Source organism: Macaca mulatta, chromosome 19 (assembly GCF_049350105.2).
Source record: "Macaca mulatta isolate MMU2019108-1 chromosome 19, T2T-MMU8v2.0, whole genome shotgun sequence".
Lineage (NCBI taxonomy): Eukaryota > Metazoa > Chordata > Mammalia > Primates > Cercopithecidae > Macaca > Macaca mulatta.
Window position 1 is genome coordinate 13,733,799 of NC_133424.1, and position 441,202 is coordinate 14,175,000.

General features: G+C 48.1%; 1 protein-coding gene and 16 long non-coding RNA genes across 21 annotated transcripts; 10 read left to right on the forward strand and 7 right to left on the reverse strand.

The window, feature by feature from the left end:
* The first annotated feature begins 6,552 nt into the window (after positions 1 to 6,552).
* On the forward strand, positions 6,553 to 60,519 carry LOC144336689 (uncharacterized). 3 transcript variants are annotated; one of them, XR_013409008.1, is made up of 6 exons: positions 6,688 to 6,822; positions 27,734 to 27,800; positions 33,242 to 33,291; positions 36,539 to 36,755; positions 41,769 to 42,318; positions 42,386 to 42,895. It is a non-coding gene; the product is annotated as an uncharacterized LOC144336689 (long non-coding RNA). The 3 variants fall into 3 exon arrangements; XR_013409009.1 differs by lacking the exons at positions 6,688 to 6,822; positions 27,734 to 27,800 and adding an exon at positions 29,139 to 29,262; XR_013409010.1 differs by lacking the exons at positions 27,734 to 27,800; positions 33,242 to 33,291; positions 42,386 to 42,895 and adding an exon at positions 60,238 to 60,519 and having other exon boundaries at positions 6,553 to 6,822; positions 41,769 to 41,985.
* LOC144336739 (uncharacterized) lies at positions 29,283 to 30,771 on the forward strand. The gene is made up of 3 exons (XR_013409063.1): positions 29,283 to 29,494; positions 29,628 to 30,055; positions 30,483 to 30,771. It is a non-coding gene; the product is annotated as an uncharacterized LOC144336739 (long non-coding RNA).
* Positions 43,220 to 47,807, forward strand: LOC144336752 (uncharacterized). The gene is made up of 2 exons (XR_013409076.1): positions 43,220 to 45,302; positions 47,587 to 47,807. It is a non-coding gene; the product is annotated as an uncharacterized LOC144336752 (long non-coding RNA).
* CACNA1A (calcium voltage-gated channel subunit alpha1 A) lies at positions 43,972 to 351,909 on the reverse strand. 3 transcript variants are annotated; one of them, XM_077977501.1, is made up of 49 exons: positions 351,355 to 351,889; positions 300,526 to 300,631; positions 298,306 to 298,445; positions 218,463 to 218,554; positions 211,862 to 212,014; positions 206,217 to 206,410; positions 182,691 to 182,794; positions 181,286 to 181,401; positions 179,780 to 179,836; positions 179,673 to 179,675; positions 177,172 to 177,261; positions 162,954 to 163,163; positions 158,225 to 158,337; positions 154,005 to 154,117; positions 153,709 to 153,840; positions 153,363 to 153,435; positions 149,293 to 149,410; positions 149,063 to 149,139; positions 146,060 to 146,166; positions 143,737 to 144,546; positions 130,794 to 131,257; positions 129,361 to 129,499; positions 127,632 to 127,761; positions 121,174 to 121,233; positions 119,649 to 119,755; positions 106,344 to 106,443; positions 104,776 to 104,936; positions 102,852 to 102,989; positions 100,486 to 100,687; positions 97,979 to 98,143; positions 95,555 to 95,665; positions 85,920 to 86,003; positions 83,372 to 83,377; positions 75,592 to 75,708; positions 75,193 to 75,258; positions 74,898 to 75,013; positions 72,139 to 72,289; positions 70,555 to 70,682; positions 67,907 to 68,003; positions 65,113 to 65,218; positions 51,847 to 51,954; positions 51,579 to 51,679; positions 49,656 to 49,765; positions 49,409 to 49,547; positions 49,125 to 49,238; positions 47,636 to 47,671; positions 46,333 to 46,519; positions 45,768 to 46,018; positions 43,972 to 45,067 (listed from the first exon to the last, which is right to left on the reverse strand). In XM_077977501.1, exons 1-49 carry the CDS (start codon positions 351,645 to 351,647, stop codon positions 44,351 to 44,353), a joined length of 7,512 nt encoding a protein of 2,503 aa, XP_077833627.1. In that variant the 5' UTR covers positions 351,648 to 351,889; the 3' UTR covers positions 43,972 to 44,350. The 3 variants fall into 3 exon arrangements, with proteins under 3 accessions (XP_077833627.1, XP_077833626.1, XP_028695146.2); XM_077977500.1 differs by lacking the exons at positions 67,907 to 68,003; positions 83,372 to 83,377 and adding an exon at positions 69,171 to 69,267 and having other exon boundaries at positions 149,072 to 149,139; XM_028839313.2 differs by lacking the exons at positions 83,372 to 83,377; positions 179,673 to 179,675 and having other exon boundaries at positions 149,072 to 149,139; positions 351,355 to 351,909.
* LOC144336704 (uncharacterized) lies at positions 78,609 to 83,065 on the forward strand. The gene is made up of 3 exons (XR_013409026.1): positions 78,609 to 80,728; positions 81,543 to 81,726; positions 81,828 to 83,065. It is a non-coding gene; the product is annotated as an uncharacterized LOC144336704 (long non-coding RNA).
* LOC144336742 (uncharacterized) lies at positions 99,126 to 271,084 on the forward strand. The gene is made up of 3 exons (XR_013409066.1): positions 99,126 to 99,658; positions 268,701 to 269,065; positions 270,250 to 271,084. It is a non-coding gene; the product is annotated as an uncharacterized LOC144336742 (long non-coding RNA).
* On the reverse strand, positions 112,657 to 116,591 carry LOC144336748 (uncharacterized). Its single transcript, XR_013409072.1, has 2 exons — positions 115,786 to 116,591; positions 112,657 to 115,620 (listed from the first exon to the last, which is right to left on the reverse strand). It is a non-coding gene; the product is annotated as an uncharacterized LOC144336748 (long non-coding RNA).
* On the forward strand, positions 146,467 to 155,152 carry LOC144336743 (uncharacterized). Its single transcript, XR_013409067.1, has 3 exons — positions 146,467 to 149,922; positions 150,056 to 151,400; positions 155,094 to 155,152. It is a non-coding gene; the product is annotated as an uncharacterized LOC144336743 (long non-coding RNA).
* LOC144336714 (uncharacterized) lies at positions 164,704 to 173,717 on the reverse strand. Its single transcript, XR_013409037.1, has 3 exons — positions 173,489 to 173,717; positions 170,518 to 171,371; positions 164,704 to 164,907 (listed from the first exon to the last, which is right to left on the reverse strand). It is a non-coding gene; the product is annotated as an uncharacterized LOC144336714 (long non-coding RNA).
* Positions 191,318 to 201,079, forward strand: LOC144336736 (uncharacterized). Its single transcript, XR_013409060.1, has 4 exons — positions 191,318 to 192,502; positions 193,129 to 193,274; positions 195,674 to 196,554; positions 200,983 to 201,079. It is a non-coding gene; the product is annotated as an uncharacterized LOC144336736 (long non-coding RNA).
* On the reverse strand, positions 193,562 to 195,727 carry LOC144336740 (uncharacterized). The gene is made up of 3 exons (XR_013409064.1): positions 195,485 to 195,727; positions 194,898 to 194,995; positions 193,562 to 194,839 (listed from the first exon to the last, which is right to left on the reverse strand). It is a non-coding gene; the product is annotated as an uncharacterized LOC144336740 (long non-coding RNA).
* Positions 201,560 to 260,399, forward strand: LOC144336757 (uncharacterized). The gene is made up of 3 exons (XR_013409081.1): positions 201,560 to 204,929; positions 206,827 to 206,994; positions 260,122 to 260,399. It is a non-coding gene; the product is annotated as an uncharacterized LOC144336757 (long non-coding RNA).
* Positions 241,466 to 278,331, reverse strand: LOC144336747 (uncharacterized). The gene is made up of 2 exons (XR_013409071.1): positions 278,264 to 278,331; positions 241,466 to 244,208 (listed from the first exon to the last, which is right to left on the reverse strand). It is a non-coding gene; the product is annotated as an uncharacterized LOC144336747 (long non-coding RNA).
* Positions 284,667 to 286,137, forward strand: LOC144336746 (uncharacterized). Its single transcript, XR_013409070.1, has 2 exons — positions 284,667 to 284,967; positions 285,520 to 286,137. It is a non-coding gene; the product is annotated as an uncharacterized LOC144336746 (long non-coding RNA).
* LOC144336715 (uncharacterized) lies at positions 284,668 to 296,405 on the reverse strand. Its single transcript, XR_013409038.1, has 3 exons — positions 295,543 to 296,405; positions 291,394 to 291,673; positions 284,668 to 285,310 (listed from the first exon to the last, which is right to left on the reverse strand). It is a non-coding gene; the product is annotated as an uncharacterized LOC144336715 (long non-coding RNA).
* LOC144336721 (uncharacterized) lies at positions 303,237 to 321,687 on the reverse strand. The gene is made up of 3 exons (XR_013409045.1): positions 321,614 to 321,687; positions 319,483 to 321,249; positions 303,237 to 303,361 (listed from the first exon to the last, which is right to left on the reverse strand). It is a non-coding gene; the product is annotated as an uncharacterized LOC144336721 (long non-coding RNA).
* LOC144336722 (uncharacterized) lies at positions 314,307 to 342,746 on the forward strand. Its single transcript, XR_013409046.1, has 2 exons — positions 314,307 to 317,005; positions 342,207 to 342,746. It is a non-coding gene; the product is annotated as an uncharacterized LOC144336722 (long non-coding RNA).
* Positions 351,910 to 441,202: the final 89,293 nt, after the last annotated feature.

The following is a 441,202-nucleotide window of genomic DNA, read 5'->3' on the forward strand; positions in this document are numbered from 1 at the left end:
GGAGAAATTTGGAGAGATTCAGTTTATCTTATTCAAATAATATTGAATTGGGCTGGGTGAAGTGGCTCATGCCTGTAATCCCAGCACTTTGGGAGGCCGAGGTGGGCGGATCACCTGAGGTCAGGAGTTTGAGATCAGCCTGGTCAACATGGTGAAACACCATCTCTGTTCAAAATACAAAAATTAGCCAGGCATGGTGGTGAGTGCCTGTGGTCCCAGTGACTTAGGAGGCTGAGGCAGGAGAATCGCTTGAGCCTGGGAGGCAGAGGATGCAGTGAGTCAAGATCGCACCACAGCACTCCAGCCTGGGCAACAGAGTGAGACCGTCTCAAAAAATAATAATAGGCCGGGCGCGGTGGCTCAAGCCTGTAATCCTAGCACTTTGGGAGGCCGAGATGGGCAGATCACGAGGTCAGGAGATTGAGATCATCCTGGCTAACACGGTGAAACCCCGTCTCTACTAAATACAAAAAAACTAGCCGGGTGTGGTGGCGGGCGCCTGTAGTCCCAGCTACTCGGGAGGCTGAGGCAGGAGAATGGCATAAACCTGGGAGGCGGAGCTTGCAGTGAGCTGAGATCCGGCCACTGCACTCCAGCCTGGGCGACAGAGCGAGACTCTGTCGCAAAAAAAAAAAAAAAAAAAAAAAAAAAAATAATAATAATAATAATAAATAAATAACCTTGAATTATTTTGCCACACTCTCCCGGAATTTAGAAAATTCTGCTTCTGGAAGAGGGACAAACTCCTATGGTGATCCGCAAGGCCCTGCTTGATCTGGGGCCATCGCATCTCTGGCTGAATCGTGCATCACCACGATGCGCCACGCCACATGGACCTGCTTTTTGTCCCTCAGACTTCCACAGTCTTCTCAGCCACATGGCCTTTGGCTGTGCCGTGACCTCCTGGAGATCCTTCAGCTTCCTTGCTCACCTAGTGAAGCCAGTTCAACTCAAAGGGGAAATCCTTAGGGAAACGTTCCCTGTCTAACCCTCTTTCGGCCTAAGGATCCCTTTATTTTATTTTTATTTTTTGAGATGGAGTATTTCTCTGTCACCCAGGCTGGAGTGCAGTGGCACGATCTCGTCTCACTGCAAGTTCCGCCTCCCAGGTTCAAGCGATTCTCCTGCCTCAGCCTCCCGAGTAGCTGGGATTACAGGCACCCACCACTACACCTAGCTGATTTTTGTATTTTTAGTAGAAACGGGGTTTCATCATATTGGCCAGGATGATCTCGATCTCCTGATCTCGTGATCCACCCACCTTGGCCTCCCAAAGTAGTTTAATTAATTAATTATTTTATTTTTATTCAGGGTCTTGCTTTGTCACCCAGGCTGGAGTGTAGTGGCGTGATCCAAGGCTCACTGCAGCCTCAAAGTCGAGTGCTCAAGGGATCCTCCCATCTCAGCTTCCAGCATAGCTGAGACCCCAGGCACATGCCACAATGCCTGGCTAATTTTTTATTTTTATTTTTGTAGAGATGGACTTCCTATGTTGCCCAGACTGGTATTATTTTATTTATTTATTCAACCAGTCTCTGATGGGAGGCAAGACCCCTATATTTGACACTCGGATCAAGAGCTACTTTATTTAAAACATTTGGCCAGGCATGGTGGCTCATGCGTGTTATGCCAACACTTTGGGAGACAGAGGCAGGAGAATCACGAGGTCAGGAGTTCAAGACCAACTTGACCAACATGGTGAAACCCCGTCTCTACTAAAAATACAAAAATTAGCTAGGCATGGTAACGCACGCCTGTAGTCCCAGGTACTCCAGAGGCTGAGGCAGGAGAATCGCTGGAACCCTGGAAGTGAAGGTTTCAGTGAGCCGAGATTGCGCCACTGCACTCCAGTTGGGCGACAGAGCTTTGTCTCAAAAAAAATGAGGCCAGGCACGGTGGCTCACACCTGTAATCCCAGCACTTTGGGAGGCCAAGGTGGGCAGATCACGAGTTCAGGAGTTCGAGACCAGCCTGGCCAATTTGGTGAAACCTCGTCTCTACTAAAAATACAAAAATTACCCAGGCGTGGTGGCAGAAGCCTTTTTCCCACCTACTTGGGAGGCTGAGGCAAGAGAATCGCTTGAACCCGGGAGGTGGAGGTTTCAGTGAGCCGAGGTCACACCACTTCACTTTAGCCTGGGCAACAGAGCAAGACTTCGTCTCAAAAGATAATAATAATAAAATAAATTTTTGCAGGGCTGGGAGCGGTGGTTCATGCCTGTAATCCCAGCATTTTTGGAGGCTGAAGCAGGCGGATCTCTTGAGGTCAGGAGTTTGAGACCAGCCTGGCCAACATGGTGAAAGCCCATCTCTACTAAAAATACAAAAATTAGCGAGGCGTGATGGTGCGCACCCGTAGTTCCAGCTACTCCGGAGGCCGAGATGGGAGAACCGTTTGAACCCGGGGCTGGGGGACTGAGGTTGCAGTGAGCTGAGATTGCACCAATGCACACCAGCCTGGGCAACAGAGCGAGACAGTCTCCAAAAATAAATAAATTAAATAAATATTTTTTTTCTTAATGCTTATCACAAGTGCAATTTTACCTTTGTAGAATTAAACCGTTGTTTCTGAGTTAGTCTCCTCTTGTAGCCTATGGCCTCCATGATAGCAGGGACCAAGTCTAGCAGATGGTTAACTAAGTGGTTTTTGTGAATGAATGATGCCTTTGCAACCTTCGTTTGAGATCTGTCCTCTTAACGTCCACTGAGTACAGATGAGGAAACAGGCCCAGAGTTTTGCTCTGCAAGACAGCAAATAAAGGACACTCTAGTCAGGTCCTCCCTCCCGAAGCCTTCTCCCCACTCTGCCCTGCCCTGCTGTGCCGTGCAGGACTTATGGGAAGGGCGCTCCAGTTCAGCCGCTATAGATCTGGGCAAGGGCCGGGCCACAGGTCGGGACCAACCCAGAAGCAGCACCTAGACCGGTTTACCCGGTTTCAGGACCTTGGGCGAAGTCCACCCGCCCGGGGGCAGGGACGACGCAGGCCACGCCGCGGCCCAGTTGCTAGCCAGGCAGGGCAGGGACTTAATCTTACCAAGGAAATGTGAGCGGGAGGCTTAGCGTTGGAGGTGGGTAGGGCGTCACTATGCGGGGCCGAGCCATCCTGCGTCTATCACGCCCAAGGGCGGGGCATGCAAATTGACTCCCGCCTTTGGCTTTTCCCTGGGCTCCGCCCCCGCGCGGTGCAACCCGCGACTTCCAAGAACTCCCCGCGTGGTCAGTTGCTCGGGCCACGCCCCCTTCCCGTACCCGCCCTGCCTGTCCCAGGGAGGCGGGGGCAGAGCTTGCGGCGCAGCGGGAAGGCGGAGGCGGAGGCCGCGCCCAGGGCCTGGGGGCGTCAGAGGCGTGGGGAAGTCGCGGCTTCTGCACCGCCCTCGGGGGTTCGGCTCCCAATCAGGGAAAAAGGGCCGAGAGAATGAAAGAGTAATGGGACTTGCCAGAGTTTGAGGCTCACACTACTCTGTTTGGCTTGGGGGTTGCTGAAACCTCCACGTGTACTTAGGGAGCCCAGAGGAGCTCAGAACCCGCCGTGCTCAGGAAAACCTACACCTTCCCCGGTTGTTTAGCGTTTAGGGGAGGCCACGACCCTCAGAGCCGTGTCTAGTGGAGCTCAGATCCACACACCTGTGTTTGGGGGAGACCGGATCTTCTCCACCTGTGTCCAGATGAGTTCAGACCCCCACGTTTGTCCAGGGAAGCCCAGACCTCCTCCACCTGTGTCCAGAAGCGCTCTAGGACCTTTCCTGTTTCCTGAGGCTCAGCCTAGGGGGTCATCCCACCTATGTCTGTGTTAAGGGGCGCTTGTGTCTCCCGAAACTTATGTCCAAGATAGCTGAGGCCTCCCCCCATCGTGCTCCCCGCCTGGCCCTTTGGTGAATCCCTTTCTCAGAAGAAACCCTCAGGGGCCCCAGCCCTGCTGCCCTTCCCTGCCCTGTCTTCGAGCCTCCTGGTCCAATTGGCCCCTCCCCCAGTACATTGTTGAGTCCTAGTTAAGACATAATCCCAGCATTCACTGTCCGCCCATCCCCCAGCTCTCCCGCACCTCAGTGTCTGGCCGGGCCCCCTGCGGTGCCGTCCTCCCAGTCGGCTGGCCACCTGACTGGCACCAATTAATTTCCTCCTCGGCCTGTCCACCCAGGGCCTCGGCCTGTCTGGTTGCCAGCTGCTCACCCTCAGCCAGCCCGCCCCCACGGGCTCCCAGGGAATTGCCAACAGTTCTTCCTGCAACCACCCCAACCCCATCCAGGCCACCCCACCCAGCACAGTTAATCAGAAAAAGCTGACAGTTAGGACCTGGAGGAGTGATCTGAAATCAGATGGAGGAGGGGTGGGTGTTAAACTTTCGGACCCAGGGATGCTTGGGGTGGGGTGGGGTGGGGTGGGGTGGGGTGGGGTGGGGTGGGGTGGGGGCATGGCTGGAGGGAGGCAGGGGATCCAGTTTTACCTAAGAACCCCAAATAAAAGGCTTTTGGCTTCCAGATGGGGACTGTAGGGAGGGCTGACCCCCTCCCACACACACCAGGCGGGCAAGGTGGAGCGCCCCTCCTCGGAAACTGCCCCCGGCCTGAGATGCGTCAGTGACAGCTGTGCCTCCCCAGCCCGCACCCAGCCGGTTTCCTTTTCCTGTGCACACTCTCCCGATGGGCTGGCCTTCAGCCTAGAGAGACTCCAGGGCACTTGGAAGGGGCTCCCCGGAGGGTCTTCCTGGACGAGGGGGAGGGGACGGGCTGGAAAACAATGGGGCTTCTGTGGCTGTAGGACGCCAGGCACTTCCTGTTAACCCTTTCCTGGGGTGCAGCTGCAGGGAGCACCTCCCAGGTCCTGCCTTATGGGGAGGGGGAGAGGCAGCCCGAGGTGAAATCTTGTTGCGGGGATTAACTGTTGTGTTAATTGAGGCTTTTGTGAGTGTGATTAGCAGGGGTGAGGTGAATCACACCTTTTCTCACTTAATGGAGTTACAGGGCTTTCTCTTCTATTGCTGAGGGCTGTGCAGTCAGGGACAGGGCAGGGCTAGCCTGGGAGAAGCCTGTGCACTGAGCTCTGAGATGTTCCAGGCTTTTCCCCAGATAGGTTACACCAGGATCTCCAGGGCATGGACAGGGATGGGGTCGGGGAACCCAGGCATCCTAGGTAAATCCAAGGAACAGCCATGTGTGCAAATCACTGTTCTAGCTGCCTTGCTAGGCTTATTTAGGGGCCACGATCCCTGAACCAGTTCCCTTGGCATCCTGGGTCTCAGTTTCCCTTGGCTTGAGAATTACTCCCAGGGGCCTACCAGGAGGACACAGGCAGTCTAGGAGCTCCCTAAGGGGCAGGAGTGAGCTGGGAGCCTTGGAAACAGTTTTTTCCTCCTGGGAGCCCTGGGAAGTTATGTTGGGGGAATTAGCTGCTGTGTTAATTGAGGCTTCAAGCCAAGTCCCCTCTGTTTACACAGAGAGTCTGAGAAATGCCCTCGGAAGATTCCGAGAGCCTCCAAAGGCCCCAGAGACTTTGCTTCTGCCCGGAAGGCTTCCGGTTTTTTACAGCTAAGATAACCTCCCCCATAGTCATGAGACTTAGTGATGCTTATGGCAGCTGCAGGCCCCGAAGCTATGCTGTACTTGGTCACTTCCATGCATTCACTTAACCCTCCCCATAAGCCTGGGTCAGGATACAAAGTAGGCACTTCACTCGTTTTTTTAGGGGTCTTGCTATGTTGCCCAGGATGGTCTTTAACTCCTGAGCTCAAGTGATCCTCCCGCCTGGGCCTGCCAAAGTGCTGAGGTTCTCAGATAAGGAACCAGCTTCTTCTGGGAGCTGAGAGCCGCACCCCAGGTCTCCTTGCCACTCCTGGGCTACCTGTTTTCTCTTTCCTCACATCCAGGGTTGATCACTCACCAGGTTCCCTCTTAGAATCATTTGCCAAGTTATCTCTTCTCCCCTTTCTGCAGGATGAAAACTTCCCCAGAGGTCAATCTGTGTACCCTCAGTCCAGGGGCTGGATAAAGACAAAGTTGTTTGTTGTTGTTCATTTGTTTATTTAAATTTATTTATTTATTTATTTTTAGAGACGAAGTCTCGCTGTCACCCAGACTAGGCGCGATCTCGGTTCACTGCAACCTCCGCCTCCCGGGTTCAAGCAATTCTCTGCCTCAGCCTCCTGAGGAGTGGGATTACAAGCGCCTACCACCATGCCCGGCTAATTTGTGTATTTTTAGTAGAGATGGGGTTTCACCATCTTGGCCAGGCCGATCTTGAACTTCTGACCTCATGATCCACCCGCCTCAGCCTCCCAAAATGCTGGGATTACAGGCGTGAGCCACCGTGCCCCACCCTGACTTGTTTATTTACTTATTTTGTAAACATTATTTACTGAGCATGATCCAACAGCTAGACTGGAGAGAGGCTGCTGCAAGTCTCCTCCCTCTGCCTCCAGCCACTCGGCACTACCCGTCCTAGCTGGTGTCTGGAATCAGCGGGGCCCTGGCAGAGGGCACAGGAAAGGAAATGGCTCATTGCTTCAGCCTTTAGACCCGAGGGCAGGGAGGGCCTGCCGGGCGGCCGCCTAGTCAGGGGTGTGTCAGAGGCCAGAGGGGCCGGGGCCCAGCAGCTGGGGCTTGGTAAGCTCTGGAGCCTGGGCTCCAGGCCAGCTTGCTGCTAACCTCCACCTGAGACCACCCCACCCCCAACCCCCTTCCTTCTCTCCCCTGCTGCGGAGGCGCGCCCTTCCGGAGTGAAACTTGGTTTGGTTTCTCACGACCCAGAAGGCTTGAAGCAAACCTGCAATGACTCACCGCCTGGTCTGTGCCGGCTGCAGCTCTCAGACTCAGGATGAGGTGGCGGTAGGTGGGGTGGGGCTCCTGGGACCCTTTCACCCCTTCGTGCTGCTGGCTGGGGGAGGCCACTGAAGTTAGCGCGCTGCCTTCCAGGCATTCTCCAGACACCTTCCAAATCCCTGCGGACACTACCTTATAAACAGATACTGGAATGTTCAAAGTGCTGTCATGCTGTTTGGGACCAGAAATTCCCCCCCATGAGGGTTAGATATGAAGCCAGTTTGGAGGGGGAAGCTGAGGGTGCATGCCCCTGGGGCTGCTTCTCTTCAGTCTGGGAGGTTTTTTTTCTTTTTCTAAGACAGAGTCTCACTCTGTCGCCCAGGCTGGAGTGCAGTGGCACAGTCTCAGCTCACTACAACCTCCGCCTCCCAGGTTTGAATGATTCTCCTTCCTCAACCTCACGAGTAGCTGGGACTACAGGCGTGCGCCACCACACCTGGCTAATTTTTGTATTTTTGGTAGAGACAGGGTTTCACCACGGGTTTCACAAAGTGCAGTGGCTCACGCCTGTAATCTCAACACTTTGGAAGGTTGAAGCAGGCGGATCACTTGAGGTCAGGAGTTCGAGACCAGCCTGGCCAACATGGTGAAATCCTGTCTCTACTAGAAATACAAAAATTAGGCCGGGCGCAGTGGCTCACGCCTGTAATCCCAGCACTTTGGGAGGCCGAGGCGGGCGGATCACTAGGTCAGGAGATCGAGACCATCCTGGCAAACACGGTGAAACCCTGTCTCTACTAAAAATACAAAAAAAAAATTAGCCGGGTGTGGTGGCAGGCGCACAAGGGCATGAACCCCGGAGGCAGCGGAGCTTGCAGTGAGTGGAGATCGCGCCACTGCACTCCAGCCTGGGCAACAGAGTGAGACTCCGTCTCAAAAAAAAAAAAAAAAATTAGCTGGTGGTGGTGGTGTGCACCTGTAGTCCCAGCTACTCAAGAGGCTGAGTCAGGAGAATCACTAGAACCTGGGAGGATGAGGTTTCAGTGAGCCCGAGGTTGCTCCAGACTTTGAGACTCCATCTCAAAAAAAAAAAAAAAAAAGGTCGGGTGCCGTGGCTCACACCTGTAATCCCAGCATTTTGGGAGGCCGAGGCGGGCAGATCATGAGGGCAGGAGATCAAGACCATCCTGGCTAACACAGTGAACCCCTGTCTCTACTAAAAATACAAAAAATGAACCAGGCTTGGTGGCGGGTGCCTGTAGTCCCAGCTAGTCGGGAGGCTGAGGCAGGAGAAAGGCGTGAACCCGGGAGGTGGAGCTTGCAGTGAGAAAAGATCACACCACTGCACTCCAGGCTGGGCGACAGTGCGAGACTCCGTCTCAAAAAAAAAAAAAAAAAAATTGAGCCAGGCAAAGTGGCTGATGCCTGTAATTCCAAAGCTTTGAGTGGCTGAGGTGGGAGGATCACTTGAGGCTAGGAGTTCGAGACCAACCTATGCAACATGGTGAGACCACCCCCCTCCCCTATCTCTGCAAAAAATTAGCCAGGCATGGGGGCGCACACATGTAGTCCCAGCTACTCTAGAGACCGAGGCGGGAGGGTGGCTTGAGCCCAGGAGTTTGAGGCTGCAGTGAGCTATGATCATGCTACTGCACTCCAGCCTGGGCAACAGAGCAAGGCCCTGTCTCAAGAAAATCACTTATTTGTGCATGTACATGGTGTATATGAGAACACTTGTTACATGTATATAATGTAACCTCTCTGCTTTGCTTTGCAGCTCTGGCAGGGGCAGGGCGGCAGGTGCTGTGATGAGGCCACTTGTATTGGGGGTGTTCATGGGAGGGTCTTTGTTCTCTGAGCACTAAGTGGGCACTGCTGTATCTTTGCACGCGGCCTGGGATCCTCATTGGTTCCCTTCCTTTCTGCCAGGCTTGTGCCTCTTTTTCTTGACTTTTTTTTTTTTTTTTCCACCCAGGCTGCCGAGCAGTGGTGCCATCTCAGCTCACTGCAACCTTCACCTCCCGGGTTCAAGCAATTCTCCTGCCTCAGCCTCCCCAGTACCTGGGCCTACAGGCGTGTGTCACCACGCCTGGCTAATTTTTGTATTTTTTGTGGAGACAGGGTTTTACCATGTCGGCCAGGCTGATCTCAAACTCCTGGCCTCAAATGATCCATTACCCTAAGCCTCTCAAAATGCTGAGATTACAGGTGTGAGCCACTGTGCCCGGCCTTTCTTATTTTTCTTTTTTCTTTTGTTTGATTTTTTTATGTGGGGAAAAGAAAGAGATCAGCCTGTTACTGTGTCTATATAGAAAGAAGTAGACATAAGAGACTCCATTTTGTTCTGTATTTGAGATGCTGTTAATCTGTGACCCTACCCCCAACCTTGTCCTTGCAAGAGACATGTGCTGTGGTAACTCAAGGTTTAATGGATTTTGGGTGTGCAGGGTGCGTCTTTGTTCCTAGAAAAGCTAGGTATTGTCCAAGGTTTATCCCCATGTGATAGGATGAAACAACGTTGCTAAAAGGTTTATCTCAAGGCATGGGATTTTCCTTTAAACTTATTCATGTCACAGAGATCCTTGTTCTTATGTCTTACTGCTAATTTCCTCCCTAAAAATGATCCTATTGTCCTGCCACTCCCTTATCTTTAAGATGGTAAAGATAATTATCTATAAATACTAAGGGAACTCAGAGGCCGGTGCCGGCGTGGGTCCTCTGTAAGCTGAGCGCCGGTCCCCTGGGCCCCCGCTTTTCTTTCTCTATACTTTGTCTCTGTGTCTTATTTCTTGTCTCTCGTTCCACCTTGCGAGAAACACCCACAGGTGTGGAGGGGCAGGCCACCCCTTCATTTTAGAGACAGGGTCTCACTCTGTCGCCCAGGCTGCTGTGCAGTGGCGTGATCATAGCTCACTGAAGCCCTGAACTCCTGTGTTCAAGTGATCCTCCCACCTCAGCCTCCCAAGTAGCTGCGCACTATAGGTGCACATCACCATGCCTGGCTAATTTTTAAATTTTTTTGCAGATACAGAGTCTTGCTATGTTGCTGAGGCTGGTCTCCAATTCCTGGCTTCAAGTGAGCCTCCTGCCTCTGCCTCCCAAAGTGCTGTGATGAGCTACTATGCCTGGTCATTGTCCCTCTTTCTCATGACTCTCTGGACATCCCTGGGGTAGAGGGTGGGGCAGGCACACACATCCCTCAACCTCCCAGTGGTTCCACGATGACTAAGCCAGCCCCGTCCCTGAGACTGGGCGGCTGGAGCTAGGATCCTCCCCCATGGCCTCATATCCCAAGCTTGAGCCTGGGTTTCTGGTCAGACTGGATGGGCTAGCTCGGTCTCCTTAACGCTCAGAGCTGCCTTGTCCAGGCTCAGCAGATCCCACACAGCCAGGCACACCCCATCCCACAGGGCTCCTGGGAAATTCTCTGCCCCACCCTCAGGCTGCCTCAGACAGACTGAGGTTACCTGTGATTGTCCCAGATAACCCGAGTGATCGCATCCCCTGCTCCAGGTGACTCCCTCCCTGGCAGCTGACCTGTACATTTTGAAAAGCTGGGGACATATCTCAGCTAGGAGGGATATTCCTACTGTCTTCCCTGCTATATATATATATATATATATATATATATATATATATATATATACATACACACACACACATAAATTAGCCAGACATGATGGTGAGTATCTGTAATTCCAGCTCCTTGGGGGGCTGAGGCGGGAGAATTGCTTGAACCTGGGAGGCAGAGATTGCAGTGAGCCAAGATCGCTCCACTGCACTCCAGCCTGGGTGACAGAGTGAAACTCTGTCTCAAACAAAAACAAACAAAAAATTTTTTTTTCAGAGATGGGGATCTCTCTTGTGTTGCCCAGGATGGCCTCAAGCAATCCTCCTGCCTCAGCCTCCCAAAGTGTTGGGATGACAGGCATGAGCCATTGCGTCCAGTCTGTGGTTTCTCCATGTGGGGCCAGATCATTCTTTGTGCAGGGAGTTACCCATGCATCTTAGATGTTGACTAGTAGCCCTGGCCTTAACCCTGTGCCAATGAAAGATGTCTCCAGATGTTGCCAAATGTTGGGGCGGGGTGGGGCACAGCCTTGCCGCCTGCTTCAACTGTTCTACCTGTCCACACTCACACCAACCTGCAAAGTAACTTGGAGCGTGTGTTTTCTTTTTTTTTTCTTTTTTTTTTTTTTTTTTTCTGAGACAAGGTCTTGCTTTCTCCCAGGCTAAAGTGCAGTGGCGTGATCTCAGCTCACTGCAAGCTCCGCCTCCCAGGTTCACGCCATTCTCCTACCTCAGCCTCCCAAGTAGCTGGTACTACAGGCACCTGCCACCAGCCCCGGCTAATTTTTTGTATTTTTAGTAGAGACAGGGTTTCACCATTAGCCAGGATGGTCTCAATCTCCTGACCTCTAGATCTGCCCGCCTCGGCCTCCCAAAGTGCTGGGATTACAGGCACGAGCCATCGCACTGGGCCAGGAACATGTGATTTCTCGTCTTGGGCCTGGATCGAGTCCTTGTGGTGGAGGTGATCTGTGGGTTCCAGAATCTTAGGAAGGGATTAGTGAGACCATAGCATGGCCCATTGCACTGTCCCTCTACCTGGAGCGAGGGGTGCCAGCCGCCCATTTCCTGGTGGGTGGGCTTGCTGGACAGCAGCCTGAGGTGGGTGGAGTCAGGCTGCCTTGTTCTATTTCCTGGTTCCCAGGGGTGGGTGGTGGCAGTGGTGCCCTGGAGCCAGAGGGCGTGGAGTGCCCTGACCCTGCCTCCAAATTTACTAGGTGGGTGCTAAGGTGTGTGCTCCAAGACCGATGGCCCCTATGGGCGTGGAGGAGAAACCAGGGACTCAAGCTCATCTCCCTGCCTGGCTTCTGCCCTCATGTCCCACTCCGCCTTGGCTCCAGGCCAGGGGCTGCTGGAATGGTGACTCAGAGCGACTGAGAAGAGGAGAGAAACAGAATGGAGGTCCTCTTCATCCTACAATCTCTACCATCCCAGCATCCCCATAAAGGCCAGGACCCTTCAGGTCACATCTCAAGACCGGCCACACTGCCCTCTCCTGCTTCCTCCTCCTCTACCCGCCCTCTTTCGGTGGGATTTTTTTTTTCTGGTACCACGCTAGGGCAGGAAGGCGGAAGTGAGCGTGGGGCGTGGAATGTCTCTGAGGTTGGAATATATTTAGGCCAGGAGGAGAGTGTGTGTGTGGTGCTGGCCAGGCCCTGGCGCCAGCCCGGCGGGCTTGAGGGGTGATGCTGGGGGGCCCTGAGCTAGTGTGGGGAGGCTCCTGACTTCTGCCTTCTCCCTTTTGTTTTTTGGAGACGGAGTCTCGCTCTGTTGCCCAGGCTGGAGTGCAGTGGCGCGGTCTCGGCTCACTGCAACCTCTGCCTCCTGGGTTCAAGCGATTCTCCTGCCTCAGCCTCTCGAGTAGCTGGGATTACAGGCATCTGCCACCAGGCCCAGCTAATATTTTTGTATTTTTAGTAGAGACAGGGTTTCACCATATTGGCCAAACTGGTCTCGAACTCCTGACCTCATGATCCGCCTGCCTCGGCCTCCCAAAGCGCTGGGATTACAGGTGTGAGCCAGTGTGCCCAGCTACCTTTTCCCTTTTAAGGACAGCCTCTCAGCTTTGGGGAGGAGGAGTGGGAATCCCTAGGCCCCCACCAAGGCTGACACAGGCCCTGTGCAGGCCAGATACATTTAACATCTTCAAAACAAACCAGCAAGACTAACATTGGGATCACCTACAGCTGTAAACACAAGGCCCAGAGAGGTTAAGCGGCTTTCCCAAGGCTGCTCAGGAAAGAGGTGATGACGAAAGGGTTCTCTTGCTGGCCCGGCTGGCTGCCACCATTCACGCACGCAGTGTTCATTCACGCAACACCTTTGTGGGCAAAGCCTAGCCTGTGCCAGCCCCCAACAATGTGTGGGAGAACAAGCAGCCAACTGGACCCAGGTCTGCAAACCGCAGCCCATAGGCGGCATTCGTCCGTTGTTTCTGCACAGCCCTTGGGCTAAGAATAGTTTTTACATTTTTAAGCGGTTGAAAACAAAAGAAGAGTATTCCATGATACATAACAATTATAAGAAATTGCAATTTCAGCCTTCATGAATTCAGGGTACACAGGTTACACCCATTTGAGTCCATATTATCTGTGGTTGCCTTTTTGCTACTATGGCAGATTGCAGCTGTTTTGACAGAGACCCTGCAAAGCTGAACAACTTTCCTATTTGTCCACTCCTCCCCCTCACACTTTTTTTTTTTTTTTTTTTGAGATAACAGAGTTCTGCTCTTGTTGCCCAGGCTGGAGTACAATAGCGCAATCTCGGGTCACTGCAACCTCTGCCTCCTTGGTTCAAGCGATTCTCCTGCCTCAGCCTCCTGAGTAGCTGGGATTACAGGCACCTGCAACTACGCCCGGCTAATTTTTATATTTTAAGTAGAGATAGGATTTCACCATGTTGGCCAAGCTAGACTGGAACTCCCGACCTGAGGTAATTCAGCCGCCTCGGCCTCCCAAAGTGCTAGGATTACAGGTGTCAGCCACCACCACACCCAGCTTTTTTTTTTTTTTTTTTTTTTTTTTAAGATGGTGTCTCACTCTGTCGCCCAGGCTGGAGTGCAGTGGCACGATCTCGGCTCACTGCACCCTCTGCCTCCCAGGTTCAAGTGATTCTCCTGCCTCAGCCTCCTGAGTAGCTGGGATTACAGGCGCGTGCCACCACATCCGGCTAATTTTTTGTATTTTTAGTAGAGACAAGGTTTCGCCTTGTTGGTCATGCTGCTCTGGAACTCCCGACCTTAAGTGATCCACCCATCTCAGCCTCCCAAAGTGCTGGAATTACAGGTGTGAGCCACCACTCTGGGCCACATCTGGCTAATTTTTTTGTTTGTTTGAGACAGAGTTTCGCTCTTGTTGCCCAGGCTGGAGTACAGTGGCATGACCTCAGCTCACTGCAACCTCCACCTCCTAAATGTTGACAACATTTGTCCCAAATGTTGACAAAGACTCTTTGTCGACATTTTTTTTTTTAAGGCCATGTGCAGTAGCTATTTCCAGCACTTTGGGAGCCCCAGGCATGAAGATTGCTTGAGCCCAGGAGTCTGAGACCAGCCTGGGCAACATGGAGAAACCCTGTCTCTAGAAAATATACAAAAAATTATCTGGGTGTGGTGGCAGGTGCCTGTGGTCCCAGCTACTTGGGAGGCTGAGGTGGGAGGATCTGCTGAGTCCAGGAGGTCAAGGCTGCAGTGAGCTGTGATCACACCACTGCACTCCAGCTTGGGTGACAGAAGAAGACTTTGCCTCAAAAAAAAAAAAAAGTTTATTTTTATTTATTTATTTATTTTTTTTTTAATTTTTTTTTGAGACGGAGTCTCGCTCTGTCGCCCAGGCTAGAGTGCAGTGGCGCGATCTCGGCTCACTGCAAGCTCCACCTCCCGGGTTCACGCCATTCTCCCGCCTCAGCCTCCGAGTAGCTGGGACTACAGGCGCCTGCCACCACGCCCGGCTAGTTTTTTTTTTTTTTGTGTATTTTTAGTAGAGACGGGGTTTCACCATGTTAGCCAGGATGGTCTCGATCTCCTGACCTCGTGATCCACCCGCCTCGGCCTCCCAAAGTGCTGGGATTACAGGCTTGAGCCACCGCGCCCGGCCTATTTTTATTTATTTATTTATTTTTGAGATGGAGTCTCTGTCACGCAGGCTGGAGTGCAGTGGCACAGTCTCGGCTCACAGCAAGCTCCGCCTCCTGGGTTCACGTCACTCTTCTGCCTCAGCCTCCTGAGTAACTGGGACTACAGGCGCCCACCACCACGTCGGCTAATTTTTTGTGTTTTTAGTAGAGATGGGGTTTCACCATGTTAGCCAGAATGATCTCAATCTCTTGACCTTGTGATCTGCCCGCCTCGGCCTCCCAAAGTGCTGGGATTACAGGTGTGAGCCACTGCACCCGGCCTTAATTTTTAAAGATAGGGGTCTCACTATGTTGCCCAGACTGGACTCAAACTTCTGAGCTCAAGCAGTCCTCTAGTGTCAGCCTCCCAAGTAGCTGGACTCAGGTTTTTATTTTCACAATGCAAGACTCTATTATCCTTATAAGAATACTTCTTAAAAAATGGATAATCCTTCCAGACTCCCTGATATGGGAGTTGAAGGGGCAGATGTGGGGCGGAGGGAGAGAGGAGCTGGTGTTGGAACCATCTAAACCGGGGCTTGCTAAATCCAGCCTGCCACCTGTTTCTGCACAGCCTGTGAGTTAAGAATGGCTTTTTCACTTTTAAATGGTTGGGGGAAAAAAAATCAAAAGGGAAATTTCACGACATGGGGAAAAGTATATGCAATTCAAATTTTAGTGTCCATAAATAAAGTTTTATTGGCACGGAGCTGTGCTCATTCATTTACCCTGTATCCGTGGCTGCTTTTACGCTCCACCGCGGAATTGAGTCATTGAACAGACTGTCTGGCCCTTGAAGCTGAAAATATTTACTGTCTGGCTCATTGGAGAAGCAGCTTGTGGACCCCTCTTCTAAGGGGCCTGAGACCCTCACGTCAATCTGACCCTGATTCAGGCTGTCCCAGGATTATTCATTGGCATGGCAAAGAGGTTGGTGTGATTTGGAGGCAGGACTCGCTAAGGACTGATCCTTAACACTGGCTGCCCCCTGGGGAGGAGGGGCATTGGGCTCTTCAAGATGAAACAGGATTGAGGACTGAGGTGGGCAGGCTGACTATGGGCACGGCAGGAGCAAAGACCAGGAGGCCAGACCTCTGCCTCAACTCAAGCTCCCCCTCTCAGTTTGAGTTCAACTTTGGCAACATAGCAAAATCCCGTCTGTACAAAAAAAATTAGCCGTGCATGGTGGCACACGCCTGTAGTCCCAGCTACTCGGGAAGCCGAGGTGGGAGGAATTGTTTGAGACCAGGAGTTCCAGGCTGCAGTGAGCCATGATTGCACCACCGCCCTCCAGACTGGGCAATAGAGTGAGACCTTGTCTCTCAAAACAAAAAACAAAAAAACAAAAAAAACCCAAAGAGACTGGGCATGGTGGCCCACGCCTGTAATCGCAGCACTTTGGGAGGCTGAGGGGAGCGGATCACAAGGTCAGGAGATGGAGACCATCCTGGCTAACACGGTGAAACCCTGTCTCTACTAAAAATACAAAAAAATTAGCCGGGCGTGGTGGCGGGTGCCTGCAGTCCCAGCTACTCAGGAGGCTGAGGCAGGAGAATGGCATGAACCTGGGAGGCGGAGCTTGCAGTGAGCCAAGATTGTGCCACTGCACTCTAGCCTGGGCGACAGAGCGAGACTCTGTCTCAAAAAAAAAAAAAAAAAAAAAAAAAAAAAAGGCCAGGCGCAGTGGCTCACACCTGTAATCCCAGTATTTTGGGAGGCTGGGGCAGGCAGATCACCTGAGGTCAGGAGTTCAAGACCAGACTGGCTAACTTGGCAAAACTCTGTCTCTACTAAAAATAAAAAAATTTGCCGGGCATGGTGGCGCATGTCTGTAATCCTAGCTACTCGGGAGGCTGAGGCACGAGAATCACTTGAACTCAGGAGGAGGAGGTTGCAGTGAGTCAAGATCATGCCATTGCACTCCAGCCTGGGCGACACAGGGAGACTCTGTCTCACAAAATAATTAATTAATTAATTAAAAATACATAAATAAATGGAAAGAAAGAGAGACAGAGAGAGAGAGAGAGAAAATAAAAAAGAAGGAGGCGGGGCACGGTGACTCACGCCTGTGATCCTAGCACTTTGGGAGATCAAGGCGGGTGGATCACTTGAGGCCAGGAGTTCGAGACCAGTCTGGCCAACATGGTGAAACCGCATCTTTACTAAAAATACCAAAAAAATTAGCCGGGTGTGGTGGCGCTTGCCTGTAGTCTCAGCTACTTGGGAGACTAAGGCAGGAGAATCACTTGAACCCGAGAGGCGGAGGTTGCAGTGGGCCGAGATCATGCCACTGCATTCCAGCCTGGGCGATAGAGCGGGACTGTCTCAAAAAAAAAAAAAAAAAAAAAAAAGAGAGAGAAAAATCAGCAAGCAAGCTCCCCTGTCGCATCTCCTGGCGGATGGGTCAGATCTATTCCATGGGTCACCTCCCCTAACCAGTCCCCCAGGCCCATCTGCTGTCTCTGTGTTTCTCTACCCCCGTCTACTGTCAGTGTCTACACCAGGCTCCATCTCTTTCATTGTCTTGGATCTGGAGATGTGCCCTGAGCTCCCTTAGTTGGTCCCCAGCCTCTCTTATCTCCTCTTCTCAGCGCAACTAGTGCACTTTTCTTTCTTTTCCTTTTGTTTTTATTCTTTATTTTTTGAGATGGAGTCTTGCTCTGTTGCCCAAGCTGGAGGGCAGTGGCACAATCTCCACTCACTGCAAGCTCCACCTCCTGGGTTCAAGTGATTCTCCTGCCTCAGTCTCCCAAGTAGCTGAGACTACAGGCGCACGCTACCATGCGCGGCTAATTTTTGTAGTTTTAGTAGAGACAAGGTTTCACTGTATTGACCAGAATGGTCTCGAACTCCTGACCTTGTGATCTATCCACCTCAGCCTCCCAAAGTGCTGGGATTACAGGCGCGAGCCACCGTGCCCGGCCGTTTTTTCTTTTTTTTTCTTTTTTGAGACGGAGTCTCACTCTGTCGCCAGGCTGGAGTGCAGTGGCACAATCTTGGCTCACTGCAAACTCTGACTCCCAGGTTCAAGCCATTCTCCTGCCTCAGCCTCCCGGGTATCTGGGACTACACGCGCCCACCACCACGCCCGGCTAATTTTTGTATGTTTAGTAGAGATGGGTTTCGCCATGTTGGCCAGGCTGGTCTCAAACTCCTGACTGCAGGTGATCCATCTACCTCGACCTACCAAAGTGCTGGGATTACAGGCGTGAGCCACTGTGTTCGGCCTTTTTTTTTTTTTTTTTTTTTTAACTTTTTTAGAAAAACTTTTTTCCTCATTCCATACTTCATTTCAAAATTAACCATTTTAAAGAGAACATTTCAGTGACATTTAGAACATTCACATTGTTGTGCAGCCGTCACCACCATCCATCTCCAGAACTCTTTTCATCTTGGAAAACTGAAACACTGTCCTCATTAAATACTCCCCATTCCCCCTCCCAGCAGCCCCTGGCACCCACCAATCTGCTTCCTGTCTCTGTGGATTTGACTATTGTGAACATTTCATATCGATGGAATCATCTACTGTGTGGCCTTTTGTGTCTGGCTTCTTTCACTCAGCATGATTTTTAAAAATTTTTATAAATTTTTTTTTTTTTTTTTTTTTGAGACGGAGTCTCGCTCTGTCGCCCAGGCTGGAGTGCAGTGGCGCAATCTCGGCTCACTGTAAGCTCCACCTCCCGGGTTCAGGCCTTTCTCCTGCCTCAGCCTCCCGAGCAGCTGGGACTATAGGTGCCCGCCACCACGCCCAGCTAATTTTTTGTATTTTTAGTAGAGATGGAGTTTCACTGTGTTAGCCAGGATGGTCTCGATCTCCTGACCTTGTGATCCGCCCGCCTCAGCCTCCCAAAGTGCTAGGATTACAGACATGAGCCGCCAAGCCCGGCCTAAAAAATTTAGTTTTAGAAACAGTCTCACTCTGTTGCCTGGGCTGGGGTGCAGTCGTGTGAAAATAGCTCAGTGCAGCCTCAACCTCCTGGGCTCAAGCAATCCTCCAGCCTCAGCCTCCTGAGTAGCTGGGACTATGGGTGTGTACCACAATGCTTGACTAATAAAACTTTTTATTTTTTGTGGCTGGGCACGGTGGCTCATGCCTGTAATCCCAGCACTTTGGGAGGCCGAGGCAGGTGGATCACAAGGTCAGGAGTTCGAGACCAGCCTGACCAACCTGGTGAAACCCCGTCTGTACTAAAAATATGAAAATTAGCTGGGCGTGGTGGCGTGCGCCTGTAATCTCAGCTCCTCAGGAGGCTGGGGAGACTCCTTCTGAAAAAAAAAAAAAAAAAAATGCCGGGCACGGTGGGTCATGCCTGTAATCCCAGCACTTTGGGAGGCTGAAGCGGGGGAATCACAAGTTCAGGAGATCGAGACCATCCTAGCTAACACAGTGAAACCCTGTCTCTACTAAAAATACAAAACATTAGCTGGGTGTGGTGGTGGGTGCCTGCAGTCCCAGGTACTCGCGAGGCTGAGGCAAGAGAACAGTGTGAACCTGGGAGGCGGAGCTTGCAGTGAGCCGAGATCAATCCACTGCACTCCAGCCTGGGCCACAGAGCGAGACTCCTTCTCAAAAAAAAAAAAAAAAAAGACAGGGTCTTGCTTTGTTGCCCAGGCTGGTGTCCAACTGGCTTCAAGTCATGCTCCTACCTTGATTTCTCAAAGTGCTGTGATCACAGGCATGAGCCACTGCGCCCAGCCTAGCATCATGGTTTTTTTTTTTTTTTTTTTTTTGAGGTTCATGCATGTTGCAACATGGATCAGTGCTTTATTATTATTATTACATATTTTTATGAGGCAGAGTTTCGTTCTATCTCCTGGGCCGGAGTGCCGTGATGCTCTCTCGGCTCACTGCAGCCTCTGCCTCCCAGGTTCAAGCAATGTTCGAGCCTCAGCCTCCCGAGTAGCTGGGATTACAGACACCTACCACCATGCCTGGCTAATTTTTCTATTTTTAGTAGAGACGAGGTTTCACCATGTTGGCCAGGATGGTCTCGAACTCCCAACCTCAGGTGATCTACCCGCCTCGGCCTCCCAAAGTGCTGGGATTACAGGTGTGAGCCACTGCATCTGGCCCAGAATACTTTCATCATCCCAAACTGAATACTCTGTCTCTGTTAAACATCAAATCAATATTCTCTGCACCACCACCCCCAGTCCTTTCTACCATTCTACTTCCTGTCTCTAAGCCAGTAAGCTTTCCTTTTTTTGTTTTGGGGACAGTCTTTCTCTGTTGTCCAGGCTGGAGTGCAGTGGTGTGATCTTGGCTCACTCCAGCCTCTGCTTCTTGGGTTCAAGTGATTCTCCTGCCTCAGCCTCCCGAGCAGCTGGTATTACAGGCCCCTACCACCATGCCCGGTTCATTTTTGTATTTTTAGTAGAGACAGGGTTTCACCATGTTGGTCAGGCTGGTCTTGAACTCCTGACCTCAGGTGATCCGCCCGCCTCGGCCTCCCAAAGTGCTGGGATTACAGATGTGAGCCACTGCGCCTGGCCTCCTTTTGGTTTGTTGATGTAGGCTGGGCTGATGGATCCTCCCCCATCTGATAGTGAGCCCTTGAGGGCTGGAACAGGATCTCTCTTCCTCAGCACTGTGCACTCCCGGCTCCCAGGCCTGTGCTTGATCCTCAGCTGATGCTCAAAATATAGTTGAAGGAATGACAGAAAATTCCAGATGGGTGGGCAAAGGATGCAGTCCGCTGCTGGGGAGGATAGATGGGCTGAGGCAGGAGATGAATGCCTTGTGGCACTGGGTGGGCTTAGGGAGCTCTCAGGCTGTAGGTGGGGTTGGGTGCATGAGCAGAGATCTCAGGGGGCTGGCTGGGTAGAGGCTGTAGATGCCTGGAGAGAGGAAAAAGGGTCTTTGGAAGCAGAGAAGTGGGCACAGAGAGATGGGCTCCCCAGGCAGAAGTGCAGCCATGTGGCCAGGTGAAGGTGGGACCGAGGGACGGGAGGTGCGGAGGCTCCATGGTCACATTCTTAGGTCGTCCTCCATGTGCGTTCAAAGCCAGGGAAGGGCCCGATGTGGTGGCTCATGCACTTTCGGAGGCTGAGGCAGGCGGATCACCTGAGGTCAGGGGTTCAAGACCAGCCTGGCCAACATGGTGAAACCCTGTCTCTACTAAAAATACAAAAATTAGCTGGGTATGGCAGGTGCCTGTAATCCCAGCTACTTGGGAGGCTGAGGCAGGAGAATCGCTTGAACCCAGAAGGCGGAGGTTGCAGTGAGCTGAGATGGTGCCACTGTCTGTTTGGGAGACAGAAAGAGACTTAAAATAATAATAGGCCAGGCGCGGTGGCTCATGCCTGTAATCCCAGCATTTTGGGAGGCCGCCGAGGCGGGCAGATCACGAGGTCAGGAGATTGAGACCATCCTGGCTAACACGGTGAGACCCTGTCTCTACTAAAAAAAAAAAAAAAAAAATCAGCCGGTCGTGGTGGCAGGCACCTGTAGTCTCAGCCACTTGAGAGGCTGAGGCAGGAGAATGGCGTGAACCTGGGAGGTGGAGCTTGCAGTGAGCCGAGATCACGCCACTGCACTCCAGCCTGGGTCACAGAGCGAGACTCTGTCTCAAAAAAAAAAAAAAAAAAAAAGATAATGATAACAATAGGCCGGGCGCGGTGGCTCACGCCTGTAATCCCAGCACTTTGGGAGGCCGAGGCGGGCGGATCACAAGGTCAGGAGATGGAGACCACGGTGAAACCCCGTCTCCACTAAAAATACAAAAAATTAGCCGGGCGCGGTTGTGGGCGCCTGTAGTCCCAGCTACTCGGGAGGCTGAGGCAGGAGAATGGCGTGAACCCGGGAGGCGGAGCTTGCAGTGAGCCGAGATCGCGCCACTGCACTCCAGCCTGGGCTGGGCGACAGAGCGAGACTCCGTCTCAAAAAAAAAACAAAAACAAAAACAAAAAACAAAAAAAACCCAATAATACAAATAAAAAGTAACAAAACCTGGGAAGGCCTGGGGGAGAGGACTCTAGCCCGTAATCCTAGCACTTTGGGAGGCCAAGACAAGAGGATCGCTTGATCCCAGGAGGTCGAGGCTGCAGTAAGCTATGATCGTGCCACTGCTCTCCAGCCTGGGTGACAGAGCAAGACCCTGTCTGTAAAAAAAAAAAAAAAAAGCCCTGAAAGGCCAGTCTTGGGCTGAGTCCTGTCAAGGCCTGGCAGCCAGGGCCTGACAGTGTCCTAGTGTCCTTGTGTCCTTGCTGAGAGGTGAATTCCTAGTGCAGGCTTGACCCACTTTAGCTGAGGAAGCCACAGGATTTGCCATTTCCAGGGGCCAGCTCTGCCCGAGGAGAGAGGCCTTCCTCATAAAGTCAGGCTTGGCTTTCTCCCAGCTGGCTGGCCTCCTTCTCCCTGATTCTAAATGCGGGCTCGTCACCGTGTGTCTGCATGTAGGCGCACGAGCGCACATCTGTGTGTGGGGGGGTGTTTGCGGTGCTGTGGGCAGCGTGGGGGTGGCATCTGTTAGCAAGCTGGGGGCCATTTCTACCCCACGGTTCTTTTTATATCTCACATTTACAGAAAGCCTGGACTTCTGAGCCTGGGCCTGTCAGTGGGCTGTCTGAGGCTTTGAGGGAAGAGACCGAGAGGCGGAGGCGTCTGAAACCCTGACATGGAAGGAGGATAGTTGGGTCAGGGGCGGCTGTTAGCTTCCTTCCACTGGCACTGATGGCACGCAGCCCGGGGCCACAGCCCTCCAGTGTCAGATGGTGCACAGTTATATTTTAAGACACTGGCACCATGGTTCACGCCTCTAATCTCAGCACTGAGGTTGGAGGAGGCTGAGGTTGGGAGGCTGAGGTGGGAGGGTCACTGGAGCTCAGGGATTTAAGACCAGCCTAGGCAACATAGTGAGACCCCATCTTTTAATATATATATAGCGATTATATATATATATATATATATAAAATCTCCTGCTTCAGCCTCCTGAGGAGCTGGGATTACAGGCTTGTGCCACCACACCCAGCTAATTTTGTATTTTTAGTAGAGATGGGGTTTCACCATGTTGGTCAGGCTAGTCTTGAACTCCTGACCTCAGGTGATCTGTCTGCCTTGGTCTCCCAAGGTGCTGGGATTACAGGTGGGAGCCACTGCTCCCGGCCCTACAAATATATATATATATATATATATATTTTTTTTTTTACTTAGCTAAGTGCAGTGGCTGATACCTGTAGTCCCAGCTACTTGGGAGGCTGAGGCGGGAGAATCGCTTGAGCCCAGGAGATTGAAGCTGCAGTGAGCTATGATCGTGCCACTGCACTCCAGCCTGGGTAACAGAGATCCTGACTCAATAAATAAATAACACTGGGCATGGTGGCTCATGCTTGTAATCCCAGTACTTTGGGAGGCTGAGGAGGGCAGATCACTTGAGGTCAGGAGTTCAATATCAACCTGGCCAACATAGTGAAACCCCGTCTCTACTAAAAATACAAAAATTAGCCAGGCATGGTAGTGGGGGATCCCTGTAGTCCCAGCTACTTGGGAGGCTGAGGCAGGAGAATCACTGGAACTCGGGAGGCGGAGGTTGCAGTGAGCCAAGATCGCACCACTGCACTCCAGCCTGGGTGACAGAGTGAGACTCCACCTCCAAAAAAAAAAAAAGTAAATATAATAAATAAAGGACACTCTCTCCGCCTCCACTGCTGGGTCCTCACCAGGATGAATGGTTCAGAGCAAGCCCTGAAGGGGTCCTCCCTGAGATGCTGGGAGTGTCTCCCTGAGAAGCCATGTTGGGCTGGTCCCTGTGGTCCCTGGGTGTCTCGTGGCCTAGGCTGCCCTCAGCGATCCCTGCCCAGCTCTGCACACCATGAGAAGCACTGCGGGTGGCCCCTGACTCAGGAGTTCCCATAGGGAGCTGAGGCCCCCTGGGCTTATGCAGTGACCTCTGTAACAGCTGGTAACTCCTGCAGGATTCCAAGGCATCCACCTCCTCCCACAGGAGCATATTCATGGCCTTTTCCTATTTATTTATTAGAGATGGGGTCTTGCTCTGTCTCCCAGGCTGGAGTCCAGTGGCATGACTATCACTCAATACAGCCTCAAACTTCTGGGCTCAAGCAATCCTCCCACTTCAGCCTCCTGAGCAGCTAGGACTACGGGTATGCACCATGCTGGGCTAATTTATTTTTATGTGTATTATTGTATTATTATTACTATTATTTTTAAGACAGAGTTTTGCTCTTCTTGCCCAGGCTGGAGTACAATGGCACAATCTTGGCTCACCGCAACCTCTCCTGTGTTCAAGCGATTCTCTTGCCTCAGCCTCCGGAGTAGCTGGGATTACAGGCACCTGCCACCATGACCAGCTAATTTTTTTGTATTTTTCTAGAGATGGGGTTTCACCATGTTGTTGGCCAGACTGGTCTGGAACTCCCGACCTCAGATGATCGGCCCGCCTCGGCCTCCCAAAGTGCTGGGATTACAGGCGTGAGCCACTGCGCCCAGCCTCGTATTAATTTTATTTTTAAAAATAAACACACTGCAGCCCTAAAATCCTGGGCTCAAGCAATTCTGACTCCGCCTCCCAAAGCACTGGGACTGCAGAGGTGAGCCACTGTGTCCAGTTAATTAAAGTATATATATATATATATTTATATATATATTTATATATATATATTTAAATATATATTTATATATATATATATAAATATATATTTATATATATATATATTTATATGCCAAGTACGGTGGCTCACGCCTGTAATCCCAGCACTTTGGGAGGCTGAGGTGGCTGGATCACCTGAGGTCCGGAGTTTGAGACCAGCCTGGCCAAAATGGCAAAACCCTGTCTCTACTAAAAATAAAAAAAAAAAAATTAGCTGGGCGTGGTGGCGGATGCCTGTAATCTCAGCTATTCGGGAGGCTAAGGCAGGAGAATTGCTTGAACCCGGGAGGCGGAGGTTGCAGTGAGCCGAGATTGCGCCATTGCACTCCAGCCTGGGCAACAAGAGTGAAACTCCACCTCAGAAAAAAATATATATATTTTTCTTTGAGACAGAGTCTTGCTCTGTTGCCCAGGCTGGAGTGCAGTGACACAATCTCGGCTCTCTGCAACTTTCACTTCCTGGGTTCAAGCGATTCTTGTGCCTCAGCCTCCAGAGTAGCTGGGATTACAGGCATGTGCCACCATGCTCAGCTAATTTTTGTATTTTTAGTAGAGATGGGGTTTTGCCATATTTGCCAGGCTGGTCTCGAACTCCTGACCTCAAATGATTCACCTGCTTTGTCCTCCCAAAGTGCTGGGATTACAGGTGTGAGCTACCATGCCCAACCAAAAAAAATTTTTTTTTTTGAGACGGAGTCTCGCTGTGTCGCCCAGGCTGGAGTGCAGTGGCCGGATCTCAGCTCACTGCAAGCTCTGCCTCCCGGGTTTTTACGCCATTCTCCTGCCTCAGCCTCCCGAGTAGCCGGGACTACAGGCGCCCGCCACCTCGCCCGGCTAGTTTTTTGTATTTTTTAGTAGAGACGGGGTTTCACCGTGTTAGCCAGGATGGTCTCGAACTCCTGACCTCGTGATCCGCCCGTCTCGGCCTCCCAAAGTGCTGGGATTACAGGCTTGAGCCACCGCGCCCGGCCAAAAATTTTTTTTATAGATGGGGTTTCTCTATGTTGCCGAGGCTGGTCTCTAACTTCTGAGGGAAAGCAATTCTTTCACTTCAGCCTTCTGAGTACTTGTGATTACAGGTGGAGTCATGAAAATATTTTGAAACTAGATGGAGATGGTGGTTGTATTACACTGTGAATGTACTAAATGCCTCAGAATTGTACATTTTAAACAATTAATTTTATGCTATGTGAATTTCACCTCAACTAAAAAAACTTAGTTTCACCTCTCTTTCTTTTCTTTCTTTCCCTTTCTTTCTTTTTTTCTTTCTCTTTCTCTCTCTCTCTTCTTTCTTTCTTTTCCCTCCCTCCCTCCCTCCCTTCCTTCTTCCCTTCCTCCCTTCCTCCCTTCCTCCCTTCCTCCCTTCCTCCCTTTCTCCCTTTCTCCCTTTCTCCCTTTCTCTCTTTCTCTCTTTCTTTTTTGAGACACAGTCTTGCTCTGTCGCCCGGGCTGGAGTGCAATGGCATGATCTTGGCTCACTGCAACCTCTGCCTCCTGGGTTCAAGCAATTCTCTGCCTCAGCCTCCCAAGTAGCTGGGATTACAGGGGCCTGCCACCACACCTGGCTAATTTTTTGTATTTGTATTTGTATGTGCATTTATTTATTTATTTTTGAGATAGAGTCTTGCTCTGTCACCTAGGCTGGAGTGCAGTGGCACAATCTCGGCTCACTGCAACCTCCGCCTCCCAGATTCAAGCAATTCTCCCGTCTCAGCCTCCTGAGTAGCTGGGACTACAGGTGCCTGCCACCACGCCTGGCTAATTTTTGTATTTTTAGTAGAGACGGGCTTTGTGCAGACTTTGTGGGAGCCGGCTCCGTTGTCCACAGCAAGTGAGGTACTTTTCTTTAGTAAAGAAACCCTTTAGTGGAGGGTTTCACCTTGTTGGTCAGGCTGGTCTTGAGCTCCTGACCTCTGGTGATCCACCCGCCTCCGCCTCCCAAAGTGCTGGGATTACAGGCATGAACCACCACACACGGCCAGGCTTTTTTTTTTTTTTTTTTTTTTTTTGAGACGGAGTCCCTCTCTGTCGCCCAGGCTGGAGTGCAGTGGTGCGATCTCGGCTCACTGCAAGCTCCGCCTCCCGGGTTCACGCCATTCTCCTGCCTCAGCCTCCGGAGTAGCTGGGGCTACAGGCGCCCGCCACCTCGCCCGGCTGGTTTTTGTACTTCTTTAGTAGAGACGGAGTTTCACCTGTTAGCCAGGATGGTCTCAATCTCCTGACCTCGTGATCCACCCGCCTCTGCCTCCCAAAGTGCTGGGATTACAGGCGTGAGCCACCGCGCCCAGCCGCTTTTAAAATTTTTTTTTGAGAGGGAGTCTTGCTCTTCTCCCTCAGGCTGGAGTGCAATGGCATGATCTTCGCCCACTGCAGCCTCCGCCTCTCGGGTTTAAGCGACTCTCCTGCCTCAACCTCCAGAGTAGCTGGGATTACAGGCACCTGCCACCAAGCCTGGCTAATTTTGTATTTTTTTTTTTTTTTGAGACGGAGTCTCCCTCTGTCGCCCAGGCTGGAGTGCAGTAGCGTGATCTCTGCTCACTGCAAGCTCCGCCCTCAGGGTTCACGCCATTCTCCTGCCTCAGCCTCCTGAGTAGCTGGGACTACAGGCGGCCGCCAGCACGCCCAGCTAATTTCTTTTTGTATTTTTAGTAGAGACGGGATTTCACCATGTTCTCCAGGATGGTCTCGATCTCCTGACCTTGTGATCCGCCCGCCTTGGCCTCCCAAAGTGCTGGGATTGCAGGCGTGAGCCACCATGCCCCGCCAATTTTGAATTTTTACTAGAGGCGGGGATTCACCGTGTTGGCCAGGCTGGTCTCGAACTCCTGACCTCAGGTGATCTGCCTGCCTCAGCTTCCCAAAGTGCCTGGATTATAGGTGTGAGCCACTGGGCCCAGCCTCTTTTTACTTTCTTTAACATGGCTACCAGAACATTTTTGTTTGTTTCTTTATTTATTTATTTAGACAGTGTGTGGCTCTGTTGCCCAGGCTAGAGTGCAGTGATGCCATCTCAGCTCACTGCAATCTCTTCCTCCCACACTCAAGCGATCCACCTATCTCAGCCTTCTGAGAAGCTGGAACTAAAAGCACACACCACCACACCTGGCTAAATTTTGTATTTTTTGTAGAGATGAGGTTTCTTTTCTTTCTTTCTTTCCTTTTTTTTTTTTTTTTTTTTTTTCCTGAGATGGAGTTTTGCTCTTGTTGCCCAGGCTGGAGTGCAATGGCGCAATCTCGGCTCACTGCAACCTCCACCTGCCGGGTTCAAACGATTCTCTTGCCTCAGCCTCCCAAATAGCTGGGATTACAGGCATGCGCCACCATGCCTGGCTAATTTTGTATTTTTAGTAGAGATGGAATTTCTCCATGGTGGTCAGGCTGGTCTCGAACTCCTGACCTCAGGTGATCTGCCCACCTCGGTATCCCAAAGTGCTGGGATTATAGGCTTAAGCCACTGCGCCCGGCGGATATGGGGGTTTCACTTTGTTGTCCAGGCTGGTCTCGAACTCCTGAGCTCAAGCAGTCTGCTCACCTTGGCCTCTCAAAATACTGGGATTACAGTTGTGACCCACCGCAACAGGCTAGAAATTTTAAATGTGACGTACGTTGGATTTCTGTTGGAAGGTTCTGGTTTAACACCGCTGTATCTCCAGAGACAACACATCACACCTATTTCCTTTGCCCAGAAGGTGGAAACCCCCAGGGCCACTGTGGACCCACAGCAAGGCAGAGAGTCGTCTTAGAGGAGCCGAGGTGGGTAGGAGAGCTGTAGCTGTACACCCACTAACTGGAATTTTCTTTTCTTTTTCTTTTTTTTGAGACAAGGTCTGGCTTTGTGGGCCAGCTGGAGTGCAGTGGCGCAATCTCGGCTCATTGCAACCTCTGCCTCCTGGGTTCAAAGAATTCTCCTACCTCAGCCTCCCTAGTAGCTGGGATTACAGGCATGTGCCACCACGTGCCTGTAATTTTTGTAATTTTTACTAGAGACAGGATTTCACCATGTTGGCCAGGCTGGTCGTGAACTCCTGTCCTCAAGTGATCTGCCCGCCTCGGCCTCTCAAAATACTGAGATTGCAGGTGTGAGCCACCATGCCTGGCCTGGACTTTTCTTTTTAATTAATTAGTTAATTATTTTTCTTTTAAATTAAATTAATTATTATTACTATTTTATTTTATTTTTTTAAGATGGAGTTTCACTTTTGTTGTGCAGGCTAAAGTGCAGTGGTATGATCTTGGCTCACTGCAACCGCCACCTCCTGGTTTCAAGATATTCTCCTGCCTCAGCCTCCTGAGTAGCTGGGACTACAGGCGCCTGCCACCACACTCAGCTAATTTTTGTGTATTTACTAGAGGCGGGGTTTCACCATGTTGGCCAGGCTGGTCTTGAACTCCCAACCTCAAGTTATCCACCCACCTCGGCCTCCCAAAGTGTTGGGATTACAGGTGTGAGCCACTGTGCCTGGCCTTTATTTATTTATTTATTTATTTATTTATTTATTTATTTTAAGCCAGTCTTACTCTGTCACACAGGCTGGAATGCAGTGGTGTGGTCATAGCTCACTGCAGCCTCCACCTCCTGGGCTCAAGTGATCCTCCTGCCTCAGCCTCCCAAGTAGCTGGGACTACAGGCATGCGGCACCATGCCTAGCTAATTTTGTAAAGATGGGGTCTTGCAGTGTTGCCCAGGGTGGTCTTGAACTTCTGGCCTCAAGCGATCTGCCTCCCTCAGCCTCCCAAAGTGCTGGGATTACAAGCATGGCCCACTGACTGGACTTTGGATTCATGGTTTGGTTCCAGAGGTAGCAGAACCTAACTCTCCCTGGCTGGCTGGGAGGGGAAGGGGAAGGAGATGGTTTCAATATCTTGAACCACCCTGAACTTTGGACCATCTGAAGTTCAAGGACCTGGAGATTGTTGTTCTGGATCACGAGGCGGAGGCGAGGGTGGGGTGGACGTGGCAGAAGTTAACTAGGTCTCAACCAGCAGGGGCGTGTCCTCACCTCAGGGAAATGGCAAGTGTGACTGGACGGAAAGCAGAAACCAACCGGTTACAGATTCAAGTCTCATCCTTTTTTTTTTTTTTTTTTTTTTGAGACGGAGTCTCGCCCTGTCGCTAGGCTGGAGTGCAATGGCGCGATCTCGGCTCACTGCAACCTCCATCTCCCGGGTTCAAGCAATTCTCCTGCCTCAGCCTCCCGAGGAGCTGGGACTACAGGCAAGTGCCACCACACCCAGCTAAATTTTGTACTTTTTTTTTTTTTTTTTTTTTTTTTTTTTTTTTTTTTTGAGACGGAGTCTCGCTCTGTCGCCCAGGCTGGAGTGCAGTGGCGCGATCTCGGCTCATTGCAAGCTCCGCCTCCCGGGTTCACGCCATTCTCCTGCCTCAGCCTCCCGAGTAGCTGGGACTACAGGCGCCCACAACCGCGCCCGGCTAATTTTTTTTTTTTGTATTTTTAGTAGAGACGGGGTTTCACCGTGGTCTCGATCTCCTGACCTTGTGATCCGCCCGCCTCGGCCTCCCAAAGTGCTGGGATTACAGGCGTGAGCCACCGCGCCCGGCCAATTTTGTACTTTTTTTAGTAGAGATAGGGTTTCACCATGTTGGCCAGAATGGTCTCGACCTCTTGACCTCGTGATCTACCCGCCTCAGCCTCCCAAAGTGCTGGGATTACAGGCATGAGCCACTGCGCCCGGCAAGTCTCACCCTTTTTATAATTGTGTGACACTGGACAAGTCATTGAGCCTTTTTGAGCCTTTCTGACTCTTTTCTTTTGAGACGGAGTCTTGCTCTGTCGCCCAAATTGGAGTGCCAGGGTGAGATCTCGGCTCGCTGCAACCTTCATCTCCTGAGTTCAACAATTCTCCTGTCTCAGCCTCCTAAGTAAGCTGGGATTACAGGTGCCCAGAACCATGTCCAGCCAATTTTTGTATTTTTAGTAGAGATGGGGTTTCACCATGTTGACCAGGCTGATCTTGAACCCATGACCTCAAGTGACCCACCTGCCTCGGCCTCCCAAAGTGCTGGGATTACAGGCATGAGCCACTGAGCCCAGCCTGACTCTTATTTTTCTGATCAGAAACTTTCTCCCTTGGGTCCTTTGAGGCCATGAGTTGAGACAAGGTTGGGCAACGTAGCAAAACTCTGTCTCTTTCTTTTTTTTTTTTGAGACGGAGTTTCACTCTTGTTGCCTAGGCTGGAGTGCAATGGCGTGATCTCGGCTCACCACAACCTCCGCCTCCTGGGTTCGAGCGATTCTCCTGCCTCAGCCTCCCGAGTAGCTGGGATTACAGGCATGCACCACCACGCCCGGCTAATTATTTATTTATTTATTTATTTATTTATTTTTTGAGACAGTCTGGCTCTGGCCAAAACCCTGTCTCTTAAACAAGCAAACAAAAAAGGTTAGGTGCAGTGGCTCACACCTGTAATCCCAGCACTTTTGGAGGCCAAGGTGGGCGAGGTCAGGAGTTCGAGACCAGCCTGGCCAACGTGGTGAAACCCCCTCTCTAGTAAAACACCAAAATTAGTGAGGCATGGTGGCAGGCGACTGTAGTCCCAGCTCCTCGGGAGGCTGACACAAGAGAATTGCTTCAACTCGGGAGGTGGAGGTTGCAGTGAGGTGAGATCATGCCACTGTACTCCCGCCTGGGCAACAGAGCAAGACTGTATCTCAAAACAAAACAAAACAAAAAAACTAAATAAATAAAAAATAAAAATTAGCTGGGCGTGGCATCCACCTGTAGTCCTAGCTACTGAGTAGGCCCAGGTGGGAGATTTGCTTAGAGTCAGGACTTTAAGGCCAGCCTGGGCAACATAGTGAGATCCGTCTCTATTTGATTTATCTATTTATTTGAGAGAGGGTCTGGCTCTGTTGCCCAGGCTGGAGTGCAGTAGTGTGTTCATAGCTCACTGCAGCCTCGACCTCCTGGGCTCAAGTGATCCTCCCATCCCAACGTCCCAAGTAGCTGAGACCACAGGAGTGGGGCAGGCCAGGCACGGTGGCTCACGTCTGTTATCCCAGCACTTTGGGAGGCCAAGGCAGTGGATTGTTGGAGGTCAGGAGTTTGAGACCAGCCTGACCAACATGGAGAAAGCCCATCTCTACCTAAAATATAAAATTAGCCAGGCGTGGTGGTGTATGCCTGTAATCCCAGCTACCCAGGAGGCTGAGGCAGGAGAATCGCTTGAACCCAGGAGGCAGAGGTTGCAGTGAGCAATCATACCATTGCACAGAGCGAAACACCGTCTCAAAAAAAAAAAAAAAGAAATGAGGTCTCACTGTGTTGCCCAGCCTCATCTCAAACTCCTGGACTCAGGTGATCCTCCCGTCTTCGCCTCCCAAAGTGCTGGGATTAAAAACAAAGTAGCCAGGTGTGGTGGCACTCACCTGTGGTCCCAGCTACTTGGGAGGCTCAGGTGGGAGGATCAATGGAGCCTAGGAGGTCGAGGGTGCAGTGAGCTATAATGGGACCACTGCACTCCAGCCTGGGAAACAGAGTGAGACACTGTCTCAACAACAACAACAGAAAAACAAAACAAAACAAGAAGAAGAAAAAGAAAAAAAGAGACTGCCTCTGTCTTTCCAGTTTCGGTTTTCTTTCTTTTCTTTCTTTCCTTTCTTTCTTTTTTTTTTTTTGGAGACGGAGTTTCACTCTTGTTGCCCAGGCTGGAGTGCAATGGCACGATCTCAGCTCACTGCAACCTCCACCTCCTGGGTTCAAACGATTCTCCTGCCTCAGCCTCCCGAGTAGCTGGGATTACAGGCATGCGCCACCACACCTGGCTAATTTTGTATTTTTAGTAGAGACGGAGTTTTTCTATGTTGGTCAGGCTGGTCTCGAACTCCCGACCTCAGGTGATCCACCCGCCTCGGCCTCCCAAAATGTTGGGATTACAGACGTGAGCCACCGTGCCCGGCCTTTCTTTCTTTCTTTCTTTTCTTTCTTTCTTTCTTTCTTTTCTTTCTTTTCTTTCTTTCTTTCTTTCCTTTCTTTTCTTTCTTTCTTTTTTTTTTTTTTTTTTTTTTTTTGAGACGGAGTCTCGCTGTGTCTCCCAGGCTGGAGTGCAGTGGCGTGATCTCGGCTCACTGCAAGCTCCGCCTCCCGGGTTCACGCCATTCTCCCGCCTCAGCCTCCCAAGTAGCTGAGACTACAGGCGCCCGCCACCACGCCCGGCTAGTTTTTTGTATTTTTAGTAGAGACGGGGTTTCACCATGTTAGCCAGGATAGTCTCGATCTCCTGACCTCGTGATCCACCCGCCTCGGCCTCCCAAAGTGCTGGGATTACAGGCTTGAGCCACCGCGCCCGGCCTTTTTTTTTTTTTTAAGACAATGTCTTCTTGCTGTGTTGCTCAGGCTGGAGTGCAGTGGTGCGATCTTGACTCACTGCAATCCCTGCTTCCTGGGTTCAAGCAATTCTCCTGCCTCAGCCTTCCGAGTAGCTGGGACTATAGGCATGCCCCGCCACGCCCGGCTAATTTTTGTATTTTTAGTAGAGATGCAGTTTCACCATGTTGGCCAGCGTGGTCTCAAACTCCTGACCTCAAATGATCCACCTGCCTTGGCCTCCCAAAATGCTGGGATTACAGGCGTGTGCCCAGCCTGCCACTTTCTGTACCTCTCCTAAGCAGCCACTCCTCTCACTGACACAAGAAAATTGCCTCAACCCGGGAGGCAGAGGTTGCAGTGAGGTGAGATCGTGTCGCTGTACTCCAGCCTGGCTGACAGAGCAAGACTGTATCTCAAAAAACAAGCAAACAAACAAACAAATAAGTAAATAAATGCATTAGTTGGGCGCTGTGGCACCCACCTGTAGTGGCCCACAGCGCCCGTTCATCCAGTTAGAATTAAGAGTGGTTTCTCTGGGCATGGTGGCTGACGCCTGTAATCTCAGCACTTTGGGAGGCCGAGGCGGGTGGATCACCTGAGGCCGGGAGTTCGAGACCAGCCTGACAAACTTGGTGAAACCCCGTCTCGACAAAATATACAAAATTAGGCAGGCATGGTGGCGCATGTCTGTAATCCCAGCTACTCAGGAGGCTGAGGCAGGAGAATCGCTTGAATCTGGGAGGCAGAGGTTGCAGTGAGCCAAGTTCGCGCCACTGCCCTCCTGCCTGGGCAACAAGAGCAAAACTGTCTCAAAAAAAAAAAAAAAGGGTGGTCTCATGTTTGGCTGTTTGCCATCTGGCCTCTAGGTGGCGCTGTCGACCTGACTCCTTGGCTTGTTCCGGCTGTGCAACCTCAGGTAAAATAAGGCCCCCTGGAGCCTGGAGCTTGGGACACTACCTTGAGCAAGGCCCTGGACCTAACTTTGTGGAGTTCCGAATCTAATTTGATTGTCCAATTGATTTACTTTTTGTTTTCTTTTTTTTTGAGACAGGGTCTCATTCTGTCACACAGGCTGTAGTGCAGTGGTGGTGCGATCTCGGCTCACTGCAATCTCCGCTTTCCCAGTTCAAGGAATTCTTACGTCTCAGTGTCCCGAGTAGCTGGGATTACAGGCATGCACCACCACATCTGGCTAACTTTTGTATTTTTCCTACAGACAGGGTTTCACCATGTTGGCCAGGTTGGTCCTGAACTCCTGACCTCAAGTGATCCACCTGCCTCGAGCTCCCAAAGTGCTGGGATTACAGGTGTGAATCATGGCTCCTGGCCCTTTTTCAAAAATTTCAAAAATTATTATTTTTTTGAGACACAGTTTCATTCTGTTGCCCAGGGTGGAGTGCAGTGGGGGTGATCTCAGCTCACTGCAACCTCTGACCTGAGGGTTGAAGGGGTTCTCTAGCCTCTCAGGCTCCTAAGTAGCTGGCATTACAGGCGTGAGCCACCGCACCTGGCCCAAGTTCTAGATTCTTTTTGTTTGTTTGTTTGTTTTGAGATGGAGTCTTGCTCTGTTGGGATCTTGGCTCACTGCAACCTCTGCCTCCCAGGTTCAAGCCATCCTGCTGCCTCAGCCTCCCGAGTGGCTGGGACTACAGGCACGTGCCACCACACCCAGTTAGTAGAGACAGGGCTTCACCATGTTGGCCAGGATGGTCTCGATCTCTTTTTTTTTTTTTTTTTGAGACAGAGTCTCGCTCTGTCGCCGGGCTGGAGTGCAGTGGCCGGACCTCAGCTCACTGCAAGCTCCGCCTCCCGGGTTCCCGCCATTCTCCTGCCTCAGCCTCCCGAGTAGCTGGGACTACAGGCGCCCGCCACCTCGCCCGGCTAGTTTTTTTGTATTTTTTAGTAGAGACGGGGTTTCACCGTATTAGCCAGGATGGTCTCGATCTCCTGACCTCGTGATCCGCCCGTCTCGGCCTCCCAAAGTGCTGGGATTACAGGCTTGAGCCACCGCGCCCGGCCCTCGATCTCTTTTTTTTTTTTTGTCGTTTTTTGGGACAGTGTCTCGCTCTGTGGCTCACTGCAAGCTCCGCCCAGGTTGAAGTAATTCTCCCAGTAGCTCAATTACTACAATGGTGGGGTTACTACAATGGTGGGGATTACAGGAACTCACCATTCTGCCTGGCTAATTTTTGTATTTTTGTAGAGACTGGGTTTCACCATTTTGGCCAGGCTGGTCGTGAACTCCTGACACCTCAAATGATTCGCCCTCCTCGGTCTCCCAAAGCGGTGGGATTACAGGCATGAGCCACCACACCCAGCCTCAAGTTTAAAACATTTTTCCAAGCTGGGCATGGTGGCATGTGCCTGTAGTCCCAGCTACTTGGGAGTCTGAGGCAGGAGGATCCCTTGAGTCTACAAGTTTCAGGCCAGCCTGGGTAATATAGCAATACCCTGACTTAAAAAAAAAAAAAAAGTGCTTGATATAATCCCGTTTGTTGATTTTTCCTTTTGTTGCCTGTGCTTTTGGGACCTCGCACAAAAAATCTTTGCCCAGACCAACATCTGAGCATTTTCCCAATGTTTTCTTATTTTCTTTGTTTTTTTTTGAAACGGAGTCTTGCTTTGTCGCCAGGCTGGAGTGCAGTGGCGTGATCTCGGCTCACTGCAGCCTCTGCCTCCCGGGTTCAAGCATTTCCCCTGTCTCAGCCTCTGGAGTAGCTGGGACTACAGGTGTGTGCCACCACACCTGGCCAATTTTTTTGTATTTTAATAGAGATGGGGTGTCACCATGTTGGCCAGGATGGTCTTGAACTCCTGACCTCGTGATCTGCTCGCCTTGGCCTCCCAAAGTGTTGGGATTACAGGCATGAGACACCTCACCTGGCCTTCTTTGTTTTTTTTTTTTTTTTTTTTTTTTTTGAGGCAGAGTCTCACTCTGTCACCCAGGCTGGAGTGCAATGGCGCAATCTCGGCTCACTGCAGCCTCTGCCTCCCCGGCCCAAGCGATTCTCCTGCCTCAGCCTCCTCAGTAGCTGGAATTACAGGCACCCACCACTGTGCCTGGCTAATTTTTGTATTCTTTTTTTTTTTTTTTTGAGACGTAGTTTCGCTCTTGTTGCCCAGGCTGGAGTGCAGTGGTGTGATATTGGCTCACCGCAACCTCTGCCTCCCAGGTTCAAGTACTTCTCCTGCCTCAGCCTCTCTAGTACCTGGGATTACAGGCATGTGCCACCATGCCCGGCTAATTTTGTATTTTTAGTAGAGAAGAGGTTTCTCCATGTTTGTCAGGCTGTTCTCGAACTCCTGACCTCAGGTGATCCACCCACCTCGGCCTCCCAAAGTGCTGGGATTACTGACGTAAGCTACCGCACCCAGCCTAAATATTTATATTTAAGATGACGCATATCTCAAGTACACTTGATTTGATCTTTACAAATTATATGAATGTATTAAATCATCACATGTACCCCCAAAACTATGTACATCTGTGATGCATCAATTAAAACAGCTATCGAGTGTGGTGGCTCATGCTTGTAATTCCAACTACTCAGGAGGCTGAGGCAGAGGATCGTTTGAGGCCAGGAGTTGGAGACCAGCCTGGGCAACATAGTAACAGATGCAATCTGCACACAAAATTGCTCGGTGTGGTCGTGTGCACCTGTAGTCCCAGCTACTTGGGAGACTGAGGAGGGAGGATTGGTTGAGCCCAGGAGCTCCAGACTGTAGTGAGCTGTGATCACGCCACTGCACTGCAGCTTTGGTGACAGAGCAAGACCCTGTTCATATGTCCAAAAAAAAAAAAAAAAAATATATATATATATATATATATCAGAGTGGGCAGGAGGGAGGTCCCCTTTTGCAGGACTGCAGGGGCAGGTATGAGAGAACCAAGGGTGGGTGAGAGGGGCTGGGCCTGATGTAGAAGTGTGCAGGGCTGGTAGGGGCCTGGGGCTGGGGGAAACTCACAGGGGGAAAGGTGGTAGGCGTGACGGGTGTGACAGGAGACCGCAGCGTGGGACCGGCCATCATTCCAGGCAGGGCAGAGGCGGCAGACACAGGAGTCCAGATGGGACGTAGGCACCCTGTATAGCAGACGCGGCTGTCATCGCCGATTCAGGATGTGGGTAGGATGACATTGGTTTCTGTGTCTGTCCCCTCTGCAGTCTCTCCTCCACGATGGCTGCCCTCATCTGCTCATCCTCACTTGGCCTTCAGCGGTGCTCAGCTGACATAGATGAGGGAATAGGAGTGACTTGTCATCACAGTCGCCGTGTACTTGAGACAAACGCTCAGGGGGAAGCCAGTTCCCATAGGACTCACAGCGGGAGACACAGCGGAGCGTCCAGTGCTTCCTCGGCTAGCCGTGTCCCATGATGGCAGGTCATTTGCGGACACCGTCTGCACCTCCTTTATCGGTTGTGTTACTGCTCTGGGTTGAATAGCATCTGCCTTAATCCGTTTGGACTGCTATAACAAAATATCGTAGACTGGGGGATTCATAAACGACAGAAACGTGTAGCTCACGTTTCTGTAGGCAGGGAAGTCCAAGAATAGGACTTTTTTTTTTGAACGGAGGTTCACTCTTGGTGCCCAGGCTGGAGGGCAATGGTGCGATCTCGGCTCACTGCAGCCTCCGTCTCCCAGGTGCAAGCGTTTCTCCTGTCTCAGTCTCCTGTGTAGCTGGGACTACAGATGTCTGCCACCATGCCTGGTTATTTATTAATTTTTTTTGTATTTTTAGTGGAGAAGGGGTTTCACCATGTTGGCCAGGTTGGTCTTGAACTCCTGACCTCAGGTGATCTGTCTGCCTCGGCCTCCCAGCATGCTGGGATAACATGCGTAAGCCACTGGGCACAGCCAAATGTCTGCTATTGTAAGGCACACAGCCTGTGATAATTTATTTTTTTATTTTATTTTATCTTTTTTTTGAGACGGAGTCTCGCTGTCGCACAGACTAGAGTGCAGTGGCTGAATCTCAGCTCACTGCAAGATCCGCCTCCCGGGTTCATGCCATTCTCCTGCCTCAGCCTCCCGAGTAGCTGGGACTACAGGTGCCCGCCACCACGCCCAGCTAGTTTTTTGTATTTTTTAGTAGAAACGGGGTTTCACCGTGTTAGCCAGGATGGTCTCGATCTCCTGACCTCGTGATCCTCCCATCTTGGCCTCCCAAAGTGCTGGGATTACAGGCGTGAGCCACCACGCCCGGCGGATAATTTATTACAGCAGCCACAGGAAGAGACTAATACAACTCCTATTTCTTTTTTTTTTTTTTAAGACAGAGTCTTGCTCTGTCACCCAGGCTGGAGTGCAGTGGCCGGATCTCAGGTCACTGCAAGCTCCGCCTCCCGGGTTTGCACCATTCTCCTGCCTCAGCCTCCTGAGTAGCTGGGACTACAGGCGCCCGCCACCTCGCCCGGCTAGTTTTTTGTATTTTTTTTTAGTACAGACGGGGTTTCACTGTGTTAGCCAGGATGGTCTCGATCTCCTGACCTCGTGATCCACCCGTCTCGGCCTCCCAAAGTGCTGGGATTACAGGCTTGAGCCACCGCGCCCGGCCACAACTCCTATTTCTTTAATTTTTTATTTTATTTTATTTTTTTGAGACGGAGTTTCCCTCTGTCTCCCAGGTTGGAGTGCGGTGGCACGATCTTGGTTCACTACAACCTCTGCTTCCCAGGTTCAAGCCAATTCTCCTGCCTCAGCCTCCTGAATAGCTGGGATTACAGGTGCCCACCACCACACCCGGCTGATTTTTGTATTATTAGTAGAGACGGGGTTTCATCATGTTGTCCAGGCTGGTCTTGAACTCCTGACTTCAGGTGATCCACCCACCTCGGCCTCCCAAAGTGCTGGGATTACAGGCATGAGCCACTGTGCCTGGCCCAACTCCTATTTCTTTAATTTTCTTTTTTGAGATGGGGTCTTGCTAGGTTGCCCAGTCTGCTCTCAAACTCCTGGGCTCAAGTGATCCTCTCGCCTTAGCCTTAGCTGGGACTTCAGGTACATGCTACCACATCTGACTTCTTTAATTTTGTTTTTTTTTCTTTTTTTAAGATGGTGTCTCCCTCTCTCACCCAGGCTGGAATGCAGTGGTACGATCTCGGCTCACTGCAACCTCCGCCTTGCGGGTTCAAGCAATTCTCTGCCACAGCCTCCCGAATACCTGGGATTACAAGCACCCAACACCACACCCAGCTAATTTTTGTGTTTTTAGTAGAGACGGGGGTTTCACCACCTCGGCCGGGCTGGTCTTGAACTCCTGACGTCGTGATCCACCCGCCTCGGCCTCCCAAAGTGCTGGGATTACAGGCATGAGCCACCATGCCCGGCAACTTCTTTAATTTTTTAAAAAGCCATCCATTTTCTTCCCCTCTGCAGTTTTTTTTTTTTTTTGAGACGGAGTCTTGCCGTGTCACCCAGGCTGGAGTGCAGTGGCATGATCTTGGCTCACTGCAACAACCTCTACCTCCCAGGTTCAAGCGATTCTCCTGCCTCAGCCTCCTGAGGTGCTCTGGCTGGGGCCCCCGCACAGTCATGGCTGTCTCACAAGTCCTCCAGCCGGGTGATGTGACCGTTCCATGTCCCCACCCCAGTTCTCTGATGGCAGCTGAAGGGGATCAGGATACGTTACCCTTAAAAATATATCACTTAGAGACTGGGCACAGTGCCTCACGCTTGTAATCCAGCACTCTGGGAGGCCGAGGTGAGTGGATCATTTGAGCTCAGGAGTTTGAGACTAGCCTGGGCAATGTGGCAAAACCCCATCTCTACCAAAAATACAAAAAATTCACCAGGCATGTGGTGGCATCCACCTGTGGTCCCAGCTACTTGGGAGGCTGAGGTAGGAGGATGGCTTGAGGCTGCGAGGCTGAGGTTGCAGAGAGCTGAGATTGCACCACTGCACTCCAGCCTGGGAACAGACCAAGACCCTGTCTCAAAAAAAAAAAAAAAAAAAAATCAATCTATCTATCTATCTATCTATCTATCTATCTATCTATCTATCTATCATCTAGCTAGCTAGCTATCAACTGTAGCATAATAATTATTCTGAGCTGAATGCAATAGAAAATCAGTAGATGGCCAGGCACAGTAGCTCACGCCTATAATCCAGCATTTTGGGAGGCCAAGGTGGATGGATCACCTGAGATCAGGAGTTTGAGACCAGCCTGGCCAACATGGTGAAACCTTGTCTCTACTAAAAATACAAAAAATTGTCTGGGCGTGGTGGCTTAAACCTGTAATCCCAGCACTTTGGGAGGCCGAGGTGGGCGGATCATGAGGTCAGGAGATCGAGACCATCCTGGCTAACATGGTGAAACCCCGTCTCTACTAAAAAATACAAAAAACTAGCCGGGCGAGGTGGCGGCGCCTGTAGTCCCAGCTACTTGGGAGGCTGAGGCAGGAAAATGGCGTGAACCCGGGAGGCGGAGCTTGCAGTGAGCTGAGATCCGGCCACTGCACTCCAGCCTGGGCGACAGAGCGAGACTCCGTCTCAAAAAAAAAAAAAAGAAGGTGACATAAATTTCCCTCTGTGGAGGTGTCCCCCCATCTCCTTACCAGGGAGAGCAGAGCGACTCCTCTCACTACAGATAGTCCCAAGATAAGTCTACATAAACAACCTTTCTAAAATAACTCTCTGTCTCCCTCTCTCTCTCTGTTTTTTTCTTTTTGAAACAGGATTTTTCTCTGTCACCTAGGCTGGAGTGCAGTGGCGTGATCATAGGTCACTGCTGCCTTGATCTCCTGGGTTCCTTTGATTCTCCCACCTCAGCCTCCCAAGTAGCTGAGACCACAGGCATGCACCGCAATGCCAGGCTAATTTTTATATTATGTATTTATTTATTGTTTGAGACAGAGTTTCGCTTTTGTTGCCCAGGCTGGAGTGCAATGGCATGATCTTGGCTCACTGCAACCTCCACCTCCTGGATTCAAGTGATTCTCCTGCCTCAGCCTCCCAAGTAGCTGGGATTATAGGCATGCGCCACTACGCCTGGCTAATTTTGTATTTTTAGTAGAGACGGGGTTTCTCCATGTTGGTCAGGCTGGTCTCGAACTCCCGACCTCAGGTGATCTGCCCGCCTCAGCCTCCTGAAGTGCTGGGATTACAGGCTTGAGCCACCACTCCCAGCCAATTTTTGTATTTTTTGTAGAGATGGGGTTTCACCATGTCACCCAGGCTGGTCTCGAACTCCTGGGCTCAAGTGATCCTCCAGCCTCAGCCTCTCCAGTAGCTGGGACCACAGGCATGTACCACCACACTCTGCTATTTTTCATTTTTAGTAGAGACAGGGTCTCGCCATGTTGCCCAGGCTGGTCTCGAACTCCTGAGCTCAAGCAATCCACCCACCTTGACCTCCCAAAGTGCTGGGGTTACAGGCATGAGCCACCCAGCCCAGCCGATGCTTGGGCTTTTGAACCTCAGGGCATTTCTATGACAATCATGCCCTTTCAGCCTTCCAGGTGATGAGGCTCAAACAATGGCCTGAGGGGATGTGAGACCTGGGACTAAGCCAAGCTCCCCTCCTCTTCCTCATCCCCTGTGTCTCCTGGGCAACTAACACTCCAGCCTGATGATGTGGACTGTGGAGGCCTCGGACCACCTCTTAGCACTTGGGCATAGACTTGGCCTTTGAGTTCAGGGCTTATGGCGGGCTTCGGTGGTGAACTTCATTCCTGCGGGGACAGATGACTGCAGCCTCATTGGCAGCAGAAGGAATTGCACGAACCCTGGCTTTCTCCAGTGGCTCCTGGACACACTCAACCCCAACACCATGGGAGGGGGACCAGAGGCCAACTCTGCTTTGGACGGGCAGCTTGTTTAGAAGCCTGTGTTGGTTGCAGGTTGCCAGGCTCCCTCCCTTCCATTAAAAAAAATTATTATTTTTTTTTTTGAGACGGAGTCTCACTCTGTCGCCCAGGATGGAGTGCAGTGATGTAATCTCAGCTCACTACAACCTCTGCCTCCCAGGTTCAAGCGATTCTCCTGCCTCAGCCTCCCGAGTAGCTGGGAATATAGGCATGCACCACCACACCCAGCTAATTTTTGTATTTTTAGTAGAGATGGGGTTTCACTATGTTGGCCAGGCTGGTCTCAAACTCCTGACTTGGTGATTTTACTGCCTTGGCCTGCCAAAGTGCTGGGATTACAGGTGTGAGCCATTGTGCCCAGCCTTAAAAAAAAAAACAAAACACCTTTTTTTTTTTTTAGTGACAGGGTCTTGCTATGTTGCCCAGCTGGTCTTGAACTACCAGCCTCAAGCGATCCTCCCAAAGTGTTGAGATTACAAGAGTCAGCCACCGCACTCAGCCTCAAAACTTTGACTTCTTGTTGGACTGATCTTTTCCTAGATGTCATTATTTTATTTATTTATTTTTACTTTTAATTTTTTTTAGAGATGAGATCTTTCTACATCACCCAGGCTGGAGTGCAATGGTTATTCACAGGTGTGATCATAGCTGGTCTTGACCTCCGTGGGCTCAAGTGATCCTCCTGCCTCAGCCTCCTGAATAGCTGGAACTACAGGTGCGTGCCACCACACTTGGCTTACCATTATTTTAGAAGGACTTATACCTGTCTTGCCATCTGGAGTCTGCAGATTTCTTGCCTGAGGTAAGCTCACGCAGGGCCTGTTGTCTGGAACAAGACCTGTTCAAAATGTTTGCCTTAATGCTACAGTAGTAATGGTGATAGTCAATAATAGCTTGCTATGGGTCAGGTACTGTTCTGAGAACAGAAGTTCTCAAAGGAGTCTTGGACTCTGAGGATGGCTGAAACACTTTGGGGTGGGGGTGTCCACAAGACCAAACTATTATTATCTGAGACAGAGTCTTGCTCTGTTGCCCAGGCTGGAGTGCAATGGCATGATCTTGGCTCACTGCAACCTCTGCCTCCTGGGTTCAAGTGATTCTCCTGCCTCAGCCTCTCGAGTAGCTGGGATTACAGGCGCCCGCCACCATGCCTGGCTAATTTTTGTATTTTTAGTAGAGACGGGGTTTCACATGTTAGCCAGGCTGGTCTCTAACTTCTGGCTTCAAGCAATCTGCCCGCCTTGGACTCCCCAAGTGCTGCATTACAGGCTTGAGCCACCTCGCCTGGCCCAGGATGGCTGCTCTCAGTTGAGACCTAAGCTTTGGGAGAACTGGGAACCTGTGCATGGAGGGCGGGGTGCACTGCCCTGCACCCCAGCAAGGACAGCTGCCAAGGACCTGGATAGGATCTTCGGTTTTTTGCTTTCCTGAGCTCCCAACTCAGCCAGCTCATTCCACTGGGGCCCGTGACAGGAGAAGCTTGCATTGCTCTCTGTGTCACTGGGACAATTACCCAGACATTGCAAATAGCCAGGGACCGGAGAGCTGCAGTTTCCTCCGTCTTCGCCACTTTCTTTTTTTTCTGAAACGGAATTTAGCTCTTGTTGCCCAGGCTGGAGTGCAATGGCGCGGTCTGGGCTCGCTGAAACCTCTGCCTCCCAGGTTCAAATTATTCTCCTGCTTCAGCCTCCCAAGTAGTTGGGATTACAGGCGCCCACCACCATGCCTGGCTAATTTTTGTGTTTTTAGTAAAGACGGGGTTTCACTATGTTGACCAGGCTGGTTGTGAACTCCTGACTTCATGTGATCCACCCACCTCGGCCTCCCAAAGTGCTGGGATTATAGGCGTGAGCCACCGCGCCCGGCCTTTTTTTTTTTTTTTTTTAAAGACAGAGTCTCACTCTGTCACTCAGGCTGGAGTGCAGTGGTGGGATCTTGGCTCACTGTTAACCTCCGCCTCTCAGGCTCAGGTGATTCTCGTGCCTCAGCCTCTGGAGTAGCTGGGATTACAGGTGTGTGCAACCACGCGTGGCTAATTTTTTTTTTTTTTTTTTTTAGTAGAGATGGGGTTTTGCCATGTTGGCCGGGTTGGTCTCGAACTCTTGACTTCAAGTGATCCATTTGCCTCGGCCTCCCAAAGTGCTGGGATTACAGGCGTGCACAACAATGCCTGGCCTCTTTGTCGCTTTCAAACACTGCTTCTAGGAGCTAACAAAGTGCCTCTTTGTATGATTCCCCAAGAGAGACCCACCCAGGCAGCACCTAGCTAAGGGATAAAGACCACTCCCATCCAAAAACCCTTTGATTCAACTTTTTTTATTTTTTTTTTTCTTTTTGAATGTCATGCAATAATTCACAGTCCCAAGCCCACGGTTTTCAAACAAGGTAGGAAAAAAGGAAAAAAGAAGCAAAGGAATCGGTGGTCATGGTGGGTTTTTTTTTTTCTTCTTTTGTTATTTCAAGCAGGACCAAATGTCAGAAAAAAATGCCTCTTTTCTCAATCATTAATTTTTTTGTCCTTTTTAAAATTGTTTATTGTTATTATTTTTTTTTAATTGATTTCTGCAGGCAGTAATAGTAGGGTTTGGTATAACCGGCAAGCACTCCTGTGTGTGTCTGAGAACGTGTGTGGATATGAGTGTGTCTGGTGATGGGTGCTGGGCGCTGGGGTTCCGGTTCCTTCCGGCTTCTTTGCCGCACTCGGCCACCAGCTCTCGTTCATCAGGGAAAGGAAAGATTCAATTGAGATGATAAAACTCATCAATAGAAGCTATTTTTTTTCTCCCCGTTTTTCTTTTAAAAATGTTTTTTTGTTTTTTTGTTTTTTTCCATGTTCCCCAAAGTTCTCCAAAAATGGCTGAGTTAATTCAAATCCCTTGGCGGTGTGGTTTGTCTGCCCCCTGCCTCCCACCCGAGAGCCCGTCGTAGGTGGGGGGGATCGGGGCTGGGTGGGGGGCGCCGTGGCTGCCCAGGAGGGTCTCTTCTGGCCGAGGGTCTCTGCGGGACACCCTTGTGGCCCAGCCCTGGCCTCTCCAGAGTCTGGGGTCTCCCGGCTGGCCCTCTCCCGGGCCCTCTATGCTGGGCCCCCGCGGCCTCTGCGCGGCTCCTCGGGTGGGGGGTGTGCGTGGGGTGCGTGGGGGGCCGGGCGGGCGCCACCTCGCCCGGGCTTAGCACCAATCGTCGTCGCTCTCGCTGTAGGGTTCGTGCAGGCCCTTCCTGGAGCCCGGCCCGCGGGGCCTGGCCAGTCCGTGCGCCGGGTAGTAGCCGTTGGGGAGTCGCCGGCCGTGCCGGGAAGGCGAGGCGCAGGCCGGGCCCGAGGCCCGGGGAGTCCTGGGCGAGCGCCCGGTGGCGCCCGAGGACGCGTGTCGTGCTGGGGGTGGCGCGTCGTAGGCCCCGGCCATGGCCTCCCCGCCGCCCCCGCTGCCCGGGCCGTCGGCCTCGTCGTAGTCGGAGCCCCGATAGTAGCCGTGGTGCCGGGGACCCGGGGGCCCTTCGGACACGTGCGGGCCGGATGCCGGCCACCGGGCCCCACCGTGGCGACAGGCCCTTGGGGACTCGCTCCGGGCCGGGCCTGGGACCCGCCGCTCCATCCTGGGCGAGCGGCCGCTGCTGTGGCCCCCCGTGGGCGGCCGATCTCCCGCCAGAGGCTCGGCCGTGGGGCCTGGGTACCTCCGAGGGCCGCTGGTGGCCGCCCGGCCCGGCCTGGCCACCGCCTGCTGCTGCTGCTGCGGGGGACCCGAGCCGCCGGCCTTACGGATCACAGGGGAATAGGACACGTGTGGCCGGGGGGTGGAGGGGGTCTGGGGGAGCTGGCGGCGGCCCCGCCGCGGAGTGCTGGTACCAGATGTTGAGGGGGCTGGGCTTCCACTTACGGAACTACTGCCCTACACGAAAATTGAAACAAAGGAAATCAAAAAAAAAGATACAACAAAATCAAAGGAGACACAGGATTGGGAGGAAGAGAGGGGAGCCAAGGGAGAAGGGCCGGGAGGGGAGGGAGGAGGAGGGGGGGGAGGAGGAGGAGGGGGGGGACACACAGGACATTTGAATGGAAAAAAGCAACAGCCACAGGGAGGAGGGAGGGGAGGAGGGGGAGTGAGACAAGGAGGGAGGGGAGGAGTCGAAAACCAACACAACAAAGTGAAAAGAGAAATGAGAAATGGAGTTTTGTAAGTTTCGGGGTTAAAAATAGCAGAAGTTTCAAAAATTACTCACAGGCGTCCAGAAGACAAATTATAATCGAAACAAAAACGGAAGCCGGGTTAAAGGAAAGCGAAAGGTCGGGCTGCGGGCCCAGAACTCAAATGTGATCCACAACCGAGGAGGAAGCAGCTGCGGGCGGCGGGGAGGGGGCGGCGGGTGGGCGGGGGTGTTGGGGGGACAGCATGGGCAGCTGATGTGGCCGGGAGCCGTGTCTGCTCCGGCCGCCGGGCACCCCTGTGGCTTGGGGGCAGGATGGGAGGTGGTCACAGCCGGGATCGGGGGACCTTTGCCCAGAGTGGCTGTAGGGTAGGGGGTCCCCTTCTCTCCTCCCCGCCTCCCCACCCGTGAGCCCAGCCTGGGGTCACTTGCAGCCGCACCCACCTGCCGGTGCACCATGTGCTCTCGGCCCTCGCTGGGCGAGCGGGACCAGCGCTGGTCCCGGGCCCGCGCCCGGCCGTGGTCTGGCCGTTCCTGGGCATAGCGGTCCTTGTCAGGGGGCGGGGGGTGGTGGTGGTGGTGGTGGTGGTGGTGCTGTCTATGCTTCCGATCCTTGGGCCGGCCCCGCTCCTGGTCCCGCTCCTTCGACGGCAGGTCCCCGGATTGAGTGGTCATGCTCAGGTCTGTCCCCAAGCCTGGGCCGGGCGAGGGTGGGACAGACAGGTGGTCGTGAGGGACAAGTGGTGCAGATGCACACACAGGAGGCCACCCGGAGGGTGTAGGGCCCTAGAGATCCCCTAGACCAAGGCAGGTCAGTGGGTCGGGGGGACGGGGCCGTACCCAGGTTCCTGCAGCCGCTGCCTGGCCCCCTCTGTCCCCTCTCCAAGGAGGCCTTTCCCTTTCTCCTTCCTCAGTGTCTCCCCCGCCCTGCCTTCTCCTCCCCTCTCCTCTGTTCCGCTTGTCCCTGAGCCCCACGGGGCTGCCCATCTGTGTCCATGTCGGTGCCCACCTGTGTCCACGTCGGTGTAGCGGCCCAGGGAGCGCTCAGAGGTGCGGTGGCTGCGGTCGCGGCGCCGCTGGTGGTGCCGCTGGTTCTCCTCGGGTGGGACCCGCTCCAGTGAGTAGTCATCCAGGCGTCGGGCCTTGGGGCCCAGCACGGAGGCTGAACGCTTCATGGGGCTGGTGTCTGAGATGGTCTGGGAGGGGGACAGGCCAGTGGGCTGGGGTCAGCAGCTAGCACCAAGTGGTCCCGGTCCTTCCTGCCCCATCGCAACAGCCTGGCGGCGGCCTCTGATGACTGGAGTGTGACCATCCTGGGGCAGGGGCCAGGGGGTGCCGTGGGGCCTTGGCTCCCCCTGATCATTCAGGGCTCTGAGTGTGGCCAGGCCTCTGAGGGTGGAACGTGAGGACTCCTCTGTCCCTCAGAGACAAGACTGCTCCTTTTGAGCCCATCCTGGGTTCTGACCAGAAAGATCTGACCCTCATCCTCCAGCCCCTGGGGCCCAGCCAGGGTTGGGCAGGCTCAGGCTGGCCAGAGGGAAGCCCTGCCCTCATACATCCAGGGTGCAAACCTGGGAGCCCTGACTGCTGCCCTCATCCCTGCCCCAGCTTGCTCTCCTGGGAAGGTGAGAAGCCTCCGACTCTGTGGCTGGCTGACCTATGGGCTCAGGACCAGGTGCCCGGCAGGGCAGCTCCAGGTCCTCCCGGCTAACGGGGCTGTGCTCGCTGCCCCCGCAAGTCTGAGTCCTTCTGGTGAGGCCCACGCTAGGGAGCTCTGGGTGGGGGTGGGGGATACCCAGGCACCTGAGGCTCTGGGGGCCCACTCTTTTCCCGGGTGCTGCACCCCTGGGTCAAGCCCTGACACAGGTTTCTCTGCAGCAGGCAGAGGAGGGAAGGAGGGAGATGGGGCAGATGTCCACCTCCCAAGGTCCAGCCCAGCTGAGCACTGGTGGCTCCAGGTAGGAGCTGCAGGACCACGGGTTGGTGGTGGTGTTAGGGGAAGAAGCCCCCCAGAAAGAGGTGCAGGGTGGGCCAGGCTCTTGGAGAGCCCGCGTCCTCTGGCGTAGGGGGCCCTGAAGAAAAGGTGGGAGGAGTGAGGATGGGGATGGCCCCGCCCACCGGGGCGTATGGGTGGGGGGCACACACAGGACACCACACACAAGGATTGGGCTCCATGGGGGAGAGGGTGAGATTGGCAAAGAAAGGGTGGGGTCTGAGGGTGAGGGTGAGAGATGACGGGACTCCCTGGAGGGGGGGTGGGGAGGAAGAGGGGGCCGGAGCCCTGCTGGGCGCTGGGCAGGCGCGGTACATACACTGAGGTTATTCCCACGTGGCCGGCCCCTTCTCCTCTGTCACAGCCCCATGGGATGGTGCACACAGAAAAAACAGAAAGAAGAAAATAAATATAAAAGGCAAGAGGGAGAGTGAGGAGGCGGTACATGGAGAAGAAGCCAGGGAGGGGGGTGGCACTGGCATCAAGAGAAATCGGAGGGAGAAGGCAGGAAGGAAAAGAAAAGTTAAAGTCCTGGCGGGTGGGTGTCCTGGGCCCCCAGGGCTGGATGTCCTCCATTCCCATGGGTACAGAGGAGACAGACAGGAGACACAGACAGACAGATGGCAGAGGCATGGGACCGAAAGACGGGATGGCGCAGCCTCGAGCCCCTGGCCCTGGGCTCTGCCTCATGCGATGCATACCCCAACCCCTGGCTCCAGCTGATGCTCAAAGCTTCCACGTGGTGGCCGTCAGCTGGGCTTGTCCCAACCCCCTCCTGGGGCCCAGCAGCTCGGTCCTGAGGGGGCAGCAGCATGCACACTGGGTGCTCTCCAACCCATGTTCCCAGCAGCCAGAGGCCAGGCCCTCAGGTGACCCTGGTCCAGCCAGGCACAGCACAGCCTCCTGCCCCGTGCAGACGCCACACACAGCACACAGAAAGCTCGCCACAGCCACACATGCCACGCGCCCGGGCCAGGCTCTTGAAGCCACGCCCTGTTCTCCTCCAGAGGCCGGCTGTGTGCATGGGCCGCCGCTGCTCAGGCCGGGGGGGCAGCCAGCTATGCCTCTGGGCCCTCTGTCCCACGAGTCCAGGGCAACTAGATCATCTGCAGGTGGGCCTGGCAGCTGGGTGAAGCGGCCACACACAGACACACATCAAGCACACACCCCTGTCTCCCCCAGTGACCCCCACAGAGACCAGACAGAAAATAGGAACCCAGCTGCCCCCAGACCCACCCCAGACTCTGCTACTTCATCCTAGGACCTGTCAAGTTCCCATATACAGACACGTGTGCTCGTACATGTGTGCATGTGTGAGGACATGTGCAGTGTGTATATGCCCACGTGCACACGCATGTGTGTGTGTATGCAAGCATCTGAGTAGGTGCACAGCTGCACGTGTGTGTGCATGCATGCTGAGCACGTGTGTGTGTTTGTGTAGGGGTGATCTTCGCGGCAGGTGTCACCTGGCCCTGTTGAACCCTGCTGCACCCACTAATCTTCCACAACCTCCCCTGTCTGCAACCTCCAACCAGGGCAGCCAGAGACCATTTTGCAGTGGCCACTGCCCTCTGCCCCAGGGGAGCACTTTCCTCTCCATCCTCTGTGAGGGAGGAGGGTCTGCAGGTGCTCCAGGTGTGGCCAGGTGGTGGGTGGGGCCTGCAGACTGCTTCAGAGGCCCAAGGAGTCTCTACCCAGGCCTGAGTCCGCCAGGGATGGGATGCACTGGGCTGCTTGTTGCGGGGGGCCCGGCCCCACCTGGTGCAGAGTTAGGGGTCCAGCCCCAGGGCAGTGGTGATAGCCCTCACCTGGTTCTCTGCAGGGAGGCGGGGCATGGAGGCGGCCCGGCCCTGGCCTTCCATGGGGAGGTAGTGCTCGCTGTCGGAGTAGCCATCTCTGCCCATCTCTCGCATCTCCACGGACTGCGGAGCAGATGGCGAAGCTGGATGAGCCCTGGGGCCTGACCTCCAGATCCCTGGTGTCTGCAGATGGAGGGAGCTGCAGGTGTGTGTGTGGGGGGGGGGGCCCAGATCCCTTCCTCCTGAACCACCCGGGCCCTGGGAGCCGTTGGGGAGTTGGGGGACAGAGGCACCTGAGAGTTAGGCTGGCTGTTGGGCATGTCGGTGGGGGGACCTCGTTCCGGGCTCCACGTGCCCGTCTTCTGGAACATCTCCTGGGCACGCTGGGTCACCCAGGACGGGCTCTCCTTGAGGCCGCTTTCGTGAGCCATCCTGCATGGGGGACAGAGGCCGGGGTAGCAGTGGGTGCTTAGGCGGCTTCCAGAACGTGGAGACCGTGACACCCCTGCACTCCACCTCCCTAGTAGGGGCGACACTCACAGGGCTCCTCCTGGGTCCAGTTGGGCGGAGGGGAGGGCGTTCTGGCCAGGTCCCCCTTCCTGCGTTGGGGACGGGGGCTCCATGCGCTGGAACATGAGGGGTGTCCGGTCCTGGGGAAGGGAGCAGAGAGTAGTGTGTGGACAAGGGCAGGGTGGTGGGATGGTGGTACCCAGAAGGCATTGCGACATCCCCAGTATACACACACAAGATACACACACACACACACACACACAAGACACACACACACACACACACTCAGATCTCGTCCATCTAGACCCTTCCTTCCAATTCCACACAGAACTGGACCACTTCTCACTCCTCCACCCAAGTCACAGCCCCAGCCTGGTCCCGCCTCCTCATCTCCCACTGCAGGCACCTTCTCCGAGGTCTCCCGCTCCTACCTTCAACCCCACTGTTCCACAAGAGCCACCAGAGGGTGCCCATGAGCACCTGAGTCGGGTCTGATCTCTCCTTTGCTTAGAACCCTCCATGGCTCCCACTTCACTTGGGGTAAAAGCCAGGGTCCTTCCTGCAGCTCCCATGACCCTGAAGGATCTGCCCTACCACCTCCTTGCCCTTGTCTCCTCCCTGCTCTTTTCCGTCACACTGGCCTCTTTGCTGTTCCCCAAACAACCTAGGCACAGTCCAGCCTTAGAGCCTTTGCACTGGCTGTTCCCTCTGCCTTGAACACCCTTCCAGGTATTGCTTAGCTCCCTCTCTCTCCCCTTTTCCTTCAAGCCTTTGCTTACATTTCACCGTCTCAGGGAGGTTCCCCAACTACCCATTTCCCATTGCATCCCCTCCTCCCCTGGGTACTCCTATCTTCTGGATTCTTCTCCACCTTCCCCCATGACACTTCCTTCTCTTTGCTGGATGCCGCACGATTCAGTCATTTGCTACCATTGGCATTTCCCCCCTTGGAATATCTGCTCCCTGAGGGCAGGGACTCTGGCCTGTTTTGTCCATGGGTGAGCCCCTGAGGACTGAGAACAGCACCCTGCACACAGTAGGTACTCAGTAAGTGTTGGTGGAGCAGCTGAATGAATCTACATTATGTGTCTTTGGCAAGAACTTTTTTTTTTTTTTTTGAGATAGAGTCTTGCTCTATCACCTAGGCTGGAGTGCAGTGGTGTGATCTTGGCTCGCTGCAACCTCCACCTCCCAGGTTCAAGTGATTCTCCTGCCTCAGCCTCCCAAGTAGCTGGGACCACAGGTGCATGCCGCCACATGCAGCTAATTTTGTTTTTTGTAGAGATATGGGTCTTTCTATGTTGCCCAGGCTGGTCTCCCACTCCTGGCCTCAAGTGATCCTCCCATCTTGGCCTCCTAAATAGCTGGGACTACAGGTGTGCACCACCATGCCTTGCTAATGTTTTATTTTGTAGAGATGGAGTCTCACTGTGTTGCCCAGAGTGGTCTCAAACTACTGGCCTCAAACGATCCCTCTGCCCTGGCCTCTTAAAGCACTGAGATTACAGGTGTGAGCTGCCGTGCCCAGCCCCTACTTTTTTTCTTTTTTTTGAGACAGAGTTTCGCTCTTGTTGCCCAGACTGGAGTGCAATGGCACGATCTCGGCTCACCGCAACCTCTGCCTCCCAGGTTCAAGCAATTCTCCTGCCTCAGCCTCCCGAGTACCTGGGATTACAGGCATGCACCACCATGCCCGGCTAGTTTTGTATTTTTAGTAGAGACGGGCTTTCTCCATGTTGAGGCTGATCTCGAATTCCTGACCTCAGGTGATCTGCCCGCCTCGGCCTCCCAAAATGCTGGGATTACAGGCCTGAGTCACCGGGCCCGGCCTAGTCCCTACTTTTCAGGGACCTGCCCTGGGGCTTTGCCACCCTCATATTCCAGTTGGTTCCCATGGTGACATGCAAGCCACTGTCCCTAGCCCATATGTCCCCAGAGCGGCGAACAGCGCACCTGCTCCTCGCGCATGGCCTGTAGCTTCTTGGCCTTGCTCTGCCGGTAGTACTCCATGATCATCATGGCCGCGTAGATCTTCCCCACGGTGAGGTCCGTGGCTGGGGGCACACACAGGGCGAGCTCACCATGGGCAGGCCTCCTTAGGGCCCTTGTCCTGGGTCCCTGTGTATACCAGCCGGGGCCGACACTCTCCCCAGGCCTCCTCTTTCCCTCCCCCTCCATCTGTCCTGATGGATCGGATCCCAGGGCTGGGCTTGGCTCTTACACTTGTGAGGTGTGACCAGCAGGTCTAGCGTCTTCTGGGACAGGTTGGGCCAAATCGCCATCATCTCCTTCCGCAGCTCAGCGTCCATTTGCTGTTTGTCCGCTCCTCCTGCAATGGGGGTGCAGACAGACCCTGACTGTCTGCCTGGGTGTCAGCTGGACTCTGGGTCAGCTGCAAAGCCAGAGGCTCCCGAGAACGAGACCCCAATCTTTCTGGTCTCTGTGGGGTCTCCAGTTCCCTGAGGGCCTGGCCCAGAGGAGGCCCTGGCCAGTGCTGCTGCAATGTGGGCTCTGGTTCTCGATGGGGCCAGGACCGTGAAGCAGCTGTGCAGGAGACAGCCCAACATGGAGAACAGCTGGGCAACTTGGGTCCCAATCTTGTCTCCCAGTTATCAGCTGCGTGACTTAGGTTACTCTACCACTTAGTGCTTCAGTTTCTCCATCTGTGAAATGGAGACAATAGCAAGAGTACTTGCCTCACCTGGTTTTTTTTTTTTTGAGATGGAGTTTCACTCTTGTTGCCCAGGCTGGAGTGCAATGGCACAATCTCAGTTCACTGCAACCTCTGCCTCCTGGGTTCAAGCGATTCTCCTGCCTCAGCCTCCCGAGTAGCTGGGATTACAGGTGTGCGCCACCATGCCTGACTAATTTTGTATTTTTACTAGAGACGGGGTTTCACCATGTTGGCCAGGCTCATCTCAAACTCCTGACCTCAGATGATCCACCCTCCTCAGCCTCCCAAAGTGCTGGGATTACAGGCATGAGCTACTGCGCCTGGTCTGTTTTTTCTTTTCTCTTTTTTTTTTTTTTTTTTTTAACAGTGTCTCTCTGTTAAAAAGATCACAGTGACGTGATCTTGGCTCACTGCACCCTCCACCTCCCAGGTTCAAGAGATTATCCTGCTTCAGCCTCCTGAGTAGGTGGGACTACAGGCGCGCACCAACCATGCCCGGCTGTTACCTGGTTGTTTGATGATCAAAGTAATGTGCGTGCAGCCTTGGGACACTGTCTGCTGTAGGATTATTGTTGCAGTGACCCATCTGTCCAAGGCTGGGACGGACGCCCTGGAGCATCCCCAACAGAGGAGGTTTTGGTTTTGGTTTTATTTTGATTTTTGAGACAGGGTTTTGTTCTGTCGCCCAGGCTGGAGTGCCATGGCGCAATCATTGCTCACTGCAGTCTCGACCTCATGGGCTCAAGCGATCCTCCCACCTCAGCCTCCCAAAGTGCTGGAATTACAGATGAGAGCCACCGTGCGTGGCCCAGAGGAGATCTTTTCCCAAGTCTCCAATGCCATGGACGTGCCCTTGGCCTACAGCCAATCCCTGGTCCCTCACCCCAGTCATGGTGGTCACTAAAGCTCTCTGCCGGTGTTTCCTGGCCCTCCTGAGTACAGGAGAGGGTTCCTCCTGTGGTTGGTAGGGCCATGTGATGAGTTCTTGCTAATAGAGTGTGCACCATGTAATGTGCCACTTTGGGGCCAGAGCATTTATTATTATTTTTGAGATGGAGTCTCGCTCTCACTCAGGCTGGAGTGCAATGGCACGATCTCGGCTCACTGCAACCTCCACCTCCCAGGTTCAAGAGATTCTCCCACCTCAGCCTCCCGAGTAGCTGGGATTACAGGCATCTGCCATCATGCCTGGCTATTTTTATATTTTTGTAGAGACAGGGTTTCACCATGTTGGCCAGGCTGGTCTCGAACTCCTGACCTCAGGTGATCTGCCTGCCTCAGCCTCCCAAAGTGCTGTGATTACAGGCATGAGCCACTGCACCCAGCTTATTAAAAAAAAAATTTTTTTTTATCTATCATCGATCGATCGATTGATCGATCGATTGACAGGGTCTTGCTCTGTTGCCCAGCCTGTGGCACTATCCTTGTTCACCGAAGCCTCGAGCTCCTGGGTTCAGGCAATCCACCCACGTCAGCCTCTTGAGTAGCTGGTTCTATGGGTGCGCTCTTTTTTTCTTTTTTTTTTTTCTGAGACAGAGTCTTGCTCTGTCTTTCTCAGGCTGGAGTGCAGTGGCATGATCTTGGCTCACTGCAGCCTCTACCTCCCGGGTTCGAGCGATTCTCCTGTGTCAGCCTCCCGAGTAGCTGGGATTACAGGCATGTGCCACCACACCCAGCTAATTTTGTATTTTTAATAGAGATGGGATTTCACCATGTTGGCCAGGCTGGTTTCCAACTCCTGACCTCAGGTGATCCACCTGCCTCAGCCTTCCAAAGTGCTGGGATTACAGGAGTGATATACCACGCCTGGCCTCCTCAGCCTCTTGCATAGCTGAGACTACAAGAGTGAGCCACCACATTTGGCTAATCTTAATTTTTTTTTTTTTGTCTTGCTATGTTGCCCAGGCTGGTCTTAAATTCCTGACTTCAAATGATCCTCGTGCCTCAGCCTCCTGAAGTTCTGGGATTCCAGGCATGAGCCACTGAATCTCTGTACCTGGCTCTTGACATCAACCTATAACAGTTTTTCTTCCCTCATGGGGAGCAGCTGGAATTCGTGGCTATGTTTACTGTCTACTATAGCCAAGTGAGGTGCCCTCGGTCTCTGTGGCCCCTTCTCAGAGACAGAGAAAGAAGAAAACATGACATTTCCTATTAAAAGTTACTTTATCAGCCTGAGCAACATAGGGAGACCCTGTCTTTTAAAAAAAAAAAAAATTAGCTGGGTGTGATGGTGTGCACCTGTAGTCCCAGCTGCCTGGGAGGCTGAGGTGGGAGGATCACTTAGCCTGGGAGGTGCAGGCTGTAGTGAGCTGTGATTGTGCCACTGCACTCCAGCCTGCGAGACAGAGTGAGACCCTGTCTCAAAAAAAAAAAAAAAAAGTTTCTCATGGAGAAAAAGAAAATGCCTGCTGTGGTAACTGAACTGAGTCCCACCCCAAATTCACATATTGAAGCTTTAACCTACAGTGTGACTATATTTGGAGATAGAGCCTTGAAGGACATAATGAAGGTTAAATGAGGTCCCTAGGACCCTAATCCAATATGGCTGGTGTCTCCCCATTTTTGAGAGACAGGGTTTGCTCTGTTGTCCAGGCTGGAGTGTGGTATGATCATAGCTCGCTGCAGCCTCCAACTCCTGGGCTCAAGTGATCCTCCTGCCTCAGTCTCCTGAGTAGCTGGGACTACAGGCACATACCATCATGCCTGGATAATGAAAATTAATTAATTAATTAATTATTTTTGGGACAGAATCTCACTCTATCGCCCAGGCTGGAGTGCAATGGCACGATCTTGGCTCACGGCAACCTCCGCCTCCCAGGTTCAAGTGATTCTCTTGCCTCGGCCTCCCAAGTAGCTGGGATTACAGGCACATGCCACTGTGCCTGGCTAATTTTTTGCATTTTTAGTAGAGATGGGGTTTCACCATGTTGGCCAGGCTAGTCTTCAACTCCTGACCTCAAGTGATCCGCCCCCCTCGGCCTCCCAAAATGCTGGGATTACAGGCGTGAGCCATCCCGCCTGGCTGAAAATGTTTCTTTTTTTGTAGTCCTGGGGTCTCATTATGTTGCCCAGGCTGATCTCAAACTTGTGGCCTCAAGCAGTCCTCCTGCCTTGGCCTCCCAAAGCACTGGGATTACAGGTGTGAGCCACTGCACCCAGCCTCAAGTACAGAATAATTATATTAACACTGGGACTGTCAGGAATAGGAGGTGTCTCTGCAAGTGGGCAAGAGTCACCCACGAATGGTTCATGTTCCCAGGTGGGGCTGCCCAAGGCTGTCTCCCTCCCCGCTCTCATCCTCATGCCTTTGGTAAACATTCTCTGTGGCGGGGTCTGTCCTGTGCACTGTAGAGCATTCAGCACCATTCCCGACCTCCACACATAGTCTCTCTTCACCTTGCAATCCTAGAGTACTGTCCACGGATTCGTATGTGGGCAGCCCAGTGTAGAACGCCCTTGCTGTGAGCTCTCCGCAGAAGTTAGAATGTCACTGCGGGCTGCTATTTGGATATGCTAACTGGGCTTACGTTTAATATGCTAATTGATTCAGGCAGGTGGTTGGCTCTGCCCTCAATGCCTGGGGTCGGGGGCTTGCAAGAGGATAGGGACCAGCCTGGCCAACATGGTGAAACCCTGTCTCTAGTAAAAACACAAAAATTAGCTGGGCGTGGTGGCGCATACCTGTAATCCCAACTACTCGGGAGGCTGAGGCAGGAGAATTGCTTGAACCCGGGAGGCGGAGGCTGCAGTGGTGAGCTGAGATTGAGCCACTGCACTCCAGCCTGGGAAACAGAAAGAGACTCCATCTCAAAAACAAAAACAAAACAAAACAAAAACAAAACCAGATTCTTCTGGGCAGAGAGAACAGGGGGGTGGGTGGGAGAAACAGATGGACAGGGAAGAGAGAGAGAGACAGAGACAGAGAGAACGAGATGGACCTGCCCACTTTCTCCCAATCTCCAGCAATGAATGGTGGCACCACTTTCGAGAATCTGAAGAATGATTGAGGTTAATCTGTCCCCCCTTGCGGCCCCTTACCCTGCTGGAAAGGAAGCTCAGTGTGCTTAGAAAGTGAACTGAACTGTGAAAACAAAGTGTGTCATGCTCTCCTGAGACTCGCATCTGCTCAAAGGGCTGCCATTAGTACCACTCTTCCATTGCTGTCCCCACACCCTCCTGACCTTCTTTAACCCCGAGAGCCTGGCTCAGCTGTGGAACGCCAGAATGAGGCCTGGCACTCACTGAGGATAAGAGGTGGAGGGGCCCCTGGCTCAGAAATCTGGGGAATCGGCCGGGTGTGGTGACTCATGCCTGTAATCCCAGCACTTTGGGAGGCCAAGGCGGGAGGATCACGAGGTCAGGAGACTGAGACCATCCTGGCTAACACGGTGAAACCCCGTCTCTACTAAAAATACAAAAAATTAGCCGGGTGTGGTGGCGGGCGCCTGTAGTCCCAGCTACTCGGGAGGGTGAGGCAGGAGAAGGGCGTAAACCCGGGAGGCGGAGGTGAGATCAGGCCACTGCACTCCAGCCTGGGTGACAGAGCGAGACTCCGTCTCAAAAAAACAAAACAAAACACACACACACACAAAAGAAATCTGGGAAATCATTGTCTTCAGGGAACTCAGTGGCATCTGGGGTATAAGTAACAACTGCGACAGCCAAACGCAGGGACATCTCCGGGACTCTTTGAAACCCTCAGGAAGGGAATCCAGTAGGTGTCACACAGGCTGGACTTTCTGGGGTTCTGAGCAGTAAGGACTAGCTCAGCAGGCTGGTGTTGTCCAAACCCTGCACATTCCAGTGGAAGGACTGGTCCTTGACTTGCTCCTAGGAGGTGATCTGTAAGCCTTTGAAATGTCCTGCCTGAAAATAGTGTCTGTATTTAGCAAGGAGCCTTGGGCCACACTGTATAGTTCATTATTATTTTTTTTTTTTTGAGTCTCGCTGTGTCTCCCAGGCTGGAGTGCAGTGGCGCGATCTCGGCTCACTGCAAGCTCCGCCTCCCGGGTTCACGCCATATTCCTGCCTCAGCCTCCCGAGTAGCTGGGACTACAGGCGCCCGCCACCATGCCCAGCTAATTTTTTGTATTTTTAGTAGAGACGGGGTTTCACCGTGTTAGCCAGGATGGTCTCGATCTGCTGACCTTGTGATCCACCCGTCTTGGCCTCCCAAAGTGCTGGGATTACAAGCATGAGCCACCATGCCCGGCCTTTTTTTTTTTTTTTTTTAATGGAGTCTCGCTCTGTTGCTTAGGCTGGAGTGCTGTGGCGTGATCTCAGCTTACTGCAAACTGCAAACTCTGCCTCCCGGGTTCACACCATTCTCCTGCCTCAGCCTCCCAAGTAGCTAGGACTACAGGCTCCCACCACCACACCCAGCTAATTATTTTTGGATTTTTTAGTAGAGATGGGGTTTCACCATGTTAGCCACGATGGTCTCAATCTCCTGACCTTGTGATCCGCCCGCCTTGGCCTCCCAAAGTGCTGGAGTAACAGGCGTGAGCCACCCCGTGCCTGGCCTTTTTTTTTAAAAAAAAAAAAAAAAAAAAGAGAGATAGGGTCTCACTATGTTGCCCAGGCTGTTCTCAAACCCCTGGCCTCATACGATTATAGGTGTGAGTCACTGTACCTGGCCCATAGAGTTCATTCTATTTATTTATTTTGAGATGGAGTTTTTGCTCTGTTGCCCAGGCTGGAGTGCAATAGTGCGATCTCGGCTCACTGCAACCTCTGCCTCCTGGGTTCAAGTGATTTTCCTGCCTCAGCTTTCCGAGTAGCTGGGATTACAGGCGCCCACCACCACGCCCGGCTAATTTTCCATACAGTTAATTCTAACAATGTGATTTATAGTTGGGGTCTTGAGCCACGTGGTATCAGTTTGACCTTTTGAGGGACTGGAGACTGAGTAACTATGGTCAGCCCTGCCTGCATGACAAACCCTCAATAAAATCCCTGCGGCACCAAGGCTCAGGTGAGCTTCCCTGGTTGGCAGTACAGTGACAACAGTGCGTGTTGTCACACATTGCAAGGAGAATTAAGTGTTATCTGCACAACTCCACTGGAGCAGACAACTGGAAGCTCATGCCTGGTGTCTCCTGGACCCTTCCCCAGATCCCCTTCCTTTGCACATTTTATGTTTTGGGATTTTGTTTGAGACAGAGTCTTGCTCTGTCACCCAGACTGGAGTGCAGTGGCACGATCTCGGCTTAATGTAGCTCTGTCTCCTGGGTTCAAGGGATGCTCGTGCCTCACACTCTGGAGTAGCTGGGACTACAGGCATGAGCCACCGCACACGACTAATTTTTTTTTTTTTTTGATACAGAGTTTTGCTCTTGTCGCCCAGGCTGGGGTGCAATGGTGCAGTCTCAGCTCATTGCAACCTCCACCTCCCAGGTTAATGTGATTCTCCTGCCTCAGCCTCCTGAGTAGCTGGGATTACAGGGGTCTGGCACCATGCCTAATTTTTGTATTTTTGGTAGAGATGGGGTTTTGCCATGTTGGCCAGGGTGGTCTCAAACTTGTGACCTCAAGTGATCTGCCCAACTTGCCCTCCCAAAGTGCCGGGATTACAGGTGTGAACCACCACGCCTGGCCCTTTGCAGATTTTTTTTTTTTTTCTAATAGAGTCTCACTCTATCCAGCCTGGAGTGCAGTGGCAGGATCTCGGCCCATTACAACCTCTGCCTCCCGGGTTCAAGTGATTCCCCTACCTTAGCCTTCCAAGTAGCTGGGATTACTGGCGCCAGCCACCATGCCTGGCTAATTTTTGTATTTTTAATAGAGACAGGGTTTCACCATGTTGGTCAGGCTGGTCTCGAACTGTGTGACATCAAGCAATCTGCCCATTTCACCCTCCCAAAGTGCTGGGATTACAGGCGTGAGCCACCGTGCCCGGCCCTTTGCAGATTTTAATCTGTATTCTTTCACTGCAATAAACTGTGAGTATAAAAACTTTTCTCAGTTCTGAGTTCTCCCAGGATATCACTGAACCTGTGGGTGGTTTTGGGACCCCTGAACACAGATCCTCAGAGTGCCACAGCAGCTGAGTTACGATGGCATTACATGCGAAGAGTGGGGGTGTTGTTAGACCCGTTGTACAGATGAAGGAACTGTGGTAGGCAGACTTCAAACCTGCCCTTCCGCCAAGATTCTGTTTATTCAAACACTAATCTAGGGATCACTGCCCAGGCTATGAAGGGACTTTGCAGATATAATTAAAATACCAGAGGCCCAGTGAGGTGGCTCATGCCTGTAATCCCAGCACTTTGGGAGGCTGAGGCGGGCAGATCACGAGGTCGGGAGATCGAGACCATCCTGCTAAAATGGTGAAACCCCGTCTCTACTAAAAATACAAAAAATTAGCCGGGCGTGGTGGCGCATGCCTGTAATACCAGCTACTCGGGAGGCTGAGGCAGAAGAATCGCTTGAACCTGGGAGGTGGAGGTTGCAGGGAGCCGAGATTGCACCACTACACTCTAGCCTGGGTGACAGTATGAGACTCCGTTTCAAAAAAAAAAAAAATGCTGGGCACGGTGGCTCACGCCTGTAATCCCAGCACTTTGGGAGGCTGAGGTGGGTGGATCACCTGAGGTCAGGAATTCAAAACCAGCCTGGCCAACCTTGGGAAACCCTGTCTCTACTACAAATACAAAATACAAAAAGAATTAGCTGGGCGTGGTGGCAGGCACTTGTAATCTCAGCTACTCGGGAGGCTGAGGCAGGAGAATTGCTTGAACCTGGGAGGCAGAGGTTGCAGTGAACTGAGATTGCACCACTACACTCCAGCCTTGGCAACAAGAGCAAAACTCTGTCTCAAGAAAAAAAGTTAAAATATCAAGTCAGCTGACCTCAAAATACAGAGATGATCAGGGTAGGCCTGCCCCAATCAGGTGAGCCCTTGAAAAGCACAATATTCTCTCTGCTTGGTGGCAGATGGGGAAGTCGAAGAGAATGGGAGCACATGGACGATACATACACTTCCAGGAGCAAAAAGCTAAAAAGCCAGTGATAAAACAAGACCTCAGTCCTACAACCACAAGGACTTGAATTCTGCCAACACCTGAATGAACCTGGAAGTATATTCTCCCCCAGATCCTCCAGATAGGAGCCCAGCTTGGCTGACACCTTGATTTCAGCCTCGTGAGACCCTCAGCAGACAGCCCAGTACAGCTTCTTGGACTTTTGACCTACGGGACTGTGAACTGACAAATGGGTGTGTCTTAAGCTGCTATATCTGTGGTCATCACATAGCTCATTGCAGTCTTGACCTCCTGGTCCCCAGTGATCCTCCCACTCCAGCCTCCCAAGTAGCTGGGACTACAGGTGCCCATCACCACATCTGGCTAATTTAAACAGTTTCTATAGAGATGGGGTCTCTCTGTGTTGGCCAGGCTGGTCTTGAATCCTGGCCTCAAGTGATCCTCCTGCCTCGGCCTCCCAAAGTGCTGGGATTACAGGTGTGAGCCACTGCGCCCAACCTCCTTGTGCTCTCTTTACCTTCACTTTGTTCCTGGCACTAACAATATTCGTCCTCCACCCCTCCAGTCCCCCACCTTCCCTGCCACTTCCTCCTTGAGTCTTGCCATGTGGCCTTGGCTCTTCCTCCCTTCTTCCTCTCAAGACCGTGGAAGGAAAATGTGTCCCAAGGCTCAGTCTTTCTTCCTCCTGACTTCCCAGTGGTTTCAGCTGGGCTCAGCCCCTTCCTACCTGTTGGACTCTCCACCCGCTCTTCTCCCACCCGCTCCTTCTCTCTGGTCCCGTTTGTTTTTCTTTTCCTTCTTTCTTTCTTTTTTTTTTTTTGAGACAGAGTCTTGCTCTGTCCCCTAGGCTGGAGTGCAATGGTTTGATCTCAGCTCACCACAACCTCTGCCTCCTGGGTTCAAGCCATTCTTGTCCTCAGCTTCCCAAGTTGCTGGGATTATAGGTGTGCACCACCACGCCCGGCTAATTTTTGTACTTTTAGTGGAGATGGAGTCTTGCCATGTTGGCCAGGCTGGTCTCGAACTCCTGACCTCAAGTGATCCACCTTCCTCGGCCTCCCAAAGTGCTGGGATTACAGGTGTGAGCCTCAGGTCCCCATTTCTTCTGGTGATTGTGCGCCTCTCTCTCTGCCCTGCTGTCCTTAATCAGCTGCCACGTCACATCACATCCCCTTTCAGGCCTCTGAAATGCACTCCAGACAGGGGACCCCTGACCCCTCCGCCAAAGCTGCCCTGGTCAAAGTGACCATAATGACCAGTCACTTGCGATCTTCATTATGCTTGGCCTCTGGGCAGTGTCTGACGTGGCTGGTCCCCTTCCTCCTGAAGCCGCCCTTCTAAGCATAGAAACTGCCTCCAGGAGCTCACACTGCCCTGGTCTCTGCCTGCCTCCCTGGCCTCCCCTTCTTCTTTCCCCCTAATGATGGAGAGTGAGCCCTGAGCTAGGTCTTTGGGGGAATCTCTCAGTTTTATTTATTTATTTATTTGAGACAGAGTCTTGCTCTGTCACCCAGGCTAAAGTGCAATGATGTGATCTCGGCTTACTGCAACCTCTGCCTCCCAGGTTCAAGTGATTCTCCTGCCTCAGCCTCCTGAGTAAGTGGGATTACATATGCCTGCCACCACACCTGGCTAATTTTTGTATTTTTAGTAGAGACGGGGTTTTACCATGTTGGCCAGGCTGGTCTTGAACTCCTGACCTCAAGTGATCCACCCACTTCAGCCTCCCAAAGTGCTGGGATTACAGGCACACGCCACCACACCCGGCTAATTTTTGTATTTTTAGTAGAGACGGGGTTTTACCATGTTGGCCAGGCTGATCTTGAACTCCCGACCTCAAATGATCCACCCACCTCGGCCTCCCAAAGTGCTCAGATTACAGGCATGAACCACTGTCCCTGGCCTCAACAAAATCCTGAGATTACAGGTGTGAGCCACCATGTCCAGCCTTCTCAGCACTTTTTTTGGTTTTTTTTTGAGATGGAGTCTCACTCTGTCACCCAGACTGGAGTGCAGTGGCGTGATCTCGACTCACTGCAAGCTCCGCCTCCCGGGTTCACACCATTCTCCTGCCTCAGCCTCCCGAGTAGCTGAGACTACAGGCGCCTGCTACCACGCCCAGCTAATTTTTTTGTATTTTTAGTAGAGACGGGGTTTCACCGTGTTAGCCAGGATAGTCTCGATCTGCTGACCTTGTGATCTGCCCGTCTTGGCCTCCCAAAGTGCTGGGATTACAGGTGTGAGTCACCATGCCCGGCCTTTTTTTTTTTTTGAGACAGAGTCTTGCTCTCTCACTCAGGCTGAAGTGCAGTGGCGTAATCTCGGCTCACTGCAACCTCCACCTCTCAGATTCAAGCAATTTCTCCTGCCTCGGCCTCCTGAGTAGTTAGGACTACCGGCGTGTGCCACTATACCTGGCTAATTTTTTGTATTTTTAGTAGATACGGGGTTTCACCATGTTAGCCAGGATGGTCTCCATCTCTTGACCTTGTGATCCGCCTGCCTTGGCCTCCCAAGGTGCTGGGATTACAGGCGTGAGCCACCGTGCCTGGCCTCAGCGTTTTTTTTTTTTTTTGAGACAGAGTCTTGCTCTGTCACCCAGCCTGGAGTTCAGTGGTGCGATCTTGGCTCACTGCAACCTCTGTCTCCCGGGTTCAAGTGATTCTCCTGCCTCAGCCTTCAGAGTAGCTGGGGTTACAGGTGCCCACCATGACACCCAGAATTTTTATATTTTTGGTAGAGATGTGGTTTCACCATGTTGGCTAGGCTGGTCTTGAACTCCTGACCTCGTGATCCACCCACCTTGGCCTCCCAAAGTCCTGGGATTACAGGTGTGAGTCACCGCGCCCAGCCCCTTCTCAGCTTAAAAATTTTTTTTTTCTTTTTCTTTTTGTTGTTTTGAGCCAGGATCTCGCTCTGTTGCCCAGGCTGGAGGGCAGTGGTGCAATCATGACTCACTGCAGCCTCAAACTCCTGGCTTCAAGCAATCCTCTCACCTCTGTCTCCTGAGTAGCTGGGACCACAGGCATATGCCACCATGTCCAGTTAATTAATTTAATTTAATTTTTGAGACAGAGTCTTGCTCTGTCTCCCAGGCTGTAGTGCAGTGGGGTGATCTCGGCTCACTGCAACCTCCGCCTCCCAGGTTCAATCGATTCTTCTGTCTCAGCCTCCCGAGTAGCTGGGACTGCAGTACCCACCACCAGATCTGGCTAAATTTTGTATTTTTAGTAGAGACGGGGGTTTCACCATATTGGCCAGGCTGGTGATCCCGACCTCAACTGATCCACCCACCTTGGCCTCCCAAAGTGCTGAGATTACAGGCGTGAACCACCATGCCCGGCCTACCCCTAGTTCTAAGCTACTGTCCTGTCTCCACTCGGATGATATCAGCAGCCCTGCCCCTGGCCTCCTTCCACTCTCTCATCCCCTCAGTGGCCGGAGGGAACCTGTTCAAATGTGAGTTGGGTCAGGCTCCTCCTCTGTTCTGAACCTGTGTGGCACGCCCTCACTCAGAAGGTGAGTCAGTTCAATACCCCTGGTGTCCCCTGTTCACCCCCGTCAGGGCCTTTGCCAGTCCTTCTGCCTGGAGCACCTTCCCCCCAGGGATCCACGAGACACTGCCCCACCTCCTCAGTGGCGGCCTCCCCGTCCACCTAAAATGTAAGCTGCTGGGTTCCCCATGCTTGGACGGGTCTCTGGCACATTGAAGGGGTGCACTAAATATCTGCAAATGGGCCAGGTGTCATGACTCATGCCTGTAATACCAACATTTTGGGAGACCGAGGTGGGAGGACTGCTTGAGCCCAGGAGTTTGAGACCAGCCTGGGCAACCTGATGAAACCTCATCTCTATAAAAAATATAAAAGATTAGGTTGGGCACAGTGGCTCATGCCTGTCATCCAGCACTTTGCGAGGTCGAGACGGGCGGATCACGGGGTCAGAAAATCGAGACCATCCTGGCTAACACGGTGAAACCCTGTCTCTACTAAAAATACAAAAAATTAGCCGGGCATGGTGGCAGGCGCCTGTAGTCCCAGCTACTTGGGAGGCTGAGGTAGGAGAATGGCGTGAACCTGGGAGGCGGAGTTTGCAGTGAGCCGAGATAGCACCACTGCACTCCAGCCTGGGCAACAGAGCGAAACTCCGTCTCAAAAAAAAAAAAAAAAAAAAAAAAAAAAAATCAGGCTGGGCACAGTGGCTTACGCCTGTCATCCAGCACTTTGGGAGGTCGAGGCAGGTGGATCACTTGAGGTCAGGAGTTCGAGACCAGCCTGGCTAACATGGTGAAACCGTCTCTACCCAAAATATAAAAAATTAGCTGGGTGTGGCGGTATGTACCTATAATCCCAGCTACTTGGGAGGCTGAGGCAGGAGAATCACTTGAACCCAGGAGGTGGAGGTAGCAACGAGCCAAGATGGCACCATCACACTTCAGCCTGGGTGACAGAGGGAAACCGTCACCAAAAAAAAAAAAAAAAAAATTAGCTGAGTGTGGTGGTGTGTGCCTGTAGCCCCAGCTACTGGGGAGGCTGAGGTGGAAGGATCACTTGAGCCTGGGAGGTCAAGGTTGCAGTGACTTGCAATCATGTCACTGCATTGTAGCCTGGGCAACAGAGCAAGACTCTGTCTCAAAAAAAAAAAAAACAAAAAAAAAAACAAAAAAAAAACCAAACCAAAAACCCCAAAAAACGCTGTGGAACGACTGAATGGAAGAGTGAATGAAAATCCGGGCGGTGACAGCAGCTCCTCTAGTTTGGGGCAGGGAGGGAGATCCCCAGTTCCACCCTGTCCCGCCTGTCTGCACCCGCCCCTGTCCCTTCCTTACCCTTGGCAATCTTGATGTCCAGGGCTGTGCGGATCAGAGCCATGAGGGTGGAATTGAAGTGGACGGTGTTGTCATCTGCGACGGGCAGGTCCATCCGCAGAAGCCGCTACAGAAAACCCAAGGCAATCACAGTCATTCCCAGGCATCTCTCCTGGGTCTCCCGTGAGCCACGCCCACCCCCACCCAGGGAGTCTCAGGAAGAACTCTGAAGGCTGCAGTGGCTGAGGTGACCCTTACTCAGGTTACCTGTCCCAGTACTCTGTTTCTCTTGGTGGCCCGTGGGGAGGGCACAAAAGGCTCTCCTGTATTTCTGGTCCCCTGCCCTCTCCTTTTTCCCCCCACCTGCTTGACCTGACAGCTGGCATTTCCAGGGTTAGCCTCAATCCTTGCCCCACCCCCGCCCCGCCCCAGAGTTCTTCTGGACGGCCCTGTTTCGGTCTGACCCCAAAGAAAAAGAGCACAAGCTGGATTTGAGCAGCGCGTGCAACAGCCAAGGCTGAGGGAGCCAGAACCACAGCCGCTGGTGGGGGGCGCCGCCGGCTCCCCACCCCCAACCCCTGGCTTGGCCCAGACCAGGACAGACCAGATGGGCACAGACCACATCATTCCTCTGAGAAGCAGCAGGCAGGCAGCCCCCCACCGACGGGGCAGGCCCCTCGCAGGCATGCAGCAAGGCTGTGACACAGAACAGCACAGACAGGGGTGCATGCAGACGGAATCTCGAGACTCATTCATAGCTCCGTGGGAAGTGTATCTCAGGGACATGTCCGGATCTTGGCTCTCTGTGCAGTGGCAGGGGGAAGGGGTGAGGGGCATTCCCTTCCAGCCCAGGGAAGAAGATTCCCCATGTCCCAGGCAGGGGCTCTGTCCACCATGCTTGGTGGCATGGGAGGGGATGCTGGGCTGGTGCGCACCAGCCCAGGCTGAGGTGGCACAGAGAAGGGGGGTGAGGGTGACTTGGGTGGTGATTCAGACACATGTGGGCCGGAAACACAGGGCTGAAGATGAGGAGGGGAATGGTAAATCCAGAGCAGGACAGTAGAGGGGACACTGGGGGCAGGGTGGGGAAGGAGGTGGGAAATAGAGAAACACACACAGACTGGGTCACTGTGCACAGTTGTGCAGGTTGTACACTGCACAAAGGGCTCCCGTCTTGGAAATGATAGATGTATGTACTTATTTATTTATTAAAATATTTTTTCTTTTTGTAGAGATGGGGTCTTGCTATGTTGCCCAGGCTAATCGTGAACTGGGCTCAAGTGACCCTCCCATTTCAGCCTCCCAAAGCACTAGGATTACAGGCATGAGCCACCACACCCGGCCCCTGATTTGTGTATTAAATGTAACAGCTTCTCAGCTGATAGAAAAGAAGTGTCTTGTTCTCACCACATTGGTGAATTGCAACAATTTTCCAACAGACACGTTCTGTGGAAAGGGTGCCTTTTTCAAATTTGCACAAAGTTGTCTTATGGACCCATGGTGGCCTGCACAAAGACCGGGACAGGAAGGGCTTTCTGTCCCTCTCTTGCACATGTGCACACATTCATCTAAGCAGAGACTGAGAGAAGCGACTTGAGGAAAACTGTGTGTATGGGGGGGGGGGGTGGGGGCGGAGCGACAGGTGCCAGGACAGGCTCATTGTCTGAGATGCTGGTGGGACAACCGTGTCCCCGGCTTTGATTGAGAAGTGAGGGGAGACATATAGGTTCGGTGAGGAGGGGTACACAGAGGAAGGAAAGGAATGAGGTGGGGAGGTGGCAACATGGGGCGGGTACAAATAGCATTGATGGATGGGGACACAGGGAAGATCAAGGTGGATGGGAGAATAGGATGATGGGGTAATATTTTTTGGGCGGGGAGAATCTTTAGGGGTCATCCCTGAACTTCTTGTGGATAAGTGGAGGGAACAGAGCATCTGTCCTTGGGCGCCAAGGGAGATTCCAGGACAGGGATCTGGAGGGGTGGCCCGGCCCAGCCGCTTGGCGGCAGGACGCTTGCTCTCTCAGCCAGCATGCACCACCCCCCGTCGGCCATGGTGCCTGCCCGCCCCAGGCCCCGCCAAGGCAGCGTGCATGGCCTGCATCAGTGTGCCACCGTCCAGGGGTCCAGCTGCGGCCGCCTGCCCACTCTGGAACAATGGAGAGGCATGTTGGGGTGTCTTGGGGGGGGATTAGGGACGGGGGCTGGGGACAAAACTCCAGGGGAGGGTAGGGAGGGGAAGAGAGGTTCTTGGTGCTTCTTGGAAGGTCTCGAATCCCCCAAGGCCCTAGGTCAGAGATCAGCTTCAGGTATGCGTGGCAGGGGTGGGGACCTGGGGGCCAGAGGCACAAAAGATGGGACCAGGACTTCCCCTGCTTTTGGGGGCTAAAGCCCCTTTCTGCAAGGCGCCTGCCCCAGCCTGGGCATGGGGGCCGCTCTGGGTGGGCAAAAGTGGGAGGCGTGGGTTTTGACTTCCCGAAGAAGCGTGTTTGTTTCCAATTTGGTACCTGGGAGACCAGGTGCAAGGGGACCTGGGCGCTCCCCTCCCCCTCCCCCCAGCGTGTCGGCCATAATGGAGTCTCAAAACACGAAGACACTCATCAGAAAGGACGGACACAGTGTGCTGCTTAGAATCAAGGGATGATCATGATCAGTTTACTCGAGAAAAGAAAAAAAAGAATCAAAAACAAAAAAGAAGAGAAACGTTGGAAAAAGAGAGTCGGCCGGGTGTTTCTGGTCAGCACTAAAAAAAAGAAGAAGAAGAAGAAAAAAAAACCCAGTGCCCGGACATTGGTGGTCGGCAAGGGTAGTCTACCTTGTAAGCCACTCTGGCCGGACACTTCTTCCCCAGACCCAGGGGCGGAGACATGTGTCTCAGCATCTGATACATGTCCAGGTAAGGCATGCGGCCCCTGGCAGCACCGAAAACGGAAAAAAAAAAAAAAAAAAAAAAAAAAAAGGTGGGGGGAATGGGAACAGAGAACCAAAGGAAGAGGGGTGGGGAGGAACAGAAGAAAACAGAAATCCACACGAGCCGAAAAAATAGAGAGAGAAAGATGCAGAGAATGATAAAATAGGTATTTCAAATCAATGGAAAAGAGGAGGAAAAAAAATGGAAGAAAAGGTCATTAAAAAAAGATTACTTCACTGCTCGGGAGCAGGGAGAGAGAGAGAAAAGAGAAAAGTCAGATTCGGCTTGGGCTCTGAGCTACAGTTCTGGAGGGATGCAGAGGGGAGTGGGGGACTCTCACTTTGGAAGACTTAGAGCCATGCTTTTGTTCACTGCCTTTTTTTTTTTTTTTTTTTTTTTTTTTTAAAAGAGACAGGGTCTCTCTCTGTCGCCTGGGTTGGAGTGCAGTGATGTGATCATAGTTCACTGCAGCCTCCACCTCCTGGGCTCAAGCAATCCTTCTGCCTCAGCCTCCCAAGTAGCTGGGACTACAGGCATGTGCCACAGTGCCCGGCTAATTTTTTATAGAGAAGGGGGTTCTTGCTATGTTGCCCAGGCTGGTCTCAAACTCCTGGGCTCAAGCGATCCTCCAGCTTTGGCCTCCCAAAGTGCTGAGATTACAGGCATGAGCCACCGCGCCCGGCCGTCACTGTCATTTCTAAAGTTGGGTCACATTCTCTGGTTTGGCTGAGGCTGGTCTCTGAGGGGGCCTAGGTGGGGAGGAGGGGCCGGTGCCAGGGAGGGGAGGAGGGCTAGGGGCTTTGAGAGGTGAGGGGTGGAGGGGGAGAGAGTGGAGGTGATGGTTGGGGGAGAAATGCAAAGTTACAATCCCCCAGGGGATGTGTCTGATTCGGGGTGCCGTGGAGACCCCAGGATGGGCAGCTTCAGCTAAGAGCAAGCAAAGATGGCTGAAGGCTGAAGGGAAGGAGGAAATATGTTCCATGCTTTATCGAGTCTACATGACTGCATTCTGTTGGCTAAGAGAGTTTTCTAGTTTAATGCAAGAGAGAGATGGCTCTGTTTTTTAGAGAGAGAGATATATATATATATATATATGAAATATATATATTGAAGAACCCCAAGCCACACTCATTCCATGGATGCTAGCAGGTTTTAGTGGAAGTCAAACCTTGCAAGCAACCCTATGAGGACATTTCTTGCCTAAGCCGAGAGGGGGAGATATTACTCGCAATAAACTGTACATATCCTTATAATGAATCCGACCGCTGAAAGGAGAAGAAAGGGGGTTAGTGCAGGCAGTGGGTTCACACGGGCTCCCTGGGCACACGGCGAGGTCACGATGCCTGAGGCTGGGGTCTCCCTGGCTTGAAGGAGTGGGAGAGACTTGGGACACGTGAAGGTCCCCAGTACATTCCCAGACACTGGGGAGACCCAGGGGTGGAGGATTTCAGTCGGGGTGTGCCAGGAGCTCTGGACTGCAGGGCACCTCCCCCGGGGTTCTCTCTGCATCTGCCTCCTCCACAATCTACATGGGCTACAGGGGTGGGGGGGCTTGTGGAATAGAGGACTTGGGGACAGCATCCAACTGCTGTGACCTAAAATCAAAAGAAGAAGAGTTAGGAACCAGCCAAAGCCCAGCCCCAGACCCATGGCTCTCCACAGCCTCTTGGTCTCGTGGAAGACTTGTTTGAGGCTATGGGAACAGCCAAGACCACCTCCTGCCCAGCTTTCTCGTGGGGGCCTCCTCTCTGGTGCCAAAGCCACAGGAAGACGGGGCTTAGGCTGCTGAGGGCCCCCCAGTAATGCTTCTTCAGGCCCCAAGCCCAGGCTGAACTAAATCCTCAGTGGCTGGTGGGCTCCAGGTATTCGGATAAAGCCTGAGTGAGCTTCCAGGCTTGCTGTTGGGTGAGCGCTCAAAACACGCGCACAAGGTGGCACCTACCCCCTGAAACCATTGCCCGTCAGTGGAGAGGGACCCCTCTGGTGTCTACCCAGCTGGGAGCACCCGCTCCCTCTGTGGCCACAAAGATTCAAGGGCCCCTGAGGCTCTGTGTCCTCCCCTGGCCTGTATGTCCTCTCACTCCAAGGTTCACAGGTCCCAGTGGGAGCTGAGTTCTGCCACTCTGATGTTGCTGCTAATCCTGTCTGCCAAGGGCAAGCCAGCCCTCCTCCCCACACTCTCAAGAGAACTGAGGCTGGGACGCTGTTGGTTTTCTCCCCGGAGCCTGGCTAATGCGTCCTCACCATCTGGAGACTTCGCAGCGAGACGGGAGAGACTCGTAGGAGGAGAGGGCTCTTCAGGACACCTCATGGTTGACGTCCTCCCTCATTTCCCAGAAAGCCCAGGGTCTGGGCAGGGTCGGCACCCTACACGTTTAACGCGGGGTATGCAAGGGCGATGATTCCTATATCTTCTCTCCTGACGGAACCTGTGAGATCCTGCTAGGACCCCAGGAGCTCAGTGCTCCAGGGTCTAGGGCCTGACCTAACCTGCGTTCCCGTTCCAGGGAGAGGCGAGTATTGTGGCTGGAGGATTCGGGCTGAATTCTTACCAAGCTGCGGGGTCATACTCGGCCCAGACACGCACGTACTCATCCAGGTGGTGGGGACCCAGGATGGAGGAGTCTCGGGTGAGGTACTCGAAGTTGTCCATGATGACGGCGACAAAGAGATTCAGCATCTGTGGGGATCCCGGGGACCAAGAGAGAGTGGAGGCAGAGACCGAGGGAATGAAGGGGTGAGTGAGAAGGATACGGACAGACAGACAGACCCAAAGACATGTACACAGAGACCCAGATGGAGAGAGGGATAGAGAGAAGATGGGGAAAAGAAATGAGACAGACAGAGATCGGGGGACAGAGAGGCGATGCTCACTCACACAAGGAGGCCCAGTGAAAGGGAGATCAAGTGGAGAGATGGGGGAGAGGAAGAGAGAGACACAGAGAGATGGAGAGAGAGAGATACAAACAGACAAAGACTGGCCGGGCGCAGTGGCTCACGCCTATAATCCCAGCAGTTTGGGAGGCCGAGGTGGGCGGATCACTTAAGGTCAGGAGTTCGAGACCAGCCTGGCCAACATGGTGAAACCCTGTCTCTACTAAAAACACAAAAATTAGCTGGGTATGGTGGCATGTGCACCTGTAATCTCAACTACTCGGGAGGTTGAAACTGAAGAATCGCTTGAACCTGGGAGGTGGAGGCTGCAGTGAGCTGAGATCTCGCCGCTACACTTCAGCCTGGGCAACAGAGCGAGACTCCATTTCAAAGAAAAAGAAAAAAAAAACAGAGACAAAGACCAAGAATGATGGAAAGAGACAGAGTCAGTGAGAAGGAGGGGAAGCTTCTGAAATGGGGACTAACACCAAGAGAACTACCCTGACCCCAACTCCTCCCACATCTGCCCCCAACAAGGCCAAAGTGAGATATTTCTTTCCCACCAATCTTTTTTTTTTGAGACAGGATCTCATTCTGTCGCCCCGGCTGGAATGCAGTGGTATGATCATGGCTCACTGCAGCCTCAACCTCCAGAGCTCAAGTGATCCTCCCACCTCAGCCTCCTGAGTAGCTGGGATTGCAGGTGTGCAGCACCACATGTGCAGCTAATTCAATTTTTTTTTTTTTTTTTTTTTAAGAGATGGGTTTTACACCACGCTGCCCAGGCTGGTCTTGTACTCCTGGGCTCAAGTGACCCTCCCACCTCGGCCTCCCAAAGTGTTGGGATTACAGGCGTCAGCCACTACGCCCAGCTGAAATGTTTCAGTGGGTCTCAGATGGGGGAATTCTGTCCCCCACTCCCACTCCCAACCCCTGGGGCATTTGGCAATGTCCGGAGACATTTTTGGTTGTCCCAGCAGGAGGAAGGGGTGGCGTGTGTTGCTAGCATCTGGTCGGGAGAGGACAGGTATGCTGCTATACACTACAGTGCACGGCATGGCCTCACCCCAAAGAATCAGCTACCCCCAAATGTCGACAGTGTTGAGTGTGAGATGCTCAGGGTCACCTGATCCCAGGCTGGTTCAGAGAAGCCTTGGAGTGAACTAGCCTTCTACACAGCCACATTCTAGAGAAAGCCACTCCCCTGAAAGGAAGCCAGGCTTAGGGAGTCCAGCCGGCCCTCACAGGGTCCACAGACTCACCAGAAATGAGCAGAGGAAGATGAAGGAAACGAAGTAAAAATAAGCGAACTCGTTGCCACACTCTCGAGTCAGGATGCCAGAGTTCTTATCACACGGCTTCCCACTGAGGCAGGAAAGCATGATGTTGTGCCAAGCTTCCCCGGTGGCACTCCTGAGGACAGGGAGAAATCAGAGACTCGGGCACCCAGCCCTGACTGGGCACCAGCGCCTCCCCGGGAGGTGGCGCACACACGTCAAGCACTTGGGCTCTGGAGCTGGCCAGGCAAGCCCCAGGTGGACCATCTCCTTTTACTGGGAGCTGAGGGAAGGGAATTCACATTCTTGACTGTGCATTGAAGTCCACAGAGAGCTTTGAAAAAATACCAATGCCCGTGCCCCTTTCCAGCAGACTTGGATTCAATTGGTCTACGGTGGGATTTGAGGACACTGGTATGCTTTTTTATTTTCTTTTCCTTCTCTCTCCCTCTCCCCCTCTCCTGCCATCCCCTGCCCCCCCATCCCCTTTTTGATAGGGTCTTGCTCTGTTACCCAGGCTGGAGTACAGCGGCACAATCATTGCTCACTGCAACCTCAACTTCCCAGGCTCAGGCGATCCTCCACCTCGGCCTCTTGAGTAGCTGGGACTACAGACACATGCCACCACTCCTGGCTAATTTTTAAACTTTTGTTTTGTAGAGATAGGGTCTCACTGCATTGCTCAGGCTGGTCACTGGTATGTTTTAAAAGCTCCCCTCTTGGCTGGGCGCGGTGGCTCAAGCCTGTAATCCCAGCACTTTGGGAGGCTGAGGTGGGCGGATCACGAGGTCAGGAGATCGAGACCATCCTGGCTAACATGGTGAAACCCCGTCTCTATTAAAAATACAAAAAATTTGCTGGGCGTGGTGGCACTCGCCTGTAGTCTCAGCTACTTGGGAGGCTGAGGCAGGAGAATCGCTTGAACCCAGGAGGCGGAGGTTACAGTGAGCTGAGATCGCGCCACTGTGCTCCAGTCTGGGTGACAAAGAAGGAGGGTCCATCTCAAAAAAAAAAAAAAAAAAGCTCCCCTCAGGCTGGGCGCAGTGGCTCATGCCTGTAATCCCAGCACTTTGGGAGGCTGGGGTGCGCGGATCACCTGAGGTCAGGAATTCAAGAACGGCCTGGCCAACATGGTGAAACCTCGTCTCTACTGAAAATACAAAAATTAGCCAGGTGTGGTGACGGGAACCTATAATCTCAGCTACTCAGAAGGCTGAGGCAGGAGAATCGCTTGAACCCGGGAGGCACAGGTTGCGTTGAGCTGAGATCACACCACTGCACTCCAGCCTGGGCAACGAGAGCGAAACTCTGTCTCAGAGAAAAACGAAAACAAAAAAAGCTCCTCTCCATCCAGGTGACAGTCATCTCATACTATATTCTCCCTGGATCACTCTGTTCTAGGTATGCTGGGCTCCTCACAGTCCTCAAACATGCCAGCCACACTCCTGCCTCAGGGCCTTTACACAAGCAGTCCCCTGGGCTTGGACTGCCCTTCCCCATATACCCACTGGCTCCCTCCCTTGCCAATTTCTCTCAAATGTCACACTTTCAGAGAGGCATAACCTGCCGGCCCTCTATTCTTTCTCTGTTGTTAGATTAAAAACATTATTATTATTTATTATTAATATTTTTTACTGTGGCAAAATACACACAGCATGAAGTTTATCAACTTAACCATTTTGAAGTGTACAATTCAGTGGCATTAAGTAAACTCACGTTATCATGCAACTATCACCACTATAACTTTTTTAAAAATTAAAAATATATATTTTTGTTTTTAGAGACAGAGTCTCGCTCTGTTGCCCAGGCTGGAGTGCAGTGGAACAATCATAGCTTACTGTAGCCTGGAACTCCTGGGTTCGAGCAATCCTCCCGCCTCAGACCCCCCAGTAGCTGGGACTACAGGTGTGTGCCACTATGCCCAGTTAATTAAAAAAAATTTTTTTTGTAGATACGAGGTCTCACTATGTTGCTCAGGCTGGTCTCAAACTCCTGGGCTAAAGTGATCCTCCCACCTTGGCCTCTCAAAATGCTAAGATTGCAGGCATGAGTCACTGCACCCGGCCCTATTCCCCTTTATTCTTGAAATTTGTCTTTTTCCAGCATTCTCTATAATTTGTTTCCTGATTATTCGTCTTCCCCATGGGGATGTTAGCTCCCAAAGTGCTTAAAATGTCTCTTTTCTCTATTTCCTGGTGCATTCTCGTTTTTCAGCAGTGCCTGGCATGCTGTAGGTGCTCAATAAACCTCCGCTGAACAAATGAAGGAACTTTGTGTGTAGCCAAGATGACGAACCAAATAATCAAGCCTCATGGTCTGTAAGCCTATTTTCTCATCGTCAGATAGGGGTGCCAAGAATCCCTTCCTCACAAGGTAATCAGGAAGATTCAGAGATAATGCCTGGAAAATGACCTTCATGATTATGTCCCAGGGCCCTCCGCTTCTGCCCTGCTAGGATTCCTGGGCCCCCAAACGCCCATTTCCAGCCTCACGGGAAAAGAAGGATAAGAGCACATCCGGCCACCCCTACACCAGAAAAGGAGGGCACGCCCCCTACCGGAAGAGAAGGAGGAGGGCACGCCCCCTACCGGAAAAGAAGGGTGAGGGCACGCCTCTGCCAGAAGAGAAGGAGGAGGGCACGTCTTCCATTGGAAGAGGAGGGCACATCCCCTATGGGAACAGAAGGATGAAGGACGCACCCCACCCCACGGGAACATAATTATCAGAGCAGGCCCCCTTCTCACCGGAAGAGAAGCATGAGGGCCTGGAAGAAGGTCCGGAAGTTATTGTGCTCAGTGATTTGGAACTCATCTTCATCACTGTCCTCGTCCTCCACGTCGATGCCGATGTTACCAAACACCTGCGAAATTGGAGGGTGACGACCAGGGGCTGCCATTCCTCCAGTGGCTTCTGGGATACCCAGCTCAACCTCCATGGCTGCTTCTGTGGACCAGGCTCCTCTGACCCACCCCTTTCTAAGGATGGCTGCCCTCCTTGGGCCTTGGGAGGCTCTGGGAACTTTAGGGGTGTGGCACTCACCTGCATCCCGATGATGGCATAGATGAAGAAGAGCATGGCGATCAGCAGACAGACATAAGGCAGGGCCTGGTGGGAAAAAAGGCAATGAAGAAGAGTGCTGAGAGTCCCTCAGCCACACTGTCTTCCTCCCTTGTCCCAGTGCTCTGCCCCACTGGGTTGGGTGGCCACATGCTGTGCCAGAGTCCTGCCAGGGCAGGTGGGCATCTCTGGAGGCTCTAGGATGAGGCCCTTACAGCTCTGAAGACACACCAGGGGCAGGAAGTTCGACAAGAGCCCTGGAGATAACAGATTCTCTGCATGACTACATCACAGAGGCACTTCCAATCTGACTTCTACATTCAGCCAGAGCAAGGGGGTCACCCCCGCAGCCCTGGGCCAGCAGTGGGGACGAGGACTCACCTTGAAGGACTGCACAAAGGTCCAGAGAAGAATGCGGATGGTGTAACCCTGACGGAGAAGTTTGATGAGCCGGGCAGCTCGGAAGAGGCGGAGAAAGCTCAGGTTGATGAAGTTATTCTGGGGAGATGGAGGAAAAGGGGTGACCATCCACCCACCCCAAAGGGCTCAGAGCTGTCACCACTCACAGAGGCCCCTACATGAAGCCAACCAACAGGAAAAAAGCAAGCCAGACCCCAAATAAGGAGGGAGAGAGAAAGCACTATTAATGCAATGATGCGGAGGAAAAACTCGAAAAAGGAATAATGTTGGGAGAGAGAGGGTGGGAGGGAGGAAAAGGCATCAACTCAAAAGCATAAGCCCTCCCTGCCAGCCCCACCCGCAACAGGGAAAATGAAAGAAAAAGGAAGAGGGAAAAAGGAACGGGGATGGGGAAGAAATAACAAAAGAACAAGAAAAAGAAAATATATCCGAATCATCCAATCAGGAAAAAAATCGAGATGGTTTTTGTTTCTCCCAACAACCAAATGCACTGAGACGAAAGGACACAAGCCGGTCAAGTTGCGGAATCTATCACACGTGTACGATGCACAAACACCAGGGCGGGGGTGGGGGTGGAGGTCGCCAGCACGCTCAGGCCTGGTGGACATGTGCGGGTTCCGAGGGCATGTTACGCTCCGGGCCAGAAATGCATCTGTCACGGGACTCACCGGGCACCCTGCCCTGCCCTGCCCTGCCGAGCTGCCCACCCGCTCCTGCCCGCCCTGACCTCACCCCACGGCCAAGAGGAGCAGCGGCTCGAGCCAATTGGGAGAAGCGGAAGAGCATCTTTTCTTACCCCCTTGGCGAGCGGGAATGGGGAGGACGGGAGGGAGCTGGGACTGTTCGGCTGCAGGGTGAGTCCTCGCTGCCCGCTGAGTCGGAGAAGATGCATTTGGGGCCCTTTTCCCCCCTCTCAGGGATGGCTTCTCAGCTTCTGGGGCTGGGTGGAGTAGCACGGGACCAGGCCTGCAGGAAGCAGGAAGCACTCAGCTCCCATGGGTGGGTGAGCTCAGAAATCAGCCCGGGCCCACCAAGGGGCGGGTGCTGGGGGCTGGGAGGTGGGGCCATCCCTGCCCCCAGGACCTCCCTGGGTGGCCACTGCCTCTGCTCAAAAACCCCCTGTCTAGTCACTGCCTCTGCCTCCTCCCACCCAAGCTAGAAGAACCAGGGGGCCAGAGAGTTGGGGAGTCAGGGAGGAGACCAGCTGGAGATGGTGAACATGGACTGCCAGTGTTAAGTGGCCATTGTGGGGCTTCAAGGGACCTTGGTGGGGTGGGGGTTGGAGTCTCGAAGTCAGGAGTGGGTCAAATCTAGCTAGTAAAACTGTTGTGTTGCGCCTGAGCAGTGTTTTTTCATTTGTCCTTGTTTTTAATTAAAAATTATTGCCATTGTTTAAAAATCAAGAGATTTTGCCCACCAATCTGACTTCCTGGCAACCCCAGGCCTGCTGCGATTGCTCCCTGAAAGCAGGCCACATGCTCTCCAGTTTTCCAAGGTCCGCAGGTTCTAGAAATGGCACTTGCTTTCCTGGTTGACTGGTGTCTGCTTGGCCCCCAGAGGCATTTGAGTTTGAGACCCCAGCTTCAGGCAGACATGGAAACCCTCCTTCGCTGGCCAGTACCCAGCAGGCTGAAGGCAGGAGGAGCAGAGGGTCTCTCTACACTAAGGAAGGGGCTTAATGAGACTTGTTCTATGGGATTTGTAGGATTTGCTACAGGCCATGTAGCAAGATTTAACTTGGTCTAACCTTTACCCCCCAAATGGCACAGGGTGACCATATAGTCACAGCCTCCCTCTCGGTTTCAAAAGTGTCCTAGTTTGGGTGACGAATTACGAGGGCATCCTACTTGGTGGCTTCCAGAAGGCTTTCTGGCTGCCGGATCTGTGTCTTGTGCTAGCTTTGGCCTGGAAGCTGAGAGGCAAGGACTGGAGTTCAAGGAATTTCTGAGGCTGGCAACAGGCCTCTGGGTTCGCTGGCAATGTCTAGGATGCTCTCTGGGACACAATCAGTGCGTCCTTAGGCCTCTAGGATGGAGAAGGGGGCTGGGGGATCCTACCCTGACCACACTGGGCTCAACTGCTGTGAGAATGTCTCCAGTGCCTCGAACAAGCCCCCAAACCCAGCTTGGCTAACAGAGTCACTCTCTGTGCCCTGCTGCCCTGACCCCCATCCCTGCCTGGCCACCCAGCTCCACCTGGGGATGGGGCTGATGGCTCAGGTATCCCCAGCCCCCTCCCTTTCAACCCCAGAGTACAAGCCATCCCTTTCATGGGGCGGATCATAACATGTGGACTCGGCCAGGCATGCGAAGGCAGGCGGACCCTGGAAGCAGCCTCAGGAGCGGGGTTTAGGGGAGAGCAGGGGAAGCTTGCAACCATGCAAAAAAGCCAGGGATCTGGCAGGGATATGCATGCAGAAAACGTGCTTCCCTTCTTGGAGTCAAGTCGGGGAGGAGACACACGAGGGAGGTAGGGGTGGAGACGGGAAGGGTTTGGGGCAGTGGGGGAAGGGTACTAGGCTGCCCTCACCCACCCTCCACCTCTTCCTGCATCTGTACCAAGTCTTTCCACTGCCCCCAGAACTTCTGACAAGTTCCCTCTTCCTGCCTTCCACATTTCAATCCACAGCCTGGGAGATGCAGCTTCCTCTCCTCAACACCTCCCCTGAATTTCCTGGCTAGAATGTGATGGGGGTGGGACACAGCCCCTGGAAGGCATGAGGACGGGTCTTGTCTTTTCCAGTGCTGTGCTCAGGTGTCCCTCAAGTGCTCAGAAGGATATGGAGACCACCCACCTAAGGGCTCCAGAAAAGTCCTACTACTTGTAGACCTCAGCTCCAAGCTCCAGCCCCCACAACACCTGCCTATCTGACTTATTTCAGGCTGTCCTAACGGCACCTCAAACTTGCTATGCCCACACCTATTCTCTTCCCCCAACCGGGCCCTTTCCTGGCACTCGCTCACCTCTATCGCCCAGTTTTTTTTTTTTTTTTTCCTAAAGACAGAGTCTCACTCTGTTGCCCAGGCTGGAGTGCAATGGCACGACCTCGGGTCACTGCAACCTCTGCCTCCCGGGTTTAAGTGATTCTCCTGCCTCAGCCTCCCGAGGAGCTGGGATTACAGGTGCCTGCCACCACGCCTGGCTAATTTTTGTATTTTTTAGTAGAGATGGGGTTTCACCATGTTGGTCAGGCTGGTCTCGAACTCCTGAACTCAGGTGATCCTCCTGCCTCGGCCTCCCAAAGTGCTGGGATTAGAGGCTTGAGTCACGACGCCCAGCCTGTCTCCCAGTTTTAAGCCAGACCCGACTGCTCACAGGCACCTCATCCCCTCAGTTCAGTTCTGATCTTTCCCTGGGTCCTGCAGAGATCCGTCTGAGAGGGACACCATCCCGCTGTACTCTCTCCTCCACTGTCATCTCTTGCTGTGATTCCTGGTGCCCACCTCCAGCCCAGCCTCCTGTCAAGCTGTTCCCTGCCCTGCAACCAGAGTGAGCTTGTCTAGTCACACCTCCTTTCACGCCTCCCCTGCTTCCTATCCTCCCAGGCCTTTCCTGGTGCTTAGGAGAAAGCCCAAATTCCACAATATAGCCCCACCCTCCCCAGCCCCGGGTCCTGTCCCCTGCTGTCTTGTTTGGCTATCTCCAGGCCAGCCTTTCTCTGCTGTCTTTGCATCAGCCACACCTCCTCGCTTGCAGATCCTGACCTCCCACAGGCTCCGTCCAGGCTGTCCTGGGCCTGGAATGCTCTGTGCATCTCTGTCTGCCTTGTTAATGTTGCTCATCCTTCAGCTCGCAGTGCAGGTATAATTTTAAGTGGAGTCAAGGTGTTATTTGACCGATGCCTGCCTCCCCCACCTGACTGTATGTGGTGAGAGGGGACAGTAATGGTGTCTGTTTCGGCCCATAATTCCATCTGTGGCACCAAATAGGGGCTCATTAAATGTCTGGTGGGTGAGTGCATGTGTACTGCCAGCAGGAAACGGATCCCAAGGCAAAGATTCCATTGGGGCCTCCCTCTGAGGGCCTCATTGGTGAGTAGGGGAGGGGCAGAGGCAGTTGAGATTTAACAGAACGAGGGGTGTGCAAGGGGCTGAGAAGTGGGGGAGGGAGAGAGATGTGTGCAGTATGTAGTGGAGTGGGGGTACAGGGTGGGTAGATGTAGCAGTGAGGGCCAGTGTGTGTGTGTGCCTGCATGCATGACTGTGTGTGGGAGACACAGAGACAGGGACAGTGAATGAGAATTAGAGGCCAGGTGCAGTGGCTCACACCTGTAATCCCAACACTTTGGGAGGCTGAGACAGGTGGATCACTTGAGGTCAGGAGTTCGAGACCAGCCTGGCCAAACATGGTGAAATCCTGTCTCTACTAAAAATACAAAAAGTGGCCTGGTGTGGTGGCACATGCCTGTAATCCCAGGTACTCAGGAGGTCGAGGCATGATAATTACTTGAAACTGGGAGGCGGAGGTTGCAGTTAGCTGAGATTGTGCCACTGCACGCCAGCCTGGGTGACAGAGCGAGACTCTGCCTAAAAAACAAACAAACAAAAAGAAGTGAGAGAGAGAGAATTAGAGAATGAGCAAGAAAAAGAAGAGGTCATGACTACGCGTGGTGTCTGTACATGCAGTGACTGTGTGTGCATAGTGACTGCGTGTTGTGTGGTTCAGGGTGCACAGATTGTGTGTGCAGTGTATGGATACATAGTGACTGTGTGTGCATAGACTGCACAGTGACTGTGTGCTCAGTGACTGTGTGTGCAGTGACTGTGTGCACAGTGACTGTGTGTGTGCATAGTGACTGTGTGTGCATAGTGACTGTGCCTGCAGTGACTGTGTGCATAGCAACTGTGTGTTCAGTGTGTGGTGCACAGACTGTGTGTGCAGTGTGACTGCAGTGACTGTGTGTGCATATTGACTGTGTGTGCAGTGACTGTGTATAGTGACAGTGCAGTGTGTGTGCATACTGACTGTGCATGCAGTGACTGTGCAGTGACTGTGTGTGCATAGTGACTGGGTGTGCAGTGTATGTGTGCATACTGTGTCTGCAGTGTGTGTGCATAGTGACTGTGTGCAGTGACAGTGTACACAGTGACCGTGTGCAGTGACTGTGTGTGCATAGTGATGATGTGTGCATAGTGGTTGTGTGCAGTGACTGTATGCATAGTGACTGTATGCACAGTGACTGGTGCATAGTGACTGTGTGTGTGCAGTGACTGTGTGCAGTGTCTGTGTGCAGTATCTGTGCATGCACAATGACTGTATGTGCACAGTAACTGTGTGTGCAGTGACTGTGCACAGTGACTGTGCATAATGACTGTGTGTGTGGTGTGAGTGCATAGTGACTGTGTGTGCAGTGTCTGTGTGCGGTGACTGTGCACAGTGACTGTGTGCACAATGTCAGTGTGCAGTGTGTGTGCACAGTGACTGTGTGTGCATAGTGACTGCTCAGTGACTGTGTGTGCATAGTGACTGTGTGTTTGGTGTGTGCATAGTGACTGTGTGTGCAGTGTCTGTGTGCAGTGAATGTGTGTGCAGTGACTGTGTGCACACAGACTGTGTGTGCGCATAGTGACTGCACAGTGACTCTGTGCAGAGTGACTGTGTGTGCACAGTGATAGTGTGCACGCAGTGTCTGTCTGTGCATAGTGACTGTGTGTGTGCAGGGACTGTGTGTGCAGTGTCTGTGTGCTGTGACTGTGTGCACAGTGACTGTGTGTGCAGTGACTGTGTGTGCAGTGTCTGTGTGCAGTGATTGTGTGCCCAGTGACTGTGTGTGCATAGTGACTGTGCACAGTGACATGTGCACAGTGACTGTGTGTGCAGTGTCTGTGTGCAGTGGTTGTGTGCAGTGAATGTGTGCAGTTGTGTGCAGTGACTGTGTGTGTGCAGTGACTGTGTGCACAGTGTGTGTATAGTGACTGTGTGTGCAGTGTCTGTGTGTGTGGTGACCGTGTGCAGTGACTGTGTGTACGCAGTGACTGTGTGTGCATAGTGTCTGTGTGTGTACAGTGACTGTGTGTGCAGTGATTGTGTGCCCAGTGACTGTGTGTGCATAGTGACTGTGTGTGCATAGTGACTGTGTGTGCAGTGACGTGCACAGTGACTGTGTGTGCAGTGTCTGTGTGCAGTGATTGTATGCAGTGACTGTGTGTGCAGTGACTGTGTGCAGTTCTGTGTGTACGCAGTGACTGTGTGCACAGTGACTGTGTGTGCAGTGTCTGTGTGCAGTGATTGTGTGTGCAGTGACTGTGTGCAGTGATTGTGTGCAGTGACTGTGTGTGCATAGTGTCTGTGTGTGTACAGTGACTGTGTGTGCAGTGATAGTGTGCCCAGTGACTGTGTGTGCATAGTGACTGTGTGTGCAGTGACGTGCACAGTGACTGTGTGTGCAGTGTCTGTGTGCAGTGACTGTGTGTGCAGTGTCTGTGTGCAGTGATTGTGTGCAGTGACTGTGTGTGCAGTGACTGTGTGCAGTTCTGTGTGTACGCAGTGACTATGTGCACAGTGACTGTGTGCACAGTGTGTGTATAGTGACTGTGTGTGCAGTGTCTGTGTGTGGTGACTGTGTGCAGTGATTGTGTGTACGTGGTGACTGTGTGTGTACAGTGACTGTGTGTGCAGTGTCTGTGCAGTGACTGTGTGTGCAGTGACTGTGTGCGTGCATAGTGACTGTGTGCGCAGTGACTGTGTGTGTGCATAGTGACTGTGTGTGCAGTGTCTGTGTACAGTGATTGTGTGCAGTGTCTGCAGTGACTGTGTGCAGTGACTGTGTGCAGTGATTGTGTGCAGTGTGTGCACAGTGACTGTGTGCAGTGTCTGTGTGTATGCAGTGACTGTGTGTGCAGTGTCTGTGTGCAGTGACTGTGTGTGCAGTGTCTGTGTGTGCGGTGATTGTGTGCAGTGACTGTGTGTGTGCAGTGACTGTGTGTGTGCAGTGACTGTGTGCACAGTGTGTGCATAGTGACTGTGTGCAGTGACTGTGTGTATGCAGTGACTGTGTGTGCAGTGTCTGTGTGTGCGGTGATTGTGTGCAGTGACTGTGTGTGTGCAATGACTGTGTGACTGTGTGCGCACATGCAGTTCAAGGCTCCAGGAGAGGGCCTCAGTGGGCTGGCCCCACATGAAGCTACCAGATCCGAGTCTGGCGCTTCTGAGTTCCTCTGCCTGAGAATCTTTGCCGGCACACTGCCTGGCCTTCATGTCTCCTTTATCAGACTTGGAGAGTCAAGACTCTGCTGGTCAAGGCCAAAGATCTTGTGGGCTTGAGATGGAGGTTTGGGGACAGCAGGATGGAGAGAGCTGGAGGAGCAAGAAGACAGTTGGCAGTTTTCCTGGGGCCTGGGGTCCATGGAGCTGAACGGGGGACAGGAGAGGTGAGAGGTGGCTGGGAGTGGATTTGCCTCCATTGTCTCTGAGTGTACAGGATGTGTGTGCGGGATGGGGCGAGAGACAGAGGTGCTGCGCTGGGAAAACCCATCCCTTTCTCTGCAAAAGATGCAAACCACCCAAAACAGAAAACCCCCATTCAGAACCTGATAAAAAAACAGCCAGAGTCTGCAGGAAGTGGGAGGCACAGGGGCTGGGGGCGGGAGGACAGACAGACAGACAGAGGGGAGCAGAGGGGTGGGGAGAGCGTCAGGCATCCCACGTTGGAGAGGCGGGGTGTGGCATGCAATGCCGATGCGAGGAGATGCGTTCACAGTTAATGTAAGGCATTTAGACTTCAGAAAGAAGTAAGACCAACCGGATTCTAGATGCAGATGTTGAAGATGAGGGGGAGCGGGCGGGCGGGGGCAGTTGGGGAGGCGTGTTCAGCATTTTTTAGGTTGATTTGTAACCAGTGCCAAAAAACCAATGGGTTTCGGTTCCCGGGCGGGGAGTGGGGGTGGTGGTGGCGGTGGGTTGGGAGATAAGTCATTGGTGTATGAACACACAGACCATGTCATGGATGAACAAATGAATTTCATAGTGCATTTTGATTGGATGAGTTTTTCAGACGGCGTTGCGCCAATATACAGTTTTAAGAGCAGGCATGAAAAGAGACAAGACAAGAAACACAGTCATTATCCATTGCACACAGGGCAAACCCACGTCACCCCAGCCACTTGGGGGCGGCAGCTGAGGCAGCACTGGTTAGTACTGCCGCATGCCCTCTGCCCCCTAAACCCCAGGGACCTGCCCTCCCAAGAATCTGGCATTTCCTGTCTCAGCCTGGCCAAGCCCTGGCCTCAGAATTAGTGGGCTTACCTGGGAGGCAGAAAGGGGCAACTGAAACCTCCTTGCCCACCAGGACATGCTTCTCCCTACTCGAGGTTGGGACTTAATTGTCCTAGAAGCACCCAAACACCCACCCACTAACTTTCCCTCAAATTGATTATAATTCAGGGCTGGCTAACACACACCCATTCACAATAACAACAACAATAGCAATAATAATGACAATCACCATTCTCAAACTCCTGGTTTCCTGGTAGGTTCTGTGCCAAGTGCTTCACGTTGATTTCTTTCTTTCTTTCTTTTTCTTTCATTCTTTTTCTTTCTTTTTTTCTTTCTTTTTCTCTTTCTCTTTCTGTTCTTTCTTAATCTTTCTTTCTTTTCTTTCTTTCCTTTCTTTTTTCCTTCTTTTCTCTTTCTCTTTCTCTCTTTCTTCTCTCTCTCTCTTTCTTTCTCTTTCTTTTTGTTTTTGAGACAGAGTTTCACTCTGTTGCTCAGGCTGGAGTGCAGTGGCACAATGTTGGCTCACTGCAACCTCTTGCCTCCTGAGAATCAAGTGATTTTCCTGCCTCACTCCTCCTGAGTAGCTGGGATTACAGGCACCTGCCGCCACGCCCGGCTAATTTTTGTATTTTTAGTAGAGACAGGGTTTCACCATGTTGGCCAGGCTGGTCCTGAACTCCTGGCCTCAGGCGATCCACCGGCTTCGGCCTCCCAAAGTGCTGGGATCACAGGCGTGAGCCACCGTGCCCAGCTGAGGGTCAGTTTTCCTGTCTGCGAAATGGGGCAATACCCTCTTTCTCAGGCCCGACCACACCCAGTTCTATTCTCCTGACCTCTCTGCCTGCTCTGAGCATCATATTCAGCTTCCTTCTGGTTTACCTTGGCCAATGGGAGGCTCTGGCAGGAGATAAGGGACGAGGGGAGAGAAAGGTTGGGGTGTTTCTCTCTCATTACACTCCACCTGCTTTGGCCCTGGTCTCTGTGCCTCCACACTGACAGGACAGGTCCCATTTGGTGGCATCTCCTGGCCTCCTGCTCAGGTTCCTTCCCCACTTCAGCACCTGGGCAGGTAACGGCTCCCTATGGTGGCTGGTCACGGGGCACCTTGCCACCCTTGTGGGTCCCCTTCCCTTCCCTTCCACCAGTGATCTCTGCATTTGGGTGCCTTCACCTGAACCCTTCGAGGGAATTCTCTTACAAGCCGAGACCGAGACCTCTATCCTGAGCCAATCCACGTAAACCACTTAGCACAGTTCCCTGGCACACAGCAAGGCTGCGATTCTTGTGAGCTATTGTTATTTTTATTGTTATTAAGATGACATTGATATCACCCTTAACCCTTGGCTTTGATGCCTTTTGACCATTGCTTCCCCCTGCAAGGATCTTCTACCCTCCCCTCAATCTCCCGAGGGACCCCGAGCCTGGGCTCACTGGCAGATGGCCAAGGAGAGGGTCTGGGACAGGAACTCTGGGGCCCTGAGTCTTCCAGAAAAGGAGAAGGGCAATGTGTCCTGTGGGGCCACTACAGAGAGGTCCAGAGACCCCCATGTTGAGAGTCTCCCAGGCCTGGGGCTAGAGGAGGGAAGACATCCTGGGCACCCCACTATGGCCCTGGGAGTTGTGTTCCCACTCTGGCCTGAGGGCTGTGGCTCTCTCCTGCCCATGAACCAGGAGCGGGTTGGTTTAAACAAAATTGACTCGAAACTCATTCTTTCTGGGCTCCTGACAAGGGGTGGTGTTTGGGAGCCGGCTCAGCTTCAGGAGCTTTTAAGTGTCTCAGTTCCCTCAATGTACTCATCTGCATTATTCATTCCTAGGCCAGGTTGCAGGGAGGCCCACCCCTCAGTGCTGGCCCTACAGCCAGGCTTTGGTCGCCCCCATCTCCCCATGATGCCCTCTGGAGGGGCTGCCCTTGTCCCCGGGGGCCCCAGTTCTCCCTCTCTGGTCATGGCCAAGTGCTGGCTCAAGCAGCTGTGGCTGTCGGGACCCACTGCTTCTGGAAATGCTCCCCCGCCCCCCGCCACCCGCCTTGTCCAGCCCAGAGTCACCCAGAGAGAAGCTGGTGGGAGACTTACCCCAAACTCAGTCACGAGGATATCGGTGATGCTGCCCAGAACAGTCACAAAGTCGAAGATGTTCCAGGCATCGCGGAAATAATTCTAGAATGGGGACCCACAAGACAAGAGATGCCAACAGAGGGCTTGGTTCCCGGCCCCCCTAGGCTGGCCGGGGGCATGTTAGAGGCACAGCTGCCAATCAGCGGAGTGCCCGGGACAGTTGTGGTTGTTCAAAGGGCTGCGGTAAAGGCTGTTCAACATCATCTGCGCTGAGTCTCCCTCCCTGGGAACCCCTGGGGGCCTTCCCATGATTGGCCTGGCCCCAGAGGGGGCCTTCAGTCCCTGCTTCAGCTCCATGGGGCTGGGGCTGCTCTTCAGAGCTGTGGCTTATCTCTCCAGCATTTTTGAGGGCTCCCGAGACCCCAGGGGCTTTATAAATGACATCATCGAGATCCTCATGAAGATCCTGGAGGGAATGGTTATCACCCATTTTCTTTCTTTCTTTTTTTTTTTTTTTTGAGATGGAGTCTCACTCTGTCACCCAGGCTGGAGTGCAGTGGCACGATCTTGGCTCACTGTAACCTCTGCCTCCTGGGTTCAAGCAATTCTCCTGCCTCAGCCTCCCAAGTAGCTGGGACCACAGGTGCATGCCACCACACCCAGCTAATTTTTTGTATTTTTAGTAGAGACGGGGTTTCATCATGTTGGTCAGGCTGGTCTTGAACTCCTGACCTCAAGTGATCTGCCCACCTCGGCCTTCCAAAGTGTTGGGATTACAGGCGTGAGCCACCGCTCCCAGCTATACCCATTTTCTAGGAGGTGACCAAGCCACTCATCTGCCTGAGGCTAGCAGCACAGAGATGTAAAGCCAGGATTTGAACCCAGGCCTCAGACAGCCCACAGTCTGTTCAGGACCCCACTAGGTTGGCAGCATACTCGAGAAGAAAGGAGACTCTGGGTTCAAATCCCAACTCTGCAACCAGAGCTGTGTGGCTATGGGCAAGTGGCTTAACCTCTCTGGGTCTCCATTTCCTGATCTGGAGGAGGATAGTAACAGGGTACAGAACAGGAACTGGACAGGGGGCTTTGGGGCCTTTCAGGCACATGCACTTCCTGGCCCCCTTGTGTTTAGACGGGGCCATGTGTGTCTAGGTGCAGCGATGTGCTGTGAGTGGAAGCAGTGCGGTCACTTTCTGGTCAGCATTGGCCTCTCTAGCCTCTCAACCCTGGGCTTGGTGACTAGTAACGTTTTGAATGGCAGCTACTCTGTGAGCCTGGGTCCCTGAGTAACTATGAGACAAACAGCTTCCCTGCTGAGTGTAAAAAAACCTTCCCATCAATTTAAGTCACTGAGATGTGGGGGCTGTTTGTTACTACAGCTTCACTTGATCTATCCTGACTGCTACATTCCTGGGCTGGGTGCTGGCTCAAGGGGAAACACAAGCATAGCCTTTCTGTTGCTAAAATATGGAAATACTCCACATTGTTTGGAAAAGAGTCACAGCCTCAAGTCCCACAAGGTCTCCTCCTATCTCTGACTCCCCTCAACCGGGTACTGACATGGTGATGGATGGCATCCCAGTCTGGACCCAAGAGTCTGGGTCAAAGAGATGGCCCTCCCCTCTGGGGTCAGTGGGACTCAAAACACAAAACACAGGGCCTTATCAGCATCTTTGCAGAAGCAGAGGCCAGGTCAGGGGTTGGGGTGGTCAGTGTGACCCTGAAGTAGCCCCTCTACCTTACAGAGAAGGAGCCTGACTTTAGAGCTGTGCTTCCCTCCTAGTTGAAGTGCCTGGGGCCTCTGCGCCCTTCTCTGGGAGGCAGCAGTAACACAGCAATCAGACAATGAATGTGGGTCGCTGAGCATGGAATATACAATAGGTGCTCAACAGATGGGATGTTGTTGTTTCGCAACTGCCTATAAAAGGAATTCAGGGGGCTGGGTGCGGTGGCTCACACCTCTAATCCCAGAACTCTGGGAGGCTGAGGCAGGTGGATCATGAGGTCAGGAGATCAAGACCATCCTGGCTAACACAGGGAAACCCCATCTCTACTAAAAATACAAAAAAAAAAAAAAAAAAAGGCCGGGCGCGGTGGCTCAAGCCTGTAATCCCAGCACTTTGGGAGGCCGAAACGGGCAGATCACGAGGTCAGGAGATCGAGACCATCCTGGCTAATATGGTGAAACCCCGTCTCTACTAAAAATACAAAAAACTAGCCGGGCGAGGTGGTGGGCGCCTGTAGTCCCAGCTACTCGGGAGGCTGAGGCAGGAGAATGGCGTAAACCTGGGAGGCGGAGCTTGCAGTGAGCCGAGATCCGGCCACTGCACTCCAGCCTGGGCGACAAAGCGAGACTCCGTCTCAAAAAAAAAAAAAAAAAAAAAATTAGCCAGGCGTGGTGGCAGGCGCCTGTAGTCCCAGCTACTCGGGAGGCTGAAGCAGGAGAATGGTGTGCACCTGGGAGGCAGAGCTTGCAGTGAGCAGAGATTGCACTACTGCACTCCAGCCTGGGCCACAGTGCGAGACTCCGTAAAAAAAAAAAAAAAAAAAAGGAATTCGGGTCCTACTGGCACTTTTGGCATTTTGGCAGATGTTGTTGGGGCCTTGCCCATATCTCATCTGCACACCTACAGTACATTACTTGGCCCAGTGTCTCTCTCTGGCTGTACATGTGTTAGGGAATTAATAGCTCCCCTGGAAATGGCCTTTGATTATGTCTGATGGGCACTGGAGGATAAATACCCCAACTCCCTCCCGGTGAGGTGGGATGACTCTGTGCTATGTGCTCTCTGCTGCCTCCTGGAGGTCCCCACTGAAACTGAGCCCCATTTGTCCACAGCAGGAACTGGCTTAATAATACACTCTTTCCTGGTTGCCTTTCTGTCCCTGTGTCTCTTCCCCTGTCCCTTACTGCCTTGCATCCCAGATAAATTCCTTGCACTCAATCCTTGTCTCAGGCTCTGCTTCCATGGGAGTCCAAACAAAGACAACTTTATAGGCGTCTGGTCACAGACCTCAACCCCTAGGCTAGAGAGCTCCCCTCTATCTCCCGAATGTTACACAGGGAACTTGTGGCTTCATTTAAAACTGAAAGGGGAGACCAGACATGGTGGCTCATGCCTATAATTCCAGCACTTTGGAAGGCCAAGGAGGGACAACTGCTTGAGGTTACAAGTTTAAGACCAGCCTGGGCAACAGAGTGAGACCCCCATCTCAGAAACAAAAACAAAAACAAAAACAAAAACACCAGAAAGCAGAGGGGAAGCTCAGTGCTGGCTCTTGCAGGATTGGCAGGGTGAGGGAGATGCAGCTCCAGGCCCCAGTGGAAGAATCACTTCACCAGCAGAAGACCAACTCAGGAATAAAATAACTGCAGGCTGGGTGCAGTGGCTCACGCATGTAATCCAACTGGAATATGAGGGTGGCAAAGCCCCAGGGCAGGTCCCTGAAAAGTAGGGGCTAGGCCAGGCCTGGTGGCTCACGCCTGTAATCCCAGCACTTTGGGAGGCTGAGGCGGGCAGATCACCCGAGGTCAGGAGTTGGAGACCAACCTGGCTGACATGGTGAATCCCCGTCTCTGCTAAAAATACAAAAATTAGCTGGGCGTGATGGTGGCCACCTGTAATCCCAGCTAGTCAGGAGGCTGAGGCAGGACAATTGCTTGAACCTAGGAGGCAGAGGTTGCAGTGAGCCAAGATTGCACCACTGCACTTCAGCCTGGGTGACAGAGTGAGTAGTCATCACAAACAAACAAACAAACAAACAAACAAACAAAAATTACAGATTCAGTGATCCCCCCCGCTTCATCAAACCAAGTGAATCAGAACCTCTGGGGTATGCTCAGTGTATCATTTAAGAAATTTCTCGGCCGGGCGCGGTGGCTCAAGCCTGTAATCCCAGCACTTTGGGAGGCCGAGACGGGTGGATCACGAGGTCAGGAGATTGAGACCATCCTGGCTAACATGGTGAAACCCCGTCTCTACTAAAAAAAATACAAAAAACTAGCCGGGCGAGGTGGCGGGCGCCTGTAGTCCCAGTTGCTCTGGAGGCTGAGGCAGGAGAATGGCGTAAACCTGGGAGGCGGAGCTTGCAGTGAGCTGAGATCGGACCACTGCACTCCAGCCTGGGCGACAGAGCGAGACTCCGTCTCAAAAAAAAAAAAAAAAAAAAGAAATTTCTCGACGTGCTTCTTTTTTGTTTTTTAGAGTCTGGGTCTTGTGTTGTTGTCCAGGCTGGAGGGCAGCGATGTGATCACAGCTCACTGCAGCCTTGAACTCCTGGGCTTAAGTAATCCTCCTGCCTTAGCCTAAGTAGTTAGGACAACAGTCATGTGCCACTATGCTGGCTAATTTTTCATTTTTTTTGTAGAGATGAGGTCTTGCTATGTTGCCCAGGCTGGTCTAAAACCTCTGGGTTCAAGCAATTCTCCTGCCTTGGCAGGAGTCCCAAAGTGCTGGGACTATAGGCATGAGCCACCACACCTGGCCTGAAGTGCTTCTATTAAGTAGCATCTCTACCAAAGCAAAGCCACTATTTTGGAGGAAAAAGGTCCATTATTAGGACCCCTTTCCTAGCATTTATTTATTTATTTTGATACAGGGTCTTGCTCTGTCACCCAGGGTGGGGTGCAGTGGCTCAATCACGACTCACTGCAGCCTTGACCTCCTGGGCTGAATCCATCCTCCAACCTCAGCCTCCTGAGTAGATGGGACTGCAGGTGCACGCCACCACACCAAGCTGATTTTTGTACTTTTTGTAGAGACAGAATCTCACTGTGTTGTTCAGGTTGGTCTCAGACTCCTGGGCTCAAGCGATCCACCCGCCTCAGCCCCCCAAAGTGCTGAGATTACAGGTGTCAGCCACCGTGCCTGGCCCCTAGCATTTACTGAGTGCTCACTCCAGGCCAGGTTTTATCCTCAGTCCTCTACAGGCACATTAGTGCATTTGCTGCTTACCAGGGCTCTGCTGAGGTGGAGGCGGAGGATGGCTCCTTTTAATGATGGGGAGGTGACAAAGCTTATATAGGATGAGGCAAGATTTGAACCTAGAACTCTGGCACTGAAGCTGATGCCCTAACCACCTCCGTAAGCCAAGGTGGGAACTTGGTTTCCTGAGACCATGGCTGAGACCCAGGCTGTAGGTCATTCTCTTCAAAGGGATGGACTAAGGTGGTGGTCAAGAGAACGGATGTCCTGGTTCAAGTCTCACCCTGGCCACACACTGGGGACCTGCAATAAGTCACTTTACTTCAAGTCCTAGCCCATTAGCATAAGCCTTCCTCACCTTAATTTTTTTTTTTTTTTTTGAAACAAAGTCTCGTTCTGTCACCCAGGCTGGAGTGTAATGCGTGATCTCGGCTCACTGCAACCTCCGCCTCCCGGGTTCAAGAGATTCTCGTGCCTCAGCCTCCTGAGTAGCTGGGAATACAGGCACGCACCACCACGCCCTGCTAATTTTTGTATTTTTAGTAGAGATAGGGTTTCGCCATGTTGTCCAGGCTGATCCTGAACTCCTGACCTCAAGGGATCTGCCTGCCTCAGGCTCCCACAGTGCCGGGATTACAGGTATGAGCCATCACACCCAGCCCTCCAATTTTTTAAAAATAATTTTCATTTTCTTATTATTTATTTATGTATTTTTTGAGATGGAGTCTCACTCTGTCACCCAGGTTGGAGTGCAGTGGCACGATGTTGGCTCACTGCAACCTCCACTTCCTGGGTTCAAGCGATTCTCCTGCCTCAGCCTCCTGAATAGCTGAGACTACAGGCGCGTACCACCACGCCCGGCTATTTTTTGTATTTTTAGTAGAGATGGGGTTTCACCATGTTAGACAAGATGGTCTCAATCTCCTGACCTCGTGATCTACCCGCCTCGGCCTCCCAAAGTGCTAGGATTACAGGCGTGAGCCACTGCGCCCGGTCAATTTTTATTCTTTTAGAGATGGGGTCTCACTCTGTCACTCAGGCTGAAGTGCAATGGTGCAATTGTAGCTCATTGCAACTCTGACTAACTGGGTTCAAGCAATATTCTTGCTTCAGTCTCCTGAGTAGCTAGGACTATAGATGTATGCACCATGCCTGTTTGATTTTTAATTTTTAATTAAAAAAAATTGTTTTTTTGAGACAGAGGCTTGCTCTGTCACCCAGGCTGGAGTGCAGTGGTGCGATCTTGGCTCACTGCAAGCTCCACCTCCCAGGTTCATGCCATTCTCCTGCCTCAGCCTCCTGAGTAGCTGGGACTACAGGCGCCTGCCACCACGCCTGGCTAATTTTTTATATTTTTAGTAGAGATGAGGTTTCACCATGTTAGCTAGGATGGTCTTGATCTCGTGATCTGCCTGCCTCTACATCCCAAAATGCTGGGATTACAGGCGTGAGCTACTGCACCCGGCCTAATGTTTTGTTTTTGAGACAGAGTCTCCCTCCGTCACCCAGGCTGGAGTGCAGTGGCACAATCCTGGCTCTCTCCACCTCCTGAGTTCAAACTATTGTCACACCTCAGCCTCCTGAGTAGCTGGGATTATAGGCGTGCGCTACCATGCCCAGTTAATTTTTGTATTTTTAGTAGAGAGGGCGTTTCACTATTTTGGCTAGGCTGGTCTCGAACTGCTGGTCTTAACAGATCTGCCCACTTTGGCCTCCCAAAGTGCTGGGATTGCAGGCATGAGCCACTGCGTCCAGCCTTTAATTTTTTTTTTTTGTAGAGATGGAGTCTTGCTATGTTGTCCAGCCTGGTCTTGAACTCCTGGCTTCAAGCAATCCTCCCACTTTAGCCACCAAAACTGCTGGGCTTACAGGTGTGAACTATAATACTTTTTTTTTTTGTTTGAGACGGAGTCTTGCTCTCACCCAGGCTGGAGTGCAATGGCGCTATCTTGGTTCACTGCAAGCTCCGCCTCCCAGGTTCACGCCATTCTCCTACCTCAGCCTCCCGAGTAACTGGGACTACAGGCGCCCGCCACCATGCCTGGCTAATTTTTTGTATTTTTAGTAGAGACGGGGTTTCACCGTGTTAGCCAGGATGGTCTCGATTTCCTGACCTTGTGATCTGCCTGCCTCGGCCTCCCAAAGTGCTGGGATTACAGGTGTGAGCCACCGCGCCCAGCCTTTTTTTTGAGATGGAGTCTCGCTCTGTTGCCAGGCTGGAATGCAGTGGCATGATCTCGGCTCACTGCAACCTCCACCTCCCATGTTCAAATGATTCTCCTGCCTCAGCCTCCCGAGTAGCTGAGACTACAGGCATGCGCCACCATGCCCAGCTAATTTTTGTAGTTTTTAGTAGAGATGGGGTTTCACCATGTTGGCCAGGGTAGTCTGGACCTCTTGACCTCGTAATCTGCCCCCCTCTGCCTCCCAAAGTGCTGGGATTACAGGTGTGAGCCACTGTGCCCAGCCAACTATAATACTTTTGTGCGTATTCTGTGAACCCCCTTGGCCACGTGAGACTAGCCCTGGCTATTTTATTTTATGCATAAAGACTTGTAAATGCATAACAAAACAGTCAAGACTGAAAGGTTACCTTTTATAATAGCTATCAAAATATTTTTTAAGGCTGGGCATGGTGTCTCATGCCTGTAATCCCAGCATTTTGGGAGGCCGAGGCAGGCAGATTGCTTGAGGCCAGGAGTTTGAGACCAGCTTGGCCAACATGGTAAAACCCCGTCTCTACTAAAAATACAAAAATTAGCTGGGCATGCTTGTGTGCGTCTGTAGTCCCAGCTACTCAGAAGGCTGAGATGGGAGAATCACCTGAATCCAGGAGGTGGAGGTTTCGGTGAGCCAAGATTATGCCACTGCACTCCAGTTTAGACAACAGAGTAAGACTCTGTCTCAAAAAAAAAAAAAAAAAAAAAAAAGTTTTAAAAATGGCGATCTAGGCCGGGCGCGGTGGCTCACACCTGTAATCCCAGCACTTTGGGAGGCCGAGGTGGGCGGATCACAAGGTCAGGAGATCAAGACCACGGTGAAACTCCGTCTCTACTAAAAATACAAAAAATTAGCCAGGCACGGTGGCGGGCACCTGTAGTCCCAGCTACTCAAGAGGCTGAGGCAGGAGAATGGCGTGAACCCGGGAGGTGGAGCTTGCAGTGAGCCGAGATCATACCACTGCACTCCAGCCAGGGGGACAGAGCGAGACTCCGTCGCAAAAAAAAAAAAAAAAAAAAAAAAAAGGCGATCTAACAATGAATATACTTCATTAACACACTGAATAAAAAGGTTTAATTACACACAGCATTTTAAAGCAATGATGAATGCAAATTAAATGTTAAGGTATCTGCAGCTCTTATAAGGCAGTATGAAAATATCTGATGTTTGTAAGTGACACAGGTCATGTTGCTAATATTAACGGTTGATAATACTAATAACCCTTGTTGTCTCCCTTTAAGATGGAAGGAAATGTTAAAATTTAGTTATTGGCTGGTGAAAAATAAAGATGTATCTATTTTTAGTATCATTATTTTTTTGAGACTCGCTCTGTTGCTCAGGCTGGAGTGCAGTGGTGTGATCTCAGCTCACTGCGGCCTCCACTTCCTGGGTACAAGCGATTCTCCTGCTTCAGCCTCCTGAGAAGGTGGGATGACAGGCACCCACAAGCACGCCAGGCTAATTTTTTGTATTTTTAGTAGAGATAGGGTTTTGCCATGTTGGCCAGGGTGGTCTCGAACTCCTGGGCTCAAGTGATTTGCCTGCCTCTGCCTCCCAAAGTGCTGGGATTACAGGTGTGAGTCACTGTGTCCGTCCTCTGTGTTTCTTTTTTAAACGTGGAGTCTTGCTGTTGCCCAGGCTGGGATGCAGTGGCATGATCATAGCTCACAGCAACCTCCACCTCCTGGGCTCAAAATACCTTCCCACCTCAGCCTCCTGAGTAGCTGGGACTACAGGCACAAGTTACCATGCCTGGCTAATTAAATTTTTTTTTTTTGTAGGGACAGGGGCTTGCTTTGCTGCCCAGGCTGGTTGAGAACTCCCTAGCTTCAAGTGATTGCTCTGCCTTGGCCTCCTGAAGCACTAGGATTACAGGCACGAGCCACTGTGCTCAGCCTATTTCAGTTTTCTTTCTTTTTTTTTTTTTGAGACAGAGTTTCACTCTTGTTGCCCAGGCTGGAGTGCAGTGGCGTGATCTCGGCTCACTGCAACCTCTGCCTTCCAGGTTCAAGTGATTCTCCTGCCTCAGCCTCCCAAGTAGCTGGGATTACAGGCATGCGCCACCACACCTGGCTAATTTTGTATTTTTAGTAGAGACAGAGTTTCTCCATGTTGGTCAGGCTGGTCTCCAACTCCCAACCTCAGGTGATCCGCCCACCTCGGCCTCCCAAAGTGTTGGAATTACAGCCATGAGCCACCTCGCCCAGCCTGATTTCAGTCTTCTTATCTCTAAAGTGGATGCTAACAGCTCCCAGCATGATGACTCCTATCATTTTGAGGACCTGAATACATAAGCAGCCATACAGTAACACTCATGTGTTGGGTCTCCCTGGGACTCCTTGGCAAACACAGAATGCCTAAGTAGGATCTGTGGCCACTGGCAGGATGCCGAAGCCACCCTTGAGGTTGGGGGTCTTGGGGCCATGTGGGGAGACCATCGTCCAGCACCCATTGCTCCCCCTTGGACTTCTCCCAAGCCCGTAGCTGTAGCCCCAAGGTGGTACTTACCAGAATCCCAAAAGCCATGACTTTCAGCACACATTCCAGAGAGAAGAGGGAGGTGAAGACGATGTTGAACACCCTCAGGGCGTTTTCATAAGCAACAGAAGCCCCATAGAACTAGGGGGAAAGAAGCAGGAGTGGCAGGGGTCAGTGAGCGGGGGTGGGAAGTGGGAAGTGGGGAGGCAGCTTCATGGCTGTTTTCCAGGCAACACTCCGGCCCCAGGCAAGGGCTGAGCAATCTCACTGTTGGGAGGCATAGTTCAGGAAAGCCCAGCTCTCCGCCAGACTAGGCTCTTCTTTTCACATCAAAAAACAAAAACTTTCCCCCGCCTCTTTTTTTTTTGGTAGACGGGGTCTTCCTGTTTTGCCCAGGCTGGGCTCGAACTCACAATCCTCCTACCTTAGCCTCCTGATAGTTGGGACTATAGGCATACACCGTTGTGCCTGGCTGAATTATACTTTTTCTTTCCATTTTTTTTTTTTTGAGAATGAGTCTTACTCTGTCGCCCAGGCTGGAGTGCAGTGGCACGATCGGCTCACTGCAGGCTCCGCCTCCCGGGTTCACGCCATTCTCCTGCCTCAGCCTCCCAAATAGCTGGGACTACAGGTGCCTGCCATCACGCCCAGCTAACTTTCTGTATTTTTAGTAGAGATGGGGTTTCTCCGTGTTAGCCAGGATAGTCTCGATCTCCTGACCTCGTGATCCGCCTGCCTCGACCTCCCAAAGTGCTGGGATTACAGGCGTGAGCCACTGTGCCCGGCCTCCTTATTTTCTTTGAGATGGAGTCTCACTCTGTCACCCAGGCTGGAGTGCAGTGGTGTGATCTCAGCTCACTGCAACTTCTGCCTCCTGGGTTCAAGCCATTCTCATGCCTCAGCCTCTCAAGCAGCTGGGATTGTAGGCGTGCGCCATCATGCCCAGCTAATTTTTGTATTTTTAGTAGAGACAGGATTTCATCATGTGGGCCAGGATGGTCTCAAACACCTGGTCTCAAGTGATCCGCCTGCCTTGACCTCCCAAAGGGCTGGGATTACAGGTGTGAGCCACCACGCCTGGCCACTATGATTGTTTTTGAAGTGCCGAGAAGGCACTAAGGTCCTTGCATCAACTTTCTCATTCCATCCTCTCACCTCCTCTGGAGGGGGCAAAGGTGCTATTATTATCATTCCCATTTTATTGACAGGGAACCGAGTCCCCAGAAAGTCACTGGTTACTTGCGCAAAGTTAAATGAATGAAATGGCAGAGCTAGGCTTGAATCCACGCTTTGGAGTCCAAAGCACAGGGTGAAAAGTTTTCAGAGTTTTTTTTTTTTTTCGAGACGGAGTCTCGCTCTGTCGCCCAGGCTGGGGCGCAGTGGCCGGATCTCAGCTCACTGCAAGCTCCGCCTCCTGGGTTTACGCCATTCTCCTGCCTCAGCCTCCCAGGTAGCTGGGACTACAGGCGCCCGCCACCTCGTCCGGCTAGTTTTTTGTATTTGTTAGAAGAGACGGGGTTTCATCATGTTAGCCAGGATGGTCTCAATCTCCTGACCTTGTGATCCGCCCGTCTCGGCCTCCCGAAGTGCTGGGATTACAGGCTTGAGCCACCGCACCCGGCCTCAGAGTTTTTTTTGGAAGCAGCTCCTTGTCCCTGGGGATTTCAGGGCCCTCGCCTACCCCTCCTCCCTCATTTCTATTTCTTTTTCTTTTCTTTTCTCTCTTTTTTTTTTTTTTGAGACGGATTCTCGCTCTTGTTGCCCAGGCTGGAGTGCAATGGCGCGATCTCGGCTCACAGCAACCTCCGCCTCCCGGGTTCAAGCGATTCTCCTGCCTCAGCCTCCTGAGTAGCTGGGATTACAGATGCGCACCACTATGCTCGACTGATTTTGTATTTTTAGTAGAGATGGAGTTTCTCCATGTTGCTCAGGCTGGTCTCGAACTCGCGACCTCAGGTGATCTGCCTGCCTTGGCCTCCCAAAGTTCTGGGATTACAAGCATGGGCCACCGTGCCCAGCTCCCTCATTTCATTAATCAAACATTTATAGAGAGCTTCTTGTTCCGTCCGAGCCAGATCCTTGTTGGACTCTAGGAATTCTGGGGTGAGGTCCTCACAAGTGGGTGGGGGGCACCGTCGTGCAACCTGATGCTGATTTTTGTGGTAGGCGACATAAAGATAGGATGCCTGCTAAGACAGGCACCTCAAGCAGTCTTGGGTGATCAGGGAAGGCTTTCTGGAGGAAGAGGTCTGCAGGTACAGCTGGGAAGAAGCAGCTGGCCAGGGGGAGTGGTGGGAACTGTGTGTCAGGTAGAGGGAACAGCAGGAAAAAAATCTCAGAAGTGATCCAGAATGTGGTCTGTCTGGGAAACTGCAGATGGTTTCATTTTACGAGGGTAGAGGCAGGAACGAGATGGGGCTTAAGCAGTGCTGGGGGTTGGTGTAGGGCGCTTACCTTCATCATAAGCACGATGGTGTTGAGGGCGATCATGGCCATGATTGTGTACTCGAAAGGCGGAGACACCACGAACTGCCACATGCGGTACTGGAAGCTCTGCTTGTTCTGCGGCATGTGTCGGGTCAGCGGCTTGGCGCTGATGGCGAAATCGATGCAGGCCCTCTGCGGGAGAGAGGCCAGTGGTGAGAGTGGCAGAGGCAGCAGGAAGGTGGCTGTATACCGGGCACCCTCTGTCTAACTCAAGTGCTTCTGCTTGAGTCTCTGCCTCTCTTGCCCCCAGCCAGGATTCCTGGGCTCCCTCCTCCTTCTCACCATTGCTTGCTTTCTTTCTTTTTTGTTTTTTGAGACAGAGTCTTGCTGTATCACCCAGGCTAGAGTGCAGTGGCACGACCTCGGCTCACTGTAACATCCGCCTCCCGGGTTCACGCCATTCTTCTGCCTCAGCCTCCCGAGTAGCTGGGACTACAGGTGCCCGCCACCACGCTCGGCTAATTTTTTGTATTTTCAGTAGAGACGGGGTTTCACTGTTAGCCAGGATGGTGTTGATCTCCTGACCTCCTGATCCGCCTGTCTCAGCCTCCCAAAGTGCTGGGATTACAGGTGTGAGCCACCGCGCCTGGCCCTCACCATTGCTTTCTTATCTTAACAGCTACAGTTGCTTGAAACGTCACCATCTGCCAATTTTGCACTGACATTTCCCCATTATTGCATGGCTAATGCAAACATGGGAAGTGGGTACTATCAATGACCTCACTTTGCAGATGACAAAAATAGAGGCTTAGAGAGGTTAAACCACTTGCCTGAGGTGACACAGCTACCAAGTGTGCCAAATCAAACTGAAGCCTAATCCTTCTTTCCCTCCCTCCCTCCCTCCCTTCCTTTCCTCCCTCCCTCCCTTCCTTTCCTCCCTCCCTCCTTCATTCCCTTTTTCCTTCCTTCCCTTCATTCCTTCCTCCCTTTCCCCTTTCCTTTCTCTCTTCTTCCTTCTTTCCTTCCCTCCCTTTCTTTCTCCTTCCTTCCTTCTTTTCCTCCCTCCCTCTCTCCTTCCCTCCCTCCCTTCTCTCTCTTTCCTTTCTTCCTTCTTTCCTTCCTTCCTTCCTTCCTTCTTCCTTCTTCCTTCCCACTCTCCCTCCCTCCCTCCTTCCTTCTTTTCTTTTTCTTTTTTTTTTTTTCTGACAGGGGCTTGCTTTGTCACCTAGGCTGGAGTGCAGTGCAATCACAGCTCACTGCAGCCTTGACCTCCTGGGCTCAAGTGATCCTCCCACTTCAGCCTCCTGAGTAGCTGGGACTACAGGCATGCACCACCACACCCAGCTAATTAAAACTTTTTTTTTTTTTAATCATAGAGATGGGGTATCACTATGTTGCTCAGGCTGTTCTTGAACTCCTGGGCTCAAGCAATCCTCCTGCCTTGGCCTCCTAAAGTGTTAAGATTATAGGCGTGAGCCACTGCGCCCAGCCCATTCTTTCTTACTGAATACTTTGCTGCTCCTTCTTCTCTTCGAGGGAGAGAGAGGGAGGAATAGTGGTTATTAAGTCTTAAGGGTCAAGGGAGCAGAGGATATATTCTAGGTCCTCTATTTAGCTTGAATGATGCCAGAGAGGCAAAGAGTCATGTCTATACTCTCTGGTAGACTGGGGACTGGATTTTCTTTTGTTTTCTTTTTCTGAGACAGGGTCTTGCTCTGTTGCCCAGGCTGGAGTGCACTGGCATGATGATAGCTCACTGCAGCCTCGAACTCCCAGGCTCAAGCAGCCTCCCGTGTTACTGGGACTAAAGGTGTGCACCATCATGCCTGGCTATTTTTTTTTGATTTGTAGTAGAGATTGGGTCTTGCTGTGTTGGCCAGGCTGGTCTCAAACTCCTAAGCTCAAGTGATCCTCCTGCCTCAGTTTCCCAAAATGTTGGGATCACAGGTGTGAGCCACCACACCTGGCTTGGCTTTTCATTCATAAATATTCACCACCCTTCACTAGGGGAGATCGTATTTCCCCACTCCACTGACATCAGAATGGATGTGTGACTTGCTTTGGCTGATGAAATGGGAGCAGAAGTGACATGTGTCATTTTTGAGTACAAGCATGAAGAGCTGAGCCTCAGTCTGACATACTCTCTTTTTCATCTGGAGCATCTCAGAGGGAGGCTGCTCTGCCGCTCTGCCAGCCTGGGAACCAGAAAAAAGATGACAAGCAGAAGATCCACAACTGATCTCAACATGCAGTGTGAGCAAAAAATAAGTCCCTTTATGGATATTTAGCAATGAAATCTGGGGTTGCTTGTTACTGCGGCACAATCCAGACTAAACTGACTGATACATACACTATATGACTTGTTTCCTCTGGAACTCCATGAAGGACTGCCCTGAAGCCCTGAATTTGGTTTGGAGGATGCCTCTGTTCTCTCCCCTAGGTGCCCCTAGAAATGGGTTCCTGGGTGTTGTGTGTGTGTGTTTTAAAGTTTGTGTCCCCAGTTTTTAAAGGACAGATGGAATTGGAAGTGGCACCTCATTTTTCTCCAGGCTGTATTCCTCCATCATCTTGTCCCCTTGCTCCTGGAAGGTGATGATGATCAAGGCCACAAAGATATTGACAAAGAAGAAGGGGAACACCACAAAGTAGACGACGTAGAAAATGGACATCTCCATGCGGTACCCGGGGCTGGGGCCCTGGTTCTCAAAGGTGGCGTCCACTGAGTGCTTGAGGACCCTGAAAGGAATGGGGCAGGGAGAGGGAAGGAACAGGAAGGAGAGAGACAAGGACCCAAGGGGTGATAAGGAAGGAGGAGAGAGGGTGGAAGTAAGATGGCGGAACAGGAATAGAGGGAAATGAAAAAGAAATTTAAGTAGTCACTGTTTTTTGAAAGCTTGACAACAATGTCAGTTATTTCTTAATTTTAATTTCTTTTTTTTTTTTTTTTGTATTTTTAGTAGAGACGGGGTTTCACCATGTTAGCCAGGATGGTCTTGATCTCCTGACCTCGGGATCCGCCCGCCTTGGCCTCCCAAAGTGCTGGGATTACAGGCATGAGCCACCATGCTCGGTCCAATTTTAATTTTTTGAGATGGAGTTTTGCTCTCGTTGCCCGGGCTGGAGTGCAATGGCGTGATCTCAACTTACTACAACCTCCACCTCCTGGGTTCAAGCGATTCTCCTGCCTCAGCCTCCTAAGTAGCTGGTATTACAGACATGCGCCACCATGCCTGGCTAATTTTTTTGTATTTTTAGTAGAGACGGGGTTTCACCATGTTGGTCAGGCTGGTCTTGAACTCCTGACCTCAGGTGATCCACCTGCCTTGGCCTCCCAAACTGCTGAGATTATAGGTGTGAGCCACCACACCCAGCCAATGTCAGTTATTTCTACTGCAGTGCATGAAGGGCTTGCTGTGTGCTGGAAACAATATTCAACGTTTCATTCCCACCTGCTCAGCAACCCTCTCAGGGAGGTTATTACTGGCTCCAGTTTGCATATGAGGAAACTGAGGTTCGGCAATTTAAAGGGACATGCTGAAGATCACCCACTTAGAAGTGGCCAAGTTAGGATTTAAAGACAGGTTGTGGCAATGGAGGGAGTGGAGGTGGGTGTATGAATGTGGAGTGGGTATTTGAGCATAGGTGGTGGTGGGTGCTGAGGAGGTGCAATGAGGATATGTATGAGAGTAGGTAAGTGCACAGCAGCTCTGTACAGTTGTGCAGGTTGTGCACTGCTCAAAGGCTGTGTCTAAGTGTTACTTTCACATGATAGGCATGATAGACTTGTGTATTCATGATGACAATTTTTTGGCAGGTGGCCCTCCAGTGCCTTGTTTGAACAAAATCATTTAAGTCTATTGCAATGATTTTCAGACAGATGGAAGTGAAGTCTGTTGAGAAAGGGGTGTTTTAAAAAACTTTGCTCAAAGGGGCCTTGTGGGTTAGCACTATTCCCATGTGTGTGAGTACTGGATGTGTGTGAGGGTGGGCAGAAGAGCATGTTCAGGTTGGCATATTTGCTGAGAGAGGGAGGGAGGTGAGGATAATGAGGGTACATGCTGGAATCTACCAAGCTTCTGGCCTGGTATTTCCAGACCTCTGAGAGGAAGACTACGACTTGGACAAGGTGAGGGAGGGATGCATTTGTTCTGGGTGTGAATTAAGGGGGTACTGAAAATCCCAGTAATCAAGATAATCTTTTGCTCCAATATTTTTAAAAATCAAAATTAATGCAAAAAGTCCATGATGAAAAAATACCAATTTCTTCTTCTTTTTGTTTTTTGAGATGGGGTCTCCTTCTGCTGTCCAGGCTGGAGTACAATGGCACAATCACAGCTCACTGCAGCCTTGAACTCCTAGGCTCAAGCAATCCTCCCACCTCAGCCTCCTGAGTAGCTGGGATAACAGGTACGAGCCACCACAAATGGCTCAAAATTTTAAATAAAGATGAAGTCCATGATTCAGCCTCACCTTTTTTTTTTTTTTTTTTTTTTTTTGCGGGGTGGGGAGGAGGCCATAGTTTTGCTCTGTCACCCAGGATGAAGTGCAGTGGTGCAATCTCGGCTCACTGCAACCTCTGCTTCCTGGGTTCAAGGGATTCTCGTGTCTCAGTCTCCCGAGTAGCCGGGACCACAGGTGTGAGCCACCATGCTTGGCTGTTTTTTTTTTTTCTTTTTTTTTGTATTTTTAGTATTTTTAGAGTTTTGCCATGATGCTCAGGCTGATCTTAAACTCCTGGCCTTAAGCAATACACCTGCCTTGGCCTCCTAAAGTGTTGGGATTACAGGCGTGAGCCACCATGCCCGGCTTCCAAGACCTTTCTTATTGCTAAGCTCTCAGGCCCTTTATCCTCCTGCTCCCTGGGGTTCCTCCTGGGTAGGTTTCTAGTCGGGCCACTTACTGTGGCCAGCCTTCTCCCGTGGACACGGTGAAGAGGGTCAGCAGAGCCCACAGCACGTTGTCGTAATGGAATTCATACTTCTTCCACTCCCGATCTCGCGCCTTCACCTCATTCTTCTCGTAGAGGAGGTATTTGCCTCTGCCACAGAGAGTGGGGACTGTTAGCAAATGGGAAAGAGGGGCCGTCTTGCACTTGTCTTTGGTTATCAGAGACGGGGGAGGGAAAAGAAGAGGGGTCCACCAGCCTAGGCTGCGTCCCTCAGCCTGGGAAGCAGTGGCTCCCCGCCCTGCCACCATGTGTCCCTGTGCTTCATGGGGGATTACGTGTGCATCTACTTCGAGATAAATCCATGGGTGATGGCACGACCTTACTCCTGGTGGGAGAGCTGACCCAGGGCCCAACGCTTCCAACGTGATAACTTCTAGTCCTCGGGGTGAGAGCCTCAGGCTTGCTGGGGGTGGGGTGGGGGGAGTTTAGGAGGAGGCAGAGAGGCACAGCGGACATTCACAGGTTCATCAGGCTAAGGGAGCTTGCTACTCCTTTTCAAGGCAGGAAACAAGGGTTAGTTCCAGACTCCTACCCAGACATCTGGCATCCTCCTAATTTCAATAAATAGCCATCAAGATAACAACAGGCTATCACATGTTGCAAAATGCCACTTTACACTGGTAACAATATCACTATATATACACATACATATATATACACACACACACACATATATATGTAGTGTGTGTGTGTATATATATGTGTGTGTGTATATACGTGTGTGTGTGTGTGTGTGTGTATATATATATATATATATTTTTTTTTTTTTTTTTGAGACAGAGTCTCACTCTGTTGCCCAGGCTGGAGTACAGTGGCCCAGTTTGGGCTCACTGCTAGCTCTGCCTCCCGGGTTCACGCCATTCTCCTGCCTCAGCCTCCCGAGTAGCTGGGACTACAGGCATCTGCCACCATGCCCAGCTACTTTTTTGTATTTTTAGTAGAGACGGGGTTTCACCATGTTAGCTAGGATGGTCTCGATCTCCTGGCCTCGTGATCCACCCGCCTCGGCCTCCCAAAGTGCTGGGATTACAGGCGTGAGCCACTGCACCCAGCCTATATGTATATATTTTTGAGAGGCAGGGTCTCACTCTGTCACGAAGGCTTGAGTGCAGTGGTACCATCATAGTGCATTGCAGCGTTGAACTCCTATGTTTAAACAATCCTCCCGCCTCAGCCTCCCAGGTAGCTGGGACTACAGGTGTGTGCTACCATGCCCTGCTAACTTTTAAAATTTATTTTGTAGGGATGGGCTCTCATTATGTTGCCCAACCTGGTCTCCAACTCCTGGCCTCAAGTAATCCTCCCACCTCAGCCTTCCAAAGTGTTGGAATTACAGGTGTGAGCCACTGCACCTGGCCTCTTACCTAACTTATTTGGCAATGAAACCTGATCTGATTGGACATGAAGCTCTTTATACTTGTTATTTACTCCATTTGGTGTGAATACACATTTTATGGCAGAAATATTGTGTTTGATTATAGGGCTGCCTCAGACCCAGCTGAGGATGTCATGTCCGACATGGGATGTACACAGTCCAACCTTTCTAAAATCTCAAAATATTCTTAACTTTAAAACACATCTGCTGGTAAAGATTTCAAGTAAGGAACTGTGGACGTGTATTAATATCCCTCACATGACAAGGGCGGTGACTGAAAGGTCAAGCAATTTGCTTATGACTCATCCTGTGGCTATGGGTGGTGACTCAAATTCTAAAACCGGTTTTCTTTCTACCCAAGATCCAAGCTGGTTGCAACTGAGTCACTCCCAAGGCTCACCACTTCTCCAGTCTCTGAGCCCAAGTGGCCGATGCCTCTAGCCACTTCCCCCCTGCCCACCTGCTAGTTCCATGGGAATGTGCCAGAAAGCTGAGACCCACCGACAATCTTTCTCAAACTCCTTGGACTCGTCAGTGCAGTGGAAGAACTTCCCCTTGAAGAGCTGCACAGCCACCACGGCGAAGATGAACATGAATAGCATGTAGACGATGAGGATGTTGAAGACGTTTTTAAGCGAGTTCACCACACAATCAAACACAGCCTGTGGGGTGGGGTTGACAGAGAACATGAGGGGCTGAGGACCTGCCCAACCTTCTGCCTCCAGTGGCCCATAATACCAGAATACTGCCATTATCATTCCCATTTTTTTTTTTTTTTTGGAGATGGAGTCTTGCTCTGTCGCCCAGGCTGGAGTGCAGTGGCACGATCTCAGCACTCACTGCAAACTCTGTCTCCCGGGTTCACACCATTCTCCTGCGTCAGCCTCCCGAGTAGCTGGGACTACAGGTGCCCACGACCATGCCCAGCTACTTTTTTATATTTTTAGTAGAGACGGGGTTTCATCGTGGTCTCAATCTCTCGACCTCATGATCTGCCCGCCTTGGCCTCCCAAAGTGCTGGGATTACAGGCGTGAGCCACCACGTCCAGCCACTATCATTCCCATTTTACAGGCAAGGTCATAAGTCAAGTCCCTAGGGTAAGGCCCCCCAGCTTTCAGAAATAAGTGTTGGAGAAGTTGGACTCAATCCTGGCATTCTATGGATCTAAAACTCCCAAATGGGATACCAGAGATGCTTTTAAGTGATACAAAGTGAGCCCAACACAGAAAAACAAGGTAACAAAGTTACTTCCTCTCCAACTCTCAGTCCTTTTGAGTGAAGGAGAAATTGCTACTATGTTAACACCTACCATTGACACTTTCCCTCTTTAACCAAGAAAGAGCAGTTGTCAATGCTCAAAGCCTTGGGCAGGCACCATATTTGGTTAGATTTCAATAACAGTATCTGTTTTCTTCTTTAATTTTTGATAGAGACAGAGTCTAACTATGTTGCCTAGGCTGGTCTCATTCTCCTGGGCTCAAGCAATACTCCTGCCGTGGTCTTCCAAAATGCAGGGATTACAGGTGTAATTTGATTTAAAGAAACATATTACATAAGAGATAATACTGGGGACCCTCAGGTGAAGCATACACTGAAAGTGGGTGCTCTAATGACTGGATTTTATTTCCTTTAATTTTTTTTCTTTTTCAATGACAGACTTTTGGGAAATGCTGGTTCATGCTGTTTTGGAATGGGAGCTATTAGAGCCTAGAATAGGTAGATGAAAAGTCAAAATTTTATGGAACAAGAAATCTAGTTCCTGCTTCCCAGATCACGATTATACCCTTTCAAATCCATATGATGCCTTCATGTGAATTAGAAAAAGGGATCTTAACTATGAGACATTTCATCTAAAGAAAAATTGTCATAATACACAGATTATTTTAGATCAACTCACTTTACTGCCATCTGCTGGGAAGTTGTAATAATACAAATATCCATATACGATGGCTAGGATGTTATCAGCACCTCCTTTAATGTGTTGTCCTTGAGCAGTGTGCAACCTGCTCAACTGTACATGATAACCGTGACAGTCCCCCCACCTCACCCCACCATCTCTCAATCTCACCTTGAGCTTTGGCAACCGCTTGATGGTTTTAAGAGGTCGTAGCACCCGGAGGACTCGGAGGGATTTAATCGTGTTGATGTCTTTTCCTTTGCTATTGCCACTGTGGAGGAATGTTAGGGTGGGGAGAAGGGAAGAGAGGAAGCAGAGGTCAGGTTGGGTAGGGGGCAGCCCACAGCTCCATGGGACCCTACCCTCCCAGGCCTAGAAGTCTGGGGTGAGCTTGGCACAGCCCTGCCCTTCCTGGTGAAGAGTGGTCCGTTTCACCTGTCAAGCTTGGGCTCAGGAGCCAGTAAGTAGGTGGCTTTTTGTGGTTCTGGTCCCAGGGTTGGTTGAGGGCCCTTTGCCATCTGGCTGGGCCTCAGCAGCTGCATGGAGTGTCCCTGAGACCCAGCACAAGGGAGTTGGCTGATTCCCCGCCCCCATTTCTGCATAGCTTTTCTTCTCTTTTTTTTTTTTTTTCGAGACAGGGTTTGGCTCTGTCACCAAGGCTGGAGTGCAGTGGCACGATCTTGACTCACTGCAACCTCCGCCTCCTGGGCTAAAGCCATCCTCCCACCTCAGCCTCCCAAGTAGCTGGGACTACAGGCACATGCCACTGCACCTGGCTAATGGTTTTGTCTTTTTTGTACAGATGGGGTTTCACCACGTTGCCCATGCTGGTCTCAAACTCCTCAGCTCAAGCAGTCTGCCCTCCTCACCCTCCCAAAGTGCTGGGAATACAGGTGTGAGCCAGTGTGCCTGGTCACAGCTCTTTCTCTTTTTTCTTTTTCTTTTTTTTTTTGAGACGGAGTCTTGCTCTGTCACCTGGGCTGGAGTGCAATGGCGCGATCTCGGCTCACTGCAAGCTCCACCTCCCAGGTTCACGCCGTTCTCCTGCCTCAGCCTCCCAACTAGCTGGGACTACAGGCACCCACCACCACGCCCGGCTAATTTTTTTGTATTTTTAGTAGAGACGGGGTTTCACCATGTTAGCCAGGATGGTCTCGATCTTCTGACCTCGTGATCCACCCACCTTGGCCTCCCAAAGTGCTGGGATTACAGGCGTGAGCCACTGCACCTGGCCCCCCTGTGTATTCTTTTTAAAGGTGGTATCAGTGGGCTCTTCAAAAAATGGGATTTTCTCCCCCTTCCAATGGGATTCTGGAAGATGCTTAGTGGCCCTTATACTAAATCTCTCCTCCCCTACCATATTCCCTGAGCCCGCAGTGGGGAAAATAACCGCATGCTGCTCCTTTCAGATGCTGATGCGGCTGCTGCCATGGTCTCTGCTGCATTGCTCCAAGGCGCTCTGAGCCCATCTTTGCCAGAGAGGACTGCACAGAAGTTCAGTCCAAGATCTATTGGAACTGAGCTTAGCAATGCAGACCCCAGAGATGCCATGACACCCTTGGCCAACCATGACTCAGGCCCCCCAAAAGGAGGGTATCGAGTGGGACCATGAATAGCTTGTGGTTCATGGCACTCATGACCCATCCAGTTGTCCACACCGGAAACCTGAGAGTCATGTTCAACTGCCTGTCCTCTATCCCCGTCCCCAGTGGGTCACCTTCCTTAACACACCACCATCCGTTCCTGGGTGACATCCCCCATCCCCCATCTCCCAGCTTGCTCCTCATTCCCTTGTCTCTCTCTTCTTCCATGTTTTATGCACACAGTGGCCAAAGCCAATGACCATGTCACTCTTTCTCTTGCTCAGAATTCTTCTGGAGCACCTGAATTCTTAGAAGAGCAAGCACGAACTTCTGGGCATGGCATTCAAGGCTCTTGGAAATCTAGCCCAACTTACCTTCATCTTTGCATTCTCATTTATTGCTACATATTTCAAGCCCCAGCCACGTTCTTTTGCCTCTGTCTGCTTATGCATATACTGTTCCTGTTGCTAGAAATGACCCTCCTCCACTTCTCCAGTCACAGAACTACCCGGTCCTCAAAGCCCAAATTACATGTTGCTCCCTCCGACAGCATTTCCTGATTGCCCACCACTGGCTCCTGCCAGCTCCCATGTGCTGTTTCGGAGTTAATCTTGTTTCTTCAATCTCTGGTTTTAGACAGAAAACTCCTCAAAGGCTTATAGTGTAACAGTGCAATTTCTTCTTCTTCTCTGTGTTCATTTTCCCTTTAATCTTTTTTTTTTTTTTTTTTTTTGAGATGGAGTCTTGCTCTATTGCCCAGGCTGGAGTGCAGTGGCATGATCGGCTCACTGCAACCTCTGCCTCCCAAGTTCAAGTGATTCTCCTGCCTCAGGCTCCCGAAGAGCTGGGACTACAGGCATGAGTCACCACATCCGGCTAATTTTTGTATTTTTAGTAGAGACAGGGTTTCACTGTGTTGGCCAGGCTGGTCTCGAACTCCTGACCTCAAGTAATCCACCCGCCTTGGCCTCCCAAAGTGCTGGGATTACAGGCGTGAGCCATTGCGCCCGGCCATTTCCCCTTTAATCTTGATTCTTGTCCCAGCCCCTAGTCTGCGCCTCGCAGGTGGTCTCAGGACACGTGAATGCCTCCAGATTGGAGTCTTTGGGTGGGGGGGGGTCACCTAGAAAACATCTCCCTACAGTGACCTCCGGAGTCATGAGCAGAGCTGCCCCCAGAGACCCCCATCACGATGTGTCTCAGTATCCAGTGTAAAAACATCACTCTTCACACCATTTGCTTTTTTAAGGACTCCATTCTTTCGTTTTCAGGGAAGAAAGAAGAGAATTGTATTTTAGCCTGCTAGGCAGAGATATACTCCAGGATTCAGCAGTCTGAACATTTTTTTTTCTTTTTAAAACCATCATCATCATTATCATCTCAAGGCCGTGCCCCCAGGTGTGAGATACACGTTGGACAGTCACTGAGATAATTTTGGGCAGAACAGGGGTACAGATTAAATAATTGGATCTCAGAGGGACATAATCATTTCTTTTTCTTTCTTTTTTTTAAAAATTATACTTTAAGTTTCTTTTCCACATATCTTTCAGACGTTCTGCTTTTGCTAGAAAGGAAGCCGCAGGTAGATGCTAATAGGCCTTTAACACCTCGCTAACACTTAGTAATTTTCCTTTTAACAAAGAGCACAGCTTGAAGGCAACAACATTCTTTGATTTCTGTTAGATTTACTTTTTTTTTTTTTTTTTTTTTGAGACAGAGTTTCGCTCTTGTTGCCCCGGCTGAAGTGAATGGCGTGATCTCAGCTCATGGCAGCCTCTGCCTCCCGGGTTCAAGCGATTATTTTGCCTTAGTCTCCTGAGTAGCTGGGATTACAGGCATGCGCCACCGCGCCTGGCTAATTTCGTATTTTTAGTAGAGACGGGGTTTCTCCACGTTGTTCAGGCTGGTCTCGAACTCCCGATCTCAAGTGATCCGCCCGCCTCGGCCTCCCAAAGTGCTGGGATTATAGGCATGAGCCACCGTACCTGGCCTAGATTTACTTTTGCAGTTGCAGATTTATCTAAGGTTAGCAACGCTGGTTGTAAGTGGATAATATAGTTTCCTTTTTTTTTTTTTAAATTAAAGTAATGGAGTCTCAGGGTAGAGTGCAGTGGTGCGATCATAGCTCACCACAGCCTCCAACTCCTGGGCTCAGGTGATCCTCCAGCCTCAGCCTCCCAAATGGCTGGGGCTGCAGGCATGCACCACTGCACCTGGCTAAAGTTTCCTTTTGAAATGAAAGTTTAGAATACGTGTTGATAGAAAAAAAATGTCAAGGAACCGTACATCCAGGTTGCACATGGAACTGGCTAAAATCTTGATGTCCCAAACAAGTGATATTTGGGAACACGTCTCCATGGGTGTTTTGCATCTCCTCATCTGAAAACGATTCCATGTTCATTTTATTTTTTTTAATTTTTAAATTTTTTTTTTTGGGGGGGGGGACAGAGTCTCGCTCTGTCACCCAGGCTGGAGTGCAGTGGCATGATCTTAGCTCACTGCAACCTCCACCTCCCAGGTTTAAGTGATTCTCCTGCCTCAGCCTCCTAGGTAGCTGGGATTACAGATGTGCACCACCATGCCCAGCTAATTTTTTGTATTTTTAGTAGAGATGGGGTTTCACCACGTTCGCCAGGCTGGTCTCAAACTCCTGATCTCAAGTGATCTACCTGCCTCGGCCTCCCAAAATGTTGGGATTAGAGGCGTGAGCCACAGTGTCCGGCCCACTTTCATTGCTTCTGACAACTGCTCCACCCAGCTTGCCTATTGAAACTGAACCTCTGCCCCTTCTGTTCTCTGCAGGAACTGGTGGGGCATGGGCGGAGGCACTGGCAGGACCCTTTGGGATACCTCTTTCCCAGGGAGTGAGTTCTGGTCATTCGAAGTGACAGGACGGCGGCGGCAAGGACACAAGGCCACGGAAACAGGCCCAGAACTAACGAGGCTACACCAGAGGACAGATCATGAGACAGAATATGAGAGAGAGAGAGAGAGAGAGAGAGAGAGAGAGAGAGAGAGAGAGAGAGAAAGAGACTTTACCGTGCACTGCTCCTGATGATGTGGCATCGGAGGGAGAGACAGATCGTAAGCGGCCTCAGGAGAAAGAACACAGAACACGCACGTACACACACGCACCCCTGAGCACCCCCAAGTCCCGCCCGGGCACCAGGTGTGGGAGCCTCAGGCTCATGGCGCTGGCTGATGTCCATCCTTCCATCTAGAGGCTGCCCCCACCTCTGTTCAGTTCCCCGCCCTTGGCAGGCCCCTGGCACTGCCCAAGAAAGCACCTAGGAAAGCCGAATTTCCAGGTAGCAGGACAGCTGCAAAGCTGTCAGTTACTGAAGGCGAATTCACCACGGAAAGTCACTGCCAAGAGCCGGAGAAACCCCTCTTCTCCAGGCATTGTGGAGCTGCAACGTTTCAGAATGTCTTAAAGGTTGTGAACTTTGAAGTTGAGGGGACCTGGGTTTGAATCCTGATTCTGCCTCTCGTTATCCTCATCTGCAAAACAGGCTCAGACTGGGCGCCGTGGCTCACGGCTGTAATCCCAGTACTTTGGGAGGCCGAATTGGGAAGATTGCTTGAGGCCAGAAGTTCGAGGTCAGACCCTGTCTCTTTCTCTCTTTTTTTTTTTTGAGGTGGGGTCTCCCTCTGTCGCCCAGGCTGGAGTGCAGTAGCGGGATCTTAGCTCACTGTAGCCTCAACCTCCAGGGCTCAGGTGGTTCTCCCACCTTAGCCTCCCAAGTAGCTGGAAATACAGGCAAATTTTTCCATTTTTTGTAGAGACGGGGGTCTTGTTATGTTGCCCAGGCTGGTCTCAAACTCCTGGGTTCAAGTGATCCTCCTGCTTAGGCCTCCCAGAGTGCTGGGATTACAAGTGTGAGCCACTGAGGCCTGGGCAAGACTCTGCCTCTTTAAACAACCAACCAACCAACCAACCAACCAACCAACCAACCAACCAACCAACCCAGGTCTGTGGAATTCTGATCTTTGATTAACAATAGCTATGGCTTTGGCTTTGCTCTTTATGGAGAGGTCAGCAAAGAGTTCTGACTTGGGATGGGATTGGAAGCAACTCTGAAGTCCTTTGAGCAAATGCAGGCCTGGAGAAAGCTGTCAGCACCTGGCAGCTGGTCCTCTCATGACTCATTGTTGGAATCAGGCTTGGGGATCATTAGGAACCTTCAACAATGACTGGAGATCCAGGTTAGAAAGACTTGACCAGCATAGGAATGGCAGAAACCCTGTCACCAAACAGACTCTATGGAATTTTCCATCCACGACCCCTTTGGAAGTTAGTGATTCTTTTTTCTTTTGTCTTTTTTTTTTTTGAGACGGAGTCTCACTCCGTCGCCCAGGTTGGAGTGCAGTGGCGCGATCTTGGCACTTACTGCAAGCTCCACCTCCAGGGTTCATGCCATTCTCCTGCCTCTGCCTCCCAAGTAGCTGGGACTACAGGCGCCCGCCAACCATGCCCAGCTAATTTTTTTTTGTATTTTTAGTAGACATGGGGTTTCACCATGTTAGCCAGGATGGTCTTGCTCTCTTGACCTCGTGATTCACCCGCCTTGGCCTCCCAAAGTACTGGGATTACAGGTGTGATCCACTGCTTCCATCCCAGTGGATTCTCCTCCACACCCCCTCATCTCCTTTTCCTGTAGTCTGACTTGGGATTCTCAAACTCAGTATATCTAGGAATTATTGCATATGTAGAATCATGTAGATTCTACTTTTTTTTTTTTTTTTTTTTTTTTTGATGGAGTCTCACTCTGTTGCCAGGCTGGAGTGCAGTGGTGCGATCTTGGCTCACTGCAACCTCCACCTCCCAGGTTCAAGTGATTCTTCTGCCTCAGCCTCCCAAGTAGCTGGGACTACAGGCACGTGTCACCACGCCCAGCTAATTTTTGTATTTTTAGTAAAGATGGGGTTTCACCATGTTGGCCAGGATGGTCTCGATCTCTTGACCTTGTGATCCACCTGCCTTGGCCTTCCAAAGTGCTGGTATTACAGGCATGAACCACTGCACCCGGCCTTATTTTATATTTTTAGAGACGGGGTCTTGTTGTGTCGCCCAGGCTGGAGTACAGTGGCACCATCATAGCTTACTGCATGCAGCCTTGAACTCCCTGGCTCAAGTGATTCTCCCACCTCAGCCTCCCAAGTAGCTGGGACTACAGGCGAGAGCCACCACACCCAGATTCCTTATGGATGATCGAGGGAGTTTTCAATGATAGTGATTTTTGCCGAATCTGCTGACTTTAGGTTTAATATGGGAGTCTTTTGAACATCACTGCATTTGCCTGTGGGAAGACAGCACCATTTTGCCTATTTTCCAGATGAGGAAGCTGAGGCCTAGAGAAAAAGAGTGACTTGCCCAAGGGCAGGCACACAGCTGGGAAGGCAGACTGAGATTCAAACCCAGGTGTGGGTATCTTTCACTCTAATCTTCTTTCCATTTCATCACACTCAAGAAAAATAATGCCTTCAGGGGTGGGGGCTGTTTTGAAGATGCGGATCAAAAGACAGCAGCCCGAGGGCTCCATCTTTGGCTTCCTGACCGTTTGGCTCCTGGGTATGCAGAAGCAGCTTGATCAAGGCGCTCTGCCAGCTGCAGTCCTGCCTTTGGGGGAGGAGCAGCCGGGCCAGATGGACTCTTGGCAGTGAGGGCAGGATCATGATCCGCCAGCTGCTGAGAAATGTCAGTTGGCTGCCCTGATGCATGGGCACAGAGCGTGATACCATGTGTGATGGCTCATGAAATGGGGCGTTTATGGTGGACGCATGGACACAAGGGTACACAGTCAGTGAATTGAGCAGGACACACACACACACAGATATCTGGGTGAGGGGCAGGAGGGGTGGACATCTTCAGGAGAGCTTCAACACATCCCTTGGTGGGACCACAGGGATATTTTCCCATATCGGAGACAGGGCCACAATCACAGCACTGGGGGAGGAATCCTTGCTTTGACCCCAACAGGCCAGAACAGCAAGATTCCTTTCAACAAGGAAGGGAATAACCTTCTGCTCCCTTCCCCTACTCCCTTCTCCTGGATCTTGCAGCCCTGCCAGGCCTCAAAGAACCCAGGCAGGCCGGGCTGCTGCGTATCATTCTGCGCACCGTGAGCCTCCGTATTCAGGGTTGGGAGATGGGCAGCATCTGACAGCTGAACCCAACCTCAGTGATCCTGTCGGACTTACTTCCCTCCACAGTCCCTCTGGGCCACAGTTTCCTCATCTAGACGGGAAAAACTGAGGCACAGAGAGGCTAAAGGACTTGCACATCTACAGAGAAATCAAACAGACCTGGAGGGACCATTTCCTAAAACAATAAGGTCAATCTAAAACTTGTTGGGACTCTCAGCCTTGTCTATGAGGGAATATGCACACAGGACAGACAAAGCAAGTTAAAAGACCAGAAAGGAAATAAGCAGAGGACCCGGGGTGGGGGGCGGGGAAGTTCAGCAGTCAGGCTGAGAACCTCAGAGCATCCCATGCTCCTTCCAATGTGCCAACTATCTGATACAAGGAAAAACAATAAGCAAAGTCCTCATAGGGTGAGAGACCTTCTCAGGCAAAAGAGGCCAGAAACCTGCAACCAGGCAAAGATTCCAAAACTTTTCTTGGGGAAAAAAGCAGTAGCTCGAGTAGTAGCTCCTATTCTGGCTTTATAGCAGTTTGGCTCTTAGGTGTGCAGGAATGGCTTGATCAAGGCACCTGGCCAGCTGTGCTGGGCCTGCAGCCCTGTCCTGGGGGAGGAACGGCAGCACCAGATGGACTGTTGACAATGGGGTGGGGAGGATGTGGTAGGGGTGAGGTTTGAGGGTCTCCTCTCTCATCCCTTTGGCCATCATATAAAGATGCTCCCTGTTGGACTCATGTCTGTCAGCTCTTTCAAAACCCTGGGAGAGTCCTAGGCACTTGCCAGGATCTCACTGGCAAAATCTCACACCTCCCAGTTCCTGCATGATCTATAAGCCTGCCAGGCTTGACAGCATGGCCTGAAATCCCTATTCAGATCCTTTTCTTGCATAAGAATTAAAACAACAATAACAACAATAACAACATTCAAAATGAATTTTCAAAAGTGCAGGGTGGCTTTATGCCTGTACCCATTTCACAAGAACAATGTAAAAGCTTGACTCTGCAAACAGGCTGCCAAATTCATGTGAGTTGTAGGCCAATTTTGAATGCCCTTGTATAACTTGATATTTAAAAAGAAAACTCAGAAATTAAAAAAAAATCAACTCCTTATGGCAGATTATTTTGTAACACAAAGAATCATTCTGCTATTTTTTTTTTTTTGAGATGGAGTCTCGCTCTGTCACCCAGGTTGGAGTGCAGTAGCACAATCTTGGCTCACTGCAATCTCTACCTCCTGGGTTCAAGTGATTCTCCTGCCTCAGCCTCCCGAGTAGCTGGGATTACAGGCGCTCCCCACCACACCCAGCTAGTTTTTGTATATTTAGTAGAGATGGGGTTTCACAATGTTGGCCACAGTGGTCTTGAACCCCTGACCTCAAGTGATCCACCTGCCTTGGCCTCCCTAAGTGCTGGGATTACAGGTGTGAGCCACCGCACCCAGCTCATTCTGCTAATTGATCTCTGGTGGAAAATAATTTTTGGTTCATTTTTGCAGATTAGCTTTGTTTAAAAGAGGAGGCTAATTGTACCTCCAGGGAACCTAGAAACAGCATGTTGTAAACAATGGCCCATAATGGCAAAAGCTCAACGATTGAAAGACTTGCTCCTAGGCCCTTTGAAGGTCATTCCCCTCCCTAAATTGTGATGGTCAACTTGGAGGATGTAGGTGGGACAGTCACTTCCTCAGCATTTTTTTTTTTTTTTTTAGACAGAGTCTTGCTCTGTTGCCCAGGCTGGAGTGCAGTGGTACAATCTCAGCTCACTGCAACCTCCACTTCCCAGGTTCAAGCAATTCTTCTGCCTCAGCCTCCCAAGTAGCTGGAATTACAGGGGCCTGCTATCACGCTTGACTAATGTTTGTATTTTTAGTAGAGATGGGGTTTCACCATGTTGCCCAGGCTGGTCTTGAACTCCTGACCCCAGGTGATCCACCTACCTCAGCCTCCCAAAGTGGTGGGATTACAGGCATGAGCCAGTGTGCCCAGCCCTCCTCAGCATTAAAGTAAGTCAGCTACAACAGAGGTCTGAGAGGAAAGTGACACTGGTGACCTGAATGGCTTGGGCTTGGTACCACTTATCTGTGCCACACTCAGTGGTGGTCACTGGGAGGATTCACAGGATAAAACCCACTCCCCTGGGCACAGGTGGCCAAGGTAAGCATTGTTTGTGGACAGGTGGATATGACAGACATATTCATCCCACTGCCTGTCCTGGTCCCCTGAGCTGTCTGCCACCTCTTGAGCCCTAGGAATCTTGGAGGCTGCTGGGCAGACCCTGCCCCAGAGGAAAGGGGGGGGGGTGCCTGCCTGAGCATGTCTTCCTGTGTCCTGGGCTCTGCCTGTGTCTGAATACCACATCTCATCAGAATGCAGTGGGAGGCCAAGTCCCTGATTCCAGACCAATGACAGAGGGTCAGCTTTCTTTCCAAGCTACATGATCCAAGTGAGGCTCACATCACCCAAGGACGTAGGCCAGGGTCATCAGCAGTGTGGGGAGTGAGAAAAAAAGAGAGGAAAAGAGAGAGAGAGAAAGAGGAAAATAAAAAGATAGAAACTGAGAGGGGGTAAAAGGAGAAAGAAAGTGGAGGGAAAAAGAGGAGACAGAGGGAGGGAAGAAGAGACAGGGAAGAGAGGAGAAAGGAGGAAGAGAAAGAGGGAGAAAGAAAAGCAGGGGAGAGGGAGGGAAGTGGGTGAGAGGCAGAGAGGGGTCGAGAAACCCTTAGGTTATTTCCATAGGAGAAGGATTCATTCCAGGCTGAGGGTGGTAAAACATTTTGGCTTTTTAGGATTTAAATTTTCTCAGAGTCTAGCATGTCTACCTTGCACATTGAGGGACCTGCTCAAATAGGTGATGGAGGGAGAGAAAAGTATACTTTATTATAATACATTCTTTTTTTTTTTTTTTTGGAGACAAAGTCTCACTCTCTCACCCAGGTTGGAGTGCAGTGGCATGATCTCGGCTCACTACAGTCTTCGTCTCCTGGGTCCAAGCAATTCTCTTGCCTCAGCCTCCTGAGTAGCTGGGATTACAGGTGTCTGCCACCATGCCTGGCTAATTTTTGTGTTTTTAGTAGAGACAGGGTTTCGTCATGTTGGCCAGGCTGCTCTCGAACTCCTGACCTCAGGTGATCCCCCTCCCTCAGCCTCCCAAAGTGCTAGGGTTACAGGCGTGAGCCACCGTGCCCAGCCTATTATAATACATTCTTATGTACACTGTTTATTAGCTAAAAAAAAAAATCATCTTTTTGGGGGGGCAGGAACAGTGCTAACTTGATAGGGAACAAATTGTATCTCAGTTTTATTTTACATTTCTCTGAATTCCAAGGGTTGATTTACCTCAATTTTTACTAGTTGCCAGCATTCTATCAGATTTCTGTTTATGTCCTTTGCCCATTTATCTATTGAGGAGGACTGTTTCTTATTGACTTGTAACTGCTTTTCATATTTTAAGGACATGGACTCCTTGTCTTATTTGTCACAATCTTTATCCCCTAATTTGATGTGCATTGTATTTTGTTTTATTTAATTATTGATTGATTTATTTACTTTTTAACCTACAGAACAGCTTGCTAAACCTGTTTTTTTGTACTCATCACTATTAAAATTATTCAGTAACCATATAAAGAGTAATACTCTAAATAGCGAATTCATTGATTTTTAACTTTTAAAAAGTTTTATTTTTTTGAGACAGAGTCTTCCTGTGTTCCCCAGACTCGGCTGCAGCAGCATGATTTCAGCTCACTGCAGCCTTGACCTCCTGGGCTCAAGCAATTTTCCCACCTCAGCCTCCCATGTAGCTGCTACTACAGGCATACCACTATGCCTGGCTAATTGTTTTTTTTTAAGAGATGGGTTCTCCCTATGTTACCCAGGCTGGTCTTGGCCTCCTGGGCTCAAGCAGTCTGCCTGTCTCAGCCTCCCAAAGTGCTGGGATTACAGGTGTAAGCCACCATGCTTTGCTCTAGTAGTTAAATAGATACTAGAGGGTAGTAGTCAAAAACTTTGAGGAGAGGGAAGGAGGTGGGGAGGGAGAGGAGGAGAGAGAAAAAGAAAAGAAGAGTAAGTGAACAAAAAGAGAGAAGAGAGAAAGAGGAGGAAGGAGTGAAAGAGAAAGAAATACAATCAGCCTCCCAACCTTCATGACAGATCTCCAGCTCTGAAGCATCCAGAAACTCTGGAGACTTTTTGTTCTAACACGACTTGACCTCATTGTGTTCCCAGAGAAGAATCTAAGTGTGGCCTACTTTATAGCCCTTTAACTGGAAACGGGCCGCCATTTTGGTCCTCCTGACAAACCAAGTCCTCATTGTTTGGTGAGGGAGACCATTCAAGGGCCCCTCCAGATCGGCTGAGGAGGAAGCCCCTGATTTTCTCACTATGGGAGTGAGTGGGTCAAGATCCTTTCAAAACCTTTCAGGGAATGATTCATCATGATGGGCACAGCCGGGGTCCCCAAGATTTGTTTCTAGATTAAAGACTTATTAGATGTTTCTCATCCTGCTCCAAATGTCTAGAACTTCAGGAATGTACTGCTAAGTCTGCTATCAGGGCCTTAATGGCTAATGGCCACTCAGCTGTTGGGTACCATCTTGAAATAGTCACCCAGAACTTGGGGGCCATTTGGAAATGGTTGCCCTAGAACTTGGGTGCCATTTTGGAATGGTTACCCAGAACTAGGGTACCACCTTGAAATGGCTGCCCAGAACTTGGGGGTCATCTTGGAATAGCCACCCAAAGCTTGGGGACCATCTTGGAATGGCTACCCAGAACTTAAAGGCCACCTTGGAACTCAGGGACCGTGTAAGAATGGCCACCAAGAATTTAGAGGTCATCTTATCATGGTAGCCCAGAACTCAGAGGCCATCCTGGAATAGCCACCCAGAACTTGGATGCCACCTTGGAATGGTTGCCCAGAACTTGGGGGCCACCCTGGAACTTAGAGGCCATCTTACAATGGCTGCCTAGAACTTGGGGCCATCTTGGAATAGCCACCCAGAGCTTGGGGGCCATCCTGGAATGGATACCCAGAACTTGAAGGTCACCTTGGAACTCAGGGACCATCTAAGAATGACCACCCCAAATTCAAAGGCCATCTTGGAATGATAGCCCAGAACTCAGGCGCCATCTTGGAATGGCCACCCAGAACTTGGATGCCATCTTGGGATGACTGCTAAGTGTTTGGGTGCCATCCTGAAATGGCTGCCTACAACTGGGGTGCCATCTTGGAGCTGCATGATGACACATGACCTTTCAGAGGACAGAGAATCCTAGGACTGCCAGGAGAAGTGAAAGACACACAAAGGGAGTCACCGGGTCTACAACTACGGGGCCTTCAGGCACGGGGAGGGGGTCAGAATTCTCATGCACATTCATTTCCTGATTGTCTCTTTAGGGACTTTCCAAAGAGACAGCGGTTTAGGTTGCACTTGCGGAGCAGTAGGGGGATGAGATGTTCCGGCGAGGCTAGTCTACGGAAAGCAGCACAGCAAGGGGCCCGTGATGTGGCTGAGGACCATTGCTGTGCGAGGAGGTAGAAGGTTGGGGCGGGGGGCGGGTCCCTTCTTCCTCCACGGACGACATGCAAAAAGCCAATCGAAGCTCTTCCTGGTGGCATGCTGATATCTCACAGGTCCCCAGAGCCCACACACCCATTCCCTAGACCCTGAGAACACGTCCTGTAATCCGATGGGTGGCCCCAGGCTGGGGGTTGGGAGAAAAGAGGCAAGTGGAGGCCTCGAGAGGAGACTTACGTGAAGGCAAAGGCTACCAGGGCCCCACTGACCACTATGAAGTCGAGAATATTCCAGAGGTCACGGAAGTAGGCACCCTGATGCAGGACGAGCCCCAGGTCGATCATCTGTTGGGGAAGAAGAGAGGGTGCTCAGAACCCCCACCTGATCCCCACCCTGGGGTGCTGCCACCCACTCTCTAGCCTCTCGGGGACAGGCAGGGAAGCCAATGAAGCCACCTCATCTTGCAGGGATGGGCAGTGGCCAGAGGACTCCGGGGAGGAGTGGGGAGCTCCTGCCCCATGAGGCGGCCCCTCTTTGCCTAATGGAAGCCAGCTCTGGCTTGCCGGCTCTTAGATCCAAACTTTGGGGCCCTCTTTGAAGCCTCTTTGTCCCAAATCCCTCATGGGTGGCTCTATCAGCAAAGCTCACTGGCTGTGTTTCCAGAACCTTCCAAGAATCTGTCCACTTCTCACCTCTTCTTTGGTCACCAGCCTGATCCCCTCTCATCATCGCTCATGGGATGGGGACCAGTGTGATCATCTGCTCACAGGTTCTCTGGCTTCCCACAGATGCCAGAGGGCAAGGGTCAAGTCCCCCCTCTGCTCAGAACCCTCGAGGGCTCTCACCTCACTCAAAGTAAAAGCCAAAGAGCTCGCTCTCTGTGATCCTCTGCACAAGCTGCCCCTCACCTCCCCGTTCTCATCTCTCTGTCCTTCACTTCCCCACTCTTCTCTCGCTCTGCCCAGCCACACCAGCTTCCTTGCTGCTCTTCAAACACATCAGGCATTTCTTCTTCTTTTTTTTTTGAGACGGAGTCTCGCTCTGTCGCCCAGGCTGGAGTGCAGTGGCCAGATCTCAGCTCACTGCAAGCTCCGCCTCCCAGGTTTACGCCATTCTCCTGCCTCAGCCTCCTCAGTAGCTGGGACTACAGGTGCCCGCCACCTCGCCCCGCTAGTTTTTTGTATTTTTTAGTAGAGACGGGGTTTCACCGTGTTAGCCAGGATGGTCTCGATCTCCTGACCTCGTGATCCGCCCGTCTCGGCCTCCCAAAGTGCTGGGATTACAGGCTTAAGCCACCGTGCCCGGCCCACACCAGGCATTTGTAATCCTCCGGGAGACTCATCCTCTCGAGGTAGGGCATTCTTGAAGGCTCAGAATCTCCTGGAACCCTGGCTCTTTTTTTTATTTTTTGACAGGATCTCACTCTATCACCTAGGCTGGAATGCAGTGGCATGATCTTGGCTCACTGCAGTCTCCACATCAGCTCATCGCAGCCTAGGCTTCAAGAGATTCTCCTGCCTCACCCTCCTGAGTAGCTGGGACTACAGACATGAGCCACCACGCCTGGCTAATTTTTGTATTTTTGGCAGAGATGAGATTTCACCATGTTGGCCAGGCTGGCCTAAAACTCCTGATCTCAAGTGATCTGTCCACCTCAGCCTCCCAAAGTGCTGGGATTACAGGCATGATCCACTGTGCCCAGCCCTGCACTTGCTTAAAAAAAAAAAATTACCGCATGTTCTCACTTATAATCTGCACTCACCTTGATCACCATCTCAAAGGTAAAGACACCTGTAAAAACGTAGTCAAAATATCGCAGCACCTGTTGGGGATAAAAACAAGAGGGCAGTGGATCACTGGCCTGTTCCAGCAGCGCCCCGGTAAAACTAACGATTGCCCGCTGGGGAGCAGAGTCTCTACCCAGAAGAGGAAACACAGCTGCTATATACAGTTGGGCAGGGTGTGCACTGCACAAGGGCCCCTCCCATCTCTTCATACCGCAGATTTGTATGTTGTGAATGAAATTGTCCAGCAGATGGCAGCAAATCCTAACAAACAAAATCACTGTCCTAGACCGGTTCGCTAACCCGCGGGAAGGGTGCCTTTTAAAATTTGCGCCAAGCCCTGTAGTGGATTAGAAGCGGCCCCAGAGAAGTTCAGGGCTGACTGCATCCCTCTTGGTGACAGATCTAATCCCCAAGTACCCTTGCTTTCCTGGGTATCCTGGGCGAGAAACAGTTGCTACGTGGTTTCTTAAACACTGGGGCCAACCTCCCGCCACAGCATCTTTTCTTGCCTCAAGGCCAGGCCCCTCCCAGGATAGGTTGATTCTTCCTGTCCCCCTCCCCAGGCCCGATGTTTCTGCCTGGATGAGCGGCGCCCTCTGACCCAGCCCCTCTCCAGGACACACCATAGCACACCTCCGGTGTCACTCAGGCATGAAGATGATGGTGTGCTGGCACAGTGTCTGACTGGTGCTAGGTACTAGGGGTGGACACTGGCTGGGCGCGGTGGCTCAAGCCTGTAATCCCAGCACTTTGGGAGGCTGAGGCAGGCAGATCGCTTGAGGTCAGGAGTTCGAGACCAGCCTGACCAAATGGCAAAACTCCGTCTCTACTAAAAATACAAGAAATTAGCTGGGCATGGTGGCGTGTGCCTGTAATTCCAGCTACTTGGGAGGCCGAGGTGTGATAATCGCTTGAACCCGGGAGGCGGAGGTTGCAGTGAGCCAAGATCGCGTCACTGTACTCCAGCCTGGGAGACAGAGACTCTGTCTAAAAACAAAACAAAACAACAACAAAACAAACAAAACCAAACCAAAAAAAAACCCCAAATCAGATCCACCTGGAAGCTGCAAGGGCTGAGCACTACTGAACATGGCCACCAGAGGGCGCTGTGAACCCGAGTGAGGCACATCCTTCCTCTGCTTACAACCCTCCGTGGCTCCCACCTCATTCAGGGATAAAAGTCAAAGTCCTCCCCAAGGCCCTCACAATCTGACCAGTCAGCTCCCTGCCCTCGCTTCTTCTCCCTCTCTCCCTTGCTCACTTCCTCTTATCCCCCAAGATGCTCCCACCTCAGGGCGTTTGCACAGGCTGTTGTCTCTCTGGAATGCTTTTCCCTACATCCCATTTGATTCCCTCTTTCTCCTCCTTTGTGATTTAGCTCAAATAACAGTTTTCCAGTGAGGACTTGCCTGACTGTTTAAATTCCATCTCCTGGTCCTTGAGATCCTCTTTACAAAGTCTCTCTTTCCCTCTGCCCACCACAACCTCGGCCACTTATCACTCCTTGAACATCTGTTAGAGTTACCGATAATCTCATTGTCCATCTCCCCCACCCAAATGTCAGCCCCACAAGGACAGGGATGTCTGTCTGTCACCATGGCATCTCCAGCTTATAATACAGGGTCAGTAATACAGTAGGTGCTCAAGAAATGTTTGTTGAGTGAATGCATGAACAGTTGGGGCTGTACTGGGTCCTGGAGGAGCTGGGCTCTGTGATCTGTGTGGTTATAACTTATATTCCTGTTATGTGCGGTGACTGAAGCGGAATCAGAGACCAGAGTGCCTGGGGTCAGGGCGAGGGACTTCCTGGAGGGAGGGGCTGGTGCAAGGGGATTGGCTTGAAGGACCTGGGTGGGCAGAGGGGATGGTGGTGGGAGAGTATTTCAAGTGCACGAGGCAGTGGGCACAGCCTGGTCAAAGGCCTGGTGCTCTGTGGGCTCTGGGAGTGCAGGGACCGTCTCACACCCTGTCAATCCTCCCTGGCTAGCTCAGTACCTGGCACATAGTAGTTGCTTATTAAATACTAAAGGAATGAATGGAAGGAAAGAAGGAAGAGAGGGAGTTGGGAAAGGGCAGGCCAGGGGATCAGGCGAATCTAATTCTGGAGTGCTTAGTAAGGTGTGCAGGAGGAAATCAAAAGACCAATAAATTAGTTTCAAGTATGCCTAATATTTTGATGTTTTTGATCTATTTGCACATGTCATTTCCTGTCTAATCCAAAAAAGTGCTTGATCTCATTCACTACAGAGAAATGTCAAGCAAAACCCCAATAAGATCTCACTCCACACCCAGCAGATCAGCCAAATGAAACAGCCAACAGCACCAAGTGTTGACAAGGATGTGGAAGAATAGGAGTTCCCATGAGCTACTGGAGCAACGGCCACTGCATTCATTTATTTTTTAATTTTTCTTTTTGAGACGGTGTCTCGCTGTCACCCAGGCTGGAGTGCAGTGGCACAATCTTGGCTCACTGGAACCTCTGCCTCCTGGGTTCAAGCGATTCTTCTGCCTCAGCCTCCCAAGTATCTGGGATTACAAGTGCATGCTACCATGCCCGGCTAATTTTTGTAATTTTAGTAGAGACCAGTCTGGTCTCTAACTCCTGACCTCAGGATCTACCTGCCTTGGCCTCCCAAAGTGGTGGGATTATAGGTGTGAGCCGCGGCACATGGCCCACTGTGTTTATTTTTATTTATATACATTTTTGAGACAGGGTCTTGCTCTGTTGCCAAGGCTGAGTGCTGTGACACCATCTTGGCTCACTGCAACCTCTGCCTCCTGGGTTCAAGTGATTCTTGTGCCTCAGCCTCCTGAGTAGCTGGGATTATGGTTGTGTGTCACCACACCTGGCTAATTTTTGTATTTTTGGTAGAGACGGGGTTTCACCATGTTGGCCAGGCTGGTCTCAAACTCCTGACATCAGGTGATCCACCTGCCTTGGCCTCCCAAAGGGTCACTAGTGTTTATTGTCTAGTAAACATTCAAGCTGCATTTACTGAGGCCAACCACTTGCAAATTCTATGCTCTGGAAACTTCGCTTTTGGTTTATACCCTGGAGGAATTCTTATTTATTGAGACAGGGTCTCGCTCTGTCACCGAGGTTGGAGTGCAGCGATACGAACACAGATCACTATAGCCTCCACCTTCCAGACCCAAGTGATCCTCCCACCTCAGCCTCCCAAGTGGCTGGGACCACAGGTGTGCACCACCATGCTCGGTTAATTTAATTTAATTTTTTTTTTTTTTGAGATGGAGTCTCGCTCTGTCGCCCAGGCGGGAGTGCAGTGGTGTGTTCTCAGCTCACTGCAGGCTCCGCCCCCTGGGTTCACGCCATTCTCCTACCTCAGCCTCCCGAGTAGCTGGGACTATCGGCGCCTGCCACCTCGCCTGGCTAATTTTTTGTGTTTTTTTTTTAGTAGAGATGGGGTTTCACCGTGTTAGCCAGGATGGTCTTGATCTCCTGACCTCGTGATCCACCCGCCTCGGCCTCCCAAAGTGCTGGGATTATAGGCATGAGCCACGGCACCCGACCAAAAAAAAAATTTTTTTTTGGTAGAGGTGGGGGGGGGGTCTCACTATGTTGCCCAAGCTGGTCTCGAACTCCTGGCCTCAAGCAATGCTCCCACCTTGGTCTCTCAAAGTGCTGGGATTATAGGCGTGAGCCATTGCATCCAGCCTCCTGGAGAAATTCTTGTCCAGGTGACTCAGGAAACATGTTGAGGGGTGTGGCATGGGGACAGTATTCACACTTAGAAACAACCCAAACATCTGTCAACAGGGTATGGATAACACACCCCATGCCACCCAGTACATCTGAAAACAGCCTCATAAAGAATGCCCATCGGCCAGGCATGGTGGCTCACGCCTGTAATCCCAGCACTTTGGGAAGCCAAAGTGGGTGGATCACTTGAGGTTAGGAGTTTGAGACTGGCCTGGCCAACATGGTGAAACCCCATCTCTACTAAAAATACAAAAATTAGCCGGGCGTGGTGGCGCACACCTGTAGTCTCGGCTACTCCGGAGGCTGAGGCAGGAGAATTGCTTAAACCCGGGAGGCGGAGGTTGCGGTGAGCCAAGATTGCACCACCGCACTCTGGCCTGGGTGACAGAGCAAGACTCCATCTCAAAAAAAAAAAACAAGAATGCCCATCAATCCTGCAACAGCAACATATACTCACTTAGTGCGAATACAATGTTGGGTGACAAGGGGAAGCATAGGTGTCACATTTATTGAATGTTACAGAAGAGCAAACATAAATTCTAGTTTTTAAGAATTGGCCAGTGCGGTCGCTCATGCCCGTAATTCCAGGGCTCTGGAATTCTGAGGAGGGACGATTACTTGAGGTCAAGAGTTCGAGACCAGCGTGGCAACATAGCGAAGCCCCGTTTCTACGAGAATTTTCAAAATTAGCTGGGTGTGGTGGTGCATGCCTGTGGTCCTAGCTACCTGAGGGGCTGAGCTGGGAGGCTCACTTGAGTCCAGGAGGTTGAGGCTGCAGTGAGCCATGATCACGTTACTGCACCCCAACCTGGGCGACAGAGAGAGACACTGTTTCTTAAAAAAAAAAAAAAAAAAAAAAAAAAAAAGTCTGTGCAGGTGGGAAAAAAGAGAGAAGCTGAGAAACGCTCATTCCAGAAGCTGGGGTCGTGGTTACCTGTAAGGCAGGGTTTCTCAGGCTGGGCTCTGTGGACATTTGGGGAAGGATCGTTCTCTAGAGAGGGGGCCGTTCTGCGTGTCGGTGGGTGCTGAGCAGCGTCCCTGGCCTCCACCCACCAGATGCCAGGAGCACCTCCCCTCTCCTGTCGTGACAACCAAAAATGTCTCCAGACAGTGTCCCCAGCAGCTCCAGAGGGAAGGAAGGCAGTGGGGGTGGGGGATCGAGGAGGCACATGCCGCGTGGGGCGTTTTTGTTCTATTTCTTGCCCTGGATGGCGGTTACGTGGTGTGAACGTTATGGGGCCACAGTGTTCTTGTAGAGAAGTTTCGACTGCGAGATGGACGAAGGAGGGGGCCGGGGAGCTGAATGCTCTTTGCAAACACTCCCTGGGGCCCGGTCTGAGCGCTGCCTAGATTCCCTTCAGCCTTGGGAGCTGCCGTGCCCCCCGCATCATCCATGCCTGTGCCTTCTCCAGCCTCCTCCAGCCAGCAGGGAGTTTGTGGACCCCTCCTGGGACACCCCCTCCCCATGCTTGGCTCCTGGAGGCCTCTGGGGGAACCCAGGCTACAGAAAGCAACTGAGCCGGCTGTGAGGAGGCTGGGCACTGGCTCTGGCTTCCTCGGGGAGCTGTGTTCTAATTATTTCCTTCCATCTCCCCCATGGGGTCCCCGGGGGGGTCTGCCAGGCCTGGGAAGGAAGGGAAAGTGCATGGTAAGCTGTGGGCGGGCTTGAGGGATGGGGCTTGCCAGCCTTGCCTGGGTCCTAACCTACTTAGCCAGGGCAGCAGAGCCTCAGACCAGCAGAAAACACACTTCTTTGGCTCTGGGCTGGGAGGGAAGGGATGGGGGAGGGAGCTGGGGAGGGAAACAGGAGCCACCAGTCCACCCTCTACCAGGCCCTGGGGACAAGCCTCTGCCCACAGCCCATGGTTGAGGCACGCCCTTGCCTGTTGGTGCCTCTGTTTCCCCATCTCAACCACAAGCATGCACTCATTCCTGCTTGTCAGGACTCAAAGGGGCTACGCACACCCATCCGTGGCATACAGTAGGTGATTAGTAAATGCAGACAGCTGGGGGGAAGCAGTGGGAGCTTTGGGGGATGCGGAGTTGGAATTCTGCTGTGTGACCCTGGACGGGTCACTTACCACTCCTTCATTCCCCTGAGCCTCAGTTTTCCCATCTGTCAAGTGGGGATGCCTGGGCAAGGAGCGGGGGTGCATTGTGAGGATGAAACGGGATGGTTCATGCTGAGTTTCTTCCTGGGACTCAGCAAGTGCTCAATTAACAGGGATTGTCAAGAGACCCATCACCTGCAAAGGGGCTTGCTTTCATAAAAATCGAAAGCTTAGGCTCTCTTTCTGAACCAAATAGTTGTTTCTTTCAGAGCTTCATGCCCAAAGGGAAATGTCTACTGCAGAGCGGACCACCTCTGAGCACTGCCCCTGCCCCAGTAACCCCCCGATTCCATGTAGAGAGTGTGCAACATCCATATCCTGTTAGTCTCACGCCTCCATTAAAGAATCCAGCAATTTTCAGCCCCAGCCACTCTGGGCCACCTCCTCCCCACCAGGCTCACACAGCCACTGTATCAAGGAATGTCTTACTTCCAAGAGCATCCCCAAGGAATCAGAGCTTCCCCTCTCAACCAACAGCCATAAGGGCTATGCCTAGGGGTGCCCCCAACATCCCACCCTACCTATAGCATTTTGGATGCAGGAGAAAGTGGCCTGAGGCAGAGGAGCCAGGCTAGGAAGGGGCGTGCTCTGTGGGACTCACGTTGTTCCGAGGTGCGTTGGGCTGCACAGGGTCCTCGGCGGCCAGGGCGATGCTGCTCATGGCAATGACCATGAGGATGCACATCTCAAAGTAGCGCAGGTTCAGGATGTAATGGCACAGGCGGCGAAGGCTGTTGGAGACAGACGGGTGTGCAGAGGTCCACTCAGACCACAGGCTCGCAAACATTTTTCTTCCATAATCTCATGTTACCTACCACTACCTGAGATCTCCGACCTCCAAGGCCTCATACACAACAAACTATTAAGCTCCTCCAGGTGGGGGCCCTCTCTGGGTCCTGGAACCCCAAGAAGGCAGAGGGGACCTTGGTGAGAGAAGACATTCACATGCCCTGTTTAGCAATGTTCCTATCACTCCCAAACGACCCTCTTGAAATATCTTGATCCCTAAGCTAGGTTGAAGAAATACGGTCCTTAATTCTGTAGGAGATAAAAAGCCTTTTCGATATTAAATGTCCCAGGGTCAAACAATATTGTGAATCTATGGGTTAAGTAGGTTTCTTTCTTTTTTAAAAATTAGCTGTGTGACCTTGGGCAAGTTGCTTGTCCCCCTGTGCCTTGGTGCCCTCATCTGTAAAATGGCCATAATACTAATGCTTACTTCACAAAATCGTGAGACCCGAGAGTTAATCTATACCTGGCTCATGATAGGGGCTCCAGAAAGTTAGTTATTGAAATTATGAACTGCAGGCCTTATCAGAGCCTTGAAGGTACCAATGGGATGTGCCAGTTAACCTCTTAATAAGTGGAGCCAATAACAAATAGTCCATAAGGTTGTGTGAATGGCAGCAGAGCTGAGTGATTAAGAACAAGGAGGCTACAGCCAGTGTCTGGGCTCAAACTCCAGCTCTCCCACTGGCTTGCTGTGTGACCTTGGGCAGGTGAATTCACGTCTCTGGACCTCAGTTTTTCATCTGTCAAACGGAGCTAAGCATACTAACAACCTCAGAGAAATTTTTAAAAAATTTTAAGGCACTCAGAACAGTGCCTGGCACTGAGTAAATACCACATAAGTGTTTCCTTAGTAAAAATCGATAAGTCAATGAAATAAAAAAGTATTTTAAAAGTACTTTTATTTATTACTACTCAGAGTGAGTTGCCAAGAGGCAGATTATAGAAAGCAGCTTCCCCCCATCTTATCTGACATGATCCTTCATTATCAAGAAGCATTTTGAGGGGTCAGGCTTTCAAGAAATAGCCTTGGGAGACATTCAATTCTGAAATAACCTCCGAGCCACCACGACACTCACAGGATAATTCTCCCCTAAATAATCTATCCATTTCAAAGATGCCCAAGACAGAAGGCCATGGAACTCAGAGACTGTCCGCCCAGAATCTAAACGCTTACAGAGTCTAGGTTAGGAACAGAGTTCGGGTCCTAGGGCTGCCATGTGCAGTTGTTCAGGCTGTGTACTACACAAGGCAGCCATTTCTAAGGGGGTGCCTCTTACATCACAGACAGCATAGATCTGGATATTTATGACAATGATTTTCTAGCGGAGGGCAGGAAGGGGATCTCTTCCAACAAAGTCAGTATATTGTGACAAATCATCTTACATGACTTAAGGAAGGAGCATCTGTTTTCAGTTTGTTCAAAGGTACCCTTGGACTCATGGTGGTCAACACTCACTCATTGCCCTCTATCTGGCCTGAATTCCGCTACCCTGGTGGGAGCCCCAGGCCCCCCTGCCCTTGCTGGGGGCCATACTCACGGGTTGGTCGTGGACAGGATGAACATGGAGCTATAGGGAGGCATTGGCTTAGGGCCGTCTTCCCCACGGTCGTCTTCCTCCTCCTCCTTCTTCTCGTCCTCTTTTTTTGGCAGTGGGTCTGGGTTGGCGTTTTTGTTCACTGTTGGGACAAGAACCAACACAGGGCTCCCTCCACAATTTCCCACAAGTCTCTGGGAACTCCTGTGTACTCCCAGGGCAGGCAAGAAGCCGCTGACATTTATAAAGCGCCTGCTGTATATACCAGGCATCCTATGACATCACTGAACCCTTGTATGGCCCTGAGGTTGATATATTCTGATCCCCCATTTACAGATGAGGAAATTGAGGCACAGAGAAGTAAAGTGACTTGTCTAAGGTCACACAGCAGGAAGTAGCAGAGCTGGCATTTGAAACCCAGGAGGCCTGGCCCCCGAGAGCCTGCTCTCAACCACTCCATAGCCTTGAGTGTGGTGGGGCCCTCACGGGATATTAACACAGACCTGCCTCTATCCTTGTTGGACCTTCACGTCCTCACTTGCAGGCAGGTAGGGACAGTGCCAAGAGATCCATTGAACAGATGGAAATACTGAGACCTCCCATAAACCGCACGTCGTGCCCCCATTAGCACCGCTCTCGACTCGAGGGAGGAGCTATCAGCCTCTGGAGCTTCCATTCTGCAGCCCAGCCAGATTATGTGCGCACGGGCAGGCTGAGCCTCTCTGAGCCTCAGTCCCTACATCTATAAAATGGGCACAGTGACAACATCTTAGGATCTTAGGTCTCAGGACCATGGAAAGCCTTCATCCAGCAGACCCATGAAAATTTCTCACACAGAACTGACACTAGAGGCACTTAAGACATCATCTACTCAGCAGTTCACTACTTTTTCTTTTTTTTTTTTTTTTGAGACAGAGTCTCGCTTTGTCACCCAGGCTGCAGCACAGTGGTGCCCTCTTGGCTTACTCTACCTTGGCCTCCTGAAGTGCTGGGATTACAGGCATGAGCCAGTACATCTGGCCCCTTTTTTTAATGTGGCGACTAGAAAGTTGAAACTGACATTTGCATGTGGCCTGTGTTACATTTCTTTTGGACAGTGCTGGGCCGAGAGAATCAATCATGTGATCCCCTCAAGCTTCCATCAGAGGACCCTACTGCTCCTCAAACGGGGTGACTTCCTGGCTCCCCTAGGGAAGGAAGGACGTAGGAGATATTGCTAACCTGATCGAACACGTCCCCGTGCCAGGCACTGTCCTCAAATTATCTCACTGAATGTTCCACAGCCCTGTGGGGTAGGAAACTACGTCTATGCCCATTTTCCAGGGGGGAAACTGAGGCCAGAGAGATGGGGTCACAGTCCAGGGTCACTCAGCAGAGCCTCTGGCTCCAGGGACGCCGGGTCCCCTGCCCAGCGATGTGAGGACGGAGGGTCTCACCTTGCACGACGGTGTGGTTGAGTGGGGGTGGGCAGGCCGGGGGGATGTCCACCGTGGTGTGGTCGGGTTTCCTGGCAGTCTTAGCTGAATTGGTCTGGGTGCCACTGGGGTTGGTGACGATAAGGCTGTTCTCAGGGGTCTTGGGAGGGCCGGGATTGGATGGGTTCCCCGGGTTGTTGGGCATGCGGCGGCTGGCGGCGTTCTGGGGGTTGGTGGCCATGGCAGGGATGGCCGGCGTGGGGCCGGGGTCTGTACTGTTTCCCATCTTGGCTGGGCTCTGGGGCAGGCCGGCGTGGCCAAGGCTGTCGTGGGGACCGGCCGACTCCGCGGTGGCCAGCTTGTTGTTCTTCATGTTGTCAATGTCCTCTGCCAGGGGTGGGTCTTGGCGGCCCAGGTCCTGCTGGATGGGCCGGGTGGTTGACAGGTTGGGGCCTGACACAGGGACCCCAGAGCCCTGGTTCTCTCTGAGGAAGGCAAGTGAATGAAAAAGAACGAACAACTGAGTTAGGATAAAACGCAACAGGTCAGGATCCTAGCTAAGATTCCATCTTTCGAGAGTACAACTTGGGCTGGGCACAGTGGCTCACGCCTGTAATCCCAGCACTTTGAGAGGCCGAGGCAGGAGGATTGCTTAAGGCCGGGAATTCAAGACCAGCTTGGGCAACATAGTGAGACCCCATTTCTACAAAAAATGTATAAATTGACAGGCGTGGTGGTGTGTGCCTGTAGTTCTAGCTACTTGGGAGGCTTGAGCCTGGGAGGTTGAGGCTGCAGAGAGCTGTGATCGTCCCACTGCACTCCAGCCTGGGTGACAAAGTGAGACCCTGTCATCAAAAAAAAAAAAAAAAAAAAAGAAAAGGAAAGGGTACAATTTGGTCAGGGAGAAGCTGTGTCCCAGATCCCTGTAGCGCCTGGAATTGAGAGGGGGCTGTTCAATTCTTGGTCAGAGTTCAAGACCTTCACATGCCCACTGACAGGTTTCCACAACTCCCCATCATCTTACTTCTTTTCCTTCTTTTTTTCTTTTTCTTTTTTCCAAGATGGAATCTTGCTCTGTCATACAGCGGCATGATCTCAGCTCATTACAACCTCTGGCTCCCAGGTTCAAGCGATTCTCTTGCCTCAGCCTCCCAAGTAGCTGGGATTACAGGTACCTACCACCTCAACTGGCTAATTTTTTGTATTTCAGTAGAGACGGGGTTTCACCCTTTTGGCCAGGCTGGTCTCGAATTCTTGACCTTAAAGTGATCCACCTACCTCAGCCTCCCAAAGTGCTGAGATTACAGGTGTGAGCCACCGCACCTGGCCTCTTTTTTTTTTTTTTTTCAGACAAGGTCTCACTCTGTTGTCCAGGCTAGAGTGCAGTGGCAGGATCATAGCTTACTGCAGCCTTGAACTTCTGGGCTCCAGTGATCCTCCCATCTCAGCCTCCGGGTAGCTGAGGCTACAGGCTCACGCCAACATGCCTGGCTAATTTTTAAATTTTTTGTAGAGACTGGCATCTCACTATGTTGCCCAGGCTGGTCTCAAACTCCTGGGTTCAAGTGATTCTTCCTCCTCGGCCTCCTAAAATGTTGGGATTACAGGCGTAAACCACAATGCCCAGCTTGTTTTTAACTTTCTTATTCATAGCTGAGTTTTCACTGCCTAGTACAGGGCCTCTCACACAGTCAATGCTGGGTAACTTACTGTCAAATGATAAGCGAATAAATGAATACCCCCATTTTCTTCTTTTTTTTCTTTTTTTTTTTCTTTTTTTTTTAACTGAGACAGAGTCTCACTCTGTTGCCCAGACTGGAGTGCAGTGGCGGGATCTCGGCTCACTGAAACCTCCGCCTCCTGAATTCAAGTGATCCTTGTGCCTCAGCCTCCCGAATAGCTGGGATTACCAGCATGCACCACCATGCCCAGCTAGTTTTTCTATTTTCAGTAGAGACAGGGCTTCGCCATGTTGCCCAGGCTGCTTGAACTCCTGGCCTCAAGTGATCCACCCGCCTCGGCCTCCCAAAGTGCTGGGATTACAGGAGTGAGCCACCGCACCTGGCCAGAATGTCCCCATTATCTAGATGAGGATACTGAGGTTCCAGGAGAGATCCCACAGCCTCAGACCTCCCATCAACCCCTGCGTCTCCAAGCCATGGACACCTGGGCCCTGCCTCCTGCCATCTGCAGGTTGACAAAGACTCACTTAGTAGCCCATCTGATGCCTTCCGGACTATAGACCCCCTGGACAACACAGCTCTGGTTTCCCACAAATCTCCCTAGAAATAATAAACAAATAAATAATAAATAAAAGGCTGGCTTTCCCCAGAGGGCCTCCCACTGGCGAAACTACCAGCACCATTCTCCTCATTTTATTTTTGCATTTTAACGTGCAAAAACCCAGGGTGTTTTTAGTAAGCGGAAGAGAGACAAGCTAATTTATTTTCAGACCAAAGTAGGTAAGTGGGATGTTTCTATTAATACTTCCCAGAAGGAGAAACCGAGGCAGTTCCACTGTTTCTCTGAGACCGCACAGGGGAAATGGGCAGGTCCAAGCAACTTTCTGCCTTCTCAGTTTCGTGAGTGGGTCATAGAGTGACATTTCAGAAGACAGGCTGAACCTGGGTTCGAATCTCGGCAATGCCTTTTTTTTTTTTTTTTTTTTTTTTGAGACAGGGTCTCACTCTGTCACCCAGGTTGTAGTGCACTGGTGCGATCTCAGCTCACTGTAATCTCCACCTCCCAGGCTCAGGCAATCCTCCCACCTCAGCCTCCCGAGTAGCTGGGACAATAGGTGCATGCCACCATGCCTAGCTAACTGTTTAATTTTTCTTTTTGTACAGATGAGGTCTCACTATATTTCCCAGGCTGGTCTCAAACTCCTGGGCTCAAGTGATCCTTTTGCCTCAGTCTCTCAAAATGCTGGGATTATAGGCATGAGCCACTACACCCGGGGAAATCTTGGCAACATCACTAGCTGTGTGACCCTGTGTGGTTTGCTTAACCTCTCTGAGCCTTAGTTCCCACATTTTAAAATTTGGGATAGCAGTAGAACCTTCTCCATATCCCGGAGACTGAAGCAATGATCCTGGACCTTCTTTTTTTTTTTTTTTTTTTTTTTGAGATGGAGTCTCGCTCTGTCGCCCAGGCTGGAGTGCAGTGGCTCTATCTCGGCTCACTGCAAGCTCCGTCTCCCAGGTTCACGCCATTCTCCTGCCTCAGCCTCCCACAGGTGCCGGCCATCACGCCAGGCTAATTTTTTATATTTTTAGTAGAGACGGGGTTTCACGGTGTTAGCCAGGATGGTCTCGATCTCCTGACCTCGTGATCCGCCCGCCTTGGCCTCCCAAAGTGCTGGGATTACAGGTGTGAGCCACCGCACCCGGCCGATCCTGGACCTTCTTTACCACATAATCTCCAGTGAGTTACTTAGCCTCAGTTCCTGATCCATAACATGGGGGCCGTAACCTCATTGAGTCTGGCTCTGAGAACTAAGTATGTTAATGAGTTGAGAGTCACCGAGGATTATTCTCAGGCCTTCAAACCTAATGGGATTTGTCTTGCTGGATTTAGCACTTGCTTAGGACTGGTGACCTCTTTATCCCTTCCAATTTCTCCCTTTTGCAATAGGAACGTCTATCCTATGCCTGTCCCGCTGTTATATTTTGGAAACATACAAAGATCACTTGTTTCATAGTTTCTATTATATATATATATATAATATATATTATATATATTTATCTTATCTATCTTATTTTTTTGAGATGGAGTCTTGCTCTGTCACCCAGGCTGAAGTGTAATGTGCGATCTCGGTGATCTTGGCTCACTGCAACCTCTGCCTCCCAGGTTCAAGTGATTCTCCTGCCTCAGCCTCCAGAGTATCTGGGACTACAAGCGTGTGCCACCATACCCAGCTAATTTTTTTTTTCGGTATTTTTAGTAAAGACAAGATTTTTGCCATGTTGGCCAGGCTAAAACTCCTGGCTTCAAGGGATCTGTTGGCCTTGGCCTCCCAAAGTGCTAGGATTATAGGCGTGAGTCACCGTACCTGGCCTAAATGAGGTAAATTCTAAACCAGTATTTCCTCAACATCTTGGACAGTCCACAAAGAAATTCCTAGTTCTAAGCTGCTTGTGATGCTTTTTGAGAAGTTGTGTATCACGTGAAAACCTGGCTGAGAGTATTTTCTCATTATCTGTAATGCGTGTGTGTGGGTATGCGTGTGTATAATAATAATAATATATTTTTAAGAGACAGGGTCTCGCTCTGTTGCCCAGGCTGAAGTGCAGTGGTGTGAACATAGCTCACTGCAACCTTTAAATCCTGGGCTCAAGCGATCCTCCCACCCCAGGTAGCTGGGATTGCAGGCACACACTGCTGTGCCTGGTTACTTTTATTAATTTTTGTAGAGAGAGGGTCTCACTATGTTATTGAGGCTGGTATTGAACTCCTGGGGCTCAAGTGATCCACTTGCCTCGGCCTCCCAAAGTGCTGGGATTACAGGTGTGAGCCACCACACCTGGCCCTGTATATGTATATACACATTCAAGAGAGAGAGATCCCTACCATAAAGCAGGCCCAGTTAAGTTATAATTTCAAAGAGAACCTAAATCCTTTGGCCACCAGCTCAAGAGGCCATGGAGAAACTCGTGGGGGCATTTTCTTAGAGGAATACCATCTACCAAGAGCAGATGGAAAAGGGTCTGCCAATGTTTGCTTTGTCTTGTTTTTGCTTCCTCATAGAGTTTCTGTTGGCTGTTTGTTGGGAAATTTTAACAAGCTCAGCCTGCAGAGGCCTAATATCAATTTCCAGGAGGTTTCATTTCCAAAGTGTCTCCAAGGAGAACTCAAAAGGGGCAGAAAACTTTGAAGCTGGGCCCCTTCCCCCTTCCCCCTTCCCCCTGGGGATCTGGCATCCTCTGCCTGGAATAGGCGGCCAGTTGCATAACACCTGCTCTGCACGGCATTCTTGTGCCAGCTAATCACTTTGGCATCCTTCTGCGGAGGACTGCGGACACCTTGCCTGGGGCACACTCAGACCCCAAGATCAGATTATGTGGGGGTGATAATAACAGCAGTCCCTGTTTATTGCTCACCCCCACCCCCCTGTCCTAAGGACCTCACGTATTAACTCATTTCATCCCTGCAACCACCAGCATCTGCGATGGATATAGTGATTGGCCCCATTTCAGAGGAAGAGACTGAGGTTCAGAGAGGCAAAGTCATTTGCCCAGTGTTACCCAGCTGGAAAACAGCTGAGCTGGGCTCTCTGGTGTTCAATGCTTTAATCAGGCAGCTTGGTACTGTGGCTCACGCCTGTAATCCTAGCACTTTGGGAGGCTGAGGAAGGAAGATTGCTTGAGCCCAGGAGTTTGAGATCAGTCTGGGCAACATAGTGAGACCCCATCTCTAAGGAAAAAAAAAAAAATCAGCTGGACGTGGTTGCATGAGGCTGCAGTTCCAGCTACTTGGGAGGCTGAGGTGGGAAGATCAATTGAGTCCAGGAGTTCGAGGCTACGATGAGCTACGATTGTACCACTCCACTCCAGCCTGGGTAACAGAGCAAGACTCTGTTTCTAAACAAACAAACAAACAAACAAACAAACAAAAAACTAGGGCCCATTGGGGGTGCCGTAAGAATTAGAGTGCTAAAGAATTAACCACCCCCTGCCCCCATGCAAGATAAACTGTGGAGGTCAAAAGTCCAGCATCTCTCTTGCTGTTCTTTTTGGGGAGTGGGTTGTCATGGTGACAGATGCAGATGGAATTAGGATGCGAACAGCAGAGACAAGAATTCTACAGTGGAGCAGCTCTTGGCAAAAGTTCCCTTTGCACCCAGATAGGCCTGGGATGAGGCACTGCCTGGCTTCAAGGGAGAGGCAGATGCTCTGTCCTCCACAGATTTTTACTGAGAGTCTGGGAAAGTTCCACCCTCATTTTGTCCACCCTGCAGGGCCACTGGGCTCGGCCACCTGGTATGGAGGATCTGGGGCCAGCAGCCATTGAATTATATGAAATAGAATGTGCGTCAGTCCACTTTTCACTGGAGTGGGCCACTGAAAGACAGATGAAGGTAGGAATGAGAAGACCAAGTGAATAAAAAGGAAAAAAAATATGATCGGCCTGGCAGAGTAGCTCACTCCTGTAATCCCAACACTTTGGGAGGCTGAGGGGGGAGGATCGCTTGAGCCCAGGAGTTGGAGACCAGCCTTGGCAACATGGCAAAACAAAAAATACAAAAAATACAAAAGATTAGCGAGGCATGGTCGTGCACGCCTGTAGTTCCCAACTACTCGGGAGGCTAAGGGGGGAGAATCACCTGAGTCCAGGAAGTCGAGGCTGCAGTGAGCCATGATTGCACCACTGTACTCCGGGGCCTGGGTGACAAAGCGAGACCGTATCTCAAAAAAAAAAAAAAAAAAAAAAAAAAAATCAGTATGTGGCCGGGCACGGTGGCTCACGCCTGTAATCCCAGCACTTTGGGAGACAGAAGTGGGTGGATCACGAGGTCAGGAGATGGAGACCATCCTGGCTAACACAGTGAAACCCAGTCTATACTAAAAAAAAATACAAAAAAAAAAAAAAAAAAAATTAGCCGGGCATGGTGGCGGGCGCCTGTAGTCCCAGCTACTCGGGAGGCTGAGGCAGGAGAATGGAGTGAATCTGGGAGGTAGAGCTTGCAGTGAGCAGAGATCGCGCCACTGCACTCCAGCCTGGGTGACAGAGTGAGACACTCTCTCTCAAAAAAAAAAAAAAATTATCAATACGCTGAAGAATGAAAAACACAGGGTACGTTTGCAAAAAGCCTCAAGGAACGGCTAAAGAGGAAACATGCACAAGGCAGACCTCGGAAGGCCACTGGCTTTGCCACAACAGAGAACTAAAATGTCTTTTTATTATTTTATATTCTCAAATGAGGTTTTATCTTTGCCACTTTTTTTTAAAGCAGATGAATGATCTTGGATTTTTTTTTTTCCTCTTAAAGTGCATGAATCTTCATGAAGTTTTATTTCCAAAGAGCCTTAGAACCTCTTTATCAGCCAAACGAATAATGCTTCTCCCGGCCGGGTTGTTCTATTCATAATGGAATTAGCAGTGCTCCCCTGGTTCAGAATGGGGGTCTGGCCAGCTGAGGCTTTGGGGGTGAAAGTAGGGAGATATTTTCTTCCTTTGAAGAAGAGAGGGAGCAGGAACCATCTGTGGGATTTGGGCTAGCTGGGTCCTTATTTTTTTTTATGTTTATTGATGAGACTATTAATAACAGTATTAGCTGACACTTATTGAGTGCTTACTACTACTGCTAAAAATAGCATTCACTGAGTACTTAATAATATTCATATTAATAATAGCTAACATGGTCAGGCACAGTATCTCATGCCTGTAAATCCAGCACTTTGGGAGGCCAAAGTGGGAGAATTTCTTGAGGCCAGGAGTTTGACACCAGCCAGGGCAACGTAGTGAGACCCCAAAACTCTACAAAACAATTGCTAACATTTATTGAGCTCTTGTTATAAGCCAGGAACTACTCAAAGCATTTTACACGTACTAACTCAGTTAAATCTTGTACCCAGAGTAGGAGGTAGCTACTAGTCTTATCCCCATTTTAGAGACGAAATGGAGGCCCAGAGAGGAGTGAAATTCTGAAAGTCACACAGCCTGGAAGTGATAGGGCAGGAATGTGACTGCCTGCCCCAAAGTCCTTGCCTTTCACAACTAGGCTTTGTTGCTTTTGTAATCTCCAATGTTTACTGTTGTCTTTCAAAAACTCTTTCTGGCATATTGTTAGGGAGAGACATTCTGTCCCTGTCACTCTGCCTCCTTTAATAATACTGGATCTGTTCATAAGGCTGATAATAATAGTAATATTAGTAACAATAGCAAGAGTAATTAATAATCAGTGGTCTTTCTTTTTTTTTAGAAATGAGGTCTTGCTCATCTCTAAAATGAGCAATGCCACTGCAGTCCAACCTGGGCAACAGAGCAAGACCCTGACTCAAAAAAAAACCCCTAAATAAACCAACAAACTAAAGGCACAGATAATTACAAGCAAGATTTTTCACCTGTGTGAGGAGCATTAGAAAGTCATGAAGAGGAAAGGATAATTCTTTTCCGTATGAGACTGTCTTGTACATGGTAGGGTATTTAATATACCAGCCTTCCATTCTCTAAATGCCCAGGTTGGTCTTGAACTCCTGGGCTCAAGCAATCCTTTGCTTCAGCCTCCTGGGTAGCTGGGATTACAGGTGCATACCACTGTACCTGGCTTTTTTTTCTTTTTTTTGGAGACAGAGTCTTGTTCTGTTGCCCAGGCTGGAGTGCAATGGTGTGATCTCAGCTCACTACAACCTCCACCTCCTGGGACGATTCTTGTGCCTCAGCCTCCTGAGTAGCCGGGATTACAGGCGTCCGCCACCAAGCCTGGCTAATTTTTTGTGTTTTTAGTAGAGACAGGGTTTCACTATGTTGGCCAGGCTGGTCCCGAACCCCTGACCTCAGGTGATCCACCTGCTTCGGCCTCCCAAAGTGCTGGGATTACAGGCACAAACCATCACACTAGCCTGTACCTGGCTCTTCATTGGTCTTTACTATATATAGACTGCTGTGGTAAACACTTTATTCCACCTAAACTCCCCTTTTTTTTTTTTGAGATGGAGTCTTGCTCTGTTGCCCAGGCTGGAGTGCAGTGGCACGATCTCGGCTCACTGCAAGCTCCGCCTCCAGGGTTCACGCCATTCTCCTGCCTCAGCCTCCCGAGTAGCTGGGACTACAGGCGCCCGCCGCCACGCCTGGCTAATTTTTTGCATTTTTAGTAGAGACGGGGTTCCACCGTGTTAGCCAGGATGGTCTTGATCTCCTGACCTTGTGATCCAGCCACCTTGGCCTCCCAAAGTGCTGGGATTACAGGCGTGAGCCACCGCGCCCGGCCTAAACTCCCTTTTTGACCTCTCATTCCCATAAGTGACTGACAGCCTCAGAGTCTCATCAATGCACCTTCAATTTCTTTGTCCGTCACTTTCTTGTCACTATTCATGTCCTGCAAACTGGCCTCCTTCTGGTCCACCCCAGGGCCTTTGCACATGCTATTGTTAGACTGAAACACTCTACTCCCTTCTCAGATTGCTCCTCTGAAAACCTGCCCTGAGACCCTGGGAGCAGTTTCTTGATCATATTTCTCAGAATGCCTCAGACCACTTCACCTGTAGTTACATGACTGAACTCACAGCAAGAGCTTAGAATATAATAGGCACTTAGTAAATACTAAATGAATGAATGCATAAACCCATAGGAGAAGACTGAAGTGAAAGAATGACCTAGAACAATGGCGTTCAGGAAGGTGTTATAGAACTATGTGGAAACCCAATAACATAATGATTGAGGGGCACCGTAGGCACTTAGAGAATGGTAGGCAGTTATACTAAATACCCTACCACGTACAGGACAGTCCCATATGGGAAAGGCTTATCTTTTCCCCTTCATGACTTTCTTTTTTTTTTTTTTTTTTGAGACGGAGTCTCGCTCTGTAGCCCAGGCTGCAGTGCGGTGGCCGGATCTCAGCTCACTGCAAGCTCCGCCTCCCGGGTTCACGCCATTCTCCGGCCTCAGCCTCCCGAGTAGCTGGGACTACAGGCGCCCGCCACCTCGCCCGGCTAGTTTTTTGTATTTCTTAGTAGAGACGGGGTTTCACCGTGTTAGCCAGGATGGTCTCGATCTCCTGACCTCGTGATCCGCCCGTCTCAGCCTCCCAAAGTGCTGGGATTACAGGCTTGAGCCACCGCGCCCGGCTCCCCTTCATGACTTTCTAATGTCCCTCAAAGAGTTGAAAAATCTTGCTTGTAATTACCTGTGCTTTTAGTTTGTTTGGGCTTCTTTCTTTTTCTGTTTATTTATTTATTTAGAGACGGAGTCTTGCTCTGTCACCCAGGCTGGAGCGCACTGGTGCGATCTCGGCTCACTGCAAACTCCGCCTCCCGGGTTCACGCCATTCTCCTGCCTCAGCCTCCCCAGCAGCTGGGACTACAGGCATCTGCGACCACACCCGGCTAATTTTTTTGTATTTTTAGTAGAGAAGGGGTTTCACCGTGTTAGCCAGGATGGTTTTGATCTCCTGACCTCGTGATCCGCCCGCCTCGGCCTCCCAAAGTGCTGGGATTACAGGCGTGAGCCACCGCGCCTGGCCTTTTTATTTTATTTTTTGAGACAAGGACTTGTTCTGTTGCTCAGGTTGGAATGCAATAGCATAATCATAGCTCACTGTAATCTTGAACTCCTGGGCTCAAGCAATCCTCCTGCTTAAGCCTTCCAAGTAGCTAGAACTACAGGCACCTGCCGCCACACCTGGCTAATTAAAAAAAATTCTTTTGTAAACATGGAGGTCTCCTTATGTTGCCCAGGTTGGTCTCGAACTTCTGGCCTCAATTGATTTTCCTTCCTCAGCCTCCTAATGCACTGAGATTACAGGTGGGAGCCACTGCACCTGATCCTGTGCCTTTAGTTTAAACCTAACTCTGTTTTACATAAGAATATAACATATTTTTTGCATGTTTTTAATATACACTGCATTTTCCTGCAATGCAACTACTAAATAAATAGAAGAAAGACTAGACTCTTCTGTATATGGAACTTTACCAAGAGGTGTTCAACATTGTGGAACACCTTTTTTTTTTTTTTTTTTTTTGGAGACAAAGTCTTGCTCTGTCACCCAGGCTGGAGTACAGTGGCCGGATCTCAGCTCACTGCAAGCTCCGCCTCCCGGGTTCACACCATTCTCCTGCCTCAGCCTCCCGTGTAGCTGGGACTACAGGCGCCCACCACCATGCCTGGCTAATTTTTTGTATTTTTATAGAGACGGGGTTTCACCTTGTTAGCCAGGATGGTCTCAATCTCCTGACCTCGTGATCCACCCGCTTCGGCCTCCCAAAGTGCTGGGATTACAGGCGTGAGTCACCGTGCCCGCGCCCAGTCCGCTTTTATTTATTTTTAAAAGATGAGGTCTCATTATGTTGTGCAGGCTGGTGTTGAACTCCCAGGCTCAAGCGGATCCTCCCACCTTGACCTCCCAAAGTGCTGGGACTACAAGCATGAGCCACCACATCCCGCTGCATCCAAAACTTTGAAACTCTGCTCCCCCTTTAATTCTTAGGGCCCAGAGTGGCTTTTCTTTTTCTTTCTTTTTTATTTTTTTTTTGAGACAAGGCCTTGCTCTGTCGCCCAGGCTGGACTGCAGTGGTGCGATCATAACTCATCACAGCCTAGAAATCCTGGGTCCAGTGACCCTCCTGCCTCAGCCTCCCAAGTAGCTGGGACTACAGGTACATGCCACCACATCTGTTTAATTTTTTATATTTTATAGACATGGGGTCTGCCTCTATTGCCCAGACTGGTCTCCAACTCCTGGTATCAAGTGATCCTCCTGCCTTGACCTCCCAACAGAGTGGCTTTTCAAACTTCCGAAGAATAACATTAGGTAAAGACAGTTGGCTGAAAATGGCAAACAGTGGTCTAAATTTACTGAGCACTTATTATGTGTCAACTGTTCTTCCAGGCCCTTTGCATACATGACTTCATTCAATCCTGGCAATGACCCAATTAGATCCCACTATTTCCGTTACGTGAGGTCCAGAGATATGAAGTCACTTTCCAGAAGTCACACAGCAAGGACATGGAAGACGATATCATTCTGGACGACAGTGGGGCTTCTCTTAATAGTTTCCCTGAAATGTTCAAGGCCTCTGGTGCCAGATAGCCTGGGTTCAAGGACACTGGTTAGATGCATGACCTTGAGGAGCTCACTCAATCTCTGTTTCCCCATCTGTGAAGCCTCTAATCCAAACACTTTGGGAGACTGAGGTGGGAGGATTGCTTGAGGCCAGGAGTTGGAGACCTACCTCGGCAACATAGCCAGATCTCGTTTCTACTAAAGGTAAAAAAATTAGGCTGGGTGCGGTGGCTCAAACCTGTAGTCCCAGCACTTTAAGGAGGCTAAGGCAGGCAGAATGCTTGAGTTCAGGAGTTTGAGACTAGCCTGGGAAACACAGTGAAACCCTGTCTCTACAAAACACTGTCTCTACAAAAATTAGCCAGGCATGGTGGCACATTCCTGTGGTTCCAGCTACTTGTGAGGCTGAGGCAGTAGGATGGCTTGAGCCCGGGAGGTAGAGGCTGCAGTGAACTATGACTGTGTCACTGCACTCCAGTCTGGGCAACAAGGCGAGACCTTGTATCAAAAAAACAAAAAGTACAGCATTTTTTTTTTTTTTTTAGACAGGGTCTTGCTCTGTCGCCCAGGCTGGAATGTGATGGCACGATCTCAGCTCACTGCAACTTCCACCTCCCAGGTTCAAGCAATTCTCCCGCCTCAGCCTCCTGAGTAGTGGGAATACAGGTGGGCACCACCAATTTTTGTATTTTTAGTAGAGACGGGGTTTCACCATGCTGGCCAGCCTGTTCGCCAACTCCTGACCTCATGTGCTCAAGTGATCTGCCCGCCTCGGCCTCTCAAAGTGCTGGGATTACAGGTGTGAGCCACTGCTCCTGGCCAAATACAGCACATTTGTTTTTTTTTTGATACGGAGTCTCACTCTGTCGCCCAGGCTGGAGTGCAGTGGTGTGATCTCGGCTCATTGCAACCTCCACCCCCCGGGATTCAAGCGATTCTCCTGCCTCAGCCTCCCGAGTAGCTGGGACTACAGGCATCCACCACCATGCCCGCCTAATTTTTGTATTTTTAGTAGAGATGGGGTTTCACCATCTTGGCCAGGCTGGTCTTGAACTCCTGACCTCAATGATCCACCCGCCTCGGCCTCCCAAAGTGCTGGAATTGCAGGCCTGAGCCACTGCGCCTGGCCAAATACAGCATTTTACAACACATTTTTATAAAAAAAAAAAAACACAGCACGTGCTACTTTGGCTGTTGCCATTATCGTTACTGTCATTCTCCGGATTCCAGGTCGCCTCCACTTACTTCCTCCTCCGATGCCTCCTCTCCTTGTCCTCCCTCCGCGGGTCCCCCTCGTACGTTGCCGGAGCGCCGTGCCGGTGCCGCCTTCTGCGCTCGCCGCCGTCGGGGCCCTCGCCCTCGCCCTCGCCGCCCCGGGCTGGCCGGCTGCCTTCGCGGTGCCGCGCCCTCCGCTCCGCCTTGTCCTCCGGGCCCTCCTCCCCGGGCCTGCGGTGCCCGCGATGCCGTCGGGGCTCCCCGTCCGCGCCCGTGCGCGGGGACCCGCTGCGGCTCTCCCTGCTGCCCCCCTGCCGGTGCACGTGCCTCCGGTGGGGGTCCCCGGCCTTGCCTCGCTCGGCCTCGCCCTCCCAGAACCCGGGCTGCTCCAGGCTGCCCTCCCGGGTGTGGTGGTCCGACTCGCGGCCGTAGGGTCCCTCCCGGCTCAGCTCGGCCTCCTGGCTGCCCGCCCAGGGCCTCCGTGCGTCCAGGCCCGCCGAGCCGCTGGGGTCCCGGGCCCGATCGTGGTAGCGGGCCTGTTTCCTGAGGAAGTCCTCAGCGCGCTGCTGGCCGAGGCGCTGGTCCACGGTGGGCTCAGCCGCCCGGCTCTTGTTGGTGTTGTTGTTGCGGTTCTCCTGCGGGTCCACCACCAGCGGCCGGTCCAAGTGCGTCTTCATGTCAGGCCGCAGGTGCCGGGTGTAGGCAGCCTTCCAGCGCTCGTCCGGGTCCATTTCGTTGTACAGCGCCTCCCGGCTGGCCAGCAAGTTCTGCTTTCGCATCTCACTGGTCCGCTGCTCCCACACGGACTTGGCTGGCTTTTGATTCTTCTGTTGCTCTTTCCTGCAGTGGGGTGATTATAGGACTTAAGAGCGTTGGTAGGCACTGTAGCTTGGATGGATGGCCCAGGCTAACCAACCCACATCTCAGCCTCCTACTCCTGCTCTCCACCCTCTACTCCCCACTGGATGCTAGAAGGAGCCTGTGAGCACTTAAGTCAGGGCCCAGCCTCCTCTGCTCAAGAACCCTCCATGGTTCCCACCTGACTAGAAGCAAAAGCCCAAGCCCTCCCCCTGACCCAGAAGGCCCTGTGTAATCTGCCTGTCACCTCCTTGCCCTCACCTCCTCACACTTACTATTCGATTCCAGTCACACAGGCCTCCTTCACATCAGGCATGTTCCTGACTCAGGGCCGTTGCCTATGCTGTTCCCTCTGCCTGGGATACTCTTCCCCAGGCCCCCCAATGGCTCCTCCTTCACCTCCATCAGGCCATGTAACCTTCTAGATGAATAGTCCCCAAGCTTTTTGGCACCGGGGGCCAGTTTTGTGGAAGACAGTTTTTCCACAGACCCAGGTGTGGGGGGTGGTTTGGGGATGAAACGGTTTCACCTGAGATCCTCAGGCATTAGATTCTTAAAGGGGGCCCGCAACCTAGATCCCTCAGATGCACAGTTCTCAATACTGTTTGTGTTCCTATGAGAATCTAATGCCGCCTGCTGATCTGACAGCAGGTGGAGCTCAGGCACTAATGCTTGCTTGCCCACTGTTCACCTCCTGCTGTGCGGCCCCATTCCTAATAGGTCTTGGACTGGTCCCAGTCCACAGCCCAGGGACTGGTGACCCCTATTCTAGGTGATGCCTTCCTTGACAACTTTGTTTAAAATCACAACTGTCTTCACTTCCAGCATTTTCTTTTTTTTTTTTTTTTTGAGACGGAGTCTCGCTCTGTCGCCCAGGCTGGAGCGCAGTGCCCAGATCTCAGCTCACTGCAAGCTCCGCCTCCCGGGTTTACGCCATTCTCCTGCCTCAGCCTCCTGAGTAGCTGGGACTACAGGCGCCCGCCACCTCGCCCGGCTAGTATTTTGTATTTTTTTAGTAGAGACGGGGTTTCACCGTGTTAGCCAGGATGGTCTCGATCTCTTGACCTAGTGATCCACCCATCTTGGCCTCCCAAAGTGCTGGGATTACAGGCTTGAGCCACCGTGCCCGGCCACTTCCAGTATTTTCTATTTCCGTCCCCTACTTTCTCTGTAGTTCCATCACCATCTAACACAATATATAATTTACTTATTTATCTAGTTTATTGACTCCTTCCCTTGCTAGAATGGCTACACACAGGTAGGATTTTTTTTTTCTCCTTGTTAATGCTGTATACCCAGAAGTTAGAACAGTGCTGGGTACATAATAGCTGCTAATTAAATATTTATTGAGTAAAAGTGGGTGGAAGGACAAGAAGTGTCTCTTCCTAAAGCTCATTTCTGTCAAGGACCACCCCCAACGCTTCCCAAATCTGTGCCTGGGATAGCGTGGAGGTTGAGGAGCCGGGGGAGCATCCCAGGGATTAGGGGCACTTACATAGCTATGGACATGTTGGCCGCGGACAGAGGACTCACTTCTGCCACCTCCTTGGCTTTCTGTAGGGCAAGTTTCTGGTTGGCTGCTTCTTCCTCCTCTTGCTCGTCCTAAAAGGCACATGGAATCTTTGTTCACAAAACATGAACTAGGCCTTGGGGACTCACTTCTGACCCTGTTGCTGACCAGGGGCAACATTTGAAATATTTAAAAATAGGTTTGGCTTGAGTATCGACCAATCGGAACCAAGGCTCCCCAATTGGAATGGGTACCTGCTATTGGTTAAGTGTACTGCTATCCCCTCTATGTATAAGCTTGACATCTAACTCATTATGAAGCCTATCTTCACAAAATGACAAAAAATGAAAATGTCCCTTCTCTTCCTACAATGAAGACTCTCCTGCAGTCGGTTTTTTTTTTTCTTTCTTTTTTCTTTTGCTTGTTTGTTTTCAGAGACAGAGTCTCCCCTGGTTGCCCATCCTGGAGTGCAATGGCACAATCATAGCTCACTGTAACCTTGAACTCCTGGACCTAAGCAATCCTCCCACCTCAGCCTCCCAAGCAACTGGGACTACAGATGCACGCCACTATGCCCAGATAAATTTAATTTTTTTTTTTCTTTTTGGAGAGACAGGGTCTCACTATGTTGCCCAGGCTGGTCTTGAACTTCTGGCCTCAAATGATCCTCCCACTTCAGCCTCCCAAAGTGCTGGGATTACAGGCATGAGCCACTGTGCCTGGCCCCTGCATCCTGTCTTAATGAGCTGGAAAGCAACGGAAGGATTTTCCTCTCACTAGGCTTTCTGAGCCATGTGAACTCTCTGAACCAACGTTCAACAAACACCAGCTAGCCTCACACACAGAAGAGCCTGGCATCCGATGGCCCATGCCATGCACTGTCAACAGCCCCCAGAAAGAGAATCAGGAGAGGAATTTATATTCCCAGCCCCCACGACAAGAAGGCGGTGGGGAGAGGAGAGCAGGGCACTTGGGCTACAGCCAACTGCCCAGGGTGCTGCTGCTCACTGGTGGTTAGGTTCAGAGAGGAGAATGGGGGAAGATGTTTTAAAAATACATACAGAAAAGGACGTTTTTGGACTTTAAATCCTTCTTCAGCCTTCATGCAGGGCCTCATTCGTAAAACAGAAAAGCCAACAAAGAAAAAGCAAAGAAAAAGCAACGAGAAAGAAACGGCCAGAAATGAACCCGCCCATAAGAAAAGTCATGGCATTGCAGGACAGCTCTCCCGCTGTGCTCCGAATTACTGGAACGGGGAGCAACCTTACCACCTTGGAAATGGTCAGATCAGGACACTGTCAGAGACAACACGGAGATGGGATCTGGCTGGCCACCCTGCTCTCATAGGGCCACCCCCACCTCTCCTGGCACCATTCCCAGCATTTTTCAGAGCCAGGTCTCTGGACCATCTGCCTCAGAAACACCTAAAATGCAGATCCCCAGACTCCCCCAAAGAATCTATAGAACCAGGGCTGGGCTCTGGAATCTGTATTTCCCACAGGTTCCCAAGTGAGCATGAAACATGCTCAAATTCAAGCAACTGGTACACAGCAGTTAAGAGCACAAGCTGCAGACCCAGACAGCCTGGGTTCAAATCCCAGCTCCACAACTTACTGCTGTGTGGCCTTGGGCAAGTCTCTCAACCTCTCTGGGCGAAACATATCTCATCTAAAATTCCAACTCTCCCCGACTTTCCCTACTGAATTTTTCTCTGTCGCGTTTATCACCAACTGACAAGCTACGTATGTTTACAAATTTATCTTGTTTCTTGTGTGTCTCCCCTCTTGAATCCCTGCTCCACGAAGGCAGGGATTTTTACCTTTTTTGGTTCACTACTTATTCCCTAAGTCCTAGACTTGGGTCTTGGTCACACAGTAGGTGCTCATTAAGTGCTTACTGAATGATGAAATCCATAAAATGGGGCTCAGAGAGCTTGCCTCCTAAGATTTCCATGATGATTGAATAGGATTAAAAACACATATTAAACGACCAAGAAATGCTTGTAGGATCAATGAAAGAAAGAATGTGGGTCTGGAGAGGAATGTCCACACCTCCCAGGAGATAAATGAGCTGGCCTTTCTCCCTCCCCGTCTCCTACCCTCCTGCACCAGCCCCTGAGGATGGACACTTGGAACTTGGATGAGCTCATGGCTGGATCAGCCCTCGGCTCAGCCATGCCAGCCGGCTCCACGGTGGCCAGGCTCGTGGCCGTGTGCTTGGGATGGCAGAGACTTCCGTTTCCCTCCAGCGGGAGCTGGGGCCGGGAAACTCTCTCTCCCTCCTGCCAGGGCCGGCAGATGGAGCGTTGGCAACCGTCTGCTTAGTTTGGTTCAATTTCACAAACATGTCCTGAACACCTCGAGGCACTGGAGGTGGGGCTGGAACGCTGAGGGAGACCCCGGGGCTGAGAGGAAGACCCTGTACCTGTTACATGTAATCTTAACTTAATAGGGTCCTTGGGGAGGGGCTTAGGCTGGACCGAGGCTAGCTCTTAACATGCTAGGTTTGGCTAAGGGGAGGCTCCAGCGGGAAGCCAGAGGAAGAGAGAAGGTGGGGACATTTATTGGCCATTCCATCTGTGCCTTGCCATGGTTCTGGGTCCTCTAAGGTCCCGGGGCTGGTGGCAGCCCTTTTTCCTTGGCCCCAACTCCGATTGGGTCCCCATAACAGCACTCCCGCTCCCATCCACTAGCTGGGGGCGACACCATTCCTTGGAAACCCTGCTTACTCCCTGTAAACGGCCTTTTGGTTGAGTTTGCCATCTGTTTCCTGCAGCGACCTCACTGCCTTCCCCCTTCCCACCCTCTTGGCTGTAGAATTTGTTTGATGAGGGACAGTCTGTTTCTGGGAGTGGGGGGAGGGGCGCCTTCTCTTTGCACAGTGCATCCCCGGCAAAAGTTGTGACCCCGTTCCCGCGCCCCCACCCCCTACTCCCGTCCTGATCTGCCATGGGTAGGTGGTAACTTTGCCAGAGAAACATTCTCCCACCCCCTCCACCTTGGTGAGCTCCTGGGCGTTGGCCAGATTGTCCACAGCGATGGCCAAGAACACATTCAGGAGGGTGTCTGCAAATGTCTGAGTCAGGAAAAGCAACCATTGGTGGGACACCACTTGGGCCCTGGGTATCTGGGTCTCTCAGTACCCTCCCTTGAGCCCCTGCCACCTCTCCTCTGCCAGAGGTCCAGGCCTGTCCCCATCTCTCCCTCCATGAAGGATACAGTTCCCGAAGAGTGTCAGTACAATGAAATAGATGGAGAACACCATGCCGCCCTGCACGCCCCCCTGAGACTTGATCCCGTCGTACATGACCTCGTTCCAGTCTTCGCCCGTCAGGATCTGAAAGGGGAGGAAGAAACACACAGCCAACCCCCTCTCAGCCACAGGCCCCTCGGAGACGCAGTTGTGGAGCCGGCATCCACCCACTCCATCCCCAAGCCCAGGAGGTCTTCAACAATCCCGCCTGGTTTGCGGGACTAGACTCCGTGTTGGCTTCTCCTTGGCTTTTCTCTTTCTTTGCGAGTAGAAAGGGCTGTTCCTGCACTGAGTGGCTCTTAGCCTGGCTTCTAGGAAAATGGAACCCTGGAGGAGTCACAAACCCTCCTGTCACTCCGTGTTACCTGATGTGATTAAGGGGATTTGCTATGGACTAAATTGTGTTCCCTTCCAAATTCATGTGTTGAAGCCCTAACCTATAATGGGATGGTATTTGGAGATGAGGCCTTTAAGGGGTAACTAGGGTTAGATGAGGTCATGGGGGACTTCATGATGGTATTAGTGCCCTTATAAGAACAGGAAGAGACCGCATGCCATGACGCATGCCTGCAATCCCAGTACTTTGGGAGGCCGAGGTGGGAGGATCACTTGAGCCCAGGAGTTCAAGATTAGCCTGGGCAATATAGCAAGACCCCATCTTTACAAAAAATAATAAAAAAAAAAATAGCTGGTGCACATCTGTAGTCCCAGCTACTCAATGGGCTGAAGTGGAAGGATCATTTGAACCTAGGAGTTTGAGGCTGCTGTGAGCTACGATTGCGCCACTGCACTCCAGCCTGGGCGATAAAAAAAAAATGTGATTTGCCTAAAAAAAAAATAGATTTTTTGTTTTTGAGATTTTTGTCTCAAAAAAAGAAAAGAAAAGAAAAAAAAGAACAGGAAGAAACACCAGAACTCTCTCTCTCTCTGACATATGAGGACACAGCAAGAAGGTGGCTATGTGCAAGCTAGGAAGATAGACCCCACCAGGAACTAACCCTGCTAACACTTTGATCTTGGACTTCCCGGCCTCTAGAACTGTGAGAGAATAAATGTTTCCTGTATAAGCCACCCAGTCTGTGGTATTTTGTTATAGCAGCCTGAGCAGACTAAGACAGGATTTTAATATTTACCTGTGTTCCTCGTGTAGTAATGGTGATGATTAAATAAGTTACTATGTGGATAGCACAAACGTAGCACAAGGACATGTTTGGGGTCCCCCTGCCTGAGGCAGACCCTGGAACAAGGGTTCAGGTGTAAGTGGTTTATCTGGGAGGTGATCTCAGGAACCACCAGTAGGGGAGAGGAGAAGTGAGAAAGGGAAAAGAGGGTGGAATATAAACAATATGTTATCAAGCGAGTTTCCACTGTAGGTAACTGGGGCTCAGTCTCGCTAGGGAGCTCTGGAGGTCATCCCACCTGAGGGTGAGGGAGCTGGGGTATTTATCCACCAACGCTGCTCCTTTTAGGGTGTGGTGCAAAAAATTCACAGTACTACTGGACTGCAGTTCCTTGGGGGCAGAGCAGGTGACCAGAGAAAGACCAAGGTGAAGGATTAGGTGTTGACAGATAGAAGTTTTGCTGATGCATATTGAAAGAACCAAGGGGATATTCAAACAGCACCTACATGCTCCTTTAAAAAAATCCAACTTCCTTCCTTCTATCCATATTTCCATGAGGATAGAGTAATAGTTAAAGAACCCCCAAAACATTAATCTGCTAAAACAGGGTTTCTAAGCCTCAGCACTGCTGATATTTGGGGCCAGATTATTCTATTTGGGGCCATCCTGTGCATTGTAGGATGTTGAGTAGCATTCCTAGTCTCCACCCACCAGATGCCTGTAGCACCCCCTCCCTAGCTATGACAACCAACAATGCTTGCAGAGATTGCTACATGTCCTTGGAGGACAGACTTGCCCTTGGGTGAGAACCTCTGAGCTAAAGATACATGACTAGTGATCAGTGCTATTAATAATCACTTATGGGCTGGGCACGGTGGCTCATGCCTATAATCCCACCACTTTGGGAGGTCAAGGCAGGCGGATCATGAGGTCAGGAGTTTGAGACCAGCCTGGCCAACATAGTTAAACCCTGTCTCTATTAAAAATACAAAAATTAGCCAGGCATGGTGGCGCGCACCTGTAGACCCAGCTGCTGGGGAGGCTGAGGCAGGAGAATGGCTTGAACCCAGGAGGCAGAGGTTTTGGTGAGCTGAGATCGTGCCTCTGCACTCCAGCCTTGGCAACAGAGCAAGACTCCGTGTCAAAAAAAAAAAAAAAAAAAAATTGCTTATGTGAGGGCTCAGAACTTCCATTCATGGAAGATTTCCTCTTCAACTCCCTGTCTAGGGGTCTCATTTAGAAACTACCTCCCCAGGAGAAGGAGAGAGTGAAGTCACATTTTCTATACAACCTCAGTCCCCCAAAGAGAAAGAATCCACCAGAGATGCTCTGAAGGTCCCAGCTGGGCCAGTTCCAAGCCTCAGGGAATGTGCCCACATGGGCGCAGAAGTTGCTTTGAGTTGATCACCCTGGAATATGAGACCAAGGTATCTTCAGATTTGGTGGGTGTATTAGCCTTTTTCTTTTCTTTTTTTTTTTTTTTGTTTTGTTTCTCTGCCTTCTTTTGTTAAGAGACAGGGTCTTGCTCTGTGGCCCAGGCTGGAGCTCACTGCAGCCTCAAACTCCTGGGCTCAAGCAATCCTCCCGCCTTGGTCTCCCAAAGTGCTGAGATTACAGGCATGAATCACCTCACTGGCCTGGCCATGCATTTTATTTTCTTTATTCCGATGCATCTGGGGTCTTGCTGACTCTGGAGGGACTGCCCTGTCCAGCACTAGCCAGTCCCTAGAGGTAGTAAACAATTTAGCCCTGAGCAGGCTTTTCAAATGCAAACCAAACAATATCCTAACCAGCCCATATCCCAACCACTTCCTTTACCTTCCTGACACTATCCACCTGCCCTAACACCCCAAGGTCAGGTCCTAGACAAGTAGGAACATCTCCTCTGCCCCAGGGCCCACTGAAATGATCCAAACTAGCCATTCTCAAGCTGTTTACTCTGCCTCACCCATTCCTTCCCATGGAAACCACAATCAAGGCTCTTGCCCACATTTTCCTTCTCTTCCTGCTTGACTGTGTTGCTTCCCTGCTTGGTCCTGCATGGTGTGCTCCTTCTCTGAGGATCTGCGAGTATAGCAAACTTTCTTTTTGTTTTTGAGACAGGGCTTTGCTCTCTCGCCCAGGCTGGAGTGCAGCAGTATGATCGTAACTCACTGCAGCCTCAACCTCCTGGGCTCAAGCCATCTTTCCACTTCAGCTGCCCCAGTAGCTAGGAGGTACGCATCACCATGCCCAGCTAATTAATTTTTTTTTTTTTGTAGAGATGAAGTCTCACTATGTTGCCCAGACTGGTCTCAAACTCCTGGCCTCAAGTAGCCCTCCCACCTTGACCTCCCAAAAGTGTTTTTATTTATTTATTTATTTATTCATTTATTTATTTATTTTTAGAGATGGAGTCTCACTCTGTTGCCCAGGCTGAAGTGCAATGGCGCGATCTTGGTTCACTGCAACCTCCGCCTCCCAGGTTCAAGCAATTCTCCTGCCTCAGCCTCCCAAGTAGCTGGGATTACAGGTACGTGACACCACACCCGGCTAATTTTTGTATTTTTAGTAGAGATGGGGTTTCACCATGTTGGCCAGGCTGGTCTCGAATTCCGGATCTCAAGTGATCTGCCCACATGGGCTTCCCAAAGTGTTGGGATTACAGGTGTGAGCCACCGCACCTGGCCAAAGTGCCAGGATTATAGGCGTGAGCCACTATGCCCAGCCACAAACTCTTTCCAGTGACATTCATCTCCTGATTTGTTGACCTCACCACATTTGAATAATGATAATCATAAAATCTGTATGTTAAAGTGGTATGAAAAGGCAAGGTAGAGAAGGAGGAGTTCAGGGAAGCCCCTTGGATGTGGAGCAGGCACTTTCACCTGTGACACTGAGAGGCGTTGGCCCATGGGGCCAGGTGGAGGCCGTACCTGAAACACCGTCATTATTGCTGCTGGAAAAGTATCGAAGTTGGTAGGAGGAGTCCCTTCATCGAAATTAAACCTGCAGGGAGGACACGGACATTTCATGTTGGCCCCACCCCAGGTGCTCTGAGGGCGTGGCTCAGTATCTCATCTCCAAGGAAACGAATGCCTCCATCATCTCTGTCCCCAGGAAACCCTGAGTGGTACCCAGGGCCCTGCTCATCTGGGTGACTGCAATAGGTGTCTGGGCTACAAGGAAGGCAGCCTGCATGGTGGAGGGGAACGTGGGCCTCTGGATGCCCTGAGCCTGACCCCGGGGAACCAGGAGTTGGAATTCCTGTGAAGGACTTACTGGCCGCCGAAGAGTTGCATTCCCAAAAGGGCGAAGACGACAATGAACAGGAAAAGGAGAAACAACAGGCTGATGATGGACTTCATGGAGTTGAGGAGAGAGACGACCAGGTTTCTGAGAGATGCCCAGTACCTGCCGACAGAGGCCGGGCGAGGACTCAGGCCAGGCGGGGGAGGCAGGGCCCCGGAGTCAGCCCTCGAAGCACGAGGCTCACTTTCCCAACTTTCTGGAGGCGGCCCCACCATGTCCCCCATCCCCACCCGTTGTACAAATGTCCAGGAACCCCAAAGACTTACTTTGTGACTTTGAAAATACGCAATAACCTGAGGGCTCGTAACACGCTGATTCCAAAGGATGTGCCAGGTTTTATGACAGCCCAGATAACCTCGAAGATGCTCCCAATGATAACCTAAGGCAGAGGACCTGGTCTCATGTCCAGGGACAGTGTCTGGGCTCCAGAACTGGCAAGCATTTCCTAGGCACCAACCTTGCAAGAACCCAACCAAACTCCTCCCTCCAAATGGAAGCCGGGTGAGGATCCTTGACCCCCTCACTCATCCATTCCTTTACCTACAGAGACCAGGTCTCACTGTGTCACCCAGGCTGGAATGCAGTGGCGCAAATCATAGCTCACTGCAGCACTGTCCTCCTGGGCTCAAGTGATCCTCCCACCTCAGCCTCTTGAGTAGCTGGGATTACAGGTGTGCACCACCACACCTGGCTAATTTTAAAGCATTTTTATAGAGATGGTGTCTCGCTAGTATTGCCCAGGCTGATCTCAAACTTCTGGGCTGAAGCCATTCTCCTGCTTTGGTCTCTCCAAGCGTTGGCCTCCACTTTCCAAAGCACTGAGCCACTGTACCTGGCCTCTTATTATTTTTTTTTATATGTATGTATGTATGTATTTATTTAGAGATGGAGTCTTGCTCATCACCCAGGCTGGAGTGCAGTGGCGTGATCTCGGCTTATGGCAACCTCCGCCTCCCAGGTTCAAGAGATTCTCCTGCCTTAGCCTCCCGAGTAGCTGGGATTACAGGCACCTGCCACCATGCCCGGCTAATTTTTTGTATTTTTAGTAGAGACGGGGTTTCACTATGTTGGCTAGGCTAGTCTCGAACTCCTGACTTCATGATCCGCCTGCCTTGGCCTCCCAAAGTGCTAGGATTACAGGTGTGAGCCACCACACCTGGCTTCTTTTTTATTTATTAAGAGCTCACACAGGACTGAGAATTCCTGAAACACATAATTACAAAGTGAATGTTCATGCAACTACTACCTATGTCAACAGTTAGGAGAAGGCTAGGGGCAGTGGCTGATGCTTGTAATTCCAGCACTTTGGGAGGCTGAGGTGGGCAGATCACTTGAGCCCAGTAGTTCAAGACCAGCCTGGGTAACACAGAGAAACCCTGACTTCACAAAAAAAAAAAAAAAAAAAAAAAAAAAGAAATTAGTCAAGCATGGTGGCATGTGCCTGTAGTCCCAGTTACTTAGGAGGCTGAGAAGGGAGGACAGCTTGAGCCCAGGAATTTGAGACAGCAGAGAGCTGCGATCCTGCCACTGCACTCCAGCCTGGGCAACAGAGCAAGACCCTATCTCAAATAAAATAAAAAATAAAATAAAAAGGGACATGTGGATACCCTGGAAGTTTCCAGAGACACTGTGATATAACTACCATCCTGAATTTTGTAATAATCATTTTCTTACCTTGAAAAAAAATTGAGGTGAAATTCACATAGCATAAAATTCACACTTTGAATTGCGCAATTCAGTGCGTTTAGGTACACGTACGATATTCTGCAACTATCACCTCTACCAAGTTCCAAAACATTTTCATCACCCCCAAAAGAGGCCCTGTTCCCATTAGCAGTCACTCCCCACTCTCTCTCACCAGACCCTCGCAACCACTAATCTACTTTCTGTCTCTGTGGATTTGCCGGCTCTGGACATTTCATACAAATGGAATTATGCAATACTTGACCTTTTGTGTTTGGTTTCTTTTACTGAGCATTGTGTTTTTGAGGTCCTTGACTTTTTAAAGTATTCAAGTATCATCCTCAAAAAATATAATTTAAGGTAGGGCGTGGTGGCTCACGCCTATAATCCCAGCACTTTGGGAGGCTGAGGCGGGTGGATCACCTGAGGTCAGGAGTTCGAGACCAGCCCGGGCAAATTGCTGAAACCCCGTCTCTACGAAAAATACAAAATTAGCCGGGGATGGTGATGCATGCCTGTAATCCCAGCTACTTGGGAGGCTGAGGTGGGAGAATGGCTTGAACCCGGGAGGTGAGGTTGTGGTGAGCCAAGATTGTGCCACTGCACTCTAGCCTGAGAAACAGAGTGAGACCCTGTCTCAAAAAAAAAAAAAAAAAAAAAAAAAGAAAGAAAAAAAAAAGAAAAAAAATATATAGTTTAATTTTGTCCACTTGAACTTTGCATGAACTGTATGGACTTACATTGCTAGCTCCTGCCTCCTTCTGTGCCATGTTACGTGGGTGAGATTCATTCCTGTTGTTAAGCATGTGGCTGTTGTTGGTGGACTTTCATTGTTGCAGAGTATTTCATTATATAGATATGCCACAAAATATTTATCTGTTCTACAGCAAAGGGATACATGGATATTGGGACTTGGAACTATTACAAACAAGGCTGCTCAGGTCATTTTAAAATTTTTCTTTGTTTCTTTTCTTTTCTTTTCTTTTTGAGATGGAGTCTCATTCTGTCGCCCAGGCTGGAGTGCAGTGGTGCAATCTCAGCTCACTGCAACCTCTGCCTCCCTGGTTCAAGTGATTCTCCTTCCTCAGCCTCCCAAGTAGCTGGGATTACAGGCAGGCGCCACGACGCCTGGCTAATTTTTGTATTTTTTTCAGTATAGATGGGGTTTCGCCAGTTGGCCAGGCTGGTCTCGAACTCCTGACTTCAGGAGATCCACCTGCCTCTGCCTCTCAAAGTGCTGGGATTATAGGTGTGAGCCACTGCGCCTGGTCTACTTTTATTTCTTAGAGATGGGGTCTCAGTCTCTTGTCCAGGCTAGAGTTCAGTGGTGTGATCGTAGCTCACTGCAGCCTCAAGCCTCAAACTGCTGGGCTCAAGCAATCCTCCCACCTCAGCCTTCTGAGTAGCTGCGGCTACAGGTGTGCACCACCACATCTGGCTGTTTTTTTTTTTTTGTAGAGACAGGGTCTTGCTATGGTGCCTGGCTGGTTTTCAACTCCTGGGCTCAAGCAATTCTGCTGCCTCAGCCTCCTGAATAGCTGAGGTTACAGGCATGAGGCATCACACCCGGCTTTCTTTTCTTTTTTTTCTTTTCTTTTTTTTTTTTTTGAGACAGAGTCTCACTCTGTCACCCAGGCTGGAGTGCAGTGGCGCGATCTCCGCTCACTGCAAGCTCTGCCACCTCCTGGGTTCACGCCATTCTCCTGCCTCAGCCTCCCGAGAAGCTGGGACTACAGGCACCAGCCACCAGGCCCGGCTAATTTTTTTGTATTTTTTAGTAGAGACGGGGTTTCACCGTGTTAGCCAGGATGGTCTTGATCTCCTGACCTCGTGATCCGCCTGCCTTGGCCTCCCAAAGTGCTCTTTTCTTTCTAATGGAAAGAAATTGGTTTTATTCTTTAAACACTTGGTTCATTTATGTAGGGAAGGTTGGTTTGTTTGTATGTATTTTGTTTTCTCCAACAACTTAATTTTCTATAATGGCAGAAAACAGTACAACATTCAGTTATTATAAATTATTAAGCCTTTCTGAGACCAACAGGACTGTGCTAAGTTATCAGGGCTGCCCTGGGCCAGGCAATCTCCACTTATTTGTGAACAACCTTAATTTCACTTCCAGCTGCAGAGACATTCTGGCCTGTGTCTCCTAGGTATCTGGGTGAGATTTTCTAGGATGAATTCTTAGCAATGGAATGCTGGGTCATATCTCCATCTTGTAGTTTCCACCCTGGTTCGATGAGAAGGATTGGATGTAGATTATTCTCAAGGACTTAGGTTTTGTATTGACTAGTGGGTTTCTGGGTGTTCATCACATTTAAAAGTAAACTAATTAACTGAGCAATTCACAAAATAACAATGGACCATAATGGCTCCATAATGCCAGAGTGTTGTAATCTAACAATTATACTTCTTCTACTCCACGTGACTGAGCTCCAAAGGAAAAAAAGAAATAGAAATCATGATGATGTCCTATTTGTAATCCTGAAGTTAGGTACTTAGTTGGAGCAACACAGGCAACCCACCTAAGGCATGGCTTTTCTCCCAACTTGGAAAACTTGTCTTATGTCCCCTACTTAGCTTTCCAACGGGGGTCTATACGTTTTCCTCCCGCTGGCAGTGGTTGAGGGTTCTGGGTACCCTGTATCCTTGCCAGTATTTGGGATTGTTTTCTCATTCCTTCTGCATCCATCTGAGTCTCTCATATTCAGGGGTGACTTTACCTTTCTCCCCTTAATGTGTCCAAGAATCTGTCATTCCAGGCAAGAGCTGGAGAAATGAACTGCTTAGAAACAAGAGCACTTACCCCACAGTCAAAGCAGTTGAAGGAAGAGTGGAAGTAAGGCCGCGTCCCAAGCCCGTACATTTTTATAAACATTTCGGACATAAAGAGTCCTAAGAAAATGAATTCTGCATAGTCTAGAAGGGAGAAGGAGGAAACAGAGAGGAGGTTAGGCTTGCTGAGGGTAGGGGTTCCAGGTGGCTCTGACTTTTCTTTTATTATCATTTTTAAACTTTTTATTTTTTGTAGAGATGAGGTCTTGCTATCCTGTTAGGCTGGTTTCAAACTCCTGGTCTCAAATAGTTTCCCCAATTTGGCCTCCAACATGCTAGAACTACAGGTATGTGTCACCATACCCAACTTCTGACTTATCTTTTTTTCTTTTAAAAATTTTTATGTGGAGATGGGGGTCTCACTGTGTTGCCCAGGCTGGTCTTGAACTCCTGGCCTCATGTGATCCTCCCAGTTCAGTCTCCCAAAGCGCTGGCATTATAGACATGAACCACTGTGCCCACGCCTTGTCCAAGGTGTCCTTCCCATGGGCCTCAGTTTCCGCTGTTAAAAAGGAAGAGCTGGCTGGGCATGGTGGCTCACGTCTGTAATACCAGCACTTTGGGAGGCCTAGGTGGGCAGATCAACTGAGGTCAGGAGTTTGAGACCAGCCTGGCTAACATGGCAAACCCCACCTCTACTAAAAATATAAAAATTAGCCAGTGTGGTGACACATGCCTGTAAACCCAGCTACTTGGGAGGCTGAGGCATGAGAATCACTTGAACCTGGGAGGTGGAGGTTGCAGTGAGCCAAGATTGGGCCACAGTACTATAGCCTGGGTGACAGAGCAAGACCCTGTCTAAAAAAAAAAAAAAAAAAAAAAGAAGAGCAACAATTGTGCCTTCCTACCCTCCAACCAACAAGCCAACCAACCTTAGGCCAATTTTAAAAGGAATGAGAAAAAGTTCTGTGGGTCTCCATCTTGTAGTTTTTGCCCTGGTTCGATGAGAAGGACTGGATGTAGATTATTGCCAAGGACTTAGCTTTTGTGTTGACTGGTAGGTTCCTGGGTGTTTATGATATTTAAAAAAATAAACTAATTAACTGAATAATTCACATAATAACAATGGACCATAACAGCCCCATAATGCCAGGGTGCTGTGATCTGACAATTATACTTATTCTACTTCTACGTGACTGGGCTCCAAAGGAAAAAAGGAAATAGAAATCATAACGATATCCTATTTGTAATCCTGAAGTTAAGTACTTAGTTGGAGCGACACAGGCAACCCAACTAAGGCATGGCTTTTCTCCCAACTTGGAAAACTTGTCTTACGTCCCCTAGAAATCCTGTGTTGTGAGTGATCTAAAAGTCTTGAGCAAGACAAAATCTTTCGTTCTTTGATGAGCAAGCATAAAAGTGCAAATGCCTCAGGGAGGGGTAAAACATGGATATGTATTTGCTCCAGCAAATAAATGGCTGACATCAGATCCTTTTCTGAGAGGGTTTTCTTTTTTTTTTTTTTTTTTTTTTTGAGACGGAGTCTCGCTCTGTCGCCCAGGCTGGAGTGCAGTGGCCGGATCTCAGCTCACTGCAAGCTCCGCCTCCCGGGTTTGGGCCATTCTCCTGTCTCCGCCTCCTGAGTAGCTGGGACTACAGGCGCCCGCCACCTCGCCCGGCTAGTTTTTTGTATTTTTTAGTAGAGACGGGGTTTCACCGTGTTAGCCAGGATGGTCTCGATCTCCTGACCTAGTGATCCGCCCGTCTCGGCCTCCCAAAGTGCTGGGATTACAGGCTTGAGCCACCGCGCCCGGCTCTGAGAGGGTTTTCTTGGTGGGGTAGGAAGATGAGGAGTTAGGAAGGGCGTGGGTACTTGCTTAATGGATAGAAAGGAGAGATGAGGAGGGTTTCTGAGGAGCAGAAAGCATACAGAAAGGAAAGAGACAGAGGATTGAAACTAACTTCCATGAATTTCATATAGCTAATTAAGGCCACAAAACTAATTGTCTTTGGTGGTTGTGATGGTTTAAATGTTTGTGTCCCCTCCAACGTTTATGTTGACACTTAATTGCCAATGTAACAGTATTAAGAGGTGGGGCCTTCAGGAGGTGATTAGGTCATGACAGTAGAGCTCTCATGAATGGGATTAGGTGCCCTTATAAAAGAGCTTGACAGAGGAATTTTGTCCCTCTTGCTCCTCCACCTTCTGCCATGTGAGGACCCAGTGTTCCTCCCTTCCAGAGGATACAGTGTTCAAGGTACAATCTTGGAAGCAGAGAGCAGCCTTCACCAGACAAGGAAACCTGCCAGTGCCTTGATCTTGGACTTCCCAGCCTCTAGAATTGTGAGAAAATAAATTTCTGTTCTTATCAAATTACCCAGTCTCAGGTAATTTGTTACAGCAGCACAAATGAACTAAGACATTTGTCAAGGGTGTTTCCTATATCACGCTTTTAAGAGGTGTTCTGAACTAACCGTCAAAGTCCTTCACACTTATTTATCACCAAAATTTCTCTTTATTTATAGGACACTAAGGAGATCCTAGTGTCTGAGGGGAACTCTAAGGTTCCTAGGACAAAAATATCAGCAAAGGAAGTCTGTTTGTAACATCTGATACATTCCAAGACCCACGAGAAGTAACTCTGGGAGGACTGAAGAGTTTCTGAGATCTTGTTCCTCAGTTACCATGGAAACATGATAGCAAGTGATGCACAAGACTTGAAAGAATTACTTATCCCTAGCATTGTTGGATCTGGAAGAACTTTCAGGACCATCAAATCCAGTATCTACCACATAGTTGTGGAGTCTGAGACCCAGAGAAACAACTACACCTCATTGATCCCAAGACGTACATTTTTGTTCATATTTTGACATCTCTGAAATTAACGTGTATCTTTTTTTTTTTTTTTTTTTAGATGGTGTCTAGTTCTGTTGCCCAGGCTGGAGTGCAGTGGCGCGATCTCGGCTCACTGCAACCCCTGCCTCTCGGGTTCAAGCGATTCTCCTGTCTCAGCCTTCCAAGTAGCTGGGATTACAGGTACCTGCCATCATGCCCAGCTAATGTGTGACCCTGGGCAATCTACTTAACCTCTCTGTGTCTCAGTTTTCTCAAATGGAAAGTGGGAATGAGTAAAGGACCTTTATAGACACTGAGGGCCCAGGCAGGAAGTCTCAGTCCCTTGTTCCTGAACCAGGACAGACTGTACAAGATCATTAGTGGAGAGAATATAGGAGATTAAAAATAGAGTATTAGAGGAAATTAAAACAAGAAGTAGAGTCCTCATTTATAAGAGACTCCAGAGGGACTAAAAACAATTACTAAGTTTGAAACTAGGTCAGGGCCCTGGGAAGGAGAACTGGTTCCTGAGGGGTGTCCTGGGGGGTCAGCCAACGTGACTGGGAACAAGGAGGGTTATAAGAAGACAATGGCCTGGACTAGGCTCATGGGCCTTTCTAGGTCAAAGACTAGACTGTCTCTTCTTGCTGTCCTAAGTCAATTCTGAACCAGGTCAGAAGGGCAGTGAAAGCCAGTAGGCAAAAGACGTTTTGGGAAGTCCTTACTTGGGACCTGCAAGCCAAAGCCAGGGCATCCACCTGCCCACCTCACTGCCCAATCACTACTCTTTTAATTTAATTTAACTTTATTTTATTTTTTGAGACAGAGTCTCTCTCTGCTGCTCAGGCTGGAGTACAGTGGCATGATCTTGGCTCATTGCAACCTCCACCTCCTGGGTTCAACCAATTCTAGTGCCTCAGCCTCTTGAGTAGCTGGGATTACAGGTGTGCACCATCATGCCTGGCTAATTTTTGTATTTTTTGTAAAGACAGGGCTTCACCATATTGGCCTGGCTGGTCTTGAACTCCTGGCCTTAAGTGATCGACCCACCTCAGCCTCCCAAAATGCTGGAATTATAGGTGTGAGCCACCATGCCTAGCCCCAGTCACTGCTCTTGTTGATTCCTCAGAGCTCTTTACTTTTTAAATCCTGCTCAGACATCTCCCCATCTTTTGCTGCTTTTCCTCACCCTCACTTGGCCCTCAATTTTGATACTATCTCATGCTAACTCATATAGAATCTGGGAATAGGCCCAGAGGGCAAAGCCTTGGTGGTCCTTGTACCCTGAGGGAGCAAGATGCTCTCACAGATACTGGAGGGAATGTTCTATGAATGAATAAGAAAGTCAAAAAGGGCAGGGGAGGAAGTATTAGGTTGGTGCAAAAGTAATTGTAGTTAAAAAAAAAAAAAAAGGCAAAAAACGCAATTAATTTTGCACCAAACAGGAAAGAAGCAGAATGTTTGAAAGAAGAGAGAAGCAGTCAGAAATAAGCAGAGAAAATGAGGGCAACATACGAGCCACTCCTTATTTCTAAGGCATCCTCTATCTCTTAACCATAAGTTATGAACTTTTCCAGAGATGTACACAGAAATTATTAATACATGTTTCTGTTTCTGTCTATCTTATGAGCTCTGTCTTTCTCTGTCTCTCTTCCAACATCCCCTTCACCAGCACCCCTCTGTCTCTCTCTCTTAGAAAGGAGCATTTGTTGGCCTGAATTCCAGCTTCTAGCTCTCAGGCCTAAGGGAGATGGATTCCATTGTCATAGCAACAGCAACATTGGCCCCAGTGACAGTTATAGAAATGGCTAAAGGGCAGATTCAAGGAGGACCAAAGAAGACACACATACTAAAAGAGAAAGTGGAAAAAGGGTGTGAGGGAGGGATCACAGAGTTGGCAGGGGTGGGGCTGTGCGATACTCACAAAGGAAGTCGGAGAGCCACTCGGGCTGGTTGTAGTGAACAATAGCAACACACAGCGTGTTGAGAGCTACCAAACTGAGTACAGTCCAGTAGAAGGCCTGAGTTTTGACCATGCGGCGGATGTAGAAACGCATCCTCCTCTCTTTTTTGTGAAAAAAGGTCGAGTTCTCCAGCTTGGCACTTTTAATGCTGGCTCGGGCGAAGGGAGAACCTGCCAGGGAAAAGATGGAGAATGTCAGGCTTAGGCTGTTCCTGTGGAAGAAATTAACCAGTGTGCAGCCCAAGCACAGATCTTAGCCAGGGGATCCATTAGTCTCTCCAGCAAGCCCTCTGGCCTAAGGGAACCATCATGACCCATGGGCTTAGTTTTGCATAGATGGAGCTTATGAGAAGACAATGTCCCTGAAAATAACAGAATCAGAAATAACCAATGAGTAAGCAGGATGTTGATAGCTCTCTGTTGCAGGAGCCAATTTTCCATGACTCCCACTCCCAGGCACATCTGATACCTCTGGGAGTCACACCACAGGGCAGGATAAAGCAGGGCCTCCATTCCCTGATGCAGGGGCAGGCAACAGAGCTGCACGGAGCATGTTTGGAAGGCCTCCAGAAAGAGATGTGGATAAGACTCTAGTTTTCCATGGACATTTCACTTTAGAAGTGATCACTGAGGAATGAGCTGGGTGTGTCCTCTGCCTGCATATAGTTTTGCTCTTATGCATTTATTGAGTACCTATTTTGTGCTAGCCTCTGTTCCAGGGGCTCAGGATACATTAGGCAATAGAGCCTGGACTTCCTGGGTCTGACCTTCTAAGGGGAGGAGACAGACAGTGGACATAATAAGTAAATTAACAGTGGGATGGAAAATGAAAGGTGCTATGAAAAAAAAAAGTTGGGATGGGTGCAGTGGCACATGCTTGTAATCCCAGTATTTTGGGAAGCTGGAGTGGGAGGACTGTTTGAGGCCAGGAGTTTGACACCAGCCTGGGCAACATAGCGAGACATGTTTTTTAAATAACAATTGTTTTTTTACAGAGAAAAAGTAAAGCATCACAGAGGGACTGGGAGCCCTAGGAGAGTCCACGGGGTAGGCTACAGCATTAAATTGCAAGGTCAAGGTGAGTGTATTGACTTGTCACTTCAGTATCTTAGGTAGAGGAAACAGCAAATTTAAGGTCCTGAAGCGTGAATGTGTCTGCCCAACAGTTTTGGGGAACAGCACAAGGAAGTCAGTGTGGATGGAGTGGAGTGGTTGAGGGGAAAAGAGAAGGAGGTGAAGGCAGGGAGGTGATAGGCAGATCATGCAGGGCCTGGTGGACCACAAGGAGGACTTTGGCTTTTACCTTGAGTGAGGTGGGAGCCATGGAGGGTTCTGAGTAGAGGAGGGATGGAACCTGACTTGGGTGTTCACAGGCACCCTCTGGCTGCCGTGGGGGACAGTAGACAGTGAGAGGTGAGGACAGGAGCTGGGAGACCAGGCTGGAGGTGACTGACCCATCCAGGCAAGTGATGATGATGATGGAAGGGAGCTGGAGTTGGGTGGTAGTTAAGCGGGGAGAATTTGGGATGAATCATTTAAGACAGATTCAACATTTGCTGATGGAATGGTGTGAGTATAAGAGACAGGGATGAGCCAAGGTTTTTGGTGAACCCCTTGAGGGATGGAGCTCTCATCCACTGAATGGGCACAGGTTTAGGGGAAGGTCGGAGCTCAGTTTTGGACAGATTGAATTTACCTTCTAAAATACCTCTATCTTTTTTTTTTTTTTGAGACAGGATCTTAATTTGTTGCTCAGGCTGGAATGCAGTGGCTTGATCATAGCTCACTGCAGCCTTGAACTCCTGGGTTTGAGCGATCCTTCTACCTCAGCCTCCCGTGTAGCTACAACTACAGGCATGTACCACCATGCCCACTTAATTAAAACAATTTTGTTTTTGGTAGCAATGAGGTCTCCCTATGTTGCCCAGGCTGGTCTTGAACTCCTGGGTTCAAGCAATCCTCCCGCCTCAGCCTCCCTAAGCATTGGGATTACAGCATGAACCACCATGCCCAGGCTTAAGATACCTTTTCTTTTTTTTTTCTTTTTTTTTTTTTTTTGACGCGGAGTCTTGCTCTGTGCCCCAGGCTGGAGTGCAGTGGCGCGATCTCGGCTCACTGCAAGCTCCGCTCCCCCGGGTTCACGCCATTCTCCTGCCTCAGCCTCCCGAGTAGCTGGGACTACAGGCGCCCGCCACCTCGCCCGGCTAATTTTCTTGTATTTTTAGTAGAGACGGGGTTTCACCATGTTAGCCAGGATGGTCTCGATCTCCTGACCTCATGATCCGCCCGTCTCGGCCTCCCAAAGTGCTGGGATTACAGGCTTGAGCCACCGCGCCCGGCCAAGATACCTTTTCTTATAAACCCTCAGTTGCATTCATTTTTAAGTGGTTCTTCATTGATTCATTCATTCATTAGTACATTCATTCTTTCATCCATCCATTTGTTCATTTATTCATTCATTCTTTCACTATTCTTAAATTCATTAGCACATTCATCATTCATCCATTCCTTTGTGTGTACATCATTCATTTGCTCATCCATTCATCCATCCGTTCATTATTCATTTGCTCATTTGTTTCTCCATTCATTCCTCCATTTATCCATTCACCCATTCATCCATCCAGCACACTTATCAAAACCACCCCACTTGCCAGACACAGGACACAGCAAACACCTCCAAGGAGGCCACTTCCTATCAGCAAAATTTTCAACGGAGATTTTGAGTTGGCACCCTAGGGGCCATACCGACTCATACTGGGTTTGTGAAAGCTGAAATTATTGGTCCACATTTAAAAACTGGGAGATTTTCCATGAAAATATGGATTTCAGCTTCCCCTGAATGAAAATAACAGCTGACGTTTATGGAACATTTAGCAGGCACCAGGCACTGCAGGGAACATGTTTTACACGACAAGCTACTTGCTCCTCCTCAGAGTCCTAGGAAGTAGGGACCAGTGTTATCCCCATTTTACAGCCAAGGAAACAGGCTGAGAGGGGTCTAGTAACTGGTGAAGATGTGTCAAGATAGTTCAGAGGGTGTGCTCTGGGCCACCACATCGCACACCTGGGGCATGTGGCCATGAGGCAGGGGCACAATTCCACTAGGCTGCAGTTGGCCAGGCCCGGTGGCTGTGACCTCCTTACAGGGACACCTCTCCTTTCTGCAAATACCATTCCCCTCAGGTTCATCACCTTCTCGAGCCCAGGGGCAGCTCCTCATGACCCTGCCCAGCATTTCTGGCCCTAGTCCCTGAGACTCTCAAATATGTGTCCAGATCTGCAGGTCTCCAAAGGGCTTGGCCAAAAGAAATAAGACCCTTGGGACCTTGGGGGTCAGAGGGGATGTTCCACAGATCGAGAGAGAGAGAGATAGAGAGGAAGAGAGGGAGAGAGAGAGAGAGAGAGACCAACCACAACAGGCAGAAGGTCCCCAGCCCCCACTCCTGCTGAAGCCACACTGAAAACCTAGCTTAATCACCAACCAGCAGATGACCTTGGGCAAGCCACCTTGGTACACTGGAGACAACCACAGTTCCTACCTCAAAGGGCCATCCAAAGGCATAAATGAATTAATACATCTTAGCATGATGCCTGATACCTTATGATTATTGGATATAAATCTTCTAGTATAACCTCAAGAGCTGAAATAATGACTAGGTTCACGTGCCAGCCATTGAGAAAGTCTTTCCTGATCACTCAGCCTGGAGACACATCCCCACAACAGGTGTACCCTTCACTGGGAAGGGAGAGGGAAATGAATATTAATTGAACACCTACTAAGTGCTGGACCCCACGCTAGGTACTGTTACTTCTATAGTTGAATTTCATGCTCACTTTGACTCATGTTCCCTTTTTCTATACATTCCTGTCTCTCATTTTTCTCTATGGTCTGGAATTATAACTGTAGACAGTTTCTGGATTTTTAAAAATCATTTTCAAGAGATATTTTATTCAACCCAATACATCCAAAATATTACCATTTCAACATGGAATCAATATTAAGATGGATTCAAAAGATATTTTATACTGTTTCTTTTTGTACTAAGTCTGATGTGTTATTATGAAGTATATCTTAGTTCATGGTCAGCCACATTCAAGGGATCAAAAGCCAGTATAACTGGTACCAGTCCAAAATGTTCTTTTCCTTTTTTTTTTTTTTTTTTTTGAGATAGAGTCTCATTCTGTCACCCAGGCTGGAGTGCAGTGGCATGATCTTGGCTCACTGCAACCTCCGCCTCCCAAGTTCAAGTGATTCTCCTGCCTCAGCCTCCCAAGTGGCTGGAACTATAGGTGCCCACCACCACACCTGGCTAATTTTTGTATTTTTAGTAAAGATGGTGTTTTGCCATGTTGGCCGGGCTGGTCTTGAACTCCTAACCTCAAGTGATCTGCCCACTGCAGCCTCCCAAAGTGCTGGGATTACAGGCATGAGCTACTGGACGTCTGGGCCAGTCTGCAATGTTTTATGGTGAGGGAAGGGGTATGTCACCGCCAAGGATTCATCTGGTGATTTCTGGCAATTTGTATACCCTTAAAATTATATGTAAATTGTAATACAGCCATATTTGGCTTAATAAGGGAAACATGTTCTGAGAAATGCAGTGTTAGGCAATTTTGTCCTTGTGTGACCATCCTAAAGTGAATTTACACAAACCTAGATGTTGTAGCCTACTCCACACCCGGGCTATGTGGCTTGCAGCTCCTCGGCTACAAACCTGCCCGGCATATTACTGTACTTAATACTATAGACAACTATAACATCATAGTATTTGTGTGTCTGAACATATCTAAACACAGAAAAGGTACAGTAAAAACAGTATAAAAGAGAAAAGATGTTCAGCTGCCTAGGGTACTTAGCATGAACGGAGCTTGCAGGACTGGAAGTTACTCTTGGTGAGGGAGTGAGTGAGTGGTGAGTGAATGTGAAGGCCTAGGACATTATTGTACACTCCTGTATATATTATAAACACTGTATACTCAGGCTACATGACATTTACAAAAAAATAAAGTAATTAGGGCCAGGCACGGTGGCTCATGCCTGTAATCCCAGCACTTTGGGAGGCTGAGGAGGGCGGATCATGAGGTCAGGAGTTTGAGACCAGCCTGGCCAACATGGTGAAACCCCATCTCTACTAAAAACACAAAAATTAGCCAGGCGTGGTGGTGCACACCTGTAATCCCAGCTACTCGGGAGGCTGAGGCATGAGAAGCGCTTGAACCCGGGGGGCAGAGGTTGCAGTGAGCCGAGATCGTCCCACTGCACTCCCGCCTGGGCCACAGAGCAAGACTCTGTCTTGGGAAAAAAAAAAGTAACCGTGCTCATGCTACAACATTATGACAGCTATGATGTCACTAAGTTATAGGAATTTTCAGCTCCATCATATTATCTTATGGGTTCACAATCATATATATTATCTGTCATTGACCAAAATGACATTATGCAGCATATGACTGTAGCTGCTGCCCATATTGTGGGTTGAACTGTGTCCCCCAAAAAGGTTTGTTGTAGCCCTAACCCCTGGTACCAGCAAAAGTGGCCTTATTTGAAAATAGGGTCTTTGCAGGTGGTAATCAAGTTAAGATGAGGTCAAACTTAATTAGAGTGGGTCGTAAATCCAACGACTGGTGTCTTTAGAAGAGGAGAAGCAGGCTGGGCACTGCGGTTCACGCCTGTAATCCCAGCACTTTGGGAGGCCAAGGCAGGCGGATCACTTGAGGTCAGGAGTTCAAGATCAGTCTGGCCAACCTGGCAAAACCCTGTCTCTACTAAAAAATACAAAAATTAGCTGGGCGTGGTGGTGCACACCTGTAATCCCAGCTACTCAGGAGGCTGAGGTGGGAGGACTGCATGAGCCTGGGAGGTTGAGGTTGCAGTGAGCTGTGATCGTGCCATTGCATTCCAGCCTAGGTGACGGAGTGAGACTTGTCTCAGAAAAAAAAAAAAAAAAAAAAAGGAAAAGAAATGGCACAGAGACTCACAGAAAGAAGACCATATGACAACAGAGGCAGAGATTGGAATTACGCATCTATGAACTGAGGAACACCAGGGATTGCTGGCAGCACCAGAAACTAAGAAAATGGAATGGAACAGATTCTCCCCTAAAACCTTCGGAGGGAACATGGTGGCTCTGCTGACACCTTGATTTCAGTTTGGACTTCTGGCCTCCAGAACTGTGAGAGAAGAAATTTCTGTTGTTTTAAGCCACTGGGTTTGTGACACTTTGTAATGGCAACTCTGGGAACTCAATACCACCCATATAGAGCCTGTATTATTAAAACCACGTAAATGGATCCCCTTTTCCCCACATCCTCGCCAGCACTTGTTAGGATTTGTCTTTTTTTTTGTTTTCTGAGATGGAGTCTCACTCTGTCACCCAGGCTGTAGTGCAGTGGCGTGACCTCTGCTAACTGCAACCTCTGCCTCCTGGTTTAAGCAATTCTCCTGCCTCAGCCTCCTGAGTAGCTGGGATTACAGGTGTGCACTACTGCACCTGGCTAATTTTTGTATTTTTAGTAGAGACGGGGTTTCACCATGTTGGACAGCCTGCTTCTCCTCTTATAAAGATAGCAGTCGTTGGATTTAGGACCCACCCTAATTAAGTTTGACCTCATCTTAACTTGATTACCACCTGCAAAGATCCTATTTTCATGTAAGGCCACATTCGCAGGTATCAGGGGTTAGGACTTCAACAAACCTCATTTGTCTTTTTGATGATAGCTACTCTAGGCTGAGCATGGTGTCTCACACCTGTAATCCTGGCACTTTGGGAGGCCAAGGAGGGCAGATCATTTGAGGTCAGGAGTTCAAGACCAGCCTGACCAACATAGTAAAACCCCATCTCTACTAAAATACAAAAGTTAGCTGGGCATGGTGGCGTGTGTCTGTAATTTCAGCTACTCAGGAGGCTGAGGCAGGAGAATCCCTTGAACCCAGGAGGGACAGGTTGCAGTGAGCTGAGATCACGCCACTGCACTCCAGCTTGGGCGACAGAGCGAGACTTCCTCTCAACAAACAAACAAACAAACAAACAAACAAAGATACAGCTACTCTAACAGGTGTGAGGTGATAGCTGATGGAGATTTTGATTTGCATTTCTCTGATGATGAGTGATGTTCAACATTTTATTCATATACCTGTTGGCCACTTGTATGTCTTTTCTTTTGGGATACGTATGTTCAGATCCTTTGTACATTTTTATTTCGAGACAGGGTTTCATTCTGTCGCTCAGGGTGGAGTGCAGTGATGCAATGTCAGCTCACTGTAACCTCCTCCTCCCGGGCTCAAGGGATCCTCACATCTTAGCCTCCCGAGTAGCTGTCTTTGCTCATTTTTAATTGGGTTACTTGTTTTCTTGCTGTTGAGTTGTTTGAGTTCCTTATGTATTTTGGATATTAGCTCCTTATCACAAGTATTGTTTGCAAACATTTTCTCACATTCCTTAGGTTGTCTCTTCCCTCTGCAGAATGTTTCCTTTGCTGTGCACAAACTTTTTAGTTTGATACGATCCCATTTGTCCATTTTTGCTTCTGTTGCCCGTGCTTTTGAGGTCCTGTCCAAAAAAATCATTCCCGAGACCAATGCCATGGAGCTTTCTCCCTATGTTTTCTCAGAGCATCTTTACCATTTCAGGTGTGACATTTAAGTCTTTTCAGAACATCTGCACTCCCACGTTCGCTTCAGCATTATTCACAATAGCCAAAATACGGAAGCAAACTAAGTGTCCCGCAATGGATGAATGGATAAAGAAAATGTGGTATATATACAAATAGAATATTATACAGCCCTAAAAAGAAGGAAATCCTGTAATGTGTGACAACATGGATAGAAATGGAGGAGTAAAATAAGCTGGCACAGAAAGATAATTATGGTATGATCTCATATGTGGGAGCTTAAGACTAAAAAAAATCGATCTCATAGAAAGAGCAGGAAGGTGGTTCCTGGAGGCTGCAGGGGAGGAGGAGGGATTGAGAAAGAGAAGATGTTGATCAAAGGGTGTAAGTTAGAGTTAGACTGGAAGAGTAAGTTTTAGTGACCTATTACATTGCATTGCATTGCATTTAGTGATACATTAATACATTACTGTGTATTTATATTGCATTATTAATGTGTTGTGTATTTCAAAATTGCTAAGAGATTTTTAATGCCTTCCCTACACACAAAAAAATGGTGAGATGGTGAGGTGATAGATGTGTTAACAAGCATGATTGAATCATTCTATGATACATACATAGATTAAAACATCACACTGTACCCCATAAACATACACAATTACCATTTGTCAGCTGCAAATAAATTAATTGAAAAATCATGCCTGTAATCCCAGCACTTTGGGAAGCCAGGGCAGGAGGATCACTTGAGGCCAGGAGTTTGAGACCAGCCTGGGCAACATAGCCAGACCCCATCTCAACAACAACAACAACAACAACAACAACAACAAATTAGTTGGGTGTGGTGGCACCTGTAGTCCCAGCTACTTGGGAGGCTAAGCTGGGAGGATTGCTTAAGCCCAGGAGCTCCAGGCTGCAGAGAGCTATGATCATACCACTGCACTCCAGCCTGAGTGACAGAGCAAGAACCTACCTCTAAAAACAAATTTAAAAAATCATCTAAATAGGATCTGGTTTTCCTAAGAAAGCAGAGTTACAATGGCAGCTTCCATTCATAATGGCTCAACTTTTTTTGTTTTGTTTTCATATGCTCCACATTTTACTTATTTATAATTGTTTTTTTCCTCCTCCTCCTCTTCTTCTTCTTCCTTCTTTCTTCTTCTTCTTCTTTTTTTTTTTTTAAATATAGGCTAGGTACATTGGCTCACACCTGCAATCCTAACACTTTGGGAGGCCAGGGCGAGAGGCTTGTTTGAAGCCAGGGGTTTGAGACCAGCCTGGGCAACGTAGCGAGACCCTGTCTCTATCAAGTATTAGCTGGGCACTGTGGCATGCGCCTGTAGCCTCAAATGATCCTCTCACCTTGGTCTTCCAAAACGTTGGGATTACAGGCGTGAACGACCACACCTGGCCTGTATTGTTGCATTCTTTACAGAAATAAATAAAGGCTCACTCTATTACCCAGGCTGGAGTGCAGATCTTGGCTCACTGCAACCTCCATTTCCCCGATTAAGTGACGCCTCTGCCTCCCGAGTAGCTGGGATTACAGGTGCCCACCTCCATGCCCAGCCGATTTTTGTATATTTATTAGAGACAAAGTTTCACCATTTTGGCCAGGCTGCTCTTGAACTCCTGGCTTCAAATCATCTGCCCGTCTTGGCATCCCAAAGTGCTGGGATTACAGGTGTGAGCCACCACGCCCAGCCATACTGTTATTTTTCTTTTTAAAATTATTATTCATTTATTATTATTCATAAAATTGCCAGATACAGGCTGTATCTATTTATAGTGCACAACATGATATTTTGGCCATATGTATACACTATGGAATGGCTCAGTTGAGCTCGTTAACATATGCATTACCACATATGCTTATCACTTTTGTCATGGTGAGAACGCTTAAAATCTACTCTCTGAGCAATTTTCAAGTATACAATACATTGTTATTAATACAGTCACCATGCTGTACAATAGATCCCTTGAATGTATTCCTCCAGTCTAAATGAAATTTGATATCCTGCCAGGCGCAGTGGCTCACACCTCTAATCCCAGCACTTTCGGAGGCTGAGGTGGGCGGATCACTTGAGGTCAGGAGTCTGAGACCAGCCTGGCCAACATGGTGAAACCCCATCTCTACTAAAAATACAAAAATTGGCCAGGCCTGGTGGTGTGCACCTGTAGTCCCAGCTACTTGGGAGGCTGAGGTGGGAGAATCACTTGAACCTGGAAGGCGGAGGTCACAGTGAGCCGAGATCGCGCCACTGCACTCCCACCTGGGTGACAGAGTAAGACTCCATCTCAAAAAACAAGAAAAAAAAAACAAGAAAAAAAAATGGATATCCTTTCAGTAACATGGCTCAACTTTCCATGTCAATGATTCAAATTCCTTATTTCAGCAGTAAGTTCATCAATTAGAAATGAACCTGCTTTATAGCGCGTTTATCCACTGATTCAACAACACAGTAGAATCACCAATTATATAAGACTCCGTGGCCGGGCGCGGTGGCTCAAGCCTGTAATCCCAGCACTTTGGGAGGCCGAGACGGGCGGATCACAAGGTCAGGAGATCGAGACCATCCTGGCTAACACGGTGAAACCCCATCTCTACTAAAAATACAAAAAAATTAGCCGGGCGTGGTGGCGGCGCCTGTAGTCCCAGCTACTCGGGAGGCTGAGGCAGGAGAATGGCGGGAACCCGGGAGGCGGAGCTTGCAGTGAGCCGAGATCGCGCCACTGCACTCCAGCCTGGGCGACAGAGCGAGACTCCGCCTCAAAAAAAAAAAAAAAAGACTCCGTGTGGATCAAGTGTGGTGGGTCACGCCTGTTATCCCACTGCTTTGGGAGGTAGAGGTAGGCGTATTGTTTGAGACCAGGAGTTTGAGACCAGCCTAGGCAATATATCGAGAGCCCATCTCTTAAAAAATATAAAAAACTTAGCTGAGTGTAGCAGTCTACACCTGTCGTCCCAGCTACTAGGGAAGCTGAGGTGGGAGGATCACTTGAGTCCAGGGGTTTGAGGCTGCAGTGAGGTATGACTGCACCACTGCACTCCAGCCTGGGCAACAGGGCAAGACACTGTCTCAAAAAAAAAAAAAAAAAAAAAATAGGACTGTGCGTATTGTGGTGCAATGTGAATGTGAACGCAGACACCATAAAGCTCTCACCTTACTTTGAAATATGCATTACTGTATTATTACATTCTTTTTTTTTTTTTTTTTTTTGAGATGAGGTCTCTGTCATGCAGGCTAGAGTAAAGGGGCATGCCGCGGCTCACTGCAGCTTTAACCTTCTGGGCTCAGGTGATCCTCCCACCTCAGCCTCACGAGTAGCTGGGACTACAGGCGTGTGCCACAATGCCCAGCTAATATTTGATAGAGATAGGGTCTCACTATGTTGCCCAGGCTGGTCTGAAACTCCTGGCCTCAAACGATCCTCCCACCTCGGCCTCCCAAAATGTTGGGATTACAGGCGTGAGCCACCACACCCTGCCTGTATTATTGCATTCTTTACATAAATAAATAAAGGTAAATGTGATTCCTTGCCAGAATCCTGGAATTCCAGAGATCTCTTTTGGAGTGGTCTAGAAAAACCACTGGCTAGATTGGGGGCTCCTTTCTTTGTCTTTTTGAGTAATCAGGCTGATGAGGTGGGTTTTGGTGGATTTGCCGGTAGCAAACGTGGCTATGAACTAACAAGCCACTGGCCTGGGTTTTGGGTCTGTTTAGAAAGCTGCAATGTCACCTGCCTTGTTAACGGAGGTAGAGGCTGCAGTGGCAGTGAGCTGAGATGGTGCCATTGCCCTCCAGCCTGGGTGCTACAGCAAGACTCCATCTCAAAAAAAAAAAATATATATATATACACACACACACACACACACACACACACACACACGCACGCAGATTTTTTTTTTTTTTTGATGGAGTTTCACTCTTGTTGCCCAGGCTGGAGGGCAATGGCATCATCTCAGCTCACTGCAGCCTCCGCCTCCCAGTTTCAAGCGATTCTCATGCCTCAGCCTCGCAAGTAGCTGGGATTACAGGCGCACACCACCACACCCACTTAATTTTTGAATTTTTAGTACAGACAGGGTTTCACCATGTTGGCCAGGCTGGTCTCCTACTCCTGACCTTAAGCAATCCGCCTGCTCAGCCTCCCAAAGTGCTGGGATTACAGGCGTGAGCCACCACGCCCGGCCAACAAAGCAGATTTTTAAGAATTAATGTTACTTATTTTTTTTAGAGACAGGTCCTCACTCTGTTGCCCAGGCTGCAGTGAAGTGGCACAATCATAGCTCACTGCAACCTTGAATTCCTGGGTTCAAGAAATCCTCCTGCTTCAGCTTCCCAGGAGGTGGGACTACAGGCGTGTGCCATAATGCCTGGTTAAGTTTTTAAACATTTTGTTTTTCAGAGATGGAGTCTTGTTATGTTGCCCAGGCTGGTCTTGAACTCCTGGCCTCAAGAGATCCTTCTGCACTGGCCTCCCAAAGCAGTGGGATTATAGGCGTGAGCCACTGTGCCTGGCCATAAGACAGATTTTAAAACAATGGAAGTAACCTAACACGTGAGACAGACATAATTGATCAAATACACAAGACACCGACTGAGCGCTCCAATTCTTGACATTTGCTTACAGGAGATTAAACAGATGCACACACAAGTGTAAGTAGAACGAGTTCTCCATTACAAGAAAAAGCATGTTTTGGCTGGAAATTAAAAATGCAAATGAAAACAAGCTTTAAGGTTTCATTACAAACCCACTTAACTGGGAAAGGAAATTAAATTGGTAATATTCGATGGCCTGGGTGGGGAATCCACGAACATATGCATACTTGGCAGGGTTTATAAATGGGCTCCATGTTTTTGAAACTCAGAATGGCTCTTTGAATAATGAGTTGAAAAGCTGTTAATATCTTTGATCCTATAATTATCTCCAAGGAAATACGCCCAAAGGGTGGGGGGGGGGGGAGTCATTGTACGTAAATGTGCACAGCAGTGCTCTTCGTAAGAGAAATGACTGGAAACAACTCAAACACCCTATAAAGGAACTATGGCTAAACAAACCATAGTGTATCCAAGTGTATCCACCCTACGAGATATGTGATCGCAATGGAAATTATGCCTAAACTCAGCAATAAGGTTATAAACTAGGGGTGAGCGAAAAAAAGGGAATATGAAATAGACCAGAAACTATGGATCAGAAACACATGGATGTGCTAACTTCTCTCCTTCCTCCACTTCTCTCCCTCCCTCTCTTCCTCCCTTCCTCTTTCTCTTGCCATCCTTTCTTCCTCTAAATTGCGGCCACACAGTTTTCTAAGCAGCCTAAATTCCTTATCTCCTCAATCTTATTCCAGTCTTATTTCCTCTGCCTGGATGCTTTTCCTTCCATTAAAAACAAAGATCCATTAAAGAACAACAACAATACATTCTCACTTTAGAAGGTCACGATCAACATAGTCACAGTCAATGAATCAACAGGACAGAGGAATGAGAAGGGAAAGAATAAACGTTCCCTCTTTCCTCAAACTCTGGCTCTTGTGGTGGCAAAGGTCTGAGCCCTGCCTCTCACACTGTTCGTTCTGCTATTACCACCACCGTGATCTCCTACCCTCCTTCAGTTTCCAGCTTAAACATCACTTCCTCCGGGTAGCCTTCCCTGACTGCTCCCCATCCTTCCAGAGCAAACTAAGCCCAGAGCCTCTCCCTGATGTGCCATTACCATTACAGGTTTATTTGTGTAATTCTCTGTTTAATTTCTATTTCCTGCACCGGACTGCAAGCTCCATGTAGGTAGGGATTTGGTTTGTGTCTTTTTTTTTTTTTTTTTTTTTTTTTGAGACAAGATCTTGCTCTGTTGCCCAGGCTGGAGGGCAGCGATGAGATCTCAGCTCACCACAACCTCTGCTTCCCAGGTTCAAGTGATGCTCCCGCCTCAGCCTCCCGAGTGGCTGGGACTACAGGCTAAGTTTTTGTATTTTTAGTAGAGCCAGGGTTTCACCATGTTGGCCAGGCTGGTCTCGAACTCCCAACATCAGGTGATCCGCTCATCTCAGCTTCCCAAAGTGTTGGGATTACAGGCGTGAGCCACTGCGCGCTGGCCCATTTGTGTCTTTTTTTTTTCTGTGCCCAGGCTGGAGTGCAGTAACACAATAATGGCTCATTGCAGCCTCCACTTCCCAGGCTCAAGTGATCCTCCCAGTTCAGCCTCCCAAATGCCTGTGTCTTATTTGCAATCAGGCACCTAATATAAGCAGGTCCCCCATGAATACTTCCCGAGTGAGTCACAAACATTCACCAACATGACTGGGAGCTTGGTCCCTGCCAGGTGCCGGTTCGCCATGCTTTATGGGGATCATTTAGTAGAATTCCCACCAAACAACGAGAAGCTGGGCACAGATGTTATTCCCATAATGATGTAATCTGCCCCAGGACACACGCACAGGCGGGAAGGGGTGGAGCTGAGACCCAAATCCAGGCAGCACAGTTTGCAAGCCCTCTGCCCCCACCCCACTCCATCTCTTGGACGATAGGCGATGAACAACTGATAGGTGGCAGAGGAAGGGACTCACCCACAGAGGCTATATCAGCCAGCTGATCCTCAGCCTCTTCGGGGTTGAGCAAATCTGTCTTGCTTTTCTTTATGGTGGCTCTCCGCAGAGCTCCAACAATGGAAACATGGCAAGAGAAAAAGACGTTACCCTTTTTGCAACACAGACCGTACGGACACAGTGTGTCCTTGGATTTAACTCTCACGGCAACTGTTCTCACAGGAACTAATAGTATACCCATTTTTCAGATGTGTAAACTGAGGTTCAAGGTGGCACTATCACTTTGCTTAAAGGGGTAAAGACAAGAATCTAGTCGGGTTCAGTCTGACTCCAGGTCTGGGCCCTCGGCCACTATTTTCCCTCTGGTTTATTTATTTATTTATTTATTTACTTATTTTTGAGACAGAATCTCGCTCTGTCACCCAAGCTGGAGTGCAGTGATGTGATCTTGGCTCACTGCAACCTCCGCGTCCCGAGTCCAAGCGATTCTCCTGCCTCGGCCTCCTGAGTAGCTGAGACTACAGGCGTGCACCACCATGCCCGGCTAATTTTTGTATTATTAGTAGAGATGGGATTTTGCCATGTTGGCCAGGGCTGGTCAAATTCTTGACCTCAAGTGATTTGCCTGCCTTGGCCTCCAAAAGTGCTAGGATTACAGGCGCGAGCTGCCACACTCAGCCTCTATTTTCAAATTCTAAGAAACCTAACTTTCTTATGAAAACAGTTCACCCCTTGACCAGTAGCATACTTGCTAGGCAGGCTGCAATTTTGGGATTCTACCCTAGTATTCAAGCTATATACCCCTAGGGGCTCCATAGCAGACAGTAAGTTCAGGTGTAGACTTCCAATAACAAGATTTAGGCAACCCATGGGTAATCTCCCCTCCCCAGCTAAAACTGTAAAATTCATTTTATAACCTTCTGGGACAGAGTGCCAGTTCTTTTATTTCCCTCAAATCCCTGGGATTTTAAATCAAAAGTCATCACCCTGTCTAGCCAGTTTTCTTTCTTTTTTTTTTTGAGACAGAGTCTCGCTCTGTCACCCAGGCTGGAGTGCAGTGGTGTGATCTCGGCTCACTGCAACTTCCGTCTCCCAGGTTCAAGCAATTCTCGTGGCTTAGCCTCCCGAGTAGCTGGGATTACAGGCGTGTGCCACGACACCTAGCTAATTTTTGTATTTTTAGTAGAGATGGGTTTTACCATGATGGCCAGGCTGGTCTTGAACTCCTGGCCTCAAGTGATCCACCCGTCTTGGCCTCCCAAAGTGCTGAGATTACAGGCGTGAGCCACCACACCCAGCCCCTGTCTAACCAGCTTTCTAAAGTGTGAGAAGATAAATCTCGAGCAACAAATTGCGTGTTTCAGGGAGTACTATTATTTTTCTCATTGCTCTTATTATTATATTGCAGGCATATCCTTCTGGCCTATCTCTAAACTCTTTTTTTTTCTTTTGAAACAGGGTCTCACTCTGTCACCCAGGCTGGAGTGGAGTGATGCCCGCTGCAACCTTGACCTCTTAGGCTCAAGTGATCCTCTTGCCTCAGCCTCCCGAGTAGCTGGGACCCTAGGTGCGTGCGTCACCACATCCGGCTACGTTTTTATTTTTTGTAGAGACAGAACCTCACTGTGTTGCTCAGGCTGGTCTTGAACTCCCAGGTTCAAGTGTTCCTCCTGTCTCGGCCTCCCAAAGTGTTGGGATTACAGGTGTGAGCCACGGACAGACCACATCCAGCCCTATCTCTAAACTCTAGGAAGCTTTACTTTCATGAAGCCCCAGGTTGGATACACAGTGACTCTTACAGTCTGTCCCCTGACTTCCAGCTATGCTGGGCAGGTTGGGGTTTTGGACCTGTTTTTAATGGTCCTTCCTTTCATATTCAGGTTTCCAGGGGACCATGAATTGACGTCTATACTCCCAGCACTTTGGGAGGCCGAGGTGGGCAGATCACTTGAGGCAAGGAGTTCAAGACCAGCCTGGCCAACATGGCGAAACCCCATCTCTACCAACAATATAAAAATTAGCCACGCATGGTGGCACATGCCTGTAATCTCAGCTACTCATGAGGCTGAGGCAGGAGAATTGCTTGAACCTGAGAGGCAGAGGTTGCAGTGAGGTGAGATCACGCCACTGCACTCCAGCCTGGGTGACAGAGCGAGACTCTGTCTCAATTTAAAAAAGAAAAAGAAAAAAAAGAAAGTCAGTCATGGTTCTGTCTGGTTAAGTTTCTGACATGGGAGACAGCAGCCCTTCACAGTAAACTGGACTTTTGGTGGGATTATTATTTATTTAGCAAGCAGAAACATTCTGACCCTATCCTAGGTGTTATTTTGCCATAATGAATATCATTCTGAGAAACAATCTCATGATCTAGGGTATTGTTTATATCATACCCATTTTGCAGGTGAGAAAAACCAAGGCACAAAGCAGAAAAAACCAGGTCCATGGTTAAAACAAAAAAGTGGAGGCCAGAATAGAGAAACTCTGCATGGAAGTCCTAAAATTCCTCCAGGAGGAACGTCCACCCCCTGGAGGATCCTTAGAACCAGTCACCTGCTCTCCCCCAAGCCCCCAGCACAGCTTCTCCCTTCTCCCCTGGGACCCACCCCCGAGGTGGGTTCAGAGCGGTTACCATCAAAGGGATGCCTCTGCTCCCCGTCAGTTTCATCCTCGGCGAGGATCACCTCTTCTGAAGAGGAAGAGCACAGAGTTAAGATCCCGCATTTGGAGGATGAGTTCTCTCTTGGACCGGGAAGGAGAAAGGTCAGCCCGGCCACCCCCATTCTCCCCTGGCTGATGATGACAGCTCAACCGGCCAAAAAACATGCTGCTGGGTGGTTTCCGACCTCAAGCCCCACCTCCGCCACAGTGGCAAAAGCCAACATTCTCCCCACGTCGCGCAAAATAAAAACCAGTATCCACACCACAGCTTATAAGCCCCTGCTTGATCTGATCTCCATCACCTTCCTGTCTTCCTCTCCTCCGACTCCTCCCACCTCTCACTCCGTTTCACCTGCACTGGCTTCCTTGCTGTGTCTCAAATACGCTCCGAGCTCACGGCCTTTGTACTTGTTGCCTCTGCCTGGAATGCCCCTTCCCTTGATGTCCCCACAGCTTCCTTCTTCACGTCCTTCAGGTCTCTCTACTCAGGTACTTTCTTAGAGAACCCTTCCCTGACCACCTTGCCTCCGACTTCCTACTCTTTTTTATTCTCTGACACGGAGTCTTGCTCTGTCGCCCAGGCTGGAGTACAGTGGTGTGATCTCGGCTCACTGTAACCTCTGCCTCCTGGGTTCAAGTAATTCTCCTGCCTCAGCCTCCCGAGTAGCTGGGATTACAGGCATGCGCCACCATGACCGGCTAATTTTTGAATTTTTAGCAGAGACTGGGTTTCACCATGTTGGCCAGGCTTGTCTCGAATGCCTGACCTCAGGAAATCTGCCCGCCTTAGCCTCCCAAAGTGCTAGGATTATAGGCGTGAGCCACTGCGCCTGGCCAACTTCCTACTCTGTTTTATCTTCCTAGTCTTTTATCTTCCTTCTCTGAATTTGGGAGTTCCCAATATGAAATGTATTTGTTCGTTTTATCTCTCTCACTAGAATATCTGAGCTCTGAGGGCAGGGATTTGGTGTGTATTACTTACTCCCATATCCTCAGTGCTTAGATCAGTGCCTGGCACACAGCAGGTACTCCCTAAATGTTTATTAAATTGCTGAACAAATAAATATGTGTCTACTGTGTATCAGGCGCTGCTCTCCCCAAGTGGCTTAGCTGAGATTATTTTACTAAATACTCCAATAGTACTATGACGTAGGCACTATCATTGCCTCCATGTAACAGCTGAGGAAACGGAGGTACAGGGATGTGTAGTGCACGGGTAAAAAGTGGCAGGGCTGGGATGTAAACCAACGTCTGATTTCAGAATTCAAGTAATGTGATGTCAGATCCTGGCTTCATCCTAGACTTTTTCATATCAGACCCCGGATTCCTGTTGATAAAATTTGGGACTACCAATTCAGGTTCTCTTTCTCCTCCCATTACAACCCTCCCAGCTTAGCCTTCTCCAAACTGCATGACTCTCTTTGTGCTCCGTGGCCTGGGATCTCCATCCCTGGGCCCCGGGATGAAAGGGCCTCACCTGCTTTTGAGATCCACTCCATGTACCCATTGAGCTCACGTTCAATCTGTTGTTGCCGCCTCAGCTTCAGAAAAGCCCGCCGGTTCTCCACCCGTTCCCTTTCTTTGGCAAACTCCCTGCAGAAGCATAGAAAAGCCAGAGTATGGCTGTTTTGAAAATGTTAGGAAACGTGTGTGTGTGTGTGTGTGTGTGTGTGTGTGTGTGTGTGTGTGTGTCTGGGGATTCAGAAGTCTCTGGAGGTTAGGAGTTTTCAACAGGAGGAGTCAGGTCTTCTGGGAAAAGACTGGGATATTATAGGGATGAGTGCTTCTGCCAGCTTCACATATTTCCCAACAACTGCGCCTAGGTAAAGAAAAAGGCCAGGCACAGTGGCTCATGTCTGTAATCCCAGCCCTTTGTGAGGCCGAGATGGGTGTATCATTTAAGGCCAGGAATTTGAGACCAGCCTGGACAACATAGTGGGCCCCATCTCTATGAAAAATAAAAAATTTAGCTGGGCATGGTGCATACACCTGTTGCCCTAGCTACTCAGGAGGCTGAGGCAGGAGGATTGCTTGTGCCTAGGAGTTCTAGGTTACAGTGAGCTTTATGATCGCCCCACTACACTCCAGTCTGGGTAATAAAGCTAGACACTGTTTCTAAAAAAAAAAAAAAACAATAAAAAAGAAAAAAAATGAAAGGATAAAACCATGCCATGCCAACCACCACTGGCTGCATACCTCATTTTCATTCTCTTCATACTCTTGGCTAATAATTACTTCAGCTCTCTTTTAAGTTAGACCAATAAGCCCTACAGCAGGTTGGCTTCTCTGCCATAGGTCCCACCTCTTCCTGTTTCCCTTCTTCCTTTTCCTGTTTGGAACATGAAGTGGCCATCTTGAGGGCATGCAGCAGCCATCTTAGGACCATGAGGTATCCATGAGATTGGAAGCCTCTGGTAAAGATGTCAGAATGGAAAGCTGGAAGAATCTGGGGTTGCTGATGGTGCTATGGAACCACCATACAAGTGCCCAGACTTCTTATGGTAAGAAAAATGAAGCCCATTTATGATTAAGCCAAAAAACTCTTGGGGATAGAGGATAATATGGGTCAGGAAAATACACTGTTAGAGCACATGCTATGATTTTATATTTGGAAAATGGGGGAGAAGTAAACCCAAACTACTGGTTTTTTCAAAAAAATGTAAAGAAAGTAAAGCCCATATGAACTCCCTTACTGGGTACCCCTAGCAGTACACAACCTCTGCACCTGTACATGGCTTGCTAATAACAGTCTGGTAACCCAAACAAGGGGAGAAGCCTTTTCTCTGTCTAGTGAATGAAAACAAAGCTTCAATGGCCTGTCCTTGGGAAGAAGTTGGCCAAGAGGAGTGAGTGGGATGGGGTGGGGAGTAGCAGAGACTTACCCTGACAGCACACCCAGCACAAGGTTCAGCATAAAAAAGGAGCCGATGATGATGAGGGGGATGAAGTACAACCAGTTCCAAGTGTTCCCTGAGGCATCGTTGCTCTGTAGGGCGTGAGGAGGGAAAGCAGGTGAGAGTTGACTGGGACTCAGATAGAACCTGACAGGTGAGGGATGGGGAAGCTCTTGTTCTCTTGTGGCTCTGTCTTAAATGTTCTTGGCTCGTGGAGTTCTGGGGCTGTGGCATCCCAGAGGGTGAAATGGAGAAACATTTTCTGGAGAAAACATCCAAAGGGAAAAGCTCTCTCTTAATTATGTTGTCCTCACATAACATAATTGACCTAGGAATGAGTAAGAAACACAAAAGGACTTCCCAGACCAGAGTCCAGGAGGAGAAGGAAAAAGAAAAGAAAACAAAACACAAAACCTACTGAAATGGATTAATTAATCCCTGGTTCCTTCCCTTCTCCCAACACAGTCACAGACTCTCCTTAGAGGAGATGCATGACCACAGGGTCTGATGACCTGGTGAAATCACCAAGCCAGACAGATGGCCCATGAACCTTTTCCTTAAGTGTCTCCCTGCTGCATTCCTTGCAGCCTTAATGTCAATCACAAAAAATTCTCAGAAGTTTCAGTTCAATTTTCAAGGGGAAAAAAGTCCACAAATAGAATACTGTCTGAAACAGAAAACAGAATGCTATAGCAAGAAGGAAGTAATATGAGGGGAAGAAAATCAAGGAGAGGTGTGTGTGTGTGTGTGTGTGTGTGTGTGTGTGTGTGTGTGTGACACAGAGAGAGAGAAGGAGAGAGAGAAGAATGATAAAAACCAGCACTGAGAGAGAGAGAGAGACAGAGAGAGACAGAGAGAGAGAAAAGAATGATAAAACCCAGCACTTACAGAGTATTTATGGTGTGCTGGCACCCTCCTAAGTACATTATGTATGTTAGCGCACTTAGTCATTTAATCCTCATGATGCCTCTATGTTATAATGTCCATGTTACCATTGAGGAAACTGAGGCTCAGAAAGACAAAATCATCAGCCCAAGGTCACAGAGCTATTCAGTAATAGACATGCGATTTGAACTAGCCAGCTGGGCCCCAGAGTCCATGGGCTTAACCTCTGTGCTGGGAAGCCTTGCCTCCAGCTGTCAGGGCAGGGGTAGCCTTTCAATGGTTGATCACCCTGTGACACCTGCAGAATGCAGGCTCTCAAGAGTGGCTTTAAAAGCCCACCTTTAAAAGCATATATGACACTGCTGCTGCCTAGGAGAAAGGCTAAAATGAGAAAGAAGTTAAGATGAGGTCATTACTACTAGGTATCTGTGAAACTGTAGAGCAACTGGAACCCTCATAACCTGCCAATCGAAGGGTACCATGCTGTATTCATCTCCTGTGGCTGCTGTAACAAGGAACCACAACCTAGGTGGCTTAAACAACAAAGATTTATTGTCTTACAGTTATAGAGGCCAGAAATCCAAGATCAAGGTGTTAGAAGGGCTGGTTCCTTCTGAGGGCTGTGAGAGAGAATCTGTTTTATCCCTCTCTCCTAGCTTCTGGTGGTTTGCTGGCAATCTTTGCTGATTCTTGGCTTGTAGAGGCATAATCCTGATCTCTGCCTTTGTTTAAGCATGGCATTCTTCCTCTGTGTGTGCCTGTCTCTGTGCCAAAATCTCCCCTTTTTATATGGACACCATCATATTGGATTATGGCCCACCCTAATGATCTCATTTTGGCTATTATGCAGTTTTAAAACTGCAATTACTTTGGCACCAACCTAACAATTACATGTGCAATGAATCCATTTCCAGATAAGGTCACATTCTGAGGTGCTGAGGGTTAGGACTTCAACATATGAATTTTGGGGTGAGACAATAAAACCCATAACACATGGTACAACTACTTGAAAAATTGGTGTTGAGAGTTTCTATACTAAGAGTGATTAGGTCATGCTTAACAATGGGCATATGTTCTGAGAAATGTGTCATTAGGTCATTTTGTTGTGCAAACATCATGGAGTGTACTTACACAAGCCTAGATGGTATAGCCTACTACACACCTAGGCTGCATGGTCTAGCCTATTGATCCTATGTTATTCTATGGAATACTGTAGGCAACTGTAACTCAATGGTGTATCTAAAAATATCTAAAAACGGAAAAGCTATAGTAAAAATACTGTGTGATAATCACTGTTATATATTCGGTCCATTATGGGACCACTGTTATATATTTGATCTGTTGTTCACCAAAATGCCATTATGCAGTGTATGACCATATGTACCTTTGCCAAGACCCAGTAATTCTTGGATGGTTACCTATCCAAGATCATTACAATTAGATAGTAATTCTGAATAGTTACCCAACAGAAAGCACACACAAGGACATTCATAGCAGTGGTACTCATCATAGCCCCAAACTGCAAACAATCCACATTGTTATCAACAGGAGACAGAGGATACATGCAATGAACAATGTCACAGGTCACATGAGATCTTAAAAAGTTAATGCCAAGCAAAAGAAGCCAGACAGAAAACAGCATACATGTAAGATTTCACTTACGCAAAATACAAAAACAGGCTAAACTAGTGAATGATGCTCAAAGTCCTGGTAGGGGTACCCTTGCGGGGAGGTAGTGACTAGGAACTGGATATGATGGGGGGCTTCTGGGGCTGAGAAGGTTCTTTTCATCATTTGTGGGCTGGTTACATGGGTGTGTTTAGTTTGTGACAATTAATCAAACTCTTCACTTATAATCTGTGGATTTTTCTGTATGTTTATTCTACTTCAATTTTTAAAACTTTTTTTTTGTTTTTTTTGAGATGGAGTCTCGCTCTGTCACCCAAGCTGGAGTGCAGTGGCGTGATCTCAGATCCCTGCAACCTCTGCCTCCTGAGTTCAAGCAATTTTCCTGCCTCAGCATCCTGAGTAGTTGGGATTACAGGTGACCGCCACCACACCTGGCTAATTTTTGTATTTTTAGTAGCGATAGGGTTTCACCATGTTGGTCAGGCTGGTCTTGAACTCCTGACCTCCTGAGCCGCCTGCTCTAGCCTCCCAAAGTGCTGGGATTACAAGCGTGAGCCACTGAGCTTGGCAAAATTTTTTTTTTTTAATAGTCAACTTTACCTTAAAAAGAAAGAAAATACTGATACGTGCTGCAACATGGGTGAACCTTGAGGGCATTATGCTATGTGAAATAAACCAGTCATAAAAGGGAAAATCCTGTATGATTCCATTTATAGGAGGTCCCTAGAGTCGTCAGAATCATAAAAACAGAAAGTAGCATGGTGGGTGCCAAGGGCTGGGGGACGGGGAACAGGAAGTTGGCGTTTAGTGGGGACAGAGTTACATTTGGAAGATGGAAACGTTTGGGAGATGGATGGTGGTGATAGTTGCACAGCAATGTGAATGTATTATACTTAATGCCACAGAACTGTATCCTTAACAATGGTTAGGATGGCAACAGTATATTAATGGTTTCGAATAGCTAGAAGGAGGAGCTTGAATGTTCCTAACAGAAAGAAACAATAAAGGTCTGAGAAGATGAATACGCTAATTACCCCAATCTGAGCACTATGCATTATATGTATTGAAACATCACTATGTACCCCATGAATAAGTACAATTATGACTTGTCAATTAAAAAATATTAAAAAGTTAAAAAAAATAATTAGGATGGTAAATTTTATGTCTTGTGGGTTTGCCACGGATACCGGAAAAAAAAAAAAAAAAGCCCTGAAAATAAAACTAACCAAGCCAACTTTAATCATGGACACAGACGGGTTCTGGGGACAATGAACGTGCCAGCCACCAGCCCACATCATTGTTTTAACAGGCCCAGAAATGCGAATGCTTCGCTTCTGGAAGGTTCTGGGAGAAAGAACCGAGTCAGCAGAACCATGGCTGGACAGAAGGCAGCACTGGCTTTGTGCTTCTCTCTCTGTCACTGTGGCGGCTGAGGGCTTCTCGTTCCCATTTCTCAGGGCTAAATATAGCCCAGGGAATGAAACTCTGCACCGGCCACCAGTAGGGAGACTGTGAGCCGTCACGAGGGGCAGGCTCAGATGACAGGGACAGGGTGGAGGATGGGGGAGAGGGACAGGACTGAACAGGGAAAAGCAGCCAAGGCCCTTCCATGCCAAGGCAGCCCGTCCATCTCAGATGCTGCCAACAAGACTCGAATCTGCCCTTGTCCGGGTCCCCGACAGGCTTGGGGACCTCTGGGCACAGGACACGCTACCCAGCACCACAACAGACACACATGGAGGTTTGGACTGTTTGAGCTCATTTAATCCTCTCATGAACCCCAGGAGTGGGTACATAATCATCCCCACCCTCCCGGGTGAGAAAACTGAGGCATAGAGAGATCTTTTCTTTTTTTTTTTTTTTTTTGAGATGGAGTCTCACTCTGTCACCCAGGCTGGAATGCAATGGTGCTATCTTGGCTCACTGCAACCTGCACATTCTGGGTTCAAGCAGTTCTCCTGCCTCACCCTCCCAAGTAGCTGGGATTATAGGTGCTTGCCACCATGCCCAGCTAATTTTTCTATTTTTAGTAGAGGCAGGGTTGCACCATGTTGACCAGGCTGGTCTCGAACTCCCAACCTCAGGCGATCCACCCACCTCGGCCTCTCAAAGTGCTGGGATTACAGGTGTGAGCCACCGCGCCCGGCCGAGAGATCAAATTACATGCCCACAGTTCTGCTGTGGGTTGCAGTTGGTCCCCGCAGAAAGATGCATTGAAGAAGTCCTAACCCCTGGTACCTATGAATTGGAAATAGGGTCTTTGCAGATGGAATCAAGTTAAAATCAGGTCATTAGGGTGGACCCTTATCCTACCTGACGGGTTTCTTTATAGGGGACATCTGGGCAGAGCGCAGTGGCTCACATCTGCAGTCCCAGCTACTCAGGAGGCTGAGGTAGGAGGATTGCTTGAGGTCAGGAGTTTGAGGCTGCGGTGAGCTATGATTGCGCCACTGCACTCCAGCCTGGGAGACAGAGCAAGACCCTGTCTCTAAAATAAATCAATAAACAAACAAATAAATAATAAGAAAAGGAGAAACCTGGGCACAGAGACAGCCTCGCACAGAGGGAGAAGGTCATGTGAAATGGAGATGAAGGCGGAATTAGGGCGATGTGTCTACAAGAGAAGGAACACCAAGGATTGTTGGCAAACCACCAGAAGCTACAAGAGAGGCAAGAAGGGACTTCAGACCAGGTCTCAGAGGCACCATGGCCCATCTGACCTTGATGATCTTTGGACACCTGGCCTCCCGAACTGCGAGAGAATAAATAAATTTCTGTTGTTTTCAGCTACTGTATTTGTGGTTCTTTGTTATGCAAGCTACGGGAAATAAATGAAGTCACTCAGCTACTAAATGGCAGAGGGGGCCTCCAACCCTCCCACCTCTCTGCTTTTATCTCCTCCCCCTTTCCCTTGCTCACTCCGTTCCAGCCACCTGGCTTCCTTGCAGTTCCTCAACCATGCCAAGCACAGTCCTACCTCAGGGCCCTTGCACAGGCTGTTCCCCCTGCCTGGAATGCTCTTCCCTGAGACTGCTACATGGTTCCCCCTCACCTCCTTCAGGTTTTTTACTCAAATGCCACCTTCTGAGGGAGGCCTCCCCTGATGGCCCTTTATAATTGCATCCCCCATTTCTGGTCCCCACTTCCTGTTTCTTTTTTCCCTTTTGCATTTCACCACTTACACACTTTACTTATTTCTCTTGTTCTCTCGTCTTCCTGGCTGGAATGTCCATTCAACAAGGGGGAGGGGCTTTGTCCTTTTTGTTCCCTGCTGTATTCCTGTATTCCCAGCCCCCTAGGACAACATCTGGCACACAGTTGGTGCTGAATAAGTGGTGTCTGTTGAATGACTGATTGAGAGTTGGGTCCAAGTTCCCTGCATAGCTCAGTCGTCAACCCCAAGCCAAGTTCCCTCCTGAATTCTCATCTGCACCATCCTCTCTGGGGAGTGGGCTTCTGCTGCCTGATTTTAGAGACACTTTTTCTCTTTCAGACTCATTCAATTATTCAATTCCATACTCTGGATTCAACAATTCACAGGGAAGAAGCTGGTGGAAGGCTGGGTGCAGTTTTGGATTAGGAGATGGGTTTTCCCTGGTTTGGGGGTGGGGGTGGGTGGATTTTGTTCAGGAGCGAAATGAAGAGTACATTTTACAAGCACGAAGACTGGAGATGCCATGGCTGTTCTATGATAATTCATCAGCAAAGATGGGGTCACAGATCTCCTCTCCTGGTTCTCATCTCTTCTTTGGCAGTTCAAGTAAAGGGAGGGATATGCACAAGTCTGGATTCAGGGAGGAGAGTGGGGGAGGATGGCTTGCTCATTTGTTAAATTCATTAATAATACTGGGAAGGATGTGCTCGAGAGATCGCCTTTTCTTTCTTCCAAGGGCTCAAAGAGTTCTGCTGCCTGGAACACTGTTCCCCATTAATGCTGCCATCAAATATTTCCAGCAATATGGCGGGATGGTCCTTCCTGGTCCCTTTGGGGTTGGCTGAGGACATGCTAAGTGCTGGTCAATGAGGAGTGAGTGGAAATAGCTATCACTTTGGAGCCAGAGCAGTGAATTTTTAGTGTAGGACCTTCTGGCATTCCTTTTTCCCTTCTGGAAGAGCAAATGGCAATGTTCTAGGTGATTAGCTAGGTCCCAAGTGACTACACTGAACAGAGCCCCCCTTCTTCCCCACTGCCAACCTGCACTGGACATGTAGCATGAGCAGGAAATACATCTGTTGTTAAAAGTCATGGAGGCTTTGGGGATGTTTGTTACTGCAGCATAACTTGGCTGCCCTGACCAATACATCTTTCTAATTAATTTTTTATATTTTGTAGAGAGGGGGTCTCTATGTTGCCCAGGCTGATCTCAAACTCCTGGAGTCAAGTGATCCTCCTGCCTCAGCCTCCCAAAGTGCTGGGATTACAGGCATGAACCACCACAATCAGCCAGATTGATACAGTTTGATATCTCCATAGTTTGCTCCTTCACCTCCTTTTTTTTTTTTTTCAGATGGAGTCTTGCTCTGTTGCCCAGCCTGGAGTGCAATGGTGTGATCTCAGCACACTGCAGCCTCTACCTCCTGGGTCCAAGCGATTCTCTGCCTCAGCCTCCTGAGTAGCTGGGATTAGAGGCACCCACCACCATGCCCAGCTAATTTTTGTATTTTTTAAAATAGAGACGAGAGTTCACCATGTTGATCAGGCTGGTCTCGAACTCCTGACCTCAGGTGATCTACCTGCTTTGGCCTCCCAAAGTGCTGGGATTACAGGCATGAGCCACCGCACCCAGCCTCCTTCTGGTCTTTCTTAAATGCCAACTTCTGATTGACTCTTTTATGGATCCCATGAGGCAGGTGAGAAAGTGTCTGTCTCCTGCATGTCTGATGGAGAACATACATTCTTCTCATCAGCACCTGGACATTTTCCAAGACAGACTGCATGTTAGGCCACAAAACAAGTCTCAACAAATTCTAAAATACTGGAATTCTGTCAAGTATCTTCTCGGACTACCCTGGGGTAAAACTAGAAATCAATACCAAGAAAAATTCAGAAATGATGCAAATATATGGCTATTAAACAACATGCTCCTGAATGACCATTGGGTCAGTGAAGAAGTTAAGATGGAAATTTAAAAACTTTTGGAAATGAATGAAAACAGAGACACAACACACCAACACTTGTGAGATGCAGCAGAAGCAGTGCTGAGGGAAGTTTACACTTGACCTTAGCTAAAGGGCCAAGAAGCAATTAAGAGGGAAGTTTATAGCATCAGATATCTACATCACAAAAAACAGAGGCCGGATGTGGTGGCTCACGCCTGTCATCCCAGCACTTTAGGGGGCTGAGGCAGGAGGATCTCTTGAGCTAGGGGTTTGAGATCAGCCTGGGCAACACAGTGAGACCCCGTCTCTAAAAAATAAAAATAAAAAAAATTAGCTGGGTGTGGTGCTGTGCACGTCGTCCCAGCTACTGGGGATGCTGAAGTGAGAGGTTCGCTTGAGCCCAGGAGGCAGAGGTTGCAGTGAACCAAGATCACGCCACTGCACTCCAACCTGGGCACCACAGTGAGACTCTGTCTCAAAAAAGTAAAAAAACAAAACAAACAAACAAAAAAAAACTACAAAGTAAGAACCCAACACGTACCTCAAGGAGCCAGAAAAGCAAGAACAAACCAAACCCAAAGTTAGCAGAAGAAAGGTCAAGTTCAAGATCACAATCAGTCAATTATTTCTGTCCTCTGAACCTCTGCCTGGAGCAACTCTGCCTTTAGGTCTTTGCTTGGCCAATTTCTTCTTATCACTCAACCCTTAGATCCACTGTGCCCCCGTCAGAGAAGCCTTCTTGGACCTCTCAATCAAAAGGACTTGCCCCTTCCTGCAGCTCAGCCAGACATCTCATTCTCTTCCCAGCACGTTCCACTGTCTGAATCATCTTGTCAACTTACGCACTTCAAGATTGTCATCTTGAACATCAGCTCCTCGACGGTAGAAATTTTCCTGTCTTAATCCCAGTGTCCAGATCAGCACCAGGCACATAGTAGGTTCTTGCTAAGCATTAGTTGCATAGTCAATACAAATGTTCCTGGGGTTCCTGTTGGTGGATCATTTTATTTATTTATTCATTTTTTTGAGACACAGTCTCACTCTGTCACCCAGGCTGGAGTGTGGTGGCACGATCTAGGCTCACTGCAACCTGTGCCTCCTGGGTTCAAGTGATTCTTGTACGTCGGCCTCCCAAGTAGCTGGGATTACAGGCACGCACCACCATGCCCAGCTAATTGTTTCGTGTTTTTTTTTTCAAGAGTAAATACGGGGTTTCTCCATGTTGGCCAGGCTGGTCTCGAACTCCTGGGCTCAAGTCATCTGCCCTCCTCAGCCTCCCAAAGTGTTGGGATTACAGGGGTGAGCCACCACGCCCAGTTTGGTGAATCATTTAAATAATAAACACAGACAGGAAGTGTGTTTATCCCAAATCCAAATGATTAAGCTATTTTTCTGGGAAAGGAGAGGCAGAAGGCAGAATTATGGTCACATCAGCCAAGTCTTTTCGGCTGATGAAATACTCCCCATATCTGCCTCGATTCCTACCACTTCCATGCCTTGGTGGATGGAGAAACTGAGGCTGAGAGAGGCAATGTGATGTGCCTGGATCACACAGGGTGCAGATGGCATGGGTGGGATTAGACCCGTTATTCTGGCTTACAACCGACTGATTTTTTTCCCACTTCACCCCTTCTCTGTACTTGCATAGTATTTTAAGTGTATATGGGCCCAAGAGAGCTCCAAGGGTAAGGGATGTTACTGATTCATCCCAGTATTGCTGGTGGCGCCTGGTGCTTAGAAAGCGCTCCATAAATACTCATCAAACAAATGAATGGCTGAATCCCAGCAAAATCCTTAAGTGCCTTCTGTTTTATGGTTTATTTTCCTCTAATTTTTTTGAGCATGGTTCATGCAGAAAAAGTATACAGGATGTTAAAACAAACAAACAAACAAAAAAACACAAAAACTCAGCTCACGAGAACACCCAATTCTCCGGTATATGGGATAAACATGGGGGTGGATTTGACCGTGAAAAAGCGGAAGTCTGACGGTGACCATGAGGGAGGCTGCGTGTCCCACTTTACACCCGTTTTAGATCATGCCAGGCCTGTTAATTATTTTTTCAGTCCTCTTTTTCCCCTTTCACTCTCAAAACTGCCCTGGTTTGGATCATACGTTATATAGGCTGTCTGTTCATGAAGTCTTTTTTTTTTTTTTTTGGGACAGAGTCTCACTCTGTCACCCAGGTTGGAGTGCAGTGGGGTGATCTCAGCTCACTGCAACCTCCACCTCCTGGGTTCAAGCGATTCTCGAGTCTCAGTTTCCCAAGTAGCTGGGATTACAGGTGTGCACGACCACACCTGGCTAACTTTTTTGTATTTTTTAGTAGAGACGGGGTTTCGCCATGTTGGCCAGGCTGGTCTGGAACTCCTGACCTCGTGATCCACCCGCCTTGGTCTCCCAAAGTGCTGCGATTACAAGTGGGAGCCACCAGGCCTGGCCGATCCATGAAGTATTTTATCACCTTCCTTCATCAGCTCCTTCCTTCATCCTCACTCACTCCCCTCTGGATACCTGGGCAGCCACGTATCCTCACAAATGCCAGGAACATCCTGCCTGAGGGCTTTTGCACTGGCTCTTCCATCTACCTGGGCTGCTCTTCCCTGAGATACCTCCATGGCTCCCCTCATCTCTTCATGTCTTTTTAAAAAACCTCAAGCAACTGCTGGCCTCAAACTATGGTCTCCTGCCTCAGCCTCCCAAAGTGCTGGGATTACAAGTGTGAGCCACCACACCCAGCCAGGGACATGCATTTACGATCACTAACTAAACATAGTTTTGCTGCTTCATTATTTGACATTCACCAAAGGAGAAAAGGAGAGAAATGTTTATTAAGGAAAACTTTAAATTGATTTTTTATATATATATATATATTTTTTTTTTGTTTTTTGAGACAGAGTCTTGCTCTGTTGTCCAGGCTGGAGTACAGTGGTATAATCTCGGCTCACTGCAACCTCTGTCTCCTGGGTTCAAGCAATTCTCATGCCTCAGCCTCCCAAGTAGCTGGGACTACAGGTGCCTGCCACCATGCCCAGCTAAGTTTTTGTATTTTAGTAGAGACGGGGTTTCACCATGTTGCCCAGGGTGGTCTCGAACTCCTGAGCTCAGGCAATCTGCCTGCCTTGGCCTCCCGAAGTGCTAGGATTACAGGCATGAGCCACCATGCCAGGCTGATGGATGTATACATTTTTTGGATACATATGATATTTTAATGCATTCATATGATTTGTTCCTTCAGGTCTGTGTTTTCTTTCTTTTCTTTTCTTTTTTTTTTTGAGACAGTTCTTGCTCTGTCATCCAGGCTGGAGTGCAGTGGCAAGATCGGCTCACTGCAGCCCCAACCTCCCAGGCTCAAGCAGTCCTCCCATCTCAGCCTCCCAAGTAGCTGGGACTACAGGCATGCTCCACCATGTCCAGCTAATTTAAAAATTTTTTTTTTGTAGAGATGGGGTCTCACTATGAGCCTAGGCTGATCTTAAACTCTTGGGCTCAAGGGATCCTCCTGCCTCAGCCTCCCAAAGTGTTGGAATTATAGATCATAATGGCCACGGTGCCTGGCCATTCAGGGTGTATAAGGATAACAACCTTTCATCTTGATGACGCACAAACTCTCTACTGTTTTATTCTATTCCTGACCTCTCACCACCCTCTAATACTATTTCGAAGGCAGCGATCCACAAACTACAGCCCACGAGCCAGCCACCTGTTTTTATAGGTTAAAGTTTAATTGGTCAACAGCCATGCTCATTCACTTGTGTGTTTTATCTGTGGTTACTTTTATGCTACAGAAGCAGATTGAGTCATTGCGATGGAGACTGTCTGGCCCACAAAGCCTAAACTATTTAATGTCTGCTCTCTGCCCTTTTATCTCAATTGATCACTGACTTTCCCCACTCACACGTCAACTCCTCTGTGTCCAGAAGAGTGTCTGCATACAGTAGGCATTCAATGGTGGTTGTTGAATGAACCAGTGATTTACAGTCCAAAATCGAATGCTTTGATTTTGGTCAAGACAAACATCTGTGAATGAAATAGGGCTTGGGTCAAAGGTGATTCCAACCATTAGTAACCACTTGCCAAGGGACATGCATTTATTTATTTATTTTTAATTATTAGGTTTTTTTTTTTTTTTGAGATGGAGTCTCGCTCTGTCACCCAGGCTGGAGTGCAGTGGTGCGATCTCCACTCACTGCAAGCTCTGCCTCCCGGGTTCATGCCATTCTCCTGCCTCAGCCTCCCGTGTAGCTGGGACTATAGGCACCCGCCACCGCGCCCGGCTAATTTTTGTATTTTTAGTAGAGACGGGGTTTCACCGTGTTAGCCAGGTGGTGTCGATCTCCTGACCTCATGATCCGCCCGTCTTGGCCTCCCAAAGTGCTGGGAGTATAGGTGTGAGCCACCGCGCTTGGCCCCCAATTATTAGTTTTTTTTGAGACAGGGTCTAGTTCTGTCACCCAGGCTGGAGTACACTGGTGCAATCACAGCTCGCTGCAGCTTCAAACCCTTGGGCTCAGGCAATCCTCCTGCCTCAGCCTCCCGAGTACCTGGGACTACAGGTACATACCACCATGCCCAGCTAACTAATTTTTTCTTTTGTAAAGACAGGGTCTTGCTTTTTGACCAGGCTGGTTTTGAACTCCTGGTCTCAAGCAATCTTCCTGCCTCAGCCTCTCAAAGTGCTGGGATTCCAGGCATGAGCCACCACGCCTGGCCAGGGACATGCAGTTATGATCACAAATTAAACACGGTTTTTCTGCTTTCCTAATTGACATTCACCAAGGCAGAGAAATAGAGAAGAGACACTCACAGAGAAAAGCACAAAGAAGGGTGAGGAAAAGGGAGAGAAGGAGAAGGAGGTGGAGAAAGAGAAGGGAGGGAGAGAGAGTGAGCGAGCGAGAGAGAGAGCACAAGAATAAAAGAGACAAAGGCTGCGCGTGGTGGCTCACGCCTGTAATCCCAGCACTTTGGGAGGCCAAGGCGGGCGAATCATGAGCTCAGGAGATTGAGACCATCCTGGCCAACCTGGTGAAACCCTGTCTTTACTAAAATACAAAAAATTAGCTGGGCGTGGTGGTATGCACCTGTAGTCCCAGCTACTGAGGAGGCTGAGGCAGGGGAATCACTTGAACCCAGGAGGCAGAGGCTGCAGTGAGCCGAAGTCGCGCCACTGCACTTCAGCCTGGTGACAGAGCAAGACTCCATCTCACAAAACAAAACAAAACAAAACCCCCCAAAACTAGCTGAGTGTGGTGGCACATGCCTGTAATCCCAGCTACTTGGGAGGTTGAGGCACAAGAATCGCTTGAACCTAGGAGGTGGAGGTTGCAGTGAGTTGAGATTGCGCCACTGCACTCTAGCCTGGGTGACAGAGTGAGACTCTGTCTCAAAAAAAAAAAAAAAAAAAAAAAAAGAGAGAGAGACAAAGAGAAGGAAAAAGAAAGAGTTAGAGAGAGACGGATGAAAGGTAATGAATTGTGTCCAGAGCTGTGTGTGAACCCTGGCTTTGTCACTCTTGGCTAGGGGACCTTGGCAGGTCACATTACCCCTGTGGGCCTCCGTTTCCTCATCTGGAAGATGGGGTTAAAAATATCTTTCCTCACAGGACTGTTTTACAGATCAAGACACAATGCAAAGCTGATGCCAGACACAAAGAAGCCCTCAGCTAAAGGCAGCCCCAAATTAACTCAAGACACCCTGGTCCTGCCAGGTCCCCAGCCCCTCCACATCCCCTCCCTGGGACCAACCAAGAGAGGGCAGGTCCTGTCCCTCATGAAGTGATCCCAATTTGCCTGGGCCCAGCTGGCAAAGAGGGTGTCGGGGACCTTCCCCTGTGAGGGTGGAGACAATTTCTGGCTTTTCTGAGCCACATGGGGCACATATGGTGAGGGGGTCCCTGTGAAATGAGGCCACCTGTTGCTAGAGCAACACAGAGCCACCAGCTCTTGTCTCTAGCACACAGTTTTGTTGCAGTACTCATGGGGTTCCCCATTCCATCCCCGTGAGCTCAGAGAAGCAGCCCTCAATCCTGTTTGCTGTGGGAGGCTGTAAATGGCAGAACCTGAGGATGCTGACACTGAGTGAGACAGAGCTGAGTTCCGACTCTCAATTGCTGTGCACAGCTCTGGGACTCGTTTCTTCATCTGTAAAATGGGGATATTAAAGGCCCTAGCTCAGAGGGTTTTATATTTTTACCATCAAGGAATCCCAGGCTGATGCCTGGAGAAGTAGCCAGAACAGGGTGGCACAGAGGAAGTGGCCAGTCACCCATCTTGATTCCACAAGGCTACCCAGAGCCTGCTCTGGCCCAGGAAGGTCCAGGGAAGAGGCCCGTCTAGTGGGCATGGGAGCCGTGTGGATACTTTGGAGCCTCCAGGTCAAGAGCAGAGATGGGCTGTGTTGATGGAGATTTGTTTTGTAGCAGTTAGAAGTGACTTGGACTTCACTTTTAGCACAGAATCTCCAGTAAACCTGCATTTGTAGTCCTTGGGTATGGACAGAAACTCACACCGTCCCAAAGCTCTTAGGGGGTAGGTTCACCTCGATGCCCAGCCAGTACCCCAATCCTCCTTCCTCCAAGAGGCTTGGCCTCCTAGAGCAGAGTCTCTCAACCTCAGTACTACTGACATTTTGGGCTGGATAACTGGGTGTGATGGGGGCTGAGCCAGACACCGACGGTGAGAACTCCAGTTACCTGCTAAACTATCACCTCTTCTGAGGGGTTTTCCAGCCACAGTGACTACAGAAGCCACTGGCAAGATTCCTTCAGTCTCAGCTTGGGGAGGAAATGCTTAGGGGTCTGTGGATAGAATTGAGGAGTCCCTGAATTTAGATAGAAAATAATTACCCCTTTACTTCCTCTCACTTTCACTGGAAGTGGAGCATTTTCTTCCAGGATGATCGGAGGTGGCAAACCGCAAAATCAGTGACCCCCATCACCAACAGAAATCACATATAGTTCACAGATATCATGCAAAGTCTTTTAAGCTTAATACTCCCATGAAATCACAAGACTTATCCAACCCATCACTGGGACTTGTTGATGTGTTATAAAGAATCATCTCTTAAACAACATCACAAATCCTTAAAAAAAAATATTCTGGGCTGGTCTCAGTGGCTCATGCCTGTAATCCCAGTGACTCTGGAGGCTGGGGTGGGAGGAACACTAGAGGCCAGAAGCTTGAGGCCAGCCTGGGCAACATACTGAGACCATTTCTCTACCAAAAAAAATCCAACTAGCTGGGCGTGATGGTGTATGCCTATAGCCCTAGCTACTCAGGAGGTTGAGGTGGGAGGATCGCTTGAGACCAGGAGTTTGAGGCTGCAGTGAGCTATGATTGCATCATTATACTCCAGCTTAGGAGACAGAGCAAAACCCCAAAAAACAGGGATTACGAGTTTTTGGGAAGAACACTACATAGGCATAAAATCAAGGGTTACATAATATCCACATCCCCGGGAGATACTAATCTTCATCATTTGGTTAAAGTGGTATCTGTCTGTTCCTCTACTATAAAACTTCTATTTTCCCCTTTACCTACTCTATTCTTCGGAAATGAGTCACTAAGTCCAGCCTACCCTCAAAGAAGGGGAGATTAGTCTCCACCTCCTGGGGCAGTGGGGAGTGACGTCTACATACTTTAAATGGAATTCTGTTATAAGAAAGATTTGCCTGTTTTTCATTTATCTTGTGTATTTAATAATAAAATAAAAATGATCATTTATTTATTTATGTGTTTAGTTAAGAGATGGGGTCTTGATGTTGCCCAGGCTGGAGTGCAGTGGCAGGATCATAGCTCACTGCAGCCTTGAACTGCTGGGCTCGAGCAATCCTCCTGCCTCAGCCTCCCAAGTAGCTGGGACTATAGGCATGTGCCACCACACCTGGTTAATTAAAAACCATTTTTTTTTGAGACGTGGTTTGGCTCTTGTTGCCCAGGCTGGAGTGCAATGGCCTGATCTCAGCTCACGACAACCTCTGTCCCCCAGGTTCAAATGATTCTTCTACCTCAGCCTCCTGAGTAGCTGGTACTACAGGCGCGTGCCACCATGCTCGGCTAAGTTTTGTATTTTTAGTAGAGATGGGGTTTCACCATGTTGGCCAGGCTGGTCTCGAACTCCTGACCTCGTAATCCACCTGCCTTGGCCTCCCAAAGTGCTGGGATTACAGGCGTAAGCTACCGTACCCAGCTAATTTAAAAAAAAAAAATTTTTTTTTTTAAAGATGAGTCTTGCTGTGTTTCCCAGGCTGGTCTCCTGGAACTCCTTGTTCAAACAATCCTCCCACCTCGGCTTCCTAAGTAGTTGGGATTACAGATATGAGCCACCAAGCCTGGCCACTTAGTATTGATGTATCAATCAATCAATCAATCAATTATTTATTTTAGTGTGGACTCTCTGGACAGATTATATAAGATAAGGATACCCAGGACACTGTTTGCCCAAGAAAGGTTCATTCTCCTCCCTTTCTCCCTGGTCTAGGAATGATCCCAGACCTTTTTCCCCCCACCTCACCATTTAGCAAGACAAGTTTAATTGGCTCACACCAACTTGGGAGGCTGAGGTTGGTGGATCACTTGAGCTTATGAGTTCGAGATCAGCCTGGCCAACATGACGGAACCCAATTTTTACTAAAAATACAAAAAATTAGCTGGCCATGGTGGTGCACGCCTGTAGTCCCAGCTACTTGGGAGGATGAGGCAGGAGAATCACTTGAACCCGAGAGGTTAGCCGAGTGAGCCGAGATCACGCCACTGCACTCCAGCCTGGGCAAGAGTGAGACTCCATCTCAAAAAAAAAAAAAAAAAAAAGAAACTGTGATCATCATAGAGAAATTTGAAGATACAAAGAAGTATTGAGAAAATCAAGATTCCCAAATCCCACCACCCGAAGGTCAACCTGGTAAAGTGTCTTCCAATTTTTCTTTACTTACGTTTTCATATTTGTACATTTGAGATCATAAGGTTTACCTCATCTTGATTCCTTTTTAAAAACTCATTTTCCCTTCTCATCAGTTTTTCTTTTCTAGTGCGGGTGAGCTGCCACTGTTCTCCATGCTGGGAATGATCTTTCCAAAACATCTGCCTAGCTCCTTCCTTCTCTGCTCAAACATTGCCTCCTCTGAGGAGTCCTCCCTGATTGCCTGACCTAGACTAGGGAACCACGCATCACTTGTTCTCTTGTGCAGTTTTTGCTCTGTTGCCCAGGCTGGAGTGCAGTGGTGTGGTCACAGCTCACTGCAACCTCCACCTCCTGGGCTCAATTGATTTTCCTGCCTCAGCCTCCCAGGTAGCTGGGATTACAGGCGCCCGCCACCACGCCCGGCTAATTTTTGTATTTTTTGTAGAGCTGGGGTTTTGCTGTGTTAGCCAGGCTGGTCTCAAACTCCTGACCTCAGGTGATCTGCCCACCACGGCCTCCCAAAGTGCTGGGATTACAGGTGTGAGACACCATGCCTGGCCTCCTTGATCCCTGTTTAAAAACTCGTTTCTCCCACTCATCATTTTTTTTTTTTTTGGTTTGTTTGTTTGTTTTATGACAGGGTCTTACTCTGTTGTCCAGGCTGGGGTGCAGTGGCATGATCACAGCTTATTGCCACCTCTGACTTCAGGGCTCAAGTGATCCTCCTGTCTCAGCCTCCTGAGTAGCTGGGACTACAGATGTATGCCACTATGCCTGGCTAATTTTTGCATTTTTTTTTTTTTGGTAGAAATTGGGTTTCACTATGTTGCCCAGACTGGCCTCAAACTCTTGGGTTCAAGTGATCCACCCTCCTCAGACTCCCAAATTGCTGGGATTACAGGCATGAACCACTGTGCCCAGCACCCCCCACTCATCATTATATGGTGACCCTTTCCCCTGTATCCTTAATATTCTCCCAGCAGACGATTTTTAATGATGACATAATATGCCATCATACGGAAGGATCATACGGTATTTAACCGATCTATTGTCAGGCTTTCAATTGCTTCCAGTTCTGTTCTAATTTTGTAAATAACTCTGGGATGCATATCCTGATATAAACCTTCGACAGCATCGCTGATGAGTTGAGCTTAGATTTCTTCAAAAGGCATTTAAACCAGGAAGCCAAGGGAGAAAAACAAGAAACGAATACAAAATCTGGAAGGGAATCAAACACGTCCCGTAGGTGAGCTGCCACTGTCCTCCATGCTGGGGATGCTCTTTCCAAAACATCTGCCTGGCTCCCTCTTTCTCTGCTCAGACATCACCTCCTCTGAGGAGCCCTCCCTGATTGCCTGACCTAGACTAGGGAACCACCCGTCACTTGTTCTCTTGTACAGCTTTCGTTCCTACTGGGCTTCCCATAGTACACACACATTTCCTTAGTGTCTCCTGTTTTCTGAGTGGTTTATTATTTATCATGTTTACCATTTGCGTCTGTCTCCTACCAGGGTGGAGATTTTAGTCTGTCTTCTACCTTGCAGCGTCTCCAATCACCTAATCATTGCCCGGCACACAGTAGGTGCTCAATAAATAATTACTGGATAAGTGAAAGGATGTTAAGAGAATAAATATGGTGCTAGGATCTTACAAAAGGGTGCCTACCCAGGTGGGCGGCCTCAGCGGTACATCTGTGTCTATGGATTCCAAGACGCTTGGAGCGACTGTCTCTGGACTCTCCGTTGATCTCAACTACTAGCTTGTTCAGAACTGGGTAAAAGGAGTTGGCTGGCAAGGCCACACCCACTGGCTTCGGCTCCAGCACTAGTCATGGAGGACAAAGATTCCAGACACTCTGCTTGCCTATGGCCAAACAGAGCGAGGTGCATTCTAGGACATACCAGGGCAGCGCTAGCCCAAGGGAGACGGCTGGGCACGAGGGCAGAACCCAAGAGTGCCCCAACGCAGCAGCTGTGTCCTCCTCAGCAGAAACTCAAAGATGGGCACCTTAGCCCCTGCGCCCTGGCATTGACAGACGCTATTGGTTGTTTTAGGGGTGGAGAGAAAGGTTATCTCACTTTGGGAAGCCCCAGACAAGAATCCACATGCAATTCGTTTATTTAGGAGGTGTTATAAATGGAATTGTGTCCTCCTGCTACACACACAAAAATGCTTCCGTCCTAACCCCCTGGCACCTCAGAATGTGATCTTATTTGGAAATAGGGTAATTGCAGACGTAATTAGTTAAAATTAGGTTGGACTGGAGTAGGGTAGGTTCTGATCCAATACAACTGATGTCCTTCTAAGAAGAGGAGAAGAGACACAGACACACCAAGGGAGGATGCTATTTTTTTTTTTTTTTTTTGAGAAGGAATTTCATTCTGTCGCCCAGGCTGGAGTGCAGTGGCATGATCTCGGCTCACTGCAACCTCCACCTCCCGGGTTCAAGTGATTCTCCTGCCTCAGCCTCCCAAGTGGCTGGGATTACAAGCACCCGCCCATCACGCCTGGCTAATTTTTGTATATTTAGTAGAGACCGGGTTTCACCATGGTGGCCAGGCTGGTCTCAAACTCCTGACCTCAAGTGATCTCCCCACCTTGGCCTCCCAAAGTGCTGGGATTACAGGCATAAGCCACCGCGCCCGGCCTGGGAGGGTGCTATTAGATGACAGAAGACTGGAATGGAGAATGAAGGCTCTAGAAGCCAAGGAATCCCAAAGATTGTGGGAAATCAGCAAAAGCCAGGAAGAGGCAAAGAACGATCCTCCCCCGGAGGCTTTTGAGGGGCGTGTTGTCAGCTCTGCTAACATCTTGAGGTTGGACTTCTGGCTTCCAGAACTGTCAGACCATAAATTCCTGTTGTTTTAAGCTACCCAGTCTGTGGTGCTTCATTATAGCAGCCCCAGGAAATAAATCTAAAAGTTCATCCCAGGAAATACCAGGCAGGGAATGGAAGGTGGTAAGTGAAGGGTGTGTAAGTGACCAGGTTAACCCTGCAGGAAACCAGAGCCTGATCCCACTGGAAAGATGCAGGGCAGAGCAAAACGCCTGATGGGGAGGGAGCTGGGGTATTTATCCACTGACTTCTCCAGGCACTGGCTGGAGGCTGCTCCTAGGGGTTGTCCATGCAGGCCAGGGGATCACAGCAGCCCCAGAGAGAGGCAGAGAGTGACAGGTGATTGCAGTATAAGGCATCCCTGCCCTCAAAGAACCTCAGTCTTCTGGCCAAGGGTTTCCTGACAGAAACCTTACTGACATTTGGGCTTGGATCATTCTCTATGTGGGGCAGAGGTGGGGGATGCTGTGCATTGCAGAATGTTGAGTAGCATCCATGACCTTCACCCACTTGATACCAATAGCATCCTCCTTCCCATCCAGTTGTGGCAATCAAAAATGTCTGCAGACACTGCCAAGTGTTCCCTGGGGGCAGAAATCATCCCTGGGCGACAAGCTGTGTTCTAGGTTCACATTAGGGCTAAATCATTGTATGGGCTGCTAACCAAAGGACGAGGGTGGGATGTAAATGCGTGGAAAGTGCTAGAAAGCTACTCTGAGTTAGTGGTTAATAGCAGGGCCAGGGAGGGGAATAAAGTAAGACCTCTCACACCTCACTCCACTTCCTCAGGCGCTGCTGGAGCTGTTATGATGAAAAATTCATGCACGTTTCTAAAAGGAACACCATTCAGGGTGGGGAATTTGATTTACACGGAGGTCACCCTGGGCCAGGATGAGTTCTAAATACTTCATGCGAATCCACCTTACTCAATCCTCATGCCTTGTGAGGTGGGACTATGCTTCTCTTTGTTTTGCACATGTGGAAATAGGGGCACAGAGAGGCCAAGCACCTTGTCGAAGGCTGCACAGCAAGGAAGTGGAAGAATCGGGAGGAACCCAGGCAGGCTGACACCTGAGTCTCTGCTCTTAACCACTCAGTTTGTGTCCCCAGAGGTGGCTTAGCTCTAAGCTTAGAGGCTTCCAGGGCAAACACCCTTTGGACAACGATACTTATAACTGAGCCCTCTGGAAATTCACGCTTCCTGTCCCACCACTGGGCACACCCCCAGCATCTTAACCTGAACCCCCAGATGCTTTCTCTGGTCATCCAACCCTGTGACATATCCCTTTTTTATGCTCACAATTTTTTTCAGCTCCCAATCCCCACTCCCATTCTCTCCCTGAGTTCCCTAGCCTTCAGGAGGGTTCATTTCCTGCTGGAGCTCCTCTCACACCAGCCTTGCAAAGTAAAAACCTAGAACCCATAAAAATTCCCCAGCGAGTTCTGGCCAGTTGGGTCTGACCCTTTGTCCAAGCTGTTCGCAGGTGAGGGCCAAGAGAGGGCCTGAGCTCGGATCTGCCGCCTGTTCCCAGAGATGCTACACTCAGAACACCATGTCCCTTCCCCACATCCTCTTTTCTGTCAATAAATTATCATGATAACAGCAGAAATCGTACGTTGTCTATGATATGAATGACATTCTTGTGCAGTGCGTGACAGGCACAACTGTTCATGGGGCTCCTTTTGCTGCCTACTCCCAACTAAAACGGGCCTTTGTTGATCAGGATTACAAGGATGAGTTTTTGCAAATCTCCCTCCACCCACAAGTGGGGAAATTCCTTAACCCATTTATGCTGGAGGTTGCAATTTTTTTGTGTGTGAAAAATCAGATCTTAGCGATGACCTTGAGCAGCAGGATGTAAATAACTCCCACAAAACTAGCATTCCAATAATGGAACACTAGGCATAAATGGGTTGTTAAGGAACATACACTAGAGCCAAGAGGAAAGTTCAGCTTCTCTACGTACAGGAGGAAGCCAGGTATTACTCCCTAGGAAGGCCAACCCCTGGCCTAACCTTAAATGGTAATTTTGGCCCTTACAGCTGGTGAAGATAAGATCTCCACAGGTCAACAGAGCTGTGTGTGTGTGGAGAAGCCCCAGGGTGCTCTACGGGGTCACGACACTTGTGGCATCCTTGTGTTTGATCCTGAATCCTTGGCTCTGCCCCACTCCAGCTGCTGACACGTGACCTGCTTGGGGACTGCTTACCTGCATCGTAGGTGAGGGAAGGTGAACTGTGGTGAAGACAGAGTGGGGTTTAAAACTTGCACACCTAAATATCTATCAGAATTATAAATGCATTTAGGCTGGGTGCGGTGGCTCACACCTGTAATCCTTGCACTTTGGGAGGCCGAGGCAGGAGGATTGCTTGAGGCCAGGAGTCTGAGAGCAGCCTGGGAAACATAGTGAGACCCCATCTCTATAAATTTTTTTTTTTTAATTAGCTAGGCATGGTGGTGTGTGCCTGTGGTCCCAGCTACTCAGGAGGCTGGGGTGGGAGGATCACCTGAGCCCAGGAGTTCAAGGCTGCAGTGACCTATGATTGCACCACTGTGCTCCAGCCTGAGTGACAGAGGGAGACCTTGTCTCTAAAAAAACAAAACAAAAATCTTTCCCCAAACTAAAATTATAAATGAATTTGGTCTTTGATCCTGCAGTCCCACTTCTGGGAATGGACACCCTCCAATCCCCTAGCTATATCTGCAAAAGTATGACGAGGTACATGCAACATTGCTCCTGGCACAGCAGCATCATGTTCGATGTCAGTGGATAGGAAGCCAGTCAAGCATTTCTCTTCATGGCAAACAAATAAATTATGGGCAGCTACACAATAGAACGCTATGCAGCTGTGCAAAAGAATAAAGAAGGCCAGGCGTGGTGGCTCACGCCTATAATCCCAGCACTTAGGGAGGCTGAGGCGGGAGGATCGCTTGAGCCCAGGAGTTCCAGACTAGCCTGGGCAACATGGTAGAACCCTGTCTCTACAAAAATTAGCGGCGCATACTAGTGTGCACCCATGAAGAGACCGTCCATGTCCTGCAATGGAAAGATCTCTAGAACGTGTGGTTATGAGGAAAAAAAAAAATCACAGAATTGAACAGCATGTATAGAATGCTATTCCTTGGGGTAAGAAAGAGGGGGGAGGATATAGATTTGATTATGTTTATAATTGCATAAATAAACACTGGAAGGATATTCTGAGGAACTAAAGGGGTTGCATACTGGAGGAAGAGGAAATAGAATGCAGGGATACATCTTTCCAGAAACATCCCTAACATTTTTAAGATCTAGGGCAAGAGTACAAAAAAAAGACCATATACTACGGGGAAATATTTAAAAGGTAACTAAATAAAACATGCTTTATGCTTCTACTTTGCAAATATACCTTCCTTTACACTTTGGAAGGTCACGGTGGAATTTAGAATCTGGATATCTGCACTGGGTCAAGGTGTGGGGAGAGCCAGCCCTGTTCCTTTCTCTTCCTAGTCATGGCTATGTCCTGCCAGAGGGGCTCCACACACGTGTGGGCATTCCAGCTTGTACATCCAAGCTGGCCACATTTGTGCCAACAGCCACCCCTCGGATGTCCTTGGCCCTCAGGTGGGTTACTAACAGATCCATATGAGAATCACATGCAAGTTCATGGAATCTGGGCATGAACAGGAATTCTGGGATCCTGGTAACTCCAAACATGGTCTAGAAAGTGAGGCACAAGCTCTTGGTAGACACATTCCCTTGGCTCCAGGAACTTCTCATCCCACGGGGACTGGTATGGCCGGAGGAGGGCCAGGTGAACCTCAGTGCAGGGCCCCCTTGCCTGTGTCCAAAGATATTACTCTACCTTTTATCTGTGTTGATGTTGGATCACATAACCTTTCCATATTCAAAAATCTAAAATTTTACCTAAACACCTGCACAATGAAAAATGATGTTGCATCTGGGGGCCCTCCAGACTTCTACGCCCTATAGTTAGAGTTCTGCTCGTGAGTCCCTGTAATCTTCCAAAGCCTGAGCCTCAGGCCAGCTTCACGGGGGCTGTGTTATCCTTGGGCTGCCTCCCCCAGCTCAGGGTCCCTCCATTGCAGCCTTGGAGTCTCATTGGTCCCAGGAGGTCACCTCCCTGAGACTCTGATTGTCCACACACACCGTCCCAGCATCACTTACATTGTAGAGGAGATCAGTCCACCCTTCCATGGTTATGCACTGGAAAACAGTCAGCACTGCAAACAGGATGTTGTCGAACTGAGTGATCCCGTTGTTGGGCCCTTCCCAGTAGGGCTGACATTTGGTCCCATTGGGGCAGGTGCGGGCGGGCTCTTCTGTCCCACATGGAGCCGGAGACTCACCCTGAATGTCATCTACAAAAGGGAAGGGGAGAAAAGTCAGGGGAAGGAGCAGGAAAATCAGCTCTGAGAAATAGGGACCCAAGTGACTCCACAATGTTGCTGGAACAAATAACTATTGGGACAAACGTGATCAGTCTTCAAAGAAATCAATGTTTGGCTTTGTGGGTCTATTAATTGTTTTCTATTGATTAATATCTTGTCTGAGTTTTACTACTCTTCTCTTTCTGTTTTCCATGACTTTTTTTGTTTTGTTTTGTTTTGCTATTCTTTTCCTAAACTTTTGAGATGGATGAATTAACTGCCTTTAAGGCTATAAATTGCCTTTAAGTGTGGCTTTACCTGCATCTCAAAAATTTGTCATGCATTATCATTATTGTTCAAGTAAAATATTTTTCAATTTCCATTCGTATTTCTTTTTTGACCTACAGGTAATTTAGATGTATTTGTTTTTTAAAAAAACTTATTAGAGATATATACCTAATATATATATATGAAGACAGAGTGGGAGAGGGAGGGAGAGAGAGAGAAGGAGAGGCAGGGGGGAGGGAGAGAGAGAGAGAGAGAGAATAGTATAGAACAGTATAATGATTCACCATGTACCTATCACCAATTTAGACACTTACCTACTTACTTCTGGCCAGTCTTTTTACATCTATATCCCCTCCAAACACTTTGCCTTGCCACTAGAACTTTTTTTTTTTGAAACGGAGTCTCATTCTGTCATCCAGGCTGGAGTGCAATGGCGCGATCTTGGCTCACTGCAATCTCCGACTTCTGGGTTCAAGGGATTCTCCTGCCTCAGCCTCCCAAGAAGCTGGGATTACAGGTACCTCCCACCACAACTGGCTAATTTTTGTATTTTTAGAAGAGATGGGATTTCACCATGTTGGCCAGGCTGGTTTCAAACTCCTGACCTCAAGTGATCCGCCCGCCTCGGCCTCCCAAAGTGCTGGGATTACAGGCATGAGGCACTGCGCTCAGCCTAGAATATTTTTAAAGCAAAGCTCAGACATCATATCATTTCATCTGTAAATGAGAGGCGTGTCTCTTAATCTGCAAACACTTTTAGAGTTCTCTTTTTGTTACTGATTTCCAGCTTCATTGCATTATGGTCAGAAAATATGTTTTGTATTTTTTCAGCTTTTTGACCTCCGTTGAGACAAACGTTATGGTCCATAATACAGTCAGTTTTTGTAAATGTGCCGTGTGCATAGTGCAGCTGGTAAGTGCAGCCTTCTTCCGACATCCATTAGGACAAATTTGTCAAGCGTGTTGTGTTATTCTCCTATAAGTCTTGCTGATTTTTTTCTTCTTGGGATGTACTGGGCTCAGGGAGCTGTTCTGGGGGTGAGGGACACCAGTACACACAGTTCCTACCCTTGCCTAAGGGTAAGGAACAGGAGCTGAGCTTTCTCCCCAAGTAGCAGGAGGCAGGCTGTGAAAATGCCACAAGGAGAGAGAAACGTGCCAATAGACACCCCTTTAGCTGGAAACCAAAGACAGCTTCCTGGGGAGGTGGCAGTCGGGCTGAACGCTAAAGGTCAGTCCAAATCTTAAGGTATTGATGAGGTAAGGGAGGCAGGAAAACTCACATCCTGGGAGTGTCCTCATTTTACCAGCGCAGCGGGTCTCAGAAGACCTTATTCTGTGAGTGATGCTCTTGAAGGTTTTCAAAGACGGCCGTGGTATTGTCGGACAAGAAAACAAACAGCTGAGTGTGTGTAAACTCAAGCTTCCTACTCAACAAAAATCTCTCTCAATGTATGTGCTATAGACTTTGCAGCACCAATTCTCTGCTCCCTTGACTGAGTACACAGCAGAGGGAAATAAACCGATGCTGAATGAATGAATCTTGTTGGCGTTTCAAGCTGTGGCTAAATAGAAACTCCAAGTCTAGCCTTGCCACGGACTTAAGTTGTTGGAAACGCCTTCCTCACTTAGGCTGGACTCGGTACATGAACTATTATTCGATAAATACAGGTTGGAAGGCAAAAATCTTTGAAACATAAGGCTCAGGGCAAAGAATAAAATAAATCCATGGGCTCCTATAATAAATGAGAACTATCGTTTGGGATGGCACCTGTGCCTGGAATCTTCTCTGTCTCCACCCCATGTCCAAGTCTGGCTCAATTCCCACCCTCCATGTAGCCTCTTCGTGTAGCCCAGTTAACACGGCCCCAGCCCCTCCCTCTTTCCCTCCCTCCCTCCATCTCTTCCCTCCTTCCTTCCTTCCTCTCTCTTTCTCTCTCTCTCTCTCTCTTTTTTTTTTTTTTTTTAAGACAGGGTCTCACTTGTCACCCAGGCTGGAGTGCAGGCACCATCATAGCTTACTGCAGCCTCACAGCCTCCAATTCCTGGGCTCAAGTGATCCTTCTTCCTCAGCCTCCTGAGTAGCTGGGACTATAGGCATGTACCACCATGTATGGCTAATTTTTAAATTTTTTTTTTTTTTTGAGATGAAGTCTCACTCTGTTGCCCAAGCTAGAGTGCAGTGGTGTGATCTCAGCTCACTGTAACCTCCACCTCCCAGGTTCCAGTGATTCTCCTGCCTCAGTCTCCCAAGTATCTGGGACTATAGGCACATGCCACCATGCCTGGCTAATTTTTTTTGTATTTTTAGTAGAGACAGGGTTTCACTATGTTTGCCAGGCTGGTCTTGAACTCCTGGCCTTGTGATCCACCTGCCTTGGCCTCCCAAAGTGTTGGGATTACAGGCGTGAGCCACAGCACCCGGCCGATTTTTGATTTTTATTTTAGTAGAGACAGGGTCTTGCTATGTTCCCTAGGCTGGTCTCAAACTAACGGCCTCAAAGGGATACTCCCACCTCAGCCTCTCAAAGTGCTGGGATTACAGGTGTGAGTCACTGCACCTGGCCCCTTTCAGGCATACAACAGCTACTGAATTTTCATATTTAGGGGGGCGTGGGTATAATCACACATTAGCCTTCACTGTTAAAAATGGCTGCAAATGAGGGGTCTTGTGTCTTCTAACTATTTTGGAAGCTCTTAGAAAGCAGGAAGACTTCCATTTTATCTTTGCTTCCTTCTAAGCGATTGGCACGGTGCTGGGCGCACAGGAACTGGGCTCCCGACACTGAGGAATGCTACTGAAAACGGGTCTATCTTTAGCAACTTTGCGATCCCCCTCAACCCCCCAGCCACCGACATGAAACACTCTGAGCGTTGCTTCTAGAAAAACAACCGTCCAGAGTGTCTGAGGAATTCGGTTATAAATACATTTTAAAATTAACCCACTGCCTGGGTGTCTGTATATATCTGTCTCTTACTCACACGTCTTATATTTTTAATCGTGAGCTAGCTTTTCAGTCTTTCTCCTAAATCGAGGCTTCCTCCCCTCTGGTGGCACCACCCACATCTGTCCCCTCAAAACCCCACTCGGACCCAAGTCAACCCTGTGGCCTCTTCTCCTTTAACTAGTCTAGGGTAGAAAAAAATAAAATAAAACCTCACGGAAACCTAGGATCCAGGAGTCCTGGTTTCTCGGCTCAAGGCTGATTTTTCCAAGAGGCCCTACCCCGTAGTCACATTCTCTCTCTCTCTCTCTCTCTCTCTCTCTGTGTGTGTGTGTGTCTCTCTCTCTCTTTCTCTCTTGCATTTCCGCCTGGATGACGAGGCCAGGAGCAGAAATAGCTCTGCCTCAATTAACACCTTCTTCATCGGGGAAAGAAATAATTAGGACATTCCATATTGAGCAAACTTCACAAGCCCAGGAGAGAAGGAGACAGGAGGAACAAGAGAAAAAGAGGGAAAAAAAAAACCCACAAAAAAACCAAAACCTCCAACCACTGCAAATAAACCTTCCCCAGTGGGTTTTCCCTCCCCCTGGGGAGGAGTGGGGAAGGAGGGCTCAGGGGCTGCCTCTGCGAATCCACTTGGGGGTCACTGGATGGAGAAGGTGGGTGGAAATCGACTCCCAGACAGAATCTTCTGTGGCTGTCTTTCCCAAATAAGGGGCCTGAAACCTCTTTCTGTGCCCACCTGGGTTCCCCTTGGGGCTTCTTAATTCATTCTATCCACTCCTTCCATTCTCAGCTCCCTTGACCCAAATCATCAGAACCAGCCTTGCCATTCAGTCTGTCTGCACCCAGACGGCCAGTGGTCTAAATATTGAAATACTGAAGGCATCCCTTCCTACTTGGTTCCATTTCATTCTGGAGCTTTACAGAGCAAGCAGCTAGAGTCTGGACAGGCAAAGATTTAACTGAAAACATATCCAAGGGCTATTTGGTTCCTGAGTGTGGATCGTGGTGGACACACTGCTTCCACACTGCTGGTTCAGAGCTGAGCCCTGGGAGTGTGTCTCTGGGCTGCCTGGCTTTTCCCCTGCTCACCCCACCCCTGGACCCAGCCACTGAAGGGTTAATGTGGGCATAGTCAGGGAGGGGCAGGACGCTGCTGAGTGCTAGGTTCTGACTGGTTGGTGCCAGGACTCCCAACTGGGATATCTCTGATACATCCTGGGGGTTGGGGGAGACCAGGAGGACTCATCTAGTACTCTCACCTTCTGTAAGGTACCACTCACAATGCATTTAGGCAATAACCCTTTTCTGGCCCAACTCTCCCCACTTCTTGCTTGCTTTAGAAGTCAGGACTGGCTGAGGTCTGAAAGCACCCAGAATACCTGTTCCACTCAGTCAGATGTGCCAGGCATTCATTCCCACTCTAGGAGCAGTCCTCACCAATGTCAGAAAGAAGCTGGTGTATAAATACCCCAGCTCCCTTGCCCCTTGGCTGGGACGGCTCTAAGGTGTGCGTTCTTTACTTATTTATTTATTTATTATTTATGATGGAGTCTCGCTCTTTCGCCAGGCCAGAGTGTAGTAGTGCGATCTTGGCTCACTGCAACCTCTGCCTCCCGGCTTCAAGCGATTCTCCTGCCTCAGCCTCCCGAGTGACTGGGACTACAGGTGCCCGCCACCATACCCAGCTAATTTTTGTATTTTTAGTAGAGATGGGGTTTCGCCATGTTGGCCAGGATGGTCTCCGACTCCTGACCTCAGATGATCTGCCTGCCTCGGCCTCCCAAAGTGCTGGGATTACAGGCGTGAGCCACGGCACCCAGCTGAGTTGTGTGTTCTTTGCTGTCTCACGGAGGTGCCTAGGGGGATCCAGTCCCAGTTGTAACTGATAACCCACTTGATAGCACACCCTTTCACGGATCCCTTCCTTTCTCTGTCTCACTTCCTCATTCCCCTGATGGTGCTTCCTGGGATCATTCCCAGATAAACTCTTTCTCTGCTGGGTCACCTTCTATGGAACCCCAACCCTTTCAACAGCGAAGATCTCAGAGGCTATTGAACCTGCTGCCTCTCCTGCAGCGCTCTCTGAAGGAGACGATCCTCCCAGCTGCCAGGAGAAAGAACCACACCCCGGCCCAACCCTCCCAAGAGCTTGTCCCTGAAGGAGAAAACTGGAAAGACGCATCATGCTCCGTGGACCTACCTGTCCCCTCTTCAAAGCAGGTGGTATGAAATTTTCCCATATAAAATTCTAACCCTATGATTGCAAAAATAAGGATTGCAAAAAATAGGAGGAGGCCGATCTGCAGCAAAGGGATCATCGCCTTCATGATCGACTTCAGGACGACTTGTAAACCTGGGGGGACACAGAGAGAGGTCCCATAAGCCCATGAGCAAGCACCCCCAAACCCCGCCACCAAGACGCCAAGGTCTATCCCAAACAAAGCAGGTGTGTTCCCGAGGGAACCTCAAGCACACAGGAGCCTGGGGATTGAGCAATGGTAAAGGAAGCACCACACGGAGGCTGGTCCTTATCATAGGAACAACCCTTCCTAGGTTTTTTTTTTTCTTTCTTTGAGACAGGGTCTTGCTCTGCTGCCCAGGCTGGAGTGCAGTGGCCCAATCACAGACTCCCTGCAGCCTTAACTTCCTGGGCTCAGGCGATCCTCCTGCCTCAGTCCCCGGAATAGCTAGGACTACAGGTGTGCATCACCATGCCTGGCTAAGTTTTACAACTTGTTTGTAGAGATAGGGTCTTGCTATGTTGCCCAGGCTGGCCTGAAACCCCGGCCTCCGAGCACTCAAACCCCTCCGCCTCCTAAAGTGCTAGGATTATAGGTGTGAGCCACCATACCTGGCCCCTATTATTATTATTTTTCACTTTTTATATTTTTATTTTTTTTGAGACGGAGTCTCGTTCTGTCGCCCAGGCTGGAGTGCAGTGGCGCCATCTCGGCTCACTGCAAGCTCCGGCTCCCAGGTTCATGCCATTCTCCTGCCTCAGCCTCCCAAGTAACTGGGACTACAGATGCCTGCCACCACGCCTGGCTAATTTTTCATATTTTTAGTGGAGACAGGATTTCACCATGTTAAGCAGGATAGTCTCGATCTCCTGACCTTGTGATCCGCCTGCCTCGGTCTCCCAAAGTGCTGGGATTACAGGCGTGAGCCACCGCGCCCGGCCTTATTATTTTTTAAAAAGCACTTTTAACTTTAAAGTATTTATTCATGTATTTTAATTAGCCAGGCATGATGGTGCATGCCTGTAGTCCTAGCTACTCTGGGGACTGAGGCAGGAGGATCACTTGAGCCCAGAAGGTTAAGGCTGCAGGGAGCTATGACTGTGCCACTGCACTCCAGCCTGGGCAGCAGAGCAAGACGCTGTCTCAAAGAAACATATATATGTATTTTATAGAGACAAGGTCTCACTATGTTATTCAGGCAGGTCTCGAACTCCTGACCTCAAGCGATATTCCCGCCTCTGCCTCCCAAAGTTCTGGGATTGCAGGCACGAGCCACCGAGCCCAGCCAACTTTAAAGTATTTAATAAAAGTAATTGACATGCTGTTCCATTTGACGATCTTTTGGGCAAGAAACGGGTGGGAATCCATTACTTTCGGAGCCGTATTCCTGGGTGTTGGGCAACTTGCACCCAGAAGAGGAAGCCATTTTCTTTTTTTTTTTTTTTGCTGCCAACAGGGGGCGTCTTTTCCTAATTCATAAAAGGGCGCCCATATAGGCTGGTTGCTGCTCTGGGTAGGGAAAGCGGTTGGTGGTCTCAATTTCAACCCCAAGGAACCAGACTCAACACTATTTCACTGGCTTCTAGCGACAAACCCCTGAGGTGGCCATGTATGTAAAGTCACTCCCATTTCCCACAGAAGTGGGAAGCAAGGCTGACAGAGATGATATGATTCACCCAAGAGAATGCATGAGAAATAGCAGAACTAGGCAGGGTGTGGCGACTCACGCCTGTAATCCCAGTACTTTGGGAAGCTGAGGCCAGCAGATCACCTGAGTTTAGGAGTTCAAGACCAGCCTGGCTAACATGGTGAAACCCCATCTCTACTAAAAATACAAAAAAGTATCTGGGCACGGTGGCCAGCGCCTGTAATCCCAGCTATTTGGGAGGCTAAGGTAGGAGAATCGCTTGAACTTGGGAGGCAGAGGTAGAAGTAGCCAGGATTGTGCCACTGCACTCCAGCCTGGGTCACAGAGTAAGACTCTGTCTCAAAAAAAAAAAAAAAAAAAAAAAGGCCGGGCGCGGTGGCTCACGCCTGTAATCCCAGCACTTTGGGAGGCCGAGATGGGTGTATCACGAGGTCAGGAGATCGAGACCATCCTGGCTAACACGGCGAAACCCCGTCTCTACTAAAAAAATACAAAAATTAGCCGGGCCCAGTGGCGGGCGCCTGTAGTCCCAGCTACATGGGAGGCTGAGGCAGGAGAATGGTGTGAAACTGGGAGGCGGAGCTTGCAGTGAGTGGAGATTGTGCCACTGCACTCCAGCCTGGGCGACAGAGCGAGACTCCGTTTCAAAAAAAAAAAAAAAAAAAGCAGAACTAGGATTTGAACCCAGGTCCATCTGATGCGAGGCCCCACGTTCGCCCATGTGCTGATGTTGCTTTCTCTGTTCTGAGCAACCCAATTCAGAAAGATGGTGGTGATAAGGAGGCAGGGGGCCGGGGGCCGTGGCTCATGCCTGCAATCCCAGCACTTTGGGAGGCTGAGGCGGGTGGACCATGAGGTCAGGAAATCGAGACCATCCTGGCTAATACAGTGAAATCCCATCTCTACTAAAAATACAAAAAAATTAGTCAGGTGTGGTGGCGGGCGCCTGTAGTCCCGGCTACTTGGGAGGCCAAGGCAGGAGAATGGCGTGAACCCGGGAGGCGGAGCTTACACTGAGCCAAGATGGTGCCACTGCACTCCAGCCCGGGCGACAGTGCAAGACTCTGTCTCAAAAAAAAAAAAAAAAAAAAAAAGAAGGCAGGGAACAGTCCCCGAAGGGACACAGTGGAACAGAAGACACACCTAAGTGGGCATCTGAAGACCTGAATCTGGGGGTATTGTCATCAATCAGGCACCCCATGCAAGCTCTCATCCTACCAAGCTCAGCCTCCAGTAGCCTCTCATCTAACAAATGGTTCATTCATGGTGGTTGAATGACTCTGGGCTTCAAATCCTTTTGGGAGAGGAAGGGGTTAATACTGAAATTCCCATCCTACACTAAAAGTTCCACTGTTGTAAGACTCGGAGAATGTTCATAATAATAATAGCCGGCCAGGAGTGGTGGCTCACACCTGTAATCCCAGCACTTTGGGAGGCTGAGGCAGTTGGATCACTTGAGCCCGGGAGTTTGAGACCAGCCTGAGCAGCATGGCGAAACCCTGTCTCTACAAAATACAAAAAAAATTAACTGGGCATGGTGCTGTGTGCCTGGAGTCCCAGCTATTTGGGAGGCTGAGGTGGTAGGATTGCTTGAGCCTGGGGAGGCTGAGGCTGTACTGAGCTGTGATTGCACCACTGCACTCCAGCCTGCCGACAGAGCAAGAGCCTTAGTTAGTATTTCTTTGCCCATCATTGGCTTTTTTTTTTGAGATGGGCTTGCTCTATCACCCAGGTTGGAATACAGTGGGATGATCACGTCTCACTGCAGCCTCGACCTCCTGGGCACACGCGAGCCTCCTGCCTCAGCCTCCTGAGTAGGTGTGACTACAGGCACACTTCACCATGCCTGGCTCCACTACCATTTTTTTTTTTTTTGAGGCTATTAATGCAGGTCTGAACGATGTCAACATCCTATGTCTGTAACCACTGTGCTATCTATTAGGAAAGTCTATGGTCAAAATGAAGGTTCAAACATATAGATTGGAGCTTTGCTTCTTGATTGGAGAAACTTCTCATGGCTCTTGATGGGTGGAGACCACAGTAAGAAAGGGAAACTGTCAGGAAAGCTTGAGGGGCCATGCCACTCCAAGGGCTTAAAAATGCAATGTGGGTGCTAACAGACGCAGTGTGGTGCAGTGGTTAAGGTGCTGGATACTCTTGGTGTCTGGCCAAGATCCCATTTTCTTTCTGATGTACCCGCCCTCCAGCTGCTATGGATGTTGGTTACCAATGCCTCCCAGCTGCCCCTCTTCTTAGTAGAATTGCCCTTGGTGATCAAAAGCTATCTCACCAGGGAGCTACTGCGTCTCTGCCTCCCATCCGCAGGGACTGACCATAGAAGTACAAAAGGCCAGCATCCTTGTCACACACTTTGGAGGACAACTCTGGTGTCACACACATTCCAGCTGAAATTGCATCCCTGCTCTATCCATTCCCCTGCCCCACCCTGCTGGCCTTGTGCTGTTTCTCCCGAGAGCCGTCCCCGAATAAAGCAGGTGCGTCTGAACACCCACCTACGTACCCGCTTCAAGGGAACCTGATATAGTCATCCACTTACTAGTGAATTCCAAACCTCAGCTTCTCCATCTGTAAATGGGGACTGGAATAGTATCTCCCTCACAGGATTAAATGAGAGAGTTCATACACAGTGAAGTACCTGGTAAGTCATAGGTGGTCATTAAACAGAGACTCTTGTTACTATTGCTACTATAATATATATACATATATATATATATATATATATATATATATTTATTTATTTATTTTTTGAGACAGGATCTCTCACTTTGTTGCCCAGGCTGAGTGCGGTGGCACCGTCACAGCTCACTGCAGCTTCAAACTCCCAGGCTCAAGCGATCCTCCCATCTCAGTCTCCGTCCTATAGCTGAGGTTACTGGTACACACCACCATACCTGGCTAGTTTTTGTATTTTTTTTAGAGACAGTGTCTTGCTTTGTTGCCCAGGCTGGTCTTGAACTCCTGGCCTCAGGCAATCGTCCCACCTTGGCCTCCCAAAGTGCTGGGATTACAGGTGTGAGCCACTGCACCTGGCTCTTTGGACTATTAGATTTGGGATGGCCCTTCATTTAATATGATGCAGGCATCTGCTGAGATCTTGCAGAGACCTTGGATAGAAGTGTCTTCTTTCTACGAAAAGACCCAGCTGGGGATCCTCTGGGAAATCTTACGCTTCAAACCTGGGTAGCAATGAGCCTGAAGAACGAAGCCAATAAAATGTAAAATGGTGATAATAAGAGAAACTACCTCACAAGTTTGTTGGGAGGATACATGACTTTAAAAAAATGGAAATACTTAGAATAATGTCTGGCACATAGTAAGTGTGTTTCATTTTTTTTTTTTTTTTTTTTTTTTTTTTGAGATGGAGTTTCACTCTTTCATCCAGGCTGGAGTGCAGTGGCATGACCTCAGCTCACTGCAACCTCCACTCTCCGGGTTCAAATGGTTCTTCTGCCTCAGCCTCCCAAGTAGCTGGGATTATAGGTGCCCACCACCACACCCGGCTAATTTTTGTATTTTTAGTAAAGATGGGGTTTCGCCATTTTGACCAGGCAGGTCTCGAACTCCTGACTTCAGGTGATCCGCTCACCCGCCTTGGCCTCCCAAAGTGTTAGGATTACAGGCGTGAGCCACTGCACCCAGCCTATACATTGTTTGTTTGTTTTTAAACTTTTTGTTGTATGGTTTTGTGAGACAAGGTCTCACTCTGTTGCCCAGGCTGGAGTGCAGTGGTGCTGTCACAGCTCACTGCAGCCTTGACCTCCTGGGCTCAAGTGATCCTCTTGCCTCAGCCTTTTAAGTAGCTGGGACTATGGGTGTGCACCACCATGCCTGCTTTTTTTTTTTTTTTCCTGTAGAGACGAGGTTTTGCCATGTTGCCCAAGCTGCTCTTAAACTCCTGAGCTCAAGCTATCTGACCACTTCAGTCTCCCAAAGCGCTGGGATTTCAGGTGTGAGCCACTGTGCCCAGCCAACCTGGCTTATTAAAAAAAAAAAAATTGTAGATATGGGGGGGGGGGTCTCACAATGTTCCCCAGGCTGGTCTTGAACTTGTGGCCTCAAGTGATCCTCCCAAAGTGCTGGGATTACAGGCGTGAGCCACCATGCCCGGCTAAATTATTATTATTAACCAAGACAAGAAGACAGAAAAAGGACAGCCCTGTTTTATTTTTGCTTTTTACATTTTTTTCGGCTCAACCTATACTTAATCTTGACCCCGCATATGGCAGCCACCCCTAAAGGGGGAGGAGATGCATCTGTGGAGCATGAGAAAGCAGCAAGGAATGGGTATGAATTTTAGGGCTCGTTAGTGTCCACTGTAAGAATTCAGGTGAGTAATTTAACCTCCTTGAGCCTCAACCTTCTCATCTGTAAAATGGGTGTTCACTGGATGACTGTGAGGATGAAATAAGGTAATGCATGTAAAGTCCTCCTGCAGTGCCCTGTATACAGCAGGCACTCAGCAAATGGGAATGGTCATTGCCCAGGCTTGGAGTCACACTTGCTCCTAGTTCTGCCACTTCTGAGCCACAAAACCCTGCTCCAATTTTTCCACCACTCTGAGCCTCAGTTTCCCCCTCCATAAAATAGAGACATCAGTCCTATCGACTTCATAGGGCTGTGAGCATTGAATGAGATCACATGTGGTGCTTAGCATGGCTCTTGATAGACAGCAGGTGCTCAATAAATGGGCGTGGCTCCTAGCTTGCTTTCAGGAGCTCATGGGGAGCTACAGTCACGTTCCTCGGGGTCCCCTACAGGGAGTCCCAAAGAGGAGACTGCCCTCACACAGGCTGGTGGTGGGATGTGGCCTCCTGAGATGCTCTACACAGGGGAAACTGAGGGCTCCTGGGGCCCCTGAGCAAACCCCTTGTCAGGGTCGGAAACTCACGCACTTGGGATTCCAGACACCAGCTTGAGCGGCCGCAGCACTCGAACTGCCCTCAGCGTCCGTAGGTCAAACTCCGTCCCAACTGTCGCCAAGATGCTGAAAGAAAGAAGCCAGAATGGAGAACAGAGGGTGGGTTTCGGGGGTCAGACAGCAGGGCGGGGGTGCTTGGGATTTCAAGTCGTCTTATATTGGCTGGGTGACCACAGGCAGGTGACTCGACACCACTGGCCTCAGTTTTGTCACCTGTAAAATGGTCTTAACAGTACCTGCCTCATGGGATAAAAGGTGATTTACAAAGACCCCCAACAGATGGTTCACATTCCACAAATGTTGCAGTGAGAGAAATGGAAACTTCCCGATGGCTCATGGTTAGGGTGACATTCAGTATATTTCACAACATACAATGACAATAGGTTGTGGGGTGGCCTGGGGCCCTGGGGGAATGACAGACCTTTCGGGGTTTGTGACTCTTTATTTTATTTTATTTATTTATTTTTTTGAGACAGAGTCTCGCTCTGTTGCCCAGGCTGGAGTGCAATGGCGCGATCTCAGCTCACTGCAACCTCTGCCCCCGGGTTCAAGGGATTCTCCTGCCTCAGCCTCCCGAGTAGCTGGGATTACTAGGCACCTGCCATCATGCCTGGGTGCTTTTTTTTGCATTTTTGTAGAAACGGGGTTTCACCATGTTGGCCAGGCTGATCTTGAGCTCCTGACCTCAGGTGATCCACCCGCCTCAGCCTCCCAAAGTGCTGGGATTACAGGCGTGTGTCTGGCCTGGTTTGTACCTCTTTAACAAATGGCAGGAAAGCAGTTCAGTGTTAAGAGCCCAGCCTGCATGGGTTCAAATCCCAGCTCTGCCACTTTCCAGTTGGGTGACCTTGGGCAAAGAACGTCCCTGCTCTGTGCCTCAGTTTCCCCCTTTTGTATAACCTCGATAACAATAGTATCAATACCTCTAAGGGCTGTGAGGATTCAGTAAGTTGATAAAAAGTGGTCAGCACAATGCCAGGCACACAGGTGGTATGCTAAGCTACTCAGGAATAAATAAGAAAACAAAAAAATGGGTGTGATCTTGCCTGTGTGGACCAGCCGGCATCAGCCGGCTAGAAGGCAGCTACAGACCCCAAGCCTCTGGTCAAAAAGAGTCCCTTTTGTAAATGCAAGTTAGTAAGGATGATAGTGGTAGGTGGGATGAGGCTTCTGCAGAAACCCTCCGGGCAAGACCCTGTCATGAGACCTCATTTGTAAAAGTATTGCTGTTGAAATACAGGGTCCCTCCTGGCCCTGTTTCCTGAACATGTCCATTTCAGAGCTAAGTGATGTACAGTGCATGGTCAAGGCACAATACAATAAAAGAGATTGTCATCAGAACTTCATATAATGGACAAGAAATGCCGAATACCAGAGGGTCTGTGGTTAATGGAAGGTTGGCAAATAACTTGGGGATTTTTCAGTTTATTTTTATTTTAGACATGGGGTCTTGCTCTGATGCCCAGGCTGGAATGCAGTGGTGCAATCATAGCTCGATACAGCCTTGAACTCCTGGGCTCAAGCAATCCTCCTGTCTTAGCCTACTGAGTATCTGGGATTACAGGCGGGAACCACCACACCTGGCTTGATTTTTCAGTTTTATACAGGGGCTTGGGTGTTAACACTTCAGTCTGTGGCCAACTGGTATCTGTACCTCTTGCCTCAGGGCTTTCTCCAAAGCTGAGGCAGGCCCAGGGAATGAACTTTAAGGGAGCAGCCCTCAACCAAAGATTGCTGGGAGTTGGTGGATCAATACCCCAGCTCCCTACCCCTCATTCTAGATCACTTAAGATGTAAGTTCCACATGGGCTCCCAGTGGGACTGAGCTCAAATGCCCACAGGACAACTCATCCTTCTTTGCCCCACCTCCCCTCTTCCTCTCCAACCCTTTCTGGGGTCACCTCTCAGATGAACTACTTGCACAAGGATTGCCCTAAATTCTTGTTTCAGGGTCTATTCTGGGTCATCCTAAACTAACACGAAGCCTGTGCTCAACTTTTTTTTTCCTCAAGATTACTCCTAGAGGAGAGATGGGCATATTAGGTTGGACTGACCTACTTTTCCACCATCCACAAGTGGGCGTCTGAGCACATCCTATATGCTGGGTAGAGTGACACACGAGACTATCCCTGCCCCACGGAGCTGATGCAGAAGAGAAGCACTTAAGAAAAACATGCACACAATGAATGAATCTGTTGCAGGTGTGATGCCTTCTCAGCTAAGAAGACAATGGCTTTGAGGGGCACACAGCAGGTTGTGTTAACTAGTCCGGGGCCTGGGGATACCCCCTACTTCAAGTCAAGTTCCCAGAGATGAGGAGAAATCTGGCCAGTGGGGAAAGAACTTTCCAGGCTGAGACAGCGGCCATGACAGAGAGCTTGGGACTGAAGGAGGCTTGGAAAATTCAAGAAATGACATGGTGTCACCACTGGGATTTGGATGGTGAGGTTCAAGCAGCAAGCCATGAAGCCAGAGTAGGCAGGGGCCATGACATACAACTTTACAAAAAATGAATTTATTTATTTTTATTTTTAGAGACAGGGACTTATTGTCACCCAGGCTTGAGTACAGTGGTGCAGTAACAGCTCACTTGCAGCCTCAATCTCCTGGGCTCAAGCAATCCTCCCACCTCTGCCTCCTAAGCAGCTGGGACTACAAGTGTACAACAACACATTCAGAAAATTTAAAAAATTTTTTGTAGAGATGGGGTCTTGCTATATTGCCCAGGCTGGTCTTGAACTCCTGGCCTCAAGTGATCCTCTCACTTTGGCTTCCCAAAGTGCTGGGATTATAGGTATGAGCTACTGCACCTGGCCCATTCAACTTTTAATTTGATTTACTTTATTTTTCTCTTCTCCTACCAGCTTTCTGATACTAACTTGGGTTCCTCAAATTCTGACTTAGAGATCATTATTCTCTTCTTGCACCTTGTTTTCTTCTGTGCTGGCAGATAAAAGCTGTCAGGTGTTCACAGCAAAGAACAGGCAGTGGCTAAGTCCTTACTTTTTCACTTCACAAACATTAACTGAGCACTAATAACAAGCCAGGCCCTGTCTCTGTGTGGGGGGAGACTGAGAGTAAACCCAATAAATACAAGCAGGCTTTGTTTTGTTTTGTTTTGTTTTAGAGATGGAGTCTCCCTGTGTTGCCCAGGCTGGCCTCCAACTCCTGGGCTCAAGGGATCCTCTTGCCTTGGCCTCCCAAAGTGCTGGGATTATGGGTGTGAGCCACCACATCGGCCGAGGCAGACTTCATTTCACGGTACTTTGCTTTACTGCAATTTGCAGATATTGTGTTTCTTACAAATTGAAGATTTGTGGCAACCCTGCATCAAGGAAGTCTATCAGGGCATTTTTTTCCCTAACAGTGTGTGCTCACTCGCGTCTCTGCGTCACACTCTGGTAATTCTTACAGTATTTCAAACTTTTACATAATTATTATATCTGTTATGGTGATCTGTGATCAGTGATCTTTGATGTGACTATTGGAATTGTTTGGGGGTGCCACGAACCACATCCATAGAAGATGGCAAACTTGATCGATAAATGTTGGGTGTGTTCTGACTGTTTTGCCAACTGGTTATTCCCCCATCTCTCCTGCTTTCCTTGGGCCTTCCTATTCCCTGAGACATAACAATATTGAAATTAGGTCAGTGTATAACCTTACAATGGCCTTTAAGTGCTCAAGTGAAAGGAAGAGTCTCATGCCTCTCACTTTATTTTTTTATTTTTATTTTTTTTATTTTTATTTTTTTGAGACGGAGTCTCGCTGTGTCTCCCAGGCTGGAGTGCAGTGGCGTGATCTCGGCTCACTGCAAGCTCCGCCTCCTGGGTTCACGCCATTCTCCCGCCTCAGCCTCCCAAGTAGCTGAGACTACAGGCGCCCGCCACCACGCCCGGCTAGTTTTTTGTATTTTTAGTAGAGACGGGGTTTCACCATGTTAGCCAGGATAGTCTCGATCTCCTGACCTCGTGATCCACCCGCCTCGGCCTCCCAAAGTGCTGGGATTACAGGCTTGAGCCACCGCGCCCGGCCATGCCTCTCACTTTAAATTAAAAGCTAGAAATGATTAAACACAGTGAGGAAGGCATGTCAAAAGCCGAGACAGGGCCAGGGATGGTGGCTCATGCCTGTAATCCCAGCACTTTGGGAGGCTGAGGTGAGAGGACAGCTTGAGCCTAGGAGTTTGAGACCAGCCTGGGCAAAATAGGGAGACTTCATCTCTACAGAAAATTTAAAAATTAGCTGGGTGTAGTGGTACACACCTGTGGTCTCAGTTATTTAGGAGGCTAAGGTGGGAGGATCACTTGGTCCTAGGAAGTTGAGGCTGCAGTGAGCGGTGATCGCACCACTGCACTCCAGCCTGGGCAACAGAGTGAGACCCTGTCTCAAAAAAAAAAAAAAAAAAAAAAAAGGCCATAAGCTAGAGGTGAGCCAAGTTGTGAATGCAAAGGAAAAGTTACTGAAGGAAATTAAAAGGGCTACTCCAGTAAACACGTCAATGATAAGAAAGTGAGACAGGCTTGTTGCTGACATGGAGAAAGTTTTAATGGTCTAGGTAGAAGATCAAACCAGCCACAACATTCCCTTAAGCCAAAGCCTAATCCACAGCAAGCCCCTAACTCTCTTCAATTCTGTGAAGACTGAGAGAGGTGGGGAAGCTTCAGAAGAAAAATCTGAAGCTAGAAGGTCTTGGTTCATGAGGTTTAAGGAAAGAAGCTGTCCCCATAATCTAAAAGTGCAAGGTGAAGTGGCAAGTGCTGATGGAGAAGTTGCGGTAAGTTATCCAGAAGATCTAGCTGAGATTATTAATGAAGCTGGTGACACTAAACAACAGATTTTTAATGTAGACAAAATGCCCTATTGGAAAAAGATGCCATCTAGGACTTTCATAGCTAGAGAAGAGAAGTCAATGCCTGGCTTCAAAGCTTCAAAGGACAGGCTGACTCTCTTGTTAGCGGCTAGTGCTCCTGGTGACTTTAAGTTGAACCCAATGCTCATTTACCATTCCAAAAGTCCTAGGGTCTTAAGAATTATGCTAAATCTACTTTGCCTGTGCTCTATAAATGGAACAATGAAGACTGAATGACAGCCCGTCTGTTTATAGCGTGGATGACTGATATTTTAAGTCCACTGTTGAGATCTACTCAGAAAATATACATATATAATACAATATATATATTTTGGACGAAGTTGCACTCTTGTTGCCCAGGCTGGAGTGCAATGGCACGACCTTGGCTCACTGCAACCTCTGCCTCCCAGGTTCAAGCGATTCTCCTGCCTCAGCCTCTGGGGTAGCTGGGATTACAGGCACCTGCTACCATGCCTGGATAATTTTTTTTTGTATTTTTAGTAGACTTGGGGATTCACCATGTTGGCCAGGCTGGTCTTGAACTCCTGACCTCAGGTGATCCACCTGCATCGGCCTGCCAAGGTGGTGGGATTCCAGGTGCAAGTCACTGTACCCAGACAGAAAAAATATTTCTTTCAAAAATATTACTGCTGACAATGCACTGGTTATCCAGGACCTCTGATGGACGTGTACAAGAAGATGAATGTTGTTTTTATGTCTTCTAACACAACATTCTTTTTTTTTTTTTTTTTTTTTTTGAGACGGAGTCTCCCTCTGTCGCCCAGGCTGGAGTGCAGTGGCCGTATCTCAGCTCACTGCAAGCTCTGCCTCCCGGGTCTATGCCATTCTCCTGCCTCAGCCTCCCGAGTAGCTGGGACTACAGGCGCCCGCCACCTCACCCGGCTAGTTTTTTGTATTTTTTAGTAGAGACGGGGTTTCACCGTTATTTAGCCAGGCTGGTCTCGATCTCCTGACCTTGTGATCCGCCTGTCTCGGCCTCCCAAAGTGCTGGGATTACAGGCTTGAGCCACCGTGCCCGGCCTCTTTTTTTTTTTTTTTTTTTTTTTTTGAGGCAGAGTCTCACTCTGTCGCCGCAATGGTGTGATCTTGGCTCACTGCAACCTCCGTCTTCTAGGGGGTTCAAGCAATTCTCCTGCTTCAGCCTCCCAAGTAGCTGGGATTAAAGTCACACACCACCCAGCCCAGCTAATTTTTGTATTTTTAGTAGCGATGGGGTTTCACCATGTTGACCAGGCTGGTCTTGAACTCCTGACCTCAAGTGACCCACCTGCCTCAGCCTCTCAAAGTGCTGGGATTACAGGTGTGAGCCACCATGCCCAGCCACAACATTCATTCTGTAGCCCATGAATCAAGAAGTAATTTTGTTTTTCAAGTCTTTTTTTTTTTTCCTGAGACGGCGTCTCGCTCTGTAGCCCAGGCTGGAGTGCAGTGGCCGGATCTCAGCTCACTGCAAGCTCCGCCTCCCGGGTTCACGCCATGCTCTGGCCTCAGCCTCCCGAGTAGCTGGGACTACAGGCGCCCGCCACCTCGCCCGGCTAGTTTTTTGTATTTCTTAGTAGAGACGAGGTTTCACCGTGTTAGCCAGGATGGTCTCGATCTCCTGACCTCGTGATCCACCCGTCTCGGCCTCCCAAAGTGCTGGGATTACAGGCTTGAGCCACCGCGCCCGGCCGTATTTCAAGTCTTATTATTTAAGGGATACATTTCATAAGGCTATAGCTGCCATAGACAAATTCCTTTGATGCACCTGGGCAAGGGAAATTGAAAACTTTCTGGAAAGGATTCACCATTCTAGATACCATTAGGAACATCTGTGGCTGGTTCCAGTGGCTCATGCCTGTAATCCTAGAACTTCGGGAGACCAAGGCAGGAGGATCACTTGAGGCCAGGAGTTCAAGACCAGTCTGGGCAACGTGGTGAGACCTCAACTCAATTAAAAAAAAAAATCCACAATGAACAACAACAAAAAGAACATCTGTGATTCATGGGAACAGGTCACAATATCAACGTTAATAGGAATTTTGAGGAAGTCAACTCCAATCCTCATGGATGACTTTGAGGAGTTCAAGACTTAACTGGACGAAGTCACTGCAGATGTGATGGAATAGCAAGAGAACTAGAATTAGAAGTGGAGCCTGAAGATGTGACTGAATTGCTGCAGCCCTCATGATCACACTTCAATGCATGAGGAGTTACTTGTTACGGAAGAGCAAAGAAAGTAATTTCTTGAGATGGAGACTACTCCTGGTGAAAATTCTGTGAACACCGTTAAAATGACAACATGGGATTTAGAATATGACATAAACTTAGTTGGCAAAGCAGTGGCAGGGTTTGAGAGGACCGACTCCAATTCTGAAAAAAAGTTCTACTGTGGGTAAAATGCTGTCAACGAGCATCTCATACTAGAGAAATCTTTCGTAAAAGGAAGAGTCGATGGATGCAGAAAATTTCCTTGATGTCACAGCCACCCCAGTCTTCAGCAACCACCACCCCGATCAGTCAGCACCCATCGACATTGAGCCAGTGACCCTTCACCAGTAAGACGAGGACTAGCTGAAGGCTCAGATGATTGTCAACTTTTTTTTTTTTAAGTAATAAAACATTTTTATTTATTTATTTATTTTTATTTTTAATTTTTTTTTTTTTGAGACAGAGTCTCACTCTGTCACCCAGGCTGGAGTGCAGTGGTGCAATTTCGGCTCACTGCACCCTCCCTCCACCTCCCAGGTTCAAGCAATTCTCGTGCCTCAGCCTCCCCGGTAGCTGAGCTTACAGGTGTGCGCTACCACACCCGGCTATTTTTTGTATTTTTAATAGAGACGGGGTTTCACCAAGTTGGCTGGGATGGTTTTGAACTCTTGACCTCAAGTGATCCACCCACCTTGGCCTCACAAACTGTTGGGATTACAGGCGTGAGCCACTGTGCCCAGCCTTTTTATTTTTTTAATTTGTAATTTTTGTTGAGAGATACGGTCTCACTCTGTCTCCCAGGCAAGAAGAGTGCAGTGGTGTGATCATAGCTCGCTGCAGCCTCAATCTCTCGGGCTCAAGCGAGCCTCCCACCTCAGCCTCTCATGTAGCTGGACTCACAGGCATGTGCCACCATAAGCAGCTATTTTTAAAAATAACTTTTTGTGTAGAAACGGGGTCTCACTTTGTTGCTTGGTTTCAAACCCCTGGGCTCAAGCAGTCCTCCTGCCTTGGCCTCCCAAAGTGTTGGGATTGCAAGCGTGAGCTGCTGTGCCCAGCGCTGATGCATTTTAAAATTAAGGTATGTACTTTTTTTTTTTTTTTAGACATAACACTGTCATGCACTTAATAGACTATAGTGTAAGCATAACTTTTATGCGCACTGGGAAACCAAAAAAAGGCACATGACTCACTTTATTACAATATTCGCCTTATTATGGTGACCTGGAACCAAACCAGCAGTGTCTCTGAGGTGTACCTGTACGACAGATGTTAGGGTGATGAGTACTTAGGAGAAAGTCGCCAAAGAGCAAGGGGAAAGGATGTGTCAGTGACATGGGGCTGGGGGTGTGAGGGGAGTGGTGACATTTCTTTTTTCTTTTTTTTTTTTTGAGACGGATTCTCGCTCTGTCACCCAGGCTGGAGTGCAGTGGCCGGATCTCAGCTCACTGCAAGCTCCGCCTCCCGGGTTTACGCCATTTTCCTGCCTCAGCCTCCCGAGTAGCTGGGACTACAGGCGCCCGCCACCGCGCCCCGCTAGCTTTCTGTAATTTTTAGTAGAGACGGGGTTTCACCGTGTTAGCCAGGATGGTCTCGATCTCCTGACCTCGTGATCCGCCCGTCTCGGCCTCCCAAAGTGCAGGGATTACAGGCTTGAGCCACCGCGCCCGGGCGGAGTGGTGACATTTCTATCAGTAAAGGCACCTGCTCTTTACCACCTGGAAGGGAACCACTTCAGTGTTAAAAGTGTTCAGGGCCGGGCGTGGTGGCTCACGCCTGTAATCCCAGCTACTTGGAGGCTGAGGCAGGAGAAAAGCTTGAACCTGGGAGGCAGAGGCTGCGGTGAGCTGAGATCACGCCATTGCACTCCAGCCTGGACAGTAAGAGTGAAACTTAGTCTCAGGAAAAAAAAAAAAAAAGAAAGCCAGGGGCAGTGGCTCACGCCAGCACTTTGGGAGGCTGAGGCAAGCGGATTGCAAGGCCAGGTGTTCGAGACCAGCCTGGCAAATACGGTGAAACCCTGTCTCTACTAAAAATACAAAAATTAGCTGGGTGTGGTGGTGGGCCCCTGCAGTCCCAGGCTACTTGGGAGGCTAAGGCAGGAGAATCACTTGAACCTGGGAGGCAGAGGATGCAATGAGCTGAGATCGAGCCATTGTACTCCTGCCTGGCAACAGAGCGAAACTCCGTCCAAAAAAAAGTGTTCAGACTAGCACTGCCCAGGAGAAATCTATTAAGAGCTATTTACGAAATTTTATGGCCAGGCGTGGTGGCTCATGCCTGTAATCCCAGCACTTTGTGAGGCCAAGGCGGGCAGATAACCTGAGGTCAGGAGTTCGAGACCAGCCTGGCCAACATGGTGAAACCCCATCTCAACTAAAAATGCAAAAAAATTAGCTGGGCGTGGTGGTGGGCGCCTGTAATCCCAGCTACTCGGAGGCTGAGGCAGGATAACTACTTGAACCTGGGAGGTGAAGGTTGCAGTGAGCCGAGATCATGCCACTGCCTACCAGCCTAGGTGACAGAACATGACTTTGTCTCAAAAAAAAAAAAAAAAAAAAAAAAAAATTTAAATTTTCTATTAGCCACATTAAAAAAGTAAAAAGAAACAGGTAAAGTTAGTTTATTAGTTTATTTATTTATTTATTTATTTATTTATTTATTTATTGAGACAGGGTCTCCTTTTTGCCCAGGATGGAGTGCAGTGGCTCGATCTCAGCTCATTGCAACCTCCGCCTCCCGGGCTCAGGTGATCCTCCTGCCTCAGCCTTCTAAGTAGCTGGGACTACAGGCATGAGCCACCACGCCCAGCTAATTTTTGCATTTTTTTGAGAGATGGGGTTTCACCATATTGGCCAGGCTGGTCTCGAACTCCTGAGCTCAAGCAATCCACCTACCTTGACCTCCCAAAATGCTGGTATTTGAGGCATGAGCCACTGCGCCCAGACTGAATCACTCTAATAAAATTGTAGACCTGCTGGGCACAAAAGCTCCTGCCTATAATCTCAGCTACTCGGGAGGCTGAGGCAGGAGGATCACTTGAGGCCAGGAGTTCCAGACCAGCCTGAGCAACATGGCAAGACCTTGTCGCTAATAATAAAAATAATAATAATTTTAAAAATTGGCATGGCGTTGTGGTGTGTGCCTGTAACCCCAGCTACTCGGGAGGCTGTTGGTGGGAGGATCATTTGAGTTTGGGAGTTTGAGGCTGCAGTGAGCTTTGATCGTGCCACTGCATTCCAGGCTGGGAGACAGAGCGAAATCCTGTATCTTAAGAAAGAAAAGACATTTTGCACATTATTTCCCGTGGAATCTGGTCAATATTCTACACTTTCATGTGTTTCAATTGAAGGGCTCGAAGGCCACATGTGGCCAGCGGTGACTGTATCAGACAGCACAAGTGCAGAGAAATAGATATTTGAATAAAGACTGGGAGAAAGCAAGGGAGGCAGGAGAGTAAGCCATACGAATATGGGAATATGTCGGGGAAAACTCTAGGCAAAGGGAACAGCTGGTACAAAGGTCCAGCTGGTGCACAGGTCCTCCTCCACTCTCCCCCTCACTCACTCTGTCTCAGCCACACCAATTCATCCCTATTCTTCAAATGCACCCAGCTGGACCATGCATTAAATAGCTAGACCATGCCTGGTGTATTTGAGAAACAGGGATGAGTTGGTGTGGCTGGAGCAGAGCGAGCGAGGGGGAGAGTGCGAGGGGAGGAAGGCAGGGAGGTGATGGATGGTGCAGGGCTTTGTGTGTTGTGGAGAGGACTTTGGCTTTTGCTCTGAGTAAGGTGTGAGCCATGGAGGGTTCTGAGGGGAGGAGGGATGTCATCTGACTTGTGTTAAAATACGATCCCTCTTGGGTGCAAGGCCGGAAGCTGGGAGATTGAGGAGGAGGCAACTGCATTGATGCGGGTGAACACTGATGAGCCTGGACCAGGGAGGTTGCACTGGATGCAGCGATAACACTGAGACAAACGCCACCCTGCTTTAGGGAGAGACCACACCAATGAGTGAATGAGAGATTCAACTACAAGTCCTCTGACCCCAGGGATAGAGGAGGCAGGGATGAAGAGGAAACGATTACAGCCCGGCGACAGCATTATCGCAGAGCTCATGTCCGGGGAGGCAGCATAGCACAGTCAGAACATCTCAAGACGGGTTAAATCCTGGCCCTGCATTTTCTCATTGTGTGACCTTTCCCACCGCCTTAACTTGTTCAAGCCTCGGAAATGCAGATAATCTCACCTCCCTGTGCAATCCCAGCTGGCTCCCAAGACGCATTACCTCACAGCCTCCTCTCGGGAAGGATAAGAAGGAATTAGGAGGGGAACAGGAAGATAAGGGAGGCTTCTCTGCCTAAGAACGCCCTATGGAGGCAGAAGGCTTCACTCAGTGTACGTGGTAGGGGAGAGGCTGGGTGAGCTGGACAGTGGAGGCTGTCAACTAGATGCTGGGTCTTGTCCTGTGGACAGTGAGAGTCATGTAAGGTTTTGGAGCAGGAAGGGATGTGATTAGGGTTGGCGTTCGGAAGACAAGCCTGACAGCTGAAAGGACAGATTGGTGGTGATGGAGCAGAAGTTAGGAGGGAGCCGCAAGAGCAGGCTGGTGTAATGAGGGCTGGAACTAGGACAAAGGCAGTGGGAGTACAAAAGAGGCCCTGGTTTATATATAGCTGCCATTGATTGCTGTGCTCCAGGGAGCCTGCCTGGGCTCATCAAATCCTCCCTGCATCCCAGTGGTTGGCAGTTTGAGGCCCATTTTACAGAGGAGGAAACTAAAGCCCAGATAAGTTAATCCCACGTGGAGGTTCCTACTGCTGAGTAAGAACTCGAACCCCAGATCGGCCACAAGACTCCAGAATCCCAGTTCTCCACTGTGTTGTCCTCTAACTCCTGTGACTAGTTGGGCAGGGTGAGGGAAAAGGGTGGTGAAGAAAGGGAAGAATGGCTCTGGTTCTGAAAGGACCACGGAGTGATGTTCATTCATTTATTCAACAAGGATTTAGCGAGCACCTACTATGTGCCAGATACTCAGAGTTCCTAAAGATGCTGCCAAGAACAAAACAATAATGGAGAAATATATAGTATGTCAGGCGGTGTGAACATGGCAGCCCCTAGGGCTTCCAATGGAAAGACTGAGTGTGGAGCAGGAGGGAGAAGTGTCAAGGGCGATTCCAGGGTTTTGGCCTGAGCTACCTGAAGCATGGAGTTGCTGTCAATGGAGAAGGGGAAGATGGAGGAAGAAGGTTTCGAGGAAGATCAAGAACTGGGTTGTAGACATGTTGAGTTTGAGATGCCAGTTTTCTGTCACTCCTCAGTTAAAATCTTCCAATGGCTTCCATCAGGCGTGGAGTAAAATTTAAACTCTACCATGACCACATGACTTTGCGTGATGTGACTCCTGCTGACCACCTTGTCCCACAACACCCTGGCCACTCCGACTTCCTTTCTGTCCTGCTAGCAGGAAAAGCTCATTTTCTGCTTTATTGAGAATTACTATATTGGCTGTCTCCTCTGCCATCCCCATTCCTTCAACTCTCATCTTTTACCCAGCTGGCCTCTTCGAATTCTTCAGGTTGAAACTCAGATTCTGTCTTCTCAGAGAGAACATCCCTCAACTTCCTAGCTAAAGAGATCCTGCCCCTTCACTACCTGGAATTATACTGTTTGTTTGTTTGTTTATTTATTTATTTTTAAGACAGGATCTCCCTCTGTCACCCAGGCTGGCGTGCAGTGGCACAGTCACAGCTCACTGCGGCCTTGACCTCTTGGGCTCAAGCAATCCTTCCACCGTGTCCTCCCAAGTAGCTGGAACTATAGGCATGCACCACCCTACCCACCTAATTTTTTATATATATATTTTTTTGTAGAGACAGGGTCCCACTACGTTGCCCAAGCTGGTCTCAAACTCCTGGATTCAACTGATCCTCTCATCTTGGCCTCCTAGTGTTTGGATTACAGGTGTAAGCCACCAAGCCTGGCCATACTATTTATTAAGTCGTATTTATTATTCATGCCCTCTTCTAGAATGTCAGCTCCAAGAGGACAGGGGCTTTTTTTGGTAGCATCTTTCATGGCCTAGTGGGTACTCAATAAATATTGGGGTGGGTGAATAATTGAGGTGTGGCAGAGGACAGGGTTACGGTAGACCAGATAACCCAGGGTAGATGAGTAAAGTGGAAAAAGCTAAGTGTGCCCAGTGGAGCATTGCAGGAGAGCAACATTTTAAGAGACAAGTAGAGGAAAGAGATTTGTGAGAAAGAGGGAGAAGACACAGACATGGGAGGAGACTCGGTAGAGAATGGCATACCTGACAGTCAAGTTCAAAAGCATTTTGAGGCTGGGCACGGTGGCTCATGCCTGTAATCCCAGCACTTTGAGAGACTGAGGCAGGTGGATCACCTGAGGTTAGGAGTCCGAGATCAGCCTGGCCAACATGGCGAAACTTCGTCTCTACCAAAAATACAAAAAATTAGCCAGCCGTGGTGGCAGGCGCCTGTAATCCCAGCTACTTGGGAGGCTGAGGCAGGAGAATCGCTTGAACCTGGGAGGCAGAGGTTGCAGTAAACCGAGATCTCACTATTGCACTCCAGCCTGGGCGACGAGAGCGAAACTCCATCTCAAAAAAACCCAAAAAACAATAGCAACAACAAAAACACACAAAAATAGAAAAGCATTTTGAGAAAGGAACAGTCATTGGTCTCCAGGACAGCACAGAGATGAGTAAGAGTAAAGGATGAAGAAATGCATTTCATGTGGCATCAGGGTCGTATCAGTCTTGCTGGGGCTGATGGTTGAGGGAGAGCAAGAGGAGAAGAATTGGAAATGTGAGCCCAGGCAGGACAGGAGATTTTCAGGGTGGCAGAGAACTGAATATGGGTCAAGGGAGAGAAGTTGATGATGTATCTCTTGGCCTTTAGAGAGCTGCACTGCCCAATAAAGTAACCACTAGCCACACATAGCTATTTAAATATAGATTTAAATTCATTTAAATTAAATGAAAAATTCACTTGTACCAGTCACGTTTTAAGTGCTCCCAAGCCACATGTGGACGGTGCATACATAGAACACTTTCATCACTGCAGAAAGTTCCATTGGACTGTGATGTTCTAGCATGTCCATCTCCGTAGGGCAGGATTTTTCTTTTCTCTTTTCTCTTTTCTTTTCTTCTCTTTTTTTTCCTTTTCTTTTTTCTTTTGTTTTTCTTTTCTTTTCCTTTTCCTTTTTCTTTTTTTGAGACAGGGTCTCACTCTGTTGCCCAGGCTGGAGTGCAGTGGCACGATCTCGGCTCACTGCAACCTCCGCCTCCCAGGTTCAAGCAATTTTCCTGCCTCAGCCTCCCAAGTAGCTGGGATTACAGGCACTTGCCACCATGCCTGGCTAATTTTTACATTTTTAGTAGAGGTGGGATTTCACCATGTTGGTCAGGCTAATCTCAAACTCCTGACCTTGTGATTTACCCGCTTTGGCCTCCCAAAGTGCTAGGATTACAGGTGTGAGCCACCACGCCCAGCCTTCTTTTCTTTTTTAAAGACAGGGTCTTACTCTGTTGCCCGGGCTGGACTCAAACTCCCAGTCTGATGAGATCCTACTGCCTCAGCCTCCTGAGTAGCTGGAACTATAGGCATAAGTCACTGTGCCTGGCTTTGCGAAATTTATTTTTATTTTTTATTTTATTTTTTAGAAATTTTCATCTGTTTTGTTCATAGCATCTCCAGCACCTAACGCTGTGCCTGGCATACAGTAGGCACTCAATAAATGTTTACTGAATGGCTAATGAAGCAAAAATGTAGGAAAGTGTGGTTGATAACTAACAGAGTATATTCTAGAAGAGGTGGAAGGCTCAGTATTTAAAGAAGAGAGTCCAGGCGTGGTGGCTTATGCCTGTAATCCCAGCACTTTGGGAGGCTAAGGCAGGAGGATTGCTTGAGCTCAGGAGTTCAAGACCAGCCTGGGCAACATAAGGAGACCCCATCTCTACAAAAAATATAAAAATTAGCCAGCCATGGTGATGCACTCCTCCAGCTACTTGTGAGGCTGAGGCAGGAGGATCACCTGAGCCTGGCAGGTTGAGGCAGCAGTGAGCTGTGATTGTGCCACTGCACTTCTGCCTGGGCATCAGAGTGAGACCTTGTCTCTTTAAAAAAAAAAAAAAAGAATAGTGGAAGACACAGATGTCCATCCAAGAGCTACCACCCACCCCCTTCCTTGCTGGCAGAGCCCACCTCTCATCAAAGGCAGAAAATGCCTAATATTCTCTTTTTCCCAAGATTCCTTGCAATGAGAGCACTTGTCACATGACTCAGTTGTAGGTCTAACAGGATCTGGGTGAAAAATCTGCTGGGTGCTTCTGGAAAAGGATTTATTCCCCTTGAGATGAGTTGCGTGGTAAGAGACAGCCCTTCCTCTCCCTCTTCTTTGGCCGGATGGTTTGTGTCTGTCTACGTGGATGGCTGGGTAAGTATCTTAGAACTGAGGCAGTCATTGGCCAGGCGTGGTGGCTCATGCCTGTAATCCCAGCACTTTGGGAGGCCGAGGCAGGTGGATCACCTGAGGTCAGGAGTTCAAGACCAGCCTGGCCAATATGGTGAAACCCCATCTCTACTAAAAACAAAATACAAAAATTAGCCAGGTGCGGTGGCAGGCACCTGTAATCCCAGCTACTCAGGAGGCTGAGACAGGAGAATCACTTGAACCCAGGAGGCAGAGGTTGCAGTGAGCCGAGATTCCGCCACTGCACTCCAGCCTGGGCGACAGAGTGAGACTCTCTATCTGAAGGAAAAAAAAAAAAAAAAAAAGAACCAAGGCAGTCATCTTGGGGCTGTGAGTGGTAAATGTTAAAGAAAGTCCTTACAGTGACGATGTTAGAGTGGAAAGATGAAAAGGACTCTTTGGAGACATTGTTGAGCCACGGAACCAACCCTGCAACCAACCTCCTGGCCTCCAGACTTCTTTTGCTTTTGAGACAAATCTCACTCTGTCGACCAGACAGGAGTGCAGTGGCGCAATCTTGGCTCACTGCAACTTCCACCTCCCGGGTTCAAGTGATTCTCCTGCCTCAGCCTCCCAAGTAGCTGGGACTACAGGCATGTGCCACCATGCCTGGCTAATTTTTTGTATTTTTAGTAGAGATGGGGTTTCATCATGTTGGCCAGCCTGGTCTCGAACTCCTGACCTCAGGTGATCCACCTGTCTTGGCCCCCCAAAGTGCTGGGATTACAGGTGTGGGCCATCGTGCCTGGCCTCTAATTTTATTTGCTTAATTGTAGCTAGGTTATATCAGAACTTGCTGATATAAGGAGCCAATATTCATTAAATTTATTCTCTGCCAGGTTGTGGGCTTGTTACTTTACAGTCTGCGAACTCATTTTATGCTGCTTACCAGGGACTTGTTCTATTCTCCCTTTCATTGATAGGGAAATTGAGACCCATAGGGTTAAACGACTTGTCCAGCCAACATGTGGTGCCTGGGTGCTGTGTCTTGCTTCACTCATTCCACCATGCTGCTCCTGGTTAACTCTGCCACACCACTCACCTTCCCCGCTGGGGCCTCAGCCAAGCTCATGCCTTCACTAGCCTGAGCATGGGAAGGAGCTCAATTTTTCTCTGCTGGTTGGAAGTCAGGATGTCAATAAATATTTATAGAGGAGCAACTACCATGTGCCACTCAGAAGAGAGGGGAACATGTGCAAAGGCCCTGGGGCCGGAGAGACCTCATGGAGAGAAGTGAGGTTACCAATTGAGAAGTGGAGGCAGAGGACAGGAGTTTGAGCCCAAGAGTTTGAGGCCGCAGTGAGCTACGTCACTACAGCCAGTACAACAGAATGACATCCTGTCTCTAAAAATTAAAACAAAATTAAAAGGATGACATAGAGGAATGTTTGCAAATCAGCAAGAATAACACAGCAACCCCAATAGGAAAACAGGCCCAAAATGTAAATAGGCAGATTAGTGAGAAGGAGACGAGACAGGAGAGTGAGAAGGAGACGTTAGCATGGTTAGAAAGCAGGGGAGGAGATGGGGATGTAGTGACTCCCTAACCTCAGGTTAGATAAAGTACCTGCCTCTTACAGACTCAGGCCAAATATTTCTGAGATGGGTACCAAGGAGCATAACTGCTTCCCATACAGTCTATATTTTTGCCACTCCTAAATTGAGGACTGAGCGATCCCCTTCAAGTTCATTCTTAAATCACCCAGCTTTCTTCTTCTTCTTCTTTTTTTTTTTTGAGGCAAAGTCTTGCTCTGTTGCCAAGGCTGGAGTACAATGGCGTGATCTCGGCTCAATGTAACCTCTGCCTCCTGGGTTCAAGTGATTCTCCTGCCTCAGCCTCCTGAGTAGCTGGGATTACAGGCACATGCCACCATGCTTGGCTAATTTCTGTATTTTCAGTAGAGACCAGGTTTCACATGCTGGTCTCGAACTCCTGACCTTAAGTGATCCACCTGCCTCGCCCTCCCAAAGTGTTGGGGTTACAGGAGTGAGCCACCCCCCCGGCGAGAAAACTATTTCTGAAATTCATTTTCTGAATCTTCAAATGCAGAGTCAAGTTCTTTGCTCTCCTCAGATTACGGGATATCTTCACCGTTAGTCTGTGCAATGCCTCTCTCTTGTTTATACCTTCATCCATTCATGCATTAATTCCCCTTTATCTCTACACCCTACTTTCCTTCTTCTCCCTCCGAGACAACTGAGAGAATGTTTAATTTGGCCTTATAGGAGTGCATTCTCACAAAAACACGTGCGATATTTTGAGTGTGTCTATTTTTAACTGACATAAACAGGATGAAGTTAGACACATTCTGTTGTTTCCTGTTTTCACCAAGAACCATATTTTTATTTTTTGTTTTTTAAATTTTTTGAGACAGAGTTTTGCTCTTGTCACCCAGGCTGGAGTGCAGTAGCATGACGTCGGCTCACTGCAACCTCTGCCTCCCGGGTTCAAGCGATTCTCTTGCCTCAGCCTCCGCGTAGTTGGGATTACAGGCACCCGCCACCATATCCAGCTAATTTTTGTATCTTTGGTAGAGACAGGGTTTTGCCATGTTGGCCAGGCTGGTCTCGAACTCCTGACCTCAGGTGATTCACCTGCCTAGGCCTCCCAAAGTGCTGGGATTACAGGCATGAGCCACCGTGCCCGGCAACAACCATATTTTTAAAAGCCGCATCCCATAGTATCTGTTGGATATGCGGCCCGGAGCTCTCATTCATTCTGGTGCTCCATGGCTGCCTCTGTCACATGCCGCTTCCTGGTCCCCAGGAGAGACAGCAGGTGGCCTTCAGCTCCCCTTATATAGATGGTGCTGGAGTAAGCATTCTAGTACCTGCCCCTAGCAAACCTGGTAAGAATGTGCCTGAGATGGGTGCCTGGGGACATAACCGCTGACAGTGCTGGACTTCATTGGACTGAGTACTACTGATATGTCTCCAGAGTGGCCTCCCTGGGCCACACCCCTTTGAGTGGTGCAAGACTTTCCTCCGTTCCCGCATCCCTGGAAACCCTTGGCTTATTCACCTATTTTTTCCCCCAGTATTAAAGGCGTACAGTGATACTGCTTTCATTTCCATCTTTCTGATTACAAATGACTTCGAGTACCATGTCATAGGCTGATTAGCTTTTCAGACTTCACTTCCCTGATCTGCCTGTTCACATTTTCGGCCTGTTTTCCTATTGGGGTTGCTGTGTTATTCTGGTTGACTTGCAGACATTTCCTCAGGTAGTCTTTGCATTTTAATTTTTATTTATTTATTTATTTTGAGACAGAGTCTCACTCTGTCGCCCATACTGGACTGCAGTGGCACAATCTCGGCTCACTGCAACCTCCTGGGTTCAAGCAATTCTTGAAGCCTCCCGGGTTCAAGCAATTCTCCTGCCTCAGCCTCCCGAGTAGCTGGGACTACAGGCATGCGCCACCACGCCTGGCTAATTTTTTTGTATTTTTAGTAGAGACGGGGTTTCACCATGTTAGTGAGGATGGCTGACCTTGTGATCTGCCCACCTTGGCCTCTCAAAGTGCTGAGATTACAGGCGGGAGCTACTACGACCTATCTAAATTTTTATTTTTTATGTTTAGAGACAGGTCTCACTCTGTCACCCAAACTGGAGTGCAGCGGTGCCATCATAGCTCACTGCAGCCTCAAATTCCTGGCTCAAGCAATCCTCCTGTTTCAGCCTCCTGAGTAGCTGGGACTACAGGCATGCAACACTTTGCCTGGCTAATTCTTAAAATGTTGGTAGAGATGGGGTCTCTCTGTTTCCCAGGCTGGTCTCAAATCCCTGGCCTCCAGTGATCCTCCCACCTTGGCCTTCCAAAGCACTGGGATTACAGGTGTGAGCCACTGCACCCAGACCCTCACGTGGCCTTGATCAACACTGTCCGACAGAACTTTCTGGATGATAAATCTGTTCTCAATCTGTGCTGCCAAGTATAGTAGCCACTAGTCACCTGTGGGCTTTGAGCACTTAAAATGTGGCTAGTGTGAATGAGGAACTGAGTTTTAAATTTCATTTAATTCTGAATCATTTAAATTTAAAATGACCACACAGTGCTAGGGAGGACCTCTGTAACAAACAGCGGTTAGAAATTAACCCCCGATCAGTTGTTTTCCTACGATTCTATCCACTATTTACCATGTGCTAGTTCCTATTCTAAATGATTTATAAATATTAACTCATTCAAAACTCACAACAATTCCATAGGTAGATACTATTTTCTCCATTTTATTGATGAGGAAACTGAGGCCCAGAGAGGTTGATAACTCAGCCAAGGATTCACAGGAAATGGGACAACCAGCACCTGGACGTAAGGTTTGGTTCCTGAACCACCCCCAATTGCGTATTTATTTATTTATTTATTTATTGAGACGGAGTCTCGCTCTGTCCCCAGACTGGAGTGCAGTGGCGCGATCTCAGCTCACTGCAGACTCCGCCTCCCGGATTCAAGTGATTCCCCTGCCTCAGCCTCCCAAGTAGCTGGGACTACAGGTACGCACCATCATGCCCGGCTAATTTTTTGTATTTTAGTAGAGATGGGGTTTCACCACGTTGACCAAGATGGTCTCGATCTCCAGACCTCGTGATCCGCCTGCCTTGGCCTCCCAAAGTGCTGGGATTACAGGCATGAACCATCGCACCTGACCCCGACTGCATCTTTATTTGAACAAATATCTTAGTTTTCGTGTAATTGAGTCCTTTTTGCCTTAAGAGTTTGTGCTTTAAAAGTTCAGTGGAGGAAGTCCTTCTCCCTTCCTGGGTTCACAGCTATTCTCCAGCATTTTTTTTTCCTTTAATGTAAAGTTCTCCCCACTCACAGAAGGTTCTCTCAAGCTCCTTAACCTTCTGCACGGAGAGCAATTCTTCATTTTATTTGTCTTTTAAAGTAAAGGATTGAACAAAAGGACAAGTTTCTATTTTGGGTGGTTTCTGAAGCCTCTTAAAGTGCAGTATTTTCTTAAATAAAGAGGAGTAGGAACAGAGGCAAAACCCCCAGAAGGTGGTGAGGTAAGTGATTCTAGAAGAGACAGGAGTTCGAGAGGGATGTGTGCTCTGGAGAAGTCAAGAAGGGGAAGCTGCCGGGTGCAGTGGCTCACATCTGTAGTCCTAGCACTTTGGGCGGCTGAGGCAGGAGAAACGCTTGAGTTCAGGAGTTCAAGACCAGCCTAGGCAATAAAGTGAGACCTTGTCTTTACAAAAAATAAAGAAATTAGCCATGGCCAGGCTTGGTGGCTCACACCTGTAATCTGAGCACTTTGGGAGGCTGAGGCAGGAGGACTGCTTGAGCCCAGGAGTTCAAGACCAGCCTGGGTAACATGGTGAAACCTGGTCTCTATAAGAAGTACAAAAATTAGCCAGATATGGTGGCTTGCGCCTGTAGCTCCAGCTACTCAGGAGGCTGAGGTGGGAGAATCACATGAGCCCGGGAGGTCAAGGCTGCAGTGAGCTGTGATCATGCCACTGTACTTGGTTGACAAGGTGAGACCATGTCTCCAAAAAAAAAAAAGAAAAAAAAAACATCAGCTGGGCACAGTGGTGCATGTCTGTGGTCCCAGCTACTCAGGAGGCTGAGGCAGGAAGATCCCTTGAGCTCAGGAGGTTGAGGCTACAGTGAGCTGTGTTTGTGCCACTGCACTCCAGCCTGGTCAACAAGAGTGAAACTCCACTCAAAAAAAGAAAAAAAAAAAAAAGAAAAAAAAAAGAAAGAGAAAGAATGGGAAGTAGTGAAGGCCAGTGGATTCAGAGTCATGAGTGTTTTGAAGGGTACTGCTGCATGACCTTGCCAATCACCAGGGATAGAGGAGGTGGTGAAAGAGAAACCTCTCCTTGAGAGGCTGGAAGGAGAAGATAATGTGATTTGGGCGGGTGGAGGCAGGATGTCTTCCAAATAGAGGCGAGAACATAGTGTCGGTGGAGATGGGAGAGCCAATGGATGAATCCAACTGATGGAGTGAAAGCTCTTGAGGAAATGAACAAGTGCATTTGCATTTGAATTCCCAGACGTTTGGTGGGAATCTGCTATAGGAGAGGCACTCCAGGAGCAAAATAAAAACAAACTCTCATTCACAGGTGGTGGGAGTTTAAACTGGTCCAACCACTTGGGAACATTGTTAGGCAGTTTCTTTTTCCTTCCTTCCTTGCTTCCTTCCTTCCTTCCTTCCTCCTCCCCTCCCCCCCCTCCTTCCCCCTTCTCCCTCCCTCCCTCCCTCCCTTCCTTCCTTCCTTCCTTCCTCCCACCCTCCCCCCCTCCTCCCCCCTTCCTCCTCCCTCCCTCCCTCCCTCCCTCCCTTCCTTCCTTCCTTCTTGTGGAGTCTCATGTATTCTGCTGCCCAGGTTGGAGTACAGTGGTGCAATCTCTGCTCACTGCAACCTCTACCTCCCAGGTTCACGGGATTCTCCTGCCTCTGCTTGTTGAGTAGCTGATATTACAGGCATGCGCCACCACGCTCGGCTAATTTTTGTACTTTTTTGTGGAGACGGGGTTTTGCCATATTGGCCAGGGGTTTCACCACATTGGCCAGGCTGGTCTAGAACTCCTGAGCTCAAGTGATTTGCCCGCCTCAGCCTCCCAAAGTGCTGGGATTACAGGAGTGAGCCGCTGTGCCTGGCCAATTGTTAGGCAGTTCCTACCAAAGCTAAACCAATTCCTCCCTCCGACTCAGATGTTCCAGTCCTAGGAATATCTCCCATAGAAATGTGAAGAGTGGAACCCACAGACATATCTGAGTGTGTTCAAAGTAGCTTTCTCTGGAATAGCCCCAAAGTAGAAAGCACCCAAATGCCCACCATTAGTAGAAAGAATGAACACGCGGTTCAGCACACACAGCGATGAGAACGAATGAACAGCAACAGCACGGATGAATCTCACACATACAACGTCAAGGGAAAGAAGCCAATGCATGCATGCTGTATGACCCCATGTGCTTAAAGTTCAAAACCAAGCAAAACTAATCTACACTGTTTGAAGTCAGGATGAGGTTACTGGTGACTGCAGAGGCACAAGGGGGTTTCTAAAGGTTGGTGCTCTTCTGTTTTTTTTTTCTGTCCGTCCTTCCTTCCTTCCTTCCCTCCTTCCTTCTCCCTCCCTCTCGCTCTTTCTTGAAGCTGCAGCTGTTTCCTTCCTTCCTTCCTTCCTCCCTCCCTCCCTTTCCTTCCTTCCTTCCTTCCTCCCTCCCTTTCCTTCCTTCCTTCCTTCCTCCCTCCCTTTCCTTCCTTCCTTCCTTGAAGTTGTAGTTGTTCCCTCCCTCCCTCTTCCCTCTCTCTTCTCCTCCTCTTTCTTCTTCTTCCTCCTCCTCTCTCCCTCTTTTCCTTCCTCTTTCTTGCTTTCTTTTTTCCTTGTTTATCTCTCTCTCTTTCTGTCTTCCTCTTTTCTTTCTTTCCTTCTCTTTGTTTTCTCTTTATCTTTCTCTCTCTCTCTTTCTGTCTTCCTCTTTTCTTTCCTTCCTTTTCTCTCTTTTCCTCTCTCTCTCTCCCGCTCATGCTGGAGTGCGGTGGCATGATCTCTGCTCACTGCAACCTCTGCTTCACGGGTTCAAGTGATTCTCCTGCCTCAGCCTCACTCAGCTATGTTCTGTTTCTAGAACCTGGCGCTGGTTACATGACCGGGCTCAGTTTTTGAAAATCACTCAAGCTCTACTTGTATGATACGTGTGCTTTTCTGTATGTATGCTATATTCAATAAAAGGTTTAAAATATATTTAGGAAGTAGCTAACACTTATTGAGTGCTTGCTGTGGGCCAAGTCTTATGCATTATTTTATTCAATCCCCACAATGACCCTACAGGTGTGGTGGGTCCTATCATTCCCTCTACTTTCCAGGTCAGAGAGGTGGAGTCACTGCTTTGAGTTCACACAGCTAGCACATGGCTGAGCTGGGTCTTAAGCCCATGTCCTGCTTACTTGTAACTTCCCTGCAATGCTTTCAGGTTTGGAAAAGTAAAAGGACAAGGATTTCTCAAAGTCAGAGCGTAAAAACAAAACAAAACAAAACATGGGATGATGATCCCGCCATAAGGTTGCCAACTAACTTCATCAGAAAAAGCTGGCAAGATCCCAAGGACCAGGTGAAGGTTTGAAGCAGGGTTGGGGTGAATTTAATGACGTGTTGATTAGCGATGAAGAAAATGTTGTCGGGGGATCCTGAAGACTCAGCTTAAGGGGATACTTGCAGGAAAGAAAGGAACTCTTCCCGCTTCTTCTCTTGAACGATTTTGGCTTTAGTGACCATTTCCCCACATGGCAACAACAAATATTTCATAGTTCTACTCTTCCAAAGCCCTATTCACAGCGTCCTCACTGTGGGAGGTGGGCGCCTACACCCACTTCACTGATGAGCAAACTGTTGGGGCTCAGAAAACAATACCCCAAAATGAAGTTCTCCGAAGCAGCCACTGAAGCTTTCTGACTCTACTCTTCCCGGTGAGGGAAGCCTCCATCCCAGCAAAGCAGCTCACTCAACTTTCTTGCTTCTCAACTGCTCCTTTACCTAGAGAGTCTCCTCTCTACTGATCCACAGCTCTCTGTCTCCCTTCAAAACTGCCTCTTGGGCTGTTTTCTCTCTCCTCCGGTCCGTAACCTGCATGGGCTCAGGTTACACCACAGTTGCGCTGGCCCCTAGAACTTTCTGGGATGATGGAAATGTTATATTCTGATCTATCCAATATGGTAGCCAAGAGCCACGTGTGGCTAATGAGCATTTGAAATGGAGCTGAGCGCCTAAAATTTTCATTTGGTTAAATTTTAATGAATGTACATTTATATTTAAATAGCCTCGTGTGGCTAGTGGCTATCCTGCTGTACCATGCAGCTCTGCAGTTGAATTACAGAGTGGATTACATAATCGAGGGCGTGCAGTCCGTCACATGCTGGTGCAAACTAGTTATTCCCTGTGTGCCCTCTAGGTCAATGCTCCAGCGGGCTCTGTGCCCTCGAGGCGGACCCTTGAAGACTACAACTCCCACAATGCTTTGTTCCGGTTTCCGGTTGGGTTTGGCTGAGGGGAAGCGCTGGCAGAAGATGAGGGGAGGGAAAGAGGTTGGAATATTGCTTCCCTGTTCCCTCTCTGGTTCTGACAGTAGTGCCTTCTGCACAGCTCTGCCTCCACTGGGTTCCAGGAATGTAGGGCTCACGATGGCTTCTCTCTGAGGACCTCAAACAGCCATTATCTATTTCTCTCACCTGCTCCCATCTCTTTAAGGCGTCTCTTCATGACATGGTCTTCATGTGAACCATCTACAAGTTATTCTTTTTCCTGTTAGGACCCTGATTGGTACGAGGTGGGAGGAATGAATGGTCCATGAAAGCTGCCCATCTGAAGACCTTGAAGTCCCCCCAGTTTCTGAGGTCAAAGTGTAGAGAAGCAGGATTTGATTCTAGGCTTTCCCACCTCAAGGGGCAGTGATGCTCTACTGCTTTTTTTCAAATAAGACTTCAAATTGTAGGGAGGGACATTCTTTCAGATTCTTGCTTCACCCCATTGTAAGGCAAAGGCAAATGCTGAGAGCAGGAAGCCCAAGAAACAGAGGAGGTGGGTGGAAGAACACAGGAGTGTCCCTTAAAACTGTCCTAAGGTAGGGCTTGCAAGGAGGTGACATAGATCAAAATGTGGAGCTTGATTCTCAGTGAGGACCCACGCAGGGACTGATGTCTGTCTCCCCTCCTGGATGCAAGTGGGTGCCACCATGTAAGCTCTAGCCAGTGGGAGGTAGATGGAAGTCATATGGATTACTTCTGGTTCTGTCCCAGAAACATTTCTCCTGTGCCCTCCTCATGCTCTTTTCCCTTCTGTGGCTTGATATCAAGAAGCATGGAGACATGGGTTGAAGATGAGGAGCCACTATATGGAACAAGCCTGGGTCCCCGACTTACTGCTTAGAGGAGAGGTGCCTGCTATTTAAGAATACACCTTTTGGCCGGGCATGGTGGCTCACGCCTGTAATCTCAGCATTTTGGGAGGCCGAGACAGGTGGGTCACCTGAGGTCAGGAGTTTAAGACCAGCCTGACCAACATGGTGAAACCCCATCTCTACTAAAAAATACAAAAACTTAGCCAGATGTGGTGGCGGGCACCTGTAATCCCAGCTACTAGGGAGGTTGAGGCAGGAGAATCGCTTGAACCCAGGAGGTGGAGGTTGCAGTGAGCCGAGATTGCGCCATCGCACTCCAGCCTTGAGGACAAGAGCAAAACTCCGTCGCAAAAGAGAAAAAAGAAAAGAGTACACCTTTTGAACTTTATCTGTGCAAGAACTAAATTTTTATTGTTTTGAGCCCTTATGCATGTTGGGATTCTTTGTTACAGCTGCAAGCATATCTAATACACTTAATAGGAACTTATACACAGTAACTAATACACTTGGGCAGCTAAAATGTCAGTTTCATGAGACCATGGATTGGTCTCTGGTTCACCGTTGGATCTCTGGTGCCTAGAACAGGGCTGAGCAGATGGAAAGGCTCAATAAGTGTTTGTTGAATGAATTATCAGCTTCCAATTTTTCTTTGCAGCTGACTGGAAGGCAGAGAAGTATAGTGGATGCAAGCTCTGGCTCACAGGTGGGAAAGGGTTGAGTTTATATCCTGCCCGATTCTTTACTAATTGTCTACATTGGGCAATTGCCAAGCCTCGGTTTCCTCATAGGGAGGATGGAGAATTATATAAAAGCTCTTTCTTTTTGTGGACGGAGTGAGGATTCAATGTGATCATTCATGAAAAGTGCTGAGCACGCCACCTGATGCATAGTAAGTGCTCAGGAAGTAGTGGTCATGATGATGTGGACTTTTCTCATTCTCTGGGCAAACAAAAAGCACAGAAGCTGCCCCTGCAATCGGCTCTGACAAATTTCAGGCCCCGAGGGGAGGGAGGCCAGGCTTGAGCCTGGGATTATAGCCAAAGACCAACTCAGGAAACGATATTACATTCCCATGATCCTCCTGCGATCCCAGGAGGGCTTGAGCCTCTGTTTCTTGTCCTGACCTCAGACTAACTCTGCAGAAATGCTGTTTGGGGCTTGGACTAGCTGCTCTGGTTCAGGGAGACCCACTGGAGACCTGGAACTTAGAGGGCTTAGTGGAGTCCTCAAGACTAATGTGGGAAATGAGCCATAGTTTAATTCAGGACACCCCACTTTTCTCAGGTATTATTATCACCAGCCTGGAGTTATGCGTGATTGGGCAGATGCCTTAGGACTGATCAGGTTTTTTCTCCTCCATTAATTAAAATGTGAATCACAGCTGAGTCACTAAAGAAAGAAAACGGTCAATGAGCAATTCTGACTTCCTCCCTCCTTCCTTGCTCAGAGAGATGAGTCAGCAGAAGTCCAGATCCAAAAATGAGAAGAAGAAGAAGAAGAAGAAGAAGAAGGAAAAAAAAAAAGCTCAGAGGAGATGCAGGGCTTGGGAAAGCAGGAGCAAAATAAACCTGAACCATATTATTCTTTGTCTTAGCAGAAAAAAGTCCCGAAATTGCTATCCCAGGGCCTAACGGTCATAATCCTCTAATGAGCACGACCATTTCTCATTTTTACAGACAGACCCACAGGCACCCAGAGATGGATCCAAGCCCCAGCAATCTCCTTTCTTGCTTTCTTCAAGCAATAACAGGCTCCTCACCATGCCAAAAACAACCACCAATCTCCACCTTTCTTTTTCTGCTTCGTTTTCCCCACAAAGCTCAGTCTCTCCTTTGAATTCACACATCATGGTCATGTTTCATAAGATAATGGACGAGTGAAGAGCTGGGGTGCCTCCGGTCAATAGGAAAGGGCCATGGGGAGTGAGATTAGAAGATTTCAGAAGTGGGGGGTCCCTCAGAATCAGGGAAGCTACGTAACTCAAAACATGATTCCTGGAGCCAGGCTGAGCCTGAATCCTGGCTTCGTGGAGAGCTAATCAATCTTTCTGAGCCTCAGTTTTCTCACCTGTAAAACGGGGAGAGTGAAAAAAAATCTATGCACAGTGTTGCAAAGATGAAAAAGTCAGCACCCATCAGAAGTTAGCAATTACAATATTCATTAGAAAAGTATGATCCAAGAATTTCTGCCTCACCCATAGGGTCACCCCAAAGCAAGATGAACAGACAGGTTGGGGAAATGGTCCTCACTGAGCACTGGCACACACACACTTCAACAGGTGTGTTTGTGTGTGTGTGTGTGTGTGTGTGCAAGCTCTCGTGTGTGCATGCAATTTCCCCTCCCAAATTGACTGGTCACGCACAACACTGCACATTTGACTTTTGACCTCTGCAGGATGAATTTTCAAGATGCCTATTTATACTTTCAAATTATGAGCAGGGGCTTTCACCAGTTACCCCTGTCTTGACCCCTTGTTATTCAGATGATTCTCTTTTGAAGAGCCTGCGGTGTTGCCGTCCTTGTCAATTTTTAACTAGATGAATACTGTCCAGATCCCATCTGTTAGTGTCTGGGGGTGTGATTTCAGCAGCTTGCCACCATCATGCTCACTGACTTTATGAAATCTTCTATTTTTTGCAAGGTTGGTAATTTCTAAGTCAGTTTGCCTTGGACTTGTGCTATAGTGTAAGATAATATTTAACAATCTAGAACAGTGACTTTCAACCAGGGGTGATTTCACCTCCCAGGGGACATTTGGCAATGTGTGGAGACATTTTTGGTTCTCACAACTGGGGCGCGGGCACTACTGGCATCAAGTGAGTTGAGGCAGTGCGCAGGACAGCTCCCATTTTGGAGCCAAGAATAATGCAGCCCCCAAAGCCATCAGTGCTGTGGCAGAGAAACTCTGACCTAGAACCCAGGGGGCCATGTTGGTCCTGAAGCAGAGTCTCGCTCTATCATTCAAGTTGGAGTGCAGTGGTGTGATCTTGGCTCACTGCAACCTCTACCTCCCAGGTTCAAGCAATTCGCCTGCCTCAGCCTCCTGAGTAGCTGGAATTACAGGTGCCCACCACCACACCCTGCTAATTTTTGTGTTTTTGTAGAGACGGGGTTTTGCCATGTTGGCTAGGCTGGTCTTGAACTCCTGACCTCAGGTGATCTGCCCGCCTCAGCCTCCCAAAGTCCTGGAATTACAGACCTGAGCCACTGTGCCCGTCCAGGACTCACTTTTACAAGTAGTCAATTTAGTCAGTTCCTTAGTGACCAAAAAATGGATTACATCAACTTCTAGGGCCCTTCTGCCTCTTTCTAAACTACAATGAATTTATACTAAGCGTGGGGCTCTGCAGGCAGATTTCCTGGATTCAAATTCCAACTCTGCCACTTCCTAGCTCTGTGACCTTGGACAAGATATTTAACAGCTCTGGGTTTCCATTTTCTCACTAATAAATGTGACTAATAAAGCACCCACTGAGTAAAGTTGTTTGCGTTAGGGAGACTGATATGTAATGTACTTAGGACAGTGCCTGATACATAGTTGAGGCATGAGTGGGAGGTAGACTGAATCCCTGGTGCAAACATGGTGAGCTTCCCACTAAAGATTCACAAGTGGGACTGGGAAATGGCAGCCTAATCAGAGACTACATTTCCCAGCCTCCCATGCAGCTAGCCTGGGCCACATGACTAAATTCCACCCAATAGAATGCAGGCAGAAGTTCTGTTCACTACTTCCAGGAACCCTCATAAGTACCTCCCACTCCACTTTCCCTTTCTCCCAATTGCTGTCTCAATGTAGGCTCTTAGAACAACCTTGGAAGCCACATGTTTAAGCAGGGAGAGCTTCCAACAGCCTGGATCCCTGAGTGACAGCATGGAATCAAACCATATTTGAGTCACCCACCACTCCACCTCATTGCAGCCCTCACCAGTCATACTTTATTATTTTCTATTTTTAGTAGAGATAGTGTCTCATTATGTTGCCCGGGTTGGTGTTGAACTACTGGGCTCAAGCGAACCTCCCACCACAGCCTCCCAAAGTGCTAGAATTACAGGCATGAGCCACCACATCCGGCCACCAGTTGTACTTTAGAAGTTGATTTCTCACTCTTATATACTCTTAGTCAGAGATTTTTTGTTTTATTGGTTATTGCAGCTGGTGTTAACTAACACAGCCTCTTCTTCCAGCATTGCTTTGTCTCTCTTGATCAGCAAATATTACCATTTCTTCAACATCTGACCAGCTTCAAGACGACTACAATCCTCTCCTTCATACCTTTCCTATGAGTTGGCAAATAAGCTGGGGAGGAAGCCCCTTCTCCCACTGGGGATGGGGAAAGGGAATGAGTTCCCTAGGCCAGGATCTTGGTAAAGATCTTTGATAGAGAAACAAGAAGGGATCTGGGAGTCATGACCACTTAGCATCTCAGGCCAAAGAATGTGGGTGAGTAAAATAATGGTACAATGGACTTTAGAGACTTGGGGGGAAGAGTAGGAGGGGAGCATGGGATAACAGACAACAAATATGGTGCAGTGTATATTGCCCAGGTGATGGGTGCATCAGGTTCTCACAAATCTCCACTGAAGAACTTATGCATGCAACCAAATACCACCTGTACGCCAATAACTTGTGGAAAAATAAAATTAAAAAAAAGAAAAAATTAAGCAAATAAAAAATAATCAAAATCTAAAGAAAACCCCCAAACCTAACAATTCCTGGAAAAAGAGTATGTGGGTATCCGTTTATTAATAAAACATTCAATTATAATTTCAACATCAATTAATTTATCAGCATAAATAAATGGACCAAATTTCATATACAGATAGATAGATAGATAGACTTGTAAATGAAACTCAAACTCATACTAGTGCCTTCAAACAGTAGCAACATGTGCTGACATCTAGATCATCTGCTCAAATATCACTTTCCCAATAAGGCCTGTTTTGACCACCCTATTCAGTGCTGTATCTTGCACCCCAGAAAGTGACAGGACCAGGACTTGAACACAGCACTCCCAAACTCCCTTTACCCAACTTTATTGTTTTTCCCACCTGCTAACACACCATCGTCAATGTTTAGGTTCCCAACCTCCCCCACCTCACTGCCTCATAAGAACCAGAGGGTCTCCTCATCACCTCGAATAGTCATGGGTACACAGTAGATGCTAAATAAATGTTGATCTGAATGAAGTGCTTGTTTTTTGCCTGGGACATTCTAAGAGGTTTATACATATGAACTCATCTGCATGCTCAAAGCAGTTTGACCAAGTGATGAGTTTTACAAAATTATCTCCCTTTTATAGATGAAGAAAGACAGGTTCAGAGAGAGCACTCGGACAGAAGTGGAGGAGCCAGGATTTGAACCCAGTCTGTCTGGTCCCTGGGTCTAGGACCTCCAGACGTTGCTTTGTCTAGGCCCACAACAGAGAGTCAATAAACCTGGAACAAGTGTGAGGGGAACCCAAACGAGAGGTGTTTGTTCAGTTTTTGTTTGAAAAATACACACCATGTTGTGTATGGGTGTGGATAAGGCCAGGCTCACAAGATTGTGCTTGGCGACCTTTGTAAGGATGGAGGACCTGGGTGCAGTGGCTCACGCCTGTAATCCCAGCATGTTGGGAGGCTGAGGTGGGGGAATTGCTTGAACCTAGGAGTTCTAGACCAGCCTGGGTAACATAGGGAAACCCCATCTCTGCAAAAAAAAAAAAAAAAAAAAAGGTAAAAATTAGCTGGGCATGGTGGTGTGCACCTGTGGTCCTAGTTACTTGGGAGGCTAAGGCGGGAGGATAGCTTGAACCTGGAGGCTGAGGTTGTAGTGCGCCGTGATCATGCCACTGCACTCCAGCCTGCATGACAGAGCAAGAATGTATCCCAAAAAGAAAATAAAAAAGTTGGTACATATGGTACAAAGGTACATATGTTCAAATCTTGGCCTCGCCACTCTCCAGCTGTGTGATCTTGGGGCGGTAACTTAACCTCTCTGTGCCTCAGTCTTATCTGTAAAATGGGTTGTTGGGAGGATAAAATACATTGATATTTGTAAAGTGCTCAGAACAGGTTCATAGGCACACGTATGCACATATGTGCACATACAAATGTGCACATATATATATATACACACACACAGACACACACAGTAATAAGGCTTATAGTTAATGCTGCTATATATGTGTCTGTTAAAGAAATAATGATCACAGCTTCCACCTGGAGCTCAGGAGCGGGGAGCAGGCCACCTGAGAGCAGAGCCAATCCCTGCACTGTATTCAGCCGCATGCCACCTGGGGAACGGTGTGTTCCAGTCAAAAGAGCTAACAGCGATCTTCCAGTGGCACCTGCTAATTTTAAGGTCAAGCCTCTCAGTGCTGGCGCTGGAGTCAATTGTTGCCTTTTCAACAACAGCACCAGGTGTGTGTTAAGAGGTGTGCCATAGGGAGGACGTCCTCGCCCGAGAAAGCTGAAAGTGGCAAATGGCCCAGGCTGCCCTGAACAGGACAGAAAACGGTTCAGAGCAAAGCTGAGGTAGGCAGAGAGAAAAGACACCAGGGCCATATCCTCTGTGTCCTCCCCGTGCCAGGCAGAAGAATCTGGCGTTGCTTAAATATGGTACAAGTCCCGTGATGTCTCCAGCCTGCAATGCACCTGTAGTTCCAAAGTGCTTTCCAGAAATGAGCTAACTCATCCCCAGGGATGGGTCACGATGCTAAACCTGACTATCCCTGAGGGGAAAGGTGTGGAAGAGTGTTATTCCAAGAAAACAGGCAAAACTGCAGGGCAAGGAGTGAGAGACCGTTAGTAAGAATGATGCTAAAAATGATATTATTATTATTACTAATACTATTACTTGAGACGGAGTCTCACTCTGTCGCCCATGCTGGAGTGCAGTGGTGTGATCTCGGCTCACCGCAACTTCTGCCTCCCGGGATCAAGCGATTCTCCTGCCTCAGCCTCCTGAGTAGCTGGGATTACAGGCACCTGCCACCACAACTGGTTGATTTTTGTGTTTTTAGTAGATGGGGTTTCACCATGTTGGCCAGGCTGGTCTCAAACTCCTGGCCTCAAGTGATCTGCCCGCCTTGGCCTCGCAAAGTGCTGGGATTACAGGCGTGAGCACTTACAAGGAGTCAGGTACTGTTCTAAGGGCTGTATGTCAATTATTTTAATAAATCCTCCATAACTCTATGAAGTAAGAGTGCTATTATCCCCACTGAACAGATGAAACAAATGAGGCCCAGAAAGGTTTGGGCATGAGCCCCAAGTCACACAGCTTGCAACAAGGGGAGCTGGTTCAAGCCCAGGTGTTCTGGGAACATAGCACCTTCATCATCCTCACCATTCGAATGATGTTCTGCGTATTTCACAGTATTTGCTGGGGTTGGCTACTGTTGGTGCCATTTTACAGATGAGGAAACTGAGCTATAGAGGGACTTGCTGACTGGCCCAGGGTCACATAGCTGAGACGTGGCAGAGTCAGAATGCATCCATTCATGTGGTCTCAGCACCCACATCAGCACCAATGGGACTTTGATATTGCCTGGATGGACTTCCCCAGCTTTATGGAGAAGGAAATCTGGACAGATGCAGTGGCTCATGCCTGCAATCCCAGCATTCTGGGAGGCTGAGGAGGGAGGATCGCTTGAGGCCAGAAGTTTTAGAATTGCCTGGGCAACACAGTGAAATCCCATCTCTCTATAAATAATGATGATGATGATGATAATAATAATAATAAGAAGAAGAAGAAGAAGAAGAAGAAGGCTGGGCATGATGGCTCACGCCTGTAATCCTAGCACTTTGGGAGGCTGAGGCAGGCTGATTGCTTGAGCTCAGGAGTTCAAGACCAGCCTGGCCAACATAGACCCTATCTCTACTAAAAATACAGAAATTAGCCAGACATGGTGGTGGGTGCCTGTAATCCCAGCTACTCGGGAGGCTGACACACAAGAGTTGCTTGAACCTGGGAGGTGGAGGTTGCAGTGAGCCAAGATCGCGACATTGCACTTCAGCCTGGGTGACAGAGTGAGGCTCTGTCTCAAAAAAAAAAAAAAAAAATATATATATATATATATATGTAAAATGTACATATATATGTAAAATGTACATATACATACAAAAAGAAGGGAATCTGATCCCTAATATTAGTGGAACAGCTTCAATTCAGGGTTTGAGCAGTAGGAGAGGCTGGTGCACTCAACGTCCACTCTCCAGCGTTGGAGTGGGTTCTACACAGCTTGGTGAGAATCCTCTGTACCCAATCTGCCCTTTGATACTGTGCTGGGCAGAGAGGGTGAGCGGGCATCCTCCTACTAGGGCAGGAGGAGTCCTTCACATATGCCTGTATTCTAGGCCACCATCCTTCAGCCAGAGTCATCCTTCTAAATAAAAATCTGAGCACAACCACTCCTTGTCTAAATCCTTCCGTGGCTCCCTTGTGCCTTTAGGATAAAGTCCAAACCCCTCAAAACATGGGTTGGTTCCTGCTGACCTTCTGTAGGTTTTTCTCTTGCCATTTCCCTCTCCCAACACACAAGCACATTCACACACACGCAAACAACACACGCACGCACACACACGCATGCGCACACACGCACGCACACACATGCATGCACACGTGTAAGCATGTGTACACACATACCCATGCACGCTCACAGCTCTGTTTACCTGTTTCCTGTATAAACCCTATGATGTGGAATCCCAGCTGTGCCACCTAGGCAAGTCACTTAACTTCTCCATGCCTCATTTTTCTTGTCAGTAAAGTATTTTGCTCTCCTGTGCTTCTCTCGACTAGAAGAATGCCTGGCACACAAAATGCACCAAGTGGCCATTTTCTGTTTGGTTTTGTGGAAGACAAAATGCGTAGACAGTACAAAATTCAGAAAAACACAGGAAAGTAAGTTTCCTTTCCACACCTACCTCCAAATCTTTCAGGGTGCCGCTACAAAGGCAAACACAATTATTAATTTCTTATGGAATCTTCCAGACTTGCTCTTACAAGAAAATGGTGGCATCATTCAAAAATTGCTTTTGTCACCTGATAACATATCTTGCATATAGAGATTCCTATTTCCTTTTCTGTAAAATGGGGATATGAAAGAATCCACCTCACAGGCTTGTTACAAGAATTAAACGAGATAATACTCATTTTTTAACAGTACCTTGTATGCAGTAGACACTCTGTAAGTACTGGCTCTTATTGACACCCAGAGATCTGCTTCTTCCTTCTGTAATGTCTTCACAACACACCAGGGGATGGGTGTACCATAGTTTATCCAACAGTTCTTGTTGACGGAGACTTCCGTCAATGGAGACTTCCAATTGTTATGCTGTAATGACGCTTCTCTTTGCTGTAACAATGCTTAATAACTATGGTTCACGTCTGTAATCCTAGCACTTTGGGATGCCAAGGCCAGCAGATTGCTTGAGCTCAGGAGTTAGAGACCAGCTTGGATGATATGGTTTGGCTTTTTGTCCCCACCCAGATCTCATGTTGAATTGTAATCCCCAGTGTTGGGGGAGGGACCTGGTGGGAGGTGATTGGATCATGGGGGCGGATTTCCCCCTTGCAGTTCTCATGACAGCCAGTGAGTTCTCACGAGACCTGGTTTGGTAACACTTTCCCCCTCACTCTCTCTCTCCTGCCACCATGTGAAGATGTGCTTGTTTCCCCTTCATTTTCTGCCATGATTGCAAGTTTCCTGAGGCCTCCCCAGCCATGCCTTCCGCACAGCCTGTGGAGCTGTGAGTCAATTAAACCTCTTTTATTTATAAACTACCCAGTCTCAGATAGTTCTTTATAGCAATGTGAGAACAAACTAACACACTGGGCAACATGGCGAAACTCTGTCTCTACAAAAATTACAAGAATTAGCCTGGCGTGGTGGCTTGTGCCTGTGGTCCCAGCTACTCAGGAAGCTGAGGTGGGAGGATTGCTTGAGATGGGGAGGTTGAAGCTGCAGTGAGCCACGATTCCGCCACTGCACTCTAGCCTGGGCAACAGAGTGAGACCCTGTTTCAAAAATATATATATGATGAAACAAAAGAACTAATAAATGAAGAAATAAACGTAGGGATACTTTGAGCAGGATGTAAGGAACCTGGGTACATTTCAGAGATACCAAGATCTTCAAAGGTATCTTTCTAGGCACTAAGTCCTTTTACAAATTCCTTCCATGTGGCACTAACGTTATACGTTCAACACACCAGCATGATCAGATTATACCACTGTGTGTGGGGTGCTATGGCCATTCTTTGATGGAGAACTGGTCTACTCATTGCGATCATTCTCACAGGTGCAAGCTGAGCTGGTCCACAGGTGAGCAACTGCTCCTGCCCCCAAAGAACATAGTTAATGTTCTTCTCATAAGCTCATGGCTTTTAAGAATACTGTTGGTGCCAAAGGGGAGACAGTAAGGAATACCATTTCAGCCCAGGGACAGGACTGTGTACTGAAGGAACAGTCCCCAAGGTGTCCTTGAGGGGTTCGAAGGATTCCTGGTGAGGCTCGATTGTGTTGTAGGATGAAGGCTGAAGAGTGGGGTGGGAGGCAGGCACGAGGAAAGAGATGGGTCATGAGCTCTATTAAAATGTATTTTTGTAATTCCGAGTTGAAAATAGACATACCGACTTCATGCTGACTGTTTCAGCTTCATGACGTAGCCCGGCTCGTGGGGGCCTTCCCATTCAGCACGTCTCCGTGGCAACAGGCCACTTTCTCATTCACGCCATCTCCAGGGTTACCTTGCTTGGCTCATTCATGACTGTTGCCATAGAGACAGGTCCATTGATACAATCTTGACTCTTTGGAACTTTGCTTTCCCAAATGATGGAGTACTGGCCACGGGGTAGGGATGACATTGTGATAGGGTGTGAGGCGAAGAGAGTTCTGGGAGTCGAGGTATAAAGATTTAAAATGCGGCAAGAGGAAGATGAGGTCATGGTAGGAGACATGGTAAGGCGGGAGATGAATATCATTCCTGATCTTCACATGTGAAATGGTTGATCCTTTAACAATCCTGTGTGTGTGTGTGTTGTGTGTCTGTGTGATGTCTTTTATTAAACTCAAAATACAAACACAGCAGGCACTTAGCCTTGTCATTGTTGATGTCTATATCTCCAGCATCTAGCATAGCACCTGGTACAAAGTAAATGTCTCCTCAAATAATAAGCATAAGAATAAGACTTTTTTTTTTTTTGAGGCAGGGTCTCATTCTATCACCCAGGCTGGAGTGCAGTGGCTCCATCTTGGCTCACTACAGCCTCCACCTTTGAGGCACAAATGATCCTCCTGCTTTGGCCTCCCGAATAGCTGGGACTATGTGCATGCCACCATGCCTGGCTAGTTTTGTACTTTGTGTAGAGACAGTGTTTTGCATGTTGCTCGGGCTGATCTTGAACTCCTGATTCAAGCTCAGAAGTGAATCAGGACTTCAAGCGATCCTCCCACCTTGGCTTCCCAAAGTGCTAGGATTACAGGCATGCGCCACTGCACCCGGCCTACCCACAAATAATTATTGAATAAATTAGAACTTGTTTGTGGTAAACCGTAAAAACATAAATTGTCCTTGATAAACCATAAAAATAGAAAAACATTAGAAGAGAATTTCCACAAACATCCACCACTATTATTTACTCTCTACCTCTTTCCTTTATTTACTCTCTACCTCTTTCCTTTATAAATTACCCAGTCTCAGGTATGTCTTTATTAGCAGTGTGAGAAGAGACTAATACACCATGTCAAAAAATATGGGGTCCTCCTTGACTTCTCTCTCTCTCTTTTTGAGACAGGGTCTCACTTTGTCTCCCAGGCTGGAGGGCAATGGCGCAACCACAGCACACTACAGCCTCAACTTTCTGGGCTCAAGTGATCCTCCTGCTTCACTGTCCCAAGTAGCTGGGATTACAGGCACACATCACCATGCCTGGCTAATTTAAAACATTGTTTTAGTAGAGACAAGGGTCTCACTATGTTGCCCAGGCTGGTGTCGAACTCCTAGGCTCAAGTGGCCCTCCCCCCGGGCCTCCTAAAGTGCTGGGATTACAAGTGTGACCCACCGTGCCTGGCCACTCTCTTTCTCTTAAAGTTCATACTCAATTGAGTCTGCAAATCTAAAATTAAGTCAACACAGATAGTGAAACTAACCACCCCTCCCCACCTCCATGACCACAGCCCTGACTTGAGGCCTCCATCACTGCTTGCTCAGAACATTGCAGACTCCCAAATGAGGTCCTTGTTTCCACGTTGCCTCCAGTGCATTCTTTTTTAAATGTTTTATTTGTTTTATTTCTTTTGCAGAAAAGGGGTCTCACTGTGTTGCCCAGGCTAGACTTGAATTCCTGGGCTCAAGCGATATCCTCTTGCCTCGGTCTCCTGAGTATCTGGGACTGCAGCCATGTGCCACTCTGCACCCAGCAATTCCTTAGCATTGACAAGTATATGGTGATAATATAAGTTACAAACCACAGGAAAAACTGGGTGCAGGGTATATGGGAACTCTTTGTACTATCATTACAACCTTTCTTTTCTTTTTTTTTTTTTCGTTTTGAGATGGAATCTCACTCTGTCACCCAGGCTGGAGTGCAGTGGCACAAACTCAGCTCACTGCAACCTTCGCCTCCTGGGTTCAAGCAATTCTCCTGCCTCAGCCTCCCGAGTAGCTGGGGCTACACGTGCGTGCCACCATACCTGGCTAATTTTGTATTTTTAGTAGAGACAAGGTTTCGCTATGTTGCCCAGGCTGGTCTCGAACGCCTGACCTCAGGTGATCCACCTGCCTCAGCCTCCCAAAGTGCTGGGATTATAGGCGTGAGCCACTGTGCCCAGCTACAACCTTTCTAAAAGTCTAAATTACTCTAAAATAAATATTTAAAAAATAACGTTTGTTCGGTAGAAAGGGTCCACTGATTTGCTAGGCATTTCTGAAGTGGGACACGTCATGATGTGACTTAAATATCAGTCAGGAGAACATGGCGAGGTTGCAAGTTCAGAAAGTGGGTTAGGACCAGGTGTGGGGGCTCTTGCCTGTAATCCCAGTGCTTTGGGAGGCACAGGCAAGAGGATTGCTTGAGCCTAGAAGCTTGAGACCGGCCTGGGCAACCTAGCAAGACTCCATCTCTACAAAAAGTTTTAAAAATTAGCCAGCGTAGTGGTGCATGCCTGTAATCCCAGCTACTAGGGAGGTCAAGGCAAGAGGATCCCTTGAGCCCAGGAGGTCAAGGCGGCAGTAAGGGATTATGGTGCTACTGCACTCCTGCCTGAGTGACAGAGCAAGGTCCTGTCTTTAAAAAAAAAAAAAAAAAAAAAAAAAAAGCTAGGCGTGGTGGCTCATGCCTATAATCCCAACACTGTGGGAGGCTGAGGTGGGAGGATCACCGGAGGTCAGGAGTTCCAGACCAGCCTGGCCAACATGGTGAAACCCTGTCTCTACTGAAAAAAAAACCAAAACCAAAATTAGCCGGACGTGGTGGCAGCCACCTGTAATTTCAGCTGCTCAGGAGGCTGAGGCAGGAGAATTGCTTGAACCCAGGAGGCAGAGGTTGCAATGAGCTGAGATTTTGCCATTGTACTCCAGCCTGGGTGACACAGCGAGACTCCGTCTTGAAAGAAAGAAAGAAAGAAAAGGAAGGCAAAGGAAGGGAAGGGAAATAAAAGGAAAGAAAGGAAGGATGGAAGAGTGGAAGGTGAGATAAAAGCAGGTAGAAGCCTGGGCAACATAGTGGGACCCCATCTCTATAAAAAATATAAAAATTAGCCAGGTGTGGTGGTGCACATCTATAGTGCCAGGTACTCAGGAGGCTGAGGTGAGAGGATCCTTGAGCCAGGGAAAAAGTTGAAACTGCAATGAGCTTTCAGTCCGGGAGTTTGAGACCAGCCTGGGCAACAAAGGGAGACCCCCTCTCTGTAAAAATAAATAAAAATAAATTAGCCAAGCATGATGGTGCATGCCTGTGTTCCCAGCTACTAGGGAAGCTGAGGCAGGAGGATTGCTTGAGCCCAAGAAGTCGAGGCTGTAGTCAGCTGTGATTGCGCCACTGCACTCCAGGCTGGGCAACAGAGTAAGACTCTGTCTCAAAAAAAAAAAAAAAAAAAAAAAAAAAAAAAAGCAGGCAGATAGCAGTGAAGGACAATATGTCACATTAAGGCGTTTGGATGGTATTTTGAAAGCCATAAGGGTTTAAAAACCAGGGACTGTCAGAGATATGTAGCACAAAAAAGGTATCATCTAGATGGACAGAAGACCCTCATGATCCCATGACAGCGACTGGGAAGTCGTAATTAAAAACAAAGAAACACAAGCCAAAAGCATCATCAGGCTGAGAAGAGAAAATGTCTCAGCATGGCTGAGAACACACTCAAGAAACAGAAGCTCTGCTGCGTGCGGTGGCTCATGTCTGTAGTCCCAGCACTTTGAGAGACCAAAGTGGGCGGATCGCTCGAGCCCAGGAGTTAGAGACCAGCCTGGGCAACACGGCGAAACCCCATTTCTACCAAAAGTCCTAAAAAAAATGTAGCAGGGTGTGGTGGCGTGTACCTGTAGTCCCAGCTACTCCAGAGGCTGAGGTCGGGGGATCGCCTGAGCCTGGGAGGTCCAGGGTACAGTGAGCTGAGATCACACCACCGCACTAGAGCCTGGGCGCAAAAGAGAGATCCTGTCTCAAAACAAAAGCAAAACAAACAACAACGACGACAAAAGAGAAGTTCTGAGATGCCCACGTAGGACAGCTGGTTACTCACTGGGGGACTTTTCCCAAAGCGATTTTGGGGAATGTGGGAACTACTGCGATGAGGAGGGCATAGGAGATGGGTTGCATTCCCAGGGAGCTTAAGAGAGTCAGGGCAGAGGCTTCAGAGTAGGAATCAGGGCAGGATTTGGGGGATGGAAGATCCTGCCTTCCTCTGAGACAGAGAGAAGGCGGGTGTGTGTGTGGCGCGGAATAGAGGCATGTGGTGCCGACAAGGAAACGTGTGGAAGGAAGGGAGACAGACGCAATCCCTGCATATTTCTCTCAGCCCATTCTGTGCTCTTCGCAACACGCCTGCCTTTATGACCTGGGGGATAGGGTGAGAGGCTCCTGCATGTTAGAGCTGGACTGAGAGGATGCTCCTCCCTTGTCTTCAGAGCTGAGTGGGTCATAACACTTAGAAGTAGATGGGGCCAGGCGTAATGGCTCAGGCCTGTAATCCCAGCACTTTGGGAGGCCGAGGCGGGAGGATCACTCAAGGTTGGGAGTTTGGGACCAGGCTGGCCAACATGGCAAAACCCCGTCTCTACTAAGAACACAAAACTTAGCCAGGCATGGTGGTGCACGCCTGTAGTCCCAGCTACTGGAGAGGCTGAGGCGGAGAATCGCTTGAACCTGGGAGGCGGAGGTTGCAGTGAGCCAAGATCACGCCACTGCACTCCAGCCTGGGTGACAGAGCGAGACTCTGTCTCAAACAAAACAAAACAAAACAAAACAAAACAACACAAAAACAGGGCCTCAGAATTCATTGAGGCCAATTTCCTGATTTTACAATGATGAGAAAATTCCAGAGGGACCAAGGGAGCTGTCCAAGGTCACCCAGCAAGTGAGGGACAGATCTGGGATCAGAAGACCAATCTCTCACCAGCTGAGCTGTGTCTTTCTACCGCACTGTGCTGGTCCCCACAGGCCTCTGAGCGGTCTTCTCTGATGAAGCTTCCTACACTGATAAAAATATTCTCTACCCGTGCTGTCCAAAATGATAGCCACCACCCACAAGGGATGATTAAGCACTTGAAGTGCAGCCTGTGTGAGTGAGAAACAGAATTTTAAATTTCGCTTAATTTAATTTTTTTGAAACTGGGTCTTGCTCTGTCACCCAGGCTGGAGTGCAGTAGCACAATCACAGCTCACTGCAGCCTTGACCTCTTGGGCTCAAGTGATCCTCCTGCCTCAGCCTCCCGAGTAGCTGGGACCACTGGCCGGCACCACCACGCCTGGCTAATTTATTTTTATTTTTTATAGAGTTGGGGTCTCCCTATGTTGCCCAGGCTGGTCTCAAACTCCTGGGCTCAAGCAATCCTCTGGCCTCAGCTTCCCAACGTGTTGGGATTACAGATGTGAGCCACAGCATTTAGACTGTGTGCGGTGGCTCATGCCTGTAATCCCAGCACGTTGGGAGGCTGAGGTGGTGGATCTCCTGAGATCAGGAGTTTGAGAGCAGCCTGGCCAACATGGTGAAACTCTGTCTCTACTAAAAATACAAAAATTGGCCAGGCGTGGTGGCTCACACCTGTAATCCCAGCACTTTGGGAGGCCAAGGCAGACGGGTTCGAGACAAGCCTGGCCAACATGGTAAAACCCCGTCTCTACTAAAAATAAAAAAATCAGCTGGGCGTGGTGGGGGCGCCTGTAATCCCAGCTACTGAGGAGGCAGAGGCAAGAGAATTGCTTGAATCCGGGACGCGGAGGTTGCAGTGAGCCGAGATGGCGCCACTGCACTCCAGCCCAGGCAACAGTGCTACACTCCATCCCAAGAAACAAAAACAAACAAATTTAAAAATCCAAAAATTAGTCGGGTGTGGTGTGCATGCCTGTAATCCCAGCTACTTGGGAGGCTGAGGCAGGAGGATTATTGTGTATATTTTGCCACAATCCAAACAAAACAAAACCCAAGACCAATTTAATATCCACATACGGATATTCTGGTGACCAAATTGCACAGCACAGCTCAAAGAAAGTTTCCAAGAATGGCTTTTGATGACCACCTCAAAGCTCACAGTCTTTCCAAAGAGACCATCACCCTCTCCCCAAGGGGGCAGCCTGATGTTCCAGGAGGTGGCAGCCACTTGTCCAGGTCAGAAAGCGACTGCCAAGAACTCACTGGACCTTGGAAGTCAGCCAGCTGCCAATCTGTCAGCTCGCATCCGGAGGGCTGAAGGAGAAGCACTGTGTTAACCATGCAGCTCTGTGCCGCGGTGCACGCTTGGAATGCGGGTCCCGAGGGGTTTCCACTCCGCTGGGCAGGAACAGGGAGGGAAGGCTGTGATGTCTCCGTTTCTCAATGTCCAGCTGCTGTGACAGCAGGACAGAGTCGCCAAGGGCTGAGACTGGTGGGTGGGCTGGCTCCCCAAATAGAACAATCCACCCAGAGCCCACTCTGTAGGCAGTGAGGCAGCCTCCATCCAACCAGTCATGGATTCTCTGCTCCTGTACAGCTCTGCATGTAAATGCCTCACTTCCTGGGGATGAACTGGCCTGGGCTTCTGCAATAATTTCAGCACAAGGAGTTGAAAGAGAACCATAGTTGCCGGGTGTGGTGGCTCACGCCTGTAATCCCAGCACTTTGGGAGACCGAGGCAGGCGGATCACGAGGTCAGGAGTTCGAGACCAGCCTGGCCTACAGGGTGAAACCCCGTCTCTACTAAAAATACAAAAACTAGCTGTGGTGGCGTGTGCCTATAAACCCAGATATTTGGGAGGCTGAGGCAGAAGAATCGCTTGAACCCGGGAGGCGGAGGTTGCTGTGAGCCATTCGTCACCGTACTCCAGCCCGGGTGACAGAGTGAGACTCTGAGTGGCTGAGTCAGACACTGACAGAGTCTCAGGAAAAAGAAAAAGAAAAAGAGAACCATAGCATCTTCCACCAAGGTGCAGACCCCCATGGCCAGCCCTGTCCCCTGTCATGAGCTCTCCCGGCCCCATGTTCTTTTCCTTCCTGGCGGTTTTAGCACAGTAGATGCTCAAAAAGGTATCTGTGACAATATTTGTGTTGCAAATGATGTCAAAACCGTGCAAAACCATGTTGGTTTGAATCCTGGCTCTGCCACTTACTGTTCCTCCTCAGATGAGTTATTTAACCCTGCTCTGTCTTGATTTCTCTGTGGATTTCCCCGTAGAGAGAAGACATTTGTTAATGTATGAAAAGTCCTCAGAACAGTGGAATGAAGCTTCCATGAAGTCAGCTGTCTCAGGTCCACTGCAAATATTTGGGGGAGTGGAGGAGGGGGCAGGACCCTTCAGGTATTCAGGACAAGGTAGTGGTGCGTGTATGTGGGAGGCAGTCCCAGATGTCAGAACCTGAATTCCAAAGTGCATTCTGGGTGTAGTGGGCTGAACAGTGAACCCTCCAGAAGTTATGTTGAAGTCCTAATCCCTGGAATGTTACATTATTTAGAAAAAATAAGGTATGCAGGTATGATTTGCAGGTATGATTTAGCTAAGAACATGAGGGCAGACCGGGCATGGTGGCTCACGCCTGTAATCCCAGCACTTTGGGAGACTGAGACGGGCGGATCACAAGGTCAGGAGATCGAGACCATCCTGGCTAACACGGTGAAACCCCGTTTCTACTAAAAATACAAAAAATTAGCTGGGTGTGGTGGCAGGCGCCTGTAGTCCCGGCTACTCAGGAGGCTGAGGCAAGAGAATGGCGTGAACCCGGGAGGTGGAGCTTGCAGTGAGCGGAGATCACGCCACTGCACTCCAGCCTGGGTAACGAGCGAGACTCCATCTTAAAAAGAAAAAAAAAGAATACGAGGGCAAGAGTTTTATTCCTGGATTTTCTGAGCGGGGCCTAAATGCAGTCATATGTATCCTTATGACAGAGGGGAAGAGGGAACTTGGAGAGGGAAGAGGAGAAGGCCCTGTGACCACAGAGGCAGATACTGGAGTGAAGCAACTCCAAACCCAACGGAAGGATCCTCCGCTGGAGCCTTTCGAGGGACCCTGGTGACACCCTGATTTCAGACCTATGTCCTCCACAACAGTGAGAGAATACATTTCCCTTGTTTGAAGCCGTGCAGTTTATGGTACAGTCATGCACTACATAATGATGTTTTGCTTAACAACGGACTGCCTATACAATGGTGGTCTCATATGGTTATAATACTGTATTTTTATTGTACCTTTTTTGTTTAGATATGTTATTTATTTATTTATTTATTTATTTATTTATTTATTTTGAGATGGAGTCTCGTTCTGTCACCCAGGCTGGAGTGCAGTGGCATGATCTCAGCTCACTGCAACCTCCGCCTCCCAGGTTCCAGTGATTCTCCTGCCTCAGCCTCCCGAATAGCTGGGATTACAGGTGCCTGCCACCACACCTGGCTAATTTTGGCATTTTTTAGGAAAGATGGAGTTTTGCCATGTTGGCCAGGCTGGTCTCGAACTCCTGACCTCAGGTGATCTGAAATTACAGGCATGAGCCACCGCGCCCGGCCTAGATATGTTTAGATACACAAATACTTACCATTGTGTTACAACTGCCTACAGTATTCAGGACAGTAACCTGCTGTGCGGTTTGCAGCTTAGGAGCAATGGGGTATACCCCATAACTGAGGTGTGCAGTAGTTTATACCATCTAGGTTTGTGTAAGCTCACTACATGATGTCCACACAATGACAAAATCGCGTAATGACTCAGTTCTTAGACTATATTCCCAGGGCTGGAAACAGTGGCTCATACCTGTAATCCCAGCACTTTGGGAGGTCAAGGTGGGAGGCTCTTTTGAGCCCAGGGGTTTGAGACCAGCCTTTGGTAACATAGGGAGACCACACCTCTACAAGAAATTTATAAATTAGCTGGGTGTGGTAGCATTCATCTGTGGTACCAGCTACTCTGGAGGCTGAGGTGGGAGGATCGCTTGAGCCCAGGAGGTCGCGGCTGCAGTGAGCTGTTATCAGGCCACTGCACTCCAGCCTGGGCAACAGAGTGAGACTTTGTCTCAAAAGATTAAAAAATATCCCCCAGGACAATGTCAGCTAAACAAGATCTGTAGATTCTTTTATCTAACTAGACCCAGGGTGGAGTGGATGTGGGACAAGTAAGAATGTTGTTAAAATGAAGAGAATCCTAGCTGGGCATGGTGGCTCCTGCCTGTAATCCCAGCACTTTGGGAGGCCGAGGCGGGTGGATCACTTGAGGTCAGCAGTTCGAGACCAGCCTGGCCAACACGGTGAAACCCTGTCTCTACTAAAAATACAAAAATTAGCTGGGCATGGTGGCGAACACCTGTAGTCCCAGCCACTCAGGAGGCTGAGGCAGGAGAATCGCTTGTATCTGGAAGGTAGAGGTTGCAGTGAGCTGCGACCACTGCACTCCAGCCTGGGCAACAGAGCGGGATTCTGTCTCAACATAAAAATAAAAATAAATTAAAAAATAGAAAAAAAAAAAGACTGCTGTTGACTTTGGGATTTTTGGGCAGGGGTCAGCAAACCCCATAGGCTGGCCATCTATTTTTATAAAGTTATGTGGAATACAGCCGCACCCATTCATTGACCTGTTGCACAGAAAGGCTCTCTCTCTCTCAAGCAGAAGAAGGCTCACTTCATAGTCTCTTTTCTTAAATAAAGCAGTGAATTGAGTTGAATACTGTCTCCCCCAAATTCGTGTCTACTGAAACCTCAGAATGCAATCTTGTTTTGAAATAAGCTCTTTGCAGATGTAATTAATTAAGGCTCTTGAGGTGAGATCATCCCGGATTTAGAGTAAGCCCTAAATTCAATGACTGGTATCCTTCTAAGAAGAGGAAAGGACATAGACACACAGAGAAAAAAGGCAAACGAAGATGGAGGCAGAGATTGAAGTGGATGCCAGACAAAGAATACCAAGGGTTGCCAGGAGCTACCAGAAGAGGCAAGGAAGAATTCTTCCCTAGAGCAGCTGTCCAGGTGGCTTTGCTGACACCTTGATTTTAGGCTTCTAGCCTCCAGAACTGCGAGAAAATAAATTTCTGCTGTTTTAAGCCACCAAGTTCATGGTACTCTCTTATAGCAGCCCTAGAAAGCCAATATAGGCAGAGAAGGATAAGGTGACACACCTTTGCCCCTGATTTAATCATTCAATTAATTCTGGAAAAGAACCCCTTATCAGATAGGTCCTGTCTGACAATTTGATTCAATAAATATGGTAGCAACCACTGGATGTCCACCACTTCTCCATCCCCCACCATCTTCTACAGGAATGGAAATTTAGCCACGTCCTGGACTTCCCAAGAAAACTACATTTCCCAGCATCCCTAGCAGTTTGGTATGATCACATGATTAAGTTTCCTTCAATGATATGTCAGTGGAAGTGACGGCTGCCACTTTTGGGTCTGAGACTTAAGAAATTGGAAGAGACACCCCTCTTCTGCCTATTCAAGACCAGTTAAGTTTTGATTGTGCAAATGATGCTGAAGATCATTTGGTGGTAGAAGAAGAGGGCAGCAGGAGCCTGAATCCCTGAGTGACTTTGTGGAAGTGAGCTTCCCTGCCAACCTGCATGGCTAACCTTGTAGCTATTATAGGAGAGAAATTATTATTTTTTCTTTAAGGTTTTAATCCCATGGCCTTTTGGGTCTCTTAGTATGGCAGCATATCTTTGCTACATAATATAATAAATATTAATTATGTACCCAGGAAGTTGTAGTCACTGGGGATAGGACAATGATTGGATGGGTAGGGCCCTGCTCTCATGGAGCTTACAATCTAAGGGAAGGAAAGCAGATTATTTAAACCTCAATTATAATACAGTGGGATTAAAAAAAAAAAAAACCTGGTGGAAGAGCACTGCCATGGTCTGAATGTCTGTATCTTTCTCAAATTCATATGTTGAAACCTAGTCACCAATGTGAAGATATTAGGAAGTGGGGCCTTTGGGAGGTGATTAGATCATGAAGACAGAGGGATTTATGCTTTCATAAAAGAGGTTTCAGAGAGCTGCCTTGACTCTTTTCACCATGTGAGGATGGGGTAGGAAGACACCTTCTATGAAACAAGAAATGGCCCCTCATCAGACACCAAATCTGTCAGTGCCTTGATCTTCCCAGCCTCCAGAACCGTGGAAAATAAATTTCTGAGGTATATAAGACACCCAGTTCAGGGTATTTTATTATAGCCACCTGAGAGGACTAAAAGAGGCACTCTCTGGGCAAAGGAAGTGTCCTCATCCAGACTTGGAGGGTCAGGAGAGGGTTTCTGGAGGAAATAATGCCTATTCTGAGACTTGACAGCAAAGGGAGGAAAGAAGAAGAGTATTTCAACAAGAAGGAAAAATAATTCCAAGGCTATCCAGTGACAGAAAGTATAGGATGGTAGGGGATCGTTAAAAAGTTCAATGGGCTGGATGTGGTGGCTCACTCCTGTAATGCCAACACTTTGGAAGGCCAAGATGGGAGGGCTGCTTGAGCCCAGGAATTTGAGACCACCCTGGGAAACATAGTGAGACTCCATCTTTACTAAAAATAAAAATATTAGCTGGGTGTAATGGCATGTGCCTGTGGTCCCAGCTACTCAGGAGGCTGAGGTGGGAGGATCACTTGAGCCCAGGAGTTTGAGGCTGCAGTGAGCTGTGACTGTACTACTGCACTTCAGCCTGGGTGATGGAGTGAGACTGAGCCTCAAAAAAGCAGAGTTCAATGCAGCTAGAGTGGAGAGATAACACAGGTGATGTGGGTCAAGGCCAGAAGATACAGGGTCTCAAAGACACTGCTAAGAGCAATGGGTCACCTTGAAAGGACTTGACAAGAACAAAGACTTGGTGATATTTATATTCTGTGTAGTAAAAAGTTAACTCCTGTAATCCCAGCACTTTGGGAGGCCAAGGCAGGCGGATCACGAGGTCAGGAGATCGAGACCATCCTGGCTAACATGGTGAAACCCCATCTCTACTAAAAATACAAAAAAATTAGCCAGGCGCGGTGGTGGGCACCTGTAGTCCCAGCTGCTGGCGAGGCTGTGGCAGGAGAATGGTGTGAACCTGGGAGGTGGAGCTTGCAGTGAGCCAAGATCACGTCACTGCACTCCAGCCTGGGAGACAGAGCAAAACTCCATCTCAAAAAAAAAAAAAAAAAAAAGAGTTAACTCCTTGGGGTTGGGGAGTTCAAACTCCACATATTCCAAAGGAAAGACTGGCCCGTGGCTGGCTCCTGGAAGGAATATCTGTATATCTAGGGCCTTGGGCCATGCCTCATAGTTTATGCTCACAATGGGATCTATGGTGACTGCCCGTTTGTGTTCAGCTGGGGCTCTGGGTCACACTATATCAGTTTGATCTTGGAGTGTGCCAGAGACCCAGCAGTTCAAGTCAGTCACATGGGTGCTCCATGTCAATGTAACTGAGCCCCAGTAAAAACCCTGGACACCAAGGCTCAAGTGAGCTTCTCTGCTTGGCAGTACACTGTACATTGTCACACACCATTGCTGGGAGAATTGAACACTGTTTGCGTAACTGCATTGGGAGTGGACAGCTGGAAGATCATGCCTGATCTCCCCTGGACATTGCCTTGTGCATCTTTTGCTTTGCAGATTTTAATCTCTATCCGTCCACTGTAATTTCACTGAAATAACCATAACTGAATTTCACAGCTTTTCTGGGTCCTGTGAGCCCTTTTAGCAAACTTCAAACTTGAGAGAGATCTTGAAGAACCCTGACACATACTCTTCCAACCTTGAAGCTACTCCAGGTCAATAAGATTCCTGTTCCAGCTGCATCTCAAGAGAAAAGCAATTCCCTCTCTGATGAACTTTCAGATGTCCTACCTGCTTGCTGGCCACAGGACTTTAGGGGATTTGGAGATGGACAAAACTGGTCTCTGTCTCCAAGCAGCTCAGAGTCTAGAGGGCAAGGCAGAAAGGAGATCAAAGATAGCAATCAGCACGCAGTGTGCTTTCATGGCAGAGTGCGTGATGGAGGGCTAGTGGGTTCATCCGTACCTCAAATTCTGGCCAGGAATGGGGACAAGTCACAGCACCCAGATCAGAGATAAAGTTGATGAAGCTTGGGGGAGTGGTGCTGTGTATCTGAGGGGAGAAGGAGGTGAAGTGAAGCCAATGCTGTGTGGGCCAGGATTGAATCCCAGAGATAATTTTCTTTTCTTTTCTTTTCTGTTTTCTTTTTTTTCTTTTTTTTTTTTTTTTTTTTGAGGCAGGGTCTTGCTCTGTCATTCAAATGGGAGTGCAGTGGCACAATCTTGGCTCACTACCACCTCTACCTCTCCAGGTTCAAGCAATCCTCCCACCTCAGCCTCCCGAGTAGCTGGGATACAGGCATGCACCACCATGCCTGGCTAATTTTTGTATATTTTTTTGTAGAGATGAGGTTTTGCCACACTGCCCAGTCTGGTCTCAAACTCTTCAGCTCAAGTGTTCCACCTGCCTCAGCCTCCCAAAGTGATTTACAGGTGTGAGCCACCGCACCTGGTCAAGAATTTTCTTCTAGAAAGTCCAGCTTAAGTTGTGCAGCATTTCCAGTAGCCAGAGCTACTCTGAGAAATAAATGAGGCTCTTTGCCAATGTTGGCTAAAATCTAAAACATCACCCAAGGCAACCTGTATCATACTCTCTGACCTTTCCACTCCACAGCCCCCCTTGCCCTGCCCTCCAGGGAGTGTCCCTTGCAAATGTCACTGTTCTTCTTTCCCTTTCATACCATCTTCATTTAACAATCAAAACAGCCAGCTGGGTGCAGTGGCTCACGCCTGTAATTCCAGCACTTTGGGAGGCCGAGGTGGGCGGATCACCTGAGGTCGGGAGTTTGAGACCAGCCTGACCAACATGGAGAAACCCCATCTCTACTAAAAATACAAAAAAACAGCTGGGAGTGGTGGCGCATGCCTGTAATCCCAGCTACTCGGGAGGCTGAAGTAGGAGAACCACTTGAACTCAGGAGGTGGAGGTTGCAGTGAGCCGAGATCATGCCATTGTACTCCAGCCTGGGCAACAAGAGTGAGACTCCGTCTCAAAAAACAAAACAAAACAAAACAAAATAAACAAACAAAAAATAGCCAATGCATACCAAGAACTGTGTTGGATGTTCTATTATTTATTTATTTATTTTTAAGTTAATTTGTATTTATTTTTATGTTTTAAAGGCAGGGTCTTGATCTGTCACCCAGGCTGGAGTGCAATGGCATGATGATAGATCACTGTAGCCTCAAATTCCTAGGTTCAAGTGATCCTCCTGCCTCAGCCTCCTGAGTAGCTAGGGCTAGAAGCATGTCTGCACCACCATGCACACTAACTTATTTTACTTTATTTTTGCAGAGATGGAGGTCTTGCTATGTTTCCCATGCTGGTCTCTAACTCCTGGCCTCAAGTGATCCCCCCACCTTAGCCACTCAAAGTGCTGGGATTACAGGCATGAGTCATAGTTCTTGGCCATCTGCTGTTTTAAATAATCCATACAACAGGCATTTATTTCTTTTTTTGAGACAGAGTCTCGCCCCACCACCCAGGCTGGAGTGCAGTGGTGCAATCTTGGCTCATTACAACCTCCGCCTCCCAGGTTCAAGCAATTCTCTTGCCTCAGCCTCCCGAGTAGCTGGGATTATAGGCGTGCACCAGCACACCCAGCTAATTTTTTTCATCTTTAGTATCGATGGGGTTTCACCATGTTGGCCAGGCTGGTCTCGAACTCCTGACCTCATGTTCCATGCATCTTAGCTTCCCAAAGTGCTGGCATTACAGGTGTGAGCCACTGCGCCTGACCCAGACATCTATTTCTAATATAGTAAGCTGGGTAATAAGGCTGACACTCTTGCTGAAAACTGACAAATCCTGCATAAAATCTGAAGGCCATGTTGTTGAAACAAGAAAGACCTGACAATTAGTAATTATCAGCCCCAAATAAATTAGTGAAGTAAAGAATTTCCTGGAGGTAACCTGAGCATCTACCGGAGCATTAAAATCACTTTTGCCCCGAGGGCATCTGTCTAACCCACCGAACCGCACTTCAAGTTTTATGGCCTTCTGGGGAGCAGGGGTGGGGCAAACTCCAGGGTACACACGCGTTAGAAAGTCTCAAAGGAGACACACCACTCCCCAAGTAGGATGGGGCCCCAACAGGCTATCACTTTCAGGTAAGAAACCTGAAGTTAATGTACTCCCGTCTTTCCATCCCCAGAAATTTTTGAGGAAGTTACTTTGGCACTTTGCAGAAAAGGAGACAAAGAAAAGTCTTTGAGAAATTATAACCACAGCTGGCTTTTGCAGACACTGGTGACCTAAATTCTCAACACATTGTTGGTCTAAAAGTCTACAACAGTCCTAGACTGGGAGTGTCCCAGGTACCTGGAAAAAGGAAATGCAAATTGTCCATGGAGGGTACGCTTTCATTGTAGGCCTCAATTAACTCCCTTCAACAGTGTCCCATGGAGGCTGGGCACGGGGGCTCACACCTGTAATCCTAGCACTTTGGGAGGCCAAGGTGGGTTGATCACTTGAGGTCAGGAGTTCAAAACCAGCCTGGCCAACGTGGTGAAACCCTGTCTCTACTAAAAATACAAAAAAATTAGCTGGGTGTGGTGGCACATGCCTGTAATCCCAGCTACTCAGGAGGCTGAGGCAGGAGAATCATTTGGGCCTGGGAGGCTGAGGTTGCAGTGAGCTGAGATTGCACCACTGCACTCCAACCTGGGTGACCGAGTGTAACTCTGTCTCAAAACAAAACAAAACAAAACAAAAATAGCGTCCCGTGGAAAATGAGCTTCACACAACCAAAGATAACAAGACATTCAAGGAAACAAGACACCGGAATGAGGAATCATGGGAAACAAGAGACAGCAGAAAAAATGCCATAACACTTCTAGATACTTAAGTTACTGGACACTGATTATAAAAATTCTTTGCACATTGTGGGTTTCTGTAGATTTAGCCTTTTCTTTTGCATATTATACTCAAGGAAATGTAAGACATGCTTGAAAATACCTACAGAACAATTCTCAAGTGGGGGCAACTCTACCCTCCATGGGACATTTCATTTGGCAATATCTGAGCCATTTTTGGCTATCACAGCTGGGGAGGGGCTGCTACTGGCATTGAGTGGGGTGAGAGGCCAGGGATGTTCAAAGTGTCTTAGAGTGCACAGGGTGGGGGCTCACGTCCAAGGATTATCTAGCCCAAAATGTCAATTATGCCACGGTTGAGAAATCCTGCTGCAGGGAAACAATACTACAAAAGATGAAGCAGGATTTAAAAAGATCAGACAGCGCGGTGGCTCAAGCCTGTAATCCCAGCACTTTGGGAGGCCGAGACGGGCGGATCACGAGGTCAGGAGATCGAGACCATCCTGGCTAACACAGTGAAACCCTGTCTCTACTAAAAAATACAAAAAACTAGCTGGGCGAGGTGGCAGGCAGGAGAATGGTGTGAACCCAGGAGGCGGAGCTTGCAGTGAGCTGAGATCCGGCCACTGCACTCCAGCCTGGGCAACAGAGCGAGACTCCGTCTCAAAAAAAAAAAAAAAAAAAAAAAAAAAAAGATCAGACAGAGCCTGTAGGAAAAAAACAATTCTAATACTTGGAATTAAAAACATAGTGGGCGTGGTTAACAGCAGATCAGACATAGCTAGAGAGGCAACTGGTAAGCTGGTGGTAGGCACCATTATTCTCCTCATTTGACAAACAAGTAAACTGAGGTACACAGAGAGCCAGCGTCTTGCTTGCTGGGAAATAAATCACAAATTGGCATCCACCTAACTCAAGATCTGTGCTGTTAACCACTCTGCCATTCTGTTTAAACCCAAGGGAATGGTTTCCTCTCTCTGCCTGAGTCTCTGAACGTCTTTCCCACTTGCTATTTTCTTTGGCAAAATATTTTAGGGAAAATAGAATTTGTCTAAAAACGCCTGAGAGAAGAAAGGCACGCTGTGCTGCATTAGCATGCGGGCAACAATGCCTAGGGGGAAAAAAAAAGCACAGCAATTTCCATCTCTAAAACATTTACCTTCCATTAACTAATTATGGCCCACGGTTCATAGCCAAGGGGCTTGGGGTGTGTATCTTTACACAGACACAGAGAAAATGGAAGAAATGCACCAATAAAAGTGGTCCCCCACCAGGCCACGCACGGTGGCTCACGCCTGTATTCCTAACACTTTGGGAGGCCGAGATGGGCGGATCACCTAAGGTCAGGATTTAGAGACCAGCCTGACCAACATGGAGAAACCCCATCTCTACTAAAAAATACAAAATTAGCCGGGCGTGGTGACGCATGCCTGTGATCTCAGCTACTCAGGAGGCTGAGGCAGGAGAATCGCTTGAACCCGGGAGGCAGAGGTTGCAGTGAGCTGAGATCATGCCATTGCACTCCAGTCCGGGCAAGAAGAGTGAAACTCTGTCTCAAAAAAAAACAAAAAAACAAACAAACAAAAAAGGCATTCCCCCTGTTAGCTGCTAGAAGCTGGAATGCAGGGTCCAGGGCCGTCCCAAATTTGCAACCCCAGAGTCTTCAGCTGCAGGATCCTGGGCAAGTTACTTCCTCTCGCTATGCTTTGATCTCTCTCTCCATAAAATGTAGATCGTGAACCACCACGCTTTTAGGATTCTTTGCAAAGATCCAAGGAGATGTGTGTTAAGGGCCTGGCACGTAGCAACTGCTCAATGTGACTGGTGATTACTTCTATTGGAGAGGCAGGAAAGCACAGCGGTAAAAACAAAACAAAACAAAAAACAAACCAACCAACAAACAAAAAAAACACACACACACTCTGGGACCACACTCCTGGGTCTGAATCCCAGCTCTACCACTCAGTAGCTGTGTGACCTTCGGAAAGTTACTTAACCTCTCTGGGCATCGGTTTCCTCATAGGTAAAATGTGGATAATAACAGCTCTTATTTTATTTATTTTTTTGAGATGGAATTTCACTCTTGTCCTCCAGGTTGGAGTGCAGCAGAGCGATCTTGGCTCACTGCAACCTCCGCCTCCTGGGTTCAAGTGATTCTCTTACCTCAGCCAAGTAGCTGGGATTACAGGCACCTGCCACCACGCCTGGTTAATTTTTGTATTTTTAGTAGAGAGAGGGTTTCACCATATTGGTCAGGCTGGTCTTGAACTCCTGACCTCAGGTGATCCACCTGCCTTGGCCTCCCAAAGTGCTGGGATTACAGGAATAAGCCACTGCGCCTGGCAACAGCTCTTATTTATAGGCTCTTTAGAAGATTACATGGGTTAATATTTGTAAAGGGCTCATAGTAAATGCTAGTTGTTATTGTCATCACAATTTGCCTGGATTATCAGGCTGATGAGTACAATGTAGTTGAACTGAAGTTTTACAAGGGCAGAAAGCAGGCCTGTCTTGTTACCACTGTGTCACCAGGGCCTAGCACACAGTAGAAACTCAGTGAGCAATTTTGGAATGAATGAAGTATTTCCTTTTTACCTGCCAATATCCCCAAATGTAACAAAAACCATGACTACCATTTGCTGAGAATCTACCCTGGAGCGAGCCCCCTAGTGGGCATTTTACATGGATCATCTCCTCGCATCCTCACAACAACGCTGAGACAGGTGGCATCGTTCCATTTCACAGATCAGGAAACTGCAGGTCAGAGTGGTCCCACAGCCCGTGAAGGGAAAAGCCAGAATTTTTGCCACGTCCACCAGGATTCCCAAATCCAAATGTTCAACTACTTTCTGCCACCTGAGTCTTTCCTTCAACCTGAGATCCGCTCTCATGGATGTCACAGCCAACCACATAGACCCTGAGAGCCTTCATGTTTGTATTTCTTTGCTTCTATTGTATGTTCTCCCTGCTTCTCACTGAAGAATGGACGCAGCTCAATGCCTCAGTTTCCCTACTCATAAAAGGAGGACAACAACAGTGGTGTTCTCAGAATGGCCTTGAGGGCGGCACAGGTGGATCGTGCCTCACACAGAGCGAGCCTCCGTAAATGGAATAGCCTCTCTACGACTTGCCTGCGAATTCTCCCCACCACCCTGACCCTCGGGCACACATCTTTAGATTTGCTGACCACCTTCTGGGCTGAGTCTCACTCCTCTGCCCGTTAGCTTTCCTCTGCCCAAGCTGATTTATCCGTCATTTCTCCCCCTCCAGCCTCTATCACTGTGCGTACACACACACACACACACACACACACACACACACACACACCCCTTTCTCTCTCTTCTTGCAGCCTCTTCAGCCACTAAAATTAGCTCCATCTCTAGTCCACATCCCCAGCACGCCTGTCCTGGTTTCTCTGGGCTCCCAGCCACTTGCGATATTGTGTCTCAGATGCCACACGCTGCCTGCCTGATGTCACAGCCGCTTCCTAAAACAAGGGGTATTTTGAGATCCTGGAGGGGGTGGGAGCGGGGGGAAGGGAGGGATTTCACACATCTTCCTCCTGGGGCGTTTTTTAAAAACGCTGACACGAGAGATGTGTGGCCCCCCCCCACTGTGCCCCTCACTCCTATTTTTAGTTTCTAAGTGTTCAGAAAAAAAAAAAAGCTTCAGAACCAATGAGACCTCCAAGGGCCCCAGTGGGTCAAATCTTGATTTGAAAAAAATTCCACTTCTGGGTCTATATCTAAAAGAATTGAAAGCAGGGACTCAGCTATTTGTACACACAGGTTCACAGCAGCATTATTTACAATAGCCAAAAGGTGGAAACCAAGTGCCCATCGATGGATGAACGGATAAACAAACCGTGGTCCATCCACACAATGGAATACGATTCGGCCTGGAAAAGAAGGAAATTCTGACTCATGCTACAACATGGATGAAACTGGAGGACATTATGCTCCGTGAAACAAACCAGTCACAAAAAGACAAATACTGTATGATTCTACTCACAGGGGAGGCCCAAAGTAGCCAAATTCACAGAGACAGAAAGTAAAATGGTGGGTGCCAGGGGCTGGGGGAGTGGGCTGGGGGAGTGGGGAGGGGGGAGTAGAGAGTGGGGAGGGGGAGGGGGGAGTGGGAAGTGGGGAGTGGGGAGTGGGGAGTGGGAAGTGGGGAGTGCGGAGGGGGTGGGGAGAGTGGGGTGTGGGGAGGGGGGAGTGGGGAGGGGGAGGGGGAGTACAGAATGGGGAAGGGGGAGGGGGGAGGGGAAGTAGGGAGGGGAGGGGGAGTACAGAGTGGGGAGGGGGAGGGGGGAGGGAGAGTGGGGAGGGGGGAGGGAGAGTGGGGGGGGGAGGGAGAGTGGGGAGGGGAGGGGGAGGGGGGAGGGGGGAGGGGGAGCAGGAAGTGGATAATGAGTTTCCTGGGGGCAGAGTTTCAGTTTTGCAAGATGCAAAAGTTCTGGAGATGGATGGCAGCACTCGTTGTACAACAATGTGAGTGTACTTAACGCCGCTGAACTATACACTTAAAAACGGTATATTTTATGTTACGCATATGTAACCACAAATATATATATATATAAATATACATTTGCAACCCCAGAGTCTTCAGCTGCAGGATCTTGGGGAAGTTACTTCCTCTCTCTATGCTTTGATCTCTCTCTTAGGCCGGGTGCAGTGGTTCAACACCTGTAATCTCAGCACTTTGGGAGGCCGAGGTGGGTGGATCCCTTGAGGTCAGGAGTTCCAGACCAGCCTGGCCAACATGGTGAAACCTCGTCTCCACTAAAAATACAAAAATTAGCCAGGCCTGGTGGCATGATCTCAGCTCACTGCAACCTCTGCCTCCTGGGTTTAAGCGATTCTCCTGCCTCAGCCTCCCGAGTAGCTGGGACTACAGGCACGCAGCACCATGCCCAGCTAATGTTTGTATTTTTAGTACAGACAGGATTTCATCATGTTGGGCAGACTGGTCTCGAACTCCTGACCTCGGGTGATCTGCCCTCTTGGCCTCCCAAAGTGCTGGGATTACAGGCGTGAGCCACTGTTAGAACAATGAGACGAACAGGTCAGGAGGAGAAAGCACGTGGACAGGGGGCGGGGATGTTACCACCTAGTCACGGCAGGGACTTGATTCCCCTGGAAGATCTTACTGGGACAATTCATACTACAAATTGTTTAGTGAACATCTACTATGTGCCAGGCTGTGTTCTAGGCTCTGGGGGAATAGCAGTGAACAAAACAGGCAGAAGTCCCTGCCCTCATGGAACTGGCATTCTAGTCGGGGCGGGGGATTGGCAATAACCAATAAACAAGTAAATATAGCTTGGTAGATGCTCTTCAGGGGTATAGAAGGAAACTAAGCCTAGCGGTGGGGAGTAGGGTGGCACGGTGCAGGTGGGGCAGTTACATGTTAGAAGGACACTTGAGCAAAGACCCAAAGGAAGTGAGACGGGGGAGTCAAGCAGATATCTGGGGGAAGACTGTTCCAGGCAGAGGGAACAGCCTATGCGAAGGCCCTGAGGCTGGGGAGTGCTTGGTGTGTAAGGGACAGCAGGGAATCTGTGTCGCTGAAGCCGAGTGAGTGGAAAGGAGAGTGGGAATAGAGGGGGACGGGGGGGAGGCTTTGTGGGTCCCTGTGAGGAGAATTTGGGCTTTTTCTCCAAGTGAGGTGGTGAGCAAAAAGGAGCCAGGTCCTGACTCAGTTGCTCACAGGCGCCCTCTGGCTGCTGTGTGGGGAACAGTCCTGGGGGTGGGGCAAGGGCAGAAGTTAAGAGACCAGATGGGGGTGGAGGTGGAAGGCAACTGGTTTAGTCCAGGCCAGGAATGATGGCGGCTGGACTGGGGTGGGGCTGTGAAGGTGGTGAGAGGTGGGTGGTGGATTCTGGGTAGATTCTGAAGGTAGAGCCAATAAGATGTGTTAACAGACTGGATGCAGGGGGTGGAGAAAAAGAGGCATAGAGGCACAGAGGAAGATCTGGAGGTCTGAGGCCAGAGCACTGCAGGGGGTTGAAGTCACCTTTATCTAAATAGAAAATACAGCAGGATGAGCAGGTTTGGGTGATGGTGGTCTTTTGGAGAAACTGTAATCCATCTAACACCTCAGAGTCTGCTGCATACCCGTGTTCATGACAGCACTCTTCACAACAGCCACAATATGGGTACAACCTAAATGTCCATCAGTAAAGGAATGGACAAAGAAAATGTGGTGTATATTTACACAATGAAATACTATTCAGTCCTGAAAAAGGAGGAAATTCCATCTTTTGCGACAACGTGCATGAACCTGGAGGACATTATACTAAGTTGAAACAAGCCAGACACAGAAACACAAATACTGCACAATCTCGCTTATGTGTGAGATCTAAAAAATTTGAGGCCGGGCGCGGTGGCCCATAATCCCGGCACTTTGGGAGGCTGATGCGGGCGGGTCACGAGGTCAAGAGATCGACACCATCCTGGCCAACATGGTGAAACCCCATCTCTACTAAAAATACAAAAATTAGCTGGGCGTGGTGGTGCACACCTCTAGTCCCAGCTACTTGGGAGGCTGAGGCAGGAGAATCACTTGAACCCAAGAGGCAGAGGTTGCAGTGAGCCAAGATCATGCCACTGCACTCCAGACTAGCAACAGAGTGAGATCTGTCTAAAAAAAAAAAAAAAAAAAAAAAAAATTTAGGCTGGGGGCAGTGGCTCAACGCTTGTAATCTCAGCACTTTGAGAGGCCGAGGTGGGTGGATCACTTGAGGTGAGGTCAGGAGTTCGAGACCGGCCTGGCCAACATGGTGAAACCTCGTCTCCATTAAAAATACAAAAATTAGGTCTGGTGGCGAGCACCTGTAATCCCAGCTACTCAGGAGGCTGAGGCTGGAGAGTCGCTTGAACCCAGGAGGCGGAGGTTGCAGTGAGCCGAGATGGCACTACTGCACTCCAGACTAGGTGACACAGCGAGACTCTATCTCAAAAATAAATAAATAAAATAAAAAATTAAAATTAAAAATTAAAAAAAATTAAAAATTTGAACCCATGGAAGCAGAGAGAATGGTGATTACGAAGGGTTGGTGGTGGAGGGATTGGGGAGATATTAGGTAAAGGATACAAAGTTTCAGTGAGATAGGAGGAATAAGTTTTAGAGATCTTTTGCACAGCATGGTGACCACAATTAATGATAACGTATTGTAGTGTATGTTTCAACATAATGTAATATACAACATATGGTATTGTATATTTCAAAACTGCTAAAAGAGATTTTAAGTGTTTTCACCACAAAAAATAAGTATGTGATGTAGTGGATATATTAATTGGCTTGATTTAATCATTCAAAAATGTAAACATATATAGCAAAACATCACATTGTACCCCATGAATATATACAATTACTTTTTCAGTTAGAAAAAAAGTTAGGCTGGGTGCAGTGGCTCATGTCTGTAATCGCAGTACTTTGGGAGGCTGAGGCAGGAAGATTGCTTGAGGCCAGGAGTTTGAGACCAGCTTGGGCAACATAGCAAGACCCCACCTCTACAAAAAAATTTAAAAATTAGCCAGGCATCTGGCTAACACAGTGAAACCCTGTCTCTACTAAAAATACAAAAAATTAGCCAGGCGTGGTGGCGGGCACCTGTAGTCCCAGCTAATCGGGAGGCTGAGGCAGGAGAATGGCGTGAACCCAGGAAGTGGAGCTTGCAGTGAGCCAAGATCGCACCACTGCACTCCAGCCTGGGCGACAGAGTGAGACTCTGTCTCAAAAAAAAAAAAAAAAATTAGCCAGGCATCATGGTGTGTGCCTGTAGTCCTAGCTACTCAAAAGGCTGATGTTGGGGGATCGCTTGAGCCTGGGAGGTCAAGGCTGCAATAAGCTATGATCACACCACTGCACTCCAGGCTGGGCAACAGAGCAAGACCCTGTCTCAAAAAAAAAAAAAAAAAAAAGGAAAAAAAAAAAGTCAGCTGAAGAAGATGGACCCCCAGAGTCATGGAAACTGCTTTGTACCCAGAGCCTTGGATCAGGGCCTGCGTTGTGGGGAAGTGACCTTGGTCTGGCCAGTGGGCAGGGGATGCATGTCAGTTTATTGACCTGGGCTTTGGTGTCTCATCTGCAAATAAGGGATGCAAAAAGCTCCAACCCCCAACCTCAGAATCACTGCGAGGCACCAATGGGAGAATTTTTGCAAAGGGCTCAGACAGCCCTTCGCTGCATACCACCCAGCAGAACAAGAGCGAGTATAAGTATTAGCAATGGAATAGTTGCAGGGTGTCTAGCTAACCTCTCCTGGGCAACACTGCACCCTCCAGTGGCCATCCCCTGGGAACCAAGTCAAGCAGCAAACAGCCTGGAAACAGGGTTTTTACTTTCCTGAATCAGATAATCACAGATTCAGCCACCTGTACTCCATGTATTGAGCGTGGCAGTTAAGAGCTTCAACACTGAACGCAAGCTTCCTCATTCAAACCCCAATTCTACCACTTCCCAGCCGTGTGGCTTGGGGAAAGTGCTCTAGCTTTTCTGAATATCAATTTTCTCATCTGTAAAATGGGGAGACTGGGACTGAATGAAATAATCCCTGCAGAGCCCTTAGGGCACAGCCTGGCCACACACATGTTATATCTGTGTTCACTATTGTTGTTATTGTTATTATTTTTAGAGATAAGGTTTCGCCCTGTCACCCAGGGTGCAGTGCAGTGGCATGATCATAGCTCACTGCAGCCTCGACCTCCTGGATTCAAGTGATCCTCCTGTCTCAGCCTCCTGAATAGCTGGGACTACAGGCTACTGTTATTACTGATACCTTTATTTGCCCTGTGAAATAGGTACAGTGAGCCCTGAGATATTAGGCTGGTGCAAAAGTCATTGTGGTTTTTGCCATTACTTTTCATGTATTTTGGATCTGTGCCTGTCCCCACCCAAATCTTATGGTGAATTGTAATCCCCGATGTTGGAGGTGGGGCCTGGTGGAAGGTGATTGGATCATGAGGGCATTATTTCCGCCTTGGTGCTATTCTCGAGATAGTGAGTGAGTTCTTGTGAGATCCGGCCATTTAAAGGTGTGTAGCACCTCCTCACTCTCTTCCTCCGGTTCTGGCCACGTGAGGACGCCTGCTCCAGCTTTACCTTCTGCCATGATTGTAAGTTTCCTGAGGCCTCCCCAGAAGCTAAGCAGATGCTGCCATGCTTTCTATAGAGCCTGCAGAATCATGAGTCAATTACACCTCTTTTCTTTGTAAATTACCCCAGTCTCAGGTTTTTTTTTTTTTTTTTGACAAGATCTCACTCTGTTTTTTGGGGGTTTTTTTGTTTTCTTTTTTGAGACAGAGTCTTGCTCTGTCGCCCAGGCTGGAGTGCAGTGGCGCGATCTCGGCTCACTGCAAGCTCCGCCTCCTGGGTTCACGCCATTCTCCTGCCTCGGCCTCCTAAGTAGCTGGGACTACAGGTGCCCCCCACCAGGCCCGGCTAATTTTTTGTATTTTTAGTAGAGACAGGGTTTCACTGTGTTAGCCAGGATGGTCTCGATCTCCTGACCTCGTGATCCACCCGCCTTGGCCTCCCAAAGTGCTGGGATTACAGGCGTGAGCCACCACTCCCGGCCTACAAGGTCTCACTCTGTTGCCCAGGCTGGAGTACAGTGGCACAATCACAGCTCACTGCAGCATTAGCCTCTCGGGCTCAAGCGATCCTCCCACCTCACCTTCCTGAGTAGCCACGACCACAGACGCATGCCAGCACACCTGGCTAATTTTTGTACTTTCAGTAGAGCCAGGATTTCACTGTGTTGCCCAGGTTGGTCTGGAACTCCTGGGTTCAAGCAATCCTCCCACCGTGGCCTCCCAAAGTGCTGGGATTATGGGTGTGAGCCACTGTGCCCAGTCAGGCATTTCTTTTCAAAAATTTTTCTTTTAAATTATTATTATTTTTTTTTTGAGATGGAGTCTCACTCTGTATCCCAGGCTGGAGTGCAGTGGCTCAGTCTTGGCTCACTGTAACCTCCGCCTCCCTAGTTCAAGTGATTCTCCTGCCTCAGCCTCCCAAGTAGCTGGAATTACAGGTGCATATCACCAGGCCTGGCTAATTTTTTGTTTGTTTTTTTTGTATTTTTAGAAGAGATGGGGTCTCGCTATATTGCCCAAGCTTGTCTCACACTCCTGACCTCAAGTGATCTGCCCATCTCAACCTCCCAAAGTGCTGGGATTACAAGCATGAGCCATCACGCCCAGCCCCAGCCAGACATTTCTTTATAGCAATGTGAGAACAGACTAATATAAGCCCCAATTTTCAGATGGGGAAACTGAGGCTCAGAGAGACGACAGGCTTGCCAGAGGTCAGCAGAGCAACAGAGGTGAGCAGGAAGGGTGCTCTGCCAGCCTGCCCTCGTTCACCCAGATGTACATTGGGGACAATGAGAGCACCTACCAAGAAAGATGTGCCTAGAGGATTAAATGAGATAATTTACTCAAGATGTTGAGAACAGCACTACGTACAAATTGTGGATGAATGTTGGTGTTTATCTTAACTCCCTCGGGTCATGCAGCTGGGCACTGGGGAAGCCCAAGATTGTCTGACTGCAGGGTCCAGTTCATTATTACAGAGCTTTGCTGTTGAACCAACAATTTAAAAACATACAAGGTTTTGCCTGTTTTTATTGTGTTTTCTTTTGTTTTAAGATGGAGCCTCACTCTGTCATCCAGGCTGGAGTGCAGTGGCGTGGTCTCAGCTCACTAAAACCTCTACCTACCCAGTTCAAGTGATTCTCGTGCCTCAGCCTCCTGAGTAGCTGAGATTACAAGGATGCACCACCACACCCAGCTAATTTTTGTATTTTTAGTAGACATGGGGTTTCATCATGTTGGCCGAGGCTGGTCTCGAACTCCTGACCTCAAGTGGTCTGCCCGCCTGAGCCTCCTAAAGTGTTGGGATTACAGGCGTGAGCCACCGCGGCCGGCCTGCCTTTGCCTGTTTCTTCAGAAGGGACAAGGGAATGGAAAATCAGGGATTGTTCCCTGAGCCTTCTGCTTTTTCGAGGCACTCAGCATTCCTGGTGCCCAAGGCTTCCCACATTGTCCCCTTGGCTGGCACAGCTGCTGGGGTGAGTGTGATTCTGAGGTTGGGGCTTTTTGAATTCCGTTTGTAAATGAGAACGGAACCTCAGCTGCTCCTGAATCCACCCAGATCAGGCCGGGCAGTTCCTGCTTTTCTCCTCCTGCTACAGAATAACAGGACTGGAATTAAGCATAGCTCTTCTTCCTTCTGTCCGTCCCCTAGCAATGTCTGGGCAAACCTAACAAAAGCCATGAAGCCTGTACCATCAGCTATGAATTCAGTTATTCATTCACTCAGTCATTCACTCACTCACTCATTCATTCACTCACTCACTCATTCACTCACTCATTCATTCATTCACTCACTCATTCATTCACTCATTCACTCATTCACTCACTCACTCACTCATTCACTCATTCACTCACTCACTCATTCACTCATTCATTCATTCACTCACTCATTCATTCATTCACTCACTCACCCATTTATGCATTCAACAGATTTTTACTCAACCCCATTCTCAAGTTCTGTATGAGGCTCTGTGGGTCCATCTTTACCCCCCAGAGGAAGGAGACACATGATTAACCAAATAGACAACATTAAGAGGATTCACACTGATGCCACAGATGGCCATAAAGAGGGGACCTAAACTGGTATCACAGTGGGCATGCAGTGGGGAGATCAGGGAAGGCTTCCTTCCTGGAGGAAGAGACAGTATCATATCAGTAAACACGTACTTCCTTGAGGCCTGAGAGTGCTTTGGCACCTTGGTCCCTCTTCAAGGCCCCTGGACTGCCCCCACAATGCAGCAAACAATGAGTACACATGTGGCACAACAGGGGAACCTCCTTTCAGGTTGGCTGGTGCCCCTGCCGCCCGGATGTTAAATATTTTACGTATCATGTCTGAGTAAGATTTAAGCAGATACAGAGGAGGGAGCATATTTCAGACACAGGCACACAGCATGTGCAAGTCCCTGGGGTGAGCGGGCAGAAGCTGCTGGTGGAGAAGGCTGGTGTCCCTTTCCCTATTTTCTCCCTCTAAAATTTGACAGTGGCAGAAGGAAGCTTGGTTCTGCAGTGGGGACAGAGCTGTGTCCAAATCCTGGTTCTAGCTACACGGAACGGTGGGGAGGTTTGAATATGATAAGCTATGTAAAGGATCTAAGACCCAGCAGATGCTCAGTTCATGCTCTCTGAAGTTGATCTCCACACTGACCTTGGTTTCCATAAACCTGGCACTGCAGAAGGGAAGAGAGGTGGAGGCAGCTAACAAAAGAAAAGAGCCGGGTGTGGTGGGTCACGCCTCTAATCCCAGCATTTTGGGAGGCTGAGGCAGTTGGATCACCTGAGGTCAGGAATTTGAGACCAGCCTGGCCAACATGGCAAAACTCTGACTCTACTAAAAATACAAAAATTAGCCAGGCATGGTGGCATACTCCTGTAATTCCAGCTACTCAGGAGGCTGAGGCGGGAGAATTGCTTGAACCTAGGAGGCAGAGGTTGCAGTGAGCTGAGATCACGCCATTGCACTGCAGCCTGGGCGACAAGAGCGAAACACCACCTAAAAGAAAAAAAGAAAGAAAGAAAAAGAAACAAGAGTTGGGGCGGGAGGGAGAAGAGTTAAGTTAAGGTCTCCACATAGATACCCACAAATCTGGCCTCTGCCCCTACCTGAGCCAATAGAATCAGAGCCAGCTTTCCATCCAGCTCTGATCAGGAGTGGGTGACATTTCAACAAACAAAATCCAAAGCCCCAGTGGAGAGAGGGAGCCAGGCTGCGTGGCTGTGCATGTCAGCATGGCAGACAAGAAATCTCTTCCCTAAGAATCTCTTCCCTTGCACTCCAACCACCTGTGAGGGTTCAGAACACAGATATCACAGTGAGATTTGATAAAAGCTGAGAAGGCTATGTAATCATTCCCACTTTTCATTCCAGCTTGCTGTATGACGGGCCCTATGCTCTCGGCGGAGTTTTTGCTGACATTTTTTCCTCCTTTTCACTGTACAAGTGACACAGTAATGACACGTCATCTACATTGATGGGTGAGGGATGGAAAGGAAGAGGAAAATGTGCTCTGAGGGCCCACAGAAGTCAGGGCAGAAGGCTTCAGGGTACAGGAATGGGGTCCCAGTGGCCCCAGGTAAATACCAGATGGAGTCTGTTGCCCCATTCCTTGCATCTGGACCAGCCTCGTTGCTTGCTTTGGACAACAGTGGCCAACATGATGTTGGGCCATTCCTGGGACTGGCCCTTAAGAAGGCTGAACACTTCCTCTTTCTCTTAGAGTCCCACTGCTGCCATGTGAACTAGTTCAGGGTAACCTGCCGGAGGATGAAAAGCTTCCATGCAAACAACTCAGGCTAGTCTGCTGGAGGGTGAAAGACCACAGGGAGTGGAGCACAGTCATTCCAGCCGAGGGCATCCTGGACCAGTCTGCAGCCAGTCAACAGCCAAACAGAAGAGCCACCCAGCTGACCTGCAGCTGATCAAAGATGCATGAATGAGCTCAACTGAGACCAGATAAAGCACCCAACTGGGCCCAGCCTGAACTGCCACCCTTCAGAACCATGAGCCAAATAAATGCTTGTCATTATAAGCCACTGGGTCTTGGGGATTGTTTGTTACACAGCAGTGTTGTGGCAATATATAACTGATGCAAAGGAGCATACAGAAGAGGTAAATATAAGGTACACTAAGACAGAGTTTTAAAATAAAAGGTCCTGATTTTATTTTATTTTGATTACAGGTGCACGCCACCACATCCGACTAATTTTTATATTTTTAGTAGAGACGGGGTTTCACCATGTTGGCCAGGCTGGTCTTGAACTCCTGACCTCAGGTGATCCACCTGCCTTGGCCTCCCAAAGTGCTGAGATTGTAGGAGTGAGCCACCATGCCTGGCTTTCTCTTTTCTTTCTTACTGTCCTGTTCCTATTTCCTGGTATTGCCAAACAAACCACTTGCCCTCAATTTTTTTTTTTTTTTGAGATGGAGTCTTGCTCTGTTGCTCAGGCTGGAGTGCAGTGGTGCAATCTCGGCTCACTGCAAGCTCTGCCTCCCAGGTTCACGCCATTCTCCTGTCTCAGCCTCCTGAGTAGCTGGGACTACAGGCACCCGCCACCATGCCCAGCTAATTTTTTGTATTTTCAATAGAGATGGGGTTTCACCGTGTTAGCCAGGATGGTCTCGATCTCCTGACCTCGTGATCCGTTGCCCTCAAATCTTTGTCTCAGGATCAGTCTGGGTTCTTTTTTTTTTTTTTTTTTTTTTTTTTGAGACAGAGTCTCGCTCTGTCGCCCAGGCTGGAGTGCAGTGGTGCTATCTCAGCTCACTGCAAGCTCTGCCTGCCGGGTTCATGCCATTCTCCTGCCTCAGCCTCCCGAATAGCTGGGACTACAAGTGACTGTCATCATACCCAGGTAATTTTTTTTTTTTTTTGGTATTTTTAGTAGAGATGGGGTTTCACCGTGTTAGCCAGGATGGTCTCGATCTCCTGACCTTGTGATCCGCCCACCTCAGCCTCCTAAAGTGCTGGGATTACAGGCGTGAGCCACCGCGCCCAGCCCAGTCTGGGTTCTTGATTGCAAAACCAAACACTGACCGGCTATCTTAGGCATAAAACGAATTTTTAGGAAACTCAGATAATCAACAGGGGGCCAGAAGAGGGGATTTGGGAAGTGAGCAGGAACAGCGTAGCCAGCCTGACCTCCTCCTGCAGGTGGCCATGAAAGAATCTGAATCATCATGTTTGGATCACTTGGTCCATTTTCAAATTCCTGGGTAGGAAAACATGTGACTGGTTGAGTTTTTTGTTGGTTTGTTTTTTGAGACAGGGTCTTGCCCTGTTACCCAAGCTGGGCTGGAGTGTAGTAGCACTATTACGGCTCACTGCAGCCTTGATCTCCTGGGCTCAAGCAATCCTCCTGCCTCAGCCTCCTGAGTAGCTGGGACTACAAGTCTGTGCTACCACACCCAGCTAATTAAAAAAAATTTTTAAGAGATAAGGGTCTCACTATGTTGCCCAGTCTGGTCTCAAACTCCTGGGCTTGGCTCAAGCTATCCTCCTGCCTTGGCATCCCAAAGTGCTGGGATCATAGGCATGAGCCACTGCACCTGGCCCTGGTTGTTTAAATCACATGCTCTGACTAACAGGTGATGGGGAGAGAATGAATCCCTTTCACCTTCAACTTATAAGTGAGCGTGGGATTGGAAAGGGAGGTCAGATATTGGGAACCCAACTAATAATAGCAAATGTTCTCTACGGTTAACTAACTGGTCTATGGAACTAGGCCTGGAGAAGTAGTAATAATTATTATCATCATTATAATGATAGTTATTAGTCTTACAACAGCTAATATAATTGAGCACTTACTCTGTGCCAGTTTTTGTTCTAAATGCCTTATATGTATCTCACTGACTTTTACCTTTTGAGGTAAGTGCAGTTATTATTCCCATTCCACAGATGAGGAAGCTGAGGCCCAATGGACTATATCATTTTCTCTTTCTTCAGACTGTCCATGGGCAAATAACATCCATAAACCCAGCCCAGCATGTGTCAGACATTAACTCATTGAACCTTGAAAACAACTCCATAAGGTGGGAGTATTTTGTTGTTATTTTGTTGTTGTTGTTGTTTTGTTTTGTTTGTTTGTTTGAGACAGGGTCTCACTCTGTTGGACTGCAGTGGTGCAAGCACGGCTCACTGCAGCCTCAACCTCCTGGGCTCAAGTGATTCTCCCACCTCAGCCTCCTGAGTAGCTGGGATTACAAGCACACACTATCACACCCAGATAATTTTTGCTTTGTTTTGTTTTTGTAGAGATGGAGTTTCACCATGTTGCCCAGAATGGCCTCGAACTCCCAAGTTTAAGCGATCCACCCACCTCAGCTTCCCAAAGTGTTTGGATTACAAGCGTGAGCCACCATGCCCCATCAAGTCAGGGAATGTTACTACTCTCATTTTCCAGATTAAGAAATGGAAGATTCAGGGAGGTACAGTAACTTGCCCAAGGTCACACAGCTTGGAAACAGTGGAGTCAGGTTGGGAATCTACTCTAACCCCAAAGACCAGGTCTTAACCACTATGCTTCCTTACATGTCTGTGGAGACTGGCTGCCCTCTTTTAGAGATGCCTGCACAAGAAGCAGCTGGGCTGTAAAGCAAAATTTAAAAAATTTTATTTTTTGAGACAGAGTGCCATTCTGTTGGCCAGGTGTGGTGGCTCACGGCTGTAATCCCAGCACTTTGAGAGGCCAAGGCAAGTGAATCACTTGAGGTCAGGAGTTCATCAGCCTGGCCAACATGGTGAAACCCCCTGTCTATTAAAAATGCAAAAATTAGCCAGGCATGGTGGCGTGCGCCTGTGATCCCAGCTACTTAGGAGGTTGAGGTGGGAGTGCTTGAACCTGGGAGGTGGATGCTGCAGTGAGCCAAGATTGCACCATTGTACTCCAGCTTGGGTGACAGAGCAAGACCCTGTCTTGAGGAAAAAAAAACAAGAGTCTTGGTTTGTTGCGAGTCCATTGGCACGATCTTGGCCTCCCGGCTTCAAGCGGCCCACCACGCAGCCATCTCCCTGCCCTGGTGAGAGGAGAGGAGTCATTAGGCATGCAAACTGTAGAGGCAGTGGGACAGATGCCCCTTGGAGGCAGGCTGGTATTTGTCATAGCAATTCGAGAGAACAAGACCTCAGTCGGCCCCCAAACCCGCAGAGAGATGGATGGCAAGGTCTTCTCCAGTCCCACAGGGAAAATGGCCAAGAAGCTCAGTATGGAACAAGGTCACCTGGCCATCTGGCCTTCACTCAGTCCCTCTCCACCCCAGCTGGAGGCAGAGGGAGGGAAGAGAACATTTTAGCACAATACGGTGTGCTGGGAGCTGTCCAGGGTGCTGAAACCTGTAACCCATTAAGCTTCCAACTTTCGCTCCTTGAGTTAGTGCCGAGTAGACCCCAAGGCAAGTACTAAGGTCCAGTGGTTAATTTGAGAGGTGATCCAAGGAATTACAAGTGAGGAATGAGGAAGAGAGAGATTGGTAAAGGGTACACTAGTGAATGAGTTTTATGGTGAACAACTAGGATTCAATTTTACTGAGGAGCCTCTATGATGCTGTATAACATATTTCAAAGTTTTCCCACTGAGCAATGGGGAAGCCGGGGTATTTATACACTGACTCCTTAGCTCACTGGTTGAGGGATGCTACCGAGGTTATTAAGCATCTGGCATAGGGGCTCAGCAAACTGTGTGATGCCAGAGATTGCCCTCCAACGGAGATGTAGAGAGATGGGAGTGTACCAAGAGGAAGCTGCAAGTGAACTTAGAGGTAAGCTGTGTGATGCAAACCCTAGGAGGCAGACACTAGTTTTACTCCCTTTTTCCAGGTGAGAAAACTGAGGTTCAGTGAGTTCAATCCACATTTTCACTGTCACAGAGGGAAGAGCTTCCTCTGACTCTGAAATCCAGGTCTTAACCATGGTGCTAGGCCAATCTCTCATTTCTTGAAATCTTTTCTGCTCCTGTTTTTCCCCAGCCATAGTGGAACCCAAGATCAGGGAGGGGAAGGAAGGATCACCCTGACTTTCCATGCCAGAGAGCTCTATTCAAATTCTCAAGTTTATTTTCATTGGCAAACTTGACCTTAGGGAAATAGCATAGGATTCAAGAAAATGGGTTCTAGATCCAGATCTGCCTTAGTTCAAATCCTGGGTCCACCATGTATGAGACAGATGCTCTGGTCTGAATATTTCAAACCTTCCAAAACTCTTGTTGAAATTTGTTTTATTTATTTTATATTATTATTTATTAACACAGAGTCTCACTCTGTCACCCAGCCTGGAATGCAGTAGTGTGTGTGCATTATAGCTCAAGCAGCCTTGACCTTAAACTTTCCAGTCTCCATAACTGTAAGAAATAAATGGCTTTTTCTTTACAAATTACTCAGTTTCAGGTATTCTGTTATAAGCAACAGAAAACAGACTAAGACAGTAAGTATTTAATGTCTTTGAGCCTCAGGTGCTCCATCTGTAAATGGGGATAATAATAGTATTTATTTAACCTTGAGAGTTGAAATAATTTTATTTCTATTTTTATTTTTAGAGACAATCTTGCTCTGTCACCCAGGCTGGAGTACAGTGGTGTGATCATAGTTCACTGCAGCCTCAAATTCCTGGGCTCAAGCAATCCTCCTGCCTCAGCCTCCTCATTAGCTGGGACTATAGGCATGTACCAACATACCTGGCCAACTTAAAAAATAAACTTTTTACAAAGACAGGATCTTGCTATGCTGCCCAGACTGGTCTCAAACTCCTGGGCTCAAGTGATCCTCCTGACTTGGCCTCCTAAAGTGCTGAGATTATAGGAGGGTGCCTATGTATGTATATAAAATATAGTATGTCGTATTGTAAGCACCTTGTAAGTTTCAGCTTATCAGAGTTGCCACTGTTGTTAATAACAGGCATTACATTCCTAAGGACACTGGGTTGAATATAGCTCTTTGCTGAACTTAACACAGACCCAGTGTTATTCTAGGTTTAGAGACATGTCCTAGAGACAGGCTGAGATCCTGATCCACCCCGTACCAGCTGTGTGACTCCCTTGCGAGCAGCTTAACCTCTCTGAGCCTCAGATTCATCTGTACAAAGGCTAGTGAGGCTAACTGTGATAATGCACATAAAACTCTTAATGTAGTCCCTGGCACATAGTAAGTACTCAATAAATGATAAGAATAACAACCATGGCAGCTAACATCGTTATTATCACTGTCACTGCTGGTGTTGTTAGAAGATGGAAGAAAATAGCTCCTGCTGCTAGGAAGTGATGTGGTTCCTGGTGAAACATCGTCCAGCAAATATCATGACAACCAAATGCTTTGAACAATAAAAAGATCGATGCTCTCTCAATGGTATAACTCACTGAGAATGACAAAAAGCATTTGTGTCACAGTGGGGAATCCTTTTGGTACCAAGGATGACTGATCCATGGAGGGGAGAAATTACTGCAGAGAGACATTAAAATAAAAGGCTGCTGGTATTTATAGGAACTGTTGTTGGTCTCATGAGTTAGAATGCTGGTTGTGTTTTGTTGTTGTTGTTGGAATGCTGTTTACATGTGATGGCAACTCAGAGCAGTTGCATGGGGTAGCGGTGAAGAAAGAAAGGAGGTAAGCAGCAACTACATGTATTTATTCAATTAATCAAAAAGGAGAGAGGACGTGAGAGGTGTATGGTCAAGACACTGACCTCTCTGAGAGACTTGGTTTCCTCAACTATATAATGAAAAGCAAGGGAACTAGGATTATTCTCTGGGAATCCCTTTCTTATTCTCTGAAAAGAGACCACAGGCTAGTCAGGAGGCAAGAGGAAGGAAGAGAGAGCTGGGCTCTACTGGCAGAACCTGAGGGGTGATATTAAACATTTATACCACTCCCATTGCCCACAAAGTCAGGGTTCCTGGCTCCGTGACATGAAGATACCTTCTTATTCTAGAAGATCTCTTGCCACCATCTCTGTGTGACTTTGGACAAACTACTTCACTTCTTTGTGAGTAAAATAGAAGGGATGGACCTGCCAGAGTCCACGGAGCCTTAAAATTCAATGACGTGGCCGGGTGCGGTGGCTCATGCTTGCAATCCCAGCACTTTAGGAGACAGGTGGGTGGATCACTTGAAATCAGGAGTTTGAGACCAGCCTGATCAACATGCAGAAACCCCGTCTCTACTAAAAATACAAAAAATTAGCCGGGCTTGGTGGTGCATGCCTGTAATCCCAGCTGCTCGGAAGGCTGAGGCAGGAGAATCACTTGAACCTGGGAGGCGGAGGTTGCAGCGAGCCAAGATTATGCCATTGCACTCCAGCCTGGACAATAAGAGCAAAACTCCAACTCAAAAAAAAAAAAAAATTCAATGATGCTACAAGACCAAAAACATCTTTCCCTGCTGGTCCCTGTGTAGTTCCATCTTTTCCTTGCCTCTGATCTTCAACAAAATGGCCCAAAGCCTGAGGCAGTATATAGTCCCTTCTAAAAAGGAACCTTCGTTTTCACAGAGTCACAAAATGTCAGAGCTGGCAAAGACCCGAGCTTCTCTGTCTTATATCTCATCTGATGTTCAGGGCATCTGCCACAGAATTCTGGACTATCTGACTATCTCTATCAGTGTGTTGGTCCCATCTTCTAAACAGCTTAGTAAATTTCCCAGGACACTCATCAGAAGTGTTACCCTTTTCCAGCTTAACAACCATTTATTTTACTGAGAATTTATTATGTGCCAGGTACAGTGCTAACCCTGTGAATAAAAAAAAGAAAAAAAAATTGTGCTCACCCCTTCTCTGGTGAGGTTCACAGTCTCTTTTCTTAACATGCATAATTTGTGTTATTTGAGCTCTTCAATATTTACATATATTTGAGAATGACAGTAAAAGAACTATCATCTCAGACATACAGCCAAGCTTCTGAAATCTTCCTCTTACACATTTTCAGTTTCATGATCAGAACACAAATACAATAAAAATATGCCTTACAAAGGTTTGACAAAATTACAAAGTTAGGATTTCTCTGAGGCTCTGAGCTACAAAGAACAAACAGATATCTGGAGTAAGATCTTTTCCACCAAACTTCACCCAAGAAGAAGGCAAACACCTTGGTAGTTCACAAAAAATGAATGATGTTTTAACGCTGTGGTTTGCTTCAGGAATCTGAGAGGACAACAGGTTAATCAGAAAGTACTCATTAGGCTGAGCACGGTGGCTCACACCTGTAATCCCAGCGCTCTGGGAGGCCAAGGTGGGCAGATCACCTGAGGTCCAGAGTTTGAGACCAGTCTGGCCAATATAGTGAAACCCCATCTCTACTAAAAATACAAAAATTAGCCGGGCATGGCAGCATGTGCCTGTAATCCCAGCTCTCGGGAGGCTGAGGCAAGAGAACTGCTGGAACCCAGGAGGCAGGGGCTGCAGTGAACCGAGATACCACCACTACACTCTGTCTCAAACAAAAAAAAAAAAAAAAGAAATTACTCATTGTGCTCATTAAAGTCATCACTGTCTCAATGTCAAATTAGTATATTTGAGTCCCCTCCTCTCTGAAACACATAATTAAGTGTCTACTGTGTTCCTTCACCATTGACATTGGCAGAAGGCTAGGTCTGCAGGATGTTTGTGTGTGTGTGTGTATTTTTTATTTCTTTTTCCTTTTTTCTTTTTTGAGAGAGTCTCACTCTGTCGTCCAGGATGGAGTGCAGTGTCACCATCTCAGCTCACTGCAACCTCTGCCTCCTGGATTCAAGTGATTCTGCTGCCTCAGCCTCCCGAATAACTAGAATTACCAATGCACACCACACCACCATGCCAGGCTAATTTTTTTTTTTTTTTGTATTTTTAGTAGAGATGGGGTTTCACCATGTTGGCCAGGCTTGTCTCGAACTCCTGACCTCAAGCAATCTGCCCACCTCTGCCTCCCAAAGTGCTGGGATTACAGGCATGAGCCACAGCGCCCAGCCTAAATTTTTTTTTTCTTTTAGACAAAATCTCACTTTGTTGCCCAGACTGGCCTTAAACCCCTAGGCTCAGGGAATCCTCCCACCTCAGCTTCCAAAAGCTGGAATTCCAGGTGCTTGCCACTGCACCCAGCTCATGCAGAACGTTTTACTTTCCCCTCCCTGTTCCTAGTTTACAACGCAACAGGACACTAAACAGCACCTTGGAATTTGGAGTAATAAAATTTAAGCAATGCGCCTGATTTGAATGAGACAGAACCACCAGACAAGAAGGATAATTGACTACCAGAGAAATAAGAGCAAGAAAAGCAAGTGAAAGAAATGCATGATGAATACAAAAAGAACGGAGAAGGGGATGCGAAAGGAACCCAACCTAGAAGAGAAGCTCTTCATGATAGGGTCAGGATTCCCTGAGAATCTAATTAAAACTACAGACCAGATTGGCCGGGCGCGGTGGCTCAAGCCTGTAATCCCAACACTTTGGGAGGCCGAGATGGGCGGATCATGAGGTCAGGAGATCGAGACCATCCTGGCTAACACAGTGAAACCCCGTCTCTACTAAAAAATACAAAAAACTAGCCGGGCGAAGTGGCGGGTGCCTGTAGTCCCAGCTACTCGGGAGGCTGAGGCAGGAGAATGGCATAAACCCGGGAGGCAGAGCTTGCAGTGAGCTGAGATCCGGCCGCTGCACTCCAGCCTGGGCGACAGAGCGAGACTCCATCTCAAAAAAAACAAACAAACTACAGACCAGAAAAAAATATACATATACACAACTTTTTTCTTGCATAAAATTTCAGCAGATTCATTCATCCCAACGATGAGCTCTCACCCTTAGGATCTATCTGTTCTAGATGAAGAATTTCTCGTGTAGAGGAATGAATCTAGAATCTCCTTCATCAGATGACAAGAAAGTTGAAGAAAGGCCACCTTGTTGTAAGCAGGTGGATACGAACACTTACAAGTGACAAAGTGACCTATTGAATGACTGCCTTCAGTTTAATGATCACTTATTCAGACCCACTAGGTACCTGTATTAGGGTTCTTTAGTGGGACAAAACTAATAGGATAGATGTATATACGAAAGGGAGCTTATTAAGGAGCACTGACTCACACAATCACAAGGTAAAGTCCCACAATAGCCCATCTGCAGGCTGAAGAGCAAGGAAGCCAGTGGTGAATCCGTCCGAGTCCTCAAATCTCAAAGTAGGAAGCTGACAGTGCAGCCTTCAGTCTGTGGCCAAAGGCACGAGAGCTCCTGGCTAACCGCTGGTGTAAGTCCATGAGTCCAAAAGCTAAAGAACTTGGAGTCTGATTTTAGAGGGCAGGAAGCATCCAGCACAGGACAAAGATGAAGGCCAGAAGACTCAGCAAGTCTGCTCTTTCCAACTTCTTCTGCCTGCTTTTATTCTGGCTGCACTGGCAGCTCATTAGATGGTGCCCACACAGATTGAGGGTGGGTCTGCCTCTCCCAGTCCACTGACTCAAATGTTAATCTCCTTGGGCAACACCCTCACAGACACATCCAGGAACAATACTTTGCATCCTTCGAGCTGATAAAGTTGACACTCAATATTAACCATCACACCACTCAGTAGTATATGAGTTTCCCTAAGTATTTCCATAACCACGTTATTATGAAAAACAAAAAACAGGGTTGCAAAAGCCCATCAATGATAGACTGGATAAAGAAAATATGGTACATATACACCGTGGAATACTATGCAGCCATAAAAAAGAACAAGATCATGCCCTTTGCAGGGACATGGATGGAGCTGGAGGTCATTATCCTTAGCAAACTAATGCAGGAACAGAAAACCAAATATTGCGTGTTCTAAGTGGGAGCTAAATGATGGTAACACACGGACACACAGAGGCGAACAACACGCACTGGGGCCTTTTGGAGGGTGGGAGGAGAGATAGGATCAAGAAAAATAACTAATGGGTACTAGGCTTAATACCTGGGTGATGAAATAACCCGTACAACAAACCCCCATGATACAAGTTTACCCATGTAACAGATCTGCACTTGTACCCCTAAACTTAAAATAAAAGTAAAACAAAAAAAAACACCACACAGGGATTTTTAAGGGATTTTTTTAAGGCTCCTTCCTGTCAGCAAGGTCAAGCCAGCCCCAGCCAGCAGAAGCCAGCCCCCAGGGAGCCTGAATTGGCGCAACCACTTTGCAGAGTAATTTGGCAATACCTACTGGGGCTGAGGATGCACACAGTATACAACTCAGCAGTTCCACTCCTGGGTGTGTACCCTAGAGAAACTCACTCGGGAGAAAGCAGGGACACTTTGCTCCAAAATTGCCCAAAGCTGGAAACAATCCAAATAAATAAATACAACGGCAGCATACTCCTACCACAGAATACTACGCAGTCGTGAAAATGGATGCATGAAAACTATTCTCGTTAATCAGATTTATCTCATGTCAAACACAAAAGTCAGGTTAGAGAAATGTGAAGTTTGAAAAACAGTACCATGTATTTCTTTTTTTTTCTTTCTTTTCTTTTTTAAATTTTTATTTCTTTATTTTTTGAGACAAGGTCTCACTCTGTCACCCAGGCTGGAGTGTAGTGGTGCAATCACAGCTCACTGCAGCCTTGACCTCCTGGGCTCAGGTGATCCTCCCACCTCAGCCTTCTGAGTAGCTGGGACTACAGGCATGCATCATCATGCATGCTTGTTTTTGCATTTTTTGTATACATGGGGTTTCACCATGTTGCCCAGGCTGGTCTTAAACTCCTGGACTCAAGCAGTCTTCCCGCCTTGGCCTCTCAAAGTGCTAGGATTACAAGTGTGAGCCACCACACCTGGCCTTTATTTCAAACAAAAACAAAACATTATTTTTTAGGGACAGAGTCTTGCTCTGTTGCCCAAGCTGGAATGCAGTCATAGCTCACTACAATGACAACCTTCTGGGCTCAAGTGATCCTCCCACCTTGGCCTCCTGAGTAGCTGGGACTACAGGAGCACACCACCATGGCCAGCTGATTATCTTATTACATTTTATTTCATTTTGTAGAGACGGGGTTTCACTACATTAGCCAGGCTGGTCTCAAACTTCTGGCCTCAAGTAATCCTTCCATCTTTGCCTCCAAAATTGCTAGGATTACAGGTGTGAGCCACCATTCCCAGCCCACATATTTCTTATCTACGTATGTAGTCAAAGTGTAAACTGTTCTCACTCTGATGCTATTTAAAAAACATTTTTAAGTGTAAAAATAGGTAGCATCTATTTCTTATATACTTAGGCAGCCAAAGTGTAAATACATAAATGGAAATAATAAACATAAAATTCAGGAAAGTGCCCCAGATGGGGGAGAGAAAGGAATGGGTCTAGGGAGGGAGAAAACAGGGATTAGAAAGGTTAGAAAGGTTTTGTTTTGCTGGGTACAGTGGCTTATGCCTGTAATCCCAGCATTTTGGGAGGCTGAGCCAGGTGGATCACTTGAGGTCAGGAGTTCGAGACCAGCCTGGCCAACATGGTGTAAACCCGTCTCTACTAAAAATACAAAAATTAGCTAGGTGTTGTGGTACACGCCTGTAATTCAAGCTACTTGGGAGGCTGAGGCAGGAGAATCACTTGAACCTGGGAGGCAGAGGCTGCAGTGAGCCGAGATCGTACCACTGCACTCCAGCCTGGGAGACAGAGGGAGACTCTGTCAAAAAAAAAAAAAAAAAAAAAGAGAGAAAGGTTTTGTTTTGATGGCAGGTTACTCCATTACTTCTCTATCCTCAGTTCTCCCTATTCTTCTGGTCACCTTCTCTAGCCACATGAGCCTTCTTACTGTTGACCAAACACATCAGATACAGTCCAGCCTCAGAGCCTTTGCACTGGCTGTTCCCTTTGCCTGACACTCTGTTCCAGCTCTCCTCATGGCTCACTCACTCACCTCCCCTTAGGTTTTCATTCAGATGTCACATTCCCAGTGAAGCCTTCCCTGGCTTCCAGCACCCCTCACCCCTGCCTGCCACACATCCCATCCCTCCCCTGCTTTATTTTTCCTCTGTACCCCTCACCGCCATCTGACACACTTGATTCATCCATCAATTGTGTCCATCCCCATCAGTAGACTCGCAGCTCCATGAGAACAGGGGATTTTTCTATTTCGTTTACTGCTGTGTCCCAGAGCCTAGAACAGGACCTGGCACATAGAAGTGTTCAATAAATAGTCATTGAATAAATGAATGTATACACAGGTGTTTGCTCTATTATTCTGTACTTATTTTTGCATGGGATCTTGCTAGCTTGCCCAAGCTGGTCTCAAACTAGTTAGGCTCAAGCAATCCTCCCTCTTCAGCCTCCTGAGTAATTGGGGCTATAGGCATGTGCCGTTGTACCCAGCTTTACACATTTTTAATTTTTATTTTGTGGAGATGCAGTCTTGCTACGTTGCCCAGGCTGGTCTCAAACTCCTGGGCTCAAGCAATCCTGCCACCTTGGCCTCCCAATGTGCTGGGATGCAGGCATGAGCCACCCTGCCCAGGTTTACATTTTGTAAACAACAAAAAAGTTAGCCACTAGGCTGTTTCCAGGTGAGCTTCCTAGTAGGGTAAGAGAAAAGTGCCCAGCACCATAATATGTCCTTGGAACCCATCAAGGTCCCAAGTCATTGAACTGTGAGCACAACCAACAAAGATCCCTCTGTGACCACCAAGCCCATGAGAGCTAGCCCAGAGTCCTTACAACAGACCACTGACATCTGAAGGCCTCTACAGAAACAGCCCAATAGGCCACAGTTCCTTCTGTGAGAGGCAACATTGCTCTGAAACAAATCTGCATTCTGAGAGTCCAGCCAGCACAGCGTGGGTGCTGCAACCCATCACATCCACCAAGAGAGACAGAACATGGAGCAGCAACAAAACATGGAGAGCTACGATCCTGTAAATGATTACTATGAAAAAGGTGTCCCAGTGAAGAAGGATCTTAGAATAGAAGAGCCCAGACTTAGCTCAGAGGAGAGCAGAGAGTGGGAAGTGGAGGAACCAGCCACTGGTAACAGATAGTAAAGTCCCTACTGGAATCTAATAAAAGTCTTTAAGGTCCCTGACAGACTAGTGGGTAATTCTCCAAATCCATTTCCCTTTTCTTCTAAGCACAATCTGATACTTCCCAGCTTCCCTTGCAGTGATGTGTGGTCATGTGACCCAGTTCGAGCCAACAGGATATGAATGAAACAGGTATGGGTCACACCCCTTCCAAACTCATAAACCTTCCCAAGTATCACCTTCTATGCTCATTTCTCCTTCCTGGTTTGATACAGACAAGCATGGAGTTATTGGATGCTGTGGGCTGACAATGAAGATCCACAATACGGCAAGGGTTAGGGTCCGTCAGTCATTGGAGCAGATGAACTTGCCAACTAGGAACAATTATTTTGGACTTTTTTTTTGAGATGGGGTCTTGCTCTGTTGCCCAGGCTAGAGTGTGGTGGTATGATCATAGCTCACTGCTCCCTCCAACTCCTGGGCTCAAGCAATTCTCCCAGGCATGTACCACCATGCCTGGCTAATTTTTTTTTTATTTTATGTTTTAGTGACGGTGGGGGGGGGTCTCACTATGTTGCCCAGGCTGGTCTTGAACTCCTGAGCTCAAGTGATCCTCCCATCTCAGCCTCCCAAAGTGCTGAGATTACAGTCATGCACCACCACACCCAGCTCACTTTTGAATTTTCTATGAGTGACAAATAAACTTCTGCTGTGTTAAGTCATTATTTTTTGTTATACCAGCAAGTGCTACCTCATACAGGGTGCTTCAAGGAAAGCATACACACATTTCAACCACGGTTCATCATATATGGATCTGAAAACTCCTTGAAGACAGTGACTGCACCTTATTTAGCTTGCTTTTCTCCTTTGTCATAATCACAATCCCTTGCACCCAGACATTCTCAAAACACATTCACCAAGTTGAAATAAAAGCAAGATATCCTCAAGCCAATCAAGAGATCCATGCACGTACAACACTTAAAACCTTGAGTTCTGGAATGCATAATCTTCTGTTCATATCCCAGTTTCATCACTTACTTGCTTGGTGGCCTTAAGCAAGTTACGCTCTGAGTTTCCGATTCCTCAGTGGTCAGATGGGAATATTAATATTTCCTAATTCAGTGGGTTGTTGCAAGGATTAAATTAGAGAATGCGCATAAAGCACTCTGGAAGCAGCCAACGATAATGAGCTATTATTTTAATTGTAACAGAAAGCATCTGCTGTAATATACAGCTGAGATATGGATGTGGGGTGTTGGCAGAAAGGAGGCAGGTGCATAATGAGGGGAGGGAGAACACAAGGGCTCAGCCTTCCTGAGCCCGGCGCAAACCACACCAACCAAAAGCCTCGTAATCCTTCAGCTAGTTAAATCCAAAGAGTATAGCACGTGCCACTTACCCCGTTAGCACCACCACAAAGTCCATGACGTTCCAGCCATTCCTCAAGTAGGAGCCTTTGTGGAAGGCAAACCCAAGGGCAATGATTTTAATTCCAGCCTCGAAACAAAAAATTCCAATGAAGTATGGTTCTGTGTCATCCTGGAAGGGAGAGAACGCAAGTTCAGCGTCTTGGGCTGGGCAGATGTTGGCAAGACCAGGGAACCAGCCCATCTAGAAATCAGTATCCACCACCGTCTCACTTCCCTCGACCCTCCTGCACTCACCACCCCTCACTGCCTCTTGCAGAGTTCTCTTGTCCAAAGCCTTTTGCAAGCAAAGCCAATGCTCAGAGAAGGCAACTTCCTCCTTCATTCCTTTTGGGCCAACGTCACATATCACTTGGCCAAACAGAATTGCTTGTTTGCACCTGCTTTATTCAATACGACAGTCACAGGCCACATGTGGCTATTTCAATTAAAATTAATTTAAATGCAATAAAATTAAAAAACGCAGTTCTGCAGTCACACTGGCTACATTTCAAGTGACGATCCTACTGGACAGGGCAGATGGAGATCATTTCTGTGACTGCAGAAAGTTCTAATGGAAAGCATTGGTTTAGAGGATTTACTTGTCACACGCAGCGTTCAAGGCATTTGAGGCTGGAGCTTGTGCATTGACCTCACTCCTAAATCTGACTCCTTAGGATGGTTCTCAGCTGGTAGATTGTTAAAGGTTTGGAATAGGAGTTCTGTACTGGCTGATAAGTGGCCAGTATCCTCACCTCCAGTTCCTCTGCAGAACCTCCAGCTGCTTCTGGCTTCCAGCTGATAATCTATCATATTTGAAATTAAGCTATAAGCTCTTCTCCATCAGAGCCCCTATGTGAACGTCTTCCCATCTGTTACAACAATGTTTCTCAAGCTTCAATCATTTCATTCTGCCTGAATGATTTTTTTTCCACATCAGCTTGCCACTGGTACGTCTATTTGCTTACCAGTCTTTCAACGGACTCTTTTTATTTAGCATTATTTTAAGTGAAAATGCAAAGGTCTAGACATCATAGGTTTGCTAGGCTAGTTATAGTTTTTAGAAGACTGTGACCTTGTGAAATGTATGTTGGGTCTTTGACATTGTTTCCTGGCGTACAACTCCTAAAATCCTTGGGATCTCCAAAGGGATGTTTTTTTTGTAGGCTAAGGACTGACTGACGGCTGGCAGCTTCTAGGTAGCTTCAGGATGGGGGCTGGTCACCAGGAAAACCAAGGCATGATTAGAGGGTTGGATTTAAATCATTCATTGGTGATCAAGTTGATTTTCAGCTCCTCTGCCCTTCCAGAGGTTGGGGGGTGGGGCTGAAAGTCCTAACCCTCGAATCATGCCTTGGTCTTCATGCCAGTTCCCCTCCTGAAGCTACCTGGAAACTGCCAGCCACACCCTTCTCCTGTATCTCACCCTATGCATCGCTTCATCTATATCCTTTGTAATATTCTTTTTTCTTTCTTTCTTTCTTTTTTTTTCCCCGAGTCACAGTTTCACTCCTGTTGCCCAGACTGGAGTGCGATGATGTGATCTTGGCTCACTGTAACCTCCGCCTCCCACGTTCAAGCGATTCTCCTGCCTCAGCCTCCCAAGTAGCTGGGATGACAGGTGTGCGCCACCATATCCAGCTAATTTTGCATTTTTCTTTTTAAGTAGAGACGGGCTCTTACCATGTTGGTCAGGCTGGTCTCGAACTCCTGACCTCAAGTGATCTACCTGTCTTGGCCTCCCAAAGTACTGGATTACAGGCGTGAGCTACCGTGCCTGGTCAAGACATAATTATTAACATTAACAATGTTCATTTGAGTATACTGCCTGAAATTATGTCATATGCCAAAGTAGGCAGTTTGAGACCAGCCTAAGCAACCTAGTGAGACCCCCATCTCTACAAAAAAGACAAAAATAAGAAAATTAGCTGGGCATGGTGGCACCTGTAGTCCCTGCTACTCAGAAGGCTGCAGTGGGAGGATGGCCCAGGAGGTGGAGGCTGCAGTGAGCTATGATTAAACCACTGCACTCCAGCCTGGGTGACAGAGCGAGATTCTGTTTCAAGAAAAAAAAAAAAAAAGAAATTTAGGTTTCCCATGATCTGGCTCTGGGCTCCAGGACTGTGAGCCTCCTGTGTGCCCTGCTCCACTCCCCCAAAAATCAAAGTCCTGCTAAAGCCAAGGAGAAGCCCCCGAGAAAAGACACCACTCACCAGCCGTTCAGACATCGGGGTCTTGTCATCATCAGGCAGATGCTGCTCCAGTGCGAGGACGATGCAATTCGCTATGATGGTGGCTAAAATCATATATTCAAAGGGAGTATTGGGGAATTAAGGAAAAATCTTGTTTAAAGAAAAGAAGGGTGTTTGGAGGGGCACCCACGCCCAGTGACCCCAATAGAAAGATCTCAAGCCCTCCAGATCCTCCCAACTCATCAGTACAGGTGGAATTATTCTTTCTCCTCTCTGGAGTAGATCCCTGCAGATCTCAAACCCAGAGCAGGTGAGTTCTAAAGGGAAATGTGGATATTCACCTTCTATCTCACCAGCAATATTCATTGAACACATATTCATTCAGTACCTGCTGCGTGCCAGACTCTGTTCTGGGCTAGGGACACAGCTGAGAGCAAAGCAGACAAGAGGAGAAGCTTCCTCCTGCTTCCTAGAGGAGGAGCAAATAATTGAGATAACTACATCATGTATACTACGTTATACAGTCAACTGCATGTACCATGTTATATAGTACATCATATATTCTGTGTTATGTAGTAAGATGGTGAAGGCTATAGACAGTGGAAAGGGTCAGGGCTGCAATTTCAAATATAGTGGCAGAGCCCAGCATGATGGCCGGCACCTGTGGTCCCAGCTACTTGGGAGGCTGAAGCGAGAGAATCGCTTCAGCCGAGGAGGTGGAGGCTGCAGCGAGCAATGACTGTACTGCTGCACACCAGCCTGGGTGGCAGAAGGAGGCTCTGTCTCAAAAAAAAAAAAAAAAAAAAAAGATAAATTAAAAATAGACAAATATAGGCCGAGGTGGGTGGATCACTTGAGATCAGGACTTCAAGACCAGCCTGGCCAACATGGTGAAACCCTGTCTCTACCAAAAATACAAAAATTAGCCAGGCGTGGTGGCACACACCTGTAGTCCCAGCTACTTGGGAGGCCGGGGCAGGAGAATCGCTTGAACATGGGAGGTGGAGGTTGCAGTGAGCCGAGATCAAGCCACTGCAGTCCAGCCTGGGCAACAGAGCAAGACTCCATCTCAAAAATAAATAAAATAATAAATAAGTAAATAAATAAATAAATAAATAAAACATTGTGATCAGATTTGACACCTAACGCATGAGCCACATAAGAAAAAACAGATACACTGGGCTTCATCAAAATTTAAACCTTTTGTGCATCAGAGGACACTATCAAGAAAGTTAAAAGACAAGTAACAGAATGGGAGAAGCTATTTGCAAATCATGTATCTGATAAGGGTCTAGTACCAGGAATATATAAAGAACATTTACAACAACAACAACAAGATAACCCAACTGAAAAATGGACAGGAGGCTGGAATAGATATTTCTCCAAAGAAGACAGTCAAATGGCCAATAAGTACATGAAGGTATTAGTGATCAGGGAAGTGCAAATCAAACCCCAATGGGATACAGCTTCACACCCACAAGGATAGCTAAAATTAAAAACAAACAGAAAACAAGTGTTGGTGAAGATGTGAAGAAATTGAAACCCTCGTGCTGGTGGGAATATAAAATGGTGTAGCTGGCCAGATGCTGTGGCTCACGCCTGTAATCCCAGCACTTTGGGAGGCTGAGGTAGGAGGATTACTTGAGCACAGGAGTCTGAGACCAGCCTAGGCAATAAAGTGAGACTCTATCTCTACAAAAAATATAAAACATTAGCCGGGCATGGTGACAGGCCTGTAGTGCCAGCTACTTGGGAGGCTGAGGAGAGAGGATTGCTTGAGCCCCAGGAGGTTGAGGCTGCAGTGAACCGTGACTGCACCACTGCACTCCAGCCTGGGCAATGGGAGTGAGTTCCTGTCTCAAAACAACAACAACAACAACAACAACAAAACAACATCAGTGCAACTGCCATAGAAAACCAGTTGTTGATTCCTCAAAACGTTAAACACAGAGTTACCATGTGACACAGTAACTCCATTCCAAGGTATAAACAGGAAAGGATGGTAAGACAGGTACTCCAACAAACACTCATACACAAATGTTCACAGCAGCACTATTCACAATAGCCGAAAGACGGAAACAACCTAAATTTCATCAATGGATGAATGGATAAACAAATGTGGTCTACCCATAGAAGTGAAGAGTATTCAGCCAGAAAAAGGAATGAAGTAGGCCGGGCATGGTGGCTCACACCTGTAATCCCAGTACTTTGGGAGGCCAAGGCAGGCGGATCACCTGAGGTTCTTAGTTCAAGACCAGCCTGACCAACATGGGGGAACCCCGTCTCTACTGAAAAAAATACAAAATTAGCTGAGCGTGGTGGCGCATGCCTGTAATCCTAGCTACTCAGCAGGCTGAGGCAGGAGGATCGCTTGAACTCGGGAGGCGGAGGTTGTGGTGAGCCGAGATTGTGCCATTGCATTCCAGCCTGGACAACAAAAGCAAAGCTCTGTCTCAAAGAAAAAAAAAAAGAAAGAAAGAAAGAAAAAAAAAGGAGGAATGAACCTCGAAAGCATTACGCCAAGTGAAAGAAGCAGACATAAAATACCCCATATTGTATGATTCCATGTATATAAAATGTCCCTAATAGGCACATCCAGAGGCAGACAGCAGATTTGCTGTTCCTGGGGAATGGGAAGGGAAATGGGAGTGACTGCTTAATGTTTTTGAACTAGATGAAGGTGATAGTTACACAACATTGTGAATGTACCAAATGCCTCTCCCTCCCCTCTCCTTTCTTTTTTTGTTTATTTTTATTTTTTTAAAGAAACATGATTTTGCTCCGTCACCCAGGCTGGGGTGCAGTAGCATGATCACAGCTCACTGCAGCCTTGAATTCCTAGGCTCAAACAATCCTCCTGCCTCAGCCTCCTGAGTAGCTGGGACTATAAGTGCATGCCACCGCGTGTATCTAATTTTTTTTTTTTTAAGAGATGGAGTCTTACTTTGTTGCCCAGGGTGGTCTTGAACTCCTGGGCAACCTTCCTTCCTCAGCCTCCCAAAGTGCTGGGATTACAGGCATGAATCACAGTGCCCAGCTCTAAATGCCACTTTAAAATGGTTAATTGTATTATATTAATTTTACCTCAATTAAAAAAAAAATTACAGTAATCAGGGCAGACCTCTGAGAATCTGCTCTTCCAAGACCCGAGGCAGGCGAGGGGTCGTCCACGTCCATATCTCTATGTGCCCCATTTGCATTCTCTCCAGTTTGCACAGGTAAACTCCCCCCTGCATCCTGGGAACTGTCATCTGGGTCGAGGAGGCCTCCCTCCCTAGTGTCCCACCAGAGGATCTGCAGGGCAGGTAGGGAGGGTCTATCCTGTTCATTTCATATTAGCTCCTGACCTGCTGATCAGCCGGTGAATGGGAATATCCACTGTCCCCCTGCCACACCCCTCAGAAGTGCGCCACTCCAACAGGCGTATGGATCTGGCAATCTCTGAGAAGGAGGTGTAGGCATTGGAGAAGGGGCTGCTTGAGTGGAAAAGCCATAGGGTGTTGGTTACTCTGAAGCAGGTTTTCCCAACCTCAGCACTAGGTTTAGGGGTGGATCGTTCTCCTTGGTGGGGCTGTCTGGGCACTGCAGTACGTTCAACAGTATCCCTGGGCTAGATGCCAGTAGCATCCCCTCCTGTCCAGTGATGACAACCTCAAGTGGTCTCTAAACATTGCTGAGTGTCCCCTGGGGGCACTGAAATCCCGTGTTCCGTAGGGAGATCAATTAGTGCATCTTGGGGAACTTGACCATGCTAAACCTCTCCCCTCCTCCTAGCTCTATCCTTTGGAAAATTAATTGGTTTCAGTCTCCTCTTCTGCCCTGGAGTTAGGTTTGGCATTTTGGAAGCACCATACAACCATCCCTTCCAGGCCGGAGGGAGAGTGGAACCCGCTTTCCAGGTGGGAAAACGGAGTGTGAAACAGAAACCCCCTCCGTCAACTCTCGGAAAGCCAGGAAAACCAGGCCTCCTTTTGTCACCAGCTTCAGCTTCTGCCTCCAGCTGAAAGCAGCTGAAGGCGAGCTCCACGCACACTCTGAAAAGCAAAATCTGAGACTCAGGGCAATTTGGGGAGCCAACAAAAGCTGGCCTTGCCGACGACCATCTCTGATTGGCTTTCTGCCTCCGAGCTGACAGGCATTAGGAGCCCAGAGAACAAAGCTGGGCCGTGTTGCACAAATACTCCACTCTGCCTCACCCTGCAGCCCGGAAAATAAGAGACAATATTTGTACACAGAGCAGCAACGCCAAGCCCTTCCCTGGTCTCCTCTCACTATGATTTGAAGCTGACTTCGCTTCCTCTCCCTGCCAACTCAGTCTCCTTACACGCGCTTCTACCATCCCACTCCTCCGGTTCCCTGGCCTCCTGCCCCTCAATGGCAGGGATGTGACTTCCTTTGGATCGGCTCCGGCATTGAAGGTTCCAGGAAGAGTCCCAGAAGGCCGCCATGCAGCATGCAGCACTTTCATGGGCTGCAACATCAGGGTTTCAACCAGTCAGTGTCGCCTGGATTTCAGATCCAGGGCGCTCTGGGTATGGCAATGAAACCTTAGCACATAGGCAAAAAGAAAGAGGTTCTTATCTCCCACCTTGCTTCATTTTCTTACTTCTTGTAAAACACAGATACTCACACTGCTTCTCCAACATCATCCCCTCTCCCTCTGCTCACCCCCACACCAGCAAGTGTCCACAGACATGCCCCAGATGGACATCTGCAACAAAGACCTTAGACCCTTGCTACTCAAAGTGTGGTCCCAGAACCAGCACCTGTTAGGAATGCAGCCTCAGGCCCCGCATCCACCTGCTGAGTCAGAATCTGCATTTAAAAAGATCGCCAGGGGATTTGTGTGCACCGGGAAGTTTAGGAAGTGCTAAGTGCCTCTATTTCAGGGGTAGAAGGAGGAGCTCAGGTAATTGCGGTTTTGAGTCATCCAGAAAGAGGTGGGGGTTCCTCTTTCTCCTCCAAGCTTTCTCCTCCACATTCTGACCCCAGGGGGAGAACTGAAGAGCCCTGGGTACCAGCCTTCTGCTCCCACTTGGGTAAAGAGCCTAAGAAGAAACCCAAGATTTTGAAGATATAAGAGCAATGTTGGAATGAGACAAAAGCAGAAAAGAAAATTTCAGCCTAACGCATGTGGAAGTATTCAAAGCCTTCCCATGGATCCCATCTCACTCAAAAGCAAAAACAAAGTCCTCCCAGCACCAGCAAGGTGCATGACCTGCTCCCATTACCTCCCTCCCCTCATCTCCTCTATTCTCTCCCTTAGTCACTCAGCTCCAGCAACATCGGCCTCCCCTTTATTCCCCAAACTCCCCAAGCACATTTCTACCCAGGGACCTTTGCACCTGCTGTTCATTCTCCTGGAATACTCTTTCCTCAGACATCCACATGACTCCCTCCCTCACTTCCTTTAGGCCTTTACTCAAAGGTCATATCCATCAAACCCCTTTGCCTGCTTATTTTTTTCTTTATTTCCCGTCCCCAGACAAGCATCTGCTATTTTTTCCCTTCTTTATCTTGTTCCCTGTCTCTCCCACGAGACTGCACGCTCTATGCACGTGGGGACTTTTTGTCTACTTTGTTCATTGCTTCATTCTCTGTGCCCAGGAGAGCATTCACTATATAGTAGATGTTCCAAAAAACACCGGTTGAAGGGTCTGGCATGGTGGCTCACACCTGTAATCCCAGTACTTTGGGAGGCCGAGGCAGGCGGATCAGCCAGAGGTCAGGAGTTCGAGACCAGCATGGTCAACATGGTGAAACCCCATCTCTACTAAAAATACAAAAATTAGCTGGGCATAGTGGGAGATGCCTGTAATCTCAGCTACTCGGGAGGCTGAGCCAGGAGAATCACCTGAACCCGGGAAGTGGAGTTTGCAGTGAGCCGAGATCACGCCACTGCACTCCAGCCTGGATAACAGAACGAGACTCCGTCTCAAAAACAAAGCAAAACAAAACAAAAATCACCGGTGGAGGAAATGAAGAAAGGGGGGATGGGTCCTCCTGCCTATAAACCCTGACCTCATCTCAAGCCAAGTCTCCATGAGCATGTTAAGGACACAGTGAAACCCCCTGAAATATGCAATGATGTACTTCGTGCCCAGATGAAAGAAAGATGGGCTGCCGAGTTCTTGGTGTGGTAAGAGATGCCTCGCCCTAGGCAGAAGTCAAAGGTTGCACTGGGTAGTCGAGTTAGGGGGTGGCGAGGCTTTCTCAGCCCGACCTCAAGTCATGCCTGATCCTCCCGATTTAGAAAGCCTGAGTTCTAACTCACAGCTGCGGTGAGCAATGCCTCTGTTAGCTGAGCTGAGCCTTTCTGCTTCCTGATTGGCTCAGAGAGAAAGCACCTGTGTCAGCGGGATCCAGAAAAATCAGCTATCCTAGGAGGCCAAAGGGGGGCAGGGGCTGAAAGAAGAGAAGCATCCCTGATGGAAGGAAAAGCTGGCTCCCGAAATGGCTCTCGGAAGTCAGGATAGCAGACAGCCCTGCAGGCAGGTGAGGAGATACAGAGCTCGATACACAACGAAATTGATCAGGACCTGCAGAGGCCCGGGAGAGAGGTATGTGACCCTGGAAAAGACCAAGCGATTCTGCGTAGGGAAGAAGGACGGCTTGCATCTGTGAACAGGACCTTGCTCTTGGGATTCAGGACATCAAGGAAAATTCTCAAAGTGGGCATGGCTGATGGCTCCCATCCCTTAGCAAGACATTGCAGTGTCCAAGTAATCCTTGCAGCCCTCTGTGGTGCCCTTCACCCTCATCTCATTTCAAACCTCCTGTGGTTGGTGTGAAAATCAAATCAGGTTTGTCAACTCTTTGTGACCTTGTTTCCACTATGGGGGCTGCTGATGGGTGGGTTGTAAGAAAACAGATACTTGTAGCAGTCAACCAGGTCATTGAGCTTGTGGGAAGAATCCAAACAGACCTTATTTTCATGTTAGTTCCATGCTCATCACAATCACCAGGAAAAGAGTAGGGGGTACCGGGACCCTAGACATATGGGTTTAAGACATATTCCTTGGTCCACTAAACACAGGCCCCAATTTCACTCTGCAATATGATCAACTATTATGGGGCCATTAACAAGCACAGCAACCATAATTACAGCTGCCTTGTTTCCAAGTGCTTCTTTGGGCAGATACAATGGTAAGCATCTTGTTTCAGTTAATTCCTTGCAACAAGGTGGGTTCTGTGGTAAGCCCCATTTTCCACATAAGAAAATCCAGGCTCAGAGAGATTAAACAAATTGCTCAAGGTCACATAGGAGGTACTGGCAGAGTTCGGGCTCACACCCAGGTCTGCCCAACTCCACAGTCTATGCCTTTTTTTTTTTTTTTTGGTCAGGGTCTTGCTCTATTGCCCAGGTTGAAATGCAGTGGCATGATCACAACTCATTGTAGCCTTGATCTCCCAGGCTCAAGCGATCCACCCACTTCAGCCTCCTGAGTAGCTGGGACTACAGGTGCATGCCAACACACCTAGCTAATTTTTAACATTTTTGTAGAGATGAGGGTCTCACCATGTTGCCCAGGCCGGTCTTGAACTCCTGGGCTCAAGCAATCCTCTCACCTTGGCCTTTCAAAGTGCTGGGATTACGAGTCCACAGTCTACACTTTTAAGCTGGTGGTCCCCAAAGACCACTCAGGAGCTACCCTGGTTAAAAGATGAATGATTTTGCCTTTATTTAAAAAAATAAAATACAAGTGCACCTGGGGCCCTAACCATACGGATTAGACCAAATGGGTTACACCTCACCCAAGTCCCAACCAACTGCCACAACTTAGTAAAGGCCAACCATTGCATGCTAGTCCACACCCTCATAAGCCCAACTCAAGTAGGAATTATTAATGACTATTTCAACTTCCAATAATCCAAACAGTCTCCAGTTCCCAGACATGGGCTTCAAACTCTTCGACACACAGTTCTAACCAAAACGAAGCCTGGAAAAGATCTCTCCTCTCGTTGATCAGCCCAAGCCTCTTAGCAGGGATGGCGTGCAAACAAGGGCAATCCTAGCGCCGCCCGGGATGTTTTCAGCACCACGGCCAGCGGCAGAGGCACAAGTTTAATTTCACTTGCACCCAGGGATGGGAAGCCCCAGGGAGAGAAAACAAACCCAGCAGCAAGTATTAACACTCTCTGAGACATCTGCAAAGACCTACATTTCACTTACAGGGTATAGGCGAAAAAGATTAATCATGTCATCAGGAGAATCAAATGAAGAGAAAATTAAAAACTGAGTATCAGATAGGTTTGTGTGTCATTTGTTTTTTCATATTATCCAAGAATGTCCAACACTTTGGTTCTGAAATGAGAAGTCTACTCAGGGCTGCTAAGTCATGCTTCTGCTCAGAACAGTGGCAATATCGGCATTAAAAAATAGTAGCATAGAGGAGTTGAAAGGATTTGGGGATCAGACGTGGCTTTGACCTTGAGCAAGGCAGTTTCCTTCTCTAAGCCTCAGTTTCCTCATATGTAAAAGGTAGGAAATAGCACCAACCTCATAAGTTGTGTGAGAATGGAACGAGTTGATACACACCGTAATCTATTACAGGGCCCTGCATATAGTAAGTGCTCAATAAATGAGTGTTTTATATTGTTTACTTTAGTTCCTGTGATGACTAGAAAATTTAATGTGGGCCAAACGCAGTGGCTGATGCCTATCATCTCAGCCCTTTGGGAGGTCAAGGCAGAGGATTGCTTGAGGTCAGGAGTTTGAGGCCAGCCTGGGCAACACAGCAAGATCCTGTCTCTACAAAAATACTAAAACTAGCTAGGCATGTTGGCACATGCCTGTAGTCCTAGCTACTCGAGAGACTGAGGCAGGAAGATTGCTTGAACCCAGGAGTTTGAAGCTGCATTGTGCTATGATCAGACCATGGCACTCCAGTTTGGGCAACAGAGCAAGACCCTATCTCTTAAAATAAATAAATACATTTTTTTAAAAAAAGAAAACTTAATGTGCTTATAAAAACAGGATACAATTCATCTCATTGTAATCATGCAATAAATGTTCATTATTTTACGACAATTGCTGCTAATAGTAAATAACTTTTCCTATTTTTGCCTTTCTAGGTCTTGGTTCCTTTTCTTTTCTTTCCTTTTCTTTTGGTTTCTTTACTTTTCTTTTCTTTTTTTTTCTTTTCGAGACGGAGTCTTGCTCTGCCGTCCAGGCTACAGTGCAATAGTGCGATCTCGGTTGACTGCAGCCTCCACCTCCTGGGTGCGAGCAATTCTCCTGCCTCAGCCTCCCGAGTAGCTGGGATTACAGGCGTGCAGCACCATATCTGGCTAATTTTTTTGTATTTTTTGGTAGAGACAGGGTTTCACCATGTTGGCCAAGCTAGTCTTGAACTCCTGACCTCAAGTGATCCACCCACCTCGGCCTCCCAAAGTGCTGGGATTACAGGTGTGAGCCACCGCACCCAGGCTTAATCTCTTTTCTTCAAGGAGGGAAGGAAGGGACAACACCTACCGTCATCATAACTGAACAGACCTTCTCTCAAATCTGAAACGTTTCCAAGAATATACTGCAGTGGATGTGTGTGGTCCACTCACTGAATATTAGACTCAAAATACATGTTGCCAAAAAAAATCTTCACTGGACGTTTCATGTAAATGGAATTATACACGATGTTGCCTTTTGTGTCTGGCTTCTTTCACTCAGCATCAACTTTTCTGTTTTGTTTTGTTTTGTTTTGTTTTTGAGATAGGGTCTCACTCTGTTGCCTAGGCTGGAGTGCAGTGCCACGATATTGGCTCGCTGTAGCCTCGGCCTCCTGGGCCTATTCGATCCTCTTGCTTCAGTCTCCTGAATAGCTGGGACTACAGGGACATGTCATCACACCTGGCTAGTTTTTTGCAAATTTTTTTGTAGAGATGGGGTTTTGCTATGTTAGCCAGGGTGGTCTTGAATACCTGGACTCAAACGATCTGCCCACCCCAGCCTCCCGAAGTGCTGGGATTACAGGCGTAAGCCACCGTGCCCGGCCACATCCTATTTTTGAGGTTCATCTGTGTTGTAGAAAGGATTGTTATTTCATTCCTTTTTAAGGCAGACTAATATCTGAGGAAGATATACCACACTCTGCTTATCTGTTCATCCATGGATGGACTTTTGGGCTATCTCATCCTGTTGACTACCTAGAATAGGTAAATCCATAGAGACAGAATGCAGATGGGTGGTTGCCAGAGGCTGGAGGAAGGTGGCGGGGAGGGGAGAAGGGGAGAGACTGCTTAATGGGTACAAGGTCTCCTTTAGGGGTGGTGAAAATGTTTGGAGCTAGACAGAGGTGGTGGTTACATAACAGCTGGAGTGCACTAAACGCCACTGAGCTGTTCACTTTAAAATGGTTAATTGTTATGTGAATTGCTCCTGATTATTTTTAAAATCCCATTTTGGTTTTGCTTTTTTTTTTTCTTTCCCTTTGACTCTCTCCTCAGGGTTCCCATCGTGGGCCTTTACTCATTGCACTCTACCCTGGGCGACAGAGTGAGGCTCTGTTTTTTTTTTTTTTACGGAGTCTTGCACCCAACCTGGGTCAGCACCCAGGCTGGAGTGCATGGAGTGCAGTGGCACAATCTTGGCTCACTGCAGCCTCCATTTCCTGGGTTCAAGCTATTCTCGTGCCTCAGCCTCCCTAGTAGCTGGGATTACAGTCACCAAAGACCACACCTGGCTAATTTTTGCATTTTTAGTGGAGTTAGGGTTTCACCATGTTGGCCAGACTGGTCTCGAACTCCTAACCTCAAGTGATCTGCCCACCTCAACCTCCCAAAGTGCTGGGATTACAGGTGTGAGCCACCACGCCCAGCCGAGACTGTCTTTTAAAATACTGCTGCTGCTGCTACTACTACGACTACTTTCATCAATAATAATAATAATCATCATCATCATCATCATCATCATCATCACCATCTGACCACACATCCTCGTGCACTTGTGAGAATTTTTCTGCAGAACAAATTCCATGATATGAAATTGCTGATTTTTCTCCTCTGAGCCCTCAACCACTTAGAGAAGCATGATATGGATGGTTTTCAAGAGTCCCTCCCTCTCTCTTTTAAATTTCCATTTTATATTATTTATTTATTTATTTATAGAGCTGGGGTCTTGCTATGTTGCCCAGGCTAGTCTCAAACTCCTGGGCTCAAGCGATCCTCCTGCCTCCCCACCTCCCAAAACACTGGGATTACGGGCGTGAGCCACTGCGTCCAGCTAGAGAGAAGATAATGTTTTAATAAAAGCTGAAGGAGGCAAGGGAATGAACCCTGTTTCTATCTGGGAGAAGAGTAACCCAGGAGGGGAAGCAGCCAGTACAAAGAATGTGTGTGGAAAAAAATTTGAAAGACAAACACGAAACTGCTAGCAGAGGTTATCTCTGGGAGGTGGGATGGCGTAAGAGCTTTTCACCTTCTAAATGACACACTACACATTTTTAAGACGTTTTAAAAGCCACACAAAACAATGAGCCCATATTCTTTTCATAATTAAAACTTTTTTTTAAAGGGGGATGCCAGGAATGGTGGCTCACACCCATAATCCCAGCTACTGGGGAGGCTGAGGCACAAGGATCACTCAAGTCCAGGAGGTCGAGGCTGCAGGGAGCTGTGATCACTTCACTGCACTCCAGCCTGGGTGACACGGTGAGACCCTATCTTTCAAAATGATAATAATAATCTCACCATACATCCTTGTGCACTTGTGATAATTTTCCTGCAGCATAAATTCCAAGATGTGAAGTTGCTGGGTGTCAGAGGGGATGCACACTGACCTTTTTTTTTTTTTTGGAGACAGAGTCTCACTCTGTAGCCCAGGCTGGAGTGCAGTGGGGTGATCTCGGCTTACTGCAGCCTCTGCCTCCTGGGTTCAAGTGATTCTCCTGTCTCAGCCTCCCGAGTAGTTGGGATTACAGGCACCTGCCACCACGCCCTGATAATTTTTTTATTTTTTAGTGAGGATAGGCTTTTACCACGTTGGCCAGGCTGGTCTCGAACTCCTGACCTCAGGTGATCCACCCACCTCGGCCTCCCAAAGTGCTGAGATTACAGGCGTGAGCCACCGTACACGGCCCACATTAGATATTTTCTGGAGATTTACAGGGCTACATTTTCCAGTTTTTAAAAAGTGAGATGAGTGTGTGTGTGTGCGTCTGTGTGTATACCTTCTGAAATTAAATCCATAATTTAAATGTATAAATTCCTCTGGGCCAAAAAGTTTAAACATGGAAGAATTAACGTGACTCCTGGAAAACACAAATACACAAAAGTAAAATAAAGATCTCTTGATGAAAACAGAAAGAAAAAAAAAACAGCAACAACAAGCCAAGTTTTAAACAAAAAGTATTCATCAATTTTCAAACTCTCGGGTTCTGGGAAGAGAGTGAGGAGTAAGGATGCTTTGGAGTCAGATTCCAAACAAGAACTGAAGACTTTCTCCCTGTTTCTCTTTTTTTCCAGGTCAGTAAAGTTCTCTAGGGACCTCTGAGTGGTGTGAGGTCTCTGTCTCCTGATTCAATTTTCAACCACTTTCCTTTATATGTTCACTCTACCAACGGGGAGTCCTTTTCTTCTCTGCAGTAGTGACATCCCTGTTCAGTGGTCAGTAAAATCCTCCAGTTCCCTGGCCTCTCTCTACACAGTTCATCTACTTCATGGTTTAAACTTAAACCTGGAGGTCAGGCACGGTGGCTCACACCTGTAATCCCAGCTCTTTGGGAGGCCGAGGTGGCCGGATCACTTCAGATCAGGAGTTTGAGACCAGCCTGGCCATCATGGTGAAACCCTGTCTCTACTAAAAATACACAAGTTAGCTGGGCATGGTGCTGTGTGCTTGTCATCCCAGCTACTTAGGAGGCTGAGGCATGAAAATTGCTTGAACCCAGGAGGCGGAGGCTGCAGGGAGCCGAGATCGTGCCACTGCACTCCAGTCTGGGTGACAGAGCGAGACTTGTCTCAAAATTAAACAAAACAAACAAAAAAACCCTTTAACCTGGAAATTCCCTGCAGACCATCAACTCTAAGACCAAGGTGAGGCCACTGGCAGCCTCAAATTTGTTCCCAAGAACAAAAGGAAAACCCAGCTCTGGAAGATGTCCACCATCACGGCCCCCAGAAAAACCAGTGAGAAGGGACCCAAGAAAGCAACAGAATCAAAGACCTTCCCAACTCAGATAAGGTGGAAAAGGTGCCCCCAAGAAGTCAGGTGAGGTGAGGAGGGCTCCCTCAAAAGCAGTTGTAGCCAAGAAGGCTCCCAAGAAAGTCAGCAAAGCCAAGAAGGTCTTCCTTAAACCAGCCAATGCCATGAAGGTCCCTCCCAGTGCTGCTGGGCTCAATGGGAAGTCCAAAGTCAGAGGTAGCACCAGCAGCCAAGATCCTGAGATCCACAGGAAAACAGAGAAGGTGGGAGCTAAGACTCCGATGGAACCTGTTAACATTTGATGACCTCCAATTTCCCTGTGGAGAGACCATGGTCCATGCTTGTCCCCTGCTTCCTTGATCACTGGAGGATGTCCCTACCTCTTCATCAATAACCAATGTCTCCTCCAAGCCACTCCAGCTATGCATGCTCAGAAGCTACACCAGCCACCACCAAAACACCTGTTTCCAGCATCCTTGTCTTGAACTACCTTCTTTTTTTTTTTTTTTTTTTTTTTTTGAGACAGAGTCTCGCTCTGTCACCCAGGCTGGAGTGCAGTGGCGCGATCTTGGCTCACTGCAAGCTCTGCCTCCCGGGTTCACACCATTCTCCTGCCTCAGCCTCCAAAATAGCTGGGACTACAGGTGCCTGCCGCCACTCCTACCTAATTTTTTTTTTTTTTTTTTTTTTTTGCATTTCTAGTAGAGATAGGGTTTCACTGTGTTAGCCAGGATGGTCTCGATCTCCTGACCTTGTGATCCGCACACCTCAGCCTCCCAAAATGCTGGGATTACAGGCGTGAGCCACAGCGCCTGGCTGAACCACCTCCTCTTCAACCACCTTCCAGCTCACTAACTCCCTTAAATGCAAATCAACGTCCATCCCATCGAGTCCTGCAACCCACTGACCCCGCCATTTCTTAGAACCCTCTCCTGCCTTGTCAACCTTACATAGGTTGATTACATCGCACTTTCTTGCCTGTTTCCCTCCTGGAAAAAATCCATCCCTGCATGAAGTCAACTAGTTGCCTTTCCCATACCTGGGGGGTGGGGCATTCCTGAATGAGATCAACTATCTGGGCTGGTGACATTAAATTCATGATGCTAAACCTCAAATGGGCATTTGAGAATCCCAACATCCTATATAGGAGCAGACACCTGTGCATATTGGTATAATGGATGGGAATGACCCAATTTACAGAAATCAATATTTTTCCATCATTAAAACTTCCACCCTTGACTCCAAATTTCCCTTCAGCCACCAACCAATTTCTCTACTCCCCTTCATAAAGAGTTGCCTTCACGTGTTCCCGCCACTTCCTCACTGCACATTCTTCTCCTACCCTCCCCAGGCTGGTTTCCAGCCCCCATCACTCAACCAAAACTCTTCCAAAGAGGATGGCCAAAGATCCCCAGGCTGCCAAATCATACGGCCATTTTTCTGTGCCCAGATTACTTGACCATGCCCTTCTTAATGTTGTTCTCGTTTTCCTCCTATCCTCCTGGTCTCTACTTCTCAATCTTCCCTTTTTGCTCCTCTTTTTCTATCCAATCTCTAAACATTGGTCTTCACTGGGGCTTAATCCTAGGTAATCACCCTTTCTCTATCTCTACCCTCTTTCTAGAGCTTGCATGCATTTCGATGTATTTTGCCATTCTCTTGTAGCCCTTTCTCCCTAAAATAGCCACTCATTGTCCTGTTTGGTGTCCTGGTAGAGAGGCAGGGCTGACTTCTGTGACTGCATCATCCAAGCCCCGCAACTCTGCCCTCCACCACATCTTCTGCCTTCCGGGTTGGCTTGGCCAATGGGAGGCACCAGCAAGACATCAGAGAGGAGGGGGAGTTGGAGCATTTCTCCATTTGATTTCCTCCCTGCTACAGACTGTGGTCTTAGCTATATCATTCTGTATCTTCTGTAGCTATCTATCATTCTGTAGCTATATCATTCTGTATCTTCTTAGAGCATCTCATAGGAGTGTCTATATTAGTCTCCTAGGGCAGTCATGACAAACTGTCATAGATTGGGTGGCTTAAAACAACAGAAATTTATTCTCTCATCATCCTGGAGGCAAGGTTCTGAAATTAGGGGCTTTCCCTTCAAAGGCTCTAGGGGAGGATCCTTCCTTGCCTCTTCCCACTTCTGGTGGTTCTACGTGTCTTTTGGCTTGTGGCTGCAGCACTCCATTCTCTGCTTCTATTGCCACATGACTTTCTCCCCTGTACCTTCTCATATAAAGGCACTTACCATGCACTCTCGAGTCCACTGTAATCCAGGATGACCTCATATCAATCCCTGACTCAATGACATCTGCAAAGATCCTACTTTCAAATGAGATCTCAGGTTCAGAGGTTCCAAATACATCTGAATTTTTGGTGGACAGGATTCAAACCACCACAGTGTCCAAGGTCCAAACTCTTCCATTCCCTCCCTAATCCCATGTCTCTTCCTCTATTAACCTTTGTCATGAATTGTACCACCAGCTGCCTAGTAAGGAGCTCAGTCAGATAAGGTTACCCTAAGAGACCTTCCTGATTCCTACATCTTCCTCCCCCTACAGCTGATGTATCATCAGACCCCACCAATTCTACTTCCAAAATTAGACTTCGAATCCTCTTGCTCAGCATTGCCTCTTCAGCACCACCCAAGGTCAAGCCACCGTCCCTTCCCACAGAAACATCTACAATCTCAGTAGACTCCAAAGTGGTCTATTGCCTGTCTTTCCGACCTCCATTTCATTCTCCAGACAGAAGCCAGGGCATTATGCTAAGTGAAAGAAGCCAGACACAAAAGGTCACATAGTGCCTGAATTCATTTATATGAAAGAGCCAGTATAGGTAAATCCATAGAAACAGAAAACAAATTTGTAGTTACCAGGAGTGGTGGGGGTCGGGGGGATACGGGGAGAGGAGGATGAGGAGCAACTGCCTCATGGATACAGGGTTTTCCAGAGGGGTGGTGATGAAAATATTTTGGCACCAGAAAGAGGTGGAGGTTGTACAATATTGTGAATGTGCTGAATGCCACTGAATTGCTCATTTTAAAATGGTTAACTTATGTTGCATGAATTTCACCTCAATACAAAAATTATTTTATTGAGACAGCATCTCACTCTGTTGCCCAGGCTAGAGTGCATGGGCACAATAATGGCTTACTGGAGCCTTGACCTTTGGGGCTCCAGCAATCTTCCCACCTCAGCCTCCTGAGTAGCTGGGACTACAGGTGCACGCTACCACACCCAGCTAATTTTTAATTTTTATTTTTATTTGTAGAGATGGGGTCTCCCTGTGTTGCCCAGGCTGGTCTTGAACTCCTGGGCTCAAGTGATCCTCCCATCTCAGCCTCCCAAAGTGCTAGGATCACAGGTGTGGGCCACCATGCCCAGCTAAAAAATATATAGATGGATAGATGGATATGTATATATGTATACATATATATGCTTTATATATGTAATATTATATGTATGTATATATGTACATATATTTAAAGTAAAGCAGTTCTGTCCCATCTCACTTAAACTTCTCTGAAGACTTCCCATTACATGTAGAATAAAGTTCAATTTCAAAACTTGTCCTAGAAGGTCTTGTGTGACCTGTCTCTGCCAACTTCTTGGGTGTCTTCCTACCTGTGAGTCCCTTTGCTCATTGGGCTCTAGCTACACTGGCTGTTTTTTAACATGATGAACTTGTTCCTTCCCCAGGGCCTTTGCACATGCTGTTCCCTCTGCCTGGGATTCTCTTCCTCCCTCTCTCTCATTCTTTTCACACTCTGCTCTGTGCTTAACGACCTTTAGGTCTTCACTTACATGGTACCTCTGTACTTCTAATTATCCTCTACCCAGAGGACCTGTAGTAGGTTTCTTATTTTATTTTATTTTTCAGAGATGGGGCCTTGCTCTGTCACCCAGCTTAAAGTGCAGTGGTGCAATCAAACCCATGCTTTAGCCTCTAGAGCCTGTGGCCATGACCTTATTTAGTAAAACGGCCTCTGAAAGTATAATCAAATTAGAGATCTCAAGATGAGATTGTCCTGGATTATCTGATGGGCTCAAAATCTAGTGACAAAGATCCTTATAAGAGACAGAAGAGGCCAGGTGCAGTGGCTCACACCTGTAATCCCAGCACTTCGGGAGGCTGAGGTGGAAGGATCACTTGAGCCCAGAAGTTCAAGATCAGTCTGGGCAACATAGTGAGATCCCATCTCTACCAAAAATTTAAAAACTAGCTGAGTATGGTGGTGCATGCCTGTAAGTCCCAGGTGCTCAGGAGACTGAGGTGGGAGGATTGTTTGATGCTGGGAGGCAGAAGTTGCAGTGAGCTATGATTGCACTGCTGTACTCCAGCCTGGGTGACAGAGTGAGGCCCTGTCTCAAAAAAAAAAAAAAAAAAAAAGAGAGAGAGAGAGAAGAGGAAAAGACACAGACATGGAGGAGAAGGCCACGTGAAGACAGAGGCAGAGATTGGAGTGATGCAGCCACAAGCCAATCAGGCCAATGTATGCCAACAACTACCAGAAACTGGAAGAATCAAGGAAGCATTCTTCTCTAGACCGTCCAAGGGAGCTCAGCCCTGCTGATGCCTTGATTTTGGTTTTCCAGCCTTCAGAACTGGGCGACAATAGATTTCTGTTGTTTGAAGCCATGTAGTTCATGGCAATTTGTCCTGGCAGCCCGAGGAAACAAACACAGCACCCTGCTGGTTTTCTCCCTAACACTTACCACAATTAGTAATTATGTCCGTATTTGCTTATTTCCTATTTTATGCCTTCTTTTCCTATTACAAGTTCCAGGAGGGCCAGGAGGAACCACATCTGTCCTGCCCACTGTCACGTCCCCATCATGTACATCCCAGTGCCGGGCACATAGCAGGCCCCCCTGTCAAAATGTTTATTGAATGAGCAAATGGATCCACCTCTCCTTCATTTCTCTTTACATCTCAGCAGCAGTCCTTCTTGCATCTTCCACCTTCACTTCTAACTCTGAGCCACGGCACTAGCAACTCCAGTTAAACAGATTTTCTGGAAAGCCCCAGCCTCCCAATGAAACCTCCCTCACTTGCTCCCCACCGCGCTTCCCCAAATATTTGGGTCTGCCTCGCCTTTTCCATCACTGGCTCTGCCATCCATGAAGATTCTCCTTGAAGCTTTATCATTAAAAAATAAACCCACATATTCTGTGTCTCCAAAAGAACCTTTTACTTTTGCAAACTCTATTGATTTAATCCTAGAGGCTGCTGGCAGCAGCCCCAGGAGCTTAATCAATATGACAACACCCAGAGCAGCCAGAACATCAAGGAGCCTCGGCCAAGATCTCCTGCTCGGGTCTTCACTGACCCCGACTGAATCTCTCACAACTATGAAGACAGATTTACTGTAGGGGGCAGGATATTTGCAACAGCTCCAGGATCTTGCTTAGGTGAGCAAAAGGAAATGCCTCCAAGCTTGAGGCGCTTCAGAGCTATTTGTTAATTTGCTACTATGGCCAATTCCCGTAAGACTCAAGGAAGATAGAAGACAACAACAGAAAAACATTGCAGGTTCTAGAACCTGATTATAAACTCCCTGGTGGGGTGGGCAGGGGAGGAACAGGCAAAGGGCAGGTGGCAAAAAGAAGATGAAGATGTCAAGAGTTAAAAATGCAGTAAGTTGGCCAGGTGTGGTGGCCTGTAATCCCAGCACTTTGGGAGGCCAGGGCGGACAGATCACAAGGTCAGGAGTTCAAGACCAGCCTGGCCAATACAGTGAAACCCCGTCTCTACTAAAAATACAAAAACTAGCTGGGAGTGGTGGCAGGCGCCTGTAGTCCCAGCTAGTTGGGACGCTGAGGCAGGAGAATCACTTACACCTGGGAGGTGGAGGTTGCAGTGAGCCGAGATCATGCCACTGCACTCCAGCCTGGGCAACAGAGCAAGACTCCATCTCAAAAAAACAATGCTATGAGTTAAAACAGAGATTCCTTCATGCCTTAGGAGACACTAAGTGACTAGAGAAGGAGAAAAAAAGGTCATAGAAACAAGGAGGTTGAGAATGACTAAATCAATGCCCAAGCTTTAGAAACTATTAATCTCCTCGAAGGAAAAGTCAAACAATTCTTTTTCACATTTCATTCAAGATTGAAAAACAGGAAAATTAGAAGCACTATAGGAAGAAAGTGGAAGGGAAGAAATATTTGTTAATCAGAAGTTGACATGCATGTGACATTTCTGAACCTATTGAGCCCTTATAAGAAAATATGAATATCCAGCCCTAAAATATACATCTACATAATCCTCCTGGAGACACTGTGATTAGATATTAGCCCCAAAAGGCAGATAATGAGCTATACAGTCAGCCTAGTCTACATCCTGCTGCAGTAACAAACAATCCCCAGATCTCAGTGGATGAACACACCCCAGATCTATTTTTCCACTCATGCTATGAAGTGGGATGGGGACTGATCTATGTCATCCTCTCTCCAGCATTTACTTTGAGAGAGGGTCCATCTTTGTGCATCCATGACAGTGGAGGCAGGAAAAAGGAAACATGGTGAATCCTATGCTCACCCTTAAGGCTTCTGTCCAGAATGACTCATGTCACTTCTCACATCTCATTGATGAAACCAAATCATGCAGCCATACCTAACTTCAGGGAGGTGGGGAAAGTGACACTCTACTCTGTGCCCAGAGAAAAACAAGAAATATTAGCTGAACAAGGTAAAGGATACCCCCTCAGGAAGATCATACGACTTGCCCAAAGTAAAGCAGCTTTCAAGGTGTCAGAAGTGGGACCTGAATTCAAGACTAAATGGTCCATGTCTTTTTAGCTCTACCACCCTGAACTTGGTAGGAGTTGAGAATAAAACCTAGATATCAGTGAAGAGAAATATCAACAGAGGCAGGGGGCAGAAGGAACAAGGGAAAATAATATGTCAAGTAAGGGAGAAATAAAAGGAGCCAGAAAATTACAACCAGAACATAATCAAAGGAGTTTCATCTTTAGAAACCAAAACACACTGTGAACAATAGGGAAAAACTGGGGTAGTTTTACACTCTTTTCAGGGAGAGGCAAACAGTAATGAGATAGTGCAGGGATTTATATGAGGCTATATTAGGAGGTGGGGACACAACCATGAAAGAAACTTGTGCACTTCTTGTTCTTCCTCTGAAGCTGCCATCTTGGCTCACACTGAAGGTTCAACAAACGCTAGTTGGTGCAACAGCAGCCCAGGAAGCTGGGGCCAGGGCTTGCCAGGACTTCCATCAGCTGCACTGTCCCTCCCTGGACATTTTCCTGCTCAGTTCTGGGAAATATGGACAAGAGTTGGATGATGTTCCAGAACGGATGGTGCTGGCTTGGTCCTTCTGATCATTCCTCCCCCATCCCTAACCCAGGCCAGACTGGAAGTAAGAACAGATCCTGGTTCTGCCACCCTCCTGGCCAGCAGGTGGGAATTCTACACAGCCAGGTAGGTCAGTTTAGCACTAGAGCAGGGATTCTGGAAGGACTCACCATCACTGCCAACTCATCATCACCATTTCAGTTTTGAGCACCTATTATATGCCACCTGAGTGCTTTCCATGCATGAATGCATTGAGCCCTCACCACCTGTCCGCCTAGAAATCTTACTGGTCAACTTTCAACTTACATCCAGAATTAGTAGTTTCCAAAAGCTAGGGGAAGGGAGAAACTGGAAGTAACTACTAATGGGTGCAGGGTTTCCTTTAGTGGGGATGAGATGTTCTGAGACTAATCAGAGGTAACTGTCATACAATATGGTGACTGTAGTAAGTGCCATGGAATTGCACACCTCACAATGGTAAATTTCATTTTATCACAATAAAAAAATTTAAAAATTATAGCCAGAATCCAGCCACTCATTATCTCCATAGCCAACAACCTGGTCCCACCCCCACTATTACCTGCCTGGACCAATACTGTCGCCTCCTCCCTAATTCCCTGGCTGCTGCCCCCACCCTCCCCTCCCCCCAGCCTCCAACCTTCAAAGTCTGTTCTTTTCACAGCAGCCAGAGGAGCCTATGAATATCTGAGTCAGGTCTTGTCCCTCCTCTGCTCAAAAGCCCTCCATGGCTCCCACCTCCCTCAGAGCAAAAGCTAAAGTCCTCCCCACAGCCCATAAGACCCTCCACAATCTGTCCCATCACCTCTCTGTCTTCACCCTTGCACCTTCCCTCTCTCCCTCTTGCTCACTGCCTTCAGCCACACTCGCCTCCTCACTGTCACACATGTCACACATGCCCCTATCTCAGGGCCTTTGCACTAGCTGTTTCTTCTTTCCCCAGACATCCTCACAGCTTCCTCAAGTCTTGGCTCCAAAGACACCACCTCAATAAAGGTCTATCTAATACAGCAACTGGCCTCCTCAGCCCTTTCTCTGCTGCTCTTTTCCCATTACCCTTATAATCTTCTAAATTACTATGCAATTTACCTATTATTTTTGTTTCTTATCATACGTCTCTCCTAATGAGCATGTAAGCTCCCAGAGGGCAGGGACTTTTGTCTACTTCCTGTGTCTTGAACAGTGCCTTGGCCACCGTGTATACTTCTTCAGTGTTTGCTCAACAAATGCACAGCTCTGTGAGGCATGGACTCTCTTCTGCCCATTTTATGGAGGAGGAAAATTGAGACTCACAATCAGCTATGCAGCCAGTAGTGGCTGCACAGCAACCAAACTCAGTCTGAATTCACAGCCCAAACTCTCAACACAGTGATCGTTCCTTATTATTATTCACACAGCAAAGATGGACCAGGCAGCATTCTAAGGGCTGGGGATGCAACAGAAGACAAAATAGATAAAGCTGAGCCCTCATGGAGGTGATGTTGTACCTGGTTCAGTAGTTTCCTGCCCAAACTCTCACCCACTCTCACTTTTGGCTCTGACAGTGGCCACTGGGGAACACAGTGTGACATGCCTTCAGATATTATCTGAACGTTCTATAGAAGCCGCCTTTCCGTTGTGCAACTGTGGTGGCTTTTCTTTTGTTATACAATGATGATTTGTCAGCCCCACTATCTTTGCACTCAGCCATGGGCCCGCTGGGCTCAGAGACCTTGTGACAGTCATCTTTTCATCAGCACATTTGCAAATGTGTGGGTGGATGAGACATCAACAGTCCACCTCCTCCAAGAAGCAGCCCCTGATTTTTCCTCCTCAGACAAATCTTCAGCTCTCTGTTCTTGGAAACTCAGAGAACTAAGCACCTCCCTCAAGTTGTTGTGCAAATGTGTGTGTTGTGTTTTATTTTGTTTTTCCGTATTTTCACTCTGGAAGTTGAGAGTTCTGGCCAGAATGCCAACCGCCCCCACAAAATAAACATGTCATTGTGATAAATGTTATGAAAGAAATGGGGTGAAGTCTAATTGAGACCTGGGGTGAGTTGCTGGGTCAGGAAAGGCTCTGATGATGTACCATTTAAGAGGAAACCTAAAGGCTTTATTATTGTCATTGCTGTCATTTTTTAGAGACAGGGTCTCACTCTGTCGCCCAGGCTGGATTGCAGGACGCCAGTCACTCACTGCAGCCTTGAACTCCTGGGCTCAGGCAATCTTCCCACCTCAGCCTCCTAAGTAGCTGGAACTATAGACATGCATCACCATGTCCAGCTAAATTTTTATTTTTTGTAGAGATGGGTCTTGCTATGTTACCCAGGCTGGTTTTGAACTCCTGGCCTCCAACGATCCTCCTGCCTCAGCTTCCCAAAGTGTTGGGGTTACAAGCGTGAGCTACCACACCCGGCCTAAAGGATTTATAAGGATTCACCAAGTGAAGAATTGGGCAAAGGTACAAGTATTTCACAGCAGCTTTGTTCATAATGGCCCACACAAGAATCAACAGAAATGCCAATCAACAGGTAAATGGATAAACAAACTGTGGTTATTTCCAGATGAATGCTATTCAGCAACATGAATGACAGAAGCCACAGTGCTCACTCATCCAACACGCATTTATCAACTGCTTACTGCATGCCACCTGCTGATCTAGGCTGTTCCAGTCCACATTGGTGGGTAAAACCAATAAAAGGCCGGGCGCGGTGGCTCACGGTAATCCCAGCACTTTGGGAGGCCAAGGTGGGTGGATCACCTGAGGTCAGGAGTTCACGACTAGCCTGGCCAACATGGTGAAACCCTGTCTCTACTAAAAATACAAAAATTAGCCAGGCGTAGCGGTGGGTACCTGTAATCCCAGCTACTCGGGAGGCTCAGGCAGGAGAACTGCTTGAACCCAGAGGCAGAAGTTGCAGTGAGCCCAGATCACGCCATTGCACTCCAGCCTGGGTAACAAGAGCGAAACCTCATCTCAAACAAAACAAAACAAAAAACAAATAAAATCACATTTCCTTGTGGAGATCATAGTGTAGGGTGACAGATAGCAGACAAATAAATAAGAAAATGAAAAGTTCCAAAGGGGAAAATAAGGCAGAAGGGTGGGAGGCAAATGCTGAGAAGGTGGCCTTTGAGTGAAGTCCTGAAGGAGAGGAGGGAGAAGCCATGAGGTCACCTGAGAGAAGAATAATGCAGACAGAGGAAACAGCCAGTGCAAAGGCCCTGGGGTAGGACTGTGCCTGGTGTGTTTGACGAAGAGTAAAGAGAACGGCAGGAGCTGGGTGAGTGAGGCCGGAGATGCTTGTGGGCTTCCCCAAGTGATCTTCTTGGGCTTTCTCCCAAGGCAGAGAAAATCAGCAATGGGCAAGGAAAATGGCAACTTCTAGAGCTTAGGAAGAAAAGAGGAAAGAGGAAAGAAACAAGAAAGAGAGGGAAGAGGAGGAGGACAGGCCGGAGCTCAGAGTCCTGCCACCCTCACTCCTCATGTCTTATCAGACAAACAAGCCTAGAGTCAGGAGAGCCCATGTCCCAGTGGCCTGCCATGCTGTCCTAAAAGACAAACCAACAGAGAGAAAGAAAGGTTGGCCTTTAAGAAAGGAAGGGCAAAGAAGAACATAAAGCAACAGAAAAAATAAAGCTAATATATAATAACACATACCATACCAGCCCTTGGCAACTCTGGCCCGTGGCCTGTTTGTGTAAATAAAGTTTTATTGGCAAAGGCCATGCCCATTCATTTACATATTGCCTGTAGCTGCCTTTGCTATAACGGCAAAGCAGAGTGGTCCCAAAGAGACAGTATTTACTAGAAATTTACTCTCTAATCCTTTGCAGAAAACATTTTCTGACCCTTGTACTGTAACAATAACATACAACTATATTAGTATATTATGTACTTGTAGCATATATAGTTGACCCCTGAACAACTCAGGTTTGAATTTTATGGGTCCACTTATGTAGATTTGTTTTCAATAACAGTTACACCAAGTGTGCTTGTCTTTCCTCCCTCCCCTTCCACCTCCACCTCTGCCACCCCTGAGACAATAAGACCAACTCCTCCTCTTCCTCAGCCTACTTAATATCAGGATGATGAGGATGAAGACCTTTATAATGATCCCCTTGCAATTAATGAATAGTAAATATATTTTCTCTTTCTTATGATTTTCTTAATAATACTTTCTTCTCCCTAGCTTTATTGTAAGAATACAGTGTATAATGCATATAACATATAAAAATCTGTCTTCATCGACTGTTTATGTTATAGGTAAGGCTTCTGGTCAAGAGTAGACTATTAGTAGTTAAGTTTTTGGGGAGTCAAAAGTTATACACAGGCCAGGTGCGGGGGCTCACACCTGTAATCCTAGCACTTTGGGAGGCTGAGGCAGGAGGATCACTTGAGCCCAGGAGTTCGAGACCAACCTGAGCAACAAAAGCGAGACCCTGTCTCTAATTTTAAAAATTCTAAAAAATAGAGAAAAAAGTTATCCACATAATTTTGACTGCACAGGAGGTCACTGCCTCAACCCCTATGTTGTTCAAGAGTCAACTATATTTATCTATGAATTTAACATAAAATGGTATATTACTATTATAAATAACATTTTGAGTTCTTACCACGTGCTGGGCACTGGGCTAAGCTTTTCTGCTTATGCTCTTGTATTGAATCTAATCAAAAACTCATTGGATTAGGACATTACTATTATTGTTGTTATTGTTGATTGAGAGCACAGACTCTGAATCTAGATAGCCTACGCTGAAATCCCACTTTTGTCATTTGAGGGGTGCAAGACCTCAAATTCTCTCTCTGTTTCAGTTTTCTCTTTTGTCACATGGGATGATAACAGTACCCACCCCTCAGGGCATTGAAAGGATGAGCTAAATTGATGCAAGTGAAGTACTTGGCATATTGACTAGAACTCTCATTACCATGATTGTCCTTATTTTACAGATGAGGAAACTGAGGCACAGGAAGGTGAAGTCATGGGCAGCCATCACTGCCAGAAGTGGAGAGCTGGCAAAGTTGGGGAGAGGGTGATAAAAACTAGGAATCATGGCTCTCATGATAGGTGGACCCAGAAGACAGCGCTGGGGAACTTGGTCCTGTCCACTTCTCACCTGATTGTTCTGGACCTGGGAGTGGCAGAAAGCAGGGACTTGCTGGCCAGCTGCCAGAGGCAATGAGGGGTTGCTCTTCCGTTCTCTATGGAGAGGAAGTCGGTTAAGCTTGAATGGTGGAAGCTGAGACAGTGACAGCCCTATCATCACAGATCCTTGGAGGAGTTCAAAGAAGTGGGTGGGACAGGGAGGGGACAGACCATTGTTACAGCCGCTGGGCTGACCCTGGGGGCTGGAGACAAGGATGTGTGGCCAGTACAGCTGGACCAGATTGGAGTCAGGTGGGCTCACACCATTGTTAACACGTCCAGCTTCAATGTCACTTGTATACCTACTTCTGGTTGCCAAGATAGGCTACAAAGAGGTAGAAGCAGGTGAGGGGAAGGTTGCTTTCTGCCCTTGGGACCCAAGTACACCTCCCTGGACCCAGCCTGAGGGACCTTTTCTTGGTTTCACCTCCAGGAAAGTGACTGCTTGATTCATGCAGCGATCACTTGCTTTCTAATCTGACTCCATCAAGGCACCTTTCCCCCACAGCCTCGGGTTAAGGTGAGGGGCTTGCCAGGGGCACAGACTGCCTGCAGAGACCCCAACTATCTCAGTTCCACCTTGATTATCTCCTGGAGAAGACAGCTATCCAAGCAGAGGGCCCCATACTCAACCTTGGCATAGAATTTACCTCCCTTGTAGAACACAGAAAGATTTTCACTTAAAGGGAAAGAATTTGCAGAACAAACAAAGAAGTAAGGGAGAAAAAAAGAAGAGAGCAGATATTGGCATGTACAGGGAACCAAGAACCAATAACCGCCACCACCACCCCTACCACCAATAATAAGAATAGCAGCAAGGCAAACCTTTTTCTTTTTCCTACCTGAGAACCTAATTTCACTTTGTGGAAAAGACAAAGTGATGTGTCCACTAAATCTTCTTCTCCACGGACTAAATTTCTCAGTTCCCCCTGCAGTCAGATGGGCCACAGGTACTGGCTGTCTTCTGTTACAACAAATCCACTCTCCTTCCTTCTTTACCTTTCTAGGACTGTCATATGGGGGGCTGACCTATGTGGATGGGCTCATTGGGCTCCTGGCCCTCTGGCTTTGGACAATGGGGAACATTTATTCTGCCAGCTTCCTGTTAGGAAATGTTCCCTCTCTCTTTCTCTCCCCACCTCTTTCTCTCAGCTTGTGTGTGAGTGTGAATGTGTGTGCATGTGTCTTTGTGAGTCTCAGTCTCTCTCTCTCTGCCTCCTTCCTCTCTTCCCCCCTCTCTATTTCAGTAAGGGTCCACACCTTTGTAAGCTATCTCTTGATTCTTAAGCTATCTCTTAATTTGATTCTTGGTGTGTGTCTTCCGTTTTCCTACTGGGACCCTCTCTCATCCACCATGCGATGAAATTGCAGTCCACAGAATGCAGGCAGAAGTGACGTTCATTACTTCTGTATGTGGCCTCCCAAAACCTCCTGTGTGAGCCTTCATACTCTTTTCCTACAGGCCGGAAGTGAAGGACTTTCTGTTCTTAGGGGATGGTGGAGCCACAGATGGAAAGAGCCTCGGTCCTGAAATCACCACATGGAATGCCACTTGCTGATTATCTGATTGGATTTAGGGTGAGTGAGAAGTACATTCTTATTGCCTTAAGCCACTGCAGACTTGGGACTTGTTTGTTACAGCAGCAAGCATATCCTAATTCACGTTTAACAAGACTCCTCTTCTCCACTCGGAGAAGTTGGCTCCACCTCAACTCCATAAAATCATGTGACCCAAGCCTAAGCCAATCAGAGCACCACTTTCTCCACCTCCCATTTCCCCACAGTGATTGGTTCTGGCATGAGCACATGACCTCAGCAAGAGCCAATCAAAAGCAAGAAAGCATTTGCTGCGAATTCTGGGAAGATGGCTGAAAAAGAGAGAAGAATCTCTCTTTGAATATGATCTCGGGCAGACTGGAGGCCTGGAAGTGCAGCTAAGTCATGGATAATGGAGCCAACTGCAAAAAGTAGAGCCAAGAAACAGAAACAGAGGCCTAATGGTGTTATCTGATCCCTAGATCTAAACAAGCCTGAAGCTGGACACCCTTGAGACTCTTCAGTCTCATGAGCCAATACAACCCCCACTTCTTGTTTAAGCCCCTTTGACTTTTCCACCTCTTGCAAGTAAAGGGAACTAAGGGATTCACATGGGTAAATATAATGAGTCCGCACCATGTGTCAGGCCCACTGACCTCACAGCAAGTCAACAGGTAGATACTTTTACTTGAATTCCCATTTTATAGGCAAGGAAATGGGGACCTTTTAAATTGGCCAGGAGCACCTCAGTAGGGAAATTATTTGCAAAAGAGTATATTTAGGGGTTGGGCATGTGAGCTTGAGTAATTGGGATTGGACTGAAAGTCCAGAAACTGAATTCCAATCCCCAAACCAACATCTTTTGTGTGATTCCAAGAGTGCCAATTAACTTCCCCATTCTATAAAAAGTAGAGATAAAAACCCTTCCACTTCTCCCCCACCAATTTCATAGTGTTGGTTTGGGTAACAAAGTAAGGTAACAGTTAAAAGGTGCTCTGAAGGAAAGGCTAGCAACTCATCCTTGCTGTTGTTAATAAACAGTCATTGTTGAATTGGTTCCAGAAACCCTGGGGGCCAGAGGCTGTCCGGTGACTCTCTTGGCCAGAATTCCAAAGACCATCTGTGGCAAATACATCCTCCGGAGCACATACCCTTGGCAGGATCACAAACTGCTTTTCTCACCCAGAAAACACAACCAGAAAAGAAACAGAGATAGAGAGGGGGGAGAGAGGGGAAAAATCATGCCAGCTCAAAATATCTGTTAATCTGATCAATGATTTCCATCTCCACAGCCACCATGCCAGCCCAAGCAAGGCACACTGTGTCTTCCCTGAATGACTGAAATCATTTCCTAATTGGTCTCATGGCTTTTTATTCTTGCTCTGTTCCAATACATTCTCCATGCAGCAACCAGTGGAACCATTCACAGACATAAAATCATTGTATTACTGCTTCAGTAGCCTGATAGTGCCTTTAGGATAAATATCAAACTCCTAAGCACCTTCCACAGGACCTTTGCACATGCTGTTCCCTGTGGCCAAAACATCTTTTCCACCATTCCCACTCCTACAATAGCAGAGGCCCGCTAAAGACTCAGTTTATCACCACTTCCCTGGAATATGTTGTTTTACATGTTTCTTTTAGAGCAAGTCAGACTTGTCCCTTTTTGCAAGGCCCATAGCATTTTAAATTATAAGTAGTAATAGCTATTTATATGTCATCCTTGCCAGACTGTAAACGCCATGAAAGCCATGATTGCATCTGTCATGTCCATCACTGTAACTCAGTGCCTAGCACATAGTTGGCACTCAATTAATATTTGTGGCTTCAAAGGTTGAGTATAAAAACAGACCAGATGAAAGAGGGTAAAACTTAAACAGTCAAGAGGTTGTCCTGCAGATTATTTGGGCAAGAATGGGCTTTTTAATAAATGATACTGGGACAATTCTTATGGAATAAAAAGGAAATTGGACCCCTACCTAACACCACACATAAAAATCAATCCCAAGCTGATTAAAGACATATAGTGAACACAACTGTAAAACTTTCAGAAATAGCATAAAATATATCCATGGCCTCAGGGTAGAAATGATTTTCTTAAATAAGATACAAAGCCCACAGACTATAAAGGAAAAGATTTCTAAAATCAACCACATCAAAATTTAGAACTGTTGGTCATCAAAAGACATTAGAAAAAAGAAATCAAAAGCCAAGCCAAGAGAAAATATTGCACAACATATAATGATGAAGAATCAGTTTCCAGGCTATATAGGGATCACCTACAAATCAATATATATATATTTTTAAAGTGACTTAATAAAAAATGGACAGAGCATGTAGAGGCACTTCACAAAAAAGCAAGCTTGAATAGTCAATAAATATTTTTAAATATGTTCACTCTAATTTGTAATCAGGGGACTGCAAACTAAAATCACAATGAGAAATCACCATGAGAAAGGCTATAACTTAAAAATCTGACAATACCAAGTGTTGGCAAGGTTGTGAAGCATCTTGAATGCTCACCCACCACTGGCAGGAGTGTAAATTAGCACAAGCACTTTGGAAAATTGTTTGGCAGTATTTAGTCAAGGTGAAAATGTACAAATCTTAGGATCCAACAATTTCACACAGAGCAACGTGCTCCAGAGAGACTCCTGCATGCATGTAGCAGAATCCATAAACAATCAACAAAGCTGCTCATGCCAGTGCCCGAAAGAGAACAAAGTCACCTGCTCATCGTCGATGAATAAACATGATCATGAAGGAGCTGCAGTGACAACAATGAGGATGAAATCTCACAAAGGTAACTGCAAACCAATGAAGCAAAATACAAAACAACTCCTCTCACATAATTTTATTCTTATAAAACTCAAAACCGGCCAGGTGCAGTGGCTCACGCCTGTAATCCCAGCACTTTGGGAGGCCCAGGTGGGCGGATCATGAGGTCAGGAGATCGAGACCATCCTGGCTAACATGGTGAAACCCCATCTCTACTAAAAATGCAAAACAATTAGCTGGGCGTGATGGCGGGCACCTGTAGTCCCAGCTGCTGGGGAGGCTGAGACAGGAGAATGGCGTGAACCCGGCAGGCGGAGTTTGCAGTGAGCGGAGATCACGCCACTGCATTCCAGCCTGGGTGACAGACCAAGATTCCATCTCAAAAAAAAAGAAAAGAAAAGAACAAAGAAAAAGAAAAAAACAAAACAACTCAAAACCACATAATATCTGACTATATTGCTTCAGGATGCGTACTTAGGTGGTTCAACCACAAAGGAAAGCAGGTGAATGGTCCCCATACAATCTCCAATAGTGGTTCCTCCAGGAGGGAAGGAGTGGTTGTGATTGAAGATGAGCGTGAGGGAGAATCTGATGGTGGCCCTGTGGCTCTTGACCTGGGTAAAATGGGTGTATGCTTCATGGTTTGGCCTTTAAAATGTTCATCTATGTTCCCACACTTTTCTCTAGGTTTGTTCTCTCTGTCTGTCTCTCTGTCTGTCTCTCTCTCAGACACACACACAGACACACACAGACACACAGACACAGACACACAGACACACACACAGACACACACACACACATATCAGCTAAAGACTAAAAAAAAAAAAAAAGAAGACACATACACCAAGCAACAGTTTATGCTGAGAAAGAGAAAGGGGGAAAATACCCAGACAGAAAATTAAAAGATAACATAGACACAGGAAATGAAAAGAGACGACGAGTTGGCAAGACGGCGAGGGTAGGGAAATGAGAACTGGAGAGACAGAAAAAAGAAAAGAAATAAGATGGTCAAGGATAACAGGAGAAGGGGAAGATACAAGAAGCAATATTCTCTCTCTTATTTCTGTCTCTCTTTCTCTTTATTTCCCCTCTTCCTCCATCTCTCTCTTTCTCCTTCATCTCCCTCTGTCCCTTCCATCTTTGTCTCTCTGTTTTCCCTCACCATTGCCTTCCTTGGACTTCCTCCATCCAGGTCTTTCTCTCCCCTTCTATCTCTGTCTCTCTCTCACCTTCCACTTTTCTTTCTCATCTCTCTTTCTCTCTGTGTGTCTCCTCTTCATCTCCTCTGTCTCTTCTTTCTTCCCTACACAAGCAATCTCTCTTTCTTTTAACACACATTTATCAAGCGGCTACCCTGTGCCGGACGCAGTGCTTCAAAAAAAGAGGTCCGGACTGGGGGAAATGGGATGGTGCGGCCCACCGTGGTTCCCAAGCATCAGTGGCATGGACGCCTGCCAGGGTGCTTCATCCCAGCTCCGGCATGGACCTGTGGGCCGCCTGCCACTCTCTCCCCATCATTAATTTCACTATCAAACACTCCCAGCATCACAAGTTGTAGGTCTTATTTATTAAATATTTAACTAGGAGAAACCCAGCTGAGATGAAACCTCTCATTTGTGGCAGCCACAGGAGAGCAGAACATGGACCTGCTGCTGGGATTAAGCCAGGCTGATGAGTAGAACCAGGGTGCCCAGAGGGGGAAACAGGTGGGGGCAGCCCCCAGTGGGGAGAGGAAGATTCAGAAATGCAGGGAGCTGGGCTTTTACACAGTCTCACCCGGATGGTGAGAGGTTGTCCGCCAGGAAAGGCGAGTTCAAAAACCCCCAAAACCAGAATAGGTCAATCTATACAGAGAGAAGATTAATGGTTGCCAGGGGCTGGGGGAGTGGGGAGAGACGGGGAGTGAAGGCTCAGTGAGTACAGGGTCTCCTTTTTGGGGTCTTGGAACTAGAAAGAGGTGATGGTTGCACAACACTGAGTGTCTTACACACCACTGAACTGTACACTTTAAAATGGTTAATGGTCAGTTTTGTGTTATGGGAATTTTATCTCAAGGCTTTAAAAATTAAAAAAAAAATTCACACACCCAAACCCATTAACCATTAGCTCTAAGGCTGCTGACCTCATTTTTTAAAATTCATGCTTATTACACAGGCACTGCTTACTATCAATCCAAGGCATCGGCTCAGCATTTTCGGTTTCTTTCTTTCTTTTTTAGAAACAGGGTCTCCCTCTTGTCCCCCAGGCTGGAGTGCAGTGGCATCATCATAGTTCACTGTGGCTTTGAACTCCTGGGCTCAAGGGATCCCCCCACCTCAGCCTTCCAAGCAGCTAGGACTACAGGCATGCACCACTACACCTGGGTAATGTTTCAATGTTGCCCAGGCTGGTCTCAAAACTCCTGGCTTCAAGAAATCCTCCCACTTCAGCCTCCCAAAGTGCTGGGATTATAGGTGTGAGCCACTGCATCTGACCCTACTCAGCACTTTGAATCATCCCATCATTTACTTCTCACAGCCCTGGGAGGGAGGTGCCAGCAGGTCTCTAGTTTTAGAGAGAAGAGAGCTTGTGGTTCAGAGAGGGTAAGTGACTTGCCCAAGTTCACACAGCTCCAACTTCAGTCTACCTGCTTAGCCCCCCCCGGTGGGCTCTCTGCTAACTCTGGCTGAACTTTAGAAACCCTTGGGGAGTTTTCAAACATTCCCCACCCCAGGGGAAGCCCTGGACAAATCTCTCCAGCATCTGTGGGGGTGGAGCTTGGGGCATCAGCATTTTCTTTCTTCTTTTTTTTTTTTTCTCTTTGGAGACAGAGTCCCACTCTGTCACCCAGGCTGGAGTGCAGTGGTGCCCTCTCAGCTTACTGCAACCTCTGCCTCCCAGATTCAAGCAATTCTCCTGCCTCAGCCTCCCAAGTAGCTGGGACTACAGGCGTGTGCCACCACACCTGGGTAATTTTTGTAATTTTTAGTAGAGATGGAGTTTCGCTACGTTGGCCAGGCTGGTCTCGAACTCCTGACCTCAAGTGATCCGCCTGCCTTGGCCTCCTAAAGTGCTGGGATTACACGCATGAGCTACCATGCCCAGCCCCAGCATTTTTAAAGCTTCCAAGTGATTACCAGGTGCAGCCAAGATCACCTGAGGAATCTTGTTGAAGAGCAGATTGGGATTGAGCGAGTCTGAGGTAGGGGATGAGAGTCTGCATTTCCAGCAAGCTCCCAGGAGATGCTGATACTGTTGGTTCAGCGACCCTGGCAACGTGTCCAGTAGGATGTTCTAGATCTGCACTATTCAGTACAGTGGGCGCTAAGCCATACAGGGTCATTGGGCACTTCAAATGTGGCCAGTGAAACTCAGGGGTTGTTTTTATCGTAATTAATTTCTTTTTTTTTTTTTTTTTGACAGAGTCTCGCTCTGTTGCCAGGCTGGAGTGCAGTGGCACAATCTCAGCTTACTGCAACCTCCGCCTCCGGGGTTCAAGCAATTCTCCTGCCTCAGCCTCCTGAGTAGCTGGGACTACGGGTGTGCGCCACCACGTCCAGCTAATTTTTGTATTTTTAGTAGAGATGGGGGTTTCACCATGTTGGCCAGGATGGTCTCGATCTCCTGACCTTGTGATCTGCCCACCTCGGCCTCTCAAAGTGCTGGGATTATAGGCGTGAGCCACCACGCGTGGCCTGTAATTAATTTCTAAAATTGCAATAGCCATGTGTGGCTACTGGCTACCTTATTTGGCAGCATAGGTCTCCCGGGCTCAGGAGATCCTCCTACCTCAGCCTTCCGAGTAGCTGGGACTACCTGCATGCACCAACACCCTCAGCCGATTTTTGTATTTTTTTTTTATAGAGATGGGGTTTCACCATGTTGCCCAGGCTGGTCTCAAACTCCTGGGTTCATCCTCCCAAAGTGCTGGGATTACAGGCACGAGCCACTGAGCCTGGCCTGGTCTTCATCTGTAAGTGACCCAAGACCTATGGCCAAGGGTGAGACCAACACCTTAGGGGAGCAACGAAGAAATTAGGAACTCACTTGGGTCCTCCACCTTTCCTTTCTCAGCACTTGCCACCTGCTCAGGGGCCTTCGCCTGTCCCCTTGGGTCTCCCCAACCAATCCCTGCTTCACTCCCCAGACAGAACCATCAGAGCCTCCCCACACCAGCCCCTGACCTCTCCTACTCCTCAGATCACCCTAAATCAAGCCCACATCTCCCCTGGGGTCTCCTCCTATCTCAGTTTCTCAGTTGTATCTCCTGTCACCTCCAAATGCAGCCAAGATCACCCGGGAGATCTTTATTTCTGAGCCTTAGAACTTACCACACTCAAACTATCCTTTACCTGTTTATCTGGTCCTTGGACTCTCTCTCTCTCTCCCCACCCAGAACATCAGCCACACCAGGGCAGGGATTTTTGTCTGTGTGTTTATTTCTCTCTGTTTTGTCCATCTCCGTCCCAGTGCCCATGCCAAGGAGGAAATTAAGAGCTTGCTGGTCATTAGAGAAAAGTAAATGAACGGCAATGACAGCCTGCTGAGAATTTACTATGTGCCACGCATATGTTTTATGGTCACCATCCATTTAATTCTTGCAACATTCCTGGAAGAAAATGCTACACTGCTCATTCTACAGATGATGAAACAGAGTGGTTAAGGTTAGGTAGCTTCCCAAAGGCCACACCACCAATAGAAACCTAGTCCTAGGCCAGGCGTGGTAGCTCACGCCTGTAATGCCAGCATTTTGGGAGGCTGAGGCAGGTGGATCACAAGGTCATGAGATCGAGACCAGCCTGGCCAACATGGTGAAACCCCGCCTCTACTAAAAATGCAAACATTAGCTGGGCTTGGTGGCGCGTGCCTGTAGTCCCAGCCACTTGGGAGACCGAGGCAGGAAAATCGCTTGAACCGGAAGGCAGGCAGAGGCAGTGAGCTGAGACCACGCCATTGCACTCCAGCTTGGGCAACAGTGCAAGACTCTATCTCAAAAAAGAGAAGAGAAGAGAAGAGTAGAGAAGGAAGGGAAGGGAGAGAGGAAGGAAGGAAGGAGAAAGAAAGAAAGAAAGAAAGAAAGAAAGAAAGAAAGAAAGAAAGAAAGAAAGAAAGAAAGAAAGAAAGAGAAAGGAAGGAAGGAAGGAAGGAAGGAAGGAAGGAAAGGAAGGAAGGAAGGAAGGAAGGAAGGAAGGAAGGAAAAAGAAAAGAAAGAGAGAGAAAGGAAGGAAGGAGAGAGAGAGAAAGGAAGGAAAGGAAAGAGAAAGGAAAGGAAGGAAAGAAGGGAGAGAGGGAGGGAGGGGAAAGGAAGGAAGGAAGGAAGGAAGGAAGGAAGGAAGGAAGGAAGGAAGGAAGGAAGGAAGGAAGGAAGGAACCTAGTCCTGGTTGAGCTCAGACTCTGTTCCTTAACCATCGTCCCATGGCATCTCTTGCCCACTGGCACACCAACCTCTCTGGAATGCAAATGGTTTCCCAGAGAAAACTTGAGTATTTTTCCCTCTGGGGTTTTATCCCTGCTGTGCCTTCACCTGTCTCATAAAGTTTCTCCACTTGCTAGATGTGTGACCTTGGCAAGCAGTGTTAGCTCTCTGAGTCTCAGTGTGCACATCTGCAAACTAGGGGCAAAAATAAATGCCGTGAGCTCTGGGGGCTGGGATGAAGTTCTCATAAACTGCCAGGGCAGTTCTCATAAAGTTTAGCGGATCATGAACTCCCCACAGAGAGGAGCTACTGTTATTATAACTATTCACCACAAAGCAGAGTTTCCATGTCCTCCTGAGACATGGTGCTTCCCCTTCATCAGGGATGGAGTGAAATCTTGACATGAGCAAGGGCAGGGGCCAAGAGAAGGGCCTTCCCGTCATGAGTGTGGAAAATGGTCTGCTTGCTTCTCATCAGGTTTTGGGGGTTGGCGACATGGGGAATCCTGTTTGGTCAGTTAGAGGAGTTGCAGCTGGTCCTAAAGCTTGAAGAGCTTGCACTAAGTCATGTGGCTGCCATTTTGCTTTGAAATAAAGGGGCTGTCAAAGGGCCAGGTGTCGTGGTGCACACCTATAGTCCCAGCTACTCAGGAGGCTGAGCTGGGAGGACTGCTTGAGCCCGGGCACTCAAGGCTGCAGTGAACCATGATTGGATTGTACCACTGTGCTCCTGCCTAGGGGACAGAGTGAGACCTCACCTCTAAAAGTAAATTTTATAAAGGGCTTGTCAGCACCAACAGAGGTACAAAGAGGCGCACACACACTATTGCATTGGGGAGGGAGGAGGCTGATGCCTGTAACACTAATACATCAGACTCTTATTTGGCACCCACTGTGTGTCAGCACCCACTGAGTACTGCTTGAATCCTCACAACCACCCTACAAGGCAGGCACTAATGTTATACCCCTTTTACTGATGAGGAAAGGGAGGCCCAGGGTGGCTAAGCAATGTGCCTAAAATGATATGAATGGGAATAAGCAAAGTTGGTATTTGAATCTAGGCAGCCAGGCTCCACAGCCTCCCTCCCTCCACTAAGCTGAACTGTCTCAAGCCCCATACAGAGCCATGGCACACCTCAATTTTGACAGAACCTTGCTCAGTCCTCCAAAGACACTGGTGAAGAACGTCCCTGAGAAAACAAAGGAAAGGATACCCAAACAGACCACAGAGATCTGGAGAGTGCTCTGTGTCTTAAGTCACCAAAGAAATGCACATGATACCACAACAGGATTCCACTTTCACTTATCTGATTGGTGAAGAAGTAAAATCAAGGGAGGGTAAGCCTGATTGGGCCACGTGGTCAGGGAAAGGAGACCTTGGAATTTGAAAGGGCACAGACTTCCTGTTTCTTGCAACCTGGCCCAAAAGCTTGACCTATGACCCTGCCATACCATTTCCAGGAATCTGTCCTAGGGAAACAGTGACAGACGTGTGCAAAGACTTCTCTACCAGGACGCTCACTGCAGTGTGATCAGTATTGGTAGAAAAACAGCTGGTCTCAAAGCAAATACACAAAAGGAAGCCCATTTTTGTTATGAAAATCAAAAAGTTGCCGGGCGCAGTGGCTCAAGCCTGTGAGAGGCCGAGACGGGCGGATCACGAGGTCAGGAGATCGAGACCATCCTGGCTAACATGGTGAAACCCCGTCTCTACTAAAAAATACAAAAAAAAAAAAAAACTAGCCAGGCGTGGTGGCGGGCGCCTGTAGTCCCAGCTACTCGGGAGGCTGAGGCAGGAGAATGGCGTGAACCCGGGAGGCGGAGCTTGCAGTGAGACGAGATCGCGCCACTGCACTCCAGCCTGGGTGACAGAGCGAGACTCCATCTCAAAAAAAAAAAAAAAAAGAAAATCAAAAAGTTTAGGTATATCGGGGGGGGAAAAGGAGTGGTTGTTCCATTTCCTTTGGAAAAAAACAAAATCCTCACCATAGTTCACAAAGCCCAGAATAAGCCACCCTTGTCACCTCCCTGCCCTCCTCCCATTCACCTGGCATACAGTAGGCGCTCAGTCAACATTTATGAATGAATGAACACACTCTTCCCCATTCCCCTTCCATCTCTAAGCTGATATACCCCAAGGTCTCTCTCCTGTACATTCCTAAGGGTGTGGGGACGAAGGGAACACAGTCCATACCAAGCAGCATTCACCATGCCAGGAGACCAAAGAAAGTAAGGCACGATTTTCAAACTGGGCAACAGAAGGAGAAGGAGAGAGAAGGGGAGGCCGCCGCAGTTTTCATTCCAACATTTTCCAACTCTGGGTGAGATTTCCTTCTATATACTCATCTATATTTACATCAACGAATCTGTCGGTAGCAAGCCTGTTGCTTCTTGTGTGGGATCTAAAGTTCACAGAAAGCTGGCTTAGACACCCAGCTAGGAAGACAAACTGTAAATTAAATTTAAGTCACCCAAAAACCCTAAATCCACCCACTCCCCTTGAAGAAACCCATGACATCTATTACATCAAGATTTCTCAACCTTGGTATTACCGACATTTGGAGCTGGATAATTCTTTACTGAGAAAGGCTGTCCTGTGCATTTTAAGATGCTGAACTGCATCCCTGGTTTCTACCAGCCAGATGCCAGTAGCATCTTCTCCCCTCCCCCTACATTCGTGACAACCAAAAATGTCTCCAAACATTGCCAAAAGTCCCCTTGGGGGAAAAATTGCTCCCAGTTCAAAAGCACTGCTTTACATGCAGCCCAGGAAAAATTCCAAACCATTTAACTGTTCTTTCTCTGTTCCTTGTCATCAACATCCTGAATATACCAGTCACCTGTTCTCAAAATTCCTTCAACAGATTCAAAGAAAGTGGTAACAACAGAGTTTCAATTATGGGCGTGGAGTGCCATATACAGACAAGAATTTCATTCTAAAAACTATCAGAACCTTACACAGAGATTCACACACAAAGATGTTTACTGCACTGCTATTTATAATGGCAAAACAAACAGCTAGAGATGGTTACATGAATATAATACAGGTATAAAGTGGAACATTATCAGATATTAACAACGGTGTTTTCTGGGGTTGCCGCCAACCCATACAGCACCACTGTATGAATTTAAACAAGACACCCCTTTCTCTGATTGTGAAATTAAACAAGCCACCCCTTTCTCTGTCAAAAATTATCATAATAGCTTCATCTTGCTAGAACAAGATACTTAAGCTTTTATCAGCTGGGGTACTGAAATAATAGACATACAAGCTCCATGATACTTATGATATGTGACATGCTATCTTTGTGCCGTGCACAACCTGTGCAACTATACATGGTGGCCCTTATTTTTTCAAGGATACCTAGTGGCATAGAAATGTGTTCATAAAAGTTTATATCCATAAAAAGGTATGGGATGAAATACATTAAAATGTCTTCAGAGATTTTTTGTGGATGAGAGAGTATACATATATTTTATATTCTTTTTTGTACATTAGATGTTCTGTAAATGAAGAGGATAGGCCTCTTGGAGGAGCTGACTTTTGGGCTGAGACCTAAATGAAGAGAAGGAGTTAGCCATGGGGAGACCTGGAGAAACCGTGATGCAGGCAGAGGAAATACCTTATGCTGAACAGAAGGAATATCACATAATGCAAATGACGTGTGTGTGAGTAAAAATGGTCAGCAGGGCTGAGACAGAGTAGACAATGAAAGGAAGGTAGACAATGAAAGAGATGAGATCAAAGACAAAACAGGGACCAGATCACATGGGACCTTAAAGGACCCTGCTACATTAGTGTGTTAGTCTGTCTTCACACTGCTATAAAAGTAATTTATAAAGAAAAGAGGTTCAATTGACTCACAGTTCTGTATGGCTGGGGAGGCCTCAGGAAACTTACAAATCATGGCAGAAGGCAAGGGGAAAGCAAGGCACGTCTTACATGGCAGCAGGAGAGGAGAGAGAGGGAAGAAGCCCACACAGTTTAAAACCATCAGATCTCATGAGAACTCACTCACTATCACAAGAACAGCATGGGGAAATCATCCCCATGATCCAATCACCTCCACCAGGTCCCTCCCATGACATATGGGTATTACAATTTGAGATAAGATTTGGGTGGGGACACAGAGAAAAACCGTATCAATCAGTAATCTGTAATCTCTGGCTAGTGGGTAAGAATCTGGGGCATTTACCCAATCTGCTTGGAAGAGAAATAGTCTACCAGTCCACCACTACATACTATCCTATCTACCAGTGGAGCAAAATCCAAGGAATTCCACTTTCATTTCCAGTGCTGAAACAAAACTAGGTGTTTCCAGAATGTTAATAATCTTTGTTCAATAACACTGTTTACTTTCCTCACCATTACTCAGTTAAATACTTATGCATGATATAGTGCAGGAACTTTTGGGGGATGTGAGGAAGGCAAATCACTGTCCCCTACCCTCAAGGAGCTTTCTAATTACATAGGTAAAACCTAAGCATGCAATCTTTATTTTTATTTTTATTTTTATATTTTTTTGAGATGGAGTCTCGCTCTGTCGCCCAGGCTGGAGTGCAGTGGCGCGATCTCAGCTCACTGCAAGCTCCACCTCCTGGGTTCACGCCATTCTCCTGCCTCAGCCTCCCAAGCAGCTGGGACTACAGGCGCCCGCCACCACGCCTGGCTAATTTTTTGTATTTTTAGTAGAGATGGGGTTTCACTGTGTTAGCCAGGATGGTCTCAATCTCCTGACCTTGTGATCCATCCACCTCGGCCTCCCAAAGTCCTAAGCATACAATCTTACTGATTTTTACAAAAGCATGCAAAATTCACTTGATACTGGAAAAGGTACAAATAAGGTGGTAAGCGGAGAGACTTGGTCATTCCCAAGTCAAACAGAACACCAAATATCAGAGAGACCCACACGTAGACAACCATCCTTCCATACACCCTTATATCCAACATCCACCCATCCACCCACCCATTCAACCATCTGTCATCCACTCATCCACCCATCCATTCAGTCATCCATATTTTCACCCCTCAATCCAGTCTAGTCATCTGCCTATTTATTCATCCAGCCATATATTCACTCATACACCAACCCATCCTGTCATCCATCCATCCACATCCATCCATCCAGTCATCCATCCATCTATCCATCCATCCATCCACTCATCCATCCATCCAGTCGTCCATTCACCCATCCATTTGTCCACCCACCCATCAAGTCATCTACCAATCTACTTATCCACCCACCTACTCATCCAATCACCCTTCCTTCCTTCCTTCCTTCCTTCCTTCTTTCCTTTCTTCCTTCCTTTCCTTCCTTCCTTCCTTCATCCCATCCATCCATCCAGTCATCCATGCATCTGTTCAACCATCCATCCATCCATTCACCCAGCCATCCAACACTAACTGCAGGGGACGCCTCCATCCCCACTAAACCACAAACATCCAGCTATGATCCATAATTTAAAAGACTGCATTGTGATCAGAAACGGGCCACAAGTCAAAAATTTGCATTCTGGCAACTCTTTCAGAGACAACTCAAGTCTCTAAACATTTCTGACAATTCCAATTTGTGTAAGACCCAAACACTCCAAGTCTTTGTAACACCCTCACAGAAGCTAACCTATATTTGCTGCTCTTAAGTATTTGATGTCTTCAAAGATGGTGCCCTTAGGGAGAAGGCAAGGCTAGAGACAGTATGGTTAGAGGAAGGGGAAGCTGTGGGGAGACTGGAGAGTCTGGCATTGGGGCATAGCAAATGAGAGAAAAAGGAGATTAGAAACATGGAAGAAGGATTGCTGAGAGGTGGGGAAAATCCTGCTTGGGCCTAGGAATCTTGGAATTCTAGTATGGACAATCAATGAGACCTTGTGATTGTGTTCTCCTTGGCTTATATATTGGAGCAACCGTGATTGAGCTGATCTTTCAGAAGAATGGGTTAACAATGTAGACACCAAAAATAACAGAGATCAAGGGAGCTGAGAGACTTGGCAAGGAAGAGCAGAATATTAACACTTAGGCAGCACCTACTGTGTGCCACACGCTATTCTCAGCACTGGGTCAGAGAAGCCCAAATATGGCCACCCACATAAGTCCATCCATCTATCCACTCTTCCATATGTAAACACATGTAGTGATTACTAAGTGTCAGGCACCATTCTAAACATTAGATATATTAAATCATCTAATCCTCCCAGATAGGAGCTATTAGGATCCCCATCGGGACAGACTGCGAAACTGAAGCACAGAACATTTAAGTGACTTGCCCAATGTCACGCAGTCAGTGACTAGCAAAGCTGGGATTTGAACCCTAGCCACCTAGCTTCAGAATCCATGCTCTCAACTCAACCATGCTGCTTCTCTACAACCATATCAATTGCCAGTGTCTAAACCACAGGTTCTAACTTTCAGAATACAAGAAGGACCAAGAGCTAACTGATTGACCCAGCCTCTTAGAGAAAATGATAAGTAAACTGCGAAATGGCTTAGCTCCTGCCATAAACGTTGATGAATCTCAGCTGATTCTAAGTGAAGCTAGATTTCCAAGTACACAGACTAAAATTAACACCTTGAATTCATTCTTTCAAAATAATTGATTCCTTACAGCAGCATTGTTCATAACAGCAAACAAATGAACAATCCCCCACCCCAAATTGGAAACATCCCAAATGCCCATCACCCAGGAAAATGAATGAATAAATTATTTGTATTATCACAGAATGAAATATTATATAGCAGAGAAAAGCAAAAGACCAACACTTAACGCTCAACAACAGAGACGAATCTTAAAAATATACAGTTGGGGGTCGGGCACAGTGGCTCATGCCTGTAATCCCAGCACTTTGGGAAGCCAAGGCAGGCAGATCACGTGAGGTCAGGAGTTCAAGACCAGTCTGGCCAATATGGCGAAACCCTGTCTCTACTAAAAATACAAAAATTAGCTGGGCATGGTGGCAGGCGCCTGTAATCCCAGCTACTGGGGAGGCTGAGGCAGGAGAATCACTTGAACCCAGGAGGCAGAGGTAGCAGCAAGCCAAGATCGTGCCATTGCACTCCAGCCTGGGCAACAAGAACAAAACTCCGTCTCAAGAAATATATATACATATACAGTTGAGTGGGGGAAAAAGAGTGCAAGTCCCAAAAGATGAAAGAGCTCAGAAGCAAGGAAGGTTAAATTTATATTGTTAAAGCTGGGTACGGTGATGCATACCTATAGTTCCAGCTTCTTGGGAGGCTAAGGCAGGAGGATCGCTTGAGCCTAGGAGGTTGAGACTGTAGTGAGCCATGATCATGCCACTGCAGTCCAGCCTGGGTGACAGAGTGAGACTCTGACTCTAAATAAATAAATAAATAAATAAATAAATACAATTCATTGAGTTGGCTACTTTACAGGATGATTATACATGCCATGTGCTTTCTGGGTACAGAATCTTTTAATCTGCTTACAATTCCTTGGACATAGGACTACTATCCCCATTTTACAGAGGAAAAGACTGAGGCTCCACAACTGTGAGCTGGAGCTGAGATTTGCAGCCAGGGTGGCCTGTTCCCAAGCTCTATATGCTTCCCCCTCCATCCAATATCACCTTCCCTCCTCTTTTCCTCCTTACAGCCTCCACTCCTTGTGTATTAATCAAACAGACACATTCCTATGCAGACGCCACAGCACGCCACAAACACATTTCATTGCAGTGATGGCCAGCATAGCCCTCCCACCCACACACACCATGCCCATCATTCTCAATAAAGAAGATCATAAAGATCATGGAGATAAAAGAACATGACAGACTCTGGAAGATCAGAATCCATGTAACCCCACTGCAGGCCAAGTTTTAAGTCTGCCCCAGAGTCTCACTGAAGACAAATCCATCCACTTTTACAAAAAGGTAACAACATCCAGACTTCGCCCTCCTGCAAATGCTGCCTGTATGAAAATACTTTAAAAATCAGTTTAAAATTACATATATTTTTTTACACATAGGCCTAAAATGAGAACAGAACTTAACAGCGTGAATATTATTTACTGGCAAGTGGGTGACTAAGTTGGGTTTCCCTCATGACTCCAGACAGGGGACTCTTGAATACTGTTATTTGGGGGCTGGGGGTGGGAGGCTGCTCATTTCTAACTGCAGGTGCAGCCTGAGCAACAGGCACCTTCAAGGAAGCCTCACGGCTGCTCCCAGTCTGAACGGCAGATAAAGCCATGTCTGACCGAAGCGAGATGTCAAAACTTGATCCGGACTTAACTCAGGCATTTCCCTTCCTAGCTGGAATCTCTCTTGTATTAGCTGCCTTAAAGACGGCTTCTAAAAGCTGCATTCATTCCAATAAAGAGTCTTGGCTTTTCAGAGGGAATAAGTAACTGACTCTCTCCCTTTCTTGGTCAATGGCACCATCTCTTGCACCACTCTTCTCTCTCAGGTGTTAAGAACTCACCATTAGGGGGATCAGCGTCCCAGTTCGCCCAGGACTGTGAGTTTCCGGAGATGCTAAACCCAGGATAGTCCCAGGCAACCCTGGCTGAAGGGTCACCCCACTCAGCTAAGAACTGAGGCCCAGTGGTTTTTGAAACCCAAGTTGCTGTGCCCTCCCTCGCCAGGAATGTTCCTTGTTTTTCCTATTTTTTTAGGGAGTAAGGAGAAGGAAGACCAAAGTTTGGAAGGGGAGGGGAGGTACCTAAATTCTAACCCAAAAGTTGAGCGAAGTTCTTCTGTCGAGTTTGCAGTGGACACCTGGGGTGGCCATGCTGGGCTGGACTCTCGACCGGCCCCAAAGGAAGAGACAGGGTGTGGAAGAGGTGAAAAGGGAAGCTAATTATATACTTTAAAACTCCCTCACCTTGTCACCCACAGAGGGAGGGAGGGACCAAAGGAGGAAAGAGAATTAATTTTATCTTAGACCCAAGGGAATAGAAAAATGGGTCAAGTGGCCATGAATTTTTTTTTCCTCTGAAAGCTTCCAGAGAGAACGGAGAATGCAAAATGTCCAAAGGTGGCTTTAAAGAGTGCCACACTCAGGTTAATCAATGCACACTGGCCAGTTGGTGGTGGTGGTGGGGGGAGGGGTGGCGCTTCCCTCGCATTCCTACCCAGAAAGCCTCATTTCTAGCCAAAGTTTCCAAAAAAAGAACACTGGAAACAAAATGACTCCCTGGTATTACGGCTCTTGCATTTTGGGGTTTTTCTCTATGCTGGAGACTGTGCTGGCCATTTTTCACGCACGACCCCATTTAATCTCCTGAGAGCCCTCCAAGGGAGATGCTACTAGAAGGAATATCCTCATCATGCATGTCAAGAAACTGAGGCTCTGGTGCCCAAGATAACATGGCTGGTGAATAATATGAACCTAGGCCAGTCTGACCCAGAGTCTGGAGTGTTTTCCCTCTCCTCTCTGCCCTCTTTCAGGGCAGGCACCATCCGGCCCTTTTCTCAGGAGCTGAGCTGGCATTCTCGGAAATGCGTTACTGCACGGCTCTTAGGCTCTGATCATCTCTGGATGGCGTCCACCTTCCCGGCGGTGCTTTTTATTGCTGAGAAAGTGTATGTGTGTGCTTGCTACTGGGGGGGAAACAGGGAGGGGGTAACACAAGCCCTACGCACCCAACAGATACCTCCCACTCCAAGTCCCCGAAAAAAGACTTCATTCTCAAGGGGCCACTGCATCCGATCTACTCAAGCACTAACATTTCAGAAACCTCCACTGGTCTGACCATCTCATGGACAGTCTCTCAAACCCCTGCACCTAAAACCCACCAAAATCCTAAAACATTGGCACAAGGGTAGATCAGATGTTGTACAATTTAGTTAATAGATGAAGACAGGCACTTTTTCTCATTCACTCAGCAAACGTTTATGGGGTGCCTGCTTTGTCCCGCACACTGGGGTTGCAGTGGTGAAGAACAGGGTAAAGATCACGGGTCTCACAGCCTCAGAGCTTGACTTTTTCCTGGGAAATGGTAGAACTACCAGGGAGGGGTGGAACCCCATCCAAGAGACCCCCTTCTCTCTCTCTCTCTCTAGTGCAGGCACATAGCTTTGAATGACATCCTTAATCTTTCTTATTTCTCTGACTGGGATTTAACACTACTACTTCCACTCCTTTCCATAGATCCCCATCCCTAATCCTAAGCCATCGAGGCCAGATATGCTTTGGAGTTCAGAACCCAGGGCTTTTAGAGGCATCGCAAAGTCGGGAATGTAAAATGGTACAACCACTTAGGAAAACAGTTTGAGAGCCTTTTATAAAATTAAACATACACCTACCACACAACTCAGCAATCTCACTCCTGGGTTAATTTACCCAAGAGAAATGAAATGTATGAAATGAAATGTTCCCACTAAAACCCGTACGCCAATGTTTATAGCAGCTCTATTCATAATCATCGAAACTGGAAGCATCCCAATGTCCTTCGGCTGGGAAGCAAACTCTGGTCCATCCATATCATGGAATCCTGCTCAACACCAAAAAGGAAGGCGCTACTGTCACAAGCAACAGCATGAATGAATCTCAAAGTCTGAGTAAAAGAAGCCACACTCAAAAGGCTACATACTGTGAGATTCTATTTCTACGACCTTCGGTAAAAGGCAAAGCTGTAGGGATGGAGAACAGATCAGAGCTTGAAGGGGCTGGGGAAGTGGGGTGCTGACTCAAGCGGGACACTGTGGGGGTTGACAAAACTGTTCCATATCTTGATTTGGGTGGTGGCTACAACTACATCCATTTGTCAAAACTTGCAGACCAGTATGTCAAAAGGGTGAATTTTGCTACAAATAAATTATACCTCAATAAACTTTTTTTTTTTTTTTTTTTGAGACAGAGTCTCACTCTATTGACCAGGCTGGAGTGCAATGGTGCGATCTTGGCTCACTGCAACCTCTGCCTCCCAGGTTCAAGCGATTCTCCTGCCTCAGCCTCCTGAGTAGCTGGGATTATAGACGCATACCACCACGCCTGGCTAATTTTTATATTTTTAGTAGAGACAGGGTTTCACCATGTTGGCCAGGCTGGTCTCAAACTCCTGACCTCCTGATCCACTGGCCTCAGCCTCCCAAAGGGCTGGGATTATAGGCGTGAACCATCAGACCTGGCCCCTATAAACCTGATTTTTAAGGAAAAGAAAAATGATAACAAAATGTCTCTATGATCTAACCTGGATACTCCAATCCTAGCCCATGAACTTGCTGCATGGGGAATCCTAGAAGCTAAGTTAGAAAAGTGGAATCCCAGACCCCACCCAAACCCTGCTGGACCAGAAACATCCTGTTAACAAGACGATCTCCATGCATCTGAAAGTTTGACAGGACTACAATGCAGACCTAACAGTCAGGAGCTGAAGCAGCATCATCAAGCACATCATCAAGCACATCTAACATTTCTCCTGCAAAACATACTCAAATGCACACCAAGTGGAATGAATGAAAACTGTAAATTAAGACTTCAAACTGAAGTCAGTTCAGGTTAGGTTTTATCTCTATATGAGTTTGTCTTTTGGTTTTTGGAGCTTTTTGGATTGGAGAATTGTGGATGAGAAATTGCACCCTTTTTGAAAATCTCCCAGTGGAAAAACCATGCTAAATTTTACTTTGCAGAATTTTGCTCCTCTGGAAATACCAGCCAAGCCAGTCTAGTGCAAAGATCATGCAAGTGACACCATCCTGCCCCCTACAACAGTACCTTCTAGAACATTCTATCTCTCAGGACAGACCAAGAGTCTGATAACCTGCTCCCATGTATCCCAGCACTTCTCATGCAGAAAGTTTCTCTTTAGAGAGCTTTTCTTTAAAAAAAAAAAGAGAGAGAGAGAGGAGTGCCAATCAGCCAATGTCCACAGATGTCAAAGTGATGTCACCTGATGTCAATGTGACTTTAGGTGTCTTGTTAAGATTTCTGCAAACCGGATGAAAAGCTGGAATTCTACGTGTAATTCAGGAGACTGTGCGTGATAAAACACAGACCTGCTTCCAGTGTTCCTGCAATGGCCTGAGTTTCTACATCATATTCAGTGGCAGATTTGGTGGCACATGGAGGGCTGGAAAGATGACATTCACCTTGGCACCTGGTAGAAGGAGTGAGTGGCATTAAGTGCAGAGGGAACTCTAAGAAGGTTGACAGATGCTCCTTTTTGAGTTGACAGATCTGAGCTCTTCAGCAATCATCAGAGACCCTCATGGCCCTATTTGAATCACAATTCCAATCAATGAAAACATGAAACCAAGGTATGTGGTCAAGACGGCTTGCTGCCTGGCATGAGAAAAACACAGTAACGTAAATCTGAACATCAAAGACTTCCATTTGAGTTTTCTCACTTAGGAAAAGGGGAAAAATGAAATAAATGAGGATTCTTAATTCTCATTGATGGCTTCAAGTTTGACCCACTGAGGGATGAAAGAGGAAGCAATCATAGTGACAAATTGCCCTGAGTGTGGAGAAAGCAAGATTGCATCCTTCACCAGTGTACCATGCCGGAATTTGCATTCGGAAGTACCACTCTTAGGCCCTGTGAGCATATAGCCAAGTTCGTGGATCATTCACTCACTTCTCTTCCACAAGACAGGGAGGAACCTGCTTTCCATATCGACCTGCAACCCTTAGTCAACACCATTTCCAAATACGCATCTCACGACACACGCATCAAAAAGTAGCTGGGATGATTTCACTCCTATCCAAGAGAACTGTGGAAAAAAAATAATAAAAGACACAAGAATGCTCCCAATGACACAAACAGAAAAGACACAAATGCCCATCAACAGTAGAATGGATAGACTGTGGCAGAGTCACACACACGGATGTGAGCGAAAGAAGACAGCAGCAAAAGAACGTACTGTGTGACTCCATTTACATGATGTTTCAAACACGCAAAATGAATCTTAGAAGTCAGGTGAGCAGTACCCTTGTTGGGGAAGCGACTAGGAGGCGGTATGGGGAAGGGGACTTCCAGGGCACTGATCAGGACCTGGCTGCTGGATGCGTGGGTGTGTTCATTTTGTAAAAATCTACGAATCTGAATATATGTACTTGCCTGTACGTATATTACTTTATTCTGGAAGTTCAGAATAAGTACCTACACACATTTTTTTTTTTCACTCTCAGGATATGCTTAAACGTCTTTTTTCACGGTAGAAATATTCGGATAAAAAAGTAAAATGTTCTGCCCTGGTATCGTGACTCTGACATTCCACATGGTGTTTCTCTTTACACTGGCCTGAATTCTTTTATTCACTACTTCCCCCTCCAGGTCTCTGTCCATCCCCTCTCATCTCCAGTCCTCCCACCCACCCCCGCCACCGCCCTCCGCTCCATCCAGGACAGAGAAAGCTCAGTCCTGGACGCCCCAGCTCGATGACAGATTGTGGGGTGGGCAGTTTTCCCTTCCAGAGTAGGGCTGTATAATGTGTTTGTTACCTCGGGCCAAAGAGAACAAAAACAATGTGCAGAGAACAAAATGCACAAACTCATCATAAGAGCAAGAAAGCCCTGGGCGAGCTGGCCAAAGAACAGATGAAGCGGCAAGCAAAACTCGCAATTCACCTGCCTCCCTCTCCCACGATTCCCCCTTCCGGGGGCCGCTGCAATCCCCTGCTCCCCCTACAGCCCTCCAATCTGCAGGATTCAGGCTGGACAAAGGTAAGCTGAGGACACAGCAGAAGGGCTCCCCACCTCCTTCCTTTCCTCTTAGAAGTCTCCAAATCCAGGCTCCAGAAGGCGATCTAAAGCCATTTTCAGTGAGGAAACCTGTGAGCCGAGCAAAGCCCTCTCACTCGTGCAGCTAACTGGGTGTGCATGCATGAATACCCTGCCCTCCCGCAAGGCACTCCCACCCCTCACTCTGTTGATGGCCAGAGCAATCACACCACCCCTGAGCACTTCAGTGGGCCTGGGATGGGGAGGAATTGCCAATCTTAAGAACCAGGCTCTTCAACCAGGCTGAAACTTAGGAAGCAAAGACCTGGCCCCTGCCTTGGGCACCAACGGAGATGGCATCGTAGTTAGAGGTATGCTTCCCTCAAAAGCGCCTCTGCTGAACTTCTTAATTTTCCCCACCCTCAAAGTAGACCACTCACACACTCCAAAACCTCAGTGCCCTCTGTTGCAATCCCAGCACCCAGGGTCCAAGAGCCAGGCTCAAATTTGAACTCCCCTGAAGTGAGTCCCCCTACCACCCGCCATGCTCCTCAAACAGCAACCCCCGGGGACCACACAGGGCCCAGCCCCGTTGAGTCCGTAACTGCAAAAACACACACAAAAGGGATGGGGGACTCATCCCTGAGCCCCAGGGATCCATTCAGCCCGTTCATTTTTACACGGAGGGCAGTGGGTTGGAACCGAACGGAGAAGCGGCACATCTGGGCATGGCATGGTGGCCAGCGAGCCTGGGCAGCAGGGTGTGTCCCCCCTCCTGGAATCTGGGTCATGCTTAGATAACTGCTAGAAAGCCCGACTAATTACCCACCCTTGCCTGCCTACATCTCAATAGATGTTAAGCCCTCCTCAAGGTTTATTTCAAGCAGGCAGGGATTTAAAGAAACACAGAAGATCTGCATTTTGATAGCATCTCCACAGACGAAAATGTGGACTTCACCTTTTTCCTCTGGATCTTTGATTTAAAAAAAAAAAAAAAAATTTAAAGGCATTTACCTACCTAAGATGTCCACATGGGTGTTGATTCTCCTGGTGTTCCCTCTCGGCTACTTGGGGTAGGAAAAGCTGGACATGGTGGTCTAGAATGGACCCACCACCTCATTTGCTCTTGCTCTGTCTTTCTTATTGAAAGTGTCCAGACCAGGTCTCCCCAGGCCAGGGGCCCAGATAAAGCAAATGGGCTCTCCTTCTCTACACCCCCAAAGATGATGAGCTTCCCCAATCAGCTGTTAAAGGCAATGGGACCTACACACATGAGGGAGACATAAGCGGCCCCCAGCCCATCACTACCCGCTCCAGATCGGACCAGCGGCCCACCCTGGGGTATTCACTCCGGCCAGCGCTGGCTTCTCAGTGTGAAGGCCACATGGACTCCCTCTTGCTCTTAGCCCTGGGAGCCCCCAAGCGCCCTGCCCTAAAAGTGCGGCGGCCCCCACCTTGGGGAAAGCAGGAGCGGAGAGGCTGTCCAGCTTCCCCTGCGTGGACTCCAGTGAGGGACGGCCAAGAAAACCCAACCAAGGCCCCCATAGTTCCCCTGCCCTGGCCAGAAGCGCCCAGGCCCGAGCCCGCTCCAAGCTCAGTCCGTAGAACTCCGAACCCTCCGGACCTGGCTCGAAAGGCCCCTGCACGACCCCAGGCCCCAGATCTCATTCCAGAGTCGGTCCACTCTCCGCTGCCCCCCGCGAGTCCCCCACAAACCCATTCCCAAGCCTCCAGGATAGCTCAACCCAGCTCGAGGTGGAGAGATTCTTTCACACTCCTCCCGGGGCCCCCTCTCCCAGCCCCTGGAAGACCCCCTCCTCCTCCCCACCTCCCATCAACCCCCGGGTCTCTCTCAGCCTGGAAGAGGGGAGGCGGAGGGAGGAGGGGGAGGCGCAGCCGCTGCCGGGGTTCGGGCAAAAGGATATGGCCATTCGGTGATCTTTTTGGCGTATTTTCTCACCACGTTGTCTTCGCTGAAGAGGAAGAGAGACCGGTTAACCGTGAGGCAGTTCTGTCGGACGGGGATGGGGTTGTAGAGTGCCATGGTCCGCGCTCTCTGCGCCATTGACTGCTTGTACATCCTTTGCGCCCCGGGCTGCCCGCCCTGCCGGCTGCCCCCGGCTCCTCGCCCGCCTCCGGCGCCCACGACCACCCCGGCGGCTGCCCCGGAGCCTCCTCCCCCGTAGCGGGCCGGCATCTCGTCTCCGAAGCGGGCCATTCTGCAAAGAGCAAAGGGCTCCGGGTTACGCTGCGGCGAACGATGCGGAAGACGCCGCCGCCGCCGCCGCCGCTGATGCTGAGGCTGCCGGGGCTGGGAGCGCGGCGGCTGGAGCTACGACTGCGGAGACGCTCCACGGCCCAGCCCATCGGGCGGCGGCGGCTCGGCGCCTCGGGTCGGGGGCTCAGAAGGCGGCTGCCCGGGCCGAGCCGGGGATAGCAGCTCGGGACATCTTCCTGGCTGACCCCGGAGAAGGAGGGGCGGGAGGAGGGTGCGGGGGCGGGGCGCGGGGGCCCGGGGAGGAGGGGGGAGGGGAGAGAGAAGCGAGGCAAAAAATAACCGAGGAAGGAATCCAGGCAATCCCCAGTCCACCCACTCCGGAAAAAAAAAAAAAAAAAAAAAAAAAAGACAGTTAAAAAAAAAAAAACACCCAACGCACACCCCCTTTAAGAAGCGAACGGTTTGCAAAGGACGCCCCCCCGGGACGCAGTGGAAGCTTCAAATTCCTCCGAGGTCCAGGTCAGGCTGGCATCTTGCAAAAGGAGTGCGCTCGGCCCATTAAAAAAAAATATATATATATATATTTATTTAAAAATAAAGAAAGAAAAAACCCAGGTCTTTGCTGGGTGGGGAGGGCAGCAAAAAAAAAAAAAAAAAAAAAAAAAAATTAACTCCCCTTCTGTTTTGCTGGAGTTCCTAGACCTTAAAAATGCTGAAAGATCGGTAGCTCCAAAAATAAAATAAAATAAAAATAAAGAAGATGAAAGGGAAGGGTAAGAGGGGGGAGGGGGAGTAAGACGCTCCAGAGGATTCCTAAGGAGTCTTCACACCGCAGGGTCCAGGTTTAAGAAAAAAAAAAAAATTCTTCCTGAATCACCAGCGGCTGCCTCTTCTGCTCCCGGAGGAAGTGTGTGTGTGTGTGTGTGTGTGTGCGCGCACAGCGTTTCGCTCAATGGTGCCTCATCTTGGGGTTAAATTGCAGCAGTGAAATCCTGAAAATTCCCAACAGGGGGAAAAGAGAGAGAGAGGTATGCGCCCTCCGCTTAGCCACTCAATCGCTGCCCCTGGATGCTGCAATGCCCCTCCACCCTCCAAATCCCTCCACCTCCTCCTTCTCTAGGTTTTGCTAAAATAAGACTGGTGTGGAGGGTTGCGGGTAGAAGAAGGTAAAGAGGGAAGAAAAAAAATGGGCGCAAAGGTCTGAACCACTGGCCAGCAAGCGGAAAAGGGGAGCAGTTGATGAGTTTAACAGCAGAAGGACCCACCCAGAGTGTCGACACATGAGGGCCCGCGACCAATCGTGGAGGCGCGGGGGGACCGGGCTCAGCGGAGTTTGTGGGGGAGAGAGGGGAGCGCCGCATGCTTGGGAGGCAGGAAGGGGGAATTGGGGTGCTTCCTCCTCCCCTGGGAGGAAAGCCTGTTTTCCACCCGGTTCCATTTCGGTTGCAGACAACCGGACGCTCCCCAGCATCTTGCAAGGAGAAGGCAGGATGGAGGCAGGAGAAAAAAACTTAAAAGACAGAAAAGAGAAGGGGATTTGTGTCTAGAGGTGCGATTCGTCAGTCTCTAAACAAATTTGCTCTGGTTAGCAAAAGACCATTTTTGAAAGCGGAGAGAGTGGTTTGGGGTTACTTCTGTGAACGTTTCAAATCACAGAGACTCCTGCAAGTTGGAATTAAGGGTTTATTCTACCTTGGAGACCCCAGAGGTGACAAGTCTGAACTCCTGGGAGGAAATAATTAACCAGGTCCTAGTTGGCTGGATAGGGGTTCTGGGTAGTATAGTTTGCTTGGTACCTCACGTGTCTCCAGAACCACTGTGATTAGTTCCCATTCTGCTTTTTCATGTGGTGAAATTCAATAAGCACACAGAAAAATGCATAAAACATAAAGGTAACGGGGTTAAGAAATTAAACTGAAATGAACACTCATGAAACCAAGTCTAGGGGTAGAAATGGAACATCACCACCTCTGCAGAAGCCCCTTCTCCAACACGCTTACACAGCCCCTTATTCCAGCAATAATTTCTACCTGACTTTATAGTATTCATATCTTCCTTTAAAAATAAAAAAAGTTTGACTACCTTATTATGCATTCCTAACCAATACAATTTTACTTGCTTCTTTTGGGCTTTTATATAAATGGAATAATCATATAGTATGTATTCTACAGTTTCTTGTTTCTTTGCTTCAACATTATGTCTTTAAGATTCATCTGGCAGGGCACAGTGTCTACATCTGTAATCCCAGCACTTTGGGAGGCAGAGGCATATGAGGATTGCTTGATGCCAGGGGTTTGAAACAAGCCTGGGCAATATAACAAGACCCTGTCTCTCCAAAAGCCTTTTTAAAAATAAAAATTAACCATCCATGGTGATGGGAACCTGTAGACCCAGCTACTTAGGAGGCTGAGATGGGAAGATCCCTTGAGTCCAGGAGATCTGAGGTTGCAGTGAACCAAGATCAAACCGCTGCCCTCCAGGCTGGGCAACAAAGTGAGACTCTGTCAAACACACACACACACACACACACACACACACACACACACACACAAAAGATTCATACATCCTAATCTGTTAGAAAAATTCACCTGTTTGTTGTAAAATTCACCTGTTTGTTGTCACACGTGGCTGTGAGTTATTCACTTTCACTGCTGTATAGTATTTCATCGAGAGAATATGCCACTATTTGTTTATCCATCATCTTGTTGATGGGAATCTGTTTTGGTTTTTTTTTTTCCAGTTGGGGCTATTAAACATTACTGCCTCAAATACCTTTGGTGCAGATAAGAATGCATGTCTCTAGGAATAGCCTTAGGTGTGGAATTTCTGGATCCACAGGGTATTCATGTCTTCGAGCTTATAAGATGTCACCAAACTGTCTTCCAAATTGAACGTACCAAGAAACATTGAATTTTCATGGAGCTTGTATAGGCAGAAAGGCGAAACAGAGAGGAAGGGAGAAAGGATGAAAAAGGCAAATATTCTTTCAAGCCTTAGCTAGTTGAATCCTAGTTAATTCCCTTCCCCCCTCGCCCCCACACGCACACATATCAGTATTCAGGTTCTTTTGGAACACTCTGGAAAGATGATATGTCTTTATATAAAGTCCCTGTTCTGTGCCAATGCACCAACTTTTACACATTGCCCCATAACACTTACAAGATTTTCTAACTTGTCAAGATATGGATGAAATGATTAAACCAAGAGTGACTGGAATTGCAAGGAGATAGAATTGTGTGGGATTCAGGGAGAAGGAGGGGCTGTGAAGGTGCTCACCAAATATCAGTGGTTTTTGTACTTCACATTGCTTCAGATATCAAAGGTGAACAGCAACTAATATGAAACAAGAGGCAAGCCCACGTGCTCAGATGTTAAGAGCCAGTCATACGAGAGGGCTGCACTGTCCGAGTTGAACTTACAACTTGCTTTGATGGACCTCTCTGAGAAGATTATTCAGTTTTAGAGCAGGAGCACTACCTGCATAGATCTGTGAAGACCCCAGAGTTTTTCAGGAAAGAGTGACAGCTCCCTGATGGAGTTCCTGCCCGGGTAAAGTTTCCACTGAGTCTTCGCAGCAGCCCCATGGAAGAGATGCAAACACTGAGGGTGAGAGAGACTTAAAAACTTTCCCAAGGTCACTAATGTGGATCTGAAACCATTTCGGACTCTTGCATTCTGTTGGACAGAGAGGAATTTGGTACAACCATTTTGGAAAACTGTTGGCCGGGTGCGGTGGCTCACATCTGTAATCCTAGTATTTTGGGGGGCAGAGGAAGGAGGATCACTGGAGCCCAGGAGTTTGACAGCAGCCTGGGCAACATAGTGAGACCCTGCCTCTACAGAAGGAAGGAAGGAAGGAAGGAAGGAAGGAAGGAAGGAAGGAAGGAAGGAAGGAAGGAAGGAGGGAGGGAGGGAGGGAGGGAGGGAGGGAGGGAGGGAGGGAGGGAGGGAAGGGGAGGGAGGGGGGAAGGAGGGGGGGAAAGAGGGAGGGGGGAGGGAGGGGGAGGAAGGGGGGAAGGAGGGAGGGGGGAAGGAGGGAGGGGGAAGAAGGGAGGGGGAAGGGAGGGGGAGGGAAAAAGAAAGAAAGAAAGAAAGAAAGAAAGAAAGAAAGAAAGAAAGAAAGAAAGAAAGAAAGAGAGAGAGAGAGAAAGAAAGAAAGGAAAGAAATATATTAGTTGAGCATGGTGGTGCATGCCTGTAGTCCCAGCTACTGAGGAGGCCAAAGTGGGAGGATTGTGTGAGGTCAGGAGGTTAGGCTGCAATGAGCCAAGATCATACACACCAGTCTGGGAGACAGCCAAGTCTCAAAAAACAAACAACAGCAACAACAACAACAAAACCCACATAAAAAGAAAACCTTTTTGGTCATTTCCATCAACATGGCCATTTGAACATCCTATGACCCAACAATGTCCCTCCTGGGTATATTTCCAGGAGGAATGAGGATATATGGATATATGCACTAGAATGTGCGGCACTATTCATACTTGCTAAAAGTTGGAAATTTCCCAAATACCATAATGGATAAATACACTGTAGAACATGGAGCTTTATGCAGCAATAAGAAAGGACAATATGGAGCTACACACGGGTGCATGGACAAATTTTATAAACTCCATACTGAACCAAAGAAGCCAGACACAGAGTAGAACATGGTGTATAATTCCTGTTATATAAAGTTTTTTTTAAAAATGGTGCGCACCTGCAGTCCCAGCTATCCTGATTCCCAGCTACTCTGGAGGCCAAGGCAAGGAGGATGGCTTGAGCCCAGGAATTCGAGGCTTGCAGTGAGCTACGTGATCTGTGCTCCAGCCTGGGTGACAGAGCGAGACCCAATCTCTTCTTTTAAAAAATTAAATAAATAAATAATAACATTCAAAAATGGGCAACACTGATCGCCTTTAGAAGTCAAAGGAGTAGTCACTTTGAGGGTAAAGGGATACCTTCTGGAAGCATCTCCGTCTGGGTGACAGTGGCATGGGTGTGCTCACTTTGTAAGTTTTGTTCATTTTGTACCTTTTCACTGAGCTACACACGATTGATGTGTGCAGTTTTTGTGTGCTGCATATTTTCATAAAAAATATTTGTAGGCTGGGCATGGTGGCTGAAGCCTATAATCCCAGCACTTTGGAAGGCCAAGGTGAGTGGATCACCTGAGACCAGGAGTTCGAGACCAGCCTGGCCAACATGGTAAAACCCTGACTCAACTAAAAATACAAAAATTAGCCGAGCGTGGTGGTGCATGCCTGTAATCCCAGCTACTCGGGAGGCTGAGGCAAGAGAATCGCTGGAATCTGGGAGGCGGAGGTTGCAGTGAGCTGAGATCATACCACTGCACTCCAGCCTGGGAGACAGAGCGAGACTCCATCTCAAAAACAAACAAACAAACAAACAAATTCATGATGCTCCTGAAATACAGCCCACGCAGCACCACTTGTCATGGTGATTTGTGATCATTCTCTCTGCACACTTTGACCATGAAGCCCCTATACAACAAAATCAGGCATCTTTACTGGAGGACAAAGAACAGTCCTCCAGGATGCCCCCAAACCGTGCCTAGACAGCAGAGAAGCCGGCTGCGTGCAGAACCGCCTGCAAAGTGTTGTAAACATTCATATTCCTGAGCCATCCCCCACTCTCTCTTATTTATTCAGCATTTCCCTGGGGTATAGCCAGTGTTGGCAACCACGGCTCTGGAAGGGGGCAAACTCACCATCTCTTTCTTGGCATTCTCTAGGGTTATCAATGGAGGTGCTGTTGGCATTTTCGGTGCAACATTTGTTGCTCTTTAGGGCTGTTCTGTGCATTGCGGATTGTTTAGCCTTCTTGGCAAATGCCCATTAAATGTCAGTAGCATCCCTAGTCATGTGATAACCAGACATACCCATATACATTTCCAAATGCCTCCTCTCACCTGCCATCAAGGTGACAGAAGAGTCTACACTTTCCTCTCACCAAATGGCACTTCCAAAGTTTGCCTGACTACAAAGTTTGGAATGCTGGGGTTCCCCTCTCCTTCCTAGGAATCTTCTCAAGTCCTTCAACCCCCAATTGCTCAATAACTCTTTTCCAGAAAGAACTCAACTCATTTACTATAAAGTGTGGCAGGGCTCCATGTGCATTATCTTTATAGATTCACTTTGCAGAGATAACATTTCTGTAGCCAAAGGAATGAATCTCTAATACCGGAATCTTACCTATCACCTAGCAAATGGGAATGGATGGGCAAGAAATCATCACAGCCCCCTCAAATGACTACAGTAGGTAGTTCCCAGACCCCCACTAATACAAATTACTAATGTTGACCAGGTAGAGAGATTTAGAATGTTATTAGCATTGCGGACAGAAGCAGTTTAACAGCAGGCAGCCAGAAACCAGCCCCAACCATTGGTTCTAATCTTTAACACCTCTACCAGCTGGAGGTTTAATTTATCAATCAGCAGCAGCATTACCATACCGGCTTTGAGAATGTTATTCAATTGAACAGGGCTAGCATCTTTGAAATAAATGCCCCAAATAAATAACGGCAAATCGCATTCATCTGACTGCTAAAACAATTATCAGCAAATCTAGTCACGTTGAGTTGCAAAAATGGATCGGCCAAAAGACATTTGGTCTCTGCCTTCTGGTCCGGATACCCGTGGGGAATGAGTATCAAGATCTTTGGGAGGTGGAGGATAAAAATGACAAAGCCAAATTTGATCATCCAGATGTCTGCAGGTCATGATGTAGGTACCCAAGAGTGAATTCAGAGATGGAATGTGGCTGTCACTTTGGGCATGACATTGCACAGTAGCATGTGCCCTGCAAGCTTCCAAAAGCAAATGAGGCAAAGACTAATTCTGGACATAGACCTGGGTTCAAATCCTAGCTCTTGAAATTCTTAGTAGTGTGCATTTGGAAAGGTGCTTCCCCTCTCTCGACTTCAGCTTCCTCAATAACATGAAGACAAGACTCCTTCCCCTACAGATTCCTGTAGGGATGAATTAAGATCAAGCAGAGGCCAGGTGTGGTGGCTCATGACCATAATCCCGGCACTTTGGGAGGCTGAGGTGGGTGCATCGCTTGAGCCTAGGAGTTTGAGACCAGCCTGGGCAGCATGGTGAAACCCCATATCTACTAAAAAATACAAAAATTATCCGGGCATGGTAGCACATGCCTGTAGTCCCAGCTACTCAGCTACTCAGGAGGCTGAGGTGGGAGGATCACCTGAGCCTGGAAGGTTGAGGCTGCAGTGAGCTGTGATCATGTCACTGCATTCTAGCCTAGGTGATGGGGTGAGACCCTGTCTCAAAAAGAAAATAAACAAACAAAAATCAAGCAGATAAGCCCTCAGCATAATGACTAGCATACATATTATTTCTTTATTTTTTTTTTTGAGACGGAGTCTTGCTCTGTCGCCCAGGCTAGAGTGCAGTGGCGGGATCTCGGCTCACTGCAAGCTCCGCCTCCCGGGTTTACGCCATTCCCTGCCTCAGCCTTCTGAGTAGCTGGGACTACAGGCGCCCGCCACCACGCCCAGCTAATTTTTTTTGTATTTTTAGTAGAGACGGGGTTTCACCGTGTTAGCCAGGATGGTCTCGATCTCCTGACCTCATGATCCGCCCGCCTCAGCCTCCCAAAGTGCTGGGATTACAGGCGTGAGCCACCGCGCCCGGCCTGCATACATATTATATAAGCAGTCAAGAATTAGTGGTAAGTAGATTTTTAAAAAATCACCAGAGTCAATCTTCCAGACCTGAAATCTGTGAATATCACTGACCAAGACTGATTAAATATTACATTATTTTTCATTTCTTAAATAAACATTTTATTTTGGCATAATTTTAGACTTACAGAAAGTTTGAAAACATAGTGCCAGAGAGTTAACATTATACCCTTCACCCAGCTTCCTCTAATATTAACTTTTTTTTTTTTTGAGACAGGCTCTCACTCTGTTGTAGAGGCTGGAGTGCAATGGCACAATCACGGCTCACTGCAGTCTCGACCTTCTGGGTTCAAGCGATCTTCCCACTTCAGCCTCCTGAGTAGCTGAGTAGCTGAGACTACAGGCATGTGCTACCATGCCCCGATAATTTTTGTATTTTTAGTGGATATGGGGTTTCACTATATTGCCCAGGCTGGTCTAGAACTTCTGGGCTCAAGCAATGCACATACCTCGCCCTCCCAAAGTGCCGGGATTATGGTCATGAACCATCATACCTGGCCTCTGCTTGATCTTAATTCATGCCTACAGCAATCTGTAGGGTAAGAAGGCTTGTCTTCATCCCTAGTAGCTGAGACCACAGGCACAAAACACCACATCAAACTAATTTTTAAATTTTTTGTAGAGACAGGGTCTCACTCTGTTGTCCAGGCTGGTCTCAAACTCCTGGGCTCAAGCAGTCGTTCCACCTTGGCCTCCCAAAGTGTTGGGATTACAGGTGGGAGCCACTGTGCCCAGCCTCATTCTGTCTCCTGAGTCTCCTCTGATCTGTTTCTTTGTTCCTCACAACCTTAATAATGTCTAGGAGCACTGATCAAGTACTTTGTAGAATGTCCCTCACCTTGGGTTTGTCCGTTTTCATGGTTAGACTGGAATAATGGATTTGAGAGAAGACCATTGCACAGGGGTGCAATGCCGTTCTCTTTGCTTCAGATCAGGGTATACGCTAGTTACATGACTTCTCATTAGTGATGTTAACTTCGATCCCTTGGTTAAGGTGGTGTCTGCCAGGTTTCTCCACCATCAAGCTACTATTTTTCCCATTCCCTACTCTACCCTCTGGAACAGTCACTAAGACCTACCCACATGAAGTTAAGGAAGAGGGATAACTACCCCCTTCTGGATTGGGGAGTATCTATAAGTATTCTTTAGAATTATTTCATAAGGAGGCCGGGCACAGTAGCTCATGCCTGTAATTCCAGAACTTTGGGAGGCTGAAGCGGGCGGATCACTTGAGCTGAGGAGTTCGAGACCAGCCAGAGCAACATAGTAAAACCCCATCTCTACAAAAAATAACAAAAATGAGCCGGGCATGGTGGCACTCGCCTGTAGTCCCAGCTACTCTGGAGGCTGAGATAGGAGGATTCCTTGAGCCCGGGAGTTCAAGGCTGTAGTGGGCTATGATCTTGCCACTGTACTCCAGCTACAGTGACAGAATAAGACCTTATTTCTCAAAAAGAAAAAAAAAAGTTATATATGTAGGCAATTTGGCAACTACCATAAAAACATACAGGAACTATCAAGGGATAATTAAATTCACAGGTGAAAGTTTGGGGGATAACAGATCATTTACATAGTGTCAGAGTATCTTCCCAAAGACAATTGTTAGTTTGTTTGTGTGTGTTTTTTTTTTTTTTTTTGCTATTTATTTATTTATTTTTTTATTATACTTTAAGTTCTAGGGTACATGTGCACAACGTGCAGGTTTGTTACATATGTATACATGAGCCATGTTGGTGTGCTGCACCCATTAACTCGTCATTTACATTAGGTATATCTCCTAATGCTATCTCTCCCCTTCCCCACAATAGGACCCGGTGTGTGATGTTCCCCTTCCTGTGTCCAAGTGATCTCATTGTTCAGTTCCCACCTATGAGTGAGAACACGCGGTATTTGGTTTTCTTTTCTTGCAGTAGTTTGCTGAGAATGATGGTTTCCAGCTGCATCCATGTCCCTACAAAGGACACGAACTCATCCTTTTTTATGGCTGCATAGTATTCCATGGTGTATATGTGCCACATTTTCTTAATCCAGTCTGTCACTGTTGGACTTCTGGGTTGATTCCAAGTCTTTGCTATTGTGAATAGTGCCGCAATAAACATACATGTGCACGTGTCTTTATAGCAGCATGACTTATAATCCTTTGGGTATATCCCCAGTAATGGGATGGCTGGGTCGAATGGTATTTCTAATTCGAGACAATTGTTAGTTTTAAGGGTCAAAACAGTAACTTGACAGTGGAGGACGCTGGCAGACAAGCAAGTGACTGGCAAATCATGTGCCTCTTAGAATGACGTACCAAGAAGGTGGCAACGTCGCTTCTAGGAACTTCTGCCAAAAATGCGTGATTTGAATAACTGGTAAACAACCATGTTCAGATTAAGGGGCACTTTATAAAATAAGTATTCTTTGGAAGTGTTAATGTCACGAAGCTCAAATAAAGACAGAACAACTTGTCCAGATTAAAGGAAATGTGACTGACCAAATTCAACAAGTGAGCCAGGACCTCCTTTTGCTACAAAGAATGCTATTGGAACAATTGGTGACATCTGAATAAGATCTGTGGATTACATAATAACAGTGTGTCCATGCTAATTTCCTAATTTTGATCATTGTGCTGTGCTTATGTAAGAGAATGCCCTGTTTTGGGAAACACACTGAATTAGATAGCGTTAAAGGGCCATCATATCTACAAATTACTCTCAGTGGTCAACGGTTGGGGTGGAGAGAGAGAGAGAGAGCGAGAGAAAGGATAGAGTGTAAGTGGTAAAATGTTAGCATTTGAGAAACCTGGATAAGTGATACAGGCGACTTCTTTGTACCAGTCTTACAACTTTTTGGTAAATCTGAAATTTCAACAAAATAAAAAGTTAAAATAAATGAGCGGCTACAAACATTGCAGAGGCGCAAGGTTCATTCATTCTCCTGACTGTATGGAACATCTGCCATGTGCCCAGTAATTTTGCAAACACAGAACAAGGCAGACAGAATTTCCTGTGGTCGTGGAGTTGAATTGAGATGAGGAATAAATAGAGTAAATAATAAGGAAAATACATAGTATGTTAGATGGGGCTAAGTGCTAAGGAGAAAAACAAAGCAGGAAAGGGAATAGAGGGGTGCTGCCATTGGGAATTAGAGTCAAATGCGTCTCTGAAACAGCTTTTGTTATGCAAAATAGCAGTCCCCTGCCTCCCTCCATGCTTCATATCCTCCTCCTGAAAGATACCCACTATCATCCCTTTTTGCTGATTTTTTTTTTCTTTTTTGAGACAGAGTCTTGCTCTGTCACCCAGGCTGCAGTGCAGTGGCACGATCTCGGCTCACTGCAACCTCCGCTTTCCAGGTTCAAGTGATTCTCCTGCCTCAGCCTCCCGAGTAGCTGAGATTATAGGCACCCACCACCACACCCGGCTAATTTTTTATATTTTTGGTAGAGATGGGGTTTCGCCATGTTGGCCAGACTGGTCTTAAATTCCTGACCTCAAGTGATCTGCCCTCCTTGGCCTCCCAAAGTGCTGGGGTTACAGGCATGAGCCACTGCACCTGGCCATCTTTTGGCTGATTATGGATATATAATAGTTGTGCCTATCTATGGGGTATATGTGACATTTTGATACAAGCATACAACGTGTAATGACCAAATATGGGTGACTGGGATATCTACCACCTCAAGCATTTACCATTTCTTGGCCGTAACTAAAAAGTCAAAAAATAACAAATGCTGATGAGCTTGCGGAGAAAAAGGAATGCTTATACACTGTTGTTGGGAGTGTAAATTAGTTCAACCATTGTGGAAGACAGTGTGGTGATTCCTCCCTCAAAGACCTAAAAACAAAAATACCATCGCACTCAGCAATCCCATTAATGGGTATATACCCAAAGGAGTATAAATTGTTCTACTACAAAGACACATGCACGCATATTCATTGCAGCACTGTTCACAATAGCAATGACATGGAATCAACCAAAATGCCCATCAATGGTAGACTGAATAATAATCTGTACAACAAATCCTATGACACAAGGTAACCTATGTAACAATCTTACACATATACCCCCTGAACTTAAAAGTGTTTTTTAAGAAAGGATTTACCATTTCTTTGTGATGGGAACATAAATTATTGTTAACTGTAGTCACCCTATTGTGCTACCAAGCACTAGATTTTATTCTTTCTATCTAACTCTATTTTTGTACCCATTAATCATTTCCTCTTTATTCCACCCTCCCCACTACCCTTCCCATCTTTTGGTAACTATCGCTCTACTCTGTACCTCCGTGAGTTTTGTTTTTTTGTTTTGTTTTGTTTAGCTCCCACATATAAATGGGAGCATGCGATATTTGTCTTTCTGTGCCTGGTTCCCTTTAGCTGATTATTTTGCTATTTACTACCCTATTATTCATATTGGGTTTTTGTTTGTTTGTTTGTTTCGGAGATGAAGGTCTCACTCTGTTACCCAGGCTGGGGTGCAGTGGTACAATGTCAGCTCACTGCAGCCTCAAACTCCTGGGCTCAAGTAATCCTCCCACCTCATCTTCCTGAGTAGCTAGGACTACTGATGCGCACCTCCACACCTGGCTAAATATATATATATTTTGTAGAGATAGTGTCTTGCTGTGTTGCCCAGGCTGGTCTCAAACTCCTAGCCTCAAGCGATCCTCCTACCTCAGCCTCCCAAAGCACTGGGATTACAAGTATGAGCCACCACACCAAGCGCTATATCGTTCATTCACTTACTTCTTTCTACTTTAATAATTTTCAGTTTTAGGTATTATTTATTTGTTCCAACATTATTATTTTATTCAACTAATATTTCTCAAACTGACCACGTACTATGTGTAGCACACTAGGTCAGCCACTACAGATAATATAGAGAAGCATTAACTATCAAAGAGCTTATAGTTAGGTTGGGAAAACAAGATGTACACTTGTGAATATTTAATTAGTATTCAGAAATAGCCAACAGCAATACCCAAGGATATTATAATGAAAGCAACAAAGAAGTATCCTGTATGGGTGTTGTAGCACTTTATAGGTATTAGCTATAGAAAAGGAGGATTTTGCTAATTTCTCCCTCCATCCCCCTACATATGGAACCTTCCAAGACCTGCGCATTTGCCCAATATTGTTCTTTCAGAAAGTCAGGAAGATTCGGTGTTTATATTGTCATGTACAAGGCAAGTTACAGTTATGGCATGAACAAACTATAGCTACTTTTTCTTCACAACATATTGTTTCCCTTGGGACTCGTCATGTTTTAAATTCTTCTTTGCTTGGTACTTATTGCAAATTTGACCCCCAAGTCTTTAACAGCTATTCAGTTCATTTTATCATCCAGAAGCAGTCTTTCCTGAAGACTTGTCACATGGTCTAATCAGGACCTTCCCTGGCATACAGCTTTCATCCTGGGCTCTCTCTTTATCATCATCCAGGAGATTCCCTTTGCTTCTCATTGTTGGATTTCTTAAGTCCAGTGTTCTATGTTTCCCTCTTTCTTGGTTTACTCCCTTGTTTGGAGAAGCACATCCTCTAGTAGCTTCCTGAGAAAGGATGCATGACAAGTTTTCCAGTTACCTTATTGCTGCATAAAAAGCAGCCCAAACTTAGTAGCATAAAACAGCAACATTCATTTATATTATTACATTTTGTGATTTGGGTGGTCAACTGGGATCGTCTGGGTGGTTTTCACTTGGGGTCTTTCATGCAAATACAGTCAGATGGTGAGAGGGACTAGAGTCATCTCCAAGGCTTCCTCAGTCACAGGGCTGGCACTTAGGCTGGAAAGACTCAAACAACTGAGGCTTCTCAAGCATCTCTCTCCATCTCTATGTGGTATCTCCACATGGTGTCTCCAGTATGGCAACTTCAGGGTAGCTGAACTTCTCTTATGCCAGCTCAGGACTCCAAAGGCACATGTCTCAAGGGAGAGAGCCAGGCAGAAGCTGCATCTCCTTTTATGACCTAACCTTGGAAGTCACAAAGCATCACTCCCTCCCTACTCTATTAGTTGAATCAGTCACAAAGATTCACCCAGGTTCAAGGGGAGAGAATATAGATTCCAATCCTTTATGGGGAAGTGGTAAAATTCTAAGCAAATGTAAAATGGGAGCCATGGTGTAGCCATTTTTGAACAGTCTAATCGGTCTCAGGAAGTAAATATTGGAGCCTTCTATGTATGAAATGCCATGGTTTTAGCTTTATACCTCATTGGTAGTTTGGCTGGGTATAGAATTCTGGTTTGGAGATCATTTTACTTCAAAAATGTGAAGTATTGCTCCAATGTATTCTAATTCCAGCATTGCCGTTGGGAAGCTTGAAGCATTCTTACTCCTAATTTCTTGTATAAGACCTCGTTTTTTTTTCCTCTAGTAGCTTTTAGAATCTTTTTCCATTGTGTTCCAAAATTTTCTTATGATGTAAGTTTAGGTCTATTTTCAGTCATTATACTGGGCACTTAGTATGATTCTTACCCCCCTCCCCTTTTTTTAGAGACAAGGTCTTGCTTTGTCACATAGGCTGGAGTGCAGTGATGTGATCCTAGCTCATTACAGCCTCGCACTCCTGGGCTCAAAGCAATCCTCCTACCTCAGCCTCCTGAGGACTATAGGAGTGTGCCACCACACCCAGCTAAGATTCCCACCCTTTTTTCTTGATTCTCTTGTAAACTTATTATTCAGATGTTGGACTTTCTGGACTGATTCTCTTCTTATCGGTTCCCTTTCTTCTATTTTGTATTTCCATTATGTCTTAATCTTCTTTTTGAGAGATTTCTCTAATTTTATCTTTCCACCTTTTATTCAGTTTTTATTTATGCTTTTATATTTTTTAATTTCAAGAGCCTTTTGGTATCGCTATAATTGTTCTCTGAGTGTTCCTTTTCCATAGCATTCTGCCAACAGCCACGTGTTTAAGCTTGAAAGCACATCTTTCCCCAGTTAAGCCTTAAGATGAGAATGAAGCCCCAATTGATACCTTGATTGCAGCCTCATGAGAGACTCTGAAACCGCTGCACCTGGTTCCTGACTCACATAAGTTGTGAAATAAATGTTGTTTAAAGCAGCCAAGGCTTTGGTAAATTGTTACACAACAATAGATAAATAATACATTAAGTCTCCACGTTTCTTATCTTCTCTTCCTGAAATAAAATAGCCAATTTTTCTCCTTTCTGGATCTCAAAAAGACTTATTCTCTGAGACAGGCATTAGAGCTGTTCACCAAATATTTCCAGTTCTCCATATACAGGCATGTGTAAGATGTAAGATGTAAGACCACCCCCGTGGTCTGCTGGGGTCATGTGACTAATTCTGACCAATGAGTTCTCAGTGGAAATGAAACGTGTCACTCCCAGGTTGAAGCATTTAATAACCATTACAAATCTCTCTAATGTTGCAGTGTCCAAACCAGTAGCCACATGTGGCCTTCAAAATTAAACAACATTTAAAATCCTGTTGCTCAGTCTTACAAGCCATATTTTTAGTCCTCAAAAGCTACATGTATCTAGTAGCTACTTTATTAAACATTGGAGATAGGGAACATTTTTTGGAAAGTTCTATTGAACTTTTGAAAGTGGTCCACAGCAGTGCTCTGGACCACTTTTTTCTTCTGCACAGGAACTGGCAGAGCTCCAGGTGGCAAATGCTCCTTAAGACTAGCTCCAGAGTGAGGACAACATGCAACATAAGTGACTCCTTAGCTTTTTCTTTTTTGAGGAATCACCATACCATTTTCCACAGTGGCTGCAGAGTCCTTAACTTTGAGAAGTACATATTAAAATATTTACAGATGAAATCATACAACGTCTGAGATTTGCTTTAAGAGGGTTAAACACAACCCCGGGTTATATGTTAAGGCAAATTAAAGGTTTGCTTCAATTTGCAAATTAAGGTTATGTTTAAGTTTGGGCTAGAGAAACACAAGATGTGTTATGAGTTAATAATTATTGAAGATGGGTCATAGGAATTGGGTGGGATACCATTCTATTTTCTCTTCTTTCATATATTTTTGAACTTTTCCAAAAGAAAATAAATTTACTTTTCATATTCAGTGCTTGAAGTATTCTTAATTCACATTGAGACAAGGGCCTCACACTTAATTATGGAAACAAAAGTACTCAAGCTTACTATATTCTTAGGCAATTACAAATTATATTCAGCATCTAACCCCTCTGGTAAGTCAGGAGTTTGATTACATGCTTAGTTATATATTCATGTGTATCCTAAGAAGTTAGCAAGGGAAATTTAATCAAATGAGCTACACCTGCTTATGGAAATGCAGACCTTGGTTTTTCTTTTTTCTTTTCTTTTCTTTCTTTTTTTTTGAGACAGAGTCTTGCTCTGTCACCCAGGCAGGAGTGCAATGGCACGGTTTCAGCTCACTGCAACCTCCACCTCCTGGGTTCAAGCAATTCTCCTGCCTCAGCCTCCTGAGTAGCTGGGATTACAGACGCCCACCACCACGCCCGGCTAGTTTCTGTGGTTTTTGTTTTTTTTTTTTTTTTTTTTTTTTTTTTTGATGGAGTCTTGCTCTGTCGCCCAGGCTGGAATGCAGTGGCCGGATCTCAGCTCACTGCAAGCTCCGCCTCCCGGGTTCACGCCATTCTCCTGCCTCAGCCTCCCAAGTAGCTGGGACTACAGGCGCCCGCCACCTCGTCCGGCTAGTTTTTTTGTATTTTTTAGTAGAGACGGAGTTTCACCGTGTTAGCCAGGATGGTCTCGATCTCCTGACCTCGTGATCCGCCCATCTCGGCCTCCTAAAGTGCTGGGATTACAGGCTTGAGCCACCGCGCCCGGCCAGTTTCTGTGTTTTTAGTAGAGACGGGGTTTCTCCACGTTGCTCAGGCTGGTCTCAAACTCCTGACCTTGTGATCCTCCTGCTTCAGCCTCCCAAAGTGCTGGGATTACAGGCGTGAGCCACCGCGCCCAGCTGGTTTTTCTTAAGAACTGAGCAAGGTCTTCCTAAGTTGCAAAATAACAGGTTTTACCAGAGCTTTACCAACGATAAGATCAAGTGCACTATTTCACCTAGAAAGCTTGAGAAAAATTATCAGGTTCATTTGTTCATTCATTCATTTGACATATGTTGATTATGCATTTATTCTATACTAGATCCTATCCCAGGCACAGCCATTAATAGAGCAAATAATTTCCTGTTCTTAGGAAACTCACTGTTTAGGGCAGAGAAATCAGACAAATAAACTCAGGCAGATTTATCATCTGTCAGGTAAAGATAGTTTTTATAAGAAAAATGGAGGCCGGGCGTGGTGGTTCACGCCTGTAATCCCAGCACTTTGGGAGGCCACGGCGGGTGGATCACTTGAGGCCAGGAGTTAGAAATCAGCCTGGCCAACATGCAGAAACTCGGTCTTTACTAAAAATACAAAAATTAGCTGGGGATAGTGGTGTATGCCTGTAATCCCAGCGACTTGGGTGGCTGAGGCATGAGAATTGCTTGAACCCAGGAGGCGGGGGTTGTAGTGACCCGAGATCACACCATTGCACTCCAGCCTGGGCAAGAGAGCAAGACCCTGTTGAAAGAAGGAAGGAAGGAAGGAAGGGAGGGAGGGAGGGAGGGAGGAGAGAGGGAAGGAAGGGAGGGAGGGAGGGAAGGGAAGGGAGAGACAGAGAGAGAGAGAGAGAGACAGAAAGAAAGAAAGAAAGAAAGAAAGAAAGAAAGAAAGAAAGAAAGAAAGAAAGAAAGAAAGAAAGAAAGAAAAAGAAAGGAAGGAAGGAAAGAAAGAAAAGAGAAAAGAGAAATGAAGGAAGGAAGGAAGGGGAGAGGGAGGGAGGGAAGGAAGGAAAGAGAGAGAGAAGGAAGGAAGGAAGGGGAGAGAGAGAAGGAAGGAAGGAGAGAGAGAGAAGGAAGGAAAGAAGGAAGGAAGGAAGGGAAGGAGGGGGGAGAGAGAGAGAAAGAAAAGAAAGAAAGAAAGAGAAAGAAAGAAAGAAAGGAGAAATAAGGAAGGAAGGAAAGAAGGAAGGAAGGAAAGAGAAAGAAAAAGAAGCAGCAGGTAAAGGTCAGATGGAGTGGGAGCTATTTTGCAAAAGACTGCTCTAAGAAGGTGATATTTGAGCAGAGACATGAAGGCAGGAAAAGACGTACTGATATCTGGAGGAAGGGCATCGCAAGCACAGGGAACAGCACAGACAGAGGCCTACATGCAAGATGCCTGGCATGCTTGAGGAACATTAAGGAGGCTTGTGTGGCTGGAGTGGAGAGAATAGAAGGACATGAGAGCAGGGAGGTGATGAGGATGACGGGGCTGGCATCCCATGTTGGGCCTTCATTGTTTTAAAATGTAGGTTTTATTATTATTGTTATCTTTTTGACACAGGTTTTTGCTCTATTGCCCAGGTTGGATGCCATGACATGATCATGGGGAGATTCGCTGCAGCCTCAACCCCCTGGGCTCAAGCAAACCTCGCACCCCAGCCTCCTGAGTTGCCGGGACTACAGGCGTGTGCCACCATGCCTGGCTAATTTTTCTGGATTTCTTTTGTAGAAATAGGGATCTTGTTATGTTGCCAGGGCTGGTCTTGAACTCCTGGTCTCAAGCAATCTTCCCACTTCAGTCTCCCAAATTGCTGGGATTACAGACATGAGCCACTGCACCCAGCCCAGTTTTATTATTATTCAGGTATGGCAAGGCCACTAGATCAGGTGACGACTGCCATTGAAAATATAGTTTGTTACTCACAGGTCCCAAGAAGAAAGGGCGCACCATGCTATGCAGGGCCACACAGGGCTGGGCTGGCGGGCAAAGGGAGTGAAGAAAACATGTGGGCAAGAGCCTTTATTGTGATTTCCATGGGAAGGAATGAGCCAGGCAGGGTAAGGGCTTCGGGGCATAGGAGCTGTCCCTCATTGTTTGGTACTTGGCTCCGAGATGATTAGAGCAGGGGGATAGTGTCCCAGCGGGTGAGAGCCCAAGAAAGGAGATGGTTAGGGGTGTAGATCTGGATTGGTTGGTTTGCATATAAAAGGCCCTTTACTATCTAGAAATTGGCTAGCTCTGGGAGGGGCCATTCTTGTAGGGTCAGCAAAGCCCCACATATCAGAGAATCAGAAATACATGGTTAAGACCAGGTGCAGTGGCTCATGCCTGTAATTCCAGCACATTGGGAGGCTGAGGGGAGTGGATCACTCAAGGTCAGGAGTTCAAGACCAGCCTGGCCAACATGGTGAAACTCTGTCTCTACAAAAAATACAAAAATTAGCCAGGCATGGTGGCGGGTGCCTGTGGTCCCAGCTACTTGGGAGTCTGAGGTAGGAGAATCTCTTGAACCTGGGAGGCAGAGGTTGCAGTGAGCTGAGATCATGCCACTGCCCTCCAGCCTGGGTGAGAGCAAGACTCCATCTCAAAAACCAAACAAATGAGCAAAAAAACATGGTTAATACGTTGATTTTATGAAACATGCCTCAAAGATGTTTCCTCTTGTTAAGTCACATTGGGGCTCTTAAAATGTTTTGAGTTACAGAACCTCAAAACTCCTGTCTGTCCTGTTCACTGCCTCAGCCTCAGCCATGAAGAGAGGTCAAAATAGCAACCCAACACCTCCAGAAGTGAAAAGTACAAGTTGCAGAGAAGTGCAGGTGTTGAGCTATCTTTATGAAAGAAAGAGACAGAAATACATGAAAAAAGAAAAAGCATTTTGCTCATATTCTCAAGAAGAAACAAAAGATTAGCCAGAAACCAATACAAATTATTTTCCAATGGGGGAGAGAGAGAGAGAGAATGAAGCTGGAGACACAGGTAGGGGACATTTGATTCTGATGCCTCCTTAGAAGGAGAACAGCATCATTTCCCCAGAAAATGGAGACTTGGTCCTTTTATTTTCTTCTGTTTTGCCCAATGACTAAAAAAGAGCTTGTATGTATATGGGGAAGACAGCAGAGAATGTGGTAAGAGAATTAGGCTTGGTGACAACAAGAATGGGAGCACACGCACATGTTTGCAAGGTTACACATAAATATATGCATACATCTGCGATCTCCTTCCATAGCTGTTCTGCCTTTTCTGTCACTGAGATGACAACAACTAAATCATCTCACGTCCCATATGGCAGCCAGACTGTCACAAAGTTAATGGACATAAAGTTCACAAGGGCTTATGGTACAAAAAGTAAACTTTTTTAATTATAAGGAAGTAGGTACGTCACCAGTGTGGCAAACACTGTCCAGCAATGTCCTAACCACTTGAGTGTATGCAGGTCTGACTTCCCCCTGCCAGCCCCCAGGGCATTTTCTCTGGCTATCAAAGTGTCCACTCAGCAGTCTGTGGTGTTAGAGAATTAATACTACCAAGGAGCATCCTTTAATTTGTGATGGATGGGAGCTGATGGATCAATACCCCAGCTCCCTCACCACTAGCATGCAATAACGCGGAGGAATGTGCTCTCTGCTGCCTCCCAGAGGTCTCCACTGGTAATTGAGACCCAGTTGCTCATGGTGGTAACTTGCCTGATGGCTCACTTATTACTGGGTCTTCCCTTTCCTACTTTTCTGCCAGTGTGCTTTGGAATCTCCTCCAGAAGCATTCAAATCTCTGCTTCTGGATCTGCTTCTTGGGGGTTGGGGGCAGGGATTCAAATTAAGATAATGAAGTTGGACAGATTCTGTTAGCTACTTCAAAATATTTAGGCAGAAGGGAGGAACTTCAGGGCATTCAGGGCAGTTTTCCTGGATCCTCCACTGAACTAACTTCCTTTCTTTCTTTCTTCCTTCCTTCCTTCCTTCCTCCTTTCCTTCATTTCTTCCTCCTGTTTCTTCCTCTTATTCTCCTTTCTTTCTCCCTTTCTTTCCTTCCTTCAAGCTCAAGACATGGGGCTGCTTCTGCTGGGGCAATGCTTAACGGTGTTACATAAAAAGGGTTTTTTTTTTTTTTTTCCCATATTGGGGGAAATATTTTTAGGAAGGACTTCCTTTTTTCCTTCCTTCCTTCCTTCTTTCCTCCCTTCCTTCATTTCTCCTTCCTTCATCAAAAAAGAGTATGAAAGGTGTCTTAGTCCATTAGTGTTGCTGTAAAGGAATACCTGAGGCTGGGCAATTTATACACAAAAGAGGTTTGTTTGGCTGACAGTCCTGCAGACTGTCTGGTACAGCACGGTACAGGCATCTGCATCTGGTGAGGGCCTCAAGCTGCTTCCAGTCATGGTGGAAGGTGAAAGGGAGCTGGAATGTGCAGAGACCACAGAGGAAGCAAGAGAGAGCAGAGGGAAGTGCCAGGGTTTTTTTAACAACCAGCTCTTGAGGGAATTAATAGAGCAAGAACTTACGCATTACTGAGAGGACAATACCAAGCCCTTCCTGAGTGATCTGCCCCCATGACCCAAACACCTCCCACTAGACCCCATCTCCAACACTGAGAATCAAATTTCAACATGAGATTTGGAGGGGTCAAATATCCAGACCAAAAGCAAAGGGTCTGGTATGACAAAACAAGTATATATCGGGTACCCCTGATATGTTTACTACCTGAGCCTTATTGTGTCACAAAAAAATACCAGAAATACTTATCAAAGATTTAGACCCACACACGCTATCAAAAATGTAGCCATAAGCCACATGTGGCCACTGAGTGCTTAAAATGGGACTCATCGGAATTGAGATCAAGTAAAGCATAAAATACACACCAGATATTGAAGACTTTTGTTTCTGTTTGTTTTTGTTTGTTGAGACAGGGTCTCACTCTGTTGCCCAGGCTGGAGTGCAGTGGCGTGATCATGGCTCACCGCAGCCTCGATCTCCCGGATTTAGGGGATCCTCCTGCCTCAGCCTCCCTAGTAGCTGGGACTACAGGTACATGCCACTATGCCCAACTAACTTTTTGTAGAGATGGGGTTTTGTCATGTTGCCCAGGCTGGTCTGGAACTCCTGAAATCAAGCAATCTGCCTGTCTTGGCCTTCCAAAGTGCTAGGATTACAGACACAAGCCACTGTGCCCAGCCTGAAGACTCAATATTTTTAGAAGTGTGAAATATCTCAGTAATTTCTATGTTCATCCCATGTGGAAGTAACATTTTCAATATATTGGGTTAAAAATACATTATTAAAACTAACTTCACCTGTTTCTTATTACCATTTCTAATGAGGCTACTTGAAAATTTAAAATTACATATGAGATCTTTGTATTTCTTTTCTTTGTCTTTTTTTTTTTTAAATACAGGGTCTCACTCTGTTGCCCAGGCTGGAACACAATGGCACAATCATAGCTCACTGCAGCCTTGAATTCCCGGCCTGAAGCAATCCTCCTACCTCAGCCTCCCAAAGAGTTGGGATTACAGGGATTACAGGGTCAGCACCCTGACCCCTTGTTGTATTTCTGTTGGACCGTGCTTATCGGGATGACTACCAAGCCCTGCACTTATTTTTGTTTGTTTGTTTGAGATGGAGTCTTGCTCTGTCACCCAGAGCAAGACTACAGAGTACAGCAGTATGCTCTCGGCTCACTGCAACCCCTGCCTCCTGGGTTCAAGCAATTCTCCTGCCTCAGCCTCCCGAGTAGCTGGGATTACAGGCACCTGCCACCACACTGGGCTAATTTTTGTATTTTTAGTAGAGTTGGGGTTTCACCATGTTGGCCAGGCTGATCTCGAACTCCTGGCCTCAAGTGATCCGCCCCCCCTCGGCCTACCAAAGTGCTGAGATTACAGGCACGAGCCACCGCACCTGGCCTCTTTTTTCTTTTTTCTTTAGAGACAGGGTCTCACTCTGTTGCTCAGGCTGGAATACAGTGGTGCAATCATAGCTCACTGCAGCCTCGAATTCCTGGCCTCAAGCAATCCTCCCGTCTCAGCCTCCCAAAGAGCTGGGATTATAGGCATGAGCCACAGCACCCCGATCCCTTGTTGTATTTCTGTTGGACAGTGCTTGTCTGGATGACTACCCCAGCCCTGCTCTTCTGAGCCCCATGACCCCTCAGAAATGGTTTCCTCATCTAGGAACAACGCAACAGCAACAAAGAATAATAATAGCATGCTAACATCCAAGCTGGGCCCTACTTATGTGAGTCTGAACTATCATTTCAACTCTTTAAGTCTCAGTTTCCTCATCTGCAAAATAAGGATGAGGGCAGGACACACCCCATGGGATCACAAAAGGATGGAAAAATGCCCTCCCTCTATATGTGACAGGCCAAGCACAGGGTAGTGGAAAATAAGCACTGACTGCATTGGCGATCCTCTTTACTGAGTGCAGTTGAAATTGCCTCTTACAATGCAAATCAAAACCACAATGAGATACCATCTCATACCAGTCAGAATGGCGATTATTAAAAAGTCAGGAAACAGTAGATGCTGCCAAGGCTGTGGAGAAACAGGAACGCTTTTACACAGTTGATGGGAGTGTAAATTACCTTAACCATTGTGGAAGACAGTGTGACGATTCCTCAGGGATCTAGAACCAGAACTATCATTTGACACAGCAATCCCACTACTGGCTATATACCCAAAGGATTATAAATCATTCTACTATAAAGACACATGCACACGTATGTTTATTGCAGTACTACTTACAATAGCAAAGACTTGGAACCTATGTAATACAAGGATCACAAATGCCCACCAATGATAGACTAGATAAAGAAAATGTCGCACATAGATCCCATGGAATACTATACAGCCATAAAAAAGGAATGATAGGCCAGGCGCGGTGGCTCAAGCCTGTAGTCCCAGCACTTTGGGAGGCCGAGACGGGCGGATCACGAGGTCAGGAGATCGAGACCATCCTGGCTAACATGGTGAAACCCCGTCTCTACTAAAAAATACAAAAAACTAGCCGGGCGAGGTGGCGGGCGCCTGTAGTCCCAGCTACTCGGGAGGCTGAGGCAGGAGAATGGCGTAAACCCGGGAGGCAGAGCTTGTAGTGAGCTGAGATCCGGCCACTGCACTCCAGCCTGGGTGACGGAGCGAGACTCTGTCTCAAAAAAAAAAAAAAAAAAAAAAAAGAATGATATCATGTCCTTTGCAGGGACATGGATGAAGCTGGAAGCCATCATTCTCAGCAAACTAACACAGGAACAGAAAACCAAACATTGCATGTTCTCACTCATAAGTGGGAGTTGAACAATGAGAACACATGGACACAGGGAAGGGAACATCACACACCGTGGCCTGTCGGGCAGTGGTAGGGAAGGGGAGGGAGGTAGGACAAATACCTAATGCATGCGGGGCTTAAAACCTAGATGGCGGGTTGATAGGTGCAGCAAACCACCACGGCACAAGTACACCTATGTAACAAACCTGCACGTTCTGCACATGTATCCTGAGACTTATAGTAAAATAAAAAATAATAATAATACAATTAAAAATAAAAAAAAAAAAAGAAAGAAATTGCCTCTCATGTCCAGGGAAGCACCTGGTACTCCAGAAACAGAGAAGGCAGAAACAGAAAAAGACCCACTGGAGGCCAGGCGCGGTGGCTCACGCCTGTAATCCCAGCACTTTGGGAGGCCAAGGCAGGTGGATCATGAGGTCAGGAGTTCGAGACCAGCCTGGCCAACATAGTGAAACCCCGTCTACACTAAAAATACAAAAATTACAGCTAGTCATAGTGGCATGCACCTGTAGTCCCAGATACTCAGGAGGCTGAGGCAGGAGAATCATTTGAACCTAGGAGGCGAAGGTTGCAGTGAGCCGAGACCTTGCCATTGCACTCCAGCCTGAACGACAGAGCAAGACTCTGTCTCAAAAAAAAAAAAAAAAAAAGACCCACTGGAGACACAATCAAATAAAGGTAATGGAAAAAGAGACCCCAGCATCACTTATTGGTGGGAGTAAAAATTTCACCTAAGAATTACATGTGGAGAGAAACATGAACCCATTCGTGTTCAGACTGTTCAAATGCATGTTGTCCCACAGAGATCGCTTAATGGGTTGACTTGACAGACCATTAAACCTCGCTTCTGTGTCTCTTGCCTTCCCTTCCTTGGCGGCGGCTGTGTCTTTTGTTGTGGAAAGGGTTTTCATCCCATGCCGACAGAAATCACTCAACTCTCACCTGAGGCACTCATTTAAGAGCACGCCTCAGAGGATTATGTGTTCCTTGGACGCATGTGTCAAAATATCATGTGCATCCCATGAATATGCACATTATGTATCCATAGGAAAAAGGAAACTAAGAGGAACAAGTATAGAGATTAATACTATTTGCAGATTAAATGACGATCTAATTATAAAACATAGGATGTTAAATAAAAATATTAGAAACAATAAGATAATTCCATAAGGTGGCTAGTTGTACAAATTAATATAAAAATTGGATCGGGCTCAGTGGCTCATCTTTGTAATCCCAGTGCTTTGGGAGGCCAAGGTGGGAGAATTGCTTGAGACCAGGAGTTCAAGACCAGCCTGGACAACATAGCAGAGACCCTGTTTCTGGAAAAAAAAAAAAAAAAAGAAAATTGTATTACAACGGCATGGTGGTGCAAACCTGTAGTCCCAGCTACGCAGGAGGATGAGGCAGGAGGATGAGGCAGGAGGATGAGGCTGCAGTGAGCTATGATCACGACTCTGCATTCCAGCCTGGCCAACAGGGCAAGACCTTGTCTCAAAAGCAAACAAACAAAAAATTATTATAAAAATCAATGCTGCCTGGGCGCAGTGGCTCACGCCTGTAATCCCAGCACTTTGGGAGGCCGAGGTGAGTGGATCACCTGAGGTCAGGAGTTCTAGACAGGCCTGACCAACATGGCAAAACCCTGTCTCTACTAAAAATACAAAAATTAGCCGGGTGTGGTGGTGCCTGCCTATAATCCCAGCTACTTGGGAGGCTGAGTCAGGAGAAAGCTTGAACCCAGGAGGTGGAGGTTGCAGTGAGCCGAGATGGCACCTTTGTACTCCAGCCTGGGCGACAGAGTGAGACTCTATCTCAAAAATAATAATAATAATAATAATAATACTAACTATGCATGATGACTACTTCCTGAATAAAACGGGGAAAAAAGTCTCATTTTAAAAAGCAAAACAAGATAAAGTATGGTATTGAAAATAAACTTGGCCACGCTCAGTGGCTCACACCTGTAATCCCAGCACTTTGGGAGGCCGAGGCAGGTAGATCACCTGAGGTCAGGAGTTCAGGACCAGCCTGGTCAACATGGTGAAACCCCGTCTCTACTAAAAATACAAAAAATCAGCCAGTAGGCCGGGCGCGGTGGCTCAAGCCTGTAATCCCAGCACTTTGGGAGGCCGAGGCAGGCGGATCACGAGGTCAGGAGATCGAGACCATCCTGGCTAACACAATGAAACCCCGTCTCCACTAAAAATACAAAAAAATTAGCCGGGCGTGGTGGCGGCGCCTGTAGTCCCAGCTACTCGGGAGGCTGAGGCAGGAGAATGGTGGGAACCCGGGAGGCGGAGCTTGCAGTGAGCCGAGATCGCGCCACTGCACTCCAGCCTGGGCGACAGAGCGAGACTCCGCCTCAAAAAAAAAAAAAAAAAAAAAAAAATCAGCCAGTAGTGGTGGTGCGTGCCTGTAGTTCCAGTTGCTCTGGAGGCAGAGGCTGGAGAATCTCTTGAACCCGGGAGGCGGAGGTTGCAGTGAGCCGAGATTGTGCCACTGCACTCCAGCCTGGGCCACAGAGCGAGACTCCATCTCAAAAATAATAAAATAATAATAATGCTAACTATATATAATGATCGCTTAGTGAATAAAATGGGGGGAAAATCTCATTTACAAAAGCAAACCAGGATAAAGTACTGTATTGAAAATAAACTTATGAAATGGGAAGAACTCTTGTGAAAAGAACTTTAAAATTCTACTGAAGAGTGTGGTATAATCCTCCAATACATGAAAATAAACGCAGTTATTGAGAGCAAAACAATACTGCGTAAAAATAAATTCTGTCCAAGTTACTCTACGAATAAAAGTGTGATTTGGCCGTGCGCGGTGGCTCAAGCCTGTAATCCCAGCACTTTGGGAGGCCGAGACGGGCGGATCACTAGGTCAGGAGATCGAGACCATCCTGGCTAACACGGTGAAACCCCGTCTCTACTAAAAAATACAAAAAACTAGCCGGGTGAAGTGGCAGGTGCCTGTAGTCCCAGCTACTCGGGAGGCTGAGGCAGGAGAATGGTGTGAACCCGAGGGGAGGAGCTTGCAATGAGCTGTGATCCGGCCACTGCACTCCAGCCTGGGTGACAGAGCAAGACTCTGTCTCAAAAAAAAAAAAAAAAAGTGTGATTTGTTCCCAAATCAACAAAAAACCAAGTCACCTTGGGGGACCAGAATCAGGGGAAAGAGATTTAACTGGACTCAAAGATGTGTCACAAGGCGGCACGGCATATGTTGGAATTGTATGACCTTAGACAAGCTGTTCAACCTCTCTGGCCTCAGCACGCTCCTTAGTAAAACAGGGAAATTGCAGTGTTCGTATGATTGGTGATTGCGTGGGTTAAAGACATGTTAGATAGGCTCAGAGCCTGGGCGGCAGTGTTGGTAATTTTCACTGCCTCCGACTTACAGTCATTCGTTATCACCAAAGTGACTCCCCTCCTCCCACAGTCTGAGAGGGCTCCTGGTATATCAAAAGCATGTGAAAAGCAATCGTGTCCTTTGGACATTTTAGTACATTAGCTCCCACTGAATGTAACAATGGTGGCCAGTGTGGTGGCTGTCACTGGTAAACTCAGAGATCTGGGAGGCCAAGGCAGGAGGATTGCTTGTGTCCAGGAGTTCAAAACCAGACTGGGCAACATAGCAAGGCCCCACCTGAAAAAAAAAAAATAGCCAGGCATGGTGGCACATGCCTGTGGCCTCAGCTACTTTGGAGACTGAGGTGGGAGGACTGCTTGAGGCCAGGAGGTTGAGGCTGCAGTGAGTCATGATTGTACCGCTGTACTTCAGCCTGGGTGACACAGCAAGACTCCATCTCAAACAAACAAACAAACGAACAAACAAAGTGAGTCTGAAAGTTTTCTTTAAATTTCTTTCTTTCTTTTTATTTTTTTAAGAGACAGGGTCTCACTTTGTCACCCAGGCTAGAGTACAGTGGTACAATCATAGCTCACTGCAGCCTTGAATTCCTGGGTTCAAGCCTTAGTGTCCCAAAGCACTGGGACTAAGGTGTGAGCCACTGCATCCAGCCATAAACCAAATTTCTTTCACTAGTTTTAAAAATTTTTGCAAAAGTAAAGTAATTTTTATTTTAAAACATTTTAGGCTGGGCACGGTGGCTCACGCTCATAATCCCAGTACTTTGGGAGGCTGAGGCAGGCAGATCACCTGAGTCAGGAGTTCAAGACCAGCCTGGCCAACATAGTGAAACCCCATCTCTACTAAAAACACAACAATTAGCCGGCATGGTGGCGCACACCCATAATCCCAGCTACTCGGGAGACTGAGACATGAGAATCACTTGAACTCGGGAGGCGGAGGTTGCAGTGAGCTGAGATCGCACCACTCCAGCCGGGACGACAGAGTGAGACAGTCTCAAAAGAAGAAAAAAACACATTTTAAAGACACTCTCCCATTACTTCTCCAATACAAACACTGGGTATTTTATCATATTTCTGTCTGGTTCTCCCCGCTAAGGTTTTTATTTCTCACACAAATGTAATTATAGTTTAAAGATTTTATACACAATAGTTTTTCATCATCTGAGTATTCACTATATGGCTCATTATCCAAGTATTTACACCGTTATGTGTTTAGGGAAGCAAAAGTCATCCTAACATAAAAATTGTCACTAATGAACTGACAACTTCACAATTATCCCCCTCCACCATCCATTTTGGAGTAACACAAACATTGCTTTAGAAGCCATCAGATCAGTGTGTTTGTCAATGTTTATCTCTGATTGTTGATGGTTGTTTGAAATTCAATGACACAATTCAAAACTATGTGAAATAACTGCAGAGTGAACATTGAAAATCTTTGCAAGGGGCAGCAGGATTTCATGAAGTCAATGAAAGTGATGGAGAGCTACTTGCAATGCAGAGAATGCCATTGTTAAGTGAGGAACTTGCAATGAGACTGGTAAACAATCAAGAAGAAGAGGACAAGTGGATGATAGTGATGAATGCTTTGAAATAAAATGAATGGGCTGGGAGCAGTGGCTCACGCCTGTAATCCTAGCACTTTGGGAGGCTGAGGCAGGCAGATCCCCTGAGGTCAGGAGTTCGAGACCAGCCTGGCCAACATGGTGAAACCCCATCTCTACTAAAAATACAAGAAAAGTGGCCAGTCATGGTGGCAGGTGCCTGTAATCCCAGCTACTCGGGAGGCTGAGGCAGGAGAATTGCTGGAACCTGGGAGACAAAGGTTGCAGTAAGCCGAGATCATGCCACTGCACTCCAGCCTGGGCGGCAGAGCAAGACTCCCGTCTCAAATAAATAAAAAAATAAATTGAATGAATGGATGATCAAATGGTTTAATAGGCCCTCTGAGGCACCTTGTTTCGGCCCACAAAATGATTCCCACCAAAGTCGAAGATTACATAACTGCCTCTAGGGTTTTGAGGAATCATCACACTGTCTTCCACAATAGCTGAACTAATTTACATTCCCACCAAAAGTGTAAAAGCATTCCTTTTTCTCCCACTACCAGGTCCATGCCCAAAGGAAAATAAATTGTTCTGTTATAAAGACACATGCATGTGTATGTTTATTGCAGTACTATTCACAATAGCAAAGACAGGGAACCAACCCAAATGCCCATCAATGATAGACTGGATAAAGAAAATGTGGTACATATACACCATGGAATACCATGCAACCATAAAAAGGAACGAGATCATGTCCTTTGCAGGGACGTGGATGGAGCTGGAAGCCATTATCCTCAGCAAACTAACGCAGGAACAGGAAACCAAATACCACATGTTCTCACTTATAAGCGGGAGCTGAATGATGAGAACGCATGGACACATGGAGGGAAACAAGACACAATGGGACCTTTTTGAAGGTAGGGGGTGGAAGGGAGAGCGTCAGGAAGAAGAGCTAATGGATGGTGGGCTTAATATCTAGGTGATGCGATGGTATGATCTGTGCAGCAAATCACCATGGCACATGTTTACCTGTGTAACAAACCTGCACATGTACCCTGGAACTTAAAATTTTTTCCCTGGGGGAAAAAAATTACACCACTGAAGTCAAAGATGAAATGAAAGGTGTTCTGTTGTTCTACCATACAATTTTGTTGGGAAATAAGACACACTTGAATACAGTCATCCCTACGTATCCATGAGGTGTTGGTTCTAGGAATCCCGGATGGATACCAAAATCTACAGATGCCCAAGTCCCTGATATAAGATGGTGCTGTGTTTGCAAATAGCCTATGCACGTCCTCCAGCACACTTTAATTAATTAATTATTCATTTATTTTTTGAGAAAAGGTCTCACTCTGTTGCCCAGGCTGGAGTGCAGTGGCACCATCTCGGCTCTCTGCAGCCTCGACTTCCCAGGCTCAAGTGATCCTCCCACCTCAGCCTCCCCAGTAGCTGGGACTAAAAGTGTACACCACCACTCTCAGCTAATTAAAAAAAAAAAATTATACACACACACACACACACAAACACATATTTTGTAGAGACAATCTTGCTATATTGCCCAGGCAGGTCTTAAACTCCTGGCCTCAAGCAATCCTCCTGTCTCAGCCTCCCAAAGTGCTAGGGTTAAAGGCATGAGCCACTGCGCCTAGCCCAGTATGCTTTAAGTCATCTCTAGATTAATTATAATACCCAAGATCATGTAAATGTTATGTAAACAGTTATTGTATTGCTTAGGGAATAATGACAAGAGAAAAGTCTGTACATGTTCAGTACAGACGCAACCACTGCAGGCCTAATTACATTTTACATCTGCAACTTGTTGAACCCACGGTTGGTTGAATCTGTGGATTCAGTGTGTAGGGCTGACTGTATCAACTTTTGATTCTTTGTTAATTCTAAGAAGCTGATCATGTTTGGAATTACTATTTAAACTTTGTTGAACACAATTAAAAAATTAACTGAGGCTTAGAAAGTGTGGCTTCATTTTACAGGACAAAGTCCCAATTGCATCTCTCTCATCACCCCCAAACTGCTGCTCCCTGTGAAATTCGGATTCCTGTATTCACTGGATTCAGTTTAAGCAGCTTTTTCCAGTACTTAGTACTCTGAAATGAATAGGTTTCCTCTAGCACTTTCTTACTTAAAATCATATTATAACCACCATTATCTTTGATGGCTACATTCATTTAATTTATTTACTTATTCCTTTTTTATGAACTTTTAATAATGTTTCTGATGAGATGCTTTTAAAAGCAATAAGGAAATGAGTAATGATATGTCTTTGTGCGTTTAGCTATGAGGATTTTATCCCACATGTGGAATTACTGGATTAGATGCGAAATTGCAACATTTGTATGACTCTTGATACATATTTCTCAGTGTCTTTCCAAATTGTCTGTACAAATGTACCCTGCCATCAGAAACATTTGGGGAGATATTTCTACTCCTCACAGATTACATATATTTGTTGAACACCACTGTAGGCCAGGCGCTATTCTAGGCACCTGGGGATACAGCCCAGAATGAGATGACTTCCAATAGCTGCCCTCATGGAGCTGACAGTCAAATTCAGAAAAATAGACAACAAATAATTGTTCAATGTGGTAGACATGATGTATTATAGAAACGTAGGGTGGTGATATAGGAGCTAAGAAGAAATTATTTAGGCAGATAGTGAGGATATGCGAGTCCTCAATAAGGTTTTCCTTTTCATGAAAAGCAGCCCCCAAATCATTTCTTTTCTAACAAAGAGCAGCCTGTAAAATCCAGCTGCAGACATAGTCAAGCAAACTGGAAATTTGCCAGGTGAATGCCGGCAGCTGCGCCATTCAATAGGAAAAGGCTACCTGGGACTAGGCATGTTCAAAATGGCGGCCTCATCTTCCCTTCCCTTTGTCAGCCACGTGTACGGTAAGGAGCAGGTAACATGGCACCAGTGAGGCAAAGACCCTATTTGCATAAGATTAGGGCGAGGCAGCCAGCTTCCCCACGTGCTATGTCAACGTCACACCTGGTCCAACCAATCTTTGGGCCCTATGCAAATCAGACACCGCCCCCTCAAGCCTGTCTATAAAATCTGGTGCACTCTGCCATGGGTGGGAAGTCCCATTCGGAAGCCCGTTTCACACAAGAGAAAGAGCTATTCTCCTTTCTCTTTCTTTTGCCTATTACACCTCTGCTGCTAAACCCACTTCTTGTGTCTGTGTCCTTGATTCCCTTGGTATGCGAGGACAGACTTCGTGTATTTACTCCAGACAACAATGCTGCTTCAGTGGGATCCAGAGAGGATGATCAGGGAAGCCTCCTTGGTAAGATAAAAATCAAGCAGACATTTGAAGGCAGCAAGGAAGGATACCATCAGAAATCCGTGGGAAGAGCATTCTAGGATGAGGGAACAGCCTATGCAAAGGCCCTGGGGCAGGAACGTGCTTAGTGTGTACCGAAAAGTAGATGGGGGCAGATCATGCAGGGTCTTGTGGACCACATGTGGGACTTTGGCTCCTATGGTGAGTGAGGTAGGAGCTGTGGAGGATTCTGAGCAGAGGAGGGGCGTTAGCCTGGCTCAGGTGTTCACAGGTGCCCTCTGGTGAAGAGAGCAGATGGCAAAGAAAGCAGAAGCAGGAGGGGAGGAAGAGGAAACCACACTGGGTTGGGGGCGGGGGGCGTGACCAGGTGGATACCACGGTGAATTAATTCTGGATATATTGACATGGTAAAGCAGAAAGGTATTGCTTATGGATTGGAAGGGGAGGATGCCTGGAGAAGAGAAGTCAAGAATGCCTCAGGGATTTTGACATGAGCAGCCTGAGGACACAGCTCTGCCATCAGCTGAGGGGAAGAAAACTGGGGCGGGGAGGTGGGAGGGAGAGGGTAGTGTTGGGGGAAGATAACAATTCACTCACCACTTCTCCCTTGAATTATAGAATCACCCCACAGCAGTATTCATAAAGAATGAAAATGCAAACATCTATTAATAATTATTCGCAAATGCTGCATATTAGCCAGTTTAGATAAACCCTGCTCTCTGGGAACTTTGCCAGAAAAAAATCCCCAAATAAGCTTCTACAGCTATTAAAGCCAATAAAATGCCATCAGGGAGTAGACGGAGAATGGCAAAGTCCCTTCCTCATGTGAGAATCTGTTTAATCTAACATTACTATGCCTTCATCTACCCTTCCGTAAGACCCAGGATTGTCTGAATACAAAGATAAACATAACGGAGCTAAAGAAAGACGTGAAGTGAGAAAACAAAATAATCGTGGGGGATAGGATGTTTGGCAAGACTAGATGAGGACTTCTCAAGCTAGAAGGAGACGATTACACCTAACTAGCTCCCACTACGGGCAGTTCCACTCTTCTTTCTCTCTTTGCTGCCTACCCCTCACCAATGCCAGATGGATTAGAGTCTGTGTCTCTGCTTCCATTGTTGTTTGCGGCCACCTTGATCATACAAACTGCTCTGCTGTAGTCTATTGTTTATTTACTCATGCAACAAACAATTATTAAGCTGCTACTATGTTGCAGGCACTATACTAGATGCCTGAGATAGAGTGTTTCAGAGACCACTGGTTACCCAGCCATCCATTATCCCCTCATAACTTCCCTAGCTTTCAGGACCCAGCAATAAAACAGAACTACATTTCCCAGGCACCTTTGCAGAGATAGGCGGCCACGTGAACAATTCTGACCAATCAAACATAAGGATGCTGATCTCAGCTGACCTTTGTCCTTTGATCTTCTTCCTTCTTTGTGTCTGAAGCACTGATGTGATGGTTGGGGCAGCAGCAGCCATCCTGAGACTGACCATGAGGAAAAGACCAAGCCAACCTTGGTCCTGGCTGAACATCCTTGGGCCACTGCAGTATTTTTGTTTTATATACCACCACATAAAAATTTTGACTGATACACACATATGTTCTGAAAAAGTCTTTTTACCAGCCTGTTTCTCCACATAAGACTTCTTGAGGCTGGGTGCAGTGGCTCACACCTGGAATCCCAGCACTTTGGGAGGCCAAGGCAGGAGGAACATTTGAGCCCAGGAATTCGAGACCAGCCTGGACAACACAGTGAGACCCTGCCTCTACTAAAAATACAAAAATGAGCTGGGTGTGGTGGTGCACACCTGTAGTCCTAGCTTCTCAGGAGGCTGAGATGGGAGGATCAGTTGAGCCCAGGAGGTTGAAGTTGCAGTGAGCTATGATCATGTCACGGCATTTTATCCTGGGCAACAACACGAGACCCTGTCTCAAGCGATAAATAAATAATAAAAGTAATGTTAAAAAGGAAGACTTCATGAGGGCAGAAACCAATTTTATTTAGCTTCATAAGCCCTCAAGAACTGTCGAATGAATTCACGAGTGAGTAAGGTAGCACGACTTTTATAATTTCAAATGCAGCGGGCCCAGGAAGGGCACTTCTTCCCCTATTCACTCCCTGCTTTGGTGCCACATCCCTGGCAGTGGCTGATCCCTTCCACGATGACAGCTCCTGCCAGCAGCTCCTCCCTCATCATTCCAGCTCCCACTGGCTCCAACATTGCAATTTCATCAGTCCAAGGATGGTAGGGGCTTCCTGCTATTGCTAGCCTCTGGGTGGCCAATGTCCCACGTGAGTTAACTCTGTCCACACTTCTGTAAGGAAGCCCTTCCTTTTCTTTTCTTTGTTTGTTTCTTTTTTTCTTTTCGTATTTTTTTTTTTTTTGACAGGGTCTCTCTCTGTTGCCCTGGCTGGAGTGCATTGACATGATCACAGCACACTACAGCCTCAGCCTCCCAGGCTCAGGTGATCCTCCTGCCTCAGCCCCCTGAGTAGCTGGGACCACAGGCATGTGCCACCACGCCTGGCTAATTTTTGAATTTTGTGTAGAGATGGGGGTCTCACTATGTTGCCCAGGTCGGTCTCAAACTCTTGGGCTCAAGTGATCTGCCCACCTCAGCCTCCCAAAGTGCTGGGATCACAGGCTTGAGCCATCACGCCAGCAAAGCTCCTCCTTAATGCCTCTTCCTTTCAAATATCTGGGGGCTGGAGAGTGAACTCTGTTTCCTCTGTGGACTCGGAGAGACACTCCCCACCAGGTGGTAAGTTCAAGGGCACAGAACACATATCTGCTTTACTCACTAGTACCCCGGACCCAGCACAAGTTCTGCCATGGAGAAGTTGCTCAATGAATATTTATAGAATAACTAACCTCACTTCCTATTAAATAAACCAGAATAAAAATAATAAGGTGATGCTATTTTTGTCTATTAAATTAACAACAAAACATGTTTTTTTGAGACAGGATCTTGCTCTATTGCACAGGCTGGAGTACAGTGGTGCACTCATGGCTAACTGCAGCCTCAACTTCCCAGGCTCAAGCAATAATCCCATCTCAGCCTCCACAGAAGCTGGGACTACAGGTGCGTGCCACCACGTCTGGCTAATTTTTGTATTTTTAGTAGAGATGGAGTTTCCCCACATGACCCAGGCTGGTCTCCAACTCCTGGGGTCAGGCAATTTTCCCACCTTGGCCTCCCAAAGTGTAGGCATCAGCCACTGTGCCTAGCCCAGAAAATGTTTTTAAAACAATGAAACCCAATGCTGGTCTGTGTGCATTGAAATGAATAGAGTCAAGCATTGCTGTTAGATGTGTAAATTGATACAACCCTTTGGAAAAACCATACGTATAAGACACCATTAAAATAGTACTCATTTTTGACTCAGTAAAACTACTCCTGGAAACCTAATACAAAGAAACGAATCTCAATGAAGGGAAAACGTACGTAAAGATTTGATTATAGCATTATGTATAATGTCAAAATATACCCAACAGTAGGTTATAAGGAAAAGACCCTTCTATAGTCATTAAAATTACAGTATGAAAATGTGGTGGTCTCCCAAATATGGGTGATTTTCCCCCTCTGGTTTCTGTGCTTTCACAAAAAATATATATATTTTTTTTTCTAATAAATAATTTTAAAAGATGTTATCAGGGAAATAAATTAAATGCTTTAATTTAAAAACCTGCTACTCCTGGAGTCCTTTTTCTCAATCTCAGATTTTATTTGCACTCCATAGACTGGTAACCCATAGGACAGAGAAAGCTTCTTCTCCAAGCATTATCTGACCTATTTTGTGGGGATGATGGAACAGAGTCTCACCCTGTCACCCAGGTTGGAGTGCAGTAGCACAGTCATAGCTCACTGCAGCCTCAACCTCCTCGGCTCAAGCAATTCGCCTGCCTCAGCCTCCCAAGGAGCTGGGACCACAGGTGTGCACCACCATGCCCGGCTATTTTTTTTTTTTTTTTTAAGAGATGGGATCTTGCTTTGTTGCCAAGGCTGGTCTCAAACCCCTGGCCTCAAGCGATCCTCTCATCTCAGCCTCCCAAAGTGTTGGGATTATAAGCGTGAGCCACTGCAGTTGGCCAATCTGACCTATTTTACTGGAAGTTTCTTAACTGGAAGTTCCTTAATTTGATAAGAATCAATTGCTACTTGCAGGGAATATGGGCATGAACACGATTAACAGGAATCCTGCCCTCAGAGCATTGACATTCTAAAGGGAAAACAGGTACAAACAAGATAAGTAAAATTTATAGCGTGTTACATGGTGATGATTGCTTAGGATAAAGATGAAACATTTATATAAAGTTCAGAACAAGCACAATTACCTATGGCTATGAATAAATTGCAGAGTATTCATCCAATGGAATACTACACAGCAACAAAAAAGAACAAACTACTGGTCGGGCACAATGGCCCATGCCTGTAATCCCAGCACTTTGGGAAGCCGAAGTGGGTGGATCACTTGAGGTCAGGAGTTTGAGACCAGCCTGGCCAACATGGTGAAACCTCATCTCTACTAAAAATACAAAAATTAGCCGGTGTGGTGTTGGGTACCTGTAATCCCAGCTGAGACAGGAGAAGCACTTGAATTCGGGAGGCGGAGGTTGCAGTGAGCCAAGATCACACCATTGCACTCCAGCCTGGGTGACAGAGGGAGACTCCATCAAAAGAAAAAAGCAAAGAACAAACTATTATTTCACTCAATGACTAGGACAGATCTCAGAAACATTCTATTGAGCAAAAGAAGTCAGACACAAAAGGGTGCCTACGGTATGATTCCATTTATAAGAAGTTCAAAATCAGGCGAAACCAATCCACAGTGACAGATAATCAGAGTGGCAGTTGTCTCGGGTGGGGTAGTGGCCTGGGAAGGGATGTTAAAGATGATGGAAAAATTCGTTCTCTTGAACTAATGGTGGTTATGCAGGTGTCTACACACGTAAAAATGTATTGTGCCATACACTTAAAATTTGTAAACTTTGCTGTGTGATAGTCCCATCACAGAAAGAAAAAAAAAAAAAAAGGAAAGGAAGGAAAGTCAGAAAGGGAAGGGAGGGAGTTGAAAAGGAAGGAAAGGGCCGGGCGCGGTGGCTCAAGCCTGTAATCCCAGCACTTTGGGAGGCCGAGGCAGGTGGATCACGAGGTCAGGAGATCGAGACTATCCTGGCTAACATGGTGAAACCCCGTCTCTACTAAAAATACAAAAAACTAGCCGGGCGTGGTGGCGGGCGCCTGTAGTCTCAGCTACTTGGGAGGCTGAGGCGGGAGAATGGCGTGAACCCGGGAGGCGGAGCTTGCAGTGAGCCAAGATCACGCCACTGCACTCCAGCCTGGGAGACGCAGCGAGACTCCGTCTCAAAAAAAAAAAAAAAAAAAGAAAAGGAAGGAAGGAAGGGAGGGAGGGAGGGAAGGAAAAGAAAAAAGAAAGACAGAAAAGGAAGGAAGAGAAGGAAAAAAAGAAAAAGTAAGGGAGGAGGGTGGGAGGGAGAAAAGGAGGGGAGAAAGGGAAGAAAAAGAAACAAAGAGAAAAAAGAAAGAAACAAGGAAGGAAGGAAACAGGTGAAAGGAGGGAAGGAAGGGAGAAAGAAAGAAAAAAATGAACAAAGGAAGGAAAGAAGGAACAGAGGCAGGAAAAAGTTAATGGTGGTGCAGTAGTTTCAATTTTACATAGTTGAGGTCGAGAAGGTAACTGTGATTGGAGACCTGAAGGAGGTGAGGCAGAAATTAGTCACAATAATAAAAAAAAAAGTAAGAAGGAGATGTTAACAGTTAGGTATTAACAACTGTGTGTGGACTCATTAATAAATATCTTTGAGCCCCTGATCCTTTCTAAGGATGCATTAGAGATTAGAGGCAAAACTGGACATACTCTTTATCTTTTTTTTTTTTTTTGAGACAGCGTCTTGCTCTGTTGCCCAGACTGGAGTGCAGTGGCACTATCTCAGCTCAGTGCAACCTCCGCCTCCTGGGTTCAAGCGATCCTCATGCCTCAGCCTCCCAAGTAGCTGGGACTACAGCCGTGTACCGTCATGCCTGGATAATTTTTGTATTTTTTGTAGAGACGGGGTTTCACCATGTTGGCCAGGCTGGTCTCGAACGCCTAAACTCAGGTGATCCACCTGCCTCGGCCTCCCAAAGTTCTGGGACTACAGGCATGCACCACCACGCCTGGCTAATTTTTGTAGAGACGGGGGTCTCACTATGTTGCCCAGGTGGGTCTCGAACTCCTGAGCTCAAGCGCTCTGCCGGCCTCGGCCTCCCAAAGTGCTGGGATTACAGGCATGAGCCACCATAAGTGGCCAGTCCTTATCTTTATACTAACTAAATGAGAAAATCAATAAAAGCGAATTAGAATGTTGATGTGGGTAATAAAAGCAAGCCATATGACGCTAGAAAAATATATACTTAGAGGTACTGGGGAGAGAGACAGCTACATAAAGAGAGGTAGAGGAATATAGAGAAAGAAAAAGAAACAAAGAGATGGAGAGAGAGGGAAAGAGAGAATGTGGGCAGGAGGGGACAGAAACAAGGAGAGACAGAGACAGAGAGAGATGTCAATGAGGTGGATTATATTTGGGTCTCTCTGAATTCTCTTTTCCACAGCTGAATAATAATAGTAATAGTCTAGTAATTAGTACACAACTGCTCAACCTCTCTCTCTTGCCTGGGGCTGGCAAGAAAAATAACCAATCGTACTGAAGACAGGACCAAGGACTCAGGGAGACATTGAAAGAAAAACCAACCTAGAAATCACGCATTGGAGAAAAACAGAGTCTAAAGGTTGTGGCAAAGCAAAGGGACCCTGAGGTTAGGAGGGAAAGTGGATATGCTTTTTCTTAAACAAAAAAAAAAAAAAAGATATTTCTAAAGGAGGTTCCGATGTTAAATGGGATCTTGGCAGAATGAAATAACAAAGCTCTTAACGCTAAAGCCCTATCCATCTTCCCAGAGAATGTTCCTGACCCTTCAGCACCAAAAGCAAACCCTTTGCACCTGTGCTTTTCCCTCCAGTTTTGGTAAATCATGGAGATAGGTGTTTGTTTATCCAATCACCCTCTCTGACTGGTCCCATTTGTAGCAGAGATGATGTTACAGATCTGGCAAATCCCATTTTCTTTTCCTCCCAGGGATACGTACAGCAAAGGGACATGTTCCAGCTCTCACTGAAGTTAGTTGGGCCCTGGGACTACATTCTGGCTAATGGTATTTAGGTAGAAGTGATGTGAACCACTTCTAAGCCTAACCCATACAAAATGTGCAGCATAATTATCTGTGTACAAATTCAGAAGCAATTGGGGGAATGCAGAGGCCCTTCCTAGACAATGGCAAAGCCACAAAATGGAATGATCCTGGATCCCTGCGTCACTGCCTGGAGAAAAGTCTCCCAGGAAGTACAACCACTATGGAGAACAGTTTGGAGTTACCCCAAAAACTAAAAATAGAGCCACCATATGATCCAGCAATCCCACCACTGAGTATATACCCAAAAGAAAGGAAATAGTATATCGAAGCGATATCTGCACTCCCGTGTTTATTGCAGCGCTATTCACAATAGCCAAAATTTGGAAACAACCCAAGTATCCATCAACAGATGAATGGATAAAGAAAATGTGGTACATATACACAGTGGAGTACTGCTCAGCTGTAAAAAAGAATGAGATCCTGTCATTTGCAACAATGTGAATGGAACTGGAAGTCATTATGTTAAGGAAAATAAGCCAGGGACAGAAATACAAACTTAGCATGTTCTCACTTATTTGTGGGAGTTAAAAATTAAAACAATTGCACTCATGGAGATAGAGAGTAGAATGATGGTTACCAGAAGCTAAGAAGGGTAGTGGAGGCGGGTGGAGGGGAGGGGGAATGGTTAATAAGTACACAAAAATAGAAAGAATGAATAAGATGTAGTATTTGATAGTACAACAGGGTGACCATAGTCAATGATAATTTAATTGTATATTTAAAAATAAGTAAAAGAGCATAATTGGATTGTTTGTAACACAAAGGATAAATGCTTGAGGTGATAGATACCTCATTTTTCCATATGTAATTGTTACACATTGCATGCCTGTATCAAAATATCCCATATACCGTATATACCCTATTCCATATATCATATTTACACACACACACACACACACACACACACACACACACAATGTACCTATAAAACTTTTTAAAAAAGAGAAAAGCCTACTAGGAAAAAACATCCATTTTGGACAGCTGAGTGAACAAAAAGGACACTTTCACCATGTTCAACCTCTGAGAATTCAGGGTTTATTTGTTATAGCAGCTAATATTTCTTATCCTATCTAATACACCATCCATCTTGGACAGCTGAGTAAGCAAGAAGGAAGTGCCCACTGTGTTCAGTCACTGAGAGTTCAGGGCTTAGCTGTCACAGCAGCTAACATTCCTTATCCTGTATAATACACCCTTTTCATAACAGTGTGTGTGGATTCAGGTTTTGAGAAGAGTTCACATTCCTTCCAATTCTGCTTCTAAACATTTATTTTCCTGCCTTTGAGAAAGAACTCATACTCCTCCAAGGCTCAGACCACCCATCTAGCATCTTCACCACCTCCCAGGCATCCCCATCTCTGCCATTGTCCTCTTTAAGCTGTTTCTTGCCTCTGTCTCTTTGCCCTTGTACTCATCTCCACCTGGAATGCCAAAGCGGCACTGCAGACAATGTGTGTTTCAACCAGAATGGACAGAGATGCTGTTTGCTACTGCAGGACAGATTTAAAACTCTTTGGAAGCCTCATACCCATGACTTTGGCCTTGGAGATACTGCTCTCCAGCCACTAGGCAAACCAAGCACACAAGCTGTTAAAACAACCCAGTTATTGAGGCAGAGAGCTGAGAATTATTTTTGACTCCTCCCTCATCCCACTATTCTATCAGTCACGAAGATGTATTGATTCTACATCCAGATACCTCTCAAATCCATCCATTTTCATCACCATTGCTTCCATCAAATTCCAGGCCACTATCATCTCTTAGGATACATTCCAATTCTGTTAATGTGGCCCACAGGTCCTGCGTGATCTGGCCCCTGCCTCAACCCCAGCCTCTTCCCTCTCAGACTCTACATTCTAACTGACTTGGACTTCTTTCAATTCTTTAAATGCACCATATTCTTTTCCTGCCTTTTGACCTTTGAGATACCGCTCCCATAGCCAAAAGCACTCCTCTTCTTCTTCCCCAGCTAAACTTCTACTCATTTTCTAGGTTTCAGCTTAAATGCTCCTTTATTCAAGAAGCCTTCTTTGAGTTTGTTAAATGGCATTTGACTCTGCAATTATAAACCATGTCCTACATTTACAGCACTCCATTTACCAGCTAGACTGGTAAGCTGGCCAGTAAGGACAAATCTGCATTGTCCATTATTGTGATTTCAGGGTCAAGCATGGGGCATGACATATAGTAGGTGCTTACTAAAATATTGTTGAATAAATTTTAAAAATGGATGGATGGACAGATGATTTGATGGATGGATGATTTGATAGATGGGTGGGTGAATGAGTGAATGGATGATTTAATGGATGAATGAATGGATGATTGGGATAGATAATTTGATGAATGGATGGATGGGTTAATGAGTGAATGGATGAATGAATGGATGGGTAAATGAGTGAATGATTGATGGAAGGATGAATGGAAGAACAGATGGCTGAATAAATTTCTCCTTCAAGATGCTGAGTGTGAATCTGTGACTCCAAAGGAAAACCAAAGATAACTGTCATCTGGACGACCCTAAAACCAGAAGTTCCATGAGATCACATTCTTGCTCATCCTTGCTTTTGTAGACCTTGAATTCTCTTTGAGAGTGAGTAGATAATGGCAAGGAAGCAAAGACAACAGAAAACATACAAATAAACCAGGTGGCACCAGAAGATGACACACACCACATGCTCTAAAGGGGTGGCATTTGATCCCAGACCCCAGGCACTTAAAATTAAAATTAAACAAGTGAGAATGCCAATTCCATGCCAAAAATCAAGCCAAACGATCCTCAGAATGTGTTAACTGGCAATGATAGCTGGGATTTAAAAATACACCCGTCAACCTATTTTGCATGTCCTGCCTTTTGCTTCAGTAATCACTTTCCCCAGGTCCCAAGGAAATACAAGTGGTCCTTAAACAGATGACAAGGGGCCCATTTTCACTCATAATAAGAGAAGACCAATTAAAACTGTATTGAGATGCCATTTTTCACCTACCTTATGGGCAAAAGCATGATAACACACGCTGTTGGCGGGGCTGAGGGGCACCAATCACATCTATTGCTGATGGGAGTGGAAACCGGTACAATCTCCATGGAGAGTCATTTGGCAAAATTCATCAAGATTACCCATGTCTTTACCCTTTGACCCAGCAATCCAGTCTCTCCAAATTTATCCCATTGTCTATGATACGTGGATATGTTTTTATCTATTTTTTTAAATTCATTTTTGATGCAGTCTTGCTTTGTCGCCCAGGCTGGAGTGCAGTGGCACGATCACAGCTCACTGCAGCCTTGAACCCCTGGGCTCAAGGTGATCTGCCCACCTTAGCCTCCTGAGGAGCTAGGACTACAGGTGCCCAAAGGCACCTAAAGGCGCCTGCCAGCTAATTGAAAAAGAATTTTTTTTTTTAGAGACGGAGTCTTGCTATTACTCAGCCTCCTGAGTAGCTGGGATTGTGAGCACGAGCCACCACACCCAGCAACTGACATGTTTTTAAAAAGTGACAAATGCGTGGCCCATACCTGTGATTTCAGCACTTTGGGAGGCTGAGGCGGGAGGATTGCTTGAGACCCAGAGTTTGAGACCAGCTTGGGCAACATAGCAAGACCCCATCTCTGCAAAAACAAATTTTGCATTGGTAGCCCCGGCTACTTGGGAGGCTGAGGCAGGAGGATCACCTGAGCCCAGGTGGCCACAGTTTTAGAAGCTCTGATTGCATCATTGCACTCCTGCCTAGGTGACAGAGTGAGATCCTGTCTCAAAAGGAAAGGAGAGGAGAGGAGAGGAGAGGAGAGGAGAGGAGGACATATGTATAATGTTACTCATTTTAGACTGTATGTAATGGCAGGATATTGCAAACAACCCGTGAATCTATCAATAGAGGCTGGTTTAATAAATTATGGACCGCTACATAAAAAATAATAATCATAGCCTAGACACATCACTTACTTCATTCATGCCTAGCATGATTCTAAATGTGTTATATGTAATAATTCATAATAACCATAGCAGGTGCACTCTAACCACTTTTCTATATTAAAGGTGAAGAAACTGAAGCCCAGAGAGGATCAGTGACTTGCCCAAGATCACACAGCCTGAAAGCAGCAAATCAGGTCAGTGAGGGGAGCTGGTCACTTGAGGGGCTGGAAGGAGGCACAATGATGTAGCTATAAAAGGAAGAAGCCCAAGAGAGCTGTTTGGGCCAGGCATGGTGACTCATACCTGTAATCTCAGCACTTTGGGAGGCCAAGGCGGGCAAATTGCTTGAGGTCAGGAGTTCGAGAACAGCCTGACCAACATGGTGAAAGCTTGTCTCTACCAAAAATGCAAAAATTAGCTGGGGTATGGCTGGTGGTGTGCACCTGTAGTCCCAGCTACTCGGGAGGCTGAGGCAAGAGGATCTCTTGAACTCAGGAGGTGGAGGTTGCAGTGAGCCAAGATGGCACCACTGCATTCCAGCCTGGGCGACAGAAGGAGACTCTGTCTCCAAAAAAGAAAAAAAAAATAGCTGTTTGATGCACAGGGATGATAAATGACAGTGGGCAGGGCCACGGGATGCTGTAGGGTCACCTTCTGCTCATACCCAGGTTCCCAGGAAGATATTGGTGGGTGGGATGGAAGAGGGAGCCTCAGTTTCTCTGCCTCCCTCAGCTGTCTCTGCACTCTCAACCACACAGTTGTAATACTGCCTCTCTGAAAATAAGGAAGCTTCTGCCAAACTAATCTGGAAAGATCTCCAAGAACATATTGTTAGGTGAAAAAAAGCAAGACGCTGAACTGCATGTAGAGTATAGGCTCCCTTATGTAAGAAGAGAGGGGAAAGTAAAATAAATATTTTACATTTGCACACATTTCATGTGTTTGCATGAAGTAACTCTGGGAAGACATACAAGAAAGCAATAAATGTTTCAGGGGAAGGAGATGAAAGTGGGGAGGGGGATGGGGCAGACTGGGGAACGGCAGGAGATGTAAACCGATTAACTATTGAAACATTAGCATTTAATTTTGAAATTGCCAGAGAAGCTTATGGGTACTTGAGAAAAGCATCACTCATCTTTTTTTTTTTTTTTTTTTTTTTTTTTTTTGTTTCCTCACTCTCGTCGCCTTGGCTGGAATGCAGGGCACGATCTTGGCTCACTGCAACCTTCATCTCCCAGGTTCAAGCAATTCTCCTCCTGCCTCAGCCTCCCAAGTAGCTGGAACTACAGGTGCGTGCCACCACGCCCAGCTACTTTGTGTACTTTCAGTAGAGACGGGGTTTCACCATGTTGGCCAGGCTGGTCTCAAACTCCTAACTTCAAATTATCCGCTTGCCTTGGCCTCCCAAAGTGCTGGGATTACAGGTGTGAGCCACCACACCCAGCCTCTCATCTAATTATTGACATGGCACGTGCCTTGCAATTTTCTTGAGTCCCCACCACTCCCTATTGTCTGCCTGATGTTGAATTCTCATCTCATCTAAAGCTGAGTTACTCTCAGCTCCAGCTCTTTATGGCTACCCCTAAATGTGGGTCCAAAGTGGCTAGCTTCTCTTATTTTTCAAGAGGAGTGGAAAACCATATTTTTATAAGAAACCTTCCAGATTTTAAATGTTGGCAAGGAATCAATTTTTTAGAAAATGAGAATTTATGTGGCCTGTATACAACCTCTGATCCAGATGAATCCAGAATCTCTGTGTCCTCAGGAAATCCCCTGGAGGTTGTTTTGCTTGACTGAGTGGCAGAGTTTGTAGCACTCTAAGGACCTGTAGGGCAACTGTTCCATATACCGTTTGAAAACAGAGAAGTCAAGAACCAATAAAAAAGGCTGGGGAGGGGCCTCCATGTATGGTTGCTCAAGGCGTGCGCTGCGCAAGTGCCACAGGAGAGAGAGGAGTGCTGAAATACAACCCACTGATGGAGACCTTCACGATGATGGATCAAGCTGGTGACATCTGAACCCTTGTCAAATTCAACATCACTAAAGGAGAGGCAGCCAGACGTGATGTGCCATCCAATGAGGCAAGATGTATCGGTCATCATCAAAGAATGATCCTTGCAAAAACAACCAAGCATAAAACAAAAACATTGAAACTGAATCGGATTCATCCTCTAGATCAGGGATCATCAAACCATGGCCCCCTGGTCAAATCCAGCCTACTGCCTGATCTTATAAATAAAGTTTCACTGGGACTACAGCCACACTCATTTATTTAAGTATTGTCTGTGGCTTGCTTTCACACTGCAAAGGCAGAGTTGAAACCACATGAACTGCAATACCTAGAAGATGTATTATCCAGATTTTTACAGAGAAGTTCGCCAACCCCAGGTCTAGATCTAGCCCCCCGTTCACAGGAAATACAGGGGAGAGAGGAGCACGCTAAACCAACACCATAAGGCACGCAATCAGCAGAATCCCAAGTGTGGAACAGCCTCCAGGACAAATGTTCCACTTTCTTCCATAAATAAGTGGCAAGCAAACAAACGCAGGAGGCAAAACTGTTCAAGATTCTAAGAGTCTTATAAGATACATCAGTCAATCAGGGAAACGGGGATAATGACTGGCTATTCAGTGAGTCTTAAGGAAATACAGCCATTTTGGGTAGATATGAAAATGACACAGTGCTAAATGCAATATAATATTTGGGTTTGGATCATAGAACAGCAAAAACGGCATTAATGAAAAAAGGGTAAAATCTGAATAGAGTCTGTGATGTAGTAAATGGTGACAAATCGTAGTAAGGTAAGATGGTAACAATAGGAGGGGCTAGATGAGTTGAATGTAGAAACTCTCTATTATCTTGGCAATTTTTCCTTTTTTTTTTTTTTTTTTTTTTTTTGAGACGGAGTCTCGCTCTGTTGCCCAGGCTGGAGTGCAGTGGCCGGATCTCAGCTCACTGCAAGCTCCGCCTCCCGGGTTCACGCCATTCTCCTGCCTCAGCCTCCCGAGTAGCTGGGACTACAGGCGCTCGCCACCTCGCCCGGCTAGTTTTTTGTATTTTTTAGTAGAGACGGGGTTTCACCATGTTAGCCAGGATGATCTCGATCTCCTGACCTCGTGATCTGCCCGTCTCAGCCTCCCAAAGTGCTGGGATTACAGGCTTGAGCCACCGCGCCCGGCTATCTTGGCAATTTTTCTATAAATCTAAAGTTATTCCAAAATGTAAAGTTTGTTTTAAGACAATGGTATTGTGATTGTAGTTTGTTTTGTCTTTGTTGTTTGAGACAGGATCTTGCTCTGTCGCCAGGTTGGAGTGCAGTGGCACGATCATAGCTTACTGCAGCCTCCAACTACTGGCCTCAAGCAATCATCTTGCTTCAGCTTCCTGAGTAGCTAGGACTACAAGTGCACACCACCACTCCTGGTAAATTAAAAAAATAATAATGACTGTGGAGGTGGGATCTTCCTGTTGCCTAGGCTGGTTTCAAACTCCTGGCCTCAAGTGATCCACCCACCTCAGCTTCCCAAAGCATCAAGATTACAGGATAATCCACTGTACCTGGCTAGACTGTACTTTATGATAGACAGTGTCTCTTACAGTCTATTAGATTAGACTCTAATCATCTGTAACCTTAACAGATACAATGATGCAATGACTAGACTTAGCTTTAAAATAATCCAACAAAGTGCAGATAATAGGTGAGAGCATAAGGAAACCAGATTTGCCAAATAACGATATTTTTTGAAGTCAGGAAATAGATTTCCGGAAGGTTGTCTTTATGTTTCTCTCCATTTTCGGGTGAGTTTGAAAATGTTCGTAATAAAAAGTGGCTTTGAAAATTGTTTTAAGTTAGGCTTACGTGCATTTAAACATGCTCCCTAGGATGGGCTGTGGCTGCCCTGGAAGAAGAGTCACCTTTATCTCACCAGAAGGCAATTTCCACCAACCAGGCAATGTCCACCACGGTGCCGGGTGCTGGCACCCCTCTTCGTGGAATGATGGGATGACGGGGGTACCTCACCCTTGGATCTCCTATGTTTACCCCCAACCTAACTCAACCAGCTTCATGTGACATTGTAGAATCTGCCTCAAGTCCTGTTGCATGGCTGGCTGTGACCACAAAGGGACCCAACTTTCCAACACAATTTGATTTGGGTAATAAACAGCCTGCAAAAAAATTACTGGAGACATCTGCAAAGAATTCTTATCTTTCACAAAGGTCACGGGAAACTACCCTTTTCAACCATTCCACTGGGTATAAACAGGAAAACAGGTAGTTTCAACTGCAGTGGCAGCTATCTTAAGATCTTGGCTCCTTGAGAGGTGAAAATAGTGCTGGATCAACCCCATCCTGAAGCCCACACCACCACTGGACTTACAGTCATGAAAACCAGTACCTTCCCTTGCTGTTCAGTCTGCTTCAGTTTGCTGTGACTTGTAGGCCAACACTCTTTCCTGGTGGGACCACATGAAACTGTATCAGTTCTAGCAAATCTGTATAGATTTGCCAAGTGGCCCATGAGCCCAACGATGCATTTGAGATGGTCAAACCGAGAGTCCCAGTTTAGGTCCTGCTGGGAGCCCTAGTCCAAATACAGGTTTTGAAAAGCATTAATAACCAGGTCTAAACAGATTCAAAGCCCTTTTCACAACCCCTATTCAATTAAGCAGCCAGTCACTTGTCAAATACTTCCATAACCCTTTCCCTCCTTTCTGCCCCTGTGACCACTCAATTCCAGCCTCCATCATCATTTGCTTGGACTGTAGCAGTATCTTTCCTCCTGGTTCTCCTCCTCTAGCATCATTTTTCTCCAACCATCCCTTACACTGGTCCCAGATGGCCTTTTCTAACTTACACATCTGATCAAGGAGATGGTAAAACCTTTTTTGTTTTTTTAAAGAGATGGGGTCTTTATTTTTTGCCCAGGCTGAGTACAGTGGCATAATCATAGCTCACTATAGCCTCTAACTCCTGGTCTCAAGTGATCCTCCTGTCACAGTCTCCTGAGTAATAGGATTACAGGTGAGTGTCATCTCAGGCACCTAATTTTTATTTAAAAAACTTTTTTTTGTAGAGACGAGGTCTTGCTATGTTGCCTAGGCTGGTCTCGAATTCCCGGCCTCAAGCGATTCTCCTGCCTTGGCCTCCCAAAGTGCTGGAATCATGGAGGTGAGCCACCACGCTGGCAAAACTCTTTTGAAGTGCACAGTTTAGTAGATTAAGTGAAGTCATGTGGTTGTAGAACCATCAGCATCATCAATCTGCAAAACTTTCTCATCTTCCCAAACTGCGACTCCGTCACCATTAAACTGTAACTCCCCATTCCCTCTTCCCTACCTGCTGGCTCCCCCATTCTACTTTCTGTCTCTATGAATTTGACCACTCTAGGGATCTTATATAAGTGGAATCATATAGTATTTGTCCTTTTGGGTCAGGTTTATTTCACTGAGCATAATGTCCTCTGGGTTCATCTATGTTATGTCATGTATCAGAGTTCCCTCATTGAGAATCTCATTGTTTACGAATTTTTACGGAAGCTTCATTTTGTAGGCATGATTCATTAAATCACTGACCATTGGTGATCAAAGAGATGAAAGAGCTCAATCTCCAGCTTCTCTCCAGTCCCTGGAGGCTGAAGGGTAAGATTGAAAATCTCAACCCTGGCCGGGCACGGTGGCTCATGCCCGTAATCCCAGCATTTTGGGAGGCCAAGGCAGGTGGATCACTTGCGGTCAGGAGTTCGAGACCAGCCTGATCAACATGGTGAAACCCCCGTCTCTACTAAAAATACAAAATTAGCCAAGCATGATGGTGCATGACTATCATCTCAGCTACTTGGAAGGCTGAGGGAGGAGAATTGCTTGAACCTGGGAGGCGGAAGTTGCAGTGAGCCAAGATTGCACCATTGCATTCCAGTCTGGGCAACAAGAGCGAAACTCCATCTCAAAAAAAAAAAAAAAGAAAGAAAGAAAATCTCAACCCTTTAATCATATCTTGTTTTTTCTGGTGACCAGGCCCCATCCTAAAACCATCTAGGCACTCCTGAACCAATCATTAGCATACCCAAGACACTCTTATCATTCAGGAGATTCTAAGGGTCTTAGAAGCTTTTGTATTAGGAACCCTAGACTAAGACTGAACATAATAAAAGATGCTCCTATCATCTTTATTACTCAGGAAATTACAAGAGTTTTAAGAGCGCTGTACCAGGAATCAGGGATGAAGATCAAATATGTATTTCTTATTATATCATAATAACACCAGAGGACACTATTTAACCTACTGAAGTAATACAAGCAGTAAAGTAGCTGTGGAAAAACTGAAATGGTGCCTGGAATCAACAAAGTGTGGGACACAACCAGACAAGAAATCATTTGACCCCTAACTCTGTAACCTACTGTGTGTCCTACAAGAGCTGGCTTCACCCTGAGCATACCACAGGAACTGGGGACAGAGACCAAATATTTTTTATTATACCGCAGGTTGATGATCTCATTCCAGCCCCTGAATAGGCCATTTCTGAAACTGGACATTACTTCAGCCCCTGGATACAGCCATTCCTGAAACCTAACAGTAGTTCACCCCCTGGATACAACCATTCCTGAAAGCTGACCTTATTTCAGCCCCCAATTACAGCCATTCCTGAAAACTGACATTATTTCAGCCCCTGGATATAATCATTTCTGAAAGCTGACATTTATCCAGCCCCTGGATACAACCATTTCTGAAAGCTGAAATAAGATCAGGTACCTTATTTCAGCCCCTGGATATAGCCATTCCTGAAACCTGACATTATTTTAGCAACTGGATACAGCTGTTTCTGAAAAATGATCTTATTTCAGCCACTAGATACAGCCATTCCTGAAGCCTACATTTAAATGACTTGAGTCAATAAATTCCCCTTACCTCAGTTTTTAATCTAAGTCTGTTTGCATTGTATTTCTGTCTCTTGCAATTTAAAGAATTCTAATGGATACCCCTGGGCTATCCCATCCATCTGGAATGGCCTCCCCAGCCCACCACATTCATCAGCCTGACACACTCTGGCTCACCTCCCACCTTGGCCCAATGCTTCCTCCTCTGGGAAGGTATCTGTGATTCCATGGAGCAAACCTAAGGGTGCCTACTTCACTCCAAACCTTCCTCCCTGCAGCATTCATCTGGCACCGTGACGATTGTTGGTTTGTGTGTTGGCTGCCCTAGATTGTTCGTTCCTGAGGGGTGAGCACTGTGGTCTCTTCGTGTTTGCGTTCCCAGCCCTGACCCCAGCAGCACCCAGTAAATAGCTGTTGTGTTGAATGAACCAGTAAGTGAATGATTAAATAGTAAAAAGTGTCGCTTTCCTCTGACAATGGATTTATTTTTAAAAAGGGTAAGAAAAACAAAAGGCTGTGCCACTGATGGTGGCTGCAGGGCGCATGCATGCGTTCTCTCCTCTGATTAAATAGCAGGCAAGGTGTGTGGGAAGGGAACAGAGGGACCTCAGAGACAGGCAGATAAACGAGTGGGTGGCTCTTGCCAGCAGTAAGCCTTTCTTTCATCTACTGTGTGGCCAACCCCTGCCCCCAGTGCCCACTTGCCAGGCTAATCTCCTCTGGATCCCCAGAAACAATAAGAAATAATTTGTCTGAGGGGGGAATTGGATGGGAAAGGGGGAGGAAGATATGTCCATTCCATTCCAGCTGGCTCTGGCTCTCCCCCACTGCTCCCTGAGCTAGCCAAATGCATCTTCTAATTTAGTTCATTCTTCTCTTCCTAGCCATTGGTAATAGACCCACACAGAACACTTGGAATTTAACCATCCTTCCTCCCCATAAGAGAAAAGGAGAGTGAGAAGATATGCAAAAGAGAAATAGAAGGGGAAAGAAAAGAAGGGAAAAGATAAAAGAAGAATGATCACAGTAATGGCTAAGAAATATCATTCTTACTATGTGCCAAGCACTTAGCTGACAATCTGACATGTATTAACTCAATTCATTCTCCTTGAAACTGTATGGGATAGGTTCCAATATTATCCTTATTTTACAAACAAGAAAGAGGAGCAAAAATAGAGGACAAGGTAGGGAATTTTTTTTTTTTTTTTTTCAGAGACAGGGTCTTCCTCTGTCGCTCAGGCAGGAGTGCAATGGCACGATTGTAGCTTGCTGCAGTCTCCAACTCCTGGCAAGTGATCCTTCTGCTTCAGCCTCCCCAGTAGCTGGGACTGCAGTCATGCACCACCACGCCAGTCTGAGTTTTGTTTGTTTGTTTGTTTGGTAGAGATAGGGTCTGCCTTTGTTGCCCAGGCTGGTCTCGAACTCCTGGCTTCAAGAAATCATCCCACCTCAGCATCCCAAAGTGCTGGGGTTATAGGTAGGAGCCACTGAGCCCAGCCAACAAGGCAGGAATTTTTAAAAAATCTTTCTAAATGAAAGTACTGGTGGATCCCCAGCTCTGGAGCGCAACACAGAGTAGGTGCTCACTGAACAACACTGAAAGAAGATTTGAAAGAAATCCCAGCCCATGCCGTGAAGACATTATCATCAACATCATCATTATTAAGTGGAAAAGAACATGTTGTAAAGCAACAGATAGGTAGGACATGAATTTTGCTTATCTTTGTACATGGATGAGAAAAACTCTGCAGGACCATTCACCATTAGTGGGGGTCATCTTACGGGGGAAATCAGAGATCAACTCAAACATGTCAAAAACATTGATTGAGGCCTGGCGTGGTGGCTCACACCTGCAATCCCAGCACTTTGGGAAGCCGACGTTTTTATCCACACTTAAAACTAGGAAAATGTCAATGGTCCATGGCCAAGAATTGTACGGGGAGTGGGGAGGCAGGAGAGTTTCATTCATTGGAAGTTCAAAAATAAGAATAAGTTAGACATCAGAATAATGGGGTATAGACTCAGAAGGGGCGCCAAGGCACCTTGTTGGGGGTCAGGGTTGTTCTCTGTCCAGATGTGGGTGATGTTCACTAGTGGTATACATCTGTAAAAATTTGTGGTGCTCTGAACTTAAAGTATATGCATTTTTATACATTTCATCAAGTGCATCGTGACATCCCAATTTTTAAAAAACTTTTAAAATGCAAAAAATTTGTGAATTATTGACGAGCACAGTGGCTTGGCTGGTAGAAGGTTGCCGCCAGAGACTGCAAGAGGCTAACGCCCCTGGTTGTACCGTGGGCCTAGGTTGCTGCTCGCCCCTGAGGACGAAGGAGTTACCTCATCTGCGCCAACTCCCTTCCCATGACAACAGGAGAGCACAGCACTTAGAGACACTGGTCTCAGCACTTTTTAATCTGAGAGCTTTGGAAAAGCCTCGGAGTCGGGGGAGGAAGAGGAGAGCTCTCAGAAGAACTGGCTGGCAAGATGCTGGGGTGGTGGAAAAAAAAATGCTTCCAAGGCAAAAAAAAAAAAAAAAAAGAAGAAGAAGAAGAAAAAAAGGATTAAGAACCAGCTCTGATGGGATCTGAATACACTGCCTTGGAGGCTGGAGAGAAAAGGCAAAAAAAAAACTCCAGAAATGCAACATTTAAGCTTCACTCACAAACCCCGCCCCCCCCCACCACCACCCAAATGAAAATAGAGCTCACTTAAAAAAATTACTTTTTGGCTGGGGGCGGTGGCTCACTCCTGTAATCCTAGCACTTTGGGAGGCCGAGGTGGGCGGATCGCTTGAGGCCAGGAGTTTGAGACCAGGTTGGGCAACAATGTGAGACCCCGTCTCTACTAAAAATACAAAAATCAGCCGGGCGTGGTGGCGCACGTCTGTAATCCCCACTCCTCGGGGGTGCTGAGGCGGGAGAATCACTTGAACCTGGAAGGAAGAGATTGCAGTGAGCCGAGATCGTACCACTGCACTCCAGCCTGGGTAACAGAGTGAGGCTGTCTCAAAAAAAAAAGAAAAAAAAAATTAACCCTCTAAAGAATATTTATGCAGAAAGTGTTCCCAAGAAAACTGGGTGCAAATACGAGGTCAGCCTAACAAAGGAAACACATATATTTTTGTGTTCCATGACTGTCTAGTTGGCTGGCTTGGGTGCAGGCAGGTATCCCAGGGTCCAGACACTACACCTATAGAAGTGTCATCTAACCAGAAACACAAAAATAGAGGCAAATTTCTCTGTTCTTCAGCGCTCAAGTGCTATACCACTAAGATTTTAAGACTAGGAACTGACTTTGCTCCTGGAAATGCACAGAAAAGGAACTTTTAGGTTAACCCAGGGAGAAAGACAGTTATGATTGTGAGCGTGAAGTTATCTCTAAGTGAATTACGCACTTTATGAGTAAAGGTTTTTAAGTGTTTGTCCTTGATCAGTCACCTTTGCTACTCCTGGATGAGAAGAGAAAGCTGGTGTCTACCGGCGTCCTGGGCACGGCATGGACTACATTTCCCAGATGCCCTTGCAATTCTATGTGGTCATATGACCAGGGAAATGGGAGAGGTTGCAGTTGCCTGTTCCAGGACTGGATCAGGTAGATACTTACCACATTGGAAAGTATTTGTATATCTAAACATATCTAACCATAGAAAAAATATAGTAAAAACACGATATAAAAGATAAGAAATGGTACATCGATATAGGACATTCATCAGAAATGGAGCTTACAGGACAACAAGTTAATTCAGTGAAGGGTGAGTGAATGTGAAGGTATAGGACATTACCATACACTACTATAGAATTTACACACACTCCACATTTAGGCCACATTACATTTATAAAAAACAACATTTTCTTTCTTCGATAATAAATTACCCTAGTTTATTATAACTTTTTTACTTTATGAACTTTTTAATTAAAAATTTTTGTTTGTTTGTTTTTTGTTTATGGAGTTTCACTCTTGTCACCCAGGCTGGAGTGCAGTGACGCAATCTCGGCTCACTGCAACTTCCGATTTCCGGGTTCAAGTGATTCTCCTGCCTCAGCCCTCCGAGTAGCTGGGATTACAGGCATGCGCCACCATGCCCTGCTAATTTTTATATTTTTAGTAGAAACGGGGTTTCACCATGTTGGCAAGGCTGATCTTGAGCTCCTGACCTCAGGTGATCCACCCACCTCAGCCTCCCAAAGTTCTGGGATTACAGGCGTGAGCTACCGTGCCAGCCTTAAAAACTTTTTGTAGTAACACTTCAGTAATTGAAGATTACTGAATCTAGATGCCACTGCTGTTTGTAATAACACTGGAGTAACACTGATAAACTTTATAATAACACAGCATAAAACACAAACACATTACACATCTGTAAAAAATATTTTCTTTGTTTATATCCTTATTCTATATACTTTTTTCTATATTTAATTTAAAAATAGTTTTATTTTTAAAACATTTTTGTTAAAGTTTAATACACAAACACACACATTAGCCTAGTACTACACAGGGTCAGGATCATTAAGATGTCACTAGACAATATAAATGTTTTAGCTCCATTAGATTTTTTTTTTTTTAATGAGACAGAGTCTCACTCTGTTGCCCAGGCTGGAGTGCAGTGGTGTGATCTCGGCTCACTACAACCTCTGCCTCCTGGGTTCAAGCAATTCTTCTGCCTAAGCCTTCTGAGTAGCTGGGATTACAGGCACGCACCACCACACCTGGCTAATTTTTTTGTATTTTTAGTAGAGACAGGGTTTCACCATGTTGGCCAGGCTGGTCTCAAACTCCTGACCTCAAGTGATCGCCCCCCTCAGCCTACCAAAGTGCTGGGAATACAGGCATGAGCCACTGTGCCCAGCCTTCCATTATAATCTTATGGGGCCACTTTCACACATGTGGTCTGTCATTGACCAAGACATCATTATGTGGCATACAGCTGCATTTATTTATGAAGTGACCCAAGAAAACACCAGTAGGGCAGAAAGGAAGTGAGACAGGGAATGGAAGGCAGCCAGTGAGTGGTGTGTTGTTGAACCAGGTACCACTGTGGGCACCTGGGACTGAATAGCACTGGGGAGTTCTGGGAAGCAGAGTGGAACACAGACCTTGGAGGGATCCACCCAAGCAGGAGGGAACTGGGGTATTTATAGACCAATCCTCAGTAGTCATTGTTGGGCCTGCTCCCCAACACTTCAGGCTTGCCTTGGTTGCACACATAGAGAACTTTGGCTTCCAGGACATAAAGATGCAGTTGCTGTCAGCTGACCATTGGATCGGAAGGTATAGATATGGGAAGTGCCAGAAGGATGGCACTTGGAACATCTATAGTATCAGCAATGGCAGAACCACACAACGGAAAGAACCTGGGCTCCTGAACGACTGCCTGGAGGAGAGCCACTCTCATCAACCTAGACTGTAACAACTTGAACTGTAACAATTGAGAGGAAAATACTCCCACCCTCTTTAAGGCATTGAAATATTAATAATATTGGGCTTCTTTGTTAACGGCAGCCTAGCCTTAGCCTAACAGATATATCAGCCTTTTTTCTACTGAGCCTGAAAGCTGCAATTTCAGAGAGAACAGCACCCAACATTGAGTATCTGCAGTTTTGATGCATTATTTCACTGAATATTCCTGAGAAGCCTATGCCAACTGATTTGGTAGCCCACCAGTAATAACCCCTCAGTAAATTTTGAGGGAGGGAGTACACCCAGAAATGCTGGGAGTTAACACCCCTGGAAACAATTAATGTCCTCAACCCATGAATAATGACAATTGGTGGATAAATACCCCAGCTCCCTCACCTCTAAAGTAGGATGCTTGAGGTCTATGCTATCCTCCAGTGCTTCCTGATGGGGCTGAGCCCCGATTGCCCACAGTGATGACTTAATAACATACCATTCACTAGCTACCTTCCCTACCCTCTTTCACTTCCCCTCTCACCTATGGGTGTTTCCTGGAATAACCTCCCAAATGACTATTTGCACTTGAATTGTTTTCTCAGAGTCTGCCTCAGGAGACCCCAGACGAAGTCTGGGGATAAATTATTATCACCTTTAATGCACAGACCAGGACACATAGAAAGTCCAGAGTCATCCCAGGTTATGCGGCAAGGAGGTAACATAGCTGAGACCCAAATTCCCATCTTGACTCCAGGATTCAACCTCTTAACTCCATTGCTGTCCAGTAAGCTGGACTTCTCCACAAGGGAATCCTCTCCTCTCAAGCACATTTATGGGTAAAGCCACCCTCATCATCTCTTTCCCACAGGCTTGTGACTGTCTAGGCTTTAAATATAAATTTGGCAAACATTTATTAAGCACCCACAGTATACCAAGTACTAACACCACATTGATTCATTGACCCTGATCTCAAATAGCTGAAGGTCAAATTAGGGAGAACATATTTAAAGGGAGAAACACCAAACCAACTGGGAGGTTGTAATCATGGCTGCTGCTCACTGTGCAGGCTGTTAAAATGGTGAAATATTCCATATAAGTTCATAGATAGCCACTGTCCTGAGTTATGATGGTTAATTTTGTATGTGAACGTGACTGGGCTATGGGATGCCCAGATATTTGCTTACACATTATTTCTGGGTGTGTCTGTGAGGTTGTGTCTTAGCCCGTTTTCATGTTGCTGATAAAGACATACCAGAGACCGGGTAATTTATAAAGAAAAAGAGGTTTAATGGACTCACAGTTCCACATGGCTGGAGAGGCCTCACAATCACGGCAGAAGGCAAAAGGCACATCTTACTTGACAGCAGACAAGACAGAAGAACCAAGTGAAAGAGGTTTCCCCTTATAAAACTATCAGATCTCATGAGACTTATTCACTACCACAAGAACAGTATACGGGAAACCACCTCCATGATTCAATTATCTGCCGCCGGGTTCCTCCCACAGCACGTGGGAATTATGGGAGCTACAATTCAAGATGAGATTTGGGTGGGGACACACCTAAACCGTATCAGGGTGTTTCTGAAAGAGATTAGCATTTGCACTGGGGGGCTCAGTAAAGCAGATGGCCCTCCCCAATGTAGGTGGGCATTGTCCCATCTGTTGAGGGCCTGAATGGAACAAAAAAGTGGAGGAAGGTTGAATTAACTCTGCTGGACTGCAGAGCTGGGATATCAGTTTTCTCCTGCCCTTGGTGCTCCTTGTTCTTAGCCCTTCAGACCTGGACTGGAATCAGCCCTCTGGTTCTCAGGCCTTCAAACTACACCACCAGCTTTCTTGGGTCTCCAGCTTGCAGATGGCAAATCAGGGGACTTCTTAGTCTCTATAATTACATGAACCAATACCTTATAGTAAACCCTCTCCTACATATACACATGTAGAGCCAACGGGATAAATACAGACATAGACGTAGATATACATGTGGATATGAATCGACATACATGAAGATGGACATAGGCATAGATGGAGCTGGAGCTAGAGATATAGGCTTCATCCTATTGTTTCTGCTTCTCTGGAGAACTTTGATTAATACATGAGTTGCCCTGAGAGCCCCCCACCTGCTCTCTGGGTCTTTCCTCTAAGCCAGACCTCCTTTTGACCCATCAAATAAAGGGATAGGGCCAGTCGTGGCGGCCCTATCACACCTGTAATCCCAGCACTTTGGGAGGCTGAGGCGGGCACATCACCTGAGGTTGGGAGTTCGAGACCAGGCTGGCCAACATAGAGAAACCCCGTCTCTACTAGAAATACAAAAATCAGCCTGGCATGGTGGCTCATGCCTGTAATCCTAGCTAGTAGGGAGGTTGAGGCAGGAGAATCACTTGAACCTGGGAGGTGGGGGTTGCAGTGAGCTGAGAATTCTGGAATTCTAGAATTCAGTTCTGGAATATGGAATTCCTAGATCAAGGTTTCAACACGCCACTGCACTCCAGCCTGGGCTACAGAGCAAGACTCCATCTCAAAAATAATAATAATGATAATAAAATAAAAATAAATAAATAAAGGGATAGTTCGGGCACTCGGGGAAACCCTAGGCTACCAGTCCTGAGCTATGGGCCAACTGCACGCTGATTGGCTGATGCCTGTGCCGGGTCTCTCACTATCGTAGAGATGCGTCCTCAGTGGGGAGGACAAGGAAGGTGTCATCCGCTTTACCTGAGCTGGTCAGGTAAGGCCCAGAATAGGGTTTTTTTTATTAACCCAGAAAACAGCAGCCTATGGTGGGTATAAGGTTCCTTGGAGGGTGATAAAAATGTTACGAAATTAGATGGTGTTGTTGATTATACAACCTATGAACGTGCTAAAAAACACTGGATAGTACACTTTAAAGGGGTGAATTTTATGGCATGTGAGTTATAGCCCAATAGTTATTTATTTATTTATTTATTTATTTATTTATTTATTTATTTATTTTTTGATGCAGGGCCTCACTCTGTTGCTCAGGCTGGGATGCAGTGGCACAATCACAGCATTCTGTAGCCTGGAACTCCTGGGCTCAAGCCATCCTCCTCCTGCCTCAGCTCCCTGAGTAGCTGGGACTACAGGTGCACCATCATGCCTGGATAACTTTTAATTTTTTTTTTCTTTCTGGTAGAAACAAGGTCTTGCTATGATGCCCGGGCTGGTCTCGAAGTCCTGGCTTCAAGAGATCCTCCCACCTCAGCCTCTCAAAGCGCTAGAATTACAGGCGTGAGCCACTGTGCCTTGCCAAAGTTCTGTTTTATTTAAAGGAGAGAAAACAACAGCCTAAACCCCATTTCCTGACACCTCTGGGCATCGAGATTGGGACCAGAGTGAGGAGAATGAGCACCGGCTTTGAACACAAAATTAAACACTTACATGCTGGGCTCTTTGAGTGTGCTACGGCTGCCGTGACAAGACACCACACTGAGTGGCTTCAACAACAAAAACAGACTGTCTTTCAGTTCTGGAATCTAGAATTCATAGATCAAGGTGTCAACGGGGCTGAGGGAGGATTTGTTCCAGGCCTCTCTCCTGGCTTCTGGTAGTCTCTCAGTGTATGGCAGCACAACTCTAATTTTTTTTTTAATTTTATTTTATTTTATTTTTTTTATTTATTTGAGACATAGTCTCACTCTGTCACCAGGCTGGAGTGCAGTGGCGCGATCTTGGCACACTGCAACCTCCACTTCCCGGATTCAAGCAATTCTCCTGCCTCAGCCTCCCGAGTAACTGGTACTACAGGCGCATGCCACCACACCCAGCTAATTTTTGTATTTTTAGTAGAGATGGGGTTTCACCATGTTGGTGAGGATGGTCTCCATCTCTTGACCTTGTGATCCACCCCCCTTGGCCTCTCAAAGTGCTGGGATTACAGGCATGAGCCACCGCCCCCAGACCCACAACTCCAATCGTTACACAACATTCTCCCTAGTGCACATGGCTGTGTTCAGTTTTCCCCCTTTCTATGTGGACGACCCAGTCACATTGGATTAGGGGCCCACCTCATCTTAGCTAATTATGTCTGCAACTATGTCTGCAATTTCCAAAAAAGGTCACATTCTAGGGTACTCAAGATGCTATAGTCTTAATGTTGGGTTCCTGCAAAATGTGTATTTTGTTTGTTTGTTTTTGTTTTAGATGAAGTCTTGCTCTGTAGTCCAGGCTGGAGTGCAGTGGTGCAATCTCAGCTCACTGCAACCTCCACCTCCTGTGTTCAAGTGATTCTCCCACCTCAGCCTCCCGAGTTGTTGGGATTATAGGCACCCGCCACCACGCCCAGCTAATTTTTGTATTTTTAGTAGAGACAAGGTTTCACCATGTTGGCCAGGCTGGTCTTGAACTCCTGACCTCAAGTGATCCGCCCACCTCAGCCTCCCAAAGTGCTGGGATTACAGGCATGAGCCGCCACGCCAGCCCACTATTTGTATGTTGATATTTAGTCCACGGTGCAATAGTATTAAGAGGGAGGACTTTGAGAGGTGATTAGGTCACGGGTTCTGCACCTTCACGAACGGGAATGGTGCCTTTATCAAAGAGGCTCAAGGGTGGTTCATGCCTATAATCTCAGCACATTGAAAAGTCAAGACAAAAGGATTGCTTGAGCCCAGGAGTTTGAGACCAGTCTGAGCAACATAGGAAGATCCCGTCTCTACAAAAAGAAACATTTTTTTAACTTAGCCAGGTGTGGTTGGTGTGCCCTTGTGGTCTCAGCTACTTGGGAGGCTGAGTTGGGAGGATTGCTTGAGTCTGGGAGGTCGAGGCTGCAGTGAGCCATGATTGCACCACTGCACTCCAGCCTGGGCAACCTATCTCAAAAATAAACAAAAACAAACAAACAAACAAACAAAAAACCACGTCCACTATTTGAAGACACATAGAATGTGCCGTCTATGAGAAAGGGCCCTCACCAGACACCAAATCTACTGGTGCCTCGATCTTGGACTTCCCAGCCTCCAGAACTGTGAGCAATACATTTCCATTGTTTGTAAATTACACAGTCTAGGACATTTTGTTATAGCAGCCCAAACAGATTAAGGCAGGACATTAGGACCTTAACATATGAGTGTGAGGGGTAGGAGAGGGAAACACTTCACACATGCCAAGCCATATTGCATCCCGAGGCCAAAGGAAAAATCTGAAATACTGATCTCGTTTTTATTGAGAAAGTTGATATTTTTACTCATCGTGGATTTTTGCATTGATTTTTATTTTTAAAATTACTGTACTAAAATGTTATTTATCTTGATCCCTGAATTTGTTGGTACTCTTAGAGTTTGTGCCTAAAATAAGCACCTCCCCTACCTCACCCTGGTCCTGGTCCAGTCTGGCTTGCTTCAAACTTTTCAGTCTGCAACCAGTGGCTCCCCGACCAGACGTGTAAATTCTCTCTCAACCCTTGGATGGGATTTGTTTAGGCCCAGGAAGTTTAAAGGAGGTGGGGTGCTTTTTTATCTGCCTCTGCCTGCATCACTGGCTTCATTTCCTCCTTCGTCGAGGCTGTTCTTCCTGCCCTCTTTGAAGGCTTTTGCTTTTTTCTCCAGCTTTGTTGAGATATAATTGACAAATAAAAAATGGTGTACATTTGCTATAGTTTGGATATTTGTGTCCCCAAACCTCATGTTAAAAATTTTATTATTATCATTATTAGTTTACAGACAGGGTTTTGCTCTGTTCGCAGGCTAGAGTGCAGTGATGCAGTCATAGCTCACTACAGCCTCAAACTCCTGGTCATAAGTGATGCTCCTGCTTCAGCCTCCTGAATAGCTGGGACTACTGACATGCATTACCATACCTGGCTAGTTGTTTGTGTGTGTGTGTGTGTGTGTGTTTTGTTTGTTTGTTTTTGTATAAATGAGGTCTCGCTCTGTTGCCCAGGCTGGTCTTGAACTCCTGGCCCCAAGTGATCTTCCCACCTCACTTTCCAAAGTGCGGGGATTACAGGCATAAGCCACCGCACCTGGCCTCATGTTGCAATTTTATCCCCAGTATTGGAGGTGGGGTCTGACGGGAGGTGTTTTGGTCATGGGAGCAGAGTGGAACCCTTGTGAATGGCTTGGTGGCTTTCTCGCAGTAACGAGTGAGTGAGTTCTCACTCTATTAGCTCCAGCAAGAGCTGGTTATTAAAAAGAGCTCTGGCTGGGTGTGGTGGCTCCCAGCACTTTGGGAGGCCAAGTCAGGTGGATCACCTGAGATCAGGAGTTCGAGACCAGCCTGATCAATATGATGTAACCCTGTCTCTACTAAAAATACAAAAATTAGCCAGGCATGGTGGTGGGTGCTTGTAATCCCAGAGGCGCTGAGGCAGGAGAATCGCTTCAACCCAGGAGGCGGAGGTTGCAGTGAGCTGAGATCGCACCACTGCACTCCAGCCTGGGAGACACAGCAAGACTCCGTCTCAAAAAAAAAAAAAAAAAAAAAAAAAGCTGGGCGTGGTGGTGGGCGCTTGTAATCCCAGCTACTCAGGAGGCTGAGGCAGGAGAATTGTTTGAACACAGGAGGTGGAGGTTGCAGTAAGCCAAGGTCATACCACTGCACTCCAGCCTAGGTGACAGAGCAAGACTCCATCTCAAAACAAAACAAAACAAAACAAAATCAAGTAGACAATACGGTATTGTTAGCTATAGTCATCATGCTGTACATTAACTGCCCAGAAGTTACTCATCTTGCCTAACTCAAAGCTTGCACTGCTTGACTGACATTTCTGCATTTCTTCCCTGCCCCCAGTCCCTGGTAACCATCATTCTACTCTCTGCCTCTGCGAGTTTGACTTTTTTAGATTCCGCATGTAAGTGAGATCCTGCAGCATTTGTCTTTCTATGTCTGGTTTATTTCACTTAATATAATGTCATTCAGGTTCATTCATGTTGTTGCAAATAACAAGATTTCCTTCTTCTTCTTCTTCTTCTTTTTTTTTTTTTTTTTTTTTTTTTTTTTTTTTTTTTGAGATAGGATCTCACCCTGTCACCCAGGCTGGAGTGCAGTGGCGCAATCATAGCTCACTATATGAATTCCTGGACTCAAGCACTCAAGCAATCCTTCTGCTTCCGACTCCTGAGTAGCTGGAATTACAGGTGGGAGCCATCATTCCTGGCTATTCTATGATTCTACTTGAATGATTCAGGCTAGGTGCAATGGTACACGCCTGTAATACTAGCACTTTGGGTGGCTGAGGCAGGAGGATCACTTGAAAACCAGGAGTTTGAGACCATCCTGGGCAACACAGTGAGACTCTGTTTCTACAAAAAATTTTAAAAATAGCCAGGCATGGTGGTATGCATCTGTAGTACCAGCTAACTGGAAGACTGAGGCTGGAGGATTGCTTGAGCAGAAGTTTGAGGTTATAGTAAGCTATGATCACACCACTGCACTCCAGCCTAGGTGACAGAGTGGGACCCTGTCTCTAAATGATAATAATAATGGCCTGGGTGTAGTGGCTCACGCCTGTAATCCCAGCACTTTAGGACGCTGAGACAGGTGGATCACCTGAGGCCAGGAGTTGGAGACCAGTCCGGTCAACATGTTGAAACTCCGTCTCTATTAAAAATACAAAAATTAGGTGGGTGTGGTGATGCATGCCTGTAATCCCAGCTACTCAGGAGGCTGAGGCATGAGAATCACTTGAGCCCAGGAAGCTAAGGTTGCAGTGAGCCAAGATCGTGCCACTGCACTCCAGTCTAGGCAACAGAATGAGACTCTGCCTCAAAAAAATAAATAAATAAATAAATAATAATAAAAGAAAAGAGGCCAGGTGCGATGGCTCACGCCTGTAATCCCAGCACTTTGGGAGGCCCAGGCTGGTGGATCACGAGGTCAGGAGATCGAGACCATCCCAGCTAACACGGTGAAACCCCATCTCTACTAAAAATACAAAAAATTAGCTGGGTGTGGTGGCTGGCGCCTGTAGTCCCAGCTACTCGGGAGGCTGAGGCAGGAGAATGGCGTGAACCCGGGAGGCGGAGCTTGCAGTGAGTCGAGATTGCTCCACTGCACTCCAGCCTGGGGGACAGAGCGAGACTCCGCCGGGAAGGGAAGCGGAGGGGAGGGGAAGGGAGAGGAGAAGGAAAGGAAGGGAAGGATTCAGTCCTGCCTGGATCTATTCTGCTCACCTTCTGTGGGCTTCCTATCCCATGTAGATGGCCACCATCTTGCTAAGAACTAGGAAAGGTAGAGGGAGAGCTGGAGAAGAGGGAAGCGATTCAGGATTAGAAGAACCATCCAATGAGGTTATTTTGGAAACAGCTATTTTAACCTGCTACCCACTTTGATACACATGGAAAATATCTCAAACTCCGGAAGATTTGAACGTGACAGATCTCATAATAGCAAGAAGGATAAATAGGAAGTACTTTCATAGCAGTCACTGCATACCTGGCACATCACATGTATTAGCTAACCTTATGAAATAGATATGATTGTGATCCCAGTTTTTCATTTTTCTTTTTTTCTTTCTTTTTCTTTCTTTCTTTTTTTTTTTTTTTGTTTGTTTGTTTGTTTGTTTTTGAGATGGACTCTCACTCTGTCACCCAGGCTGAAGTGCGGTGACATGATCTTGGTTCACTGTAACCTCTGCTTCCCGGGTTCAAGTGATTCTTCTGCCTCAGCCTCCCAAGTAGCTGGGACTACAGGTGCATGCCACCACGCCCAACTAATTTTTGTATTTTTAGTAGAGACGGAGTTTCACCATATTGGCCAGGCTGGTCTCAAACTCCTGACCTCAGGTGATCTGCCCGCCTCGGCCTCCCAAAGTGCTGGGGATTACAGGTGTGAGCCACTGCACCTGGCCAATTGCTCTCCCATTTTACAGGTGAGGAAACTGAGGCCCAAAGAGGTGAAGTGACTCTTCCAAGATCACACAGCTAGTGAGTGTGGCAGAGCCAGGATTTGAACCCAGGCCATTTGGACCCGCTCTCCCTTCTTTGACTTGCTCTGCTATCGCTGCCTCTATTACTAGTATTGCTATAATAACATTATTTATTATTCCAATAATCATAATAAAATTGACCACCATGGATATTGAACACACATCATTATCTGACTGTAGCAGCTATCCAACCCTGCATGATCTGGACAGACTTTTTTTACTGTGCATCAGACACTGGTCTGATTTCCATTTGGGGTGATGAAACTGTTTTGGAACTAGAGGTGATGGTTGCACAACATCGTAAATATACTAAATTCCACTGAATTGTTTGCTTTAATATGGTTAATTGCATGTTATGTGAATTTTACATCTTCTAAAAATTTCTAAATCAATAGCCAGGCATGGGGGTGAGGGCCTATAAATCCCAGGTACTTGGGAGGCAGAGGTGGAAGGATCACTTGAGCTCAGGGTTTTGAGGCTGCAGTGAGCTATGATTGTACCACTGCACTCCAGCTTGGGCGACATAGAGAGACCCCATCTCTACAAAAACAATTTTTTTTTTTTTGAGACGGAGTCTCACTCTGTTGCCCAGGCTGGAGTGCAGTGGCGCAATCTCGGCTCACTGCAAGCTCCGCCTCCTGGGTTCACGCCATTCTCTTGCCTCAGCCTCCCAAGTAGCTGGGACCACAGGCGCCCGCCACCATGCCTGGCTAATTTTTTTTGTATTTTTAGTAGAGACGGGGTTTCACCATGTTAGCCAGGATGGTCTTGATCTCCTGATCTCATGATCCGCCCCCCTCGGCCCCCCAGAGCGCTGGGATTACAGGTATGAGCCACGGCGCCCAGCCAAAAAATTTTTTTTAATTAGCTAGGCATGGAGGAATACACCTGTATTCCCAGCTACTTGGAAGGCTGAGGCAGGAGGATTCCTTGAGCCCAGGAGTTCAAGGCTGCCGTGAGCTCTGATGGCACCACTACACTCCAACCTGGGTGTCAAAGCAAGATCATCTCTTAAAAAAAAAAAAAATTAAAATCAAATCTTGTTACTCCCCTGCTTCAAACCTCCTATGACTCCCCATTGCACTTAGAAAAAACAAGCACATGCATGTTCATTGCATCTCTGTTCACAATAGCAAAGATATGGAATCAACCCAAATGTTCATCAATGACAGACTGGATAAAGAAAATGTGGAACATACACACCATAGAATACTATGCAGCCATAAAAAGGAATGAGATCATGTCCTTTGCAGGGACATGGATGGAGCTGGAAGCCATTATCATTATCCTCAGCAAACTAAAACAGGAACAGAAAACCAAACACCACATATTCTCACTTATAAGTGAGAGTTGAACAATGAGAACACATGGACACAGAAAGGGGAACAGCACACGCTGGAGCCTGTCGTCGAGGGGGAGGAGGAGAGAGAGCATCAGGATAAATAGCTAATGCATGCTGGGCCTAATACCTAGGTGATGGGTTGATAGGTGCTGCAAACCACCATGGCACATGTTTAGCTATGTAACAAACCTGCATGTTCTGCACATGTATCCCGGAACTTAAAATAAAATTAAATTTAAAAGAAAACTAAAAAATGACCCAGCCTCTCCATGCTGGTCTACAGGAGTCTACATAATCTGACTCCTACCAACCTCATCTTCTACTTCTCTCCCCCAACTCATCCCATTCCATCCTCACCAGCCTCCCTTCTGCTCCTAAAACATACCAGTCTCATCGCTGCCTCAGGGCTTTGCACTTTCTGTTCCCTCAGCCTGCAACGCCTATCCTTGCATCCTCAGCGGCTGCCTCCTTCTCCCCCATCCAGGCCTCAATGCCATCTCTTGAGAGGCCTTCTCTACCCAACTGCTCACCCCTCCTTAGCCCATCTCATAATCACTCCTGAAAACATATCTCTTCAAAACCCTAATCTGAAATGACATGCTTCCTTTTGGGCTTAATCGTTTATTATCTGTCTTTCCCGTGAAAATGTAAATTCCGGTCAGGGGTGTTGGCTCACACCTGTAATCCCAGCACTTTGGGAGGCTGATGTGGGCAGATGGCTTGAACTCGGAAGTTCGAGACCAGTCCGGGCAACATGGCGAAACCCCCTCTCTACTAAAAATACAAAAATTAGCCAGGTGTGATGGCACGTGCCTGTAGCTCCAGCTACTTGGAAGGGTGAGGTGGGAGGATCGCTTGAGGCTGGGAGGTCGAGGCTGCAGTGAGCTGTGATTGCACCACTGCACTCCAGCCTGGGGGACAAAGCGAGACCCTGTCTCAAAAAAAAAAAAAAAAGAAAAACAAAGCAAATGTAAATTCCACATTGATATTATCCACCACCAGACTCCGGGCCTTAGCATGTTATAGGAATTCAATAAATGTATCAACTCCACCTCATTAGCACCTTCAGTTTCTCTTGGTTCAAGGGCCAGTGGCTCCCAGGAGTGAAGGCATGGGATTCCAAAAAGAAATGTAAACATGTTAATATTACGGGTACCGTATTATCCAGCTGTTTCTACGTCATGATGGGAAGCTACTGGTCCCCCGGCCAGATCCCTCTGACTCAGCTGGGGGTCTGTCCCAGGCTACTGTGAGTTGGCTTTTTTTTTTTGGTTTTGGGGTTTTGTTTTGCTTCTGTTTTTAAGAGATAGGATCTTGCTCTGTTGCCCAGGCTGGAGTGCAGTGGCACAAACATGGCTCTCTCTGCCTTGATCTCCTGGACTCAAGTGATCCTCCCGCCTCAGCCTCCCGATTAGCTGGGATTGCAGGTGCACACCTCCACACTCGGCTAATTTTTTTAATTTAATTTTTTGTAGAAATCGGGGGTCTTGCTATGCTGCCCAGGCTGGTCTCAAACTCCTGGGGTCAAGTGATCCTCCCGCCTCAGCCTCCCAAAGTGCTGGGATTACAGGCGTGAGCCACAGCTCCCAGTTGAGTTCTTAGTGGCTCCCAGACACCCCCTTAGCTGATGGGAGTTGCTTCACCATGAGATGCCTGAGACCCATGCCCCCTCTTCCGGGAGGCAGCCACTGCCCATAGCTGGCTGAAGTTGGGGTTTAAGAGCCCAGACCTGGGCAGGTGTGGTGGCTAACACCTGTAATCCCAGCAGTTTGGGAGGCTGAGGCGGGCGGATCACCAGGTCAGGAGATCGAGACCATCCTGGCCAGCATGGTGAAACCCCGTCTCTACTAAAAATACAAAAATTAGCCAGGCATAGTGGCGCACGCCTGTAGTTCCAGCTACTCTGGAGGCTGAGGCAGGAGAATCGCTTGAACCCGGGAGGCGGAGGTTGCAGTGAGCCAAGATCGCACCATTGCATTCCAGCCTGGGTGACAGTGAGACTCTGTCTCAAAAAAAAAAAAAAAAAAAAAGAGCCCAGACCCCTTGCTCATATACCCTGGTGGGTAGATCCACCCTGAGGCGGCGAATCAATGAGCTCTTCACCATCCAGAACCTCCCCCAGGATCAGGTGGAGGCTGAACTTGGGCTGAACCGCATTCTCTTCCTCTGCCGTGTGCTGCTTTTCTCATTCTCCTCAGACCACCGGTTCTCCAACTGGAAGCACCCTCAGAGGTCCTGACTTAATTGGTAAGGTGTGAGGTCCAGCCACACGGATTTTGAACAATCTCCCCAGGCAATTATAAAGTGCGCTGACTTAGAGAAGCACTGCCGTTGAGGTCTCCCCTGAGAACACCCGCTTTGTAAGCTCCTTACCCAAGAATCGCCAGCTTAGGCTCCACTTCCAGGGAATCTGACCTCACGCACTTGCTGTCCACCGAAAGCGCCTACTAGCAGCTAGGACCCAATGCCGGGGGTGCAGGAATTTCCTCTTCCAGGCCCAGAGCCCAGCCCACAACCAGGGTAGCCTTCTGGTCATGCAGATGGAGCAGCAAGAACGGGGGTGGGCGAAAGGGGGCAATGAGAGAAAGCATGTGTGAGAGAGAAAGGCGGGGGCAGGAGGGAGAGAGAGACAGGAGGACAGACAGAGACCCAAAGACACAGAGACACACAGAGGGAGACCCAAAGCCATATAGAGAGATACAAAGAGAATGGCTGGGCGCGTGGGCTCATGTAATTCCTGCATTTTGGGAGGCTGAGGCAGGCAGATCACTTGAGGTCAGGAGGTCGAGACCAGCCTGACCAACATGACGAAATCCCGTCTCCACTAAAAATACAAAAATTATCCAGGCATGGTGGTGCACGCCTATAATCACAGCCACTCAGGAGGGTGAGGCAGGAGAATTGCTTCAACCCGGGAGGCAGAGGTTGCAGTGAGCGGAGGTCGTGCCACTGCACTCCAGCCTGGCTGACAACGCAAGAGCCTGTCTCAAAAAAAACAGAAAAGAAAAAGAAGAAGAAAGAAAGATACAGAGAGAGACCCAAAGAGAGAGACAGAGAGACCCAGAGACAAAGAAAGAGCAACACACACACACACACACACACACACACATACACACACACACACATACACACACACACACATACACACACACACACACATACACACACACACACACACAAACACACACACACACATACACACACACACACACACACAAACACACACACATACACACACACACACACACACACACACACACACAGGTGCAGGGAGGCTGTTGGAGGAAGAGAGAACACAAGAGAGAGAGGGTGACGCAAAGACAGAGATAGAGAGAGACCCAAAGGGAGAGGCAGAAAGGGACAGAAATAAAAAAGAAAAAGAGAGACACAAAGAAAGAGCGAGACCCAAAAAGAAAGACAGACCAAGGGAAGAAAACAGAATTCAGATAGACAGAAACAGAGACAGACAAGAGAGAAATAGGAAGCCCCTTTCTCTCTCTCTCTCTCTCTCTCTCTCTCTCTCAGATGGACTCTCACTCTGATGCCCAGGCTGGAGTGCGGTGACTTGATCTGTAGTTCCAGCTACTTGGAAAGATCGATCTTGGCTCACTGCAACCTCTATCTCCTGGGTTCAAGTGATTCTCGTGCCTCAGCTTCCCGAGAAGCTGTGGTGGCGGGCACCTGGCTAATTTTTTGTATTTTAGTAGAGGCAGATCACCAAGTTGCCCAGGCTGGTCTCGAACTCCTGACCTCAAATGACCCGCCCGCCTTGGCCTCCCAAAGTGCTGGGATTACAGGCATGAGCCACCGCTCCCAGCCCTGGGCAGCCCCTTCTATTCAGTCCTTCGCCCCCGGTTGGCATGGCGTCTCTGCTTCTTGCCCCGCTTGGAATACTCAAGAGACCACTGGACGGGGAGAGGGAGAAGAGCATCCAGGAAGGCTCTCGGCCACCTTATCTGACACTGCCAAGGTGGTTCCTCCCCAGGGCTCCTTGAGCCATTCACCAGCTTCAGTTTGTTCAATTTAGCTTGAATTCCTTTGCTCTGAGTAAATTGCCTCTTTGCAAAGGAGCGGAAGAGGACTAAACCTGTTTACAGTGTTTGAAACCCACTCACTAAAATATTTTGCAACGATCACAATAATGACTCTGATTTCCATGCCGGCCGCCTCTCAGGAGCTGGGGTTGGTACAGGGACCAAGGGTGCCGCCTGGCGTGGGATGTGAACAGCTGCACGCTGAGCTCAGGCAGAGCTGGGTTCAATCCCAGCTCTCCAACTGACCTGCAAGGAGGCCTTTACACGTGGTTTTTAATGCATCCCATGAATGGTAAATCGGTGATTCCCCATCTCACTGGCTTTCTGTAAAAAGATTAAATGAAATGCCGGAGGCTGAGCCACTACAGCTGGCAAACTTCAAGAGGACAATAGGCTGGTGGTTACAGGGCACAAGATCCACAGTCAAGCTGCCTGGGTTCAAGTGCCACTTGTACCCTATATGACCTAGGACAGGTTACCTAGCCCCTCTGTGCCTGAGTTTCCTCATCTTCTAAATGGGGATAATGCTAATGCGTAACTCACAGGCTTCTTGTTCATTCTTGATTATTTTCCTACTTTTGGTTTCAGCTCATGAGTCCCTTAGAAAGCTATTGCTAGGCTGGGTGCGGTGGCTCATTCCTGTGATCCCAGCACTTTGGGAGGCCAAGGTGGGCAGATCACTTGAGGTCAGGAGTTCGAGACTAGCCTGGCCAACATGGTGAAACCCTTCTCTACCAAAAATACAAAAGTTAGCTGGGCATAGTGGCGCACACCTATAATCCCAGCTACTTGAGAGGCTGAGGCAGGAGAATCGTTTGAACCCGGGAGGTGGAGGTTGCAGTGAGCCAAATTTTCGCCACTGCACTCCAGTCTGGGCGACAGAATGAGACTCCGTCTCAAAAAAGAAAAAGAAAAAGAAAGAGCGAGAGAGGGAGGGAGGGAGGGAGGGAGGAAGGAAGGAAGGAAGGAAGGAAGGAAGGAAGGAAGGAAGGAAGGAAGGAAGGAAGGAAGGAAGGAAGCTGTTGCTAATCCATCAGTTATACCTCTCTTAAAGCATTTACCTCACTGGGACAGTCTATGGCAATGATTTTGAATTCATTGAGGGCACTGACTATAATGTATTCATCCATATATGCCTGATGGATAACACAGGAGCTGATCCACATCAGCCCCTCTGACTTCATTTCCCATCACTCCCCACCTCACTCACCTTGTCCCAACCAACACCAGCTGTCTTGCTGATACTCAAAACACACGAGGCACTTTCCTGCCTCAGGGCCTTTGCACTTGCTGTTCTCTCTGCTTGGAACTTCCTTTCCCAAGAACTTTGCATGGCTGGCTCATCCTCTTCATTAAGTATTCAATTCAAATATCAGTTCACCAGATGAACCACCCCTTACCACCTTGTCTTAGGTTTTCCTGTTTCAGTCACATTTTACCCCATCACAGTGTTATTGTCACTCTCACTGCCTCAAATTATTTTATTATCTATTTACTAGTATATTATCTGTTTTCCCCTATAAAATTTAAACTCCATGAGAATAAAGTCCTTGTCTGATTTGTTCTTGCCTCCAAAGTGTTCAGTGATAAGTTGATGAGGTGATGGATATGTTAATTAGCTTGATCGAATCTTTCCATAATGTACACATAGATTGAAACATCACATTGTACCCCATAAATATACACAATTGTTATTCGTCAATTAAAATCATTTTTAAAACTGCTTGATGGATCTCTGTTGAGTGAATGATTAATGAATGAACCTCATCCACTTCCATCCCTTCTATAACTATGTCTGTGTAGCACTTACTGTGAGCCAAGCACTGTTCTAAGTAATTTGCATGTATTAATTAATTTGATGCTAACAATCTCTCTGAGAGGTAGGTGATGCAATTATCATCCCCATTTCATAGCTGAAAAGACTGAGGCACAGGATGTTGGTCCAGTAACTGGTATACAAGCCAGTGAAATCTGGATTTGGTACCAGAAGTGGGGTGCTGTTAAATGCGCTAAGATTACAAAGCTGGTAAGAAGTTGGGCCAGGATTTGAAGCCAGGCACTGTGGCTCCTGAGCCTACAGGCTTAATCACTCTGTTCAATTTCTCACAATTCTCCAAACACTATTCCTACCCACTTTTAGTCTCTTCAGTGCTATCCCCTAATTTCTTATAGCCTCCTAGCCTCCACTTTGACTCTCCCCAAACTAGAAATCTCAGATTTCCCTTTGAACTCACCTGTTCTTTCACTTCCTAGATGAAGTGGTACTTAACTTGTTTATAATTCAGGGAGCCTGTAAATTTGGTTGGGAAAATTCGCATATTCATTTTCACTGCCTCTAGCTGTAATTATGCATGCAGGCAACAAATTGCAGCAATATTAGCAGTGTTCATGGCACCTGTGACTTTGTCATCAACAGAAACCACATCTCAGCTGGGTGCAGTAGCTCACGCCTATAATCCCAGCACTTCGGAAGGCCAAGGCAGGTGGATCACTTGAGCTCAGGAGTTCGAGACTAGCCTGGGGGATGTGGTGAAACCCCAGCTCTACAAAAAATACAAAAATTAGCTGGGCATGGTGGTGCACACCTGTAGACCCAGCTACCCAGTGGGCTGAGGTTGGAGGATCACTTGCACCTGGGAGATAGAGGCTGCCGTAAGCTGTGATCTCACCACTGCACTCCAGCCTGGGCAACAGAGTGAGACTCTATCTCAAAACAACCAACCAACGCAGAAAAACAGAAATCACATTTTTATTATGTCACATTGTAATTATTGCAGATATCTTGAAATTCACTTACTCTCACGACTACCTTGAAGTTGTTAGGTCTGTCACTAGCTCTTGTTTTTTACGCATTGTGAAGGAAACACATTAGTGATGGTATGACAAATCTGTTCTTTCAAATATTTTTATAACTATGTTCAATGTAATTGGTTTCTTCTGCATTTGATATTATGCATTTAAAAAACACAATTCTGAGAAGAGATCCCTTGGCTTTTGTCGAACTGAAGAGGGCTCCATGGCTCAGAAAATGTTAAGAATCTTCACCCCAGCCAATTAGCAAGTGAATCCTATTGATTCTCCTTCTAAAGTGTTTCTGAGATCCTCTCCCCACCTTTATTCCCAACACGGCTGTCCTAGTTCAGCTATCTCCTGACTCACTGGCATCACCTCCCTCCACATCTCCCTCTTGCTCATCTTCCCTTCCCAGTTTTAAAAATCTATGACAAAATTAATAACTAGTATTTACATTGAGTTTTAGGGTTTACAGCAGATGTTACAAACTCAGAGCTCACAAATTACTTCCTTGATCTATCCACATCTTAAGATAAAAATATGTTCAGAACAAGTCAGGAGATTACACATAAAAGTGAAATTTTTGCTTTTTCTCAAAAACTCAGACGATTTACCCGAGCTGAGCCTACATTCCTGCACGAGAGCAATCAGCTTCTATTGAATAATGGTCATATCCTTCAGATGAGCCTGGAGCTATCCGGTTTGCCCAAAGACCTCACCACTCCCTAATGTCTCCCTGACATGGAAGCTGCCCCAGTCACCATTACCCACTTGGCCCCTGTAGACAATTGAGTTTGGCAACCCTAGATTTCAAAGTACTTTATGAATACTTCCTTATTAGATCCTTATAAAAGCCCTGCAGAGTGTATATGTTACAGATTCTTATTCTGTTTCACAGAGGATGCAACTGAAAACTCAGGAAAGTTAAATAAAACGCAGGGTCGCATAAGAGTAGAAAGATCTGGCATTTTTCTCTGCAGACTGTGTCCTTCCCACTGACCTGGACTCTTTTCTGAAATTACTTTGTAAAATACCACTATGATGTGTTGAAATGCATGGTCTCCCATCAGAAGACCTCCAATGCTACTCAGGAGGCTGAGGTGGGAGGATCTCTTGAGTCCAGGAGGTCAAGACCAGCCTGGGCAACATAGTGAGATCCTGTCACTCAAAAAATAAAATAAAATAATTAGCCAGGCATAGTGGCGTGCACCTGTAGTCCCAGCTACTTGGGAGGCTGAGGTGGGAGGATTACTTGAGCCCAGGAGTTCCAAGCTGCAATGAGCCATACACGATTGCATCACTGCACTCCAGCCAATGGTGGACAGAGTGAGACCCTATCTCTAAGAAGAAAGATCTCCAATAGCCTGGTCAATGATAATGGGATAAATCCCAAGCTTCCCAAGGTGATATCTGAGCTCCTTCAAACCTGGCAGCCTCCCTTGCAGCTTCTGCTTTCAAGTTTGACATGCCCCTTCTTGAAAGCCAGACTCTTGAATGTCCAATTATCCAAAGCCACCATGCTATAAGGAAGCTCAAGCTAGCCACATGGAGAGAAAGAATATACTGAAAAAGCTCATGTTTGGTGCAAACATGTGAGTGAAACCTCATGGACTGTCCAGCCCTGCCAGCCATCAACATAATGCAGCTAAATGAGAAACTGCATTATGTTGAGATTACAACAGAACCATCCAGCTGAGTTCCACAGAATCCTTGACTTAAATAATTGCAAGAAATAATAATTAATTCTTGATGCTTTAAATGACCACGGAGCTGGGTGCAGTGGCTCACGCCTGGAATTCCAACACTTTGGGAGGCCAAGGAGGGAGAATCGCTTGAGCTCAGGACTTCGAGACCAGCCTGGGCAACAGAGTGAGACTCCATTTCTTAAAAAAAAAAAAAAAAAAAATCAGCCAGGTGTGGTGGTGCATGCCTACAGTCCCAGCTACTCAGGAGGCTGAGGTGAGAGGATTGCTTGAGCTTAGGAGGTTGACGCTATAGTGAGCCATGATCACACCACTGCACTCCAGCCTGCGTGACAGAGGGAGACCCTGTCCCCCTGACCACTCACAAAAAGAAAACAAAACAAAAACATGGCCAGCCTATTCTCTCACCATAACTTCAACCCACTTGATTCTCTCTTGGTCAACGGCTCCAGTGTGTCATCTCCCACCTTTGGGGATGTGCTCTTGCTGTTCCTCCTTGGCATAATACTATTCTTCTCAAACCTTGCCCTAGAAAACCTTCCTCACCATCTCAATGACACACCCCTGACTCCCCAGACCCTCTCCCACATGTATGTCCCCAGTCCTTTCCTTGTCCCTCTCCTTTAACTCTCTATTATAGGAAGTTGTGGTCTCCTGTCTCAGAGGAAATAAATATTTCTGGAAGGTCGACACCTCTCTTGTCTCTTAAGAATTCCTGAACTCAATGAAGAAATTATATCACATGTTCCCAAGGATAGAGGGGAGGAGGATGCCTTTGTGGGGAGCAACTGAGAAGACATGCAGACTGGAGCCCACTCCCTAGGTGTTCCCCAAGAGTGGAAGGATGACCCTAAGGACAGAATTCTGGGCTGCCCCAAAGATTTCTGAGCCCCAAAACTCAGCCCAGAAGCAGTCGAGCCTCCAACTTGAGTGGACCTTGCTTGATGGGGCAACAGAGCATCCCAAAGGTAACTAATGTGGATTATGAGCCAAGGAGCCGCCAGATGTTTTAACACTTTATAAAAGTCATGCCCTAAGAACAAGCAATGATGACCTAGATTAAATCATCTACATCCAAGAAGTGAAAAAACTAGCAACACTGTAGCGGGCAACTTCTAAGATGGTCCCCAGGAGTCTCCACCTCCTGGTACTCATGACCTTGCATGATTCCCTCTCCTGAGGAACTCGCTTCTAACCAATGGAATACGTCAGTGTTGGGGGATGTCACTTCCACAATTAGATTACCAAATATTCTGACTTCTGTCTTGCTAGTAGACACCTCTCTATGCTGACTTTGACAAAGCAAGCTGCCACATTGGGGAGGAATGGAGAATGTCCTCTGGCCAACAGACAGCTGGAACTTAGGCCTTTAGTCCAACAGTTTGCAAGGAACTGAATATTGCCAACAACCAGGTGAGCCTGGAAGCAAATCCTTCCCCAGTCAAGCCACCAGATGAGACCCAATTCTTGACAACACATTATAAGGACCTTATAAGGGACCGTAAAACAGAGAACCCAATTAAGCCACATCAAGATTCCTGACTCACAGAAACTGCAAGAAAATAAATGCGTATTGTTTAAAGCCACTAAGTTTGTGGCCATTTTCCACGCAATTTTTGGTCATTTTGTTACACAGCAATTGCTAGTTAATACAAATACTATTACTTATAAGATGTTAACTACACACCAGGCCCTGTTATAAGGCCTGTCCATGCATTCATTCACTTAAACCTCACCCTGCACCTTTCTGGAACATATTATTAGCATTTTACCCGTGAGGAAACAGGGAGATTAGATTACTTGCCTAGCTGGTCAATATCAGGACCAAGATTCGAACTAGTACCCCCTCTCTAAACATAGAGGAGTTTTCTCACACTCCTGAGTTTGCAAACTGACCTTCTTATCTATTTGAGATACTCACATGCTCAGACATAAAAACTAAAGATAAAGACATGAGTAAGCAGATCAAACACACTGCGAGGAAGGTTAAAGTATGTAGCTACCAGTAGGAGGCACTATCCCTGGAGTACTGGTTGTCAGGAGGCATGGGAGGACCCAGGAAGGGACTTGGGTGGGTGGGGGAGCTCACTTGGGGGCCTCCAGGCAACAGCTATTTACTAACTGGTATGGAAATATTTTAATATTTTAACAATCAGTTATACCAATGTGTTTCAGATGAATATCTGCTCTGAATACACACAAAGGAGATTATTGAAGCCAAAATAATAAGAATCCAAGCCGTGAATCATACCGCAATCATTCCGCCTTGGCTTAGAAATTAGACACCATCATTTTTTTTTTTTTCATTCCCCAGTGGATTTTAAATTTTCAACTTGGGTATAAACCTGGGGGCCTCTGCTGAGTGTATCATAAGTAAAGTGGAACGTGATGACTCGCACGCTGGCTAGAATCGCCTGGGAACTTTATTTTTATTTTATTTTTATAGCAGCAGAGTCTTGCTCTGTTGCTCAGGCTGGAGGGCAGTGGCGTGATCATAATTCACTGCAGTCTTGACCTCCTGAGCTCAAGCGATCCTCTTGCCTCAACCTCCCGAGTAGCTGGGACTACAGGTGCATGCCACCATGCCTGGCTAAATTTAAAAAAAAAAAAAAAATTGTAGTGATGGGATCTTGCTATATTGCCCAGGCTGGTCTCAAACTCCTGGCCTAAAGCCAGGAACCAGGCCTCCCAAAAGCACTGGGATTACAGGCATGAGCTACCATGCCCAGCCCACCAGGCAACTTGAAAAGTGCTAATGCCAGGACCCTACATCTAGAGTTGGATTTAATGGGGTAGGGCCTGGACATCACGCTTTTTAAAACGGCCCAGGTGACTGTGCAGCCCAGGTTGGGAACCACTGATGTAAAACCATGCTTCTTAAAATGTGGTCCACAACCCAGCAGCAGCAGCAGCAGCACCTAGGAGCTTGGAGAAATGCAGATTCTCAGGCTCTGCTGGGACTTACTGAATCAGTGACCCTAAGGTGAGCCCAGAAATAACTGTGTTTTAACAAGCCCTCCAAGGGGGGTGCTGATGTGTGCTCAAGGACCAGAGAGCTGGCAGAATGAAAGATCCATTACCTGTTTCTCTTGCAAGACCTCCATGCCACGTGGCCGCAAGGTCAGTGAAAACTCTCCAAAACTCCACTGTGCCATGAACATGCTGGGGTCTCCAAGTCCAGCACACAGGCTAATCTAGGGCTGGAGACTTCGTTTTTTGTTTTTGTTTTGAAATGGGGATCTCATTCCGTCATGCAGGCTGGAGTGCAGTGCTATGATCACAGCTCACTGCAGCCTCGAACTCACAGGCTCAAGCGATCCTCCCACCTTAGCCTCCCGAGTAGCTGGGACCACAGGCACGCACCACCGTGCCTGTCTAATTTTTTTATTTTTTATTTTCTATAGAGATGGGGATCTCACTATGTTGCCCAGGCTGGTCTCAAACTCCTGGCCTCAAGCAATCCTCCCATCTCAGCCTCCCAGAGTGCTGAGATTACAGGCGTGAGCCACTGTGCCTGGCCATGGGCTGGAGATTTTGGACACAGATCGCAAGAGACTGAACCAGATTCCAGAAAATTGGCTGTGCCTGTGGGAGCCAACCAAGGGAACATTTACGGTAAGCCTGCGAGGTCCTGCCAAGGGGAGAAAGAAAATGCATGAAAATGAGTCCTATCCTCCACACTTGAGAAGCCCAGGGAGATCTCCAATGGGCTTCATGTGCTCCTGCTTTAGGGAGTCTCTCTTTTTTTTTTTTTTTTTTTCCTCGCTCTGTTGCCCAGGCTGGAGTGCAATGGCACGATCTCGGCTCACTGCAACCTCAGCCTCCCGAGTTCAAGCAATTCTCCTGCCTCAGCCTCCCGAGTAGCCGGGATTACAGGTGCCTGCCACCACGCCTGGCCAATTTTTTGTATTTTTAGTAGAGACAGGATTTCACTGTGTTAGCCAGGATGGTCTCGATCTCCTGACCTTGTGATCCTCCCACCTCGGCCTCCCAAAATGTTGGAAGCCACCACGCCCGGCCAAGGGAACCTCTTTTTAAATGGGGACATCCTCATTCTAAGGCAAGCACTGAAGAGTTCCAGAATGTTCCTGCAGGCCAACCCACAGGACCAATGCACGGACCCCATGCCACTTTGTGATGGATTGTAGTCATGCGTGTCTACTGAAAAGCCTCACACATTGTGCCTCGGATGCTGCCTTGTGTTCGGAAGTTTGCTTCTAGGGCCTGTGCACTCAGCCGTGAACATTTAAATGACAGCTTTGAGACAAGGCCTCAGCTGTTCTCTGGTCTGGACAGAAGAGGCCAGAGCTTTGAAAATGGACCCAGTTCACACCTGTGATCTCAGCACTTTGGAATGCCAAGGCAGGCAGATCACCTGATATCAGGAGTTCGAGACCAGTCTGGCCAACATGGTGAAACCCCACCTCTATTAAAAAATAAAAATAAAAAAAATTAGCCAGGCGTGGTGGCAGGTGCCTGTAATCCCAGCTACTCGGGAGGCTGAGGCATCAGAATCACTTGAACCCAGAGGTTGCAGTGAGCCGAGATCGCGCCACTACACTCCATCCTGGGGGATACAGCGAGACTCTGTCTCCAAAAAAAAAAAGAAACAAAGAAAATGGACCCATTTGAACTTGTATGAACTTGGGAAAGTTTTTTTTAACCATTCTGGGCCCTAATTTCCTGATTTAAAAAAGGGAAGAGGTGAGCCAGATACTGTGGCTCATTCCTATAATCCCAGCTACTCGGGAGGCTGAGGCAGGAAGAGTGCTAAAGACCAGGGGTTTGAGGCCAGCCTGGACAACATAGCAAGATCCCTGTCTCTACAAAAAAAAATTTTTTTTTTTTAGTTAGCTAGGTGTGGTGGTGCCCACCTGTAGTCTCAGCTACTCAGGAGGCTGAGGCAGGAGGATCACCCAAGCCCAGGAGATCAAGGCTGCAGTGAGCTATGATTGTATCACTGCACTCCAGTCTGGGCAACAGAGCAAGACCCTGTCCCTTTATTTATTTGGCTTTTTTTTTTTTTTTTTCTGAGACAGAGTCTCGCTCTGTTGCCCAGGCTGGAGTGCAGTGGCACAATCTCGGCTCACTGCAACCTCTGTCTTCTGGGTTCAAACCATTCTCCTGCTCTAGCCTCCAAAGTAGCTGGAATTACAGGTGGGCACCACCATGCCCAGCTAATTTTTGTTTTATTTTTAGTAGAGATGGGGTTTCACCACGTTGGCCGGTCTGGTCTCAAACTCCTGACCCCAAGTGATCCACCCGCCTCGGCCTCCCAAAGTGCTGGGATTACAGGTGTCAGCCACCATGCCCAGCCCCGTCTCTTAAAAAAAAAAAAAAAAAAAAAGGAAGGAATTTGTACATGTATCCTATATATTTGTACAAATAAAAAAATTAAAAGGAGAGAGGAATAATTAAAGATACGATTTTCCAAGATTGTCCTAAAGATAAAAAAGAGAATATGAGTGCCTATTACAATGATTGGCATGTGGACAGGATAATGTGCTTCATAAATGTTAATAAGTAACAAGACTTAAGACTGAAGGGCCTTTGATATCACCATCTCTCCAGAAAGCACCGTCTGAAACATCCTCTCTTAGTTCCCATTAACCTCTCACTGTGATTTATAGCAGAAGTTAGCGGTCAACGTCCTGCAGGCCAGATACTGCCCACTATCTGGCTCTTTACAGAAGTTTGCAAATCCCAGATTTAGAGGTCAGATTTTCATCTCTCAGCCACAAACACATTCCAACCTCATATCTTGCCTTCACCTAGCCTTTACTAACCACCTGCTATATGCTAGGCTCTGGTGAAACATAACCAATAAGATAAAGTCCACGCCATTTTGGAGGTCACACCTCGGGATGTGGGTGGAAATGTGTTCATTTCACTTAATTTAACAGGTCTGGCCAGGCACAGTGGCTCTGCCTGTAATCTCAGCACTCTGGTGGGCCAAAGGCAGGCAGATTGCTTGAGGTCAGGAGTTTGAGACCAACCTGGCCAATATGGTGAAACCCTGTCTTTACTAAAAATACAAAAATTAGCCGGGCATGGTGGCAGATGCCTGTAATCCCAGCTACTCTGGAGGCTGAGGCAAGAGAATGGCTTGAACCCGGGAGTGGAGGTTGCAGTGAGCCAGGATCGTACAACTACACTCCAGCCTGGGCAATATAGTGAGACTCCTCTCAAAACAGTAATAATGATAATAATAATAATAATAATAATTTAACAGGCCATTCCTGCTTATGAGATGTACTGTCCTAAGCATTTTTCAAAGGCTTAATTCTTGTAATAACCCTATGAAGTCAGTGCTATTCTTTTCCTGCATTTTGTAGGCAAGGAAACAGAGGCTCAGAGAGGTGAAGTCACTTGTCCAAGGTCACACAGCAAATAGTTAGAACCAGGTGTGAATCCAGCCAGACTAACTCCAGAGCCAGTAAACTCCACAGTCTCCTTATTCAGAAGCCCTTCACCTAGCACACAGATTGGAGGCACTGCACATAAATATTGACCACGCAGTGCCCAGACCACAGGAGGGAAAAAATGAAAGTGACTTATCCTTCAAGACACTGTTATTTGAACCTGGCCTTGTCAGTGCTCTCTCCCAGACTTTCTGCACTAGGAACTGTTGTTATCTTCCTTCAGCGCTCAGAGAGGCTATAGCAGTTGCCCGGGGTTGCCCAGCTGTAATAGGATGAGCTGGGATTTTCAAGGTGGCTCCTTTTGTCCCCAAATCTGTCTTTTGCAACATATGTGGGGCCCTCCAGAGGAATTTCACCAGGCAAGAATGGCCTTCTTGGATGGCAAAGGAATACATTTGATTTGCAACGTGGCATTTCAGAGAGATAGTGGATTGGGGCTTTTGTTGTTGTTGTTGTGTTTTGTGTTTTTTTGTTTTGTTTTGTTTTTTTGCTTTTTGGTGTTTTTTGAGCCCAGGCTGGAGTGCAGTGGTGTGATCTTGGCTCATTGCAACCTCTGCCTTCTGGGTTCAAGCAATTCTCCTGCCTCAGCCTCCCAAGTAGCTGGGACTACAGATGTGTGCCACCACCATGCCCAGCTAATTGTTGTTTGTTTGTTGGTTGGTTATATTTTTTAGTAGAGATGAGGTTTCACCAAGTTGGCCAGGCTGGTCTCGAACTCCTGACCTCAGATGATCTGCCCACCTCGGCCTCCCAAAATTCTGGGGATAGTGGGATTGTTTTTTAACTTCATTGTCACCATTAGATTTTCACCCAGGACTCATCTTTATGTGTACTTGGTCTTCATTTCTTCAATTGCGATCTGGGGATTACAAGACCTGCCCTCCCAAATGTCGTTTTCATGGTTGCAAGAGACAGAGGAGGTGAAAGGACTGTGAGAATCTGGAAATATCAGAAGGTGAGGTCTTATTTTATTTTAATCCCAGTTTGGTCTCTTTCAAGCTGGTTCTAGTGGCCAGGACTTAGAGAATGGGTTGTATGTGCCATGGCTGGCCTTCAGGATTGTATAGATTTCTTTTTTTTTTTTTTGAGACGGAGTCTCGCTCTGTCGCCCAGGCTGGAGTGCAGTGGCGCAATCTCGGCTCACTGCAAGCTCCGCCTCCCGGGTTCACGCCATTCTCCTGCCTCAGCCTCCCGAGTAGCTGGGACTACAGGCGCCCGCCCCTGCGCCCGGCTAATTTTTTCTATTTTTAGTAGAGACGGGGTTTCACCATGGTCTCGATCTCCTGACCTTGTGATCCGCCCACCTCGGCCTCCCAAAGTGCTGGGATTACAGGCGTGAGCCACCACGCCCGGCCTGATTGTATAGATTTCATCCTAAGTTTGTTTGAGACTTCACACAACCAAGTTCGACAGACATCGCGTGCTTTCCTCCTGCAAAGCTCCATGCAGAGCACTCCCATAGATTCAAGGGTCAAATAAGAAAAGGAACTCGCCTTTGTAGACTTTAGTACTTGAAGGTCAGGGAAAAGGTTAATGATCACAATTTCATTCATTCACCTGTTCATTCATTCATTCATTCATTCAACTCTATGCCAGGCATTTCCAAGTTCAAGACCTTGAAAAGGCAGGAGTCAAGAACATGGGCTCTGGATTCAGACAGACCTGGTTTCCAAAGCTGGTTCTAACTTATTGGCTTCGTTATTTAACCTCTCTGTGCCTCAGTTGCCTCCTCCGTGAAATGGGTACTGGGGTGAGTAACCCATGAGCTCATACTCAAAGCCCCTTGGCCTAGAGCTGGGCCCATGGTGGGTGTGGAATAAATGGGGACTAGTCTCTGTGTAGTTCATAGACATTGTACAGCTGCTGTTTACATGTCCGCCTCCTCCTCCAGGCAGGCCCCCTTGAGTACAGTGCATAAATTTGGAACCAGAAGATCCCCTGGGCAGAGAATGGAAGAGAAAATGGGGTTCACTTGCTCTAAGAGGCTTGCAGTCTCAAAGCCAGAGCCATAAAGAGGTGATCCACATAGATGTTTAAGTTCACAAGGGTCCATTAGTTATTCACTCAACAAACATTGGTATCTATTATGCATTAGGCACTTTTCTAAGCACTAGAGACATAGTAGCAGAAAAGACAGACCAGAAACAGACAAACCTGCCCTCATGGAGCTGACAATCCAATTTAGAAAGAAACACATAGGGCCGGGCGCGGTAGCTCACGCCTGTTATCTCAGCACTTTGGGAGGCCGAGGTGGGTGGATCATGAGATCAGGGGTTCGAGATCAGCCTGACCAACATGGTGAAACCCCGTCTCTACTAAAAATACAAAAATTAGCTGGGCGTGGTGGCGGGCGCCTGTAATCCCAGCTACTCAGCAGGCTGAGGCAGAAGAATTGCTTGAACCTGGGAGGCAGAGGTCACAGTGAGCCGAGAAACATGTCATTTTATATAATAAGCAGAATGGCTCTGCAAAATGAGCAGCGGCCCCAGGGGAGGGGTCTCTACATGAGAAGGTGACATTTGTGCTGAAACCACAGTGTGTGAAGGAGCCAGCCACGGGAAGAGCATTCCAGGGGGAGGAACAGCAAGTGCAGAGGCCTTGAAAATGCAGGGGACAGAAGGAAGGCCACCGGGACTCAACCAAAATGAAGGCAATAATGATGGACTCACGGACAGAGAGTCATGGGCAGAGGCCTGCACCAAGGCTCAAGCAGTTAAGGGAGCCTGGAGTGTGGACAGATGCCGTCAAAAGAACCCTGAGGGCTGGGCGCAGTGGCTCACACCTGTAATCCCAGTACTTTGGGAGGCCAAGGCAGATGGATCATTTGAGGTCAGGAGTGCGAGACCAGCCTGGTCAACATGGTGAAACCTCGTCTCTACCAAAAATATAAAAATTAGCCAGGCATGATGACGTGTGCCTGTAATTCCAGCTACCTGGGAGGCCGAGGCAGAAGAACCACTTGAACTTGGGAGGCGAAGGTGCAGTGAGCCGAGATCGCCTCACTGCACTCCAGCTTAGGTGACTGAGTGAGACTCTATCTCAACAACAACAACAAAAAGAATCCTGGGGTGTCAAAAGGATAGAATTGTGGAGTGATGGTGGCAGAATAAAAGACAAGGATCAGGTTGGGCACAATGGCTCGTGCCTGTAATCCCAGGGACGCTAAAAGCTGAGGGAGGGGCATCACCTGAGCTTAGGAGTTTGAGACCAGCCTGGGCAACATAGCAAGATTCAATTCTACGAAAAGTAAAGTAAAATAAAATAAAATAGCCAGGTGTGGTGCCACATGCCTGTAATCTTAGTTACTTGGGAGACTGAGTTGGGAGGACTGCTTGAACCTGAGAGTTTAAGAGTGCAGTGAGTTGTGATTGTACCACCGCACTCCAGCATGGGTGACAGAGAGAGACCCTGTCAAAGAAGAAGAGGAAGAGAAAGAGGAAGAAGAAGAAGAAGAGGAAGTGGAAGAGGAGGAAAGAGGAATCAACAGTAGGCAAGTGGGAGTATGCAGACCCCACAAGAAGAAAAGAGGCCGGGCGCAGTGGCTCACACCTGTAATCCCAGCACTCTGGCAGGCCGAGGTGGGCGGATCACCTGAGGTCGGGAGTTCGAGACCAGCCTGACCAACATGGAGAAACCCCATCTCAACAGAAAATACAAAATTAGCCAGGCGTGGTGGTGCATGCCTGTAATCCCAGCTACTCAGGAGGGTGAAGCTGGAGAATCGCTTGAACCCAGGAGGCAGAGATTGCAGTGAGCCGAGATCGCACCATCGCCCTCCAGCCTGGGCAACAAGAGTGAAACTCCATCTCAAAAAAAAAAAAAGAAGAAGAAGAAGAAGAAGAAAAATAAGAGGAGAAGAGGCTGGGTCTAGTGGCTCACACCTGTAACCCCAGCATTTTGGGAGGCTGAGGTGGGTGGATCACCTGAGGTCAGGAATTCGAGACCAGCCTGGCCAACATGATGAAACCCCATCTCTACCAAAAATACAAAAATTAGCCGGGTGTGGTGGCACGCACCTGTAATCCCAGCTACTCAGGAGGCTGAGGCAGAAGAATCGTTTGAACCTGGGAGGTGGAGGTTGCAGTGAGCTGAGATGATGCCACCGCACTCCAGCCTGGGCAACAGAGTGAGATTCTGTCTCAAAAGTAAATAAATAAATAAATAAGGCATAGTTGTTCCCATAATTGGAAACCCAAGGTACAGATAAATTCTAGATAGAAAAGTCACATTGAACAGAGAGGATAATTTGGCAGTGGGGGTAGTGAGGGGATGTTTGTTCATAAGCTGCTTGGTTTCAAGGACCAGCATGGAGAATCTGATAGACCAAAAGAGATAGGGGAGCCCCATCTCTGGGGGGCCCTACCCAGACCTTCCATGGCTGCCAAAGCTGCTAATTCAAAGAACAAAGAAGGGTCTCTCTGCACCGAAAGTCAGCCAGCTGCACTGAAAAAGAAGCTCCCTGGGACTAGACCTATTTTTTTTTAAATATCAACTAGGCTAGCATTGGCCAGCCTGCCTCCCTTAAGAAAAGAAAGAAAGAGGCCAGGCGCGGTGGCTCACGCCTGTAATACCAGAAATTTGGGAGGCTGAGGCAGGCGGATCATTTGAGGTCAGCAGTTTGAGACAAGCCTGGCCAACATGCTAAAGCCCCGTCTCTACTAAAAATGCAAAAATTAGCCAGGCGTGGCAGCTAATCACAGTGGGTCTCTGTAATTCCAGCTACTTGGGAGGCTGAGGTGAGAATCACTTGAACCTGGGAGGCGGAGGTTGCAGTGAGCTGAGATCGTGCCACTGCATTCCAGCCTGGGCAACAGAGCAAGGCTCCATCTCAAAAACAAATGAATAATTAATTAAAAAGAAGAAGAACAAGAGAAAAAGAAGAAGAGAAATAGAGCTCTGATTTCTAGGTAGGTTCTTTTTAAAAGGTTAGGTTGCAGTTTAATTGTGATTTCTAAACAAAACAACCTGCTTTTCTTTTCTTTTTTTTTTTTTCCTCCAAAACAAGGTCTCACTCTGTCACCCAGGCTGGAGTGCAATGGTGTGATCATCATTCACTGCAGCCTGGAACTCCTGGGCTCAAGCGATCTTCCCGCCTCACCCTCCCGAGTAGCTGGGACTACAGGTGTGCACCACCACACCTGGCTAATTTTTCTTTTTTAATTTTTCATAGAGACAAGGTCTCCCTATGTTGCCCAAGTTGATCTTGAATACCTGGGCTCAACCGATCCTCCCTCCTCAGCCTCCCAAAGTGCTGAGATTACAGGCATGAGCTACCATGCCCAGCCTTTTTTTTTTTTAACTGTGTAAACTGAGGCCTCAAATGCTTAATGGCATACCCACTGCAGAAACGGAAAACGATTATAAGTGCTATGTGGCTGCATTGTTCTAAATGCTTTCTATGTAATAATGCAGTGAACTTAATCTTTGTAAGAGCCCCAGAGACGGGTGCTGTTGTTTTCCCCATTTGACGGATAGGGAAACTGAGGCACAGAAAGGGACAGGAACCCTCCTCCCCAGAATCAGTCAGCAAGTGGCAGAGTTGGGATTTGAACCCTGGCCGGGGCACTCAACCACACCCCAGACTGAAGCCAGGCAAGCCCCACACGACCTCAGGACCTGCTTGTAACCCATCAGACCTCAGGGAGCCCTGCAAGGCCCCGAGTCCGCCCCCGCCGCCCCAGTTGGTCTTTACCAAGCCCTTTGTGCATGAAAAAGCGATAGCCATATATGTAATGACTAGTTATCACATGTTGGGAATTCAATTATTGATTTGGGCCTGCCTTCCATTTCTCGGAACAAGCAGGAAGGATGCGGCAGGGAGGTGGGTACCCAGGAGGGCGAGCTGAGCGCTCTGCTGCCTGGCGCCTGCCCGGCTGGGGAGCCATGGCGCCACCTGGTGGCCAGTCGTAGCAGCGGCGGGCGACACAGGGTGAACGCAGGGGAGACCCGCGCAGACTGTTTTTTGAGCATAGTGTGTGTCAGGCGCTGTTCCAGCTTAAGGGTCCAAAAACTTCTTCCATAAAGGACCTCAGATGAAATGCTTCTGGCTCTGAGGGCTAGACAGTCTCTGTCCCAGAGACAGCTCTGCTGTTGTAACAGAAAAGGAGCCACAGATAACATCCGCACAAATAGACAAGGCTGTGTTCCAACAACTTTATGGACACCAAATTTTGAACTTCATAGAACTTTCACCTATCAAGAATTATCCTTCTTTTTATTATACGACAACAAAAATTAATGAACGGGCCGAGCGCGGTGGCTCACGCCTGTAATCCCAGCACTTTGGGAGGCCAAGGTGGGCGCATCATCTGAGGTCAGGAGTTCGAGACCAACTTGGCCAACATGGTCAATGAAACCCCGTCTCTTCTAAAAAATACAAAAATTAGCTGGGTGTGGTGGCGCATACCTGTAGTCCCAGCTACTCAGGAGGCTGAGGCAGGAGAATCGCTTGAACCCGGGAGATGGAGGTTGCAGTGAGCCGAGATCTCACCCCTGCACACCAGCCTGGGTGACAGGGCAAGACTCTGTCTCAAAAATAAAAATAAAAATAAAAATCAGGCCCACGTGGAGCTTGCAGAGCAAATATGACAATCGACAAGGGAGAAAGTCGATGTGTAACAAATATGAGCTGGTCAGGAGTGCTAGTGGGGAAAATTAAGCAGGGCAGGGAACCAACATAAGTAGGGGTTGCATTTTATTTTCTTTCAATTATATTTATTTATTTAGAGACAGGATCTCGCTCTGTTGCCCAGGCTGGAGTGCAGTGGTGCAATTATAGTTCATTGCAACCTTCAACTCCTAGGCTCAAGCAGTCTTCCCACCTCAGTCCCCTGAGTAGTTGGGACTACAGGTACGCATCATCACGCCTAGCTAATTTTTGTAAAGATGGGGTCTTGCCATGTTGCCCAGGCTGGTCTCAAACTCCTGGGCTCTCAGGATCCTCCTGCCTTGGCCTCCTGAGTAGGTAGGACTACAGGTCCCAGTACAGTGAACGAGGGAGAAAGCTCCATGTGTAACACATAGGATCTGGTTATGAGTGCTAGTGGGCAAAATTAAGGGGGGGCAGGGAATCAGCACGAGTAGGGCTGCATTTTATTTTATTTTTATCTTATCTACTTATTCATGAGACAGGGTCTTGCTCTGTTGCCCAGGCTGGAGTGCAGTGGCATGATCATGGCTCACTACAGCCTTGGCCTCCCAGGATCAAAGGATCCTCCCACCTCAGTCTCCCAAGTAGCTGGGACCACAGGCACACACCACCATGCCTGGCTAATTTTTTTTATGTTTTGTGGAGATGCCTTGCTATGTTGCCCAGGCTGGTCTCAAACTCCTGGCCTCAAGTGATCCTCCCACCTTGGCCTCCAAAGTGCTAGGATTACAGACATGAGCCACTGCACCCAGCCGGGGCTGCATTTTAAATAGGGTGATGAGGAAAAGTTCAATGAGGAGGAAACCTTTAATCAAAGGCTGGAAGAAGGCAAGGAAGGAGCCGTGTGGGTGCCGAGAAGAGTATTCCTAGCAGAAGAAACAGCCAGTGCAAAGGCCCTGAGGCTGGACCACCCTAGTGCATTGGAGGAACAGTGATAAGGTTGGTACAGCTGGAGCAGAGTACACAAGGGGGAGAGAGGGAGGAAGTGAAGGCAGGGAAGTGACAGAGTAGATGGGGCAGGGCCTTATGGGTCTTGGTTAGGAGTTTGGCTTTTGCTATGATTCAGGTGGGAGCCATGGGGGGTTCTGAGCAGAGGAGGGATATAATCTGACTTGTGTTAAAATATGATCTCTCTGGGGGCTGAGCATGGTTGCTCAGTTGCTCACACCTATGATTTCAATGCTTTGGGAGGCCAAGGCAGGAGGATCACTTGAGGCCAGGAGTCTGAGACCAGCCTGGGCAACATAGCAAGACCCCACCTCTACAAAATAATTTTTAAATTTTCCAGGAGTGGTGGCATGCACCTGTGGTCCTAGCTGCTCAGGTGGACGAGGTGGAAGGATCACTTGAGCCCAGGAGGTCAAGGCTGTAGTCAGCTATCATTGCACCACTGCACTCCAGCCTGGGTGACAGTGTGAGACCCTGTCTCTAAAAATAAAATAAAAGTCTCACTTTGTGTGGCTTATTCTCTCAGCTTAGGCCTCGGGGACCAGGACAATTCAGGCCAGCCATCCGATCTCTAGCTGGGAAAGTCACCCAGTCCTAGCTGGTGACCTGCAGTTTGGCTGAGCCTGGGTCCCCATATCCTATAAATGGCCAGTTCTGTCCTGGAATTCAAGGTCATTGTCATCTCTGTCTTGGGTTGATTCTCGGATGCCTCAGTAACCTGGAGTTCACCTCTCAGGATCTGTTCACCCATCTATATAAGGGGCAAAATAATAAGGGTACTACTGGTAATAAGTAATCATGGCTGGGCATGGTGGCTCACTCCTATAATCCCAGCACTTTGGGAGGCTGAGGTGGGTGGATCTCCTGAGGTCAGGAGTTCGAGACCAGCTTGGCCAACATGGTGAAACCCCTTCTCTACTAACAATACAAAAAAAGTTAGCTAGGCATGGTAGTACATGCCTGTCATCCCAGCTACTTGGGAGGCTGAGGCAGGAGAATTGATTGAACCCGGGAGGTAGAGGTTGCAGTGAGCCGAGATCGCACCACTGCATTCCAGCCTGGATGACAGAGCAAGACTCTGTCTCAAAAAAAAAAAAAAAAACAAGAAATCATAATAAGATAATAAGTAACCACAATAACAATACCAACAACAGCTGCCCTAGCTGTTTCAGGAGATCATTGTGTGCATTTGATAAGATGTGCTGCACAGAAACACTTTGGAAAACAATGACATGCGCCACAATCTATTTATAACAATGATGATAAGGATTAAATGAGTTAATGCATATAAAGGTCTTGGAGCCGTGCCCCACAGATAGTAAGTGCTCCATCAACACTGGGTTTTTGTTTTGTTT

What these genes read in the sequence shown, in the direction of transcription:
- CACNA1A (XM_077977501.1), bottom strand. Translation starts at nt 351,647, where the DNA reads ATGGCCCGCTTCGGAGACGAGATGCCGGCCCGCTACGGGGGAGGAGGC. An exon ending in CGTATTTTCAAAGTCACAAA is followed by an intron (nt 153,841 to 154,004) that starts GTAAGTCTTTGG and finishes CTCTGTCGGCAG; the next exon opens with GTACTGGGCATCTCTCAGAA. An exon ending in CAATAATGACGGTGTTTCAG is followed by an intron (nt 149,411 to 153,362) that starts GTACGGCCTCCA and finishes CTCCCCTTTCAG; the next exon opens with ATCCTGACGGGCGAAGACTG.